The sequence below is a fragment of the Rissa tridactyla genome, chromosome 2, assembly GCF_028500815.1.
Source record: "Rissa tridactyla isolate bRisTri1 chromosome 2, bRisTri1.patW.cur.20221130, whole genome shotgun sequence".
Lineage (NCBI taxonomy): Eukaryota > Metazoa > Chordata > Aves > Charadriiformes > Laridae > Rissa > Rissa tridactyla.
In genome coordinates this window covers 95,942,864-96,426,165 of record NC_071467.1, presented here as the reverse complement: position 1 = coordinate 96,426,165, position 483,302 = coordinate 95,942,864, and the positions used below count along the sequence as shown (strand labels likewise).

The following is a 483,302-nucleotide window of genomic DNA, read 5'->3' as shown; positions in this document are numbered from 1 at the left end:
GTGCTAGCTGCTGGAGTGGGACCGGGGGTCACAGGCACCCAGGCATTCATGGTGCCAGCAACTGGAGCCAGGCTGGGCATGTATGTTGGTGTGTCATGAGGAGCAAATACTGAGATGGACTAGCTGGATGGAAGGGTAAGTGGCCAGGGAGCTGGGTATGGAAGTGGCCGTAAGTCTGGGCTGGGTGTGCATGTGTCCTGTGCGTCAGGAAGCTGGAGGAGCTGGTGACCCAAGGGGTCCTGGCCAACTTGGGGTCTGCTGGGAGACCTCTGTGTGTGTGTGTGTATCTGCACAGGAGGCAACTGGAAGTGAGAGGATCCAGTGCCAGCTGCTGGGCAGGCTGAATGTCTATGAGCAGCTACCAGAGGGATCCACATTTTATTTATTTATTTATTTATTCATTCATTCATTCATTTCTTTATTTATTTCCCCTGCTAGTGGATCTTCACCCCTTATCAGGCTAAGAAGGGAACAGGACAAGGCTGTTGGTGCTGCATGTGTTTGCGTGAATGCTGAGTGTTTCTGTATTGATTTGTGTGGCTGGTCGTGTGTATCTATGTATATAGGTGGTGTATACATACATGTGTTTGTGTGTGTGCCTACTGGGAATATATTCTCAGCTACGGTTTGGACCTGGGGGAGTGGAGTTGTGGTGGCCTCTCCTCTCCCGGGCTGCCAGATCCGTCAACCCCTAACTATATCCCACTGACCCTGCTGGCGGGTACCTGCAGGGTGCTGCGGCTCCTCACCTTTGGATTTGGGCCAAAATGTCCATGTCTCGGTTGTGCAGCAGGCAGGCTCCAAACAAAACCTGTGTCCCTTGCTCACCCAGAGCTGTGGGCGCAGAGAAAATATCCCTCCTGCTGCTCTATGTGCCCAAATCCTTCATCTCTCTCGCTGTTTCCCTACTCACTGATCCGTGTCCTTCCAATGCATGTGAGCAGAATATATATCTATGACGAGTGTTTTCCTTTACATTTCTGAAATACAAGAATTACCAATTGTATCAATCAATAAAAATAATCTACTTTTTGGCTGGAGTGAATTTTTATAAATGATAAAGTGCTCTAGAAATACGGCTCTGAACAGAAATCCCGACATCTCCTTATTCCTCATCTCAAAAGCCTTTCTCATATAAACATACAACAAAGTGCAGAAGTGCCAACAATCTGTCTCTGACAATAAATGAAATTCAGGTGACAAAATCAAATACGATTTCTTTCTTCAGAATCATAAGATGATATGATGGCTGCAGCACGGTGGAGTCACCGTAACGTGCTATAAACTTAAACGAAAGGCGAAGTGGGGAAAAAAGTAAAGGTGGCTTTGTTCAGGTCATGCGCTTTATGAAAAATAAATACCAATAAGCTTGCTTTCACCAGGTCTGATCATATTTTAGATTTCCAGGTGAATTGCTCCACATACATTGCTACCAAGGCTGACACCAAAGGTTAACCCAATGCAACTAAAGTGGAATCTGGCCGTGGGACGGAATGGAGATTGTAACTCACCTCTCCCCATTCCTGCTCCCGCCCTTTAATTAGTTGTTGACCTAATTTATGTAGATAGGCCTCTTTCCCAAAGAAGCAGCAAAGTGAGAGCTTGTAGAAAAACCAGTCTTGTGCTCTTTGAACATTTGTTCTTTTCTTATGCAGTCTATCATATCTGTAGTTGGGTGGCTTTGACTGGCCAGAGGCGTAAGTAGGACTACACATGTGCATGAGGTTGTGCACAGCTGGAGACCTGCCAAAATAAATCGCCAGGCAAAGGACGTCCTCTCACTGAAAATTGTGAGGGGGTGGGCTGAGCTTGCTGTCAAACCCCTGGGTATGGTGCAGGGCACCCAGTGATGGGGGGGAGGAGTTGCAGAGGCAGAGCTTAATCCCTGCATACGCGTCTCGCGGGGCACACATTGGCTTCTGCATGCTGTGGCTCAGACCCCTCAAGTATGGGCAACTGCTCCCCTGGACAAAGTCTTAGCCCTAAAACCTTCCCAGGGCAGCGGTATGTGGGGGCTGGGTGGCTGGGTACCCTCATCTGTCTGCGCCGTACTGCTTCCTGGGGTGTGCCACCGTCCCTGGCATCATCCCGGTCACCTCGGACACCCCTGCTCAGGACAAGTGATTTTTTTGGTCCCTACTCAGAGCAAATCCAGTAGTTCAGTCCTTCACTGGGAGGAGGTACAGCTGGCAGCAGGCTGCACTCACCAGAGCAATTAACTAAAATTAATTAAATTAATACAGAGCAATTAGCATTGCCACCTTCCTGAAGCCTGCGGTTGCATGAACTGTCCATGGCTGGGAAGTCCCCCGCTTCCCTTGGGAAAATAGTGCCTGGGAGTACGTTGCCCCTGCCAGAGCGACCTGAACTGAAGTGCTCATTAGGGGAGACATAGGGAAAAATGGCTATATCTAAAGCAGGCCACTCCTGAGGCAAAATCCCTCTGGTAGGGTATGTAAAGACCCTAGAGCATCCAGTCCTGAAGCACTGTGAATTTTCTGTGGTGCTTCTGGCAGTGGGCAGGTTGCTAAATAGTCCCAGCCATTACTCCTCGTTATTTTTGCTGTCACCGTGAATACCTGTGCAATCCAAGGTAGTCACACTTTGCTCCTCTGAAACGCTCTGTTACTGAAGATGGATTGAGAGCAGCCCTGTGGTGAAGGACTTGGGGATATCGGTGGATGAAAAATTGGACATGAACCAGCAATGTGCGCTCACAGCCCAGAAAGCCAACTGTATACAGGGCTGTATAAAAAAAAGTGTGGACAGCAGGTCAAGGGAGGCGATTCTGTCCCTCTACTCCACTCTGGTGAGATGCCACCTGGAGCACTGCGTCCAGCTCTGGAGTCCTCAGCACAGGAAAGACATGGACCTGTTGGAGTGGGTCCAGAGGAGGGCCACAAAGACCATCAGAGGGCTGGAGCACCTCTCCTATGAGGACAGGCTGAGAGAGTTGGGGTTGTTCAGCCTGGAGAAGAGAAGGCTCTGGGGAAACTTTATTATGGCCTTTCAATATATTAAAGGCAGGTTATAAGAAAGATGGAGAAAGACATTACCAGGGACTGTAGTGATAGGACAAGGGGCAACAGCTTTAAACTGAAAGAGAGTAGGTTTAGATAGGACATAAAGAAATTTTTTATGATGAGGGTGAAGAGACAGAGGGACAGGTTGCCCAGAGAAGCTGTGGATGCCCCATCCCTGGAAGTGTTCAAGGCCAGGCTGGATGGGGCTTTGAGTAACCTGGTCTAGTGGGAGGTGTCCCTGCCTACGACAGGAGGATTGGACCAGGTTACCTCTAAAGGTCCCTTCAAACCCAAACCATTCTAAGATTCTAAGGTAGAATCATAGAATGCGTTGGGTTGGAAGGGACCTTTAAAGGTCATCTAGTCCAACCCCCCTGCAGTAAGCAGGGACATCTTTAACTAGATCAGGTTGCTCAGAGCCTCATCCAGCCTGGCCTTGAATGTCTCCAGGGATGGGGCCTCCACCACCTCTCTGGGCAACCTGTTCCAGTGTCTCACCAACCTCATTGTAAAGAACTTCTTCCTAATGTCTCATCTAAACCTGCCCTGCTCTAGTTTGAAACCATTGCCCCTCGTCCTATTGCTGGGATAGGTATCGCTGGAATAGGATAGATGGGAGACAAAAAATACTCCTCTGCCAAATGCAGCCCCCCAGCAGCCCGGTGAGGCGCAGGAGTGTTTTGCAGAGGTAGGAAGGGGCTGATGGCTTGCTCAAGGCTCGAGCTGGCTGTGTCACACCCTGCAGGCTGGCGGGTATGGCTGCCAAGCGAGACTCGCCCTGTGACAAGGTGCCAAGGGGACCTCAGCGACCACAAGCTATGCAGCACCTGCTTGCGGTGCAGCTGGGCTTCCTGCCCTGCTCGCGGGCCAGTTGCTGCCGTCTCCACTTGTTGGTTTGAAGTGTTTCTCCAGCTTTCCCCATAGGGAGCAAAAACGTAAAAGATCTCATAAAAAAGGAAGGGAGGGAGGTAAAGGGGCAAGGGGTAAAACTCAGCCTGGCTGGCCCGTTCAGCCCTGCCGTTGAGACCTGCCCTGACAAAGGAACAAGGTAACGTAACCAACTAAACCCAGCCAACTAAAGTCATGAAATTCTGTGTTCAGGCTGGAACTTTGCTTTTTAAATGTTTGCGGGGGTGCTTCAGGGGAAGGAGGACAAAGAGAGATGCTGGAGCTGCAGCTGCCTTGGTCTCAGAGGACAGCACTGATCTAACCATTTTCTGTCTTCAGTGCAGTTTGTTTGTATTTTCCCTAATACGACCATATTATATATACAGGATATACACTGTATTTTAAGGAAATATATCTCTGATGAGAATTAAAAAAGCATTTACTTAACAAATTATGTCTGTTTCTCAAGTAAATCTCTGATGTAAGGCGAGTAACTGTACGTATTTAAACCTGGAAGTTGCTTTTCTATGTATGATTAACACAGATTTCAAATGTATATGGTGTTGCTTTTCCTGCTGGCTGCAACCTGCTTCATAACTTATAAGGGAAATGCCAGTGCTGTCTATTGAACCGTGACAGAGACAAAGGAAATTTTAGAGGACAAATGAAGGATGCTCTTGAAAACTGGGGATGTTAATTGGTACTCTGCTCTATATTGATCTCAGTCTGCTGCTGCTGAATTTGACTGAGGTTCTGCAACCCCAAGCCAGGCACATTGCCATTAAAGAGTTTTTGTCTGCATTAATCCAGCAGTATTAAACCCTCTGTGGTTCTGATACCCACCTTCCTTTTCTTTTCCTTGTTCCACCAGAGATGCCCATCTAACAGACTTTCTGTCATCCCATAGCCTGCCCTAAAATCACAGGAATTTGCCCATCTGACTGGTCTATTAAAAATTGTCCAGCACTCCCTGAAAAAAACACCCATATGGCTTGCAAAGCATCGCTTAGTCTTTTTGCACTTTTATGCTTCATTCTGCAGGATTGATGATGGTGGTGTAGCTTCAAGTTTCACCACATTAATTGCAATGATATTTTTCAGTCTTTTCCTGCCAACCGAGCTGCTGGCTTTCGATCAGAAATCACATGTGTGCTAGAAAGAAGCAGCGGATTGCTGTCAGCTGGCTCCCGTCTGTTTTGCCATGGAGGGAAGGGTGAAGTGCGCAACACGGGGCTTCTGCAACTGGGGAAAGAAAAAGTATAACGTACACGGGGGATATGAAAGTAAGTGGTGAATAGGGGCTTAAAAGCCAAACAACCAAGCCCAGGACCCCCTGTTTATACAATATTGGACTTGAATCAAGTAGACGTTGTTTTTGTCCCTGGATTCATTGCTGAGCTGAGACCGACCATAGATTCGCCACCTACCTGCGCCTCAGTGTCCCCGTATGTGAATTGGAGATAAAGATGCCAGACTCATTTATAAAGTGCTTTGGGATCTGCTGATGAAACGCTGGTGGCATTGCGTGAACATGAAATGCCTCGTTTGTCGTGATGTGGCATCTCACACAGTCATCCCTGTGGGCACATTAAAAATTATTTCTGCCGGGTGAAAAGGCACTAATACATATGTAATAAATAGGTGAAGGATCAGGCAGAGGTAAGTAAGGAATAACACAGCCTCCACTAGCTTGGCTGAAAAGAGGCATCCCACGCAGCCTGTTGGAGCCCAGCCTGCGCACCAGATGAATTGCGGACACAGGGACGTGCGGAGGGGCCATTCAACAGGGACAGCCAAGCCTTCCTGCAGATGGAGGAAGACCCATGCGGAGGCTGTCATGTTTCTCCCTAGGAGATTTTGGGTACAAAGATGCCCGCGTGTGCAACGTAATGCCTCCTTGGCAGCCCTCAGGTTTCTGGAAAGCCATGAGTGCATTGTGTGTGTGGGGTACAGATGGTGTTTGTGTGCTGAGTACACACAGTGCCGCCAGCGAGCGTCGGACCTATGGCACGGCCGCGCAGTGATGCTGTGCCCATGCATGGGAAAGGCTGCGTTTATCAAGCACTCAGGGCACGTCTGGTCAGATCCTGCACTCCAGAAAAGCCCAAAATGTCCAGCTATAGCTCCCATGCAGGAACACCAACTGGTCTGCCAGACGATCCGGCAAGAGGGTCCAGGATAAAAGTAAAAACCTCCCTCAGATGCTGTTTTGGCACAGTGTCCATTCAAAGGCAGCAGGAGACATTCAGGCACCCTATCTATGCCCCAGCTGTGGCTCTTCTCCTCCTACTACATTTATTTGGTTGTTGGTACCTTCTGTTTCAGGCTTCACAGCCAAGGGAAGGACCGATGGGGTTTTGCCGCATGGCTAAACCTTTGCCAGGGGCTTTGGGAGACTTCTGGGTTCAGTCGGGAGGGCTGTAAGGCTGGCGCGTTGGGGCTGATGGTTACCCACAGGGATACAATGCATCCCTCGCACAGCCCTCATGCAGCAGCACGCCGCTGCCCGACCTGTTCATGAAGGAGCATGAACCCCGGTCCCCTCTTTGCCTCTTCAGGGAGCCTCTGCTGTTGCAAAGAGCTGGGTTTTCATTTCAAGTGGGAAGGGAGAAGAGCGGTCCCCAGGCACGAGGTTATCTCCAGCTCCTTTGCTCTTCCCCACATGCTGGTGTTGACGGGAGCCCGTGTCAGATCAAAGGAAGAGGAATACTTCAGGGAGGGGAGGTTACCAAAACGCTCTGCAGTCCAGCTCACCAGCAGCAAACAACAAACTCACTTCTTCCCTAGGGGAATTGCAGGGAGTCCAGCTCGTTTGGAAGGGAGGTTTGACAGGACTTGTATGATGGATAGTGTGAAAAGTTTCCAGCAAGAAATTAAAAAGAGGTGGTGGTGGGAGAGGACTCTTTTAGCATTTTTCCATGACTCTTTGGGTAACTGGAAGAGCTCTTTGTGGAACTCTGAAGCAACAGTGAATTCCTGGAGAGAGAGAAGATGCCCCAAACACTGCGTTTCTGACAAAAACTGTTCTGAGTTTTGCTCCCTGCAAACAAAAAAAAAGTGAGCAAATGCCAGCCCAGTCCTACAAGTAACTCTACAGTTCTGTGCTTGTTTTATGCCGTCTCTTTTGGGGACCTCTTGTAAAGAGAGTTTTTTTCAAGTTCCCTACTTTTCCTGTCCTACTTGGCATTTCTTTTGAACATCTTCATCTTCCTTTTCTAAGGCAGCAAATTCTGCTTCACTCTTGTCTCTCCCCTTCCCTTGCATCTTCTGTGAAGAGCACCGAAATTTCCTCCACATATCAATAGGGTGTTCCTGTCTGGGTAGTTTCTGTTTTGTCTCAGGCAATCCAGCGGGATTGGGTGTTTAAAAGGTAATGACTGTACGTGGTATATATCTCTTCTCCTACTGAGAAGACTTTTCTATAGCAGTATATTGGACACGGCAAAGCTCTCTCAACCTTGGAGATGAACTGAATGTAAAAAAAATTATCCATTTGAACCAGGCTTTCAGAAGTCAGTTGAAGGAGCACTAAACAGTTACAGGCACAGAAACTGGCAAGATCACATTTTGCCATGCAAGCTGCAATTTGATTAATGTGGCAGTTATTTGTCAGGAAATTAGGAGAGAGTTTTGGGAGTCATGAGAGGAAATTAGGCCATCTTATGCTTTTAAAACTCTTTAAAACTCAGTGGTATTCCTCCTCCCCTGGAGGTTTATGAGGATGCAGGCAACTTCTGTATTTAATCAAGAAAGCAAGCACAGCACAAAGGCTGAAAATGTTTTCCAGGGGCAGTGGGACAGACCAGAAATCTTGGTTTCTGGAAATCTTGACCTCAGCATTTTGGTTTGCACAGTCCAAATCCTCAGTTATGTGTCTTGCTTCACCCAGTCCTGAGGTCTAATTTAGAAGCACTCTGCAGCGTCAAGTGCTGAACGTGGCCCGACTGGCACCTCTGGAAGGGTTGACCCCAGAGGCACCTCTTGACCTCAGAGGGATCTCTCAGTAGGTTGGACTGTCTGTCCAGAATGAATTTGGGTTCCCTCCGGCAGAGGGAAGTAGCCAATGCATCTGAACTATGATGTGGAAAAGAAGGTCCCATGGTATGAATCATCTGCTTCCCCTGGTGGAAACAGGGTGGTTCTAATCAATGTGTTTGTTACAAAAAACCAGAGAAACCTCTTTCCTGCAAATGATCAACATAAGCCGGCTGTGCAACAAGTCTAATTCAAGAGGAGTAAACTTGGAATCAGTCAGCAGTGTTGAGGGTGCCTTGGAAGCTTCTTGGTGTTAATGGAGGTTTCACTGGGATTTTAAGACTTTAAAACTGTGCTTTTCTACCAGACGTGGGAATGCAAAATTAATGCAGACGCAATAACCATAGCCCAGTGGAGAGGTTTTGGGCTGGAACTCAGAAGATCTGGTTTCTGTTTTGGGATGTGCTGATTGTGACATGGGAAAATACTCTGTGCTAGATTTAGGAGGGTGAGATGGCTGCTTGAGTTTAATATTTTTGGCAGTCGCAAAATCGAGTTTTAACCTTCTGTGCTCCCAACCTTTCCATGCGCTTCCCAATGGTTGAGTCCTCAAGATCAAAGCTTTTTAACCTCCAGTCTGGAAACTACTAATAGTCTGTAAGATATCAGAAGGTGATCTGAAGGTGTGTGCGAAAGCACCACAATTTAAAAACAAAATGAAATTATCACGCATGACAGCATGAACAGACAGAATGGGGACAATACTGAGCATCCCTAGTTGTATTTGGTTGCAAATAAAAGCTACTGTGGTGAATGCACTAATTAGCCTTTTGATTTGTTTCCTGAAAGAAGTAAGTTGCTCTGGATTTGAGAAGTGTCAATGCATGGCTCTTGGCTCTCCAGGCAGCCGAACGCGCACATCTCTGACAAGGCTGAGCTGCATGTCTTGTGTCTAAATGCCAGCAGGGTGCCCAAACTGGTGCCTCCCCAGCCTGTTCTGCACCTGGAGGCTTCATAAGGCCTAAGTTCATCTCACCACACCCTCAGCAAATCCGGAGGCCTTTGGCATTTTCCCTCTTCTGCATGAACTCTGCAGTCAAGGCAACTCTGCAGCCGCAGAAGAATCAAATTTAACCCCCGTATCTGCCACGAGGCAACATGAAATCTCATCTCCCACCTTTTGGGAGGTTGTTCTTGGTTTCAGGCTCCCGGCAGCTCTCAGCTTCTCCCTCCCAGTAGAGCCCTCCCACTCCCTATGGAATATTTCCATCTTTCCTAAGGCAGCTACGACCTCATAGCTCACAAGAGAGGGCGACTGCTTGTGAAGAGGAGGGGAGACCTGAGGTCCAGTCCGTCCTCACATTAAAAGCTCAGTGTTTTAGTAACACGTTTGCTAACAAGGTTTTAAAGAAAGGCAGAGCTCTGAAATGGGGAGCCAAGGCAGTAAGCAAACTCCTGGAACAGCCACTTGTTGAAGTGATGAACAAGCTCTTTTCACTTGGAGCCTTTATTGCAAGTGAGGAACACATATTTCCTATATTTCAGTTTCTTCATTTTAGCTTGGTCAATGACTTGTTCATTAGAAACGAGAAATTAATTACAGGTTAAAAAAGCTAGAAATTTCTTTTTCTTACCCGCCGCTCTATGAATAAACTGAGACACCAGGGCTGAGATCTATTCATTCTAGGCTGGTTAAGCACTGGTTCACAGTTATTTCACGAACATCAGTTTTCTTTGTTTGATAGTTCGCTTAACTTTAAATACACGATGTGTTTTGACACCTTCTTCTTCTTTCACATACAAATCACTTAATGTGACTTTATTTGATAATGAAAACCAATGTTGCCATTTTGTATGTTATTATAGCCTAATTTCTATCCAAAGGCAGTGCAACATAACTCCTAGGAAAAAAATTGAATTACCTAGTAAACACAAGATATAATTTGCAATTTTCTAATATAATAAAAGGTAAACATTAAGCATTTGAATAAAAATTTAAGTTGTTTAAGTATTAGAATGTGTACGTATCACATTCTAAGTTAGCAAAATAAGAAAGTATGAAATATAGCAAAAAGCTTCAGGTGCTATGGAAGAAATCTCAGTGGTTACCAACCACCAGGCATCAGCTGTTGTTTGGAAAAATGATTAAATACAAATGCAAAATAGGAATAAAACCTGATAACTTTAACCAAGGTCACTTGCTTTCTCCTCTAAGTGACAATTAAAATAGATCGTTCAAATCCCACGCAGATGAATCGCTCCACCCAGCTCATTTTTCACAACAGGAGGTAGCAAGTTTTTGTGCCTCTGTGGTCAGGAAAGAGGGGGAGAAGGAGGCAGGCTGCTAACCCTGTCGCTGCTGGCTGCCGTTTCGGTTCACCTCCACCCACCCCCAGCCCTCCCTCGCAAAGGGCTTCCGGCGAATGTACTTTTTGCCTCACGTTTCTCTGTACTGCCTTTCTGAGGAGCAAGGCATTGTGTTTTCTGCCTGGCCTTTCCCTGCTCCAAACACCCATCCCTCTACCTTTGTCTTGTCCCGCTTTTGTTCCCCACAGATCTCTTGTGATGGAGAGGTACCTCTGAAACCATCAGGTAGGTCTGACCAGAAACGCTTGGAAGAGCCTGAGATATCTGTGGAGCAGTAAGTCACAACCAGTGAGGTCTCTAGGACTGCGACCTGCTGCATCTGAAGGGAGAAAACCGGAGAAATGGAGTTTGGCATCCTGGGAAGTCAGGGGATGAAAAGCGAAGCAGCCTTGATGCATCAGTTCGTCCCAGGGAAAGAGATGCTATTTACTAATGTGTTTGTTACCTGGGACTCGTCTGCTCCTTCCCTCCTTTCTGTCCGACTCTCAGAGTCACTCCAGCATTACACGTCCTGCCCACGTTTTGTATTAATCCAGCCCAGCCCAAACGCAGCATAACTCCTGTGGGAGAGTTTCAGAATCCCACCGCACTACTCACTGCAGTTGCATCTTCTCCCAGGAATTGGAAGGGCTCAGGCTCTGCGGCATTTCCAAGGACAGCCTAGTCCTTCTGCCAGGATACTGTTGTGCGTGCAGGTTACCAAACTCCCTGATCCCAGATGTTGCCTCTAAATTATTCCAAAACCGTTTAGAATTTCTTTTGGGTTGCTTTTTTTTTTTTTTTTTACCCCCCAAAATAAACATGCTGAGTGCAGCATGCTGGCAGCCCTCATTATTCACATCAAATGCCACTGCATGATTCGCTGCCCGGTGGATAAAAAGAAATAGGAGATGACATTGGGGGCCACTAGAACTTGTTAGCGACTGGTTAGCTCTACTGCAAGTCTGATGTGGGGGAACCGACTCAAGGCAGGTTTGTCTGCCTTGAATGAAAGGCATAACTGCAGGATTGTAAAAGCCTTGTGACTGCGCTTATGTGCAGAGTTTAACACACGGCAGAGCAGGATTTGCATCCACATAAGACTGCTCTGAACCTGCACTCAGGGCATTTGCTGTGGGAAAAGAATTAGTATTTCCTTCTCCTTAATTGTCATGAACATAAGACACAATTTAATTCTGGGCCATTTTCTATGCCAAATAAAAGGCACGGTGATTCTTTGCTCAGATATCTGAAATGATGGAAACCACGCAAAGATGAGAACGTCACATTCCAACACTCGAATCACAGAGCTTCTCCTTCCCTCGACTGCCATCTGAAATGAGTGCGTTTCTTCAAGTGTGAAATGAGTGAAAGAAAATGCAAGCATCCCTCCTTTCAAGATGTGCATGATTTCATGGCAAGTGCTTAATGCTTATTTTTGACTTGCCTTTGAGCCTTGCCCAATCACAGCGTTTACTACACTGAAAACTATTTCTCTGTGGAATCAAATCCGGTTAAGTCTGAAGTCTGAGGGTCAACGCTCTAACCTGGATTTGTAAAATGGTTTGCACATGTGATTAAAGCCAGCCTAGCTTTTCATGGTAAATAATAAAAATTATGCATCTGACAGAGATATCCAGCTGAAGGCTGCCAGTGACTGCACCGCCGTATTCAGCACCCGCCTTTGTCTTGTCTCGTGTTAGAACAACAGGAGCAGAGTCGTACATTTTACAGTGTCCCACATAGAGTATATGTGGGATGCGGCCCGATGTGTACTGCATTAGTTTTGTGACTCCAAAATGTCCTTAATAAAGCTGCCCTACTTTCTATGTTGCTATGCTTTTCTAATATTAGAAGTGCTGAGTGCTATAGCATAGCCTCATTAAAATTAAAAAATATATATATTCTCCTCTTACTAAGTGATGCTCATTCATATACTTTCGGTCATTTGTCCTACACGGAAAGGTGACGTGTCCTTAAACATCGTAACGGCACGTATGCAGCTGGAACACTATCCCGTGCATTTTAGGTGAGATGTGGGGTAACTGGAAGCTCCCTGCTGCAGCCCTCACTCTGATGAGAAATCATGAAGTCCTTTCATGAGGGTTTATTTAATAAACCGCAGTTGCTGCACCGGTTCCTAAAATGCTAAGTAACCGTGTTATTCCTAATGATTAATGCCCGAAGCCTGATGATGATATATATATAGTGATCTGAGCTGTTAAAATACTTTTGAAGAAACATTCTCCTCTTAAATAAAGTTCCTTTGAAAGAGCCTATTTTCATTTCAAGAGAACGATTAAGCCTTGCTTAAATATTAACAGGAATTTCTGGTGTGGAAATTATCTGTTTATCTTGAGTTGGGAGTCAGTCTCTAGCTGTTATGATTTCAAAGAACATCTCAAAAATGTAACCTCATTAGAACCCGTGCCCGGTTGCCTGCCTCAGTTTGCAGATTTCGTGCCAGACCCGTTCTCTCCTGTTCGTTTTGACGGTGATGATTCTGGCCTGGACACCAGAAATTGCTGACTTTTACCGTGTTGCTTCGGACACACCAGGGAAGGACCCGTTCTGAATGACAGCAGGCATGGGGCAAGGCAGAAGAGGAAGGGGAAGCGATTAAGCCTGATTTCAAGAAGGAAGTCTCCAGCTCTGAAGAAGCCAAGAAATACATTTGGCTCTTAGGAGAGAACGAATTAGAAAACCATCTGATTGTTTCTTTGTTATAAGGAAAACAGTGCTGCAAGTTTCCGATCCCCTGAAGCACTTGACAAACATACTCTCCTTGCCCCATGTGGAGGGGGACCTGAGGGACCCCAGGGATGGCCTGGCCTCCTTGTCCAACAAGGAGATTTTAGTGCTTTCCTGAGGAGCACAATGCTCACCTTCTTCACTACAGACATTACACGTGTTCAATACTCGCCTGGATTGAAGAAAGAATCTCCAGAAACACCCTGAAATAATGGTTTTACTATTGCAGATAAAGGAGAATTTGTGAAGAGACAGTAGCCTAGACTGAACTGGACTGAATTTACCCTTTGCGCAAATAAAGAACACATGGTTGGGCGTTATTGATTCAATGAAGCAAGGTCACAGGGCAGGTAATGCAGGCCAGGCTTCAGCACGATCGCATCAGCACAGTTGGCGAATCTAAAGCCTGAAGTTTAACAGCGTTACAGTCTTAAAGAGCATGATTTTCAGGGAGCAATAGCTGTGCAGAGGCACGGCAATATCTGAAAGCAAACTGCGCTAACCCTGCTTGTTCTATGGCACTGGCGTAGACCTGAAGTGTTTTCTCACTGTTTTTTTTTCGCAATCCATGAAAAAGAAAGACTTGTTGACTTGCATTTATTTGTTCAGATTGAATATAACCACAGTACCAATCCAGAGCTCCAAATGCATGTGCCATAAATTCAAAATCAAAATGGAAACAAATAGGGAAGGCTAGGATCATCCTTCAGGCTGGGCGGGACTCAGTGTGTAGTGCAGTGAAGTACCTTTCCCTTCAATAGCCTGGGAGAGGAAAGAGACGAGTGGCATTTCAATGCGTTCAGGAAGCTAAAAAAATCTGGGTTTGGACAGATCATAAGAAAAGTGCAAGTTTCTGTACTGAGCATCATAAAAAAATATAGGTGTAAAAACCAGCAGCAGGACACAAGCCTGCATTAGAAGAAAGAACTCTCCAGAAGCAATTAGCTGGGTTCATCTGTTCCCAGGAAACAGATCCTCCTGGGATTTGGTATATGCTTAGCGCACACAGGACTTGGGCTTGTTGCAACAGGTAGACAGAAATTCCAGCCTACCCTGCCTGTATCACCGAGCCTTTGTCAAACAGCAGCAGGTTTTCTGTTGTAAAATGTAACTGATTTGCAGTATCCTGGAAGGCTGTCCAAATCTGCAGTATTTAACACGCCTAACATTCAAAAATTATTCCTGCGATAGATATATTTTGCTTTAAAACCGGTGCCATAACTGTCACCGTTGAGGCTCCTTTCAAGTCCTGTTGAAATCCCGGCTGCTTCCAGGGAGAGGACACTTGAGGAGGGGGGCAACTGGCTCCAGCACGGAGCAGTCTTGTGCTATGTTCCCATATAAAAGGGGGTTTCTACCAAACTTGAACCCTTTCAAAACCCATGCTGCACGGGCAGGCTTAGAAGTCGGGTTATCCCACGTGCTGGCTTTCACGCACTCCTGCATGACTAATAAAGGGATGATTCTCTGCTATTTTCATCCAAACGTAACATCTCAGCTGCCCTGCAAACAATGTGCAATGTTCTGTTGCTAAAATAATAATCACTTTGGCGGTGTATTACAGCTATTCGCACAGCGCTTAAAAAGTGTGATCTGCCACAAACTACTGCTTAGGTTTAAAACCATTTTTCAGAATTAAGAATTTCTATATGACTCGTTCACCGTGTTATTTTTTTTCCCCCCAGCAAAGTACTAATATAAGAATCCCCTTCTCCATGGGTCTACTTACATATTTCAGTAGCCATGCATTTGCTAAGGTGGCTTAGTAAGCTTTAGCTACTTCTGCCCAGTCCACTGCATTTGTCCAGGGCCTCTGGATGCCTGGCAGGAGCCCAGGCAGAGCAGCAAAGGGCTGAGGCACAGGTAGAAAAAGCTGAATTTATTGTGGGCAGGAATCTTGCCTCCTGTGCAGATCCAATACTCAGTGTTGTGCTCTCGGTATGTCTCAGGTATGTCTGGTTTGCTGAAGGCACGTCAAGGATTTCATCTGCAGGTGCATAGCATGCAACACATCTGATGATTCGGTGCCCGTATGTGTGCTGTCTGGTGCATACACCCATGTTTCTTTTGGGAGGGAATGACTGATGCGAGCTTTAAGCACGTATTGCACCGCCACGGGGCATGGTTGTACCCATGCAGCTGTGTGCCCATTCCCTACTTGCATTAAGGGATCCTACGTCCATCTTTGCTAACAGGTTCTCTACCTGCTTTCTCACTTTATTGAACTGCGACCGATACGAGCTTAGGAAAGCCAGCTGGGCCAAAGCTGTAAGTGTCTGCCAGCTGAGTGTCCCCATTTCGGGTGCCTCCTCAAGCACCCAAAAAGACCCAACAGAGAACAAGAGAGAACATTACACTCGTTTTCTCTGAGCCTCAGTTTCTCCGCATGTAAAGTGGGAATACATGCGCTTGTCTTCCTTCATAGGATGTCCATATTGTCAAAGAGTGGAAACTGTGCTTACTTAGGTCCTCCTCGGTGCCTTAGTGAACAGAGCACCAATGCCTTCAGAAGTATCTTGTTAGTGATGTAGCTTCTTGAAGCCTCATTGGCTTCCTTACAGCCCATCCGCACTTGGCATACACATCTTCTAAAGAAAGGATCTGGAAACTGGGAAGGAATAAACTCAGCAAATGTACTGAACAGGCTCAGAGACTCCAGGAGTGGGCACAACTCCCATTGAGTGGGACAGAGGAGGGCTGAATGTCTTATGAACCCTTCACTAGCACATGTGGTCTACTCTTCTCTAGTCCTTGCCATTGCGCTTTGTGCCATTTAATACTACAAACCTTAAAGCAGTTCCTGCCTTTAGATCCCAGAGCAAGAACTTCTGTGGGTTGTCCTGGTGGAAATGCATTCAAAGGGACACCAAAACGAAGCGTATGGCTCTTAGCAAGAACAAATTCCTGTCGGCCTGAGAAACTGCCCGTTGTGTGGCATTAGATGTAAAAAAGGACTTGAGCAACTCAGCTCACACATCCTTTCTCGTGCTGCATACGAAAGCTGTGGATGAGTCAGTATGGCTGAGTGGGAGAACCAGACAGGTCTGAATCACCACATTTTCCTCATCTCCGAGGCGCTATTATTTCCATGCAAATAATTTCAAGTGTCAAAGCTGTAGAAGAAGCCCAGTAGTGGTGATCGCAAACCTCATGCCCCAGAAGGAGCCAACTGGTTAATGAAAATTCACAGCCGCTTCATGTTTGAAGACAGTGATTTATGTAAAAGGAAATTAGCTAATTAATCTTAAAATCCTGGAATTTGAGAAGTATTTGGAGAGACAGTAAGCTCCATTTCAGGATTTCACTGAAGCTATGTATTATTCAGCTCTTTCCATTGTTGTTCAGACTGATGTATGAGAGGTTTGAGAAACGCAGCTGTGGAGTCTGTCAGGATAAATGTTAAAAAAGTCTGAGAAAGACCAGATTTTCTTTTAAGTACAGAGAAGTAAGAAAGAAACAGTGTGGGATCCTGGTGCTCTATCAGATGTATCTTCATCTTTCTGTTGAGTTCAGCGGGCTCTAGATAGAAACCTCTGCAATATGTGGGAAGACACCGTCACATGTTTGGAAAGCAAATTGAGGACTTTTATCTGCTAAGTGTTATCTGTATCTGGAAGACCACCAACTTTCTGCATTTTACTTACGCCAACAGATAACAAGTATTTGCACGTCATGTATGCTTGATTGGTCCTTTTATAGCAGTTATATATCCTTTTATGTCTAGCACTTTCAACTTACTAGCTTCTTTAATAATAATAAAACTAAATAGAAAGCTAAATAAAAGTTAAATGAAAATAATGAAATAAAATGTGAAAAGAATAAGGATTTCTGACTTTTACGATCTCAAGGTTTATTTAAGAAGAAACCAATATAGTTCTACAGAAATAACTTCATACAGTACATCAAATCCAACTGAGAAGCCAGTGTCAAATCTCTGCAAACAACCATATCAGAATTCTGTAGAAGAGCTGTTAAGTTAGGATTACTCACATAAAGCTGTACCTACATGTACATTGTACAGAGCTGCAAAACTTAACTGAAGTGTGCAAAAGGAACAGAATAGTGACTGCAACATTTTTATTAGTTTCCTGCTGGTTGCTATCATTTACAGAATTTAGCAACAAAAAAAGGATGTATGAGACTTGTATGTTGTTTTCTACATGCAACTTTATGCTAATAACTTATTTCAGGCTAAGAAAATCATCAAGAAGGAACAAAATTATTCTCTGTGAGGGAAGTCTGCGTGTGTGTGTGTGTCTTCTTTGAAGGAAGCTTTGGCAACCTTAAGAATAAAATGCAAGCTCTCTTGACAAGGCTGGCAGGCTTGGAATTGGAAAGATCTGATATACAGAACATCGGAGGCTTCGCAGTTCAATACACACAGCCCGGGGAACCTCGGTCCTCGTTAGACACATCTTCAAAGCAAAGCACTTTGCTGCCGCCTTAACCTTGTTTGCATTGCACAAAAAAATCTTGCCCAGATTTGATAGTGCTTCAAGTCAGGAGTAACTGACAGCACAAGGGATGTGGATTTGAGCACAGATTCTGCTTTCACTTAGGTTTGCAGGCACCTACGTCTCAGTGAGGACATGGACTGCGTTACCGAAAGGCTGGTTGCCCTTCATCGGCTTCCCTCAGCCCTCCTGGGTGCTCACAAGGACGGGCAAGCGTAGTGTGGTGGCCCTATTTCACACAATTGAGAAAGAATCGCACCCCGCTCCGGTACAAATGGCTGTGGGGTATGTCCCCAGAAGCCCCCACAACAAATGAGGGGGAACGCAGCGCCATTGCAGATGCAGCGATTCAGATTTGGCGTTGTAACATGTGCTTGGCTACTGGAGGACCGAGAGCTGGGTGCCATTCGCTCAGCTTAGCTCTGCAAAACTATGTTAACCTAACAGGAGAAAAAAACCAACCAAATCATTTAAAAAGTAGAGCAAGGAAAAATTCTCTCTAGAAAAACAATGGACTTAGCAGAGCATAACAATTTTGTTCCCTAGCCCTTAATTCCCATTTTGTATGCCTTACTGAAAATTCCTCAAAACAATGACCTTACACAGATCATCATAGAGTGGCTTGTGCCTACTAAAATAATAAAAGCTATATAATGACTAAATAGGTGTACAGCATCTATTTCTCTTCGACCCTCACACATTATCTATTTCTCTTCGACCCTCACATATTTACCTGGTTCCTGTAACCTGGCTACTTTCTCCGGGTTTATTATTATGCGCAGACAAGCAAATAAGTCAAGAAAGATGTTCCAAATTGCTCATCCTGGGAACATCACCTATAAACAGGTTTGAATGGCTGATGGAGAGCCCCAACGCAATCTTTGTATTTTCAAGAAAGGTAATACCGCTGCGGTTATTTGACAAATGGATCTGGATCGTGTTTCAATTGTCAGAAGCCAAAGAGGATCCTTCTCCTTCGCTTCAGCGCTAATAGTGCATGGAAAGCAAAACATGCTTAACTGGCGGCGATCCTTCCAGCGTCTGTGCTTTTTGTAATAAAGAAGTGTTTGCTGTGAGATGGTAGCAGGGGGAAAAAAAAAAAAAAGCAACACCTCTTCCCAGAGTATGGGAAAGGAGTGCTGGCTTTCCAGGGCTGATTTTTCGAACACTGGTGGATCACCTTTGCAACACTGTCCCTGGCACGTTTCCAGGATCGTATATAAGGAAAGGTTTTTAATGTCTTTTGTCTTTTCTTTCCCTTTCCTTTTCCCTTTCCTCTCCTCTCATTCTTTCCTCCCTTTCCTTCCTTACCCTTCTCTTCTTTTCTCCTAGGAACTGGTAAAAAAGACAATATATGGAAAAAACATCATCTTTATTCTTACTCGTAAGTTGGAATCAGGATGTTACATAATCTATTTTTTTTAAGAGCGAGATAGACAGCAGTGCAACTGTGGGGCACTCACCGGAGCCACACTGCTTTCAGAGCAGCTGATCTGAGCAGAGCCAGGGCAGAGATTCACCTCCATAAGAACAAGCTCCGCACAAATCCCTGCAGGGCCCAAGGGTGCTGCGGTCCTTGGCTGGTCCTGGGCTCACCTGGCAGCCCCCAGGTCAGTAGAAGATGCCCATCTTTCATCCCGGACAGGGGCAAAGGTGGGAAGAGCAGGAGTTTGCTCTTCTGTGTGTTGGATTTCACTTCTCAGTCCTTCCAACATGAACCAATGTCCCAGTAAAGCCAAAGAGACATGATCATAGAATCACAGAAACACAGAATGCTTTGGGTTGGAAGGGACCTTAAAGATCATCTAGTTCCAACCCCCTGCCATGGGCAGGGACACCTCCCACTAGACCAGGCTGCTCAAAGCCCCATCCAGCCTGGCCTTGAACACTTCCAGGGATGGGGCATCCACAGCTTCCCTGGGCAACGTGTTCCAGTGCCTCACCACTTCATAGTGAAAAATCTCTTCCTAATATCTAATCTAAATCTTCCCTCTTTCAATTTGAAGCCATTACCCCTTGTCCTATCACTACATGCTCCTGTAAAAAGTCCCTCTCCAGCCTTCTTGTAGGCCCCCTCTGGGTACTGGAAGGCTGATGTACGTAAAGGGGGCAAACGAGCGACTGCCTGCTATGGGATGGGTGGTGGGGACCTTGGCTGGGCATCCCGGCTGGCCAGGTGTGGTGGGGGACCTCCCTGGGAGCCACAAGCCAGGGTGCGACGCTATGCACAGCCGGTGCCCCGGTGCCGGGGTTCAGGGCAGCTCCCCCCGTGCTTTAGGACGTGGCATCGCTGGGGAACTGAAGGCCAACGGGCACGACCACCTCACGCCAGTTTGCCGCCGTGGCTCTCCCACCTCTCCTGCGCCTTTACCGGGCGTGACCCCCACCACCACGGCCCCTCCCGCGGGGGAAGAGCCGGCTGCTTTCCCGTGCCCGTCGGCGCGGCGGGGGGGAAGGTACCTCGAAACCCAGCCGCCAGGCGGAGGGGAAAGCCCCTCGGACAACACCAGCGGGGCGAGGGCTGCCGCGGTACCGCCCTCCCCCCAGCTCCAGACCCGCGGTTCGCCGGGCGGGGCGGGGCGAGGCGGCGCCCCATCGGCTCCCCAGGGGGCGCCCCGCCGGTGCCGGTATCGGGGCGGGGCCGAGGGCTGGCGGCTGCCAATGGTGGAGAGGGGGCGGGGCCAGGTGCGGGCAGTGGCCAATGGCGGGGCGGGGCGGGGCAGGAACACCCGGGAGGTGACAGCGAGGCCCCGCCCTCCCCGCGCCGAGCGGGCGCCGGCGGCGACCATGGCAGAGGAGCGGTGCTGAGCTCCGCGCTGCCGCCGCCGCCTCCTGCGCCGGGGGAAGGCGGTTATCCGTCCGGTAAGGGAGGGCAGACGCCGGCGCCTCCGCGGGGGCGTGTGTGATGGTGCGGGCATGGCGGGGCAGCCGGCGGCCGCGGCGCTGCTGAGGCGGGGGGCGGCTGGTCCCGGCCCCGGTGGTGGCGGCGGCAGCCAGCGGGGGCTGCCTCCTTCTCCCGCCCGCCCGGCGGCCGCCTACCCCCGCCCCGGCCGGCGCTGAGGGAAGGAGGGAGAGCCTCGCCTCCCCTCGCCGTGCCGCCTCGCCTCGCCCCTCGCCGCCGCCGCCATGCTGCCCGGGGTGGGGGTGTTCGGCACCGGCCTGACGGCGCGGGTGATCGTGCCGCTGCTGAAGGCGGAGGGCTTCGCCGTGAAGGCGCTGTGGGGCCGGACGCCGGAGGAGGCGGAGGAGCTGGCCAAGGAGATGAGCGTCCCCTTCTACACCAGCCGCATCGACGAGGTGCTGCTGCACCAGGACGTCGACTTGGTCTGCGTCAACTTGCCGCCGCCGCTCACCCGGCAGGTCGCCGTCAAGACCCTGGGTGAGTCGGGGGCGACCGGGGAGAGGGGCATGGGCGACCCCGTTCCGGGATCGGGCTCGCCGCGGGCTGTCTGGAACGAAACGCCGCCTCAGCGCGGAGTTTTACCCCCGCCACCATCTTCCCCGTTCATTTGGAGGGGGGTGCCCGGCGCTCCCCGGCTGTAGCAGGCCGAGGGGGGGCGGCGGCGGCGAGGGTGGGTAGGGGGCGATGTCGCTGCGGCATCCCGTTGTGACATCCGTCCCCGCCGGTGTGGTCCCCGGCGGCGGGCACCCGGCCCTCCCGGGATGCTGGGGCAAGCCTGGGCAGGGCCGGGCCTGACAGCCAGCCCACGCAGCGTGGGAGGGAGCGGGTGTCATCCGGGTGACGGTAACAAGGGGAAAGTCAGGCTGAAAAAAGGAGAAAAATCATCGTCCTGCCCGCGTTTGGCCGGCGCCTGGGCAGGGGAGCGGGGAGCCGAGCACCGCTGCCGGCGTGGGGGCACCCACGCTGCTCGGGGTGGGGGGCTGGGGCCGTGCCGGGTCTGACCCCCCCGGCTGCAAACTAGGGGAGGGAGGCAGGAAACGGTGAGAGCAAAGGAAACGTTTTTACACTGGAGGTTTAATTAAGATCACGTACAAAGGGAAGGAGCGACTGAGAGAGTAGGCATGCACTGGTGTAAGCTTCTCGCTTTCTCCAAGTCTGAGCTCCGCTCTCTCAGCTTCCTGATCTCTGGTCCTTAAACACTTGTTTTCTGATGGATTTTAGGGGGAGTAGCCTCCGGAGCATGGAAGTCTTAATTTATCCCTACGAGTATAGGTGGGAAAAGGTAGAAGTGTCGGGGAAAGGCTGTGAGTCCTGGCTGAGGCTGGCGAGGCAGGGTGGCTTGGTTGGGCTCCGGGGCTGCAGCTCTGTGGGCTGATCGCTGTCGCTTTCAGCCTCACAAATGCGTGTGGCATGTCCTAGTGCTACATTGCTACCGGCGTACTCATTAGAATTAGTTACCATTCAGATGCTGCTAATATCACAGCCAGCCAGTGTTTTCAACCTTGAAAATTAAGCAGTTAAGAGAGTTAAGGCAGTACCTTGAAAACCTTAAGTACAGTGCAGACATTTGTCTGGAAGCGTTGCTCAGTGTTACTTTCTGTGCTTTGAAATGCTTGTCTTTGGGTCAGAGCGTTTCTTGTCTTTTATAATACACTTTTGACTTTTTTTCAAGGTACAACACTTGCACCAGAAGCCTGACTTGGTTGCCAGAATGCGGTGTGAATGAATTTGTAATGTAGAAATACGTATTCCACAAAACATAAATAAAAGGCAGTATCAAGGTAACAAGGTTTCACGTTTGACACACATGAATTTGGCGACAATCGTGTCAGCTTTCCTGTGACACGCTTTCCTGCAGGTGTTGCTTGTGGAAGTGCCCCGGCTTCTCTGTGTCCTTAGAGGTAGAATCCCACGAGGTTTCGGGCAGACACGAGACATCTGGTACAAGAACAAAATTTGTCAAATAATAAGGAAATGCAATTGATGTGATTTTTCCAGAGGGCTTAACATAATACCGTGTTTTGTCCCTCTCTGAATATTTGCAGCTAAAGAAGAAAAAAATCTGTTCCCAAATGTGCTGAATTTATGAATGATGCTGACAGTTAATGTAGCTGAGATGTTACTGATAACTTGCTGATGCAATCTGCTATCAACAGACTGGAGAGGAAAAAAAAAAAAGGTGTTTTCTCCCTGTTCATTAGTACGGTACCATTCTCATTTCCCTTTCACCTCTAGTTAATTTGGTTTCCTCCCATTCCTCAAGGGTTGTTATTTGTATGTTGCAGGGGCAGTGAAATGTGAGTGAAAATGTATGGAAGGGTCATTAAGCAGGGATTAAACCTGTTACGAGGTGATAATGTACGCCATGGTAATTTTTTTAGTGTATTACTTAAAGGATTATTATTTACAGAAATATCTCTTGGACTATAAATAACTCTTCCCCTGGCTATTTCAGAGTTACATTTTTACTGTTTGGTTGTTGTGTGGGCTTTTTGTTTGTGTTGGTTTTGGGGGCTTTTTCGGTAATTCAGGCATTGGATCTGTAACAATGAAAGTTCTTGCATGTTCACACAGGGGCAAACAGGGGGCTAGAGCAGTGGTTCCCAATCTGCTGAGAGGAATACCTCCCCCCGGCAGCTCCTTCTCCTCGTCCTGCTTGGGAACTGCTGTGCCCTGGAGTGATTATTTTGGTTTAATCACTGAATTTTCTGTTTTGAGGGAACGAGTGCAATTGCATTCATCAAGTAGGGGTTTCAAAAGCCTCTGATAAGCAAGGGCAACATTGTATAGATTGAGTAAAGCCGAAGCTGGAAAAAGGTTCCTTACTATGATAAGGAAAGGATGTGGGTCTAACCTTTTTTTTTTTTCCCCTCTTTTTTTCAACTTGATTTTGTGGTTTTTTTGTTGGTTTTTTTTTTTTTCTTCCTCTTGAGATTTCACACAAGAAACGTTATGCAGCAGCTAGTGATAGGACATAGACAGGGATATCAGAGGTTTTACTCATAGATGGAGGCTTCAGGAGGTTTAAACACAATGTCCTGCATGGCAGCAGAGAAGGTTCAGACATGAGTTATTTGTTAATATGCCCAGGTCTGGCTTCCGTATGAGAGGAGGCATATCTGGCCTGGGAAGAGACAGGGACCAACTTTTCTTCTGTACCTGCGTTTTATTTTAAATTGGCTTGTTGTCAGTTTAACCTTGTTGGGGAGGTTTCATTATTAAAAAGTAAAAGCCCAAGGAAGCAGTTGGTGGTGTTTCTGTCGCCCATCTAGAGCTGCGTTTACACTGTGAATTTGTAGTGTGTTCAAATCCACTCTGGCCTATTTCTGATGTGGTCTCTGGAGGTGAAGGTGGGGTGAAACAGGTGTCCCTGCAGCTGTGTTTAACTCAGACCACGCGATGGGAAAAACTCAGTTGCTTTGTTTTCACTGGTACATCTGACATGTAGATGTATTGCTGCTTGAAACATGTTTTTGGCAACGGTAGCCCTTCAACCGCTATTAAAACACAAATGTGTGAATACACGCCCCAGCTGAGGAAGTCCCCAGACTGTGGCTTCCTGGAAGCTGTTGGGGGGAGAAAATGGAAGAAAAATGGCTTTAAACTTGCCCTGTTAACTTTTCCTCTAAGCCTCTGGTGCTCATCTCTGTTAGAAACAGGATCCTGAGCTGGGTCTGACTCTGTATGGCAGTTTTCTTAGGAGCTAGACCGATGTTGGGCAAGTCTCTGGAACAGACCAAGTTCAAGAGAGAATCGGAAACCAGGCTGGTTTGGACAATGACTGAAAGCACGAATAAAACCCGTGGTGTTTTATGTGAAATATGCTGATGGCCTCTGTCACTTCTGTGTGAAGGGAATCAAATTCCTTGTTTGCTTCTACAAAGTGGGGCTGATCGGCCCTTTCTCTTTCCTGCCTCCGGTCTATTCTGCTCGCTCAGGAGCTCTTTTGTTTATTGGTGTTTGTGCTTGTTCCCTGTAGCATAATGCAAAACTAATGTCCTGACTGACTTGCTGCTTGGTGGTCAAGAAAGATCAATGTCTGAGTGTTTAGGTAAGCACAGAAAATAGTCCTAGTGTTGAATAAGGGCATTTTCCCTTCTCCCTGAGCTGAAAAGTTTGGCATGTTTGCTAGAAGTGGTCTGCTTTTCCCCTGCCTGCATGCATTGGCAATACAGTCGTATCCCAAGCCCGATCAGGCATGGGACATGTGTTTGCATACAAGGGAAAAATGTGTTCCCATAGTGCCTATTTGTGCTTAGCATCAGAAGAGTTGCTGGCACAGACAATATGATACGACCCTCCACTTAGTTCAAAACTGTCAAGACATGACTTTTCACAGTGTAATCCCTCCCCCTTGTTCAATTAAATATGACATTCTTCAGATCCTGACTGAAACGGTTGCCCTGTGTGACTAAATAGCTGCCACATCAGGTGAAGTGACTTACTGCAGCTGGTGCTGAGAAGTCCTTGACACTTCAGCTCGAAGTAGAAGGGGAAGGCACAAACATTTCTATGTGCCTTGTCCTGTTGGTGATTGAGTCAACTCAGCTAAAGAGGATTTTTTCCTGAGGTTCATGTAAGTGTTTCTGGGGAGCAAATGTTTTGCTTTTGTGAAGAATCAAGTACCAGATGTTTTTAATGCATGTCCCTGGAGATGTTACCCTTAATTCTATTTACAGTGGTTTTGCTTACTCTTTCATCTTAAGTTAAAGATGGGAAGATGGAGCTGTGTGTTGAATATTCACTGCACGTGTTCACAACCATGTCTACATAGTATTACTTTTTAAAATGTTTATATTGTAGTAGTGCATGGTAGGAGTCTGTTCTGCCTGGGGACTATACAGAATATGACTTTCCCAGCCCTCCAGAGGTTGTTCCCCTTAAGGAGCACTTAAATTTGTTGGCTGACCAGTGCTGCTTCTATACTTGATTGGGGTCATGAGGGAGCATCTTTAGAGAGAAATGTACATAGTACTGCTCAGATCCACACCTTCTGCCTCCCCCCCCCCGGCCCCTTCCCAGGAATCACTGCCATCACACAGGCTTGCAGTATGGGCCAGCTGCCCGGACAATGTTTTTGATAACCCCTCATTAAAGCATTGGCAATACATCTTTTGATTAACTCCTGAAGTGGGAGGAACATCAGCTATAGAGAAATAATTCACAGATCTGGTGCAGCTCTAATTAATTTCTATGTTCCTCTGCACCTATGCAAATCAGGCAGAGGTTACAGGGTTGTAGCAGTGGATGGAACTTGGTCCAGAGTTTATAAAGTGGTTAGGATCCTTTGGGATGAGATGCTCTATTAAGGGAAAACATTATCATGATTATTTATTATTAATAGCAATGTAATATCTGTCCTGCAATATTGAGTTTAAATTTGAGCTAACAGCAGTGACTTTCAGCAGAACATGCTCTTGTACTTGGAAGGCAGATGACTTTGCAGCATATTAAATGTGAATTATGGTCATCTTATTGCAAAAGAAAAAGTCAGATGAAGTGCTGTCTATCTTTAATCAGCAGAGCTAGCAAAGGCTGTGATGCCTTTTTTGCACGTTTGAGAAAGTCAGTCAGAAGAGCCTCCTGGCAATGGGCTGCAAGTCTTCTTCCTACTTGAGTGATGATGGTATACCACAGAAAATGACACCTATCTCTTCCGTTGTCCTTTTCAGTACTGCAGACCTTTAATTCCAGTGTTGTTCCTGTAAAACTCCTACAGAGATACTGTGGGATTGGGCCTCTGAGACAGCTAAGGTAAAGACCACTGTTCAGGTGCTGGTTAAAAACCAAAACAAATAAAAAAAAAAAATCCCCAAACAAACCCCTTGTTTCCTTTCTGGCCTTCATATCAAAGGCACTTTTTAATTTTCCCCAGTTGTTCTGTCTGAAAATAACCATCAGTTCTGTTGTTACAGTGGTAGGGTTAGCTGGATGCCCAGTACGGACCAGACTTTGGATCCTGGGTCACTGAGCTCGTGCTGCGATGACACACCCAAATTTGCCTAGACTTAAGGAGCAGCCGGTTGCGGTTGAAGTGGTTGTATGAAATCATGTCAGGCATGAAGACCATCATTGCGATCCTGTATCTGGTTGGGTCAGTTTGTGTTGCTGCAGTCTCCTCCATACTGTTTTAAAACAGAGTGCCTGGCCTCAGGGATCCCTAAAGGCTGCAAAGACGAGTTGCTGTCTCTGATCCAACGTGGGCAGTTGATGCCAGGTGGGATGAAAGTCTTGGGTCCACTCAACTGGAGGCCGTAGAGATGTGGAGAGTAGCAGCGCTCTCAGTTTAGAGAGTTAAGGTCCGTCAGCTTTCTGCTCATTTGTCAGAGGTTACCGTGCTCTGTAGGCAAGTTGGACAAAACAAATACATGCCCAAGCCTTCAGCTGTCCTGTGATTTTAACAGCAAAATGGGATGCCAGAGCATTGACACTCTCCTTCCAGCTGCTTGGGTGCCGGGGGGTCAGGCCTTTGGTGCAGGAGGAGCGAAAGAAGCAAGGGTGGCACTGGCCTCTGCCACTGCTGGCATTTGATCCGTCGCACTTTGTTAGGCAGAGCCTGTAGTCAGGGTGGTGATATTGTGATGAGAAATCTGACTTTCTTTTAAATACACAAGTCGGAGAGGGCTTTCGTCTTGTTTTTAATCTTTATGTAGGCAAGTCCTTAAGGCCTCTCTCTGTTTCACTGCACGTTGAACACTATTCTTGCGCTTTTGTGGTCTTATACTGGTGTTATATCGGTGGCAAACACAGCTATTTTTCCTGTCATCTGTGGTACTGGAAGAACTCAGCTCTTCAAAGATTAGTGCACACTAGTGCTGTTTCCATTGCAGGTTCTTACAGGGCATCCTTGTCAGTGTTAACAGCAACACATGAGTATTGGCAGTGCTGTAATGTCTTGATTTGGTATTGAAAATGGCTTAAAGAGTGAGGTAGCTTTCTTAGGTGTGGCTTCTGGTGTGGCTGATGAAGATTTTGACTAATGCGTTGTTAGCTAGGAAAGGGCTGGAAATAGTAAAATCATCTCCTGTGAACAAAGCAGGCATTACTGCATTGCTGCTAAAGGTGTAGGCATGTGTCTCTAGCCTAATGGCTGTGCTAGTGAGGATCTCCTGTTGTATTTCTCTTGCTGGCACGGTTGGTAGAGTGGATATCACATAAACAGCATCTTGTGCAACTATTTTTTTGGTTTAAATGGCACAACTGTGCCGTGGATGCTGTAACACAAAGAGATGATGTGTAGCATAGCTTCCTTCTAGGAGAAGATGAGAGAAGGTCCTGATAAAGGCTGTGTTTATACTGTTAGAGCTGTGCCTAGGCTAAGTATTGTAATTATTTAAATTCTGGGGTAAATTATTGCATCCCTATAACATGGGAAACGGCAGAAAACATCTTTTATTATTGTGCTTCTTTTTTGCATAGCTTTGTGCCTTCATTCTAACAAGCAGTGGTCGCCATAGCACCTGCTGTGGTACTGAGCCATCTGATCCCTCTTCAACAGACCTTCCCTCCATGACTTTTTCTTGTTTCTGGGTGCTGGGATTTGTGCTGCTGAGTGCTCAGTGGTGTAAGTAGAGGACAGTGAACTTTGAGTGGCAGCTCTGCAGACGAAGGAATTGTGTCCTGCTTCTGTTGTTCCAGGTTTTGGAAAAATATTCAATAATAGGGGAATTAAGGAAGAATGTGTAGATAAATGTGAAGAAAGGAAAATACGTTGGACTAAATTTTCAAACTTCCCATTGTTGCCTCTTTTTTCTCTCTTTTTTTTTTTTTTTTCCCCTTAAAGCCCTCTCATGCCTGAGATTGACACTACATGACAGAGAGGTTTGCTGTATGACTCCAGACATGAATAGTCATGCACAGACCCTGATGGAGGCAGGGTAAAAACTGCAAGATGCTAAATATGTTGTTCTGTCCGCTTTTGTTAGACAACTAAGTAGATTGTGTTGAAGCATATTACAATTTACTGACCTTTCTTTGTATGTGCAATAGATTTTGCCCATTTATCAACAGTGGTGGCAGAACACTGAGGATGAAAATGGAGTTAAATTTCTAGGACAGTCAAGATTGGTGTTTTTCACAGGCCACTGCAATGCAACACCACCCTTCACTGTTAATATCAGTTTGCCACAGCGTTATCCGGAGTTGCTATGGATTGTTCTGGTTTCCTCAAACCACCAAAGCAGAAGCGTTTACCCTGCTGCTTTTTGTTTATTGCTCGTATAATAAACTCTTAGCTTGTAAGAGTGAGCTCTCAAAGTCAGGGACTTAATTTACAAGGTCAGCGTGCATGCAGGTAACAAAAAATGATTTCAGGTCTTAAGTCGTGATTTAAACAAATTGATTTAAATGGCTGTGTAATTAAACAGGAACAATCCCTCATGTTTCCTAAATTGATTTAAGGCCTGGTCTGCACATAGGTTTTTGTACCAGTATAATTATGACTGCAAGGGGTATGATTTCTTTAATGTAATAATTGCTGCGTAGCCATTAGAAGTCCAGCTGTTGTGACTCCTGGCTTGAATGCTGCTCTGCTGGCATAATGGCGTCTGTATTTGGTACAGGCTATTCCCACTCCTGTGCAGGCAGAAACTGTCGGTTGCATATACGTTTAGAGCATCCAGCTGGTATAAATATGTCTGCGTTACTGGTGTAGACCAGCTCTAGTTGTATTGGTACAGTTGTACTTTGTGTAAAGGTGGTTGATGTGTTAATTTAGGTGGTTTATGATTGTGGACACTGGGAGGAATCCTCGTGGGCTTTTGGGTCACTGTGAGTTTGGAGACCTTTGAGCAAAAGTCCCCGAAAGGTCTAAAGAGTTTTTTCTGTGGTTGTTCAGGAGCTGGCAATGCTAAGAATATGGTGGTGAAGAGCAGAGGAGGCTGGGCCTCGCTGCACTGCACAGCTGGCACTGAAGACCAATGTCAGACAAGACTCATGCACCTGGCAAGTGTAAGCATAATTATCCTTGAGCGCTGCGGATGCCTCTCATAGCTGCCTTTCCAGATGGTGGAACTGGCATCCAGGATAGCATAAACACCAGATCTTATTAATACACAGGTCTGCAGTCTGACCCACAGGGTAACAGGAATTTTAGGGAATCGTGAAGGATGAGAGTTTACACTCCCCCCCTCCCCACTTCTCCTTTGGAAAGAGATAATAGCATCCTTTGTTTTAGTACAGTCAGGGCTAATGATGACAGTTGTTATTTATCAGGCCTAACTCCTAAGTATGAGCCTGGTGAAAAGCACAGAAAATGAGAACGCGATGTGAGGGGCTTGGTTGGTAGTAATACAAGAATAAACACAATGATTTCACACAAGCAGTAAAATTACTTTCATCGTTTGCTACCGTGCCAGAGTTTAACCTCAGGGTGAAAACCGGTGCCTTCAATTCCATCGCAGCAGCAGTCACAGCTCTAGTGAAGCAGATGGGGATAAAAAAAGGTAGCAACTTTGTTTTGCATTCTGATGTTTCCATGGCTTTTATCAGCAATAAAGACCCTTGTTTTGGCACTTCCTTGCAGTGAATGTTTGGCAGTCTTTAGCTCTTCCATCTGGCCATTTTTTGCTAGGAAATGCCCAGAAGGGAGGTCATGGTTGAATTAAATACTGTCTCTAGGGTACTGGGCTTCACATGGCTAATGAGAAGCCTTAGTATAGAGAGCTTTTCAAAATCCAAATAGTCAAGCAAGGAGAGAGAACTATAAAAATAGTAGCTATCCTTTCTGGGCTGGAGTGGTGTTGCTTAAAACCGCGAAACCTAAGGCTAGACAGAGTACTTGGAATTCTTTCTCGTGGTGTCTATACGTATGCATTACATATAGTACCATATATGTATAAAAATTAAAGAAACAATGGTAAGGTGAAAAATATATAAATTAAAAATTCCTGGAAGTCCCTCCCCTTCCTTTACTTCCTCAGCCCATAAAAGACAATGCAACTGTTACTGTTTCGTGTGGGGATAGGAAAGGGGAGAGAGAATAGCCCGGAGAACATCTGGAACAGTTGCACCCAAGCTTGTGCATGTTAAAATAAATTCCAGAAATGTGCCTGAAAGACGCATGTAAAAGCTTGGATTCTGTTCTCACTTGCGCCGCTGTAAATGCTAGGAAAGCTCTACTGGATCAAAGGAAATATTTGAAATTTATGGTGACGTTACTGAGAACAAGTTGTGGCACAAAAGAAAAACTAACCACGCAGCAGGGAGAGGAGCCTGGCCTTGCAGATCTGTGTCCTCTTGGCAACGGCATCTCTGTCAATTTAGGAAATGACTGGTGGGAGTCTTGGGACACGGCTCTGCAAACCTTTGCTTACTTCAGTAGTCTCCTTGAAGAGAAATTCCCTGATTCTTTGCAGGGAATGTTTGTCAGGCGCAATAATTCATGTAAGTAGGAATTTGCTTGCAAACTGCTTTTGTACCGGTTCGTCAAAAATGAAGATATAGCTACATCCGTGCAATTCCACAGCTCAATACGATTATGTTTCTATAACGTGTTATGGCAGCATGTCTGCAGGAATAAAAAATATGATGGAAAATATTTGGAGCAGAGGTGCTTAGAAATGTTAGCCATAGCCTTCGAAAGTCCATCACTAGCTGAGCGTGATGGAGCTTGCAGAACTCTTTTGTGACTTGCTGCTTGCTTTGAAGGGACTTGGCAATTTAGTGTTGTGAAAGATGCTTTGTGGTTAAACAGTATGAGATGCCCTGATAAAGACTCATTTCTTGGGCAGAGCACTAAACAGCACTCCCTGATTCTAGTTTGTGGAAACAAGATACAGCGTTATCCAAATACATGAGAAGGTGTCCTGAATTTTGTATCCTTCATTAAGAGGTGGGACTTATTATTCATGTATCTGTATCACGAGATGCTCAGTTTGCACAGGTGACATCTGTGCTGAACTAGCCAAAGTACATTTGGACATGGTCTATGACTGTTGGCATAGCTTGAGAAGAACCATGGACCTGAAATGTAATTCTGGCTATAATTTTTACTGGACCCCACCATCTAACCATTAGGAAGAAATACTTTGACTCACTGGATGCCTAAAATGACAAAAGTCTGTGTTCACAAGCCATCCCACTTGTATCTCATTAGTGCTGATCTGTTTGCTTGTGAGATTTGATGCTAGCTAGCAGATTTATTTATGCCTTTGATTATAGTGCTGTCTCGCAGCTCTTTGTATAAATTTAATTTTGTGGGTACTGGGATTGTCGTTGTTTGAAATTACAGATTTGTTCACATAGGCAAAGGTGATCCTTCACAAGGCCTGATGTGCACAGATGTTTTGGCAGCTGCTGAGAACCATACCTGCTGCCATCTGAGTGCAGAGAGACCCGAGCCCTTACGTGTCACATGGGGACAAAATTGTTGCATTTGTACCCTTGGTGCATGCGAGACTCCTATCTGCTCTAAGCAAGAGTGGCACCATGAGAATAGGCTTGAGGGTTTTTGTCCTGAGCTTTCATTTGCCGTAAGGTAGGTTGTGTGTTTTAATTAGATTGCATTTACCAGACTTCCTGAAGCTGGTTTCATCTTTCAGGGCTCCCAAAACTGCAGATTGGGGATGGGAGTGCACGGGGGGATTAAGAGACTTACTGAAGCTTGTGTGTGAAACTGGTGACAGGGACAGAGAAGCTGGGTCCTCTGGTGTCTGCTCTTCTTTCACCATGGGACCCATTGTGGCTGAACGCTGGGTGGATGGTGATCATGACAAATGTCTCTGGGCTGCCGAAAGAGGACTGATCTCTGTCACTCTGGCCAGGGCTCTTCCCTGGATGGTCGTGCAGGTGGTCTAAAACCAGGGTGGGAAGAGAGGAGTGGGGACAGCACAGGGGAACCTGATTCCCAGTTGAAAACAAGCTCTACGCTCGATCTTTGGTGTCCCTTCTTAACGTGGATGGGGCAACTTGTGAAGGAATTGCAAGGAGGGACTCCCTTCTCCGGGGAAGATTCATAGCTGGGATTGAGTGATCCATATCTGTGTCAAGTTTGAGGATTGTATCTGGCACTGAATATTCTGTGGGTTATTAATGTGAGTAATCATCTTTCCAGTGTTGGAGCTTTATTTAACAGATGCTGCAAAAATCTTATTAAGCCAGCTTGCTATGAGCAGTGATGGCTCAGCAGCTGGGAGACTTGTGTATTTATTTTTAATGAAGTATGGAGTTTGTCTTTAGTGTATGTTATGGCCCTCTGCACACTGGGAAACCCTTTAGCAAGCAGGCAGGGCCTTTCCGTGCTGACTGGAGCAACTGCCTTTTTGGAAGACATACAATAGCGTACAGATAAATAATGCGGGTTGCAAATACAACCTTGAGCATCAGCTTAAGCCGATGGGAGCAAATTCAGATTTGCAGCTGCTGTTAGGAGGTGCTCAAGTGTAGGAACATACGAAGTCTGGACATTATTTTTTTTATTCCTGTAGAACGCTTGACTAGGGCCTCCTGCATCAGGCAGAATCATCCAAGAGCACTGGGTGAAAGCGAGTGGGGTGCTGGTTGTTACTGGAGCTGTCACGTACCGCCTCGGCATAATCGTGCTAATAAGGAACTTGTGCTATATGGAATTGCACTGTACTGGGCCACGTGTGGTGTCTTTCCCTTTCTGGCTACATCACGTTTCAGTGCATTTCACCAAGTCAGTGAATACCAGGGTATTTGAAAAAATTTCCTTTGCTTGGTGCTGAAAAGAAAATTGTGGGGTGATGCTTTAGCTGATGAATTGGATTTTGGCAAATCAAAGTTTTGCTGGAAGAGTTTTAAAAGTAATGCAACAAGTATGATATTAACTAACCTTGTGAGCTTTCCAGTGTAATGAACAAAGAGTGGATTTTGAGGCTCTTGCTTACTTTGGGGAGGAATTACTCGCACCTCCTTTCACTGAAAAGGGTGCATCAAAAGAGCTAACAGTACAGGAGGTGCTTGCCCTGTAAGGTTCGTTTGATAGCACAGAAATATAAGAAACTGTTGGGTTGTTTTTTGGTTTGGGTTTTTTTTTTGGCTAAAGAATAGATTTTACCGAGATACTGAGGACATGGCTTTGGCCCTCTATTTGAGAGGACTGTGTTTTCAGAGTCCTGCTAGCAGATAGTATCGATGCTGATGAAGTTTCCTGGTCAGAAGTGTCAGGTGTTTGCACTGCAGCTCTGGACCAGGGCAAGGATGATGGATATTTCTAGGTTTTTATAACTGTCTGTATGGTCTAAGTATGCTAGCCTAAATTCTGTATGGATTGTGTGGTGATAATAGCTGGGAACTCTTGAGTGTAGGAACCAAGAAGATCACAGGGATTATGCTCTTGTGATTGAGTGTAAATATATGTATATATTCTTCGTTTGTGTATCAAAAATCTCTAGAACAAACTTCAGATGGGCTTGTGCTGTGGCAATAGGCTTGTGAAGTTGCGACAACTGTTAATGCAGGAAACACTGAGTGTATTGTGCTCTTTGGGTCCTGCCAGCAAATAAAAATATATGAATTTGCAGTTGACTATTGTTCATTAAATACCTGTCTAGTAATAAGATTACATTTTCAGTCTCTCCTTTCTTTCTTTTTCTCTCTATCTGTTATTTTATTTCTGGATTTACCTAGCACTGTAAAGCCTGTTTGGGCCTGAAACTAATACTAGGGAAATTAAAGGTGTGGGTAACTGTGCCACTTCAATTTGCTTGCAGCAAACAGTGGGTGTAACTTCTTGAAAGGGAAAAAAAGAATGGCCACAGAGAAAGAGAAGTCAGAAAATTAGCTTCAGACTAAGATAGACTCTGTAGCTCTTATTGGAGAATTGTGTACCACCAGCCTCTGTCCTGATTTAATGCAGCTGTGCGGTCCCAGTCTCTAAACCTGTAATTACAAGACTATGAGAGATGAATTGATGTGGACACTAGTTAGGATATTAATTAAAATACCATGAATGATGTGGGGAACAATATGCTGTATGTGCTTTATTTAAAGGAAGTGGAGAATAGTTCATCCAAAATGCCATGAGTTATCAGTCTTGGGTCTTGTTTCTTCGTCTTTTGAATGTTCAAGCAACAGTAGATTGCATCGCTGTGTGCAAGATAGTGGAAACTTGGGGTCCTAAATCAAAAAAGGTGTTTATAGTCAAATATTAATTTTGATAGGATTAAACTACTTTTGACTGGCCTGTTGCTTTTCAGACATGCAAGGCAGAAAAAAAGACCTGTGTGGAGTAATCTGAGATTTACCTCTAAATTTCCTAGAAGAATTTAATCTTTTGTGTATCTCCCTGTGTGCTTATGCACCTCAAACTCTTTCCCACAAAAATATGGATGCAGTCCATGTTCTTCATTCCTCCTTGGGATTAAATTACACAGAGGTGGAGCAGGTGAAGAACACTTCAGGCAGCTGGGGACAGAAGTCCTTGTGTCTCTGGTTCCCAGTTTCACAGATCCTATAACCTCTTACACAGCTGTGAAAATCCTTTTCTCCTGTGTTTTTTCACATCTCCCATGAGAAGTTTTACAGTGACAGGAAAACTCTCAGTGCTGTTGATAGCTACATGTGTTGGAGCCTGTTGATTTGAAGCACATCAACAATGGTGAGTGACTGAAGGCAGCGTTAGGTTGCAGGGCTCTTCCAGAAAGTGAGGTGTCACTTGGATTAGAGGAGGAGGAGGGAGGTGGAGGTGTCTTAAAGTCTTGCCAGTCCTCACCTCAGGTGTGTTGCACGCTGTTGTCCGTGTGGACTGCCTCCATACAGCAGTAGGTGTTTGGGGTTAAGTGTAGGAACGAGGTTATCTGCCTGGGCAGGCTCTCTCTGTTGGTGAAAAGCAGTGGAACAGATCCAGTTGTCCTACAGGCAGTCAGTTCGTCAGCCATCAGTACAGAGATGACTTTTACTTGGTGGGAGGTACCCGGGAAGACTCAAGCAGATTTGCTGAGTTTGGTCAAGTGCTAAAAGATCCACTGTCCCAAAGAACTTGTTGTCTCTGAAATTTTTGGTCATAAAAAATCTTCTAAACTTGACCTGTGAGAGTTTGATCAGTATCAGGAGTGTGACAGGGCTCCCAGGCATGACCCTAAATGAACTTCCATGTGCCTGAAACCTAAAGACTTGACAGCTTTCTGATTTGCAACAGGCGGAAAGTCATCTGTTTGAAGTTGCTTTCTGCCCAGCAGTTATTGTTTTGACCAAAACTTCCAAAGAAATGGGCCTTCTACTGAATGCAGCATTACAAGGAATGGAAAGCCAAACCCATTTGCTTGCATTGTCTTGGCACTTCCGCAAGATTGAAAAAAGCTCCCAGACTAAGTTTCTTTTTAAACAAATACTCTTTTTTTTTTTTTGTAGTGTTTGCTTTGTGGCAGATGCCTTGTTGCCAGGGTTCATCTTGGAGCAATTTTATGGTTAAGCTGTAAATACTGGGAGTGGGATAAAGAGAGTGGGATTCGTGATGGAAATGTGCAGCGTGCCGTAGCTGTGCCGGGCTGCCACTGCCGTCTGCACAGCAGCAAGCTTTAGTCAAATCAGCGGATATCATATTGCTTTCTGCCTGGCTGATTTTCTTACATTTGGTGGCTTGTGTTTGGCTTGTTACCTTCATTTGGAAGCAGTGCCAAAAAAGGACACCTATGAGGGAGGGAGTAGAGCAGGCTGTTGAGTGCCTGAGGTCCTGGATTAGGGGTAGAAACCACCGTAGTCTTCCCTCTCCCCAGCTTTGCAGGAGCCAGACGCTTGCTGCGGGTTCCTTGAATGTAACAGCGATGTGGCAAGCCATGCCCAGCTTTGTGCAAAGCCTGGTGTTGAAAAGGCATAGTGTCCTTTGGCATTTCTTGTCTTTGAAAACGAGCTCTTGAGAACACCAGATAACATTTGCCTGGAAGAGGAGGATGTCTTTCAGTGAAATGATAAGAGGGGAGGGGCTGCTCTCAGGGGCCTGAGCGTGTGACACCTCCCTCATTAGCAATGGGGGAAATAGATGAATACAGAAAGTGGAAAAGCACCCGTGACGCTGACAGATTTGGCCCGAGGAAACCAGCCGAATAAAGGCTTGGCAGGGGAGGGGATGGGAGAGAGCCAGAGCAGGAGGCAGCGAGTGTTGAAGGCAGCAGGCTGCGCTGCCCTGGCCAGGCTTGTGAAAAACACAAGGGGGGAAAGAGAGTGTAGCTGGGGGGTTGTGGCTGCCACTCTCAAAGTCCCTCCTGTTCCCCCTCTCGCCTCCCCATCTCCCTCCCCGCTGCCAGGCTGTGGGCTACTTCCCCAGAGAGGACTGGGCGGCACTTGCCCCCAGGATGTGCTGTGGGGGCTGCTGTGGTGGTGGTGTGTCCCTGGCAGCGAGATGCAGCTGGGAGGAGAGGGCTGAGGCAGGACCTGGAGTCAGGTTTGCATTGCACTGGGAAAGGTTGAACGGGGAGGGATGCTGCGGGGAGGGAAAAGACACGAGTGACTTCAGGGGGAGCTGTAACATCTCCAACACTAAGATGCAGTGGATTAATGAACCCTCCTTGGAAGTGAAAGGGCTAGCCATATGCTTTGGTGGTGAAAAAAGTTAAACAAAGAAGCGTTTAAAGATTCTCTTTACTGTCTTGTCTTTTCTTCAAGCTAGCTTGAACTTCCCAGAGAAAGATGCTGTCAAGGCGCTCTCCCTGTGGAGGTGAGCTTCATAGTTCAGGACTCTGAGCAGAGAAAAGCAACCTGTCTGTCACTGCTGACTCCACATTGAGTTACCAATTCTGGTCAGGCAGAAACTGCTTTGGGCACCAAATGCAGCAGCTTACTGAGAACATCACTGCGGTGGTGAAGGATGGAAAGTTAGCCTGTAGAAGAACAGGAAGGCAAAGGGAAGTTAAGCACAGTTATAGGTTTTTGTTTATTAAACAGAGGTGGTGAGTAGCTGTTTCAGCATCAATAAGCCATGAGACATTTGATAAGAGCCTTGTTGAGTAACTTCAGAAGTCTTTGCCAAACACAGTAAGGTCTGCTTGAAGTGACCTGTCGTGTGTCTGTGTGTGGCATAGCCTTGAGTACTTTCAAGTATGTGAGCTGTCTTCTTCCCAAATTGGTTGCTGAAATGCACTGTGGACAGGCAGCCAGTGTCACCTAGCCTGAATTCAACCTGGGTGTGTAGAAAACGGGTAAAAGTCTGTTTGAAAATCTGGACTATGACGTTTTTAGGGTGGGCCTCCAGGACAAAGGTTTCCTCCCGTGCTCTGGGGAGGGGACAGTGCTGGTCAGAGCTGTCAGGGCTTGTTCTTGCTTGCTACACTCGGCTCTGTGCCACAACCCTGCCATCTGCCTTGTTTTGCTGATGCCACCCAGCTCCTGTTAGTGATGGCCTGTAAAGATAGGTATGTATTAACACGACCTGTGCCACAATGCTACTGGCTTTGGTGGTGGTTCACCTGCAGTGTATTTCAGTTGTGCAGCAAGCATTATGATTAGGTGGGCCCCCAACTTGTTTGTCCCGTTTCAGCGGAGTTAAATGCCCCAGTGGTAAAAAGACGCTGTCAACCGCATCCCTGCAGCTGCCTTTATTGTTGAGACACAGGCTGAACTTTCCTAATGCATGCAACATCTGAGCATACTCCTGCAGCCCCAGGAGTCTCCTGCCAGTGGCTTGTGGGCATCTTCAGAGTGATCTGTGGCTCTGCCAGGCCCAGGTAGAGAGGGAGAGCAAACTAAGTGGCACTTTTATCTGCTCGCCATTGTTTCTTCTGGGTCAGGCAGGGTTTAAGGTTATTCCTTGGCTACATGAGCAAGGCTCCTGTCTGGAGGGGGAGGAGAGGGGAGGAAAAAGGATGTTTAGGTCCTAATTAATCCTTCTTGAAGCTCTTATTTATTATCAGTCTCCAGAGTGGGCATGCATGACAGAAATCCTCTGCTTTCTCTTTTTCTGGGGCAGTGTTTCTGCCCTGCGAATTAAAGGGGATGGCTTGAACCAAAAAATAGCAACAGAAACACAGATGTGGGGATGAGTGATGCTTCATCTTAACAGGCGTTAGAGGTACAGTACAGCAGTGTTACTGAACCTGAGCTCTGTGAGGTAAGAGTCTGCAGATGTATACCTTCCTCTAAGTGCAGGTAATCAATCTGCAAGGGGGAAAAATGCAATTTATTAGTATTTCAGGCTTAACTTAATGTTTATACAGTTGCAAATGACACAAATGGCACAAGACAGTGCCTTTTTTTTTTCTCTTTTAAGGGAAGTTTAGTGGTCCTTGGATTAAAACCTGTTTTGCTTGTAAGTTATAGCTAATTGCTGCCTATCTCTCACCCAGTTCAGAGCCCACACTGGCACATTTCTGAACACTGGGTTTGAAACAGGGAGCTGTCACCATGGCTTGCTTGACTTGGCCCAATGGAAAGCTTAGCCTTTACCTAACGTGGCTATTTCTACAGTTTGCACGACTTTGTGTAGCTGAGCTATGTTTTTCTTCTCCTGCCTTCTTTTTATCCCAGTTTTTCTCATGTGAAATATTTTGGATTAGATGAGATTTACAAGGAGTTGATATTACATTTCAAGGTTTGCTTCTGCTATTGCATTGGCTTACTGACATCATATCCCCTGGGGTCAGACCACTGGGCTTAGAGCCAGTATTTAAAAAGATATTTTTTTTTTTTTTTTGCAGGGTGGAGGAATATTTTGTAATTTCACCCTCTCCTTCTTGCACTGCTTGTTCATTATCTCATATTCCACCTCTACAACATGGAGGAAAAGGCTGCTTTAGCCCTTATTGTGATACTTTGTGCTTAACCGTCTGCTTAGAAGGCATTGATGGTACTACGTACAGCTTGATCTCCTCCTGACTCATTGCTGAATTGCTGGTACATCCCTGTATGCTGTTAAGCCATCTTTGAACCTCGCTGTGTCACAGCAGTATACACGAGGAGTAAATCTGCTGAAGTCAGTCAAGTAATACCAGCGTGAAACGGGAGTGACCAGAAAATCATGTCTCCTTTCTTCTGGATTATGTATAGCAGAGAGGAGTGAAAGCCTCAAGTGAGCAGAGAGAATTTCGAAAGCAGCTTTTTGATTTGCCTACCACAGAGACTGGCCAAGTATATCGAAAATAATTTTGGAGACCACAAGCTGATTTGAAGTGGATCTCTGGAGTTCCATAAACAGATGGTGCATTATTCATAAGCTGGCTGACCGCTTGCCCTCCTTCAGCAGACTGGGATGTGCAGAAATGTACTTAGTTGCTTCACCTGCTTGACTGGCTCTCTGGGAAGGGTTTACTTTTTGCAGAGTGGAGAGCAGAGAAGGCTGATGATATAATTAGGCTGATGTGCACTGTAACTTAGGTGCAGTTACGGGAAGCCCATATGAGTTCACTTATGACTTGTTAATGCTATGTTTGTCAGACAGTGGTCAATGGGGATCAAAAGTTTGAGGCACACAAAAGCAGTGCAAAAGGGAAAAACTGCCTATGCACAAGTGTACCTGTGCTTTAACCCTGTGGGCTCAAACACATCTCATCCTTGTACCTCCTGCATCTCACTCGCAGGAAACAAGAACAACAATAATTTTCATTAGAAGCTGTTGATAGTGGCCTCCTTCAGTGTATTTCTGAATCATAACCTTGTAGAAAGCATACCTCACCCAGCAGGAATTCAGTAAATCCAATAACAGGCTTATGACGCTGGATCTGGTGTGAGATGTTTCAGCTCAGCCGACTGTGACCTGGCCCAAGAGCAGAAGGCTGTCCTTGTTTGTACCCATAGCTATGACGTTCATGTGGGGTGTGTTGGTGGGAGAACTTGGTCTTGTGTGTGGTTTCTTCCTGAAGCATCTTCTCACAAGGGAGTTAAGTAGACACAGAAACATGGATTTGGAGTAGTTGAGGTGGCCACAAAAAAAGGTACTGGTTGGTGGCCATTGCCATTTCCCTCGTGTTGTGTTTGTCATTCCTCCAAGTTCCACTTCTGACTACTTCCTTGGTGGCTGCCCTCCACTCTGATTTTAATCCAACAACAAAGCTAAAATGACATTTTCTTCCTTTCCCATCCTCCACTGCTTACTTTGCCATCTAAGCACTGAGGCTACAACAGTTGTAATTTAATGTACAGTGAGTGAAACCTACTGAAAATACTGTGATCATACAGAACAGATTAACGTTGTCACTTGAATGTATTCTACCAAGTTTTATTTAGTGTTACATGTGTAGCGGTGGATATTTTAGCTGGCACAGATGTGCAATAATGTTCTTAGTCCCAGGACTGCCCTTTCTTGTAATAGTCACAGTTCATTACAAAGAAATAAGAGCGTTCAGAGTGTAAGAGAGAGCTGGCGTAATCATAGCATACTGGAAGAACTGGTCATGTTAAATCTTTGGAAGAAGCTGCTGTGGATTCATCATGAAAACAACTATTCAGGTTTGTGTTTGACAGACAAACTCTCTTACTGTGTCATGCATTCATAGCCATTTGAGACAGACAAAGCTGTTGAGGTCACCTAGGCAATCTCCTGCACAGAGCAGAGTTTTCTCTACAGCATATTTTTGTCATATGCCTAGTATTAAATATTTTCCCTGGTGGGGATTCCACCACCTTCCTCAGAAGGCTGTAGTTCAGCTTGATCTCTCTTCTGGAAGAGGTACCTTTGTAATCAGGTTATATTGTCCTTTCTTAATTTAATCATGCTATTTCCATGCAGCTCCAACTTTTACTACCTTGGTGAGTTCCCTTCAATCCTTTATGTCCCATTCTTCAGGTTCACATCTACCTCTATTAAATAGAGATTTCTGCATTAGTGTGTTATATGTATCTTTTGATGTGATTGCTGAAATTATCTGTTTACTAATAACTCGCATAATCTTTTGAACTGCATTCAGATGTCATTAAAATGGGTTGGAGGGTTAGACCATCAGGATAGAAAAGCCTGGAGTTGAATAATCCCCCAAATCTGTTACCAGTTTAAGTCATGTCCAAATGGTGTAGTGAAAAGCTTCTTTCATGATGCTGTGGTCGCAGTCTGTCTTTTGATGTGTGGTCAGATGGCCCATCAGAGGATCCAGAACGTTTCAAGCCTGCAAAGACAATGCCGAATGTGTCAGCAGTCACTATTGTAGAGCCGGATGGATCAGAGAGAAGCAGGATAAGAAAATTGTAATGTGTTTTTTCTCAGACCTTCTGGAACAATTGTGTTATGAAAGGGTTGTGTTTTCGCTCCGTGCCGCTACAAGCAGCCTGCAGGATGTGATGTGCTTTCACGCTGCACTGTATGAAGGCAGTCTGCACGATGATGCTGGATCTAGCATGCCCGTTGATCACAGTCGTGTCAGATAGGTAGACAGTAGCTGTGACTTTTTTTTTTTTTTTTCCAGCTCTTCAGTGAACAGCTCAGTCTATTCACTGCAATCCTGCCAGCAGCTCTTGCCATTCAAGTGGGTGATGTTCTAGCAGTATTTGAGATCTGGCAGAAAAGGGTGATGATCAGATGCAGCCAGTTAAAAACTAGCATATGCTTTATGGGAACATTTGTTCTGTATCTTGAGCTGAAGCTGAAATTTTACAGCATCAAGGCAGAAGAGTCTTTCGGTGGGGTGGGGATAGCGGCCATTTGGAAAGCTTACTTAAATGTTGGATGTACTGAGAGGGCATGTAAGCTCTGCATTAAGAAACTCAAGGATTTTGCTCTGTCGGGAAAGCCAGGGGTGGACGCAGCCTTTTGAACGTAGAGGTCTTATTAAAGAACATATTGGGGGTGTTACAGAAATACAGCTAGACTGCATGGGCTTTTGTTAAATGTTAGTATGGCAGTGTTAGACCCTGGGGATGTATAGGTGTACTCCCCAAGTTGTATCAACACATTATAAAATATATGTAAGGTTGTAGCTGAGGCGCTACCCCACGGGGAGAAAGGTTCCCATGAGCATGGAAATGGAAACCCCTGTACTTTCAGGTGTTGTCCCTTTCAAGATTGGATGCGCTGATGTAGAGTGGTGTGGAAAAAATCGTAGCTGCTGTTCTGTTCAGGAGTAGGATACGAGTCTCTGGGGGTGTTAGTCTTATGCTTCCACCGGCCTTAAATTCACAGAACAGTAAAATGCAATTGTTGTATTATGAGACCCAAATGTAATACATGAAGAATGTGTGGCGCATTAAACCCATCTGGTTCATACAGAAACTCATGTATAATTCACAGTCTTTGTAAATATGTGAGCTTAATGCTTCTCTGGCACCTATCAGCAAGGCTTGGTCTCCCTTGGGTTAGTCAGACCTGACAGCTTCTGAAACTGGGCCCTGAATTGTATGACAAATGGTGCTGAAATCTGAACATTACTGATTAACAACTAGTTCTGAATTCAGAAAACAAAATAGTTTTTACAATCAAAGCCATGTTTTGAAGTTCTTCACTGTCTTGTTAGTACAACTTTAAATCTTCGTCCTGGTTATGACGGAGAAACCCTTTATTTTTTTTTAGTAGAACAGGATTACATCTAGGCATGTACACCAGCACCAAGCTTTGGTTATTCTTCCCTGCAATATGTTGCCTATCACTTCTTGATGTTGGTGGATTGAAGTTGTTAGCCGTCTGATAGTTCTTTCAGGCGTTTATTTGTAGTTTAGTTAATATGTATGATGTTTTCCTTCAGAGTGTAACTTGCATGCAGGCTTCTGAATAGAAGCCACTTGCTAATACGTGGCGGCGCATAAGGAGCAGAAATGTGCCATGCCACAAGGCTCTTAGTAACTGGTGTGATGCATGGCTACTTTTCATTAACTGAATTGCCTGTATTCTGTGGACTAACGGAGCTGCACTTACGTGAAGCCTGTGAGAGTGCATGATCTGGTGTGTTTGGTGCTTGCAGGCTCTTCTTTCATTGAGAGCATTGGGCTTTTAAGTAATCCGTAGAAAGCAGCAGCTTGGTTCAGTCACTGCTACTCGGAGGAGAAAAAAAAATTAATTCCCAAATGTCCATAGGGAAAACAATGTTAAATAACAACACATTTTACTCTGGCTCAGAGACGCTGAAAACTTTGAGAGCTGTTGGGCAGTAAATTGCTAAAACACCCTGGTCCATGGGATGCTAATGCAGCCTGGGCTGGAGCCAAAGTCTGTAGAAGTCTAAAGAAGTTGTCCAGTGAATTTAGCCTGCTTTGGACTGGGTCCTTGGATGAGATTTTCAGCAGCAGTCAGCAGTGCTCAACTCCATTGACCCTAACTCTGATGGGAGCAGAGAACCCAGTGCTGAGCTTTCCTGGCCTGCTGGATTTAACACCGTCTTTGAGTGATTTAAAAGCACTGAAGGGAGGAAAAATAATCTGCATTTTCAAGTCAGATACAGCATATAATCTCTCAAGAGCTGGTTTTACAAGTGACTCAAACTCAGCTATAAAGCTCTCTTGACCGCGTGGCCAATGTGAATTATTTTCCTCCACGCAGATGTGCCAAACCAGGGGCAGCGAAAGGTGAGTCTGTCTTGCTGAGCACAGCTTTTTGGCTGGAGCTGGGAGCCCTCTTGGGGAAATTTAATGGTTGCCTGAGAAGGGAGCTAGAGCAAGAGATTTTAACATCTGGAAGCCCTCCGAGGGCACATCTCCTTCAACTCTTTTTCCTGAGCTCTGGTTTCTTCTGCTGCCATTTATCACATTTCAACAGCCAGGGGAAGCTGTGTGGCAGCCTTCATACCCTGTTGTAGGGTTTCAGGGTAGTTCTTTATTCTCGCTTGAATTCCTATAATTCCTCTCAATGAGAAACAAAACAAAACCTATCTATAATAAAAACAAGAGCAAGTCTTCCTGCAAATACAACGCCACAAAAGCTGGCTGCTCTTTCCCACTGAGATTATCTGAACCAAGCAGCCTTTCCCCTATCACCTTCAAAGCCCTTGATTTAAGGAAGGGGAGTGATTACTCAATCATTAAGGATAATGGCTATTTACTTTTGGAAACAATGGACTTGATGAACCACAAAAAGGGCCTAATTTTCAGAATTGCATTTGCCTTGGAGCAAACTAGCTGTGTTTGGGATGGAAATGCGTACATTTTCTTCATGAGGTGGTAAAAAGTGACCTTTTGTTCTGAGAGAAATCACTGATTTCTTTTTTCTTTTTTTTTCTTATTTTTTTTTATCTTGAGGCCTGACATGGCCCCAAGCATGGAAATGTCAGCCTAGAAAACAATACTGCCATTTAAAGCTGAGCACAGAATAAAAAAAATATTTAAAACCTTGTAATGATTACAAGTTCTCGGGCTTACCTCAGAGAGCTAGCTAGGTTTTCCTGTGATGACATTGCATATGCTAAATGTACACACTTGCTCTGTCTGCAGCAGGATTTTGCCATCTATTCATCAATATGTGGAAAACAACAACTCCTGTTTCATAGAATCATAGAGTGGTTGGTGTTGGAAGGAGCATTTAAAGATCACCAAGTCCAACCCTCCTACCACAGGCGAGGACATCTTTCACTAGCTCAGCTTGCTCAGAGCCCCATCCAACCTGACCTTGCATGTTTCCAAGGATGGGGCACATCCACATTTAGATGTTTAGATGTATCCATTTAAGTTATGGAGTAGTTAAAATGTGCTGGGACCTGTGTAGGCAAGGATAATAAAGCGTTACTGTGCTAATTAGCATGTCCTTAAAAAATAGGGAACACTGCTGGGCTTGTAAGCTGGGTTGAGTTTTATAAACTGGAGGTGATGGGATAGCAGAATTATTCCTACTCCTGTCTCAGTTCTCCTGGAAGTCCTTCCAACCTGTGTGCCTGTGGAGCTTGAGAGACGCATGTATAATATCTACAGCCTGAGCTGAAACAGTGACTACCACTCTGTTTTGAGCAGTTTTGGAGTTTATATGGACTTATTTCTCAGGGTGTAGTCTGAGGTTCACTCCTGATTTCAAGATGGGAAGTAAATAGCACGGAAAACTCAGATGTATCAAATGTTTGGCCTGTCAGAAGAGGTCCTGACAAAGAGCACTTGTCAGAGGAGATGTGCATGGCAGAGACTTTGGATGACAGGATCCTGTTGTTGTTCATGATGGCTGCTGTGCAATAACCGCTGACAGCTGCATGTGGACCTAATGAAGAAATACTAATAACAAACTATGCAATGACAAGCAGAAAAAACACACAGGTATATTAGAACTGGACAAAAACAATTGGAGTCTTGAGCCTCGGTAGATGACTCTTTATGGGTAAGTGACTCGCCAAAAGCCTTATGTGAAAGTGCCAGAAAAAATTGATGTAATCAGAGTAATCCAGGTTTTACATGCATTTGATAAAACAAGGCGGCTATATCTTTGGCTTTGGCAATTTAGTTTTGCAAGTTCAGGCCTACTGCATTTTATGAAACCCCAAACTTGCCTTTTGAAGCCCATGTATCTTCCTCTTCCCCATGTGTGCTTTCTCCCTGTGGAGATCTCCAGATGCGTTTCTTGTCAGAAACACAGACATGCTAGCATTGTCTTCTGTTGGGCCTGTACTAGAGTACACAAACCCTAGCAATGATATGATGTGAAATTTGTGATTGCTGTTTGAAGCTGAAGTCTCTGTCAGTGCCAATACTGAGCTCTACAGGGGAGGTTGCGATGGGATATTTTGGTCTCAGACTCTTTCCTTGTTAGCGGTTTTCCCATAAAATACCCAATGATTTTACTGATGTTTGTCTGCCTGAAACTGAGGTAGAATATGAGGATGTGAATCTTGTTTATGCTACTGCGCTTCCTCCTACTGTAAAAATACTTTAAAATGCTCATGTAGTAAGTACGTAAACACTTTAAGGCTACTTTAGACTTAGGAGAATGGAGTGAAGGGGCCTCTGGGTAGGTAAGAGTCGGGCTTAAAATACTTAATATCTCTGAAGGGGGTTGTTCTGTTGGCGTCCGATAATATGTTCCAATTTGTAGGGAGTCTGTTTTTCAACTATCATTACAAGCTTAACTCCATCAGCTGCAGTCACTTGGTTGACAAAAAAGCATTTTATAGAAGCAGTAACTTTATGACCTCTCTCTAGAAAATACAAATATGCATGTGTATCTGTATACAGAAAGGGAGACCATAGCCCTTTAAGGATGGCATGCGCTTTTTGACCACGTTTTAAGCTGGTTTACTGCAAATGCATTGTTTTGTTGGCAGTGTGCAGTTATAGTGGTCGAAGGTGATCTAAGGTCTACAGAACGACACAGTATCTTCTATTTGACCAACTGATGAAGTTGTGGGGAAAAAACAAGCTTTCAAGCACACAAACCTTTCTTTGTTTTTGGGTTTGGTTTTTTTGTTGGTTTTTTTTTTTTTTTAAAGTTGAGTATTACAGGAGCATTAGTGGGTGAAACAGACATGCTGAAACTTCAGCAGACTTTCTGTTCTTTAGTTTTGTTTTCCATTCTGGGCAGTGAAGCATGCTAAATCTCTTTTCACTTCACTGGTGCATGCCAGAAAAGTGTAACTGAGAGCTTATGTAGTTTTAAGCAGACACTGCAGTAAAATTCCCTTTTTACCATTCAGACTTTTGCCAATGCTGCTAAATCACCTAAAAGGCTGGATTAAAAATGTCTTGCACAGTCAGAGCTGGTTAATCTGTGCTTGGTTTGTATGTCTGGACAAGCAAGAAGTTGTCATTGATGACTGGATATGCTTTTGACATGTGTGCCATTGCCTTGTTTTAGGACCACCTTCTACTGTAGATTTGACCACATTTGAATGTGGTCAAAGAAAAAAAAACTCCAAAGATTTTCTCTGTACTTCAGGCAGGAGAAATGGCTCTTGCATCTCAAGCCTTCTGGACCATAGCAGCAGAGGGTCCAGGCTCTCAAGTACAGAAGGTGGGAGCACAACAAGAACAGGAACAAAACCAGGCTGAGAGTCACAGTTTTCTACCCTAGCAGCACAAAACTTCCCAAATACAAAGATGCCCTGCATGCCCTAACCTAGCTAGGTTGGCCATCAGCAACAGTGAAGCTGGAGTAGCACAGACATCAGCACACCCTTTGTGAAGTCATCAGGCATCCTTTGGTCTGTCGTTGTCCATGCTGCTGTGATGTCATTGCTATTGCTGCTAGAGTAAAGCTCATTCAAGTGTGTCAGCATGTGCAGCAGTCGTATTCTGCCTGCAGTGTAGGCATGGCCTCGGAGAACAGTGGGAAGGCGCTCTCTCCACAGCATGACTCCAGAGTGCGTTACAACTGCTCACCTTTAAAACGGGGACAAAACTTAAAATAAGGTAGAGTAAGGTGGGAATCCCCATGCAGGCTTTCTCTGTTGTTCTCATTTAGGGTGGTGACTCTGTGTGATTATATTATGTATGAGTTTATGACTCAATGGGGTAAACTCAGGCTTGACTTTTACTTGCTAAGCTATTATGAAACCTGAAATAGTTATACTAACAGAAACAATGCTGATGCAGCTGTATAGTTATAAAGATGGTTTACACCAGTGTAGTTTTTTCCTGTAAGAAGAGTGGAATAAGCTATGCTAAAATAAAGCATGATACACAGATATAACTGTTTTCACAACAGACGGACTGAAGAATCTGTGAGTGCTTGGGAAAGGTTTTAAGAATGACTCCAGAGTTTAGACTATAATTGTTTGCCGTTTCTGTGGGTGGCTACTAATAAACTAAATTAGGATACTTGTATTCTAAAATATTTACCTTACTTTAAAATTTCAGATTTACATTCAAATAGCAAAAGTAGTGGTGTATTTTTTTTTTTTCCGCTTCTACCTCTTGGCTCTTTTGGTACACAGACTACTTGTATCCAGAACAAGCAAAGATGTGTGTGGCATATATTAGATCTGCACAGTATTACCATACATTACATGGTACGTACATACAACACGTTATCACGTTACACGTTACCATACCATAGGCCATCTCTGGCACAAGAGCACCGCACCACTGTGCTAGGCACTGCATCAGCACAGAGCAGAAAGATGATTCTGTCTGATTCTGTCTGATGAGCTTTTCATCTTAATAGAAATCAATATGTAACAGATGGATATAGATGGTACATGGGGGAGTGCAGAGAAGACAAGGGCATGAAATTTTTCACGAGCCAGACGTCAGTTCTGATATAGGTGGCACTGAGAAGTTGACACAGAAAAAACTGGAGGAGACGAGCAGTAGCAGTAGGAAACGCAGGATGAAGAAAAGCATGAAAACACACATTGGAAAATCTGATAGTAGGGTGATAGCGGAAGGCTTCATGGGACGATCAGAAGCAGGAATCGATGCCTTAGCAGTGAGTGAGAAATGATAGACAGGGTGAGGGTAAGTGATGGAAAGCCTTGAAACCAAAGATAAGCTTATGCCTAAAGCCTTGAAACTAAAGATAAGTTTGATGCAGGAATGTGTGGAGAGAGCTGGTAAAGATGGCAGTGAGTGAGATGATAGTGACAGGCTTGGACCATGATCTTTGCCGAAGCCTTCTGGGTGTGAGAGAACAAGCTTCTCTTTATTGGGAGTGGAGGAAATGATGTCTGAGTCAGAGATGATCGGTGCTGGATGCCTGAGAAAGGGAGAACTGCACGGACACTGTGTAAAAAGTACACGCAGGATATCCTGTCTACCCCTCTGCGTTAACACAGGCTAAAATAAGTTGTGAATTTAAAGCGCACTTTCTGTTACTAACTACTCCACTTGCAGGTAGCTCTGTTTGGGAACAACAGATGCATTTTTCTATTTAGCTTAGCCCTTTTCAAGTGAAACTGCAAAGAGGCATATTTCTGGTCTGGAAGAAAAGTGTCCTCCTGCAGAGTTGAGGAAATTGGGAGAAGCTATTAGGAGACGCTCTGTCTCAGCAAGACTTTCAGCATAATCCAGAGGTGTAGACCTAAAAGAAGTGCATGTCCAAGATGACAGCTAGTGATACGGGGCTGCGCTGTGTTGTCTCTGGGATGAAAAGCAAGACGAGGTGAAATTCAATGGGAAGCGAAGCATTCCCTTTTATTGTGCTTGAGCTGAAGGCTGGACATTGTGGATGTGCTGTCCAAAAGACAGGCTGAAGGTTTACTGAGTGCTGCAAGTGAGAAGCCTGGAAATAGTTGAACGTCTGTGTGTCATCACTTCACCAAGAGTTGAAACTGCTGATAAAAGTAGCCAGAGATAAGATGCAGGGCAGGAAGAAAAGCTGATCAAGAGTATTGTATGTGAAGGAAGGCATGAGTAAAGCAGGAGAAATCAGGTTTGAACACAGTCATAAAAATTATGGCTTTTACATGTCCTGAGAGACAACCTGAACAATTCTGTCAATGCTGTTGTAGTATTGTAAGGTCACATTAGTGGTGCTGGGTGCTATATGATTAATACTGTTACAATGTTTGTGTAAGAAGGAATATAAGCAATCAATGGTTACATTAGCATTCTAATCTTGGCAAACAATTGAATTAACATTGTCTGTGACAGTAACGAGACAAGAACCTTATATAATGATTAATTGCTCAGTGCCAGCACTGCTGCTCAGTTATGGAAGAGCGCAATGGGTTTTCTTAATTCTGTGAAAGATATCAACAGTAACAAAAATGGGTGTGATATTGTAGATTTTTTTTGGTTTTGTTTTTTTCCTGGCCTCCTAAACTAAATATTTTGGGGAGGGGATTCAGCAACCAAACTGTGCCTTATGGGACACTTTTGTTTCTGATTATATTGCAGATGTCTTGCAACTAGATGAAGTTTTTGATTGCTGAAACTTGAAAGGACAAGTAAGGAGCAAGGAAAGCTATTTGCTGAAGACTGAAGCATATATACCTTTTTCACAATGTAAAACCTTGAACGTTTTTATGGATAGTAGACTGTGTCTGAGGAAATGCAATTTTAGCGTAAAAGCCATATTTCATACTGAAGAAGTAAATAAGCACATGTTTTGAAAAATTATTTTCAATCAGCCTACACCCAGTTAAGTTTGGCTCTATTTCTCTTTTCAAGCTAAGTGGTAGGGTGCTGGTGGTGTCTGTGATACCGTCTGCAGGTGGGGCTTGTATCTTCATATGGGACACTCAACAGGGTGCAGCAGCAACAATTAACTTGGGTTTTTCTTGCAGGCTGGGGACTATAAGTGGTGTAGAAGAGCACAGGTGGCCCAGCAAAGCACTGGGGGGCTGGCATGGGAGCTGTTGTGTGACAGCAGAAATATAAGACCATTCTGGGTTGTGACGGGGAACCTTTGATGTTCACGGTGTCCACGGAGAACCCAGGGCCATGTGGCTCAGTTAGCTGTATGTGGTCATTGAGGACTCCTCGCTGGTATGGCAGCATGAGGATTTTTTGGTAGATGGTCCATGTTTCCCATTTGTCCTGAAGTTTAAACAATTTCTGTAGAGTCTGTGGTGTTTTTACCCTAGCTCTTTTTTTCTTCTTAGAAGCAAATCCCCCTCCTGCTGGAATGACTGAAGGGGGAAAAAACCCACAAACCACTGTCAAGGAAATAATTGCTACGATCCCTTCCTTTCTGAGCCTCTTTTCCCCTGAGTTTTCTGCTATCTTGTATTTAGGCATCCCACCTGCTCCTGTAATCGATGCGAGTTTCTGTCCTTAAGTGAACGTGTAGCACTATTTGTTACCCTGTGTTTTTGTTAAATATTAAACTCTCCAAGAAGCGAATAATCGGTCAGTCAAATATAAACACGGCTTGATTCACTACCCTGCTTGTCTGTTTTGTGCAAAGCAGGTGTTAAAGCTGCTGCCGTTCTGACGGGATAGCAGTTTGTGCTCTGCTTGGTGGTATGTGGACCAGTAAGGTATATAGAATAATGCAATTGTTAAGGATGGATATGGATGAGTTCCATAAAGAAGGCTGGAGCAGAAACAGATGATCATATTTAGAGAGAGTTCCACGTGGCATATCAAAGTCATTAGATGATGATTTGCACAAGGAACCTCTTATCTTAGATGATCCTGTATTTGCGGCTGGATTTCGCCTTGGCTTTGCAAGAGTGATCAGGATCTGTTAGGTGTATTAATACCAAATTAGGAATGCTAATGCCAGGTTACCTTACTGCTGTTTCTAATGGGCTCATTACTCATACGTGTGACCTTTTGATTCTTATTTTTCTTCCTCTTGCTAATAACCTTTGCCATGTTCTTCTTCAGCCTGCTACATCAAACAGACTGGTCAGTCATAGGGCTTCTGGCAATTTTTGCTCAGAGTACAGAGAGTTGTGTTCTAGTTTATTTTTATTTTTCAAAGGTAAAAAGAAAGAGAAGTGGTTGAATATCATTCCCTTTAATGGAGATCTGTCTGTTCTTGTCTGAGTGAAAAGGTTTGCGGTCCTTTCGGGAAATATTCAGACTGCAAACTTCACAAGATTTGCTCCTGGGAGCTTATTCTGCAGCTGGATCTCCTCTGCCTTTGTAAACCTTACAGAAAGTACTTCTAAACAACTGATGATCACAGAAATTCCTGACTGGTCAAGAAGCAAGAGGGAATTGGCTTTGGGAAAGCAGTTATTGATCCGTAAAAGCAGAATAATTGCAACAAGCAGTAATTAGTGAAATCAAATTTCACTCTGCGCTAACTGCCCTTGCATATTTATTATACTGCAGCTGTTGGCTATTTTCCATGTCACTATGTTGCTGGTCTACCATTAACAATGTAGTTTAAATCCATTGGTAGCAAACTGGTAAAGTCATTAAACTTCAGCATCCATTGCTCAGCCTTGCTTCGCAATGCTGCGGTAACTTGCTGTTAGTCAAGCTTTCGCGACGCTTTGGCTGTGATTCCCACAGACCATGGCAGTGGCACCACGTTACGTCCCGAGATTCTCTGAGTCACGTTAAGATTCATGAAACAACAATATTAATAGAGCTCTCTAAATAGCACCTTTACATCATCATCATGTGTTTCCAGTCGGGGGATAAATACTTCCTCATTCCAGTGCTGATATCACTTTTCCAGACCCTCTGTAAAACTAAATATAGTCATAGAAACTGTTTCTGTGCGTATAAACTAGAGCAGTTGAGTCATTTAAGACCTTGGAGAATTGGAGAGGATATGCTGTATCATACATCACTGACCGTAATACGGGACGGCTTTCGTTGTACTAGTAAAAAGAGGGAGGTATCTTGTTGAAGTTAAGGTGTAAGTTTGGAGGTCGGCAGTTCGGTTATGTACGGACTGGCCTTGCAGAGATGATTCTGTTTGTCTCTGTTGATCCTTAAGAGTTACAAAATGCTGCCCATCAATGGGACATCTGTGTACCTTCCATGTGAAGGAAGTTGGAGAGTCCCCAGGCAGCTTCGTGGCATTTCCGGTAACTTCCAGTTCTATAAGCTAAGCTCCATTGTCAGTAGTATTCCTGTTTGAAGGGAATAGTAAGGAGGATTCTTTAGGCCTGATTTTTGTGATTGTTGAGCGTGTGCATGCATTTCATCACTCAAAACACGTGAAGCAACTGTACTGCAGGCATCCATGGTGGGTCCTCAAATCCAGAATCATCCAAAATCAACGGCTGCTTCTGAAAGTGCTGACTTCTAACCGTAGTTTCCCATTCACTTCAAAAAAAGGCATCAGGTTAGGAGCAAGCGATATGATAGATAGAATAAAATAAGTGTTTGAGCCCTGTACGAAAGTCACTGGCATTGATTAGAATGATCTTAGAAAAGAACTAATGAGGGTCATGTCAATGAGTGATTGTCCTCACACTTAACCCTTCCAGAATTATAATTGTTCATTTCCCTACCTTAATTCTTGTATCATTACTGACTGTCTTACTAGCTGTGTTTATAGTGCAGTCCAATCTTAGAAGGCAAATGGTAACCGCTGTACATAGACATAATTTTAAAAGGTAGGGATGGTTCCCTTCCAATCTTTGGATGTAGCAATGCAGAAAGAAAATCACTGCTTAGGCCTATAATTTGCCAGATGGCCAGACGAGCTGATAACGTGGGGAGATGAGAGTTCTGCAGTGCTGACAGCATCACCACCATAACTTGAAGGAGAAAGTTTTCTCCATAACTGGAGAAAACCACTGCCCAAAGGTTTTTCTCTATACCAGAGGGGTGTACTCTTCTAATTATGTGGTCAGATATTCTGGATATACAGAAATGGAAGGCCGCTTCTGAAGTTTTGCACCTTAGCTTGCAGATGTAAGGACAAATATTAGTGGGAAAAACAACGGGCAGGTGATGCATAATTCTTTCTAGCAAGAATCAAATGCATCCTGCAGTTACAATTCACACGTTGGTGAATTGCATTCAGTATGAATCCTTCTCCTAATTCATTTGGATCTGACAAATACATATGTTGTAAAGCATATATTTTGATTTATGAGGGCACTTCTGATCTCTGATTATATTTTTTTCCACAGACAGCAGGAGCTTATTCACCAATTTCTGAAATGCTGGCTTTTTAGTGCTGAAAGGTGCCGCTTGTCAAGCAGCACAAAGAAGTGCTGCCCATGCTAGCTGAGCCAAGGCAGGGAGTTGTACGCTTGCTGTCATTATGGGGAAGTTCATGGGTAGGTAAACGGTAATTTTCCAAACCAGAATTTGGCACAGTAAAACTAATTTATTCTTCCCCTGGAACAAAAAGACTGTAGAGTTGTTACTGGGCATAGCGATTTGTTCTCTCTGATATCCAGCAGGAAACAAATTGAGAAAAGGCAAACACAACAGTGTCTTTGCTTGTGGTTCCTGCTTCTTGCTTGCAGAAGCCTTACCAGTATTTGTGTTTTATCTAGATGTTGAAGTGAAAATGTCTTCCTCCTCCGCAGCCTTCAGGTTACACTCTCTCTAGCAGTAACCAGTCTTTGCACCGCCTGAAAAGATCTACTAAGTGAGGCATCAGCCTAGCACTTCAGGCACAGAGAGACAGGAAAAGCTTCTTATGAATTGCCAAGAAATACTCTGCTATAGTAACTAAACAGGGAAATTAACGTTAGCGTACATTCAACATTGATGTGTTCAGATCTGTCTCACAGTGAAAAAGTTTTTATTGTTTCCTTGCCAGTGCCCTGCCCTCTAAACACAGGTAACGCTGTAAATGACTGGCTGCTTTGCACTGATGTCTGATCTGTGTCCAGAAGGGATCTGAGGAGGTTGGCATTCATTTCCTCTATCTTGTTAAGCTAAACCAGGCTGCTCTTACAGCTGCGGCATTCCCCCGGTACGTACCTTCTCTGTTTCCAAGACATCACTCCTAAAAGGAGACAGCATCTGGCATGAGCTCAAGGAACACGAATATTTAGGACTCTCTTAGTTAGCCCTGGTTCTTTTGGTGTTTTTTGGTTCTTTGGAAGCTTTTGTAGGATGCAGGGACTGGCAGGATGTAGAAGCATATGATGTGGTCAGCCCTGGATTACAGTGTCTTTCGTAGTGTTTTAGCCCTGAGCAGCATTCATTCTCTTGCCTCCCCTGGCTGTAAGGAGCAGGGAGACTTGCCACAGACCAGGCCAGATCAGGTCAGTGATCTAAACAAGTTTGTTATTTATTTTCCTGTAGCATCCCTAGGCTCCTTTCAAGGCTAGAAGAATTGTATTTGAAGTGTGTAAATATATAGGTTTGTTTCTCTGAGAGCTTGTGACCTCACTGAGCACAAAGAAGGGCCACGAGGAAATTGCAAGTTAAACAAAATCAGTTAAATTTTAGTACAGAAACACATATCCTGATGCTGGAAGAAAGAAATAGCAGGAAGCTTTCCAGCCATTCTTGTGGCATAGTTTTATCGTTAGAGCATTTTGGGGGCAGAGCATTTGGAAGAGTCTGCAAAGCAGAACTAAATTACTTATCACCTCATATCCATGCAGACAATACGTGCTAAATCATCAGGAGATATCTTCTGCCTGTATTTCCAACTAGAGCAGCCTCAGCGTGAGCTGTGCACGCTTCCAGCAAGAGACTTCTGCGAGCAAACCACAGAACAAAACAGCTAAAGAGCCCCTTTCTCCATGCAGCTTTTGGGGAAAATCTTTTCTTTAAACAAAAGGAACGAAGCCGTAGTGCCTGGAAGGACAGGGGCTTCCTGCTGAGATGTAAATCACTTTTGATTCTGTCTGGAACTTATATATTCTGGGAGCAGAAATGAGTGACTTGAGGAGCTGTGTGATGGGAAGAGTGGTTGGTGACAACCTTTACATGGTGTAAGACAGTGCTGACTCTCTTTACACCCTGACGGTGCTCTGAAGGGAAGAAGGGTCTCATCCTTTTACTGAAAGGGCACGATCTCCTTGGAAGCGAATAAAGTTGGAAAAAACAAGTTAGAAGGCTTGCCCCTGGCTGGTGTTTCTGAGTTACCAACTATTATACTTGCTCTGTGTTAGCATGTGGGAGCCCAATGTGAACTCAGTGTAGCTTGTAAACATGGAGCAAGAAAGCAGCTCCTTCCTCAGCCAGCTCACAATCTTATTTGTCACATTTCCGTATTGTTTTTAAGATGTCTTTCTTGCTAATGTTGCTGTGAAAACCCCGCACAAGCTTTTGGGAGACAGGCTGATAATGCATGCAGTGTCCTCAGATGCAGAAACAGCAAATAGGAGGAACAAAAAGAGAGAGGAAAAAATTTGTTAAATTTTTTTTTTTTCCCTTTTTCCCCCCCAAGTATGGCACAGAAGGTTTTGGCTATGGATGATGATGACAGCAGAGGGTCACCACTACTTCAGGTAGAAGTGGTAACTTCCCATGCAATGGAATTTCTAAAAGCCTTCGCAGCAGTCCTGCTCAAGGTCCTCTGGCAGTGGAAGCTGCCAGTCAGGGCAGGATTTTGCAGACGAGCCCAGGCACGGGCGATGGTGCGTTCCCTGAACAGGGTGTGCTGATGCTGCGTGACTGATGGGTGCATCCATGCTAGCCAAAATGTAGTCAGTGCAGGTAGTAACATTAATAAAGACACAGTAGCGTGGGCTTCATTCAGCCCAGGGTAGCAGCTAGTGGATATATGCCCAGGCATCTAGTAGGCTGGTGCTCTTGTTACTACTTGTGATGAAGCTTGCTATGGCTTCTTCAGCTGGTGAGTTCAAAGCCTGCGTGGAGGTGGCTGGGGAGTCCAGTTACGCTTTGGCATGCCATGTAGACACACCAAGAGGATGGTGCGGGCACAGAAGAGTGTAGGTGTGGTGGTAATGGGCAGGCTACAGCAGTAGTAACGGGAGAGGCAGTGGGAACTCCCTTTGCTGTTCTGTCTCGCTTACTAGGTAGGATAAAACTAACTTAAGGACAACTATGTTTGCGAAGAGGCCTCCAGTGAATATATTTTGTAAACCTTGGTGTTTCTCTGCCTAGAGCAAAAAGTAAAAAAGCTCTTAAATGTAAACCTATGCCCTGTCCTCTCTTTTCACTTTATTCTCTTGTAATAGTTGCCTAATTTTCTTACTGACAATCTGAAGCTACAGTAGACCTTGACCCTTCAGTGTAAATCAGGAGTAATCCCAAGGAAGCCATTGGTATTTCCCTGGTGTCCAAGGAGTTTAGGGAGCCTAAGGGGCTAATTACAAAAAGTGTTACATGTTTTAGCTTGCTGTTGAAGGGAGTGGCCTCATTCGTGTCGTCTTTGCCATTGTGTCACCAGGAAATGTGCAGTGGTGTGACCAAGGGGAGAATAAACAAAAGGGACTTGACCTTGGTTTGGGTACTGCAAGTGCCAAACTTCTTGAAACATCAGTTGCTTTATAAAAAAAATCTTAGTGGCTTTGCAAATAGATTTGAGCCGGCTGAGGGGTGTTTTAGCTACGTAGCAAGTTACAGACTTTCCTGACTTCAGGGTAGGTCTCTGTCCTCGTTGGGGGAATGTTCCCATGCAACAGCATAAGGCTGCCGGTTTCTTTTTAAGTAACCTTCTCTATTCCCCAGAATCATGAGGTGTTTCTTTATTTGTTCTTACCGTAACACATGAAAACAAGTACAAGCCAATAATCCATGGAGGTTTAAGATGCCCCAAAATAGGATGAATCAGAGGTTTCAAGTTGTGTAGGTCACACTCTTCTCACCGGTGACTCAGAAGTAAGTCTTGTCCTTTGCTGAGGCTCAGGATCTTACTGCACTTGGCAGTAAAGTTCATCAGCATGAGCAATCAGCTTCACAGGAATGTTCATGTGACCAAATGACATGTGGAGCTGAAGTTTTAAGATCTATTTAGTACATAGACAGAAAACAAGAAGTAAGACTCAAAGGTGATTTTTTTTCTTCCCCTAATATTTAAGCTGAAGTTCATTTTGACTTGGTCTTCTGCAGTCGATTAGGACTCCTGCTGACCTATTTCTGTGCCCCTAACAGTGTGCCAAAAGATCAGATGCAGGTGAAAGATAGCTAAAGCAAGAGTGAGAAGAGCCAAACTAAATTCTTCCTGTCGCTGTTGTCAGTCATCACTAGATGGCCACTAAACATAAAGCAGCTCCTTCATAGGATGGAAAATGTTCATACAGTGCATGTACAAAGGCTTTGCGTGCCAGATAATTATCACAATAAAAAAACAACAGTGATGGAGTCAGCAAGGGAACTACTCCTCTGCGTCCCTGACATCTGTTGAAGTCCCTTCTCGATGTCCTGCTCTTATTGTTCAGAGCATGTGAGCTCTAGGCCTGGCAGGCATGTCTGTAATTAATGTTTCCAACGTCATCCTGATGCTGCTCGCTGCGCCATGGAGAACATGTGTTCCTGTGAAGCTGGGCTGTCATGTGGACCGCTCAAGGGTAGTGCTGAACCTTCATCAGGCTGCTGCATTGTAAGCCCGTCTCGGTGCAGCATAATAAAGGCAAGCCTTGGTGGAGAAGTGGGTGAGATGTGATTCTTAGGTTAAAAACAGATTTGAAGAGGGAAGGGCATCAGCCTGTCAGGGGGATCCATGAAGGGAGTTTACAAGGGTTCTTAATGCTGTGAAAGTGAAATAACTACAAACATGCGGTTGTACAAAAGAGTGCTTGTTTGCCGGGGAATTCATTCCCCTGGGACAGGGTAAAGGGAAAAAATGTTCATAGCCTCCATTTTCAGTAGGCTTCATGAATATTGGCTGCTGCCTTTTTTTGTGTGCCCTTTATTAGAGACTTTTAGAGCACCCACTGCTGCAAGTGAGGTAATGGACGCTGGAAATCAATCCCAAATTAAGTGCCCCAAACTAACAGTCACCTAGCAATTGGGCGTAGAAAGATAAATGCCCAACTGGGCAACACTGATGTTCATACACTGGCCCTGGATTATTCTCCAACAGTGCCCAGAGGATGCGCTGGTCAAGGAGAGCACGGGAGCCTGGCCCCTGTCTGCAGTCTGCGTCCTTGCACTCTCCTGCATCCACCACTTTTGTGTTGGGCAGGTTAGGATGACCATCCTTGCCTGTTCCTTGCACTGTTTGTCCTTGGGTTTGTTTAATTCCTTTTTGAACCTGCTGATACTGTCTGCCTGTGGCAGAAGTTACAGGTCATCACTGTGGCAACAGATTCCAGAAATTCGCTACAGTCTCAGTAGAAACGTACATTCTTTTATAAATTTTAAATGATTTCCTGCTAGTTTCAGTGAATGCCTTCCATATTTAATAATACTGAATTTAGTGAAAAACAGTTCTATGAATACCTTATCCACTGTCTTCGTAACTTTGTAAATCTCGATCACACCTCCTGTCAGACTTTTCCTTTTTAAGCTGAAGACCCCCAGCCTTTTCAGTCTGCCTTGGTAAAGCAACTCCTCTCTTCCCTTAATCATGCAGTTGCTTGTCTCTGTACCTTTTCTGTTTCCACTTTATCCTTCTTTAAATGCAGAAACTAGAAATGCTCCCAGTACCTGGGAGGCCTGTGGGCTTCGTGGAGATTGAACTTGGAGATGGAACCAAAGCCCTGCAGAATTTACCACACAGAAGAACCATTCACTGGGCACGGAGATGGAAATACATTTGTAAAACACTAAAATAATAAGAGCCGTTTGTAATGTATTTGTACAGTATTTCATACTGTAAATATGAACGGCACACTACGGAAAAACAGAGATAGGGCGGGTCGAAATAACATAGCACTACCTCACGCTTTGTGAACAAAATGGTTTAACACATGGTCCCAACCCTGCGAGCATCTCCAGCTGTAGTGTTGCCAAGAAAAATCACATGAATTTGCGGCGACTGTTCATGGTAGTAAGCAGCATTTTGCCTCTGAAACAGTGATGCTTAGGTGTGTACGTACATGTGTGCACATGTGGGTAAGGGCGCTTTTTAAGCCTTGTGTTTTGCCGCTGTAAATGTCAGGGCCTTAAAAAGGCAGAGTGAAGGTTGCCTTAATTGCTTGGAAAGACGGCAGGAATTTCCCACCGGTATACAAAATTGATAGCTAGACCGAGATGATGTTTTACGCAATTTAAGAATAGGAATGGATCTGAAGGTCACTACACTTGACCATATGGGTAAGGATTTTTAAATCTGGTGATCCATTTTGTTGTGAGAATTATTTTTGCCAAGCTCTGTGGTGCCATTGTTCCCTGCAGATGAAGGGTTAACTCTGAAGGGCGGTGGCTTCACATAGTAAGGACTATCACTTTTTTGGTATTGTCCACTGGAACAGTGAAGGAATATCCCATGTTCTTGCTGTGTGATCAGCTTTGTGTGAATTTTAACCCTTACATCCTCTGAAGGTTGTCTGCATGCTTTGAACCTGGTTAGTTGTGTCCTGGTTTTGGTAGATGTTTTCTTGAAAGCCTTAGAGACTACCGCTCTTGCCAGAGATCAGCTGTGAAGTTTTACCCTATTGACCTACGCTCCAAGGATATCCATGTTTTTTTATTGGAAATTATAAATAATTGAGTATATCAAGCTTGATTTGCTAATTGGCAAGGAGAAAACGGAAAGAAGCGTTACGTGTGAAAGGCATTGCATTACGGGTTGGCATTCTCAATCCTCCTTGTGCACAGGGAGAAGTGACAGTATACATCAGTTTGAATTTCAAAATTTTCTGTCAAGGTAACAGGAGACCTAATTTACAATGTTTTGGTCAGTAATCTTTGTTTTATGAATCTGATTTCCAGTGTTTTAAGAAGAGCACCACGTTTTCTAGGATAAGTATGGTCTACTCTTGCACCTCTTTCATTATTTTTTCTGTCTTTTCCCACTTCATTAGGAGTGATAATCCATCCAAAAAGCTGCAGTGGTTTTATGGTACAGCTGCAGTCTGTGTATAAGCAGTTTGGCTGTCTTCCCAAAGTGGCACATTTCAACTGACTGTCATAAAAGCTGCTACAAAGGATTCTAGCCTTACTGATAGACTTGTCTTTGGACCAGCTTAATTATATCTTTAGGTCAGGTTATGTTCAAGAATATTCCTGTCCCCTGGCTACACAATACAGTATCACTCTGAAATTTCATCTCGTGGGACATCAGCTGTCATTTTTGAGTCATTGAGAAATGAGTTTGATGATATCTACCCAGTCCTTGGTGAAACATTTGCTCATAGGACCATCTGCCCCTTTAATAGAGTTGTCATTTCAGCATCGCTTCAATTTCTGCAGCAGCTGCCCATTGATAATAAGTCAGATGTGCGCATGTCACAGAGGAGAACAGCAGAGCCTGACGGCAGAGCTGTCGTTGCCTTCAGCTCGCTCTGCCAGTACATCATCTCCCCAATTAATGACATCCCCGTTGCTGTCTCTGTCTGATCCACCCTTCAGATTTCTTCTTGAACCATCTCCAGCCAGAGAGGCAAGTCATGTGGTAGCTCAGATCAGATGCCTTTTTCATGGCCTCCACTTAGAGCGAGCATCTTTCTGTGACTGCTATGATGTGTTTTTGCTCGGCTTGCCCAACTTGGGTTAAAACATTGGCAAAGATGTGTGAATTTACTGTTTCACATGGATTAGCATTTCTAAGTTTTCTTTTTAGGCTTGAGCTTGAACTGATAATCTCCGTTTATTACTGGACTTGCCAGACAGCTGCCTTTCAGCTGTCCAGGTGGGCGTCCTACAGAACCACTGCAAATCCAAGCTGCTTGGTTTATAGAACCCCAACAGTATTGAGCCCCACCGTGACTCCCACAGGGCACGAGGGACTGGTGCTAATGCTGTGTGTTTTGGGACACAGGCATCTTACAGACTCTTCAGCCTGAGTGAAAGACCTGCATTTCTATAAACAGCCCCAGTGTGAGTGACTTTCAACGGTGCTTTTCTTACAGGTGTCCTCTGTTACCAGGCCCAAACGTGCCAAACAAGTGTTATGAAATAATGCAGTGTAGGAAGGGTTGTTGCAATAGTTTGCCCATTAGTCTGAGATTTGGGAGGTGCAAATTACCGTTTCTGTCCTGCTACTGATTTTCTGCCTTTCTCAATTGACTTTAGACAGTCTCTGTTTAGGCATCTGGTCTGTAAGTCATGTATTTAGTCTTGACTGGTTACCAAGGCTCTTTGTAGACGGTGGAAAGATGGGCACCATCCTAAAATGTGTGCTTAAATTAGATAAGGTAAATAGTCTGCCGACTGTGTGTATTTCTGTCTGTTGAGTCCAGAGAAATCCCAGGTTATTAGTTTGGACTAGATGCTTAACTTTGTGATGGCAGAAAGGAGCAGAAATGAATCCAGAGCTTGTAGTTTCTCTATGCTTCTTTTCACGAGCTGTACAAATCATTAATGATTATCTGCTGTTTCACAGGATGTTGTGGTTGGTCATGATGAAAGTGCCCAGAGATGTTATAAGTAACTAAGTTATGCAGAAGGGAAACCTGCCCCTGTGTAAGCAGAGGTGACCCAAATGAAGTGACAGGGGCTTCTTTTGAGTGGGAAATAAAAAGAGAACCTTTATTCTCTTCCCAGACAGCTAGCTTCATAAAATTTATAAAGCCAAAAGTATAAGCAGCTTTTGTGACAATCTTGACTCCATTTTCTGCTCCCCTACAGTTGAAGCCTTTCACAGATTTCTGTATGTGTACCGTCTGATCACAAATACTGTGCTTCCACCCAAGTTTTGGGAGTAAATGAATTTTTTTTTTTCTTCTGTAGTTCTTTCCTTTCTCTGATTTGAGTGCTGTCTTTGAGGAACAAGAGGATAAATTACAACAGGGATGGTCTCTTGATTCTTTGATGGGTGATTTAGGTGCAGATGGACTTTAGCTACCGTTTCCTTTGATTTCTCATAGTTGTGTGGTTTTTTTTTTTTTCTTTCCTCTGTTCCTCCTACAGTCACATGGAAAGCTGTGAGGAGATCCATGCACATTGTTGGATTGCTTTACCCAGGACTTCTGGCTGCTTTTTGTGGTCTTTGGGTCATCTTCCCAGCAGAAAGAGGGTAGCAACTGCTTTTATGGTTGGAGCACTCACTATGTGTTATTAGAATAGACTGTTAGGCAAAAGTGCTACATGCACCCTACCCTTTTGGGATCGTAATAATCCTTCTTGTGAGAGGATCTCACACCCTGGTCTTCCGGGCTTTTATGAAGAAGACATTGGCATCTTTCTGTCTTTGGGAAGTGTGTTCAAGTTCACTGGTCCCAGCCATCAGACAGCTGAGTATCTCCCTGGTCAGAACTGGCCATGTGAGCAGAGAGCGAGACACCGTGCAGGACCCTGAGAGCTTGATGTGTCCTGCACAGTGGTGGGAGTCGTGAGGCTCTCGGGCTTTGTGTTTGGTCTCATTCAGCCCAGCGGGGTATCAGTGAAGACACAGCACCAGGTGGTTTAGCTCAGTACACGCTACTGAAAGGAGTATGAAGGCATTGGAGCCTGACAGGTTTTGGCTACGTGCTTCATGCCACCTGACAGCCTGGAAAGGCTTCAAGGAAGTTGCAATGTGTGATGCCTCAGGTGCCAGATAAGACCTGCTTAGTCACAATTAGTTGGTTTTTCCTTCTAGATCAGATTCATATTGGTTTAGCAGAAACTGACCCACCAGAGCCAGATGCTATATTCACTCACACCTCTGAAGCACTGTTTGAAAACAATTTCGAGGGTCTGGAGAAAAACAGTCTGTTTCTTTTAGTGTGAGACCTGGTATGGAATGATGAATGGTTTTTTGTTTGCCCTGTACTGCTCTGCTTTCATCACAATAAATGCTTTGTTAAAAATTTTCTAGTTGATTGTAAAAGCCACCAAAGGACTAAGACTTGCGCATTTGTACAACACTAACCCCAGCAGGGCGTGACTCATGGGTAATAGGAACTGCTGGAAACATTTTCCCACTGCTTTATGTCTGTGCTTATTGAGGAAACTGGGGAATGAAGTTAAGACTTCAAGCGCTTTTCCATAGAAACCCGCTACGCCGGCTTTCGGTTGTGATACAAGTATGTCACTTCCCACCAGGCAGTTTGCACGCTGGGCTGTCCTTGATCCCCATAGCGGTACTGCCTTCCTCACCGTGAATGGGAGATGTGGCACTTCTCATTTACTCCGAAGCACGTTCCTGGTGGCACATCTCCACCGTGTACTATGTGGTGAGAAAGGAAAAGCATTTTCCCTCATAGATGCACATTATGCTTGCGCTGCAAGAGCTGCCTTTAAAGAAGCTGACAGATGTTATGGCACTCACGCAGCTGGGGTTGTTTTGAAGCTGCGGGTAGTGCATGGGAGACCTTCTCCAGGTGTCTTACCGTTAGATGTCTCGCACTTCCCTTCCTCTAGAGAACTCCCCCTTGCGAAACAAAAGCCTATGGCACGCAGGGTAAGTTGGCAATCTGGTGTGTGTTGAAGAAAGCCCTATGTTTTTTAACACTAATGTATATACATTATACATAGTGTATAATAATATACACTAACTTATATTATTAACGACACCTTGGACTCCTTTTTTTCATTGCAGTTGTAGATTATGACCTGGTCTGACCGCAGGCAGCATACCCGTACCACCGCTATGTTTATCTGTTTCACTGTATTTTGTTGTAACAGCACTGGGTCTTTCTCTGGGGTGGTGGGCTGGTGAACGTGAGCTCTGAGCCTTGAGATTTCCTCCCATTTCTCTGACTGAATGCTCACAGGATCTCACATTTTGGCATTTGGCCACAGACTGAAACCCTCTGTGGCCTGCCGTGACCCTGTAAATGCATAAATCAGCCCTAAAATTTGGCTTCTGATCGCCATTTTTTGTTTTATTGTTTATTGTATTCTTAATGCAGCAATGTATAAGGAGACAAGCGTTTCTGAAAGAGGATTTAGGTCAAGCTGAAAGAAATTGCTATTAAATGTCATTGATTTTGCTTTATATAACTAGGACTCTTTTTTGAAGTCCTTCTTTAAATATTTAGTGACACTTTTTCCTCTTTAACTCAAGGGTCAGTGTCTCGTATTGGCTGATCGTGTGGGTTTCCTTGCCAGCATACAGAGGTTGCCAATTGTTTCTTTTCATCTTACCAGGCTTGGCTTTCCACCGTGTCTGTAAGCAGCGTTTGAGTATCGTCTCCAGATGATCGTCCAGCTCCCCGCAGCTAAACACTGCTCACTGACTTCCTCTAACAAGCTTTTCTTTGCTGGCTGGGATACTGCTAAGCCCTTACTGCATTACTCAAGATGGGTCAGGGAAAGGCCGTGTGTTAGCCTAGTTTGCGGTTTCTTGCTTATATTGCTTATCTCTTCTCTGATAGGCACCTTGTCTATTGTCCAGCACCTCTGCAATCTGAATCAAAATCCCTTCCCGGTCAGAACAACTGCATTTTCTAGAAGAGAGTGGAACATCAGTCATGTGTGTCCCCATTCTGAGTTGTGTGTGTGTCCCCCCTGCTTTCTTTTGGTGTGTCCTGAGATGTCCACTTTATTGTCATGACACATTCTGTCTGTAATACATTGTACCTGCAAAGGTAAAGACATGCACTGCTGAACAGTCATAGCTTCCCCACCCCACCACCCCGTTCCCCCTCTGCCATGTGGAATTATCGAACATGTAAAAAAGTCATCAGGAGTCAGATGGTCAACCATATTGGCCTACAAACAAATGTGCATAAAGTATGATCCCGTGAGCTTTCTTTCCCTATGAAATTAACTTAAAATTATTCTTTGGCTAGTCCTATCTCAGTCTGTTTTAGGGGAAAAAAATAATAGGGAGAATCGAACCTTTGAAGCTTTCTCATGGTCAAGCTAGTTTGCAGGTTGTTTGTAAGCTGTTAAGAAATGGGAGCTTTATCCCTTCTCCTGTGGTGTTCTGTTTGTTTCTTTAGTATTTGATTCATATCTTCACAGGCTAAACCTTAAGGATCTGAATGAATAAAACTTCACTATAAAATCTGGCATATAACTCAATAACAGATACAGAAATATTGTATCCCAGATGTTCCCAATAGGATTGGTAAGTTTAAAAACAAAACAATGAAACAAAAAACTCCATTAAAACAACAAAAAAACCCCTCCAAACCCCTGTTATACCAGATACTGTAAAGTTCACTTCAGTGAAAGTTGAAACCGTTTCTAGGATGAAGCATTGCAGTTGTAGACGTGTGCAGGCACGGGTTCAAGATGCTACGTCCCGTCTGCAGTTGCAACCATAGAGGTGGAATACAGCTTCTGCAGTGGAGCTGGACAACTTACTGGTCCTTATGCTCCAACATGAAAATGGCCCAGTGTAATGATTTATTATGAGACCTGGGTTTCATGAAGTTAAAAGGTGTCTAGAAGCCCAGCATTAGTCAGTGATTTTTAATTGTATGCCAAGGAGCTTGTATGCATTGATAGGATCTGGCTTCTAAGACGAACCAGTGTTTGAAGCACCTTCTCATGGTGGGCAAGGCACACCTAGGTGTTCCTCAGGAGTCCCTGCCCACACACTTCTCTGGGCCTTTCAGAAGCATTCAGGTGGCAGAGAGACAGCTGCAGTCTTCCTGTGCTCCGCTCCATAATGCGGGGAGGAAAGCTTTATCCCCTTTCTATACCCACGTACATGTGTCTGACTGAAGTGGTGAGCAAAGGCTTTAATCTCTCTCGACTGGCTGCACAGAAGCTGTGCACAGCCCAAATTCACATTTGTGTGCATCTGATTTCTCCTTGTTGTCACTCCTTTTGATCCCACTGTGAAGTGACAGTGGAGAAGGGCAAATGGGGACAAGCAGTTCTTGCGGGGGGGAAGTGAAGAGAAGAAGCTGTGGGTGACTTTGTGTGGAAAATTAAATTAAACCCTAATGAGACAACTGGAGCAGGGTCTTGCCCAACGAGGGGGAAGCCAACCCCTCCTGCTCCCCTGCGAGTCTGGGACTCATGTTCTCCCCGAGGGCGTTTTTGTTGTGTTGTGCAGAGGTGCTCTTCCTTGTGAGCTTCAGTGGAAATGTCAGATAAGTTGCAGTGGCTGTTTGTGACAAATGAATAGCCACAGATGAGATAGGGTCTGCCCAGCCTGTCTTTGCTGAAACTGCCTGATCCTATTGAAATGTTTTATAGGGAGACAAAGCCCAGTGCTGAAGACAGGACTTAATTGTGTAATTCCTTTGGGGTAAATAAAAAGTGCTTGCAGCGCAGATCCAGTCCCCGAAGGGGACTGCAGATTAATGGCTGAGAAGCCTTAACTGAACTCAGTCAGTGGGAAGTCATCTCTGGTCATTCAGGGAGACAGTCAAAGTTGTTTCAGTTTTAATTGGATGTGGTATTCCTCTTCCCTTCCTTTCACAGCCAGCATCGGGGACTCCTGCACTCGCAGACTGGCTGTGAGGTTGTGTCGGTGCTTTGTAGCTGCCACTCGGACCCGAGCGTTGGCCTGCGTGGAAGCATTCCTGCAGCATAAGCCATGCCGGGCTGCCTGTGCCTGACTCGCTAACGTGATCACCGTTTGTAATGCAGATGTACCCCGTGCTCCTCATGCTGCTATGTGCCAAGGTCCTTTCCAGCCAGTTATGGCAGCTAGGGGTGAATTTGTGTTCCCCAGAGGCACTTCAGGGAAGGGTGTTGGAGGATGGTCCGATGCCTTTGCTGTTCTGTCTCAGGGGACAGTGGATTGAGACTAACCGATGTCACCAGCCGTATGTCACACCACGTGCTTCCACACCTGAGTGAAAAGGTTTTTCTGAGTGGAGGTGGAGAGGGCTGAGATTAAAACTCCTTACAGTATGCAACGGAGGTACTTATAGCTGTCCCCTTGGACAAAGGGATGCTCCGCACTCTGAAGTTTGGACATCTTCCTGGGAGTAGTGGAGTGCGCTCACCTCCCGCCTGTTAGGGAAGGCTTTTCCTGTCGTACTTCTGGGGAGCACAAACTGAAGTGCAGAAGACCATCTCTATATAAATCTGGCTGGGGATGAGCAGGACACAGTCCTTGCAGAGATCTCTCCTGTAACTATAGTCAATAAAAAAACTATTTGTCTAAATGCATTTGGGATATTTTGGGGCAGGAGCCACCAACGTTGCCTGGTATATTTGCTGTAGAGAAAGCAGTAACATTCTTCTTAGATCCTATCTGGGATGGAGGGAATAAACTGGTTGCATCTAGCAAGTAGAAAAGAAACCTGAAAGATACTGCGTTTTCATAATTAGATGGGGAGAACTGGACAGCAGAGCTCTGTGCTCTTTGTTTCTGCAGCCATGCTCTGTCCTCTAAATGGGATCCCCTCCAAAAACCCAGTGCTTGGCAGAACAGCATAAACAAGTGAATAAAAATCACGTAACTTGAAAATTTTGCTAAGCTGAGGTAGCAACTATGTGGCTGTTTACATATCTGTATGGGAGTAGTCATTAATCTGACTGTGCATGAGGTTCATTTGTTTCCTCCTAGGAAGGGCTGTTTTCACACTAGTAATTGCTTCCATATGAGAGCTGGAGGTGTGCTGCTCTGCCCTTGTCACTGGGAAAAGATGTGCTGGAAAGCTAAGGCTGTGGTAGATGCTTGTTGTGAATGACAGGTCTTGCCTGCCTCCTTTTAGCATTTTTCAGTGATTAGTAAAATTGTTGGAGGCTTTTTGGAAGGAAAAAAAAAAATAATCCTGCTTAAGTTACAGATTGTATTAAACTAAATTTTTCCTTTCGTCTGGTAGATCTGTTCTTCATTTTCTATATTCTGGGTAATATCGTCACCTTTTGCCTGGCTTTGTATAACAATGCCAGAAGTCAGAGAACCAGCATCTTTCTTGCCTTCTTTCCTCCTCTGAAATTGATGTTTTGTTGCCTAGCCTCAAATTTTCCTGGGCAATTGACTCAACTAGGGACCAGATGTGGATGAATGAGGACATGCTGCAGCCTGGTATTTCATCTGGATGTGTTCATTGCTGCTTGTGCTTTGGAGGGTTATTTGCATGGCAACGAAAACTCTTCAGTAATGCAGTGAACATGCACACTGGGAATGTTTGCTTTCTGTAAATGAAGGGATGCATTAGAGTCTTTTCTGAAATAGAAGCAGAAGAGCAAGAGATGAGCTGGAACTGGCATCATTTCCCCTCAGCAGAATATTGTGACCCAGGTGACCAGATTTCTGTGTTTTGTCAATTTTCACTGTGGAAGGGACAATTTTAGATGAGCCAAACCAACGATGACAACAACAGAAGCTCCAAACCATACAGTTGGAGAACAAAATAATCTTTATAGACTTAGGAGGGCCAGTTTTGTTGAGAACAAACACAACAATTTTTTTCCAAAGAATAGCCCAAATGGATGTGACTCAGAGGGGAACCATCCAAATTTCTGTGAAGCCCAGCTTCTTTTTGGTGTCACAGAGCCAACCGAAACCTGCTGCATTGTAAAAACACTGGCATCAGCACAGGCGTGTGCTTTGTTCACCTAGAGTATTGTAGTGTTACAAACAGTTTTATTAAAGGAAAGCCACGCCTATAGCATAACAGTAAAGTTAAGGCTTGTCCAAGCTAAAGAAATTTGTGTTGCAGTGATGACCTCTTATAGAATTGGAAAACTCCTCTGCTAAATGTGCTGCTCTAGTGCAAAACGGAGCTTGCAGTAGAGAGGCTGTTCCAGCGTGTTGCCACATTTTATGTCCTGTCAGGCCTCAAGGACAAATAGAAGCTGCACAGTTTAGAAAAAGCATTTTTGAAACTAAACACATTTGCAGTGAACATAAAACTCACTTAAGGAATCTAAATATCGAGACAGCATACAAAATGCATGCAGTAGTTTGGCAGCACGTGTAAGACATCCGTAAAGATCAAGCAGCCTGTTGTCTCCTGGTACTCTGAGCTTCTGGAGATGTCAGACGCTTGCCACAGCCTCTGCTGTAGCTTTTCCGTATAAAGTGAGAAAGGGTGGCTGGGGCAAAACAGAGCCCAGCTGCTGGCCCCAGGCTCAGGGCACAGGCTGGGTGCTCACGCTGCTGATGGCTATAACCATGGCCAGGGGGTGTTTCTGCCACGTTTTTATGGAGTTTTTGTCTCGGGACCCTCCTCACTTCTCTCTACATGCTGGTCTACAGGAAAACAGCCAGGGATGAATCTAGCCTAAAGCCGGTATTTCCCTGCTATGCCCCAACCCCGGCAGCAGCAGGGCAGTCTCTCTGTTCAGATCCACCAAGTCATGTCTCTTCCAAGGTAGCAGGGCAGGCGATACAAGCAGCACTCAATGGACAGTGCTATGCAAAGGTACGCTGGCTGTGTTTTCCTTTGGCAAAGGATCATCTCTCTGCTGTATCTGACCTTGCCCATACGTTCTCAGATCATCTTTAAGAAAATGGGAGACCTATGTGCAGATACTTGCTCAAAGAAAGGGAAGGAAGGAACACATACATACTGTTTTGCATTGATGTGCCATTGGAAAGTAAAGATGCGTTCAGTAAAATAGCTCAGGTGTGCACATCCTGAAAGAAATAACTTTGACTTGCTTGGGTGCTACCCTGGACTTCTGCCTCGGGGACAAAGCCAGCTATTGTAATATCCCTGACAGAAACGCAGAAGTTTGTGGGGCAATGCAGTGTTTGGTAGGATGTGCTTACTGCTGCGATAGAAACACCTCTTCGGTGCATGCTACTACTTGTAAAAAGTTTGCTCGTAGGCTGATAAATATGGGAAACCAAAACGTTCATGGTCAGGACAGCCTATGTGGTGCAGGGCATGGCAGTGTGAGCATCCAGTGTGTGCCTTGAGCCTGGGGTCAGCTGCTAGGCTCTGCTTTTGCCCCAGCCACCCTGCTGGGAGGGCCTGAAGGGAGTCAAGGTCTTGTCAACAGTAGGTGATGCTTCGTGACTGGCATCTGGAGGCAGGGCGAGCCTCTCGTTTCATCCAGGCCACCATGCTTTTGTCAGATGTCACAACACACAGTCGGCCATTACTGAGCCGAATTTGGGCTTGGAGGGGTTCCCCTGAGCAGCCGAGCGCCCTGCAGCGCTGCGTTGGGACCAGGCTTACGTCACAAGAAACCGCAAATAGTAGTTTTGGCATCTCCCTCTTGGTGCACTGAGTCACGGGGGTGAGCTGCTGCCAGCAGCCAGTTGCCTGTGGAGAAACCAGCCTCTCCCACGTTTGGCACTCTGTTCATTTCTTGTTAGGTGGGGTAAATATTAACCCTTAGCTGGAAACAGGGATATTGCAAATAGTCTGTTGCAGCCAGTGCCTAGCCCTCCGGAGGGCTTGCACAACTAACTGGTGTCTCTCCACACGGACCTGTTGCTGCTGATGGGTATAACCACGGCCAGTGGTTATACTGCCACGTTTTTAGGGAGTTTTTTGTTTCAGGACCCTCCCCACTTCTTTCTACACGCTGGCTTGTGGGAATATAGCGAGGGATGAATCTAGCCTAAAGCTGGCAGCTGCAGTCAAGTGTGCGAAAGCAGGAGAACAAAAGCCTGGTGGTTTTTCTACACACAAAATCTCTGGGAAATCTCTGCCCTTAGGCAGTTAGACCAACACTCCTGGTGCTGAGGTTTGGTCTCTCATTTCCGGCTAAACAGCAATTGCTTTTAACACAGAAAGCTGAGATATTCTGCTAAGTGCAGAATGGCTTTTTTTTAAAGAAAAGTGGAAAAGAGGGCAAAATTGGATGGAAAAGCTGAAAGGGTGGCATAATTCCTGCAAGTGCAGAAAGGTTACTAGGGGAGGAAAAGGTTAGATACGATTGCTGCTTTTGCCACTTTCACAATATCTGTACCAGGACAAATCATCAGACTTCTTGACTCCTCTTTCCTTGCAATGGGAAGATGGTGCCTGCTTGGCTTCGTCAAGTGCTTTGAGATCCGTGAGTGAACTGTGGTCCGTAACTGACTCTTGTCTGCTTTCAATAATACTGTGGTTACCTCTTGGTTATCCTTGTTCCTGCAAGGGGATAATCTGACTCTCAGTTTCTTCTGTGGCAGGTGCAGGTACAAACTCGCAGTTAAGGTGGAAGTAAGGGATGGCGCTGAAGGATTAAAAAGCTGAGCTCTGACACATCCTAGGGAGCCTTCCCTTTGGCACATGAGGACTCATAGTTCAAGTTTAAATAGGCTGGAGTCATAAACGAAAGGGAAAATAAGAGGGTGGTTTTAATAAATTTCCTCCATTCCAAAGCAGCAACAAGCGTATGAATTTGGAATCAGCCCCTCGACACACAAGACCTGAGTGGCAACTTTATGTGAATGGCCAAGAGGGGACCTCTCTGATGGCTCACAAGCTTGTGATCCCTGGCTGGAGTGCAGAGCAAAGCTCTCGTCTAAATCCACCCACGCGCAGTCACATTCGGGTTTCTAACCAGAAACTTCATCCAGACTGAAGCACATCACAAATAATACAGAACTCCCACGGAACTGTCTGTCTGACCTGCTTGGAAATTAGTCCTGGTGTAGGATGTGGGACATGATGTTTTACATACAGATTTGCAGTGGTGTGGCTTCTAATGTGGCTGGTTGTACTGGAATAAAGATAACCTATAGAAATGAGCCAAACCCCACTATAAAGTACTTTTTATCAGTAAAACCATGTGTGTGCTTGGGGGTGGGGATGGTATGTTTTTTAATGCATCATTATGAAATAATAGTGAACTGCGCGTAGACGTGGCCTAAAAAAAATGAAGAATCCTAGGCTAGCTTTCCATCTCTACTTACTGAAGTGTCCTTTGGGTTATTAAAACCCTGGGCTATATTAAATGATTTTAAAGATAGAAGCTTGTTGTTATGAAGCCACTTGAGATATTGTAGAATGTGGCTGCAGAGCTATGCAAATTGGAGTAATTTCCATTTGACATATGCACTGTAATTATTGAAAGCTTTTTTCAAATTTATTTTTTATGTCTGCTGAAGTTAATTCACAATCTCCTCTTAACATTGGCAATTATAATTATTCGTTAAGAGCAAATCCTTGCTAACAAAAATCCAGTTTTCTTTAGCCTGCAGCTTTTCTTTTGATTTCATGATGAGGTACTGTTAATCAGAGGAACCAGTGCTGGCCTCTTAGTATCCAGCAGGGCAGAAAAACACTGCAGTCGGAAAAAGAAATGCAATTAATTAGCCTAAGCTTCTTTCTAGCATCCCAGCCCTGGGCCTCCTGAGTTGCTGTGTTTGAGTGGAGAGGTGCTCGGTGGGAAGATCAATCAGAGTTAGCATCTCAATAGGACTTAACAGTGAAAACCGTCTGTGCCCACTGTGATATTTCTCCTCGTGCATTCTTGCTCATTCTTCTTCTGTAGGGGCTACAGGTAGGAAATAGCATGTATTTGGGGAAAACAGTGTTATTAGGTTGAAAAAAAAATATCTTTCTAGGGCTGTTTTGCATAGAATCTGAGCCAAATCTGTGACTGAAAAATGCAGTAGTTGAAGGGCTTTAGGCGTCTAGCTGCATACTGTCGTTCAGAAATAAAGCGATTCTTATTCACTTGAAAATGCCTCGTCCTTTCTGCCCTCCTTTTCCTTGGAGATCAGTGTGTTACGTAGCTTATGAAAGGAAACAAAGGTGCAAGTGCTTTTTAAGAATTACTGACCTACTTTACAGGTGTTTTATTCTTCATTGAATCAGATATGTACCTGCAAGAGTGTAGGTGGATAAAAATTACATTTCTTTCACCCGCTGCAGCACAGGTCAAATGCAGGGGAGCTCTCCTCTTTAAGTTTCTACCCCTTGAATATTACTTCAGCTTCTCCTGGGGCTTCAGAGGGATAACATCCGAATACAGCCTTGCAGCAAGCTCAGAGCAGCATAAGGTACGGCAGCCTGGGCTGCACTTCGCCCGTAGCAGAAGATCTGTCTGAAGGTGGCACAGTGAGAGGAACTACCCACATTGACCCGTCTTTCCAGTCCAGGCGTCCAGCACGTACATGGTAAAACAAAGCCCGTTGCAAACAGGGGCTCATTTTCCACTGTGTGCTTGTGGAGCATCTAGCACAAGAGGGTCCTGGGATTACAGTACAAATGCATCCAGGCATTGAGGTTGATGAAGAACACGTCAAGTTGGGCTACCATAATTGACTAGATCCAGCCTACTGAACATAATGGGGAAACGTTCCAGTGTTGACGTGTTTTCTGGCAGATTTTCAGAGGTGGGGACGAGTTCCCAGTCTCCATTAGAGCAAACTGTGGAAAAGCATAGTGAAATATGGCTTCAGCTGCTATGGTAGTGTAGCTGTGTCTTGTCCAGTGCACACTTAACCAGCGTGAGCGTGAATGGCGTTTTCCAAGAAACTCTTCCGTGAGGATTAGTGTGTGGACTGACTGCAGACAGGGCAATCTGGCATCCAGGCAAATTGCACTTGATGAGTTATTGCTATCTGAGTCAGCTGGCTGGGCTGCCGCGGAGTCCTTGGCTCTTGTGTAAGCTCTGCAGTCTGGGGAGAAATTAATCAAGCATCCATGTTTCTTACGGACCCAGGGTTGGAGCCAGGGAAGCACGATGTCAGTGTCTCACATAGTTAGAATTGCTGATTCACTTTGATCCATTCTCGCTGCTGCTTTTCAGAATGGGGTTATGGCTTCTCTTTAGTGGCACTTAGCTCTCGCTGACAGGAATAAAATACTACCCAAGAAAGTATACCAATTCTAAGTCTACTGCCTTTTTGTGTGGGAGGGACTTTATAATTTATTTAAAAATTTCTCAAAGAATCTGAGAATTATGAAGTAGTGTTGGATGAGAAGTTAACAAAAGTGCAGTTAGTTTAAATCACAGTTTGCTTGTCATCTATTCACTGTTGTTCCGTTGACTGTGTTGCTCGAAGAGCCAGACCAGTGGCTAGTGTGACTGCTTTAATTAATGGGATTACAGCTGAGGTAAACTTGACCTGAAGCTTGCTAAGGCCTCCCTGGAAAACTCCGTTATTGGAATTCTCATTAACTTCAAAATGGGAATGGGACTGGACTGAAGGAACCAGCCCCAGTACTGGCTAGGATAGAGCTGTGCTACTCAACATTGACTCGGAGAGGTTGGGGTTTCTATTTTGGCTTGATAGCATCCCAACAAAAGGATTTCATTATGGTCAGCATTTTAATTAAACTGGCTTGATTCTCTTATGTGGGCCAAGCTAACTTATTTTCTTCACCTGTGTGTTCTGTGGTCCTGTCCTTGCTGTTCTTGGCAAGATGTAAAAACCACCACTGGTCTGAGCAGAGGACTTAGACTGTGAAGCGGAAATGAGAAGCCATGAAGAATCAAGCTGTGGTCTTATCTGTAAATAGTCTTAGGGAAACTTCGATGACCTAAGCAGGTGGGAACACTGTCCTGCAGACTTACCGTTTGTGAATATGCTTTTGTAGTCTCCCAGATGCTGGTGAAATGGCACACCAGAAATGAGCAGATAGAAAAGGCAGCCTTGAGCCCCTTGGGTGAAGTTGGGAGGTTGGTCCCACTCACCTGTTTCATCTTGACGCCTTTTGCTTCCCGACTTTTCTCTTCCTCTCTGCTGCGGCCTTTCTTGAGAGTGGAGCAGTCATGTCAGCCTCTCCAGTCCTGCCGCTGATGCCACTCAGTGAGCAGAGAGGGGACCTGCTAACACGAGTGTGAAACCACTGAGAGAATGTTCTCCTCCTCAAGGCGTGTTGTGCAACCTGGCGTTCGTCCATCCCTGCGTAACTTCGCATCGCTCCGGAAAATCTGGTTCCACCGCTATGCACAGCCTTATGGGTTCTAGTAGGGTTTGCCTAATAATTACAAGTTTGCATTTCCAATTGCTGCAGCTGTAGAGAGAAGATGTGATTTATGGTGTGATCCTGCACGCAGGGACACATAGACTGTGCATACACACACTACCGAATGAAAAGAATGAACTGCTCACCTCCACCTGCCACGTACTTGTATTTAGGTATGCGAAAGGGGCTCTTTTTCACATTCCTTCCTCCGCATGTGTGTGCGTCTGTCTGTATATGCTTATACACTAAAGTCAAAATTGGGGGTGTGTGTGTGCAGTTTTCAGATGTGTCCAGTTATATTGGTGCATCCCAGTCCATAGTTGAGTGCTTTGGAGTCCGTAGTCAGTACAGTATTCGGGAAGGTGAGTAATGATTTTAGAATTCATTTTAACTACTCGTATCAGAAAATTAGGTCAAATGCATGCTCCATTCATCCAGAACTGCAGGGGTGACACACATTTTCTGCAGCACAGAGATCCTTCAGACTTCACTGGGCAGGAAAAGAAGCAGAAATACTTGAGCTGAAAATATTGCAGAGAAATAAGGTTAGGAAAAATGTTTGGAGCGGAGTCTGGGTTAAGTAGGTAGCGAAGCTGATACTTCATATCATCACGTAGGAAGGCTCATACTAGAAACTGCAGTGCATCTCATACAAACTGATAGTATCACTGAATGTTTGCTGAAGAAAAACAATCCTGAAATAGGAAGTGCAGGGAGAGTACAGGGTTTGCTGCTCTGCATGGTGATGCCATGTGAGATACAGATAGGGATCTGACACTACTACTTGTAGGGTTGGGGTTTTTTGTCTGAAGACTTGGATTTCCTGTCACTTTCCCTGTCACTTGGCTGGTGAGATGTAATTTTTCAATGTTCATAAAGCTTCGTGAATCCTGCACAAACCTGCTAAACTAATGGCTGCATTAATTACTCACCAGCATTAGTCTGATGTTTATCTTTTGCCAGTTTTTCATTCAGTACCCGATTACAACTTGCTAGTTTTACTGGGGGTAGAAAGGGTAAGCAAGAGAAACATAAAGAAAATTAACTCTAATTATCAGCCATAAATTTATCTGACTCAGTAAGCATAAACAATTCCGTGATGGAAAGGCAAGCTGAAAGAAAATTGAATTGCCTGATTTCCTAATCCTCCCAAAGCCTTTACAACAGCTGGGCATTTAGTTGTTGTCAGCTAACACAAAAAGAAACATATTTAAATACGGATAATAATGCCTCAGGAGAATAGAGATCGACCATAGGCTGTGATTGCCCTGTGATTTCATTACTGTGGAAAAGAAAGGTATTAAAATATACTGGACTGATGGCGTGCACTTTGCTCTAGAAGTTGAATAGCGGGATTGAGAGTGATTGGAACAAATAAAGGACCAAATACAGAGATTTTCACTGAGTCTTTTATTTAGTCCTAAAACAATTAAAATCCCATTGAAATTAATGAGTGTTTGCTTGAATAAGGTCTAAGTACAATGGTTTTCTTTTCTCAGTTTATCTGAGTACGTAGTGCTTTTTTTCTTTCACAGGGAAGTACTCAGCGGGGATGTGACCCTCCAGTTTTGATGGGGATTTGAAGATATAAAAATTGAATAGAAATTAGGGAAAGCCAGCATGGTTTGTCCCATATACTTTTTCCCAAGAGCATATGAGAGCATGGAAAGCATCCAAGCAGGGCTCCAGGAATGTAAGTCTGAGCATGTTTCAGATGCCTGAACAGATAATCTCAAGCTGGGACCCCGAAGCATTTCCTTCTGGTGTGCAAGAGGCTGGTTTGTCAGGGTCTATTTGCACCTTCTCTCCATTCCCAGCAGTTAGAGGCTTTTAAATAGTTAAAGAAATACTAAGTGCTTCATTTATTTCAGTCTCCAGTGTTGTTATTTGCATAAGTGCCTACAGACGAGATCAGAATGACATGCCAGGTGGGCTATAAACCAAGCATCGAACTCTAGCCCGTGTTAGGAAAGGGCTGGAGAATTTTGCTTTGCCTTGCAAAGTGTGCTGGCGTGCATAGTAACCCAAGACTTGGTGGATTTCCTTGCTCTCAAGCACACTGCCTATGGATTCAGTGATGCAGATGCTTTATAGTCCCAAATCAAAAGCCCCAACTAGCCACACTAACAGAATAAGCAATCAAAAATTCGTATGGACTTAATTAGAAAAGTTACCTTCAAGTCAGCACATTGTCAAAATCATATGGATACGTATGGTCTTTGCAGAAGAGGTCATCTACCACAGAATCATAGAATATCTCAAGTTGAAAGGGACCCATAGGGATCATCAAGTCCAACTCCCTGCTCCTTGCAGGACTACCTAAAACTTTATGACGCAACCCCCAGTTCATCATCAAGCACCAAAGGACTGCATCTATTTCAAAGCACCTTGAATACTGCTACAGCAGCATTTATACCCACAGCAACAGTAACATATGCACAGACATGGCCCCACTCCATAACCCTAATGACTACCTCTGTGCAAATATAAGTTAGCGGCAATATTCATATGTAATGAAAATTGATATCATCATTACAGTCTTCTCTCATCTTGATGAACCGTCCTGGTTCTGCTTAGATGGCACTTTATTACCTGCAGGCATCGTTATAAATTCTTGGAGTCAGCAGGGGTATTTTCCCAGCCTAGGCACCACACCTCAGCAGCTATCTACAAAGAACCCAGCATCTCATTTTTTATTTCCAGACAAACCAGTTCCCTGTTTTTCCGTTTCCGTGAATGGTATTACAGACCGCTAACCCAGCTGAAATCGCTTCTGTGAGCTCACAGCTCATATTCACCTTTGTACTCGTTGGGCCTGCTTGCAGTTCTCCTACTGTTTGCGAGAGCTGCGTGTATCTTGCTAGCGGGGTGACACCTAAGCTGTCGATGGAGATGCCGCTCATATGTCACTAGCGGCAGGGTGTCTTTGCAGCGTTTCTTTTCCTCGTGCAGCTAGTCACTTGAGTGAACTTCGGTTTAGCCTACAGGCCAGCCAAGGCAGGGGCAGTCACAAGCAGCTTTTTTCCCCCGTGCATTTGAATGTTTAGGGTTTTGTTTTGAAAGCAGTTGTGTGGAAAAGAGGTTACATCAGCGAGGATAAATCAGCCTAAAAAATTGAATCACAGTGTGATGCACCAGGGCCAGAAGTCGGTGCATGAACTGAAACCCTCGCTTTACTCGTGGTGTGTACAGTTTGGGCATGTGCATGTTTACTGTATAGAATTTTTCACCTAATATTTGTGAAGTGCGTCTCATCCCAGTTGACTCTAAAACGTAGCAGTGCGTGTGTTCTTTTACTTCAAAATATTTTGATGCAGAGGAAGAGATGCAGGGTTTGTAAAATCTGTATAAGCCATTGATTTGCTGTGGCCAAATGAGCTGTTCCTTGTCAGCAGGGCGGTGTATTACTCCCTGTGTGCATTCGCCGTCTGCTTCAGCTGTGAAGGAAAATATGTTCCTTCAGTCGCTGTTATTTTCCTTCACACTTAGAGCAGACTAGGAATACACACATGCCCTGTTAATATGAATCAGTTCATGAGCTATGACTCATTATGCTATAGCAATGTGATTTTTTGCAACAGCTATACATATCTGTGATTAACAAAGATTGCCTTGGCCAATGTTAGAGCTGTGACTAATGCCAATCTTGTTAGGCATTCATCATCCAGATTTATCTCCTTGTCAAAAGTTTTGTTAAATAAGGTTTTCTCAAAGAAACATTGTCTTGCCATCAGTTTTTCCCTGGCAGACGTATTGATTGAAATAAACGCGTTTTTCATGCCACGCAAGGAACTGAGTGACAGATCGTGCACTGAATACAATAAATACAACCATTGTTCTTATTGTTACTATAATTATTACTGTATCGCAGTATCGACAGCAGCAGCATCTAATAATAGCAGAGACACCTCTATATAGTAATAAGAAATCCTCATCCTGCGTGAGCAGGTTTTCCAGTCACCTGAGTGATTGTTTTTATGAGAGAGCCCAGAAATCGCTCCTCATTTCCCAGGGCAGAGCAGCCTTCTATCAGGCTTTCCACTCCTCCTGCTAGAAATGTACATATCCCTATTTACTTAGATCATTTTCTGAGGGATTCAAAAGCTTTTCATCACTATGCAGTATGTGATTCACGCATCTCCATGTGTAATGCATCAGAAAATAATAGCAGCCCCATGGAATAGCCTGTCCCAGTATTACATATTACATTTCTCTATCCTGATGTACCTATCAGGCAATAGCTTAACTCACACACGTGTCACCATTTGTGATGTTTTTGTACATGCTTTTTTCCATCATCCCTCTCTCCTGTCCAGTCTCTGGGTACAGAAGGGTGCGTGTTTTCTCTGAAATCTGTTTCATTCTCCTCCGTTGTTATTTTTTTCTGCATAAAAGATGCTAGCAGGACTCACAAGAATATTGGACTGAAAGGGAGCCTTTTAGGATGGGCCTTTGAGCTTTGGGGAAGTTGCCGATACCATTAGGGCTTGCTGTGCAGCTCCTGGAGCGGCAGGAGCTCCTCTGGGCTGTTTGCACCAGCACCTTCCAGTGTCCTCCTTTCCCCTTGTCGCACTCTTCCTTCCCGTTCCCCCTCCTCTCCACTTCTCCGTTCCCTCATCCACCTTCACGCTTTCCTCTGCTGCACCCCGTGCCGCTGCTTGCTCATCTGGAGTGACTCCAGAAACACCCCCCATGGCCTCCTTGGGTTCCTCCGGGAGCCCCAGGACTACGGGCTTCACCTGGGTCTTCCCGATGCCCAGGTTGCCAAGTCCCTTCCCACTGCTCCAGCACCCAGATGAGCTTCATATTAATGAGCACAATATCCCTCTAGGCCTTACAGCAGTTTTGTGGCAAGACAGCCAAACAAAAGAAGCACTTTTTGGTGAGACAACTGTTTGGAAACGGTGCCTGGGGGCCGGGGCATTGCCTGCTGCTGACAGCAAGGGGCCAAAGTATCCTTATAGTCATCATCTGCAGCTGAGCGGGCAAGGAGCCATTCGTGGAGCCGTAATGAAGAGGGGCGTACTGCTCACCAAGTAATATTGCACTGATTGAAAAGCAGATCAGAAGATCATGATTTATGGTGCTGAAGATTTGTGGCTTATTGTGCATGTAGCAGGCTAAACTGACTGTACGATTGCTCTATCTCTGAGAGACTGAAGAGCCACCCCAGCTATCAAAACTTAAAATAAATGAGCAGTGGCTGTATGAGCTAGTGCCTTCAAATACTGTATTTGCATACAATTTCCAAAAGGCATTCCCAGCGTTGCTTCTCTCTCTCCTTGCTACACGTCTGCTAGAAGTACAGAGTAACACCGAACTGGATTGTTCCAGCTCCACACAAAAGGGACCAGGACTGTGAGATTATCGTAAAGACAGTTCTGAAACAGCAAAAATAGTGCTTTTTGCTGTTTCACAAAAACCTGCTTTTAGCTCTGTGGGTCTTCCCTGCAGTCAACAGTTCAGCGCAGTTACAGCTCAGATCACTTTTATTTTCTTCTGGGTTTCTTAGGGAGTGATGAATTTGGAAGGGAAAGAGAACTCTTCATTACCAACCCCTGTTTTTGTTCAGAGTCTTCAAGTGTTGCCATGAGTCAGTGTAGATAACTGATTTTTTTTTTTGAGGTCTTGGCTAAATTACAGGCTCCAAATGTTCTATCATTTGCAAATTTGAAAGAACAGGATAGAAGGGAATGGTTCTAACAGCTATGAGGATTTCTGAAGTCATTATTACTGAGGGAAAAAAACAATTCTGGATGTTTTTGCATATAGGTATACACCAGAATTTGAAGAAATGGAAAGACATTTTCTGAATATCCGATGGGGTTGCAGCGGTACCATCCGCTAACCTGATTAGTATCGCAAACAGATCTCTGCCTCGTACGGGAATGTGCAAAATACACAGTTCTACTGATACTCAGCTTATATGAGACATCAATTTAGCTGTAGGGAACCACGTGCTGGCTCCTGGTGCTTAATGTAGTTTCTGAGCAAAACCACAGGGTTGACAATGTGTGCGTGACAACGTGCAGAAGAGCAAATTGCTATTTAAATGAGAGGTGGTGACTTTTGATTTAAGCCATTTGTTTTGACTATGTTTTATGATACATTCCTCAGGAAAGGTCTTCCATCAGTATGGCCAAACTGACTGGTTTGCAGCAAAATACAGCCTCGTAACTAAACTTGCTACTTTTTGTTTGTTGACCTGGGTACATTTATAAGAGTAGCTGTACATCTTATAAATAAAAGTGCTGAATATCTCAGCTTATTTTTTCAGTGTTACAATGGTGGACAAATATGAATGAGATACTCCTCATTCATGCGTTAGATGACATTATTTTGTATTTGCAAACCATGTCAAGCTGCATTAGGACGGAAACCGTGATCTGATTACAACTACTAATATGTGTACTAATAATACAGCACATATCATTGCAACGTGCCTTACAAGCTGTGAACGGAACTGCGTGCCAAAGATGATTTCCCCTCTGATTCTGCACAGGATCCAAAGGCAACAACAAGCAGCTGCAACCGTCACAATCTGAGAAGAAAAATTTGCCCACATTTTATTTATTGTAACCATATTAATGGTAATGTGGATTGTCACCATTTGGAATGTAATTTTGTATTAGCTTCTTTTAAAAAAAAATAAAACCGTGTTTAAAGAAGAGCCTAAAATCCGATATAAATGTTTAAAATCATCCATTTGAAATAACCTGGTAAGCATGCTCTTCCACCCCTCCTGTTTTTGTTGAAACTCTCAGACTATTCTTTAAGTGTTGACAGCTCATCTTTAGCTTTAGAAATGTATTTTTTGCTGACTAATTTAGCTTCGTGCACTAAAACCTTATTTTGCCCTTTCTCTCACCCCACTCCCCCCAACCAAGAGCAATAGGTAGCGACTGCTAACAAATGAATCTTTCCGCTGCCAGTGAAGCTTTTGATTATATGCCCAGATTCCAAATCCCTTTTGGATTTTCTTGTGAATAGGAGGAGGAGAAAATACCATATTGGGGCCTCATGCCCTGAGCTGAGCAGATAGAGGACTAGTCTTACTTCAGTTCAATAATGGACACTTCTTTTTAAATTAGTTGGAGTTTTTTATGTGACAATATTTCTCTCCTTATTTTAAACAATCAGAGCAGATGGAAAAAAAAAGGCTGACATTGCAGGTTTCAGAACCGATGAAGCCTGTGCCGGTTACAGCTGCTCTACCCTCCCTGCACTGTGGGCCCAGGAGGTCTGCTCGGTTTTAGGCTGTGCATCACAGGAAAGTTACAGGGACAAACAATCTTGGGCTGCTGGTAGCCAAGGTGCTAGAGCTGCCTGTAAAATGAAGGGCTGCAGACGCCAGGCATTTCAAAACCATGAGTTAAATTCTTACTTTAGCTCCTTACTCTTCCCCTGCATTTACGTGGAAAAAATTGTACATACTTCTACCCTGGACTGTATCTACTCGCCACTCACATCTGGACTGTTTGGCTTTCAAAATTATCTCCACATCACAAGGGCTTCCTTTTTCTAAAATGAAGGCTGAAGTTTCCAAACAAATCACATGACGTCCTGAGAAAAATAATTACTGTGAGGTGGGTGACAAGCCATTAGATCGTGGTTACAATTTGACTTTCCAGCATAAGGTGGTAGAGAAATCCTCACTCGAGTGTTAGCGTCAATGACAGTACAGCCAATTTATTCTATTTGCTCAGCTGCTTCTAGAGAGTTGGTTAGACATCTACTTCTTCAGAGAAGATCAGTGTTCTTAACCTTCTTAAAATAAATGCAGATTGGTATCTAAGTTGCTGAGGTTTGGCTTGGGGGACATACTGAGAAGTGAGAAGACACCAGTGTTAGTAGTGGTTTTGTGATGTGGATCTGCTCTGGAAGCGTTGATTCATTTTAAAGAGGAACCAGGCAGTCGTCAGATGTGGCCATCTTTCAGTCGTTAGCAACCAAACCTAGAAGTCAGTTCTCTTGTGTCAATTTGCTCACACTCATGTGCTTTCACATTCTTAAGGACTGCTAGAGCAAGTTATACTGAAGTCATTGGCCTAGGGATCTGGTCTGTCTCATAGATGGACATCTTCCAGATCCACCATTATGTGTTTTTTCCTGTTTTCCTGCTGGGGGGAGAAGATAGAGGGGTTCAGGGAAGCCGACCTGTTGGGTATATTGTGGTTGCCACCTCGTGGCCCCACACCTGTGGGCACAGGTGGCTCACCAGCACCATGGCACGGCGCCTGTTAATGTAGGTTTTTTGTGTTTCTGTCCGTCTGTTCCTGGAGCGGTGGGTCACGGAGCGGGTCCCAGGCTGAAGCCCTGCATGGCAGCTGTGGGTGGACTCCACAGAGTCAACTTGCGCTCCCGGGAGCTTTGCTAGGAGATGTGTTACCCCACATCAGCTTTGGACTGGGGCTGGCCGGGAGTGAGCTTCATCTATTCCGTGCCAGGTCAGAGAAATCCCATGCCACGTCACGTCACTTACCACCTGGCTGGCACCGCTCTGTCTCTTTTTGAAGCACAGCCAAGCAGAGAGACTGGGGCGAAGGCTGTGTGAGCCCTCAAAAACAACTGTGTGTCCTTAAATTATTTTTCTACTTCATTTTACCTAAGAACTCAAGAAATCAATGCTCAGAAGTTGCCTGGTTGAGAACTGTAGCACCGTAGACCAAATTTCTTGATGCATGTAGAAGGGGTGTGTTATCATTTCGTACAATGAGATGCATTTGCCGCTATTGCTTATCGCCACAGACAAATATATTGCGCTTTTCTGCTGGAACAAGCTGACGGTGCTGCCCTGCTTTTATGTAATTAATGAAGTCTTTGCTGTCTGCTGTGGTGTGATTTTCAAAGATGTGCGAAGTGGCAAAACACAGTGGTAGAATCACAAGCGGTAACAGTTGATTCTTTCTTGGGGAGTCTTGTCCAAAAGACAGGCTTAGTTGCTAGCCCCAGGCCAGGAGAAGGGGGTCAGTGCCCAGCGAATCCCCCCGCAGCACCTGCAGTCACAGCAGGCCTTTGCGTGAGCCTCCCAGCGTTGGGAAGGGAGGTTTTCCTCGCACGCCGCCCTCTGCTCTGCCGGTCGCTGCTTCAGAGAACGGCTCCACGGGAAGGTGCCTTTTTTCCTTCTCCTTTTGGGAAGGGAGCAGAGGGGGGAGAGCAGAAAACGATGGTGTTTTGATCCGCCTGTTTCTTATTCCAGTTGCATAAACACACCAGAGTATTTCTCTAAATTAAATTAAGCAAACCTTTCATGTTCTCTCCCTGCTCCGAGAAAGCTAATGTGGCTGCTTGCAGATTTGCAGCTACACAGAAGACAAAGAATCTGCAGTGTGCACAGACTCGAGTGCTGAGCAGTGTCATGCACAAGCTTTAATAGAGTATAAAAGCTTTCTGGGCACCAAGGGAAAATCCGTCTAAATCCCTGACAGGGATGAGAGCACAGCGTGTATTGTCAGCATATGCACAGAGACGGGAAGGCTTTCAAAACATTTGCATTTTGGATTTGCTGTAATTAAAAGGTTTCAACCTTTCCAAAAAGGTTGAAAAGGTGGAAGGAGTAAGCATAAGACTTCACCTTTTCCCTGTCTCCATACAAATATTTAGGGTTCTTCCCTTTCCTATGCACGTGTGCCTGACTTACACTGATCCTAATGGCAGTTTCTCTTGAATGTAAGGGATGTAAAACCCCATAGGCTTCTCTTTCATATTTATAATCATCATTTGGCACTCAGATTGCGACAGTCCCAAGTGTTCCCTGCCCCGCTTGGTGAAGGACTGACCACCGCTGTGCACGGAACTGAACACCCAGCAAAAAGATTGTCCCCGGGCTGCAATTCCTAATGAAAGCAGACCCTCTTCCTCACGAGCACGTGTAGAGCTGCGTATCTTGAGAGATTAGTGCTTGCACAGACCCCAGATAAAATGTGACAGGCGCCTGTGAGGCAGAACGAGGGAAGCTGAACTGGAGCAGAAGACGATGCTTGTGAATCAGTGGTGAGCAGGTCAGAGGATGACGCAGTACCTATGGGTTCTTTGGGGGGAAAATGATTATTTCGGGAAGATTTGACTGTGAGCAAGTTTTGTCTAAGATTTCCTTATTTTGATAACTGATTTGCCAGAGTAAAATCTCTCTGCAAAGAGTGTGTGTAACTCAAGGGGGGCTATTATATTAGTGATCTGTATGAAGTGAGGCAGCTGGAGCTACCAGTTAGAGCAATATAGGGTAGGCGGATGAATGCTTTCTCCAATATCAAACAGACACAGAAAAAAAATTATTCAGGAGCAGAAAAAGAAGTGCTATATGGTTGAACGTGTCAACTAGGTCACCAGTAGCAGTCTGTAAAGATGAGAGAGAAAAGTGAGAAGGGAAGATGATGGCCCCTGAAGAGAGGATTCCTGCCTAATATAAGAGGAAAATGAGTACGTCTCTACTTACCTGATTAAGTAGAAGGTAAATAGGAGCAAGCTGAAGGAAGATCTTTCCCTTCTTGGCTGTTAACTAGATGTGACTGCCACTTCAGTGGTGACAGCCCTCCCTCCAGTTTCAGCTACTCAAATAGCAGCAGACAAAGACTGGGAATAGGCACTGTGGATAAGCTGGTTACTGAATGTTTGGACTGTGACCCCCTTCTTCTTCCAGTCAGGCTGTTAAATATTCATGTAAGTGGGCTCAGACAGATCCCTGCCATCTGTCTGTATTTATAGACTTCATCCAAACAGCTCCAAAACATGTAAAATTTTATCCTCACAATAGCTCTTTAAAGAAAAAAGGATTTCTCACCTATCTGAAGGGAAAAGGAATCAAAACACAAAGCGATTTAAGGAGTAACCAGATTTATTCATCTCGACTCCAGCAGACAGGCTCCAAATTCAGCTCTTTTAAGCGCCCGGCCCAGCTATAGCCCGAGGCTGTCAAGGCAAAGATCGTATTTAGAGCTATATGGTGTTGTATAGCTCACCTAATACTGCTCATTAAGCGTAAAAAAAATCTTTGTATGTAACTAAAAAGGAAACTGGAGATTCTGTCACTCCATGTGTGTACGGGTACAGAATGAAAGTATTTGACGAGGAGAAATCAATAATAAAACCATTATTTCAGCATCTCAGCCTGCCCTGCATTCAGTTGCACACCTTGATGGCCAGATAAAACAGGACTGTCACGCAAACTTCAGTAAACAGTGTGCCCATATGGGCAATTCTGTGAAGGAACAGATTGTCACAGCTACATCTGACCTGTTTTAGAGCAGTTGTGGTTCTCCCTTGGCACCATGGATGCACTGTTGACATTTCAGCAGAGCCGCTTCAGAAAAAATGAGTGCCATTGTCAGAATAGTGTGGGATTGTATGAGTGAGAAGCAATTCCTGCATTTTAAATCAAGCAACAAGCCCAGTACTTCTCCCTCTCTCCAGGCAGAGCCTCTTAAACAGTCTGAACAGGAAAGATGAAGGGACAAGAGCATTGAGAAGACAAGCCCAGACTTTTCAGCGTACCTACGTTAAGTTACTGTGTACTTGTGGTCGTGTTACTCATATGCTTCAGGGATTTGAATCTGAAGCTCAGATTCAGCTCTCAGCAGCCCACACACAGGCAGATTGTCACAGGAGAGACGTCTCTGAGATGGCTGAGTGGGGGTGGCTGGTGTCGTACCTGCTGCCAGAAGGTGGCAAATGTGGGGTAGCAGTCCACCTCACCTTAGCTTACTTTCTTATCTGTGCAGGCCCTCACCTTCGTGCTATTTTTAGGCATGAGTGCCTTTTGAAAATATAAAGGGGTACATGGTCACTGTGGTGCTTAAGAAACTCTTACGTGCATTTTGGAAACATGCCAGAGAGGATCTTAGTTGCCTTTAGCACCATATTGAAATGCTTTCTTCTTTCAAGGATCTTTCTTCTTGGCTCAGTCTTTAAGAATAGCCTTGAGGCTTTCAGCTCACTCAATCGATATATTTTTGTTGATGATTTTTTTTTTTAAACTATTTTTCAGGCATTGGAAAAAATGTCATCTGTGACCGAACGGCGACTCCCCTGGATGCCTTTAGGATGATGACCGCGGCTCATTATTACCCAAAGCTCATGAGCATCATGGGGAATGTTTTGCGCTTCCTGCCCGCCTTTGTGAAGATGAAGCAGCTGATCCAGGAGGGTTACGTAGGGGAGCTGCTGGTGTGCGAGGTACAGGTTCACAGCGGAAGCCTGCTAGGGAAGAAGTACAATTGGAGCTGTGATGACCTGATGGGAGGTGGGGGCTTGCACTCGGTTGGCACCTACATCATCGACCTCCTGACCTTCCTCACCAGCCAGAAGGCTGTGAAGGTGCACGGGTTGCTCAAGACCTTCGTGAAGCAGACGGACCACATCAAGGGGATACGACAGATCACCAGCGATGACTTCTGTACGTTTCAGATGGTCCTGGAAGGCGGTGTGTGCTGCACGGTGACGCTCAACTTCAACGTCCCGGGCGAATTCAAACAAGACATTATTGTGGTGGGTTCGGCAGGACGGCTGATTGTAATAGGCACTGATCTCTACGGACAGAGCAACAGCTCTCCTCAGCAGGAGCTCCTGCTGAAGGACTCCACGCCAGTCAGCAACTCCTTACTTCCGGAGAAAGCCTTCAGTGACATCCCATCCCCTTACCTCCGGGGCACCATTAAGATGGTTCAAGCTGTCCGGCAGGCATTTGAGGACCAGGACGACAGGAGGACCTGGGACGGGAGGCCCCTCACAATGGCTGCCACTTTTGATGACTGTCTGTATGCCCTGTGTGTGGTGGACACCATTAAAAAGTCAAACCAGTTGGGGGAGTGGCAGAACATTTCAATCATGACCGAGGAGCCAGAACTGAGCCCGGCATATTTAATCAGCGAAGCCATGCGGAAGAGCAGGATGTCTCTGTACTGCTAGCTCCTCTCAGCTCCTAGGAAAGAATAGGAACCAGACAGCTCTTAAAGGAAATGGTAATTCAGCCCCTGTGAAGGGCCTGGGCATCTTAGAAACAGCTGAGGATATGGGAGAAGGAAATATGGTGTTTGGATCAACTAAATCTGTCGGTGGCTAAATGCCAAAGTGATAAGGTCCTTAGAAATGCCCAAAACAGATAGGAGACTTAAGAGCTGACATAACGTTAACTGTTTTAGTAACAGTATTAGCTGGCTGATAGGAAAGATATATCATGGACTCATCTCCTGCTTGCAGGTGCTTTAGATTATCCAATTGTGTTTACTGTGAAAGGTTGGGAAGATCCTTTTAGATTTTCCTTACCTACCAGAGGGCTGTGAAGGTACTGTCATGTCATTAAATTTTCTGTAGTGTCTGACATGAATGGTTCCTACCATGACAGCTGACACCGCCGTGTTGTAGTACTACACCTCTAACCAACACACAGAATAATAGGACTTGGTGGGAAAGTGTTGCGTGATATGGAAAATCTTGGCAGCTCACTTTTCATATAGCTTGTTAGGAGCTTCTCTGTGTTGGTTTAGCGAGTTGGTTTTTTTGTTTTGTTTTGTTTTGTTTTATTTAAAGCACAATTAAGTAGGAAAATGTGTGGTTTTTAAAACAAAGCAGTCCTCAACCGCAGTGCATATGCCCCAGTATCGGGGGAGGGAGGGTCTTCTGTGAGCTCCCGGTCAGCTTCAGTGTTAACTGCACAGATTTGCTGATTAAAATGGGTTGTGCAAAACCTTCATGGATGGCAAGTGGCACGACACAGTAGTGATAGTGGGTTTTGTTACACAGCTGAACTCAGGCTAGTCTTATGAAGGTTTACACGCAAGTTCCTGTGTCTGGGACTGACTTTTGAGTGAATTCGTCGTGTGTTTTGGTTTTAGGTGGAAAACAGTAGAAATCTAACCCGAAACCATATGATGCTTAGAACGGGTGCTGTTCTTTTAAACCTTTGTGAACTCGCACTTGAGAGATGCGTACCGACAATTAATTTCATATCGCTCAAGGCAGAAGCTTTCACTTCCACCAAGTGGTGAGTGTGAGTGAAAAACAAAGGGATGAGAAAATTTCCCATCCATTTCCAACGAAAAAGATTAGATAAAGGCCCCCACCTCTTCACCTCCTTAAAGTGGCTGGCTACTGGTACTGTAGTAATCATTCCCTGTTATCAGTGCAGGGGTGGACAAACTCTTTTGATATGTTTGTCGTGTTCTTGTTAATATTTTCGATTACAGTCTTGAAATAATATATTCTTTTGAGAATATATTCTTGAAACAATATAGTGACAGGCACATGAATTACCCCAGTAAACAGGGATACTGCTTTTCTGCATAAAGCTGCTCCAGTGCTTATATGTTTACAGTGCTACGTCCTCAGATAGGAAGAAAGTAGAACACAAGCATATAGCACTAAATTATATTAAACTTGAGAAAAACCTTTTCAGGGTTTTTTGTTAATTTTGACTAGGGGAAAGAAGAGAACATTTGGATGAGCAGTAAATTAAAAGAGAAAATATGACCCTCTTTCTCAAGGCTATCGCATTAGTGTTGCCATTTTAGGTTAGAAAGAGAACTGTCAGATTAATTTAGATTTTTTAAAAAGCACTTGCAGTTTTGCTATTTTTAGGAGCGCTAAGGGCTTCTCTAGGGCTTCTCCTACAAATGACTCCGTCTGATTGCTGTATGCTCCTGCCTGTCCTATACCCAGTTTGAGAGCTTCATGGTTTTGAACAGGAGGGCATCAATAGGGTGGTTTATCTCATCTGACTTTAGCCAGATGAAAGTCAGGTGTCTTGTCCTGATGCGCTGCGCAAGGACACGGTAGTCAATACGGAGCAAGGTCTCCAAAGGCTGACTCGGTTAATCCTAAGATTAATATAGAAGGAGGTGCTCATTGGAAATTCCTGTCCTCCTCCTTTGCAGAGAATCTTGCCTTCTAAATTTTTAGGTGGCTAAAGTTAGGAAACTTGACTCCCACCGCAAAATTATTAATGTGTGTGCTCAATTTTTGAAGAGCGTACTTGTGACCTTTCATGAAATATTCCCCAAAGTGTAATAGTGTGACTGGTGAAGGAATAACGTAATACTGCAAAACCACACCCAAACGGAGAATTGTTTCTATCCATGTTGTTTTGCCAGTCCTAGCAACTGTCTCTGGGGCTGACCACTTCTGCTAAGACCTCGGGCAAGCTTTCATCATTCTTTTTTGAAAGCAGCCCTTGCCAAGTTTGGATGTTTTTCCTAAAAATGGATTTCTCTGAGAATTCCTGAGGTAGTGCCAACAGGAATTTCCTATTATAATTGTCATGGTATACCATGCTATCCAGTTCCTGCCCTGAAAAAATACACAGAGAAATACAGAAGAGAGAATTTGATCAAGAAATCATCTCTCTCTTTCTCCTGAAAAATGGAATTATCCCCAAGGGGATCAAGAGAGTTTTCATATAGTAAGGCAAAAGCCATTTATTGAAATTAGTGGATAGTTCAAGTCATGAATGCAAGCCTGGTGGATAATTAACCATGTCTAGTTAAACATCATCCAAAACTGGAACTAAATTGGACGAAAACATTTGTGACTCTTGCTTCTTAATGGTTTGACCATTGTGCTGGAGTCGCTGTTCATGTTTTTGCACCTCGTTTTGGTTCACAAATGTTGACAGTTTTTCCTATCTGTATTTTCTTTTTTTTTTTTCTGTGTCTTTCTGGGTTTTGTGATGCCAGCTGGAAGAAGATATGCTGGAATTCTGTTCCCGCCCCTGCAGTGAACAGTCCTGTCCCTGCAGTGAACAGTCCTGTCATGGTTTAACCCCAGCTGGCAGCTAGGATCACATAGCCGCTCCTGCAGTTCTCCCCCTTTTCCCCTAGAAAGGCAGGAAGAAGAGGGAGAAAAGGGTGGGTGGGGGGGTGGGAAAAGCCTTGTGGGTTGAGATAAGGACAGTTTAATAGAACAATAAAAGAAAAGGGAAAATAACCATAATAATAATAATAATGGTAAATGAATACACAAGATAAACCAATACAACACAAGTCACTCTCACCACCCAGTGAACTGGTTGCTCAGCCCATCCGGATTCCTGCCCTCCCCGGCCAACCTCCATTTATAGACTGCACATGATGTCTACGGTACAGAATATTCCACTGGCCATTCCATTGTTCTGTCTAGGCTCCTTCTCAGCTTCTGTGGGAAGCTGAAAAAAGTCCTTGAATAGCATAAACATCACCTAGCAACAACTAAAAAAATATGCATTATTGACGTTCCTTCCGTACCAAATCTGAAACACAGCAACCACTAGAAAGAAAATTAGCTCTATCCCAGCTGAAACCAGGACACGTCCCCAGGCGAGACACAGTATATATTGATAGCACTGCTGAGCTCCACCTTTCTGTCCCAGATCCAAAGGTTTGGGTGACAGGCATTATCCATCCCCTGTGCAGACTTACTGATGCAGGTAGTGCTGCATAGCAGAAAGAAAATCTAATGCTTTGGTTACATAGCCATCTGATGCTAGTGTTAGTACTGGCTTGCAAATGGGTTCAATCCTGTACAGCTCGTTGTGGGACCACAGTGCTGGCCCCAGAGAGGCAGCCAGAATGAGCAGGGGTGGGGGTGGGACCTCCTCTTCTGACAGCAACAGAGACCTTACGCTAGATTTAGGTGAAGTCATTGCTGAACGGGGAAGACAGCAGTAACGGCATACGTTCCGGACTGTATGACAGTTTTTCCATTCTCTAGGAGGTGAAGGTGCTGTAATGTCAAGTGTAAAGATACTAAACTTCCACCTGCCTTAGAAGAGGAAGGAATTTGGTTTATTTATAGAATATATAGTACTATTCTGATCAATTGTTACTTTACAGTCTGGGATATTTCTTGGCAGCATCAAGCCCTCTGCTATTTTGGTGTAGTTGAAAGTACATTGAATTGCCCTAAGTAGCCTCCGGAGTTCATGCTGGGTTTAAGAATTTGGGCAGCAGATAGCAGAGATGGACTTGATTGAACTCAAAAGCGGTACCACACCAGGAAACGTGTATTTGGAATTGCACTTTTAATGCTGTTCTTGAATGCTGTGCCACAAGGCTTGAGATGTATGCTGCTAGAGCTGGTGCAGGCCTAATAGCCAAACTGCGGCTACTGCTGGAATTTACAGTAGCCTCCAAATGAGCTTGTTCATACACTAGGTAGGAAATGTTCGTTCCTCTTTCCCAGGGCTGCTGTTGGAGAGGCTCTTCCCTTTGCCATCAACCTGTGCGCAGAGGATACTGAACGTTATGGTCTGTTGCCAAAGACAAAGAGAGCCAAAGGGGAGAGCCCAGGTGAAATGCTCTGCTGCTCTGCAGGGGTCTGTTCCAAGGCTGGGGCGGTCAGCTGGGAGACAGTGTCTTATTTTCCATGGGAATTGCATTGGGGTCCACACCAGGGGTAGGGCAACCTTGTGCTGGGCAACTGAAGTCCTTCCATGTGCCCAAAGAGAGAGTGGTGGCTGCAGCAGGGAGTGACAGGGAGGTGTGCCTGCAGTCTGGTACCTGCAATGCCTGCGCCAACAGGCAGAATATGGTGGTCACACGAAGGGTGAGGGCTGCACCTCCCAGGGGTGACAGCAGCAGCCTTGCTCCACCACTGTGTTTGGGAGCCCAAGAAGGGACCCTGCCCTTTGGGAAGCACCATCCGTCCTCTACTCCTGCTAGATCCGTGCACATCCTCAGCGCTGAACTCAGTGAAGTCCTTACATGGAGGCATAGGAACTCTGCAACATCTTGGGGTTTCCTATATCTAATATCATGCATGCATTAAATTAGCAGTACTTTAGCGGTGTAGTTAGAAAATACCAACTAGAGATGATACATCCTTATCCGTGCAGCCAATATGGCAGAGAATCAGGACATGCATAGATGAGTTTAGGCTGAGGATGGTCTGCTGCGGAGCTCTTCCTTTGCTTTGGCTGAAAGCATGAGCACTTCCTGCCCAGCCAGCACAGGGCAGTCAGAGGCACTCTCCACTTTGTACTTCGTGTTTCCTTCTTTTGGATAGCTTTCGAATCAGTGACAAGTGAACAGCTGTCCTGGAAGTTCAGCCATTCAAAAAAGGATGCTTTTCTGCTGCACGTGGTCACAGCGCAAGGACAATTCATTTTCTCTGTTACCTTGTTTATTTCTGTGTCCATACAAATGTGGAAAAGACCCAGACAATTTAAAATGACTCATTTATCTACCAAAAAAAAAAAAAAAGCAGATTTTATTTAATGAGTAAAGGTAAAGATAGTATCTTGATAGTGTCTTTGCAGAGATTCAGAAATTACTGATGACAGAATTTCTTGTTGCTGAGAATTTTTAGATTTGACTTTTATCTATTGCCTTCAGTATAAAATACCACAAATTAGCAAGTCCCTTCACTGTTAAGTTCTGTATTTACGAGGGTTTAAAAGCACCCAGCAGACCTTTGGCTTCGGGCAGATAATCAACACAGTGGTATGATGTTCCAGTGGCCCAGTGATGTACCCTTAAGTATATATGAAACTCAGCACTGGACTGTTTGACCTCTGCGGTGCTCTCTGCGTATCTAGGACTAGTTGGGAAATGTCAGGATTGTTCAGGATAGCAGCTTCTTGCTGTTGTTGTTGTTGAAGTTGTTACTTGTGGGAAGCAAAGTTTGTAAATTTTAGAGACGAAGTATAATCGGCAGTCTTATCTGCTTTAAAATTTCCTCTCTCTTGAGCTGCTGGATGAAGTCTGTCCAAGAAAAATAATTTCCCCTTCAACAATAACTGCCCACTTCCATTTGCTCATGAAAAGAAGAAATTTTAAGTAGACGGGACTAAACATAATGCTGCATTCATGAACCAATGTCATAACCTCATGACTTACTGAGCGTATGAAGCCAGAGCCCAGGCAAGTAATGACTTTTTCAAAGCTGCCAAATCAAAGCCATGGGGTTGGGGAATGAAGGGTATCAGCTTAGGTCAAACTGAAATAGCTTTTATTCAGCATTTTTGGTTAAATGAATAAACAGAATGGCTATGGTCTGTCCAAAACTGAACGCAAAACATGTTTGTAGAAGGTCTTTTTTTTTTTTTCCTTTGGGATCGAGTTCTGTTTTTAAAGAATGCTGGTTTTTAATGAAAAGTTAAAAAAATCCATCTTGTATTATGTTTTCGCATGTGTGAAATTGACTGTTTGGAGTTGGGTGTGAGTTCTTTTGGTTGGCTTTTTTTTTTTTTTTTGTAAGTTCATACTTTAAAAAATCCCATCCATTAGGTTTAAGGCCGTTCAGTGAATTAAGCTGCCCTTGGGCAGGTTTGGCTCTGAACCTGCATCCTCGCAGTGTTGCGCAGTGACCCCATTTCTAGCATCTGAATTTGGCCATCTGGGTTTCATTTGTGTCTCCTTGTGGTGGTGGGAAAACCGGTTCGTTACATGGCGTTGGCAACAGATAATCAAGACACTTTTTGCAGCAGTGCCAGCCATCGTCTTTAAAAGCACTTAACTCCATTAACTTGTTTACCGTGGTTATTTATGACCTTCCAGCCATGTGCTGGCCATTGCTTCTTTTTCTTTTTACACCAGCCGGCAGACTCGCTTCCCTCCCCTTTCTGTTTCTCATTCCATTGGCAGCCAGGAGGCGAGTCTCCCTTCTTTCCCACCGAGCTCGCGCTCGGTCTGTGTTACGCACGGCATACGGGGTGGCTAACCTACAACCTGAAGTAACTTTTAACACAGATTCATTAAAGAATGTGTTAACACCACAACTGCTCCAGTACGTGGCGTACCGACTACCCAGCCGGGGCAGGAATCGGAGCTCCCTGCTATGCTGTGCTTCACAAGCGACACTCACTGTTTCTCTCCGTACTGGTTTTCTTTTATTTGATTTTGCAAATGAGAATATGTTCAGTTTGTTGCTGTGTCAATATTGAGTATATATTTATTGTTTTTCAGACATACATACATATATATAAATGCTATATATATATAATGTCAACGCATGGACATATGTACAGTAGATATTTTAAAGAGCTATTTATCAAGAAAAGTAAGTGTTATAAGTAAACAGAGTTTATATTTTATATATTATGTAGATAGCAAAAAAAAAGTGGTTAAATTATAGTAGGACTTTCGGGGGCGGCGGGGGGGGTGGGTTGGAGAAACGGGCAAGGGCTGGTTCTAGCATTTTAAATAGCCAAACTACTTTGTACGGACGCTGCCTGCTGTGCCTCTCGGCTGCAATATCTGTTTGTTTCTTCTTCTGGAAGATGATGTGCATTGTTACTTTTACATTGCTTGGGGAATGTAGTTAGTTTATTCTCAGCCAACTGGTATGTGCTGCTTAAAACATGGTTTCCTGCTGTTCTGCATATTTGCATTGATGGAATAAAAGGATCTTAACTGGCAAATAAAGACGTAAAAGGATGTGACCTCAGCTGTCTGTTGTTTTTCCCCACACTTGTATTGGGGCGGGAGGGTAATAACCTGGTTTCTGGCCGGCTTGTTAAGTTCAACACATTGGAGTAAAATATATGGGCTTTGTGCTTGGGGGTGGGGATTGTGACGGAAAGAGAGAAAGAGGAAGGTTTAACATTAAGCTATTTGAAGGTTTAATGTTATGACAAGGACTGAACTAATGCCTCCTGGAGTGACGTGTCCTGAGGAGACAGTTTTGGTGCCAAAGGATGTGAGTATATCCAGTGGCACAGCAAGACAGGGGCATTGGACATCCCTGCTGAGCACAGCCTGGAGATCCTTTCTCCTGGATTTCCTTTTTCTCCTAGATTCTTTTTCTCCTTTCTCCAGCACAGCCTGGAGATTCTCTTCCTACCTCCCCACTGGTGTCCTGGGATGCCTTTGCCTTCCCTGTCCTCAGCTCCCTCCAGTGACATCCCCATGCCTACACGATCCTTGCTCCCATCTGCCAGGAGCGGTCATGTCTTTCCTGTTTACCCTCATGCTCCTTTTCTCCCTTATATGTTGAATGTCTCACCAGCCTCGTAAGGAGCTTGTTACTCCAGCCCCTCTGGTGCTGGAGAAAACCTCACTTGAGTACAAAGCAGAAGATAATACGAAGCAGTGGGAGATTCTAGGCTCGGAGGAAAGATTTATTGCCTCTGTGATTGATTCCTAAAAAGGACAGAGCATTTCCTATGTTGCTTTTTCTATTTTACAGGAGAGCACACAGAAAGATGTTGGATTCTACTCGTCTCAGTGCTCACCCATTTCCCAGGCACTACGAAAATACAGCAAATCTGAGGCACAAATCTGTGAAATGATGGGATATCATCATCACTTACTATGCACAACCCCCTCAGATCACACTATCATCTTGTGAACTGTGTATTTTTTATATATATATCTGTATAAAAATTTAGAGTGTGTATAACATTTACTTCATCCCAGAAATTCAGCGTGTTAGCTATTTCTACTAGTACCATTGCAGCTATCCTACGTAACAATGTTTATATACACATAAAATACATTTATATCAGTTTTAATACACATAACTTTCTTAGCCTGAAGAGAAAAAAAGCACAACACAAGGAAGAATAAGTGCCCAGGTCTTCAGGAATTATATTTTAATGTTTGCCTGGCCCTCATAAGCAAACGTAGTATAACCTTGCTCAGGTTTCCAGATCACTGTCTCCAACTAATCAATTAGGCACTGAAATAAAATAGGGCCAAATTTATGGTATATCCTTTCCCATCAACTTCATAGTAAAACAAGGCCTACTTCCATTTCAAAGGTTAAAACATAGAAATCTTTAGAAAACAGCACCTAGGGGTGCAATTACTGTGCAGGAATGTCAGAGATACAGTGGGATTATTCGTACGCAGTCACAGCACACAATATATAACTGTATAGGTAAGTGCAAATGCAAGAGCGAGCATAAATATTCCACACTAATGAGGCTACATAAATGCTAAAGTAAACATTTTCAAACGTGGATCAGCATAGTGAGACACTCAAGCGTAGATTTAGGAACCCAAGTAAGAGTTTAAAACAAACTGCAGAAATGTGGGTGAGGGGGAAAAACCTCTTGCCATTTTCCATAATTTTTGAAGAACCAAGGCTTCCACAGCTGCTCTAGCTTGTTCTACTGTTTTCTGGAGCTCCTATTGATTAGCAGCTATGTAGGAAAAACAATGGGTGGCTTGTAGCCATAAATATCAATTAGAAGAATGTTAAATGCATTGCATTGTTCTCTTCGGGAATTAAGAATTTGCTGGGGCAGGGGTTATTAAAAAGTGTTGCTGTGCCAAAGAGAAGATGCACTTAATGCCTTTGTTACTGATCCCTGTTGGGCGGTGGAAAGCCACAGAGCTCTTTGCGTTGCTGTGGTGCCAATGGAAAACTCACGTTTCAGAGCGGACATACATGATGCATAGAACAAGAGGGCTTTTTGCTCCATGTAATACTCCAGAGCAACTCGAATGGGGGCGAGATGGCGCGGCTCGTCCTACAGCAGCCTTTCCTGGAGACGGCGGCTGGGGGAATGGCACAAAGGTGCCTCTTGCTTTGCTTGCTCAAGCCCACGTACCTGTGCTGGTCACTGCTGCCGCCACCGTGCTCAGTATGGAAGGAGGAAATTTCCATCAGGCATCTCGGAGTCACCAGACCTGTCACCTGTCCCACAGCGCAAGTCTAGTACCAGCTAATACTTGTCTCCAGCATACCTTGCCTTTTGTAACACGTTTTCCACTTGGGACTGCTCCAAGTAGTGAATTTATCTCCACAAATCTTGGTGTGGCACTGTGCCTTTGCTTTAAAATGACTAATTGCAGCTCCACAAGCAGTTCCTGAGGGATGAGGCAGAGCTGCTGACAAGCCCAGGGCACCAGTCCTTACTCTTGTCCCCAGCTGCTTGTTCCTGCCTTCCCTGAGTGCTGGCACTGGGGAGCATGTCTGCAGCCACCTGGTTAACGTGATCGTGGATTTAGCTGAAAACTAACAACATGGGCTTTTTACTGGGCTAGTTTTCAGGCCGATCTGTTGCCTGATCTGAGTCATTGTCGACAGCAATTTATGCCAGATCCCTTTAATAGCGGAATGTAAATAGAAACCAGGTCTGCTGACTGCCAGAAATGTGCTTTTTTCATCAGATCAAAGAGTCGGTACAGTAACTGCAGAATAATAAACACGACCAAAAAAAAAGGGAATGGACAGAGGAAAACAATTTTAAGTTCTGTATTTCTGTACAAAAGGATATACATGTAAGCAAATGTTTCTTAAGAAACTGGAGGCCCCCTCCTCCAGACGTGGAAGTGATATACATAGAGATTCTTAGAGAAGCCTTTCAGAGTCTGCTCCAATCTGTTTTAATAACTCTGCCTTTCGCAGTTAATCACATCTTGCAGCCTAAAGACTTCTACAGGAATTATCATATCACATCCAGGCAATGACGAAAGCCTCTCAATGCAACCAGCTTTGTCACTTGTGCAAGTAAGTTTTACATAGCATTTCGGCCAAACCTGAAAAAGCTGAGACCTGCACTTCAGACTTTGAGAATGCAGAAAGAGATGGAAATGGAGCTTGACTTGTAGCATAATGCATTTTCTTTGGTGGCTTTTTCTTCCCACTGCTGTCCCTAAATTGCTAGATTTTATTTTATTTAGCATTTCAATGGTGCCAGTTGTTGTATCTTCTGGAAGTATTTGTGATGAAAGGAGGCCTTACTCTACTAACATGACAAGAAAGAAGGTAATCAGAAGGAGAGGGAAAGTCAGGACCAGGAAAAAAGCAGATTCACAACAAACAAGAATGTCGCCGGGCGCTGATGATTGATTTTCTATCCTGCTAAGTCCCAAACGTCCCAAAAATAGAAACGTCCCAAACATGATTTTTGACTTAGATGAACTCATATTCTTCTGTATCATTTCTGTGGCACAGTTAGGAAGTTAGCATGCAGCAGAGACTATTCCCACTAAGGAAGCTGCTTGTAACCACCCTCTTTTGGAGATTATGAAATTAATAACAGGGCCATGGCCTTTCTGTGCCTGCTGGCCTTAGTGCCAGAGGGTGGTCCTGGGAGCTTCATCTGCTGCTGTGGATGTAGCTGGCAGTTGAGAACTGACCGGTAGAGTGGAAGGATGTTGGTATTACAAAACTAGCTTTTTAAAAAATGTGTCTCTCTCTGTCCCTCCCAGTGAGAGGAAATTCAGGTGTAAACTGTGCCGAGCTGTTTCGGCACAACATTTTTGGTTAAAATGGACTATTTTCCCATTCACTTTTCTATGCCTTTTGCTTGCAGTTCCATGACAGCAGAAACAGCTCCCTGGGGGACGCTCTGCCCTTTCGGCCACAGGCCTTGCTAGCTGGGAGTAACTCCTGTTGTTTAGGCGTACAGCAAGAACAGGGCCTCTACAGAGAACAAGGGACTGAGCCCCTTGCTGAATTGACAAAGCTCACAGCTATTCACCCACCTATGGCAAACTTTGTCTGTACCGCTTCACACGTGTCAAGTCCCTTATAAAGATTAACAAATCCCCACAAAATGAGCTGTTGTGATTACTCCCATTTTGCAGCTGGCAAGGTGGAGGCAGAGGTGAAGTTGGTGAGATCACCCTCTAATGAATTCCTCTTTCCTCTGAATTTCATACTTGGATTATTAGGTTTGCCCCCTCCCAGTGGCTGAACCCGTCACTCAAAATGTCACTGTCAGAGGGCCCTGCAAATGTCTAAGATGATAGAAATGTCTCATTCCAGACCAGGTACAAGCTCAGGTCTTTACGTAATTTCAGCTTACTTGGAAATACTCTTTAAAATAGTAATATTTGTGTATATTTTTTTTTTACTTGTAGCTTCTAACCTTTTTTATTTCTTTTAAAGGCAGGTTTTGGTAGGATTTTTCGCCTTTTATGGACAAAGTGGTCTGAATTATTTAGCTTTAAAAAAGATTTTAAAACTGTAGTGCTGGAAGAAATTTGAAATTACACGCTGTTATTTTAATATATATATAGTGATATTTGTGTTTATAACAGGATCTCTTTGGCTTTACAGAGGAGGTACGTACCATCACCTTCACCTTGTCTTTTGGAAAACTAGACAGAACATCAGAACATGCTGCCCAAGGCCACGCAGAACAAGTCCATGACAGCCAGATAGTAAATCCTGCTGCTTTAATTTCTAGTTCCCTTTAAATAGTTCTTAAACCCAATATAATTCTCATTCATTATAATTAATATAATTAGTCATATATAATTAATGCCTAATATGGTGCTGCAGTTTGTGAATGCCAAATAAGCTAGTGTTGTCTCCACAGTCTAAGTTCAAATTCATCAGTTTAGAAAAGTGCTAGCAACACCAGAGCCAATACCAACAGCTTTATCTAAGTGAATACATCTTGCTTAATTCCATTTATAGATGGGAAGGTGAGAGACACTGCACTCTCCATGCATTGATTTTGAAACCAAGCTGATAAAATTAGCACCAGATCTATGTGCTGACCAAAAAAACACTAAAATAATCAATCAGCCTGAAAAAGTACAGGTCAGTTAGCACAAAACTGCAGTTCTGTTGTACATTTTGAGGAAGGATGTTAGAGCAGTGTATTTGCCTGCACCCTATAGGTCACACTGCCCAGTTTGTCAAGGATTTCTGGTCCAAAACCCTTCAGAGAATGCTCCCTTCAGTTCCCCCTGGCAAGTCGTCAAAGATAATGGCTGAAAATCATTACCTGGAGAGGCAGATGATAATCATCCTAGTGTAATTCAGAAATTTATGAGGTAAATTGTTCTATGATTTTTACAGCTTTCCATCATCCTGTACAACAACAACCAGAAAGCAGGACATTGGCAGCACCTTTAATGACTACAGAAATATAGACCTAGAAAGTCGACACAGAAAATCATGATCAGGAGAGAGGTGAGACTACTTTGTCCTATCACAAAATAAACATCAGTCCGCCATTCCAGTTTGGCAGCTTGTCTTCATATATTAAAACAAGCCTCCAAACCATGACTGATATAATTTAGAGCCATTAATTAGTAGCTGCTCAATCCTTTAAATGAATGCACTAGCAAAGCCCTCTGAGCTCCACCAAGATCAAAAGCCTGCTTGTGTACAAGGCTCCCCTCCCCCTTGGTAGGCAGTCTTTCTGAAAAAGGGTGATTAAGTGACAAATTAATCTTTGGAGGTACAAGTGCCGTCTGCTGTGTTGGTCTGGTTGGATCCAATCCTCTCACCCTTACATTAGTCGTCCCAGTGAAGACACTGGATTAAGCTCTTGCCTTTGAGCCTCGGAAGGAGGTCGGACCTATGAACTCATTTCCATGGCCAAAAGTGCAAGCAACTAGCCAGGTACTGTTCTCGGCACAGCTCCTGGCAGAGGAGGGTGGCAATGGTGAGCGACGCCCGATCAGCTTCTGCAACCCTGGCTGTTGAAACGATGCCTTGAAACTCTGGCTTGGCTACGCTCCCTTTAGAGAATGTCTGGTTCAAATATGCCCATGGATTGAAACAAACTGTCCCCATCTCCATCCTGGGTCACAGGACTCAAGAGGAGTAAAAACCTTTGCAACTCAAATCCCTTGAGTCCAATGCACTGTGCAGTCTGTCCAGGCTCTAAAGCTTTGGGGATATTTGGTGGAGTGAGGAATCCAGAATCTATGTACCATATCCAGCTTGTGACCTTGAATTAGCTTCTGGGCACATTTATGGCTCTGATATAAGGAGAAATATTGCAAAGACTGAAACCTGTTCCTAGTTCCTACTTGCTTTCTCATTTCATGGCAGATACCTGCATATTGCCCCCATTTTTGCTCCGTCTCTCACCATATATCCTGATCATAATAACTATACCTCATCCATATACCAAATCTCTTGATTAGGATTTTCAAGGTGTATCATTTAATTTTCCCACCATCCCTAAATGGACCAATCTCGGTCTCATTGTCACTTTTCAATTAAAGAGTAACTGAGATAAGATTATTGTGGACTATTTATTATTATTATCGTGTAGTGCCCCAAATGTGTCATGCTCACTGACAGCACAAAGCATGTTTTTGGTGCTATTTAAAAACTCTTTTTCAGTGCTTTTTCAGACAAAAACATCAATCTTACCCTTAACACAGCTACTAATCGGGTTGATAGAAGAATAATTAGGGCAGGCACAGTTGCTATCAGAGGTTAAGCAACAAATCAAAGTTATGATTAGAATCAGAAGACATTACCCTAAAAAATCACTAACACAATCTTAAACCAAATCCTATTTCCTTTACGTTTGGAACGAGCAACTGCAATTTTTTATTTCCTTTGTAATTGTCTTGCAGTTTCTGTGTATCTCTGCAGACAAATGCATGTCACCTCTGAAGCGCTCTCATTCTCTAGCAGGATGAGAAAACAGCGAAGTAGGACACATTTGAACTCAGCTTTCCAAGTTCAGCCTCTCCGTATGCTGTTTTCAGCCCCATGAGCCTTCTCCTTGCTGTCATCTGGGGATGCATATTCGTGCTTACAGAGACAGTGTTTGGTCTGCTTGGAGACAGACCTGCCTGTTGTGCTGCCATGCTAAAATGAAAGGCTGAATTCCCTTTTGCTGCCAAATGGTTTTATGATATTTTTATTACCCTAGAGTGTTACTTTTTTTCCATCTCACTTCAACAAGGGATTAAGTTGTGAACATTTATAGCTCCAACATTTGCGTTCTTCTCTCAGGTAGAATGTAAACAGCAGGGCGATGCTGCTTTGGCCAGGAAATGGGGCCAAGCTTTTCTAGATCTGCTGATGATCATAATGAAAAGATTATGTGAATGTATACCTAAATTGTCCTTTCCATTAACACCGGCCTACTCGCCATCTGGAACCACTCATGCTTCTGAAGAAACAGGAAATGGTATCTCAGAAAAGGTGAAATGACCTGAACTTGTAACTTCTTGCCTGAACATCAATCATTTCCTATTGTGACAGGAACAAGGGACGGTGCATTAGCAGGTTGAATGTATACACTGGTTTTGATACACTGTGAAGATATTATCAGACTAGTGTCTTTAAAAAAAGAGAGAAAGTGCATCTTCAGTCAGTTCAGAGGAAATGAAACCCACCTGAAAACTGCACTTACTTTCTGTATGTTACAACATGTGTTATAATGCCATGCAAATATGGACATCCATGTTGCGTAAAATAACGTTCCATTGCTTTGCATTTTCAGCTTCTTTTGATAAATTCACATAACAAAGTGTGCTCCAGATAATCATCTGTAATTCCACTGATAGATCAGTCACACAGGAGAGACTGAAACCCTTAAGACTTGCCAAGAGCAGCAGCACATTGATCCCATAAAATTATTCCAGCTTTAATAGCAAAAGTGTTGCTTTTCATGAAGAACCATGGACGCAATGCAATTCGTATTTTGCAATAAAAAACATTACAATGCCTGTTTGGCTTCCTTCTCCTGTGTCTTTGTATGTCATTGAGTAGCTCACTTGTGTAATATAAACATATCGCTACAAAATACAAACACAGTAATACTCGAAGTCACAGATAAAAACGAGAGATGCAGTATGCTAGCAGGGTACTAATTAGTTTGGCTCTGCTATCTCCGATAATCCCAAACCAATTCCAAACCTGCTTCCCTTTTATCCTTTATGTGTGCAACCTTTTCTGATATTACTGCAGTTTAAAAAATTCAGTGTTTAGGTTATCACGGTTTGAACAGATGCCTAGGAAGGTATTATTGATTAATGATGTATTAATCAATTTCATTATAAACACAGCCCTCCACTTGGCTGATTGACACCTGCAGCTACTCATGACGAAATTCTGCTTTCATTTACAGTGGCAACAAAGAGATTTTGTCAGTAGGAATGAAGATACTTTATGTCCCTAGACAAAGGAAAATAAGGTTATTATTCGGTTTATGAAAATGTAAAATTTCTTAAATTAAATATTTAAGCAATGAGTCACCTGCGAGCTTTACAACACTGATTTACAGCATATTTAGCTATTTTCAGGGCAGTTAAAAGGGCAGTTAAAAGAAATAAGGCTGTTACAGTAAGAAAGTGCAACTCTGTGCATGGCTGTCTTTCTAAAAAATTAGGTAAGACATCTTTGTTTCGCTGTGTATGTGTCACCACACAATAATCACTGTAGTCATTAGCAGTGCACGCTCAACCTATGCTTTTAATTTCATTTGCAGTTTTAAAAGTCTCAAATGAAATTCTTTAATTCATTTCCCACTGACCTAAGTATAATGCCAGTAATCGTATTTACAACTGCCTTTGGATGGGATCCCACTATAAATTATTATCTATAGGTTAAAAACTGTTTACAGACACCATTAAGAAAATTTGTCTGTATAAGTATCATGATTAAGAAGCTTCCTATATATGGGATTTAGAAACTTTACTAGGGGGAATGCATTAATTTTATTGTTTTTCAGGGCAGGTATAATTTTTATGCAGTTAAATCTTTCAGACCCTAATTTTGATTAGGAACTTTTAGCAATGCCATAATTGTTAACATTAATATAACGCAGATCCATACCACAGTGTCTGATAGCTCAACTGCTTAAAATATTGCTGTATCTGCTGTATAATAAAGTAGTGCTGAAATAAATTGTGCTGGCTTCAGCCTTTTGTTAGAGCACCACAATAGCTATGTAATACATCTCCGCAAGGCCAAAAATAAATAAATGAAAAATATAGAGATTTGATTGAATTTCAGTAGCTGTTTTCTGAACCTCGTGATAACTGGTTAGCTCCCAACGGCACCAAACAGCTCTCATCCAGAGACAAGTGCCACCTATCGAGAAAAGATGTATTTGAGTTGAAGCAGCCAAAAATGGCAAAAAATGGCACCAGCCTGCCACCTGCTGCTGTACAGAATTACTTCAGGAATCTTATTTGCTAGGCCTTGCACTGACTCAACAAAAACAGTCCTCTGTGAGCTGGGTTCAACAAAAGCACATCCATTCTGCAACAGCATGCTTTCCCCTTGGCATTTCAAAAGCATTGGGCAAGATTAAAATAATGGCATGTTCTGTGCATTTGGAAATAGACCAGTTAACCTAAGAGGCTGTCTTGGAGGGCTGTAGTACATCAAAATCCTGGTATTGCTAATTCAGGTGTTTGATGGTTTTGTTCAAGTTTCTGCTCCTTGAAAGGGATCAGAAGCTGAAAACTCAGCTCCTATTAAAAGCTGCTGCCTAGTCCTTGCAATCATAGAATCATAGAATGGTTTGGGTTGGAAGGGACCTTAAAGATCATCTAGTTCCAACCCCCCTGCCATGGGCAGGGACACCTCCCACTAGACCAGGCTGCTCAAAGCCCCATCCAGCCTGGCCTTGAACACCTCCAGGGATGGGGCATCCACAGCTTCCCTGGGCAACCTGTTCCAGTGCCTCACCGCCCTCACAGTAAAGAATTTCTTCCTAGTATCTACTCTAAATCTACCCTCTTTTGGTTTAAAACTGTTGCCCCTTGTCCTATCACTACACTCCTTGAGGCTGTCAAGATCTCAAAGATCCAAAAAAAACCACCACAACCAAGTACAAAAAAAACCCAACTCAAATAAACCCACACTATTAGTTTGATGTCCCCCGCTTTTGGCAGCATGGGTTGATTTTTGAGCGCTGGCGTCCAGCAGCGAGATCTAAGTCCTTTAGCTGTTTTGAGGGGTGGGAGTTTTAGCATCAAGTGCCTTGGTGCATCACCGTAAATCTTGGTTTTGGAAAGTGCACTTAGCTTCCTAGAGATTGTTCTGAATAAAACGTCCCTAGATGTCACAGTGGATAGGCCAAAACGCTAAGCATACCAATTACAGTAAGTAATACGGTGCAGGCAGTATCATTCTTTGCTATTCCTCGCAGCCTCCGCGATAAGGGAAAGAGTTACTCTCTTATTGTTGAGCATTATTGGTGGGTCTTGCATGGCACCGTACTTTCCGTACCACCGCTGAATGTAATTCCATACTGGGCACAGCCTGTTCTGTCAAAACACCCAGGCCTGCGGTGTGCCCTTGAGAGGGGCCTAGGAGGGAGGCTGCTCTTTCCCCCCCGCGGCAGCCCTCGCCCTACCCAAAGCCGCCCCATGAAATCTGGGGAGGAGGAAGGAGAAAGGGAGCCATCTCTGAGGGACTGAGCCGGCTTCACCTGAGGGAGGTGGTGGTGGTGGGACAAGAGAACAACCTTCAGAGACCGGCGAACCCCGAGACCCCGCTTTGAGGCCCGCAACGGCCCACCGCCGCCCTCTGAAGGGCGGGCGCGCGCCGGCCCCGGCCGTTGGGCACGTGGCCCTACCGGTGGGCGGGAGCTCCACCCAACGCCCCGCCCCAGCACCGCCCCGGGGCGGGGCAGGGCCGCGGCCTGCGCATGCGCCGTGGGGCCGCGCCCGCCTGCCGTAGGTGCTGGGAGTGGGGGCGGTGTCCCGGTACTCGCGGTTGGTGTGGGGGGTGTGTGTGTGTCTGTTTGTCACCGGCTCCGCTCTCATCCCCTTTCCCCTGCCTTTTCCCCAGAGCGGCGGGCGACGCATCCTCCCCCTTCCCCGCGTCTCTCCGCCGCTGGCTTGCCGCAGTCGGCCCGGTGCCCCGCCGCCGCCCCGTCAGCTTGCGGTGTGATTTCCCGGGCGGGGGAGGGGTAAGAGATCCTATGCCCAAGCGTATCCGTGTTTTCCTTTGGAATTGTAACAGGGAGTGGGCACCGCAGCCCCGAACGGCGGCCAAGGCCGCTGTCCGGGCCCGGTGGGAGTTTGTCGGGGCCTGCGCCCGGAGCGTGGCTCGGTCTGTGGAAGGGACGGTGCCGGCGTCCCCTCTGGTACCTCAGTCGGTGTTTGTATTTCATTGCTGCTGTTAAAATCACCTGGCGTGAAATTTTAATAATACTTTGAAAAGCGGTATTAAGGCCAAAAATGCACTAATCGTTGGAGACAGGATGTTTAATTGTAGTCTTGTACAGAACACTTCCAGTGAGCTGGCTAGGGGCTTGCTTTCTGCCTTCCTTCTTCCAGTTTATCAACAATACGTGTGAAGATTGGAGCATCTGTTGTTTGCCTAACATGAAAATATATATCCCAAATTTGGAGGGAGAAAACTCTGTTCCTCCTTTTCCCCACTGAGTAAATCAAATGTACTGTTGGAATAGTGATAGTCTAAAATTACCAAAATAGTGTTCCTTTCTTACAGATCATGCTGTTATTTTTCAAATGATATTTATTATTTCTCTTCTGTGACTCTACTGTCAGCTTTCTACAAGTGATACGGGCTAAGTGTTTTCTAAATAGCACATATTAAATTCAGATTTAAAAAAATATTTTAAATGTATTTGAGTGTCTATAGCATCATAATTCTGCTTTTAGACACGGCTGCAATGTAAGTAGTAACCACTCTGATCATCGGACCCTTAAATGCACAATACATGAACATCTTCGTAAGAATAGTGTACAACTGGAATGTCTTACAAGTAATATAAATGGTTTTTTTCTCTCATTTTAAGATAGTATTTGACCTATTTCAGAAAGCATTAATTCGGTTCTTTGCTGGTTTATATTTTCATGTCTGGTCTTGGCCCTGATCCTACAAAGCACTAAAAATGGACTTAATTTGAAACGCAAATAGGCCTAGTGGATATACAGATTTAAATACGTGCATTCTTTGCAAAATTGTGGCCTTTGTTTATATCTCCAAATGCTTTCTCCTGCTGTCTAAGGTTTAGCAAGGAAAAGAAGAATTTAACTAGAAGAGTGTTTCGGTGCATAATTCACCCATTACTCCTCACTCAAAATAAATTATTTTTCTCCAAATTTTGCTGCTGTCACTGGGCATAAAAATTAAGGTTGTTTTTAGTCCTTTGGCTTACAAAACAGAACTTTCTCATATTTGCAAGCCTGCAGAGGAGAGAGAATTGATACTTAGAAGGTTGAGCTGAATTGTCAGTTACATTTGTCATAAAACACAGAATACTCACTGTGATTTACCATTGTTTCCAGTTTGGGGATGAGACGTTTATTTCTTTTTAGTACTGGAATCACAAGCTCAAGCCTGTGGCTGTTGCAGCACCTGATAACAACGTGAACGTTTAATTCAAACCTGCAACTTAAGAACAAGCCTACATACCTAGCCTTATTCTTTCCTGTCACCTCTGTGCTACTGAGACCAACATCGGCTCGTCCTTGCTTCTGATTACCTTGTTTGGTGAGTATGAAACCTGATGATTTTACTGATCTAAGTTTTACTTGATTAGGGTTTCTGTAGCCAAAATTTTGTCAGACTCTTCATTGTATTTTTATATTGGTTTTGGAATACGTGATATCACACAAGAGACTAAGTGTATCTCCAGCAATTTTTTTTTTAACTTTTGGAAAGGTAGTATAATTTACTGCAGAAATAAAAAAAAATTAAAAGTCCCTGCGTTTCTTTTGGAAATTGGATATCTTTAGGCCTTGTTTAGGTTCAATTATTTTTATGAATGTCTATGTTAGCATAAGATACTAAAAATCTTGGAAGACTTTCATATTTTAGTATATATTTTAGTTTATTTGTACTATAGAGACATAGGCAGTCAACTTCTGTCAGTACCTGACCATAATACAATAAGAATGTATTCTTGTAAGTTTTAAGGAGAATTACTTTTTCTCCAAAAGGAATCAATCATGGCTGATGACTCGCAGAGAAACTTCCGTTCAGTGTATTATGAAAAAGTGGGGTTTCGTGGAGTTGAAGAAAAGAAGTCACTGGAAATTCTGTTAAAAGATGACCGGTTGGGCAAGTTGATTTCACTGTTTCCTCTATTACCTTGGTGATTTGGGGATGGAGAGGGAATAATAGAAAATGTTCACCTGCCGTGCTTAGTACTCATTTAAGTTTTGCATCTTTTACCACTAATCTCTCAGTTATTACTAGCAGTCCTTTGTGTTTCAAAGATCTGAAAATGTGATTTTAAAAACTATTAAAACTGTTGTCTGCTTGCTGATTTTTTTTCTTCTGTTATTCACAATGCCCAAGAAACTAAAAGTTTTTAATGAAAGCAGTTTTAATCTGAAAATATATTGTTTCATGCTGTTAATTCCATCTAACCTCAAAACAATGAAGATTTTGTTATTGCTGTTGGTCCCTGAGGAGTGCCCCATCTCTAACATTACAGAAAGATAAATGTTGTCCCTTTAACAAAGCCCTTAATTGTTTTGATGTAGCAACATGATTTACATAATGTCTAGAAAAATGGTACAGTTTCTTCCTCGTGAAACCTAGGGTAGTTTTATTGTAAATCAAGCCAACGTATATATTTTTCCAAATTGTTGCAGTTTATAGGGTAAATTCTATTGTCAACTGAAGCAGTGAAAGCATTTGTTGATAATATATGCTGAAAGTGGAGATTTCGATCTGCACTCTTAGATCAGAGTCTCAAACCTACTTGTAATTATCTTTAAATTTACTTTTTTTTCCTCTTTATTTCTCTACAGATATTGAGAAGCTTTGTACATTTAGTCAAAGGTTTCCTCTCCCATCTATGTATCGTATACTGGTGTGGAAAGTGCTTCTAGGTATGAAATATGACATCTGTGGTCCTCTGTAGAAATCAGTATATAGGAAGGTGTGATTTTTCTGTTTGGGATTTTTTTTTTTTTCTTGGGAGGGTTAATGGCTTGGATTGTTCTGTCCTACCTTGCCTAGTGATACATATTTAGCCTATTTTTATATCCACCTAGGATGCACAACGGCAATTATAAAACAATATTCCATGCATAGTTTTTGAGAACACACCTAGAAGAGTGTATTTCTATATTTAACTTTTAACATTATCCAAGTAAATTTGTAAAATGGATTTGAGAGGTGGATTATAATAAATCACTGATACCTGATAAGGTATTCAGTTCTGTTCCTAAAATGACAGACAATTAAGTTGAAGTAAAACTGTGATTAAACTTAAACAAATGGGCAAGGTATGTAATGGATGTTTATTCTAAAGAGAAGCTTTGTGTTCTATAAAATCTTGATTTCTTCTGATTTTGCTTCTGGCTTTAAATTGCGTTTGCCATTGAAGAAGTTATGAGGCCAGAGACCAATTATGGTATCCCCAGAAACCATAAAAACTCGCCCCATAAATAGATTCTATTTTCCTTGAAGTGCGTTAGTCAGGTGACAAATTCAAAAGTACTAATGAATTAGCAGTAACTGGTTAAGTGTGTTGGATTTACTAGATGCGAGGTCATGTCACTTGCAGACAAGGAGTTCTGACCCTTGCAAGGTATCTGGAGAGTTTCCCTTAGACTTACTGCGTGTAGAGTAAGTGGCAGTACTTACTGCCAGACTGAATGTCAAGGTATATTGTCTGATCTCTGGATCTGAATCTCTGGAAGAGAAATGTGATTTACCATGCTGTTGGTGGTGGAGCATTGTGCCACTTTTGAAAAGCTTGACTGTGGCTCCTGTGCTCAGTCTTGTATTATCAGGGCTGAGCTGGCAGGAGGGGTGCTGATATCTGAAATGTTGTTTTGTCAGGGAGAGAACAGCAGCATCAGTCTGCAGGTTGGCTTAGAAGCTGCCGTCTTGTGAACTATGCTGCTACTTGTTTGTCCTTTGGCTCTCCGGAGTATGTGATACAGATCCCATATATCTCTCTTATATGAAGATTTTGGCAGGTGATTCAGAGTCAGGAAGATGGGGGACTCCTACCTCAGAATGAGTATTTTAAAAAACAATTTTTTTCTGTGTTAGGATGTTCGTTTATCTTAGTCTGTGCCATGATGTTGAACAATGTTCAAATAAATGTCTTCTGTTTCCTTTTTTGGTCTCCGTGTTCCACTACAGTGTCTGGAGTTTGAAATCTATTAGAAAGTTTTAGCTGCGTTTTAAGCAATCTTTTAATTTTTTTATTTTTTATTTTTTTTCCCTCCCATTTTCTACAAGTTAAAATTTGTGGTTTTGTATTCCTGATTATTTGGATTTGTAAGCCTTTCTTTGAAAGACATAGTAAATGAACAGTGTGCAGAAAGTGCAAGATCTAATTATAAAACTTGGAGTTCTTGGCATTGATCGTTGAACTAACAGAGTAATCCTACTTGATAAAAGCCTCTGCCGTTAAGAGTACTAATTTTAGTATGAAAAAGATTCTTGTACCCTGTGCCCTAGTGAAATAGTTGGCATCCTTTAAAATATTAGTAGTAGGAAATACAGTGTAGGAGGTTTGGAAAAATTACTCAGTACAAGATCCTTCAAATTATAATAGCAAAGTACAATCTCTTGGCAAAGTTGTACCTCACTGCAGAGCCAGTGGTCTATCTTTGACTGTTTTAGATAGGATGATTTGTGAATCATATGATAACACAAAACACCTTCTGAGTTAACTGTATGGAAAATTATACTGATTTTTTTAAAGGATTTTGTATTTTAAACAAAGAGTTACTTATTTCAAGAACGCATACTGTCATTCTGTATACTCCTTGCGTGAGCAGAGGTACAAGGACTTTTCTTATGCTGCCTGACAGTGTTAGCACTCATTAGAAAGCTAGTATTCAGAAGGGCAACGCAAAATATCTCTCCCTAAATGACTGGAACAACAGACCAGTCAATTTCTGCTGGGAGGTGTTACTCTCCTCTAAATAATGTTAACAGTTTAACAAAAGGGATTCTGTCCTGTCAGCAAAATTATCTCGGACACATATGAAGGCTTGATGCTGTCCCAGGTTACAAGGTGTGTCAGCGGTGTCTCTGTCAACTTCCTCTTCAGGTGGTTGGTTTCTAGATATCCTGTGTTCAAGCTTCTTTTCTGTCTGCCTAAGGCAGTCTTCTGTATTTGAGGAAAGCAGTTGGCAGTACGTACATACAAAATCACGATGTTGACTCTGTTTTTGCATAATGTGAAAAATGTCTTGCTCTGTCCCAGCTTTTGAAATGCAGACAGGTTTGCAGTTGGAAAATAAAAGATAATTTTCTGTCTGTTATGCTTGTTACTAAAACTCAGCCATTTCACGTTTTAACACTTGGCAGAAATGTTTTTTTCCTTCAATGAGAGATAAAAGCAGCAGGTAGCCTGTTTCAGAACTCATTTTTGAAGAATGCTTTGTTATTGTGGGTTTCTACAATGGGAAAAATTCTGCTCTACTAGTGATATGGAAGTAGCGTTTTTTTGCTTTGGTGTACGTATGATCTTATTTCAGTTGAAGCCTTTGACAGTTTTGTTGTGAATATCAGCGCATGGCAAGATTGAGTCTTGAGTGAGGGGAAGGATCGAGTCAAACGTTGAGCATCTCTTTTGGAGATTGTAAACAGTTTAATTCTCTTTGCCCCTGTACCTAAATACTTTTTTTTTCCTTTGTTATTTTTCCTCCTAGGAAACTAGAAAAATATTTGTGTTGTGCTAAGAAAGTAAAAAATGTTATCTGGCAAAATAGTTGGGTGGTATACTTAAATTTTAATCTGTAACTGATTCAACTGATGTGATTGATTTTGCTTCTGAATGTTGTTTTAGAGAGGATTAATCTCTATGATACAGTAAGTAAAGAATTTTCTGGCAGAGATCTAACAGTAAATTAAATAATACTGGAATGTACAGTATCTTTGCAATAGTTAATTGCATGTATATATTCTCTGGTTATCTCAGAGTTTAGAATTTGAGAGTATTAACAGCTAATGTGCATAAAAATAATTCTGCATCCACTTTGTTTTTTAAATAAATGGAAGCTAGGTGCAAATGTGCAATTAGTACTGTGTTAAAAACCTACAGGTAGGTATAAACAAGTAACAAGTAAGATTCACAATTTAAAAATAAAGAAAGCTTGTTGGAGGGGGAGAGTAAACCAATTAAATTATTTTCGATCTATCCCAACAATGATATTTCTTATCAGCGATAATGTGGTAGACAAAAGAGTTAGTATTAATTTCCTGAAAACCTTGTAGAAGAGCTTGAGAAACAGTAGTCTAAAAGTAGATTTTGCCTATGTTCAGTTAACATAGGAAATTTGTTTTTATAAATATAATGCTAAAGTGCTTTGTTGGTTCATTGACTTCCAATTTTGTAGAATTTTCTCCCTGTATTCTTTGATCAAGTTTATGGGCAAACTGTAGTGCCAGGTCCTACGTTTCTGTAGGCTGGAGTTGTAGTAGAAATTGAGTTTGGGCAGATCTCTTGGAAACTGGGTTTAAGTGTTCTATTTTTTCTCTTTAGAGCTGCTTATCTTTTTTTTCTGTTTGTTTTTTTTTTTTAACTTTTTTTTATTTTATTCTTTTTTAGGAATTATTCCTCCTCACCATGAATCTCATGCTTTGGTGATGAAGTACCGGAAGGAGCAGTATTGGGATGTACACCATGCTCTTCGTGTAATTCGTTTTATTAATGATTCTACCCCACAGGTTGATGTTTTCCTCCGCATACATCAACTGGAATCAGGAAAACTGCCTCGAAACTTGGCTTTTCCATTGGTCAGTTGTCCTTTTAACAGTCTTTTGAATACAGTATTTTATTTAGTAATGTAAACATGTGAGAAACTGAACTGCAAGTAGCCCCACAAATGGACATAGATAGAAAAAGTAAGGTGACTTGGAAAACGGGGAAGTACTGGTATAAAATAAGGGATTTTATTTCCTTGATTGAGAAATTTCCTTGATCTTGGCACGTGACCCAGTGAGATGCAAATTCATCCCTTGTAGAGCAGTATCGTATTCTGAGCAAGTGTTTTGCAGTCCATCTATTAAACCCCATGACAGTACTGACAGCAGCTCTGAGATGGATCTAATAGTTACAGGACTAATAACTATGCATCTGCTAAAACTTGTGTTTGTTTTGCTGCAGAAAGCATTTGTTCTCTTTTCATACCAGATGGTTTTCAATGTAGTTACTGTCCCCTTAAACTTGTAAGAGGTTACTGCTTGATAGTAATGCATATGTTCTATTGTGGAGGCAGAGGGAGTATAAAGATGATGTTGAATTGATCTAAATATTTTGAAATGTTTGAGTCATTTAGCAGACTTCCATGATTTGTACGTTTTGTACATCTGAAAGCAGAGAGTTTAAGTAGGGATATGTGTGTATAGCAGCAGTCAGTGAAGCAGAGGCATATCCTGGTAGTATTTAGACTGTCCATGTGTTTTGTGTGAGTTGTAATGTGAGCAAAAGCCTGTGATACTATAGTTTACTGCTACTGATGGTTACAGTAGATCAGACTGTGGATGTGTATCTGGCTCCTAATGTAGTCAGTACTGCCTGTGTAAGGAAGACTGTAAGAAACAGGGCAAATATAGAGCCTTTCCTTGTGCACCTTCCCAGGTTAGAGACTTCCTGAGTTGGCTGTTGGCATGAGGTCTAGTTGGTTTAGAGTTAGCTCACCTCCATCTACACTATGTGCAGTCATACCATTTACTGTGGTTTAGGCATGCTGATATTTCTGTTAGGGAAGTCTATCCTCTAGAGAAAAGATGATGGCATGCCCGTCACATGCTTCTGGTCATGTATTGTGGGGAGTAAGGTACTTGTCACTTGGTGTCGTGGGCGGAGTGATTAACTTCACTTGTAAAAGAGAAGTAGTGAAATATTTATTAACATAAAACAGTGATTTAACAAAGTTAGTAGTGAATGCGACAGTGTTTTACGAGATCTGATGCCAGGGTACACTTGGTTATTTACTGCATAGAGGCCAGGGTCAGACAAGCTGTCAGGGAGACCCTCCTGTTGAGTCACGAGGTTCAGAAAGGACCCCCTTGCTTTCTAAACTCCTTCTCAGAGAGGAGTCTAGGTGCAACTGGATCCAGTCCTAGTCCCAGACTTGGTCAATGGTTTATGTCTAAAGGATTATGTATGCGCCATCAATCCTTTATTTCACTTAGCTAAGATTTCAAAGTTTAGCATGCTATTAGTCACTTAGCAAGAGTCTGTTGCGGCAAGGAATCTCTCAACTTCGAGGAGTGGAACCTTAAGCAAGCATCCCCACTTAAGGGGAGATCCTGTCGTGCAGCCTGCTGCCATGTAGGAGAGCTCAAGGGGCTCTTGGGCTGTCCACTATTTATAGAGTAAGATAATTGACCTATAGTCATATTCTCATGGGAACAAGATACCTACATTCCTACTCCAGACAGTGTTTTGGTTATGTTGCCAGCCATCCCCCACAGTTCAAGTGCAACTCATAACAACTCCCGTTGATGTCCATGGCTTGAGCAGGAGCCGGGGGGGGTGAAGGGGAGAGCACACCGCCACAGTTGGAAAAGATAGTTGTTTGCCTGTAGGAAGATGTTTATCTCAAACCAAATGATTTTCTGTATGTTGAAGGTAGGCATACAGCTCATGGCTGCATTATTTTTTTTCAGTAACTGTAACATCTATGGCAGAGGTTTTCGAGGGGCCTGTTTGGCCCTTAGCAAGGAATAGGATGAAAAATTCTGCTGCTGTGCAGTATAAAAATGTGGGGCATAGAAGTAGGATTGTCACTACCTTGTTAGGATGTAATATTGTCTCGTTTGAGAACTTTGAATCAGAGGTGTTCCAAACTGCTGTTGTATGTTTTGGTTTTAAAAGCAAGACAAGTCTGATTTGTTCTGCTTTAATAGGTATCTGTCACCATAATGCTGCTGCTGCCCAGTGTTTTGTTTATGAATGTCAGAAAAGCTCTCTGTGTATGTTGATTCCCGTTTGTTTTCCCAAATGGCAGGGAAAAGGAATACAAGAATAATTTAAATCATATAGTCAGTACTTCTGTGTAGTTCACTTTTTTGGCTTTGTTTTCCAGGAACCTGAAGATGAAGTGTTTCTTGCTATTGCTAAAGCAATGGAGGAAATGGTGGAGGATCCTATAGAATGCTATTGGCTTGTCAGTTGCTTTGTGAATCAGCTGAACAGCAAGCACAAAGATTCATTACAACAACTGGTAAGGAAAAAATACTTTTTTTTTTTTTGTGAGGAGAGCTATAAAGGAGAAAGGAAGAAGTCATAGAAAGCATTTATGTATGGAGACAACTGGAGTATCAGAGGTGACACCCTTGGATTCTGTTCCACCAGCTGTTTTGAGAAAATGAGAAGAGTGCTTTTTGCATTGTGTTTGTACTGTCCTGTAGGACACTTTGTCTAATATAACATTAGGAATTGTTTTTGTTGGCTACATGGTAGTTTTTGATTGCATTTTATTTACGTCATTATACAAAACCTTTTGTAATTTTTTAAATAATCTCAAAAGATAAGAAACCTTTTATTTAACAATGTCTACTGAGGTGAAAGTATCTGAGTTCCTGTGCACTAATAATCGCAGAATGAAAATTCATTGCAGAAAATTGTGCATGTCCTTTTTCACTCTTTTTGAAGTAAGAAATACTTTTTAAACGTACCTCATTGCTGGAAGTGATACATTTCTGTAATTCCTTTTGAAGGATAGAAGAGAGTTTTTAAAGAAAGTATGTGCTCTCATTACATAAGGTGCCAAGTCTCTACCTTACTAAGTTTTTATTTTAATGTGAATATTGTACCAAGAATCTGGATGTTAGAATATGGACAAAGGAAGTTTTTTTTGTCCTTTGACAGCTGAAGTCATTAGCTATTTACTTAATTATGACAAAAACCATAAAGGCAGTCCTGAAATGACGAAAATGTATGTCATATTACATTAGAATTATAAAAAATGAGAATTACTCATTTTTTAGTTCTATCTTTTGCTATTCTGTTGGCATTTCAAAATACCTGGGACTTTCAAACAAGAAATCAATGTCCAGCTTCTAATATATTGCACAGGGATTTACTCTCAGAATTGATTTTCTGGGTTTTGCTGCATTGTGTAGATTCTTTTTCTGTTTTTTTCATGTGTGCTAAGGCGATTAGGTTTACTTGTGAAGGTAGCAGTAATTAGTGCAGGTTTAATCTCTGCATTGCCATAAGCTCTCAAACACCTCCTTGCATTAGGGAATACGGCGTATTTTGGAAGTTCTGCTAGTGGTCCGCAATTTAAGGAACCTGGGGTTGTTTGTTTAGTAAAGCACTTAATTAGCTAATTGCAAAAATCAGCAACACTTGTATTTTGGAATACCATGTTTTTAGTTAAAATAATGCAAGTTCGTTATTTTAACATGCTATTTTATTTTTTTTTTAATTTTTAAGACACTTCTTGTCTTACAGTGTGTGTCAGTTATGGAGAGCACTCTGATGTTAGTTATCTAAAATGTTCCAATTCCTTTCTCAGCCAAAAATTCTGGAGCAGTATTTAAACATTGAAGATAACAGACTTCTGATGCATCTGAAAGCATGTGCTGCAATGAGCAAACTCCCTTACGATCTTTGGTTTAAAAAGTGTTTTGCAGGCTGTTTACCCGAGTCCAGTTTACAGAGGCAAGTTCTCTTTTTTTCTTTCTGTTTGTAGTTATGTAGTAATTTCTCTCATCACTAGCAGGCAAAGAGCTTTCCTTACTTTTTCTGTAAGATTATGGAGTTAACGTTATTGTCGACTTGGAAATGATAAAATTTGATTTGATTCCACTTCTTACTGATGCAAGATAATCTCTGTGTGATCATTTCTCACATTGAAATTAAAAAAGGATGGAGTTAAATATAATGGCTGATTCTGTTAGACACTTAATGCCTCCTAGGAATTTAAACTCCAAATCCCCTCTTAGTGATAGATAGCTGAATTGTCGTCAGTTTTCAGGCTTTTTAACCAACATCCTTGCTTAAGGAGTGATTATAATACTGTATTATCATTAGATGAAAGAGATTTTGGGAATGTTTATTGTTAAAAGCACTAGGGCAGTCTGAGTATTACAGAGTAAACGAAACAGTGTTTTAAGATTCTATTGCTGGAAATAGGCTGTCCAGTTTTTAAAAGGGGAAAACTCTTATGCATGGCACTTTACTAAAGGGCCTTTGAAATAAAGCTTGTATGACTTCTCTAGTTCTGCTGTCTGAGAACTCATGGAAAGTGGAAAATGCAATCTGGATGTAGAGAAACATACTTTCAGCATTAACAGGAGTTGCTAATAGCTGAGTAGGAGATGGCACAAAGATAACAGTGGTTTTGTTTTCAGCCGCCTTAAAACTTGGAGAAGTAATATGGGCCAGGGGAAGTTTCACTCCAGCACCTCCAGGACTTCAGTGGCTAGTTGTTGTGTTTAACCCCAGCCAGCAACTAGGACCACACAGCTGCTTGTGCGATTCTCCCCCTTTCCCCCAGAAGCACAGGGAGAAGAGGGAGAAAAGGAGGGGAAAGGGAAAGCAAAAAACCTTGTCTGTTGAAACAAAGACAGTTTAATAGAACAATAACAGAAAAGGAAAATAACAATAATAATAATAATAATGACACAAGTCACTTTCACACCTGGTGAATTGGTGCCATCCTGAGCAGTGATCATGGATTCCTGCCCCCTGGCCAACCCCTGTTTATATACTGAGCATGACGTCTATGGTACAGAATATTCCATCAGCCCTTCCATTGTTCTGTCTAGGCTCCTTCTCAGCTTCTGTGGGAAGCTGAAGAGTCCTTGAAAAGTATAAACATAGCCTAAAACCAACTAAAGCAATATGCATTATTGACATTCCTTTCACAGCAATCACTGTAAAGAAAATTAGCTCTATCTCAGCTGAAACCAGGACACGAGTATAGGAATTTAGTGTGGAAACAGAGTGCTTTGTGAAATGCACTGTAGAAAATGCTTTGTGGTAGTAAAGTTGGTCATAACCTGAATAGTGAATGCAGTCTTGCTTGCTTATTTGGGACTTCACATTTCATGAAGGGAAGTGCGGAACATTTGTTTTTAAAAATGTTTTATTTGCCCTTAGGAACATAAGGGGCTTTTAGGAAACGTTAGAAGTCATGCTCTGCAGTCTTGCGGTAGTGATCTTTGAGGTTGTGTATGTTCAGTTGTTGGCAAGGAATATGTCTGAGAAAACAATTTTTTTGAACCAGACCTGAAGGATTTGGTGGTAGATCTTTAATTGTTATGCTGTGTGCAGCTTGCTAGTTGTTACATGGCAAGTTCTTCTCATCAGGCACCCACAAGGCTCCAAAATAGTCATCTCTGTGTTGTGGTTGCGTGTGATATGGTGGTTAAAAGCTTTTACCACTTCTATGCCTACAGAAATTATGTAAGCATGTATAAAATGTTTGTTACATCCTTAAAAGCAATTGAACATATACGGTTTGCCTGCATCTCTATTTCACATTTGCATTTGTAGATTTCTTTCAGCAGATAATGATTGACCTTGTTTCATTGTGCTTCCTCTGTGTGAAACTTAATGCAGTTTGTCAGTAGAAGTGGCTGCTCTACCTGGGACTTGCCAGTGTCTTCATGCCTTTTTTTCTGTAGGCTTCTGTGATCTGAAATAGCCTTTGCAAACTACTCTATTAGGAACCTCTTTGCGTGCCTTCTAGGAGATGTTTTTATTCAGAGCTTATGTGATTGTATTTTGCTAGTAGGTCTTATGGCTGAGAACTAGAGCTGACAGAGGAATTTGCATCAGAGCAGTTTTGCTATTGGAAGATTCAAGGTTGTTTTTAAATTTGTGTTGAAAATTGAACATTTTATGGAGCTGTGTTATCTTGATAGCATAAAAGAAAAAATCTAGATGAAGAATTTTGATTTTCATATTTCATGTTGTCAGAATCTTTAGTTTCAAACTTCTACCATTTTGAATCAGTGTTTTTATATAAAATATTGTATTCACTGTTTAGCATTCTCATATACTGTTTTATGTTACCTAAATAATTTTGATGATCTGAAATTTTTTAAATACTTTTTTTGTCATAGAAAAGGTCCAAATACTGTGTTTTTGTGTCACTCTGGAGTAAAAACCAGTGTTGGTACTTCTGATGGCACAGTGATACCTTTTCTCAACTGTTTTTGTGGGAACATGATAAAAGTGCACTTTTCCTTGCCAGTTCAGGTTTCTGAATTATTCAGTTGTTATCATAATGGCCTCATTTGCTAAGGAAATAACATACTTCATGGGTAGCATGTAACAGATGAACTTAATTAATGCTTGGAGATTCAGTTTGGATTAGAATCTAGAAGCCCGAATGCTTATCTGAAATGTATCCAAATGGCAGTGTTGGAACTGCTGAGAATTGAAAACAGGTCTCCAATTCTCCTGTGAGTTTTAGTTACTTTTTTTTTCAAGTGAGAGATGATCTGAGCTCAGTCTTTTATGATTTAATTTAACTTATGATGTAGTACTGTATTTCTTGGAGAGGTTGCTTGCTTTCTATAAACTGTAGTCTTCTCTGCCAGGCAGCTAAATCTAAATTTCATGGTTTTCTTTTTTTATTTAGGGTGTACAAGTTTTGTATATGCTATGGAGAAATTTTATCCAATAATGGTGAGATGAAGTTGCATAATACCAGCTTTACTCGTGACGGGCACTGTCATTCAGTATAAATATTGTTTTGTAGCACACTTCTACTTATACCGTAGGTAAAATTTATGCATCAGTTTAATTTAAATGGGCTTGGAAAATATATATAGGCAGGTTTCATGTAGAAACTTTTCCTTTGAGCTTATGCAGTGTCTTTGCTTGCCCTAATATACTTGACATATTATGCGACAAGCTTCTTAACAAACTTCTTAGAGGTGCCTCACTGGTAAAAGAGAGGAGCAGACGGTCTATTTTGAAGGCACTGTATCCTCTGGGCATCTATATCCCACCTGGAATATAGACAGAGTGCTTCCTGGAACATGAACCAGCCTGTAGCACGAGCTCAAGAAGGACAGAAAGGCTTACTCGTCTCTGAAACAAGGAGAGAACTGGATCACACCTTTGTTTTTATATTCACCATTGCCCTGTTTGCTCCATTTCTGCAACAGCGCGTCTTGTCATCTGTTCAGTAAGCCCCATGCGTGGAGAGCTTTCCAATGGTGCTGTGTGGGCCCCCAGACAGAGGACCCTGCTGTTAAACCTTGATGTCCTGTTTGTGGCTTCAGCTCTAAAGGCGAAACGGCACTTTGGCTGCCAGTTTATTCCAGATGATCCAACTACAACAGAAGTAATGCAGCTTTGCAGATATAATTGTGAATAAGCCAAGCATTTTTTACGGCCTAATGTTGCCAGTCACGTATCATGCCCCTGACTAACATTGTTTGTATTCTGCACTGAAGACGTGGCATTAGCAGGACAGTAATAGCTGATGGGGTGGTGTTAGGTTATTAGCCTCTGGTAATTTGTTTGTGGCAAAGTATTTGGTAGTTCTCCTGAAATCTTATGACTGCCTTTCAAACTGGCAGTACCTCATGTGTTAATATATGGCTTCTGTAGTTTTACATCTGTGATCTCCATGTCCTGCATAAACTACATCTAGTTGTAAAAATAGGAGTCATTTGTTAGTAGACACAACAGAAATATGAAAAATGGTTAAATTTACTATGGAGCGGGAGGGCATAAGAGCATGCATGTGGGCTACTACTGTAGAGAAACTTAAGTCTGTTTGCCTTTGTCTAAATAATTGAGCTGCTTCCCAGCTCTGGAAACAGATGGGCACGAGCTCATGACATGACATCAGGATGAGACTTGCGTGAGTCTCATCATGTCCCTCCGTGCCCAGTTACCGTTGGAAGGACACCCAGAAGTGCAGGCAGAGGAGCAAGCGCTGGTTCTCTTTAAACATCTCTGGCCTGGGTGACTGGAGGACCAGAAGCAAGGAATAAGGTTGAGTGTGCTTACCCTGCATCCTAGGGGAAAAAGCTGGGAGATTAATGATAATATTTCAGAAAAAGTGCAGCAATGCTGTGATGCATTTTGTATACTGCTGCACTGTAGCAGTTGAGGAACCTGAGAAACTGCGCTGAGAATGCCATGCCTTCACACACGTGCACACACAGAGTAAGTCGTATCTTGTCTACAGAAGAAGCTCAGTGAAAAGTAAATGGTTTCATTTGCATAATCCTTGGCATGCTCTTTGCCTTCACAGCTTCTTGTTTCTTTTTATTTTTCCTTGTGGTTGTTCCTACTATTTCACTGTTCAAGAAATACTATAAGGGTGCTCCTGTGGTTAATTGAATGCTGTTATATTTCACGGAGGATGATAGTCACAAAAAACATAATGAATTTAGTGTGTACTTTCTTTTTCAGCATTCCTGAGTAGGGCTATAGGCACAGTTATGTGACATTTCTGTTGTAATTTTCCTATCACTAGGAGTATCAAAAAACAGGTAAAAAGTTGCAATCTCTGACACTATACTTGATCTTAAGTGTTTGATGTTATTTAAAAAGTGTAATACTTGTTATCATCCATAGAGATACAATGTATAAAGGCTGCTATATTAGAATACAATCATCAAAATATGTGTTTCACTGAAACTGCTGTGGGTTTTTTCCATTCTAAGTAAACACAGTTTATGTTGCTATTCCTGGCTCTACTGGTATAGACAAGGTGCTGACCGCTGGTCTGTTTATCACAGCGTCACACAGTCATTCCCCTGTTGCTGTCTCTGGTGGAGTTGCATCAAGAGTAGCAATAGCTGAAGACGTTAAGGGGAAAAATAACTGCAGCAGACACGGACTGGTTAGTGCTGACATCTCGTGCACTTTGCTCTGCACCCTTTTCCAAAATCTGTTAGGCACTGGTAATTTAGATACCACATCTGTTTTGCCATTGTTAAAACATTTGTTCTGGAATCAGACTAAATAATGTAGGAAAACGAGAGTGTTTTCTGAGCGTGAAATGTAACCTACTGTAATGTAATTATGGAAACTGAAGTCAGGAGACTTGGAAGCAAAATAATGAAAGAAGGCTGGGTATTTTATATTCAGATTAGTAAGTTTGTATTTTAATTAACATGAGCTTTAATATGAACTTTCAAAATTCTTTCCTGTTTCTGAGGTCTGCTACTCTCTGTATTGTCAGTCATAATTACAGTTCTGATGCCCACGAAACACATGGGAAGCTGTTCTTGGGTTCTAAACAGATATGTTTGTGAAGGAAAATGTATTAGAAGTAAACAGGGATGACCTGTACAGTGTGGAACAGGAATGTGGTCTCAGTTTTCTCATAGCCTTGCTTTAATCTTCTGGACCTGACTTCAACATCAGTGTGATATTTACAGTGATCACTTGTCCAGGATGCTTGAACCACAAAGGAAGCAGTAAGATTTTAATCTTGGATTATTTATTGTTCCTGCCCATATGGGAATTATATTCATTTTTAATCATAGCGAGACAGGGAATTAAAACTAAATTGCAAAGGGGAAAGAAATTGGTAGTGCTTTTTTTCCCATCTGTCCATGTGGGTTTTTTGTTTGTTTCCTTCTTTTGTAAGAATAGTCCTGAGGATTTTACATATTCTTTTCCTCAGTTCTTCATTTTAAGTTAAATTCTAGTCTAACTTTTTTATGAATGGAGAGGTTGTGAAAATAGTGTCAGAAGAGTTACATGAATAGAAGGCTAAGAAACTGATAAAGAATTGAGTTGAGTCACAGTGTGAAAAATAAGCACTGTAACAGCCGCAACCATTCCACATTCTGAGTTATAAAGCTTTTCACAAAGAACCACAGAAGGGTTGAGCTTGGCAGGGACCTCTGAAAGGTCATCTGGTCCCACCAAACCCCCTGCTCAAGCAGGGCTGCCTAGAGCTGGTTGCCCAGGATCATGTCCACACAGCTTTTGAATGTATGCTTCTTGGGAAGACTCCACCACGTCCCTGGCCAACCTGTGCCAGTGCATGATCGCACTCACAGTGGAAAAAGTGTTTCCTGGTGTTCAGAGGGAACCTCCTGTGTTTCAGTTTGTGCCCGTTGCCTCAGGTGATGTCACTGGGCACCACTGAGAAGAGCCTGCCTCCATCCTTTTTGCACCCTCCCTTCAGGTGTTTGTACACATCGATGAGTTCCCCCTGAGCTTTCTCTTCTTCGGGTTGAACAGTCCCAGGTGTCTCAGCCTCTCCTCATAGGAGAGATGCTCCAATCCCTTTGTCATCCTTATGAGTCTTTGTTGGACTCTCACTTCTAAACTCCTTCGTGTTTAAAGGTGTGATACCTACTCTTCAATTCAGCTGTCAAAGTTTATGTTATGCTTGTGTTGTGTTCACCTGGCACTCCAGGCTGAAGGGCAAGTTCTTCTGAGAGAGAAGGTCATATAAAAATTGAATTGTCTTTGGAAGAAGTACACCCATAGATCCAAGTTTATTGGTGGGCTACAGAAGATGTTTTCCAGTTAGTGTTACTGTATTCAGAGATATATGATCTTTGTCCCCCATTTTTATTTGGAAGGAGAAACACTTTTAACAAGTGCCCAGAAGGAGCAAGAACAGTACTCCTCAGAAAGTCTTTCTGACACAGCTCTTAAAATTCAAGAACTAAAAATAATGCAAGCTCATAAAAGCTGCCATCTGACAGATGGTTTCACACTGGTTTTGGATAATCTTTCATCCCAAGTCTGTTGATTGGGCTTGAGAGAGCTGCTGGCTGAACGATGATTTCAAATCGTTGCAGGCTGTTTTAGTGCAGATCCCTTCTAATATTCATCTGAGTTTTGTTGCTAAAGTACTTGCAGCCTCTGGAGGCCCACCCTTCGGATTTTGTTAAAAATGTGAGGTCCAGGTACAGTTTCTTACAAGTGTAAACTCTTCTGAGAGAGTCTGTGCAGAGTGGGATGGATTGAAAGACTTAATAGTTGTTCTTTGTGTCCAATTTAAACATCATGGATTATATCCTGCTGATGTATCATATTTGTGTCTCATACAGCAATGAGTTGGAAAATTTAGCTTCTTGAGATGTGGTAGTCCAGTATTACATACTTTTGAATTCTCAGCTGCTTATCTGTTTGAAGAGTGTCTTTATTAGGCATGCTAATAAAGTTTGTTTCCTTTTTTGCACTAGGAAAAATGATCACCTTTACTGTATACTGTAGAATAGTTTTCACAGTTCAGGCTATTTAAAACAAGATTTGCTTTTTGTATTTGAGCTTGTAAACAGTTCAATTTCTAAACAAGAACACCGTATCAATACATTACTGCTTGCCATCACTCTCCTTTGTACAGATTTAGGAGTTGATAAAATGTCTTTTATTTACCATGACCTGAATAATTCAATACCTTGCCATTATTCAGAAAAATAATCTGGAAAAAGGTGATTGTACAAAAACTGCTCTAGCAGATAAATAAGCAGATATGGACTGCAATAATGTTTAGTGATTTCTTTGTATTTTTTGTAGAGTTTGGGACAAAGTTATTAGTGGGTCCTGCAAGATTCTTGTTTTTGTTGCTGTGGAGATATTATTAACCTTTAAAATGAAGATAATAGCACTGACTACTGCAGAAAAGATCACGCAGTTTTTGGAAAATGTAAGTTCTCTGTTGTGCTTTGCATTGCCTTTTATGGTTTATAAAAGTGTGTTTCACCTTAAAGTAATTTGCAAACATACCATAAGATACTATTACATTGCTCACTGAGAATAGTGTAGTAGTACCAAGGTGAAGAGAAAATGTGCAGAGATGAGAATAATAGTTTTTTCTATCAGGAGGTAAGGCTTTCGTAGAATTAAATGATTTTTAGGCTTTGGGGAATGTGTTATCTGTGTACAGATTTGACAACCATTCTTGTGATACTAAGGGGTTTTTCTGTGAAAGTAAGTGCAGATGAGGCTAGCTTAATTTTTCTGGAAGCTGTTTACTGGCTTGGTTTCTGACACCTTTTTTGCTCCTTGCCTGGGCGTGACTCTGTGGACTCAAGGTATGTTTTCTGTTGATATAAGGATGGGATCATGAACCTGACCCTGAACTTTCCTTCTAGGATTAGTAATGAGCATTGCAGCAGGGTTGTAGGATACCAATGTAATGTAGGTTGGTTAGATTAGATAAATTTGTGGTCATGGATGGCGAGTGTAAGTTCTGCCAGGTTAGGGATGTGTGAAGCGTGAGTTGCCTGGGTGGCCATCTTACCATTTTGTAAATAAAAGCTTTTTATCTAAAACCTGGAGGTAATATGATGCGCATAGGACTGAGGGATGGTGGGATGTTTTGTTTTCTTTTTTATAAAGAGATAAAATCTGAAGTGGAAATTTAAATCTTTATTTTAAACAAAACAATCCAAATAAAGTACTCTGACAAGGCATCTTCCCCTGATCTTTCGTAGATTCCTCAAGACAACACTGATGCTATTGTCAGCAAAGCTGTTGATCTGTGGCGCACACACTGTGGGACTCCAGCACACTCAGTCTGAGAACTTTCTTCACTTCTGATAGCTTGGGGAAAAAAAGACATTTGAAAAGACATTTTACCACTCTTCCTCCATCCTAGTGTGATGTTCGTCATTACTTCTATGTAAAGATGCTATTACAGCAGCTAATAGCATAGCGATCAATTTGTAAATATTTTTCAATAAATACAGATGGAATGAAGATACCTAGTGGCGGTGTGATCATGTCCAGAGTGTTTCTTGGCCAGCCAGCTACAGTGTTCTGATCGCACAGCGTGCTCTCTGGCTTTTGGGGAAGTAAATCTAACTCTTAAAGAAAGGTAAATAGGCTTACTTGTAATTTAAAAATGTTTTTGTATGCCAGCTTACACTTGATATAACTAGTTACTACTTGGAGGTGTTTTTAAGGTAAATTTACTAAGTGTTAGTCTGCTGGAACTCTTTGGTGAACAAGCATGCCTTTGCTAGAAATGTAAATGTACTCTCTTAATACTGTAAATTTTCGGGTAAATGTTCTGCAAGAGGCATCACAAGTTTGAGGTGGAGCACATCACAATGACCAGGGGTGACATGCTTTTCTGAAGTGTTTTAAAATACTTTCTTTTTACCTGTCAGCCACCTCTCTATGGCTGTACCGCGCCTCCTTTGTTCTTCATGGAAGATGCTCTAGAAAGGTGGATCTGTCCTATCCTAAAATGTAACTTTGGGCAGGTACGGAGAAAGATCAGTGGGACGAGTCAATATAATTCAGAATTACAGGCCAGTAATAAACAATGCCTCTGTTGAATGCTTGGCTCAAAGTTGTTGTAATTTGATTCTTGTTTGGTTTAGATTTAAAAATAAATTTAATACAGAAATGTAATTCGTGATGTAAGTAAAAGTAGAGTGATTAGCCAGAGATAGAGGTTTGCTGGAGAACTAATCTTTTTCTTGTAGAAGTGTAAAAACCTGTTTCTACATCTTGCATAGACCAGGGAATTGTACATAAAAATGTGTTGCTTAGCTGTTATTTGACTCAAATTGATGGTTAGTATGCCAAGTGCCAGGTATGCCCATTGCACTTAAAAGAGTGTTTAGCTTGCACTCAGTGTAGTGCAGACTTAAAATGCTTTTGAAAATTAACTTTTGTTTTAAACTAGGTCAGGCTTATCTTCCACACATCAGCTGGAGAAGCTCAGTTCAGGTTACACCTGAAAACCTTGGTAGATCATCCGTGCTGGATTCTGGGATGCTGCTGTTAGTGTTCCTGAAATGCCTGAGCTTACCCAGTTCAGAAAAAGCTTGTTTGTGTCTGCTTTGAATGCCATTGCTGTGTCTGCATTGTAGTGTAATCCGTGTAGTTCACTTCAGAGAGGAGCTTGTTTCCTAGTGTAGGCATGAGAGCTGGGTAACATGGATAGGAAAGAGGATATATGTTCTGTGAATAACAGCCCTGCATTCTGTTACAGGCAACGCACAAGTTTTTCAAATAATGGCCACGGGAACAGTCTGAGAGATCACCCTTTTGAACATTTTTCCCTCAGGCTGCACAGCTTATTCACAAAAACCCCAAAGTTACATAGGCATTATTCAGGCCTTTACACTGCAGATTACTTAATCATTAAAAAACCAAGCCCTGATGACACTGAAGGCGTTTAGCACTTTCAGTCCTGGAAGGGAATCAATAACTCATATTCTGTGAAGAGAGATGCACTGCATCAGGATTAGAAGTGCCAGTTAAGTGTTACTGCTCCCAGACTTGCCAGTGAGTGCTCCTCCAATCACGATTTGACCGAAGGCTCCAAACGTTTTCTTGGTTTAGTTTTTAATTTAAAAAAGCCTTTTGCCATTAATAGGCAGGCTCTGGAGCTGCACAGATGAGAGACAGAGATCTGCTTTCACAGAATCACAGCCTGGTTGAGGTTGGCAGGGACCTCTGGAGGTTATCTGGTCCAACCAACTCCCCTGCTTAAGCAGGGCCACCTACGGCCAGTTGCCCGGGTCCATGTCCACGTGGCTTTTGAATGTTTCTGAGGAGGGAGACTCCACAACCTCTCTGAGCAACCTATCCTAGTGCTTGGTCACCCTCACAATGAAAATCGTTGTGTTTCCACATAAGCAATAGCAATTTTACTTAAATGTTTCATTGTATGTGGGATGCATCCTCAAATGCTGCTCTGCTTTAATGTCCGCTGAAGTTCCTGTGTAGCTTTTTCAGTTTCATGTACAAGGAAAGAACAGAAATGTTTCTTTAAGAGAGGGCATTATTTATTCTGGGCTGTGCTGAAGGAGGGGAGTTCTCTAGAGAGTAGATAGTGGTTTAACGCCATGCTTCCTACACCGATCTGGTAAGAGACATTTGTGTGCATCTTAATGGATCCATTTCCAAGCTTTCACTGTGGATTTATGAGGGATACAGTTTATGCAGAAAACTTACTGAATTCCCAAAAGACTGAAAGTATGAAACTGGCTAACTTAACGCTCAGATAATTTTTGATGATGTCTGCTCAGTCGAACATAATGCTTTAGCTCAGAGACCTGCTTCCCAAGAGAGCAGAACAGCGAAATGTGAGCATTCACTGTCCCCAGCACATGATGATCGTGGTGAGGTTGAGGCGAGATACCTTTGAAGTCCCAACCTAGAGCAGAGTCCACTGCTTGGGTAGCCTTGGTCTGTGTCTCCAGCCTGGAGTTTGGCCTTTGCGGCCAACAGTTGCTCTTTGACCTCTTGAATTAAGGCACTGGAATATTTGTAGTGTCCAGCTAGGCACTTTTAGTGGGCAGTCCAAGCTTGGTCATTTATCTACTATGGGCTACTAGTTCCCTGCGCAGCTTGTTTCGAAGTTGCACATAGTTGAGCTTCCTACTGAAATCCCTGACTTAAGTAATACGGGGTAGGGGGTTACCTTTGCTATTTGTTTCCTGTTAGCTCTGTGTCATTGCAGGAGGAGTGTGGCAACAAGTCATCTGATCGTCTTTTTTTTCCCCAAAAGCTTGAAAATGAGGTATTTTATCTTTATTTCCATTATTTCTCCTTGACTGGCAGAATATGTAACCGCTTGCTTGCATGCTTGTTTGTTCATATAGAACTAGCTGTTGCATATGTTTGGTTTATTTTTTTTTCCTTCTTCTGTTTTTCCTGGAGACAATAGAAACAACACTGAAGCATTCACTTTGGAGAGTGAAAGCTTTCCCCTCAAGTCTCCCCCTGCCAAATATCTTCATGGGCTTTGCAAACAAACAAAATAAGCTTAATTTGGTCCAGTTCTCCCCTCAAGCAGTACTTTCTCTCCAGAGATGTTTAGAGCAATGCCACATGTCTGTGCTCTCCCGCGTTCTTTTCCAGCTGACATCCAAATGTGATGGAAACTCCAGATAAGAAGAGTAATGGCAGATGTCAGAGGATGGTGCTTGAAAAACGATGAGTGATTTGAAGTCTGGTAAGGGGCCTGAGAGTATGGAAAGAAAATCAGGAGCGGATGGAGACAAAAGCGGCTGAAATACAGAGGCTGATAAAGTAACAGTGATACAGAGCAGGTTTCTGTGGATAGGAGATCAACTTCCATCACTCCACGGGACAGCTTCAGTTGAAGTTGATGTCTTTCTGAACACCAGAGCTCCTGACCACGCGGCGCACATTTGCTGAAAAGCCAAGCTTTCATTCATTCTGCCATTTAGGGAAGAATTTTCTAAGCAATTTTGTACAATTTGTAGGCAACGCGTGGTGGCGTGGGCGTAGGGTGGTGTTGCACCATCTGCTTCTTGCCCTGACAGCTGCTTCACGGGCACTGGTGATGTCCATACACTCTCGGCTCACACTGCTCAGGAGTGGGGCGGCCGCTTTGTCCCATGCAGACCAGCTCGACTGCACGCTGTTGTTTCAGACTTAATTGCCTGGAAGCCTTGTTCTGAGGCGCAAGAGCAAGGAAGATGATGGCAGAGGAATCTCACCCCATACCTGTGCCAAGCTCTTAGCTGCGCACTGCCGAGTGTCGGAGCGCTGGTGCGTGCATGGCTGTGTGTCTGCGTGTGCACGTGCGCGCATGCACGCTGCTCCGCGGGGGCTGCTGTCTGGCAGCATGGGGCTTCCACTGCCTTTGCAGGATTTGCTCAGTGGCCTCAGCATGTTTCCCGCTTCCTTCCATCCTGCTGCGTGCCTCCCCACCCCCCCCCGCCCCCCCCCCCCAAAAAAAATAATTAAAAATTTAGATGCCTAGTGGCCATTATTTTGGGCTGAAGAGCAGCTCTTGGGCATGTGTGCACATGGACACTGGCTTTTACATTCTAAACAGGTTGGTAAACAGATATGTTGGTCTCCTACCTCTCAGGGTTAAAGTATCAATGTACATAAAACTTAGACACTCATCAAATAGATGTTAAAGCATTAATTGTTTTGTCTTATGTCCCATTAACAGGGAATGTTGCAAGAGAGTGACTGCAGGGTGGGCCTGACGGGCACCAGCTCCTGCGCCCTGCAGGAACTGTCGGTCGTTCCTGTGGGTCTGCTGTCCTGAGGTTTTTCTGAAGTGGTTTGAAGCAGTTGGTAAAGATAGCACAAACGCTATTGCTGAGCTGGTCACCAGGGGCTGCCTGGGTAATGGAGAATTGATTTATTTTTTTTCTTCAGCCCTCCTCTTTGTTTCCTGCCTAAAGATGGCATTAGATTGCAATTCGATTTGCTAGTAATTACATGGACTTTACTGAAGACACACACGTCTCTTTCCTCAGGACAGTTTTATTAAAATGCTTCAGTTAAAACATAAAAAAAAGCCCAACACTGTATAATGCTGCTACGGAAGCCGTAGCTAGTTGTGGGGGAAGGGGCTCTTTAGTCAAAAACCAAGTTGTGTTTATTGGGTTTTTTTTTAGTTCATTTACTTATCCAAACCTAACTGATTAGCTACAAACTTGCTGGCTGCCAGAATGGAAATATATGCCAACACACACAAGGCCTGTAAGGTCAGTGAAAACTTACCCAAATGGAAACAAACAAAAAACCCCAGTACTAGAGTTTTGATCGTGTTGTGTCTCCCTATTAGCAATGGAAAGGAGCAGAACTTGATTAAAGAGTATATGGACCTTTCATTGGGAGCCTCTGTGTGTCTCAGGGGGTGCACAGGGTGTTGCCTATAGGACAAAGACTTGTGAACAGGGAAGGGAGAGTAGAGTTGGCAAATTCTGCACATTGATGCTGGCAGTAGGCACTTGACCGAGTCTGTACTGACAACATTGTGGTGAGAGGTGGGTGTTGGTTGTGTGTGTCTAGTACAGCCTGTTGGTTTTGTTCTTTATTAGCCTGGTGTTGGGTACAACTTCAGCAGCCGAGATACCGGTCATCTTCCTTTGCCGAACCAGCTCACAGAGCCGGCACGAGCGGCTCAACCGATACATCACCCCATCCATCTGCTCTGGTAAGTCTCGCTCTCCTGTGTTGCTCTCCCCGCTGAGGCGTGGGCACGCCGTGGGGTGCCCGCTCTGTCACCGTGGCTGGAGTGCTGAGCCTGGCTATCAGCAGGAGGGCTGGTGTCCTCAACTGCATCCCTTCCGTACCCCATCAGTCGCTGGGATGGAGGGTGATAAAATACACAGGCACAGGAACGCTTTTTTTTTTTTTTTTTAAATGAATTTTTTTTAAGAAACTGCATACATCAGAGACAAACAATAATTTAAATACCATGCAGTTTCAGTATGTACAAAAACTAGGACATAGAGATCCAGTTTAATTTTTTTCTAGTTATTTACATCGTTTTCATACAGCCATAATCTGTTAAATTACAATACTGGAAGAGCACATGATTGACAGCCACCACACTCACTCCTATACAAAGACAAACTATATACATACACTTGGATATCAACTGGAAAATGCAACTGGTGCAGGAGTAACTGGGACACACGGGAACGCAGGTAATGTGCCCGTCACCTCCTCTTTGTTTACTGAAGTTGTTCCCATGTTGAGCAGACTGAACACCTGGGAAAAATCATCTGTCCCCTTTTTCTTTCCTGATTTTTTTTATTTATTAGCCTAGTCGTCTCCCATGGCTATTTATACAAAGTGATTTTGTTTGCAGGCACGTTAGGGAACCTCCCGTTCACATATAACTCTGGATTTCCAGCTCACCCGTGGTTTTTTTTTTTTTGGTGAGTGCAAGCTTTCACTAGGCATGTTGGAATTGCTCCCCCTCTGTTGGTTGCTAGTGTTTGCCCCGTACAGATGGCACTGTAGAAGTAATGAAGGGTGAGTTTTGGTGACTAGTTGCAGTGACGACAAAGAAGTGCCGCAGTTACATATAATTATTAGGTTGAAATATATTTGCGTGAGGGGTTCACTAAATAGTTTCAGTTAACGTAAAATAGTTAAAAATCTATTACATTCTCCCCCCCGCCCCGCCCTTTCCTTTTCTTCTGGTAAGTGTGTGTGTGCTAGGAATTGTCTAGACGCAAAAGCTGACCTGAGCCCCATCCCAGCGAACCTGCAGCCTGAAACTTCTTCAGCTTGCGAGTGCCTAACCAGCGGGGCAGAGGGTGGGGAAAGGCCACAGCCCCGTCCTTCCCCGGTAGTCATAAGCCAGGTCCCTATAGCCCGTGGCTGGTGAGGGTGTGGGTGGGAGGGCCAGGCCACCATTGTGTTTCCTCACCATCACTTTTTTTTCCCCCCAAACAATCAAAACTTTTGTCTAGATGTTTTGGAATTGCTTTACCAATCCCACCACCTCCTCAGCACTCCCAGTTTCCCCTTCATCTTTCCATAGGCTGTAGAACAGACGTCACAATACTTGTACATTTTAAGTATGAATAACCCATTGGGATTCAGTGGATTATAACCAAAATGTTTTTCTTCCTTGACTGCGGAATATTACCTCCATTATCAGCCCCGGAGATGGATGATTGAAATAGCCATTTTTGTTCTGTGTTGATTTTTCCATTCTCTAAACCTGATGCAATTTCTTTATTACTACTATTAATCTCCTCCTAATATGACTTGCGGATGAGTGGTGTTAACTGCGGTATTAACTGAGTCTTAGCAGAAATTTTATCATCTTTATGTCCTGCACATAATCCCGGTTGAAGGTGGGGGGAAATCATGACTTTGTTGTTATTTTTTTCACTCTCAACAGAATAGCAACTACTTTATTGTGGTAGAGATGGCTTTCACAGATAAGAAGAAAACAGGTTTAAATAAAAAAAAAAAAAAAAAAGACTAGCTTTTTCCCCCTACTGCTTGCAACTTCCCACGGATGCCAGAGGTGGGCGTGCAAACTGAGGACGCGCTGCAGTGTTCAGGCACTGAAAGGTTGCTGAAGAATGCCTCGCCAAAGGGTAACTTTGCAAAATACCCAGATCCACTGAAGGTAAAACCAGATGATGTGCCAGTTCTGCGATGCTTACTAACAGTGCCAAACACTTTATATGGCTTCTTTCTCCTCCTCCTTTTCCCTTTTCGGTAATAAGCTCTACTTGCAATTCGGGAGAAATATGGCAGTTCTTCCACTGTGTCCTGGTGTCTGCTCAGCCAGGAGTTAACATCATTACAAAAGAAAAGAAGAGTAAAGCATTGCCACATAGAGCTGCCCTGGGGACAGCCTGAATCCTGAGGCAGGCAGAGAGCGACAACTTGCTAAGAGGTCGGCCGGGACCTGCCTGGGGCCCACCCAGATGAAGGCAGGGTGCCGGGGAACGTCTGGCCGTCACCCAGGACTTGCCTCAACCTCTGCCCGAGGGTTTATTTAGGCCACCAGACTGGCAGATGTGGGCACTGCTGGGGCTCCATGGCCAGGAGGGACGGTGGCAGTACCCAGAGTGACGCTGCCCCCTGACTACCCCTTCCCCTGGGGACTCTGGCACCGACAACAGACTGAGAGCAGCAGTCTGCCACTTACACCTCTTTCCTCTTCATTTTAATCATAAAATTAAAAAAAATTAAATCTCTCCTCCCACCAGCTTTCTTGACTCCTGCGGTTTCTGTCACCACTGGTCCTTAAATGGCCTCCTTTCCCTTTCACACTGAACCTCTGAGCTAACGACGGCAGGGCAGGTATGGGATCCATACTGGGAATGTGAGGGCTTGTTGCTCTTCGAAACAGCCACATTGCAGAGCCCTCTCTTAATGCACTGTATGCACGTAGCCAAAAGCCTAGAGTTTTGTTTTCCCTTTTTAAAGCTGTGGTGGTCTTGTTATGAGTGCATGTGTACGTCAATGAATTTAAAAACATGACGCCCCCCGGCTTTTCATGAAAATAACCCCAAAGCAGTGTATTCCTGGCTAGTACGTAAGCGCTCTGTCTTTACTGCACTGAGCTGATAACATTGCACGTTAAAGGCTTCCACTACGGATGAACTTGTATCTAAAGCAACTGTGAGCTGGCGATGCAGGGATTGCCGGGTGTGTTTCCTCAGAAATCATCACCTCGTCTGGGCAGCGTATCGCATCAGAGACATGCTGGCTCAAAAACCAGGCACCAGAAACCAGCTGGTTTTTACTTTCCTTTGTAGCATCTTCCATCCTACAAGAGCCAATTGTTGTTTAATAGCCAATAACCCGCAGCCTTGCAAGGATGGCCGCAGCTGAGAATGAAATGCTTTTCGCTTGTCGCTGATGGGGAGCAAATCTGTGAGGTATTGCGTACCGCTGCTAAGCGAAATGGAGCGCGTTGTTAGCCTCGCTGCCCGTGTCATTTGGGCAGGCTGGATGGTACCGCAACTCCATGGGCTACACGCAGGTCCCTTTGCTTTACTCCTGCGACCAGAGGAGTGAGACCAAGGCCTGAGAAGAGGCAGGAGTGTTGGCACGACGCAGCATTGGCCATTAAATGCTCACGCGCGAGAGGCTTCTCGTCCCGCAATCGGTAAAGGGCAATGTTAGCATGGCATCGGGGGAGGTAGAGAGGGAGCACAGAAGAGTGGATAGATACATGGAAGACAGCGAGAAAGGAAAAAAAAATTAATAACAGAAATAACATTTTAGTAAAAAACTTTGGCCTCTCTGCTCAATCTGTCAAAGCAAAATAGCTATTTTGGAAGAAAAAAGGTGTCCTGAAGTGATAATCTGGAACTTCTTACAGTGATGTTGCTACAGTGCTTTGGGCCAGTGGTCCAAAACATGGCATAATAGTTCCTTGTAAGAGCTGGAAAGGAATCCTGGACGATGTTTGCCCCAGCTTGCTGGCGTTACACTAGTTAAGGACTTCATTCTGGGAGGTGCTGGCCAAAGTTCAGAAAAGCACTTACATGTGTTCAGCTTCAATTAAGCCTGTCAGACGTCTTCTTGAATGCAGTGAGGCTGTTTGCGTGCTTACTTAGCGTTAAGCACACACTTAAGTTGGCAGGTAAAGCAGGCCCAGAGTGACCAGCTCTCTGAGCTCTCCTTGGTCAGTTTGTGTGTTAAACCACTATAAGAAAAATAAATTAAAACCAAACCAGAACACCTCTGAATTGCTGTCCTCATGCGTCAGCTGAGGGTACCGGTGACAAGTCCGATGCACCACGCTCCTTTTGTTAGGCCAGGTAACACAATCTGCCATGCTTTTCTCAGGGTGAGGTTAGGATCAGTTCTTGAAACACCTGATACAGAGAGGATGGATATCCCTCCTCGACCCCCCCAGTTCCTCCTCTCCTGTGTCCCTCTGCACAGCGGGTGGGAATGCCAGCCTTTCTTGCTGCCGGGCGCACGTTGGCTCTCACACAGTCACGATGCTTGGGTGTGAAAAAACAATCTACAAGCTGCGCGAATGCCATGCAGTGACCATGAAGAGATGGGTTTTGCTTGCTTGTCCTCAACGTTCTTGTCGCTTACTGCTGATGGGTTCACAACTGGGTTTAGAAAATTATACTTGAAAGAGGTGAAAAATAAACAGTTGCTAGAAGTCAACCAGCCTTCAATAGGGAGTCCGGTTCTCTACAGGCGACGCCTTTTTCTGCTTGGGAGCCAAACAATGCCTATCGATTGGCCTTAAACTTCTCCTTTCTAGTCAGATGATATTCACAGATGGGTTGGCCCGAAGAGGAGTTTTGATCCTTCACCATCCTCATAAGGTGCTCGCAGCCTGAAAGGAGTGTTTGGTATAAGTGCTTTAGTGCCATAGGTGCTGGTCTTCACCCAGGCCAGTGATTCCCTGAACACCATCTCAGGGCTCTCTGGAGTTGATGACAGGGGCTTGTCAGGATGAGGGGGGGTGCCCGAAGACGAAATGGATGCACCACCAGCTGGGCTTGAACATGTATGGCAAATCCACATGCCAGGAAAGTCTTATACATAGATGCCAAGTCTTGGCACGATTCCCACCAGGGGTATTTTCTGTTATTGAAGCTTGAACCAGCAGGTCTGATGATGCTGCAGTACCCATCACATGTAAATACAATTTTCCTTTTTTTATATTTATTTTTCTACTCTTTTTCTTTTTTTTTTTTTTAAAAAGGCAGTTCAGAAGATTTACATTGTACGTAACAGGGAAGTGAATAATACCAGCACTTAAGGTTCCTTTTAGTTATGTGTTGAAGATGGCATAGTAGTCAGGTAGAGTTGAACTGCTACGGTCTATGAAACCTAAAACCCAAAGGCGGAAAAAAAAAAAAAGAGAAATAGTAAGATAACAGCCTCACATGCATATTGTACATAAAAAAAATTGGAGAACTAATTGCTACAGTGACACAATTGGGGCGGCTCGATTCCTGCAGCATTGACATCAGCCATGCTGGTACCCAGAGCAGCCACTCGCACTTCCTTGGACCTCGCCAGAATCACAACTCATAGGCTTAAGCTGTTAGCACCAAAAATCTACCAAAGACACTAACACGCTTTAGGTCCATCCTATCAGATCCCTGAGTGAGTTATTTGAGATCAGCCAGGCCTTTTTCAGACCACACCATGCCTGATGCCACAAAAATTGTCTGGTTTAGGCAAACCTTATGCTCTTCAGACAGAAAGATTTACATACAGTTCAAGTATGATTACTCCTGAATATCTGGGGATAAAGAGACAAGTAGAGCTAAAATGGCCACCCCTTCTGCAAGTCCACCCTCTGTCAGGAGGCCTGGGTTTGTCAGCTCTCCAAAGGTATTTTTTTTTAAGCTTTGATTTCCTACTCAATCATGAATTAATTAATGTGTCCCACTAGTAAAGCAACGCTCCCATTCTTTGCTCAGTTCATGCCACTGCTTAATGACATGAATAGCTCATTACCTTGCTAATGATTTTATAATGGTGATTTATCTAAGTTTGTTTAAGGGAATTACTCTGTTTTGTTTAAGCGTGCTTCCTTGAAGTGCGTATTTCCTGAGGCCACTTGTCTAACCAGTAAGTCCTGCTGAATTTCAGCCAAACCCTTAGCCCAGTTTCTATTACATCAGCTGCATCTCTGGGTACGCCTGGCCCAGACTTAGCGACTCAAAGCCACTTGGTGGCTTTCAAATATAAACTGAGTCACCTTACAAGGTCGCTGCTCACCCCGATGCTGCAAGAGATGCAATATACTGCCCAGAAGCCTGTGAAAGCCAAGCAGCTAGAGAGTCTTCTGGAAAACTAAACCAGCCTCTATGTTTATGGGATGCTAAAGGCCTCGTGGAAATCTACGGAGCTGTCAATGGCGCTCAACTCCTTGTAGCAACACCCCCCTTTTAAACAGCGGCATCCTTTCCAAGTTTGTCACCGCTCTCCTGGAGGAGCAAGCCAAATGTCCCTCAAAGGCTCGGTCACCAGGGTCAACAGATCTGGGCCAACTGCACACCCTACAGTTCCTTCCAGACCTCCTGGCGCAAAGGCAGCTGGCCTGTCTCTAGCAGCGCTCTGCTGTCACAAACCCCAGCGCAACCGTCCCAGCACATGCTGGGAAGTAGGAGGGAGACCGTTTCTGCAAGGGAATGTATGCATAATGCATGTGGTGAATTTTAATATAATTATTAATTTATCACATAAAAATCCCCTAATACAAAATTAATTTTGCCTTAAGCTTTTCTGTATTTTTCTTAAAAGTATTAACTGCATTTTTTTATGAGCACCTAGCTGGTGAATGTATTAATACCAGGGCAGCTCCAGCGTTGCACCAGATCTTACTCTCACTTGTCTTCAATACCTAACACTTGTTTTTAAGGTCTGGCAATGAGCGTGGGTTAACGTTGATTTGCAAAGGCCTGACTTCAACTGGAACGCCAGGAGTTCAGCTCACCGCAGCACCAAAGCCAGGGCACACTCAGCTCAGGCTGGGCGAGGGGACGTGCCCCGACCTCCCAGCCTGCCTCGGCCGTAGCCTGTCGGAGGGGAGCGTTGGTAGTTTGGGGTCATGGATAATTCATTCAGTCTCTACCTTTTTAACCCAAAAAAGCCTAAAAGTGTAAAAAAAAAAATCGTGCCTCGCTTTTAATGCCCGCCTTGCTAGTTCCCCAGCGCGTCGCCTGTGGCAGGACGTGGAGGACAGGGCTGAGAGAGGTGTGTGTGGGGTGTGTGTAGTGTGGAACAGCCGTCCGCTCAGTGGGATTGGATCTGCGCTTGCTCATTCATACCTTGCTACGGACTGGCTCTACCAGAGCTCCCTGTCCTCCTTCAGACACCGACACTATTTGCTTTTGGTATCAGAGGAACAGACATGCAGCTAGGGAGAGCAGGGTGTTTTAAAAAAATAAAATAAAGGGAGGTCACACTTTATTAAACAGACAGCACGTGCCTGCATACCGCCATGTAATGGTTCAGTATGAGTTTGTGCGAGCTTCTTTTACAGCCTGTAATTCTAAATGTTGTTTAGACCTCGTGGTGTGTTCAGCGGGTGTTGGAGAAAGAGCTGCTGGTGGTTTTTTTTTTTTTTAAAAAACAACAGTATTCATTGATACTCTTAAAAAATTAATGTCAGCTTACCTTGTTAGATGCCTACTTAATTCATGAACTTCCATTTCAGTGCTTTTAAATTCATTAAGCTCTTTTCGAATGGCTGCCTGTAAAGGACAAATAAACTCATAAATGTATAAATGAGAGAGATCAAAATAAGTTCACTTTGTTCTGAAAACAGTATATTAAAAGTGAAGCAGATAGATAACATTATCAGAGAGAGAAAGAAAAACATAAAAAAGACTTTAAAATGTGAAAAGGCACAGAGATAAACACGTTCTAAATCACATAAAGGGAAGAGATAAATGCTTCGGTGGAATGGCTCAATTTGAAAACATATTGTAGATGCAGATACAGAACCCAATTCTGGCTTATTATGTGAACACTTTCATGTACAAAATCTAAATTAGCATACGCATGAGAAAACAAAGGTGCACAAGAGTTGCTCAAACGCTGCATCTGTTTCAGAGCTGGACTGTGAGTAAACTCTGCCTGGATCTCGCCAAACTCATATTTGAGATGTCTCCTGCCTTTATGCGGTCCCGAATTTCCTCGGATGAAGTTACTAAAGTGGCAGAGCTTACTTCATAGAATCACAGAATCATAGAATAGTTTGGGTTGGAAGGCACCTTTAAAGGTCATCTAGTCCAACCTTCCCTGCAATGAGCAGGGACACCTTCAACTAGATCAGGTTGCTCAGAGCTCCATCCAACCCGACCTTGAATGTAGTTGGGAGGGAAAGAGGGGTGCCTGCCTCCCTGCCCTCCTCTCTGCCTCGGGCTGTGCTCCTCTGCCCTTCTGACCCAGCCGTGCCATTTACTGAACCGATTCAACGCACTAATCCAGCAGAAAACTGGCCACAGGTGGTCGTATTCAGCATTTGCAGGAGACTCAAGTTGCCTACAGCCTCTGTGGTTTGTCCACAAGGGAAAAGAAAACCAGGGGTGACTGGCAGGAAGAGAGAAATTGAAGAATAAAAATATAAGCGGGGGTGTGACTTGGAGGGACTCAGCTTTGTGTCGGAGGGGGCGCTCAGCAGGACCGGCTCAAGTCCCAAGCCCCAAAGTCATGAATTCTGACAGCCCTGTGGTATTTGTAGCTCACAAGGGGGTTTCACTGTGAGCGTACGGAGAGGTATGTGGCTGCCGCAGCCAAAGGCTCCCATGGGTCCAAGGTGTGTGCCGCTGCCTTGCTGTGTGATGCTCAAATCGGAATCGGCTGCTGCAAGGGGCTGCTCCCGTCAGTGGTGCTCCTCTCTGTCAGGAATTTTTCTCGATGAAGGAAAGCTAAACTAGTACACAGAATCACAGAGTGGTAGGGGTTGGAAGGGACCTTTGGAGATCATCTAGTCCAACCCCCCTGCCGAAGCAGGGTCACCTACAGCAGGCTGGACAGGAACACGTCCAGGTGGGTTTTGAGTATCTCCACGGAAGGGGACTCCACAACCTCTCTGGGCAGCCTGCTCCTGTGCTCTGCCACCCTCAAACAGAGGGTAACAGAGTGCTGTACGAACAGCACGAGCCCAGAACAGGGCTTTTGCAACAGCCGCTGATCCAGTCACCAACCACCTTTGCCTTGACAAGCTCTAAGCGACAGATTTTGCGAGTGTGATCCACAGAAAAGGCTCCCCGCGCTCTTTCTGCACAGCTTTGGGGTTTTATTTACCTTAGAAATGTCTGTCAGCCTCTGCCTCCACCTATCAGGACAGAGCGACAGATATGCAGCAGCTCAACAGCCTACCTTCAGCAGACCTGCTGCTGAACTTTGAAACCGGAGTTTCTGAACCAGAAACTTTGCTGCTTAAGCGTCTGTGAGGGAGGCCAGGTGGGCTGCTGACTCCCATAAGGTCTGAAATCTGCTGGAGAGATTTAGAAGTGCCTCTTTTATTCCTCTAAGAGCCAGCCCTGGTACAGATGAAGTCAGACTGAAGGCAGTTCCCAACACCCAGCACACAGAGCCAGATTTACTGACATCAGACCAGAAAAGTCCATCACTAAAATGTATTTTTGCAATAAATCTAGCCTGTGCTGACCAGTGAAGATGGTTATTGAATCAAAGCTCTGGAAGAAAATAATCATTTATAGGACGTTGGAGCTTTGTCAGACATTTTAGAGTTGTGTTCAGTTTGTCTGGCTATTTTTTCCAACAGTGGACAGAGTGGTGGGGAAAAGCAGGTCATCTGAACGTAGAAATCAGAATACCACCCATATGACCCAAACACAAAAAATAATGTATCATCTACTTCCTTATGCCGTAAGGGGCATTCATATTAGAATGACAAACATTTCTTCTTCTCCTGCTTTGCTTCGAAAAGGTTCACTTGGAGAACTTAAGCCCTTTGCTCTGTGTACGGACTTTGTATATGCATTATAAAAAAGAAAAAGTGACCTCAAAGTACTCTGAGGCCTTAATTCTGAATTCTTTACCAGGCTACGTTTAATAGTGGTATCTAATACTTGTTCTTTTCCCAGACACAGGATGAGGAAGGATGTCTCTGGACACCAAATCTTCTCCTTTCCCAGCTGGGTCTCTCCGTGCCTTTCATCCCAGATAGGGATGAAAAGCTACAGAACCGGCTGGAGATGTATTCCCTCCCTCATCTATCAATCAGGAGAATATAACTAAGTCAGCTGAATAAGATCTTGTCCAATGTGGACAAGGTAAAATGGGAAACGCCAATTTAACCCAGTAAATTAAGGTCTGTGTATAGTCCAGGGGAAGTTTTTCTTTTTTTCTTTCAGATCAGTTTATGCTACCTTAACTTATCCAAAGCTAAACTGAAAAAGCCCTCTGTCAAGGAGAAAACCAGAGGTCACAAAACTATGCAAGTCCTTTGGTTATATTATACAAGTAGAATGGGCTGCCCTTTTCTCTGTCAATAAAACCAAGAGCATCATAAATAAGTGGCACGGCCAGGAATCCTGCTCCAGTCTCTAGACATGACAGTCTTCAACGCTGCGTGAGTCCCACAGCAAAAAAAACAGTTGAGTACCTGAAAGTCTTTAAAATTACATGGCCATCACAGAATGACTAAAGCATGGGAGTCACTGATCAGCCTCATAGTCCTCTTTTCTTACGGTGACCATACAATGTTTAAGTCTTCTTCCTGAGGCACGATTAAGACCCTCAGGGTACGACTGTTACAATTTGCCAGCAATTTAATTCCTCTGCCACCAATGCTGCCACCAGAGACACCACTGAGTGAAGGTCCCACTGGCGCTCAGAGGACAACGCACTCGATAGCAAATGCGCAGCTTTTCTTCACCTGCAGGGCTCACGTGATTTCAGTTTAGTGCTTCAAACACGCCGTGGAACGGGACAGAAATCCTGAGTAAACGCCCCTTCCTAGCAAACTGGAGAGAAGTTACCTGGCTTCGCTGGGAGGTGCTTTTGCCAATTATTTGACCTACTCTGATTTTTGCACCCAGGCCTGCTCTGTTCTGGCATGGCAATTCTGGCAAGTGCTGCTGTCACACTGCTCTGCTAGGTCCTGCAGGAGCTCTGAGATGGCAGAAATGACGTGGCAAGACCAAAACCAACAAACAAATAACAGGGCTGCCATCGAGACCTTTTCCTCAAAGGGCTTGATATTCCCTCCTCTCTGTTTAAGTGGTATTAGCCTTGCTCCTGGCTTCCACCCATATAGAAGCCTTCTCGCCAAAGATTTATGACTCGAACAACAAACCTTGCGAATGGGAAGAAACCACAGGTGTGTTGGGAAGGGACGTCAGGTGGAGGCTTATTCCTTGACGGTCGTTGGGACCCAAGGGATGCCGTTCGCTGTGACGTGCTTTAGCTATTCAGATCATGGCCCTCCCAAAGCTGTTCCACTTACTTTGTCGGCGGCTGTGAGTCGTGTCCAGGGTTTGTCCGCCCTCCTGTCGTAGTCCTGCGCATCTGCCACTTCTACATAGTCGCTGAAGCGGATGAGGATCTTCCTCTCACGTAGCTCTTCTACCGTGGGCCTTTGACTCAGCTGCAGGTTTGAGGAAGGAGTGGAAAAAGACATCAGGACTTCACTTTTTCTCTGCCAGAGTGCTGCTTGGGGATTTATTTTATTATTATTATGATGATTAAAAGAGGGTTCAGGCATTCCTAGTACTGTTGTTTCTGTCAACCTTTCACAGAATTGCTACCTGGGGAGACAACCTCTTGTTACAGCACCTTGAATATCACCCCACCTTGCTGCCGGAGCAGCAGCACTGTTTGGGAAGCAGCTGTGGCTGGAGACCCCAATCCCTGGCAGGAACAAGATGTAATGCAAGAAAGTCTCCTCATGCACCCATATCTCAGGAAGGGACGGAGGCCACAACACAACTTCAAAACCACCTGCCCAGGCTGTACGCTGCCCAGCCTTGAGCTGCTGTGTGTGCTTCTGCGCTGCCTGGAAAGAGTCCGGCAAAGGCACCGAGCGGCTCCTGCCCTGAATTATGTGCAAAAGGTGACAAATGACTTTCCTTACCATTCTGTTATTCTGCAGACTTGTCCTTACCTCCAGAAAAGGCAGGCAGGATGATGACTATTGCACATTGAAGTTCTCACTGTGTGCTGCAGCTCAATTTTGTGTCACAGCATATTTGACTTTTAACAGTTTGCATTGCATACTACAAGCCCAGAAAAAAAAAAATTGCAAGGGTGGATTGTATCACGTCAAGAAAGCATCTTCATTGTTCCAAAGCATTTCTTTCAAATTCCACAGCAGAATAGGCAGCCACAGCCAAAACTCTCCTCTCAAATTAGAAACAGTAGTGTGCTGGTAGTCCACGTATTGCACAGCCAGTTACATGGCTAGGGACAGGAACTGGCTTTCAGTGTCAATTCTCCTTGGATGGAGAGCATGCTGGTTAATGTCAAAAGCAATTCCGTAAGTGCTTCTGAAGAAGGTCCTACATATGTGTGTGTGCATGTGGCTGTACATTAGCTGCAAAGGTTTTCACCATTAGAGTGAAACATTTGTAATTGTGAGATATCAGGAAAAATAATATCCTGCTAACAATTAGCTAGACAGTGTATCATGTTATTTCCACTCATTAGAAATAGGTGTGTTTTGCAATACTTCAGCCTTGTGAATAGCGAAAGGTCTAAATATTTCATAAAATGCTTGAGACTGTTCTGCAAACGTATTTAGGCTTCTGGATCCAGACACGCAATTCCACCTTCCTCCCTAAATAAGTATCTCAGTTCCCTGCATTTCATCTTCCAGGGAGAATTAAGATTCAAAACAGCCAGGATGCTAAGTGGAGGGTGAAAAATTTGCGAGATCACAAGAAAGAGAAGCACACGCTTGAAATCCCACCTTCCTCCAGCATTTGGGTGCTGATGCGAGCCAGTTCCACCTCCCCATCCTGCCTCTGGATTTAAATCCCTGTGTGCTTGTTCTTGGCATGGATGGTTGCCTCTCTCCTCTCTTTTTAGAAAAGATGGTTGTGGCGGGAGGTGACAGTGGGGCTGCTCTCTTTACGTGGATAGGCCTGAGCACGCATGCCTGAACTGGAGTTCAAACACCTCATGCAGGGAGTCCGCAGAGGTGCACGAATGCCTCGCCTGTGAGATGCTCTGGGACAGGAACCAGGTTCTGGTTCCCCCTCCTGGCTGCAGCCCAGACATTTTGCTCACGCTGAGGGGAGAGAAATCTCCTAAAGAAAGTGTAGCCAGGAGCACAACTCTACACTGCCATGCAATGTCCTTGCCTAGGACAGCCGGCATCAGTCAAGTCGCAGCTTAGCAGTTCATATGTCATCTCCATAGCCATTTCAGGTTAAATGACAATATTTAATAGGGGGAAAACTCATTGCTGGTTTGAAAAAGAGCAACTTTGAAAATTCCAAATACTGCAAAGATCTTAAAACTAGATAGTTTTCTCACACCCAACTTCTTCTATGGGAAACCATGGAGCTTCCTGTGGCGAGCTGCTCCACGTCTGTTTGTCACACAACATTCCGCCTATTTCTTCCAAAAGCTTCCCAAGGAAAGCCCCGTTTCATATACCCACATTCAGGCCAGCCGTGTTCAGGTCAGCCAAAAAGCATGTAGGCAGTGAGGCTGGCAAGAAGCATGCCTTTCTCAACTCAGACTACAGGTTTTGGGGACCCTTTTTCAAAAAAAAAAAAGCATACACGGGAGGCATAACCTTTTGTTTTTTAGACAACAGGACAAACCTGTCTGTGAGGTAGAGTACCATGTCAGAAAAGCCAGAAGGCACAATAAAGTAGATTGAAACACGTATAGATTTAAAAGTGTTATTTTTCGCTCTTGCAGAATAGAATTGCCTCTTCAGCCTGCAGCCCCGAAACCTATGCCTAAGTCACCTGCAAGCCAAATACACGCTGCAATTAACAGACGGGCTTCTAATAAAAGCAAGCAAACCAAACTGCTATACCGTGCTTGGAGTACAATCACAGTTACACTATGAGTGAGGCTTCTCTCTGTCTTACAACCCATCTTGAATTTGATTTCAAATGGCTGGGCTGTTCTAGCAGCCCTAGCGCTAGGAGCCGCAGGTTTGTTAGCGCCGATGCATTATTACTCAGATAGCACAGCAGAATTTTCCTTCCAATTATTTAAAATCTAAGGCCTGACTATGGGAACAGAGAGTCTTTATGCTGAAGCAATATTATGACTAGACACCAAAATTTCAAAGATAAGGGTGAGACTCTATCTTTACTTGCATCGACTGCTTCTCTTCTCACAACAGCACGAATTAAGGATGAATCACTAATATTATCTGTACATTTCTCAGCTTTTATCATTTTAGGATGTAGCCCAGACGTTGTTTCAAATTAGGATGGAGTTTTTTAAAAAATAAAACGTCTTATCACATGGAGCATGTTGACACCAGCAAAATATAAAATCCTCTGAATTAAACCCTGTGTTTCTAAATAGCTACAAGGGAAGCAGGAGTTCCTACAAGGTTTGCAAGCTGGAAGAGGACTTTCACAAAACGACTGGCCCTATTTTACGGCTTCTATCAGCTCTTGACATTAGACGCCTTTCACCTTTGTGCTAACCTAAGTGATTAGCAAGTTTGTACAAAGGAGAAGGCAGGTGGCTGTTGATACACGGAAGCGTGCCATGCCAGGCCCATGTCCACGTGGTGTCAAGAGCACAAGAGCACCAAGAGCCACAGAGGCAGCGGTACTTTTGCCAGCAATGTGAATTCACTGCTGGTATTGACCTCAGTGCCGCACCGGGTCTCAAACAGCTAATGTGGCTTCCTCGGCGTGCTGTGTGTTGGTTAAAATCAAAGAAATGACAGTAAATGTTCAGGGCCACATGATGAAATGAGACAAACCTGAGGTAAGTTCGCAAATGCACAAAAACCATCTCAGGTACATCATCCGTACATTTTACAGCACTGAAACACACTGCAACCCTTCGGTGGGTGTGAAGAACAGCGCACTGAGTTATACGTGAAAAAATGTCAAGGGCAACAAGCACATTATGAAACTTTGATGTTAATGTGAATTTTTCATTCTTAGGTGACGCCTGAACGTAAGACAGGCTCAACGCTGCTTTTTCTTTTCCTCTGAAGTCATACAACTATTACTGTGTATTATTTTTAGATGCCCTGCCTTGGCTTCAGCAACCCCTACAACCAGTGCAATTTAAGGTATTTACCCACCCCAGCAGAGTGGTGGGCAGCTGGAGAAGCACAGAGACCGAGCAACCAGCTCTAGGTGACCCAGGAGGCCCGGGGCAGAGCTACGAACGGAAAAAAGATGCACGGAATCTTGTGCTGGTGTTCTGACTGCCAAAGAGAGTCCTGAAATCCACAGCTTATACTACATAGTTCATGTATAGGCATAAATCTGCATGTATTTACATATATAACCGCACACAAAATATTCAGTACATTAAACAAAAGTGCCGATCTGATCACACCGAATGAAAAGAGAGGGGCAACCACACTGAGTGGTTTTCTGAAAGCCATTAATTAAAGCTATATTATTTGAGTGGTTAACAATCTGCCCTGCCCCTTTCTCACACCACTGCTGAGATTTCTCGTGAGCTGCTAAGCATGAGGGTCTCCTCAGTATGTCAAGGCTACCCACAGCACCCTTAACTCTTAAATAGCTGGGAAAACAGCTTTGCTAACAGACTCTAAGTGGCTCCACTGTAGGCGTCAGTGCAATGTCTGGTCACAATAAGGGACAGCTCACCTGAGATCTCACCTTGCAGTTTATTTTTATGACCTGTGAGCTGCAGTGTCTTGGGTTAAAGCAGCTTAATGCTACACAATCCTTCTTGGGCAGCACCTGAGAATGAGCTCTGCTTCTTCTCATGGGCAGAAAGAATAGGGCATGTTCGAAACTTACAGTAAGAGGACACGGTCAAGGACGTGATGCAATTGCCTGCACAAGGTAGTGGCGCTCCACATGGGGAGAAAGGGATCTTACTCGCCAAGCTGGACCCTTTTTTAGTTACTTCTGTCAATGTCAGAGGGATGCGCCTGTGTACATCTGGACTTTTTCTGGGTGTACCTCCTGGGCATATACGTTTCTATTTACTTATTTGTGAAGATTTGTGAGCAGAGGGAGCAGGACAACTTTATGGCGAGTGACCTTGTTATTTGAGCATGAACCAGGGCAAAAATCACTTGCGAAATAAATGGATTTGTATTAATGCAAAAGCAGTGTAAATGAGGACAGCACCTCCCATGTCTTGTCACGGGAGGTCAAGTTTTCCTCTGTATATTCTGGATCACCAGAGATAAAAATGGGGACGTTTCAAGATTTGATGCTACGCCAATTTGCAAGGGAAGGTTTAATGACAACCCCCTTTGTTTGCGGCATGGGAAACGAAGCAAACCTAAGCATCGCCACCAGGTGAAGCGGAGGGGGACATACTCTGGCCAGTCTACTCTTGGGATTTAGTCAAATGCGAAATGCTGAGTTTGCTCTACTTCAGTCACAATGAAGCTCGTTGTCTTGTCACTTCATCGTTGCCTGCTTTGTTACCTTGTTAAAATGTTATAGTTGTTATTTAGGGAAGAAACCAAGGTGAAAAAGTACAGATCTTAACTAGCAGCACACACAATCCCCTCTTTCCTCTGCTTACCACCTTTTGTGGTAAGACATAGGAGCCGGATGTGATAAAAATGCCCCGAAGACCTTTCCCTCTGACTATAAATGCAGTTTATCCAAATTAGCCACTAACCTTTTTTCTTCTCTGACCCTTTTCCCCCTCTCTGCCTCCCTCTCACCTCCATCTGATCAGTCCCACCTCTCTCAAGAGTTCATTATTTTGAACAGCCTGTGCTGATGCAAGCCAGTGGAGGTCAATTAAAGAAAAGATTGAACAGCAAGACATTTCCCAGTGAGGCACCAGCTCGCTCTCCAGTGAGCAGAGAGTTTAAGTTGTACCAGGGCAGGAATTTAATGGGAGCAAAGATTTCAGATTACTGCTCGGATTTTAAGAAATAGCCATACCTCATCACTTAGGTTGTCGTTAATTACTGCTACAAGATTTTTTAGTTTTGGAGCTAGACCTCCGGGAAAAATTAGCTATTGACAGTGGGGGATAGGCAGCAGTAAACAGCTCTGGGAATGGGGTGCACGATGCTATTTGAGACGAGAGAAGGTAAGAAATGGAGTTTTATTCCTCTTTGCAAGTGATTTGTAATGTGTTCTGTTAATCCAGGCCATGAGTCTCTCTCTGTAGTGGAAGTCCTCATGGGGAGTTCAGGCTTGTGTTAATTGCCTTGGTGCCTGGCCAAATTCACCACGGTTCACGGAGGATAAATTCTTAGTAGCAGTTCCTGGGGGCCCATATCTCCTTGTGGAGGGGACCTGCCTGCTACACTTTTCCCAGAGGGGCTCTGCATTTAAATATTCCTGGAATGGGCTTGTGGGCCAAGCCCAGTGCTCAGAGAAATCCCCTCCTGATCCACACGTCCCTCCACTCAAACGAAGCTGCTGGGTGGACCCCGAGGGGCAGGGGGAAGGAGCACGGGGTGTCTGGATGTGCAGAACCCATCCGTGGGCATCTCAGGTGACAGCCAAATGCAATTCACCTCTCCTTCATCGGGCAGGAGGGACACGAGCTACAGAGAAACTGTACCAAGCAGCATTCACCTCCTTTTTGTTCTTTGAATAGCACCTACTCTCTATCCTCAGTTAATTTGGAGTTAGATGAGTCTGAGGGGATGAAAAGAGCATAAAGGGGTAGCTCACTATAGGTCACCTGATTTTTTTTTTTATTTTTTTTTTTTGGAAATTGCCTGTCCAGATGATGAATTCAACTGGATATTTATTGCCGACTTTAATAAGGCATCTAGACCTAGGAAGGTAATCTTACTTATTACAGCATGTCATGCTACAACTTATCATCATAATACTGTAACAAAATGTCAGCGCTGAAGGAATTTTGAGAACAGCTTTTTAATGGATGAAGTGGGTTGTTCCCTTGGAATAATGACACCAAAAAAACTGGGGACAGTAGCGGTTTCTATAGTGCAAGGTCAAAAGTCTTTCCAGCAGCTTCTGCAGAACTCCCCCTTCCCTTCTTATTACCAACTACAGACGGTTACAAGGAGGCAAGGCGGCATACTTGCCTTATGTTGAATTTACCCTGTAGGCACGTGTGCGCATTAAACCTCAGTGCAAACAGAAAGGTCTGCTGGGCAAAACGTTTGCCGTGCGCAATTAAACTTCTGCTTGATCTGAGGTTTAAAATCCTTTGGTAATAAGACTTCAGCACAAATCGACAGAAGGAGCCTGCCACTCTGCTGCAGACGCAACGACACATCTGGGACACGCTCATGAAAGACAGGGCTGGGGAATAACAACAATTTTTGCAGGATTCACTAGGCGGCTGTCATTTCCAGTTGTTACCTATCCACTCGCACACTTTATTCTCTTCTTTCCTTTAGTGACTTCCAAGCTTTTATAACAGTAGGTGAGAAAAAGTTTGCCGTTAGACCGGGCCTGTGGTTCTTTCATTAAAATTACAGTGTGTCACTAGAACAGTTTACAACAATTTAAAAGGATGACCAAAATCGAATGATGCTAAGGCACGTTGCCACCAAACACACAAACGTCGGGGAGAAAAATCTTTACAAGGGAAGAAGCCAAAAAAGGCTAACAGGAACGTGACGGGGAATGGGTGCATGAAATTAAAGAGTGGACTGCCAGGGGCTCGGACTGATGCTACTCTTGCTGTTGTTCCGACTTCAAAGTGCACTCAAGACAAGGAAAGAAATCTCACAGAAGACTGCTGAGGTTTCAGAGGGCAGACATTGCTGCGAGCTATAGCAGCCCGGGCGTTTTAGTTTAGCCAGTAGCTGCGGCCTCTGCCTGCAACAGACAATTCATGTGCTTTGTAGCTTTCCTACAAAATAACGGAGGATGGAAACCACAGGGCGATAGTGCAGGCTGGGTTAGCAAGCCTGCATTTCTTAGGCAGCAGATTGGTTAGGGGTAGATTTGCTTTTTATCAATTACAGCTGTTCATCAAATGGCACGAAGCTTTGGATTGGATTCCCGCCCGTGTTTACCTTTCAGTGTACAGGGAAATCGAGAGCCCGGTAAAGTGGTATTTCTAGTCCCATGAAACATCTGCAATGCAGTTAGGATCTTTTCTTTCAGGCAGCGCTACGAAGGGATGCGAGAACATCCCTGCCATTGTTGTCAGGAATTTAAGTGTTTTAAAAATAATATCACAGCTCTCTGGGCCGCATTCTTAGCTCCTGCAGACAACAGCAGTATCACCCTGTTGGTGACGAAGAACTCCACTGATTTACGTGAGCTGAGAACAAGGTGTGAGATTTTTAACAATAAAAGAAAACAATCCTCCTCTCTGAATGTAACCTTTGCATGCATATTTACAGCCCTTTCCTTGTCCTTATTTATACCGTGAAAGCTTGTGATCACATAGGTCAAAAAGACAAAGTCACCTAAAACCGTAGAGGAAGGGGGTGGTGCTCCCTCAGAAGCATGTGAGTTTTTAGAGGGCTTTCTCCACCTCTGGAGAGAGGAAACATGTCAGTGGGGAAATAAAGTTTATCTGCAATAACGGGATGGATTGTGGGCTATGTATATTGGGGCATCTGTAGACATTTACACCAGCTGCAAAACTGAACGTGTGTATCTGAAATGACTGTTCTTCAGTTTTAAGACTAAATGACTTTCAAATGGAAGGAAAACCAAAACCCAAACTATGCCGTTTTGTTCGTCCTTCCCTGCCAATACAAGATTGTTTTCTGCACTGCACACCATTTTGTGAGTCCTTGTCTCTATTTAGTTTAAATGCCTCAAGTGACAATCTCCCTTTCCAGAAGTTGTTTATTTCCCAGTTTTATGCTTCTTTTTGGTGGAATTTTCAAATGCAATCATCATTGTTTTAACTTCGCTCTCTTTGTAACGGCTGCAGAAGCCATTACATTTACAGGGAACAGGGTTAGACAAACGCTAGGCTCTGTATCCTTCACTGCTCAAAGCTCCTTTGGTTATAAAGACCAGATGTTCTTTTGTCCAGTTTCAAAATGCTACCAGCAATAGCCCGCAAAGTAGTTCCCTTCCCTGTCTGTGGACTTACACCCTACACATTGATTGGTGATTTCTTTCAGAGATTTCTTTTCGGACTAGTTTCACATTTTACTTTTGAAAATGGTGCTGAGGAAAAGGAGAAAGGCAAACAACTGTGCAGTAGGGAGAAAGTTACAGTAATGTCGTAACAGGATCAAAGTTGCTTCTCACCTTACGTGTTAATCTTCGCTTTATCTCTCGTTTTTCCTCCTGCTCCTCTTGCTCATTCCGGGCTGTAAAAGATTTACAAGGATCTCAGGCTGCAGACTCATCAGACATGCACAGTATGCAACAAAATAAGCCTCTCCATCAGTATATTAATGTTTCAGGACCTCTCTGATGCACAGCATGTCCCTCTGGGGCTGCTGAACTTTCTCGATCCGTAGCTACTGCACTTCTTCACACACTTCATAAAACATCTACAGCCTCCTTCCTTTCCCTGTGTTGGCACCTTTTCATGTGTGTCACTCTCTAGAAGGGCCAGGCAGCGAGCCAGCGCTTCAGAAACCGTTATCTCCCTGCCCACAGGCCTGGTGGCCTCAGGGGCTTCCGCTACGATATGGTCGGATTCTGAGAGGCTGCAAGGTCAATGGTTGGAAAAGAAACACAGGCATTTTATTTTCTTTTCCATCTACAGAATAATTTCTCTGCAGCTACTCTTTGGAGAATGGAAAAAAAATTCAGAATCAGGGGTGCCAGGCAAAATCTGCAACTTCTCATGACCTGAGCAGGGTAAGAAGAGAGTGTCCTTCCATCGTGAGCCTTCACAGCATCACACTGGAGCGTAAAGGCACATCCTAGGGCAATCCATTTTCAACATTAAGCCAAAAGATCACATCACAAGTACGTACCAGGGCAAGCCTCAACCATCATCCCTCAAGAGGACAGTAACATTTGAGCATACTAACTCTTCTTAAACTTAGGAGCAGGCTGTCATGCACGTCTTTCCAATGAACTTTACTGGAAGTCACTAAAAGCCCGGGTTTCTAGGTACCCAAGTCCTCAGTCAGTTAGGATCAGCTTCCACTGTTTCACTGTTGGCTGAATTGCTCCTTACCTTAATCGCACCCGTGCATAATTCTATGATTCTATAACAGATGAGAGCAAACACAGCTCATCAGCTTTTCCAGCAAGTACCCTGTGCCCCTGGTGCGATCTGATTTTCACTTAGATAGGACTACCTCAGGCAGCAATAACGCTCTGCAGCGGAGATTATGGACTTCAAAGGACAGTTTGGGATAGGTGGCTTGATTTAAACTGTCCAACTCTGGACTGAATTAAACCCTGGGGTGAGGGGGGGAATCCCATGTTGCTCTCTGCTGAACCTGTGGGAGAAGCAGGCACCCCTGGCAGAGGGGCAGTAACAAATTGCCTGCTGGAACTTCTTCAGCCAAGAAAGCACAGGTCAGCACTCCCACTAACCAACTGGGACCAGCCAAAAATAATATAAGGAGGTCCTAACCCAATGGGAAGTTTGCCCACAGTGGACGAGATGCAATGTTTCAAATCAACGCATTCAAAATTGGGGTTTTCCACACACAGAAACAAGACCTGAGGTTCAGAGACCACAGAGGTCTCTGAGCAGGCGAGGAGGGCTGGGCTGGAAGCCAGGTTTCTCGCCGCTCAGGACAGTAGATCCGACAGGTCCATCACAACTGCACACTGACTTCAGTGGGGATGGGAAATCTCCACCAAAGTGGACAAAGAGACAGTCAATGTTATGATGTTTTACAATAAGCTTCCGATCTTTAAATGCCATTTTACCAAAAATAACTGCTTACATTTTCAGGAGGAAGGAAAGTGATACTGGAGTAAAAAGAACAGAAAAGAGGAGGGAGCCACAAATGGCTTTTTAAATGATAACTGGGATAACTACACTGATAAATATATTTTTCCTCTTTCAACGGTTCCTGCCCCTCCTGGGCTGGATTCTCCTCTAGCAATTTCGTTCTTCCCTTTGTGTCTCAGACTTGGAGGAGGTGGTCCTGGAAACATCTACTCTCAGAAACAGAGCCACTAATAATTCCTTGAAAAATTAAGTGTACTTGGCATACGGTCACTTTTTTTTTCTCTCTCCTTACTTTTTATCCCAGCCACACACCTTCAGAGACAGCCAGGCAGGCTGAAGATCTCAGTCAGGTAAAAGCTGGGAACTGGGAATACATTCTCCTCTGAAACCAGAAAGTGACTTTGTTTTAGCTACTTCTTTAAAGTTAATTAAGTCACGCCTACCTTGTGAAGCTACAAAACTGTTGCTTTATTTTATCTTAGGTGTTCAGGAGATGCTCTGTTTCTCTAGGCCCGTGGGTGTGGGTGCAATTTTCTGGCCTGATTTCTGTGGGAGTGTGAAATGTGCCCCAGTACAGTCTGAGACCCTCAGAGCCTACCTAACCATCATTTTTGTAAGGAATTCATGCAACCTTGAATGTGCCAGGCTGAAAACTGAATTACTTGCATCCATCTGAGAAGTGGCACAGGGGTGGTGCATGAGGGGGGGGCCGAGGCATCCTTCCTCATAAACTTGGCCAGCAAGTATTAACTGCAAAAAAATGTTCTTTAGTCTTCACACTAACCCTGCACCTCCGGACTTCTCTCACTATGTGCCATTGACTTAAGAGTCAGTGAATTGGGTATACTTCAGTGAAGGACCCGTCAAGCACCAGTGTCCCTCTTCACAGTTTCTTTGCTGTGGCTGCTGTAATTTCACTGTTGCTACCAGCAAGGAGTGGAACTTGTGCAACAGATGCTGTGCCCTTGCAATTCAATAAAGCTGACCATCTCATAATTATTGCAGTAGCACAGAGCTAGGAAGTGATCACTTCTTGTATAAAGACAGTCCAACTGCATTTTGCCTCAGTTCTTCCCATCAGAATGGGCAATAATGTGGTTACACATGGAAGAGGAACATCATGGTACCAGACATGACATTTGCATCAAGGAGATTTTAGCTTTAACTGTAGAGTAAACTCTACTCAGGAGCTATCTGGGTTTTCTTTTATTTTGTGTGTGTGTATGCGCTATGAACTGGGCTTTTGCAAATAGCTTGACCTGCTGATGCAGAGAATTTACACTCTTTTCATTATTGTCTCTCTATGTCTCTCTTTCTCTAGGCTCCACTATATTAATTATAATTCTTTTCCTCAGGAGCCTAGGCAAAGGACACAAAGTGATGCTGTACAAACCAGATGCTATTCATATTTCCTTGCCTAAGATTGGAGCATTTTTATGCCTTTTTTTTTTTTTAATTACGTTACTATTTTAATTGTTTGTTCCTTTCCTGCTGTGCTTCACCAAAAGTTGGGATGCCTTGGAAATAACGCATTACTTTTTCCTCTAATTATGAAGTTGTTTGTCTACCAAGACACACATGTTTTTGGGCAGATCTGTGCTTAGGAACCAAGCTACAAAAATTCCATTTCGGAAATAACAATATAGTTCTGGGTTCAGGGAAATATTTTCAAACAGATCCATGTCATTTAGGAGCCTTTATTTAATTCAAAAAGAAACCAGTGTGACTCAGGGGATAACTCCTCTGAACTGTAAGATGTCTTCAGGTCGCTGTGTGACTGCTGCGCTTGGCAAGCCGACATTTAGGAATCTCTGCAAGTCACCCAGCGTTGGAAATACAGCCTCTGCTGATGCCGGTTCAAACACTGCTGCCAAAGCAGCTGCCCAAGACCCCCACTTCCCCCCCCCAACCCTTACCAGTGCCAGGGCGGTGTTTACTGGTCATGCACCAGTGACAGATGGTGCATGACACATGTTGGGTCATGCTGGTGGCAAGTCCCGGGATGACAACATGAGCTGCCCAGAGAATTGGCCTCTGTCCCTCCTCGCCTGAGCCTGGCATCAGTCACGTTGCAGGTTCCCCCTCCTCCAGCTGTTCTGCTACCTCCCCTGTGAGACCATCACATCTGGATGTGCCACCTTTTTCCCCAGTTTCTGCCCCTGACTTTCTCCAGCTGCCAGGTACGGGAGTGAGGAGCAGGCGGTAGGGGCACAGCTGTCAGAAGGGGGCTGACCCCAAACAAATGGCTTTCCTGGCAGCCTCGGGCTCGCCCACGCCGCTCTGCTGTCCGGTCTTTTCTCCTCTTTGCATCGACAGTGGTGTCTCTCTCTTTGTCTGCCGCACGTAATAACATGAACAGATGAAAAAGCCCCGCTGAGTGTTAATACTATCATTAACTTGCTTAGAATTTGATTCTGAAGTACTTAATCAATCAATTCTGCTAATTTGCAGAGGATTAATCTTCTGCTACCACATTTTTATGGTTCTGTACAGGGCAGTTATTTGAACAACAAGAGAAAGTAAATTATGGACCTACCAAAGGAGACACTATGGTATTTTAAGGTACCATTTAAGAACATGTTTTTCTGTAGTAATTTTTTTTATAATTTCCCTGGAATGATGGATTTACTAACTTAAAAAGGGAAGCACTTCTTTCTTTTGTTTTCTCTTTCCAGAGTAACAACAATTAGATAAACAGTTTTGTGGGTTTTTTTTTTGGTTTTTTTTTTTTTAATATTCAAACCACTTCAACATGAGTAAAGAAACTAATTTTTTTCCTATTCATTCATGAGACTCAGTCCTGCTTCCCTTGAAGCTGGTGGCAACTTAACCCAGATCAGGGTCTCTAAATGGTGTTTTGTTCCTTTAAAATACCATTTCACATTTTGAGGACCTACCAGGAAGTTTTTGTCTGATTTAAAGGAGGAGTTTCAGGGGAACATTTCAGGGAAATAATCCTGAGTCACATTGGTTTCTTTTTTTAATTGAATAAAGGCTCCACCTAGTCTAGGTTGCTGTGAAGATTTTTAGGAATACTAATCAAGCCATGCTCTAATGTCTTTACTAATTTAAAGTGGGATGCTCATCCTGTGTAAGAGCCGCATAAAGGCATTTCAGAATGATGGACCCTCTGTTTGGAACTAGACTTGCAAAAGAGATTCAACATCTGAGGTTTTTTTCCCCATAGGCTGCTCATTCTTGTGAATTTACTGACTCTCATTTTAAAGAATTGTTTCTGCAGCTCTAGATGTTGCTACAGACTTGCACACTTATTTGCATTTATGATGCACTTTATTATTATTAATGATGCAAGTGCAGAACAGTTTATGTTTTATTAAAAGAACCACCCCATATATATCTAAACTAACCCAAACTAGCGGGCTTGAGGTTAAATGTCAGCATTATCAGGACTTACGTTTCAGAATGTTCCTCTGCTCCAATTCTTCAGCAGTCGGCCTCTGGCTCAGTCGTCTGCGAAAAAAGTCCAAGATCAGTTTTTGGACCATATCACATTCTCCTCAGTTCTCTGTCTTGAAGAGTTATTTTGGGGTGCAAAAGGCAGAGCAGAAAGCACTGACACTGCTCCATTATGTACTTGGTACACCCGGACCATGCGTGACACAGACCATGCTTCGCTTTCGCAGTTTCCTCTGTTTTCAGCTCACGAAAGGCAAAATACGTTATGTCATCTTAGGCATGACTCTCCCACCCCTACCCCAGGCAGAGCTGCTGAAAGCTAAGCTACACAGATGTCTCCACTTAATTTCCTTCCTCCCATGCCTGCTTCCTGACTCGTGCAAGTATTTCCTAGCTAAGACCCGGCTAACCCTCTCCCTGCCCTCTTGCCAGCCTCCTGACTGTGCCCCGTTTGTTCAAACAGCGTTTGAGCACACAGACAGTCCACAGCAAAAACAAGGGATGGCTTGGCAGCGCCGAGGGCAGAACAATAGCAGCCCTCCTCCTCCTCCGCACCCTCGCTTCCCTCCTCCTCTCGTGGCTTTTATTCAATCTTAGATGGAAGGATCGTGTGACTTGCTAGTCAACCTGTACGTAATAGGGTCACAACAAACGCCATCTAATTAAAAATGGGGACCCTGAGCGTGGAATGGTCTGAATACTCAGAATACAAAGCCAGGGAGAGAAGCACAAAGTGGTCTTTGGAAAACAAAGTAAACCAGGGAGATGACATCAGAAGTCAACACTGTTGGGCCTCCTCACACTCTCCTCCGAGTCAATGGGAGTTTTGTCAATGATGCCAGTGACAGGACAGAGCCTTTTCCCTCCCTCAGACATGGTCATTCAGAGACATTCCCAACTTGGGGGCCCCAGTCTCTGCCGGTTAGCTCATCAGTTCCTATGCGAGGTACCGGGTACTGATAAGAAACATGAGATGAATGCTATCTGCATGGCTTCATCTTCTGCGATGAATGCTTCCCCTGACCCAGGGCACAGAAGCTCACTGAAACGGGGCTGACTCTGCAGGGCTGGATGAGGCATGTCTGACAACCGCTCGCCACAACACGGGGGCTGAGCCACTGCTTGGAGATGCACACACATCCCCAGCCTTCTCCAGAGCCAGGAGGTCACCTGTGCGCCCACTCAGTACCCCTGCCCCTCACATCGCGCATGGTGCAGGGGGCTGAAGTGCATGGGATGGGTAGGAGCCCATCCTCCACACTAGCTGTAATGACGGCAGAAGTGCTACAGGCATCTGATTTCATATACCCTGGAGATTTCCACCAGCAGAGGCGATACCAGCCGCACGTCCTTTGGGGCCACTTTACACCACAAAAACAAACCAGCAGAACACGGCCCTGTTCCAGTGGCGAATTTGGAGTCATTAGCTTTGTCTCTTTCCCACGGCAGATTGAGCATTTACCTCACTGGAAGAAGTGTTGAAAGGGACAGAAACTCATCCTTAATTCAGAAGTGAAGAATGTCTGCAAAGCACTTGGAAGACAGAAAGTGCTGTTCAAGCAGTTGCTATTACCATCTTTAAGATACAGTAGCTGTTGCTAATGGGAGATTCACCTTAGGACTATGAAGCAATTAAAACTACTTCGTTTCTAGCAGCGCGTGAGAATCAAAGAGAAAGAGTTGCCACTCAGCCCCACCACATGTGCCTGCAGGGACTGAGCTATACAATGTTTTTAATCCACTGCACTGTGATGCTTTTCAAGGGGATGCACCAGAGGGATGTTAAGGACAGACTCCAGCCATCCAGTGTGCGGCTGCCTCTACAGAAGCAAACATCACACAACAAGTAGAAGGAGAAATTAGTCTGAAGAGAATGCTCCTGAAAAGGTCCTCCCCTTTCCAAGAAAACAAGGATTGAAGGACTCAGCTAACAGTTCTGTCAAGAACAGTTCACACTGGAGCATTTCTAACAAAAGGCAGAAGTTTTATCTATCTACATAGGCGATTTGCAAAAAGGACCAAGACTTCCATGTGTTTCCTGGGGTACCTGCCACGAAGTAGATGCATTTAAACAAAACTTTCACTTCACTGTGTCATTGCTTCCACGCAAGAGGACAAAGATTTCCTCTAAGTATGCCCTTTGTATAATATGCACCCTCTGCTCCTGTGCTGCTCAGAGACCTGTAGACTGTGGGATTCTTCCCCACGCTGCCTGGTATGTGCCCTAGAGAAAGCCAGACAAGAATACCTGTGTTCCCCATCGAGAGTCAATTATTTTATAGATCCCGTTATCCACCCTTTTCAGGCTGCAGGGTGCTCCTGCCTAAATGATGACTGTCATTTTCAAGCGATGCACTTACAGGTCAGATAAACCCATGACACTTTTGATAGATTCAGTCTGGAGATCTGAAGCTATCTGCATTCATGGGTCATTGATCGCTTCTGGACTCTTCCAAACTCAAGAATTTTTAATAGCAAGACATAGGCAGTAGGAAAAGATAAGGTATCCTTGTAGGGGAACAAAATCATGACTAGTCCTTACAGTGCAAGCAGTGAAGCACAGCTGGAGGATGAAGGCGGCAATGAATAGAAGCTGTGGAGGTTCCTGGCCTCCAGCATGGGTGTCTGCTTTCATCTCCATGAACTGCTGTTACATCCCCATTTCCATCATCCTTTTGGACTGACTGAGCCTGCTCCTGCTCCCTCCTTGTGTGTCCCTCCTTGATGAGCTCCTCAAACAAGCCCAGCTCCTTCCCCAGCCCTTCCCTTCCAAGCTCTCACAATTATCTCTTTTCTTGGTTTCTTGCTCTTTTCATTTCATTTCTTCTCTTGCTGCTACAGTGACTTCTGCCCCCAAACTATCTCTGGGCTTTACAAACTCCACTAGCTCCTCAGAACAGTGTCATTTTAGTTCTTTTTTCCTGCCTCTTAACTTCTAGGTTTGCCAGATGTTGAACAGCTGCTAACATTACCATCTTTGAAAATCTTGATGCTAGTTACAGATCCTGTAAATCAAGAAATGTAAGCAGCTATTGCTTTGTTACCATGGCTGCAAAGATACAGTTTTTTTCACAACAAATTTCAGTGTACCATCTCCAGTGTGCCGCTCTGATCTTGGCAAAACACGAGGCGTGATACCTCCCCTCTCCTACCTTCCCTCCTGTGCTGCCCAGAATAAAAAAATATTAATGAAGCCCACCTAGCTTGCAGAGGTTGATTTCAGTGGTTTGATTGCTGGATTGCTGCTGTGCCTTATTTCATTTAACATCACAGGGGCTGCGTGAGGCCGTCAAGAGGCCAGAGGTCGGGAAACAAGTGTCTCATTAGCAGCACGATCGGAATAAACAGGAGAAAACGGAGGTGAGGAAGGAGCCTGGTGCAACAGCAAAGAACAGATCTGCTTGTGAAAACTGTAAGAATCGAGTGGGATGTGCGGTGCTGCTGCTGATCAGAAAGGTTAACTAAGGCTGTTTCATGGAGCTGTACGAGCATCGGTGTCTAACCTGGAAAAAGGCAAAAGAGGTCTTAAAAAGTAACGACCTGTAACAGCACTTTCTGTGTCTACAATCTCTTGTGTGAACGTGCTTGACTTTCCCTGTGCCATTCATGCAGTTTTGCAACAAGCTTCAGGCATTCAAGGGGACAGGAGAGTTTGGTTTTTTTGTAATTTGTGCTTTGCAATGTATTGCCTGGTTTATTCATATGGTTTTGCAATTTTGTTAATAGCGGTTTTGCAAATACACTAGCAAAGGTTTTACTAGAAAGAAAACCTTCCTAAGATTTATGGTGAACCAATTTTCTGAATTAATTCCCTGCATGATCAAAATGCACCACACTCCTTGTCCTAGAACTATACAAGAGCTGAGCACCTCTTCATAAGGACATCGTGTGGTGGGTTTCTTTGTTTGTTTGTGGGTTGTTTTTGTTTGTTTGTTTTGGTTTTTTGTTTGTTTGATTTGGTTTTTTTTGAATCAGCTCTGGGCTGGGCATGTCATGGTGGATGAGTAGGAGTTTGGGGGCAGGAGGGACAATCATGAAAAGTCAGTTGCTGTAGACCTAAAATATTGGCTGGTGGGAATGTAATCTCTTCAGGGAGCACGAGGAAAGAAAGACAGCATTTTCACTGATGGATGCTACTGTTTGGAGCCTGCCCAGCAAACTGAGAACTCAGAATGGGAAGTTTCTGCTCCATGTGGCAGTCTCTTGCAGGAGCAATAAAAGAAAAAACTGGCTGTACGTCTCCCCAGGCAATACAAAACACTTAAATGAAGAGCCCACACAGTGATGCTCACCCTTCTCTGCAGTGTGGCCATACCCTAGCTGTGGGGCTGAGGGTCAGATTGTTGCAGCCCTTTTGTCTGGTAGTACCTTTGAAGCAAAGCACTCCTGGCTGTCTCGGCTGTCCTCTACTAGGAGCCATGGGCTTTCTCTCCTTCGTCTCTTGTTTTGTTGTAGATGAACTCTGAGGAAGAGCTGGTTAATGCCATTCAGCTCGTTGTTTTGTGAACAAGGCAGTGCTGGATACGTGTTTTCCGGGTATCAGGAATTAATCTTTGCCTCTGACTGGAGCATCAGAAAATCTAAGAGTGTAGTATGGGGTCATCTGTAAGTACAACGGCTGGATATAGTACAGGGCTTGCTGGAAAATGATGCCTCAAATACTTGCCAGGCTTGTCAACTCCGAGCATTTGCAGATACAAGAGGCAGAACCCATCAGCTCTCCAGTGCTTGAATGGTGGCATCTGGTGTGCGTGACCCAAGAGCAGGACTGATGGGCAAACAAGTCACAGGTGGTCACAACAGGGCATGCAGCAGTATGGTGAGGTGTCCAGAACACCACAAAACCGATCCCAGCCACGCTCACGCAGCTCTTCCTGATGACACAGGTCACCCTGATATAAAACAGCTTCTGAGCACAGTGGGGTGTAGCCTCTGGAGCAACTCCTGAATTCATTCTGTAGATGCAAATCTTTTTACTCAGTTGCAACTGGGTTCATACCACCCTCGAGACTGCTCTAAGAGAGGAGTAAATCTGAGTTGGGCACATGAGAAGCCAGTTGCTACAAAGCACTACTTGTCACATTGCTCTTTAGTTGGCATAAATGAGCACGACCGAAGCCAGTAGAACTGCGCTGATTTACATCAGCTATATAATTCAACATGAGGAAAATTCAATGGGAGTGAAGAGTCCTACTGTTGCTTAATTTAGCTTGCCTTTCCCAATAATAACGCTGATAGCAAAGCAATATTGATGAAGTATAGGCTACCAGGGGCTCTTTGCGCTCCCATGCCCAGTACAGAAAATTGGAAGAGAAAAATGGAGAAGAAAATCTTGTATTTGCTTCTCCCAGTTAACTGTTAGCAGAGGGCAGGAATGAACTACCTCCTTTCCTTACGTCACTGCACAATGAGCAAGAAATATTTTTAAGCCTGGAGGTTCACTTTCTCTGAAGTATCAGCCCAGATATTGCCAGCCAGACTTTAGAGTCTACAGAGAACTATCCTTCTCCTAACAGGATTTATAAAATGGGATTAAATACAGTCTTATCAATGAGTGAATAAACTGAAGGCATATTAAAAACAAAATCCCTACCTAAAGAAGCAAATGTAAGAGTTTTACACCATTAAAATTCCCCTACTAGACTCCATTAAGACGTTGGCTAATTTGTAGGATACATGATCTCTTCCTTTAAGCTCTCTTTCCTGTGTGACAAGTCTCCTGGTATCAGTCATGATAATATGCCTTATAACTCCTTTTCCTGAGAAATTAAGGCAATAAAACCATAAGGAGTGTTTGCCACGATTCAGTTACTGTGTAATGACTGCTCTTGCCTTCCCTGTTGATTTTAAACGTTCAGCGCCTGGGAGATGGTGGTGCTTCTGCAGCTATAAAGAAGCCTGTGGCAATGACCAGAGCAGACCAAAGCAGGCACAGACCCCTGCTCACCCCTGGGAAAACGGGTGAAGCACCACCGAGACAGAGTTTAGATGAGAACTGTTTCGGTAGGAAGTGCGCGCTTTTGGTGAAAATTTAAAGACTGGTAAGTATCAGTTGAAGAGCTAAGTACTGGTGCCTCAGCATCCCAGTTTGTTCCCCGGCCTGGACCGCCTAGTCCAGGATGGCTACGACAGTCCCGTGTCCTGGAGAAGAGAGGCAGAGCTTTTGCTCAGCAGTTCTTCCTAATGCACCACAAGGAATACAGAGCAGTCTGGCACATGAACCAACCAAACAACAGTTCCCGTAACACATCTGCAGTCATGTATCCAGCTGGGCTCTGCAGGAAAATCAGATTTTCAACTAAAATTATTCAGATTTTAATTTAGGCTTTATGCAGTCTTTTACTACCCCCCCAAAATTATGCTTATCCCGGACTTGGTTTTGTGTTGAGAAACAGCTTCCGTATAAACTTTAAAGCTCCGCCTAGCCTAGATTGCGGTGAAGATTTTTAGAAAAACTAATCAGCAAATTTTCTGCTTGCTCAAGCATCTGTGGATAGTGAAAAATATAACCAAGCTGGCCCTTTGTTTAAAACTCTAAACCTGACCAATTTGTTTTCTCATTCTTTCGCCCATGTGAACCCATTCTTGACTCACAGCTCAAAGAATGCAGTCTTTTCTATTTCAGCTGACCGAGGGATTGATTTATTATGATTTTGATTTACTCTTGGGAAAGTTACAAGCTCCCCAAGAAAGAACAGGCTGCCCAGATTAGGTCTCCTGGGGAAAGAGAATCATATGCAAAATGTAGATTTCGACAATTCATTATGTCTGCATAAAGTTAAAATCTGCCTATCATATACAGAATGCATTTTTTTTTAAATACTCAAATAAAGTAGAATCATCTTGGGCCATGAACTCTGTATTTTATTGCAAGAAATAATGGAATGACTAGGTAGTCCTATGACTCTGACTAGAAACAGTGTGAATAATGACATACCCAAGTCATCAATCTGTCATTAGACCACAGTATCACAGCGCAGACACCTGCATTTTCCCAAGGAATTACTTAATTTCTTATTTTTTATTAAAGATAAAGCCAAGTAGTGCTAGAGAGGCAAATGCAGATTTTGGCTTCCTTTCCAATAATACTTACTGCATAATGCCTACTGAAAGGTGGAATGTTGCAAGACCATGAAAGCTCATGTCTCGCACCTCAGGGTCTAAAATGGAGCCTCCTTTTTTTCATTACTGTACTGTTTCATTAACATCAAACCTTTTAGCCAAATGCTGGCTGTTCACATAAAATACGATCATGCAAATTTAAATGATTTTAAAAAAAGAGCACGGCGGAATTAAGAGAGTTACACCACATGAGCTTTGCAGCATTAATTCTCAAATCTCTTCCCTAATCCAAAGAACAAAACATCCAACAACTGCAGTAGGAAACAAAGAACAATCTCTTTTAGAGGAGGGAATTTACTACGTATCTAATTCAAGAATATATTTTTGGAACAATAAAAATGGGATAATTTTGAGTACTAGAAATCCAGAGGCAAAAATGTACCAAATGCTGGTTGAAAATCTAAAGCATGCCAGAAAAAAACAGATGGATGTTAGGATCCATTGTAATAAAGAATAAAAAATGTTCTAAAATGTTAGCAATTGTCCTTCTGTTGTCTGTACAGCATTGTGAGAAGACACTTACTTCTCCAAAGCTAATAATATTGAACCAAAAGCTGATTTTACAAAGCTAAAAAGATCATAATTCGCAGTTCAAGGTCAATCCATGAATGACTTGAATAAAATGGCACCACGAAAATCAATATCTGAGCTGAACAAATGTGCTTGCTGTCTATAGGCATTATTGTGTCTAGTTTGTTTTAAAATCTCTTCTCTCTATAGTAATGTGGTTGTGTGAACAAACATACTAACAGCAATGAGTCTTTAAAGATGCGTTTTTGACGGAAAGATCTAGATGCTAAACTTTAGAAACATTATTTGCCTTACTCCTCATAGTGAGTTACTTTTTTCTGGTTAAATACAATATTCTTTTCCTCCAAACACTAGTCTTTGGAGGCCTCTCCTGTCATCTTCTGCACTTACTCAGTTTTGAGGTGTGACCTTGTATTTGGAAGATCTGTAGGAGACCAAATTACCATGAATATATTTGCAAAGGTGTCCCCAATCTTCTGCTGCTGAAGGGCTTCCTGGACAATCCTATGGACCGTTCTGCCAAACAACAGACGTGAGGCAGGGACCCAGACTCCTTCAGCTCTCTGTCACCCAACCAAGCCAGTTGTGACTGGACTTGTGACACCACACCCTGGTGTTTTTAGCCACGTGGATTAAACAAATTTAGGGTATCCCTCTAGACTCCAGCACATGACTGCTTCTTACCATACAAGTTACGCTTTTAAAAGGAGAGCCATCTCCAAGCAAGAGCCAGAATAGCAAAGTCCCCTTCCCTCTTGGCATATCTCCCCGCCCTGGCTCCTGGCACTCAGGGAAGGTCGCATGGTTGAGCATGGTTTGATATAGGAATAATGCACTTATTCCTGGGCATGTGTGGTGGCCTCAGGATGGAGCAATGTTTCGGGCAGGGAAGAAGGTCTGTGGGGCCAGGGAAGAAACCATGGAAAGAGGCTGGGGGATGACAACAGGAGCACAACCCCACTCCCCAAACCTCCTACAACCCTCTAAAACATCACCGGGCTTTCCCAGCACCCCTCTCCTCTTAAGGATCCTCATCTGCTGCCACACACTTAAATTTTGCCTATGCTGAGAAGCTGCTGCTGGCTCCAAGGGAGGATTAAGGGCTGAAGCACATAATGGAGGAACCATCTTCCCTATATTTAGCTAAGATCAGACCTCCTGATGGGCCTGTCTGGACCACAGTGACTACACGGTGATTATATATGGACCACAGTGACTGTACGTATATAGCCTGTGCATTAGCAGGTATTTTACAGTTCTAGCACTGTCAGTATGCAATTTATCTAATTAAAAAAGTAACAGCACCCTATCTTCCTATTCACATGTGCACTAACACAACTGTACTCCTAAAATGTCAAGCCAGAGGCATTTAAAACATGTAAACAAACAAACCAGTTTTGGTTGGCAGTCCAAATAATCAGTGACCATCATGGCAAATCTCAATCCAAAATGCAAAAAGCCGTTGGGTTTTATGGGTGGGGAGCTTCACCAGCTTGCTGATGGCAAGCTCGACACTTATACAGCCAACTTGAAAAAGTCTCCTCTGTTACTGCAGCAGCTACAGACTACTCAAAGAATGAAGAAAGAGGAATTATGTAAATCCCCTGACAGCGTTAGTTTGTTATAGACCATTTTACCAGTGCCAGCATGAAGAAAGGCAAACAAAAAATACTGCAGAAATCAAATTCATCTCCAAAGAGGCACTTTATATTAGTAATGTCAAAAAAGCACAACTTATCCACTTTCTGAGAAATGAATCAAAAGCTAAAATACTCAGTGACTCGGAACAGCCACAATACAGGAATTCCAAATAAATGCTTTTATAACAGAAGCTGGCAGTGTCAGCAATTCAAAACCACGATAATTTAGTTTCTAGGAGAAAAGATGCATAGGAAATAGCATGGTGACCACACTTTGTCTTGTTACTGAAGTGAAAAATTCCTGGAAGTGAACAAAATTGAGAGCTTTAAGAGTGATTAACTATTTTGTGCCAGAGGGATTTCAGACCCCCAGACTGCACGAAAGGCAGGTGATAAATAGCAGTAACTTACTGCAAAGGGATGTCACCTAAAATGTTCACTTGAAGATTAAGAATTAGGGCTGGGTGAAACAGTAAAATTGCTGAAAAATTGAGTTCCAGCAGGTCAGAAACTATCTGTGAGGTGAGGTCAAACGTAGTGAGGAGTTTCAGTTGAGAAGACAATTCACTAGACATACTTGTCTTAAAAAAAATAATTTAAAAAAGCATTAAAAAATGCATTGGACAAGATATTTGATTCTGACCTAAACCGCTAGTTTTCAGTTTGTAATAGAAAATTAATGCCTCAATTTGCTATTTTTATACCATTTTCCCTACCCCACTTGTTAATTATTTTATTCCACTTGAGTACCAAATGCAAAAAATCCCTTGTTCGACCAACTCCAGCAGACACAACTCTTCTTGCAGCAACTGCCACAGTAATTACAAGCACAAATCTACTGAAGCAGGTTACCAGGAGAGCCCTCCCCAGTAGCTGCGTTGCCGGCTGCAGTGCAGATGTCTGGGTCATTCCTAGCCCTTTAATGGCCACATCTGGATCTGGGATACCTGCTGATCAGACTGGGTCTTTGCATATGTTTTACGATGTTGATTCTTTTGTATCTGCATCACTGCAAATTCATTTCTGACTTTTCCGGAGAATTCCGTGTTTCACCACCCTACCCTGAGATTTGCCCGTTGTATAAATTCCCACCTGGTTCAAGAACACAACCTGTCCCCTTCCAGCTGGTGTGTATTTAACATCTTCACTGACAGAGCCTACCTCTGCCTCTATGCATTAGCAAAGTCCACAAATATGTTTGTTTTTTTTTTAAATCATAGCATCTCATGGAACATCAGCAAAAACATGCTGCACCAGAGACAGAAAATACCAAGAATGTCCAGTTAAAAAAAAAAAAAAAAAAGAAGAAATTATTCACCTGGTTGAAATTAAAAAACCCCACACCTTAGGAAAGTGCACAGTTGTTATTTTGAGAAGAGAGTAGGCATGATTTACTCACAGTTATATCACCACCTTTAGGTTTAAATCCAGTGGCCTAAAAGCATGACAAGATATTTTTTTACTTGGGAGAATTCTTGTCCCATCTGCATTTTCTTCTCTTGAAGTTACTGGGATGCATATAATTACCCGGAGGCTAAATTTGGACCATAAAGTGATAATCTTTTTCTGTTGTTGCTGCTTTGTAAGTACCTCCACAGCAAAACAAATGGAATGTTACAATGAGGCTTATTACTTCACATAAGGAATTAGCAGCAGGAATCAATAATCTCCAAAGCGACAAAGATCCTATTTCCAGGCAAATACTCTTAACTTCAAAATAAACAAAAAAAACCACCATGAAACAAAACACTTCCAGAGGGACATTCAAACCCTGTGTGCTACGCTGAACAGGCTGCAGCCTTTCTCTTTGTCTTCTGCGTAGTGTAACATCAGCTTCTTACATTTTCTGCCCAAAGTTTCGAGGGCTCAGTTCAACCCCTAGTGAAATGTCTCCACTCCTCGTTTTCCAACAAATACCAGGTGCTTGTACTCTTGCCTGCACATCCCCCAGCTCCCCCTGACACTTTATCGGTGTAAAAACCTGCTTCATTACCACAATCTAGCTGCTGAGGGGAGACCGCTATTCTTTTCATTATATTCTTTTCTTAATTAGAGCTGATATTGAACTACGGAGAGGGAGGGAATGCCCAACGACATCTTCCATCTCCCTTATATAAAATGGGAGAGACACCCGTTCCTGACCCAGCTGACCTGAAGAGTCATTTCTCCTTTACATTTCAGACACTTCACTTCTTAAGCCCCATTGGGACAGTGTTGTAGATGCCTCCCCTGTGACATTTCCAACAAGCGTGCTATTAAAACCCACATTTTTGCAATTGTTTGTCCTCTGAAGAAAGACTGCCTTAAACTGGTCATTGTTTTTTGAGCTCCTTACTGGTCTGAATAGTTCATGTAGCCGGCATTCAGGCAGAGAGGCTGAAGAGAGTCAATATTTAAAACATTTTGCATGCAAAATGAGCAAACTATGTCTGTTCATGGCTGCTGACATGTCATGGGAGATGCCTGGATTTCCCTGCAGGGCACACTCAGATGCCAGGACTGAAATACCTCTGTCCTGGGCTTTCAGTGCCCTGGTTTTGTGGCATCCACTTGTTTTCTGCATATCCAGTGGCAGTGAAGGCAAGGAGAGAGGGCTTGGAGAGAGGTAGCAAAGGGAATCAGCACAGTCACCCTGACAAAAACCCCTTCTGAACGTGTATCGGTGATGCACAAAGTGTTCGTAAAACTGGAAACTGCACCTACTGCTACGAGAAGCTGCAGATTGGTACTAAAACATGCTGGCTAGGATGGCCTGGGCAAACACATACAGTGCCTGCTTCCTCGTTCTGCTCAGTTTCATTACTAGTTTGAAACGTGCCATTTCTCACGCATCAGCATTCAGCTAAAGTAGAAGAACACACTCTCTCAGCTCCTCCTTCCAGCCCCTACTGGCCACAGCCATGTGGACGTGTGTTTTGCTTTCCAAGCATACTGAATCTACATCTGTCCCTTATGGTTTATTGGGTGTTAAGCCCACTCTCGTGACTGGAGATTACCTAGTGCTAATAACAACTTTGCTCCTGCTTGACAGCAGTGGTGCTCTGCTGAGCCCAGCTAATGGACACCAGCTGCTAAGGAGGAGGGAGGGGGAAAAAAAGTCTCACAACTACTACGCTCTGTCAGCTTTTCAAACTCCTGTGAGCAGTGTTTTTGGCAAAATGTGCATCAAACACACGCTTCCATCCTATTAGAGCCATTAGAACATTGCTGTACTCCTGCACTATTGGAGATCGTTGCTGTTGTAGAGATACCAGGCAGCACCACTGCAGGCTGTCTGGGACGTTTCTGAGAGGAGCAAGCTCCCAATTCCCCAGATTGAGAAAGAACAATAAATCGCTGTTTGCTGTCTCTGGATCCACGCAGAGACAGGCAGTTTTGAAGGCAGATCTTAAGGTTCTGCTTTGGATAGCTAGAAAAGGAGAAAAGAGCAAGGATGCAAAGGGTGCAAGAAATTTGAAAAACTCTTGGAGATGAAACTGGGACTCAGGGTTTTTTGCTATGGCAGAGGGGGACTGAAGGGATGGGGAGGTGCAGGGCTGAGAGAAATGCTTGTTGAGGAAGAGGGGCATCTGGAGTTGATTTCCATGTGAATACAGCCTCCCTGTGATGCGTTCTTGTTTAGAAACTGAGTCCTGGTAATTTTTTCCATGGAGCGGAGCACGAGGAGTTTGGTCTCAAGGTCTAACCCCATACTCTTCTGGAACTGAAGTGAGCTAGAGACTTTTATGGTCTACATGTCATAGACAGGCGTTTGACAGAGCTTGTGACCTGGCTAAACTGTTTGTGCCAGCACAGCCATTGTGCAATAACCCAAAGCAGGAGAAATTAATCTAGCATTGCATCAGGAGAGCTTTATGAGACACATTCACAGTGAACTTAGACTGGGGGAGAGAAGGGAGTCAGGATTTGGGAAAGTTTGAGACAGAACTTGGCTACTCTGCCGTGCCAAAGGCACACAAAAAATCAGCAACAATGTCATGCATTTCAAAAGGCAAAGATGTTTCTAATACACAAAGACTTTGTCAGCTCTTTTGATGTCTTGAGCTATCACAGATGGGTGGAGGTTGGGAGGGACCTCTGGAGGTCATCTGGTCCGACCTCCCTGCTCTAGCAGGGCCACCTACAGCCAGGACTGTCTCCAAATGGCTTTTGACTATCTCCAAGGAGGGAGACTCCACAACCTCCCTAGGCAACCTGTGCCAGTGCTCGGTCACCCACAGTGAAAAAAATGTTTCCTGCTGTTCAGACAGCACCTCCTGTGTTTCAGGTGTCCGTTACCTCTGATCCTGTCACTGGGCACCACTAAGAAAAGCCTGGCTCCATTCCCTTTGCACCCTCCCTTCAGGTATTTATACACGCTGGTAAGATCCCCCCTCAGCCTTTTCTTCTCTAGGTTGTACAGTCCCAGCTCTCTCAGCCTCTCCTCACAGGAGAGATGACCCAGTCCCTTAATCATCTTTGTGGCCCTTTGTTGGACTCTCTCCTATCTGCCCATTTCTCTCTTGTATGGAGGAGCACGCACAGCACTCCAGATGTGGCCTCACCAGTGCTGAGCAGAGGGGAAGGATCGCCTCCCTTGACCTGTGGGCAATACTTTTTCTAATGCACCCAGGATGCCATTAGCCCTTTCTTTCCCACCAGGGCATGCTGCTGGCTCTTGTCCAACTTGGTGTCCATCAGGACCCCCAGATCCTTTTCTGTCAAGCTGCTCTCCAGCTGATTGGCCCCCAGCATATACTGGTACATGGGGTTGCTCCTCTCCAGGTGTGGGACTTGGCATTTTTGGGACTTTGTTGAACTTCATGAGATTCCTGTCAGCCCATTTCTCCAGTTTGTCAAGGTCCCTCTGGATGGCAGCACGACCCTCTGGTGCAACAGCCACTCCTTCCAGTTTTGAGTCATCAGCAAGTTTGCTGAGGGTACACTCTGCCCATCATCCAGATCATCAATGAATGATGTCAAAGAGGATTGGACCCAGTATTGACCTCCTGGGGTATACTGCTAATTACTGGCCTCCAACTAGACTTTGTGCCACTGATCACCAGCCTCTGGGCCTGGCTATTCAGATAGTTTTCAATCCATCTGTCCATCCAACCCATACTTCACTGTGAGGATCTTACGGGAGACAATGTTGAAAACCTTACTGAAGCCTTACTGAAGTCTACATAGACACTATCTACTGCTCCCTCTGTCTACCAGGCCAGTCATTTCATTGTAAAAGTTCATCGTGTTGATCAAGCGTGACTTCCCCTTGTGAATCCATGTTGACTGCTCCTGATGACTTTCTTGTCCTTGACGTGTCTGGATATGGTTTCCAGGATTAGCTGCTCCATCACCTTCCTGGTGATCAAGGTGAGGTCGACTGGCCTATAATGCCCTGAGTCCTCCTTCTTGAATATAGGAGTGACATTTGCTTTCCTCCAGTCTTTGGCCACTTCTCCCTGTTGCCATGATTGATCAAAGACACATTAAAGAAAATGAAGATGGCACTAAATCTTTAGTACTGCTGGGTCAAATTCATCCTTTCAGATATACTTTTATGTCGAATAGTGAGGCAGCGTTGTTCTCTCTTGAAGATTTTAACACGTGCCCTAATTGTTAAAACATGACATGTCTAGTGACAAGTGCACAGAACTGAGAGAAAGGCAAGGTACAGTGATGGGCAGGTGGGAGAATCAAATCTGAGGCAGTCAAATGCACAACGATCAAGGAGGATGCTGAGACAAGTGAGCTGTGATGCCTAGTATTCCCCCACTGATGCCTTGCACTGTCTTTATATCTGCTCCAAAATCCTTCAGATTGAGGCCAAGTGCTGTACAGTATCTTCAGCTGGGAGAAACAAGAGAGAATACAAACTTTGAAGAGAAGAATTAGTCAAGACAAAAGGAAATAAAAGTACCTCCCAAAAATGTCACACATGATGGGTTTCAGAGGCAAAATCTTATCTTTTCACTACTGCGGAGCCTTTTTTCATCTATCATGTTACATTAGAAAATATGATGGAGCCCTTAACTCACCGAAATTAAACAGTGCAGTGCAAAGTGTTGGCAGCTCTTCTAACTGCAGTAGAGTATTAGACTTTCTTTGCTAGTCTGAGGGGGAAGATGAAATGGATGGTGGAGTCTCACATAGCTCTATGATCCCAGCAATTGCCCAAGTCTGTCTATCTCAGCCTATATGTCTGCCCAAACAAGGGAAAGGTCAATGGTTCTGGTTCAACCCGAGGGTGAAGGACACCAGGCGTTTACACTCAGTTGTTAACCGGGAAAAGGGAAGGAGTCTCTGGGGATGTTCTGGCCCTGGGACATCAGCCACTCCTTCTCCTAAAAGGAGCAGAAGGAGGTTTTGGGATCAGCTGCAGAATGCTCTTCAAGAGAGCATTCATTCAAGAAAGCACCAAACTCCCGTCAGGGAAGTTGCTCCCCACTTTGAGACTGATGGGCAGCTGCAGTGTGTGCGTAAACCTGACTCCAAACAAACCGATTCCTGTCAGAAGGGCTCCATGCCCTCTTTTTTTTTTACAGCTGAAACCTGGATATCAGGGCAGGGAAGTCCTTGCATTGGGGCAGAGAGTGCTCTAGGAAAGCCAGGGACCACAGTTTGGGTGCTCCAACCTCCCAGCACAGCCAAACAGGCCAAAGGAATTCTTTGTTCATGCTGCTCGCAGGCTTAGCTGGCGGTGGGCCAGCTGATGGGGCCGTGAAAAGACCTTCAGGGCAGATGTCCAGGGACCTTTCCCTGTAGCTTCTGTGAGGGCCTCCTGAGGATAGCATTTACTTGCAGTTTACATCTCCCCGCGCGCTCCCCCACAGGGCCTGGGTGCAAGCGATCTGCCAGCCCACCAGATGACTGAGGTCCCCCAAATGCTGCCATCCGCCCTCCCGCCAGGTGACTGAGGTCCCTGTGCATGTGCAGGAGAAGGAGGCCTGGTCCAGGCAGCGTTCTTGTTCCCCACAGAGGGAGAGGGACGGTGCCTTTGCAGGCCCCGCTGTTTGAGATCAGGGTCTCCCGCTTGCAAGGCTAGCTTTTAAATCAAAGCCAGTTGATTGCAGCGAGGCAGGAAGACTGTTTCCGTCTTGATTACTGCAACAAAGGAAATCATGAAGACTTTTCCAGCACGCTGAAAACCTCAGATATTCTTCAGGATAAACAGTCCAGCCTGACATTATAAATGCTTGCTTGTTTAGAAAATACAGTATATTGAATGCTTATTTTATTAATTACTTATTAACCATTTGCGTTGCTGCCTCCTGAATTCCGGGATGTCAGTGAAGAACCGGGTTACTGAATTCACCTTGGTGCTAACGTGCTTTCCCAGTAGTTTGCTGGTTTGAAAATTATTTATCACCAGAAAGACAAGCAATGAATATTACAGACTGCATACTTAGAGACATGCTGATGTGGTCTATTGTGCATGAGAACACTTCCTCTTCACTAATGTTATTAACATAAATGGTAATTTTACATGGTCAGGTCTGAGACTAAGGATTTAGCTTAATCCCCACATATGGTCTATGCAGTGCTTCTGAATCCCAGTGCACTGAAATAGGAGCATAATTCTCATCCACGCTTGCCTCTAAAAGACCAGTTGTAACTTTTCTGCATGTACGCAAAAAAGGTCCCTGTTCATCTCTAAGTGATCCTCATGTTAGCCCTAAGTCTTAGGGAAAACATGCAAAATTCCAACCTTACACAACTGTATCAGGTGCAATAATAAGTATATTTGCTTTCTTGGTACATTTGTCCAAAAGACATTTAATCCTATATAAAACAAACATATAAAACATCAAATCCTATTTACTACAGGGCCAACTCCTCAAAAAGTCCCCTCTATTTACTCACAATAACCTGGTATGAAACTCCTGCGTTTCCAGACATAGATAGATGCCCATGCACACAAGTTAGACTTACTTCTCTCTCAGTCCTTCTTGCGCTTACAGTAATAGTCACATATATATTTAAAAGCTGATTGGAGTCAGGATAAAAAATTTGTTTTACGTGTTTGACTTCTTTGCAAGGATTACTTATGTTAGTCTCCTGCACATGTGTTGCCAAATAGGTCATAACATACCGAAGGGGGGGAAAATGCTAACTGTAACTTCTGAAAGAGGTTAAATATTTCGCTCCAAAAGCAGTTTCTCCATTTTACAGTCATCAGTCTATAAAGCGAAATTTATTCCTGCCAGTCTGCTTCTTTTATCTACTTGTACTGCCATCTGATTTGTTTCCTTTACGGAAATTACAAGGTCATCAAAGCTGAGCAACTGTTGTGCTTGTGATTAACTCCCCACAATCAGCAGACAGAAAACATGAAGATTTATGGTTAGATTTTTTCAAGGTGGAAATTTACGAGCTAGTTCTTAATGGACCTGCCCTAAATTTGTCAGCATTTACCAGCAAAAGAAAAAAACCAATCAAACCACCCTGTTTTCTTCTTTTAAAGCCAGAATATAATATTTTGCAACAGTTACTTCCTTACTTGTATTTGTTTCACCTGTTTTTATTAATATTTGTCTTTCTTTTACTCAAAAGAGTTCTGCATGGAATCCACGTGGTCTCTTGTTTACTGGAGAAATAAAAGACTAGTTCTATTACCAACATATGTTATTTCATTACTGCTGCAAGCTTGCATTATATCACCATGAATTATTTTGCCCAGCAGAGAAAAGTGGCTTCCTCTGAGGTAAAAGCTGACAGTGGTTTGACAACTAAAAGCAACACCGCAATCAATTTGGGGCAGAAAATGAAGGATACCACACCCCACTGACACCGCAAAGGAAACTAAGGTAGACTAAATATATTTGTCTTGGTGGTGTTGACAGCCTGAGTTAGATCTCAAATACAGGCTGTGTCAGGGAGCTGAAGAGGATGGGACGCGTGAAGGGGAAATTGTAACCCCATAACACATTCTGCCTCGGCTTCTGCAGAGGAAGGATGGGAGAAGCAGATGTTGCAACGACAGCGCAGTGCGACTTGCGCAGCTTCCCTGAGAGCAGCCAATGGGAGCAGTGACAGACCCCAGGAATAACAAATACTTGCCCAGACTGGCGACATCTCTGATTGAAATGAACTTTTGACATGGAGAAAACACTTTCCATTTCATCAACGGCCACACGGATGCCTCTGGGGAGACCTTGCCCTCAAATGCTGCTTCCTGCTGCCTGCTGCCTACCCATTAAGAGCATTCTTCTCTCCACCACAATGTTCCTCCTCCCTTATAGTAACATAAATAAATTGTCTCTGCATATTTGGAGCCCTGCCTTCTACCATGGAGAGACACATCTGCCCAAGGACAGACTATATCACCTCTGAGAGGCTTTGCTTTCATACACAGCAAAACATCTGCTGGCCCTGGTTGAGCGAAACTGGCGGTGGCAGGGTTCATCCCATCCCGAGGTGGAGCTGCGACAGAGGAGAGGTCACACTGACAGGGCACTACCAGATCGTAGGTTAAGGACACTGTTCATCCCACAAACGAGGGAGCACGCAGAGGCGATGTGTTTTGCGGTGACATTACCCACTGTCACCTCCCCTTTCCCTTGATTGCTCCATTGACCTTTTGCCGTAGCAAATTACTCAGATGAAGCAAATTCATGCTGTTAGCTTTTGAAACTCATATCAAACCAATAGTAATAGCATCATTCGCGATGTTAGACTTGTCTTTTTCTATGATGAGTCATGATGTTAGCTATGAAAATTCCTAATACAAAGAGACAATTCCAAACCGTGCTCAGAAATGAGGATCCTTGTCCCACTGAAACAGAGAGTTAGACGTCTACAGAGATCCTGATATCTGGGTGTTTTTATGAAAACACACAAACTTTGCTGTCAATGAGAGTTTGTCAACTAGGGGAATTTTCCAAAGTTCATAGGTACATATGTACATTTAGAGACCCCAACGCATCTTAAAAAAATATATGTGTGTGTGTGTATGTATATGTATATGTATATGTGTTCATGTGTTTATTTCAGTGGCTTGCCTGCGGTCAGAAAGCCTATGGAAGATGCAAGCTTCCTACAGTGTTTTAACTACAAAGCTACCTTTCCTTTCAGCGCAACAGAGCTCCCCAGGGCATCAGTCACAGAAAAAAGGGCTGACAAGGGCCTTGAGTGCCCATCTCACCCACGGTCCTGCACAGAACCGAGCTCAGTTCTGCTCAGAGTATCTATTCCTGGCAGTTGAGCCCAGGTGTGTAATGATAACTTGGTTTGAGCTTGTCGCCCATAGATAATCAGCTGCGTTTGTTGTCTTCCTCCGTTTGCTAATGACAATTTAGATAGCTCCCTTGGGGTTTCTCACAAAAGTACAGTTTCCTCATGAAGCTAAACTAAAAGGGAAAAAAATGTCATTTTCCCTAGGTACCATCGTGGCTAAAACCCAGTCTCAGCCCTTTACGACTTTTTTCGGTCACCCCCATTCATGCATCTAGTGCTGTCGCATCGTACCCTCTAATCCAGGATTTAGATGAGCTTGTTTACCACAATCCCATTTTCCGTGTGATTTATCCCCAGCACCCGACATGCGAAGAGGCAAGCTCCACACACACACGCGCGCGTGCTGCCGTTGGGGATGAGCTCTTGCTTTAGGCACTTGCTTTTCTCTCATTAGTGGAAGCTAACAATAAGTGTGAGAATTGCAGACGTCAGAGGTAATTAGTAAGAAATTATTTCACGTTCCCCAACAAAATGAGGCCTGTGAATAAAGCCTAATCCTGCTGTCTGCCCACTCTTTTTATCCCTAAATGACTCGGAGATGGGGAGGGCACAAAGTGCTCTCCACAGGGCTGGATGGGGGATGGCCATGAGGAGATTCAGCTGAGCTCAACGGGGCTGTCTTGCTGCCATCCTCCAGCTGAATAAACCCTCCTCTCTACAGGACAGCAATGCTGTTTAAATAATTAACCGCTTCAAAAAGCTGAATCTCCTCACGGCCTTATTTTTTAGTTAATAAAAACGACCACTTTGGACTACTCATCATCATTCCTCATCCCCTGAAGGAACTGCTGTGCATTTCAGTGACTCTGCAAGCCTTGCAGACCGGCCTGTCCTCAGCACTGCTAATACAGAATCACAGAATGGTTTGAGTTGGAAGGGACCTTAAAGATCATGTAGTTCCAACCCCCCTGCCACGGGCAGGGACACCTCCCACTAGACCAGGCTGCTCAAAGCCCCATCCAGCCTGGCCTTGAACACTTCCAGGGATGGGGCATCCACAGCTTCCCTGGGCAAGCTGTTCCAGTGCCTCACCGCCCTCACAGTAAAGAATTTCTTCCTAACATCTAATCTAAATCTACCCTCTTGCAGTTTAAAACCGTTACCCCTTGTCCTATCGCTACACTCCCTGATAAAGAAATGCTATCCTTTTCCCAAACTGTCCAATTTTTCTGCTCTGCTTTCCGGTTCATGTCCCTCCTGTTTACAAACATACTCCCTTGCTCTTTCTTCTGAGTACTCTCCCTCATGCAGAGGGACACATGGACAACTAGCACCTCATGTGAACAAGTCCAGAAAGCCTCACAGCAGCCACATGACATTTTAAAAATCGGTGGCAATTTTTTATACTTGTGGGAATTCACCAAGTTCATTTCATCACAGGATTTCTGTTTCTAGGCAGTATTTTTCAGTGCAGCTGAGGAAGATGTGGTATCGATTGGGGAATGCGTAGAGTAGATTACCTTTCTGATCGAGGTAGTAGGTGACCATCACCTGTCAAACCTGGCACTCCATAACAAAGATTTATGTCTTTTCATGCTACATTTCTCACTCACAGACACCTCGGTACTATTTCCAAAGCATCAACGGGACTATAAACACATCTAGCAGGAGTGCATGTCCATATCTCACGCGTACATATTTACAGCTGTATGCACACAGACAGTGTCTCTGATCTGTTTTCATACTTCCTATCCTTTGCCTCACGACACTTGCAATATATTATTTATATTGCTTCAGATCAAGATTTTCCACTTGCTGGTGTAAGGACAGCACCCCGTAAGGTACTGTAGCGAATAAGTCTAGGGCTATACGATAAACAATGTCGAGCACTACTGTATATCTGACAGAGGAGCTTGCCATTGATTCACTGCTTAAAAGCCAGTTGAACATATACAGCGACATGCTTACAGGATTCAGTCGAGCAATCACTCAAAATCACTCAAAGCCCATCACTCAAAATCACATGAGAGGCAACAGGTAGTGTGTGGACACTGCAAGAAATTTCCTTTTTCTTTATTTGTTTCTAATGTAATTATTTTCTATTTAATTATTTAGTTAATGTGCAGAGGGCTGCTCCCCCACCTCATCTCTCTTTGCTTTTGCACTGGGCGTGCTTTCACATGGTCTTGGGTTAAATGTGACCCCTACCACTGACAGCTTTTGGCAGTGGCACAGCACAGGCTACAAAATCTTATTGGGTTGCTTGTGGCACCTGCCAGTGACGGGTAGCAGCCCCCTGACATGCACTGCTTGCCTGTGGACAGCCGCTATCTCTCTCCCCTGCCTTGCGACCTGCAGCCAGCCTGCCCTCTGCCCCGAGGTGGGTAGGAGCATGCTGCTGAGACAGACATGATGCTGACCAGTAACAATACTGTCAATGTCGAGAAGTCCCCTTAACATTGATTATTACCAATGTGATGCTAATAATCTGAATTACCAGATTTTTTCTATGATTAGATCATCCTATTCCAGCAGGTGGGAAAAGTCAGGATGGAAGCAATTCACGGAAAACAGGTAAGGACACTGCCATGCATTCTTGAAAAACCATGGATCAAAATCTCAGCTTTGATACTCCTGTATCTAGTTGCTAATGAGCCCCTTCACCAGAGTTGGGGGTTTAAGAGACTCAAAAAAGACTTGAGTGCTTTAGAAAGCCTCTCTCGTGGGATGTGTGGCAGATCAGCCATAGTCTAAAGGCACACCTTGTCTCAAGGTATGGGAGAGACTTTGTGAAAGACACCAGGTCTGTCCACTTCAAGGGAGTGCAAAGTCCTCAGCAAAGTCTGGTGCAGTGCACAGCCATGCAGAAATACATAGATACATTTTCTCTAACGGGCTTTTGTGCTTACTAAATAATATGTTGATTGAGGAAGTCCGTGTGGTCTCTTATGAAAACCATTATGATTCCTTGGTGAAACAGAAGTGCAAGGACCAGCACTGAAGCACCCAGTACCAGGGGACAGTCCTCCAGTCTCTGGGAGATATGTGGCTCTGACGTGCATCGCCCATCAGCGCTGGCCCTCCTCCTTGCCAGGGGCTCCTGACAGGCCATGCCTTTATCACTGCCCCTGGGAGAACATCCAAGCTCAGATCCAGAACCCGTCTGAGTCCTTGCTTCACAGTCAATGCCCAAACATGCCCCACTCCTCTCACCCTGATGGCCACTGAAAGCTAAATCCAGGTCTTCCTGCCCTTGCTCTAGCCTGGGGAACCAGTGCTTCCCAGAAGGTCTGACACAGACAGAGAGACAGGCAGAAGTCAGAAGTCTGTCTTTTCCCTCTGTCTGTTAACTTGGAGAGTCCTGCTTTTCATTCTGTTTTCCCTTTTCTATATTACAGTCACTTATAAGCACTTCTTGAGCAGCTGTGAAGCTGTGCAGGCACCAGAGGGATAAAACAGAGGAGGAGTTTGGGAGAAGCTGAGCAGGCAGGAAAAATGAAGACTATACCCACTTAAAGATTTACTTAGTGCAGAAGGTCTGCTTTTCAGAGCAGAAATTAATGGAGTTGTAAGGGGTTTTAGCAGCAAAGAACATGGCCTCCAGCATCCATTTCCTATCCTCAAGTCCCATGTGGTTATGAGCTGAAATCTGCATATTATTTCACTATTTTTGCTCCTTGCTTCATAGTAGGTATCACATTTTGGAGTAGTCCATTCCGATTTGGTTATAGGAAGAGGTTGTCTAATCAGTGCTCTAATTGCTGTGTATAGACTGCCCAGAAACAGTCTATGGCGCATTGGCCTGTTGGCGCAGCTGAAATTCAGGTGTCGTGGGCTCTCCTGCCTTTGCTAGGGCACATTTTGCTATCTTGGGCAAAAAGCTCCACTTTTGCTTGGATCTACATTTGCTGAGTCTTGATACAGGATACATACCAGGGGAGCACTACATTCATGTGAAGTGTTTATGATAGGCACAAAGGTGTTAATTTGTCTTATGGCCGAGTTAATATTCAGGTGTGTAGCTGGCCAGATCCTGCTGTAAGAGAAGGTCTCTGCAGCCTCACCCCCACAACTGGTCTGGTGTAAGCCAGGCCACAATTCTCCCAGCACGGAAAACAGACGACATGGTGAAGTCTGCTCTGGAGTCTCTCTACCAGTTGATGGAAGCAATAATAAAGTCATAACAATTTTCTGGTGCCAACTAGAGGTTCAGAGGTTCCGAGCTACATTTAAACAGGATCCGAACAAATAGTTCTGAGCCAAATTGATTCCTGGTGCAGCTCTAATAAGGCTGGAGGAACTACACCTGGGATGATTTTGGTCCCACACAATATGTCAATGGTCAGTCTCTCAATATGCCTGGCTATCAGCGACTTTAAAAATGACGTTCTCTTTATAGTACCAAATTCTGATCTGCCAAATGTGCCAGCCAATGAGCTCTTCCAAACTAAATACTGTGAGGATTATGCATAAATACTGAAGTATCCTAATCAGCCTCTTGGTGAAAAGTAATTGATCCATTACAGACAATAACTATTTGCCAAAGTTTTTATTCTGCATTTTTTACTTCTGTAAGTAGCCTATGTCAATTCATTGGCTAGCTATTTTAAACCGTAGGGGACTATTGGTGGAACAGTACAAATCCCTCTGAAATCCAAAATTGCCATCTGCAATTATAGTCCGCATCTAGCATCTTCTCTAAGGACTATAAATGCTTCACTACTTTAATTTTGCTTGGCATCTGCATCACTGAGTGACGATTACTGAGCAATGGCAAAAGGCGGATTCAGTAATGAAGTATGGACAGTAAAGAAATATCATCCAAATTGAAATATTCTATTTCGATCTAATATTCATCAGTCTGTGCACACTAATACATCACATTTCGATACACAACACAGGTACCTTCCTTTTTGCTGCTGAAACATCTATGGTTTTTTGCATATTAGAGATGAGGAAAGTGGGTTTCTCCTCATATTTCTTGATTGTTTTTAACTACTCAAAAGGATGAGATACTAAGTTGTAAATACTAGTAATTCAAAGGTCTGACTGGAAACTACATTATTCCAGATAAGGCTGGTGAAATTCTACCAATTATTTCAGTGATGTTCCACTGGTATAAAACGGGAATGAAACAGAACTGGCTTAGCTATTTTTTGAGCTCGTATATACACAGTTTTAATTACGTGAACTGCTTGTGATTGCCCCTAAGTCCTAGCTATATTAGAAGACAAGATCAAGCACTATACCTCAGACTGAATGAGCAGATATGCAACTGGGAAAACAAACGACGACATTGTGAGAATATGGGGCTTACACTGGGAGGGTTCCGGGTAGTACCAAAACTAGTTTCCCTTGTTAAAAAGAGATACGCTGAAGAAAAATTCTTTAATGGGGAAACAGTAGGTTTTGGAGAGGTGAGATATAAAACATTTATAATAAAAATCACCTGGGGCAGAGTGAGCTGTGCAGAGTCAATGTTTGCAAATGACACTGCTTACCTTCATCAGACAGAGCTGTAAAACTTCTGAGAGACCTAAGTAATCTAGGCAATAGGGCAACACAGCGGAAAAGCTGTTCAATGTCATTGCAAGGTCAAGCACTGCACAGTAAGATACGCTAAGAGACAAAAATTTCACCCCTTCACATGCTTCAAAAGGGTTCAAAACTAATCATATAAGCACTGGGACCTTGCTATCATGTGCTGCTCTTTGGGACCCAGAGCTCTATGTGCAGCTGCGGTTTAGCAAGGTGTTAGGCTAAATAAAGACTAGACTGAAAAATCACAGTACCAGCAACAGTGCAGCACCATCTTGCATACTTTGGGCTTCACTCCCGAGGCCCTTCAACAAGAATACTGAAGAATTAGACAGGTCTTGGAGTAGGCTAAGCATGATCTAGCACAAAGACTTTCAAAGACAGACTGGAAAGATGTGGTTAGTTTATTCCAAAGAGGGAATAAACGAGGCCATGAAAAAAAGTAGCTAAAATGCTGAATGAGGTATTTACCAGGACCTCCTATTCTTCCTGTCTCCACAACATGGTAACAGTGTTCCCCTCTTATCCCCCCACCAAAAAAAAAAAGAAAACAAAAAAGAAAACCCACAACAAAATTCCCAACAACTGGCTGGTCTTCTCCTTGTGGCTTTCTCGGAGTCACACTGGAGGGCAACTAACAGCATTCATCAGCTTTGCATACCACCAAGTTGATAACATAACAGCATTAAATCGATTACAGAAATCACAGCTGGAGCATAGGAGGTTCTTAGACATATCTACTTGACCTCAGTTTACTAATTCTTGACAGAAATATTCCACATTTACTGGTCACCCCTCTATACCCCACGCAATACAGAAAACCAGAACAGCTGGTGAGTGACAGTGTTATGAAGAACAAAGAGTCTAGACAGGGTAAATCTGTCCAACCTGACCCAAAAAAAGTGGGTACTGAAGGATGTAAGTATTTTGGATCAGGAAAAGACTCAGCTACTCATAGGAGATGCAGTCAGAAGAGAAATTTATACCTCTGCCCTTTGGCCAAACTAATAGCCTATCAAGTGGCACCTGCAGCTACTGTCCAAACTGTTATCAAAGCTGAATGTTTCCCAATGGTGCACCAAAACCAACCAAATCCACGTAGTTCCTGCTGACACTTAACACAATCAAAGAACTCATAGGATATGCCAAGAAAATGAAATGGGGCGTTGTGTGGGAAGTTATATTTGAGCAGAAATAGTGTCTACAGTCTTTTTTCGCCATCCCTCCTTACCTTTTCCTCTTGAACATTGAGAACAAACAGATCTCAAATGTTTACAGACTAAGGATAAAAACTGCATTCCACAACATATTTCCAAAAGTAAAAGTCATAAAAACGTGTTGTCTCCTACCTTGTTAACTTTGTCCCAATCTGCTGTCTGAGTTCGAGCCTCTCTTCATCAGTCTGCATGGGGAGGATGTTCTTTTCCTCCAGCTCTCGCTTGGAAGGCCTGTTGCTTAGTTTGATTGCTAAAGAGTCCTTCCTGCAGACTTTCATTGCCAGGGAGCCTGTGGGAGAGAGGAGAGGCTCTGCCAAAGGAGGTGTCATCATTTCATTACAGCATGCAGCCGGCAAAGAAGTACTAGCCAAGGGAGGATACTAGGATCTCATTTACACTGGGATGGACTGTGGGAAAAGGGGTGTCGATTAACTTCACGTGCTCAATTAACCTCAATCCGTATCATAATAAGGAAAAGCTGAATTTGGTAGGTATTCAGGAAAAAGAAATTAAAATATTGCTCCATAGAGGGGAGTGGAGAAGAAGGGCCTATTTCAGAATTGCTAGTAGCATCTGTAGCTTTCTTTAGCACAGTGTTTCTGAACCATGTAATGGAATGAATAATTCAACCTTAGAGTCTGGGCAGGCAGCAGAGCTACATGGGGAAAGAGAGAGGTATCTCTCTTGCGATGTAATATCAAGACTTTCAAGCTAGTACCTGAGGGAAGCAAAAGTCCACCAGAAGCAGCACAGACCTCTGTGTACATTAATTGACACTTGCTTCTCAGGCAGTGACAGTAGCAAAGACACTGTGAAAACCAGTGGCCTTTCATGGCTCAAGTTTGCTTTCCTAGGCTTGTATCCAAAGCGGTTTGAGCGGGGAAGACAGACGCAAGCAGAGAGACACAAACCCATGAGAAGTTTTGGGCTTTGGCAGGAGAATGTGAGAGTGCAGTTCTGCTCTGTTTCTTAGTTTAAGAGCAAAGACTGCTTAATTTCACTTGCGGGGTAATGGAGGATTCTGAGGAGATGAAACACGCCTGTTTTAGCAGCTTCTTTGTGTGTGTTTTAAAAAGGATGTTGTTTGTTTGTACTGCTCCCAGTTTTACGAAGAAAAGAAATCCAAGGGCCTGAAACTTCAGCTTGACCTGCAGGATGACAAGAAGTTGTCATACATAAAGTATAGTATCTTGTCTTCAGGGGAGAGTCCTATAATGCCACACTGAGGCAGGAGATGGGTTTCTCAGACAGGACAGGAAGGGGCCACAGGTCCCTCTCCAGATTGTAATTGCAATATGGCTATCAATTAACCTCTTCTCTTCTTACTGAGCCCAATTCTCTGATCATGACCCCCTTCAAAGTATGTGCAGACCTACAATTCTGACATGATTTAGTACTTACTATACATATGATTCTCTATCAGTGGCACTTATTTCATCCTCCTGAAGGAACTCTATTGAGCTGATCTTGAACTAAGCCGAAGACAGGGATTCTCTACACCACAGACACTTAGGAAAGTGAATCCAAAAGTCAATTTGGAAGTGAACTAATATAAGCCAAATGCAGTCACTTGAATTCTGTCTTGACAGCTACCCAGATAGGGATTCGTGTGGATTAGGGAAATCATTATAAATTCATACTACTTGTTATTCTGGATTAATTTACCAAGCGTGCTCATGTACTCAAGCCCTGAAAGATGCAAAAGCCACAGTCAAGAAAGAAAATTCACAGGTCTTGTGTTTGCCTTGTATTCTGAGAGTTCAGAGGAAAAATTAAATAAATGAGAAGGAAAAAATGGAATGAGTCTTACTTGTAAATAATGAGTTATCCTCATCTTCATCTTCCTCTTCCTCCTCTTCCTGTCTTGTGTAGAGGCAGGAAGAGTCTTCATAGTCAGTTTCATGAGGCACATTTTCTTTATTGTCATCGCATTCGATCACAACAGTTGGCACTTGTCTCATGTCTGGAAGGCCCCCAGGTCCGGTTTTTGTAACACTGTCACCTGTGTGTAAACCAGAGCTGTTGGGAAAGAAAAACAAATAAATAAACTCAAGGAAACAGCTCAATGGAAGATTGAGTTGCTCTTCTTACTGTATTTAAGAAAGTAGTGGTCTTTCAGCCTTTTTTGAGAACAAATGAGGACAGAAAGATCATGACGAGCAAGACATCTAATGGGTTTAAACTGAGTATACATTAGATTTAAGGTACAACACTCGTTAGGGAGAGGTAGGAGAGCATGCAGACAGAAATACCACCAGCCAGGACTGAGAACAAAAGATTTGCAGCAAATGCAGTCTCAAGGCTTAGTGGGAATTGTACCGGCTACTCAGAGCAATAAGCGTGTCTTCAGTCCGGTGTCTGTGTCACCTCCCCACTGCCGTGCAGGCAGTAAGGAGAAAATGCCTCACCTGAATGCAAAAGGTGGAGTAAGAGAGTGGGAGGGAGGAAAGGTACAGATTGTAGAGGAAGATTGTAGAAAGGCAGAGGGAAACCATGACTCACACTCCTTGGGTAAGATGCTGACTGACCTGAGGGGAAGGAAGGGCACGACTGTCTGAAGCACAGGGGACCGAGCATGTGAAACTGGCCTTGGAGAAAAGAGACTTTGGGAGCTGGTGAGAGGGAGGGAGCTAAAACCCAGGAGGTTTGTTTGCTAATGGCACAGTTGTGTATTGTGGGGGCTGAAATGACGATATCCCGTCTCCTGCCCTGGCTGCTCACTCCAGCCAGGTGCTGGAGATCAATCTGAATTGGAGCTAACATCATATTTCTTTTGTCACATAAAGTGTGATTGATCATTTTCTGCAGCTTACTAGGTTCAGACCTGTCATCAGTACTGCTACCATCTAGCTCTGTTTATGTGTTGATTTCAAAGCCCTTTACCAAGGAGCATATCAATCATAGAACCATAGAATCATTTAGGTGGAAAAGCCCTTTAAGATCATGGACTCCAAGTGTTAACCTAGCACTGCCAAGTTCACCACTAAACCATATCCTTAAGCACTACATCTACACAGCTTTTAAATACCTCCAGGGATGGTGACTCAACCACTTCCCTGTGGCAGCCTTTTCCAACGCTCGATAACCCTTTCAGAGAAGAAATTTTTCCTAATATCCAATTCAAGTAAGGAAACAGGAACATGAGGAGGTGAAGGTCAAAGTCAAACAAAAGGCGAAAGGAAAAGTCAGGAACAGAAATAAATTTCCCAACCCATTTTTATCTAATAGCTCATGTTGCTTTTCCAACATGGAATGAGAATGAGAGACTGGCAGGCAGAAACGATGGCTGCTCAGGTTTATTTTTGAGTCAGCAGCAACCGCTATCTCTTAAGTCCCTGTATAAAAGGTGGGGAACATTTTCCTGTTGGACACTCTCTCTATGTCAAACTTCCATTTTACTTTCCACAAGAACATAGATAAAAAACCAGATGTGCCGGCCAAGCTGCACTTGAGGCACCCAAATTTGGCTCTGACCTTACCGAGTGCTGAGTAGCCTCAATTCTTTTGAATATTTTAGCCTGTTCAGAATACCAGAGGCATTCTGCACCTTGAAAAAACGTTGCATTCTTCTCTTTAAATGATTTTCTACTGAGCCAACTCGAAACATTTCTCTTTCTTCTTCAAAGAAATAATTTTCTTAATTGCAACACTTACTATCTCAAACTAACCAGCAAGGAGATGCATTGCTTTACTGGATGCCTTAAAGAGAGTCACTCCATTTCCTTAGTGATAGTCTATGTTTTGTAACACAAAGTTCAACAGATTCACAAAGAACTGGCTTGTGAATTTTTGTATTAGACTTCAATAAGTTTGACCCAAATTTTTTTTTTATCCTGGAAGTACTTTTAGAAGTCATTAGCTGAATTCTCCTAATAACACATAAATGCACTATATTTAGCATTTAAATACTTTCAACTAACTTTTAATTTACTGTTATGCTTTAATAATTTTAATTATATTAACTTCATTTTTTAAATCTGTTTTCTCTTTAACCTATTTTTTTGTGTAACTTTTTTAAGAGGAAAGGTAGGAAATGAAAAAAACCTGGAATTAAATTTACAAGAGAAACTAAAATGCTGCGAAATTCTGTTAACATTGCTAAAAAAAAAAAAAAAAAAGAAATAGAAAACTTGCAATGGTGAACGCAACCACTGGATCATTCAGTGAATTTTAAAACAATACACACACAGAGAGTAAGTATGAGTTCACTAAGTCCCTTCTGGAAGTACAAATGAAAGAGGCAAAAAGTAGTTCAGCATCCAGGACCATTTGGTGCTTCCCTGTTCTGTGAAGGATGTATGGAGGTTACAGATGCATCCTTATGGGAGTGCCCATAGGGTAGCAGATATCAAAGGGGTTCACTGATTTAGGTTACCCAGCAGGTTTCAGATGGCAACAAGATTTACAAATTACCACGCTAGATCTTTATTTGAACTACTGATCTAGAAATAGACGGCTTCTCATCTCATTGTAATTTTTCTGAATCATCCAGTTTCTTGATAATACTGCTTTCTATTTTAAGCCCCTCATTTTTCCTGGTGTTTTGTGTTCTTCTTGATTAAAATCAGCCTTTTCCACAGCATTTTGACTAAGTCAGCTGTCTAAGCAAAGCACTTGTGAAATGCATGCAGTATTGCAGTATACTTAAGAAAGACGAATCAAGGTCACTGGATGTTTCCATTGCGTATAAATTCCTCTGGGTCATTAGCGAAAACCCCACACCCACATGGTCAGGTGGTCTACACCACAAAATTATTTTAGAATTATTTACCGAAAAGCATGCTATTGTTTCAAACAGTCCATTTTAAATCAGCTTCATGTTTTTCAACAAAATTAGAGAGCAAAGCTACAGCTAAGCAAGCACTTGTTTTAAGACGAAATGCATCTTAACACATAGATCTGAGTAATTCATAGCTGACCTGTATGAGCACCTGCAATTACTGTTCCGTCATCTTTATGTGATCAAAACAGCAAAAAATGATGCCACTATAGCTTTCAGTGTTTCTAGTGAGAAAAGATTTTAATGAAAAATCAGAATGTAAGCATGTGAGTGACTCATGGTACAGACAAAATCTAAGAAGAAAAAAAGTGAAAACCCTCCTGTAAGATCTAGTGGGAAAAAAAAGTACGGTCCTCATCTGTCATCCCGGCCTCTTTGATTTTGGAATAAAGAGTTACATTTTTATCAGCATGTTTTCAGATCCACAGTACACTCTTCTGTACTTATCAGTTAAAACAAAAATCTGAAAAATCTTCAAACCATTGTATATACATTTCTACAATACAGGCATATGTGTGGGAGGCAGAGAGAGAAGGCAGAGCTATAAATATTAAGTGTTTCTGTCCTTAGGCAATGCTAAAGTTTAGACAAAAAGCAATTCTCTTGACAAGTTTTATGGAAGATAAATGTTTTCTGACTCAAATACATTTTATAAGATTTACAAGACACTGGCAGGAATGTCTAATGCATTTCATTTCATAAATCTACAGTCTGAAGCTGAATGAGGTGTCCCAGAGGAACTGGTCTCACACACTGTCTTTTTGCACACAGCGATTTTTCACTGCTCTGCCACAGAGGCAATTCTAGCCCCGAGTGAGAGATTGCCACTTAACAGCTCTTTAGTACATAGGTTGAACAAACTGAAGCCTTGATTCAGCTGCTAGTGTACAATAGCCCATAGAGTAATTTAAATTAATTGTCGTCTTACCAGACAGACTGAGAAGCATATGGGCAAGGCAGAATAAGGCTATTTCAGATCAAGAAGCTGCCTCCCTAAGTCAAAATGAAAGATACATTCCAGCGGCACAAGACGGTTTCTAAAGCTTCTTTTGCTGCTGTTTGTGATACGTGGCTTTTGGGCACGGTCTTTCTTCTCAAATTCATTTCAGTCGGGAGGAGGAAACCTGTGGCTTTCGGTGCCAGGGCTTATCAGATTTTCACCAACTCTTAAACTGCACTCTGAAAAGGTAAAAAATGGTACCCGAATCTAGACTTTTACTTATGCTTGACACATACCCTTTGGGCTGAAGTAGAAAGTCGTCTGCAGTAGGGCACAAATTAGCAACCGAGATTGCAGAAAAAAGGTTGCATGGAAGTTACACTCTTCTCTGTTTCAGCTTAATCTATTATAAAGCTGGTAATTTATCAGGGAAAATAGAGGCAAACTGGCAGCACAAATGACACATCGTAATAGTCATACTATGACAAGGGACAGACTGCCCTTCTGAGAATAGGTTATGAATAGATGTTACGAGTACCAGAAAATGTTTGCAATCAAAAGCGTTAAGTGCGCAAATGAACTTAATGTTCTATAATGTCTGTAATAAAACTGAATAAAAAAATCCAGGAATTAACTGCCATTTGAAGTCATAAGAACAACTGGGACTTGAATAGCTATTACATGCTTTTAATGTACCTTAAGACATTAAATTATTAATATGCACTAGATATAGGTGAGGTAGTAACACGCAACCACTCCTGCAGAGGGGAAAAGAGAGATAGAGAAGCTCAGTAGCTTTTTCAGGGTCAAACACAGCAAAATAACTTCTGGCTTCCAGGCCAGTACAGAGGGACAGCTCATTTTTCTTTGGCAAGCTTCTGGCTCATTGGCAAAGCACTGATTTCAAGTATCAGTCTTCATATGCTGTGAGACTAGCTGAATTCCAGAGACCTCATCTGCAAAAGCAAAAAAAATCTAGGTTGCTAGAGGAAGGGGGTGGTTTAGTCTTTTGTTCTATGTTCCTGTCCACACTCAGGGTCCTGGTGAGACCTAAGAAAAATTTACTGGGCAAAATGTGGAATTGATACGAACTGGTTACGGATTCAGTGCATAGAAACAGAGTTTAACAGACTTGAGGAGCTTCCACTGCACCAGGACCAAAGAAACTAGACACAGGGAAGAAAAAAAAAAATTTAGAGCAGAAAACTTCTCTGCACTTGTCTTCATGATCCTCCCTTATTAAAAACAAAATGCTATTCTAAATAATTCCCCAAATTACCAGACTTGGCAGCATTACTACTGCAGCATCATGGCAATTATTCTATAAAATCGTAGGATTCTTTCAAGATAAAGACTGAGATCAGCAAAAATAAATGCTGCCAATGAACTTAGCATTCCCCAGAAGGTGCCTCAGAGACTTGTCAGGCTCTCTCATCTCCTCAAGATTATTAACCCAACAGCAGTGACCCAGTACGTTGCTACCTTGGAAGGAACAGTAAAGCTCAGGATGTCACTTGCATACCCTATGCATGCAACAGAAGTGAGCACACTACCAAATTTTAAATGGAGGAAAGCAGATCCAGGATCTTTGCAGTTTTAACAGGCCCTCAAGACTTCCGGACTGACGTGTCCAATGACAAATACTGCAGTATGATTCCCATTGGGTTTAATCCAGATTTTATACAATTAAGGGAAAAGAAATACTGTCAAAAATACTGGAAAACAGTGGCATTAGGTGCAAATAATCCTCTCCCAAGTTAAATGCATATATTTTAAAAATCTTCAGAAAAAGTCAGCAAGTTTACTAAGATCATAATGCAGCCTGAAAAAACCATTTAAGAATTTAACAGCAAGTGTCAACTCCACAGACCTGTAAATACTCTGCAATACTTTTACCTCTAAATAATATGAAAATAACAATTGCTGTTGCAGAGAAAACAGTCATCACCTATTTCCTCTCTTGTGAATGCAAACGCTATTGATTTGTTTTGACACCGAGAATAACTGAAGTACTCAATACTTTATTTCATGATTGAAATAATAGTTAATCAACGCAAAAAGGCTATGAAAAAATCAACCCTCTGCAATATCATGAACAAGAATTAATTTTCATTTTAAATGTGAAATATCAGTGCCGCAACCTTTTCTTATGTTCTTCTGCAAAGGGAGGCAATTGCTTCATATTGGGAAACGAATCCTTGCTTATTCCGTTTTTAACAAGCAGCAGAGCTTCAGCTTCAAATCAATAGTTAAAACCAAACAGCATCACCTTCTTTAAATCAGTTAAACATATTCGTAGACATAAACATGATGGATGCCTAGAAATTGGAGCATTCATTGCTGTGGGGCAACAGATGCCACAATGAAGTCATACTCTGAGAGATATCACTGGGCTCGGGATAACAAAGAGCCTTCTGCCCGCACTGTGAGCCAGGCAGTAAGACCCACGCGGGGGACAGCATGGGCTATGCAGCCCCAAAGGAGCCTTTGGGAGACACCAGCTACCCTCTGTGTTTGGCGCACCAAACTCTGGGGTGATGTAGATGCATCTGACCAGCCCTGCCGGTAACTGAGTAGTCACTGGGCGCAAGGGGGAATGCGGATGCTTTTTCCAATCCTACCACTACAGCCCTTTTACTAATGGGAAGAGGAACCTCCCTCACAGCCCTAACAGTTTTTCCCCAGCAGAGATTTCTCCCATGCTGCAGAAACATCAGAGCCCCCTGATAGAACCACAGAGGTCTTGCCATCCGGTACTAAAATAAGCTGGCAGTGTGGGACAGCCTCTGGTCCCCTGACTGTTTTTCATGCAGTAGGGACAGTCTGGATCCCTAATTGAATTATTTTTAACTATGCACTATAACAAAGGTAGTATTATCACAAAGAGGTATTGGGGCAAATCATTAGGCATTTTGTCCGTTAGACTAAATATTTTCACATCCCGTCTAAGAGAAGGATGATCTGATGCTCCTAGAACAAGCTGGACACAAAGCTGCCCTTGGTACTAAATAGAACATGTCGGTTTTTGGACTACCTTCCCTATTCTGGGACTTGCTCAATTTTCCTCTACAAGATGAAATAAATTTTCCAAAGCTTGCTGATCTTGCAGTCTATGAGGACAGCTTGCATTTATACAACATGCTTCGCTTACTCAGACTATTTGAAGCAGCCTTCAGAGATACCCGCAAGTGACAGTAATAGAAAACAGCCCCAAGGTAAGTAAGGCTCTTCTGATCAAATGTACAACCTTCCTCCGGATGCAAATGGCTAAGAAGGTAGCTGCTGTGGAATGGGTTAAATACTTATTTTAAGATCAAGCGTATAACTTAATTTAAATAGTATATTAAAACCCCTCCGAGTGACTTGTAGGAAGTCCTCATGGGTTGTTTTGAGCTAATCAGTAATACTAATCAGATGCCCTGGCTGAGCGTCACGTTTAGTTTTTATTGCTCTTTCTTGAATCTTCCACTTCCTCTGCTTTTTTTTTTAGCAATCCTCCACATAACCACAGCTTTGCAGTTACGCATTCTGCAGTATATATTGCAAGCCAGGCATGCCCTATTAACATCTTTTTCGCTGGCTGTGTTATCTAGCTCCTTGAGCAGGACAGCAGGGTTCAGGAAATTTGGTCTTTTTCTCCTTTCTGATACAAACTTGTCAAACGAGCCTGGAAAGGCTCCTTCCCCATCTCTGTTTCACCAGCAGTGACTTTCCTGAAGTTGTTAGACCCCCAGAGGGGATGCCTCATTCAAGTACTATCAACATAACTCAAGTGGTGGTATTGATACTGAGGTTACCAGGAAACAGTGCACATCAATATGTAATTTTAAAACTTGATCCATTACCTTTCTAGCCTTTGCATGGTCATGGCTAGCGTTTTGTTCAGTTCCTCTATCATCCGGCACCCTGAAGGGTGAATGGGCAACGTGCTGGACCCAGAAGACAGGTGCTGGCTGTGGCTGCCGTACTGGAGCTGGTGCTGGTGAGCTGCTAACTGGGATGGCAGGACAGTGTGATGGTGCTGGGTCAAAGGCTGCTGGGAGCTCTTCTGCGTGGAATAGGACGAGAGAGAGAGGTCTGGCCCCCCTAAAGGCATGCAAATCATGACTTTCTTTGGAGGTAGTGGAGGTGACAGTTTAACTGGCATACAAGGCAGTTTCACAGGAGCGCCAGGATCTAAAACAGAAGAAAGAGAGGCCCTGGTGTTAATTTTCACATCACTAAGATGGAGATCAGAGTATCTGCCTGGGCGAGCAGGTACTGAGGCTACTAGTCAACACGGCAGTGCGCACCCCTTCCCTGCTGCGATAAACAACTCTGCATCGCATGCACTTAGCACGGTCTTCAGAAAAAATACTGTTGTTTTGTGGCACTTCCGACTCTCACAAAAAATATCCCAGGGCTGTGCATGCCCCTAAATAAGCGCGTTAAGCAATGCTTAACAAGGCTTGTGGCACACTTTGACGCTTCAAAGCTCTAATCCTCCAAAACAGCCCTGTGAGGTAAGCGTGATGTCTTCTGCTCATCAGGGACGCAAACAGGGGAAAGGCAATTTGGTGTCTGAAGTTACAGGATGACTCACCCCCACCGCTGCTGGAGCAAAGGCTCAGGGACTCCTGATCCTTCTCAGCCACTGCAGTGCAATTACTACAAGTCACATTTCTTACGGCTTTGTAATGTGCAAAGCATCTGGTGTTAAAAATTACACTACAGGGCAAGAAAGAAAAGAAATAGGGTTTGAATACTAAACAGGAATGGTCTGGAAAAACTAAGGGTACAGGAGGAGAAAATGGTAATGGGCAGAAAATTGTTAGGATTAACGTATTCTTTTACAGAAGACTTGACAGGCACTTTTCTCTGGACTCATGCACTGAATTTTAACCTTTTTAACACTAGGCATATTCCTTGAATCACACAGTTGACCTGCCAGGCAAAGGCTCCCCTGACTTCTACGGGAAATCAATGAAAGGTCCACAAGCAAATCTGTCTGCCAGGACTCAACTGCAGGACGGAGATTTTTGGAGTTGCACTGTGAAGTGTTTTCAGAAGGGAAAATAAGTTAATGGGAGGGCTTGTAGTTCCCAAGACGGGTGTGGGAAATGGCCACTGTGTATGCTAAGAGCAAAAATAAAAGCAAATATATATGCTGTGAGCTGCAACTGTGAGTTTGTGTTTAGGAGGAAGGCCAGGCCCTTTCCAGCCTGGAATACCACAGATACTTGGTGCTGTAATGCAGCTCTGCGGTCAAGGCTTGCATGCTTTTTGGCCTCTTGTTGCTTCAGTTCAGTCTTCTTGTTGTAACATGAAGAGCTAGAATCTTCTTTTGACCTGAGAAAGCTTGGGAGTAAAATGTTGCCCTCCAGGTTTCAAAAGTCATCACCCTCCTGAGCGATATCAGATTTCTAAAGTCCTTTTCTAGATGGTTCTAGATGCTAAAGCATTAACTATCCTTTTCCTCGCCCCCTTTATTCCTTCCTCCCTCCTGGCCTGTTCTGGGTATTGCCTGTATTAATATCCGTATCTACCAGCCAGGGTGCACAAGGTTGATACTAGGACTTCCAAGCACTAACACTTCTTGAAAACGATTAAGGGCAGTAACGTGGAAAAAGATGCATGGAGCCAAGTTCACATATGACATTAGACTTTTTTTAGTGCTAGTCGTAGCTTCACTGCAGCCACAGCATTCACTTGATACTAGTGTTTTTACTGCGCTAGGAACAATGCACTGATGGTAAGTCTTCCCTTCCTTCAAAGGGCTTATAGGCTAAAGCCACAGGAGAGGCAAAGGCTCTGCACAGATGAAAGAGAGGCATGAGAAGGAAGTGGTCTTTCCACATTGCGGAGTGGGTGAGTTACAGAGAGTAGAACTCAAGTCTTTCAGCTTTCAATGCAATATCCTATCCACTTGACGTGTCTCATGAGGGCAAAAATTCTTCTGACGGCTCCACCAAGGCTGAAATCTAACTCGTGGGATTGCCAAACGGCAGGGCACTGCCCTTTCCTCTAAAGCAGATTGCCTTCTGTACGGCAGAAAAAAAATACTTTCAGGAATTTTCTATTCAAGCACAGGAAGGTCTGCAAGTTACTGTTTTTTTCTTACACTCACATTATCTGTGTATATTTCCTCTTTGCATGCTGCATAAAAGAGCACACCATCTTCAATAAAAGGTAAATAACAGAAAGAGTAAAGAGTAAATTGTATACAGCCCTGAGAATAAGGCTCCGATGGGATTTGTAGTAACAAAGTGCTTTCATGCATTTGTGCTCACGGCAATTTCACTTCTAGAGGTGGTCCTGAATTACAAAGACTACTACACTGAGATCCACACTTCCATTTTGAACAGTGAAGGTTTGACGGTTGGGTTTAGATCCTTTTCTGCTGTATCTCAATTAATGTCTTCATCTGACAGTGCCTGTGCCTGGATGCCCCACCACTCTGTGTATGACGCAGAGGAGTCCTCCTTAACGGTGGATTCAAAGAGATCCCAACCGCAGGCATCTCTTGCTTCTGACAAAAGAAAAACTGGGAGTATCAACTGGGTTTCTGCCTTCTGTGATCCTGAAGATTAGAGCAATATTGTATGCTGGGAATGTTGCCAAATGATTCAGGTATAAAGCAAACAGGAATCCTTCCATCTTTCTTCTAAAATATAGTGAAAATATATTCTCCTTTCTCATGCAAGCATTCATCTAGTAGAGTTGTGACAGAGACACCGCAGCTTTGGAGTTGTATGGGAGAACAAGTCTAGCTTAATTACCCTGAGTAACCATGTACTCCATCATGAATCAGATGTGCATACTCTCATTTCTGGTCTTCACAACAAAGGTATGGACCTTTAGTTTCCACTTAAATTTAAAGAAATCCTTCACATCAACAGGTTTCCAGTGGTATCAGTGCTGGGTGACTCCACTGGACACCTGCCAAAAATCTTGTCCATTATTTTTAATGTAAGGCTTTGTTGAGACTGACTGTGTTTCACCCAAGTTCTTGAGCCTGTCTGAATATGACCCTAATACCTAAATAGAGCCTTGAAAATTAACCAGAGGCATTAAATCTACTTGTCTGCCCTTCACCTTCAGGAGAATTCTACTTGTCTGTTAAAAGAAATGGCTAAAAGGAGAATGACTGCAATGGGAGGAGAGTTTGATCCATTCGCTTGGAAATGTATCAGTATATCTTCACTGACATCAGTAATAGAGACCTTGTACTGCAAGTTTTCCTTCATGGTCAGATCAGTGAGTGTGCCGACCAAATGGGACCTTGCTTAAATCCATGGGCTCCAGGCACACTGTTATAAACTGTGCTACCATCACCTGGAGTAAACGAGAGAACAACTTGTCCCTGCGTGTCAGAGTGAGATGAATGCGTTTTATAGCTCTTTCCCCTGTTTGTTTTAATTTCAGAATGTATGTGATGTATGAACCAGGGGTGGAAACTGTTGTTGTCTCCAGCATGGAATATCCATCAGACGTGGATATCTGTAGATGAATATGAAGCTGGACAGTGGAAATATGAACATGGAATCTGTGATAAGTGTCTTCTCAGTGGAACATTACCAGAGTCTTAAATCATTGCACAAAGCACTCATGTGACAGAGGAGAAGCAAACTGTGTGAAGCCAGGTGTGCAAGTCTGATTAATCTCTTTTGGCTGAGGTTCTTTATGCTCAAGAGAATAATCAGCAATTTGCAAGATATTGGTTCCCAGCAGGGTTATGACTACTCAGCCCTGTGCATGGTTAAGTAATAACTGCCAGAATTGATGAAAGAGATGTTAGAGATAGAAACCTTCCCACTGCTGATGACAATACATTACTTAAAAGATAGTTGTGGATGCCAAAATATTTGCTGCACTTCAGAGCTATGACAAAGAGGCCAGCCCTTACCCCTTCCATACAGATCATTTTGCTAAGACCTATAGTTGCTGCATTTCCTCTTGGGTTTTTGGGAAGATAGGTAAATATACTTTTATTCACTGCACAGAAGGTCCATGTATGGTTGTTCTGATGTGTTTGGAGTAGTCTGAACCTGTACACTAACTACACCACATCTGATGCTTCCCAGCCAGTTGGTCAGCACATGTTGCAGATACACCTGTTGCAGATAGAGTGCTAGGAAGTTCTGGATGTATGGTAGCAAATACTGCTCCAGCAGGGCTGCTAGAAAAGCTCATTAAAATCCTCGAATCCTCCCGCAGCACAACTACTACCTGGAGTAAGAGGGCATACCTGGGAATCCTGGGCTTGTTGCAGAGCTGGCTTTGTTTGCTATCCTGCCAGTGGGAGAAAAGCTCTTTCTTGACTCCTTGTGATGCCAAACAGGAGCCAGCATTGTACCCTGACAGCAAGGAAGCCAAGGGCCTCCTGGGTTGTACGAGTAGAAGCACAGCCAGGAGATCAAGGGAGTATTCCCCTTCTGTTCAGCACACCTTGGACCATATCTACATTACTGTGTCAAGCTTTGGGCCCCCCAGGAAAGACATCAAAAGATATAAAAAACCTAGAAAGAGTTGAGCAGAGGGCCACCACGATGGTCGAGGGGTGGATCACCTGACCTGTGAGAAGAAGCTGAGGGACTGAGGCTTATTCAGCTTGGAGAAAAGATAGCTTGTGGAAGGGAACCTAACAGCAGTCCTACAGTACCTATGAGGAGGTTATCCGTAAGGTGGAGCCAGGGTCTTCACCGTTGTGCATGGTGGAAGGAGGAGACAAGAAAGGTTCTGGACTGGACTATAAGGAAAACATTTTCCCCCATAAGAAGAGCCAAACAATGGAACAGATTTGCCCAGACAGGTTGTGCAGTTGGCATCCTTTGAGGTTTTCAAGAGTTGGCTGGATGAAGCCCTGAGCAACCTGGTCTGATCCCATAGCTGGACTTGCTTTCAGCAGGAGGTTGGACTAGAGACTTGCTGAGGTTCCTTCACACCTGAATCACCTTATACTATGACATTTGCTGTACTATATACAAGTAATACAACTTGTCATTAACAACTTACTCTTTAAATCCCATCCAAGTAAGTAATTCTGTAATGTGCAAAAAAAACGTGCAAAAACTAGCATGGCCTGTTGAGGGAGCTCCATAGCGGAAATGGGGTGATGGACCAGATATTTGCTGGTAGAATCTGGACAAGTAGCTTTTACATTTTGAGGTCTTCTCTCTGTGAATCACTTGTGTCTGAACAGTGGGATTCTCTCTTCTTCTATCAATGGGTATTTTGATCAGATTCAGAAAGACAAGTTAAAAACCATTCTGAAAGATCTGCCATGGATCTCCTGCTGACTACAGCAAGATCTCCAGCCATATCTTCAGGGAAGATTTGAGACTGATACTTTTTGCTGTTCTTCTGCACCATGTATGCATCCAAGGTTCAAGTTGAATTCGGAGAATACAAACCAAGCATGCTTAGCCTAAAGGCTGAAAAGTACAGCTCTGCATGAATTCCCATGCAGAGCCTTGAAGAGGGTTTCAAGGATGAGAAGATTTCCTGCTGCCTCTAAGTGCTAGGTACTCCCTTCCAGGTAGTGGCAGGCAGAGGAAGTGTGGAGAGAGCAACTGCATCAGGGTCCAGTTTCTCATGAGAGCCTGGGACTGCTGGTGAAGGAGAGCTGCTTTTGCTCTGCTGCTTCTCCTTCAAGCACACAGTGAAACGTCCATTGCCCCCACATGAATGTAACCTGTCTTCATGAACATAGCCTGCCAGAGCAGGCAGCAGGAGGTGACGTCACAGAGGAGGAAGCTTGTGGATAATGTCTTGGGCTTATCTACAGAGGAGCCTTCTGAGACACATGTGACTGTTGTGTTATAAAATACCGCTGAGAATATTTATTGGATAAATTGTAGTTGTAAATATTTTTGTAATGCTGTAACTAACATCCAGCTGTGTTGTGGCAATGCAGCAGGACACCAGGCATCCATGGTCTCAAACCTCATCCTTGGCTTGTCTGCGTTATCAGAAATAACTTCTGGGGACTTGTAGCATTTCCTACCCTGTTACATGTTTGCCTCTAATTATGAATTAGTTCTTACTCTACAGAGACATAACTAGAAAGCACAATCTCAGAACTAAAAATGTGCCATTCCTCTCATCAAAATCCTGAATGAAGAAAGCAAGAAAATGCAAAAGATTTTTTCAAAGCTTAAATACAATAGCTGAGTGGCGAGATACAGCCAAGGCTACACCCTACTGTACTATTAGGCTAAATTTGGGCTCAAATACACTCAGGTGTTGCTGAGATCCCAGCTTAACGGCATATATTTTGTTCTCTGCTGTTTTAGGGGACTTTATCGGCTACTGGTGATTCAGTTGTTTGAATGGAAAATATCTAATCAATTTCAGAAAACATTATCTGTGCTAGTAAGAAGTAACATCCTAGTGAATCGAGATCTAAAGTAGCTTTACACCACTGGGGTATATGTTGTCTATCTAGTCTAGCGTAGTACATAGTGTAGCTATGTAGGGAAAAAATCAGGAGGGCCAAAGCCCAGCTAGAACTAAACCTGGCTTCTGTTGTCAAGGTCAACAAAAAAAGTTTCTATAACTATATTAACAATAAGAAGAGGACTAAGGATTATCTCTGTCCTCTAGTAGATGGGGTCGGCAACATAGTGACCAAGGATGAGGAAAAGGATGAGGAAAAGGCTGAGGTACTTAATGAAGTCTTTGCCTCAGTCTTCAGCAGTAGGACCAGTTGTTCCCTGAGTACCCAGACCCCTGAGCTAGAAGACAGGGATGGGGAGCAGAATGAAGCCCCTGTAATCCAAAGGGAAATGGTGAGGGACCTGCTTCAGCACCTGGAGATGCACAAATCTATGGGGCCGGATGGGATCCACCCAAGGGTATTGAAAGAGCTGGCGGAAGTGCTCGCCAGGCCACTTTGCATCATTTATGAGCAGTCCTGGACAACCAGGGAGGTCCCAGCTGACTGGAGATTAGCAAATGTGACACCCATCCACAAGAAGGGCCGGAAGGAGGATCCGGGGAACTACAGGCCAGTCAGTCTGACCTCGGTGCCTGGGAAGGTCATGGAACAGATCCTCCTCAGTGCCATTACACGGCACATGCAGGAGAAAAGGGTGATCAGGCCCAGTCAGCATGGGTTTGTGAAGGGCAGGTCACGCCTATCAGACCTAATATCCTTCTATGATAAGGTGACCCACTTAGTGGATGAGGGAAAGGCTGTGGATGTTATCTACTTGGATTTTTGCAAAGGTTTTGACACTGTTTCCCACAGCATTCTCCTGGAGAAACTAGCTGCTCATGGCCTGGGCAGGTGTACTTTTCGCTGGGTAAAAAACTGGCTGGATGGCCGTGCCCAGAGAGTGGTGGTAAATGGAGTTAAATCCAGTTGGTGTCTGGTCACAGGTGGTGTCCCCCAGGGCTTGGTGCTGGGGCCGGTTCTCTTTAATATCTTTATCAATGATCTAGATGAAGGGATCGAATGCACCCTCAGTAAGTTCGCAGATGACACTAAACTGGGCGAGCGTGTTGATCTGCTTGAGGGTAGGTTGGCTCTGCAGAGGGATCTGGACAGGCTGGACCGATGGGCTGAGACCAATGGTATGAGGTTCTACAAGGCCAAGTGCCGGGTCCTGCACTTGGGTCACAACAACCCCATGCAGCGCTACAGGATTGGGGCAGAGTGGCTCGAAAGCAGCCCGACAGAAAAGGACCTGGGGGTGCTGGTTGACAGCCGGCTGAATGTGAGCCAGCAGTGTGCCCAGGTGGCCAAGAAGGCCAACAGCATCCTAGCCTGTATCAGGAATAGTGTGGTGAGCCGGACTAGGGAAGTGATCATCCCCCTGTACTCGGCACTGGTGAGGCCTCACCTCGAGTACTGCGTTCAGTTTTGGGCCCCTCGCTACAAGAAGGACATTGAGGTGTTGGAGCGTGTCCAAAGAAGGGCTACAAAGCTGGTGAGGGGTCTGGAGGACAAACCTTATGAAGAACGACTGAGGGAGCTGGGGTTGTTTAGCTTGGAGAAGAGGAGGCTGAGGGGAGACCTTATCACCCTCTACAACTACCTGAAAGGAGGTTGTAGAGAGGTGGGGGCTGACCTCTTCTCCCTGGTGACAAGTGATAGCACGAGAGGAAACGGGTTCAAGTTACGTCAGGGGAGGTTTAGATTGGATATTAGGAAACATTTTTTCACTGAAAGGGTTATTAAACATTGGAATAGGCTGCCCAGGGAGGTGGTGGATTCACCATCCCTGAAGGTGTTTAAAAAAAGGGTAGATGGGGCACTTAGGGACATGGTTTAGAAGTGGATTTTCTCAGGGTAGGTTAAAGGTTGGACTCGATGATCTTAAAGGTCCCTTCCAACCTCAGCAATTCTATGATTCTATGATTCTATGATTCTATCAAATCAGATACGACCAGTCTTGTCACTTTTGGCCATTAAAGATTCTATGATAACTTGGGGACTTTACCCCAGCAGTCCAATTAAATTTGGTCCCAGGTGATTATTTCAGCTCCTCCTACATTTTCAACGAAGGGGGCTGCAAGTGTTGTCCTAAAGGCCTGGGTTCTGCATGTGGATATTGGAGAATTAAAACGATGAAAGAAATTCTGCCCATGAATGCTGTCTAATAATAAACATATCTGAAACCCAGCAGAAGGCTCACCAGGAGGTGACTGGCTCAGCAAATGCAGAGCAGTGAAACAACGGTATCAAAACAGTTAAGGATCATGTATTTCTCCTAGGGTTGCTTGTTTGCTAGGGCTGCGTGGGCACTTCCGCACCCAGTGCTGTGATAGGGACGTTCCCTTTGGAGGCAGCATCGTCAAGAGCATGGGAGATGGTGTGAGGCAAAGCACGGAGCTGCTTCTGCAGGGGCAGTGGCACCACTCCCAGTGGCTGCTCTGCAGTCCTCCCTTGGCTCTGTACCCATTCCTGCACTGTCCCCTCCCCACAGTGCCTCAGCCTTGAGAAGAAGCATGCCAAGGTTGTGTGAGTTATATTTGCTAGAGGTAATTTTCTCTTCCCATCCATCACCTTTAAAACGGATTTTTTTCTTTTCATTCTCCCCCAAATTAAATGTGCTCTTACATGTTTATTTTAGGCCTCTTCTTTTATGTGCATTTCTTATCGAAGGGAAGGAGAATCTTTGTCTTGGCACAGGCAGATAGATGTTTGAGATGGTTCACAAATGCTTTCAGAGATGAGGAATGTTTCTTTTCCATTTCTAAAACCTGTATTAAGTCCTTTGCCAAACCCTGCAAGTCAGTCTTCATGCCTTTATTGAAGAACTTTGGGATAAGTTCACAGCAAGAAGGTGGTCAGACTCAAAAGAAGCTTCTCTTTCCTCAAGTCTTGTATTTTCCCCCCCCCTTTTTTTTTTTGCTGCTGACCATGCCTGTAGTGTTTTTATAATATATGTTTGTATAAAACATGTTTCTATTAAATAAACATACATATGCACACATAAACATACATATAGATATATATCTTAAGACAGAAATTAAGGCGCTTCTGCATTTTCAGATGTGTACCAGAACCCTTCACAAGATCACATCCCCCCTTGCAGTCTTCACGAACAGAGTTACCAGACCATTAAACCACTGTCACTCTCCATTAGCCAAGCCCGGTATGTTTTAATTTGTCCTTCAACCTTCTTCACAAAATCTTCAGTAGAAAAATGGGTATGCAACCAGAACAGAAAAGTCTTCACCGCAAATGCCAGAATTCAGATTTTACTTGTTTTCTGACACACAAGCTGAAGATGTCTCTGGAGTAATTAGTAAAAGAATAGCATTAATTCTGCTTCTTACTGATGAGGGTGCTTCATTAGGATTGATTGCTCATTTCCAAAGATTATACACAGCTAAAATAATTACCCGTGGAGAACACAAGGCACTGAACAACACATATATCCTTTAGACCACCAAAGTAAATAGATCTTGCAGAATAAGTCAAATACTTTTATTTATAAGGTATGCATAAATGAGGCTTTCAGTTCCACCAGGAATAACTGTCAATTAAATTAGGGCCTTACGACTAAATCTGAATCTCTGTTCCTCCCTGAGGGTTCTGTACATGCATGTACAAGGGTCTGTCTATGTGCACACACAAGAGTTTATTTATGACTGGATGAGAGACCACTAAAGGCCACCACAAAGTAAGAGAAGTCACAGTTCTGTTTCAGTTTCATTGGAGAGTTGTCACCGTCAAGCAACTGACTTATGCTGAGAGCTTGAGTCTGATTCTACTTCACACAAAATTTCCAGCTGCAAAATAAACCATACCAGAAGCCCTCATCCTTTGATTCTTCTGCTATCTCTTACAAAAGAAAGGCTTATGAATGAAGGACCTTTAGTACCTGAGGTTTTTTCCTACGTTATTCCTATTTTTTTATTTCTTCCATGTTGGCCTCATTTCTGAGCAGCTTCTTGTAATTGGGACAGAGTGTTATGGGAGATCATAGGAAGCTGGTTTTGTCCTCACCTGAAGCCATTAATACTGCTTTGCAGGCTGCAGAACTGCCCGTTCAGTTTGTAGTATAAGGCAAAATATTAACCGTTATGTGTAGACTTTGGCAGGCAAGAAAGTAAAGAGATTTCACATAAAATGAACAAAACTATACAGAACAAAAAATGTGTGGTCATCCAAACAGAAACATGAAAAGACTACGTAGAGATATGAGAGAAAACCAGAACATGTTCTTTCCTAATGAGCTCTTTCCTGATATATATCTTAACCTGAACAAAACGGGTATTAACTGTGAGGAAAAAAACCAACATTTAGAATATATTCAAGTGGGCTGGCCATTTCTCACATCATCCCTGAAAAGATCAGGGCAGCATTAACACAAGAAGAGCGACCCAGTGAGAAGACCGATAGGAGCCCCAGTAAAGAGATGCATCACACCTTGTCTTCAATTCAGAATGTTGAGGTGCTGCCTCCTGGGCAGCAGCTGCAATTATGAGCAGACTGTTCAAAAGGGGCAGGCAAGCACTTAGGGAAGCTTTTCTGGTCCATGTAAATGTAGCCATCCTTTGCTTTGGTGGTCTAAATGAGAGACTGGAGAGAGCAGACCCACCAATCCTCCTTCCACGTGTACCTAGAGCTTTGAATCCCAAAAAACCTGGACACTTGTGAAAACTTGGGACACAAAAAAGGAGCCTGTATTTTCTACTGTTGCTAGCTGCCGTGCAGTAGAGAGAAACTACAGCATAAACTGCAGGACAACAAAATCCTGGTCACTGTGAACTGGAGCTGCCCATCATCATCAGGACTCACCAGTGGGAGGAGAGTAGTCAGAGCAGGGGTGGAAAGGGGGAGCAGTTAGGCAGGGAGTGGGAGCAGGGAAGCAAAATGGCAAGAAGCCATGGGACAGAATGGCCTGTGTAAGGATCGGGGGGCCAAGTAAAAGACAAACACATGGAAAAATACAGGGTGTGTGCAGGGGGACCTGCCCAGATGGCAGCTGAGGGGAGAAGCAACAAAGGGCAAAAGGAGAAACCAAAAATCTCCCTTTCCCCTCAACCCTCACCTCTTTTCTCATTAAAGGCATTTAAAGATATCCTAGTATTTTCCTGCTATTTCCTGTCCCATCAAAGCACATCCTGCGATTTTTGTGGTGATGGCAAGTCTTGATGAATAGGAGTGAGGAGGGTTAGGAAAGGCAGCGGCGGTCTTGGGTAATTACAGCTGAGAGGGGAGGAGCCCTGAAGCAACCTTGATGAAGTTAGAGCCTGAGAACGCTCTGTGATCCCTGCCCTAGGTACAACACAGATACATCACCACTACACACAACAACACGTGCAAACACCGTTACAGAAGGAGGAAGGACACTGGGAACCTTGCTGTAAGGGCGGGTTTTTCCTATAGGGGAAACGGTGGTGCTGAGGGTCCAGGAACACCTACTTACCAGTTAAGTGGCTGGCAATCCTGGCAATAGGTTTAGGAGGCAGGGCAGGGGGCTGTTTGAGGAGGGACAACTGTTTCACTGGGGTGTCCTCATGGTCTCCAGGGAAAGCGGCAGATTTTTTGGGGGGAAGTAGCAGGACTGGCTTAGCTGTAGGATCTTGGGAGAGGAGGACGCCGGATTCATTGGATGTGGGGCTCTCTTCAGACACTGGAGGACACAACCACATCATAGACGCAACAACGTTACGAGCAAAGCAGCAGCGGATACAGCCGCGGTAAGACAAGAAAAGCAGCGCAGCAATGCAGATTAAGAAAGACTAATAGATTTCACTCAAACATCATATAACATGGAAAGGAGGAGAGAAAGAAAGAGAGAAAAAGAGAAAGGGCAGGAGTAACACACATCTACGCAACAGCCGAATTTCCCATTACCTCTGACAGAAGCCAGCTCCCTTATGCCAGGCTGGGATGCATTCCCACATCTTGAACACAAATCAAGAGCCTTAAAATGTCACATCTCAGACGGTCTGTCACCACAGCTTGCTCAGGACCACATATGTTAGCAGGTGGTCTCTAAACTTATCCTATAAATGCAAAAGCACCTCAGGAGGCCTACTACATTTCAAAGAGGCCACATAGTTGTGCAGGATCATGGATGAACACTTCTACCGGTTGCTTTTCCTCACTTGACCTTCATCCACAACTCTCGGCATTAAGTGATGCAGAAAGAGGAGCTAACCTAGATGTACAGCACTGCCGTCTCATTTGCATGGGCAAGTGCAGAGGGCCTCACCCAGGGTAGGGCAGCTGGCTGTGTTAGCTACTGAAAGATGCATGGTGTGAACGTCACCCAACACCACACAGCAGCTAAATGGCATGACGTTGTACCCTAGGGTTTAAAAATCTTATCAGCTCTCTGCTCTAGAGCTCATTGGCACAGCTGAGACGTAGCCAGGGAGTTAGAAATCTACTCTTAAACGTTCACAAAGTGCAGGGACTTTGCCTTACTCACAAAGAGGTTACTTGCGTAGAAGTAGAGGTTACTTCTACGTCTAGTCAGTCAAAATTTCTCATAGAGCATCCAGTGACAATCTGTGTGCTCCTCCTTCTCCTTTGCCTACGACAAGGATTTCTCAGGGCTAGACATCAAATGTAAGAAGTCAAAAACTTGTTTCAAACAGCTTAGAGTATCTACATCATAATATAAACAAGATGTTACCTGTCCCATCCATGATCTCTGTGGTTGGGAGCACCTCGTATGAGCAGGGTTCCCCAGGTGCTGGACCTGACTCCAGTTCTGCTAGGGCTGGCAGGGACACCTGGCTGGAGCTCAGCACTTGCCCGGAGCCCAGAGGCTGCCCATTCTCCAAAGCTCCTTCTTCATTTGGTATGGAAAGTTCCCCATCTGTTCATAGTTGGAGGAAAGCAGAATGACAACAGAAGACACATAAATAAGATGCAGAAAGAATTAAAAATGAAAGCTGCTATCTCCATTAGCTTGCTTGCAAATGAGGAACCTCAAATGAGAACAGACAGATAAGGATCAAAACAATATGGTTTGTTATCTCAAACATAAAACTTGTGCAGAGCAATTTCTGGAGATGCCTGATTGTGATGTTCTGTTCACAACAGTTTCACAGAAGCCCGATAGCATTCCACTTGCCTTAAGGGGTTATTAAGATTTGGGAAAGATCTGTGAAATATCTGTGTTGAACCTTTGCTTACCCTAGGATGGTCATTATGATCCATGGTCTAAGTCTAAGCTGGATGGTTCCTGACCACCCTCTACCCATGGGGCCATGCAGCCCCGTCCAGGATCACAAAGTCTGTTTTCCCTCTGCCTCTGTTGAGGCTGGGAAGTCAGGAATGAGAATGGGCTAGCACTGAAACTATGGAGCTTTCTTAAAGAATACTAATATACACAGTTTATAATTTATAATGTTTTAATAACAATAACAACAATTATTCTCTTCCCTTACACCAATTTTTATGCTGTAAGGGACACATGCAAAATCACAGAATTATGTCCCTACTTTACACACAAATGAAAACATTACAGCTCCTAGCATCAAGATTTTAAGTAAGGGAGAGAATAATTTTTATTTTTTTTTGTGTGCAAGGTCTTGATACTGGGACATATCAGATTCCATTTAGAAAGCCTGTTTTTAAAGTTATTAATAATATCTCCTTTGAGCAAAATTTCTGTAACAGCAGCTGGTAGTTTCTTTCCTATCAAACGCCACTTCACATTAGAAATAATAAAGAACAGAAGTGAGGGATCAGATCATTCTCTATGGTGTCAACCCGCATGATTTTTATCTCAGAACTTGTTATGCACAGCACTCTGGTACCTGGAGGCAATGACTACATGGATATCTCAATTACAATTTTATAAAGGAAAGTGTTCAGCCCCTATAGTTATGAGCGGAAGCTTGAAAATATAGCCAGAATGTGATCTGTAAGGCTAAAAACCACCAGGCAAATAAATGAAGCCTAATTTTACTATGCATTTAAATTATTCTTTTAAGACAAATTCAGGATTTCAGGATCTGGGTCTTGATTTTTGGGCACCTCTGATTAGCCATATTACTGCTCAATGCACAGAGCAGAGATGTACATCATTCAAGTGAGTGCACATTTTCCCCTCACAGGTCTAAGATGTGCACAACACTCTGGAGAACAATACCAAAAAGAGAAAAAAAAGTAAGTTTCACTTAAGTGTCAGGACACAGCAATTAACAAGTCTGAAAGTACGTTAGCTGATAAGTACGCAAAATTACGTTTCTGCCTTTTAAAACTTCTCTATAGCGAGTGAAGATAGTCTCTTGCTTATTTTGGAATTATTAGAAATACCAAGGTCTTGACTTTCTTGTTTTTGTTGGAGGCTTTTTGAAGGCCTCGAGACTATTACGGTACACAGCCACACCATACTAGACTGAAACCTGACCTACGGCTTCCAGAGCAATCAACTGAGCGGGCTAAAAGGTGGCAACATTAATCAAAACCAAAGGTTTTGGCCAATTGTTTGCAGCACAGTCTCCTTTTTAACTGCTGTGGTCATTCAATGCAAACCCATTTATTTCCCTAGGCAGCAAAAATCAAACAACAGCTCGGCCAGTATGAATGTTTTTTGACTTAGCTGTTTGGGTGGAAATGCTATGTATTCTGTGCTTGCTCTGCCTCCCTTTTATAAACACAGACCTTTACATGTGTTTGGGACAGGGGCTGCTGCTGTCTCAGTTACCTGGTTTCATGAAAGAGCGTTAAATGTTTCCTATGCAGAGCAACTGTTTCTTGAATGAAAGGCAGTGATTGTGTTCAGCAATATTCATTAATTCAGTGCAGGATGAAATTAGACTGTAACTGTGAGCAGACAAAAGGTATGCATGATACAACCAGTAACGTTTATTTTTTGGAGGCACGTCTACACGTTTTTAATGAAGTGGGATGCCTATCGTAACATGCTGAGCACCTTGGAATCTTACTGTCCTAAGTGTGCTTCACGCTTCTCAAAGGTATATTCAGCAAGATTTAAGAAGATAGTATTCAAATGACCTGTTGAAGGTTTACGATTGCAAAAAAGTAAAATGTGAGATAAAATTTTGGCTTTTACTTTTTGTCATAATCGCAAGTATGACAGCCCTCTGTACTGACAGCATAACCTCTTTTAATCTTCTGAATATCTCCAATACTCATTTAGGCTCCAAAACTTGTCCTTGGATTTGACTGAAATCATCAGACATGACACAGAAATATACACCCTAAATCTGACTGAAATACACACCCTAAATCTGATTTCACTTGGGGAGCTGCTCGAGTACAGCAAACAGATCAAAAATGAAGATAAAATAATCTGCAGAATGAAGAATATCTTAGTGTGAATTAAGCCTGGATCAGAGACATGCTTGACAACCAGATATAAAAGGCAAATTACTTATTATTCTTAAAGTACTAAAAGCTATTCTGGTTAGCTGACACACAAATGAAAAGAATCCTGGTACTGCAGTTATTACATACACACAGATGAATCGATCAGTCTTCAGGAGCTGGCTATGAGTTTAAAGTTAATTTTGCACTGCAATAACATACGTAATCTTTTGTTCTCATGCTTGCTAAATCCTTTGCTGTGTTTTCACAGACCCTGCTGCTACTTAGTGGAGAATGACTTTCCCTAAACTCATAAGCTTTGATAATGTCGGCTCAGTGTGAATCAGTTGGATCTGGATGGGACCAGAGAAAGCGGCTTGACCTCTGCAGCAAGAGGAGCACATGAAGGCTGCTCTTCTGTTATGGAGGAGGGTCCACACACACAAAGTCACTGAAAAAATAGGACCTCAGAAGAAACTCTCTCACTGTGCCTCTTCACTCTGAAAACCTTGGACTAGGGAATTTCTTGCATGTCTGAGAAGTGCCATGCTCATGAGCTCCTTCCACAGACAAATGGCTAAGGAAGTAAAAATGAGGAGAGTTTGAAATCCTGAGTTATTTTCCACTTCCGGTTGTCTCCTTCAGTACTTGCTTGTTCTCAAATAACACTGTCCAGGCAAAGATTCTCAAGATAGCAAAGGTTAGGAAAGCCGAGAAAAATTCATGTCTTTCTCTGCAATGGCCCCCATGGGCAAGGGGATGGAAAAATGAGTGTTCTTGCACATGGTCAAGACCTGTCCCCAGGGCTGTTTTCTAGCCTTGGTGGCTACCTTAGCACAGTGGCTAGGATCCTCCTTGATTTCAGTCTCTAAGCAGACTTCTGATTTTGTGGGATCCCATGGAGCTTGGGACACAATGACATTTGGATGTCCTCCCTACTTCTTGAGGAGTTCAAATCCTTTCACCATATTGAAACTGCAGCACAACTGGTTCTCTGGTGGCTGCCATGCCTTCTTCCTTTCTGCATTACCAAAGCCACTTCTTCAAACTCATGCTCACATACTGCCACAAAACCTGCCTTAGCATGTAAGTGCTACATTTCCAAATCCTGCCAGGAGTTAGGTAACCTGAAATTTGGGTCTAAATCCATCATTTTGATTAGATAGAGAGTATAAAAATACAAAAGTATAAAAGATGAAGACTGCCCATGCTTCCTTGCAGAACCATTGCACCATCATCTCTGTAGCAAGCAATCAGTACACACTCATATTCAGAAACTTCTCACTAGAGTGTCATGGTTTTGGCTGTGATGGAGTTGACTGTCTTACTGGAAGCTGGTATAGTGCTGTGTTTTGGATTTGGGATGAGAATAGTCTTGGTGATACACTAATGTTTTTGGTTGTTGCTAAGCAGTCAAGGCCTTTTCTGCTCCTCACACCACCCCACCAGCGAGTAGGCTGGGAGTGCACAAGAAGTTGGGAGGAGACATGTCTGGGACAGCTGACCCCAACTGAGCAAAGGGATATTCCATGCCACATGATGTCATGCTTAGTCTATAAAGCTGGGAGAAGAAAAAGGAAGCGGGGAATGTTTGGAGTTATGGCGTTTGTCTTCCTAAATAACCGTTATGCGTGATGGAGCCCTGCTTTCCTGGAGATGGCTGAACGCCTGCCTGCCGATGGGAAGTAGTGAAGGAATTCCTTGTTTTGCTTTGCTTGCGTGCACAGCTTTTGCTTTACCTATTAATCTGTCTTTATCTCAACCCGAGAGTTTTCTCATTTTTACCCTTCTGATTCTCTCCTGCATCCTGCCATGGCGGGGAAGGAGTGAGTGGCAGCGTGGTGCTTGATTGCTGGCTGGAGTTAAACCACAACACTACAGGCAATCTCATCTATGTTCAAATGAAAGAAGAGGTATCAAAATACTGCAAGTAGATTTAATTCTTTGACCGACACCATGGAACAATGGGCAATTCTAACGACAGATGCTTTTATGACAGTTACACCTTAATGTGAAAAATCAAAGCTGTTTATCTGTGTGTGGGAGCAATGGTATAGCAAAAATGTGAGTTCTTCTAAATGCTGTGGTATGTTCTGAGTTGCAGGTGGAAGCTGTATTTTTAACCTCCCATCACTGCCTGCCCACAAACTATTAGAACAGCAAGTGCCTCATCAGATACTTCTTCAACTTACTATTTTTCCAAAAGTACACAGTATTTGAAAAAATTACAACCTTTGTCTACATTTTCAGAAGACTCAAGTCACGGAACCCTGGAAACGGAAGATGACAGAAACAGATTCGGTCATGGGTCTGGCCCTTGCCAAGCTCTCCGCAGTTCAGTCTGGAGTGGTTTCATTTGACTAGTTTAAGCGTGGGGGTCACTGAAGTGATAAAAGCATTTCTTGGTTCCCAAATATAGCAGCTGGACTGCAGTGACTCTCCCATGTGTGAATACTGTGACTTAACTGCGCTCTGCTAACTTGCACCTGCTGGATGACACAACGTCCTCTGACAAGCCAGCAAATCCTGAAGCAAACAGGTCAGAGCGTAATTTTATACAGCAGGTGAACAAACTCGCTAATTCTGTTTTTCTTCAACATAGAAGATACAATAAAACCAATGCTAAGCACATTGCAAGCTCCAGAATTTTTATTCTTGGGTCAGTCTAATCCATATTAAGTTTCCTTTGATCTGTATGGATTTTTTTAAGAAAGAAGGTGGCAAAATTACTCATTCATAGGCTGATTCTGTCTGCTATGTCCTCCTCTTAGGAAAGGGAGACAAAGAGATTTAACATTATGGCTATGCCTATTTTCTGTGCAAGATGCCTCTTGGCATGGAAGGTGCCACCATCATCAAATAAAGCCTTCTGCTATGAAGTGCTAAAATCTGCTGTGTTTTCTTGAAGGCTTAGAGATTCCTTAACAGGAATTACAAGGAAAATGTTACTTCCACTTAAGGTTTGCAGTGAGATACAGTATCCCTTATTAGAATTACTCTTGGATTATATTGCTTTTGCTCTACAAATCTTGCCTTACTCATATCCTTATATCATCAAAGCTACTTGATCACTGCTACAATACTTGTGTATTACCACTTTCTTCTCTGCTCTACCTCTTTCTTTCAAGGAGAGGTACCAATTCTTAGCTTCCTGTGTTTGCAACCAGCAGGAAATAATGTAGGATACTGAATAAGAATTCCAGCTGTTTTGCATTTTTAGTGGCAACTGACAGTGAAACAGTCCAATGTCTCTGCTTTTTGCACTGGAAATGGGAAGAAGCAGCATGTATTTCATACCAGCTTTTTCTAGTATGAGAAGGTGAAAAATGACTATAAAGAGGAATTATTTTTTCAGACGAGGACCTCCAGACAGCTTAGCATCTGCTTCACAAGATGACACAGAAGACTACAAACTACAGCATTATTTGCTTAATGGAGAAAGTTGTAGTGCTTTGGTAGCAAAGCAGGGGAAATCTCCCCAAGTTTCAACACAGAGGGCAGGGTCAGGCTGTAGAGGAAAGATTTTTCCTGGGGATGCCTTCAGGTGTATGCAGGGGGTGGGTCAGAAAGCAGCTATGTGTGGAATGTGAGGAGGGTACACTCTGGATGGAAGTGTGACTGACGACTGACTTCTGGGGTGGCCACGGCACTGAATGCGGAGCTATGTCCTGGCCTCCCCTGGGCTGCGACACACTTGGTGTGACAGCCTGGACTGTGCCTTGCTGGCCGCGGGGATGCCTGCCTGCTTTGATGCCTGCTCAGAGCCCCATCCAGCCTGGCCTTGAACACTCCCAGGGATGAAGCATCCACAGCTTCTCTGGGCAACCCGTTCCAGTGCCTCACCACCCTCACAGTAAAGAATTTCTTGCTAATATCTAATCTAAATCCACCCTCTTTCAGCATCTGTGAAAGTATAACTTATATTGATTTCTAATAGATTTTGTACTGGTGTTGATAAAGACCTTGTATTATTAGGCTTTAAACCCCACGCATAAGTTCCATTGAAATTAAGAGGCAACTTTGGAATGTCTTTATATAGTTTGCTGAATTCATTGCCTTAGTTATTGACAAGGGAAGCAGCCAAACAAATAAAAGCTGTGGTTAAAGATGTAATAGATGTCAAATATGTGTTGCATTACCAGTGTAAAACAATGGTGTTTGTAAAACAATGGTGTTTTGCATAAATAATACATTAGCAACTCAGCAAAATTAATTATCCTGAACAAGGAATTATTATTATGTCTTCTGAGCTGTTTCGAGGGAATGTGCACTGTTCTGTGCTTGCCTGTATCCAAAACCTTTAAATGTTTCCCTTTTCCCCAACAGAAAATCCCAGAGTGACTCAACCAGGCAATGACAACGCAAGCAGGCACAGACCCACTCCATCCCCCCTGCAGTCTGGATGCCTCGCTGTTTTGCAGCAAGTGACTCCTGCACGATGCTGTGATTTATATTTCTACTGCTTTATATTTCTGATTAGCTTTCCATTTTATTTGCTAGATAACTACCACATGTATCTGATGGGGAGGGTCAGCCCACAGTGAAATTGAAAGAGATGTTTGGAGACCTTATTCTGCACAGTCCTGCAATTCCTGACAGTTCTTAATGTTACAATAATGTAATATCTAGCCATAGAACTATATAGGATGTCAATTTCATATTGTGAAAAGAACACTTACCTTTATCAAAAATTTCTTTCAGCACTCCTCGTTTTATAAGCTCCTCTCTGCTTTGCCTCATCGATATTTTTCTTTCCAAGGCTGTAAGCAAAGGAGAAGGGTCAATATAAACAGAAAAGAAGGGAAATGACTGTTTTAAAAGGCTCTATGCCTTTTAAGGCATTTAAAAGATGCCTTTTTCTCCTCTTCAAGTCATTGGCAAATTAGCATCTGAAAATAAAGGCTACTGGCAGTCCAGAGAATCTGCCTGCTGCTGTGGCATGGCTGTTATTGACAGAAATGGCTATAGACTGACCGATCTGAGGGCATGCCTGCACTCCCTTTGCTTAATCTTGACACATGACCAAAGCACTGCTGCAGCGCATTAGAGACAGCAAAGGGAGAAAAAGGCAATTAGTGCAGAAACTGGAGGGGTAAGGTAAGAAAGAAGGCGATGTGAAGGATCACCCCAATGAAAGACATGGCCACGGATTGTCCCTAGTCCACGGCAGAGGACTCATACCTCTGCTGCCCTGAAGCCAAGGCTTGTTTCCCACTAACTCCAGTGAGAGCAGAGCAAGGTGTTCGGGACAGTGCGAAAAAGGAGATGCTTAATGGAGCCTTCTTCTCCCTGGAGGGGGGTTGTCCCCCAAAAAGGTGTAAATGAGGGGAACTCCATAAGAGCCACTGCAATTTACACCAGATTTGAACAGCTCGAGTCCTGTATTGCCTGCTTGGAGACCGTGGTCACTGGGGCGGCAAAACGACATAGAAATTTCGTGTTTGTTTAGTTCGGCAGTAATTAAAACAATGTCCAATTAACCAAAACGCCACAAAGGACGTGCATTCAGGCAGAGAGCTGAAAGCCAGCAAGCAAGGGGAGCAAGAAGTGATGTGCAGGAGCGGCTGCGACTGCATGCGTTCTGCGAGGAACAAGCCTCTGCCTGCCAAAAAAGAGGCACAGTCAAGGGCGAATCGCTTCTGCCATATGCTCCCCTATCAGACCCAGCACAGATGCATGCACACACAAATGAACTGGGACTTAGCATCTCCTGCCTGCCCAAGGCAGATTTAAAGCAAAAAGAGGCTCCGAAACCCTCTCTCCATCCCTGAAAACATGCGGAGGTAACCTTTTCTGGCACTGCTGCCCGGTGGCTGCTCCCCAGGGGCACAGTATACTCAGTGAATTAGCTATGCCTATACTGACACACTTATACTGACACATTGCAACTTATTTGCTGTCAGATGTGTACAGCTTGGTACATACAGGGCCGGCTCTGCTTCACCCTTTTCCATAGGATAAATTTAGGTTTCCCCATTTTTAGAATCAGTTTTGAATACGCATTCTTCAGGACAAAGAAGGTCAGTAGGTGCAGTCAGTAGCTAATAAAAACCATGGTTTCCCCTAAACACACCCTCAACTTCAGCATCGATCAGAATTAATGGCAGGTCCCTTTGCTAAGGCACAAAACCCCACACCCATTAGCCAGTGACACGGTACGGTTTTATTTTGGAGGCTGTTAACGTAACAGCCACAGCTTTTTCCAGAGTACCTCAGCCCCATTTGACAAAGTTCTTCAGGCACCTCACTGACTTTCAATGAAACTTTGATTTCTAAGTTTCTAATAGGCTTTTGAAAAGAAATACTCAACAATCAGACTCTGGAGTCACACTGCAGACTGCTCCCCAGCCTGCCTTTTCCCTGCACTGGAGGAGCCCTGTTCTGGTATGGTATTTAAAGCTTTCCCCCCTTCCTCCTTAATACCTGCCCCCACCCCCTCCAAAAAAGCCCAAACAAGCTACAGCTAACTCCCGAGCTTTCTCCCACCAAAGACATTGTTAAAACCCTGACTAACTTTAAAGAGCAACTTGGTGGCACCCAACAGCTTTTCCGATACTTTTGAGAAAGTATAATTTTCTGTTAGTGTGAGCAGTGAAGAGCATCCAGTCTGTCCGAGCTTGTTCTTCAGTGGGAAATCAAGTGGGCAAAACTGCAGCAAAGCAGCAGTTTCTGCATATAGACAGCAGCCCTGCTCACAAAATAAATTCACAGACAAATACCGCTTTTTCAGTACTTTACCTTAAATAGCTAAGTAACAGATCCATATTTTACATTCAAATTCACTGGCACCCACCCAGGTTCACCATCTCACCCTCCTGCCTAGTCAACAGCTGGCTACACAAGGTAGCAGCATTACTACTGACTTCATGGCTAGGAAATCCCACCACATTATTAAAGTAGTGGTAAGAAACACAGTAATTTTGTGGATTGGAGATAAGACTTCTGGCGGATCAAGTGCTAAGCAGGGCATTTTTAAGAAGTGCAGGACAGCCTCTCTCAAAACCATTGCTGGGGAAGACACTCAATTATTGACCAAGACTTCTCAAAGTCATGGACTATTTATGCAGTCTAGCAGAATTTCAAAGACAGAATACGTATTTTTGGAAGACTACATACACAGGCTTTTCAGACGCTCCCTTTTAGTTGTAATCTGCTTCTGCTCAAGAATGAAAAAAACCCACAACCCTCCAGTTTGAAGCTCAGACTAAAACAATTTTTTCAGTTTCTAAATCCTTTCTAAGTAGGTACAGGACTTAAAGTATTAATTATTTTCCTACTAAGCCAGTTTAATTAATAAGATATTTAGAGGAAGGGCATGCTGGGCTAAGAGCAGCACTGAATGATAATAACAGATGTTATACTAAAACTATGGAACATGCTGCCTTCCTTTAACACATATCTTCCTCCCAAACAAGTCCCGTACATTTAAGTGCATAAACTGCTACGCTGCTGCTGGATCAGATGGAAAAAAATCACAAGCGCTTAGATGCAGAACTCATTAAGATCTAACAGCCTGAACAATGAAATGTTTCACTCGGTCTGGATTTCTCTGGCAAAGATTGCCAGTTCTTTTACGAAGGATTTTCTTTTCAAGCAAAAAGCTGATACAAAATAAATTCATTCACTCTCCACTGAGAAGGGATCCATTCACAGCAGAGGATAAATAAAAACCTCTGAATTAATCCTTGATTCATGTGAACCTTGTAAATTCTGTGATGGGGAAAAATTAAATATAATTAATATTTAACAAAAGATGTATTACTTCATTAGTGATTTTCCTTGGTGATTAACCTCTTTTTTTTTTATTTGTACAATCTTCCAGGAGATTAGAAATAAGCATTAAGCCCTTTTTATGGCATTTACTTATGCCAGAAACTGGTTATCTTAATACATTCATCCATTCTTCAAGCAATCTCAGTTACTAGTTTATAGAAATGAGCGTATCCATATTTTATGGTCTAAGTGTACAGATTTTGCCAGTATGCTCTGCAGTAAGCTGTTTCTTTTGAGCTCTGATGAAGAAACAGTGGGAAATGTTTTTATTAATGTTTCTGAGCTGGTGTTTTTGAACTTGTCCCTCAGGAACAGCACCCCTCTGCCTTTCAAGCAGAGATTTTCTCTGTGGCAGACCCATTAAGATCAGTAAAGCCTTGACAGGGTCGGGAGGATTTCCTGCCCCTCCGTTCTGGAAATCAAGTACAGTTTTGTCTTTATTCCTTTAATAAGCCTTGCGCTTCATGATGGCAGAGATTGTGGGCTGCTCCTCCAGTGGAGAAGGTGAAGCTCGCCACTGCTTCTGTGCCAAGTGCTTCTGCTGCTCCATTAACCAGCCAAAGAGGCGTTTATGTAGTCAGGACCTGCAATCTTTCTGTCCTTCCCAGGCCTCCCTCCAAGACCAAACCATCTCAACGAACTCTTCCAACCTGCACCTATATGAGAATAAACCGGTCCCCTTTGCATAACTTGTCCTGTTGCTGCTTAAACCAAGGGACAGACTAAATAAACAAGTTCTGCCCTTTCTTCTCATCTGACAATCGAAACTAAGCCCCAGTCTGTGCTAGCCAGTTGAATCTTAACCTTGTTTTCTTCTGAGGTTGCCCTTGGTCTTTGTCTCAAAAAGCACTGGGGGCTGCTTTGCATGAATTCTTCCTTTCAAAGGCCACTATAATTTTCATGATGATTTTAGGAAGCAAAGGTCATTATAGGAATGGAGCTTAGAGCGGGAGCTTTCTGGTGTACCAATTATATATGGATACAATAGGCAGAAATTTGCTTTGCTAATAATTCAGATCTGAATAATTAAAACTAAGTAGACCAATTGCTTTGCACAGTGCACAGATAAACAACCATCAATATTTCCTTTAGACTTGTAAGGAAGGAGAGGTTTTCAGATGTGATGGATTACATATCAAAATGTGTTACATCATCTTGAAATTCTTCCAACTTAGTAGACTTTCTTGATAATCAAATAGAGCAGGATTCGTCTAATACAAATTTTTATAGTGTGGGCTTCTGCCTCCAAGTTCGCTTTCTTATATATTAAGAGCAATTCTTGGTCATCATTGACATCAGCCTAACGTAAGCATCTAAAACAGTCTGATCTGCACCTTAGTCTTTAAAGGTGCAGACTAACTGCAGACTAACTAAAGCCTGTTAGTCTTTACTGACCATAAAGGAAACTAAGGGTGAGTAGCTGAGATAAAGATGCACAAAATTAGGGCTGAATCCACTTCCTGAAATCTGATTACCTGACTCAGATTACCACCTAGAAAGGATTAGTAGCCCCTTTTTGTCTGTGATGTCAACACATGACATTTCTTGCTCTGACTGTAGCGTAGCACTCCTATTCTATGAGATTACAAAATAAGTGGACAACATCAGCAGGGAAACTATGTGCGGCTATTAAAAGTTAAGCTTGATTTTTTAAAAAAATATTGCAAATACCTCTCCAAATCAGGTGCCGCTACAGTAGTTGATCAAATAAATCCCTTTCAGTACATGAATATTTTGGAAAACTTCAGTGGCATGTGCTATGAGACAAACTAATAAAACAGGAACAATACCCAGCATTGATGTCTCACTGGAGGAGTAACTCAAAAGACTCTAGAAGCAAGCTAGTATCTTTGCAGAGGTGGAAAAGTGAGACACAGACAAGTTGAAACAGCTTGGCTCATCACCTCCTCCATCAGTAGCAAAGCATTAACAGCAGCCATTCTGTGGCCAGTGGCCAACACGCTAGGCAAAGAAATGATCCTTCTAGACCTAAAATGTGTTAATCCATAATTAAGACAAATAAAATAATAGGAAAAAAAGGCCAAAATAACAACCAAGCTCTATTAGTTTTATTTTATTAATGGTCTTGTAAGTACAACTGGATTTATTTTAGATGATGACTACTTAAAACACAGAGAAAAGGATATTAGCGCGCCTTCCTTCTAGTCAAATTCAGATCAACTCAGGACACTGGTCCATCTCCAGTTAGAAGCACTGGACGAGGAGCATGGTAAATCTTCATTAGTGGCAAGCAACTCTGTGAACTCACACAGTAAAAACAGACTTGTTCCTTTGAGAATGCAGGATCAAACCTCAAATCCCTAGTTACTAACGAGAAGAGTTTAAGAGGTGTAACAGTTGCCGCGCCTGGTAACTACAGATAAAAATTGAATTCTCCCTTCCCTACTGATGGTGAAAGAAAGCAAAACTAGGGAGGAAGCTGAAATCAGCCGTAAGAAAACCCGGGATTTATACTGATTATTACTATATGTAAACTGCCAGAGGACAGACGCAGGATGAAAATGGATGCAAAGTCAAATCTGTAAATAAAGAATTGCAGGAGTTATTCAAAATACTGCAAACCACATTAGGCAAAGAAGATCGCAATAAAGTAACGCAACTTAGAAACACAGCATACGACCAAGAATTCAGCAAAAACAGGGAAAGGCAGAGAAATAAAATCTGAACAACTCTACCATAATTAACAGAAGGAACTGAACTAAAGAAATCAGAAATCTAATCCAAGAGCAGATGGTCTGTAATTTTTTCATATAGAAGGACTGAAAAAAATCAAAGAAGCTGCGTTCCTAGGAAGAGAACTAAATTTCAAGCTAGATCCAAAGAAACCCAATGTAACGATTTCACAGGCCAAACAGAGCAAGCCTGGAAGAAGATGAATACATGAAAACATGAGATAAAACAAGAAGTCTCAACAAATATAACAAAAGGTGTGTGTTTGAAAAAATCTAAGAAAATGGTAGTGAAAAGAAAATGAGACTGTAGACACCCTTAAGAAAAATGTTACCACCCTCAACTGCCCAGCTAGTAAACAGCAAAGCAGAACTCCACCGTGTCAATGAACTGTGATAGTCTTTTGGAAAGACTCACATTTTCATCCCCTTTCTACATAATTGCTTTTCTTGTCACACTTGAGAAGTACTGTAGAGCAGGTTAGGGAGAAATTCAGAAAGCTGACCTGAATATTGAAAAAAATGAAGACAATACATTCCTCCTGTTCTTCTAACTGCAGCACAGCATTTTCATTAATTCCTTGGTCAAGAACGGGAAAGCTGAGACACCAATAGGTATTGCTCTCCACAACTTAATCAAAAATGATGCTCTGTAGCTTAATTAAAAAAATTTGCAACAAGGTAGCATAACGTATCTTAAAGTACCCTGCTCTGCAATTACACTGTGATTGCAGCACAGAAAGCCATACCCTGGACATTCTGAATATATATAATTTAGGTATCAAAAACAGTAATGAGGGGGTGGTACTGACTTATTTGAAGGCTTTCATCCAAGTAAGAAACCTGGCAGGTTTGAACAGCCCATGCTGAAGTCCATACTGCTACCAGCACCCTAAATAGCAATAGCTAGATTAAAGATAAATTGAGCATAGCTATTACCACCACAGTTCTTACCGCAACGAAGCTATGTCCTAAATGCCAGCAGAAGGCAGCTGACGCAATCCATTCATGTTTTCCCATGGACCACTAGCGGATGAAATGATGGTTTCTCCTACAGGCTTCTACGTTGCAACATGCAGAAGTTGTAGCATCGAAGGAACAGTAAAAATATGGGTTCTACTCATCAAGCCTTTGTAACCAGGCAAGATGAGTGATGCCATCTGAAATTACTATGAAGAAAGAAATACGTAGGAACATCAGCAGCAGCTGTACATCCCAAAGAACGCTTGCTTTTTATAAATGAGTCAAATTGCTTTAGGCACCTTGCTGTCTCAGATTTCTGCACGTACGACAAACACCAACTATGCTAAACCAAACTAGCAAAGAGCTGGGTGAGATGTCTGCAGTGTGTTTCTCTTATCCTGACAAGATGGTACCCATACAGACGATACTGCAGCAGGGATCTGCAGTGTCATGTGTAATGGCGGAAATGTCTATTTGCAATGTTCTGCTACATGACACTTCAAGGGACCTCCCTCAAAGCAAAACCCAAAGCACCTGCATGGTGGGCACCACTAGAATAAGATAATGACTCCTGTGACTCTCTACAGCTGAACAGAATTCTCTCCAGAACAGAGTTTACGCATGGGATATAAATAACCAGGCAAGCTGCTGCTTTTGGATTTGCTCCTCATCAGACAACACATCCAGATGGCAAAATACAGAGCACAGTTTACAGAAACAACTTTAACAGATGTCAGGAAACTAGATCCTCCAGTGTAACTTTCAGAGGGTGAGGGAGTCACTTTTCCTTGGACAGAAAAAGGGGGAAAAATATTAAGATAGAACCAAAACAGAGGCAGGCCAATGATAAGAAGGGAGGAGGAATGCTTGGACAGACCACTAGGAGACGATAACCAAACTACTGGCCAGTATTTGGTCCCCTCGTTTGGCAGCTGGGAGGATCACCTTGCTGATAGAAAAGAGAGCGGTACTCAGTAAGCCAAGCAGCACAACCTTTTTTATAGCAACCACAAACTGCTGTGCAGGTTGTTTTACAGCTTCAGTTTACCTTTCAGCTGTAACTTTACAAACATATATTGCCTGGTACCCACAGCCAGAAGATGTGTAAAAACAGTGCTTTACTCCCTAATGAAATCTCATCTTGGGTACAGTGAAGAAAGCTTGATCTGCTGGATGTTTTTATTTACCCAGATCGGGACTTGGGATAACTTAAAAGTTACCTGCCCATTAACCAAAGTGTGTATTTACACATACAACTCTGTTGTAGTAAATTACAGTTTAGGAAACAGTTCTTCCACTTGTACTGGAATAATTAGTACACAGCAGCCTCCCAAACAGAAACACAAAGCAGATGGATAGTTGCCTATCTGTGTCCACGTGTCCACCTATTTGAAATAAATGTTACAAAGCATAGCTTGCAACTAAGAAATACCTACTTAAATCCAAAGTTGTCTTAGAACCTTTTCGAGAGAGAAGCTATTAAGATTTCAAATACTTCTTGGAAACCATCACTACTTTGTACAACCAGAAAACCTCAACTAAGCACACACAAATTAAAAATGCATTTGTTATCAGAATGAACTGGCATCAACCCTTCAACACAGACCTCTGTTAGGAGCCAAACAGGAAATCATTCATTTAATACTTGATTATAGAAATGACTGAATCACAAAGCAACAGACACTTCCTCCAAAATCAGAAGATTCCTGAATTGCAGCTGTCACATCATCCAGCAATTATCTTTGGATGATATTTCCAGCTTGTGCAATGGCACTAGCTAGCTGGTACATAATAGACTTAATTCTGAAAAAACTGAAAAGTGTCTGTAACACCATTGTCTCATCACCCAAAGTAGCGCAGTCTACTTTCTGGTTTGGAAGCTGATAATAGTTCAAGCTACAGTAAAGCCACAGATGTGCAACTTTAGTGTGTTTTATGCATTTAGAGTCTTGGTGTCATTTTTTTGGTTTTTTTGGCTGAAAAGATAACTTTCCCAGATGGAGAGAAACTTTCCACTATGCAGAGCAGTCCTCTGGAATCAACAGGCCAAAAAGAGATGAGACTGGGATCTCAGTTACAGTAACATGACTGCAGAATAGCTTCATGTGAATTTGGCATGCACCATCCTGCCTTGTAGTATGAATTATTCCATTATTTCCCTAGGATTTTTTTTTTTAAATTGACCAATGACAAAATAGTTTTATCCTCCTCTCCAGGAAATACAGTGCTGAATTTATTGAAGAAAATAAGGCATTTTTACCCTTAGTATTATACGCAAGTTTGGTGATTTTTTTGTGTCTGCAGAAACATAGTTAGGATTCTTGTCTGGGATGCGGAGACAGAGCTGAAGACACCAAACACCTTTAGACATTAACAGTCTTGAACTGAAGTACTGATAGAAGAAGCACATTCAAAAAAGGATAGGCAGGAAAGACAGTGAAGTGAAGGAGATATGATAATAGCCTGACACATTTCTCACAGTGTAATCATGTTATAAATGTCGATAATATTGTACAAAATAAAGGTATAATGGCAGTCTGATATCTCAGAATTCCAGTGTAAGTGTCTCTACTGTCCAGAACTTCATCAAGTTTATCAGTTAAATGTGTCAAAAACCAAACAGAAAATTGGCAGATTCATAGATGATCTAAGGTTAAAAATCAATGGATAAAGACCATGGTAAACAAGCCAAATATTTTTCACAGCACTGCTAATCCTGAAGAGCTTCAGCAGAATTGCAGAGTGATACTTTTCTTTATGATGAACTGTGGAAGTCTTTCTAAGTAAGTGAAGTGTCACTTGGAGAACTTTTGAAAGAAATCAATCAAATGAGGAGCAGTGAACTGCCAAGATCAGGCAGTTTTCTTCCCAGAGTTCCTCAGGAAATAATAGATGAACTATTAAGTGTGGCATATAACCTACATAAAAAAGTGGGAGGTGGCAAATAGAAGGTTGATATTTTTAAGAGCCCAAAAGTCACGTGGGAATTACAGACCAGTAAGCTTGGTTTCCATGCCACCAGTCTAGGAAAAGCTATATAGAGTAGAGCTAGAAACAGGAGACCTAGAACAGAAGAGAGATGGGAGAAGAATCATCCTGGGTTTGAGGTGGGAAGTTCATAGAAGTCAATGAATGAAGATGCTCTGTTCCATGTTACTGCCTTTAGAGTTTCAAACCCCTTTCTTGAATAGACTAGACTAGACTAGAGCAGACTATTTCAGTTGGAAGGGACCTACAATGATCATCTAGTCCAACTGCCTGACCAATGCAGGGCTGACCAAGTTAAAGCATGTTGTTAAGGGCATTGTCCAAATGCCTCTTGAACACCGACAAGCATGGGGCATCGACAGCCTCTCTAGGAAGCCTGTTCCAGTGTTCGAACACCTTGTTGAGGTTGTTGAAACAATTAAAATCGCATGGGATAAGAGTCAGCATCGTCTAGTGGATTAATAATACATAGAAAGCGAGGAGGAATGCCCCATACGTAAACAGAGGGATGAGGTAGGACTGTCTCTCTTCTTCACAAAGACACATTCTAGAAAGGCTAGCCATAGGGAGACAACAAAAATTGCTGATTGCAGTCAAAACTAAGGCTGACTGCAAAGAGCTACACAAGATCTTATGATGCCAAATGACGTGTGAAAAAATTCAACATTGATAAGAGCAAAAGAGACATTTGGGAAAAGGTATACATACAAAAAAACTATACATACATAATAACAGCTAAATTAGTCATTCCCACTCAGAAGACAGCACTTGGAAACTCTGCAGAGAATTTTCCGAAAACATCATCTTAATGCTTGGGACAGTAAAAAAGGAAACAAAAATTAGGCATTCCTGGAAATAAATATAGCATCTTTCTACAGCTAACACGAGTCTGGTTACCCATTTCCAAAAAGATACAGCAGAACTAAAGAAATTATGGAAAATGAAAAAAGAATGATTAAAGGGATGGGGTATCTTGTCCAGGAGTAAAGAGTAATAGTGAAACTGCAATTTTTTGTCATATCTTCTTTTATATCAAGGTCCTGGTCCCCTGATATCCACAAAAATACATGGTAACTGTCACCTAGGGTGTGCTCTGCGTGAACAAGATAGCTCCCTTGAAGGAAAATCAAGGCACAGAACAGGATAGCCAACAGCAGCGCACATATTCTACATACCCTCTGGTGGGAGCTGCACCCGACAGGGCTCCTTGGGCTTGCCCTAGCCTTTCAAAGCATCCCCATGGCCCTTGCACTGTTCCAGACCCACTGATGAGGGGAAACTCAAGCCAGCAGGGCTTTTGCCTTCTGAATGCATGGTGTGGCCTTTGGCAGCAGTGTGAGCTCCTGCTCTCATGCAGCACAGTCGCAATCCATTGCTCCAGATCTGGGGCCATAACAACATGGAGAGATGTGAGTCAGCCTGCATCACCCGCCCTTGGGACCATGGACCACGCTAGAGCAAACACTGTGACAGCAAACTACAAAACAGAAGTCTTCACGCTGGGAAATGGGCAACCAGCAGGGAATACAACAGACATCTATAACATGAGGAAAAACTTCTATACTTCGAGGGTGGCAGAGCACTGGAACACTGCCCAGGGAGGTGGTGGAGTCTCCGTCTCTGGAGACATTCAAAACCCGCCTGGATGCGTTCCTGTCCAACCTGCTCTAGGTGACGCCGGTCTGGCAGGGGGGTTGGACTAGATGATCTCCAGACGTCCCTTCCAACCCCTACCATTCTGTGATTCTGTAATAGCATGAATAGTCATTCACTCATTTATAAAATGCGAAAAATAAAGAGCACCCAACAAAATGATCAGGGTGCATCTGAAAAAAAAGGTGCTTTTGTGTACAGTGTCTTTTATTATTGTGGAATTAACTGCAAGAGATATCCATCAGGGCCAAAAGTGTAATTGGGTTCAAATGACACAAAATGATGGAGGATAAATCCACTCATGGCTCCTTAATTTGGATGCAGCTTTTGATTTATGAATTTTTGAGCACTGGAATCTGATTTGTTATGTGAGGGGACAGATAACTACATACTTACCCTGGTTCTTGCATATGCTTTTACTAAACTTAACTGCAAGAAAAGATACTGGGCTACATGGACTTCGGTTTGATCTAGTATGTCTGTGCTCGAGTGTATTTATCTTTGGAGGATGTGTTTACTGAATCAGAAGAAAACACCCTCAATCGCAACACACAAAACTATACACTGTATTCAATTATCTAATTGTTGGGAATGTGCAAAGGCATCTCATTTGCCTTTGAAAGCAACTTGAATTTTATCTCCTTACCATGCATGGCAGGGGATTTTTCTTGCATGATTAAATCAGACCTGTTAAATAATACAGAGTTCAACAAATTAGCGGCTAGAATTGCAAAAATGGGTTGGGGTTTCATTGCCTATGTAGGGCTGGTTGCAAAAGTAGCTTACTAGCTAGTGCGGCATCCAGGCTTAGAACCCTTTTTCATCATCGCGTTCCGGACTTTTCATTCATTACATCCAGAGAAAGCTAAGACTTTTTATTTTACTTTTTTTCTTTCAGATCTAGGAAATACAGGAGTGTGCACTGTATTTCACATCAGACAAATCTTAATTAGTATTGATTGCTTTTTGACAGCGCAGTATGTGAAGTGCCAATGGAATGCAAACTTGAAATCTAAAATTCTGCCAGGTGTCAGGTCCTGGCATCTGACTGTAGATGGTTTTTTAACAAAGAGAATAAAGGCGAGCTGTTCTGCAGGTTTTGACTAGTGTTTCACAGAAAAACCACAGAGAGGCTGCAAATCACTGTTCCACGTACAATTACAAGTTTGATGAAAGTTGGCACTACCTTGAAATATTTTTCTGAAGATTATCAAAATGTCATTACGTTGTTATAAATACATTAATTAAAATATTCATGAAGTAGCTTCAAAATTCAGATGTAAGGGAAGAAATGATACAATTTAATCATTAAATCTACCTAAATATTCTTCGGTTCCAACTTTATCCTGGTCTTTTTTTACATCAGTAGATTTGGATGATTTATTTTTGTGAAAGTTCACTTATTTCTGTTGCATAATAGCAATAGATGTCAGTCTATTTCTGCCATCGTAATTAGTTGCTGTGGAGATGGCTGAAATATCATGGATTATAATTGCAAATGAGGAATAAGCAGCAGGAAAAGATGACACTGATAATCTGCAAATATTGCAAGGTTGCTTGAAACTAGTTAAGTACAAGATATTTGTATTTGCCGTAGTAAAGAGCAGGTTCACAGAATATGGGGGTGGTGCACATTTCAGATGAATACACTGTGAAGAACCACGACAGTTACATGTGATGGCATCTTAAATTTAGCTTAATGTTAAAGTAACGTACATGCATCTTATGATGTTGCTACATATAATTTTGCTTCAGGCCTATAGAAATACCACTTATGGTACTCACCTTTATTACTATGAGCTAAAAACCCCATACCAGTAGTGCATAAAATCAGTAGGTGTTATGCTGAACCAATATTCTTTGGCAGATAAATGAAGGAGAAACAGGTGTTCAAGTGTCTGCATGAAAAGTGGCTAGAATTATCCCCTTGACACAGTTCTTTAAAAGGCAGGAATCAAACTGCATCTTTCACTGGAGACTAATGAACCTCTCGGAGGGACGACGGACAAAGTAGACAAAAATAAAATTCCTGAGGTACTATTGTACAACAGAACTCCTTTGCATTATGTCATATTTTGCTGTAGGGCTGGCTGGCACTCCAATCTGCACCTCAACTGTCTAATGAGAACTGAATAATTGGTTGTGTGTAATGATGCTGCCTTCATACAGCCACTGTGTGCGCTCCCAAAACGACAGCGTTATCAAATCTTTGCCTTTCCTGCCTCAGTAGCATGAAGCAATTGGCCTGCATTAAAAAAAAAGAAAGATTCCCCAAATTATGCTTTTATGAAGAAACAAACTTCTTAAAGCTTGACTGAGCTAAACACTGAGCTAAATATTCTCTTATGTATTGCTGCTCAGAGCGAAGTTGCTGTATCCTGAAACGTGAAGGGAAAGTGAGAAGCATTAAGGGAAAGTGAGAAGCATCTGTTTGTAAAACAAGATTTCTTCCCCTCTCTGAGCATCGCTGAGTGACTGATATCGGAATTATATTCCCAAGATTTCCATGCCATTATTTGGATAGCTTTTTAAACACCAAACAAGTATCCTGGCACCTTATTAAGATGATAAAGATAATTTAGGTGACCTATGGATGGTAGAGCCTCAGAATATCAGTGAATTTATGCTGACTGAGCAACCAAACACCGTGTGTCTTTAGTATCAACAAACCTTCTGAGTTCAAAGATACTTCAAAGATCTCTTGTTTGTGTGAAGATGGACTAGTACACCCTGTTCTGACCCACCCCAATGTTCTGAGAGAAGTTCACATCAGCCACTTAACAAGGCAAAAACCAAAATACGCTCACCTGCTGTCTTATCCACTTACTGTACCTTTTCAAGCCATTGTCGCTGATATGGTAGCCTGATAATTAGGCTAATTTGATGTGAACCCGCTTGCTTTTAAACTGATTTGTTTGTATGTATTAAAGGGCTTTGCTTAGCAATTAAACAAATACATATAAAACTGAAAATGCATCTGATTTGGAAATTTTCTTCTCTATGTTGGTCAAACTAGAGACTGCAGATCTACCAGCCTCTCATAAAAGCCGGGCAGGATGTGCAGCGTCTACATTTTACTTCTGCATGCTAAATGAAACTATGATGCACAGCTGCACACTACAGCTTTACACACCGGTACGGGTCTGAGGGATGCTCTAGTAACTCTGAGAAAAGATCAAGTTTTACTGAGAACTTTTTACACCTCCAATTCCATGACAAATTATAGGCCTTCTACCGTTACATATCAATAGAGAAATACTAGTCTGTGTCATTTGGGGCTCCCTGATACTGTAAAGACACTAAAGACTTGCTGGAGCAAGTCCAGCAGCGACACACCACGATGACGGAACATGATGTGCAAGAGGGGTCCGAGGGAGATGGGTTTACTTACTCAGCCTTGAGAAGCGAAGGCTGAGGAAGGATCTGATGCTCATCTGTCACTACCTAATGTGTGGATATAGCAGAGGCAGAGCCAGTCTCTTCCTGGAGCTACATGGCAAAAGGATGAGAGGCAATGGACAAGCTGCAGCAAGGGAAGTTACGATCAGATACAAGCAAAAAATTCCTCACGATGACAGCAGTCAAATGTTGGAAATGGTTTCCCAGAGTTTTCATCTCCATCCCTTTTAACATGTAAAAGCTGACTGGGAAACCTACTGTAACTCCAGAGATGGATGTGCTTTGAGCAAAGGTTGGACCAGATATCCTCCAGATATCTTCCAATCTGTATTATTCCATGATTTCTGTTCCACAAAAATTAAATGTGCTGGGGCATGCAGGGACACACCACACTGATGGATCATGCTGATACCTCTAACTGACGTTGTATGCGATATGACACCCAACAGGTTCCACTGCTTTTGCACTAAAATGGTAAAAGCCCTAAAAGCCACACTGCTAACCTTATGTTTCTTTGTTTACAAACAAAAGCACACCACTTCATCCAACAAGTTATGTTTGAGCCCTTCCTTGCGCTGTAGCGATACTGCAGCATATTATACGTGTCCTGAAGGCACCGTACCACATCACTTTTGTCCTTTCAGCAGCCCAGTTGAACGCAGCAGTGACAATCTAGCAGCACTCCATTTTATAAAAAGTCCAAGTTAATCATCTTTAGAGCAGAATACATGTAATGTTTAGAAGTGAAAACATCTTTAATCTCAGTCACTGCAAACTTTAATTAAGCTAGGTTTAAGCCCAGTTCATGAGTATGAGACTCAAGCTACTATTTTAACAATAAATGAAGTCATGCGGCAGAGTAAGCAATTTGATGAGGGAGTTACGAAATCATCAGTGAAAGCTTTCAGGACCAACACTGACAGACACACGGTGTGAGCAACAAATGCTCAGTATGGCTTGGGATAGGAAACAACTCCATTAAGGATTGTCTATCTGCAGTTATCAACTGGGTCCTGAAAATGGACACCACTATCACAACTCATTGATCTAATCTATGAGGTGATACACCTGTGTAATTTTCATGGACTCAGGTAGCAGCTTCTTGAATTTCTTTTGGCAGCGATGGAGGAGTAACATCTTCTGCACTGAAATCTCCTAGAATGGCCGAGACTTGGTACAGGCCTGATACTGTAAATAGTTAATTGGAATCATGTCATTTATTCTTATGTGTGAGCTATTTCTTTGTCATAAGAGATGCATCCGTTAACAGCTGTACAGTCTCCTGCAGTGAGTTCTCCCCACACTGACTTCTCCTTTGCACTGCAGTTTTCCACTGGATTTCATTTGTGTATCAATATCAATATATGCTTTCTTTAATTTTTCTTTTTAACTAATTTGTGATATTATTTAGCCCAGCAATTCTCACAGCCGCCATACCATTGGTGGGTTTAATACCATAGGAAAACCTATTTGCATTATGCAGCTGTACGCTGCAGCTACATTTTGATGCCAAGTCTCAGAATGGTGCTCACTGCCAACCTGAAGACCAATTGCTTGAGAATCAATGGTCTAGATACTTCTTGGTCAACGGATGTGACAACATATTTTGCAAGTCACGAACTCAGAAGTTCAGGCAATGCCTCTCTCAATTACAGATACAGTAATTAACACAGCTGATAACTGACTGAGGTTAGAACTTAAAAAGGAGAAGATTTCAGTCCCTCCTAAGGTTTCAGGCACCCTTGAGTGACTGAACAAGGAAATGGGACCAGGAAGCACAGAGAGTTTCTAAACAGAAAACAACCAAAGACATACATTATTTCACCTACTTTGAATGAAATGCAAAGGTTTGCTAGGCTTTAAGTTTAGGGAAATGTTCAGGAAATCTTTTTTTTTATTGGAAAGGGTATACCCGTTCATATTGTACGCCATGTAGGTTAAGAGGAACTTACTAAGAACTTGAGTCTCAATCCTGCCATACTTCTTCAGATGTCTCTCCCATTGACATCTATCGAAGCTTTGAAAGCCCAGAGATCTGTAAGTTCATCTTCCTAGACTAAGTAAACTAACTCTTTTTTTCTGTTCCCCCAAACCCTTCAGATATAATTGCAGTCTTTAAGAAATACTTTAAGAAACAAAGAAAAGCTCAAGAGCACCAGACTTTTAGGGAGTCTTTCTTGCCTTTGGGATGCGATTTGTTTGCTGAACGGTAGCGGGTAGTTGCCTTTCTCCTTTCTTCTTCCTGTTTTGTTATTTATTTAATAGCTACTGGCTGAAAATAATTGAGATGTCAATGCCATAGCATTTCTAAGCTTCAAAGGTACCAGCCCGGTCAAACAGTCCCCACATGCCCATGAACATGGGCAGGATTTTCAGACTGCTTTGTGGTATCTGACATAATAATAACTATGCAGAATAACATGCATAATAATAACTATGCAAACTGACACCACCCACAGAAATATACGATTATCTATGAAGCCAAGAAATAAAACAATGCCGAATGAAAAGTTACCCCCCCACCCCCCCCCCAAAAAATACAGGGAAAAGTAGCAAATAAAAGAAAGATTTTTTTTTTTTCTCTGGGATTCAGACGACATATTAGGGTTCTGAAGGCTGTATCTGAGAAAAAGCCAAAGGCTAAACGTGGTGGAGATGGTGAATGTATGAAAACCACTGAGTGGTTACTGGGTGGGTTCTTGTTGCAAGCATCTCTTGTGTAATGCTTAAGAAGTAAAACCCTGCAGGACTTAAAATATGCTTAGCGTTATCTTGAAAATTTTGGAGCTCAAATAGCCTTTTATCTTGGCATTTAAGCATCAAGGGGGAGTCAGGCAGGTGTGACTGTTGCGTATCACTGTAGGAAAACAGTGTTATATACGGAGTGGAATGAAGCATATACACAACAGGCTTACTGCCTTGGCAACGAACAGAACATAATTAAATAATTATGATTTTATATTTCCAGAAAATTATTTAATGACACTGTATTTATTTAGTCAATGGATAGACACGGACATGCCAGCTGGCTTCCCTCCATCTCAACATATTATAGTGAGTTACGACTTTTTTTTCAAGAGTAAAAATAAAGCCCCAATTTAGGTAACTAATTACTACAATCACAGAACCAAATCCTGCTCTCATTATACCTTTTTAAATAGTAGATGAAATTTCACTACAGTTCATGCGCTTACTGCGGATATAAATTGATTCAGCAGGGTGCACGTATTTTTGCATTACTTAAATTACTCTAAACAATGGTATAAGTTGACAGTTCAAAAAATAATTTAAAAAGGGAGAATCTGTTTTTTTAAAACAATTACTGTTAGTTGCCTCATTTGATTTTTTTCTTGGTACATAAAAAACCTTAAAAGAGACAGAGGTGATCAGTATTTCCATACTGTTGTTTTCATCTCATCTCAGAAATATCAGGTAAAGAAATGCTTGGCTATCTCTGGTTTTGTTGATGAACTTTTGAGGGATTGAAGTTATATTTGTTGCGTAATGCTATCGGACTTTGTAAAACTGTTCTCTTTCCCCAAAGAGTTAATCATACATGTTTAATTGATGCTACAAAGAACAAACTTTTGAACAGATTTGGTAAACACTTTTTGCTGCTCTGTTCTTGAGAGGACATAAATTGAACTACTCAGGGTAAATGTCTTCCAGGGCAGATAAAATCTGCATTTTTAATACAAGAGAAAATGCAAATATAAATGTGTAATAATCTCAATCTTCCTTGTAAATGGAAGAAAATGGAAACAAAAGTCTGCCTCCCATTGTAGATCGCTTTTACCAAAGATTAGACACAAGAGCTCAAAGGAAAATCTATGATGCATTTGATTTCCCACATTCTTTATAAAGAAGAGGCAATTTTTTTTCAAGTGACTTCTTGATTGTGTTCTGCTCTATCCCTTTATTTTGGCCTGGCATGCTGTAAGAAGAGCAATCACAGTAACATAAGCATTAGGTACAGGCTCTGACAACCAAATCAAACTTAAAAAAAAAAAAAAAATCAATTGTCACATTAAAATTGCTTTTGGTATTACATCTTTCATCAGAAAGACGGTAATACATCCCGAGCCCACATAAACAGATTACTCAACCACCCCTGAAGTGCAGCCAGTACCGGGGTGGGAAGCAATAACTGCCATGTGCTAGCAACACAGCACAGCGGCTCTTGAGGGAATGCAAAAAAAAAATCATCATCAGTTAAAATTGCCCGGGCAAAGCATGAAAGGGGAAGGCTGAAATAATTGCCCAAGGTGGAAGCTGATCCAAAGGCTAAGTCAGAGTCCTTGTTCTTGTGAAAATTTCTAAGGTATCTTCACCAACTGCAAGTAGTTGTTAATGCCTGCTTTCCTCGGAAACGTAATCCTCAGCAGTATGACTTTCCTTAGCGACGCAGTAAAGCTGTAGTTTAAGTTTAGAGAACACAGCGGATGCTGTAGCCAATTAGTAACACTTCCCGCAGCTCTCCTGGTTTCCATAGAAAGGGTGTAAACCACAAGGGACAAACCAATATGAAGAACCCAAGCTTGACTGCAATAGGAGCAAAACCTGGATGGATGTTCCTTCAGAGAAGCACAGACCCTGCATCATAACAGCGCTGTGTCTCAGTAGGTGACCGTGCTACTCCTCCCTGCGACTTGGCCCTGAACAAAACTGCTCTAGGACTGGGCTGTTATGTTGACAGCAGCTGCAAGGGAAATTTCCACAGCAACTCTCATGACACCAGAAGTCGGGGGAAAAAAGATCAATTCTGGCTTAGATATTTTTAAGACCTTTCTAAAATAAAAGTTCCATTTGAATTTTCATGGAGAAAAGAGATGAGCTAAGCCTCCTTGGTGAAATCTTTATAATTCATGAATTTCCCCTTGACGGAATTCATTAGCCTACCATGTTTGCAAAATAAATAACTTGATAATGCAAGAAAGTTTTCCTAGCTTTTCCCAAAGTGGGTGTATAGGAAAATATGATATAATTCAGCTTTCTAGAAACTATGAATAAATAGCTATGTAACTATGGGAAGTTTCCTTCTGGCCAATTTCACTAATAGCAATATTTCACTTGTCGCACTGCTATAGTCCCTGAAACATATTCTCACGGAACTCTGTGCTGCAGCATTATTTGAAGTAATGAATGAAAAGCACCACCATCACTGCGTATTCATTGACTGTGGACTACTGGTAACTCTCAAGTTCTTATACAAAAGAGAACCAGGAGTCTGCTTATTCCACAGAAGCGGCGAGTGGTGCAAAAAGAATATGAAATAGTTGTTCACATTACACTAACTTACCCACAAAGGTGTGCGGCCAGACTTCCTCACTGGCATCAACACTGCCATCAATACTGGCAGCCTTTTAACCATGCTTCCTAAGGCAGAGAGGTGGAAAGGTGATGTTTTCCACAGTATCACAATAGTTTTGTGGTTTTTTTTTTTTTAAAAAATGCAATTCTTTTGATGTTTTGCTGAAAAATGCTTCCTCAAGCCAGTTTTTATGAATGCAATAAAATACATCCTTTGAACTGTAAAATCCTGCAACTTTGGAACCCAACAAGGGGATGAGTCTGGCTCAAAGGCTAATTGTACCCAAACAAAATTACCAAATCCCAGGCGAGCTAGTCTTTTCTTATTACGAGAAACATCCATAGCCAAGAAGAATCACTGCTGCTTCTCTCTTTCCTGAATTTGTACTTTTTTTCAGGAAGATTTTCCTTTCTCATTCTTTGATTCTTTTCCTCTCCTTCAGTCCCTGGAAACATGCAATAACTACACAGATGGAGAAGAGGGAAGGCAATTGCTTTGTCAGGCTGATAAAGTAGGTGCTTAATTGCTTTACTAAATCTGGGCTTGAGTACTCACTTTTTTCCCAGGATCCTCAGTTTCTGTAAAGTTTCCTGAGGTTGTCTTGCTGGACTCATAAAATACAGCACAACCCAATTCTCCTGCCCTGTGAGGTGCTGTGCAGTAATTAATAAATCATTTGCATTTCAACAGCAGCTTCTGTCAAAGAAGATCAAAGAGCTCAAATATTCGCGTCTTAACATCCTCTCTCTCAGGTACTATTCCTATTGGAAATCTCAGGCAAACTCCGCATCTGTGCTTGGTGCTCCATCCGCAGATAAGGCTCCCTCACCACTCTTGAGCAGCTAATGCTGGAGGATGGAGCACCGCTGCCCTTCTGCCCCGTAGATCTTGCAGGACAGAGCATCCCTGCCCTTCTGCCCCATAGTTCTTGTAGCAATATGCAACAGGATCACTGTGCAATATGTTTGCCGCCCCACAAAGCACTCCGTTGCTTCAAAAAGTGGGAATACCACTCCTATTTTTACTACTGCTCGCAGCTGATAATGCAGCTTCAGTTGTGATTCCCATAATTTCCTGTGGATGAAGGAAGTGGTTGTACTGGCTGAGTGGTTACCATTGTTATCTGGTTAACTTTGCTGGTTGTACCCATAAAGCTGGCCAATAATCAAAAAAGCAATAGCAGCTGCATCTCCAACAAAACTAGTTCCATACACATCCCAGAAATTCAGGGATTGCAAGATTAACTCTTTTGAAATGAAAGCATTGTTTCCTTTGAAATTAATCCAACTTCGGTAAGTAAAAATATCAGGATCACTCTGAAAACATTACAAATGCCACCTCTAAACGTACAGGTAAAACACAAAGCTTGCTAGGAAAATTGGAACATGACGTTTTTCACATGAGCACTCATTTAAGGGAGGAAAATAATCCTGTAACCTTAATAAGTTCTGTTTCAGCTAGCTGAAAACCACCATCTTTCCTACACATTCTAACATTTGTGATGCCTCTACTTTCTCCAGTAGAATTTAAATGAGGAACAAATGGTTTGAACATAAATAAATAAAAAGTTTAAAATGTCTAAGAAGCCTTTACGATCAAAGACAGTTGATTTAAAAATACCTTAGCAAGCCTCTTTCTAATTAGAAATATTAACCTTTCTGCCTGCAAATAAACACACGAATCATAGTGATTTCCTCAGATAGGTTTGTAATGAGAGGTTCAGTTAAGAGGAGCCCGGTTTAACTAAGACAAGAGATTAAGTAGACTACTGTCCTAATATGAATTGCTTTCCCTTAAGATCATGTTGCCTTCATATAACATTTTATTTAAAAAGACCGTGTCATGTAGCTCTGTCTGAGGATGAATGCTCAGGGTAAATGCTCCCACAATGTAATTTACTACTAAATTTAAGGAACTGAGTAATGACAGATTTTATTAGTCCAGCAGAACAACCTTTAGACAGGTTTAGTTATCTGAACTCTGTTCATCAAGGACATTTTGCAAAGCGGTAGAAGGTCAAACTCCTTAAAGGCAACCTCCTTTTACTGGGAAGAAAGCATTGACTATCTCCTTGTCTGTAGGGGCATTACTGGGGTGGTTAACTGAAATACTCTGTAGCATTACAACCAAGCTCAACTGGACCAGGATTCAAGTACACTGACACAAAAATAACCAAGCCCAGCTTTCAGCTGACTTCACCTACGATTCTGTTCGCTTAGTACCTATTAGTAAAAACATCTTAAACTTACTATCAACTTAACCCCATTCTATCTTGAATTACTTTATTATTATCCTTCCTGATGGAGTGGAGTCACACAGTTCACATCAACGTAACTGTTACAATCCCTCTATTCTGTTGAAGTAGAATACTTTGAGATTCCATAGAAAACATTTCCCAAAATCTTACCAAAACATCTCTGGGACAGAGCCATTTAAGGGCTCAGGAGCCTGGTTTCACATTTCAATTATAAATGGCATCTTTCAGTTAAACACCGTAGCGTTTGTCTTCAGGACTGACCTGTGTAGGTCAGAACTACACTTTGGAAAACAGAGAGAGGGCACTGAAGAGAGCAAGAAGAACCTGAAAACTTCATCAGCCAGGTTAAGCATGTCCTAAGCAGCAAAGTTTGAAGACTACCTTTATACGAAGATGCTCCTTTTGTGTTTTCCCTGCTAGCTGGTGACTGCTAGAGCACATCTGTCCAGCTGCGTCCTCGTCTCTAGACGTGTGCACCGCCTGCAGGAGGGAGGTCACAGATCTGATTTCCCTCTAGGGTTTTGCTGCGGTACAGACTCAGAGAGCAAAAGAAGAAGTGGCTAAAACTTGCACAGTTGCATTGGCGAAGCAAATAAACCCTAATAATCTTCTCCACACTCCACATCAGGAATCTGCTGCTAAGAAAGTAGAGATGAGCTCCGTCCCATACTCTCGAGGGTCTTGGAGAAGTAGTTGAAGGGTGAAGAGCGCCGATTACAGAATCACAGAACCACAGAATCACAGAATGGTTCGGGTTGGAAGGGACCATCTAGTTGCAACCCCCCTGCCATGGGCAGGGACACCTCCCACAAGACCAGGCTGCTCAAAGCCTCATCCAGCCTGGCCTTGAACACTTCCAGGGATGGGGCATCCACAGCTTCCCTGGGCAACCTGTTCCAGCGCCTCACTACCCTTACAGTAAAGAATTTTTTCCTGATATCCGATCTAAATCTCCTCTCTCTCAACTTGAGGCCGTTACCCCGTGTCCTACCATAAAACTCCCTGATAAAGAGTCCCTCCCCATCTTTCCTGTAGACCCCCTTTAGGTACTGGATTACAACAAACCTCAGTAAAATACTCTTGACTCCATTACTGGACCATGATTGCCTGGTACCTGGTGCAGAGAGAGGAGCTGTAATTTTGGGAATTTGGAGTCTGCAGCCCTGAAATGGCTAATAAATTTGCTTATTAGTGACCTAACATCATATACTGAGCAGGAATACATTTCAACATAAAGCACGCTGCACTGGTGACTCCAGCCATTGGGCTGACTGATCACAGATTTGATGACTTACTAGAAACGCTACTAGACTTACTCTTTTTCAAATGTTTTCCATGGGCCTTGAGGAAAACAGGATTAAATAGGGATGAAAGAGAGGTAGTTACTGACAAAACTACTTTAGAGGCAATCTGGACTTTTATGAGGCTGTGCTTACACGTGAGACCTCCCCCCTCCCTATCTTGGTATGCCTTCGTGAAACAATCTGTCTTTAAATGTGACAAACAGCTAAGCAAGCATTACATAAAAAGATGTCAGCAGATTGCTTTTCCCCCCTGTAAACTTTTGCCTCACAATATTAAATACAATTATAAAGCATTCTCCAGATTAAATGTTAAAGAGGTCTAATGCTCCATCTCTTACTTCTGGCAATGAAGAGCTTAATCTAATTAAAGCCATGAGCTGAATGTGTCTGTTGGTTCTAATCCTCAGCAGTTTTATTGTTAGGTTATGCAATCCTAATTAAAGATAATTTTAGACAACAGGAAAGGTTTCATTTTAATGAGAGAAAAATACATACAGTGTCCTTGCGGGTCTATTTAAGAATTATTTTTAAGGTTTATTTTTAGCTAATAGTTTTCCAGATATAAGCTACAACTAAGCATTCCCTCAGAGAAATCTCTCATTCTAATATTTGCTGTTGTAGTACTGTCACTGTGTGCTTGCATTTTGAATGCTACCAAGTAAAATCAAGGCTCGCTTCAGTGCTGTTCAGTACATTAAAAGCCAGTGATGTAATACGGAGCCTGTGCTTCTTGGTTCTAGTGTTCAGCTTAAAAGGTCTTAACTTTCAGAAAAGTACTAAATATCTACACAGCCTTATAAAGGTCTCTGACTAGCCACTCACAAAATATGAGTGCTCAAAATCACTATTTTAAAAAACTTAAACCACAACACACCTGAGAAAATACATTCCAGTTTTATTTTTAGGATGCGAAGAAAAATGGAATTATATCCAAAGGCAACTCTCAACACCACAATCTCCCTGTGGGGTGCTGCAGAAAGTGTCATTTTGGTAAGAGTGACAGAATTATTATAACTGTCAGGGAAACACTTTCATCCCCTACAGATGTCTCAGGGCACTCAGGAAGACCTAGCTCTTCTGCTGCAACCGTCTAAGACCAAGGCCAGAAGAGAATCAGTGAGAATGAATCAGGAGATGTATCATTTCTCTTTGGGTGTACCAGTTTTTAATTATAAACTAAACACGAGTTAAAAAAAGGTAGAGACGAAACTTGAACTGGATGATATTATTCTGTGAATGATAGTCACAGCTGCAGATACAGCAGAAAAGGACCTGGGGGTGCTGGTGGACGGCCAGCTTAACATGAGCCAGCAGTGTGCCCAGGTGGCCAAGAAGGCCAACAGCATTCTGGCTTGTATCAGGAATAGCGTGGCCAGCAGGAGTAGGGAAGTGGTCGTGCCTCTGTACTGGGCACTGGTGAGGCCTCACCTCGAGTACCGTGTTCAGTTCCGGGCCCCTCTGTACAAGAGGGACATTGAGGTGCTGGAGCGTGTCCAGAGGAGAGCTACCAGGCTGGTGAGGGGTCTGGAGACCAGGTCATATGAGGAGAGGCTGAGGGAGCTGGGCATGTTTAGCTTGGAGAAGAGGAGGCTGAGGGGAGACCTCATTGTCCTCTACAGCTACCTGAAAGGAGGCTGGAGAGAGGTGGGTGTTGGCCTCTTCTCCCAGGTGAATAATAACAGGACCAGAGGGAATGGTCTGAAGTTGCGGCAGGGGAGGTTTAGATTAGATATTAGGAAGAATGACTTTACTGAAAGAGTGGTCAGGCACTGGAACAGCCTGTCCAGGAAGGTGGTTGAGTCACCATCCCTAGAGGTATTTAAGAAACGTGTAGATTTGGCATTTCAGGGCATGCTCTGAAAGGCAGAGATTGTAGGTTGTTGGGTTATTTTTTGTTGGATTTTTTGTTGTTTGTTTGTTTTGTGTGTGTGTGTGTGTGTGTGGTTGGACTCAATGATCTCAAAGGTCCTTTCCAACCATGAAGATTCTCTGATTCTATACGGATCTACCAAAAGAGGTTCAGGATGGCTGAGTGGGGAGTAAGGAGGGGATATTTGCCTGTTTTTACTGTGCATGACTGCCCGGAAAAGTAGCTGCAGGGGCTGTGTCCAGCCCTTTGAATTCAAAATGTAAGAGTTACTGCCCATAAGGGGAAAAAGTGCTATATGAGCACAAAACTGTCATCTTGAATTCACTTTGCCCTTCTATAGACGCAGGGCAAAACTGTCTCCGAAGAGCACGTCTAAAGCAGTCAAGTTTCCCGCTCTCTAAACTCACATGGAGGTTATTGCGTTCTTATTGACCTACACTCCTGGGTATTCGGGGCTCAGCTGTGAGACTCATCAATTTGGGATGTGCCTCCCAGGCACGGGCACAGAGGGATGACCCAGCCGCATGACCCGATCCAGGGCTGGCACCCCCCTCCTGCTGCTGCTGCTGCTTTAATGCCTTCTGCGGCAAAGGAGAGGGAGGGGTTGCAACCATTTTTATGGACGAAGGGGGAAAGGGAGAAACTGCACAGGAGGAGACGGAGAAGAGAAAGCCAGCGAGAGCAAGAGCCAAAGGGAAATTCGTGGCCCAGTTTGAAACGGTGAGGCAATATGCAGTTAACTCACTCGCTGGCACGAGACCCTGCCCCACACGCTCTTCTCCTCTAAGCCTTGGACCAAGGCTCCACAAGAAACCTCTAAGTTTGCACGGGCTTTTAATGTAATTTTTTAAGCCCACCTAGGCTAAGTATGAAATGAAGAAAAGGCTTTCTCGGGTCAGTTTCTGTAACACGAAGAGGCTTTTTTTGTGTACAAATTTCTAATCCTAATACCCCTGCGTTTTACACGAAGGAAGAGGACACATCGCTGCCATGCTGTGGATTTCCTGAAGAAGTGATGAATAAAACAATGGAAACTGGTGAGTTGCCTAAGGAAAATCACTCACTTGCCTTCCTGTTCTCCAGTCAGGCAGCTAAGGAATCTGAGCCATTACAGTGGAAGAAGTAAGGCATTTCAAAACATTATTTTTTTACCATGTATTTCTAACAAGTCACATCCTTGTAGGTGTTCTGGTCCCTGCTGTCACAACCGATGCCTATAATATTAATGTTATTTTTAGAGAAAGGAAAGCCTCAAGCTATAGTAAACATAACGTCTCTATTTAAGATCAATACTTAAAAAAAAAAAGTTCCAGTTTCCTTTTGTGCTTTTACTCTTCCACCTGGTCATTTTCTTTATAACTATCTCTTGTTGCCAACCTCAAGATGGGGGAGGCAATTGCCTGGCTTGAATTTGAAGTCAAGGTAAAATTGGAGTCTGATTCTTGTCAGATGCTAGACAAGAAGAGAGTCTGAAAATCTGAATTTGAAAGTCAATTCTATTTTATGTGATGAACACATTGAACAGTGGGCTTTATTTCATCACAGTTTTTAATTTATCTTTTGTGACTACTTGAGAACTCCCTGTCAGTTTATTTTGCTGTTATGGGATCACAGCAAATAAAAGTCCTCTCTTTGTAAGCCTTAGCAGGCATACAAAAAGGTAGAGGTGGGTTGCAGATAACTGTCTGAATTTAATTGCATTAAAGCTAATTTAATGATAGAGAATAGACTCCTTAAAATAAATAGCTTAACTAGGCTGTACAAGAAATCTGCTTGAACTTTCATATGCCTTACTAATCGAGGTTTTTGTTGACAAGGTTCCCAGAGCCTGCGTGCTTCTCCACTCTGTCAGGGGCTCAAGCACTCAATATCATCATGCCAAATATTTTAGTCTTAGCTGATTTTATACTCATATTCTGACATAAATTTTCAGTTCAAAAAGATTTCTCTATTTAAACTACTTACAAATGGGACCAAATAGAAATAACTTTGGATTTAATGGGCATGTTCCTCACGCTTTTTATGGCCAGCTGCCTATAGCTAGTTTTTTTACCAATAGTAATTGCAGCATGGAAAAGCCTTTGGGCCTTCAAAGAGTGGCTCAGTGACTGAGCAACTCAACCAGAGTTAAACCAGCTACAACAGAGCCTGAGCAGGTTTTGCAGTTTTGATAGGGGAGGTTACCTGGCTGTTTTCAGTTTAGGGTAGGTTGATATCACTGGGTGAAGTCTTACATTTATGTTCAGGGCAGCAAGGCTGAGGAGCAAGGTTTACTTAACAAGTCCTGAGAGGTCAGGAAGGATAAGGTGAAGGTTTGGGGATGGCAGGGCGATCTCCAACCAGATATGGTACACGACATCGGAAGCAGTAAGTGTGCAGTCCCAGGATGATATCCCACCGATAACCAATACGGTAAAGCTGCTGGCCGCAAGCATGGAGATCTGCAGAAAAGAAGAGGTCCTCTGCATTGCACAGCAGATTGGCAGCAGAGCTCACAGCATAATGGGGTTTGCTGATTCCCAGCCCAGCTGCTTAGTCATCACCTCGATTTTAATCAACTTCCAAGTAGAATGGTGAACAAAATTCAGAAGTAAGTCCCACCCTGCTGCTGCAATTTCTGCCAAAACTGAACTTCAGCTACAAATCTAAGTAGTTGTGTAACTGTGAGAAAAAGCCTTTGGGGCAGACAGTGAAAACCCCGCAGAAAGAGAGGGAAATGACAGGGGAAAGACCCCTCTTACTGCTTTGTGTGGGTGTGGGTACCGCCTGCCGACCAGCGCCCAGCCTGGGGCCAAACAAATACACTTTAGACCACCACTTTTTCCTCATGCATGAGAACAACTGAGCTCAGTTTAAGAGGAAGGAGAGCTTTCAGATAACATTGGAGGAAGCGTGCGGCATCCTGACCACTCTCTGTTTGCCACTAGCAGGGTCCCAGCTCTGGCTTTGACGGCTCTTCTCGGCTACCGCTCTCCTGGGCTCCCTTATGAACTAGCACTATTAATGACTAGCTTAGGCACCTGAGGGAGATTTCCTTGCTGAATTTCATCTACATGAAATAAATCTGTTTAAGACGAATGGCTTCTCAAGAGCTATATTCTGTGTTGAGCACTTCTTAAACACAGAAAGCTGTACGCTTACCATGTACTGCCTAGCTAAAACCCGCAGAAGAAAATGTATCTGGAAAATGGCAATAAAAATATCTCCAGTGATTTAGAAAGTCTTGCTTGTCACTGTTAAGAGTTATTTCTACAGCTTCCATATATTTCCTGTATATTCAAACACGGCAAACAACATATGCACACTTATCTTTAAATAAATTTACAGCAGCAACCTAACATCCTTGAACTGTTGTGACTGGAGCTCAATCAGCCTTCCCCCTTTCCACCGCTGTCTTCATTCTCTCTTCAGGTAAATTATGGAGGAGATGACCCAGAGCAACGCATACCCATGTTGGCCAGTCTGCGCTGGTGTGGTCAGCTGTGTGTGGTTGGTCCCACCAGCCAAAATGTCGGTGGGTCACACAATCATCAGCAAAAGGGCCGCTACAAAAACGATGCTGAGCTATGAATTATGCTGGTATAATACAGTTAAAGCTTAATTTTGCTTCAAATGGCCTGCATTATATGAGGTGAGGATCAGATCCTTCTTTGACCAGGCTAAGGCTCTGGTGACAGGATTTGGTAAACCCTGCCCATTTCTGTTACTTCAACCATCTCTTCCTATATAAAAGCATGGACACGTCATCCAGACAGCCACCTAACTGCTTTTTATGGGTAATCCCACGAGTGAAGCTTGACTGTACAGACATTTACGAAAAGATATCGCCAACAGGCAGATATGCATGACTGAAATAAATTCAAAATTAAATTCAGAGATGTTTATCCAGACTAATATTTATGAAAGTTAGATATGCTAAATTCTAATGCTAAAGTAACATATCTGTGCTTATGCTCAAGCTTCAGGAAAATATGCTAGTAGGAAAATAGGCTAAAGGATGGTCAGTCTATGACACAAGGTGCTTTTTATTTTCTGCTCATTATAAATTACTTAAAGATACAGGTGAGTTGAACAAGGTAGGCTTAGCTGGTACTTGCAATAAGCAGTTCAATGCTCCAGCCACCTCCATGAAATCAGAATGGAGGCACCTGAACTTGAGTTTTCCAGTGCTTTTATATGGCAGAATATAATGGCGCAGACAGGCAGAGCCAGGAAGCCCAGCTAGCTGTGCTGAGGAAGTAGCAGAGCAGAGGCATTAGTTTTGGAAACAAAACTAAACAGTAGAAAGCATTTTCTGAAGTACTTGCTTTACTTTAAATTCACCTTACTGCTACTGGATTTACTGTGTCCAACAAAATGACTGCAGATACAAAATTTATTCCAAAAATATATAGGAGATTACATATTCTGATATGGCCAGCCTCACGCTTTCTGTCAAATAACAGTATGATTATCAAAGCTAAAATAAAACACTAAAAGTGAGTCTCTCTTTATAACACAGAGGTTGACATTGTTTGCTCAGCTGTGGTACCTACTGAGGCACCTACTGTATAGATGAGCTATAACGAACCCGTCAAAACCAGGGAGGAACTTGCATTATCATCTCTGAAGCCTCTTCATCCCCATATTGGTATTAGTCTTGCCTGTCTTACAGAGTACAATTTACTACATAAACATAATCTCAGTTTTTCTCCTGCAGGTTGCAATAACATTGTGCAAATAGTCTTGGAAATGGCAGCCAACTGACAGCATGTTCCGTGCAAAACTCTCTTTCAAGTTTACAGACGACACTGTCGGTGTCAGCCACATACAACCTAGAGTCAGGTAAGCGCCTATGCCATTTCTAACACCAAAATAATGTCAAAACCCACTGATAAGATTGGATCAAAAGTTTTTCCTCAGTGCAGAAACACTTCTACCCTCACCCTCCAACTTTGCTCCATTTATGTCTCTCAGCTCTCCCAACAGCTTTGCTCTGAAGAATTTCGTTTGAGAAATGTCTAATATTATGCAGTATATAATTTGTACCTATGAAAATGTTATACGGAAAAGATTAACCCGTATACAAACAGAGAACATTTTAACACCCGTCTTTATGGCTTCAACCATGGCAGCTGTGTGCAGGAGAGCTGCTACTGAGCGTGGCTTGTCCAAGCTCCCACCAGCAGTCTCTCAAAAAAACCAGTGACTTGAGCCAGGCTGCCCATCCCAAACCAACAACTTATATGGAGAAAAGACATCTGGAGCATGAGACTTTATTAATGAAAAGTCCCCACAGAAGACTCTCACTTAAAAATGAACTGCAAGAGGGAGCAGTGGCCACTGATCGTAACAGTTTTCCCAGTTAATTTTATTCTTTGAGAAAGGCCAGTTCTGCAAGGCTGGTGCTCCTGGCTCTGAATCTCATGGAGGTTTCTCCACACAAGATTCAGAGCAGTTTTAATATGCAAATGCACATCAGCTTCCAGAAGCTTAGATGAAAATATTACAAAGTCCAATCCTGGTGCTGCTGCTATGTTTTCAGTCCCCAGATTATAATGCGTTTATCTGCAAATATGCTTAGATGGATAATGCTCAGTATACGAATTTATGAGTATTTGTTTTTCAGGTTTGTTCAATACCACTTTCTGCACTGTCATGAGTTACATACTTAAAGAAAATGATAGGACTACAATTTTCTCTGCAATATCAGCATTATCCTGACTATACATCAAAGAAATGAACGATGGGCATAGTTGCAACATAAGCACCAGAATTTCCAGTAATATTCAATGAGGTATGAAAACTTCATGGTAACTGAATATCCAGCATTTTTGTACATTCCAGACCTAGTTGAAATACCGTACATATTTCATTGTTCTGAATTAAGATGTGAACTTCACCAGAGTTCAAGCAATATTTGTACGCAAACATGTGATCTAAGCACATTTGTAGCTAACAGTGTTATTAAAAATTAATCTTTATAAATACATAATCATATTTCTGTGGCATGGAAACTTAAGTGGTTTGTGATCTCCTGCTGTTCTTCATAAAACGCTGCAATAATATGTTTTGTCCTTTCCTCAAACAGCCCTACTGCTGGTGAGATAATATTGTTGACTAATATTAAAATAACACAGTTAACAGGTAAGGGTTGTGAGGTGTGTGTATACACAGGTAGACAGGGACAGGTGGACAGAACCATGTGTCCCAGATGAGAAGAGTGTTGGGTTTTTTCCTGATAAAGAACTGTGGCTTTTGTGTTTCTGATGCCAGCCTGTTCTGTTAACAAGCAGTTAAGCCTGTCCTGATGCAAGCATGCTGTATATCTCCCACGATGAAAAAGAATCACAGATTCTACTAAGAGTACTTTTCTAATTTAAGTAGAAAATTGCAATTATTCTGCCAAATCCTCTAATTAGCAGATAGTATTACAGTCATTGTCGGTCAGATACTGCTCTCAGTACACCAAAGCAATCCCTTTATTCTCAAGCAGGACACGGAGATGTAAACAAAGACAGTATTTCCACTTTACTCGCCTGTAATTAAGGGGAACAGAGTAGGGAAAGGACATGACACATACAAAATCCCAGTTAAAACATTTGAAACCCTGATAGTGTTTTGTTAGCATTGGTATAAAACCAACCCAGAAAAATCATGATGAATTTTTAGATGGAGCATCAAATTTACCTATTCTCATCTTAATACATTTGACCGACATTCAGGTACACTTGGTACACATATAACTTTGACCAGAATTGTCATAGCTGAAGCTCTTCAAGAACTTCAAAAGCGCTTCATTAACACTGAAGTCATCTAATTAATTATACCTACATTATATACCTCTAAAAACTGAGGCCACAAAACCTCACCGAGGGGTATATTTTTAAAGACCTGCTATTCTTAAACAGGAAGGCAGTCCAAATGTTAAAACTGCCAAAGAGATGGCAGCTCCCAAAATCTTGTCTACCTTTGTGCTCGCCGAGGCAATGGCAGACAGTTAATTTATTCCCCCCCTCCCCATTGGAGTCATCAGGAACAGGTTTAGATAGCCACAGCTTCACTGCAAACAGAATGGCTTCAAAGCAGCCCACTGCTGTAAGCAGCACACCGTAGCCAGTAGAAGTGGGACATGTAAACATGCACACATCAGCAAAACATCCGAGACGCACTGAAATAGGTTTATCAGGATTTACACTTCCCAGGAAGGCACCATTCAGCATGTGAGTTTCTTTTCTGTCTCTGTAATGGATTGGTGCTGGCAGGACTGAAAATGATGCCTGCCTAGTTTTTTGTACTGACTCTTTTCCACGGATTTCCTACCTTTCCACCATGCTGCTCCATGTTATGAAGCCTCCTTAAGCTCAAAGCAGCATGCAAGTCCGACAAGCTATTCTGTCAGATCCAGTTTGTGTGGTTTCACCTGCCTGAACGTTTCCATGAAGGTCTGAAGTCATTCACAACCCCGTTCATCTGCACTGCTCTGGCACTTCACTCAGTAACGCTCAAAATGCCTGGGAGTATCCTGGGCATCTCTGAATGCTGCAGTGTGAAGCTACATCCAGGTACACAAAATACCAGGAATTGTGGTGAAAATTTTCGCATCTCCTCAGCTTCCTGGCCAGTGAGCATTTCAGTTGAAATTAATTCCAGTAGGAATTTTGCATCTGAAACTCTTGATGGGCTTTGACAATATCCTAGAGAGGAGGAAAGAGCATATGCCTGTGCACATTAATAGACGGTATCCCTGCTGAACCACATACTGAAATCATAGAATCAGAATCTTCACAGCTGGAAGGGACCTTTGAGATCATCGAGTCCAACCATACACGCACACAAAAGAACCCCCTACAATCTCTGTCACTAGAGCATGCCCTGAAGTGCCACATCTACACATTTCTTAAATACCTCTAGGGATGGTGACTCAACCACCTCCCTGGACAGGCTGTTCCAGTGCCTGACCACTCTTTCAGTAAAGTCATTCTTCCTAATATCTAATCTAAACCTCCCCTGCCGCAGCTTCAGACCATTCCCTCTGGTCCTGTCATTATTCACCTGGGAGAAGAGGCCAACACCCACCTCTCTCCAACCTCCTTTCAGGTAGTTGTAGAGGGCAATGAGGTCTCCCCTCAGCCTCCTCTTCTCCAAGCTAAACATGCCCAGCTCCCTCAGCCTCTCCTCACATGACCTGGTCTCCAGACCCCTCACCAGCCTGGTAGCTCTCCTCTGGACACGCTCCAGCACCTCAATGTCCCTCTTGTACAGAGGGGCCCAGAACTGAACCCAGTACTTGAGGTGAGGCCTCACCAGTGCCGAGTACAGAGGCACCATCACTTCCCTACTCCTGCTGGCCACGCTATTCCTGATACAAGCCAGAATGCTGTTGGCCTTCTTGGCCACCTGGGCACACTGCTGGCTCGTGTTAAGCTGGCCGTCCACCAGCACCCCCAGGTCCTTTTCTGCTGGGCAGCTTTCCAGCCACTCTTCCCCCAGCCTGTAACGTTGCTTGGGGTTGTTGTGACCGAAACGCAGGACTTGGCACTTGGCCTTATTAAACATCATACAGTTGGCCTTGGCCCATCGATCCAGCCTGTCCAGGTCCCTCTGTAGAGCCTTCCTACCCTCAAGCAGATCAACACTCCCACCTAGTTTGGTGTCATCTGCAAACTTACTGAGGGTGCACTCAATCCCCTCATCCAGATCATTGATAAAGATATTAAACAAAACTGGCCCCAAAACTGAGCCCTGAGGGACACCACTGGTGACCAGCCGCCAAGAGGATTTCACCCCATTAATCACAACTCTCTGGGCACGGCCATCCAGCCAGTTTTTTACCCAGCGAAGAGTACACTTGTCTATGCCATGATTCGCCAGCTTCTCCAGGAGAATGCTGTGGGGGACTGTGTCAAAGGCCTTACCAAAGTCCAGACAGCCAACGTCCACAGCCTTCCCTGCATCCAGAAGGCAGGTCACATGGTCATAGAAAGAGATCAGGTTGGTTACGTATGCAGGACCTCCCATTCCTAAACCCATGCTGGCTGGCCCTGATCCCTTGGCTGCCCTGCACTTGCCGTGAGAGCTCACTCAAGATGATCCTCTCCATGATCTTTCCTGGTACCGAGGTCAGGCTGACAGGCCTGTAGTTCCCTGGATCCTCCTTCCGACCCTTCTTGTAGATGGGCGTCACATTAGCCATCCTCCAGTCATCTGGTACCTCCCCTGTTGACCAAGATTGTTGATAAATGATGGAGAGAGGCTTGGTGAGCTCTCCCGCCAGCTCCCTGAGTACTCTTGGGTGAATCCCATCTGGCCCCATAGACTTATGTGCGTCTAGGTGCAGAAGCAGATCATTGACTACTTCCTCCTGGATTATGGGTGGGTTGTTCTGCTCTCCATCCTTATCTTCCAGCTCAGGAGGCTGAACACCCTGGGGATAGCTGGTCTGACTATTGAAGACGGAGGCAAAGTAGGCATTAAGTATCTCAGCCTTCTTCTTGTCCTTGGTTGCAACTTTCCCCTCCACATCCAGTAAGGGATGGAGATTCTCCCTGGCTCTCTTTTTGTTGATGTATTTATAAAAACTTTTTTTGTTGTCCTTAATGTTAGTGGCCAAGTTGAGCTCCAGCTGGGCTTTTGCCTTCCTAATTTTCTCTCTGTATAACCTAACGAGATCTCTGTACTCCTCCTGAGTTGCCTGTCCCTTCTTCCAAAGATTGTAAACCCTCCTTTTATTCCTAAGTCCCATCAGAAGGTTCTTGTTCATCCAGACTGGCCATTTTCCTGGCCCTTTAAACTTGCGACACCTGGGGACAGCCTGCTCCTGGGCCTTTAAGATTTCCTTCTTGGAAGAGTGTCCAGCCTTCCTGGACCCCTTTGCCCTTCAGGACTATCTCCCAAGGGACTCCCTCAACCAGTGTTCTGAACAGGCCAAAGTCCGCCCTCCAGAAGTCCAAGGTGGAGGTTTTGAAAACTTGACCATTTCATGATCACTAAGCCCAAGACGACCTCTGACCACCACATCTCCCACTACGCCTTCTCTGTTTGTGAACAGTAGGTCTAGCGAGGCACCTCCCCTGGTAGGCTCACCTACCAGTTGTGTCAGGAAGTTATCCTCCATGCACTCGAGGAACCTCCTAGCCTGCCTGCTCTCTGCTGTGTTATATTTCCAGCAGATACCCAGCAGGTTGAAGTCTCCAATCAGAACAAGGGCTGGCGATTGCGAGACTTCAGCCAGCCGCTTACAGAATACTTCACCTGTCTCCTCATCCTGGTTGGGTGGTCTATAGCATACTCCCAGCACAAGATCTCTCTTATTTGCCTTCCCCTTCATCCTTACCCATAAGCACTTGACTTCATCATCACTGGAATCTATCTCTATACAATCAAAACACTCCCTAATGTACAGAGTCACGCCCCCGACTCTCCTTCATTGCCTATCCCTTCTGAAGAGCTTATAGCCATTCATCGCAGCATTCCAGTCATGACAGTCATCCCACCACGTCTCCTTGAGGAGACTGGAAGAATTAGGCACTTTCTTATAAGGGCCCAGATAATACACAATCACTTTACATCTTGCCATTGTTATAATTAAATCTATTTCTATATCATTAGGAGCCCTGCAAATCTAGCAAAACATTTTACTTGTTGGAGACTTCGCGTTGTCTATATTTTTGGGGAGCAATGATCAATAAGAAAAAAGACTAAATTTCTTGTGTCTCATCTGAAAGCTAGAAGAAGCTGAAAACAGAGACCTACCACAATTATGTGCTCCATTGCCTTTACTTCTACTCAGTGGCATCCAATCCATAAATACAATTTAAAAGTAATATAAAAGATACATGTGTTTACATAACCGAGGCTAAAACTGTTCTACAAATGGCCAAGTGCAGGAATGGCTTTTAAATTATACAGCAAAAATAACAAATTAAAATGAAACATGGATAGTAAGAACTAGAACGTACACCATTTTCTACCTGTCTGTTCCAGCTTACTGAGCTATGCAGTATCTTTTATATATATCTATCTATATATCTTTATGTATATATATAGTGCCCTTGAATAAGCTGCTCTGGATGGTTCACTCCTTAAGTTGAGTGATTAAATGTCTCTTAATACACTTAACCTCACAGAGTAACTACTGACATCAATCCACACCTAGCGTGTGATCCCAAAATGCCATTTATCTTCAGTATACGTATTTTGACTAGGTTTTTAAAACTAGAAAGAGGAAGGTAAGAATAAGTGCATGTGAGATATCTACTCATGCCTTGTTTGTCTTCCTGCTGTCTTGATTCAGCTACTACCTTTGTTACTCATTTATCAGTAGTATATAGTTTGCCCCATGCATCTTACCTTCAAGCACTGAGCACAGGTTCACTTCAATTTGGGAGTTAGCTTGACAATTAAAAGACATGTGACTGAAGAGACTAAAATGGGCCGGAAGAACAATGTAGTTTGGGGCAAAATTTATGCTTTTATTTACAATGCCAGTGTTACGCAGCCTGATGGATTTAACAGGAAATACCTAGACATAACTGCAAGCAAAATTTGACGTGAGATATTTGGAATAAAGGCGTAAAGCAAAGTACAACTTGATCTCATGTAAGCAAAAGCCAATTGTTATTTGCTGATTTGTGTTATGCAGATGGCATGGTTGCTAAGTAAAATAATGGGAAAGATCACACACAACTCTCATAAGGGACATTGCAAAATAAAATGAAGTGAAACCTTAGCCTAGCACTGCTCTGTGGCTAGCATGACTTTAAGGCACTCTGTGCCTTCTTTATGCTCTTCTAGCCTGCCCACTGGGCTGCAGGACAGAAGACAAGCTGAGAAAATGCTGTGAGCCAAGGCCCTGGCCTGGCTGCCTGCCTGAGATACCCAAAGGCAAGTGCTTGCATGCACAGCTTTGGACGAGGCCCTGCTGGTTGTCTCTTACAGTTTATTCACCATGTGAGTTATTCTCTGGGCAGATCCAGGACTTCTGTAGCCATTTTTCCTGATGTAAAAGGGCTGAAATGCGAGTGATGAACCACCCTACATCTCTTGTGCATGCTCTCTTTGTGCCATGGGTGAAGTCTTCTTCCGCTGTCTACTCTTGCAGTGAACAGAATACCATCAACACCTGCCTGGGGCATCTCTTGCAGGAAGAACTGGGGTCCCAACTTGCATTGTGTTGAGGAAGCTGTGATCTGACTTACGGATTTTCCCATGATACAGAGTATGGAAAAATGAAACAAAATCCTCTGGGGCTACACTTTGAGCAATCTCAAAGCAGACAGTATTGAAAGAACGGAAAACAGCTCAGCTTTTAGTAAAATACAGTGGACCACTGGCTGGAAAGGATCTCCTAAGGCATGAAAATGATCTCAGGCAGATGGCAAGAAGACAGAGGTCAGTGTGCTCACGTCAGTCCAGGACTGGTTCCAATTTTGTAAAATCTTGTCGACTGGTTAATTTATATTTCCTAGGCCTAATACTTAGGGAAATTTAATTAAAGTGGTGTTTGGATTTAAGCATTCCACCATAGTATTAGCTACCTACTCAGTACAGTGCTGCTCTCACCAGAGATACACTGATTGTGGTTTACACAGCACTTGCTGCTTCTCCACAGAGGGCTGATTGGTCCCATGATGCTCATGCTCTTCCTGATTTCCAGCTGTTACATTTCATTAAGAGACAGCTAAAACTGCCTCAGTGGTTTCCTCATATTACTTTTCCACATAAACAGTTGGTTCGATTACCATGGGGTTGCCACGGAGTCAGGAACAGGATAAGAGGTGGCTCTTGAGACTCTCTTCCTACACAGAGGTAGTCCCACTTCAAAAGACTTTGGGAAACACTCACATGAGCAACTAACAAATGGAAATGACTAAAGATTGTCTGGAGACTAATGGGACCAATGCATTTTCATTATTCAAGCAAAGCAAAAGAGGAAAAATTAAGCAAATGATGACCCAGAAATCAGCATTTTGTAAACAGTTTCCACTTTGTTATTCAACATCGTAATTTTGTTCCACAGTTATCTCCTCTAATAAATGTGTGTGCATTTTTTGTGTTCTTCGTTCCTTGAAAGCATTATATAAGATAGTCTTCTCACTAACTAGAGTGTCCTAGTTATGCAGAAGAAAGCCTCCTGCCTTCACCACGTTTTTTACACAGGGTCAGGCCTGTTGTCACTGAAGGCGATGAGATTTTACCACTGAGTTTAACAGACAAAAAGTGCCCTACATCACCCACTGTGGTGAGGCAACGCTCAAACACATGTATAGATTCTGGGGAAAAAAGTAGGACATAAGCATATCTACATAAAGGTTGTACAGAACTAGCAGATGTTACATGAATAGGGAGACTCTTTACCCTACTTGCTACAAATCAACTATAATATGGATCTAGGGCTCCCGACTATTAGCCCTCTTTTTATCTAGCTTCTCTGCAGCACAAGAGACATCATTAGACCAGCAGCAGAAGTACTTCACTTAGCCCACACCTTGTCACATGCGCTTGGAATAGCTATCGCTTTGTTCATCTTAATCTATAGGGAGTTTCAGATCAAGTATGCACACCAATTTATTCATAATATGCATACCGGTACCATGTTTGCTCTAACACTGGCTAAGAGAGAGCTCTGCTCTTCTGGAGATACTGCTGGGTTTTATGAGATAGCACAATCCTCAAAGCCTGTCTCCTGTTTCTCTCATTTATCTGTGCAGTGAACTATAATTTGGCATATTTTCAATTAGCGCAGAAGGGGAGCATCTCAGCTCTCTTCCCCTGTGGCTTTTCTATCCTGTGTATTCACAGCGTTCACTTTTATGATTCCCCCTTCTAGGGATGTAAGGAAAGAAAACAGACAGACCAATATAACTCGTATTGCAGCGTGGGGTATCAAGGGTGCTCAAATACACACTGTATTTCCTCGATGAAACCATGTTGCCAGGACAACAGATACCACACACAAAAGCCATTCTCAGGGCACATAATTCCAGAGATAAATCCTGAAAATCCTGGTCAAACACAACTTCTTTTTCTCCGTGGTCATTTTGATGATCAGGACCCCAGGAGGAAGATGTCATGACTACCCTAAAGAGCTCAGAGCCAGCTCAATTCAGCAAACGAACCAGTGCCAGAAGACAAGGAAGAAATTGTAAAATTGCTACCTCCACACTGGTAGCAGGGGCTCAGGTCCTCTGGAAACCCAGGTTCAGGTCCCAGCATGTAGGATAGCCCATGGGATGCTGCCAACGGTTCCCATCGGGTGGGAGGTAGTGGGGTGGGGGGGGCTGGCTCATGACCTGCTGTGAGAGGAGCTCAGCGAACTCCCTCTCGACAGATGCAAGAATCCAAATTAAAACGTCTTGACCAAAATGTGAATTAGCTTTAAATTTGTTAATTCAATGGCACCAACCCAATCTCAGCTGTGCGAGTTCAGAAGGTGTGACACTATGACACAGCTGAGACTGGCCTTGATCTAAATGCCACTCAGACGAGGGCAGCTGAGTTAAGCCAGTCTCACAACCCTTGCAGTGAAATCAGAAAATGGACTAATCTTCTAGACTAACAAATGGGGGGATTTTGATTGGTTTTGTCAGCTACTTGCAGGGCATTTTCGCCTGCAGGAATGTTGTCTGCACATTAATGCCAGAAACGCCACAGCGTCCCTGGCCTCTCAATCCAGCACAATGCCTTTGCAGATTCAGATGCAAAAAGCCAACATCAATATTTAGAGGTAGCCATTCCAAAATGCAGGCTTTCTGGGGCGTAAACATCACATCTAAATAAGAGATAGTAGATGGACTTGGTTACTACAAGGGATGAGTATATGTGCTAGAGCTCCTGCATCAGTGCTGCCAGCGTGAGAGACTCCTGTGTTATGGAGATCAACAACGGACGCCTGAATGACTGTAGGGCCAATTTAGAGCCACCCCTAATTAAGAAGAGTAGCTGTTGCTGATTCCATTATTTTATTTTATAAACCAATACACATGCATTTTCTGTAATGATCTTCACTTTTGTCCTGAACTGGGTTCTGTGAACTACCAAGACATGTGCTGTACAGCGGTGCATACATACACCAAGAAATACTGTAAGCACATGCAGCAGGGACTCGGATTCTGCCTTCCCTTCCTATACCCCTGCAGAGAGACAGACGAAACAAGGACCAGATCCGCACAAAAGCCAGTACATACTGCAGTGAATTATCCCAATATGGCAGAAGAAAACCATTCCCCATAGCACTGAGCTCCCCTTCTAGGATGCATTGAGGCCATTACAGTGCACCCGTTCCTGGTGATGGTGGTGGTCTAAGAGCTCTTCATATATTAATTACTCCCAGTCAGAGGAAAAGCAGCTGTAGCAAAAGCTGAATGAGATTACAGAGATAAACAATTATAAGTAACCTCCAGTTAATAAGTAAATAAAAGCCAGAAAAGATTTATGGAGTCTTTCAATTATCAGATCATCATCAGAATAATGTATAGTAGGGGATTTACAACTGGCAGGGGTTATGGTTGGCATTCACCTGCCTTGTGAAAAACAAGTAGGCCAGTTATTTATTCTACAATCAAGACACCCCTCACCTTTGATGCTGTTCATTCCAAACTACTTAAGGCACCCATGTGAAATTTTCAATACTATTAATTCAAGCGCTGAATGAGACATGATCCAAAGAGCCATTACTAAGGTTTGTGCCCTACTAGGATCTAATATTGCAAAATGTCATCTATTTGTAGAATTCAGAGTTTTAGATCTTGACTGATTTTGTGCTCTTCCTAGCTGAGTGCCAGGCTATGAGTTCTTGAAAATAAACCATAGAACCATAAAAATACAACCATTTCCCGAGATATTGTCCCAGGTAACCAGGATGAGGATGGCCAAAGCCCGACCCCCTATGAAAGCTACTGGAAGACTGAGAAAACTCCTTTTCACTTACAGTAAGCAAGTGGTATCACACAAACAGCTCCAGATACCATTGTGCAGACTGTACAAATCAAAGATCAACTGGAAAATCAGAAGAAATCAGTAAGTTCCTGTGCCTCTGTTCCATCCTGGCTGACATCTGCCCTCTCACCGTGCTTCACAGGGAACGCATGAAACTCCCACAACATTTCTGCATTCATTTGTCTGCAGAGAAACCTCCCTCTCTCTCTCCCAGGGAGAGAGATCCAAATCCCACAAATGCCTCCAGAGTGCCATTCACGCCTTGGCTGACACCGAGGGCCTTGGGAAACTATGTCCCAACTGGTTTACAACCCAAGGTGTGAGGTGGGGCAGAGCTCCATCATGCTGCAAGGAGCACTGAGATGCTCAACAGGACAGTGCTAATGCCCTCAGGTTTGCCACTGCACCTCCAGAAGTGGCCGCCGTGACGCTGCCTTTTCTTTTCCCTCCTTGTTTTGACTTGTTGCCCTCCCCTACACCACTGTAGCATGGGGTTCTCTTTGGAGTGCAGCTAACGAAAGTTTTCCAATTTTAAAAAAAGAGAGAAAAAGCATCTTGCATCTTTCAGCTGTTCTGGTGAAAAGACTAACTATGATACAATTAGTTACAGGAAAATATAATCTTTGTTAAATTTTCCTAATGGCTAATTCCTGTCCTCCAAATACTGACACGTCAATAATACCTTCTCCTTCCTACCTCCTTTTCAAAGCAAACAGAAGAGTGAGGACACACAAGGATTCTCCATTGATCATAAAACCCAAAATTATTTGCATAGACAATTTCTCAGCAGTTCCCTGTCCTGATCTGTGCCTTCCTTACAGAAGTACATTTGTTCCACATATTTTGGAGTCAAGACTGAAGTCGCAAAAGGATGCCAGGTGCGTTGCCACACTCCCAAACCCATTGCTCAGTCTAAAACCAGAACAGCCAAGGTACCCTTTTCTGTACCGGCCAGGCAGTGCCTGTTTTCTCCCATTCATTCCTGTGCATTTCTATCAGCAGTAGTGGCTTTTTTGTCTTTCCCTGCCCTGGTTAACAACTTCTCTACCTGTTTCCAACTTTGGTGGCAGGACAAAAGACCGTATATTTGTTATGCTTCTAAAATTCAGAGACACTGGGGGGCTGGTTAGAGAAAATGGATCCAAATTGCCATTCCTAGCCTCATGATTAAACAGCAAAGGATCCAGGAAGGAGCAACGCATACAAAACTGGGTTTCATAAGTTCTGTTGCTCATGGAATTATCAAGCTGTTTTTCCCCACAGGAAATGATGTACAAGAAGGCACTAGTTGGTGAGAAAAAACACCACCACTCAGGCATATTTAAACTTTGGTCCAAATGCCATCTGAATTTTTCACTCACAGGCAACTACATCTTTTTTTAACTGATGTTTAATCTACCTATAGCATATTTTCTCATTAGATATGAAACTGGGAGGAATGTTACAGTGACTAATATAGGCTCGATCCTATGCCCATGAGAACCAGAGAGAATTCAACGATCATTTTTACTGGGCTTTCGACCAGGTCCATAGAGCACAGAGACCATTAGAGGTACGTGTACAGTTTTGAAATTTTAAGTGTCAGCATAGAAGTGTAAATGCAGTATTGATTCTGGATGATGGTGATAGAAAATTCGTGGGCTTCAAAGTGTCTTGAGGCAGATCGTAAATATAGAAGGCTGCAAGGGTGCATTTTGAGTGTATGTGCACGTCCTGGAAACATTTTGGCCTGCAGACACAAAGCTTACTACTGCAAAGAGCTGAGCACCCACTGAGTCCCACAGCCTTCTTTTGGGAACAAAGCACCTCAGAAGGGAGATTGTGCAGCTGGCAGAAGCCTTCGTGGCCTGTCCGTATGAGCAACGGCTTTTGGTATTCAGCAACTGCCTGCCAGGCACCCGGTGCTCAGTGAAGACAGGAGGGGAATTCACCAGCTTCAGCGGGAAGAAAAATAATCAAACCCATTGTCAACCACTTTCAGTACAAATACACGCCACCACCTTCAGGCAGCAGCAGTTCTGCGTACTCTTTGGACCTTCCTCAGAGCGCTGCTTATCTGTGCACGTTCAGCTGTCAGCCCCATGCTACTTTTAACTAAGGAATTAATGAAGAGCACATGGAGAACAGGAGCTTCCTGCAAAACAGAGGGAGGTGACGGACTGGTGTTTTCAGGCTAGCGCAGTGGCTAGTGGCAAATGTAAATACCCTAACAGCTTCTCTTTTAAAACAGGCAAATAATGCAGTTGGTTAAGTTGAAAAAGTATCATTCACTGCAGCAAACGGATGATTTTTACTGCCTGTTTTCATAAACAGAATTTTTGTGATTGCCTGATTAACTTCATGTATATATAGAGCTCTGAAGATATAAAGGACCGAGAGTGTTAATTATCAAATTAAAACTTTGTAAGAGTAACAAAGGTCTGTTCCTTCAAAAGCCTACACGTATGTATTCAGCTGCAAAATAAGAGCCTGAGATATTCCATTTTTCAGCCCAGGAACATACACCTGCTACTCCAGTGAGAACAAAAGGAGTAACGAGTGATGTTCAGCATCATGGATCTAAAAGTGTGGGACATTCTGTAGATAATAAACAACTCGGATGCAGTTAACAATAGATAGTATTATATCTTCGTCCTATACAAATAAATGGAAACCAAAATAAGCCTTATTTTTAACTACTCCAGTCTTCTTTATACAGACATAATACTATGGAACTGAAACATTCCCCTGAAAATGTAATTGGTATCAATAAAGCAAATTATAAATACTCAGAAAATCTGTAAGTTTCGTCAAAATAGTGAGTTTAATTTCTAGTACGAGTTTGAGATTTTTTTCCATGTTTTTGGTTTCCAAGACTTCTACAGGCGCACAGGGTTTTTAATAATGCTTTTTATTACTGGAATCCAAGATTCTCTCTTAGTGAACTGCAGTTCTGAAGAAACCGTACACATGGACAGATTGACCAAAAAAAAAGAGGAGACCTGGTGAAATTGCAATTAAGTCCTGCAATACTTGGAGTGTAATAATCTATAGGCATCGTTCGCAGCAAGACTGGGATGGGCCAGCAGCAGAATTTGGAAGAGAGCAACAACAGCTTTTCCTCTTCGTTAAATGCTGAAATCACCACCTCACGCTCCTTTTGCCTGGTCCCTTGGGTCACTCCAAGTAGCCAGATTTAGCTCTCACTGAACAGAGCCTCTAGATCCCATCTCTTGCGGCAGCCAAGGTAGCTATCTCATCGACTCTTTCCTGCACACTAGCTCCTGTGGCTACTTACGTGAGCGCTCAGGAAAAGAAACCGGAATTAACTGACTCAAGGAGGATCACCAATGCCACATTAAACACTTGTGTGGACATTTTAATTCAGAATGAATTTGCCTTAATGAATTAAAATAAAACGAATGAGTTTATGAACTGAATAAACATCCACCCAAGGGTTTATGGTGATATAACTAATCTGTTTCACATTTATGGTTTAAACAATTCAAGTTACAATGTATAAACAAGCCCTAGTATAAACAAGACTTAGACCAAGATTTCTAAGAAACTGTTCTTCATCAAGCTATCTTTGATTCCCAATCCATAATCTGATTCCTAATCCATAATCTGATTTTTCCTATTAAACCTCTGTACACAGGGCAATTCAGTTCCTCTTTCTAGCAACTATTTATTATTCCTCAACACATTAGCCTCAGCAGCCCTGGAAAGAGTTTATGAAGCTAATGATTTTGTCTGGATGACTGTCATCCGTGTTTCAGATGCCTGAGGACCTGGGATTCTCATCCCTGCTGCCCATACCCTATACATCTAGCTGTACGTGCCTTTTTAATGCAGTTCACAGACATGGAAACAAAGGGCAGCTACTGTGATTAAAAAAATCCTATCAAATTAGAGTCATTGGGCTGCACGTTCACATTAACGTACCAACCCATTTCCCAATCACAACATGGGTCAGATGTCAATCGGGTCACTGATATGGCAGGGCTCAATTGAAGTACCACCACGCTGGCCTCGGAAATTCCTCTGGGAAACACCAAGAGAGCACAAAATGGTATTCTAGGAATAAAAGTTCCTCCACAGTGCTTCCGAATGAAGGCATCTACGTGAATTTTGCTTTCAGAAACTACCTGGCAGCAGTCTCTGAAAGGCAGGGGAGGTTCTCCTCTCTGTTGCTCTGGGAGCCAGAGGACCATGCTCACCTCTGAGCAAAGTACAGAGGAACCGGTGGACCCGCGGCAGGAGTTGCTTAAAAGCAGGATCCTGCGACCAGCCAGCATCCTGCCAGAAAGGACCTCCAGCTTTTTTTGGGTCACTGGGATAACCTGGCGCTACAGCTGAACACTGTCGCTCAGGCTTTGTTCTCGCCACACACCAGATGCCTCCTTGCTCCATGTCACTGGGAAACATTGCTTTCCCCCCCACCACTTCTCAAAAAAGGGCAGCAAAAAGCTAAAGAATGAAAGCCAACAGTCTGAGAAATTCTAACTAATTTCCACGCTTCAAATGCAATCTAAAAATAAAAAGCAGCTTCAATGCATTTTGTTGTTAAATGAAAGCGTTCTAAAATAATCTGTAAGGACCCAGCCTGATGAAGACTGTACATTCATGAGTCATGGCAACGGCAGCTGAGGATATGCAACAATTTTTTACACAAGAATGAGCTTCTTCCAAACACGCTCGTTCTCTCTCCCCCCAACCAGATATTCTATTATTGCTGATTTGTTGGTGAAACACTCCTTAAAACATCTCCAATGAATGCGTTCTCTAATCCATACACCGCACAGAACCCCATGCTATTAACAGCACCTATTTTTCAATCCTCAAAATTTGCTGTAAATTCTCTAATGGATTAATTGTGTTATTATATTATTTTAACAGGAATGCATTGTTGTAGAATTATGTCGCAGTATTACAGTTTGGGCGGCCTCATATAATCTTCACAGCAGCTGGAAAAGTAATTAGCATAAAACCCAAACAGCCTCATTAAACATCCCTTTCCTGTAAGAAGGGACACATTAAAGGGCCTCGTCTCGCATGTTCCATTAGAGCTGGCACGGGGCTAGAACGATCCCAAAACGCATTTTTCAGTGCAGCTAAGCAAAGTCCACTTCTTAAACCCTGGAAATGTTCTGCAGCAGCTCTCAGGATGACACAATGATGCTGCTCTGTAGTGGAATACACACTCCTGGGGGAGTGATTATACGCCCCATTTTTGAACCAGGAGCTTCCATTTGGCAGTTCAAGTATAAAACTAGACAACTGGCTTTAACTGCCTTCTGTCTACAAAGGAGATCTGCAACTTCTGAACGCATTTGAATTCTTTTAATCTGCTTAAAATGACAAGTCTAAAACCACTGATAATTTATAATTCCAACAATAAAGAAGGAAACACCACCCACTGCTTTCCCTTGCTATGAAGTGCCTTCTGCGACCATAAGCTTTGGGCTGTTTATCTCATCGCAAGGTTGCAAATGACCACTGGGGTTAAAAATCTCTCTGGATCTTCAGTTCCACAGCAGCAAGCAGATACACAGGCTAGTTTTGCTCCCTCTATAGAAAGGCAAAAGGTTAATTTTTTTAAAAGTTGCCTATAGTTTTGCATGAATTCCGGTGCAACTTCTGGCCAGAAGATGCATGTTAATGCATGCAAAGAGAAGCTATGGGCAACCTGCATCTAAACTTAGAATATAAATTTTTTTAACTTCCAGAATTAAGAATACATCAAGTGTGCAACTTTGGATCAATGCAAAAACTAAAACTGAAAATTGATTTTAATTTTTTATTCAGTACTTCAACTCAAGCAGTGTAACATGTCACCAGACATAAAATACAAATGTTTTCCTGTCTGCCAGGTAATTTTATATTTGTAATTCAGATTTTTAGCTGTGCTTGTTAATATCTAATTCAAATTTGAAATGGAAACATATATTTGAATAAAAACTCTTCTAAAATTAATCTAGAATATACTGAAATATAAAGTGCTTATTTTCTGGAATTTCCTTTAGATAAAAACATTTGCTTAAGTCAATGTGCATTCGTGAACAGCCCAAGTTCCTGCAAAATGGTGCTTTTCTTCAGAGAATGACAATTTGCACCTCCCTCAAAAACCCCACAAAACAGAGAACAAAGAATCATTGAGTAACTCTGAAAAGCGGTTGTATTGCTGGGTTTTTACAAAACTGGAGCTCCTTTTTGGAAGACTGGACTAAATTTTACATCAGTGCCATTTCTTACTCTTCTCCCATGATCTCGGGAACAATCAGTGATTTTCATCACAGCATCCATGCTCTATGAGAGGCCCAAGCACCAGCAAAAATACCTGGCTGGGACCAGTGTCCACAACACCTGCTCACTGTCTCACATCGAAAGGGCTACTGGAGGTTTTACACAGTCTCACTGACGGACTTCATCAAGGATGAGAACGGGACTTCAGTGTATTTCAGGCTTCAGCGTACCTTCAGACCCAGCTACACTACCCAGAGACTCCGTGCTCTTTCTCAACGCCAATTCAGAATTACATTTTCAAGCCATCAGAAAAAGAGGGTGAAGGAAGAAAACCCATAATTACCTCAGTTCTCCCTACCTAAACCTAGAGATAGTCCAGTCTGAAAGTATAAGAGGAATTGTAACTGAAATATTAATACTTTTCACATGGGATCACAGTTGTTATTAACTAAAATTCAGGAGAACAGAATAGGACCATGAAGTACTTCAGAACAGTCATCTCTGTTAGCCAACGATCCAAACAAACCACTGCCTTCAAAGCAGAGGCTGAAAATTGAACTTTGCAGATAGATTTCAATAACCTGGTGGGCGTTTGGAAAAAACATGCCAAATCTCTTCCCCCCTAGACCACCTCCCCAAAAGTACAAGCAGAGGTGAGGGCAGGCATGTCTGCAGGCTGAGCTTCTCCTTTGCTTCCCCAGGCAAAGATCTCACCCAAATAGCACGAGTGGTTTAACAGCCCAAGAGTTTTACATGAGAAAACACGAGAGGCAATCATTGGCAAAGCAGAAGGGAGTAGGAAGGTTTAAGAGCAGCACTGCCAACACATTATTGAATTTCTACCGATTCGAATATTCTGGAAAGCGAAGTTCAAAATATTTACCTATTGCAGTTAGAAATAATCAGCAGTAGGAATAAAATGATCTGGGGATGGTTTATGAATAGCAGTTCCTCTAATTGCACAGCTTTACCACATTTTGTTTTCTTCTTGTTATTCATCAAAAACATTGAAAGTCCTTGCCTGTAAGTGTTGCCAAATTTAAACAATCCCTCTGCTGACTGGGAGACTTAACTTATATAAACACATTGACATACGAATTTTTATAGAGCACTTTTTAAAAAACTCTGGTGGGAAAAACCAAAGCACCAAGGCTTAGCAAGTGAAAAAAATAGCATTTGAGCATAAAATGAATGGCTGTTTTAATGCAGATTCTGGGAGTGGGGCTGCTAAAGGCTGCATGAGCGGATTTAGGCTTGGCACACTTGTTTTTCTTTAAACAGTTTGAGCATGAATCAAAGTAAATGGAAGAGCTTGCATGCCCTCCCTGAAAAGGAAACTGAAAAAATCCAGCTGCTCCATTTGTGGCACTGTCTACATTAGTGAGCTTTAATCTTTAGATCCTCGGTGCAGACCTCAGCCATTCCAGTTTAACAGAGTAACTGCTATCAAGAGAAGGTTGTCGTCTTCTGTACAGACAACTATTAAGAGAGTCCTAAGGTCCTTGGGCAACAGATCAGCCTATGAACCTGCCCTGAAAGTCCTAGTCCCCCAACCCAACCTTCCCCAACCCAACTGATGACGCCCGGCTCACAATAATTTGCTTCTTGGCTCTTCTGACACTGGACCTTCTCTGCTCATTCTACAGGGTACCTATGTACCTAACCCAACCATTGCTGAATTATTTGCCTCTCCTACTTACAACAGAGTTTCCTCCACATCCCTTAACTTCTCACCATCTCCTGGCTTTCCTCTTATCAATCCAATCAGTTTCCTCCAAGTACAAGTCATGCGCTTCCTACTCCTCTCTGCCTGAGCACCGCAACTCAGGGAGCAAGGATGGGGGAAGGCGGACACACCAATTCTTTAAAATGAAGGTCACCAGAAATGTGAAATGGCAAAACAAGACATTCTTCCCCTATTCAGACTCCTTCAAGCAGCTGAAATACTTTTTTTTCTGAAAGGTTGCAAGCAGTTGGCTCTTGATGAATGCAGTGATAAAAAACTTCAGTAATATTCCAGGTAAGCCCAGAACCTATTTTCCCCTGGGCTTCCTTATTTCAGAAGCACTCCCTTCTCCAAAACATCACCAGGAAACGACATTTCACCAGCACGTGTAAAGCACTGCAATAAAAAACCAGCACACCCAGGAACTGTTTTCAAATTCACACCAAGGTGAGCAGAACAAGATCAAGGTATTAAAAACAATTATAAAGGTCTGGCTGAGGAGACAGTCAGCCTTCTCTTTTGCTGTCTGCTTTGATGATTCCCAGAGAGCCCAGTGTGGGTTGAAAAAACTTGTGCAGCCTGCTGGAGTCATCCCAGCTGCATCCAGCCAAAGGAAATGTGCTCAGGCAAAGAAAATTCACTATTTCTTCCTGGCTGCTTCTGCCATAAGTGAGATTGCTCCTTATCAGTTAAAAGAAACTGTCCCAATAACTGATATAATCTTGCCATTTAGAAGTTTGCTTGTGCTCCCAAAGCTAGAGTCGTCACCTTTATCATACTGTTCATTGCCGTGAGGGGTCCTCAGCCTTCCATGGTAATAAAAGTTTTCACGCTTTCTATGCAAGATGAAATTTTAGGCGAGTTTAAAAAAAAACACCCACCACACTTTTGACTACAGCATGAATAACACCATGGCTGAGTTTAATTTCTTTGTCTAACTCCCTGTACATGCAACTTCACTGTCAGGAGTGTTTATATTGTATTGTGGGAATTTTGGTGTCCAAAGAAATTTCATTAGGACCTTCTGTCATGAAATGATTTGCAGTCCTGACACTGAAAATCGCTCTGTGCTGGAGGGAGCTTCACTTCTGTCCAGGAGCAGGATTACAGTGAGAATTAACTTGTTTCTTGCCCCGCTGTGGTACACTGGCATCCCTCACACAGTATAATCTCCCTTCCCGTTTGTTCTGAGATGGAGCCTGTCTACAGATGGAGCCCATCTGTGAGCCACGGTGCACGTCCTGAACAACCTCTTTAATACTCCACCTTCCAGCAGAAGAGGTCGCTCAAATCAAACCCCAGATGCGGGCTCATCTGGTGCTTACCATCTACAACAACTGACCACCCCATAGCATGATCTTTTCTACCTGTTCTGGTCACTCTACAAAATACCTAATGATGACGCTCGTGGACAGACCAACTGCAAGGCAAAGGCATTAGATGTCTGCATCAAAACCCATCACTTTCACCTTCATGACTAAGTCAGCACCAAGGCAATGTCAGACTTTGAACCTTTCTGCATAGTTGCTACAGGGGTATCAGAACCAACATAACCTATAAACATATGAAGTATACGAAACACATGCATAGTTTTAACTTTCTGCTTGTCAGTGACAACACAATAATGAAGACAGAGGATGGGGAATTTGTTATGCTCAAACATCATGATATGAGTATTGATGTGCTGACAGGAACCATATATAATAAGCGTAATGTTAAGATCCTCGATCAATCAAATTACAGACTTTCTATCTCATCTTATGCAATTATCAGGTGTCAGCAAATAACTTTTCCTACTGCCCCAAAGGGTTTTTTGCCTACTGACCACTGAACTAATGCATTCATCTCTGAATAAATAATCAGAGCTTTTAGTCTGATGAAGATACGGATACAAAACGTTAGCACTTGGAAATCTCAAGAAAAAGGCAACCTTTCAACCTTAAATATCAGCCTGACTCTCTCTTTCTTCCAGTCCTCTCCCAGAAAAAAACCTGCCATTAATTTCAAAGGAAGTTTCAACAGATAAGGCCATGTGCTTCAACCCTTACCGCTTTCGACATTTAAAATAATTGAATCTATTGTTGCAGCAAATAAGAGCCTAATAAAATACTTGTATTACTATTTATTTTTTGATAATTACTGATGTTCTATGCAGGTGGGAAAGCTTGGTTGCATGCCTGTAGGACACTAATGGGAAATACTTTTTTCTCCAAGCGTCACATTTATCAGTGCACTAGAAGAAAATAAGCCTGTATTAGGAAGTTTCATGCTGGCTCTCATTATGCCATCTCATAAGCTTGTCCTTTGATTTATTATAAAAATTAAATATATTTTCTCAGTGAGATCAGAGGTATTAGATGAGAGGTCATGGAAATGCTGGCAGAAAAATGCTAGTTTTCCAGTGCAAAATCTTTTGTATTACACATTCTAGGTTCAACCAACACTACTGAATTGCCAGGGCAGTTTGGTAGGATCCTGGTGGATTCCCATTCCCCGGGGTCAGGGATGAGGGAAGCTGTGGGGTCCCCAGCTCTGGTACAGCCCAGAAGTAAATCTCTCCCTGTGCCTCCTGCAGGGTGCTCAGCAAATTTGGTATCCTTGTCAATTTTGCTGCAGTTAGTAGCAGGGGAGCTGACAGGAATACCAATTTTGCAGAGCAGCTGCGGGATACTGTTAGCTTACTAGAAATGAGAATTTTTTTTAAAAAAAAAAGGTTTTGGATTCAGCTGAGATCAAACCCCGTACTGCAATCGACAAACATTCCCTGCCACCTGGACACCCAGCTTTTAAATTAGTTCTTCAGACTCTGAAGTCCCCCTTTCCAGGGAAGGAGATCTGATGGCATGTCTGGTCAAAGCTTCCTTCTCCTCTAAAAAAAAGAAACACATGTTTTTGCTCTGGTTTTAATCAGTGTGTACTTCCCAAATGTTTTGGTAAATGGGGCACATCTATGTAACACTTCTTGTAATGCCCAGAGCAGACTATGCAGGCGTATTCAAGCCAGCTTCAAAGTAATCAGTCGCAGCAGTACGCAGCTCAGCCCCAGCTCCCGGAGCTGGATAAACCATACAAATAAATACTAGGCAGGCTTTGGCACCCATAGTACATCCTGAACTGTCGTGGTTATCCTCCTAGGGGTAACCAACTAACTCAGCATGCTGGAACTAGCTTCAGAGTAGTTGTCACCACAGTGTCCATGTATCGCGAAGAGCTATAGGGTTATCATGGAAATCCTGCCACACTGCACTATGGTTATGACTGATACAGAACATGAAAGACAAGCCTTTTGTTTTGCAGAAACACGTCATTTTTGGTGACAATATTTCTCAACTGCCAAGTCAAAAAATACAGTCATCACTCAGAGTAATACAGCCATCTATTCCAGTTCATTAGCCTCTGCCTGACGAATCGGAGAGCTGCTTAAACAGCACACAGTAAAGAGCACCTTCGGGTATGAACCCTGAAAACTCTTAGCTGCATTTAACCTCATGCAAGAGTTCCCATTTAGCTAAATGAGACTCCTCATGCAATTATGGGCCATTTTCAGGAGTACAGGCTTTGGGGAGCCAGAAGGTACAGTCAAGTCCTGCCTGAAAGCTTCCGCTGGGCAATAAACAGGTCAGAGAGAAACTGGGCTGTAACTCAAGCCTCTTCTGGCAGGTAAAGGAGCAAGATCCTCACTGCTTGCTTTCTAGTTCTAGCGAGAACAACAAGAAATCAGAAGAAAATTCATGTTTTCTCACAGACAATCCAGGCTCAAGACTTGCAAAATCACATGTAGTAATTATTAGTCATCATGGAATAACAAAGAAAAGAAACCTTCTAAATAGATCACAGACCTTGGAAACAAACACGCCAGGTACAAACTTCCACCGTGTGCATCAGTGCCTGGACCTGTGATTCTTGCACAGACCAATTTACGATATTAAAACACGTTTTTGCAGTTTTCCATACTTGTTTTTTAATTAAAAAGAGTCTTAAACAAGGAGTGTTAGAAAGCAAAGGCATAAGAAGGGGTGTGGCAGGAAAAGAGATTTGTTTTTCTCAGAAAACAAGTGACACATCTTTCCTGCCCAATGGAACAAATAATTTATGGTTACGCAAGTTATTCAACACAGTGTCAACTCCTTTGTCATGTATTTGTCTTGCTCCTCTATTAGCATTCACAGGAGTTTGAATGTGGCTAAATCCTCCACTAGCTTTGTCTTTTCATACTGCCATTTCCTTTACCCTTAATATGCTAAATCAATGTAACAAGATTTCTTCTGGATTACCCTTTAGCTCTAGTGGCAGAACCCAAGTACACAGCTTTGGAGAGATGCTGCTTTAATTGTAGTGCACCCAATGAGTTGTTTTGGGTTTTTTTTTAAAGAGAAAGCCAGTAACAAAGTTACAGATCTCTTAGAAGCTGAGAAATATTGCCAAGCCAGGCTTCAACAACCTTTAAAACCTCTATAAATTGGGGCTGCACTATAAATTTTTAGCCTTGTTGAGCAGAGTTCCAGACTAACAAACCAACAAACCGCAACTATTACCTGCTGAAGTATGCTTAAATTTTTCACTCTTCTTCTTCCTCCATTTCCATGGCTTAAAAAGTCTTCCAAGAGTGGCAAATTTGCTTCTTCTTCTGATCGGAGGTGTGTGAGTCCCAGGTACTAGAGAATCTGAACGCATTGCAGCCAGTCTTTCCACTTCCTCAGCTGTAGTTTCAGCAAGAAAAGGAGAGAAAAAAAAACGGGGAGGGAATTTAAATAAATGCTTTAACAAATTATCAGAGAACAACACAGATGGTCAAAATTTTCCACAGTTAAAGAAAACACTAAAAAAGGGGAAAAAATGTAGTCATTATTATTTTAATATTATTTTTTTCCTTTCAATGGAATCCATGATCTAGTGTAAAGATCACTATTAACAATCAAATTCAATATGAATATGGATTATTAGAATAGCAAAGTTATAATTTTTAACAAATTGTTCTGCATTGCTCTAGACAGCTGGCAGTCCATCCGCCAGCCATTCCTGGGGAAGTGTGACAGAGAGCGGGGAGGAGAAAGCTCAAAAAAATCATGCAATACTGCTTAAAAGAAATATTGCGAGTCTTTTTTTGCAACAGAAAGAGACACTTCCATGAACTAGTATTTACCAGGAGCAAGGACCCTGATAAAAAACGACCCTCTGGTATCATTACTGTGTCCATTAAAACTGCCTGAGTTACAAAAGGGGCTGCATTAGGAACTTCCTAGTGACAGAAAGGGTGCTAAAAATTCAGATGGTTCCTCCCTGTCCCACTTTTCTGCCCACTCATTCCCTTCCAATTCTTATAACTTGCCTTTTAACACAGGGACATGGAGAATATTAATAGAGTCCGCACTTAGGGCTGAATTCCCATGGGGGTGTTACAGGTTTTCACTGAGCTTCTGTTGTTAAAAAATGCAGCTTTCTGCAGCCTTTACACTGTAATACATCGTGATTGTCTTAATACCTAAAAAAAATAAATCTGAGAGCGAGAGAAGGCTGGGAGTGGTCACTGGGCACAGTTACATTGCGTGGTGTCCGCCCCCCTCACATTTGCAGGGAAAATATGCTGATAGTTCTGAGAAATTATGTCCCTGTGATTAGAGGCACAGAGAGAGGTAAGCCAGGGCCGCAAAGGAAAACGCCGAGAGGGGGAAGGTACCAGCAGCCCAGGAGAGAGGGTCTATCCGCTGCCACAGCTGCAATAAGCTCCCCCAGCCCTGGGCTGAAGCACGCGCTCTCTCTCCCTAAAAAAAGCATCTGCGCAATTCAGTCAGCATAAGGGGGGGTGTTTGTGGTTTTTTTGTGTGGTTTTTTTTGTGTTTTTTTTTTTTTTTAAGTTGTTGGTATTGTTTTCTATTTTATTTAAAAGGGATATAATTTCCCAGGCTTGTGTTGTAATGCGACACTGCCAGTAAAACTGATTTGAGTGGTTTGCACATGCAGAGTCTGGATTTATAAAGACACAGATTGTCACCTCTCCCACTCTGAAGACAGCAGCCCGGGGTTTCTGCTATTTCACCTCCAGTATAGTACGCATCAACCTCAGCCACGAGCACAGGCTCGGGAACCTCAGCAAGAACACCACTCTGAAGGGATGAGCACACCTACTCCACACTGACAGAAACACCAGAGATTTTGTCTGGCAAATTCTTATGTGTCTCAACGGAAATTTTTCCAAGGCTTTAAGTGTGTCAAATTTAGGTAGGTTTTCATGGGAATAGCTGGAGGCACATCTCTATCACAAAGGAAGTTCCATTATCAGAACTCCAAACTGAAATACTATTTGAGCCCCTTGGGTTTTTGCAAGTAGGTTGGTTATTTTGTTATTGCTCTTTTGTTTTGTTTTTAACATGGTCAACGCAAACCTTTTTCCTGTAAAATATCACTGCCAGGTACAGCTGCCTGTAACTTTCTGGAGAAGAAAAAGCTAGCCAGCAAGATACAGAGAGCCCAACTGCTTCAGTGGGAATGGTTAAAAACAACTATTCTTTGGGGTAATGGAGAGAAAGAGAGACATTTCTGAGAACGTCTTCTTTCCATTTAAAGCAGAGGAAAAAAAGGTAGTCTGGCCAAAGCATTTCATTCTGTTCGAGCTCTTTGTGCCTGACTGCCTAGAGCAACATCTTCTTACACAGAGAACCCATTTCAAGGCTCTGTCCCACACAGGGGCTGGAACGTGCTGCATCAAGGCTGGAAATTGCCTGGTTATGCTGAACAAACCGTGAGGGTAAAAAGAAGAGGAAATCAGAAATTTCCTTACACTTTCTGATTTTACTGGAACCTGCTGGGCTTTGAAGACCAGCACAGGGTACAGACCACCTCACTCTATATGCAGATCCAAAGGGACCATGCCTTTTCTCCTTCCTCCATTTTTAAGATGCCTCTAGTTCCACTGCTCTGACTTTTAGAGATGCTGCTAAAAGTGATGGGCTGGTATTGTCTTTGCGGTCTTACTTGAGGGATACAGCGTGCGGAGCTGCCCCATTGAGCAAACCGGGAATGGCACACTGCTGCTGCCGAATTCGGCTTCCTGCTGCATAAACCCACAGCAGAAACATACTGAAATTCCTCTTGCTGCTCACCCTCTCTCCTTTGCCCTATCACTGAGCCACCATTTCTGCTACCCAGGTGCCTTAGTTATTAGATTCCAGCGTTGCAACAACTCTTTGAGAGCTGGTCCTAACTGGTACTGCTGAGGCCGTTCCCTGGAGAACTGTCATCCCTTAAAGATTCTCTCCTTTTGCAACATACATCCCCCCTCTGTCCCACACCAGCTGCACTCCCACTGCCCCTGGGAAGCTTTTCCCATTCGGGGTAAATGAGTATGGATGCACAGTCAGGCAAAACTAACACTGGAGTCAAAAGGAATTTACCCAAAGGGCGGGTTCATTAAAAGCCAAACACAGCATCAAAACCATTTCCATATTTTGACTGCTCTTCCCTGAATTTCAGTATAATCTCTCACAGGGATCTGTGCCCCGGGAGTCCTGCTGTGCTCTCCATCAGCCATGAACGTGGCCCTTCTCCTTCATCCTCTCCAAACACACATAGCTTTGAGCTAATGCAAGTAACAGCTCTTTTTCCCCTCTCGCTCCTATTTCTCAGAAGGACTACCTCATTTTTTTGCATGAAAAATACTCTCAAGAGCACTGCTAATTCACAGCATAATAATCACTGGCTAGGAATGAACCACATTAGCATAAAGCCATGACAGTTTTAATACAGCAAGAATAAAAGCAGACCACGATGCGGGAAGTAAACGCCGGATTTCTGCGCTCTTTTTTTGCTGCTGCATCTTTTGCTTGAGTTGGCCGGGTTTCTCTCTGCCTTTTTTGGCTCCTAATGACTATTGACTGGCTGTGGGCTGCGACACCCACTGCTGACAGCAGGCTCCGTAGGCTGTTTTCACACCCTTGCTGTTCCCAAAAAAGGTGGTACTTGCACGAATGGAAACCAACCCGGGCCTTGCACTTTTATTTTTTTGCCTTCAAAGAGGAAAGCAGTCCCAGCAGTCCCAGCTTGATCAGTCTGCTGAGCTGGGAGAAGGAACTGCCATGTGCATTAGTGCCTGTAGTCACAGTGCTGAGGTCTCATCTTGAGGATGGTGCCACAAATGTGATGTTTACAGGTCACGGTTGCTGCTGACACTTGGTGCTTTTGGGAACTTGTTCTGATTTTTCCCCAGGATCTGAGGGATCTTGCCAAGACAGAGAGAGATGCTGCACTTACGGCAAGAGGGGGATGCACTCCCCTCCCACTTTCTTCTGTCCAAGCTGACATCCCAGAATAGGGGAATGGAGAAACTAAACCTGAGAGCTGGTTGACTGTGAGACAGCTCTCAAGATTTTACTGTAGTCCTCAAGACATTTGAAGTTCATATAGACTGAGGGGCTTAAGCAAGATTTGTGGTTTTAATGAGAAAAAGCACCACAGATCAAAATACTTTGCACCTAAGTGATGTAAAATAAATTTTACAAACATCATTGAAATATAGTACAAAGACTTAAGACACCAGAAGGTCTGAAAGCTAATTTCTTCTTTTACCTCTTTTTTTTTTTTTTTTTTTTTTTTTTTTAATTTTGAAGCTAACACTGGGTTTGAGGGTTTTTTGGATTAAAGTCACTTAGAGGTTTGTGGGCTGTAATGTACTGCATGGACACCAGACATGGACAAACTCAGCAAGTTGAGGAAGAGCAGCTCGAAAAAACAGTTTTTCAAACCAGTCTATTTACCAGTCCAAGAAAAAAGAGTTTGGGTCACCTTGGACGTTTTTTATATTCTTGTAAGTTTCCCCGTGTCTTTCAGCAGGGTGTCGATTTGCAGAAGGTCCGGTAAGAGACAACATAGGGGTCACCTACTTTTTGGATTTGAGAAGGCAGATCAAAGGTCCTCCCAAAGACAACATAACTTATTACGAATGACAACCAGTTTTGGCATTCCCATGTCTGTCTGGGAATCACAGCATCCATTAATGTTGCTGACATATAATATACCCAGCTTCCATTTTAGAAAAAAACCCACTCTTACTGCATTCAGGCACACAGAGCAATTTCATTGTTAAAGGCTGAAGCCCACCCACCCCACACATGATCTTTAAGGTTATTACCTTCCTCACCGGTAATCCCACTAGGTTTCCTCTCAGACCATTTCTTAACACTCATCGTTCAGAATCAGACACATGATTATCTTAACAGGCCATTTACTTCACAAAGTTAGATTTTAAGCCTTCCTAGGAAACACCAGTGGCTACTGTGCAAATCTGTAGAAACAGGCTGAAAATGACCTTGACCCCAAAGATGCAATCGACTAAATGTGCCTTTTTATTTAATGACAATAACTTTGTATAAGTAAATAAAATAGCAACCTAATACTTCTTATTCCCAACCCACATCTTTATTCTGCATATTAGTTTGCAACAAACTCCTGTTGCAAGCCGTCTTCTGAACTCTGCACTCCGAATATCCTTCATTTAAGACTGCACAGAACTTACTCTAACAGCTTTGTTCAATCAAGATGTAGATGCCTCATGTGTCTTTTCGAAATGACAGGAAATCTGAACGACTACTCTAATTGCTGAGCACTTATGCCTTCTCTTTACCTGAATAGGAACACTTTCAATTAAAAAAGCACCTTGTTTTTCTTTCAGGAAAATGGTTCATTTTCTGCTCTTCTATTATCATCTGTTCAGTTATTTCCCTTTAATTTCCCGTTGCACCTGGAATTAATTTTCATCAGCCCTCCCTTTACTATCTGAATTACCCATTTAAACTTTTCCTAACTTCTCAAAGGTCTGTTTTCCAATGAAAGACGAGGCATGGCATGCAGCAGTCTAACCGCAGTCTTGCCAAACGGGGATGATTACCTCCACAGTTGACAGACAACAGCTCCCACTGGATGTGTGCATTTGCAATGGCACTGACTGGGTTGGTGTAGTGGGTTTACGAGCCATGAAGAGGCCATCAGTAGCTTTCCTTTGCATGCTAAGTAGCACTGGCATTTTCCAACCCCCTGCCAATTATTCCCGCTCCCCAGGTGTGTAGCCCTTTGCATTGTATCCGTAAACTGAATCTCTCACCTTTTACACCTGCCTGTTTCGGCACAGGTATCAGACCGTGGTTCGGCTCTGCTCTCTGTTGTGATCTCTCTTTCTTGGCGTATTTATTTCTCTCATTGGAAGAAAATTGCAAAGAACAGCTTTGGATGTCCAATCCCTTTAGGACCCTGCTTTCAACTTCCACACATTTTGACGTAAAACGTTAATTATTCACACTGATTGCAATCTGAAAGACATTTTTTAACCTCTGCAAACCATACTGCACTGCATGCATTACACTAAACATGTCTTTATTGTTATGAAATCCTGCAAAATACCAAGTATTTTCTGTAATTTAACACAGTATACAAGATTTTTACTTGCAACAAAAGCACTTTGTCAGGTTATGTCATCAATAGCTACATAATCTCTTCCTATAAACCCTGCAATTATAGAAAATAAAGATTGTTAGAGCTTGCTGGTATCAGCTATTTTGTCTACCCCTTATTGCTCTTACTACTCACTGGATTTTCCTTCTCTTAAGTGTTTATTACATATAGATTTGGTGCTAAATCCAATAAACAGCACTGCAGCTCCTCGCTTCAGGGCACTGTACACAGGAGCAGAATCCACAGGTCTGTCCTGGGCACCACACACGCTATGTGGAGACTCAGAAGCTCCAAAACAGGACTCAGAGCAGCCACTGGAGCACAACCAAAAGCCAAACAAGAGAGAAATAGGCCAGCGGAAGCAAACCAGAGATCCTACCTTTCCCGGGGATACAAGAAGGCAATTCCACACGTACCAGGAATTGCTCTGGTAAGAAACTTCAGCTTGAAAGGAGAGGAATTTTTACCCTTCCTAAACGGCAAGCAGGGAGGAGATGCACAGTTTGTACTTTTAAGACAGCAGAGGAAGTAAGATGAGATGCAAAGACTTTTCTGTGAAAGTAGCTAGAGCATTTACTTGGGAGACAGAAGAATCGCAAGGTCACTTCCATCCTCCTCTTGCGAAACTTCAAGCCCACATCTCCCATTTTCTTTGGGAACATTACTGCACTTCATACTATCATGGATGGGAGAGCACTCCCTATCTCTCCTACTAAAACTTACTACAAAGAAGAATTCAAGACCTAGTGGGTCTTAAAGAAAGCATGAGTGGAAGCATGGCTCCTGATAGGCAGGGCACTCATCTGTCGGCAAAAAGACCCTTTTCTAAGACTATGCCTGGGCTTTACCCTGGATTAAGTAACAAAAACCTCCTTCTGCTTCACTCTTGGATTGAAAGAAATGGCTAGTCACAGCTGTGATTTGTTGAGAGACTAATCCTGTCCAGTTGTGCATGAAGGAGAATAAAGGGGAGTGAAGATACTGCCTCTCACTGTCCCTTTCTTTCACTTCTGGTGGGGAATCTTCTCTTCGAGGCATGAGGGAGGAGAGAAGAGAGGTGAGGTGCTGTCTCCTAGATCCTCTCCCCAGAAAAAAGGAGAGGATGAATGCGCAGATGGATCCCTGTTACCAGAGCTGGCTGGGCACCTAGCAAGAGGAAGACGTGTTTTAGCCTGTGGAGCACTGCCATAAAAACCTCCTGTTCTGGGGTAAACAGCATTACAAGCAGAATTCCCCATCCAGGGCATAGCCTCCAAGGCATCCTCCTCATACCGTCATCACACCACCGTACAAAAATCCCATCTACTGAACAAACCTAGCCCTTTCTAAGTAACCATGACAGTAACAGGCTCTTAGAAAGCCCGACCATTGTGCACAACCTAGAGTAGAGCTGCCTCTAAACACAAACATGCTGGGAGCTGGATGAACCCACATTCAACTCATTCAGCTTCTGGGACTGGAAACAAAGTGTTGATAGGATGGAACTGACCTGCCTACTCACAACTAGCTGTGTCCCCTAGCACATGGCATTAGAAAAATACAGCTATTTAAACCTCTTTCAAAGCTATTTTGCAGAGACTACAAGAGGAGATTAAATGCCACAACACCAAAAAATTCAGAGGAGAAAGCTCTGAACTTGAGTTATACCCACAGGACTATTTGCAATTCAAACTCTAATATTATGTGCAACAAATGAAATGCTACCAGACAAAACAGCTGCAGTGGTGTTTGTGACCATCGCCTTACAAGTGGGCACCAACCACTGGCAACACCAGTAACTCCTCCAATACACGTGAATAAGACTAAGCACCATGGAGCAGGGGTCCTGGCTGTATCGGTGCAGATCCTTGGGTTGTTAAACAATCCAACCTGTCTTTGGGTCATACCCACACTCATCCAGTCTAGAGTTAAGTCTCATCCATCACAGCCCAAGTTCTTTCTGAAAGCCAAAGCTATGGGTGACAGAGAAGCTCTCTTCCTCCAGGAGAGTCTTCAATGCATTCAACAAGAAAAAATAGAACTGAAGCCCATCTACCTTCAACTCCTAAATTGAACCCAATGAAGAAATAGCTTGTAATGTTTTTTCCTATGTTTCATTTCAGTGAAGGACTTGCTACCGATTAAAAGTGTCTTCTTGAAGGAGCTGGTAACGATTACATTTTCATGGTTGTATTTCTCTCATACCAGCCCGAGTTGCACATTCTACTCAGCTGCAAAAAATAAAAGTAATCCAAGAAAAGGACCTGGTCGTTGGAAGCCCACAGGCTTGTTGCTCACTTTGTGCTAGGCCTCTGCTACCGTGTAAGAATTTTCCTAATTGCCATGTGGACAGAGGCAGATCTTAGTCTACCGGCCCCTCACTGGGAATCAGGGAAGCTCTCCCCAGCTAAAGGGTTCAGCCTTTCTAAAAACAGACCACTACTGCTGAAGGCTGGCTCTTTGAGAAAGCCCAGAAAAAAGTATTTTAAATGCTTCTTATTTCTTAGGGGACTTTTGATGGACTGAGCAATTTCTGGTCTTTATCTTTTGAAGTTCTCCTAAGTAGTAATACCCAATATTTATACTTTATTTCACTAAAAATGTGCAGTTTAGAAAGCATATCTTTAGACTATTCAGAAACTGGAGGGGGGCACGTCTTCTTAGAAGTAAACCCATTCAGGAAATGGCGCTACAAACATTACACTTTATCTAAACACAATGGTACCATCTCACCTTTATCACCATGAAGATAAAAAATTAAGTTTTTAATTATTTTAATGGCCAGGGAAAAAGGAACAAAGTACCTCATTTAAGAGACAGAAAGTCCAAACCACTCCCTTGTAAACTTTATATTGCTTCTCTTGGGAAAAAGAAATTTTTATGTCTGTTCTTTAAAGAACTTGATAGGAAGTTGGCCAAGAGGAAAAGAGTAATTATACCAAATGGCACATTTATAATAAGCATAAATATAAGTTAAAAAAAAATTAGTAACAGTCTAGCAAAAAAAATCACCTTCACTGGACTCTGAAAAGAGACAGCCAGTATCCATGTTCAGGAATTTAAAATAAGGACTAAATACTTCTGCTTTGAGCACCTAAGTGCAGCTACGTAAGTCCTCGCTGATTGCCATTATAATGGGAATTCTTTTATCAATCCAAATGATGGTTAGTTTAGACCCTTGGCTGTGGTGAAATATCTGTTTAGGCCCTTACGGTAGAGGCTTGAAATTCAGAGATAAATACTCAGAGGGGAGAAAAATACCCATAACTCCTTTAAAGTCATGAATAAAGCATGGCGGGTTGCAGTTTAAAATACACAGAGTATTTCTGTGTGGTTTGCATAGCTATGATTTCACTTTTTTTCACCTTCTTTTTTTAGCATTAAGGTCTAGGGTGTCTCATGGCTGCTGAGCTCTGCAGGCTATTGCTCTTGCTCGGTAGATTTAGAGGAAAGCCTCTGATTTTAAAAACTGCTGCCTTTAAAAAAAGATGGAGCCCATCAGGTAATCAAATTGCTGTATCTACCTAAGAAATGTTACAGTCAAAGGAAGGATCTACGCACGTAGCTTCAAGTTCATGAATAATTCCAAGTCCAGCAACCACAAATAGCTCAAAAAACGAGAAAGAGTTTAGATCACAGCTAAGGGAAAAAAAATACTACAGGGAGCCAAGAAAACAGGATCATTGAAAAAGCTACTGAAATAGTTCCAGCAGCTTTATGCATGGAAATAACGTTAGCAGAGAGAAAAGAACGAAATCCTGACCATACCAAAGTGAACAGCAAAGGTCATGAGGAACAGGATTACCTTACCCAAGCCATTTAGCGACCGGACGACCGTCTTGGGAATTAGGGATATATTTTGTCCTTGAGGCTATCAAAATTTGCAAATGAAGTTAAAACACGGTCCTCTGCTCTTCACTGGTGACTAATGAGATGAGCAGGAAAAGTGAGGGGAAATGAACTGTATTATGTGTGGCCCTTCTCATACGGGGTTGAGACAGGCTGGTTGCATGCTGAGACATGCCTCCTTACTGATGTCGGAGGACTTTGTTGTCCAAAGCTGTAAAAAGGACCTTTCCAGCATGCTAAAATTCACCTACAGAAACATAAATTGGCAGAGAAGATGTTACAGCAAGTTGTTTTGATGAGTGATTTCCTCTGTATTGACGGGAATGACTCCCTTCTGTGGTGTTTCAGAGAGGAACCAGGGGCATGTTGGGAGCTGCAAATGCAGCCAGAGCGTCCCAGCAGCACCTCAGGGTGTGCCTATATGGAGCCACTTCATCATGAAATTGGCAGTGATGTTCATTTTGCAACACTGTGAAGGTAACCTTGATAGGCATCTGCATGAGATTTCATTTCAATGCAGAAGTAGGATATAACCTAACCCAACCAAACCCTGACACTTCTTACAATTAAAAAAAAGTTATCTTTTTTCACCCCTTCACCACTGGCACTGGACAAAGCAACAAACTGAGGCAATATGACTTCCCTCAACGTTGAAAGTTTTCTCTCAAAGTTATCAAGATTCTGCTACCCAGACGATACATAAAATCAAACCACAACAACTACAACATAAGCCTTTCTGAGCATTTTTGACAATATAAATTGCCATTGTCCATATAACCTATAGAGAACAGTGTTCTCAATTTTAACTACCAATCTCTTTCGGGCAAAGTATCTGTATAACATCCTACAACTGTCACAGATCCCCTTCCGACAAGTCAAATGTCAAATCTGCATATAGGCTCTTTAAACTGAACTGGAGGCTTTGCCACACAAACCTGATTTTCAAAAATCTCTTTACTTAAACAGCATTTGGTTTGAATTAGCAAGTCAGAGGCTGGCCTGAACCGTGACATCTGGCTGAGTACCCTCAACCTTTACAAGGCTTGCGATGGTGCTCAGAATGACAAATCTCCCAAGCATGTTGCTACAAAGGGATGAAACAAGAAACAAAAGAGATATGCTTGCAGGTACACACAAACATATAAAAATGGAGGCTGGCATACAACAAATGCAAATAATAATGCAAAAATCTGAACTAAGTGAATCATAGCAGGTGAAGAACACCTTCATTTGTTTGCTGAACACAGGGAATAGCTGTACCAGCTCAGAGCAGCTGAATTCTAAAATTGCCATCCACCTTCATACAGGCTTGCAATTTTTTTTATTTTTATTTTTTATTTATCACACAGGGCCCAATGTCCAAAGAAGGCTGAGGGAAAGAAAAACAAATGAAAAAAACCCCAAAGAAAAATATTGCCAAGAAGTGTCTTCCTTGAGCCTCTATGAAATGCCAGAAAATGTATTAGTGAACTGACGCCTGCCTTGCTGCTTAGTGAACTGGCTGTTCTGCCAACTTGAGATGAATAGGAGAAAGAAGGATCAGTTCACTGGAACTACAGGATCTCCCTATTTTCTTTTAGGCTCATGGGTTTCCATGCACAGCACAAGCATATTGAGCTCACAAGGAAAATGGTGTTTGATTCAGATGACAGAAATGCATAGGAAGCCAAACCCACATTAGTAACTTGAGTACTTTCCTAGAGCCAAACAATGAAGGTGAAATGCTGTCCTTATTTTAATGAGACACACAAGAAAGAGAAAAGAAAATACCTCCTGAATTCTAACTTGTTTATACATGTGACTTCGGGGGCGGGTGGGCTTTAAAGAAAGGGGAGCTACATAACCAAGTCTCAGAAGTCCCTCCTTACTTTCCCCTTTAGGGAAAGTCTAATTCTCTCCTTAAGGCTGCTAGAGGAGCCAGAGACTGGCAGCCATAGAAAGCAGACACTCAGAAATTGCTCTTCTCAATTCAGATGCTGGAGCAGGCAGCAAATCCCATTTTAAGTGCCACAGCAGATCGCCAGAAGACAAGCCCTCACCCTTATGGCTATAAACCAGCAGACAATTGCTTTGCGGCTGTAAATACTAATGAAAGCTTTAGTCATCTCACTCTTCTATTTCTCAACAGAGTACAATTCAGATTCAAACAGCCTAAGTTCCACCCAAGTTTCTACACCTGGCTTTTCCTTCAAGCTGAACCCAATTTTCAAAGCTATTTATCCAATAAAACCACTGTGCTAGAAGGAGAGCATCCTGTTTTGCTGGTGCATGGGAAGAGGAGAGGGAAGAGGTCTTTCAATACTGGCTCAATGTCTGGTTCACATAGCTTCCACTGTCCAGCCACCCACACGTCTGTGCACTTGCACTGCTGATGGTTCAGCCTGTACATCTGAATTTTTAGCAGTGTTGACATTTTAAGCAGATTGGAAAAGTAAAATGAGAAAGATATGATGCTATAAAGCTCTATAGCAGCATGACACACATACTCCATCAGTTCAATTTCAGCTGATGTAGAAGAAATAACATTTCTACTGATTTTATTTATTTATTTACTTTACCAAAAGCAAGGCTGACAAAGTCTCCACATTAAAAAAAAAACACTGGAGCTGTGCACATGCTGCGTCAGATAGTATCTGAATATTGGAAATGTCAAAGCAGCTGCACCCAATGGATGGGTAAAGAGAGATAAAGCCAGTGCCATAATCCTTATAACATGGACCGCTGACATTAGGAACCGTGGCTATGATCCACGTGGATGTGAACATATGGATCACCAATACTTCAGAGAAGCTCGCTAATACATGGACTGCGGACCCAGTAGACCACAGTGGCATTTCCAGGCCTGGCTCATTTGTCAGGATGTAGTTAATGAGTATTCTAATTATTTATCTTCAGATCCCCAGTGGATTCAAGTCTGCTTACCAACATTTCCATCTGTTGATTCCTGAATCTGTGTTAAAAGGATAACTAACATTCAGGACAATGGCATTTGTGTTGCAGCTGTACATCCCTCAGCCCACTGCTGAAGATAAAGAATATTGTTATCACCTATTTCTAACAAAACTTAGACATGCCTTTCTTGAAACGACCTGATATTCTCACCATTACACTTCTGTGCTTCCAGACCTTTACAAGGAAAGATTTAACATACCATGACTCTCTGTTTTTTCAAACAGATAATCAACCTCTCTTAGGAGGCAAGGTGAAATAAAAATCATTCTCTGCTACCAAAATCTCCCAAGATAAATTAAGTAATTGGATCCATTTTAATTTTATTCCCTGCACTCCTATTGCACAAAGCCATTAGACTAATGGCTTGAAAAATGTCATACAAAAGATGACAGAGGGCAAGATCCTTCTCTTAAGTAGTGATGGGGGAGGGCATCTGCTGAACTGCAGCGCTAAGCCCATCATCCTGGTCGTGGGCTGCACGGCTCAGGGCAGGAGGAAGGAAAAAGACTTTAAGTACATGTTACATCCTTTCCAATATGTCCCAAAGCAACGGATACACTGGACCCTCCCTGCACAAAAGGTTGTACATCTTAAACGGCAACCCTTGGGCTTCAGGGATTCAGTAAGTGGCTAAGACTGAACGCCTCTCCTAGTTAGGGGCCAATAAACGGGTACGACAGTAACCTCAGCTACACAAACCAAGGTCTTGGAGCCTGTGTGTCTCTCACCCTGGTCCGTGTCCTGACTAGCACACTATAAAGCATACACATGCAGAAACCTGCCCTCCTCTTCTCTTTGGACATTTTGCACACAATTTTACCTTTTGGGGAATGGGGGGAGGTGGGGGTGAGGTGCAGGGCCACAGAGAGGGAAGCTGGGGAAATGTTTGGCTTTTCCTCCTGTCATATTTTCAAAGCTTCAAAATGTCCACTATCTAGGCAGAGAAAATCTGCAGAGGCTGTCAGTCAGATCTGGTCATCTCTTACTTGTGGATTTTATCACTTGGGATCTGGAGCTTTCCTTGGGGGAGGAACAGAGCTTGTCCGTGAGATGTGTCTCTCAACAGTATATCTTCACGATGCGTGATGGGCACTATGATTTCGGGTGTATCATTTAGACAGGGTGGCCTGGGCATAACCAAGCCACGATACGTCTAGTGGTTCCAAAGAAGCTACAGCAGGTAGTTTTATGATGACTAATTTTATCTTTGATTTAAATTATACCGTGTGTTCATTGTTTTTCAGAGCAAAACAAATCATTAGTAGTCTTTTGAATCTAAGAGTCTCATCCAAAGGCAGAGGCTCTGCTAGATCTGCCTCATCTTCAGTAAGCTGGACCCAAAGCCAGGAAAGTCAAGGAGAGATGACAGTGACAAGATCAGACATTACCTTACTCCTCTCTGCCCAATCCTTCCTGAGACAAGGAGACTAAAAGCAATAGACCAGTAAAGATTCACGTCACTTCACAAGAGCCAAAAAGCCGAGGACAGTTTTCCAGCTCATAGGGATGGCCAGAACATCATTATTTTCCGAGAAGCGTGCAAATCAAAGTCACAAAGGAAAAATGGGGCCTCCAAGCATGTCCTAGCTTCACCCTTTTGCAGCTTTGTTGCATCCATCTAGATAACGACAAACATCGCAGTACCCTCCAGTTTCTTAAGAAAGTGATTGCAACATCCAGCCAGGGCTGGCTTAACCACTGTACGTTCTGGTGCTGCCCTTCAATTGCCCCAGTGCCCTAATGCTGGGTTTTGGCTAATGGATTTGGGAAGATGGGCGAGACCTGGCATGATCAGTTTAACAGGCTACAAACATATCCGATTAATCCTAGACATCCTGGCAGACTGTTAGCCAGCTGATACCACATACACTGACACTGTGGTCCTGAAATTACGTTCTGCCTAACTGGGGGCTGAATAAGGTGCTAACAACAGGAAGCCAAATTTGGTATTGTCTGATTGCAAACAAGACAATCTTAAGACATACAAAGGAATAGCTATACATTGACTACCAGCCACTGAAATGGATCAAGAAATAGTGTCTTACATATTTTACAAAAGTTAATGTAGAATGTATACCTTTTTTGCTGCGGTAGCAGCAATGATAACATTATAAACAGTATACTCAAAAGCATAGGTTTTGCTCATCAGTAAAGGAGCCCATAAGTGAACTCTGATGCTTTTAATGACACGATATTAACTCTTGTTTCTAAACAGAGGCAGAAGGTATTATAATAGCACAAATTGATATAAGTAGTACTGGTTACAAACTAAAAAAGAAAAAGTGAAACAAAAAGAGATGAAAAGAAGAGATGTCTCATGGCAGAATACTGAATCAGATTATCTCTTCTGATCTCTTCCCTACATACTCAGTCTTCTTCTGCTGCTTAGCTCTGACTGGCAGTGATGATATTAATGAATAAAATTCTAATGATTGATGTAAAGTGAATACTTCCATATATCTCATTTTCTTCTAAAAAAGGAACGGTCTGACTATGCCAACCATCCTCTAAGAGAAACACCTCTAAGCAAGTAAGGGAACTACTCAGAAAAGACAAACATAGAAATGGAAATTAACTGCCCACCTGGGAAGGGATCAAAGCTTAAAATAGGACATGGGGATGGTGCAAAAAGGCACAGAAAGCCAAGCTTGTTCACCCAGGTCAATATCAGATGGTTTGAAGTATTCCAGTAATAGCAGAGTGAGAAGAAAACCTGCTCCTCCATAATCTATGCCACCTTTTGGATCTTGCACCTTTTTACGCACTGCATCCCCCCTTCATACATGCAAAACTTGGAGCCTTTCATGGCTGTATTTCATAGTTCTGTATTGTATATCCGACGTATCTAGCATCATACAGAAGAATCAAAACTAGGAATACTACACAAGACGACTACAAATACTTAAAGCAGAGTATTATTGTTAAATACAGGAAATATACTGTATTGCTTTCATCATATTTGATGGCATTTTGTTTGTTTTTTTGAACTCATCACGAGGAACTAATTTTTTCATCATGTGTTTGGTGTTGCCCCAACCTTTGTACTTAAGAGGCTTACACATCAAAAGACTTTAAACTTGGTTCTCTGAAGAGAGCAGGATGGTAAGATGCTCTCAAAAGATGACAACTGAGTTACAGCACTGAAAAGGAGATAAATCATTGAGAAGAGACAGGACTGAAACAGGCTGGACATCTGCTCTCTAAAGACCCGAAGAATTGAGGTGTTCTCTTATCAGTGTCCTTATGTCAACACTGTGTAATAAAAATGAGGGGAAGCTGAGCCATTGTGACCAATTACATCATTTTTTGTTGCTTTTGTTCCTAAACCTCCTCAAATTGATGACACAAATATACAGAATTCCCGGGAAAAGTGGCTAAACATTTCTCCGGTAGGGACACAGGAGTTTTCGTGAGAAAACAAGGGACTTAGACCTGTGCTTCCCTAAACCTGACCCAATCTTGTGTACACCTTTTCCCCCTATACTATGTAATTTATCCAAGTGAAGACCCCCTGGTTACTACCTATATTTTTCCTGCAGTTTCAGTCAATAACGTAAATTATATTGCAGTTTTGGCCAAGGCATCTTCCAGGACTCTTCAAAGTAAGCCCAGACCTCTGCTAGGCGAGACAGCCTATGCAACCCTGGCAGTGAACTTCCCCTTGTCAGCACAGCCTCACCTGGAGTCGTAGCCAACTGGCTTCTTTTGTGGCCAGCAGTTTTTGCTACAGGCAGTTTAACAGGATATGAGATGCAGATGAGCAGTTAATAACTTTGCCCCAGGCTTGATGGTGTTTCTTCAGCTTTATTTTGGGACATAAAGGTAGAAGATATCATCCGTCCTCTCTTTTCCCATCCCTTTTCTTTCCTTTTATGGCAGAACAGCCAACTGAAATAACTGCTAGTGTTTAAGGAAAGCCTCCCGTATCTCTGGTCAGCTGTTCACATTTGCTAGTCTTGGCATGTAAGCCAGAGGTACACCCTCTCATAGCCCAAACTGACCTTATTCTTCTTCTTCTCTTCCTCCCCCTCTCCCCCCTGCCTGCAGGCCATGCCCAGCCACGCCAGCACAGTGCAGCCCTGTCCGTCTCTGATCTCAGGACAAAACACAGGTAACTGATGAGTTTCTGTTAGTCCTTAACGTTCAAGACACACTGACGGGAGCAGGGCGCTGGGACTCTGCCCTCCCTGCTCTCTTGTAAAGGAAAGGTAAACAATCCTGCCTTGGGATTTTACCACCTGGAAGTTCGCATGAGTAGGAATCACACCTTCTTCCCAGAAAAGCATGTTTATTCTCAGCCTGGGCTCTTATCTTCCCGAGCAGAAAGCAAAGCTGGTGGGAGAAGAGAGTCCCGCCTGGCGCCCCGGCAGCCTGTTGGGAGGTGGAGTATCTTTGCTCGACCTCCTCAACTGTCTCTGACATAGCACTGTATTCACCCAAATCAAACACTACAGAGTTTAGGCAACAAAAAACCAATTATTTGATTTTTACGATCTGTGCTTTCAAGGACACATATTTCACTCTTCAGTGTAAGCCCATGCACTTTTTTCCCCCCTCTTTCTTTAAGGTAACTATCCCTCAGAAACTAAAGACACACTTTGAATAATTATATTAGCTGTTGAAACCTCAAACATGTTTTTCAGCTTCCCACACATCACAGCAGGACCAGGTACACTGGTATTTTGCCTACTCTTCCATTCTGTGTAGTTTAATTTTTTTCCTCAGAAATATTTTAGGATTTTTAACAGGTACAATTGTAAATGACTGCAATGCCTCATAGGCACATACTGCGCGCACTCTAGAGATGGTAATGGAAGAGCAACTACCGTTTGAAATAATGTGAGAATTAGTGGAGGAAAACTTATTTTTATACACAGCTCTTGCAGGGCTCATGGCTTGTCTAGAAGACAACTATTTCATTTAATAATTACTTTTGTGGGAAGCAAAATAATCAGCTTGGAGACAATCTCTTAAGTGATGATAAAGTAAATGTTCTCAAAGTTTCTGCTTAAAAAAAAAAAACAGTCTTCAATTCCAGGTGGGAATCACACACACACACACAAACACACACACGCCCCCAGGTCCCCCTTTTCATGTGGAAAAGATACTTATTTGGAAGCTCTGCAAAAAGGAACAAGTGTTGGAATTCCTACGGCAACAGCATTTCAGTCCACACTGATTTTCATGAATATATAAGATAATGAATCATTTCTGCTTAAACAGCAAAACTATGAAATATAGGAGCATACAATAATCAGACTGGGTTTGAGCTCTCAATGAAATCTTTTGGGGTATGTTTATCTTATTATTATTTATATTTCCACTACACTTGTACCTAGAGACCCAAAAAACCTGGAGCCCCCCAATCTTTGGCAGGGCTGGTCCTCCCACAGTCCCCCCCACCCCAAGGACTCATAGTCTATTTACAGACCAGCAGGCAGGAGAAAGGAAATCCCATTATCTCCATTTTACAGACAGGGAACTTAAGTACAGCGCGACACACGGACGGACAAGTCCGAAGCCACCCAGAGATCCTTTAAGGGTTGGGAACTGAGCCGAGAACCCTCATTTCTCACTCTGACAAGAACCGCTTTTCTCTGTGCAGTCCCTGCCTTCCAATGCACCATTAGGTAAATGCTTTCCACTTAAGTTTTCTTGTCAGATCCTCTGCATAAAAATCAAAAGTATTCCACTTCAGTTGCTCCAGTTGCTCTTTCTCTTAAGTCATTTCTGGTTACCTTTGAAACCTCTACAGTTCTTCCTAGTCACAGTAAAGTAGAGACACATCTAAACCATGTTCCACATCCAGGCTCAGACTTCTGCAGGAGACAGATTTGCAGTCAGTTTTTAGTGTATGGACACCTTAAATAAAATCCAGTCAAATCTCTTTTCCATGTATTTTTTCCTCTAGCTACTGTTCCCTTGCTCATCAGCCATGTCATCTGCTGTGAACCAGCACTGCCACAACCCTCCCAGAGGCCACTGAAATCAGTACATTAAGAAGTGCCTTGTACATACCAGGAGATGTTTAGCATCGCACAGTCCCAGCGCACCTAGAGCTCTTGTAGTTCTAACTCCTGCTTTACAAGCTCCTCAGTCACTTTCCCACTTTTAAGTTGAGAAAGTATTTTCATTCCCCTTCATGCTTCTGGCACTTTCAAAATACCTCCACTTGTGTTGTCTCCTCACTTCTTGTCTGCCTTTCCTTGGGACTTTTGCAACTCTTCACCATCCTGCTTCTCCCAACATCTCCCTCGCAGCCCTCCTCTGGCAGTATTCAGAGCTCAGCCCTGATTGCTCTTTTATTCCTGGAGGTGACTCATATCTTTCTACACTTGACCTCTCCCTCTCGGTTCTGTCTACCATGTCTGATTGCCTCTCTGGCATCCTGCCCTGGATGTCCTATGGCCACTCAAACTTCACAGGACGAATCCACAGCCCTCATTCTTCCCTCACATACAGGTTCACTACTCCATTTCCAACACCATTTCTGCTATCCTGTCATGCAAATTCTCACTGTTGGTGCTTTATACATCCCTCTCTCTGTTTTCTATTTTCCAACTAAATTAGCATTAAATACATCAATTTCTTTCAGTCCAATGGCTAAAGCATCTCCCACTTCCATCTGCATTACTGTAACCTCCTGCTTCTCTTTGAGCTTCTCACTTCTTATTTTCTACCTCATCAAAATGCTGCATCTACATCAACTCCCTTTATCCTTACTTCAGTGAGCCCATCTGCATGTCCAAATTCCTTCCCTGACTTCTCTCTGAATTACTGACCTCCCTTCCAAGATACCATACGACTCAGCGCTTGCCTCCATCTTTTCCTTCGGTTTCACAGCTCGCTCTCCTGGTATTCTCCTAGTCATGACTTTTGCTAGATTACTTAGTGGCCTTTGAAAGATTTCCCTCTGTTTCAGCATTGATTTGAATTTTCCTTCTCCAGTTCTTCCAGCACAGTATTACAATGAGAATGCAGAGTAAGACAATGACTAGAACCCAGCACTCATAACTGGATTTGGAGGGTATTCCAGCATTAAATCAATGCACCCCACTGGCTTGCCTATGCTATAAGGACTGAATCCTGGTCTTTGTACACAGCTCCAACAAATATTGTAGTTGCTCGGGTCACAGGACCCACACGATACTTTTGCGTCCACTAGTGCAGTTTCAGGCCTGCAAGACCATGTACAAAATATACTTAGGTTTGAATAGGAATGTGGGGCTGTCCACATTGCAAAGGTATGTGCATTTCTCTTATAAAAAGTACTAAGCAATCCCCTTTCTGGGTGCTCTTTTGGCCGTGCAACTGTGAAGATGCACAGACATCTCAAGATCCCTACAAGTTTCTCCAAACCTGGGCTAGTCACACGTTTTTACCTGATCTGTCCTGCTAATATTATGATCACATCATAATTTCTGTTCACTTATCATCCATTCCCTCCAAACCCCAAAAGGCCTAGAACAGATATTAACCAGGGAAATACCGGTAATTTTTAGTCCTGAAAAATGTATCAGAGCCAAGACAGAAAGCGTGCCTAGCCAGCACAGCTGGGACTACAGTTTCTTTACTTTCTGAAAGAAACTCAGCTGTGCATGCTGGTGGGAAACAAAGGATTAAGGCTGTACCGGTATTGCATACTTTTAAAAAGATGACCATAAAAGTTATTTGCATGGAGTGGAATGAAATCCTACGCCATGGAAGGAGAGGCGGAAAACGGACCGATGAGATGCCCTGGAAGCCTGCTGGCTGGAAGCCTCTCTGCTCTATTCTTTGTCTCTCTAGGGTTACTACATTATCTCCTGTCAAGAGGCATACCCTCCCCTCACAGTATCTAATGGTTTGAAGCTAAATGATCAAACATGATAAGAAAGTCAAGTCCCTAAACAGATAACTATTAGTCTGTTAAGAGGCACGAGTAACTGGAGTTATACATTCATAAGCATCCGTGCATACACACGTGTGCATTAAAAGGGAGGAAAGCAATATTCTTCTCTTACTGTGCTAAGATTTCAAGTACAAGGTTGCAAAAAAAAAATAATCTCAGCAAAAGATGTTGATGCAATTGAGTTTTAGGTCAATTCAATTAATCTAGAAAAGCATATTTTTAACAAATGGCTTAGTCTGCTTTTAAGAATAAATAAACCACAGTAATAGTGTAAAGTGCCTGCTGCTGTTGCACATAGCCCGTCATTCAATATCTGTGGGGCTTGCTGTCACTAGCGGCACATAGGAGGAAAGAAAACACTCAACATTTTGCATAGCATTCATCAGATTCTTCCCTCTGCTGTAGTGGCATAAGCAGTAAGGGTGCTTAACCCACTGTGGATTTCCAGGCTTCTCAGGCTATCTTTTCCCTTTCCACGAAAAGCAATTCCGTTCAGCTTTAGCTGCAGTTTAATCAAAAGAAACTATAATCACACTAGCAGGATGCTAATTCTGAAGAGACATTAGCAAAACCACAGTTACTTCGTTAAACTGCAGACCTTTGGTTGACAAAGAACCATCAGATCCCAAATAATATTTTGCTCTTTTGCATGGAGCAAATTAAAGCAGCTTTAGTTAATAATAACAACAACAACTATCAACCTTAACGACAAAAGCTGAAAAATGACGTGCCAACAAACAACCTCAGCTCAGAAAATGATAACAATTTCATATTCACATTTATCACAAAAAACCCCTTTCCCTGACCTTTAGAAAATGAGATCTGTCTACCACATTAATAGGGAGTCCTAAGTCGAGTGCCTTCAGTCCTAAGTAACATGTAAAACCACACAGCAAAACGAAGTAATACAACATTGAACAAGAATGCGGGCTAACATCTGTGAGGCTGTTTTTTGCCTGAATGCTTTTACGCTCCTTTTAGTTCTTTGCTTCTCCTAATTGCTGACTTTGGTGAAATCCAAATAATTTGTCATTGTTGCCTTCAAGTATTTGCATTGCCAGAAACGTAAAAAGCATATACTTACCTGTAGCAACACCTGTGATTGATTACACCGTCACTCCCTGAATATCCTCTGGAGGTTTTGCTCAGTCCCAAAAGGAGAGGGGGAAGGGATGAGAACAGTTGTCTGATGAAGAGCACTATATTAATTCCAATAAAAATACAATTTCCCCCATGCATTTGACAGCATGGTGAAAATCACACTAGCTGGATTCCAGGTAAACTAGTCCTTCCAAATACTGAGTTGAGTCAAGCAAACTCTACTGCAGCACGACGAGGAAAAAGTTGATGTATCAAGGCAGAAAACCCTGATCTAAAATTCACGGGAATGGTAACAAAACACAATCAATACACACAGCAATTTCTATAGCAACTGGGGGAAAAAAGGGAAGAAAAAAAAAAAAGAAAGAGTTGGTTCCTTAACTGTTAGCACTAAGCTTCTGTGGCAAATGAGGGGACCTGTCCCTCTTGGCATCCCTCTGATCGACACGCTGAATCGATGCCCAGTGCATTCCTCCCGCGCTCCCTTTCCTCGTTCCCTGGGATCTGTGGAGGGGCAAGCCAAGCATCCCAGCCTCCGACGGGAGCGCACACATGTACAGGCACCCCCCATGCAAGCCAAACGCGCTCCCCTGCCTCTCTCCTACACCCCCAGGATCTCAGCACTCACCGTCACGGGCTTCCTCCCCGCGACTGCAGTTGCTGCAAATGTGTTTGATCTCCTTGCCTATGTGACAGTGTATCACAAAAGAGACATTGTTGTTAGTGGTGGTGGTGGTGGTGGGCTCCTTCAGTGGCTTCATCCTCACTAGATAGAAAGCTTTCTTTTTAGGTTTCTCTCCACTCATGTCTGAAACCGAGCCCTGCCTGCAGCCAGCAGAAGAAAAAGCCAGCATCCCAGGCTGCCTGGCGTGCGTGCAATCCGCCATCCGCTCCCGCTCGCCTCAGCCTTTAGCTGCCACACACACAACAGGGATGAAGGGGAGGGCTGGGGGGGAGAGAGAAGGGGGGGGAGGCGGGAGGCAGAGCAGGCAGAAGCGCTGCCTGAGCCTTGCTGCCCTCCACGACCCTGCTCCTTCCCCGATCCACCCGGGCTGGGCTGGGGGATGCTCAGCCTGTCCCCGCTCCGGCCATGCCTGTGGCGAGACTCACCCTCAGCCACGGGCGCTGGGCATCTTTGGTGGCAAAGATACGCCTGGTACAGTTTAGGCTACCTTGCCGGCTTCCACGCATCCCAAGAGCGCAGTGCATCCCTTCGCTTCCCTCCCCCCTACCTCCTCTTCTCCCATGCCTCCCCCTCTTCTGGCAAGCCCCCCCCCCCCCCCGACACACACCTTGGGAGTCCCTCGTCAGGCCCTCTGGGATGGCGGGCACTTGCCAGTGCCGTGGGCCCCTGGCAGGATGCACTCGGGCGGCATGGCAGCCTGTCCCGCCGTAATTAATATTTTACGCACAAAGGACAGGCTGCCAGCAGGCTGTGTCATCCCGTCCCCCCCACCCCATCCCACCCCCCGCAGGCAGCTTCAGCTGTGGGGGCGCAGGGCCTTTCTGCTTTGGGCGCTCCAGGAAAACCTTTTCCCCCCCTGGAAACCCCTCCTCATTCTTGCTTTTTCTCTCTCCTTTCTCTTAAAAGACAGAGGGGGTGCCTGGCCTGGCCTGTGCAGGGCTCACAGTGCCAGCCACCGACAGCGGCTGGCACCGGCTGGTGACTTCAGCCCCAGCCCCCCCGCAACTCCCAGGCTATGGCTGACCAGAGGCTCCCAGAGAAGTGAAGACAGTTTGAATTCATTTTGGATGCTTATCTGGAGGATGAATACCCCCTTTCTTTGCCCCCCCCTTGCCTCCTGCCCAAAATGCAGCTGCTCCAGACAGCAGCCCCATCCTCCCCAGGTGGCCGCAGCCTGGGCAGGGCGCTTCTGCCAGCTCCCCCAACCTGAAGGGGATTAGAATCTCTGGCCAGACGCTCTGTCAATCCCTTGCTGCCCCCAAAATGTGCCGTCTGTTTCCACGGCAGGGTAAACAGCCCAAGCTGCCCAACCTGCCGGAGCAGCAGGTCAGGATGGTGCCTGCGACACAGCAAAAGCGGGGAGCTGGGATGAGGATGCTTGCTTCTTGCAAGCTTCGGGAAGGAAAGCCTGCAAGAAAGATAGAAGAAGGAAGATATGATAACCTCAGCTATTCTGGTAGCTATTATAGGAATGTGAGTGGTGCTCCTTTAAATCTTCAGCAAGCTATCAGTTTGGCAGGCACTAAGCAGAGAGAGAGTGCAATTGGGGCAGACGAAACATGGCAAAGAATAACACCATTCTCCTTATTTTTAGCCAAAGCCCTTGCTCGCTGCTACAAGAAATCCACTCATTCTGCAGTTCTTCACCATTTCCACATATTGTTGCCACATGTTTTACTGCAATAAGAGGCCAAAACAGCTCCAAATCTATTCAACTGCACATGAAACGGTCGGTGAGACCTCTGCCTAAAGAAAGACGGAGCATTAACTTAAGGATTCAGTGCCATGGTTTTCCATTTTCTCAAATGCATGCGCGCACAGACACACACACAAGATGCATGCAACCAAACTGCTGACCTACTTGTTCTGCGTCATTCTGATGCAGGTCTGACTTCTCACCTGGCGCTCCTGGGAGCTGAAACCTTGAGATGTCACATACAGCAAAAATTGCCAAGGCTTTACTTTTCTCAGTGGTGTTCACAAATCAGACTAGGTGCTATCAGATCTCACGGAACTACGGGCTGAAGCATACTCTCAGCAGAATCACGCTGTACACTAAGCCACGCAAAGCATCCTGCACGCTGGGCTATGTATATGGGTTTATGTTGAATAGAGTCGGTCACCTCAGGTTAAGTGTTGCCCCAAAGGACTTGATTTTGCATGTGTTGCTCATCTAAAATTCTCATCCGTTTCATTTAAGTGGTGAGAGAATAGGGAATGCAGAATTATTCAGGAACAAGCAGGTGAATTCCCCAAATGTGCGTATCATGTAGTTATGAGTTAATGCACTGAAAAGCCGTCCCCTCGAATGCCTGATGCTGAGACACCATGTGCTACCTTGCACAATGGGAAAGCAAAAGCTGCGAAGAGTTTGGTCCCCCAGCAGTCACGCAGCAGTTCAGGCACTCGCCGTGGATTTCCCTCTAACTTATTCATTGCCTTTGAGAGCACCTTCATTTGGGTTGTGATTCAGAAAATAATCAGGTAAGCAGAAGATGTGACCATAATTCACCTTCTGAACTCGCTTAGAGTTCACGGCTGTCTGTGACTGGTACCTGGCACTGCTGCATTATAGAAATGGGCCAGGAAAGGAAAGCACATTCAAATGTGAACCTTCCCCAAATTTGGGAAATACGAGCATTAATGAAATGCAGGGTGAACTCCAAACTGGAATATCACATCTGCTGTCTCAGGGAAGTATTGGGATGTTACGCCTCAGCTGTTCTAAGAAAGGAAACCAGAGTGATATATTCAGCAGAACTGAAGACCAGCAGAGCTGGTCTTGTAAGGCAAATGGTCTTGTGGTTCAGGAATGGGGTGGGACTTAGGACATGAAAAACTGGGTCAGGTCATCAGTCTTTTGCAGTTTCTCTCTGTGACCTCGGACAGATTACTTACAATGTCTTCATAGCTCAGCTCCTTGGCTAAAGAACAGTGATGCAGATGTTTCTGGTTTTCAGACAAATTTTATGAAATCATATTTCAAGGTGCTCTGAAGGTGTTTGTGTATGACAGAGGGGGAACACTTACACTGACTGTTCAAATACAGGGATCTACTATTTATAGCAAAATGAGAGGGGAAATAGGAAAAACGTGTTCCATCAGGCTTAGTCCAAATGGTTCACTCATTCCAAACTTAAGCTTTTTTGTTTCACTGGATTTTGTTTCAACAGTGTTTATCCCTCCTCTTCCAACTCTTTTGATTCTAGAACCATGAAATTCAACTCAGATCTGAAAATAGACTTGGTATCCAAAACCCTGCATTTTAAGTGACTCTGTTATTATCTCCCAACCCCAAACAACTTTTAGAGAAGGACAGGAGCAGCCCCTTTCTCAGGCAGAGACTGGAAGAAGACTACCTGTGTAACTATTCCTACAGGTCAGGTCAAAAGCTTTTTAGTGACTCCGTCCATCTTCACGTGTACTCCCTACTACGAAAGAACCACCAAACATTATGGGAACGGACAGAGTTTTTGCAAGCAGATCCCAGAAGACTGCAGAGGCCCAGCTGCTCTGACACGTTTGGGGACATTTGGGAATTAAATAACTGGTCCAGTAGGTAACACTGATTCTGTGTGGATAAGAACCCCAAATTATCATGGAGAAAGCCCAAGGCATTTTCGCTTGCAGGTGCTATGTATTTTGAATGCAAACAAGCCCTGAAGCCATCTGCTAGTATGTCTCTTGTAACATGCACTTCGCTATAACATGCAAATTGCCTTCATTCCTAAGAGCCGCCTTATAGAGAATCTGAATTTGCCACAGCTCATAAAACAAAAATATGTTTAATTATGATCTGTGTAATTATGGTGAAAGCTGCTGCTGCTAATCAGTTCCAGGACAAATAATGTAAAATGAACGTACTACAGTATTCCTGCAGAAAATTACTTGCTTTGCCTTGTTTTTAAAGATAAGTAAAGAGAAAAGCATAACTCCTCTTTGACTGCTTCGATATGCGGCTACAAACCTCGGCATAATTTTATTGCACAGTGGACAACAAAATCAATGAAGAGGATGCCAGACAGTTGGTTATTTGACAGTGAATCAAGAAACTTGCATCCTAGCCCCAGCCTGCGTTTGCTTCTTGTATAAGCTTGGGAAACCATTTGTACTTTCAGTTCCCCCTCCGCCACAGCCTTTGCCATTAAGGAGAGTGACACTTCCTTTGTCCATAAAGAAGAGATTAAAGCATCATCCCTTTTAAATAGATGACTACTAAGATAGAGATTCATATCTGCATCAAAATCTTTGAGGCTGGTGTCTTTCCATTTTTTCCCCTGGACCATGTCTCCCTGTGTCACAGATCACCTGCCTGACTCTTTTTTTGGGACACTGCGCCCTCAAACCATCTCTGTGAAAGCAAAAAATTGATGCTGGAACCCAGCAGCCAAAAGCAGGCAAATTTTTGGCTGCACCCTCCACACCACAGAAAAGATTTCCTCTTACTTCTTTCTCCAAGCTGTGGCACTGTGCAAATGCCCCAGCGCCAGTCAGGACACCCCTTTAAGTCTGCCCTAAGCCCCTCAGCTGAACAACATGGTGGTTTCTGTGTGGGCAGGACAGGCTCCCTCCTGCTTCCAGCACAAATAGGTGGACATAAAAAAATCGCGTGGAAGCCTCTCAGCCACGTTTCTTCAATACAAAGGTTGTCTTGGAGAGCTGTAGTGTGTCCCTGAAGAAGCTGAGGCTAACAGAATGGCACTGTCCAGGTGAAAATGCTAGACAAAGGCAAGTGTAGCAAGGCAGCATCACTTCTTCTCATCAGTTTAGTCTTTCTAACCAAAACACCATGATTCATTTGTTTTACAGTCTATTTAGACAGGGATGTTTTTGCAGGGATGCCCCTGTACTTGGCAATTTTTTCTAAATATTTTCCTTCCCTTGCTGTTTCCTCTGCCCACTGTACTACAAATCCCAGTGAGAATAAAAAAGAGATAAAAGATAAATTAACTAATTACCAGCTGCTCTAGTGATTAATGCATACATTGATGTTGTATTACACATACTGAAACAAACTGATCAACTTGGAGGGAAGAGGAAAATACGTACAATTTGATCCACTGACTACAACAGAGGAATCAGCCACTAACATGGTACCTGCTTCGGTAGCATCTTCTATTCACTGATAAAAAACACCCCGAAAGCCGCCTCAGGACAGCTGACATTTGCTGAAGGAGTTTGTTACCAGGTAGAGCATGGAATCATAGAACAGTTTGGGTTGGAAAGGACCTTTAAAGGTTATCTAGTCCAACCTCCACTGCAACAAGCAGGGACATCTTCAACACGATCAGGTTGCTCAGAGCCCCGTCCAACCTGACCTTGAATGCTTCCAGGCATGGGGCATCTACCACCTCTCTGGGCAACCTGGGACAGTGTTTCACCACCCTCACCATAAAAAACTTCTTCCTTATATCTAGTCTGAATCTTCTTTCTTTTAGTTTAAAGCCATTACCCCTTGTCCTATCACAACCTGCCCAGCTAAAAAGTTTGTCACCACCTTTCCTATAGGCCCCCTTTAAGTACTGTAAGACTGCAATTAGGTCTCCCCGGAGCCTTCTCTTCTCCAGGCTGAACAGTCTCAACTCTCTCAGCCTGTCCTCATAGGAGAGGTGTTCCATCCCTCTCATAATTTTTGTGGCCCTCCTCCTGCCCTGCTCCAACCCAGCATCCTTCGACTTGCAAACCTGGATACCCAAGTATTTTCCGTTTGCCAGGCAATCAGTGCAGCAGGACTCTGGTCCATGGCAGGGGCTCCGGTGTGCTAGGCTGACAGTATTTCCGTGTATTTCTGCTTACTACATGGCACATCAGCAAAACTGTGAGGGCATGGAGGAGGGAGAATCAGCCTGAGACTCCTGCAGGCCAAAATAGAATATGACCTTTTTAGTTCTGCAGCTATAAACACATTCTTAAGCAACAATCCCAGCTACTCCTCGCAGTCATGAGCCCAAGAGAGCCAGGTGATGAGTGCTGCACAAACAAAAGCAAACTGAAAGGAGAAGAAAGGAAAGAAAATGCCCTTTGCTGGCCTTCCTACATTCAGCAATGCTGCTGAAGCACCACATGGCTCGTTCTTGCTCTACTTGCAGGGCTCTCCACATCCTATGCACACACTTCGCCATGATGGAGTTCTCTCCTTATTTAGGAGAAACCCTTTTTTATTTCAGTGTGATACCATATGGTGTGATAAAAATGAACAGAAAAGGTTACACACAAAAAACACATAAGCTTAGAAACACCTGTTTGATGCAAGTGTGAAGAATTGCTGATGGTAAAGGACTTCTAAGGATAAAAAGGAAGATGTCACCCTACGCGGCAGGGCAGATGGAACGTTGCTGAGCTGCCATTTGAAGGGCCAAACATGTATGTGTAATTAATGCACAAAGTCCTGATGACGCTAAGGCTAAACACCAGCAATGAACCAATGTGGAGTCTGGATTTGTAAAATAGGTGAGCAAGCAACCATTACTGTTAGATGACGCTCAAAGGAAGAGACAATCTTTATGCTGAAATTATAGGTGAAGTTCTAGCTCTAGCAAAGTCACTCCAAGTCCCAGCACCAGAGCCACTAGTCACTACAGTCCTAACAAGGTCATCAGCTTCCATCTTAGAAAATACACTCTGAATTTTTGTATCTAATTTCGATGTGGCATGCCCTTGGGTTTTAGTGATCTGTTCAGAGCACTTTGCAGATCCTGAATAACTGGCTTTCCAGGGGAATGGAAGCCTACAACATTTTTACCTTAATAATAGACACAGGCTAGAGCAGAGGCATGAATTTAGACTCAGTAGCACTCCTGCACCCTCAGTTTAGATACAGCTACAATCTTGACGTTAACAATTCTCGGTGCAATTATGAGACTGAAATCAAGGAAAAACGTGAATCAAGTTCTGCACATCATAACATATAAATGACTTGGAGACTCACAACATGTAGCAGCTTCCTCGCTACTTACTCTCTGCTTGACATTGAAAGAATAAAGTCCAATACACACTGTGGATTTTCACACCCCACCACCTCCCAAATACTTTTTTCCTTCTGCTCATAAATAAACAAACAGCTCTGTACCTTCTGCTTTCCTCCCACCAAAACCAGACCTGTCTTATATACAGGGGCAGAAAAACATTAACAAAAAAACCCCTAAACCCAACACAAAACCAAACCCACAATCAGGTATCTGGCTGTTATCTATAATTCCGCACTAGGTTATGTTCCCCCGCAGCACGCTAAAAAAGGCTCAGTGAGGGGAAAAGGGAGAGCACGCGCCTGTGTGCCTGCCTGTATGTCTAGCAAGCCCCCGGGGGAAAACCTCAATGTGACTTATTCTTGTCAGAAATGCTCCAAGCCATGAAAAAGGGAGGGAGAAGGTCCAGAGGAGCACTCCAAGTGCTTGGAGTAAATAAAGTCAAGTGCTAGCCACCTCTGGGTGGCAAACTGGCCGAACTGCTCCCATATCATGGGTTAGTTTTACACCTCTTCCTTCGGACACAGAAATTAGGCACTTGTGTTTTTGTTGGCTCTAAGTAAAGCTACATGTCTGAAAAAGCAAAGCAAAGAAGGCAACTGGAGAGTTCCAGAGATGTGCGTTACAACCGTTTCATAACAAGAACATTAATTTGAACCAAATCAAATGTTTGACTTAAAATAACATGGAAAACACAGCAGAAGCCCTGATTTTGCAACATGCAATAAAGAAACTTGAAACTCTTTGGAACCGATCAAGTTTTCTGTGTGTGACAAAGTGATGACTCGGAGCAGCCTTTTCTGAAGGCTCTTGTACGCAAGGAAAGCTCAGTAAAGCAGGTCACGGTCATCATCTTTCAGGATGCCACTATGGTTTTCTCGCTGTTTTCTCAAGAATTGCACATGTCTCAAGATGGGAAAAAAAGAAACACTGCTGAGAAATCTACTTGTAACTGATAGTGCCTGAAAATCTTGGGTGATCAGCTTGAGACATCTGAGAAAAACTCAAGTCTTTCAAGATCTGCCACTTGGGATATCCTGAAACTCTATTCCTTTTACAGTGTGTGGGATAGACATGAATATCATGAAATCCCAGAGGTCTAAGACTTTCCATTCCCTGTCAGAGGCACTCAAGGACTAAGCCATACACAGTGCTCTGTCTGCCCTGTCTCCAGAAAGGTCTGAGTCATCTGGCTTTAAGGAAAATTTAAGAAAATAGGTCAAACTGAACTTTCCATCACAGGCAATTGCAATGAAGTCTATCAGCTTGCACCAGCATTGCTCTCAGCACAAATTGCCCCCGCACTTCTGTCTACATGACTAATCAAATTAATTCCTGATGATATCAAGTAGCATGGCTTCCCTAAGAATATACACAGACTAACATTTCCTGCTGATAATCCTTACTTTTATTGTTGCTTCTCAAGCTGAATTTACGGAGAAGGATCAGATTGTAGGGATCTTTGGTGAAGGAATATATCCAAAATAAGTAAGAGCATGGCTTGAAATTGCTAGACAGACCAAAAGATTTATTTCAAAGCAATTAAATGGATAGTTATTTCCTCAGAAAGTCTCTACTGGCTACTGAGATCACCACCGTACAGCAGACAAAGTTACGATCAGCACATAATAGGGATGACTGGACTTTTTGCCTTTATAAATGACTCATATTAAGTCTGTTGCTTGTAGTTCACAACAGTTTACTTGAAGGTCAGGGATATGACTGTGCACGAAGCACACTTGTTTCGGGAACACTTTCACACAAAAAAAGAAAAGGCAAATGAAGAAGAATAAGTTTTGCAGACTTAGCCCCAAAGAGCTCATTTGCAGTAACATGGTTTTACACTCTTACCCAAACTTTCCAAGCCAATGGCCTGGGACTCACCATGTCTCTTGTGGGCCACGGGGTCAGTCACAGAGGACTAAAGAGTTTTCATTTCAGTTGAAAGGCTCGCTATGGTTCCTGTGGTTTCCAGTGCCGTTGTGTTTGTGGCAATCTGAGAAAGTCCTAAAACATAAAAGCTTTGGAAGATGGACATGTGGGGAAAGCCACATGGCAAGTCCAGTAAAGTCAAACCCTGACCAAGCTCAGATGGAGGATGAGAGGCTGAGCTGAAGGAGCAAGCTAAATATTCGTGGGGTCTAATAGAGGTACAAATGAGTAGGCAGGCAGAGATTTAGGAGGGAATATGAAGCGAAGGGAAGTAACGTTCAGTAGGAAGAGAAAGCAGTAGGAAGAGAAAGCAGATAAAGGAAAGGCGGAGGAAAAGAGAGAAGATTAGGAAAGTTGTGAATAGACATTCAAACTTTGAGGTTGCCTTTGAACTCACAGACCCTCCCAATCTTCAGAGGCTTCCTTGCTGCTGAAAAGCACTTTGTAATTACACACAAACAGTGCAGGAACCAGGAGTACCAGGGCAGCTGCAAAGCACGATTAAGGTACATAGACTGGCAAAGCTGTAGGGGGAACCTTTCATAAGCATCTGCCACCATTGGGCCCAACAGCAGCACACACTGTCAATCTCCTCACTTCAATGAGCACTCACATTTTTCTCAAATTAGAAAAAAAAGACAACACAAATCCCTAGGAATGGCATGCAGTTTCTATACATATCTCCCAGTAGGCTAGCAGCTCACGGTACTGAAACGAAGCAAGAAGCTTCTGACAATATAATGAGCATCTTTTTCAGTCTTTTCCTCCTTCAGCATAAACTCAGGCTCCTCCAAACAGCACAGAAATCTGCATGAAGAGCCTTTCACTTTCTCCAAAGAAAAGAAGTAAAAAAGGATTCTTCCTCTCCTCCTTTAGCCCCTATTATCTCTACTCAGCAGCCCAGTCATTTTTCATCGTCAGACTCCTATCTCTTAGTCGCTGCTTGTACTTTCAATGTGGGCTGGTGTGATGCACAAAGCACTGAGGGAAAAGTTTGGCTTTGCATCAGTCTCACGTCATCGTTCCACTAAAGTCCCCAGAGCTAACATAACCAGGCTAGTCTCTACAACACCAACAGACAATATATGTGCCATCAACAGATCTTGCTGACAAAAGGCCATATTAAGCATCGTTTGCCTCTTTAAAACCTTGAATAGCAGTCAAGGAAAGAAGCTGCAGTGTGCTAAAGGATCTGAAGAAATAAGTATAATCAGTTTTTGCTGAAATCCTGCAACATATTTTAATGTGAAATTTGCTGAGCTCTTTAACATCTGCCTATTGGATAATTATCAAGCCTCAAGATCCAGCCTTAGATTTTAGTAATTTTTCAGGGCTTTTTGTAAAAGAAGAGATATTAACAGCTAAAATCTAGCGCAGCTTCCTCAATGATGCATTGTCATAATGTATAACTACATACCTATACTAAGCTTTGAATTCTTAGCCATCACATGTGTGAATTATTCATAAAAGAACTTACTCCTAACATTTGTTATTTTTCAAGGTTTTATGGATCCAGCTGCTTCACCTGCATGATCCATAATGCCTTTTGCCAAAACCTAAGTCTCCAGGGGACAAATGTGGAGGTAACACAAAAAGCAAGATTTTGCGTTTACCACAGGTTTGAACCAGAGAAGAACGTGTGGCTGAAAGGCTGAAGTAGAAAGTCTGTAGTACAATATGCATTCATTCACAGTGTAAATGCAGCAAAATAGTGGTAAAACACACTGCAGATCTTTTTTATTACTTTGTATTACAGAAATTCCAAGGGGCCCCTGAAGAGCTCAGGACTGCAGTATACAATGCACTCTGACATTTCAACAGACTTTTTGTCCTAATGATCTTCTTCAAGTTTTCTCCAGTGCAGTAATCCTCCGAATTTAAAGCATCCCAGCCTCAAGGCTTTGGTGCTTCAAGACTTTGGTAAGGCTCATGGTATCATGAGGCCAATAGCAGATGGAAGCTTCCAATCACTTTATGGGTTATGACTGGAAGTATATCAACAAAATGTATACTAAGAGGCCAAACACATCTATATTCCTTACATCACCATGAACAGCTAAGAACTTACCATTCATAAGCAGTATTTAAAGACCACGCTGAGAGAAGATTCAAGAGAGAACACAGTTTGCATTCTCTTGTGATGCTTGTACTGAAGCAAACGCTTCTGCATAAAAAGATATTTTCCCCTCCCCACAACAGATTAAGGCTTAAAGGTAAGACTACTAATTACTTGCAACCAAGCATAAGACCAAGTCGCCCAGGGAGGCTGTAAAATCTCTCTCTCTCTTGGTTTTCAAGGCTGGAATGGGTAAGTCCCCAAGCAATCTGATCTAACTAGACCTGCTTTGAGCTCCAGAGGTCCCATCCAACCTAAATTATTCCAAGATTCTAGAATATTCAATCAATAATAATCTTCTTCTCGCTTGTACACCTTTGTGCTAACAACCAAAGGCAGTCTAGGGCCAAAGACGAGCTCACAGGGGGGTGTGAGTGTATTTCTGCACTCTGCAACTCCAGTGACCAAGCTTGCTTGTCAGGGTAACAGCTTTCAACCACTCAGATAGATAAGATATTTGAGTAGGATGTGACCACACTACAGCCTTTCGGTAAGAAGCTGGCGAGTTGCACTCATGGGAATATACACAGCATTTCAGTTTTCTCCAGGGAAGCCTTTTGACTTTCTTCCTCATAGGACTTGCAGCTTCTCTTCTTCAGAGATCTCATGCGCTATAAGCTGCAAATAAGCTTTTCATATCAAGGCACTGGTTTTTTTTTTTTTTTTTTGGCCTTTTTTTTTCCCCCTGGCCATATTTTTCTATTTTTCTAGCTGCTTTGAGAAATCCTGAACTATGCACATTTTGCAACTAGGCTTTGCAACCTTTCCTGATAGAGGTTCCTCCATCACTTCCTAACCACCTCCCCAGATGAAGGAATGTCACCTCTGCACTCTGGTTGCCAGAAGACAAATACCCTGGGAAATACATCAAGTACCACACGACACAAGGCTGCTCTGGCTGCCTGAGGCACCACTCTGTACATGTCTGCACAGAAATGGACAGAGGGGAAAACGGAAAGGCTTCCAGCCCCCAACAATATAGGGCACGCTGCACACGGGAGACGAGCAGGAATTTTGTGAGGCCAGTTTGGCCTCTGAGTGGAAGCGCAGGGACCAGTAATGGGGAACAAGTGTTTGCTTTGCTTTTTCTCATGTTCTTCTGACCGAAGCAGGGCTTAAAAGCAAAGAAGGTGAGAAAACAAAGAATATAGGTTGTAGAGAACGAAGCAGCTTATTATAAAGCTATTATGAATAGTTGGCTTGCTGCTTAGCTAGGGGATAACGAAGTTAGCAATTAGACATGATGAATGGTTGAAGGGGTTTTATAATGATACGGAAAGATTTTCATCTTTATATCAGACAGGTTGAATTCAGGTCAAGTCAGTACCAACTGAACGTGAATGCCATCTGATTTATTTCATCAGGATGTGTGGAATGAGCTTGGTCTCTTGTAAGCTCTTTGGGACAAAGGCTTATTCATAAGTAATTACCCATAATAAGCACCTCAACTTGCATGAGGAGGTGCTTTATACAAGGTACTGTTTGAACAGCCCAGCCTTGAAAAGGTTAGGATTCAACTAGATACAACTGTAAAAGTATAATTTTAATATGACAAAGAGAAAGACAGCATAGCTTGTCTAATGCCTTACAGAAAGTATGTGCCAGAGCTTTATTTGAATCTATGTTCAATTACAAGGCAGCTCTTTGTGCCTGGGCATTTAGAAATTGCACGGTGCCTGTCGGGCAAAACTGCAGTCTATATAAAGAAGCATAGAACATAAGGTGCCCTTTCCTAGCCACCATGTTCATCAGCATCTTTCAAGACTCCGCTTCTGCTCTCACAAATCCCCTCAGTGAGAAAGAGAAGGCGTGTTAGTTAGTACCAAGTAACAGCGTCAGCTTCTGGCTTGCTAGCAAGAGCTATAAACAACATTATCTTCACCCAATGGACAACTGCTTCTTCTACTGGGTTACTGTCGGAGAAGCACTGGTATTTGCAAGGCACAACTTGTCATTCAGCTCCTCAGTGAGGGTCAGTCAATACCAGAAATTTTCAACAACTCAGAATTATGAATCCTCCACTTTTGACATTTTGGGAATAGTAAATGAAGTATACGGGAAGAGAAGAGGTTAGAGGTAGTGGAGAATGGAGACTTAGTTAAGGGGCCAAAAAGAGGTAGGAAAGCTGGAGGAGAGGAGGAATCTAGGAAATTAAGTTGAGCCTGGAAGAATAAAAGAAATAAAACAAGGACAAAGACAGGGAGCTAATACACAGAGACCCCAGAGAAACTGCAGTGACCTGAGCCATCAGTGGGGTTATACCGATGCAGTCCACTGTCGTTGCCACTGACCTAGCACAGATTTGAAATACCATGCACCACAGTGCTTCATCTAGCACACTACTAAGCAGTGCTACTCTCCTGCGTGTTCTACATTGAGTCTGTGCAACGGGACCACATCAGGCGTTTGCAGCACTATAATCATGTTGAGTAACTGGACTTTGCAAACTTTTTAAACATGGATTTCCTTCAGTCCCTAGAATGACTATCACAAAACCAGTGGTGTGGAGGAAAGTGGATGAGAGACGTTAACTAGTCTTCTGTTCCCCATTCTAGGCCACGCAGTACATACAATCAGATTTTGTATTTTGACAATTCTCTCAATGGTAAAATAGTTAAAACTATAAGAAGTTTGAAGCATTGAATCAGGAGTAGGTCTTCAGGACTTATGAATGTGTCCAAGGCAGGAATGGGCTAATTCAGGTACAACCAAGTAACATTAATCAAAGCATCTGAGGGAGGAGATGGAAGGAAATGTCCCCATAGCTAGGAAGAAAGAAGCAGAACTTTGTAAGGAGAGACGAAGGGAGTTTGGATGGCACAGGAGGTGGTGATCTCTTTTTCTTCATTTTTTTCTGTGTCTTCTCCCCATCCTCTAAGGAGAACAGAGAGAAGCAGGCATTTTGGACAACAAAGGAATGGGGAAGGATTGCAGCTTGTTTCAGGAGAAAAAAATTAGGAGTTAGCTGAGGTGCTAAAGCAGTTGAGGAACTTCTTTACTCTCACATATACTGCTGTGTTCTGTTACCTTATCTTTCTGATGTTTTCTTCCAGTGTTGAAAGCGAATGGATTGAATAAATCTATTACCTTTACATTCTGTCTCCTGACATATTTGACTCTAAGCAAGTAACAAAGCATTTTTGCAGCACAGTAACGATGACATAGGGACCCTTCTACAAACATCAACATTTCCAATGCATAGCCCCAGGATATCCAAAGGCTTACACCTGTCCACTTTCAGAGCTGGTGATGCTAGGTTTGACAAGATGACGTATAATCCAGGAACAAACAACTACTAAGAGAATGCTAGCTTTTGGGAAAATAGCAAGGAAGACTCGTAGCCCTCAGGAATCTGAGGCGTGAAGGACGGTGCCCATGACCTTTGTTTTTGTTCACAGGTTTTGAAATTGTATGTGGTCATTCCAATCTAGAACACGGAGCTCAACTGCTTCACAGAAGCAACCCAGAAAATACAATTTGCCTGTGTATAATCGATACTTGTAAAGTTTCGGGTGGGTTTTCCATGGATCAGTCGACACAGGAGCTGCTGCAAACCTGACTCATTTGCCTCCGTTGACAAGAAGCATGGCACTGTTTTAGATGAGAGACACTTTACTATCAATATCTTTTAGTCCTAAGGTTCTAAAACTGTTTGCCAAATTCTGTAAATGAATAACTTTCAATTGTCTTCTGGTTGGAGGGATGGTCAGTAAAAAAATACGCAGGGTGAACACAAACAAAATATTGTTTAACTATCATTTTAATGATTACAGAGGTTTTTTTGGTAATTTTCCATTTTTGTTTGATGTTTTAGGCATCGTCTTCTGCTATCTTTGGCTGCAAAAGGTGCCTGGACGATAGGTCAGATAAGACACAGGCCCTTTAAAAATGTGAAAACATTCTTCAAACACAGTTGTCCTAATAAAGATTTTGGATAATGCAAAAATTATCCTTGTAAAAATAGGCTTTCAGGAAACAACGGATCTACACACTTCGGATGACTTAGTTAAAAGCAAAACAGAATATGGAAAAGTCACAATGCAAAGCTTTGTGTTCGGATGCTCGGCATACCTTTACAATTTTAATCTCTCTAGATTAAGCATTCTCTGTAGATCACTGTGCTTGCAAAACAAAATACATTGAAATTCAAACTAAAGATCCTGAAACAAACCCAACCAGAGGCATTAACAATGCTCCAGTGAGTACGCTGGCACACTTTCACATTCCAGGTCAATGAAGCTTATTCTAAGCAAAACATCTGGAGCGCTCTAAATCCAGCTTTCTTTAAAAACTAAATCTATGCTGAGCTTCTCTTCATTTCTTTAAGACGCCATTTAATTACAGTCCTGATCAATGCCATTTCGGAAAACCATCTACTGCACTACTTCCCCCATTAACAAATTATTTTTTGTCCTCTCATTCTACTCAAGATAGTTTCTCAGAGCACAGCATTAAAATTTTAATTTCTGATCACTCAAATACAGAATTTAAATGTTGGTATGTGGTCAGAAAATTTTAGAATTTATTCATACCTTCCTCCACTTTTTTCTTTTCAGAGCTGGATTGAAACAAACAGTATTTTTAAGGCTAGATTCAGGTACAGGCTAAGGAAATGAATCTTCATTGTTTCTTAGGCTTTTTAAAGGGAGTCATTGATATAATAATTGAAATGGAAATGGGAGGAGTACTTCCAACCCACTAAACTGGTGAAGAATTATTTAAATAAGCATTCAACAGATTTTGTCTTTTAGATGCATTCAACTAAGTCAAACTGGGCATCTTTGGAGAATACACTTTCTTGGCAAAAACTGAATACTACCAAATTCTGGCCATAAGATACTATCCAAACAATTCCGCTCCCCCCCCCCGGAAAAAATGCAACCAAAGTACACATTTCTCCTGTGCCCAATAGGCCCCATCTGCAGCTGCATTCTCAGCCTCAAGGTTTGAGAACGTCAAAGGCTCTGAGTCTACGCCCTGAGTCCATTCACCCTGAAAAGCAAACAAACAAGCCAGGCACACTTCATTCCTCAAAAATGTGTTCCTTTACCACAATACTTGGAGGCCTTTTCTAAAACAGATGTCCCAGACTGATTTCTGTTTGATACCTCTCCTCCTGTATACATCGAAATGTCAGTTTGGCCTTGTCTTATGGGAAGAACACCCTACTGAATCTGTGTCAACTCTTCATCAGCTTTACCCTCCCCCATAGAGCTACGAAATAACTACTAGAAAGTTAATGCCCAGATTAATGTGGAATTAAACTCCCCTGCCATGTTAAGCTGGATGGAAATACATGCAAATATTGCTATGTAATGTCTTTTGCATTGCTCAGTGTAAGGCAAGTGAACCCATGACTACAGATGCAATTTTCAAAGAAAAAAAACACTCATAACCTCTACAGCCACACTATGGGAAGTTCAATTCAAAGAAAATGTTTGAATTCCTTGAGGTTTATATCATGTAAAGAAGGCCTCCTATATGTCTTGCGTTAGACATTAGTATTATTTTATGCATGCAGAGAGGAAAATATACTACTCAGTTCTAGCAAGGATAGCTGAATTCAGGCCTTAAGTAGCATGAGCCCATTTGAAATGGAAAAATCTTTCAAAATATGCCAATACCTCAGGTGTAGATAACCTGCATAAACAAACACAGAGCCCCTGAAGAAAATATTACTATTTATAATTGTACCATAATATGTCCTGGAAGCCTCAGAAAAGATATGAGGGCTAGTGACTATAGTAAAGACTCAGAAAGAGTCCCTGTCCCATTACAGACAGACAAACAGGTACTTATTTTGTGGATAAATAACTGAGATGCAGGAATGGTTTGCACAAATTGATGGGATGTCTGAGATAGAGCTGCAAGATAGACATCAGAAGAGAGCAGCGTGCTTTTTAGGGTGGCTCCAGTCAGTCCTTGTGGACACATTCACTTAAAAAGTCTCCCAACATCTTTGGAAGAAGCGGCTGCCAGTTGCTACTATTCCGAGGCCTAGGGCCTGTGTTTGCTTTAAAAGAGACATATCCGCAGAGAGCGATGCCTTGCTGCACAGGGATGCGTGGAGCATGACATACGACCTGGAAGAAGTACTGTGCTAACATGTTGTGCCACGCAGACACACTGTTAACTGGCTGTGAGAAGCAGAAGATGAAAGAGCTGACATTTGCCAGCTTCCCCAGGATTTGTGGTAATGGCTAGCAACTGCGCGGCCTATTGAAAAGAAATACCGAATGTGCGGGGGTTGTGGCAGGCTGTGTACAGGCTCTTATGCCAAGATGCAAAAGCAGCATCTCAGAGGTGGCTTTCCAGGATATTTGTTTTCTTTATTTCTTTCCTTTTCTAAAAAAGAACAACTGAACCGTATTCTGGCAGCTAGAAGAAGCCTCCCAAAGATGATGTTTCCAGTGGCATACAGACTTTTTTGCTATTGCGCAGACCTTTGTTTTTCACAGCTTTGTAGCATTACATGTAAAAATGAATACATTGTTTGCCTAGAGTGTCCCTAAGGGAGCTGAGTTATCGAGGTCTGAAATAACTTCATCCCATTTGCTGCCCCAGGGCTGATTGCTAGCCTGCATCTGCCATTCACGGGAACTGAAAGTTCGCTGGCCAGAAATAAAAGCTCCCGCAAAGAAAACATGCTTTATGGAAAAAAATACGAAAAGAAAAATCTATAATTATCCAGTCACATTAGTGACAGTGAGATCCTCCCAGCTTCCCAGCCAGGTACAATTAGGAATTGTTTTAAACAATCAATGAGTTAATTACAGCAGTAACTTTCCATTACATTTCACAGGGAATGTATTATGTGGTGGGGGGAACATTAGAAACTGTAAAGCAGTACTTTCATTCCAAAGACAAGCAGAAACAATACCAGGGTATGCAGCGTTTGCCCGAGTCCTGCAGGACTTACCAGCAGCGTTCCTCCCTGCAGTGCCAGTGCCAGTGCCAGTCACTGCAGAGCAATTCTTTCCCCTTTGGGACTTCATGTTTTGCTCACAAAAAGAGACCTGAAGCCCCGGTCAGGCTCAAAATGTGTCTCTTCCCGCACACAGAATCTCACCTGACCCGCCAAAAGGATGCTCTGTGGTACAGCAGATGCAATCTAGCAATGCAGCTGCCATCCACTGCCCTCTCACTCTAGGTAACACATTTTGAAGTGGCTTAAACAAGACAGGACTCCTGTCAGTAACCTCTTTTCACTTTGAACACTGGATTGTTGATACTCTCCTTAGCTCTTTTGTCTCTCTTTTTTTTAAAGCTTCTTACTAGCAAAGATTAATGACTTCACTGTTCCTGTGAAACGGGGGAAAATGGAGGGGAGCATTGCTAGGCATAGCTACAATTTATGTATCTATACATGAATCCTGCTATTTAGCTTATATTTGCTGCAGAAGCACAATTTTAGCATGGTATGAGATACTCATTTATATCAAGACAATTGATAAATTGATGCTTACCATAAGAGCTGGCATCGTAATCTAGTACCTCAAGCTTTTGTGGTTCATTATCATCTCAAGAGTGCTCAGTTCTGCATTCAATTATATGTTGCCAGAATGCAATTTCATTTTCAAGTAACGATTGTAGACTTCTAGATCCTGCCCAGTAAAGCAAACGAAAACATTCCTATTGAGTTTCAACTGGTGCCCAGTTCCTTCTTCCTCTGGCAACCGGGCATTTAATTACAAGAGGTGGAGATCTGCGTTGCTGGGATGCACGCAATAGGGTCAACCTACAGCTGTTAGAAAGCCACTGCTGCTTTAATAAAAATACAACAGCTTACATGCATCTTACTCTTTTTCCAGGCCGGCTGGAGCAAAGGCCCTCACCAAAGGAACAGCCACCCCATTCAGATGCAGGGAACGTGCTCTATTTTGGCAACCCAAATAGCAAGCGCGTTGCTCAGAGAACGTATATTCTCTCAGTCTCTCAAAAAAAGACAAGCCGGTGTATGAAAAAGAACAGGCGTGTATTAGGAAAGTTATAAATACAACATTTCCCTCTCCCTAGCCCTAAATAAGGCTGAGTGACGGTGTGTTGTCTCTCTCCTTTGGAGAAGCCTGTCTGCTATACTACTACGTGCTTGGGGGAATGCGATGGAAGCAACCCAACAGCAACGTGTCCCCTCCCTTCAAACACTCTGAGCACCCACCACGCTCACTACCTCCTTGCCATCCTTCAGTGCCAAACTCGGAGCAGAACTCAGTATTCCACTCCCCTGAGCTACTGTTTCAGTTTCCAACAGTAGTTGTAATGAATTATCTTCTCCAGTGCTTTGCTGACTACGCCTTACAGATGCTGGGAGCACAAGGAAGGCACCATACCTACACTCTTATGAAAACACGGAAAAGTGCTTAGGGACATGGTTTAGTGGTGGACTTGGTAGTGTTAGGTTTACAGTTGGACTCGATGATCTTGAAGGTTTTTTCCAACCTAAATGATTCCATGATTCTATGGTTCACGCAACACAGAAAGTTGGCCTGAGAAAAAAAGACACGCACCTTTTCTCTACTGATGCAATATCGCATTCTAGATAATTTGTTTTTAAGAGAAGAAAGTATATTGCAAATTAGTTCACAGCACAAACTTACTATTTTATTGCAATCTTGAAATGGATATTGTTCTTCACTGTCTTACACATTTAATCTCTGAGGTTTTGACACAATGGAAGTTTCCCTGTAATAACTGCATAGAGACTTCAAAAAGAATTTTGTTTCCCTAATGGAATGTCACCAGATTATCATTAATTTGCCTTTCCCTTGAGGTCTCAAAGAAAGATGATTTATAAAAGAAAACAAACAGAAAAGGCCAATCTAAAGGTCCAAGTTTTCAACTATGACTAGCAACTATAGGGGCCTAGCTTAAACCGCACTAAAGGTTTTCAAAAGCAAGGTGTGAGAAATTTCAAAAGGCAGCCCCTTTAAGATGTGTCCAGCTGGCCACATTAGCAAACAAACAAAACAGCAATTGTTTGGGAAAAGTCGATTTTAATCCCATCTTTAAATACAATTTCTGAAATGACACCATGTACTTTACAACCAGACAGCAGAGAAAACAGCTCTGTTTCAGCAAAGCGTGACTCCTGGGGACACAGAGTCACGTAAGTGACAGAAGCAAGGTTGCAAGTGCAGCAATTATAACAGCACTTCTTCAGGGAAAAGCAGCTTGTAAGCAAGAAAGCTGGGATACAAAACAGGTCAAAACCACTCCAAAATGACTCAGAGGTCTCCAAGACTTGAAAACAACAGGTCAATTTTAATGGCTGTAAAAAAACCTAACACTGTGCTCCTGAAAAGTTATGCATCAGAAATAGAAAGATAAACACATGCAGGGCTGACTGGCAGTTAATCACTTCTCCTACAAAACAAGTCCCTGGGCACCCTACGTGAGGGATGGACACAATCCTGATGTAACTAGGAAAGAGTCTGGCATACAGCACAGCCTCTGCCCCATCCAGGCATGAATTTGCTGCCCTCCGTTTGCAGTCCATCCCTTAGGGCAGCCTGGGTCAGTCTGTTCACCTGAAATGTAGTTTCTGTGCCTATAGTGAAGGCTAGCAGAGATTCAAAACAGGGTTCCTTCAAACTGGTTTGATCCCTACAAGAAATGTCTCTCTTCAGCCCCTATAACTGCTGGCACTCCTCGCCCTCCTCAGCCTGCCAGTTCTCCAAGGCCAGATGTCTTAGGGCCCACTCTAGATCAGTGGTGGTGGGTTCATTTTCTTAATTTCTTTTTTTTTCTTTAAGCAGAAACCCAGTAAATCACTGTTCAACACTACAGCATCCAGACTGAATGCCTCTCATTGCTTCTGCTATTTAAGGCATCTGTAAATAACTGATAAGGACGCCAGCACTTATTTACCTCTGCAGATGGCTTGCTGTTTTGGCAGAAGGGGGAAAGCCACCACCCCAGGCCTAAAGGACGTTTCTTAAACGGAGGTTAGTCACTCCTGCTGCTTATGACTATATGCTGAGGCCTTGGAGCTACCGCATCTACATGGCTTCTGAATGGGACAAAGCTTCTTTCACACTGAGATAAATATGCCGAACGCTATACTAATTAGCTAGATACACTGCTAGTGCAAGATAGCATAAATCTATTGAGTTCAACACGGCTATACCGTTTACTCTCAATTGAGATCTGTCTTGAAAATAAGAGTAATAAAAAGAAGTCATCTGGACCCTAAACCCATCTCTCGGCTCAAGGAACTACGCTCACTTTGCATCCTAAGCACAAACATGTCTGTACAGATGAAATCTCCCCAGGTCGTTTTCTCGCTGGGGGGGTAAGCAGTTAGATTATGTCCATGAAAAACTAAAGCAAAACAGGTAAATTCAAAGTATGGGTGGTCAGACCTTGGGAGCAGTGGCAGAGAGTTGACTAGCCTCTCAATGCCAATGATCCCACCAGCCTTCCTTCAATGCTCATTTCGAGACCCGAAGTTTTCCCCGGGAGATGTAACTTTCATCTGGGTCAGGTCTCCAGTGAGTAGAATTAGCTTGGCCTTTGGGAAATAAAGAAAGTACATTTGGCTAGTTATATCTTGGTATCACTGGGATCTTTTCACTTTACTCTGTATAACTGCTTACAGTAGCAGAAATGAAAGGAGAAAAGCCATTGCTGCTTTTTTTTTTTCTCTTCGCTAAAAATGCGATCCTCCCAGTCCCTCCCCCTCGCCCCCTAATCCTTATTCCCAGCAACTTTTTAGTTTGGATCTTTAACAAAGATAAAACACTATTTTCAGGATCTGTTTGGTTTACATTAATTAAAACTAAGACGCCTCAGAAGCCTCATATGCTTAAACACACACCTTCCTTTCCTATTCATTTCAGATACAGATAAAATATTCAACAGAAAATCCATCTACTGTTCCTGATGTGCCCTGCCCACCCCTGCCACGACCACCACCCCCCCTCCCAAAAAAAAAAAAAGCCAGTAAGGCACAGTTGAGCATAAAATAAAATAATACCAAAAAGTCTTGGCTGTCTGGATCAGCAGCATGCAGGCAGTAAAAGTGAAAGAAATCTCATTAGAAAGACATAACAGTCAATTATAATAAGCAAGATTTAATGTTAAGTACCACAGCCTGATTAATCTGCAGATATTTCTATTAGTGGGAACGGTGCTCTACAAGTTTCAAGTTTTAGTTCACTGCACCACATTAAGCAAAAGTTAGGAAAGGTACAAGGGGAGACAGATTCATCCCCTGTGTAACTGCACTGACTCCAAAAGCAGATCCCTTTCATTCCTGGAAAGGGTCTGACTTGATGTCAAATCCATGCAGACTCTGAGGGCTCCTCCTGATCACCATTTTCTATCAGGATATTGAAGGGGTTTTGCTTTTTCATTTTTACGTGTTTTCCCAATACATTTCTAAGCGTATATAAACTATCAAAATGAAAAAGACAAATGCTCCAGGCTTCAAAACATTTTGGGTTGGATTCACACTTGAACAGTCAGACCTGAGTGCCTGAAGGCAAAACACACCATGGGAAGTACAGCTTGCAGCCCAGCCTGCCATTACATCCGGAAAAGATGGAGTATTTTGGAAATACATCATTTCCCTAGGAATGCCTGGCCTTGCAGAGTGCTCAGCAAAACTGAGCTTCCCACTCCGTAAATTAAAAAAAAGACAAAAAAGACAAAAAAGACCCCAAAGCTGTTGCATAAAGTCCCTCTTCACAGGGAATCTCCCAGATCTCTTCTACAGCTTTAAAGACTGACAGTCCAAATTTTCCAAAGAGTTAAGTCTTGCCTGCTTTTACACTGAACTGCTACGGAATGAAGCACCATTTTAACATTAAACCATTATACTGAGTGACCTGACATCCTGAAGTCCCTTCTGACATAAATTATTCCGTGATGCGAAGTAGCATTGCTTTATTCAAAACTGAATTTTGGTATGTTGGAAAATAATTTTAGGAAAAGCTGCCTAACTCAAATTGAAGATCCCTAAAAAGCTAGATTTAGAAAAACAGCATGAAAAATTGAGAGTAATGCTGGATTTGTTTTGGTACTGAGTAAAGTCTGGGCAATCCCATGGGACTTTTTTCCTGTTTCAGCATTCTGAAACAACTCAAAGTGTGACAAAAATTATTTTCAATATTACTTATTCCATAGTGTGGGCTTACACTACGTGGGAAACAACTATTAAACACCACCTGTCTCTCAAAAAACGCTCTCTCTTCCTGCAAACAGAGTTTTTTCTCACTACAGCTGCACTCAAAAAAGTTCCTAGCATTCTCTTAAATTGTCAACAACATAGTGAATCTATGGGGATCTGACAACTGGTTAAGAGCGCTAGAAAACCAGGTACATTTTGCCATTTCTTAAAGACACTTTACATAGCTCTATCAGACCAAGACTAAGTGAAAAGAAGAATTACTCAGAGGCAGAAATACTGCAATGCTGGTCAGAGTCACAGCTACAGCTATTGTTTGCTCTGCTCTTCACCTCTACGTGGATTCTGTGACTCCTCTACCCATTCTACTTTATCAATCCAACCCTGCACAGATTTTTCTGGGGTTTTTTGTTTTTGTTTTTACCCTTTCAGGTTAATACTAAACCACAGACTTTTTAACAGGCACGTTTGCTCCTTTACCAGCTTGATAGGCTGTTAAAAATGCTGAAGACACCTTCTGTTCCACTATCTGCTAGTAGAAGGATTAGAAAAGTTGAGGACTCTGGACTTTACTCACATACAGTCTATTGCTCGAAGATCAAGGCAAAAATGAATATATTCTAGTTTGTTTCTCAATCTGATTTATCAGATCCTAGCTGCTCTGTTGAGACAGAATTATTCTTTTAATCAACTTACGGAAGATTGTTTTGGACCACTCTTTTCATTTGTCATGGATCCCATTCAGTTTCCTTGAAAAAGTTCTCATGTGCAGATCACTTATCCAATAAAGCATGATGGTTCCTTAGAGATTAACAGTCTTATCTTCAGTTAGACCAACTACCCCTTATGAAAATCAACTGACCTGTACTTTATTAGCTATCTACTCCTAACTCTTACTGCCCTCAGTGGAGGTAACGCATGGAAATAAGCACGACCATGCTGAAAGTAGTATTAGATCATTCAACTTCTGATCTCTAGGAGTAGAGAGCATGGAGAAAGATTTTGTAAGGCGTCAGTGAAATTATTTTTTTTCCTTCTTCAAAAGATCCTGTAGTGATATGCTGCTGGCTACCTAAAGCACTAGCTAAAGAGCTTCCTTCATAGCTGTAAACATATTTGACTACACAGATGCCCCCTGTAACTTCACTGAACAATAGCATTATGCAAGTGATGAACATATCCTTAAGCGTCTACCTGGGGAGATTCCCCTGTAGAGTAATGCCATTCAGTAGTCTCAGTCACAGGAAAAGAGATGTTCTCCAGTAGCTGCACACCAAGACAAAAAAAAAAAAGACAAGACCAACTGCTTCTCAATTTCAGCTCACTATGGTCTCTATTTTGGGAGCAGTAGAACCAGGGTTGCAGTCTCAGTAAAAGATACGGGCTCTACAAAGGCCTAATCCTGCTTCTTAGGAAGGCCAGTGCAGTAAGGGTATCTCTGCTAACACATCAGCAAGGGCAGCAGAGTTAGGTCACCGCACCACTACATCTGTTGTGTGATGCAGTGACAGCTACAGTTAAGAAGGATGCCTTCTACTTATCAAAGTTTTACCTGAAGCCTTTTTACTGTGAATATCTCCACTGAGAAATAAATCCAGGGAAAAGATCTGGCAAATACTGTTAACACTGACAAACCTCTGATCACACAGCACAGTTAGCAATACCACTCTTAGGGAGGACTAACAATCATTTTATTTTGTCCTCCCTCCCATCTTTATTTACAAACTAGCTTATATGTAGTTCAGAGATGGCATCACCTGCCACCAAAATCTTCCGCTCTCTAATGTGAAAGCAACTCCATAAAATAAATACTAGAACCACCTCTTAAAACTAGAGGCTAGAATAGCACAGAAGGACAATGCAAATATCCAAGCTAACATAAGGTCAGACCATACCCTGCCAAGATTAAAAAAAAAAAAGACAATTAAAAGAGAAAAGCTGTTATTTTGCTTTACTGGAATGGGTTAGTGCATAAAACATTGTGGGATTTAGTTTGCATTTCCAGTTCTTTTCCAAACTTCTTCTTTGACATTGGCTAAGTTGTTTAGTCTTTCTAAGCTCCAAACATTACTATTTTCGTACTTAGATGTCTAGCGTGGTTATGGATGGCTGAGTTTCAACATCTGGATTTGTCCATGATGAAAGACAGCAGAGAAGTACCTAGAGCAGAATATCCATTTTGCTCCATACCGTGAACATGTACGTATTTACCTGACTGTTATGTAGGTCTAAAATCACGGCATCCTGTGTCAGCAACCAGCCTCTCCATTCCTGGCCGTGTTTGAGAAGCTGCTTGACCAGAAACCCACAGGATACTTCCCCATACCTCAGTTTCTCCATGTGAAATAAACCAGGCAAATACCGCTACTTACCACCGAGAAAGAACGACAGACCACTTCCATACTTAAAATCCATGCTGAAAGGTGCTACAGAGATGACCTGACTCTGCTACGAATGCACTTCTGCCTTCACTTACAGTAGAAGATTGTTTCTGCACTCTGTCTTTCCAGGCTCAGATCTGGGTTCATCCCTAGCTCCTCTTTGCAGCCTGACAGCTGCTGTAGTTATGCATAATCACAGAGCACAGAATAAGCATAAAACTGACTCGAAATCGAAACTCCATTTCCAAGTACATCCTCTGCCGTCTTTCTGAACGAGTCTTTTCTCCTCTCGCCGCGTGCGTTCTCCCCTTCTCCCCTTTGGTTACGAGCTTGCTCAGTTTGCATGCAGCTGTAAAGAGACTGGTTTTGGTAGCCACCAGGTACTGGTAAAATATAGCTGCGCTTTCTATCTTCTTGTAGTACATTTAAAATCACATATCAACAACAACAGGGTTAAAAAATACCATCAACAGAACATAATTTCCCCCCTCACCTCAGCATTTTCTCACCCTTTCCTAAGCTTCTTTGCAACCGTGGGCTGAGAAGTGCCACTAGGCCATTTCAGGTCTTCTAGGTAACTTTCTATGCTACCTCCATGGCGCGTGCTGTTATTCAGCAGTTACTGCAGATCTCAATTTCAGTAGGATTTGCAAGTCAATCCTCTGTCTGTAAATCCCAGATGGCTCAGTGATTTTTAGCACAGCTATTGATCTCCTCATTCATACATACCGGCTTCTGGGCAAACACACCCAACTGCTCTCATCAACCCCCTCCCACTGCCACGAGCAGAAAAGAGGACTTTGTGAACCCAAGCCCTACCCGCTAATAATACCGCCACTCTGAGAAATAAAATTAGGCAGGAATAAGCATATGGTTTGCACGTTTTGCCTACCTGATAAAGATCGCAAGGCTGCTGCTGGGCTCCCTCCCTTGCTCTGCAACAGCTGTGTTTTCAGCAACTGAGCAACAGCCTCCCCTAAGTGTTGAGCTCTGAAAACACAAACGCTCCACGCACCCCCATCCAGCCTTGCTGTGCCAGACAGCCCCTTCTCCTCTGCCGTCAGCCAGCCAAAAAACAAGTTGCAATTCAACCACCAGCTCTCCGGTATGAAAGGAAGATACACAGGTCGGAACAATCAATGCAATTAAACTGTCCTGAAAACAGCGCGAGGCTTTTTGTAAAATGGGAACAATCGGGGTTCATCTGCCCCTTCCCCTCCTCCCATATATTACTTATAAAGGAAGAAGGTCTTTAGCAGATGCCTGCATGTTTTATGCCAGCTGCTCTCTCTTTCTCCCTCTGTCTTACACCACTGCAGAACAGCAAGAACAGATTTAGGCTCCCAGGCGGTGGGGAAGGTGACTGCTCTTTACCTCCGCAAGGCAGGGATTCCTACCTCCTCACTGAGACCTCTGAGAAACCATTCATTTTGATAGATGAAATCGGTTTTTGGAGGCAGTGGGATGTCGAAGGGGAAAGGAAACAAGGCAAAGGTCCAGCCAGCCTTCCCTCCCCACCCATACTCTTCCCTTCAGATCCCCAAGCTTCTACCATAAATCAAGCCTCCACACAGCTGCGGCAATAGTAGAGAGATTTCAGGCAAAGTGGCATGGGTATCTGATACTACTGCCACACGTTCGTGTTTTAACCACTATTTGTTGAGCTTTTTAACATGCAGTTTGTCTCCTTCTGCAGGGAATTACTCAGCCAGGCAGTCACATGGCTGCAGCAGCACAATTAGAGGATTCAAACCGGGCTGAGGCTCTTTAGGGTTTTGATCTGGAAATCATACGGGGTGGGGAGATAAATAAAACGAAACGATGACAAGACAAGGAACCACTATCTTTGTACAATTAGCACCTTGTAACTCTCTCGGTCTGCACTCACCCAGGGCGTGCTGTCACAGAAAAACTCAGAGTTATATAGTAGTGTAAACCTCACCTAAGTTAGCAAGCAAACTGTGAGTACACGAAGTTGAAAATGAGCAGGCAAACAGGCTGCAACATGTCCTCGATAAGGGAATGGCTTCTGGGGACAAGAGGATATGTATAAATGTGAGTTTATCAGATTTGGGGGGTTAGAAGTTTCAATAGTATACAATTAGTTGAAACTTTTAAATTCCGATTAAAGTCCCATATATGCCTTCTCCAAGGTTCAAAGTTGTTCAAAATTAGGCGAGCATTTCAGGGCTTTATAAAGTCCACGGCAATCTGATAAAAATATTTTGAGACTTTGGGTTAGACCAGCTCCATCACAACACTCTGGAAAGTGTTCATCGTGCAGACCACAATAAAATTAGCACAGAGGTGTTTATAAATGAAAGCAGAGCACGGAGGCCTCTTGGCCTTTGTCATGATGGGATCAACCATGTAGCTTGTGTCTAATTTAAAACCTAGCCTAAGGCATTTCTTCCTTCTCCCTGCCCAAACTTAAGGAGCATTTGCATTCGTTGCTGTGGCACGTCTGACTGCGATGACAGACTCCTGCAGCGACAGGTTGGACATCCCATCAGCATGGCCAGGCGTGGTGTTAGGATGCGAGCCCCAGTAAAAGGATCTGTGGCTCTGGTGGGTGCTGTCATGCCCTTCTATCCACACGTGGTTGGGCATACTCATTAGGTTCCCCTTGCCCTCTCCAGGACAACGCTTGCTTTAGTTGATAGACTGTTTCTACTTGACTTTCAACTTCTTTCACAAATTGCTTGTGATGTTTCTTCCCTGATCACAGTTTTGCTTATTAATTGTTTTCATTCTATTTAAGTTGTTTAATGAGGTAGCCAGCTGCATTTTTAACTGATTCGCTGATTTTACAGATTACTTCATCTAATTGTTCATGCTCTATTCCCAGGATGTCCCTTACCCTATTCCCCACACCAAATACGTATTGCTCCTAGCAGCCCTGTCTCTGCATTCAAGTCCCTGCACAACACAACTCTTATGAGACACAACGCAATTCTCCTTATGATCAGGGGTATTACTGATGCTGCCAAAATGCATCCAAGAGCCAGACAAAGACCAGAGGAGGCACGAACGGCAGTGCACAGACTCACAGTGGGAATGGGTGGCTCCTCAGCACCTCACCCCTCCACTGCTCTGTGATGCCCATCCCTCTGAAACTTTCCTTCTGATCTTCTCCAGCCCAGAGCACTTTCAAATACAAACCTTTCAGCCCTTCCAAAGTGCTCCCCTGGTCACTATGTACTGCATCTTCTTCCTCTCCAAAAACCTTCCTGCTTTGGGTATGGCACCACGCTGACACCCTCATCTCTCCGGCAAGCTGCCCTTTCCGTGCACATCCCACTTACCACCCTGCAAAGCACGTGAAGGAAAACCTACAGGAAGTTAACATTCACAATAAAAATGAAAAAACTTGCTGCTAAAAAAAAAAGGGAAAAGAAGAAAAAAAAAATCCACTGGGGTTGCTGGAAATTTGGGTGTGGAAGTCCCCAAAACTCAGGGGGGGACTCCATGATGGGATGGATTTGGTGTTGGACTCTAATGCAAATGAAAACTGGCATGTATGAAAAGGTTTAAAGCAGAGAGCTGACAGAATATGATGATTTCTGTGATTTTACTGTCCTAAAACTATCCACCTCTAGAAGGAACACATAGCACTTGTTTAATTTTGTATCTCACTTTGGCACAGAAACCTTTACAATAAAGAGAAGAAAGGGAGCTTAAAACCAAAGTCCATACGGTGAGGATTTGAATCAAAATCTATTACCTGTCTCGTGAAAAAGACAGCAGCGTGTAGCACAGTTGCCTCCTATAAATCACTGGCTGAACAAGGAAGTCAAGTGCACTAGTGCCACTGAGTACTTTCTGAACTGTCAGGAAAGCAACATCTGACAGTCATCTCATGAACATCTTTGGTGGCCTGACACACAGCATTGTACAGTGTCATCTTGAGAGCCCTGTGCTTGCACGATCCAGTAAAGAGAAGAAGTTCTCCCCTCAACCCAGTTTTCCAGTCTCCAGCCTCATCTACTTTGTGACTCAGGTTAGTCGCTTGTAACAACTGCTTAGAAATGCAAGGCATACTCTCATTAAGGGGATCAACATTTTCTGAAGAATCAGATGTTTCCTCTTGCCAGTTTCATCATGTGCAGTCTAAAAAAAACCCAGATCTTAAATCTTAATATTTTAAAAACAGTAATAAATATAGACAAGCATTCTGTGTGACCGCGCTTTGATTCACTGTGTGTGGTTGGTCTATTTTTGTTTTACTTTCTGCGCTTTAAAAATAAACCTCATCAAACAGCTGTGATTCTGGCATGTTCACATGACTGGGGGAGCTGGGGTTCCATGAGAAACTGCAGCGTGAAGTGGTGTGCTGTGCTCCACACAGAAAGGCTGAACATTTTGGGCAGCCATCGTCCTTTGTGCAGCTCCACCAGGTTCACTGAACTCAGTACAGTGTGTCCAAACCAACTATCTTTTGTTTCTGCACGGTGGAGATAAACATGAAAAAATAAAACCCATTTCATCAAAATTGTAAAAAAAACCCCAACTTTAAGACATATCAACATGGAAAATGGGCAAAACAATCTGCTGTCAATCAGAACGTATATGTGAAACAGGGACAGCAATACTTTCTGCTAGTTTTGCTAGACAGACTTAATTTTAATGCTGTATCTCTGTGAAGCAAGCCCATCGAATTATTTTTTCTTTCCTCAGTATAACACATTTAAAAAAAAAATAAATCCAAAACCTTGTCTACTTCAAACTCCCTAGAAATAACGTAAAAGTAACGCCTAGCAGAATTTTAGTGACACAGAGATATTTACTGCAGATTACATTTGATTAAGTATTGCAAAGTAATGAAGCATTTCAGGGGACTGTAAGATAGTGAGGGAGTTTCTGAATTCATGCTTTTGTCTGTAATGCTTTGAGTAATTTCCTAATATAGTTCATATTATGTAGTGTTTCACACAGGCAACTTAAATGCATGTTTAAAAAAAAAAAAAGTAGTCCATAACATAAATATTCCTAGCATAAAAATGCTGTATTTCAGAGAAACTTCACAAACCAAAAATGCATAGTAACCACTAGTAATACTTATACAGCATCTTTCATTTTCCAAAACATTCAACAGACAGAGTAACCAATTAATCCTTACAACGCTGTTTTGGAAGTCACAGATTACTAATTCTCCTTTCACAGATAGGTCCACTGAGGTAGGATAGTAAAATTATTTGGCTAGAGCCATATGGAAAGCTACGGATAAAAATCAAAGGAGTATTGACAGCTAACATGTTTCCAGACATCTTAAATCATTCTTAGTGAATAACCTCTCATTTGAAAAACAGTGTCTACTGAAGTCCTGTTACAGGTCTGGTGACTAGAATGGGTTTGGTGCTGTTCCCTTCTCGCTGGTCCCCTGTGCAGCCCCCCTACCACACTGCAGCCCCATTCCCACCTGGCTGTTTGACAGTACCTTAGTACAACCAATTGAGCAAAGACCTTCATGAAACGGGAAGGATAAATGAATACAAATGAAACTTTCCGCAGTCTTGCACCATACACGGTGTCAGCTGTCCACTCAGAGACACGATACCGTACAGACGGCATTTGGATGCCGTGGCACATCAGATCATGCAAAGCCTTAATTCTGTATGGCACATACCCTTTACGCGAGCAGTCTTATTTTTAGAATAGTTACTTTCATTACTACATATTCCAGTAGTTCTTAAAAATGCAAGCTTTGTCCAAATCATTCCCGATGAGGGGGGCAGTAGCTCTCTGTATGTTGAAGGACCATATGATTCTAGGGGAAGAGAAATAACTATGCGTCTGTGTGAGGAATAAGTACATAGTTCAACTGTAAATGCCCATGACATCCTTTTTAATACACAGACAGCTATACTAGGGCAAAAGTACAGGCAGAGTTGCTTGGCTTGACGATGTATGAGTCTCCCCCATCCAATCAATCTGGATGCTGCAGCCAGAGCCATAACGAAAGCAGGAGAATGAAAATTGCTGGTCCTCAGTATCCTTTGAGAGAGGGGCGTCAAATGTGACCAATAGCTCTGTCAACTGCTATAAAAAGCCAGGCTGTAGACTCACAAGTGGCATTTGGAAAGAACAGGAGGAAGAAGACTTGGCTTCAAGGTAAAATCTAAAAGCAATGGTAGAAGAGTAGTTCAAGCCACAGGGAGAATTCATTATTCTGTGTGTTATCTCCATACCATGGCTAGGAATTCCAGCTAGCACCTGGGAGCCAAATTTAACCCTTTGTAGATCTAGTGACTTTTGCAGTGTCTTTGCTGAATAAATTTCTTAAAAAGCTCTGAGATGCTTACCTAAAGCTGTTTGTAATGAGAGGAAGTTTAAGAAAATCCACATTACCCTAACAGTGAATCTAAATATAGACCAGACTAATTTGTTCTTGTCCCATTGCAGGTCTGAAACTGCCTATGCAAAAACCTGGATAAATTCTCTCACCTTAGCTTGCACGTAATTCCACAGAATTTTGGGCTGTCAAGGTAGCGAGTGAGTGAGAGAGAAAGAGAGAGAATGGCAAAGGAGGATTACCACGACAAAGCTATTATCCAGCTTTGACGTGGAGGTGGATGCAGGGGTCACATGAAGCATCTCAAATGCCAGTACTAGTGATTTTCACAAACAACCGTATCTCTCACATCCTTTCAAGATATGTGTATTTTTAGAAATTGCTGCATGTTAAACAGGGGAGGTTTTAAATGGGATCTAGAGTAAAACACAGCAGCTGAAGAGAGGTGCTCACACTTTTGGATAGTGGCAGTATAACCCAGGTGAAATTGGTCTACTTCAGAACACAAAATTCTCGGAACAGGTGAGAATGGGAAATGAAATGGCCGATACAGAGTAGAGAAAATATCATGCAGGGCCCGTGTTTTGCCTAATACAGCTCCCCTGAATTCAAATAGAATAGACTTTCAAGCTATTCCCAGGAATAGAATAGAATAGAATAGAATAGAATAGAATAGAATAGAATAGAATGGAATGGAATGGAATGGAATGGAATATTTCAGTTGGAAGGGACCTACAACGATTACCTAGTCCAACTGCCTGACCACTTCAGGGCTGACCAACTTAAAGCATGTTGTTACGGGCATTGTCCAAATGCCTCTTAAACACTGACAGGCTTGGGGCATCAACCACCTCTCCAGGAAGCCTGTTCCAGTGTTTGACCACCCTCGTGGTAAAGAAGTGCTTCCTGATGTCTAGTCTAAACCTCCCCTGCTGCAGCTTTGAACCATTCCCACGTGTCCTGTCACTGGATCGCAGGGAGAAGAGATCAGCACCTCCCTCTCCCCTTCCCCTCCTCAGAAAGCTGGAGAGAACAAGGTCACCCCTCAGCCTCCTTTTCTCTAAACTAGACAAACCCAAAGTCCTTAGCCACCCCTCAGAGGACATACCTTCCAGCCCTGTCACCAGCTTTGTTGCCCTCCTCTGGACACGTTCAAGGACCTTCACATCCTTCTTAAATTGTGGGGCCCAGAACTGCACACAATACTCAGGGTGAGGCTGCACCAATGCTAAATACAGCAGGATAATAATTTCTTTTCACCGGCTGGTTATGCTGTGTTTGATGCACCCTTTTGACTGCTGGAGCACACTGCTGACTCATATTGAACCTGATGTCGACCAGCACCCCCAGATCCCTTTCTGCAGGGCTGCTCAACAGCCACTCTTCTCCCAATTTATACTTGTGCCCAGTGTTACTCCATCCCAGGTGCAGAATCCGGCATTTGGACTTGTTAAATTTCATCCCGTTATTCATAGCCCACTGCTCCAATCTGTCTAGATTCCTCTGCATGCCTCCTGTCCCTCAAGAGACTCAACAGCACCTCACAGTTTGGTATCATCAGCAAACTTGCTAACGGTGCATTCAACTCTTGCATCCAGATAGTTGATAAATATATTGAGCAGCACTGGCCCTAGAATTGAACCCTAAGGAACACCGCTGGTGACTGGCCACCAGCTAGATGTAGCCCCATTAGCTACAACACTTTGAGCTCTGTGCTTCAGCCAGTTCTTCACCCAGCACACCGTGTACCTGCTCATCCCACAGTTGGACAAGTTATCCAGAAGGATGCTGTGAGGGGCAGTATCAAAAGCCTTACTAAAATCCAGAAAACTACATCCACCGCCTTCCCTTCACCCACTAGGCAGGTGACCCTATCGTAGAAGGGTATCAAATGAGTTAAACAGGACTTTACTTTTGTGAACCCATGGTGACTGTGACTGATGACTGCATTATTCTTTAAAAGCCTTTCAATAGTATCCAGTGTAATCTTCTCCATAATTTTTCCAGGAACTGAGGTTAGACTAATAGGTCTGCGTTTCCCTAGGTCTTCCCTCACGCCCTGATTGCATATAGGGCAACTTCTATACCAGGCAAGACTGGGAAAAGAGCTGCACAAAACAAATGTCTGTGAAGCACACAGCCGTGTGTGTTACAGAAAGAGCCCGTTCCTGAGGGCTTAGGAAGCTACAGAGACAAATGTATCTCCAAATACAGGTTTTTAAGTTCTGTGCTCAGTATGGCACTCAGGCAAACGCTTAATATTCAGTGCCTGCGTACATCTCCTGCCCTGGGGGAGAATTAAGTGTTTGTGAATTGTGGCCTGAGCAACCTGACAAAGAGCTGTGAGCACCGAGAGGGTCAGTGTTTCACAGAGCTGGAATCAGGTGGGTGCCAAAGCAAAATGCCTTAGAAATTATTATTCTTTTGGTTTTTTAAGGACTGAAAGAGACCAAAGGAATAATCTTTTCTGACCCCCCATTTAAGACGATTGTCAGAAGACATGTGCAGAAGATGCCTCACTCGAACCACTCTGAGCTTCTTAAACAAGGGAAGTACCCAGGGACATCCAGATTGCTGGTGAGAAACCTTTATGCACAGAATTTTTTTTTCTTCCTCCTAGCAAATTCATGAACAGAAGCTTCTTTTTTTCTCCCAGTACCAAAAGCCAGCAACCATTAACTCGACAAAAATAGGCATCTGAGCACTACAAAAGGGAGATTTTGGAAAGCCAGTCTGTGGCAGTGTCCTGCTTTTGGAATAGATGTAACCAATGGAAACACAATTGAGCGCTGCACTGGCCGAGTTTGTTGTCACAAACAAACCCCTAAAGGCTGGATCCGAACTCCCGTTTCAGGAGGTGTGGATTTGACTTGCATGCTAATTCCAAAGCCTGGGTCCGATCCCGCGTGTGAATCCATACTCAGAAGGAGAAGGGATGTAGGTGGAGTTTTGAAATAAGCCTGCAGGCTCCTCTGCCATCTTGCTCAGTTGACTTCAATTCCTTCAAGCAAAATCTACCTCCTAGTACACTTCTTGCTATTTTCAGTTTATACACTTCTTAAACAGCAGGGATCATGCCTAAGAATACACAATAAAATGCTCATAAGTAATCTCCGCTATATTCAGTGTAATATCAAGCAGACACTTTTCATTGTAACATCCACCAAAGGGCTATCTGAAAGACTCATCTATGAAATAAATAATCACACTGCCACTTACAATAATTTACCCTATGAGCGAAGAAGAAAAAGTAGGAAACTATTAAGACTTCCTTAAATTACTGTAAGGACATCAAAACTAATAAACATTCAAAAAATGTTATGTGCCATGGGTTGTGAAAAAGATGGAAAAAAAATGTCAAAATAGAGAGCAAACCTTGAGACAACAGGTGGAAGGGGCCGAACCAGCAATTGCCAGTACTGAGAAGAAAATTAAACTTTCGATCTTTTAGAATCAAGATCCAAACTGAATTCCTACTGTGGCATTTTAATACATCTCTGCTTTCTAACTTTTCAGAGAAATGCTTTTATTCTCTTATTTAACGTTTGAGAGAGCACAGACTGCAGTACTTGCACAGAGTTAATGAAAAAAAACATTCGTACGCTTCAAAAGTAATGTTCAAAAGAAGCCACACAAATTTTCCCCCAGTAAATACAAAACCCTGACACAATACCAAGAGCTCACTTAAGATTAATGCTATGTAGATGATGCAATCCATGCTGGAGGTATCAACTTTAGAAAGAAACGTCTTTTTCCCATGTATTTGTGGACCAACCGCACTGAACTAATGGGAGATGAGGTTGCTCTTTTGTCCTGCTCTAACGTCTTCGCCTTTGGTCTGTAGCCCTTTGAGATGTACAGCCACACTCTAAGTTGCATGAACCCCCAGTATCAATACAGGCTGGGGGATGAAGGGGTTGAGAGCAGCCTTGCAGAGGACTTGGGGATACTGGCGGATGAAAAGCTGGACGTGAGGTGGCAGTATGCGCTTGCAGCCCAGAAGGCCAACCGAACCCTGGGCTGCATTAAAAGCAGCGTGGCCAGCAGGTTGAGGGAGGTGATTCTGCCCCTCTGCTCTGCTCTGGTGAGACGCCACCTGGAGTACTGCGTCCAGCACTGGAGCTCTCAGCAGAGGAAAGATATGGACCTGCTGGAGCGGGTCCAGAGGAGGGTCACAAAAATGATCAGAGGGATGGAACACCTCTCCTATGAGGACAGGCTGAGAGAGCTGGAATTGTTAAGCCTGGAGATGAGAAGGCTCCGGGGAGACCCAATTGCAGCCTTTCAATACTTGAAGGAGCTTACAAGAAAGATGGGTACAGACTTTTGAGCAGGGCCTGTAGTGATAAGTCAAGGGATAATGGTTTTAAACTAAGAGAAGAAAGTTCCAGACTAGATATAAGGAAGAAATTTTTTTATGATGAGGGTTTTGAAACACTGGCCCAGGTTGCCCAGAGAGGTGGTAGATGCCCTGTCTGCAGAAGCATTCATGGTCAGGTTGAATGGGCTGTGAGCAACCTGATCTAGTTGAAGATGTCCCTGTTCATTGCAGGGAGGTTGGACTAGATGACCTTTTAAGGTCCCTTCCAACTCAAACCATTCTACGATTCGATGATTCTATGGACCCTTGTTCAGGTGTTGAAAGCCACCCAGCTTCCCTTATCTGCTATGTACAATCAAACACAGCACAATTCCGAGCCTACTGCTGTGACTCTTTTGAAAAAGCATTTATTGCTTCAGCATCAGTGGGCCTGTGTTCATCACATCAGGGATCACCCTCATGATTAGCACAATACTTGGGAAAATGTCCAAGCTGACTAACGACCAATACTCAGAATTCATCAACTTGTCTATAAAGCTACCTTTGCAGTGCAATGAGACCATCTTGTCTTCTATATCCTGACAGTTAGCAGCCTTTTTACTTCACGAATCTCAAATTGAAAGAAAGAATGTTCCCACTCCAAAAAAAGAAAGAGTTCTGTTATTGGTAACACTAAGGTTTTTTGTTTCTTAAATTTATTCAAAGAAATCAAACAAAAAATCCAAACCTAAGTTGAACTCACACAAAAAAAGCCACTCAGCTAAATTCAGCTGCAGAGCTGATGTCTAGTATGCCACAAATCAATGACAGCACATATGAACAATTCCCAAATTGTCAATGAAAAAAGGTCACACCTCCACAGGAGGTGCAAGGAGATGCTGTAGGAACCTCTCTGCAGGCATCTCCATAGGATTTGATTCTACTCTGAAGGGGGTTTTCACATGATGCAGAACTGTGTGATGCACCAGTGTGATGCTACAGAACAGATCAAAGCTCCTTGTGTATCAACCCTCCCACATTAAATCCATCTGTGACCAAAGAAAGAAGCCATAATCATTAAGGGCAAGAGGGAAGTCAAAGCAAACCAACCAACCAGACAAATCAAACAAAACAAGAATTTTAGATGTATAGAATTCCCATTTAAAAAACAGTAACATCTTCGACCATGAAGATAAGGACTTTGGCCTTTGAGGTCTTGTCTTAGAGAAGGATCTTGCCTGGCAACCTTGATACAAATTCACACATCCAGTCACAACTGGAAAATGGACCCTCAAATCCTTTAGAGAAGCCCCTCATGAACACTTAAAAGTCAAAGAAGAGTACTGGGTTATTTGTTCCTTTTGCAAAACACGAATCAGTTTATGGCCCTAGCTCCCAACCTGCACCCTCTTCTATACATTCACTACCAAGAACCTGGAGGTCTGTACTCGATGACGGTGCTTCGGCAGCCATGTCAGCCCAAAGAGTCACCTCCCTTCCCTCACTGCAGAACTTCAGCCTTACAAATTTCTGTACTCATTGCCACAAGATCACTTTGTTACTAATAAAACAGATTTGTTTTTTTTTTAACAGCAGAAGTGATGCATACTCTAAGGTGGTTGCCAAAACTGTGAAATAGAAAATTATCATACCACAGTACCTAGGGGAGGAAAAATATATAAAGAAAAAAAAAAAAGCCTCTACCTTTTAATTCAGAGAGAAAAAAAATCAAGGGACTACAAAGAAAACCACATCAAAAAGGTTTCAGGTTCTATGCTGTGCCTCAAAGAGGCACAGGGTAGATTGTCCAGGTAAGAAAGAAGAGAGGTTAAAGTACCTCCATAGCAGGGGATGGAGAGCTCACAGCAGCAGAAACCTGATTTCTTTTATCTTGAAATTTCTGCAGCACCGCAAGCTGTAGCCTTGGTCTCAGCAAGCCTTCGTGGTCAGGACTTCAGATATTCTCATTAGGACATAACGCTTTATAGCCGTGCTCCACAGTGCCTGTATTTTGGGACAGCCTCCTTCCGCAGCTAGCGTGGAACAGCTGGGCCTTAGGAGACTTCGGGTTCTTCGGAAGTCTGCATTGTTCTGTGGTTGACAGCAAGTCCCAGACCTTCCTACTGATGGGCATCTTTCACACTGAAAATCTTCCCCCAGCCAACACTTATCAGAATTGCATCTGAGTGAAGAATATTGGAGTATCATCTCTTCTTCTTTCTAACGTGGCAATATATCACTGAGCAGGGCCCTGGGGGGGCGGGGAGGGAAAGGTAATTTCAACTTGTGGAGGTTTCTTATGTATGCTTTTGCTGTGCCATGGAAGAAAAAAACCCAAACAGCATTTCATTCTCCCAAATCCCAACTCTCCACAAAAAAGGAGCAGTAAAGGTGTTCTGCATTAGTGAATGCAGGCAACTCAGGAAAAAAAAAAAAAAAGAAAAGATCACGGGCCAGAATTTTGCTGTGCACATCCTTATTTCCTTGTCTACAGACACATTTATAGGCAAGTGACACCGCTCTTTCCCCAGTCAGGTGGGCCAGGGGGTCCACTCTTCTCCTGCGTGCTCTTCATCCCAACCTTAGCTGAGAGGATAACCTGTTGCCTGAGCGAGTGGTACTAACAAGAGGAGGTGCCTGCTTGGGAGCTGGGGAACCAGCACTGCCAGTGCTCCATGCTCTCGGTGCCTTTAAAAGGCAAGCCACAGGGTGCCGAGAAACCAGGCAAAAGAAACCAGAGAGATTTCCAGCAAAAGTTCACTCACTTTCTCGTCTGTTTTGAATTCTCTCCAAAGATCATTGTAATTTCTTGTCTGTTTTGAATTCTTTCCAAAGAACATTGTAATCCTGATGAATCAGCAGTTGCAGGTAGAAAAAAAAAAAAGAAACCATTTTGCTGCTGGAGAGCTTCTGGCTAGTCTATCATGACGTCATGAACCTGGGATGCTTTTGCTTTGTATTCCTCTTAACAAAAGTCAGTAAAACATTTAGCCCACAGGCATACCGTCATGTACTGGATATTTCACATATACAGAAACCCCAAAGTGGCTTAAGAGTTTTTTTGGGGGAAATGACTCATCCTGTTTTATATCCTAGGTAGAGAATTGGCTGATACAATTTTAGAAGCACCTGAAAGTGACCCAGTCCAGCTTTCCCATATATAAGACTCCTGCAGTTTTCAGATCTGATACCTTAAGTCCTTCCAGGGGTAGAAGCAATAACTATAAATTTAACTGCGATGTTATGAATCCTGAGACTAGATCAGACGGACTGTGAGACAGCAAACCTTAAATCTGTCACTGGCTAGAAAAACTCCACCTAGTTCTGAGGGCACCGAGAAGTACATTTTTAGCTCTATTAAAAATGAGTTGGGTGACTTTGTGCAAGTCACTTTTTCCCTCAGCAAGCACTTTCTTCATCTCCTTGGCCGTCTTGTCTATTTAGATTGTAAACTTTTTAAGGGAAGGACTGTGCTTGCACTTGGGCTACTTGAAGAGGCTCCAGAGTGCCAGAACTTCTACGTTTTGTCATGATATTACTACTGCAATTAATTAAGACTGAAGGCTGATAACTATACGTCATTCCAAAGTACTTAGGCATGGTGACGCCATCTATCAGGTAAATAAAAACAGTTGTCTCCTGTTTTCTCTTACAGACAGTGCAGACTCTTTAAAACTAATTCACTCCTTAGAATTGTTATAAATATGAAGAAAAAACCCCACTTTTTAAAACCATAAGATCCCATGCTTCAGAATTTTGTGGCAGTCATTGTTTAACAAGGAACGACTTCCCTGTAAGACTTATCCTGGAATCCACCATATAAATCTTTGGAGAAAAGGGCAGATTAAGTGATTTTTAAGATTAACTCCATGCTTGCTAAAGAAGTATGCAAGAGGAGAATATCAAAACTGACCTCAAATGTCTAATCCATTTTTTGGAATCTGTGAACAGCAGAATAGAAGCACTAAGAGACACGACATGTCCAGATCATTTCAGTAAGAGGTTATTTCCAGGACCCCAGAGCTGCCCCAAGGGAGGGTGCACAGGAGGGCTGAAGAACAGGTACACACCTAAGGAAGGAAGCTGGCAGGTCTGCAGGAGCTCTGGGCTACTTGTTCCCACACGGCTGCAGTCTAATCTTCGACGCAGAACCCTCTCCAGATCCTCTTAGCATCTTGTGGGGAGGGTGGTGGGGAGCCTCTAGCAGAGTCCCAGTGTCTAAATAAGAATCAGACTTTGCCCCACTGGCTTTATAGCATCAGCAAAGCTCAAGCCTGCTTAACACAGCAAAGAATACGGCCCAAACCGGCTTCTTTGCTTGCAAGCGTGCTGCTTCCACACAGAAGGTCATGAAAGCTGTAATTTGTGTCTTCTCCTTTGCATCTAATAAAAAAATCACAACATAGCATGAGCCTTTATCCTTCCTTTTTCTTCCTTTTAAATTGATCAAAGCTTATTTAGTACTACTGTAAGAGGCTAAGATGTCATTATTTTGCTTTGATAATTGCTCAATGAATTAAGTTATAAAAATGTAAACCAAACATTTCACTTGTCCCATAACAGCTCTGATTCAAAAATTTGTTCAGCAAACCAAAATTAATTGTTATGGGTATATTTCCTTTATTTTTTTGCCTGCTGTTCTATCACATATGGCTTTTGGAGCTTCTTATCATAGGGATAAATGGAATGAACTCTGGCTGCTTTGCAGATGAACCATATCCTAATTAAAATTTTAGCTCAGAAATGTCCAATGTCTCTGCCTTCTTGTAAGTTGAGTTTAAGTCTAAGGTTTGATTTTGAGAATAATCATTACTTTTAGAGCATGGAGATGTCAATTAAAGAGATTTGCTTCATGCTGAATCTAGAGCTCCAAAGTCTCATAAATGACTAATGATAAAAAGATCTGAAACAGCCTTCCTAGAAGTGGAATGAATGTAGCAGTTTAAAAATGCACAGTGCTTGATTAAATATGACGGTTTAAAACTAATTAAACCACTCATCATACTCCCCAGGGCCTATATCCTGTAAAGAATTCAATTGGACTACTCGGGTAAGTAAAAGAACTCACTCGCTTACGTCTGTGCCTGTTTTGCCTTTTATAAAATTGATGCTTTGCTAAATGCACCCACCCTTGTATATTAGTTTTAAAAGGATATGGTGGTGATTAATGTTTTTTAATAAAAGAAACTGAATTATTTCTACCATTTCTGTCTTGAATTATTTCCATGGTGAATTTCTTTCTTTCTTGCAAATCCAGTTTAGTGCTCGTAAAATATATGTTCCCGGTGGGTATACTAACCATCTGCCAGCATGTGAGCGTGTCCTAGAACAAATACGTGAGTCTGTGTTCCCGAATTTCATAAATGATCAAATATTATAAAAGCAATGCTATCTAACGACTTCAAACAAATTTCTCATCTGTGAGTTTCTCCTAAGTGAAATGCACCGGAGCTCGGCATGAATAGGAAGGTAATACCACATACTGTAACTGCTACAGTCACCTGAACATACGAATAGGCCTGGAATAAGATAACAGGCAAAAGGTACTAATAAAGATAGAAAATGAAGTACATTACCTAACGTGCATTTTTTGCACCCTACTGTGTATAAAGTTTATGAATTGTGAAGAGATTTTTTTTATTTCTTTGATCTTGAATTTGTGATCAGACCTATACTTGTGTTTAACCTGGGTACAAATCCTCTTTCTCTCTACGGCTTGGTCGATAAACATGAAATACCTTTTTACTTGCACAGAACAGGTGTTTTTTTCTAGTGTCCTACTTTAATCATTACAGTGAGTGATTTTATGTCTTCAAATACCTACAAGACCCAGGACAAAGACTGAATTTCTGCAAAAGACTTAGCTGTTTAGTCACCAGACTTCCATGAGCAGCAGCAGTACAGCAGTGTTTCCTGCAATGGCCGTAGTATGGAAACTACATTTGTGCAGAATTTGACTAACCTGCATTGTCTGTTGGCACTGTGTATGACGAAGTTAAACCCTTGTCTGTGCATTTATCTACCAGATGACTTGTCTATGTGAAGCTATAAGCTTTTCATCTAAATACAATCAGGCTCTCTTGCCAATGCTGTTCTTTCCCTTTCTGTGCATCTCAGTGTTATTATTTACCCCCTACAAGCACAGAAATTCTGTATGTAATTAGAACGTGCTTCCTCCTCACTGTATCGCTGTTACAGATCTTAGCATTAGTCACACAGAAAAGGATGATATTATTTAACAGATGTTGCCCCCTAGCAGATATCAAAGAATTACAAGCTCTGCATGTCAGGAAATAGCTTTTGCCTTATAAAAATCTGGCAAGTTCACAGAGAGTTTAAGCTATTGCTTATTGAGACTAATAATAAGAGCAATTATCCTGTGAATAATTTCTCTAAAGATCTTAACGCATACACTGAAGACAAGTGAGATACTATTAAGGGTCACTTATTTTGGGCCATATGTGATGTTACTGTCTCTTATAGGAATCCAAGGTTCTGGTTAAACACCGAGGCACAGACACAGAGAGGGTTTGGGTACGTGGAGACTTGCATTTCTCCAGATGCTCAGTGCAGCCAAGCTGCAGCTCTCCTGTGGCTCTCCCGGGGGCTGGCAGCTCTCTGGAGGTCCCAGCTCGTGGAACCAGCTGAGAGCATCAGGACCAGATTTTATTGAGAAAAAAACCAAAGTGCAGAAAACAAAACCTTAGCCCTTGGAACTGTACAGATAGTCCTGAAAAATGTGAGCCCTCACATCTCAAACTCCAGAGGGCAAATAGAAAGCACTGCAAATTTAATTTAAAAATACCTCAGGAAGTTTAAGTGTCTTTTGGAGGATGTCCCAAGATTTTAAGCTCTTAGTTTTGGCACTGCTGTTGGAATCACATGAGCTCTCTGGTGACAGCCAGCTCCATGCCTGAGACTCTCACTGGAGGCAATGTGGCAGAAAAGAAGAGGGGAAAAAAGGGGTAGGAAATAAAGATAACAAACCCCTTCACATTTTTAAATCCTAATTAGAAGAGGGAGAGAGATGATAATTCCCCATTGCAGCATTTCCAAAAGTTGTATTGGTGAGAGCTTAATAATTTTGTTAGGACATACACAACATTTTGTTCTCGAAAATTACTTTGTAAAGACGAAAGAGCTGAAAGGAATATAATGCCTTGAATTTGCATCTTCATCTTCATTTCCCCCCCCAACTTTAATTACCACTTAACGGCTGCTACTTGGGTTTTATTATCATCGGCTCTTAATTACTACTTAATATTTATCCTGTGGCAGCATTAATAAGCCCCAAATCTTCTGTGATTGTTTCGTTTTCAAATATGTTGCGTTTACTGGAAAACACATGAAAATACTGCGAATGAGAAGAGCATACGGATTGTTGCAGCCCTGTTTGCTGGATTGCAACCTGGGGTTCCTATTGCCTCTCGCCACCAGATGTCAGTGCTACATAAACTATAGGGCACACCAGCACAGTGGCACTTCCAAACCACACAAGAGCTGGGCAATAACCCATCCAGGCTTGAAATCTCATCACCAGCACAAAAAATAGCCATAGATCACACTGCAAGCAAATCTCCTTTCGTGTATTGTGGGGATGGTGCTATGTTTGCCCATATTTTATGGGTTTTGCTGAGTTTGGCTTACTTTGCTCCTTTGAAGTTTCAGTTCAATGTCGCTATAAAATGATATTAATCCAAGGAAATTTGCTTATCTTTTTAAAACTTCTTGCTTTTATGTATTTTCAGTAAGAGAAATAAAACATATGCAAAATAAAGCTGATGAAAGCTTATAGATTATGATTCCCTTTTGGGGGAGGAAAAAAAATTCTACGAAGTGCTCAGTTTCCAGCCACTATCCCTGGAGATAGGAATTACAGAAACCATCCTTCTTGAAGCAGTTTTGTTATCTGGTCACAAATACCTGCCTCCTGTGATCAGAGCCATTTGTGGGATCCCCGTAATAATTGTCTGTCTTGACTGAATACGAGAGGAAGAGGCACCAGTGCGCTCCAAGAATGGTCTTTTGGTGGGGAAGCACTCTGAATACCCAATTAACAGAATTGTCAGCCACAGAAATATCAATAAAAAAGATGATCAGTCCCTGAATGCTGAGCTTATTTTTCATCCTGTGCCCAGAGCATCCAGGCAGGTCTCTTTCCTGGTCCCCATCAGGAGGAACAAGCTGACCACCACTCTCTACCACTGAGGGTGGTAACAGCAGCATCCTTGCAAGGAAATCCATAAAAACATCCGAACACTCAAGCAACTTGCAGAGTTGCTGCCTGCACTTCATGGCTCAGCAGAGGATGTCTCTTCTCCCCTCATCCCTGCCTTCAGAGGTGGGGAAGGATGAAGTCAGGCCTGGGTGAAACCCCTTTCTGCAGCCAGGGTTAGCACTGGCTGGCTGGCTGGCAGCAGCGGGACCCTGGGGGACCCTGATGGGGAGCAAGACCCACCTGCACAGCTTTCTCTCACACACAGCTAAGCCCCCAGCTACCACCCTTGTGGTCCTGCTCAAAGTTCAGAGCATCTGCTCTCTGGAGAGACAGAAAGTCTAGCCCATGGGTCTGGTCTGAGACCATTCAAGTGTACGTACTTTACACACCTATATTTTTGTGATACATGTTTCACATGCATGGAAGAATGGATGTTTTCCTCTGCACCAAGCTTTTCGGCAATTTCTTCCAAATAATGCGCTTGCTTCCTTGGAGAAGCTCTTTTCTATGCACAATGAATATTGAGACATTATATAAGTTTATTTTATATTTTATTGGCCTCTCAATTTTTAGCAGTAAATTGTATTGTTAATAAGTTTAATAATGCTATTAATAATGCCTGTATTCACAGGAATGAATACACCACATATAATACATATTACTGGGAGAAATCACTGTGCTAATCTGTCAACACACTAGAGCAACACAAAGTCATTCTGGATGTGCACATAGCTGAATAACTTTGAAAATGTGACTACCCCGATTGTAAGCAAGGCAAGCTACTGTTGAACTCATGAAGTGGGTTTTTTGTTTATATTTGAATTACTACAAAATTATGAAGCTCTTTCTTAACTGATAATCATGCCTCTAATCTACTAATTATTCCAACTCCACAATAGACAGAGTACTTTATAGTCTGATATTCCGAAATTGCTTTCATGTTCAATTACTTGTAATTATACAAACAAGTCTAAAATTGATGATCCATGCATATAATTATAGATTCTGCGACTCAGCATAAGCAAATAAAGGAAAGTACCCTTATTATGACAACACAGTTTCTAATAGTCAGGCACTGCAAATTTAATTGCAGTAAAGGGTGGATGGTACTATTATGTAATTAGTAACAAAACTGTTATTTCAGGATAATTAAACGGTAATGTGGGCACTGGAGCTCACTTTTAGAGCAATCTTTTTGTAAGTTATGGTGAAGGAGCCCGACCAAATTCAAACAGCGTTTTCTTCCTTAAGGATGGTTAAAAGTATTATTACAAAATGATGCGTGGAAAAGTACTGATGAAGTGACAGCCGGTGGCATGATAACTTTCAGAAACCCATTTCAGGTTCTTTCCTCTAATTTTGTCCATTTTACCAAACTGACAGAGAAAGGCTGGGTTTGCACTAACAAAGGTCCAAAGAATGAACCAAATACTCTATTGTCTTTCTCAGAAATACAGCTGCCTCTTGTAAGGGAGACAATTACTTCAAATTTGCAATAAAATAAGATACAACTACAGGAACTTAAAACCACAAGAAGTGAAAGAACAGAACAGGTACTGCAGAAGGCACATGCAGATGGTACTAGAAGGATAAATTTACAGACCACTATGAGGAGATAAATCCAAGTTCAGTACAAACCCTCATAGGTGCCTTCACACTGATTGTTTCTTTAACAGAATTTATTTTCTAGGATATAAATTGAGTTACTGGGCTATAACTTGCAATCTTCCAGGAAAGAAAACTGTCATAATAGAAAGGTTTAACACTTGTGACTTGATTAATGAGACTTGGTATGAGTAATTCAGCGAGTTGTCCATAATTTTAATATCCTTTTATAAGGAATCCTTTCACATTTAAGTTTTAACTTGCACATCTTTAAGACAGTAACAAAACTGCCATGACTTTAACAGTGCAGGATCAGAGCTCATGGACAAGACAAATTGACTTGATTAAATCTTATTTTCTGGATCATTAAAGCACCAGGGAACTAATTGATCCTTTCTTTTCCTACATTATAAAGCCTTCTGATGAGAAAAAAATTATTTTTTAAACTTGAGTCACAAATTACTGACTACACCATCTTACTATAGGGAGAGGCACACTCTTCTTTTATCTGAACAGAATGGTAGCAGAAATTAGAATCCCATTAACATTAACTCATCTGTTAATGGAAAAAATATACCTCTTTGTACCTTTTCATGGCTGCCATGCAGGTAATTCTTTAAAATTATGGCTCTCTAGTCACAAGATGTATTTCATTTTAAACTTTTTGTTTTTTCCTGCATTATGGAAAAGCAATTTCCTAACCCATACATCAATCATGAAATATTGAAGGACAGGGCTAGATGTTCCCAAGTGAGGGCAAGCGAGTTTCCCTCTGCCTTCAGAAGCCCTCAGAGGGCTCACTGGCTTCTAAAGAAGTGGGGAGCTGTGCTGGAGGAAGACAAACACTGGACAGTGACGACCCAAGGAGAGATGCTACGATAATGGAGATCTCATTTAACAGCTGAACTAATACAATGGCTTTCTGCTGCCAAAAGGCATCCGTCTCCCTCCTCCTCCTCCTTCTCCCTGCAGGCAGCCGCTCACTCATGCTGTTTGCCTTATGAGGCTCATTAATCTGGAAAAAATTAGTGCTACAATAACAAAAAATGAATAGCTTACGAATAGCCAAGGTATCACAAAGGAAGCGGGCAGGGCCTCGTGTCTGAGAGCTAGCAATAAGGAAGAGTGGGAATGCTGCTTGGGTGGGAAAGAGTCATTAGGTTAGCTCTGCTGCACCACAAAACCTGCCTCTGCTCTGTGATGCTCTGCCTCACTTAATCTGCAAAAAAAGAACGGCTTTGCTGCAGGACACTGTATCACACTGGGACAAGCTTTTGGCTTAAAAAACCAACTCCCCCACCCCTTAAAAAAAAAAAAAAGAAAACCCCAAACGCAACAACCCGACAATACACATTTAAAATAGTGTTACACCATGATACAAGCTGCGTGGTGAGAAGGTCTGAAAAATTGGAGTCTAAGAACTGCCAAGACAGAGGGCAATCCATCTTGCATGCAATATCTAGGCTGACCGCAAGATGGAGGTGAAGTTTAAAAATTAAACTAAAATCTGACCAGACCCAAATTGTAGGAATGTGCTAATGCCATCTAATTGACAAGTGAGGGTTATTATCAGCATGGGGATTTCTTAGCTCCTTACTCTCTGCTCGGCAGTCTGGGATGCAATCAGTACAAAGTAAATATTGTACTGACATGACGCAGTGGGATTCCATTTGGGGTGGAATAAAGGACTACAGTGCTGTGTCGGGAGCAGCCTTTGATTCCTGCCTTGGATTCTGGACCGATACAGCACAGCAAGCTGCAGTCAGTTATGTTTCTCCCCTCCTGGCCCTGGGGGATGATTATTCTTGAAATAATTAATTGGTAGACAAGAAAAGCAAAGACCTCCTTATTCATGAATGTTTTAAATCTATGCACTAGAAATGTCAAAGTAGTTCAGGAGCAATTAGTCAACAAGTTGCCCTGCGCAGAATTGGAGTTGAACACAATGAAGATTATTACTGCACACAACCCCACAGAGCTGTGGATGCTCACGCACCTTTAACAAACAGAAAGGATCTGCAGGGGGAATAGGTTTCCCCTTTTTTGTATCCGTTTTGTGCAAGATGAAAGCCTAATGTTAGAGCAGGAACAGCCCACAGTGCTGTGGGTTGGTTCTTTCAGAAACATTGCAAGATTTTCTTCTTAGATGGAGATCTAAGGACTCCGCAGTCTAAATAGTGAGGTTCCCTCACACGTAAGAAAGAGGTGTTAGTGCCCATACTGAACAGGGGGGGAAACTGAGGTATAGAAAGAGTAAGTCTCAGGTGCTCTAATGCATCAGGCTGATTTCCCAAGGACATACAGGCTGTCTCTAAAACCACACAACCTGTGAGCGCTTCCTTGGTGTCAGGTTTGCACCTGCACGTATCCTAATTCCATGGTAGGATGAGACATCCCTTGGTTTCCTGTGTTTCCATGAGAGGGAAATCCAGGCATGCAGGCTCTGGTAATATGCAGCCACATCCTGCATGAAAGAACCAGGAGTCTGGCACATGCTCTGCGCGACAGGATCCTACCACGCAGTTTAGTGCCAGTGGCATAGATAAAGAGCTAAGCAGCGATGATTTCCAGGCCTTTCCTAGGCACTAACCTACTCTTCGAGCACTTGGCAATTAACAAGTACTAATGTGGTATCCTGAATCTGAAAAATCTCTATTTGTTACTATAGTACCCCTTTATATTCAGCCCAGAGGTCAGGCTGAATCATATGCATTATATGCAGTGAAGACTGAAACTAAGCAGGTCAGAATCATACCAGATAACACGGGCATAAATGGGGAGAAAGATCAGATGTATTAAACTGCCCTAAGCTGTTTATGGGGTGTCCCGACAGAATAACAATCTAGTTGCAAGTTTTTGAAGATGGAGGACCACATATGGGCCTGACAGGTGAGCCCAAACCACTTCTCGGAGATATCCTTCTAGGTATACCATTTATGTGTTAACAAGTTTACCTTCCTGCTAACTGTCATTCAGATGTACAAGAACTTGGATGCGTGAGTAGAAACATGGACTCACTAATGGAGAATGGTCTGAAACCAAGTGGATGATTCCTGCAGAATAGGGAATTTCATGAGGACAGGGAAAGTCCTTTTCTAGCACAGAGATGCAGGAAGCACAGTGGAAAGTCCCCCTGCGCAATACATGGTGCACGTTTACAATCACATTTTAAATCCAAGATTTTTCTGGTTCACCATGTATAAATATAGAAGGCTGGACGCAAGGCAGGGCAGGGACCCATAAGAAGCCCGCTGCTCATGCTGTAAAATATCTATACGTGATAACCTGGTTATCAAAACTTAGGCCCAAATTGCAATATGCTTTGGAAACCGGGCAGAGAATTATTTTCCTCATTGTAGGGGAAACTGAGCGGCACAGCAATCAGATAAAGTTGCTTTTGGACACGCATAGTTTTTCCTCTTGGGACAACCGAGTTGTAACTCTAAATGTTTCTCTAAGCTGGCAGGTGATATAGATGCTAGCAGAAAGTTGGTAAATCATTTCCTCACATAATTTCGTTCCTGCTATAGTTGAAAATAAACATAAAGAGCAAATGGCTTCCTGTCATAAAGGATGACAGTTCTTTCTCATATTAAATATTTAGTCTGCATTTTTTCCCCAATATAAGCAAGGGCTGAGATAGCTACCAGCACAAGAAACACAGCATATCCAGAATGCTTTGAAATAGTTTTAGTTCCTGGGGGCAAAGAGCGGGTGTCATTTTATGGCATCACTGCTCAAGTATGCAAGTCCTGAGTAGTTCTAGAAAAGAAACAGGGTTCCCAAAATTGGAAACCAGAGACTGAAGCCTCAGATGGCTTAGAAACATACACGCTGCTATACCACAGAGCGCAAAGGGTGCTCATGTTTTCTGGCGAGAGATGACAACAGAACCCTGGTTATTTCCATTATGGATGGGTCTTGGCTCAGTTTTGAGGATGAATTTTGAACTCAGATCAGCTGGCCCTGGCACCCTCCCTCAGCGCTCTGTGCTGCCTCACCTCCAGCCGGGGATGCTGACTCTTCTGCGGGCCGTTGGCAAGCACTACCCCACTGCTGGCCACATGAAAAGCTGCACTCAAATTGCTTGCAAGCTTATTTGTCTTATGGCCTTCCTTGTGAGAAGAGGTACACCACAGCACTGCCACCAGCTGAAGATCTTACTAAAGTAGTCTGTTGGCTGCTATATGAAACCATTTAAAACACTAATGCATACTCCCTTTTCCAGAGAGAAAAATTACTTTAAAAGCTCACACAGCTGCATCATCCTGTTAAAGTCATGTTTACTGTGACAATGCAGGCTCTCCTTTGCTATTTAAAGCAAAATACATGTTTTTGCATATAGGTGTGGATAATAACACAGACTGAGACACATCAATCATACTTTACAATAACCACCTTACTTGACATGCCTGAATCAGACATCACTCACAGCGGGGGGAAAAAATGTACGTCTTTCCCCCCCGCCCAAATCTAATGCCTAATTAATTCATTTCAGTCACTTGAAAACATAACTATGGCTTGACAGAAGGCTTTAAGTTTGAAGGTGTCTCAGGTAAGAAAGTACAAACCTCTGAAATGCTCCATGTTGAATAAGCGCCTGAAAGTCTGAGCCTACTCTCCAAATCATCTGAACCTCCAGTGTGCAAAAAGAAGGACCACAGGCTGTTTCGCTTTTCTTTTTTTTTTTTTTTTTTTACCAAAAATCACAACATGAAAATGATTCTTAAAAGATTCTGTTCAAATCTTGGCTAATGCTTTGAGCTGAGTCTTCTGTAACTCATTTTCCTATTCATTATGCAGGAACTAAGAGTTGATCATCATTATAGCTGTTCTAATTGTAACTTACAGTCTTTAATCTCTGAGCCCTTCAAAAGAAGTTTGATGTACTGTATTTAAGAGCCAGGTGCTAAGACAGACAAAAAGTGAGGGTGGGAGACGGGGGCGGAGAAGAGGAGGGAAGCAAAAGAGAAATTGAACCTTTTTTAACCAAAAGCATGAGTCTGAAAAGCATGACTATGAAAATAAGGCTGGATTTGATTTACAAGTTTTATGGAGAATCGAAATCATCAGAAGTCTCTTTGCGTTCAGCTTATCTCCCTGCCAGGGCACAGCTCATGTTTGGCATGGAAGTTGTGTTTCTCTATGAGACATAAGGCCAACTTGCACTCATGCAACAGACAACGGAGATTTTGTTATGGGTTAAAGAGATGTGGAATTGAGCCATTACTGAACTGAAAGACTAGGGGGCAAAAAGCATGTCAGCAACAGCCATCATTCAGGCAAGCCAAGCATATATCTAATTTAGGATCAAGGCTTTTGTGGATTATTTTTTTTTTAATTTATTTTTACAAGTCATGGCAGGATGTTGGATACTGTAGATACAGTAGCTCAGGTTTTACAAAAAACATAGAAGTATAGAAGTTTGTCAGCACTAAAAAGTATTGTATATCTGCAAAAAATAACATGAGAGCTAATTTGGTGGGCAAGGAGCTTGAGCTAGAAAGTTCCCATTTAGCTGTGAATGTCTTCAAGTTTCAAGAATTTTCAAATCTGGTTTCTCACTTCAATTCTTAGAAATACAGCTTTAATTTCACAGGACAGCTCATTGCAAGAAAAAAAACGAAAAACCACCTTAGTGGAAAAGTACTTAATTCAAAGTTAATCTGATTGAGATGTACCGTATACTTTTAAACATGCAAATCAAAGTCCTATGCAGTGTAAGCTAATGATCCTTTTATTTATTGTAATCCCCCAGAAATATTTATTGTAACTCAGTAACAGGATGAACAACAGTGTGACTTGATGTGACCTCTTAGTGACTGCATATGAGTACTAATGAAATGCATGCAAAACATGTCTTGATTATTTAGATTTGACTGTCTCGCTTTCCATTTCTTCCAATATATAACAAATATAGAACACTTATTAGATACAGATGTCATAGATCATTATATTTAAGCTTAGTGCCCTAGGTGTATTTGTTGATAGGTTGCCTACCCCTGAAGCTGCAATTTCAGTCCTGATACAAGACCTTGTGTCAGGAAGGACTCGTATTTTTCTTTTGTGCGGATATCTGAAGCCAAAAATAGAAATTGTAGAGGGAAGGTTTTCTTTTGTGACAGGCTCTTTTACCTGTTTTACCTAGTTCTATTTCCCAGTAAAAAACAAGACTGGGAATTGCTGCACACTGAATTCAAAACAAAAATAAAGATGCCCTCAAAGCCATTATTAAATATTAACAAGCTAAGGAGGATTTAAGCACCAAGAATAGACTCACTCAATCATCTGAAATTCCTGGTTTGTTTCACTTGGTTAAGAACACAGTCTAATCGATGTAGTTATTATTTATCCCCTTCTCCCACAAAATGGGTCACATCCTGTGAAAGCACCAGAATGATGGTGGTATAAAATGGCATGGGAGGGAAATCTGGCTTTGTGTGGGATTTTAGGGAGAAGCCCCAAACCCCAAGATTTCATCTAGTTTAAGAACCAATTCCTTTTATACAGAGTACGAAAGATAGAGAACTCAGTCATACACAAAGCCCCACGGTCCACATACTTTGTGAACTTCCACTGTCAAGCCATATAAACATGTGTGTCATCTGAAGCAAGTGTTCCTGGATTGCATGGTTTTTCCCCCAAATACTTGTATTTTGCCCCTTCTTTGTTTGGCCTAATCGTGCTTGCTGGTGGTAATTTGCATGTCAATGTCAAGATTTAAACTAAAACAGTTTTTGTTAATAAAACTGACATCTAGTCCTTCATGCTCTTGATGTTTCTGAAAAAGACTTCATGAGAGTGTTCTCTGAGCAAGATAACTGACTCTCTAGCATTGCATGCTACCATATAGTTATAAAAAAAAGGCTCCAATTCCTGCATTGCAATTGCAGAAGCAAACTACAGGACCCTATGGACCAGGTGAAGCTGAGGAGCACAACGCACGCTCTGAAGACTGCAGAGCTCTGCAGTCATGGATGATGCCACCATTCAATGGGGATGAAATTAAGGGAGACCCTGAACCAGGGGAATTTCTGAGCAGTCACTGATTTTCCTTGCTTCTTGCCAAAAGTAGGGAGGAGTCGTTTACTTAATCTTTGTAAAATTAGATGTCACACAGAGAAGATGGATTTATAGAATCAAGTTTCAAATTCAAAAAATGTGATTTAATAGTGAGATTTCATATATTGCAAGTTCTTTCATCACGAAGAGATACATGGACTAACTCTGAGGAAGGCATCTAGTTAAAATGAGAACAGCATGGAATGATGGCCTAAGCAAATACATTCATTAGCAATTGAGGGATTTGAAAGAGATTTTCATAGATAGGAAAAAAACCATAGGGGAATTCTCATATAAAGCCTTTAAAAACCCAACACAGACACATCCGAAAGACCTTGCTAGTGAGGGATGAACAGATTAATCAGTTATCCTCCTTCTCTGGATGCGAGGGGTGTCGTGGACAAGCACCATTAGAACTTTAATGAGTGCAGGCAGAAGTGAGTAGCACACAGATAGTCTCTCTGACACCCTTGCATCAATGATATGGAGGGACCATCAAAATGGGCCTCAATCTGGTGATGGAGACCCATGAACCTGCTGGCAGGTGGCTGGTGTAAATGGAAGAGGGAAAATGAAGATAAACAAAACAGATTTATCTCAGAAGAGCTTCCCACTACTCTTAAGAAAATCTCTCCCTCAAACCCAGAAGGTTGCAGTGAGGGAAAAGAGGGTCAAAGCATGAAGTGGGAAAAATAAGAGAGAAAATAAGGAGAAGAAAAGAAAGAAAAAGCTGTATAGTAAAAACAGGAAAATGAGAGATTATTTGCCTCTACAGAGAATAAATAAGGAGCTCAACCCACAGCACACAGGGATTAGCTACAGTGCATAATATAATAGGACTATGAGAGCATTGGAGATCTTTCCTAGTTGTTTTAGTGAGGACAAGAAGTGTATTAATTTTTAGCTCTTAGAGGCACAACAATATGTTGGTGCCTAGAGGGACTCTGTGGTGAGCACTGCAGAGGCTCATTATAACACTGTCTGTGCACACAAGCGTTCACAGGACAACTGTAAAGCTGAGATACAACGTACCTCAGATCTGTATCTGAGATACAGGAAGCAATTGCGGATAACATGCCCAAAATAAACACTATGAATTTCATACTGAGAAGAGACCGTATTCCACCAATGCACACACGTGTGTGCACACACGTGCACCACCAAGCTCCTGATGATCAGCAAGAATTTTCTGGGCCCCAAGCAAAAGGTAAGTTTGGGAGAGAAATCTGAGGGAGGAGAGCGCTAATAGTTTTGCAAAGCTTTGTGGAAAGCCCTCCTATGCAGAACGGAGAGCGGAGGAGAGAACATGGAGGCGTTTGATAGGAGACAGGACAGATGAGAGAGGAAGTCTGGCTGCAGGCTGCAGCTATGGGAAGAGCAGTTGCGAAAGCCGGCAGACAGGGAGGGTGGAAATTCAGAGAGCTTCCCCCAGGTCTCCCCGCATGTCTCTGGCTGGTGCTGGCTCCTCTCCTGTCTCCTTGTCTCTCTCCATTTCCCTTCCTCCCATTGCCCACCTTTCCTTACTTCTCCAAAGCAGGGGAGCTGACTGCTAAACCTAAGCAGCTCTACTTAATGCAAAAGTTGGAGTTGTTCAGCCTGGAGAAGAGAAGGCTCCAGGGAGACCTTATAACAGCCTTCCAGTACCCAAAGGGGGCCTACAGGAAAGATGGGGAGGGACTCTTTATCAGGGAGCGGAGCGATAGGACAAGGGGTAACGGTTTTAAACCGAAAGAGGAGAGATTTAGATCAGGTATTAGGAAGAAATTCTTTACTGTGAGAGTGGTGAGACACTGGAACAGGTTGCCCAGGGAAGTTGTAGATGCCCCTTCCCTGGAGGTGTTCAAGGCCAGGCTGGATGGGGCTTTGAGCAGCCTGGTCTAGTGGGAGGTGTCCCTGCCCGTGGCAGGGGGTTGGAACTAGATGATCTCTAAGGTCTAACCCAACCATTCTATGAAAATTCATCAAAACCATCCCCATTAGCGCCATCATGTTGTTCACTGTGCTTGCCCATTCCTCCTCTCTGTATCCATCTTCCTGTTTACCCTAGTTAACTCTTCAGGTTATTCTGCTTTGTGAGTCCTGACCATACATTAGGCCCCTTTTTCATGGCTCTTGGGCACATGTTATAAACATGGCCAATAACACATGAAAAAAAAAAAAAATCATTCTGAGAGAGGTCAATGGCTTGATAGTACATAAAACGTGGTTCCAAAATGAGGTAACTTGTGAGCAGAAAGGATCCAAAGAGTTCAATGGCAGCGTAGGAAACCTGACCTAGGAAAGGAGCTTTGTTTCTTTGTTACAAGAAAGAAGCAGCGGATGGTCAAGACAGCATTTTAAAGGTTGAAGGTGCAGTAGCAAAGATAAAAGACAGGACAGAATTTTATTGGCACAAAAATTAAAAAACCCACAGAAGTAGTACTCTTGGGTCACACTCATCATGACGTAGAAACAGAAATTTGGAATTAAACTCCTTCTGTGCATGTCTGTAAAAAAAGATTCTCTGGGAGGAATTTCGTTTTAATAGAGAAATTTTCCTATTTTCTCTTCTCCTGCATGAAAATGCAATCTCTCTGTATACTAACTCAATTATATGGAAATTTGCTGGTTTGCTCCCTATTTCCAGATTGTGAATAAAGTAATAGAGGGGAAAAGAATAAATCAGAGATTTAGGCGCAGAAAGACAATTTTGAGTCATTTTAAACTCCTGGCATAAAACCACGGTGACTTGCCAGGGTATTTGTTGCAGTGAGTGCTTGGCAGGCTATCCAGGCCCACAAGAGGCCATTACACTTGGCACAAGCCAACTTAACCCTTTAAAATACCTTTTTAAAGATGGGGGTTTTTGGTGACATGGCCGAATTTCTGTATGATTATCTCAATTTGGTCTGAGCTGGATCTACCTCTACTAAGTATGTTCTGTGGTGTCTTATGAATTAAACATACTCCAAAACAAAAAAACAATAAAACAACAAGTAGGGGAAAACATCTGATTCAATTAACCAGAAAACACAGTGGTTACTTTATCTTGTGAGCCATGATTATTGCATCACGGAGGGACAGCAGGACAGACAAGTGACTGCTGTCATAAAAAAGAAGAATTGGTAAGACAGACTTCTGTAATTGTCCCTGGCTTTAAACCAGACACTGTGCTTCAACTTCTTCTTCCATAAACTGTCATTCCTAAAGATCTGTAATGTTTAAAGAGGAAAAAAAAAAAAAGGTCTAACGACTCTTGTGCATAAACACAAAAAGCTTATGTCTGTATCCACAATGTCCCAGCCCTCCCCTGAGGCCAGTGACTCTGGTGGCAGGGAGGAAAACCAAACAGGCTTTGAATGCCAGGCATGGGAGGTAAAAAGAGCAGCCTTTCACACTTTAAGATACAATTAATTTTTACACACTTCCAGCTCTCATAAACAGTCATTCTGCCATACAGGCTTCCTAAGGAAGTAAACAAGATCCAATCATTACATTTTTCAACTTTGTGATCAAATTTTTTTGCATACTCAAAACCTCTCATAATCTTGTTGAACGTAAAACTGAGAAAGACTGTGGTTGAAAAGACATTATTTGAACAGGAACATTTATATGATGCTATCACCTTGCAAGGTGATCATACTCTGAACTATAGGACCATGGACAATGTGTAGCTATGGGTTTCAACATCAGTTTTAACCACGCCTTTTTATCTCTATCCTTGCTTGTAATCCTGAACTCCCTATTTACTCTCCACTAGCATTTCAATGGTTTGTGGTCAGAGTTTTTGTCAGAGTTAGGTTGTCATATGTTTTTTGTCAGAATTAGGTTGATGGTTGGACTAGATGATCTGAAAGGTCCCTTCCAACCTAGGGGATTCTGTGATTCAATGCTGGGTTGCAGATAAGTGTATGTATATATTTATATTTATAAATAAGGGTTATCTAAATCACTCATGTACCTGCTGTAGAAATGCCAGAGAGTCTCTCCTACCCCTCTTTACATAAGGATCAAAAACCTCAAACCACCATCACAGCAGGCATTTTTGTCACATTTTGGTAACAGTTTCAGTAGGGAAGTTAGAACAAGCAGGAAGAACAAACCTTCAACTTCAGGAAATCCTTCATTTGAGCACCTCAGAAAACAGCCAACAAAGTCTGTGTTGCTGTTTCCCAGAGAGGCTTTTGATTTCCAGGCCTGGGACTCCATTTGCTTTTCCATATGCTATGTCCACTCAAAAATTGTTAATACTTTTGATAAAAACATTTTCCTTTGTTAACACAGGAGAAAGTTTCACAGCCTTCAATACATTTTGAAGATGCTCTACAGGCTATATGTATTTTTTTAATTAGAAAGAAACACCTCTGTTTTGCTTGTCAAGGCTCAGTGCAAGCCCACTATATTTCCTACTTTTATTTAATCAGGTATCCTTAAATTTGCACTATGTTTGGTAGTAAGCTACAGAACAGAATAACTGAAGCCCCCACGAATGATGAAGAGTGGGCGTAATAAGGAAGACGAAGTGAGCCCTGAGATGTTACAGGTATAGTACAAATTAGACTTCTGACTGAGAAACAGGAGTAGGAGGAAAAATCAGAAACCCTACCAGTGTTTTTTAGAGCTAGAAGGCCACAGAAGTCTCACAATTATTGAAAATTGTGTTTTCTGTGAAAATATTACCTCCTAAGATTTTGACGTACGTGCAGACTGCTCGTTCATATTTTCCTTTGGTCAGCACAAGACTTGACAGACAAATATACGAGGAGTTGATTTCATTCTCTAGCAACTGGATACCTACATTTATAGAAGTGCCCGAGATTGCCAGGCACATGTGCTGAGAGTAAGCAGCAAGTTGCTGCTGTGACAGTCAGTATGACGGACCGTCATACTGCATACAGTGCAAGGCCACAGCGGTTTCTCTGTTAGGAGGCTACAAGCGAGGTAGTATTTCTTCCTATTGCTCAAAGACTGATCGTGACAAGAATAAATTTCTGATTATACACCCTGAAGTGCCCTGTGCACCTCCTTACAACCTGTCAACGTTGGCCACAGCCCAGCACTGGATTAGATGGAGAATAAGGGACTGCTACGGATGAAGGAATTTGAAATAAAATGATGTGGATCTGGGAATCCATCACTGAGAGATAAGTTATTCAAGTTCTGCAAAAGCAGCTGTTATGCAGAATACTAGTTTTGATGTTTCATAGATGCTCTAGTCCCTTGTGATGGCACTGAAGTGACAATAATACTAGCAAAGTCTTAAGCCCTGAGGTTATGCCCTATGCTGATAGTTTAAATATGCCCTTATTAAGTGCTGAAAAGTTCTGATAACTTCTTAACTCTTATCTTGCTGTATTACCAAACTTTAATATAGCTGCTAAGCCTTCATTGCCTGAAAGCAAACATATTAACCAAAGACAGAAAATCTCCACACCTCAGCAGTTTCTTAAGAGGAATCTGAAAGGCTTTGTAATACGAAGAAAACAGACCAATCGAAAAATTATTGCAATTCTTTAACAGATAAGGCTTGGTTATTTGATGCAACCATTCAGAAATGGGCAGTTTGGAAAAGATGGATGCGTACACATGATTATCAACTGTGGTACAGACAATGGTGGAGTGATTAAACAGTAGCGATGAGGAATCTTGAAAGATTTAGCTCTTTAGGCCAGATGAGCATCAAGCAGTTTATTTCAGCCCACCCACACTTCTTAGTGCAAGAGCATTATGCAAGAACGAAGGAGGAGTGTGCGCACAGGGACGAGAGGGAAAAGCACGGAAGTGGGTGTGTGTGCTAGTTCTTCTTAGTTTTACTTGGGTGTGAAGTAACGCAAAAATAGTGTTTTTCTCATGACATGTTCATGAATTTGCACTCTAGCCTAGAAAACTCAAAGGGAGGAAATGAAGTACTTGGAGAACTTCACCAAATAGTGGGCTGGTGGAGAGCCAAAACTCCCCTTCGTATGGCCAGCAGTAAAGCAACTTTGCAATATCAACCGCAGCACAGAGGCCATGCAGAACAGAGACAGCAAGTGGAATGTAACTAATGTGACATCTGGTGCATCTCACAACAGCCTAAGGAGTCACGGTAAAACAAGCATCTCCTACACACAACTACAGCCATGTGCTATATGCACCATGTCTTTCACAGGCAAACATCTGTCCATCTTAACCCGAAACTTAAAGCTGTCTTATGTCCAAAACATGAGTAAGTGTTATCAGAAGGAGAGTCGCTCGCCACGTTCACATAGTTTTTGGCTTCTTTGGTAAAACTTCCAGCAAGAGTGACAATTAAAACACAAAACTGTAAGGAGACAACACAGGTCTCTTGAATGGGATCACAAATTAACTTTGAGAGTGGCCTTCTGACAGATCATCAAATGGCAACAACTACTGTCCCCAGTAGCCAACATTAGAGTCAGGGGAGCGAGAGCCTTAAGCTACAGAAGAGTCAGTTGATGGTGATGGGCTTTCTTAGGTGAATTCTTTATCCCTGCAATTTGCTTGACTTGTCTGGTTCTGCTACGCCCATACTTCCTCAAGTTTTACAGTGGCCTAATTTTCCTCCTTGGCTGTATAAGAAATGCATGCCTCAGGGGAAAAAACAACACACAAACCCACGAACGTTAAGTTTTATAGTTTTTCTCAGGATGTGAGAAGTTGTTATCTTTTGGCTTTAGTCTGAAAGTTTGTTACATCTTTGTGGTATTGCTTTTTCAAGACTATATGAAAGGTCCAGAAAGGTTGTAATCTCAACTGAAGCTGAAATAAGTTAATGTGTATACATAACCTCACAATTATTTCCCGCATCTCCCTCTTGCAGGCAACAGGCTGTTATCTGGTAACCTGTATCCTTAGGTTCAGGCCTCTGGTGGCTCCTTTTCTTCATATACCCTTGTGAAGGGGATGTGCAAAACCACACTTTAATCAAAGTCCATTTGCAGCGGGCCCCTGCAACGTGGCATTACTTACTGCCTGCCATAGATTAATACTGCTCAGCTGGACACAAAAAAAGCAAAATTTAGACTTAAGTAGCGTACCTTCTACAACAGGAAATACAGATTTTATATACCAAATTTAACATATCTGCACGGAGATGAGCAGGCAGTTTTCCTAGCCAATTGAAACGATCTGCATGAAGTCATCTGGAGCATGTTATCACTTTCATAATGGTCTGGAAAACGTAGTTAAAGCAACCTATCATTTAAATTGTGTAGAGTACTAGATTGAAATTTTTTGAAAATGGCAATGGAGATACAGGAATGGTTCAAGTGAACGTATAGCAGATAGAAACACAGGCAGGAAATAACAGCACGTGATCTGTCTTTGAGAAAGGGTATTCTGCAATAGCATTACTGAACTGCAGTTGAAACTGTTCCAACTCAATGGCCTCATTAGATACCTGCTGTGGAAATGGAAGAATAAGCACGTCACCCAGCAGCCACAGTACTCACTTAGGCAACTAACCTTTAAGCAATTTATGTGAAAGATTTGGTAAAACAAGAACTCTGGTGCATCTCATTTTCAGGTGCCAAAAGCTCCTTGTGCAGAGCAGATGGAAAAGAGACACCTAAGTCAGGGCTGTGATGTCTGCCTGACAGCATGGCACACACAAACTGCAGTAGCAAGTCCAGACTCCTATTACAGATTTTTCCTAAAGAGCTTGACTGAGCGAGAACTCCGTCTGCAAAGACCCACATCCACACTGAGACCTGTTACAGCATCACAAGTCTAATTTATATTCAGCGCATACGAACTTAAGGCAATTCTTCTACATCCCTTTTAATTGTACCCTGTGACAGCCCCTCTCATTTATCATCATCATTTTGTTTTGAAAGTCTTGAAGGTGCCAGCCAAAATTATAAATCCTTAGTATCCAGCGTTCAAACAACAGTGATCATTCAGGTAGTTAATTAATGTGTTCCTTCCCTCTCATTTCTCTTTTCACTTTCAATGCCCAAGATTGTTAATTATTGACATCCTTTGTGTGGGCAAGAGGACTCGGCTGTCTCTTTAGTACTTGCCAATGATTCATTGATGTAAGGGGACAAAAATACCACTGAAATGGCAAGGATTAGAGACATTGGCAGCCCCTGTGCAACAGATGACTTTACATGCAAGCAAAGGGCTGAATTCATTCCCTCTGAGCCCAGAGGAACAGCAGGGATAAATCTGGCCCACTGAGTAGCTTGGAGCACATCACTGTCTGTTTCCCAAACTGTGTAACACATGGGTTAGCCTCTTGGGCAAAAGCAACACCCCGATCGTGGGGCAGGATCACAAGTTAGCCAGGACTGCTTGGGAAACAGCGTTCAATGTGTGCGTGGGAAGGGGCAGCATAAGTACCATGAAGGAAGACAGCCTAACTCGGATCTCAAAGCCATAGCCACAGTCTCTAGCATCCTGCTGCTTATGCTCCCAAGGCTAGAGCAGAACAAGAATGGGAAAAACCTAAGGGGGAAGGACAGATTTAGAGAAGGGAGAGATTGGTATTTCAGGCAGTTCTGGGCAATACCATAAGCCAAATTTATTCAGGCCACTAGGATTCATGTTAGTCTCCTTCCTTATTGATCAGACTCTTATTCAACAGTCATCTTGAAATGTGGCTCATTCCTTCGAGAGCAAGCCTGACAAGTCTGAGATGCTCCTGCAAGGTACTTCAAAGCAGGTGTCTACAGATTTCAGAAGCGTGTGGTTATGGCTTTCTTCACTTGCCTTTGCCTGCCAGTCATTCTTGATAACTGTAAACAGTCATACTATTAATAATAACATCTATCTCTCATATTATTAATACCTAGCTCTCATGCCATACCAAGCTTCTCTAATATGCTTAAAAAGATGCATCAGCTTGTTTTGAAAATGAGCAGCTTCTCTACACAATGCCCAGGGATCTAATTACAAAGATCAGCAATGGGAAAGGACTGAAACGAAATTGGATATTTCATCTGTTATATCCTGTAGCAGCAGCCTTTGTCCATAAAACCTTTTCATCAGGATATAAAACACTGCATGTTCTTATAATCACAGTTCTTAAGAAAACAATCGCAAAACGTTTGATATTTATTTGTGGTCTGATTCAATAGGTTAGTGAAGTCGCTTTCCATTGTTTCCCTTGTCTATTCACCCTCCAGCTAAATGCCCTCATTACACAGGGTGACCTAGAGCTGATGAAATGTAGATCCCAGCTCGCTCCACAGTTACAATCAAAGCTCGAATCCCCAGCTGAGGCTAACACGCACAACACAGCCTAAATAGGAAGAAAGGCAAGCAGAGAAACAGAGAAAGTGTTAGTTAAACACAGCACAGCGCAGGTTTGCCCCAGGGATAAAAATTCATGGTGAGATGTTACAGAGGTTTTGCCTTGGAAAGCAAATGCATCACTAGAATTTTCTTTAAGAAAACATAAAATACTCATTTGATTGATTGTTTTTAATTTTATACATGCCTATTGGTAACATAGCTTGTAATATGTCTTTTGGAGCAATAGGTTCTTACGTTGATAAAGGAGAAGAGAAGACTTGTGGACCTGAAAGCTTTCCTGTTTCTCCCAACTATTTCTGTTCATCTAATAAAAATATTTTCTCTCTGTGAAAATCTTACCTTGCGTACTGGACCTCTCGGCATGCAAGAGACCAAGTGCTATTAATGACAGACCATACGTTGTCTATAGCTTAGTCAATCTGAAGTCATATCAAAACTAATAGCACTGCTAAGATTTCACTGATTGTCAAAAAAGTTAAGAAAACAAGACAGCCGAACCTGTCGTGAACCTTTGCAAAATATATTATGGTAATACAGTTGAATCAAACTTCATTGCCAAGGGGAACATCAGATTATGTCACTATTTCTTTTTCTTTTTAGTAAGACCGAGTATTAGAGAAAAAAGATTTCATGTGTGTACTGTTGTAATATATTTAAATTGTGTTCAGGCAGCGATGACTTTTGTAATAGTTAAACATAATTACATGCAACATTCTATGAATACTGACATGTGCATCAAATTTTAATGGTATGAAGAATAAATTAAAAGGAGCAAAATTAATAAAGATATGTTGACACTGTTCTGTTAAGTAAGACTATAGAGATCCAACAGGGTTGAGCTAGAATAAATTCTTGTACTATTAACCTTTATATGAAAAATGTGTGCAAAGAGGCCTGTGAGAAATCAGAAGTAAGAAAACTATCATTTTATTTTATAGTATGATTCTTACTACTCTGGCATTTTGTCTCCAAGGGTACTTGGCATCATTTGTTTCCCAGAAAGATTAGGTGAAAAAAGTTCATCCTGACACAAATCCCCATAATAAAATCGTACGCATGTTTACTGGTGTCAAGCTAACTTATTCTGCTTTGAATAAAATCAATCAGGATTTGGAGAAATAAGAAGACCCATATAAAAATAACACAACAGAAGTTTCTTTTCTAGAACTTTTAGTTCCAAAAATATGAGCAGGGCATGACCAGAAACTGCTGGTTCAATTCACTAACTATAGTTATACACTTCTTGAATGGATCAGTTAGCTTTAAACACAAAATATGGTTTGGCAAACTTATTTTCCCCCCGTCTGCAAAACACTGTAATAATTCCTAGCTATCTTTAAAGAATAGTAGAGAACTCGAGAAAATGGCTTTTGGTATAAATGCATAGTACACTCGCATCTTTAACAGTGGCCAAACTGGTTCCCTCTACATGATAACAAATGCAGCAAATTCAGAAAATGTACAGAAAAATACAAAAGGACAGTCAAAGTCACAGAGCATATTCCACATAAAGAACAATTAAATGGACCACGACTCATCAGGATCTAGAGAGATGAGTGAGGGAGAGATGACAGGCATCCATAAAATCCTCATTAGCTTGCAGAAAGTGAATAGGAAATGACTGTTCACTGCTTATTCTAATAGAAATAAAATGAAATCAATAAGACCAGCATGTGGCAGGATAAAAACAGCAAAAGGAGGCTTTTTTCATGTAATGCACAGTTCAGCAGTGGAACTACTTGCTGTGGGAAGAGATGCTAAAAATCTTACGAAGTTCACAACGCATTCAGACAAATAAATGGAAGGGAAAAAATGTATCTGTCAGGGCTATTAAACATAGAAAAGCTTATTTGGCTCATATAGTCCATAAGCTACAAATCTCTAGAGACCAGTATAGTGCACTGGGGAAGTATTACTATACGCTTACCTCATTATTATATTCTTTCTTAGGCATAAGCTATTAAGTGGTACTAAAAAGAGACTAAGCTAAATGGACTTTCTGTGGCAGTATGCATGTTATTAAGTTTATCAAATAAAAACAATTCAAAATGCTGACATGAATCTCAATTGCACTTTCATTAGTTCCCGCTCATAGACTGTCTGACACGAGACAGACATTGAAAACATTCATTCTATCTCACCAATTAAGAAATTACTAAAAATTAAGAACACTTAGTATGCATTCATTTGTAATGAAATTATGTAGACAATTATATAACGTGCATTTCCCAGTTTAGCAAAGTAATCCTAGCTTTTAGTTCAACAGCTTTATCGAGTTGTGAATCAACATGTTTTGAATGGTCACGTGTGCCTTAACAATGCACGCTTCTTTGGGAAAATAGCTACCAAGTACAAATGAAACAGAAAACAAAAATGAATGATTTACGTAAAAGATTTCTGCTGGCTGATTAAATAATCTATTTTAATCACGATTTCAAATCCATCAACTCTGACTGTAAATACATTCCTTCTGTTTAGAAGCTATTTGCAAGAAATATCAATTCAAGAACTTCAGCGGACTGTCAAAAATAATACAATGTTCTTAGGTGCTAATTAATTATAGACAAAAAAACATGAGTTGTCAGCACATTTTCTACCGCAATTGTTATTGGAGTTTTAAAAAGATAAATTAGCAGTATCAACTTCGCTGGTTTTATCATTGGACTCGGGAAATTAAGTTTACCTTGACACACTCTGGATGTGTTTCCTTCTCCTTGTCCTTCCCAATAACTTAAAAATCCGATGGACAAAGCTGTCACTGGGTAGCAACATTAGTAGCATTAGTGCTTCTACAGGGAAGGAAAAATAACTGGATGATTTTTTTAGCCTCAGCTTTTGATGGAACTTGAGGCACCACCATGAGCAGCTGTCAAGCCCGTACTACTGGATAACGCAGACCCAAGTGGCTGAGGTTCATCTAACCCAGCCAGACCCCTTCCTGCGACGTTGGTGGAGCTAGCAAGGCTTTGGTGAAGAGACACCATGAACGGGCCCCTCAGAGCAAGACAGCAGCCTACCCTCCATAGGCACCACTGACAAGATGTGCCTGGGTCTCTTCTCTGAGCCAGGGGCCAGTGGACACAGGACAGCCTCCACTCGCACTATTCAGCTCCCTTATTCTTATAAAGGGGTGCCCACCAGCAAACTGCCCAGTAGTAATGATCCCTGTCCTGCATTGACTCTTGAACAAGGTCCAGAGGTTGTCTGAGAGAGTTTTTGTCGGCCATAGTCAAAAACACGCAAGAGAATGCCTCCAAGGACAGTTGGGGTCAAGTGCTCAGAACCATCCTATTTCATCTACTGGTATAGGTACAGCCGGAGCGAGCGCAAGGAGTGGGAGAGCTGCAGGAACAGTTTCCACTTTAAGTTGTGCGCTCCTTCAACAGCAAAAACTTCACTGACAGGGAGCAAGTCTACAGAAAATCTGGCTTCGTCCTTTTTCTGCTTTGGGACCACACATGATGATTAACTTTGGATCCATTCTGTCCCCTCCCCTGCCCTGCTCAATTGCTGTCACTTGCAGCAAAACCCAGTAAAATTTATAATTTACTGGAAAGGATAGAGAGGAGATGATTTAGCGAGAGGGAGTATTTGCAAGGACAAAAGAAGCAGCTGGGTCCTCAGCTCGCTCTGATGCTCGGTAAGAGCTGAGAACCTAAATCTCACTTGAGACTGTGACCCAGCCATTAGCTACCAAGCCCCTGCACCCCAACACAGACTAGTAGCAGATTCCTCTCTGGAGAACATTTGTCAAAGAAAATAGGCAAACATTGCTGGCATGCTTGCTAGATGAAGAGTCAATGACAAACCACTGGTGTTTTTACATGTGGCAAAGGGGTATGAGGCTGCCTCTCGGAGAGGACAGCACAGAAATGAGACTGACACCCTGAGAGTGTTTGCAAAGAGCGTTACTCTGGGGAGCACACAAAGGACTGGCCTTGTATTTCCAGTCATTACCATTGTTTTTCTCCTACTCTCATTATCACCATTATTTAGAACAGCATCTGGACATGATCACAAAAACAGAGTCAAGTGTGCCGCTGTCTTTTCCCATGCGTGCTGTTAACTCCAGTTTTTCAAACTAGCATTTCTGTGTGCATGCAGCTCCACCAGCATGAAGAAATCTATTTCGGGACTGCACTAATCACTGGGCACAGACAGGGAAGCAGTGGCCTATGCATCTGCAGGCAGCAACATTTGCACAAAGCGGGAGAACAGCTAAGCAAGCATAAATACAGTCACAAAGATTTCTAACTCAAAAAATGAAAAATTAAAAAAAATTACTCTTCTTCCACCGTGGGAGTTTTTCCAATCAGAGGGAGATGCAAGGAAGAGGGTTCAGCATGGTGTTAGCCAGGCGTTAAGTAATATGATGCAGAAAGGAGAAAGGGACATATAAGCATGATGAGCTATTTTCTTGAACACTAAGTGACAGAGTATCCAGACAGACCACTGAAATAGATATGAATGGTTGCTTTTTTCCAGTGTTCTGGAGAACCAAATGAAACATTTGGCCAAAAGCGGCCCAGGAAACAAAAGCTCTCCAAGACCATATCTATTTTCTCATCCCACTCTGCAAGACGACTACACTTTAATCCAGAAGGAGACTCCTCTGTGCTCTCAGGGAGATGCACCAGCGGGTTTTGAACAAACCAGAAAACGAGTTTTGTAGTAAGCCACAGTAAAAAGCACCTGATGGGTTTTGGTGCACTTGCCCTTTTATGTTCACTGGATATCAGCGCAGCCCCGACTGCTCCAGTGCAAGCACACCAATTTGAACCAGCACAGAGCTCATTTCCTCAAACTGCTTTTCTCCTTTTCCTCCCACGACTGGTTACCCAGCACTCCTGTATCACTAGGAAGAGAAGTAGGCTCTCCTTTGGTGACTTCTGTGCTTGAGCAACAGAAGGATAATTTATGGACAAGCCTCTGAAAGCGTATTTCAGCTGGCTACATCGCAGACTGGCGTCATTTATGCTGGCTTTTATTCTCAGTAGGGTGCCAATCAACCTTTCAAAATCCAGTCAATACAACGCCCTGAGCAAGTCTATTTGAGCTATTTAAAACCACTGAAATTAACTGTCTCCCATAACAGCAAAAAGTTGGAAAATGAGACACCCACCTCTCACCAACTTGATAGCACGCACCACTAGTGGCAATACCCAGGTATTCAGCATCTCCTTCATCACTAAATTTCACGCTGAAATACCATCATAAGAATCTCAAAAATCCCAGAGTAGCATGATCCAAGTTTCCTGATTTTATCTCTGTCCCTGCTGACCCTCTGCTCTGCCAGCAAATAACGATTTCTGATACGATCTACAAAGCTTATGGAGGGAGCGTGCTGAGGGCGAGGGGGGTGGAAATCAAGCCTTGTTAGTAAATCAGTAACTGCACACTTAATTGATGTATAAATCAAGCTGTCAGACTGGCATAAATTGTGCCTGCTACTGTCACAGCAGCTCCTGCAGGATAAGCTATTTACCCCTGGCATCAGGAGGACTCTAGGCCAAGGCATCCCATGACTAGAGCTCCTCGGGAGATGATCAGCTAACAAGTAATGCCTACTCATGTCTTCACCTTGGTCATTATTGTTGTTTGGATTTACAGTTCAGGGCTGTTCTAGTCACTCACTTTTGTTGTTGGTTAAGATAGCATACAGAAGAACACGTAATGTTCATTTTATTCTGTGTATTCATAAATGAAAAGTATTTCAGAGGAACTTATTTGTATGTATTTTGATGAAAGAAGCGTCACTTGGCAAGTGTGTGCTTCAGTTGTACCTTCAGCTTGTGCAGATTGGGCCGAATACAGCTGTGCTGATCTAAACTAGTGATGCATCCAACCTTTTAGCTTCAGCAGATCACAATGCCACCAAGTTCACGTTAGACAGCAGGAACACTCTTCTTGTTGGGTAAGAGAAATCATCAGATAACGTATATTTAAATAGCAATGTGTCACAAAAAAATCCCGAATTACCTTTCCTGATTAGTACAGATGATCTTCTTTTGGAGAGAGTCCAATAAAAGAAACAATTCTGCTGAAAGACTGCGCCTTAAAGCGGCGTAAGACTTCTCACTGAGCTGAACAGTTAAAGGTTACTTTATAATTGGAAGTTTTCTGATCAACCCTTCCTGTTATCCTGAGTTTGACGTCAGCTTGAGATAATTTTAATACTGCTTTAAAATTGCATCTTGGTATGCCTTTTAGTTAACTGTATATTCTTTCACATGAATTTCAGGAGAAAAAAAAATAGTGGGACATGTTGGAGTCATTGATTTTGTTAATGATTTTAAATTAAGAATAGTTATCATGAGGAAAAACAAAAGCCTTTTTATTGTCAAGGGAAAAATGCAAGTATCATGGTGCATTGGAAATTCAACATATCATAACAGTGGCCATCAACACCACCCCAAACCCCAGCTAATAGAGCCTCTTGCCACTTCCTCTCTATCTACACTTTAGGAGAAGCAAGAAATTTTGCCTGCCATAAATGACACAGCTGAACCTCAGAAGCTCTATACAGTCTTCTGACTAGGCAAGATCACCCACCCACTAGTGTCTTCCAAGGAATAAGCAATAATTTCATATTCTCCCCTCCTTGAGAAAAGTAGGAAAATAAAAAAATCAAGTTGCTTTTGAGTTACAGCTGAATAATGAATACAGTGTAATACTCCACTGCCGCCTTCACTATTCATTCATTCAAATACTTCAGGGTTTCTCACTGCTGTCAAGAACCACAGAAGATAACTGTCTTGCATTTAAAAACCAGAAATAATAGCAGCACCCCAGATTATGAACTAGGATTCATAATATCTCTGAAACTTACTTCACAACAAGTAAGTTCCTCTAGTCTTTTATTCTTTAAATGCTTTATTAACTTGTATGACAGGCTTTTTTGGCTGGGGAAAGGAGTTGGTTGGGCTAGAGAACTCACAGGGAAATCTTAAGATTGGGTGTTTAAATGTCACTGTTGTCACATACCTAAAAAAAGTGTTCTGTCAAGAACATCCAAGGATAAAAATCTGGTCCTACAGAAGTTAGTGGAAGAAGCTTAGCCTTTGATTTCAATATGTCTAGGAATTCACCCAAAATCTCTGGATAGATCTGGAACATTCAACATTAACTGATTTGTTGCTGGGAAAAGGGTGTGAATTATTTGATTATCGCAGATGCACGCTCTCAGGAGTGTGACTTCTCAAAGGACTCCCCTTCCCCACATCAGGTCACATGGTGAGGGATGTCTCCAAGTAAAGGTCAAGCAGATTTTTGCAGGAATAAACAGATACAGTTTACAGTAGTCCTCCAAGACAGTAGCTTGCTTGTAAGAACAGTACTCAACTAAACTTTCATTACAGTGAATTGCAGGCACCTTGTCATTTAATAATGCAGATGAAACACTTCAAATGATAATGCAGTCGATTCTCCCACCGAATTTTCATATGCAGGACATTGAACCTAGACATGCTGAACAAGCGGAGATGCTGAAGAAAGGATTACTTGAGATATCATTACTGGGGTGTATTGATGAAGTGGAAAATAGAGCATAAGGAAGAGATGCATGGGAGGCATAATTACCATTTACAGTGCCTGACTTTAATGCTACGCTATAGTAACGTGAATAAATCCACAGCTTAAGTGCCAAGGTAGCTACACTGAAGAGGCTCTCCTGAAACCGTTGTGCGCATACCCATACACACGCGGCTGTGCAAGGCCCTACCTACGCGTAACTGAATCCACTGATTACCAGATGATTGCAGCACCTCTTCTATGCTAACCAACATAGCTTAAGGATGATTAATGCAACAATATTCATCTACCTACAAGTATCATCATCTGCTCACTTCACTAAGACACTGGGCTACACATGTGTGTATAGCACTCCAAAACAAATCGTCACCCAGCGTAACCTACAAGCAAGTGAAATAAACTTCTACTGGAAGCAACAGGTACACCAACTTCTAACTAACAAAGCTGACCTTTGATGTACATCTTTAACACACGCAGCTGGGCATGCATTTAATTCTCACTCTCTGCTCATGCCCAGAAAATCATCTCTTCATATGTACACGATAGCTACAGGTCTGTGCTTTAGCACCTGCTGCTTCTATGTGCTCAAATTTTAGTGAAGTACTCACTAATGATCAGAGAGACTAAAAATGACCTTTTACCTTGCCATTGCTCCAGGTTGTGAGGTACGCCATTCTTTAATGGAACAAAAAATGTTGCCAGACAGTATGTTTAGCCACTCAGAAGCAGGATATTGCTCCATCTCTGCAGCAACCACTACAGATCTTAAAACTGTTTGCTCAGGAAAGCTTCAACTTGGAAGAATTGCAGTGGTGTTTCATAGGGTCCCATCCTGGAGGATCTGAAATGTGAGTCTTAGTGACTGTCAAAGCAAAATGACACTTCATTCTGGAAACCCATTTTAAAGAATGCAATGAAAGAGACAATTGTTTTAAAACATGGTATCAAATAAACATACACACTTTTTAGTTAAATAAAGCCTGTTATATAGGCAGCATTCACTGAGAAACAGAAGACAAACACAGCATCTACTAACTCTTTCCAACATTACAGTCACTGAAGACCCACTCCAAAGTGCAGAGAAAAACAAAGCCATGAGAAAACCTCTCTTTTTTGTTCTCCATCTTCTGATCTGCAAGGTTCCGGGGTGGAGAAGCACCCTAAACAATGCAGCTGAGTGCTGGTAGTCCCTCTTTTCATCACAGGAACATACGCAGCTGTGTGGGCGTCAGACTGAAGAAAACGTGGTACTTCAATCAAGCTCTGCATAGCAGCCTGAACTCTGACAGCCACACTTTCTCCTCTTATTGTATTACTTTGAAAATAAAATGTTATCATTTGATTCAAAACAAATAGCTAAAAAAAAAAATCTAAGAGAGAATTCCTTAGGTGTAGTTTGAACTTAAAACACGAGTAAGCCATCTAATTCTGCAGTCTCCTATTCTAAATATTATTCAAACAAATACTTATGGTTCTGTTCATTTCAAAAAAGAAAATAAACATTGATGATATTTCATATAGAACTAGTTCAGCATAACCGATTGCCACAGTCAAGATTTTGGAAGGTTATTTGTTATCACTGTTGTTAGACCACTGAATAAGCAGATGCTCAAGTCACAGGTTCAGACTGGGTTTGGTACGTGCAGTAAGGATGGAGCATTCTTAAAACTATGAGTCTTAGCTAGAAGACCACATTATACTCTCACCTAAAGTGCTATGAATCCCAAACAATGCAGTCGCAGTTGTAAAGTAGAGTTACCAAAATAAAAAAAAAAAAAAATTCTTTTGCATGTACTTATATCACAACATGAACACACTGTCGTATAAACATTTTCATCTGAGGTAGTGCTCTAAGTTCCCTTTAAAGTCAGTGGGGGAAAAAGACGACAGCAGCTCATCTCCCCCTAAAGTATCCGTCACAGTATGGAAAATGAATTGCTCCTTTAAAGCCTTGAAATGTCTCTTACGTTCTTTTGTCTGTAAATGGGGCCTAAGAGGATTAGCTCAGATTTAGATACCTCCCTTGAACATACCCCTTGTTAGGGGACGAGAATCCTATTCAAACTGTCCTTTTGTTACTGCATCTAGCTCTGCTGGGCCTTCCCATGTTATCCCAGGAGCTGCTGCAAAACGAATGCAAATCCTAATAAACAGAAGCAACAGCTCTGCATCTCTGCTAGGCTACTTAATGGAAATATTTGATCCTGAGGATTTCATCCTATCCCTTGTTACAGAAATATTAATCAGGAGTAACTCCTGGTGTTGCAAACATATGTATTAAAGAAAGAAGGGGGGGGGGAAATTCAGGCTGTAAAGGAAAAAGAATTTGGAGCTAAACAATGTTGGTTTATGTCATCTGGACTTGATTTTTCTATCTGTTGGTCTGAGGGGAAGAGGAGCCTTTTCAAGAGACTCGAGAGCTTTTCAAGAGCAATGAGGAAGCCTTCCTTACATTTTCTCAGGTGCTTTGGGACACATGAATGTTTGGCCCTTATGGTCAGCCCTGACAAGCTTGTTTTGTTTCAGTGGTTGCAGCGCAGGTTCTCCACCAGCAGCACACAGTGGCCTCAAGGGGAGAACCAGCCCCTTCCTTCCCAGCACACAGAAGGCCCTTCATGGGTCACCAGTGAGTTGGTAAGTTACGTTAACTTGTGGATTTCTGGTCTGGGGACAAATGATGCAGGGATACAATACCACAGAGAAACAGCAGTTGGAAAAAGGTTCTCATCACTGAAGAGAGAAAGAAATTTTAAGAACTGTGGGGTCTGCATCAGTGAGAGACTGTAGTAACAGCCAAATATTTTCAGAGCAGAAACCAAATATTTTCTATTAACTTTCTTTGCCTACTACCAGCAGCGGAAAGACAAGCAGGTATCCTGAGTGCCAATGGGCTGTCTCAAAAGTTCCCTACCTTATTCATAACAGAAGCAGAAATGAGAAAGCTATTGAACCTCCCCTGATCTCATCCCCCTGTTGCTACAACCGTCTTCTCTCCCTCTCCCTTTATGCAGTCAAAAAAAATCCAAACACAGAAAAACATATAAAAGTGCCTACCCAAAGATGGTGGCCAAGTGCCAGGCATGTGAAGGACTGCATAAATGTGTGCTTTTGGGGAGAAAGAAAAGGCTGGGACTGTTTTCTTTTGGTTGGTTTGGTTTTACTCAGTCCAATTTTGTTCAGTATATTCATTAATGACCTGGATGATGGGACAGAGTGTATCCTCAGCAAGTTCGCTGATGATACCAAACTGGGAGGGGTGGCTGACGCTCCGGAGGGCCGTGCTGCCATCCAGTGTGACCTGGACAGGCTGGAGAGCTGGGCAGAGAAGAACCTAATGAGGTTCAACAAAAGCAAGTGCAAGGTCCTCCACCTGGGGAGGAAGAATGCTAAGCACCAGTATAGGTTAGGGGTGGACCTGCTGGGAAGCGGTTCTGAGGAGAAGGATCTGGGGGTCCTGGTAGACAATAAATTATCCATGTGCCAACAATGTGCCCTTGTTGCCAAAAAGGCCAATGGAATCCTGGGCTGCATAGGGAAGAGTGTGGCCAGTAGGTCGAAGGAGGTCATTCTCCACCTTTACTCTGCACTGGTGAGGCCACAACTGGAATACTGCATCCAGTTTTGGGCTCCCCAGTTCAAGAGGGACAGGGATCTACTGGAGCGGGTCCAGCGTAGGGCAACTAAGATGATTGAGGGACTGGAGCATCTCCCTTATGAGGAAAGGCTGAAAGAGCTGGGACTCTTTAGCCTGGAGAAGAGAAGGCTGAGGGGAGACCTTATTATGGCACACAAGTATCTAAAGGGTGGGTTTAAGGAGGATGGTGCCAGACTCTTTTCAATGGTTCCCAGTGACAGAACGAGGGGCAATGGGCACAAGTTAGAACATAGGAAGTTCCGTTCAAATACACAGAAAAACTTCCTTACAGTGAGGGTGACAGAGCACTGGAACAGGCTGCCCAGGGAGGTTGTGGAGTCCCCTTCTCTGGAGATTTTCAAGGCCCGCCTGGATGCAGCCCTGAGTAACGTGCTCTAGGCAATCCTGCTTTAGCAGGGGAGTTGGACCAGATGATCTCTAGAGGTCCCTTCCAACTCTGAAGTTTCTGTGATTCTGTGATTAGGTCAAGCCTTTAGGATTACCACTGTAATGCCAGCAGTGGCTTAGACTGTCATGCTTTGTCTGTGATATTCTCAATAGACACGAACCTTGAGGATTCATTGCCTGGGCTATTTTTCACTGCAACACATGGTACCTGAGCACAAGTCACTGAAGGCAAACAGCCGCTCTGCAAAGACTGACATTCAGGGATGTAATCTCTGCTGAGGATGCTCCAGCAGTCTCCAGCTAGGGAAGTGAAGTCCACTCAGCTCAGGGAAAGATACACTCCCAATATTTATTTTAAAAATTGATAGCATTTTATGAGGGACTCCCAGAAGTACATTCCAACCTGTTACTGCCCTGGTGAGAATCTGTAAAACCTGTCTCAGCAAAGCATTCACTTCCCCATTGGGAGGAAGCTTTACAACTTTTTTTTTTTTTTTTTCCCCTAAGCGCTATATTATAGCAGCATTTTTCACGTTTCAAAAAGAAACTACTAGTGACTTTGATTCATAACACATTTAATGTGTATGGCACTAGAGAGGCCAATTTCCTGTGATTGGTTTTTGCTATAAATTTAAGAGGCCAATTTCTCCAAAGTGTTTTGGATTTTCTTTGGCAGGATTTGACAAAAGTGAGGGTTTAATACATTTTACTATTTCACCAGTGCACCACTGAAAAATTAAGACATGTTCCCTGTGAGAGTGACAGAAATATTAATAACAGTATAGGATTTGTATTTCAGCAATTTTGAAGCTCTGTGATAACTACGACAGGAGTTTCTCAATAACTCATTAAACTTAAGGCAATCCGTCATGCTGTTTTCTTCTTTTGGTCTGACTGATACGTTCACACCTGTTTTTACTGCTCTATATTTTTTACCATTTAAGATGAGTTTCTGCAGAAACACTGAAATGCAGAGAGCACGCGTACCACACATGCTCAGAAAAATTTTAAGTGCTTTGTGTCCTTCCCAGTCCCTCCCAAAAACTATGTAGCCAGTTGGTATGGACAGTACTACTCTAGGGCCCACCTGCCAACCTTATTTCTGCATTAAAGTGGGATATTTTTTTTTTCTCCACAATTACTATTCCCTGTGAGTTTTACCCAGCCCTCAAGTAATTTCTAATAATGTTCTAACAACTTTTTTTTTTTTTTTAAAAAACTAAAAGGACATAGAACATCCTTACCTTCTATTACCGATGACAGTCATTACATTACTCTTTTATAGAGATGGAGCCAGCATGCTGGGCATCCGGATACTTTAAGAGTGGAGGGTGTGCTCCCATTTTCCTTCATCACAGGCAGCGAATTCACATGACAGAGTACTGAGAAAAAACAGCAATCTGCTCACCTTAGACCTTATGGGCCTGCTGATAGGAAGAAGGTTTTTTAAAGTTAATATCCTTTGCATGTTTGGGCTCTATTTTGAGCTGCCAGACTGGGGTGAAACAGATGTCAGTAAATGCAATGGTGGCGATGGCAAAAAAAGAGTAAAAACAAGCAGCAGAACTGCGAAACAGCAGAAGCCCTGCTAGGGACATGGGTTATTTACAAATAGGCGCAGGATAGGGGGATGGCTGATGGAATAGTTTCTTTTCATCACTTGCCTTCCAAATTTGACTTCTCACGTGCAAGTGAAGTCCCACTAGGGACCTGGCTGCTATTTACCACTCCAGAGCATAGCAAGGAGCACTAGGACACTGGCCTGGACTGCTGGATCAGCATTCCTGGGTGGCAGTGCCCAAGATCTAAAACTCTACCCATAAGCACTCTAGGGGCTTACATACTGACACAAAGGCTAAAATGCAGCAAAGAAAAGCAACAAGACTGGTTCAAGCTATTTCTCCAGGTATGACAGGACCAATTTTTTTTATTTACTTTTTTGGTTGGTTGGCGGTTGTTTTGTTTTTTTTTAATGTTCTAATCTGACCTGTAATTTATAGCAGCACTACATGCTACAGTCAGAAAACACAGCCCCACCTCCCTTATTTCCCCCCTCATCCCCACCCCCAGCAAATACTTTTTCCTCTCCCTCTTCAAATGGTAAACTATCACTCAAGCTTCTCCTCAATCTTTCAAAGACAACCCATAACTGGGGAAGAACACATAAGAGCCATTATATCCTCATCCAGGGATTCATCTACAAACCAACAGAAACCTCTTGGGTTAATAAAGACCACCTTTCAAGGCTTTGGTTGCTCTGGAATCAACACATGTGACCAAGTAGAATTAATTTTTATTAGTTTTACTGAAGACCCAGTTCCCTTATGCTCAGACAGCCTAAGCATATGTACAGCTGGCAAGGCTGAGTAGAAAGCTTGTTTCCATGGCTGTATGTCAAAATTAGGTCTTACCTATTCAAGCATTTGTATTGCTTTTTTGCATAATTATTGAAGGCTGTGCTAAGGTACCACAGTTTTCCCTAAAAGCAGGAATGGCTGGAATTTAGTCTTGTACTTGTCTTATATAGGGTGAGAAAATCTCTGCTTTAGGGTCTATGATGCTAAAATTATTTTACATATAACTAGTAAGGCATGCTGCCTCTTCACATCATATCTACAGATAAGAACCAACAATGTTTATTTCTTGAACAAATGCATTTCTTGCTGTCACACGGAAAGAACTCCCACTTTGCCAAACAAAACTATAAATGAGTAAATATAAAAAAGTCTATACAGGAAATAAAAAACAAGTTTCACATCCTTCTTATAAATAGGAATATTACAAAATTGTTTCATGTTGAGACTCACAAATGAGTAATGAACCCAGCAGAGCAGGCTCACATCACAATACAGGCTTGGGAAATTCTTTAATACATATAATTAACTTGTCAGTGGTTTAGAGGAAAGTCAATGAACATGAACTAAACTATGACGCAACACAAAGAAAACACCACTAGTATCCAAGGCTTGTGTCATTGCAATAGTGCAGGAAATGACCTCTGTCCAGTAGATTTGATTAATTTTAAGAGAGTCCCTTACTAAATGTCACACTGAGACCAATACTTCTAGTAAAATTATACTATTTCCTTCAGTCTTAAAAACAAATACATTTACTCAGTAAAAAGTCCAGTTTAAGATAAAAGATATATGTTTATCCCTCTTCAGAGATTTGCCCCTCTTCAGGACATGATTTAGCTACATGCTAGGGAAGGCTAACTCTACAAAAACTTCATGAAGCAGGTGATACCGCCATTGCCAGGCAGGATACCAGATGAGTTTGAGTTCTGGTGAAGCAGGCCCAACAGTTACCCCATTTTAAATATGAAGGATTCCTAAAGTAGTGAGAGTGAAAAAAAATCTAGACTAAATGCTTCAGGAGTAGTTTAAGTCACAGTCTCTTTTCAGAGGCTGAGATTTCAAGTGTGTCTCAGCAAAACAACTGGTTTTAATGGAGTTCTTCGACTTCTGTAAAAAAGGCAATAAATGCCAAGGCCACCTGAAACGAACTCCAGATTACTTAAACCATAATGTCAGCAGAAGAACACATTTGTATGAGATAATGATTGTCTACTAATAGAAGAATGGGGAGATAAGGCATATCGTTTATCAAACAAAACATCAATGCAAACCAGAGATGTTTCTTTACACTTGGATACATTCCAGATAAATTTGTTTCCCTCCCACCTCGAAGTAGCATTCAATGACTCTGCTGCCCTGGATATCAAAATCCCAGAGGGATATGTCAAAATAGCATTTTCCGTTTTGGGGGCTTTTGTTTGTTTGATTTTTTTTTAAATGGGAGACCAAAGTCTCAGCAAAGTTGTATTAACTTACGTAAAAGCAAGTTAGTTGAATCACTGCATCACCTCTGCGTAAGCAGTTTCCTTGCAGTTTTGGAGTGCCCCCCAGCTCCAGCTGTTGAGCTTAAGTGGTGAGGAGCAACCTGGAACTAAACTCAGCAGAAGCGTTATTTAAATGGAAACAGAGCTTTTGCAGAAGACAGCTGTGCTCATTAAATTGCTCTGTACCTACACAGTAGCAAGCACAAACAAGACCTGGTTTGAGACCATAGAGCTCAGCAACACACAACACAAAGTGTAAACAAATAATAAAAGAGTAGATATCACACATTTTGAAACAAAAAGCAGAAGCCTTTTTGCTAACCTCATGCCTTTCTGGGCCAGGTTCTACAAGGACCATACAAACAAATCCAACCGCCCTGCCCACCATCACATGGACATGTACAGAAGACATGCAAGCAATACAGGAGGCAGGACCAAGGTTTGGAAGACTGCACATTGCACACATGAGATCAGGCATATGTGAATGTAAAATTAATTATGTAGACCAGTGCAGAATCTGAATTCCCTTCAGTTTTTAGGCTTTGTCTCTCTATCCACTTCAGGTGGGAACGTTACAAATTGCTGCAATGCTTTTGGGCTCCGCACTGTACTTGGTGTAAATCCCTTCCCTGAGGAACTGAAAGTTGATGGGAATAGTTAGTGAATGCAGCATTATCCAGAACTGATTTAAAACACAGCCCTTACTGCTCCAATAATTAAATTATTCTCAGATACTTTGCATCTCTAAGCCTTAACAGAGATTAGAATTGTTCAAGTGAAAACAACGTAACTCACTAAAGAAACAAAGAAAATATCTTTCGATGAAGTATTTTATTTTACTGAGATATAATTAATACAGGAAATTTTCCATAAATCTGTACAGGGGAATGAAAAGGGAAGAATAATTAAGAATGTGGGTACTTTTCTATGTAAATCTATGACTGAGCAAAGTCTACATAGTAATACCACAGTAATACTCACTTTATTTAGCCTCTCATTGTTTGTTTAATGGGTCTATTTGGAAAGACATTTAAATTTTCTTAAGTTTCATGGGGAAACATACATGGAACCATTGTTTCTGGAGGTCCCCTCATAATAATTAAAACAGATGTATGAGAAACAGTCGGTCATTTCTAAATATCGTCTAGCAGATCCTTAAACTATTTTTTCCTACTCAGTCACTGGCATCTCCAAGCTACATTTTGGTGTTTTCTTCAGATCAAGTTCTGAGTAAAATAAGTATTGGATGGCACCAAAAGCTGAAGTTGTACATTTGACCAATCTGATGAGAGTTGTACAGAACAAAACCTCCAGAAAGCAGCCCACTAGATATGGCTCTTAAATACCTATCTTCAGGCAACGTAAATGGAAAATTTTGGCAGGATTCCCCACCATCCTGTGTTTTAAAATTTCAGTTTAAGAAAAATATCACTGCTTTATTTATAAAGACAGACTTCATACTTGGGGCTATTTCAAAAGTATATAAATGCTTTGTTCTTTTTGAGTTACTTTGTAATTCATATTTTTTGATGTTTTCCTGTTACTTGGTATTTTGTATTTTGCAGACAAAAAGTTAAAGTAGTCAAAGATAGAAGCTGTTGTTCTCCCCCCGCCCCCCTCTTTTTTGCTGTAATTATAATAAATGCTGCAGAGACCTTTGCTCATTTACTCTCCCTAGTCATGGGTTTTAGATATTTTTTTCCCTCCCTTTTGTCAAACAAGAGGCTGAGAATAACTGCTCTGACATAGCTCTCAGCCAGGGCAGCAGCAACCTGTGGAGAGGCTCCACGCAGAAACCTCAGCATTGGAGATGCACTTACGCCACATCACTTAACAGCTTCCTTCCAGGCTGTTGAGAAGAATGTATTTTCCCAGCTGTGTAAAGGACTTTAGCTCCCAGGGATATATAATGGTGTTTTTAAACACTGTGATATGTGGGAAATTGTAGCATTTCTAAGTTTTCTAAATTAGAGAATTTTGACATCTAGTATTTGTTCTAGTATTTGTTCTAGTATTTATTGTTTAGCATTACCGGTTTTCACTTCCCGGTCCCACGTAACAGCCAGACGTGAGCATGCATTTATTACTCTGTTCAGACTTGAAAATGAAACTTAAGATCTCGCAGCACCTTTCTCCACGAGTAGCATACAAGAATTGTGGGAGAAGAAAGGTCCTTAGAAATATATAAAGAATGGATAGAATATGTATGAGTACGCAACTATTTCCTCCAGTGAAATCTCAACTCCTCTTTTACATTCTATCTGCTATCACCAATATGGGATAGAGATGTAGAATAAATATGAAACAGTTTGGTATAAATTTTGACGGTAATTGTCCCAAATGATCTACTCATGTTGTATGGCTATTTGCACTAATGCTCTTAGAGAAATTTCCAACTGAATGGTAAATCAAGCACTGGCTAGTTGAGCAGGTACGGTGTATGTTTGCTACCCTTACCAATATGCTAGCTGATTTCTTCCGCCACATCTTGATTTCTTCTTGAACTCAGGTAATAATTACAGGCATGTTGGAAATGTACTACTTGGAATTAGTTCAGATATAAGGAGACAATGAATGGATTTCTGCATTTTCCAACTAAAATTATTTGGCTTTGAACATAGATATCTTTTGCTGAGCAAAACACATGCACATATTAATTTTTATTATATCTTCTGCTCTGCTAGCTTTTATTTTAACAATACCAGTCAGAAAGAAAGGAAGACGTCAGTAAATTTTGGTATAAGAGAGCAGTAGAAAAGAGGTCAATTATTGTCAGAATGACACCTGCAATTCACGTTTCAAAATACTTAAACTACAATTTGCAGTGACACTCTCAGGCTAGATTCCAGTGATTAAAGATAAGTCTATTTTGGATAGTACTGCAGAAATAAAAGGAATGCAAGATTTATCATCACCATAGTTCAACTTCACACACATCCATTGAGTAAAAAGAATAAAAATCCCCTACCTGTAAGGTAAGCATTTGCACTCCCAGCTTTAGTAAGACTGGAACAGATTTATTGATAGCAATCTTAAGAAACAATCTAAATGACTAGAATTCCATGCAGCAGATTCTTAACTATTTTTTCACTGTAGTGCAATTCCAGATCTTCAAGATTTTAGTATGAAACTACAGCTGTGTTGTTGCATCTTTTCTATAGATCCGTAGCTTTATTTTCAACAGTAATTATGCACTCATCTTAAGAACGCTTAAAAAAAATAATTTAAAAGTCTACATTCAGACTTCCCAGTGTCATCGGCAATGGATTACAGTGATTGAAGTCAATTAGTTATTTAATGAAATATACATTGTAAGAAGAAAAAAGCGCTCACAAATATCATACTAAAATTGTGTAGAAAAACCTGCTACTCTTTCCATTACTTTTAATGCATAATTATTAATTTCCTTTTCTTCATATGCAAGCATTTTAGAATTATAGACTAGAGACCATCAGAAACTTTACAGAAAATTTAGGTGAAAGGATTCTGCCATTGGATCGTGGAGTGAAGATACAGCAGCGCTAAAACTGCATAATTCAAGTTCTCCAGCTACATTTACTGGGAGAAAGGACAGTGACCAATATTTTCAAAACCGGCAGGAATGCTTCAAATGGATTTCTCATTGCAGAAAAAAAGTAAAATTCTTAAGCCTTGCAACAGCGATTGAACAGAATTGCTGTCTTCTGATCAGCTCCATTTAAAAGAAACCAAAAAAATCCCACGCACTACCAAAAAAACACCAGAAAACCCAGGAACCATTTCTGGTGAAGGCTCCACTTAAAATCAATATAAGTTTTGTCATTTGCATCAAAAGCAGCAGTTTTTACCCTTTCAATTGATAAATTCAGACTATGTTTTAAATCAAGGTATTTTCCATCTTAGTAAAATACCTTCTTCATCTGTTTAAAAACATACTGATTGCTGTTGGAAAGTGGCTGACCCCAGAAATTGTAGACTAGTCTATAACCCATTTAGCAGCAACAAAGGGCAGTATCAGTGCAGCAACGGAGATTCTGCAAAACCAGGTAGCTTTACAGACCCCAGAGTGAAAAGACCAGAGAAAAAAAGGGATTCAGGAAGTCTTGGTTTTAATCCTAGTACAGACACAAGCTTCTTAAGTCATTTAGATTATAACAATAGTCAGATGTTTTGTTTCCTTACTTGGTTTTGTTTGTTTGGGGTTTTTTGAGGCAGAGCTCATTTCCTATTATCAAGGCTTACCTGGAAGCAATCACAATCACGCTGCAATTTAGTTTCGCACCTACGACACGGTGGCAGGCAAATGACTCCTTATAACTGAAATTGTGGAGGCAGGATTCCAGACTGACATCACGTTGCAAGGTGTGTTATGACAAGATTATACATAAATGACCTTTGCAATCCTATTCTGTGCCTGCAGTTTTTAAATGCTAAGGCACAGAAGAGCGTATGCGTATGAAGTGCATAAATGCCTATGCTATTTAAAACATCAGCTGGATTATGAAGCAAGTTATCATTTTTAAAGAGTGCTCTGAATTTGACTGAAGAAATTAAATGCCCTAAATGTGAATAATCTCCCAAGATACTCATGGATGGTTTTAACTTCTATATATACATATAAAAATTATCCCACAGTATCATTTGTCAACTGCCATGTAGGAAGCCAACTCCTGTAAAAGAATTGCTTCAAATTTCACTCCTTCAACATTTTCTAAAATTAAAGTATTTCTTCATGGCAGGAAGTTCCAGATTATTAATGAACAGTAGAATAGCTAGCAATAAAATAATAATTTGAGAGAAGTCTAATGGTTTCTCTAACTTGTCATAAAGAACACTGAAAAATGAGTAGTCTGCTAACATTATTTCCATCACCAGAAATTGATTTTAAGTGGATTCCATCTACACCAAAGTATTTTTAATACTCAATGGTTCAGAATTATCTTATGAGGCAACTACTTCTTGCTTTTTTTCCCCTCCATATTTAGTTCATATTGACCTCTTAGGCTTGCAGGACAGTGGTTGATATTCAAAAATAGCATCACAATACATAAAAGTAACTGGTAAATTATGGTCTGAACATAAGTAGAAAGCTTCTAGCATTTCCATCGGATTTCAAAGCAGTTTTACAAACATTGCAAAACTGCTATTATGCTAAAATGATGGTATGATATATGTATGAAAGTACAGGTAAAATGGGGTTAGGAGAAATTAACGGCTAGATAAAAAAAACCTAAATGCTGAAAGTTAGGTATGGACGGGGACTAAATAGACACGTATGTAAATAGACATATATGAAGAACATAAAAACTGTGAGCAGACTCAGCTGCCACCTAAACTATACAAGACCTTATATTTGGTTTTGAACCTTAACTTTCTGGTGTGTTAGAACTGCCCACCCAGGCGTAAGGCAGTTCTCTGCTCTTACTGACCCAAAACTTGATTATAAGCCTCTTCCCACCAAACTCTCCCATCTGGCAGGTTCTTGTTGAACAAGCTACTCAAATACTGTAGTATTTGACACCTTCAAAAAAAGGTGGCGGTGCTGCCCACCTTTCATATAGTACAGAAGCAGGAAGAATGTTGAGAGATTTGGGCTTACTCCCCTTGTCAGTCTGAAGGATTTCAGGACAACAGGACAACATTTGATGCAGTGGACTTTTTGAAATTTGAAATACTGAAACAGGCTCTGGTCTATAATACTATAAACTTAACCATACTGGCTGTGCATTTGCCATGATCCTGTAGAAAGACACCACACTTATTTTCTCTGTTTTGTAATTCCTGAGCGTCATTGCAGCAATGCTTAAGAACATAAAAACAATGATACCAGGGGTCAGAACAAAGAGCAATCTCACCCAGTATCCTGGCTTTGACAGTAGTCAAAAATAGAGGTCTAGAGGACAGCTCAAGAATAAAGCAAACAAGAAACGATCCTTTCCCAGACTATTCTTCCAGGCTTGAATGCATGGAGGCTCAGGGACTACCTGACCCAAAAGGAAACATTTTTTGCGGTTTATAGCTTTTGATCAATTTCTGTTTCACGAACATCTCCAGTCTTCCCTTGAAAACACATACATTTTTAGCATCGACATTCTATGTTGAGGAATTTCACAGCTTAACAGCACACTCTGTGAAGACCCATCTCCCTTTGTTCGCTTTAAACCTGCGCCACTTGAACTTCACTGGACTCCCCATTGTATTGGAAGGGTTCCAGGACAGCTGATCTCTATTCACCCTTTCCACCCCACTTCTGCTTTTATATAACCGTATCATACCTCCCCTCAGCTGTATCTTTTGCAGGCTGAAGACCCCTAGCCTAAGTAGCTCTTTCTACAGAATCATTTCCATACCTCTGATGATCCCCACCACTCCTGTGCCATTTCAATTCTACTATATTTCTTCTGATCCAGGCCAACCAGAACCACAAAGAGCATTCATAAGTCAGGCACAACATGCATTTATCCATTGGCAAGCTGATGTCTCCAGCATCTACAAAGTGATGGGAGGTCTTCGCTGCAGCAAGTCTTCAGGACAAGACTCAGGCAGGAGAAGAGGAACAGAGCAGTGCCAGAACCTGGCTTTGGAAAGCAGCCATGCTAAAGCAAAGTCAGTCTTCAATTTTGCAAACAGGCAATGTAAAGAAGACATACCGTTCCAGCCAGCAAGCAACTATGTCATTGTGTTATGAACAACCTCCAGATGATGAAAAGTCAAGAAAACATGAGTAAACCAGAAAGATAAGGTTCAAGCATTGTGAGAGGAAGCCACGCTCTACAGTTGCAAGGTCAAAAACAGTTAAGCAAAGAGTTCAATGTAGTAATGAAAAGAAACATCAGAGGCCTCTCTGCTAGGCTTTTTCTATTTAACTGGACGGATCACAAGGTTACTTTTTTGGCAAAGCCAGACTGCTGTCCTAAGAAGTATTAGTTTATTAGTACCACTTCTGGTTTTTGGTTGTAAGCTAAGATTCCCATCTAGCTCACAGAGGAACTGCAGCCAGATACAGCAATAAAGAACAACTGCTGAAAGCAACGGCACACTTCCTAGAGTGAGAAAAATCACTCCTGCCCCGAGGTACAATTGCTGCACAGTAGGGTGAATTTTACTGAACAGTACCAGGACTTGTAAAGCAAATATTCCCTTCCTTAGGAGCAGGAGACTGTAAGATTTCAAGGCTGCAATGACTTTAAAACTCAGTAAGGACCATTTACGGACCAAAGGCAGACACTGAAAAAATCATAATTTTTATATATATATATTTGCCACTCCAGAAATGAAAAGGGGACAGATGCCAGGCACAGACTGACAGCTCCCAGGAGAAGGAGGGAATGCTGAAGGAGATTGGAAACAAGCCAGTGCAAGCGACATTAAGTCAGCAGATGTTCTGATGGAGGGGGGACAGGGGACATCAGCCGGAGTTGGGCAGTGCTTGCCTCAGACTTCAGAGGTCACAGGGAGGAGAAACCTCAGCCTAGCACAGTTAAATCTTGTCGGAAAACAAAACATCTAGTAGAAAGGAGAAGGTTCCTCCCTCCTTCCCTAAATTTCAAGGTACTCCTGCCAATAAAAGGTTTGAAACTAACGGGCGTCATGGCTAATTTATGGGCACACTATTTACTGGCTTTATTTTGAGATGCTCTGTGATGGAGCACAAAGAAACTGATTTAAGTGTACTGCTATTAACAGAGCACACAATTTTATAAACTGGTATCAAAACAGAAAGAGATGTGGTGTAATGCAGGACATTTTGTCTTTTGATAAAAAGCCTTCTGATGAGTAGGCTTCAATGCAAAATTTTTAAAAAGCAAATAGACTCATGGGTTCAGCACACTCTTGAAAGAGTGAACTCCGCTCATATCTGCTTGCTTTTCAGGCCGCTATTGAGCAGGTTTAAGGAGGCTGAGAAAGAAGGGAACTGGTAAAACAACGGTATTGCTATTTGCATGACCAGAGTTGTTACTGTCATTTTGGCTAGCCATTCGCTATTCCCCAAGAACCTCAATTTCCTCATTGCAAAATGAGGTTAGTAATCCCACAGAGTGAGTTACATGGTTCAGATAGGTATCTAGTCTTTTTAATGAATGGAACTAAGTGATAAATTTAAGTGAAGGGAAAATAAAGTATGAAATATTAATTAATTATCACTATATCAGGAAACATGTTCCACCTGGCTCTGCAGAGTACCTTGATTTTCTTATTGGAATAAACTGATTAGTCTTCATTGTTTCAGTTTACCCACTTGGGAACTAGAGTCTCTGAGGCAGACTTCTTTCCAATCATGTATTAAATATGGAGAGCAAAATCGATTTTGCATGGCTACATAGCTGACTGATAGACATATTTCCTTACACTGCAAGAATTTCTTTCTCCCCTCTCTGGCCCCATAAAAGTCAAGAGTCAAGCCCCATGTTTGTGCCAAGCCAAACCTTCAGGCAGGAAAACTTTCACTAGAGCAAAGAATTGTGTCAAACCAAGTTAACTTCTTTTTCTGTTAGGAGTTTTGAACATGCACAAGTAAACGTTCTGCCATACCATCTTCTCCGCCTCATGCTGATCAAGCAGAATTCAAGTTCTTTAAGAGATGTAATCAATCGCGTGACCTGAATTTTCATGACATGGTAGAAAAATATTGCCTCTTGCAAAACTGGGGGGGAAGAATGCTGCCAAGAAACATTTTAGCCACGCTGTTGATCATTTTTCCTGCAGGTACCTTTATGGATAAGATCCACTGGGGAAAAATGAAAGAAAGGGATAAAGTGAAATTACTGTAGGGGAATTGACAGAAATTACTCTAAAAATTCACTGGTTTGAATGGTAAGAGATGGTCCAATAGTATAGCTGAACATAAATTCAGCTTATACTTAGAAAAAAACAACAAACAAAAAAGCCCAAACTCAACAAAAGAGGCAGGTATCTACTCATAAAATGTAACACAAAAGACTCATTCAATTCTGGACTTCCCACCTTTGTTAGCAGTCCTACTATTCTGCGCTCAGCTGTATTGGATGGTTTAAACAACAAAAACCAGAAGAGCACAACCCTATGGAAATGTTCTCACTCTCCTGAATTTTCCAAGACTTTTACTAGCTTAGAGTGTGAGACTCTCATGCAGCGTTCCCTTTCACAGCTCATGCAGATTGGTGCGTGCACAACTTGGTCTCCAGACAGCAGTTAAATCCCGTTAAAGCTCACAATTATCTTCAGGAGTGCCACATCCAAAATAAGGTCATCCCCAGAGTTGATACGTGGCTGGCCTGTATTACCTACTCGAAATATAATCACTTCGGCTAATTGTGGGGGAAAAAAAAAAACAAAAAACCAAAAACCCAAGCCAAAAAACCCAAACCAAACCAAAACCAAAAAACAAACCAGTGACAATTTTAATGTGAATTCTGCAAGTCAAGATAAAGCTTTAAAATCTCTCTACAGCAACCACCGCCAAATAAACTTCCGCCTGTGCCTTTGCCGCAGCAGCATCACGTTTAGTTGCGGTTGCCATCGAGCCGCCCTGGCACTGCCAGCCCACTCAGCCCACCGCGATTGGAGAGGTTTAGTTAAGTAACCCCAACCCACAGCTCCCTCTTTGTGAGGATAATTCTAGCTCTGAATAAACTGTCAATCACATCAGGCAATTGTTCCCCCTTTCTGAAGGGGAGGAAAATTAATGGTTGCTGAATCAAGAGAGGTGAATAACATTAACTGATGTGTGTAAAGCACTTCCCTGCTGAAAAGCACTGCAAAGGTGCCAACTACTGTTCCTGCTGGTGATGGCTTGTCAATGCCCTGATGCCATCAAGAAGCAGCCCTTCTTCCCTTCCCAATCCTAAAGCATTAAAAAAAAAAAAAAAAAATCCCCAAACCCCACACCATCACACACACACTCACTCACTTCAGGCTAAATTTACTTTCACCTGTAAGCTGACATATCTTTATAGTGCTCAGACAGGCTGTGGTGGGACGTAATTCTTGCCGATGCTCGCGCTCAGACAAGCGGCAGCTGACAGTTGTCTCCTGGCCTCTAATTCCACGAGCCCGGTGATAAAATTAAACAGCTTTAGAAACGTCTCAGCAGCGAGTGCGCTTGTTCAGCAGCCCTTCTGCTAAGGGTATCAAGCTGGATCAGCCACTGCAGGGAGGATTTATTTCACATGAACGAAAAAAATCCCCTTACAGTCTTTCTTCCCTGATATTAATTCTCAATTTAACATCTTTAAATCCATAGCTAGATTTGCATTTGCAACTTCCACATGGCAGATTAGGCACATTAAAAAAGCCTATCCAGGAGGGAAAGGCTTCCACTCCCACTGACACGTGGCCTGACCCAGGCAACCCACTCCAGCTTTTCCAATACCTCATTTTAAGCCCCCAAATGGCTACAACGCCTCCTACCCGCACTGGGAAACCCACTTCTTTTAAAAAGCTTAGAGGCCTTGGATAACCAGAGAGAACAATTTAATATTATATTATCTTACAATCCTTAAAGGCAGGCTAGCACTAAATAGCTCTTAAAAAGAAACTGATAGTGTCTGGGGAAATGGGAACATAGCATTTAAATACTCACGAGATATAAAAACATGTTCGTACTAGACACAGTTGTGAATTAAAAAAGGAAAGATATCCTTGCAGTGTTTAGATTACTGGATTTAGTTCTAAAATACATCGCTTTTATTACACAACTTCAAATTACATAGCACTCGGAGAGGTATCAGTTTCATTGTGGATACCTAAAAACATGTTATTAAGAAATACGCCTGTCACAAAAGTTCTATTACACAAAGTGACATCCGATTTTGAAAAAAACACAGAAACTTGAATATTCACTCTTTCCAACAGTAATATTAATCTAAAGAAAATCTTCTGCATTGAGAACCCAATAGACAAGTTACTAGCTATTCACACAGTGACTGGAGCAATTTTTTTCCCACTGCCTCTTCAATTTCCTCTATAGTAGGAATTTTTTCAGGATAGTTCAGCACCATCACTATTTTTTTCAGCTCTAATCACTATTTTTTCATGGTAGTTCAGCACCATCATCTAATTTATTTAGATTAATCCCAATTCTTGGGCATTGACACAAATATTACATAAGAGTAGTTTTTATTTCTTCTACTATTTGCAATTGTTTTAAAAATGAGACAATTACGTACATCTTGCTTGAACAAAGCTATCTGGTGTTTGGGTCTGATCTACAATGTTCAGGTTAGTCAAAATCCAGATAACTATTTTCTGCTTTTGGTATTATGGGACTCTAGTGTTGCTTGACTATGAAGGAGTTTGAGCTGAGAAGATAGAAGCAGAAAAGAAAAGAGAAAAAGCACCAAGATAAATTAATCTTTTATCACCTAGAGAAGGGAGACTCAATTAAGTGAGAATGTGGCAATACAGAATAGGCAGAAGTTACATCCCTTTGAAAAAGGGAAAGAGATTGTTTAATATTAATGTGAAGAGTAGTCTGGTAGGCCATATAGTTAGCAACTGACTAATATGACCAGGACATAGGCCGGGATCCATCAGGATGGAATGCAGGATCTACATTACATTGCTAATTCTATCATATTTTATTTAAGAATTTCAATTGCAAATGTAGGATGTAAGATTGCAGATTACAGGGGTAACAAACAAATTTCAAGGTCGTAACTGTAAGAGGGGTAGAAAAGCATTAGGAACATTCAGAAAATAAAATAAAAGGTGATGGAGTAACAATATTTGTTAGCCACCAAGATGGTATTAAATAGTTACCAAAAAAAAAAGTAATTATGTTAAAATATCACTTGCTAAATTATAATTAGTGAGATTACAAAAGGCAGGTTCAGGATCTGTTACAGACCCGCATCAAAGTCAGAGAGGGTCAGAGGTCTCCAAGATCACTGGGGAGAGAAGTAGTATTGACTCCAGAGTAATAGGAGACACTTCCAGAGGCATTGCAATTTGCTAGCAGAAGTAGTAAGAGACAAGTGTTCCTGGTTAGTGTCATAACTAATATTATTATTCATCATTTAGGGTTATTAATACTGTCTTTTAAAACATAACTAATTTTTAGTTTGGAAAATAAAAAGTGTGCTAAAAATGCAATCACGCAACCTGTTCCGTTCTCCTTAAGTGATTGCCACCCTTCAGAGAGGACACACAAACAGTCAGCTTGACACCACTGGCAAAAGGGAGGAGGGATGACCAAGAGCAAGCCCCCTCCATGGCAGAGAAATCCTCTAAAGCATCAGTGTTTCAGCTGGATTACACAGTTCCTGCTTGCAGCCAGACCCTATTTTTTGTGTGTCTGCAGGGTTTTCTGCAAAATTGGTTGTTTCTGAGCTGAGACCTTACCATAGCAGCTAGAGCTGGTTGGTGGCAATAAGGTGGGTAAATCTACTAAATCACAGTGAAACAGATTGTTTGACCAGGCAGAAGATGCTTGTCACTAGTTGTCCAGTGTGCGCACTGTCTTTCTTGAGTGGACAGAGCTAGGTTTAAACCTAGCTGTCAAGTGTAAAGGTACTTCATCTACAATTTTGCCACCAATTCATCAAGCTTAGTTTTGTCCTAATGATGCTCCCCAAGGTCCAGGCTACTCTTAACAAGCCTAGATGCAAATAGAAGTCTTCAAGTTTTGACCTTGGTGTCGAATTATTTTTTCCCAGGTCATTACTACATAACTTAAGAAAAGCGGTCTTTCCAGGGATCTCTGGGGCTGCCCTGTCCTACACCCTTTCTGTTTCCCCTTGACTGATGCTCAGTGTCAGCCTCGGAGTCCTGCAGGAGGCTGTGATAGCCGCCCACATCTTGTGCTCATCCAGCCCTGCCGAGTTCAATAGCTGGAATTCAGCACAGTCACCGAAGCTTAACAGAGTGACATCTGAGAACAGCAAATATCTAAAAAGGGTTCATATAATAGTTTTAACCTATGAAAGTACAGTAATTCAGCTAAAAGAGATTTCATTAAATAAGGAGACAGATTGTTAGTTCTGAAGTGGGTTGAAGGAGAGGAAAAAGGTGACATCTTTCTAGTGGAAGGAAAAGTGACAGGAAAGAAGGCAAACTGTGGCCAGCCAAAGCCTTATCCGTTTCTGCTGTGCCAGACCAAGAGGAAGATACCTGATCTCTCTGCACTGAAATACACACTTTTTCCCCTCCCACTAACTGATACAAAGTAAGATGAAAGTAGGAGACATATCAGAAAGGAACCGATTAGAATAAGTGACATAAAAAACAGTGGGGAAGTGCAGCCTTAGGGTTGAAGCAGAGCTCTAGCTGCATGGATCCTCAGGGTATCTTTAGCCAGTGTGTTGCAACAATACCAGTATTTCCTCTAAACAAGCTAGTGATATGCTAAAATCCAATGATCTTGGGTAATCTAGGGCTCCATCCAGCTTCTCCACAGGGTGATGCTTGCTCAGGTATCTCTCCTTTGTATTGTATCATGCTTACAAACAGGTTCATTTTCACTGCTTTATTCCCCACATCATTTTTTTAAGTTTTTTTTTATACTTCAGAAGTCCTATCTATTTAAAGGGGTACATTCTATTTGGTTCTTTGCAATAAGGTAGGATTGGAGGTGTGAGAAAATTAGTGTCTGTAAAGTATTTTTGAGACTACAGATAGGTGTTGTTATCTGCAAGCTGTTATATCACTGTCATTGCTCAACAGGTGGGCAAAAGACACTGAAACAAGCCTACTTGACATGATAAGGAAACCAGATGAACAGGGTAAATTTATTAATGAGACAGACAACAAGTTGGTTGTTTCCGTTGTTCTCTGTGCTATTTAATGTAGCTTCTGTAGAGAAGGAATGATCAACACTTGTTATTGGTATATGACAAAAGCAGTTAACAAGTACACAAACCAAAGGTGTATAACATTATGAAATAACGTTATGAAATGACTACTGAGACCACTGTAAGTTCAGTGGAAACATTATCTGGTGGTGATTTATAAATTCCTAAAGACTTCACTGGGAATTTCTTTGAATCCATACATGAACTAGGATTCCTTTTATCCCTGATCGCAGGTTTAGGGAGCCAACGTAATACGCCTCTTACACCATCACAAGAAGCACTGATTCCAATTACATCCCAATAGCAGCACAGTCCTGCTTTTTCCAAGATTGTAGCATAGTTTGGGGTACAGTGGAAACATGCCTTGAGTTCACCAGCACTGCAAACTCAAACCACATTTTCACTGATCTAGACCACATCTATGGCTATTTTTCCTGAGACACTGGCCATAGAATCATTGCGTTCTTCCTTTCCCCAAAAAAATTATGTGGGGAATAAGGCATCTCCCCATATAGGTTGCAATAAACACTGCTGAAGGACAACCAGAAGATGAAAATATTAATATAACAAGTATATGCATTAATATGCATATAGGATAATAGCATAATAGGATAACAAGTTTATGCATTAATTGAGATTGCTCACATAATTAACTGTAATTAACTATTTGGCCAGGTACAAATGGTTTTTGTGGGTGTATGCACTGTACATCTTTTGCTGGCATTGAACAGCTCTTACTGCAATAACATGCTGAGAAAGCTCCAAGGCGCTTCTCTATATACTGCTGATCACTGGAACTTTTAAAATTACTCATGAACTAACAAAAAAGTGCAAATACTTATTTATATATACATACACATGTATGCAGAGTTACATGGTAAATCCATAGATACATTTCAAGTTCAAGATAATTTTTCTACATCCTGTGAAATTCTGTTTGTACTTTCTCCCTTCTCTGCATTTCCGATCAAACAAATAATTTTACTGTTCCGAAAACGGAACTTCAAAAACACAAAGTTTGGCACTTGCATTCTCTGTTTCCCGGTTTGCACTGCAAAAAAATCTCAAACAATAAAGAGTTTTGGTCTAAATAGCAAACTGAAAGAGAGAAACTTCTTGATTCCTCATTCTTCTGTTTGGGAATACACCTAGTCTCAGTGTTTTGTCTCTCTCAGACCTGGGAAAGCCATTTGCACAGAGACCTATAATAAAATGTGGAGAGTACGTGACAACTATAGAAATAAATGAGAACGAGATACCGGCCCATTAAGGAGCTGTTAAGCAGTTCCCACACACTGTTATACAAAATACTAAAATCTGATGGCCAATAATCAGTTGGACTGTATGTGCTCAGACTCAGAATTGCTTCTTGTTATATTTTAAATGCAGCTATTTTTAAATTAGAAGAAAGGAACAGCTGGCAGATAGTTTTAATTGGGTATCTTCCCCGCGGCTGTTACATTTCCTTTCTTGAAGCTTTGTGAATAGCAAAAGCTCTTTTTTCTTTTTGTGACTGTATGAATCATTTATCAGATTAAATAACTCTCTGCTACTGGACAAATGTCAGAACTTTGCAAGTTCCCTTCAGTGCCTGAAAAAGTAGAAGTCTAGGTTCTCTTCCATACAAGATAAAAGTAACTTGAAAGCATTAATTTTGTATACAAAAGATTGCCTTCTGCCCCCTCGAAAATTTCCTAAAAAAAGCAGTAGGCATGGATAGAAACGCAGCTAAAACTCGAAGTGGCCACCAGCATACCACATTTCAAAGCAAAAGAGCTAGGTTCACCCTTTGTGTTTAGACCCCAAACTTTCCCAAAGAGGCTTAAACACTTTGCTTAACCTGTAATTCTGATCCAGCTGTTACAAACACAAAACAAATCAGTGCTTTATCTACTATGCTGTGCAAACATCGCTAACCCTTGTACAGCCACAGATTGCAGGACAAATTTATACAAAAGTAAGTTCTCGAGCCTCCCAGCTTAATCTGGCCGTGTTACAAGCTCCTGCTGTTTACGAGGACAGCTTTTCTTGGAGCATTTGATTGTTTCCACTTTATTAAAAGAAATAAAACCCAGGAAATTACAGAGACACTGATAACAAAACATGAGGAATACTAAGAACTCAGATGGCAACAAAGCACATTTCTCATACCTTTACGTGAAGCGCTTATTTGCTAAGAAAACTTTAGTGGATGTCTTAAACTTGTTTTCATCACAGAATAAATATGAATAACCTTCATAGAGACAGGATAACACTTTCACTGTTACAGAGCCAAGGAGGGTGTAAATAGATGTATTTTACATAGAAGTAACCTTTTCAACATCTCATTACTTGGATAACGTGAATGATCTGGGATATTAATAGTTACAGCAGTGGAACCTGACACATGAAAAATTATTTTTACTCATAGCATAAACCTGAGGAATCACAGAACAGAGAGTCAATTCTGCTCATATCGATCACAGATAAGAACTTGAACCCTGTCAAGAAGTAAAAACAGAGCATTAGTTTTGCTCTTTCAGAGAGCCTGAACCAATGCATTCCTCTCCTTGGAGTCCAGGCATTTTGTAATTAAGGGCTACAGAACTAGATCTACACTAATTTTAAAAAATTAAACAGCAGGAAATCAAAGTATTTTCCTGTTATAAGAAAAAAAGCAAAGATTCAGAAAATGAACCTCCACTTGGGGGTGGATCTTTTTGCACCACCCCCCCCCTTTTTTTAAATTCTTCTCCTCCCCCACCAATACAACAACTCTACCATAGGGGATACACACATGCACATTTCCCTTTGGGTTGATGAAAACACATTCTGTTCTCAATCAAGCTTAGGAAATCTTTCATTACAAACCTGAAGAAATTATCTTCCACTACACCAACTGTAACTTGGTAATAAATTTAGAGAGAGTAACTTGCAGTCTCACCAGTTTAGCAGTTTTAATAAGCAAGAAAACTATAGCAACTTTTACTCCAATGACTTTTTCAGTAAAACAAAGAAAAAAAAAGAAAAAATCTGTTGTCGGAAACCTTAGCTGGCCAGGACAGCAGTCAAGCACATGATTTAAGGAAAAGATTGAGCTCGTTAGAACCAGTGGAAAACAAATGAGACTAAAGAGTAAGAAAGGATAAGAAAACACTCCTAAGGAAATGATCTTAAGAATATGCATAAATAGGAACTATTTCTTGCTCTGCAAAATACTTCCTCAATGGCCTCCAAGAAGTCACTCAAGACAATAGGGTTCAAAGGATCAAATAACCAGGATGTGAGTCAGAGACTTGGTTTTACTTCTTGCTCTGCCATTAACCCACCGTGTCATCTTGGTAAGCCACGTTGCTTCTCTAGACCTTAGTTATCTCAGCACTGAAGGTAGGAGAGGGATATTTTTATCATTAAATATTTAGATAAAAAGTCAATCCTTTTCTTAAAGTAGGGCTCTCTCCTATTAGCTTCAATAGAGGTTTAAGAGGAAATTTTGTTTCGGTGTCCCTCTACAGTGGAGACAGTACCATTTGGCCACTACACAAGGTGAGAGAATATTCTAAAGATCTCCTGTTACATCTAAATTCTTCAAGGAGAGGAAATGGAAGCGATAAAGTGCGATTAGAGAGGTCATCTATTATGATTCAGTGAAATCAATTGACTCTTCAATCATCAACTCATAAATGTTAAAGTCATTTCAAATAAAAATCTGCTCCAGAATGGATATTTCCATGTTTTCAACTGAGAGGTAGAAAGCTTAACAAATAGATTAAAAAAAATGAAAAGATCCTGTTATTTGTCTGAAAGTTATTAAGGAGTGGTAGAGTAAACTTTTGAGAATAGATGTCTGAGAAATATGAAGTTTTAGCCTTGCTCACTATTCAATAAAGCCCCAAGGAGTACCATGCAGCTTAGGCTAACGTGATATGCTGTTGTGCCAGAACGCCTACTGTGGCAAGTGGTGTGGGCTGTTCACTCACGCAACAACGAGAGAAGACTTTGTTAGTTAAACTTTGAAAACAAGGAAAATCATTACATACAAATTAAAAACCAAAATAAGCTATTTCTGAGCAAGAGGGATGACCTAAAACTTTATTGCAATATAGTGCCTGAAGTCCCTAGCCAGGCTAATATGTTCTACACGCTTGGAACCACCTGCAGAAGTGACTCAACAAATATCTTACGGTGGAAAAGAAAGCCACTCACACATGCATACAACACATGAACTCCACATACACAAATTTACTTCTAAAATAAGTAAACAAGTTCATATACTAGTGCAGTCCAGTGGGCAGCCCTGGAGCAGGATCTGGCAGGCAGCTAGCCTCCATCCAGTCCATTGCCTATGCCCCAGAAGCAGGCAACCATGTCTGAGAAGGAAACACAGCCCAAGCGGCAGAAAGCCTTTTCCCTTCTATGCTGGCTTTGGGCATGTGCACCTGAGCTGAAAACGTTCCTGTTGCTGTGCTAGGAAAGGAGTTTATTCCTCATCCTTCTGGTACTGAAACCTGGGTCTTGTCCCAAGCTGCAGCAGATGAGATGTCCATCCCTCTCCACAGAGCCAGCAGATCTGCCCAGTTCCCCGCGTCAGACTGCCACAAGCCCTTTCAGCAGCTAATGCATCAATGGAAAGAGAAAAGAAAAGACAGTAATAGCTGCTTCAGGGAATAAGTGGAAACTGCCTGTCCTGGGAACGTGGTGAGATGGGGCCTGTAGTGTAGTCCTCCAACCATAGCTACTTATGTTTGAACATCTCGGGCAAATAATACAACAGCAGCACAAGCATATAAGTAATACTGAGCACAAAAACACATGCACTGTTCAAACTATGAAGCTGAGTAAAATCTGTGCGAGCCTGTGCTATCTCTCTTTCTCTACCCATTTTTAAATCTTTCTACTATGCTACTATTGAGCAATAAACAGCAGCAAGAGAGCGTTTCCTCAGTGTTCTCCTCTAAATCAAATGTAGACTCCCAGGTCTATTCTGAGATCTTTGAAATGCTTGACATATATAGGCTCCCCCTCCCCACAGCAGATGTGTTTTCTTTATTTAATAAAAATAAAATTTCTATAAGAGAAGAGTATTAAGTTTACACACACACAACAGAAATATTAGAGAGAGGAGAGAAAATAGGTCCTGGAATGGTGCTACACAGCTGCATTTGATGCCACTCCAAATGACTAATTCCGATCTTCTATAGATAACTGAAGCTAGGGTGAGACAGGGACACTGTCTTTGTCACTAACAGTTATCAATGAAACAGTTGTCTGCTTTTCTCTCTCCCAGCTGAAGTGGTATGGAGAGAAGATGATTGCTTATGAGGACAGATCTTTGGTATGATGTCTGTGATAGTGGTTGGACTTGACGACCGAAAGTGTCCTATCAAGCCTGTGTTCCTGAAAGAAATCTGACCAGGTCCACTGAGCTCAGACTCAAACCATGCAGATATTTTTTGTGACAATTAGAAACCCAAAAAAAACCAAAACAACAAAACCCCAACAACAACATTCACTAAAGAAAGAAAACCCAGACATAACCATTCAGATGACAGTATCAGTGCTCCCTGTCATATTATCTCTACCCCAAATATGCCCGTTAGTCTCCAAAACTGCCGTAGTTTCATTAAATATTAGTCTCTGAAGTAATACACTGAACCATAGTACTTCAGAAGTGTTTGCAGTGAGTAACAATCACAGCCTTAAGAGCACAAGAACGTGCCACAATCTTGAAGTGTCAAGCCATCACAGAAGGGTTGAGGTTAGCAGGGACCTCCAGAGATCATCTGGTCCAACCCCCCTTCTCAAGCAGGGCCACCTAGAGCTGGTTGCCTAGAACCAGGTCCAGCTGGGTTTTGAATATCTCCAAGGATGGAAACTCCACAACCTTTCTGGTCACCCTCACAGTGAAAAAGTGTTCCTTGATGTTCAGAGGGAACCTCCCATGTTTCAGTTTGTGCCTGTTGCCTCTGGTCCTGTACGGGGCACCACTGAAAACAGCCAGGCTTCATCTTCTTTACACTCTTCATTCAGGTATTTATATACATTGATGAGATTCCCCAAGCCCTCTCTTCTCCGGGCTGAACATTCCAAGCTGTCTTTGCCTTGGAGAGATGCGCTAGTCCCTTAATCATTTTCAAGGCCCATCAACAGGCTGTCTCCAGGATGCCCATGTCTCTTTTGTAGTCAGACAACACCACATCATGCCTTCAACACATTGTTGAGTAGGAAAATGTCTGTAAAGCTAGAAACTATGTATCGTCCTAAAAGAAAGCCTGAGCAGGTGCTCCAGGATTTATCAATAAGAAAATAAATACAAATAAGGACAATTATATTTTATTTTTAAAAAAGCTGTAGCAAACTGTTACAAACTTCTTTGAAGACAGCCTGACAGCCTAAGGGATAAAGATATTTAGGAGAACTGCAGTTATTGGAAGGGAGCATAATAAAAGCACAGCAAACAGCTACACTAATAAGGAGCAACAAGACACTTTCAAGACTTAAACAGAGGGAAATCATAGAAAACATGTGGGCAAAACCACATAGTTCACCATTCATATAGAGGAAAAAACAGGTAGAGATAAAGTCAGAAAGGTAAAGGGGCAAAATAAGTTACAACCAGTGAGGATTCTCTAAGTATACCAGGAACAAGAGGAAAACCATTATCTCAGTTAATTAACAGGTCCATTAATCAAGGGGGAAGGAGAGCCTACAAAGAGACTACAGTATTCAAAACCTCATCATAAAAAAGTTAGTTATAACTAAGTACTTATATTAGCTTTAACAATGGAGGAGGAATACAGGTCAAAATGCAGAAAGAACAGGTCAAGAAATATTTAGTTAGGTTAGTTTTATTCACGTCAACAGGATGATAATATTTATCCCAGTATTATTTAGGAAAAAGCTGGAAAAAATCATGGAAAAACCAGCAAGTATTATTTCTGTGGAAAAACGAAGTAGTGTCTAGTCTTTAAAAAGGGGGAAGAAAAAGATTTACAGACAAGTCAACTTGATTTCTTGGAATGATACTAAATTATTAAACACCTGTATGACATGTTTCCTCCACCCTAACCCCTAAATGTCACAGACTTGTCAAGAACAAGGTTAAGTCTAATCAATTTAATTTCCTTCTTGACCTCATGGGTTGGAGGGAAGGGCAGAAAGAAATGAGAATGGGAGTAGAAGAGGTGACGTCAAGTGTTGTGTTTTATTAAGCCTGTTGACAATGTACCCTTAAGTCATTGTTGGATTGATCAATTGGTTGAGAACATCTACTTGAAAATATAGCTATTAATCATGCAGCACAAACCAAGAATGCGTTTTAAGTAGGATCTCTGTGGAGAAGTCTTTGCTGGGCTTGGGTGCATTCAATATTTTCAGCAGTTACTCTGATAGAACTGGAGAAGGCATCTAAAATTTGTAGATGGCTTTGAATTGGAGGAGCAGCAACCTCCTCTTGCAGCAAGCAAGAGAACAAGATTAGAATTAGAAATGAGCTTGATAAATTTATTAAACAGCCCCATATCAACAACACAAAATGAAGACAAGCAAAAGCACTACACAGCAGAAAGAGAAAACCAAAAGCAGAACATGAACATCGGATTAACTGGCTAAACTGTAAAAAGTAAATATCTAATAGACATTTGAAATGGCATTTCTTTTGGAACAAGTCATATATGTGTGAGCATGAGTTAGGCAATAGTGCATGCAGCATCAGGGACAGTATTTACTAATAGATACTTTTTATGAAAAAAACTACCTCCTGATGAAAGAAAAATCTCACTTTGACCAATATTTCTGTAAGGTCCCACTGAAGTCTAACAAACGTCCACTGGTATAGAGTATATATTAGAAAAAGCTTTAACATTTCATTTAAAATCACATATTCAAGCAATAAACGAGCGTCAGTGACTGCTTTCATCTTCCTTTGTGTTTTCAATGCTCCAGCACCATCAAGACTGTTTTTCATTACTGAAATGACGAAGCTTTACAATATATTAGAGAAATAAATAATTCCCATGCATTAATTATTAAATCTGTCTCTGCTGCAGTTCCTCGGCAATACTCATGCATATTCCAAACAGTTTCTCATCAATAGTCTTAATGGGGGAGGGACTGGGGGGTGTTAGAAGAGGTTTTTTCCCCCCCTCACTTACAGCAATTCTTAACATATATTTTGCTTTTGTTTTTAAAATGGAAATAATTTAAAACAGGACAGCAAATGTAAGAGAAGTCCCTTGGTGCTATCTTCATGTTTTATGTAAATAACTGCTGTGCTATCTTGTAGAACAATTTGGAGTGCCTGTTAATGTTATGTGAAAGATTCACATTATGATGATATTGAAATAACACACGTAATTTGAAGCTTATTTTAAACTGATTTGATTCAATGAAAAGCTTGCAAAATTCTATAGGCTTTCTTCTCTCTTCTGCCTTAAACACCAGCAGTTGAATCAAAGGGGCTGCCTTTTATGTAGGTATTGTAGTGTTTTAAATTAAGATAGTCTTTGAATGTACATTAATGCTGACATTAAAAGACAAAAAAAATTATCTAAAATGACATTACTGATTTCACTTTCATTTCATAGAAGTACATCATCTTTGCATAGCCGTAGCATATGTGTACTGGATTCTGTCTTTGTCTTCACCTTTGGACAAACACTCCTGTTTTATCCCAGATCAAAACAATCTAGTTTGTTAACAAAATACATAACTTTGATATAAATCAGTCTATACAACTAAACATTCAGGCGATGAGTTAGATGTAAATTCAACAACAAAACCAAAATGATAAAAGAAAACACGATGACATTACATCACCTTCTTTGTGTGCAACATTGTCTACAGGTGCTGACAAAGTCATCGAAGATGTACTACAAGAACTCTAAAACACAAACTAAAAGAGCTGACTTTCCCATCAACCAACCATTCTCACAGTGAGCTCAACCTAGAGTGTAGTAAAAAACCCATAAAAAACACCCATCCCTCGACCCCCCCCAACCCAAAGCCAACCCGACAGAAATCTTTGAGCTACTACTGCAGAAACAGGTGGGAAACCAGATTGTGTTCCACAAATGCTTGGAGGGAGGGTGGAAGCCACCCGTGAAATTTCCTCATGCTATGTAGAGACAAAAACCAAAACTTCTAAAAGGCTTTATCAGAGGAAAAGAAAAATAATTATTTAAAAAAAAAAAAAAAAAAAAAAGACTCTCCTCACCATATAATGACATTTACTTCCCATCAGGATAGAGACCATGGTTCAAGAATTTGTTACTGCCGCTCAGGACCAGCTTGAATGCTCATCTCCATATCTCAGGACTGGTTTTGCTACTGGAGTTTCCCCATATAAGTCCAAAAAAAAAAAAACCACAGCAAATTCCATGTCTACAGATACTCCCCTCCTCTTGTACATCCACCCCATCCCACCCCTTGAATCTTTTTCTCCACGTATCCAAACAGGTATTTCCAAAAAGTCCTCAACTTTTTGATTCCAGCTTTTTTCACCAACCTTCTTATTCATTTTTAATCAATGCTTACAGATCTATGAAAGAAAAATTGTCACTCATGCCTCAATGCAAATCAAGCTCTGCGCCTCAATTTCAGTACAGATGTTTTATTCCCTTCAGATTTCAGCATTGTAGCTAAACCTGACACACAGAAAAGTCAATTAAGCATCCTAATAACATTAGCTAAAGCCACCGCATAAGAAATTGCTCACAATTTATTTAACGTATTTGTACAGCAATTACTCACGAGATACTGCACTTAGTTGGGATTTCCTGTTCAACTTGATCTGATTACAAGAAGTATTTTGTAATCAGGGCAATTTGAAAGCATTTCATAGAAGTAATGATGTGTACATGTTAAATCTAATTTGGGAACCTGAAAAGCTAGCTTTGTTAACTGTCTCTTGGACTAGAAATCCTGTATGTAGGGCAGCCATTTTGACAAAAGGAGAGCTCCCACCATGTTCTTCTCAAAATATTTGCAATGTAGTTGCAAAAACTAATTCTGATCCTCCACCAACAGCAGTAATTATTTTATTTCGCTTTCAATATTTATCTGCTCCAAAGACTGCTGAAGTGTGGATACAGTATGGGGAAAAACCCCACCTAAGAACACTATTGAGCAGTGAAATGGAAAAAGCACACCACTGGAAATTCAGATAATTGTGATTCTGGGAACAGGCTTGACAACACCAGATGAGATACCAGAGACACTGGAAGTTTTCCTGTGACTAGTGCTAAATGTCACTCAGAGGCAAGACTCGGCATGCTCTGCACTCTGAATCTTCACAATGTGACTACGAATGATACCAATGCAGAAACTCTTAACACAAACATCACAGAAGTCTGTACCGCAGAAATATACAGACTAGTTTTCTCTGTAACCATTCAGACCAAACCCCGGACAGGAGCATGACAGATGCAGCATGTGCTCCTGAAAGCAAACACAAGTTACGTGACTGTCGGGGCTCGAAGGGAAAGGTCAGCTAAATAGTCAGTAAATGTGCTTAGTTATGAAGAACTGCTTGCTGAGGAAGTAATCTGCATAAATCGTTTCCCTTTGAGTAAGATAGATCGTATAAGAAGATGATTTTTCCCATTTCAGAGACAGGGGCCCAACATAATAAAGTGGATATGGGAAAGAAGGTGATAAAGGAGCAATTTGAAGAGTTTTATTAATCTGTGTTTGAAAACAATTGCTCAATTTAGCCAAGCTGTGTGCTCTGGGGATCAAGTAGTGTAACAGGCATGAGATGTACGGTGTCCTTCATTGTATTATACTTCAGTGACCTCAAGGTCTGTCTTTCACAAACAAGCCAGCACTCTCTCCTGTTCTGCTCTCCATGCCAAGAAATACTTTCTATGCTCCTGTTCTCCATCCACGCTCCTCTGGAGACCCCGGTAAGAACAGCCCCTAATGGGTGGAACATATTAGATACTCCTAGAGCACACCCTTCGGTTTAGTTTAATCTGAGATGAGCCCAGCACCCAGGATCAGAGACCAGGGTGCTCAGAGGTTTGTCCAGATGGGTCTTGAAAGCCTCCAATGGTGGAAGCCACACACCTTTTCTGGGCAAATTTGTCCAGGCCTTGACTGCAGTCACAGTAAGAGATTATTTTCTTTTAAAATTTTTTTCCCCTTCTGCAAATCAGGACCTCCCCATTTCAGTTCATGACTGTTGTCTCTTGTCCTCACGCATGGAATATCTGGACTTCCCAAGGCTGCCACATAACACCAGATGACTCATGGGAAACAGAGACCAGGAGTTTCAAAACGGCCTTCTTGATCTACACCAGCATTGATATACCTGCTAATTATGGCCTAATTACAGGTGTGATTTTACACCTGGATAGACATTACACTGGAGGAACTAAATGGTATAATTTTACACCAGTATACCTAAACTAGTTCAAAATCCTGCAAGGATATCCAGCTGAGTTCAGATACATATTCTTCAGACTGGCCTATGCTTGCTAGCTTACAGGACACAGTCAGTTTTAAAATGAGATGATATATTCATGCAGGATGCTTTAAACAGGTTTAAATATTGCCACTTTTCTGTGACCTATAGAGTACTCCAGCAAAAAGACTTTGTGCTTTGAGGGAAAAAAAAACCCAACAAAAAACTCACACAACAAAAAAACCCTACCACCACATTTTTGCTCTGAACCAAATAGTAAATATTCTTCATGCTATAAATACCAACTCTTCTGTTCTAATATGCATCGTTTTTTTACACTAGTTTTCCCAGAAAATTAACATACTTTTTACAGAGTATGGCTTGTTCTGAACTCCGTGGAAGACACAAACAAGATCCCACGTAAATCTATGTTGAACACATCTTCCCCAACATTGCTGGCAGCAGGGAGACTCTTGGTGTGAGTTAAGAGAGACAAGGTTTCAGGCACTAGCTGACACTTCAACTAATGCTTAATTCCTTCTGTAGCAGGCCTAAATGTCATAGTGGTTAAAATACCATGGCTTGCTGTGCCATGCCAACACTTCCAGAAGCATTGCCACTTCCCAGCACAGCCAGAACAAATCCGCAGGTGCGTTGCCAGGAGAGGGGACTGCGAGCACTGCCAAAGCAGGGGTGGTGACTGGAAGTACGGCCTTTCAGACCCAAAGCATCGCCAGCACAGGAGAGTCAATGAAACACCAGCAAGTGTGGCTGGCTCCCTCCACCTCCTACCTGAGGCTGGCAGAGTGCCATGAGACCCTCTCCTGTGCTTGCAAGAACACAGTCGTCAGTGCAAGCCTAGGTGAGAGCTTGATCCAGTGAGTTTCCAATAAGCAGGAGTCATCTGCTTCACACGGACCACACTCGTGCACTGGTGAAAGGAATAGGAACCACCAACCAATTTATAAAAGGTGCAAAATTCAAACTGGACAGGCAGCCCCAGTTAGAAGGTGAAATACAGCAGTAAAAGCCACATGCTTCGAAGACTGCAGACTCGGTGCCCTCATATTCACTGAGCTCGTCCCGTTGTTTCGCATCGCACTGCTTCAAAACAGGCTGCCCTCTACTATTAAAATTGGCAGAATTTGAGCAATACAGTTTCCAGATACTATTTTCCTTTCCTTTTTGGAGGGGTTTAACTGAAAAAATATCTCTGTTTTCTTTGTGTTCAGATGAATACTGGAGATCCAACACAGGCCAGGGAAATCCTGTTATTTTCTTATTTTCAAGGTACTACCCTTAAACTGGACAAGAAACAAAAGACTGCTATCTTGCCCATTTGCACCATTTAGCTACTGCTGATTCCTGGAAAGCCTCCAGTGCTCAATGTCACCTCTCAGATCTGGAGCATTCAATATGATATGATTTATTATGTGGACTGAATGCACAGTGCTGCGATTTCTTGTTTTTCCAGTTTAAAGGAAATTGCTTTTATATCTTATGCTGACTTAAATACTTTTTTTCTAAAAAAAAAAAAAAAAAAAGTCCCCCCTTGGTTCCATTTATAAAACAAACCATAGCAATGCTTATGTAATTAGATTACAAAGGACCGTATTACATTAAATTCAGTATGTGTATCTAATTTCTATGGCATCTTTTACAATGGTATCTAAGAATCAGGCAGGGGTTTTTTGTCTTTTTCTTTTTGTGCTTAATTTTGCCAAACTTTCTCCTTATTTAATAAAACATATGTGTATGTTTGAATTAGTAACTCTCTGGGAAACGCATCTGATTCAATTCCTGATATTACCACAAACATGTGAGGGATGTGAGGGGCAAAGCAGGTGCAGCTTATCAGAAAATCTGAACACGGTCTACTTGCTTCTGGTCAGACTGTACAGCCATGCAGATCCAGAAGACCCATTTCCTCCACTCAAATTTCAGTTGTATCCTTGGCTAAATCTAATTTCTGCAGAAGAGCCGTTGATGCTCTGCTTGGTTGCTATCTGAAATGTGGACCAACATATGCAGGTCTCAGTGCACAAAAACATGGATGCAGTAGTCAATGGAAAGCTCCTTGGTATACAACTCTTGTGCTTTAGCTTCATCCAGTAGCAGCGAAAAACAATGTACAAGAGAAGCTGGTATGGTATTTTATTTGCTCAAAACAGTAACAGCTGTCTTACAGCTAATGGCAATTTTTTTGAACTACGGAACAAGTGCTTTGCTCTGGCCTCCCAAGCCTCTGTCCCCAGGCCATGCTCACCGCGAGAGTTCTCCAACATGTACTTTTGCAATGGTGGTGTGTTAATCTAAAAGCATCTGTAACTGAACGCTGGAAAACAGGCTTATAAATCTGTATGTTCAGATTTTGCACATCTAAGGTTACTCATGAGTTAGAGAGCTGGGGAGGGGTGGGGGGTGGAACTAAAGCACCAAAATGCTAATTACTCATTAAAAACAAACAAAAAAAGCTACTCGCATTGAGCAAAACCAGGCTTTCAGAAGCGACGGTGCAGAGGACAACCTTTGCACGTATGTAACACAACCCAGACCCCATTCCAAGCCGTGCCATACACCTAATCCCTCCACTCCTCCCCGGTTAGGTGGGTGACTTAGAGTGCAAGGTTTCCACCACTGCAAATTAAGTTTAGCACTTTTTTGATTATCCATATTGGCTAAAAACCAAATCAACAAGCAAACCAAAATTGAACATAAAGTACCTGTTCCTAAAGAAGGGGAAAGTAGGGGGACAAGCTTTTTTTATTTAAATATAGTGTTCATTACAGCTCACTTGGGCAGGCCGAGAACGAACCCCAAGCAGTAGCTGCTCACAAAAATGCTGTAAGAGCCCAAACATCAGAAAACCAAAATCTTCCTTGAACTAAAATATGTTAATTGCCATTCTTTTCCTATAAAGAAAAAAAGCCTACTGCATTAACATGGAGAAAAATTAAGAAAAGCAGCTATCTGATACCAAATTGTACCTTCTAAACCTGCCTACTTGATGACCACGGGCAGGTGACATTGCTAGGCTGAGCTAGAAGACATTTGTAGAAGATCCTTAGGAAAGAAAGAAAACTACTAATACACAAATTATTTCTTTTCAGCCAAGTAGTAACTTGATTGCTACAACGTGGAGTTACAGAGCTAAATGATGCCCCGTTTTCTTATTTTGACTGGAAAATGAGGAGGCCAGAACACCTTACTGGCTATCTGTGTGGGAGCACAGGGACAAGCTTAGAAGACTGTTTCCTCTCTCCCTTCTTTAACACATCAGACAGAACAGGGGACACATACTTTTTCAAGCATATAATATGTCCTGCGCACAGAGTGTGACACTTCCTCCGTGTGGCCTTTGGCTGTATCCCACGCATACACACTGCATCTTCACAGTTTTCTCCCATTTTCACTACACATGGCATAGGGGCTCCTCCAGCAAAAGAAACAAGAGCACCACCGCGGTGGGTCTTCCTGCCAGACGGTGCATTTTTAGAGACAAATGAATTACATCTCCTCTCGCACTGCAGCACACCTAAGGATGGTCCTGACACATGACCTTGAGTGCAAGATAATTTGCTCCTTGCTGTGCATCACCTCAGGCATTTGCACCGAAATAAACTCTAGTGTAAAATCACCTCCCATTGCCCTACTCATAGGGATTATGGTAAATCCACAATATCATCTTGGAAAAGGTACGTAGACATACTAAAATCTTAAAGTAAGTTGACGTACTGTGCTTCAGAAAAACATTTTGTACCAAATTCACAGAATTAGTTATTTCAACTGAGACCACTGATCTCAGCTTTAGTTCAGTCATGTCTGTGTGCAACAATAGCAATGGCACACAAAAACCCTATTATGCAACTGACAATCACACATCTTGATAAACAGCAAAGATAACACCATTGCTATCAAGAAACTGACAGTTCCTTGAATTGTTCAAGAACAGATTTTACGATAAGGACGCTTACCGCTTTACTAATATTAGTGGAAGCACTCATTTAAACTAGGGTTTAAGTATGATCACCCATGAAAATTCAGACTCGGATACAAACCGCTGAAATCTGGAACTAAGAAGATCTACGCTGAATTCAGATGCTACTGTAATCAAATTAATGCACAAAATTATTCAAATTATTATTCTGATTACCATTTCATGCACATTCTTATTGTTCCCAGCAGGATTGCTCTTTTTTTACAGTTGCCGCAGAGGAGAAATATTATAACGTATGACAGCAGAGAAAGCCATTTAACTATGAGGCCCCAACACTCTCCCCAGCACCTCCTGCAGCATTGCTTAGCCTGCCTTCAGACCAGTTTGTGGCTCTGCGTGAATCCTGTTCTTGGGCCCTCAGCAATACAAGGAGTCCATGCATCAAGACTCAGGTATTAGGACTACTGTTCAAAGCAGATTGCATGAAACGTTCCTCTGCAAAGGTCTCAGCAAGATTTCCAATATCTATGCAGCATTAAATGGCTTTATTAATACACATTTTCAATCTTCTACTTATATGAACTTTCCCCAATACGTTGTTGAAACCTCTGAAAATTTTTGCCTTTTGTACTACGGGCCCCATAGTTCATCTGGGAGCATGCTGTAACTCTTGGTAGACCTGAACCAGATGCTCTCCTTTTCACTCTGAATTAAATCTCCATACAAGGTTATCATGGGACTTGAAACGTGCGAACTGCTTCAGGAGCTGAGCCACTCGTCCCTCCTGCCCTATGCTCCAAGGCTGTGGCAAGATACTTAGGATGAAGAAGAGAAAGAAGGTTCAAAGACTGACTCCTGCTGATGCAGGATGCACTCACGTTAGCAAAGCAATTCTTAAAGAACTTTTTCTGAGTATGTTGAAGAACACTTGGAAAAACTTTACCAAGTCCTACCACAGGGCAATATACCTAAAAATTCACTGTAAATACACTTTTAAGCGTCTCTCTCAACAAACAAGGATTACTCAAATCAACTGCCTTCACAGCATTTTGTTTTGCTTGGTTTATGAGGAGTTGGCTTATCTCATTTGTTCCCCCCAGTCTTGCTAAATGCACGCAGGGTAATGACACTGGGAATAAGCTGCCCCTCCTGGGTAGGGCCCCCCGTGGCACATCCTAAAAGCATTGCTGGTAAACAGCCACCTTACCCTCCCTTTCCATACAGAAAGTCAGGTTAAAGGGAAGAAAAAGAAAAAAAAACACACAAGAAAAAAAAGAAAAAAAAAAGAAGACAAGAAAAAAACCCAAATAACTGTCAGAGTAACAGGAATAAATGAAGACAACTGCCAGCAATAGAAAGAGTCTGTCAAAAGACAGCAGTTATGCTTTAAAGTAGTTTTACAGTCCCTCTGAAGGCTTAGCGTGCCATTATGTCTCTGTAGAGGCTGAGGGGTACCAGAGTAGCAACTGCAGAGATTGAAGCACTCCCTCTTCCCCATCCCTAAACACCGCAGGCGGATAAGCCCAAATCCAGAGCAACAAGCCCAGCTGGTGTACCCTAAAGAGAAATAGTACTGGGACAGGCAGCACGTAGAACCCCAAACTCCCTTGACAGCCATTAGCATTACCTATATACCCTGCACCTGATGAAGATTACTTCCTGAGCAGATGCAATTAAGAGAAAAGGGTTTTTTTCTGTCCTCCTACATCTGCCTACAAACCTAAGTGGCCTCTCTCACTTGGCCTCTTTCTTGGCTGAACCATCCTAGCCATCTTCACCTCTTTGCTCCCAACATGTGTACCATCTGTGTGGTGTTACACAAAACAAAGAAAATAAGAGATGGTCTCACTGTACAAAAAAAAAAAAAGAAATTACAGGGGAGAAATATTTACTTTTCAGAAGTTATCATATCTTTAAGAAAATTTGAAAAGAATGTTAATTTGGGGGGAGGGGTGCTAACAGCTTGAGGCTGATGTTTTACTTTCATTTGAAAAAACTCTTAAAAGTCAAATACCAATGCAGAACAAGAGGAAAAAAAAGTCAGTGATTGGTTCCTGTCTATGAGACTTTAAACAAAGTTTTCAGTCTGTTTAATTATAAATGCCATAAATTATAAGTTTTCATAAGTCAAGGTTAATTTTCAAAAATGTACCCTATCAAATTTAGATGTAATTAAACAGCATTTTTTTTCATATGCCAAAGAGAAATAAATTAAAAATTGGCATGAAATTACAACTTTCTGTGGAGAAAAAAAACGACAGCGTTTGAGCCTCCAACTTTTCCCTAATGAAAGCTGTATTACATCATCTTTAAATTTAGACAGAGACAATCATGTGTTTCCCTGGCATTTTTCATGTCATTCACATGACGTTTTTACTTCTCCCATATTATGTAAGGCCTGCAGAAAATGCTTCAGTCTCTGAGGAGATCCAGGCTGCTGCTTCCGCTCCGGTATTTTGGCTCAAATGATCATATTCCTTTCAATAATTCTCATATAGTAGATGATTCCTTCCACACTTGTAGCAGACCTCATGGTAGTAAAAGACTGGTCCCAGCAAAGATATACTGGTGTCAAAATCTGGCTGGTTTGGTTTTTTTAAAAGAGCTCAACCTCCCACTACAAGGGCAGCCCTTGGGGCTGCTCTTGAGCTCTTCAGAAAAGGCAGCACAAATATTTGTCATGGCACCCAGATTAAATTGCCCAACTGACGGATAAGGGGTGCACGGAGATTCCCTCTCAACTACTCACCGGTACGCAACACCCATCTAAGAACACCACACTAACAAGGAGGTGGAGACCACCAGTACTTCTAAAGCGATGGTGGGGACAGGTAGAGAAACTCTGAGTGAGATTTCCTCTTTGCAATGAGAGTCCAAAGTATAAGCCCATCTTTTGGGGGCAATTTCTGTGTACCAAAAAGCAGTGTCTCTATGCATCTCAGCAATTAGAAACAATAGTTATGCCATAGGATATCCTGCTAGAGGGCAGCACATACACATACTCCTGAAAGCCGGCTAGAAAATGTCATGGAAAAGGTAAAATTTGGTTATTAACCAATCATCTGAGCTTTATTTAGTTTTTAATAACCTTTGCTGAAGATTGCACCAGGAATATAAACTGTTTCTTCATGATACACCATATGTTTCTGGACTGTACTAAGACCCTGATACAGTGGATCAGTACGAGAATCCAAGATGAGCAGATGAGCGCTGAAAGGAAGACAGATTATAGCAGCCAGCTCTCTCAGAACATAATGTTAAGAAGAGCAAGCAATTTTTGTCACAGGTAGCAGAAACATTAACACTCAGGGGTAAGGGAGAAGAAGATGAAAATATTAAGTTACAAAAATAAACCCAGCATGAAATAAACCAAAGAGATATTGCCAAGAAGTATCTAGCTTCTTTTTTGCTTTGCAAAACACTGATTTTTCCTAATTTGCGTAAATTTCTCAAGTATCCTGAGCAAAGTACTTTCAGCATAAAAATTCTGAGAGCTGCTTACCTATGTGATTTGTTTTTTTGTAGTGCCTCTCTGCTCCCCTGCTGAAACTTTTTATAAAATCATATGGAAAAACTAAAGAATTAATTATAAATTAGTATTATATTGAAAAGACTATTGAAAAATTGCCACTGAGGTGGAGTTCTGCAGACATTCTTGGAGACGAAACATCACTTCTGTCACTGCATATGAAAAATGAATGAAAGGGCTCAAAAGCATTCTGTCTCCGGTTTTCAAGAAGATTTTGTATGTGTTCCATTCCAGATTCAACCCTGTTTTCCTGAAATCATTTCTGATTGACAGTAGTCCATACAGTTCTACATACATAATTTTTTCCTCAAAAAAAGTGAATATATATAGAGACAACTCTGTTGGGAAGCAAATCTTAACATTTCCAGAGAGTCTGGGTTATTCAAGCCAATAATCAATTCTCCACATTTTATGCAATAACACTGTTCAAGTTATTTACTTGAAATAATTAGAACTATTCTAAGTAAGGTCTGTTTGGTCTTTTCAGAAGAGTCATAGAACAGACATTGTCAAGTTGTAAAATATCAAGGAAACACAGTTTCCAAAATAATTTTTTACCTCTTTTTTTGGTATGTGACTAGCATGAATAACTAGAACAAGATGGACAGATACTACTTCAAGAATGACTACAGAGCTTGGAGAGCAGAGGTAGAGGACATGAGCGCCCAGGCAATGACCGCCTTGATCCTGCAGGTGAAGGGGAAAGCCTGGATAGGAGTGGAGGCACGTTGAGAATTAATTGGTTCTACAGATGGTGTTGCAAGCAGTGCTTTGGCTTTTATGGCCAAGGATTCCTCTTCAAGGAAGAAGAGCTGAGAGATGGGTTCCATTTGATGAAGCAGGGTAAAAGCACCTTTGCCAAAAGGCTTGCCAATCCGGTGCAGAGGATTTTAAGCTAGGTACATATCGGGGCAGCGAAAACAGCAGTTCAGTGAGAAACTGGAGCTAAAGGGGAGTGAAGTACACAGGGCAGGGTGATGGGAGCAAAAGAGCCCTCAGGAAGGATAAAACAGGTTGAAAGGGGGCCATCTCACATGCCAGTACACAACTGCACACAGTCTGTGTGCCACAGCTCTGCAAGGGATGGATGCAGGCAAATGAATACAGCAAATGAATCCCAGCCTCCTGCAGTCTTATTGCATATTCAAAGAGAGAAACTCAATTTTAAAGTATCAAAATGAGTAAGTTGGAAAGTGCACCTAATGCTGTGCCTTTAAAATGTATTCAAGTTCGCACTCAGATATCTTGATACAGGCTCTCTTAATATGCAGATCTTTGAAGCCAAATATTTCTTCTTCAGATATTCCCCCATATCTAATTCACCTTAGCAGTCATGAAAGCTCATCCCTAAGATTGACTTCATGCTGAACTGTTATCTTCTCCATTACTCACTAGATTTTTGCCTTCAGGAGAGTGGGCTAATATACATGAATTTGCAAAGGCATGCTATCCCCAACTTCTGATTCAGACTAAGGAGGTGTTACTTCTGTGTTCTTTAAACCACTTTTTTTTTTTTTTTTTATAAATTTTAATTAATGTACACATGGTCTTCTGCTTTGGAATCCAAATGCCAGAATACAAATTGTATCAAAATTTTGATTCAAGTGCTACTGGTAATGAAACACAAACAAAATCTAATGCCATAAGAAAAAAATGTCTGACATTTTACCCTGAGGGGATCCAAGCAAAGCAAGACCTTAATAAGAGAACTCTGTATTCTTTCTTCCTGAAGAATACAATTCGCCGCACGCTTTGATGAATTAGTGAGAGTTTATGCATGGTGAAGGTATGGAGATGAGTTTGGAAACTGGATTAATAAATCCTCTGCAAAGGGAAAGCTCAGAAATCCTGAAAGTTTTACCACGTCAGTCAGGGAAGAAGCACAGCATCACACTGCACATATAATTCACACTCTTTTTACTCCAACCCATATTGGCAGTTGCAGCAAATTTTTTCTAGAATTGGAAATTAGCAACTCAGTAGGCTTTGCTGGCAGGTATTATATGAGCCCTGAGTTGATGCCACCTGAGGTTCTTCAGAGTCCTTTGTTCCCTTGAACAGAAATGCAAGTACCTTTTTTTCTTTTTTTAAGGAATACTGGAAGCATGAGAGAAAGGATCACTCCAGATGAGCACAGGAGATAACTGCAAAGCATTAGGAAATGCTTAACTTTTCAAGGCTTGCTTTTTGGGGGTGTAGGGGGTGGAGCAGGAGAAGAAAGGGGAAGAGGAATATGCTTACGTTTCAAGCTTAAAAATTACTGATTCAATGGAATATCTAAATTTGGGGATTCTGAAGCATACTGTACAGACATATGTGCTGTCAGCTGCAAACTACTCCTACGGCACCAAGAGTTGAGCGCAGCGCCATATGTTATGCCAAGATTACTGATTTTCATTAGATATGAAAGAAGATTTCCAATTTTAATCTTCATTTTCAATCATTATTTTATTTGGCAGTCTAAACACAATGATGACAGACAGTATCTTGATCTGATCTCTGAGCACCTGCTGCAGGTACATTCCCTCACACTTTCTCCCTCTTCCTTTCGAGTTTGAAGGGGATAAAAAGAGAAACCTGAGACTGAGCAAGCCCTGAGGATTTTGCTAGGCAAGAACACCAAGCTCATCCATCCCTCTGCTTCCCTTCAAGAAAGCTATGACAGACAGTAGACTGTGACTTGTGGCCTTTAAAGAAAGAGGTCAGTCTTTATAGTAAAGTTGAGACTGTGTTAGCACACTCCTGTGAAGGAGCTGGCTTCCCTATCTCTTCTCACATTCTGACTCTGGCAACAGGACGAGAAAGGAATGGGAAGACTGTCAACATTCATTGCCCTCCTTGTATATCCCCAGGGATGGGTAAACAGGCAAAGAAAATGTAAGAGAAGAGTGCAATGTCCCAACTCCGTGTCCATGTTGGCGGACTAAAGTAACATCCTGCGTGCCAGTCCCGTGAAACGTGACAGAAATCATTTAATCCGATCCTTGAACAAATGGCAGAGGATGTGAAACAATGGTCGGAGGAGTTTGCTCTGCTCCTGATGCAGCACAGTGGGATGTTGTCCTTGGTTGGATCAGTGTGAGAAGTTGCAATCCCACTTAGTTTTCAGAGCTCAGACTAGTGTCACCAGTCATATTTCCTACTTTATTACTTAAGGGAGACTGAGTTCCCTAAACTCTGAAGGAACAAAAATTATTACAGCAGGTGCAGCCTTCATGACAACTTATTTTGCTTCAGCAAGGGGCTTACAATGAAAAAAGCAAACACACAAGAGAGGAGTACCTAAGGCCACAGCAAAAGGGTCACGCTTCCAGAGTCATCTATGTAGAGATGAAGCAGCAATTGCGTATAAATAGAAGCAGTGCAAGCAAGTAATGTTCCACTAAGAAACAAATGTGAAACACAGCTGTAAAAAAATGAACAAGATTTTTCCTGGGAGGCAGAGGGCGATGCACATTTTCTGGTCACTTTGACCTGTATAAGCAAAGAGGGTATCCTTGTCCAGGGATGGCTATAAAGGAACTTCACGAACACTACACTTTCTCCCACAGCAAAATGCCAAGCTATCCATTACTTGTTCACAAGTACCTATTTTGTACTTGCATGAATCCTTGTGGATCTACTTTCACATCTTCTGTGAGTGTCTCGCTTTTTTTTTCCTAAGAGAAAGACCCCAAATTGTTTTAGCTTGCGTTACAGATAACAGCTCCTAGGTGCACAGAAAACAGCAGGGAATGTATGTAGCAGAGCAGCCAGCAGTACAGGGCACAGAATGCCAAGGCAATGGTCATGGAGGCACCGGGTTTGATAAAAGCTATTCCCTACCCCTGCTTCAGTAACCACTCTGTCCTCCCCGTTTCCCACATATTTGATGTCTAAAGTAACCTCAAGCAACCAGCCACACCTAATTACATTTTGGTTTGTAACCAGCCCAGGTAATTTATGTAGTCTTCTAATGCTACCAGATTAATGGCTTTCACTTTCCCCTCTCTTCACGCTCTGAGGTGAATAGTTTCTGCAGCTGGATGATCGATCTGCCTAGTATAATTTTTCCTTCATTTAGCAGAAGATTTAATACATTCTCCATCTACAATTTCTTACAAAATGTTCTTTCGATTTACATAAAATAGTCTGCATTTCAGAATGTCAAGAACAGCAGCAAAAGAGTACATTTTCCTCATGGAAACTACTCACATAACACCTGCTAGTAACAGCGGAGGCAATGGACCATATATATCTATGGACTTCTTATTTCTTGTATTGCCCATGTATTCTTTCCAGCTTCTCAGGGTGCCTCAGGTAATAACACCCTGACAGAACAGCACCAGGTTATGAAACATAATCGTACATCCCAGCCTACCTTTTGAATCAAAAGTCACTTCGTGATATGGTTGGGGTCACTATCAGAGTCCTGTTTATAGTACAGCCAGGGTACTGTTAGCCAACACACAGTAGCTGGCAGTGCAAGGTCAAATACAGCGAGCACTGGGCTGTGAAGAGGCATTTATTCCATTTGCTTAATGTCATGCTGAGCTTCTGGTACCTACTGGAAAGCGGCATCCCCTTTTCAGTACAGCTTGTGCTAGCTCTACCACTGTGCAACTTAATTAGAGAGTGATTTTGCATGAAATAGCTCTTGTGGCTTAGGCGGGGCTGGAGCACAGACAGGTAGGTCAGTAGCTGCTGTGGCACCTGGAAAACCAGTGATGACACAGCTGCCATCAACCCAAAGATAACACTGCTGGGGCAGCACCACTCCTGGTGGGAGCTGAATTATTCCACGCTCTTATTTTACTTGTCATCAAGCAAAGCAAGGCAAATATTTCTATTCAGCATGTCTCTGGCTGTTAGATCATTAAGGTGCCTGCACACACTTGACATCTCAGATAGATGTCATTTCTAAGAAAGGTGCCATTTTACACACAAGAATATTTATGTCCATACACAGGCAAAATGCAACCCAAGATACACGTGGCCAACATACTAAAGCTCCTCCTGCTTTCTCAGTGCAGTGAGAAAACTCAATGTTTTCTCAAAGCCTGACCAGCCCAGAGCAAAGAGCCAGGAGACTGTTCATAGTTTTAAAACTCACAATCTGGCTGGACTATTTTTTGGGTTCTCCATGGCAAGGTTGTATGAGGAGACAAACAGCTTTTTCAGCAGCCTGGAAACACTGTATGGAGCCCTTGAGCTCCATACAGCCTAAATGAGATGCAGGCCACTTTGGTGGTGGTGACTAAAAGGCGTTACTTTGCAACAGCTCATCAGGAGCCTGTGTGAAAGGGGCTGGTGGCCACAGTCTACCTGCAAGCCTGAGGGACAGCCACACCACGAAATCCATGCTGATCACAAGAGAGATGCCACAAACTGAATGAGCAAATGAATGAAACAACCCTACAGGCAATTTCTTCAGGTCAGAACTAAGGCATCCCAGCAAGGAATTACACCGCCACTTCCCTGGTCTACTGAGAAAGAAAGTCTCCTTTTCTAGGTGTACGTTTTTGGAACACCACTCTGATTTTGGTTTTTTTGTTTGTTTTAAATAAAGCACATGCTATATGTTACTTCCTGATTTCTTCCAGACATAAAAGCAGTCTAGTGGGATCAGATGCCATAATTTTAAGTATATTAAAAGCTCCTGAGAAGAACATGACTGGAATATTCATTTTAAGTAACAATTATATGAACATTTTCTAGGAGAGGTGACTAGGAGCAGACAACAAAAGCATTCCTGATATTCTCAACAGCATCTGTTGAGTCACACATGGAGGGGGAAGGCTGTCAGATGTGTTTTTAAGTAAACTATCACTGTCGTATCCCCTGTGAGAAGGACTAAGAGTATGATAATAATAACAGCAGCAATAACAACAAAAAGAAGATGGGCTGACCCATAGGTTTTTAGGCCAGGCTGTAGTCATAAAGGCTTGAACTCTGAAGGGTCCGGTGAGTGATATGTTAAATATTTGTGCAGTACAGATGTGATCATTTGGTTTCTATACTGAATAACTGAGTGCTTTGATTTTAGCAGCTGGAGACAAATCGCTAAACACACTAACACCCACAGTATCTTTGTAGTAAGATCTTCAAAGGACTCCAGCAGGTAAGGTCTGGCTTTTCTCCGCTCAACTTAAATCCAGCATTTTTTTAATCAGTCTATGCTTTTTCTGCATGGTTTCCCAGCACATCAGTTAAAGACAGACGCAAAGATGCTTTTCAAACAGGCTGACCTACACGCAGAATACAGGCTACGTCTCTAGATAGCGCTCCTCGGTTAAGTTTTTGACCACTTTAAGAAGAACAGAGACTTATCCCAAAATTTCAATAATCCCTCCAAACTAGAGCAGTATGTTGAATAAATCCAAAGATGAATCTACTCTCTTCCCACCACTGCATTTCCCTCATTTCCTATTGACAGTCTCAGATTACGGTTATCCAGTCAAAAGGCCTCTGCTCCCTACACAACTGAAGCTTTTTATCATCAACTGGGGTATTGCCCTACCAGTCATCTCATTTTCACAGACTGTGTTTACTCCGTAGCATCAGATGTATGACACCTACATTTCCTCATTCCTATTTTTAATCATATTTACTGCCACTTCAAGGTAAAACAGTAATCCAGGAGGAAACACTTAGACTGTCAGAAGAACAACAGATGTTACGCTTATAACTGGTGTGTTCTGTGTAACGCTTTGCAAAAAGTCAAAATTCATGGCAACAACTTGTTCTGTGGCTTCTCAATTATCACCGCAATCTGCTGGTGTTCTTGCCTAATTGCTTTTCAATTAAAGTAGGTGACTGTCGCTTAACTTTCTCCCTCCAATTTGAGTTCCAAGGTGACAGTTCCTCATTTGGGTCAAGCAAGAGCAGCCTCAGGACTGCCCTGACTTGGTCTGTACGTAGTCATGTATGATCAGGGATGCACCCTCCACCTGGAACTCATTTTACAAAGGTCTGTTTTGCTCCTGCAGGGAGGGAATCAGCATAAATACCTTAAAAACCTGCACTAACTGGGACTTGGCACAGCAGAACTGTGCCAAGGTGAATGTTTTAACTGAGTGCTTGCAATCAAAGACTGGCTGCTTCTCTGCACTATCCCAGTGGCACAGATTTATAAACTGACCATTTAATATATAGTATTTATACCACTATTTGTTAGCAGGAGGGAGGAAGGAAAAAAAGAGAGAGGGGGGGAGATTGTATGTCTTCTGGAAATAGTCAGCTCCTTGCCATACATGATGCATTGAACTACCGCCATTTCTGTTCCCATAGAAAAATTCCTCTCTGATTTGTCTTCCTGAGTAACCGTTACTTCTTCTCAAGAGTTCAAAAATATTCTGCTGCTGCAAAAATTAAAATACAAGCATATTAAGTGATTCCTTCCTCAGGGTCTGTGGTATTCCGTGGTTACTATACAAATCACAAGCTCTTTATATCTTGTTTAGTAACAACCGTACACCAACCAATAATAAATGTTATTGTACCCTCTTCAGACCTGCTCCGGATGCTAAGGAAAGAGAATTTGGCAGCTAGCAGCACTGCTTTCATTCAGGCAGGGTCAAGTTCCCTGGGGTTCCCTTGTCCAGCTCGCTGCGTCTTCCATCTTCTGCTCATATACGCAGCCCTTTTTCTGTCCTACACAGGATGACTCTGTGCTACTATCTTACAAGGGTATAATCATGAGTTATAAAAAAAACAAACAGCATTTATTAAATGAACAAAGTTCATTTCCTTAAACAGTGTGTTTCTTATTCAGCAGTCTGCTGTGTTTATTCACTTGTTCACTGATGCATATTTTATGACTTCGGAACAGGCTTCCTAGTCCTTGTTTCAGACTAAGCTCCAGGCCAGCAGAACATTTATGCAAGTGCAGGACTGAATTTTAGGATTGTGGATAATCCTACCGAGAGAACTGAAACAGAATCAGCTGCACTAGCAACATCTGCCCCCAATGCAGAGTAAGAATGAAACAGGAAAAAGTTCATTCTCTACCCTCAAATGTTCGCGGAACACGGGCTGTTTTTGCAGTACTTAACAATCACACTTTTCCCCAGGAAAGGAGGTTGTGCATTAATTGCCAGAAACTGTATGCCTAAAAATAAAAGACACAAAAAAGGAGTCTTACGATACTGATGGAGTGAGAAGAATCTCAGAGCTTTGAGCTAGATTCTTGACGGCAGTAGAGTGTGCACTAAGAATAGCAAACGAGTAGGAGTAGTCAAGGCTGAAAAGTTTCTGAAGTGCTTTGATTGCCAATTTCTTCATAGAAGCTTTTATTCAGGCTACCTGTTATGCGAGAAGGTTAAATATTTAGTGGAGTTTCAGTGCCTTGAAAGGTAGTTGGGAAATGTCTATTTTTGGTTTGCACATTGTTCAGTGAAATAGCCAAAACATCAGCAAGAACAGTAGTTGTCTTAGATTTGTCACCAGAGAATTGCTCTGGGTATAGCAACTAAGTTAACAAAAGGACATAGTGACATGACATCTTGGCCGAGGCCAAAAGACACCTGGGAAGTGTCTCCCTCCCCACGCACAGCAATGCACAGTTGAAGAGATGCATAACAGAAATATTAAAAAAAACAAACAAACCCCCAAAAAACTCAATCTTCACTAGGCAGGTGAAAAAAGGATGGTTGGGAAGAGTCAAAACCTATTGTGGCACAGCTCAACCTGAATCTCTGTTCTCCAGAAGAATATACATTTTATTCCAGAAACTGAATTAGCATAGTCAGTCAAATCCTGAGCATGAGAAAGCCACCAATAAATTTGTTCATGAAACTCTGGAGTGAGCAAATCTCAGCATTGCCCCTAAGACTTTATGTAGGCCAGAAAGAACTACATCAGAACTTCGTACACATGGCATTTTTAAAGACAAGCCAAAGCTAACACCAGGACTCTCACGATACCTAAAGTCTAGTGCCTCAGCCCCTTTTGAGAAGGCACATTTCTACCTGGCCTGTGCATAAGACTTGGGTTTGGATGTATTGAAGGGAGCTGGGATTCCACGGTGACAAGAGGTTTGAGGGGAAAACAAACAAACAAACAAACAAACAAACAAACAGACTTGATACAAAGACCACTGCAATTGCATAAGTAGAAATACTAAGGAATCACTTGTTCTTTGTAAGAACCGAGCATTTGTATGTACAAGGACTGCAAAAATATGCTTGAAAGTGCAGTTTGCATAGCTGTATTAAGACTGCGGTCTTGAATAGCTCTTAAGTCAGTGGGAGTAACCACTTAATAGTCAATAACATTAGAAAAGTTGTAAAATTGTTGTTTTTGTTTTTTTTTTTTTTTTTAAAACTAGTACCCCAGCTCTAAACACCAGCAGTTTTCCATCTGGAATAGGTATCTTCCTCTTACGGCCTTTTCTGCAGCTGAAATTTGCACTTGAAACTAAAGATGTTATAATATTATGGATACTATTTGAAGACCTTTGTGAAGCTTAGGACTGTCATACAGCAACATCCGTCCTCCCTGAAGGCAAGCAAGTGCATTTTCTACATTATCCTGTTTCACACAATCTGGGAATAAAGAGTCACGTTGAGGGACCCAGACCCTGCACGCCATACAGCTGACTGCTGAACAAAGGCTGTTCACCTCTTCAGAGATTTCAACAGAACACAGGAAAGGTAATTTTGTGAGGATCATTATTTTAGACTGGCAGCATCAACAAAAGCTGGAGTAGGCGGGCATTTTGCTTTCTTTTCATTTTGTCTGGGTCACTAGTTTACAGCTTTCCACAGCCCTCCATTCATGTACCAGTCCAAATTACCTTCTGGGACTCTATTGAAAATGCCCAGTCACAAGAGATGTTTTTTTTTCCCTTTCATGCCCTCACCTTTCCTTTATTTAAACAACTGATTCCCCTGTCCACAAGAAACAACATATAGCAAGAACTCAATAGGTCAGTAGACTTTCCAGCTGTACTTTTGCTCTGAACGGTTGTTACTTGGAAGCACGATGGTATCCCTGGTATCACTTAAGACCTTCTACTCCCAAAACATAAAATGACCTTTGGATGCAGGAACCATGACACTCCGCTGAGCAGCTCCCATTTCATGCCAGGCATAACCTGGCCTCCAGGCTAGTTCTCAAGTATATTCATTAAAGTCTTCATTGTAGCAAGGCTCATACCTGGCCCTCTGTTTAAAGAGGGTTAAATCATTTATATAAACAACCGAGCAAAATCAGAAATACTGTATTAAACATCACTTTCCTTACTCTTATCTTTACTGACAGCATTACATGAGAAGATTTAGTAAAATATTCCTATATGATGTTCCGAGGCTGTGAAAGTGGACAACTGGCAAAAGTTTTATTGTTCCCAATGTATCCCAATGTAATCTTAAATTTCACTTCATCTTAGTGCTAATATTTAGTAAGCTCCTTTCTTGTCACCTAGAGACTTGCAGAACTGCCGCTGTGGGAGCCCATCATTTAACATTCCTCACAGAATTCATAGCAACAACTTGAGTCATCCCCATTCTGGTGACTCACTCCTGCCACTTGATATACATTTCTTTAATTTTAAGTCACACAGAATCATCTGAGTGACAGCCAGAAGCAGCCCTATGATTTTCTGGCTTCTGCATCATTACATCTCTCTTCTTAGCACTTCTTAGTGCTCACACGTCTTCGCTACGAGAAAAATGTAATTAAAGAAAGTAATTTTGATTAACATTACAAAAAAAATAAAGATCCTCTACATTCATACAGAAAAACAAGCCTTTCTACCTGATGGTATCAAAGCACTGCATAAATGCTCCTGAAAAGTTCTCATTGTCATCCTAAGGGATCTAAAGCTGATGCTTGAGATCAATTTTCAGAGACCAACAACAACCTAAGCCCTGCAGGGGCACTTTACAATATTGCAGAGGAGTGTTGTAAGCTCTCCAGTTACGACAAGTCCTACTGCCTCCGTGTTTGATATCTTCAGGGCAAAACAGGGAAAGAAATAAATATGTGGAACTGACATCTAAGCTCCTTTACTTCCATGTCAGGGAGAGGGTAGCCCCTTCCCAACTTTCAGCACGTCTGAAGTTTGTCTTTGGTGATACCATGTCTTTTCTCCTATCTGAGACCAAGATAAGCAAATTAAGTACTGACGGCAGAGAGGTTCTTGAATCAGCAGAGGCTGAAAGATGCATCAAAGTAGCTGGGAGGTGGAGCCAGCCATCCTTCTGCCTCCATCCACCTCTGTGCGAGGGGGGCATGAGCACAAGGCGTCACAGTTCTTACACATGCCCGGTGTAATGGCAGGAGCTGGTGCTTAGATCAACCCAGATGGGTTGGCTTGAGGAGGTGGTCACCCAGAAACAAGCAGCGCATGAACTAGGCAGAGGGGCAGCTATGCACATTTAGGAGATGCATGTGCTTTTAGTACCCTGAAACCTACTTCCATGCATCTTTGTGGTCACTGGCCAATATTCATGCACTTGACAACTACACATATGCTCTATTATATCTCCAATTTATTCCTTGATGTATTCCAGCACAGAGATTTATGGCCTAATGTTGGTTTCCCTCTGAGGATAATTTTGGCTCCTGGTGCAGGACTCCTGGAAATAGACACTTTGCTCTGTCAACACACCAAGAGGTGACAGGGGAAACGGTACATGAGCAGATGAGGATTGTCTGCTTATGGTGTTCTAGAAGATGGCAGGACTTACATTTAAGGGCAAGGGAAACACGATGGACTGGGATCCCTCATGTTTGCAAGAGGAAAAGATAGCTATGAGGGAGTGTTGCGTGCCTGAATCAATACTGACATGGCAGCGACCTGCTCCCTATGCATTAACACAGCACTCAAACCAAAGACCTTGAGTTTCAGCACACAGATTGTGAAGGTAAGAGACCATATCCGGACACTGCTTTGTCCACTTCTATGGTTCCCAAGTTCTGGGCTCCTGAAGACAGACATGGAAGTACTGGAGTGAGACCAGCAAAAAAAAAGGACTTTGAGCATCTTTAATTTGAATAGAGGTTGAGATAGGTGGGATCATTCAGCCTGGAGAAGAGAAGGCTCGGGGGGATCTCATCAATGGAGCCAAGCTCTTCTCAGCAGTATTCAGTACACAGGCAAGAGGGAATGGGAACAAACTGAAATAAATATATTCCACTTAAACATAAGAAAAAACTCTTTCACAGTGAGAGCAGTCAAACACTGGACCAAGTTGCCCAGAGAGGTTGTGGAGTCTCCATCCATAGAGATATTCAAAACCTACCTGAACAGAGTCCTGAGCAACCTGCTGTAGTTGACCCTCCTTTGAACAAGGCTAGATAATCTCCAGGGGACCCTTCCCACCTCAACTATTCACACTGTAAGTGTGAATATTTTATTTAGTGCACAGAAATAGATCATTGTCCCCTGCGTAGCAATGCCCACAGAATATGTCATACAAGCACATTACACAGTCTTCAGAAGTGGTACTTATTTATCAAAGATATCAGTAACCACTGTCAGCTCCTCAGCAGGAAACTTCCAGCTCCCGACAAATAGCCAATGCCACTCTCCAGTTGGGCAGCCCCCGCTAAATCATAATATGCATCTTTTACAATCCCACAGCTTGATGCAGGATTTCTCAAATTCCAAAAACACACACACAAATATTTAAATGAAACATTGAGGAATCATTCGGTTTTGGTTAGCTCACACTGCACACTGTATTCAAATGCTATTGGACATATTTTGTGACGTATTTCACAACAGGCTGGCAAGATGAGCCTTTCAGTACATGGAGGATGTGTCTGCTTTTGGTCCTGTGGTCTTTCTCCTAGGCAAAAATGAACAATCACTGATTTCAACAGACAGTTTATCCTTTACAGGGATTTTTCCCTTAGATTAAGATCATCATAAGAACACGCTAACCCTAAGTCTTTCCTTTCTCTTGCTGCTCAAATCTAAGTAGTGATGGTGATGTTTGGGGACTGGGGAGCTAATGGTGCCTATTCTTAAGTTATTAACCCTATTACCCAGTGAGAACTTCCAAAAGTTTCCCATAATCCTCTCAAGGTTATTTTCACTATGGTGTTAAAAGACAAATTTAACAAAGTGCAACATGGGCAATGGTGCAAGGCTAACACTTGCACGTACAAGCAATGAAAAACACACTATCAGACATTTGCCTGGCTTTATGACCTAAAAACAGACGTGGAGGGAGATTATCGCTTTCAAATGTTGGCAAGCCTGGGTCAGAACATACGCATGTGCACGTGTAAGAAGGAAGAGACATGCCCAGAAGAAAAAGCAAGACATGAGGAAGGAGGAGAGAAGGACAGTTTATAGCCTCAGTTTTCAAACTGGCAGTTCCCATATCATTAGCAGAGCACTAATTAATTCACAGGACTACTTCAATGGCTCTAAAACTGCAGAATAATGCCTCATGTGTATGTGTAGCCAGAGGCCATTACTCCCATTCACTGGCAATATCTGGGCAAATTGAGTTTAGAGACCTCTGCTGATGGCGAAGGGAATGGATGTTTCTTATCCTTTCCTTTCTTGCACTCAACAGAAAGGAGGAAGCAATACACAACGTTGTAGGAGGCCTCTCTGCACACACAACCTTTGGTCTTCTGCTCATTTTCCACACCGTGATAGCCACTAAATCTCCACAGCATCTTTTAACTACTGAAGTTTTACCACAAGTTAAATTCTCCATGCCAAGTCACCTGGAAAGACAGAAGAGTAAACACCTTTTATCTTCACTTTCCTGAAGCTTGAAAAAAAAAAAAAAAAGCTGAGTAATATCTGGCTTGCTAATAATTATTCAAAATGTTTTAGAAAAGTTTATACTACGCTATTTTCTACAGGTTTTCAACTTAAATCACTTCACAGGCTAGAGAATGTACACAGAGACCAGAACAACATTAAAGTTTGCTCAGGCACGTGACCTGCCTTCAGGGGCACCTTGTCCAGCTGGAGCAGAAGAACAATGCCCACAGAGACAGTTTTTAAAAGCACTGGGAGCCCATGTCCCACCTTACTCTGTCATTGAAGAGGAGTTAAGTTGGTCAATACTGCTATTCTGGACAGCGTGTCTGCAGCACATTTTCTAAACAAAATCAAATCACCTTTACCAATTATACCAGTCCAAATGCATGTGAATAAAAATCTGATTTACCTACACTGCAGACTACTTGTATAAAACCTCAATTTGAAATTTCCTTTAAAATCCTCTAACCTTACAACTCTGACATCCTGAGGAATAGCTCCTAATACACCTTCTTTTGAGGATTTTCTAAAGCACTAGTCATTGACCTAGCTGACACTACTGAAGTCAACAGAAGTTTTGTATGGCAGACTCATGCCTACCATTGAAAACCGTGAATTTGAAAACCCATCCCTTAAGTAATATAAAGAAAGTAATGGTATACATTCAACAGCATATTGCTACAATAAAGAATACTCAGAAGCCAAAATTATGGTTGGATGGATACTATAAAACATATGGAAGCAACAGTTTAGTGAGCAAATTAAATGATGAATGCCTTAAGAGCTGATTATCAGGATTTCCATTGCAGGTTTATTGTTTTAACTTGTACTTGCACAGGAGAAATTGTTATGATGGTTGAAATCTTGCTGCTGAAATCCTTAACCAAGTTGTTTTTACAGGCCAGAACACCCACGATTAACTGAGGGACTGCTGCAAGAGCACTCCTTGGGTCTCAGTTCACTGAAATACTTAAATTCAGGCAAGCTTTTAAGCTCGCACTTAAGACTTACATTGCTTTAACTAGGATAGACAGAGTCAATGGTTAAAGCAGCAAAATTCTCTAAGTGAGAATATGGCTGTACTGGTACAAAAGCTGTAAGTACAGCTTGTTTCAGTTTTGGGAACCAATGTTTTTACAGCAATAACAGTGTCCCACCATATGATTCATGCTTTTACATATGTTTTGCTAAGCAAATGCACACAAACAAATAAAAACATACACCTTTATCCAATGCAATGCTGCTGGTAGTACTTCTGAAGTATCGAAGAGCTCAAAGCTCTCAACCAGGCGGAGAATGCACAGGTCCACCCTCAGACAAGCTACATGAGCAGAGTTGAACACAATGATCTCTTTGAAGCTCTTCCTAGTTCTGTTTAATGATTCTTTGTTGATGCACGCAAGCATGAACTCTGTTGATGCTGATAACTCTTTGAAATAAGGTGTCAGAGCAGCCATCCTCATGTTGTTAATTCTCCTTCCTGGATGGTAGGAAGAGAGAGTGTGCGAGGGTATTTGCTTTCTTCCCTCACCTGTTGAACAATAAGCAACTCATCATAACCAAGAAATCACAAAGAAGCAAGGGAAGAAGGCAATAACCTATTCTAGGAAAGTAAGAAATGTTGTGTCATTCCTCAAGGAACTAAATTAAGAAAGCAATGAGACACTTAACAATCCCTCTTCTGCTTCCACACTACAGCTGCTTGCTGTGTCCTTGACTCAACTGTGAAGTTTAACCTTAAACAGAGGCTTAACTAAGCAGAAGGCCCTCGAGTAAGTTTGAGCGAGGTCTTTTTTACAGAGTACAAGATAGAGACTCATTGAGTAAAACCCGCAACATATAGCAAGTATTTGAAACCAGCACTATTTCTGCTATTAGACGTAAGACAGATCAGCAATAATTGACAAAGGCTACATTTAGTAGCGCAAGTTATACAGCATGGCTCTGTGGCTTACCATTGTCGTCAGAAATCTTTTCATCTACTGCACTATATTACTACACATAAAATTAGTTAAAGGTATGACTTTTATCTAAGTCTGTCGTCTTAATGTACCAGTTTTACTTCAGACCTGCATGACTCAGTTGAGTGTATTCAAATTGCATCCTTTTGGCATAATTCTCTTGAAAACAATGCTATTGCATAAAGGATACATTTGACTACTACTGCCCAATTCTCATTAGGTAATCAGGTAAAACACAGCAAGAAAAAAAAAATATCAGTGATATTGCCACACATTCAAATTACCACACACGCCTAATACAGCTCCTACATCCAATTTTGCCAGACAAAGAGAAGGTTCTGTATATGACCTAGTTACATTAGAGCAATAAATATTTCTAATGCCAACAATAGCTTATGGAGGAAGCAGATAATTTTCTGTCCTTTCTATATATCCTGGGCCTGATTCTGCCATTAGTTGCATCAATGTAAAAGTGTATTATGTTCATCCAACTTACTTCTAATCATTCTACACCACCACCCTACCCCAAAAGCCAGAATCCTGTCTCTTTTTCTTCCCGTAGGAAGGTACATTAACAACAAATGACTAATGCTATGAAGAGAATTGGGCAGTTCTGCTTCTCCCTGCTGCCCTTGCTGTGGCTTTAGGTGTGGTTCCACAGTAAGCCAATCCAATTTAAATCCAAACTGATATAGCATTTTCCCCTCCTGGCTGTAAATGCCTGTGCTCTTGCTAGAGCTGGTCCCCGTAGCTGTGTGGAGAGCTGGTCCAGACAGCTGATTTGGCCAAAACCTTTTTTTGTGGGGGCCTTTTGTTCTTTTACTAGGTGGTCTTCTGGAGAAGTGCTAGTTCCAGCTGAAGCAAGGAAATGGCTAAGGATGGAACGGATAATGGCAGTTCGCACACAGATCATCCCAAACTGCCATGAAACTATTTCCTCATATGTAAGAGTAACTCCCTACACAAGGTTTTCATGCGTGAAACAATTAAATGGTGTTTGACCACAGAAGGCAGTCATGTTTCTAAAACCTTCCTTCCACAACCTGCAAGGCTCCATAGCCATCGCCTTCTCTCAAATAACTGCCTTTATCAGATACGAGCTTTCGGTCAGAGTACATTGAAACCACAAACAGCTTTCATTTACAGTTAATGGGCCCTCTAAGTTAAAGGCTTTTCATTACAGCCTCATCCTATTTTGGCTATTCTGCTTTTTCCTCCATGTAGTAACGGAGGTCTTATGGTTCTAAAATTTTCATAAATTTTAATCAAGCTGTGAAAGAGCACAGTAGTATTTTCCCAGATTTGAAAGCAATATGGGGAAAACAACTTCAGAGAAGTTAATTTTCTGAAAGTATAGAATAATCATTTATAAAGCTAGCCAACTTTCAGCATTCTGTGTCTGCTAAAAATACAGACATCTCACGCCCAGTGATGGAGCACAGCAAAGTACTTCAGTATCATAGAATCTTCACGGTTGGAAAGGACCTTTGAGATCACCGAGTCCAACCAAAAACCCTACAATCTCTGCCCTTCAGAGCATGCCCTGAAGTGCCACATCTAGACGTTTCTTAAATACCTCTAGGGATGGTGACTCAACCACCTCCCTGGGCAGGCTGTTCCAGTGCCTGACCACTCTTTCGGTAAAGTCATTCTTCCTAATATCTAATCTAAACCTCCCCTGCCGCAACTTCAGACCATTCCCTCTGGTCCTGTCATTATTCACCTGGGAGAAGAGGCCAACACCCACCTCTCTCCAGCCTCCTTTCAGGTAGTTGTAGAGGGCAATGAGGTCTCCCCTCAGCCTCCTCTCTCCAAGCTAAACATGCCCAGCTCCCTCAGCCTCTCCTCATATGACCTGGTCTCCAGACCCCTCACCAGCCTGGTAGCTCTCCTCTGGACACGCTCCAGCACCTCAATGTCCCTCTTGTACAGAGGGGCCCAGAACTGAACACGGTACTCGAGGTGAGGCCTCACCAGTGCCCAGTACAGAGGCACCATCACTTCCCTACTCCTGCTGGCCACGCTATTCCTGATACAAGCCAGAATGCTGTTGGCCTTCTTGGCCACCTGGGCACACTGCTGGCTCATGTTAAGCTGGCCGTCCACCAGCACCCCCAGGTCCTTTTCTGCTGGGCAGCTTTCCAGCCACTCTTCCCCCAGCCTGTAACGTTGCTTGGGGTTGTTGTGACCGAAATGCAGGACCTGGCACTTGGCCTTATTAAACCTCATACAGTTGGCCTTGGCCCATCGATCCAGCCTGCCCAGGTCCCTCTGTAGAGCCTTCCTACCCTCAAGCAGATCAACACTCCCACCTAGTTTGGTGTCGTCTGCAAACTTACTGAGGGTGCACTCAATCCCCTCATCCAGATCATTGATAAAGATATTAAACAAAACCAGCCCCAAAACTGAGCCCTGAGGGACGCCACTGGTGACCGGCCGCCAAGAGGATTTCACCCCATTAATCACACCATAACACCATAATGAAAAAAGACACTGCAAGAATAGTCGCTTCCATCACCAAGAATCTTTCAAAATATCTGGAAGTCAGACAGTCGGCAGAGGAAGAAGAGATCAAGTCCAGAAACTGATAACATTGGACTTCAAAGCATGTTGTTTTGATGAATCCAGAGCTGCCCAAGGCCTGCAAAACACAAGCTGACTGAAGAGATTTAACAGCTTTAACTGTCTAAGCAAACTTCTTCGATTACACATTTCCAAAGCACAAAATCCCTGCCACTTCAACAGAAGATGGAGTTGTCTCTCTGCACAAAGACTGTGATTCTGGAGGAAGAAATCCAATGAACCACTTGGGAAATGGTGACCTCTCTGCTGACCATAGAGGCAGCCTCAGCATTATTTTTCAGCTTCCATTACTGGGTCTTTCTTTAGACATCAGGAACACTACGTTTATCTATTTAAAAAAGAATTTGTGTCTAGATTTGTGTTTATAGTGATGGCAGCTGTAGGAGAAATGCATACACCGAGAAAAGCTTCTTAAAGAAGACATTGGGTTAAATCAATAGCTGGGGACATTTTCCCCACTGTAGAACCTCCTTCCTGACAGATACCACAGAAATGCACATAGTACTAGATGTAAATTTTTGAGAATAAAAAATGAAAAAAAAAAAACATGATCAGTTTATGAATCAGTTCAAATCTTCTGCCAACAGCACGTCTGCCCGTCCTATTAAGTCTTGTTCAAAGGTTGCTTCTCTGTCTTATGCTTGGAAACATACTGAAATTACAGCTGTGTGCTGCATTGGCTTGCAAATGCAAACCAACTTCCTTGATTTGGTCAGAAAAGAAACTCTTGATTTAAAAAAAACCACAAACTGGTTAAATTAAAATTTTCAGCATAGCATATGAAATACTTCTAAAATTTAATGTTTTAGGAAGAAAGGAACAGATTTAAGTGTATTCTCTTAGGCAAGAAGGAACCCATCTGATAGGAAGAGACTGAAGCATAAATACAGCACAACTGATTTGTAGCACTTAAAATAACAGGCAAAATGTAGGCTCTAGTGAGCATTTGAGTGTTTTTACTTGAGCTTCCACATGGAAATAATTTGAATCAAAAGGGTGGTGGGGTTTTGGTGGGGATTTTTTCGTGGTGGTGGGCTTTTTTTGTTTTATGGGTTGGTTGGTTTGTTTTGAGATTTCCAGTAACCAAACAAAGAAACCTCTAGGAAATTTGACAAGTTTTTTTATTGAAAAGGTATAGAACATGCAACTCCATTCATCACTACCCAGAAACTGGAGAAGTTACAAAGAACAATGGGAAGACAACAGCAAAGTCACTCAAAAAAGCACAGAAACTCTTCTCAAGCTCCAGTGAGAACTGAGCCAATGACAGCAAACATGATACAGATGGCCTATGTGAAACAACTCTGAAATATATCTTAAAAACAGGACAATAAATTCACACTCATCTATGGTCAGGAAACAGCATCACAGCTGACATTCACCATAGGTGAAACTAGACCTAGATGCAGCGCCACCAGTGACTTAGATGGCATAGCACGGTTCCGGCAGGAGGGACACAGGATACCTAAGGAACATTTACTTTACCATCTCCTTTCCTTCTCTCAACCTGTAGGCTACCCCAGAATTACCTACAGACTGAATTACCTTTAAAACTGAACTCTAAAAACCACCTGAAAGGGGAAAAGTGAGGGATGCATAGAAGCCAGCTGTATTCTGTATTCTTTTAGATTACAAAAAAAATAAAGGGAGAGATTCAAAGATATCCTTGCAGGTCCAACAAGCATTAAAAAATAAAGAAATATATCTAAGGCACTCAACAGTCATTTCACAAGAGATGCATCTGTTTTTTCTTTAGGTGACTGGTTCATAAAATAGCCACGCAAGGACATCACATAATTTTTTAAACGACTACAGGCAAATTTATGTTTTGCCACATGGAAAGATTTGTCAGAAATTATTCAGGTTGATATTTTCAGAGCTTACTGTCAGTGCACATTATAAGCAATACACATTACCACAAACATGCAATTACACTAAATATATGACTAATTTCTTATTTGACTGAATGGCCACACAGGCATCCTTAATACTGGATTTGCTACACCTACAACACCTAAGTTGTTTGCATTTAGTAACTTAGAAAAGTATTTCTTTTATAAAAAGAGGATTTGTAAAGGGAAGTAGGTTTGCCCATCAGATCTGTATAATAGTTCTCCAAAAATGATGCTTTCTTCCATTGAAGATGCATCCAGGTTCGATTAATTCTACACAATCAAAACGATGAAATAGAGGGCACCTGGCTTTAGGACTGACTTCCAGAATCTGGCCCTCAGAAAGAAAAAGTATCTCCTGAAAGTTCACGTCCTTATGGTAAGTAACACAAGCCAAACCCCACAATAACAAAAAGGGAGGAAACCCCTCCACACTCCCACCACGATGCAAGGCTGAAACACTGCAGTGAGCTGCAAGTGAACCTTGCAAGGTTCTTCAGCCTTCAGAAGAAACCCTGACCAGCTGGAGCAATGTTTCAACAACTCCATCCCTCTTAAAAACTACAATTAAGGCTAGAAAAAGTATTTCAAGATTAGGGTCACAGATTAGGGGGATAAGAATGTATGAACGAGGGCATGTTTTTTCACATATTCAAGATACACTTGTCCAGCAAAACAGCAGATTACATCCCAGTTTCAAGAGACTCTTTCTGAGTTTCTTTTTTCTGGTTGAGTAATACTTTCCCATGACAATGGAGTGGAATCCAACATTAGCCATCTTACAAAGCAGCATCAAAAGAAAAGCATAAAATTAATAAAGTACAGGGATGGTTGGGTGATACTTTACCAGGTAGTAAAGACACATAGGAAACAGCACGATATTTTTATTTTAGTTGAACCGTATACTACCAAAACCAAAAGAAACCCCAAAAGCCAACAACCTCTTTCGTACAAATGCGTACAGCATACCCTTAACACTTGTGAGTTTTTCAGCTGCTTCTTAGGGCAAACGGTCATATTTCATTCACAAGGCTGCTGAAATATAGATAAAGGTGGCATTCTTAATCGGCAACCCTATTGGCTGGAGAGATGGTGAACTATGACTGATTTGAACCTCCAATTTTCAATCCTGACTTCAGATTATCCTTGACCAAATCATCAAAACCTAAATCTATGTATGCACATTGAGGCTGTCCTAGAAGGTCACCAATCTCTGTGGTAAGAATCAACATGTTGTTCCAACTCCGTTGTTACACTGACCTCTTCCAGCAGAACAGTACCTGAATGGCTGTGATTCGGGTCTTCACTGCTTCAACTTTCATGCCTCAACCTCCAGACAAAGGAGTTGAAAGGTAGCAAAGCAACATGAAACTACATATGCACTAGATGAGAACTAGCAAATAGAAAGAACAGCATAGGGCTGACCAGGAATTAGTATTCAAATGCAATGCAGAGAATTTAAATGATGTCCATAAAGATCACTTACTGGATTTTCAGTCACTCGACTTGGTGAGAAGAAAAACAACTCCCTAGAGACTACTTAAGAACTGCACTGAGAAGAAAGCCAGAGTAGGATCCTGCCGATGCCAAAGTCTATAGGGCTCAGAAGGGCCACCGATATGCATTGGACAGTATTTACATCAGGCTGCAAAATGCATGACCTTGATCCTCTTTCAACCTCAAGTACAACTGATGCATTGCTATGCCTCATTCTGGATTACTCAGTAAAACCCCAACCAGATCTATCAACCATCTCCCCCACTAACACATCTTATCTACAGACCAGTGAGGCAGAGGGTGCAAAAAAGTACATTATTTTAACAAGAGGGCTTACATTATTTAAATGTAAATAAGCATGGATTTGATGGATGGACCACTCGGTGGATAAGAAACTGGCTAGATGGCTGCATTCAAAGGGTTGAGGTCAATGGCTCAATGTCCACATGGAAGCCAGTGACGAGTGGCATTCCTCAGGGGTCAGTACTGGGACCAGTGCTGTTTAATATCTTTGTTGGTGAAATGGACAGTGGGATTGAGTGCACCCTCAGCAAGTTTGCCAACGACACCAAGCTGTGTGGCATGGTCGACATGCTGGAGTGAAGGGATGCCATCCAGAGGGACCTGGACAGGCTTGAGAGGTGGGCCTGTGCGAACCTCATGAAGTTCAACCAGGCCAAGTGCAAGGTCCTGCACCTGGGTCATGGTAATCCCAGGCACAAATACAGGCTGGGCCGAGAATGGCTTGAGAGCAGCCCTGAGGAAAAGGACCTGGGGGTGCTGGTGGACGAGAAGCTCAACATGAGCAGGCAATATGCACTTGCAGCCCAGAAAGCCAACCGCGTCCTGGGCTGAATCAAAAGCAGCGTGGCCACCAGGTCGAGGGAGGTGATTCTGCCCCTCTGCTCTGCTCTGGTGAGACCCCACCTGCAGTACTGCATCCAGCTCTGGAGTCCTCAGCACAAGAAGGACATGGACCTGTTGGAATGGCTCCAGCGGAGGGCCACAAAGATGATCAGAGGGCTGGAGCACCTCTGCTATGAGGACAGGCTGAGAGAGTTGGGGTTGTTCAGCCTGGAGAAGAGAAGGCTCCAAGGAGACCTTATAGCAGCCTTCCAGTACCTAAAGGGGGCCTACAGGAAAGATGGGGAAGGACTCTTTATCAGGGAGTGTAATGATAGGACACAGGGTAACGGCCTCAAACTGAAAGAGGGGAGATTTAGATTGGAGATCAGGAAGAAATTCTTTACTGTGAGGGTGGTGAGACACTGGAACAGGTTGCCCAGGGAAGCTGTGGATGCCCCATCCCTGGAAGTGTTCAAGGCCAAGCTGGATGAGGTTTTGAGCAGCCTGGTGTAGTGGGAGGTGTCCCTGCCTGTGGCAGGGCGGGTGGAACTAGGCTATCTGTAAGGTCCCTTCCAACCCGAACCATTCTGTAATTCTGTAAATCTCCTTCTCACCAGGTTTACAATAGCTTAGCTCATAGGCATTCTTTTTCATTGACATAGATCTAAACAAGAAAGGAAGTATTGGTGCTTTTCAAACAGACAAATATCGAGGGACAAATATTCTTGTGTCTTCAAGGGATAACTCCACACTGGCAGCAGCACAGAATGGCATCACAGCAGGGAAGCCCTGAAGGGCAGATTTCTTCCCTGACACAAGCAGAGCACGGCTGGCACTGAGACACATAAGTGACCTTAACGCTCCTTGGGCTAGACATCTACCCTGGCTGCACATACACTCCAGCAGGAGGCTGCTAACCGGGTCCGGACTGACCGCATGGGGGAAACAGGTCTTCCCATCCCGTGAAGCAGAGAGACGAAACAGTGGCCTTCTGCTCTGGGAGGCAGGTTGCTAAGTGCCTTTCCCTCCCACCTTCCCAAAGCCAGGACAGCAGGCCATCAGGGTTGAGTTTCAAGGCAGAGTTCAGTTCTGCAGCCCCTTCTCACCTGTGTAGTCCCACTGAAATAAACAGGGCTACTCACACAAGTAGCTGCTGATCTGAACCTGTCACCTTTGGACTCAGCATAAAGCTTCAAACTTTGAGGATTAACAGTTTTGTGACAATTAATGTAACAAACCAGTCTGTGCAGCAGCGATACAAAAATCCTCTCCAAAAGCTTTTTTTTTTTTTGCTTTTTTTTTTTTAATGTTCATGTTGCAGTAAACCAAGGTAACTGTAAATTACAAACCTCATCATAACAAGGTGTTGGACTGTATTGGGTCTTTAGAAGCTAAGTTGTTCTATGAACACCATGGCAGGAGCACATTAAAACTTTAAAAGGTAGACAAAAAGAAACAAAGAATTATAAAAGCTTGTAATTTATTAATTAATAGTAATTACTTAAGTTTAGGATCTGTCATACTTCTTTAGATGGACTATCACCTTACCCCTTCATATCCCACCACTAACTTTAGTCTCCATGCCTGTGAAAAAGGAGTTCCTGATAGGAAGGCAAAGCTTAGCCTTCCAGTTTCACCTTCATCTTTTTCCAGAGTGTGACAACATTTGGCTTTTTGATTCTTGGCATTTAAGACTCTAGTACTAGAATCCCTGCTACTCCATTAACTGCCAAATAATGCATCACCTAACAACCATTACTATTTTAAAGGAAACCTGCTAGAATCCTGACCTCCGCTATTTTATTTTATTTTTTATAATAAATATAGCTTTGGAAGTGCATTAATATTTGTAGCCTAAAGGCTTTGAAAGTACAGTTTGAACAGTGAAGAGGCTTAAGACAGAAGATATTCCATATTTCATAGCCTGTGTTTTTCATCAAATCCTTCAGGGACACAACTGTTTGGGCTAGATTCTATCCCCAACCCTCCAAGTCCTTTTACCCATAAAGTCCGCATGCCAGTAGCCATCCCAGTTCAGATCCATGGCAGCAAACAGACAAGAAGTGGATGTGAATAAACCATGACTGTCATACTGTCTGCTGATTTTCTTTCAAATTCTGCCAAACAAACCAACAGTGGCCATGCCGGAAAACTCTAAGACTGGCATGCTTCCATAAATGCATGCAATTAATAAAACTACATGCAGGTTGCACAGTGAAGAGCAATGTTGAATCAGGGAGTATGATGGGCTCTTTCATAGGATTTTCAAAGGCCATACACCAAAGTAAGCTCTCTGACACACTAAGGCTAGAACGGAGTTTCCAAGTACTGGGTAGCAAGCCCAAATTGAAGCAAACCATCTGTCAGGAGAACAAGTCACTAGCTCTGCATGTATTTCAAATAAGCTTCATGCTAGCTTCATGTCATGTTAGCATGACATCACGTGGGTCACATTGTTCTAAAAGATACAGAAGCAGTGAAAACTGAATCCATCACTACCACCACTGCCTGGTAAGCCTGGTCTAGGAGAATCCAAACCCTGTTTGCACTGCTGTACAGGTTTAAGCTTCCAGGCTCTTGATTTGCCCAATGAAACGGACCCACCTGCTAGCATCTATTTCTCTTGCTCCCCTCCACAAATGCAGAAGAACCAATGTTTTAAAGACGTGAATCAGCAATGAAATAATCATCCTGCACTTCAAATGACCAAAATGAAACCGTTTCCATGACTTCCATAAACAGTGTGTCTATTATTTCTCTGACCTTCCGATGAAAATGACCAATGTTTTCTGGAACAATTAAAGAACGGCAACAGTTACAAAACCCTGAATTGTCTGTCCTTTAGACGCTACAGAGAACAAGAGCTCAAAGCCTCAGAACAAGACCTCAAAACCAATTCAGTGCATCAGTTCCTCTGTATTAACATCTAACTCAGCAGTGCCTACTAGTATTTCAATATAGTCAATTAATACCTATCTGCTAGCACCTCTAGGATGAGAAACACTGGGAAGTCCGGGTTTTTTCACCTCTCTGTTGCACTAGCGTACTAATACAAAGAAGTATATAGCACATCAGTTTCCTCATCAGGCCAGAAGTCTCCTCCTAGTGCAGACACCATGAGGTCCGCTGCACATTACTTTCCAGAGGGCATCCTGAGGACAGTCGTAACACTGGGGTGGGTAGCTTTCCCTGGGATATAGTTTTTCCTAGATAGAAATAGATACATTTCTAGGATGTGTCAGATTGGTCAAGCATGCTCTGTGGAGATGCTCTTTGAATGTAGAGAAATGTACACAGACTTACAAGTATCCAGAGACAAGCTTACGCTACTGCTCTGACCAGGTTGCTTTAGATCTGGGAATCCCTGGGAAATGTTTCGTAGGCTTGGAGTTCTTCCCCACAGAGAAACTGTGTTTGGGCAGAAACCACAAGCAGCCCAGCACATCTGGCAACCATAAACCTGTCCAACTTGCGAGATGTTATGAGGCTGTGTGGGCCAGCAGCCCAAGCAAGGTGGAAGAGGCTATGCAAAAATTAAGGGTACACTGTGATTAGGGACCTGAGGAACACTCCTGCATTCCTAAAACTGGGTGTGTGCCCCAAGTACGTTTCAGCTGCATATTAGGGTGCACATCAGACAAACACATCCATGGCCCTGCTTTCCAAGAGATTGGTCTGGCAAACCCAATTTGGCCCCTTTAAAACTGACTGTGCAAGCAGGGAAAGCACGAGATTCTAAAGAACAGTTATGAGTGAGAGCAGCAGGAACTGCTATTTGAGTTGATGTGATGAAGTCTTCCCCTTTCTCTCCAATGTCTGTTCCCTGCACTCTTCTGTGCATGAGCACAGCCTTCCTCTGAACACGATACTTCACAGAATTGCAAACAGTTCTGAAGAGGTGTGCCAGTACCTCGGGGTCTGTGCTAGGCCTCCTGAGACAACACAAGCATCCTAATGGGAATATATGAGAAGAACATCATCCACTCCGCCTCCTGCCAACACTTTTATTTGGGACTGGTGCCAGTTTGCTATCTCTTTTCTGAAACAAACGAAAAAAAGAAGGTGCTGAGATTAAGATCTCCACAGAGCAGATTTTCATTTGCAATTTAGAGACTGACTTAGGAACACACTTCTGATGTTTGCTAATGATGAACCTAGATGCATCCATGCTTTCCCGAACTGGGTCCTTCCACAGTCACAATACGCCAAAGCAGGAGGTGTCTAGGGAAGTCAGTATCATTGTGAGACAGTAACTCTTTCTTTTGCATGGCTAATTACGGAACTAATAGAGTATTTATTTATTTATTTATTTGAAGAAGGATGCTGTAATGGTGATCTATCAGAAGCTGTGTAATAGAAGCTCACTTTGCAGCAAATTTAAATACTAACCACACTGATCATCACACTAAAGCTCCTGCGAGACATATTTCATTATGTTCCTCAAAGGGCATTTCAAATCTGATGCAGCAACTCTACCTTACATAGAAACTAATTAAATATGGCCATCTAGTTACTGTTGTACCAGTGAACCTTAATTACCCTGCAACCCTTTAAAAGTTGTTTGGGAGACTCATTCTGATACAGTGTAAAAAGTAAGGAGAACTTCAGATAACTATTTCCTACACATTGGGGACTAAAAATCCTATTACATAAGGGGACCTTAGGATAGACAGATAATTTAAATGAACAGGAAATCAGTCAGATCTATTTTTCTGAATGTTTTTCATTTGTTTTCAAGCCACTCTGAACTACTCCAAAACTGCATTAAAAGGAAACTTATTTGCTCATATTCTGTATCCTTTCCCTGAGGGGACAGGGAGGAGAAAGAAGCCTGAAAAAAATTACAAAAGCATTGCTTTTACTTAATTATGAAGCTAGCAGAAAAGGTTTCTAAGGTGAGGTGTGCGTTGTAATGAACACATTGTTATAATCCTTACAGGGCAAATCATGGAAGTGCAGTGACAAGGTACCGCAACAACATAAGAAGCTTCTCTGCACGAGATGCATGCTTAATCCTTTGCTCTGAGACCAATGTGGTTTCAGGGTACTGTTAAGTCAGTAGATAAAGGGTTGAAAAAGAACCTTATTGGCTTTTATAGTCACTTTAGCCAATACAAAGAACAATACAAAGAAGCACTGTCACAAATAAATGCTAGTTCTCCAATCTCAAAAGATAACTGTGATGCAGACTTCAGAAGGCAGAACACATCCTTCAGAGAGAGCATCCCCTTTACCACACAGAATGGCACAGAATTAAGGAAGGGGATTCCTAAGGGAAAAGCATCAGAGGACTTTGTCAGAAGAAAGGGGTTAGCACTCAAGGTTCTAGTTTACAGATGAGAATAAAAACTTTTAAGGATACACATAAACACCTGTGCACTTGTGCCACAAGGTACAAAAGATCTGGCAAGAAAAAATATCTTTGGCTCACATAAAACACTCTGTGCATAGACATTTATAGAAACTGTTTTGGTAATGTTCTATGGGAAGTGAGTGAGATATTAAATTAAAAAAATGCAGTACTCTAAAACCCAATAAGCAAAAAAAAAAACCCCAGGACATTTCAATTCTAGCACAGAGGAACATCTTTCTTCAGTCCAACAATCTTCTTTTCAAGGAAATACATCTTAATGATTGAATCCACTTTGGCCATTCTCCCCCTCCCTCCACACATAACAGTTCTTCCCAGAAAATGTCTTGATCTATTCCAAAATTTGGAGGGAAGAATTGTTAGCAAATACAATTATTAATCTCACTTATTAAGGCCACTGTGATTGGAGAAGACACATGCAGGTCGTCTCTCCACCACTCAATCCTTTCTTTCTGTGTGATTTCTAAGTCTCCTGAGCTTCTTCCTTATGGAAAGGACATATATGGAGGCTGGAGATGACTTCCCCTGGAGTCTTCAAGACACGCTTGAAGACAGGCGAAGGACAACAGATATGTTCTTGTGTTCATTGAATGACATATTAGTTAAGTGGCCACACTGTGAGCAGCAGCAACAATACCCCTCCCATCCAACAGAACAAATAGACGAGGGGCACTTTTATATACAGCCTTGGATCTTTTTCTAAGATAGCATCACCAGCTAAACCAAAATATGAAAGCTGATCTAAGCTACTGAGAATACCTTCTTCAAGAGCCAACCCACATTTCCTTGCTTAATCCACTTTAAAACTCTGCCTTAAATTCAGTATAAAATTCTAAAAGGGGTATAACACTGTTCCCAAAGGCAAACCACCCACAACGTACCATTCAACAAGGGAAGCTGGATGTACACTAGTGGCTGTGGTACACTAAAGCTCTATTGCACACAAAAACCTAATCCCATAGTTGCACACAAGTGAACAAACAAGACCAAGGGTGTTCCAATGTAGCGACAAAAAGTTACGTGGGTGGTCAGATGTTTTGAATGATGTTTTGCTAATACAACTCTGGATTTTACTACAGCTAATACTGTCACCATTTCCACTTCTTCAGTATATCCCTCTATCTCTTGCTGACAATAATCCTTTTCTGTTATGAGCTTTAATGAAAGCTAAGTGCCTCCTTATTCACCACACTTATATATAGCTGATACAAAGTTTTATTTTATCAGACAGAGGGAAGAAAGCAGTTTAAAAGAAGGATGTATCTCCAAAAGGGTAAGCAAGCAGGTCCTACGTTTTGCTCCCTCTCAACACTGGGCGCTACGTTAAATTGCAGTTAGCTACAAATACCCGTAAGCATTGCCAAAAGCCACAGAGAGAAAAGTAACCTGAAACAGCTATGATGAAGGAAGGAACACCCACCACTGCTCCTGATCTGTCTACCAGCCACCAGCTTGGGCAATTGAAACAACAAATGCACATCGTTCGGAGCGATCCCTCTGCTGCCCACTTTAAGCCTTTTAAACTCATGCTGGTTAACAGATGGTCCCTGCGCGCTCCTAAGGCTGCTGACACATACCTCTAAGGATATACAGCCACTTAGGTGGGTACCTGCTAAGATCACGTTCCTGCTGCCTGGGGCAGCATTAACTGTGAGCAGGTAAGTTTAGTAAGCCCTGACATTTTTTAATGACATCACCCGCCCTACGATGCCTTAATCTTGGTGACTCTTTCCCCCTGGTTTCCTATTGTTATGTCATGAAGCCCGTTAACGAAAAAGCTACATTCCATCTGTGTAATGATACTTCCCCACCAAACATTTTTGCCACTCTCCCCTTGGGTCTCCTTTAACACTGACAGAGCTGTTACATGCACTGCTTGCAGAGGGGAAAGCTTGCAAGGTTAGACCCCAAGGTTACTCAGTGATGCCTATCATGTTTTCTTTAAAAAAACCCCAATGTTACTTATAAATTAATTTGTCCCAAAAAATACTATTTCAAGCAATCTTATCAAATTTATCTCACAGAATGGTTTGCTATTCTGAGCCTTGAGATAAGACTAAACTACAGATCGAGTCTGATTGATTTCTTTTTGCCTTATAATTATAGGCTGTTATTTTACAGGTTATTAGTTAACACCAGTTTATTTTTTATTATTAGCTTTGAAATGCTTCAAGATTTTGCCATGCTTCCACACAGAGAAAATTAAAATGATCAATTGCTTTCCATTTATTTTTGGCTATTTCAACCTTGTAAGTAATTGTGCTAATTTTGAAACAAACTTTTAAAGTTTTTTTGGAAAAACGTTCATCACATCAGTGAAATCTAAAGCGCTTTCACACATAGCGCAAGTCATAAGGAATGATGAACAAAGAAGGTGATAAGACACAATTAAATTGTTCATGAATGGATGAACGTGCAGATTGCTTTAAATATAAACAATGACTACTCATTAACACCTTAATGCAGTTTATTCCTAACTCTCCACCTCAGTATTTTCAATAACCACAATGACCCAAAGAGCACTCACTAAGCAGAGAGCAGGAGCGATCATCGCTCTGGGGAATGATTGTCTTAACTGGCTTCACGGAAGCACCATGTAGATTACAGAGCTCTTAATCAGAGGTCCTAAGGATACAGGGCGATCATTTAAAGCCATAGTTCCCAACTCAGAGCTTTAAATGCTGGTATGGCAACTTGCCCAACCTAGGAGGGACAGCCTTCAAGAAACTGCAGGCCAACATATTGCTGCTGCCAGCATAAACACAGACGAATGAGAAAGGTGGCAGGAAGAGAGAGATGCCAACAACAACAACAAAACCCCACAGAAGGCAGAAGCTGAGAGCATCGCGTGAGATATTCCACTGCAGACCTCTTCACCATCAGTCTGCACAACATGACCTTCCCACCCATGTGCTCCCACAACTGAGACTAAGCATGGGGAAGAGCCGTTCTCCTCCAAACGTTAGGGATGCCTTGTGCATCAAGCGCAGCCACATCAAGGTCTCTGCATTTGTTTCTGGCACTTCTCTAGTGCAAGAAAACAGAGAATTAAGCAAAAAAAAAAAGATACGTATGAAAACTGTACTATCATCATCTCAGCAAGGAAAACAAAGGACCATTACAGATGTCAGATGGGAGTAATCTCTTTCTCAAGGAATACTGCAATATAATTATTAGTTTCTCGTTTCATCCTAACTGGGGGCATATTTTCTGTTCTGAGAGAGATTGCTATGACTTAGTGCAAAACTGTAGTGAAATGGGACTAGCTTGTGACAGACTCTTTTAACTTAAGGCTGTTTCTGATGGCTTAACACTGTTGTAACACTTGGCTGACTTAGGATTTTTGACTGACTGAGGGAACTCAGGAACATTATTCCCAAGGACATGCACCCCAGTCAGTTCTCAAATCTAACCATCAGTAGACTCCTTATCCTTTTATCCACAGAACAGAAATAAGGACACACAGGCAAACAAGTGCCACACTCAAAACAGGTCCTCCCCAGTTTGGGGCATCAAGCTTGCGTCAGGCTTTAACTATTTCTGACACTCTAGCAAAGAATTAGATTTAGGCTTGATGAAATTTCTCTTCCATTTTAATAATGCATCAAGTATTTAATTTGCTTATAAACTATTAACCAGATGACTGTCTGTCCCAGTACTGTAAGCACTAACCATAAAAATGATATTGCACCATAAATTATGCATAGCAAGGATTTTCCGATTAACCAAAATATGCGCTGCAGTTGTTACCCATCGTAGTTGAAATGGCATGTGTCCATACAGTATATCAGCATGCAAACATTTGTCACATACTTCCCCTCTCTTACGTACCTCATAACCAGAATGAAACCACAGTGAGTCTGGAGTGCAAAAGAAACACAAGCATTTCATTTTTCAACCCTGCCTCCCTATTTTCTTGATGAATTTGCCACTCATTTAAGTTGTTCTTTGGACGTCGTCTTCATTTTGTTTCTTATAGATTGAGTTGTAATTTCAAGATATGAAAATTATTACGAAGTCTACAGTAAAGGCAATAATTATCTTTTAAGTATTCAGCAACACTGGCTCCGCAACAAAACCTAGGGAAGGCAACCATGTACCGAGGGCCAAGCTATAGCCTCAGCATATCAATATAAAACAAGACCACCAATGCAATCTAAGTGAAGGCAACAGAATTGCATGATTATACATGGTAATTGCATGATTATACATGGTAATTGCATGATCATAAATAATTTTACTTGAGAAATATTCTGAATGAAGAAAACATTTTTAGTTGATTATATCAACAAATTGTATTACCATGCAAAATACATTAAATTTATATCACTAAAATGTTAGAAGTGACACTTTTTGCATCTTATCCACAAGAGATACATTGTCATGAATATTTGTCACCAAGAAAACGTGAGTACAGCCAAGTTTTATTTTGCTGCAGAAGTATAATAATTCACACTGATTCTACAGTCTAAAGTCTAAGCACAAGAAACAACTGCTAATAACACAATATTTCATTAGCATTGACTTTTATATTATCTGAAAGCAGACAGCCCAGGACATTCTTTCTGCACTAATGACTTTTGTCATACTGCAAAAACTTAAAAACTTTAAGACTGATTCTGAAGGCACTAAGATGCCTGGCTGGGAGTATTACTGTGAGTAGTCCCAATGAAACCAATTAGCTGACTCAGAGTAATTAAGCATTAAAGCTAATTATACCTGTTACTGAGAATTAGGCCCTTTCCTTTCACTGAATTTTACAGATAATAATTCTGAACAGAGTTGCCAGTTCTGACAATTTTATCTGGAGTTTTGGAAAATGTACTTTCCTTAAAGACCTCGTTCCAAGAAGAAAACCGTGGTTCCTGAAGAAACAAGAAAAATAAAAGGATTTTGCAGTGTCCCATCTTACAGGAATAAACTTGGTTGTGCTAAGTCAACAAGCACATTGAGCAAAAGGCAAATATAGAGATAACTTCTTACTCAGGCAAATTCCGCCACATCCACTTTCTTGAAGAACCAGGTTAGCAACAAAAAACTACAGCAGCCTTAAAATCACACGTATTGCAGACAGCAGTAACAGGCAGCAGGTCTGCAGTCTGCATATTCCAATCCCAAAATAAACATATACCTTCCTCCTATCTCCTGTCACGGTTGTTCTACAGCAATGTCGGTGCCATTGACTGCACGGGTATCAGCTGCCCCCCAACACAGAAAGGTGATGCACATGTACAGTGCCACAGGAATGGTTAAAATATCAAAGCTTTTTTTAGCTAATTCCACCAACACATTCAGCATTCAGAGAAATGGATCTTGTGTCATTTTCCTCTTGCCAGTTCCATCACTTTGACTAACTATGCCTTTCCCTTCACGTTGTCCCCAGTTAGATTTGTTAACTAAAGCTTGCATCAACAATACCTTTTGAATGACAGCTGGTGAAGCACGGGCATCTCTCCCCTTTACAGGACGTGGAGAACCTGTAATCTTTTTCCCATCTGGCACTCGCTGAAGGTCATAGTCTTAAACCAAAGGTCTCCAAAGCCATGTACAACAGTTAAAACCCCCATTGCTGTTAATGCCCACTTCTTCCTTCAAAACAGACTGTCTACCTGTTGCATACAATGTTGATACAGAAGTGATTCCAGCCACTCCATTTAGCCCTGGCACGGGACAGATATCTCAAATGGCATATTCTTGCCACACAGTGGGTGGCGTTCAGTTTGGAGGCTCATTTTTCCAGGTGTGTGAACTCATGCTCCCAGGGTTAGAAAACAGCCATGAAACGAGTGACGGGCACACATCTAACCTCTAGCTATACTCCAATTTAAGCAGCGGTGAGACTAACAGTCATCATTCGATTAAAGCGCAGGCACAAGTTTTGGTAACGCAAAGCCTGATGGCAAAGGAGGCCAGTTCTTCAGGCCCTTTTATAAAGGTATTTAGAAATGCTTTGCCAAAACTGGTGATTTGGCTTCCTAAGTATGAGAGGATCTCCATGACAATAATCTGAGGGACTGATTAGAGCAGAGAGAGAAAGTGGAATTTTTCCAAGCATGCATTTTCACTAATCTTTCTCCAGAAAGGAATAAAACCTCCCACACATATTAGAAAGCCTACTACTGCATATTTCTCTCCCCCCCGTTCTCCTGAGCCCAGTCTTTTCCACCTGAAATCTTAAAGCCACCATAATTTGAAAGTACTTTTAAAAATACAGATATGCCGTTCAGATTACCTCCTCAACATCATTTCTAATCTGTGAGCTCCATAAATCCAAAGTAGTTTAAATTCTTTTATCATTTAAGGGATTATTTATTCTAATCATGAAACCATGCAAAATATTTCATTATGGATATACACAAACATACGCTGGATAAACAAGAAAGAAAAAACACAACTTCAAATGTGATAACATTTCAAATAACTGCAGAGATGATTAATTGGGTTAGTGTACTAAATCATATGTAAGGATGACCAGGGGCAAACTCAGAGACTTCAAAACAGATTTTTAAATCAAATGGTGGGTTTTAGAGAAAATTAAAAATGGATGGGATGGAAATTTCCTGCAGAAAATCCACTCAAGTGATTTCCCTTTATTTTCACCTATTTAGAATATACCCACCTCAGCGAGCTGTATAAATATTCTTTCTTATTTTACACAATAACAACATAAAGTGCACAAGCTCCTCCTTGATCACTGCAGAAAAATATATCATATCCTTTTAGACAAATCAACACATATGAGGCTAATACACATGACACTATCTTTCCATTAGAAAGGAAAATCATACATCATTTTACTCTCCTAAAAGTATTCAACACAGCTCTAAAGCTATAAAATGGAATGAATACAGCGATACAACTAACAACAGTCAGGCAGCCTACCATGAAGGCTGTAAGAAGCACTAAGGCCCAAAAAGAGCGTGGAAGGTGCCAAGACAATGAAAGTGGAAGAAGCTTTTGATTTCAACTTTGTGCACGGTTCAGACCGGGAACGTTCCCGCATATAAAACCAACAGTCACCCTTTGTGTCCTGGCTTTCCCCCACCAGCTCTGCATCACGGAAACAGCCGACTATGAACATTTCCCAGCTCACTAACATTTGTCTCAGCCATTCAGCAGTTTCTGCCAGGATCCTCCTCCCTCTTTACACCCTGTGAATTAATTCTGCTTGCAGCAGCACTAACACAGGCTGCTGTGTTTTTTTTTCCTCTCCCTAACGCGAGATGTTCGTCACTGCTTAAGAAGAGTAAACAGTACCAAGCACACTTGCCTTTCTAGACACAAAGACTTTTCTTCTCTGCACGTGGCAAAATTGTGCAGAGCCACTCAGTCCTTTCCCTCCCAGCTTTCCTTTCCCAGAACACATTCCAGGAGAACATGTGGCTCCATACCACAAAGAGATAAAACAGATCTTTCATCATTGAAAGGAAGCAGAGATGTATATTTCTACAGTCTGGCTCAGATCCCTGGCTGAAGTCAACACATGACTTACTTATATCACTTGAGGACCCAGCCACTTCAGTGAGATTACTGAGTGACTTCAGTACACTTAATATCTGTGCTGCGGTTCAGGGCTGAGCGAGCCAGCTGGGCTCCATAGCTAGCACAGGCTGCACCATCCCTATAAGGTCTTTCGCTACCTCTCTCTCTCCACCTTCAGAGCCTGGCTCCTGCACCTCTCTGTCCACAGGCTTCTGTTCAGCTGCACATGCTTTTTAGTCAAGGTGGGCAGGATATATTGAAAAGTTCCCCTCCCTTCATTTCTCAGCATGGAAGATAAATATATTCTTTCTGAAGGAACATCCCCTTTTTGCTGACCCCTACTACAGCTACGGCAGTCATTCTGGCCTTACACATTCTCCAAGGCATTGGCTTGTTTTCTCCCAGAGTCTTCATTCCCAGGTTAAATTCTAAGTAGACAATCAGCCTTGTTCAAACAAAGACTGACATTTGGTGACCTCCCTGTACAGTCTCAGGAAGGTCCCATGGCACCTGAGATAAAGACGACTTCTCGCATCACTTAACAAGAAGCCAGTCTGCTAGAATCAGTTTTGCAAAGGATTGCCATATAAAGCTTACTCTTTTTCAGATAGGAAGGAGTAAGAGTATCTGTCTGTATACAGAGGTACCTTCAATACTGACTGACACTTGTAAGGCCAAAAGAGAACCTGATCAGATCAACTCAATGTGGTAGTCCCCCCTCCCCTAACAAACATCAATAAAATTCTGACAAGGATTCCCCAAGCAGGCGCATGAAGGGGAAGGCAGAAGAAAAGCCCACACATCTTGGATCATTTAGTGAGAGTTTTAAGTGGTCTATTTCCTTATCAGTCATCAGCTCTGATAATTTATCAAGCTTGAAAGCTACCTACCATGTGTTGCCATTTTAAAAGTATAATATTTCGCAACAGGAAGAATAGAAATTGGTCAAAACCTGCAATAGGTCAAAACCTGTAAAAAAACCTTGAACTTGTGAACTGGTGCAGGATCAGGAAAGGGATTATGCTATTGGACAACTGTCACAGATGGAGGCACAAGTTTTCAGAAGTAATTTGGGATTAGCTTTTAGATGACTGAATCAGAAAGTTAGACAGTTTGAAAACTGCTTTTAAGAAGACATGTACGAAAAGCCAATGATGGATGTTAAGAGATGGAGCCACACCAGATTGCTAATCGTAATAAAGAAAACAAAAGATCACCAGCCAAAAGTGAGAGCACATTCCACATTCCTCTAGTGTCACACTGGAGGAAGTCTTTCAGAAAATTAAAAAATTAATTTCTGTATGTGGACTGATTCAGTATCAAATATGCAAAAGGAATTCATATCTGTCTATAGTTTTATGATGTTATGGAGCTACATTAATTTTGGCAGGAAAGGTAATTTAAATCCTTTGGGAAACATTATCCCCTTGATATGAGCACATAACTCAGATTAATAGGTTTTGCATATGTATAACAGTAGGGAGAATAACCCTGAGTTTGGAAAACAGCTTTGTATTTTAATCAGTTTGGGAACATCAGCAAAAAAAACATACCAGGGACAACTAATCGAACAGCATTTGTTAACTCATGCTAGGTAATAATTGGAAATTAATTGATCAATATTTAGAAAGAAACATAATAAACAAGTGTATTTTGGAAAATCAAATAAAGCAGAACTTTTAATATAATTGAAAGGGCAGGTAGAAGCTGCACTGCTAATCATTTATAAATTGTGGGTTTTTTACAAACCAGACCAAATCTGTGCTATACCCAAATTGTATAATTGACTCTGTGTATGCAATCTCTCAGTTGTTCAACAATACAGATAACAGCAGTAATGGTATAATTATAACTTACAGCTGAAGTAGATAAAAACCTGCTAGTTCTTAACTAGTGGTTGTAATTAAAAGCGGAGAAGAGCAGCATTCACTGCATCTCCTTATGTTTCACTAATAAAAGTGGATTTTAAGTTCCAATACAGCAAAGCAGCTGCACGCTACACCCAAGCCCTGTCCATGTCCTCACAGAAGACAATGACTGGGGAACGCAGCTTGACCTGTAGCTGCTGTAGGAAAAATAGCTCTGTAAGCAGCGGTTGAGCAGCAGCTGTAGATATGGAATGCACTAAACGGAAAGCAAGTGATAAGCATGTAAAGAAGAGGTTAGTTCCTGCGTCCCAAGCGTCACTTTACTTTTGACTGCATCAACGGGTTGAAGAAACAGCATTACTTCCTTTCCACCACCTTCCCCCTGCACAGGCAAAGAAACGCACACCCCCTTGTTGCACACACGCGCACTGCCAACCCACGGACAGCGAGGGAGGACACGACAAGCCGGGACGTGCCGCGGCCACCCACGGCCGAGTGCTCAGCGCCCGCCGTCCGCCCCCGCCGCGCCGGACGGTGCTTTCAGCACCACGGGCGGCGGACAGCGCCCGCGGGCTCCGGCCGCAGGGGCGAGCGGGACGGCCCGGTCCCCCCCCTGCGGGACAGCCAGCACGCCCCGAGGCACCGAGGGCTACCCCGCACCCTCCATGGCACATCAGTAAGGTCACTAGCCACGCAACTGCACACGAAAACCAGGTAAGTTTAAAAACTGGGGGTGGGGGTGGGGGTGTTTTTTGTTTGTTTTTTTTTTTCCACACATACCCCCCAAAAATACATTCAAGAACATTGCACCTCATAAATAACAAGTTTCAAAAGCACACCCTGCGCCATTATCAAGTACGAGCAAAAGTGGCTAAACAAATTTTCCTAAAAGCTGTTTCCTTGGAGCAGAGAGTTCCCAAACCCAGGCTGCTTGGTTCATGCTTTCTGAGCAAACAGAAGAGTAAAATCCAACAGCTCAGAAATGAAGTGGGTACCAGTGGCACGTTTCACTTGCTTTTTGGCTCACTCGCTCAATACTGGTTGCTAAGCAATTTTTTCTTTTTAAAAAGCTCAAAACTACTCACTGCCAGATGGATTCATGAAAACACACACTTGCACTACTTACGATGTTTTTCATTTATATTTCTTGACACACCAGTACTGTTTCTTTTAATTATTTCTTTTAAAGGAATTCCATTTCCAGGTTCAAAAGTAAAGACATAAATGAAAGACAGCCAGGGAGAGGGGAGGAACAGAAAGAAGCTAAATGTAATTATCAAATTTTTCTGTGGATTGCAGGAAAGAGGTACCTAGAGACTTGCACATCCTCTGGGACTTGCAGCAAAGACAACGTCTAGCTCAGCATAGAGATATGAGGCACCAGGTGACCTGAAGGTGCCTTGCTCTTAACTGGTTTGTCTATTTATAACTACATGACATAACATTACCTGTGACAGCACAAGTCAACGCAGGGTTATTTCAGCAGTCAAATAACCATACACAGTCTCCCTTTATTTACACTTTACGCATAGTGATGCTCTTTCCATTTTCACTCCCAGTTCTTTAGAGCTGAAACCTGGAATCTGGCACTATCTTGCAGCCTGTGCCCTGAAATGCCACCCAACTTACCTACAGCTTGGTAATTTTTAAGAAGTCATGATCAGAAAGAAATAATGACCCACCATATGATGTAACCAACCATTCTATCAATGGTAAAACCAAACTGTGTATGAGCCATTACCAAGGCTGTGATTACAGCGGGGATAACGGGCAGGGGAGGGGAATTCGTTCCATTCCCAAATGGAGGAGAAAACACACCTCTGCCATCTCCAACTTTCTGCCAGCTTAAAGCGGGGAGGAGGGATGGGGGAGACTGCAGCATGGCAAACAGCAACTCTGAGGCAGCTCTTTTCCCTTTACAGCTGGCAGTGAGCTGACGCACTCCACATCAAAGAGTTGGGTCATTTTGTGCGCTGCTGCTGGGACGTGCAGGAGGCTGCAGGAGAGCTTCCTGGCTACAGATCCTCCCTCACCTCATCCCCCGCAATGGACAGGGGAAGCCTGGTTTGGTGTGGAGAACCAGCAGAAAGAACTTTCTTTTCCTTTGTTTTTGAGAGCAAGTAACCTCTGGTGTAGTTTACTGTTGACAGAGCCCATAAGGGAAGAAAACGTCAGGGAAGGAGGGAAAACCACAGGCCTACTAAGAAAGAAACAGGATTGTCACCATGTACAGGATGAACTGAAGGGGACAGCCAACATCTCAAGGGAGCCATGAGGAAGAGGTGGCAGAGAGGAAGAAGCAGCAGCGGAGAAGGGGGACAGAAAGGCCAGGTAGAGACTTGCAGAAGGCTTGTCCCGGTAACGGGCAGGAGGAGGTGAATGTGTGGAGCTGGAGGTGTGTTGGTAGAAAGCATCAGGCTGCACATCCAATGAGAGTCTCAAAAAGCAATGTGGGGGACCTCATGAGACTGAGAAAAAGTGGCCAAGGCAGGCACAACTTTCCGTGCACTTTTGAGGCACAAACCCAACAGGGGAATAAGGCAAAGAGCGAGAGGGGGAGAGCCTTGCTAAAACGCCAAGGGCAGGGTCTCCAGGAGGGGTGCCAGAAGAGCCTGGCGAGGAGGGACAGACCAGAAGTCTTGCGAGAAGTGCTACCAGGGTCTGCGAGGCGAGGGGACGAGCAGCGGGCGGGAGAGGGGTGCGGGGGTAAGGGGAGCCGGTCAGCGGGCCAGGGCCGCAGGAGGGAGGCCGGGCAGGTGCGAAGGAGCGGGCGGCAGGGCCGGTCCAGGCCGGGCGGCGGCGCCCGGGGGAGTCCGCCGGCGCTGGCGGGGGAGGAGGCCGCGGCGCCGGGGGCGGCCCCTTCCCTCCCTGCCTCCCCCGCCGGTCCGCGGGCGGCCGTGGGCGAAGCCGGCCGTCCCCCCCCGGCGCCGCGCCGTGCCGGGCCGCCTCTCACCTGTCTCGAGGTTGAAGGAGATGCGGGCCTCGGCGAGGTAGGGGGTGTCGCTCTTGGAGCGGACGCGGCGGATGGGTCTGCGGTCGATGTCCTCCTCGGAAGATGCCGCCATTAATGTGGGCACGGTGAGCAGCGTGGCCCGGCGAGCTGGTCGAGGGCGAGCGGCGGCGCGGCGCAGGGCGGCCGGGCGAGGAGGGGGCGGAGGGGGCGGGCGGGGAGGGAGGGAGGGGGAGAGGCAGGGGGAGGGGAGGACGGGGAAGGAGAGAGGGAAAGGGAGAAAGGAGCGGAGGGAGGGAGGGAGACAGGGAGGGAGGGAAACAGGGAAAACCCGTCAAGGATCTGCGGACGGGAGCGGCCGCGGCGGCCCTGCCCGCCGGACAGCGCCTCCGCCGGCCGAGCCCCTCCCGCAGCCGTTCGCCTCAGGGAGGCGACCTTCGCTGTGCTCCCCCTCGCCCCCGGCCCTGCCTGTCCCCCTGCCCAGGGGAGGCCGGGGCCGGTGTCCCGGCTGAGGTGCCGCCCCGACTCAGGGCAGGGTCCCGGCTGAGGTGATTTCCCGCCCCCCCGGTCTGGCTGAGGTACCACAGACCGACATGGGCCTTTCTGGCCGAGGTGCCACCCAACAGGCCTGGCACCTCCTGCCCCAGTCTTGGGCAGCCTGAACTGCTCTCTTCTAGCCGAGGGTTCCCAAAACTCCGAGCACGGCTGGGTGGAGACTTGGCAGGATGGCTAAGGGCTCATCCCTTCACCTCCTGGAGAAGAGAAGGCTCCGGGGAGACCTTATAGCGGCCTTCCAGTAGCTGAAGGGGGCCTACAGGAAAGCTGGGGAGGGGCTGTTTGCAAGGACATGTAGTGATGGGATGAGGGGCAATGGTTTTAAACTAGAGCAGGGTAGGTTTAGATCAGGCATTAGGAAGAAGTTCTTTACAATGAGGGTGGTGAGACACTGGAACAGGTTGCCCAGGGAGGTGGTGGAGGCCCCATCCCTGGAGACATTCAAGGCCAGGCTTGATGAGGCTCTGAGCAACCTGATCTAGTTGAAGATGTCCCTGCTTACTGCAGGGGGGTTGGACTAGATGACCTTTAAAGGTCCCTTCCAACACAACACATTCTATGATTCCTTCTCCTCTTTCCTTGGGCAAACCCATTAAGTAAACCAGAATGGTGCACTGGGCCAAGCGCTTTAAAATGCCAAGGGGACTGAGGAGCCTACGCTCAATGTTTAAAACTGACCATCGTTTAAAGCTTGGGACTCGTACTCATAAGTCGCTTTGGCAGGTCATTGAAAAAAACATGACCATAGGCAAAAATCAGTGACTCCATTCACCAGCTGCAAACTGGGGACACTGTTTTTGCTGCTTCTCTCCTATGCCGTCTTCTCTACTTAGTAATCAGCTCTTTATGTAGGTGTTATTTCTTACCCTGTGATTGCAGGCTGCCTGCCATGTTAGGGCTCCAATTTCGATTGGGACCTTCAGATGCCAGAGTAATACAAATAATTAAAACTGCTATTTTTAAAGAAAATCTTGATAGCACAAAAGTACTACATAAACTGAGAGTTAAACAGTTAAAATATGTGCCAGGGAGTGTACTAGTTCATCCCATTTAATTTGGATTTTTTAAAAAAAAACCAGTCTGCTTAAAGTCACTAAGTTGTCAGTACTTCCAAAATCTTTTGTTTTGGTCAATCTCAATGAGAAAAAGGACCAGGGAATGACAGGACTCAATAACTCTGAAGGCAGCAGTAGTAACATTAGCTGGTGTGAATTTTGGGGAACAGCTCTCTTACTTGTTCCAGCGGAATCGAGAATTTTCTGTTACACTTTTGCCAATTAAACCTATAGAGGTTTGGGGGCTTGCTGGATGCTCTTCCATGGTTATAATGTTGTGTTTAGCTGACGTCTGCTGTTAGCTCTAATCCCTTCATAAATGTTCACAAGAACTTTCATGTTTCTGGATGCCTGGAGTGGATAAGATATAAAGATATATTTATATCTTTTTTGCAAAGCCATTCTCTTTTGCTGTGATCTCACTGGCTCACCCTAGCTCAAACAGGGGAAAATCTTTAGTTAGTACTTGCAGGAGAATTTTGAAAAGGATCCCTGTTCATACATCTGCAGGTGCTTGTATTTAGACAGCCGTGACATTCTTGGATGTCTGGTGAACCACCACACCCCTTGTGAACGAGGAGGTGCCATCTGGTGCATCTGCATCTCAAAAAAAGTCTTTCATTAACATCATATGCTGTTTGGCAAGGGGTAGTCTTACCATTATCAAGGTTGAAGCAGATCCTAGCTTCTTCCAAGTAAGGGGTGTCACTCTTAGACCGGAGTCTTCTGATGGGTCTCCGGTCTATGTCATCCTCAGAAGATGCTGTCATCAGAGTGGGCACGGTAAGAAGAGTTGCCCGACGAGCTGGTAAGAAAGAACAAATGAAGAGGAGAATAGCAGGAGAAAGGAGAAATGGAAAGGGGGAGGAAGAGGGAGAAAAAGAAGAAAAGAGAAGAAAAGAGAAAGAAAATCACTCAGTGGAAAAAGAGGATCTGTAGCAGGTAGTAGAGGCTGTTTGCTGTCTCACATGCTGCAGAATTTAAGAGCCGCAGTGAATGATGACAAGAAAAGATTGCTGTGTCGTGTGCCCCAAAGACACAGGTTATAGCTCTGTTACTGCCACAGCTTGCTTGTTCAAAGTTTCTAGTTTTGCAACTTAAACCACTCTTTTTACAATTTCTCAATAGCTGCAGTCTCTCTTTTTCTGAATACTGTTTTTGAGGCCGTGATGCCTGAGTAATGGAAGCATTTAAGTGTTTGCTTAGTTTGCAGAAATCAGCGGAAGCTATGCTTGGGACACATGACGTGATGCCTACAACAACTATTCCAGAACTCAGTTTCTTGTTCTCTTCATTTGGGCACTCAAAATTAGCAGCTACTTTTTGCTCTTGATCACTTTATGTCTTAGTTTCTTAGTTGTGAAACAGGGAGAATCACCATTTTCTTTCAGTAGGGATTTTGTGAAGATATAAATTCAATAATATTTGTAAAGTATTCATATACTTTAGTGAAGTACCAATGAAAAGCCCATGAGGAAATTAAGATTTCTTTCTTCTGAACAGGGTTTAAATGGCTTGGGGCCATGCCTTCAAGGAGGAGAAAGCAAAATATTTAATACTGGCTCATTAAGTGAGCACTGCCCACTCCATGCACTGATGAAGCAAATGGTAGGATAGTAAAAAATTACTGTGTCATCGTGCAATTAGAAACCGTACTATAATACATACGTATAAGGAGACTGAATTAATGTTGCAGAAGCAGCCTTCATCCTGGCATTGCCTAAGTATTTAGCACTTGACCGTACAGCCCAGATAATGTCCCTTTAATGTAGGTGTCTTTTATGTGTAATGTAATCATGAGTGGCTATTGAATGCTTTGGGTGCTGAGCCTATAAATTACAAATTACAAACAGAAGAGCCTCTATAAATATATCCACCTCAGTTCTCTCTCTGAGTAGATAAAGATTGTCAAAAATGCTAGATGGGATCTGTCTGATCACTGAAAGCGTGAGCACCATGCACAAGTACCTTCTCCATGTGTTTCTTTGCCCTCCGCCTCATATGGAGCTGGAAAGAGAATTTCAGAGCGTAAAAGCCCAACCTTCCCCTTAATGAAGGACTGTTAACATTAACTTTCATGTGGGACCCTGTAAGACCCTAGGAGCCTAAACCCTGGATGTTTCTTCCCATTTGGGCAATATCTGGCATAACAGTCTTAGGGCTTTTGGCAAGCCACCACACTTTAAATAACTATTAATGAACTGTATTTTCCTGCTGGGCCTGGAGAACGTGACTGATAGTGACTAAGAGCATGTTCTGCAGCCTGCTAAATGCTGTGATTCTTTTAAAAGTTTTTTAGAGTTCCAAGCAATACATGTCAATCAGAAGCCTTTAGATGCCTAAAACCTGACTTAGGTGTTAGATATGATAGCATATAATTAGTATGAGTTAACAAAAGCTGTCACACTCTATTTTTCAATTTGTGGCATTATGTAGTTTACTAAACAAGCGTATCTGCGCTGTTGGGGGTAGCAGTTATTTCTGGTCTAACTTCCTTGTTTTCTGGCTTTAAATAGATTTCTTTCAAGTTTTTGCTCATTTATAACCTAGAATTTGAATTTGAACTAAGAGCTAAGGGCAAGAGTTGAAATTGATTTAATGGGGTCAACTATTTAGATTAAGCTAAAGTAAACACTGTGACTAGACTGTAAACTATTATTCCCTTGTAATAAGGATGTACACTAATGAAGATAAAAGAGAATGGAAAATTTCTGCTATGGAGAATTTTGTGTACTGCATCATCAAAATTACACTTAAGGAAGATTTATCTGCATATGAAGCCAGCATTGTAAAACTCATCTCATAAAACAACCATGTAAAAGATTTGTCTTTTAAAACTGGCATGATCTAGCTGTAGTTAAAGTCAGTGAAAGGGCACCTGTGCATTTCAGGGCTGTCTGGATCACAGCACAGGAATCTATTTGGAAAAAAAACAACACAAAATTGCATATACATTTATGGTAAACAGAGAATAAGAGTGGGCTTTTCTATATAATTGTTTATAAATCATTTTTACCTTTTGGGTCAAAATATTGGGATCTGGCTTGTATTCATTTTGACTAGAGGTAGGTGGGTGCTGGAAAATGTTTCCTGGAGTGATCATTATATATTACTTTGACAACCATGATTATCTCCCCTTTGTGCATATTAGCAAAAGGAGTTTTCAAGAATGACTGGAAATTTAAAGTAAATATTGGAAAAATTTCAGAGGAAACTAATAAACGTTAAAACATTTTGCAATAAAAACCTAAGACCAATTCTTTTGCAGCCAGAGAACTGGAAAGTATAGCTGATCACATTCTGATGTCCATACAGTGATGATGAATATTTACGCATGCCATGAATATACCGGTACATGCTCTTTTCCTGACTGTAATCCATAGCACTCCTTATTATGAGAATGACTTGCCATATATTTTTTAGTAAAGCTGTCAACTTTAAAGCTGCCCAGTGTGACCATGGGGTCCATCACAGAAAACCCACCAGTATCTCTAGCTTCAGCTGCTCTCCACAAACCAGCTCTGTCTCTGGAACACTTTTTTAGGAGATGGTATTTCAGGAAAATTAGAAAGTGTCATCTTGAAGGTCCTGGAGTAAAGGAATGTCATTATGATACACATTAAGGGGCCCACTTACGCTGCAAATGGATTTGACACCAGTGTCCGAAAACTCATTTTAAGCAGCCTCTCTAACAGCACACGGAAGGAAAATCAGTCATTTTGGTTAAATTCTTTCATTCTGTTTACATTGTTTCTCGTAGGGTTACGCCATGATTGGCACATTGCGGCAACATCTTGTCTGGCATTTCTTAGAAAGGGAAAAGGTTGCTTATGGAGGAGAAATGCCTTAAAAATAGAAATGCCTTAATGTATATAATGACACCTTAGAACTGATTATATATAATCTCACATTTGTTGTCTCAAAATACTGTATGTTACTGAAGTATGACACAAGTATGCGTTTGGGAGAAGGGAATATGACATACGTAAATTATTATATTGCATGTTCAGAGGCCTTTTGAACATATAATTTCAATATATTTAGTTACATCTACAGGTGGTCCAATTTTTGAATGCTATTTGAAATTACTGAAAACACGGGGGACAGTTTGCAAAGAATTTTTGATGGCTTCTATTTTTTCCATTAAAATACATTTCCACATATTTTAATAAAAATATTAGTACTAATTTTTGTTTGCCAAGAATTAGCTTTATGTTTTGAAGAGTTGTAATATTAATTTTTTTTAAGACTTGTGGTCTTTAGAAAAATTTTGGACATTTTTAATCAGAAAACTTTCAGAGGTGAAAAGCCATCATCCTAAAAATCAGCCGGAGAAAACGTGAAATATTCATCTACATTTTTCCATCCACTTTAAATAATCAACTTTTATTAAAATGTTTTTAAAATATCTCATGGGTGACACAAGTACCCTGGTCATTTTGGGCTCAATAGGGTTTTCATCTAGAAATCCTAATTTGCATAGCAGTTTCTCACCTCAAAATGGCAAAACCTTTTGAGACCTGATGATTTTAGTCTTAGTGCAAGCGAAGTGCTAAAATGTTTCTGCTGGAGATGTCTAGACATAGACACATTGTAAAGGGTGTGTTTCTGACGCATATAATCACAAGCAACTTCAGAGGACATAGAAATAGCCATAAAGGAATACTGGTTTACCTCAGAAATCTTTAAGACTCTCTTGAGGAAAACCTTTTTTTTCAGGGCAAATTTTGAACAACTTCGTAGAATACCTATGAAAATATTTTAATTGCAGTGCTGCCGTTGCTGACTGAGTAGGATTCTTTCTTACTACTTTTTTTTTTTTTTTTTTTTTTGTTAGAGAAGCTTATGACCTTCTTATTCAGTTCTCTTCCTTCATGCTTCTGTGGAAAGGGCCCGCCATGGCATAACATGTAGATAATGCACACAGAAATGTGGTTTTTGCTAAATGTAAGCTTTAAAAACTTTAGTTCAGGTACATTTTGATGTGACTGGAACATGACATTCCATCTGTGCTAAAAAAAATAAATATGACATTGTGAATAATCTTTTTTAAAGAGAGACCAAGCAATGGGTCCAAATGGGTATTTACCAGGAAAAAAATATTTTGGTCTGATTTGATGCCACTTTACTTCTGTCTTTTTTTAAATGCAACTGCTAAAGAACAACATTTGGAGGATGAGAGATGGGAAATGGGGTATGACTGGCAGCAGAAGATATGTGCAAGCACTGGAGAGGACATAATTTGTTATTTATGAAGAATGATTTATAGGCTTGTGTCTCCTGGATAAACACAGAAGCACATGCATATGGATTGCTGCGTGTCTCTAAAGCAAGGCTGTTGAGATCTTTGACACCGGTTTGATGGACATCAGTAATCTGAAAGAAAGTACTTAGATACGTAGTATTCAAACACAGGCCTGAGTGTTGCAAACAATAGTACACAATCAAAGGGACATCCCCTTTTATGCACATGCTTGTTATGCTGGTTTGTGATGGTTGGGTAAATGTACACACAATATGGCTAACTAGCATTTTTTTTTACATTTTAGAGGAAACATGCTTGTTCCTCTGCTGTTTTGTCCGAAGGCATAGACTTCAGAAAACAGACTATTAAAAATAAATAAACAAACAGCTAAATTATTATGAAATAGGGGCAAGTAGAGGCTTGGCTACTTAAAATTAATTTGTAATAGGAAAAAAATTAGATTCAGTTTTCAGAATCAAATTTTTTCAAGTGTGATCCATGCATAGGTTTTCTAAATTTTTCTTTATGTAAGGGTATAGAGAACTGGATCTCTAGCATCCTAGTTTTATTCAGATATGCTGCTGAAAATTGTTATCTTCCTTATAGATCCTTATTTCTTCTGACTTTAATTTGGCAGACTGGATATTGAAATAAATGAACAAAAAGCAGCTAAAGTACAGTTACTGCAACTCATCGTGAGCTATTTTTATACCATTGGTGAAGCTAGGCTACCTGACTCTGCAAGCCAGAGGCTCCCATCACGGTACTCGGTTGCCCATTCCTAAAGAATGGGGACATGCCAGAATAGGAGGTGGGAAAGGGAAAAAAAAAGTTTAAAAGGGATGAAGGAAAGGTTGATGGTGATCAGTTACTTCCTTGGATTTAAAGGGAGGGAAATTACATCCAGAATGCACATTTGCTGCTACTAATTCTTCTGTTATTAATGTTATTAGTCTAAGAACTAGTGACATCACATGAATGAAAAGAAGAAAAATACCTGCAAAATAACATAACTTTGAAAAGATGTTAATCTGTAGGATGGATTAGTCACAACATTTTGATGGATGGACTATCCTAATATTACTTTACACAAGGAACATCTGCAGTGGAATCATTCTGGATTAGGATCTGGGGATAGTGCAGCAATTGTAAACAGCTTTTGTAAAATACTGGGCAAAATTTAATATGCAAAAGCAGAAGGGAAGTAGCACTAACTAGTCAGTAGTGGTTAAAGTCAAACATCTAGAATGAGTCAGCACTGTGTGAATTAAAATAAATGAGCAAAAGTGAAGCACAGTGAAATAAATAAACTGTGGAGGCAAAGTGTGAGGGGAAAATGTGGAATTAAAACTATACCTGGGGGTATGTTACTAAACCAGGAAAACTGATCAAGAAGAAGAATTTCCTGAAATCTTTTGAGCAATCAGCCCCTATGTGTCTATACAATGTTGTGCACCTGTTTTCCCTTGGTCCCATGTACTATATTTTTGTTTTCATATTTTTTCTACTTTACAGTTTTTCATTTACTCCTTAGATTCATCAAGTAGATTGCAGGAATGTTGCAACCAGTAAAAGCATACCTAATGTAGTGGATCTATACATTATTTATAGATACAAAACATAGTTTAAGATAAGCCTTCAAGAGGGTTTTGTTCAGTTATTTAAATATGCACGTGTATCCTGCCAAATGGACTGGCAAGCAACTTCAGGTATGTAGGAGCATCTTGGAAAAAAATTAACGTAGTTAATTTTAAGCTTCATGCCCCCTGCTGGTGCGAAAGGAGATAGGATTGGGAAAGTGGATGCACACGTCTCCAGGAAATTAGAAACGATTTTATCCTTGAGTCAGGAGTCGCCTGAGAGCTGTGGGGACCAGAGGGGGCCCCTGTCCCAGTGGGGACCAGAGGGTCCGACTGCAGCACAAAGGTGGACCCACTCAGCCCAGAATGGCATCCTGACCACACAATGTCTAGTCTGTCCCGTCAGGTTGTGGTGTGGTGTTGCCAGAAGCACCAAGAGAGGGGGTGAGTCTTAGGATCCCTTCCATCGGACTCCTGGCTGCAGAAAAGTGCTACACGCAGTCTGCGATACACAACTCTCCTTTTATGACAGTATGTAAAGCCTTCATTTATAATGTACTGGGCAGAAGTCATTCTTCTCTCTTAGACTTCATGCAAGGGACTCCACCCCTTTGTATACAATGGAAGGGAGGTCTCCCTCATTTCTTAATCCTGAACAAACCTGGGTGAGAGCTAGGTACCAATGGCCAGGGCCCTACGTGCACTCCCTGCACACAGTTTAGTTGGCTATGCTCAAGGCAGGCTCTCTTGATATGGCACAGCTGTTGGAGAGAGCGGCTTGAGAAGCCCTGACCAGCTTTGGAGCTGTTTGAGAAAGGGGTAAGAAGCCTCAACAGCTGCTCCCTCCCTTCTTTTGGGAGCTACGTTTACACTGAGGCTGTCGCCCACTTGCTGAGCGAGGCTGTGGCTGTGCCTGTGGCTGGCTGCGTTTCTTACCAGTCCACATCCTGACTGCTGACTTGATGTCCTGCTTGGTCTCATACCTGCCTCATCACCATGGTCTTGTCCAATGATCTGGACTCTTGGCTGAACCTGGTGACTGTCATGGGACCTGCCCTGCTCGTGTGCCCTGCTTCTGCTGCTCCTCAGTGCCAGCCTGCGCAGCTCTGTCAAATATGAGGTTTTTCTTTGCATGCTCCAAAGCATAACTTCTTTCAAGTAGAACTTCAAGATCAAAGCTGATGTCTCTCCAAAGTAGACTACAGCTGAGACAGGATCTGCACATTTACTGCTTTGGATTACAACTTGACTTGTTTTGTGGAAGTTACTCCCTTTCCTGAATTAGGTCCTATATTGCCTGTCAACACATGATTCCTCTATGCAAACAAATGCCAATAGCACAGGCATCTTTCACCCAAGTTAGTGGTCTAGGCTTTCATAATCAGTAGAGAGAATAAGGTATGATTTATAGTTTCCCAAGGAAGACGTCTGAAATTAGGTGAACGCTGCTCTTAAAATTACTGTTTCTCTCCACGGATACATACCAGGCAAGTCAGAAGCCTGAGGTGGAAACATCTTCCCTGAGGGCACCTAAGGAATGAATGAGCTGAATCCTATTTCAGGCCCCATCATATGCTTTCAGCCCTCATGGCTGAAAGCTGTGATAGATTTGTATTTAGAATACATTTACATCCAAGAATGACTAGTATCTTGCACACACTTCAAAGGGAAAAGACTTATTTGAAAATTAAAGTCCAACTCCATGCTTAGATTTCAGATTTGGACTTTCCTCGGGCAAGGGGCTAGATGGAGGGGATCACAGTCCCTTCTTTCCTGCTTCTGATTTGCAGATGCGTCACCAGGCATTACGCACTTGGCAAGGACACCCCCCATACATACAGCCACATAAGAGACAGTCAGGGAGGGCTGCGGAGCTTAGAATATTTCTGGCTGGTATCTGAAGACTACGGCCAGCTGGCTTCATTTACCAAGTTTTCTAAATCTAGATAATCCTACTGCCAGATCCAGCTTTTGAGACTTTTCCATCCCTTCTGCTTCACTTTCCTTGGAGGAAACAGGGAACAGCTGTTTGAACAGTAGATGTAGCCCGAATGTCCAAACATCCTCTGTTCTGCGCTCAGCCCACGGGAGCGAGGTGATGGCTGCTTCTGCAGAAGGAAAGGATGGGAGAGGAGGCAGCTGATAAGGTAGCTCTGCACTTTCTGCAGGAGCAGGGACAAGGTGGGGGCATTAGTGCAGGCAGCAAGGGATAGAGAACCGTTTAGTTGCTGGGGGCCAAAACCCTGTCTCAGTCTGTTTGCTGAGGACAGAGCATGCTGCCTTCAACTACACAAGACCTGAGGTCAGTTGGGATTTGATATCATCTGCTAGCAATGCCATCATAGCTCTTTGAGTTCCTTCCCAACATTTTGCAGTCCTATTCCCTCGCTTCTCTTCCACCCACAAGGAGTGGGTACAGATGAGAATGAGTGCTTTACAGCTGCCGTTTGTAACATTGTGATATCATTAATGTGGAAACATTGCAAAGGAGTTTTTTTCTTGATCTGGAGGATCAAAGGATTAAAAGGCAGGAATCTTCAAATCTCACAGAAAGAGTAAGTGGGTCATAAACCCCCATTCCGCAGTGTGTAAACAGAGCATTTTGTAATGCAATAACGAATAATATAACTGAAGTAATAATAATACATATAATGTGTTCTGATGTTGTTTCTAATTAAATGGCAGAATACTGTAGTCTTCTTTCACTCAATTCTGTCATAATGCAGTTTTAATGCATATACACATACTGTTTGATAGCATGATTTGATAATAGCACCATGTTATTATATTAACATCAAATAGTTACTTGCAGTCCCATTAGATAGATCTGGTGATAATGCTTTCTTGCAGACCTTTTATTCAGTTCCAAACTAGCTACTTGAGCTATGCTATTTATGGCGGATGGGCGCCTCACATTCAATATATTTTTTTTTTGTTGGGTTTTTTTTCAGAAAGTTATAGCTAGCACAGTTTAACTGTTTCTCAGAAGGCAAATAATGGAAGAAATATGTTAATTTTTCCCATGTTTGGAGAAATCATGCCATTACTTCATATAGAAACGCTTGTTCTGTGGAAGAGAGCCTTAAAACGTGGCACAAGGTACAAGACAGGAGTTATCAGAGCTGCATGGGCAGCATCAATGCAGACTTGATAGGGTTGAGTTCCTTGTTGTCTACAGGGGGTAAGATAGCTCAAAGGAAGGGGATGCTACCATCAAGAAGTTTAGGGCTAAGGACGGTGATAAAGGCATTTGCTACAGGAAACCTCAAGGATTAAACTCTTCCAGAGCTTTATTGTTTGGCCTGCTGAAGCCATCTTTGTCACCTCAGAGATGCTCAGTGCTTCCTCAGACAGTGAAAGCTTCCTGAAACTCCTCTCTGCACAGGCCACATTTCATCTCTCACACCTATTGCTGGTGGGGTTGTCCACCCATCCTTCCCCTCAAGCACCTCTTCTGTGGCCAGGGAGCTGCTGTGTTGCAGCATTTGAGAATGTAGAACAGAAGCGCTGCCACTTCTGTACTCAGAGCGATTTCCCTGATGGCACCCAGCTTGTTGGAAAGCAGCTAACCTCAAACACAGAGAGATTAAGAGAGGGGACAGTACTGGAGTTCATGGAAGAGGCCTCACAAGCACATGAGATAAGAGATGTGAAGTGCAGGAGCTGGGGAAAACACAGTAAAAGGGGGAAAGAGAAAGCTGAAAAGTTGAAGGGGACAGAGCATAAGCGCAGCAGGGCTCTTTATCAACGTACTGTTTCCAGTTGTGGAGGTAATTAGGGTTTGGGAGCCTCGGTACTGTGCTGTGGTGCAGAGTGGAAGCATTTCATTGGAGTCTTTCATAAAATGTTCACAAGCAGGGGGACAAAAAAATCCCCAAGTCTCAGTGCTGGTTCCTACTTGTTTTGGCCAAAGGATAGAAGCCCGCATGACAGATCTAAAGGTCACCCCCCTGCTGATGACTTTTGTGTCAAGGAATACAGTTCTGCATGATGGATATTTTCCCTCATTTTGCATTTAAGAAAGCAAAATAATTGCATTAAAACAAAGAATCAACTAGGTGCTGAGGTTAAAATTTCAGTCATGCATCTAACTGATCAGTACAAGCATTTCTCTATGTGCTAACAATATAATTTCTCCAACTGTGGGTAAGATAATGCTTTTTTCCCTTGCCGCCTTGGAAATACTTACAGTGAAGACTGCCTGTGCAACCCTTATTAGTCACCTTGTGCACATTACTGTAATAGACTTTCATTGCATGAATACATATTCCTTCTTCCATAGTCCCCTCTGTACCTTGCAGTGCACGAGGATGCTGTTCATAAATTGCTCTAGCTTGTAAAGCAGTAAGTTGTAGGTTCCTGAATTTCAGTTTTTATGGAATAGAAAGGGGTTTGTTCTCATAGGGATATTGAAGAACTTATTTTAATATTACTTCTGTAGCAATTCTCCAGTGCCCATTGCATTTTAGAGACAGAGAAAAAAGCCAGCCAAATCAGTCATTGCCCTCAGCCAACTTTTTCCCTGGTTTTGAGGTGCTTAGTATTTGTTTCTGTTGTTCAATGCAGAAGACCATGTTGTGACAAGAAAGGTTTTCTGTGACTTGTACAGGTGAAAATGTATAACCACAACTGGGTCAGCAGCTGGGCAACGCAGCATGTGTTAGGCAGCAGCATCTCAGCTGAGCCAGAGGTTAAAGGTGGTGGTGGTACCGACACCCGTGTATCCTGGGATGGTGGCATTCCCCGGTTGGATTAGGTTTTGCTCTGGGAGAATGGCCTTCAGAGGGAAGGCAGAACTCTGTTGGCCGGACTTTGAATTTCATTAGCAACTGATGAAATTATTGGCAGAAAAATGCTGTATCACGTTCTCAGAAAACAGGCAGTATGTAAAAACAAAAAAGGCTGATAGAGCTACTTGGTTCTTACAGTTTTCTTCAATTTAATATGGTGTTTAAAGTTTAAGGAACAAAAAAACCCTTCTCTCTGAAATTGCAAGTTTTCTCCAAAAATAGAGCTGGTGAGAAAAATGTGAACTGACTTTACCAAAAATATCATCTATGTCATGAACAAGTCTCAACTGCATGAAAGCAAAGAAGCTTGATTAGTCTTTCCCTCTCTCGCACTGCTGCTTCTTGGCGGGGACCAGCATTTCACAGGGAAGGATGCAGAGCAGTGAGAGCCAGCTGTTTGCATACAGTGTGCTGGACTCCCTCAGGGCTTTCCCAAACCAGTTATTCCTGCAGCACTGAACAACACCACATTATCATCCTGACAGCATCAATAAGCAAGGAGTGTCCTGGGAAGGACACCACAGGCTTACACAGCAGGCAGTGGACCACTGCTGTCCCCCCTGACTTGTCCATTTGAGTTCTGCAACACCAGGGGCTGGATCTTGGCAGTGCCTTTTGCTCCTGCTGTGTACCCAACAGCTCTCATAGCTTTTCCTTATCCTCTGAGAGAGCAGATCAACCCTATCATTACTCCTCTTGTAATCCCTTTTACACCCCATGCATTTTGAAGGCCTTTGCCTATGGCCTCTGTACACTTCAGTAGGTCAGTCAAAAGGGCTGGCCCTTGCCTGGCCCTATACATCTTTACCGTACAGTTAAAATAGTCATTTTCTGAGTCAGTACCAGAGTTTCTTACCTTGAGCTCCTTGACTGTAAAACAGTCTGTGAGCAGACTCGACATCCAGAAAGTAGTCCATTTTGAAGGAACTTTATGTTTGTGTACGATACTCCGGTATGGATGATCAGTCAGATTCCTGGGAAAGATTACAGAGATGTCAGACAGAAAAAAGCTGGTGAGTTTCTTTGTGGAAAGAATTGTGTAGGCAGTCACTGAAGTACTTCATTTGGCATATTAGGGTCAAAGCATTTTCAAATCACTATTCATAGAACTTCATAAGTATCCTTTTCTATTTTAGGATGTTTGGTTTAAATCCTTGTCTAAAGACATAAAAGAAAACTCCTACTGCAGTATTAGCAATATTCCTAGCATCTTTACAGTACAGTCACCTTTATTTTAGGCACAATCTCCATTTCTTACAATACATACTTAGATTCACCTGCCTGTTATATTTGCTCTTAAAAAGAAGATCAGAAAGGCTTAGGGCAGGGACCTCCTTTAGACAGATCCACAGCCAGCACCTCCGAGTAAGCACTATTGTAACAGACTACGTTAAAGACAGCATTCATGCCGCTTACGCCAATAGAAAGGAAGACACAATATTCTGGATATTTCATTCCACCTAAATGACCAGAGGCCAGCCTTGCCTTCCCTCTCCCCTCTTACTGACCAGAAGTAGCAACGGAACATCCCACCATCAGTTTTAAAAGATGTGATAACAGCAATCATTAAGAAATAGTAGGCTATTCCTAGCACTGCTTCTTAGCTAAGGTTTATATTTTTGTCATTCTTCCGAACCTCAGATCTGTCTAGATCCTATATTACAACTGTCTAAGATGTACATTGAATCAGGTTTGCCTCTGCCGGGCAGAGTTCCCGGGATTGTGCACATTATCATGACCCTTCTCCAGCCTTCTTACTGCCTTCTGCATTTTATTCTGCTCTGAATACCTCACATTAAAAAACAGGATTTGCAGAAAACAGACAACCCAGTTCTCTCCTCCACACCTCAGCTAGCTACAGCATATAATCATAAGCATACAAACAGCTCTGCACAACATTTATTTTAAGACAGACAGACAAAAATACCTCTAGTCCTTTTCCATGCAAACCTAACAGAAAGGTCTGGGGCAAGGAGTCTGACCCTTGCTTCAAGCAATTCCTTTAACTACGTTGGCAAAAATCAGGAACCCAGCGTTCCAAAGCTTTCCCTTTTTACTTCGATTCGGTTTTCATCGATCAACATGCAGTCCTTTCTAAAATTCAGGAGCCTATCCCGATGAGAAAACTTTTAAAATTCCTCAGCAATTCACTTCACTGGAGCATCCCAAACCAGAAACGATACTTACTGCAGAGTATGAAGGGCTGCCGGGCAGTGGTGTAAGCTCCAGTAGTTTCAAGGAGGGTTTCTTTGATCTTACTAAATGTCCCCAGTGTAAGCAAACAATTTTGATTGTTTGATTGGAACTGTGATGAATAATGCATAACGTCAACTGGACTTCCTTTATCAGATAAAAATGGCCAGGAGATGTTGTTACTTAGCAACAGGAGGTGACACTACGATCATCTCCCCCACTCCCCCTCACCCTTCAAACTGAAAAATTAAGCCCCTGGTTTTGATTTGATAAAAACTTTCCCAAGGGAAAAAAAAAATATCTACATCAAGTTTCCTTAAGAATTTGTTTTTCACTCTGATCTTCCTTGTTGCATCTCATATTCTGAGATATTTTTAAAAGTTTCATAATGATTAACCGTAACATTACGTTTTGTCTAATAATTTGCTTTCAGTAAGTAAAATACCTGTTTTCTCCATCATTTACCACAAGGGTAATGAGATTGTTTAATGTTTTGCTATGAGTATAATGCAAATAAAATCTTGAAGAGATTAATTTCTTATCTGGTACTGCTTGTTGGACAAGGCAGACAGAAAAAGCAACACACAAAATGTTCCAGTAATGCTAGGAAATATATAAATTATCCAGAAACCTTTCCCATTACAGAATTCCTACTTTAAGTAATTCACTCATTCTTGAAGGAGCTCTAACATCTGATACAAGCATTCTCGAGGAATCATTGCGTTTCTGCTTAAGATACAGCCTTTTACAAAATACATGATGTAGCTTTTTTCAGGAAATACACATTGATAAAAAGCCAAAGCACCGTGAAAGATTTTAAAAATAAATAAAGAAAATCAGATGCAGGATGTAAGTACTTACCAGTGTTACTGACCTCTTTCCATCCTACTGTCATGCAATAAGACTAAGCAAATGCAACCCAGTCTGTGAGCCAGAATGAACAGCTTCTAATTTTCACTTCAACCTCGAAATCAAGAGTACTGAATAGAGAAAGGTGACGGATCTGCTGTTTTATATTATGATGAAATGAAAGCTCTTAGCACAGATCTGAGTAGAACTGCTTTTTTTTATACTACATTAGCCTGCTAATTTGAGGAAAGTGAAAGGCTTTGTTTTACTGTCTTTTATCTGTTCTCTTTGCTACCCCCACAATTTAATTTGCATTTAAAATTATTCTTATGTCTCCACTGCACTCCAAGGTATGGAGCATTTTCTAATCACGATGAATGTTCAGTGTGGTTTTTGTGCAATGCCACTTTTATTCTGAGCCAGAAACATGGTGAGTAATTATAATTGCCAGCTATTTTCTAGAATGAAATACAGAGTGGTTGTCTGATGCAGTTTCTGATTTTTCCTCCATTTAGCAGTACATTGCAACAAACTACTCAGTCAAAGCATCAGTAAAAACATAAATCAAATAGCACAGTTTCATGGCATGATAGCTTAAACATGCATATCCATAGACTGTGAAAGCAGAATATGTTGCCACTGAGATCTTTTCCATTATAATGTGCCTTTACCGCGTTTGAAAGTGGGCTTGTATGGTTAATAAACTGAAATATAGCGCAGTTATCTCTCGGTGGCTTCAAGTTCATCTAGGTAAGCATTGTTGGAGCTGCACATGGTTTGGAATCCTGATGAAGCCAGACACTAGGGACTAACAAGGGTCACACTATTAAGTCGCACGGGCATTCCTCACAAGAGGGCCAGGACCCTGCTTCTTCCAGCAGGTCTTAGCGTAGTTCCCAAAAGTCTGATTTTGGAAGCGGATCAGAAATTGAAGGCATCAGTGATAAAGTGATCCCTCGATACATTTAGACTCAGAAGTTCTGACCAAGAGAAGTGTCAGGAAGCAATCAGGCTTAGTCTTCACATATTTGCAGATATTCTGCTCCAAAGATCAGGTATAAATGCCCTCTGAAATCCATTGCCACCAAACATTACTGGTGCTCAGAACTGTGGGTTCTGGAAGGTTAGATTTTCATTTTAGTATCAGAAAACTCTGATATTGAGTAGCATAGGATTTTTCTGGCTTTTAAGAAGAAACCCGAGAAGGTTAATAAACCTTCAGAGTACAGGTTTTTTTGGTGCAGGTTAGACAGTAAGAATCCCCGTAAGCGGATTACTCCATGGGTTTCCACTCTTAACATTTCTTACATGCTTCTTCAAAGCATCCAGACAGTATTAAAGATAAGGGTGAGCTATATGAACTCCAGGTAGAATCTGGTATGGCTGTTCCTACTCTGGCACCCCACTAAATATGGTTGGATTGAGTAGGCGTCTCACAGTGCCACCTTAGTGGTGGATCTGGCTTGTGCAAACTGTGTTCCTGTTTTCAGAGGTGTGACAAACATTATCATTCCTAAACACAAATTAAAACAAACAGCAAGAACACTGCAAGCTGCCGTCTTTGCATTTTGGAGAGTTGCTGGCACCTTCCTCTTTGCATTTTGGAGAGTTTGTATTTGCCATGATGACTACTGATAGGTCCTTTCAAGCTGTCCTCTGATAGTTATCGGATCATTAACTTATGGACTGGGGGCCAGTTACCTGTTTAGCTCAGGGGACTTTCTTCAACAAAAAAACAGAAAAAAAGAAGAAAGGCTGGCAACACAGAGACACAGAAGGAAAAATGGAAGGCAGGAGAACACTATCCTTCACTCTCTACAAGGGTCATATCCTGCTTACTTGCAAGCAATATGGAATATTTTTTTTTCTAGGGGCGCTGGATCTCCCAGTCAGAAGGAGGCTGAAAAAAAATACAACCTTGCATGCTGGAGAATGTTTTATAGCACCCGTCCTTTAGCTTTTGGTGTGTCCTTCTGATCCTCTTTGCCATCATCCTTTCAATCTGCATTGTCATCTTCCACTAGTCATTGAAATCACCAGCAGCCTCTCTACTGACCATTGCAAGATCATCCATCTTGATACCTTCATCCATCTCAGGGATTTACAGTTCACTTTAAATTATAGTGCAGCAGTTCTGACAGCTGCTAAGAGCTCACTCTGACTAGGGGGTACTTAGCAACAAGAAAGATAACAGTGCCTTTATATTTATATGCTTCTGTGGCATTCATCACCATGAGGGAAATCCTTCCCTGCCTGATTACAGAGTCTTTAGGATGGTAGTGTGGGCTCAGGTTTGACCCACGGTCCAGAGAGAGCTCTACCCTCAGAAGGAGAAATCCATTACCTCCACTTCAGTTGAAAAGTCTATGTGTCTAGAAAAATGTTCAGGTTAAACAGATCTTTTTTCTGTTAAGTATGATCCCCAGATCAGGCTTCACATATCCTTGTGGCTCACTCTGAAAGTTTTGTGCAGCTCTTGAGCTAATGCACTGTGCATTGAGATGTGTTCTCTGACTTGGTTCCCAAAGAACAGCAGAGCACCTCAGGGGGCAGGACAGGGAAGGACAGCAGTAGCCAGAACCAGAAGCTGTACTTGCCAGCTCTCTGAACGCTTCCCTCTGCTCTATCAAGCCCTGAAGCCAAACTTGCAAAACCTCTGCTATTGACAGGACATTTTATCAGCACAGATCCCTGTTCAGGATAATGAGTGCAATGGTTTTATAGATAGCCACGGAGGACTAGACTGAGACCAAACTCTGTGTGAGCTAGACCATAAAACCCACCAACCGAACTCTGCTAAAGAAATACTTGGAAAAAACATGTCACGCTTTGGAAAAAACATGAAGCCAGCATTCCTCATCGTGAGCTTAAGTAACCTACTGCATCACATTTGACTTTTTCCCAAAATAAAAAAAGAAAGCCAAACAACAAAAAAAAAAACCTCAAGAGGAAAGTAATTGAACACTTGGCATTTAAAAGGAGTGAGTAGCCTTCTGGTTCTCTTAACAGTCAGATACATGTAGGCATAGGGCTAGGTTTTTTTCCTATCCTGAACTCTCTATTGAGAACATAACTGTTACTGTAATGACTCAGAGCCTTGGAAAAAAAAAGTCTGCTGCTGACAAACACTAATATTAACCTGAAAGAAAGTGGGAGAGAGAATGTAATGTGTGACTGAAGAAGTGTAGGCAAGGTGATTATTACAGAGAGTTGTTTCCTGAGGGATACATTCAGAATAAAGGAAGAATATAAAAGTTTAAGCCCCTAAGCTATGAAGAAAGGGTTTTTTTGAAATTTTAATTATCGGTCTTGTGCTTAGATATATTAAAAAGAGAGGATTGCTAGCAAAATTAAGACACAAATATGTTCTCTATTTCTTATTTGTAATGCAAGACAAATATTATGATGCACACAACATACAATAAAACATAAAAATATTCGAATGAGGGTTACAGATGCTTCACGGTTATAGAGACTAACATTGATGCTTTCAGAAGTTTCTACAAATTTTTTACAACTCCATCTTGGGGTCCTCATGCTGAAACCACTTAGGAATTTTAAGAGAGTTGTCCAGAAGAAGAGGCACTCCCAGTGTAGAGGTATTCATTTTTAATGCTTCTGCCATAAAAATTATCAATATCCAGAAACACTGGAGAGAGCATAAAGATAGCTCTGGCTCTTGAAATCAGTGGAAGGCTTGGTTTGGGTTTTCATAGCATCAGGGTCACATTCTTGTTATTTAGCTCTGAAGGATGAACTGCATGGATTCCAACGCAGAAGAGAGGAGCTTGAAAAGAGGCAGCTCCAGCATCATGTCATGAACAAGAAGTTCAAGAAGTTGCTAGTTGAGAAAATCTTAGAAGTGCTGTCATGGAGAACAAAGGTTAGCTATCCTGCATAGAAAAAGTCTATTCTAAGATGATGTATGGCAGTTTGATACGCCTTCATTTGAGGGAGGAGAAGTTGAAGTCATAATTATATGATAAACATATTAGAGAAGAGAGATTTTGGGAGAGCACGTATGTTAAAGCCTAATCCTTCCATCCTTATACAGGCAGAAATTCTTCTGCATTAATAGACCTTCGTCATCCTCCTCAATTACATGACCAGGTTTATTTTTTTTTTTTTCAATAACAAACTACGCAGGAAAGGAAGAAGAGGAACTTTCCCTAATTCATTACCACAGGTGACTTGATGGAAGTAGAGAAACACAGAGCTATGTGTGGCAGTGGATGAAACTAGTAAGAGATCTTTTGGGTAAGCCTTCCTCCATTGCCCCACCAGCACCCAGCAGTCGTGGAGGTGGAGGCATCCCTTTCGGCTTCCTGCTCACTTTGCCTGCTCAGAGAGTTCTGACAAAGGAACTTTGAAAGGATTCAAAGGGGCAGCTGGAAACAATGACAGATAGGCAACAAAATCGTCCATCTTCTGTGCCTTCCTGGGACTGAGCAGTCACCAGAGCTTGAGCTATCCCCCACGCAAAGGACAGTGTGACTGGCTAAAGCTGTAATAGGGAATGCCTTTAATTTGCACTAGCACAGGTCGCAATGATCTCAGTCTTAATCTTCACTGAAAGAAAGGGAAAACCAGCAGAGGGAAACTGGACACAAATGTATGCTTACAGTCTCCTGATGGCCTTTGAGATGTTGCACTGATAGTGGATCATTCCTAAATCTGGTTTCAGTTGGTTGCTGGTTTAAATGGGATAAACAATTCTGAAATAACTGAGCAGCTGTACATAAATACAGTAATGTGATTACATTTGATAAAAATCTAGGAATTGCAATCTGGTTAGAACAAAATCAAATGACTTCTTGCCAGCTGACTTTATGTAAGGGAAAGACATAATTATGGACTATTAATGAATTTACAAGGTGTAGTCCTCAAATAAGATGATGAGATTTAATATTCATAGGGCACCGTGCATACATGGATAAATAATGCATATGAATGCCAATCTCTGAATAATTTACATAAAAATCAATCTCCTTTTCTGTTTCTACACTGTGCTATCCTTGAAAAACTGCATCAACTTCTAATACAGTTTTCAGAAGTGTTTGGCCTGTGTTTTTTATGATTATCTTCCCTAGAAGACAGCTCAACAACAAGAGCTTCAGAAAAAAACATCCACCTGTCTTATGTTTTCCTGCCCTGTGCTGCTCTGGGGCTACTGAGGAGCCGCATCATTTGCAGTGGGAATATTTATAGGACTTGTGATGAAACAGGTGAATGTAATTGACAAAAATCACCCCAGTTCCTCAGGTATTCCTGGACACACATTACTGTACCTCACTACTGGAGTTATTCCAAAGTTTGCTTTTACCTTTAACTTATTTTGGACACTTTTTTTTTTTTTTTATGGGCATGAGTTGGATATTTTTACGCATTTCAAATATGTAAGCATATGCAAGTACATATTGCTGTGCTTTCCATACTTTATTGAAGGATTTGATCCTGCATAATGCAGGTCTATGCAATGTCAAAAATGATGAGGAAGATAACAAGCCAGAAGAACCTAATTCTGTCGTAATGATAGTGAGACTGTAGAGCTGTCAAGTTAGTTTGCCTGGTAGCAAAAGTATGGCCTAAAAGAGGAATATGTATTGCAGCTTTGTGTTCCATTAGCATGATGGGGGCTACACTAGTTCTCATGTCTCCTCAAACATGCCTGCTTTCTGCCCACGTCCTTCTCCTTTTTCACCATACGCTGCAGGCTCAGGAGAGTACTTCAGATTCTTCATGTTGCTCATGATTTCAAAGAATTTCCGCTTGCCTTTGAGCAAAACCTCTTTGCACCTTCAGTAAGAATTTGTAGAGCTCACACCAAATTTGCATTCCACCGTGGAAACAGCTAATGCAGATCCTGTCCTCCAGTTTCTTCAGCTTGACATAAGATCAGGTCTTTTAAAACCACCAGACTGGATAAGGTTTCTAAAAAAACATCAGCCTAGGACAGGTCTTCACATTTATTCTGCATCCCAAGTTTCACTAATTATTAGAGACACTACAATGACATTAGTGAGGTGTATCCCCATGAACTGCCAGAACAGCATGTACAGGCAGACTGCAAATAATTGCCCTGACAAATGACATTTCACAGTCTATGGGTGGTCTTCTCAAAATAACATTCAATGTTTGCTCTCTGCCCCCCAAGGCTGATCAGTAATTTGAATAAAACACTGTCTTCAGGAGAATGAAGAAAAAAGGTACTTGTGGCACAACCTAGAAGTTAGATTTTTAAAATAAAATTTCATTTCACACGTACTTGTTTAAAAACTTACTAAAAATCAGTGGGAAGTCCAGTGAATTGAGGTTAGACTCAGTAAGTACAGTGCCTCAGTTTCATTCTTTACAGGGCAGATCCTTCTTTTATGGACCATCTTCAGAAACACTGAAAGTTATAACATTAAGCCTCTCGATTAACTCTCATTTACATATTGTGTAGTAGTAATTTCTGAGCCGTTTACCTTTTTTAGTTAGCAAAACCAGCAAGCGTCCCTTGTGTGGCACACATAACCATCCAAACAAAATTTCCAGGGACCTGAATTCCAGCAAGCTGCACAGCTGGCATCCTACTCCTGGTCACGCTTGGCATGAATGATAGTTTTAACATCGGATGGCTGTAAGCTTAGATCACATGCTGAGATATGCGACTCGCACCTCTTAGCTTTTTGATGTGATCGCGTGGGAGCTCCTAGCGTAACTATAAATCCAGGGCTTGCTTTCTGTTGATTTCTGAAATTCAAGCCAAGTCAATGTTAAAGCGAGCAAACAGAAAAGCACGGTCTGACAACCAGCTCTCACCATTCTGTTGTAACTGGGGTGTGCGCAGCAGTAATTACAAGACATGGTTATCCTTGGGTTACTACTGCAGCTGAATTACAGATACTGCTCAGGAGGAGGGTTTGTGGTGATAGCTCCCGTGTTGCACAACAGAAGAAAATGTGAAGCTCAGAGCAGCTCTGGAATTACAGCCCTGAAGCTACAAAGATGCGTGTTTTGTAGAGGTCAGTGTCTCTGCAGAGAGGTGAAGGAGATGCCTGGTCTGTTAATGTAGTCCCACTGCATTTTTTTTGTGAGAAATATGACTTTAATATTTCCCCCTCCCCTATAAAAGACTCCCAAGGTAATAATAACAATAAACCCCCCCCCCCCAATGTTTTCTTTTTAAACACATCAAGCATCAGAAAAGCTGTCATTTCAGACCAACTTCTGCCCATCCCTATGGCAACTAATGGAAGCATTTAATACTATATATACAAAATGTAATTTGCTCCCCCGCCATCTCTAGTTATACTCTTCTTTTTATGCTAAAATTGCTCCATGACGCCTACAATGTTTGGAAAATGCTTCTGAAATGACATGCATCAGAGGTTCAACGTCACTGAAAAAAGCTCAAGTGACCAATTAAAAAATACTGATTTTGAAAACGCAGTTGAGGAAGTTAGCAAAGGCCAAAAATATCTTGTCTGAATGGTCATATTTGTAGTCTTCAAATGCCCAGTATTAAAACTAACAATGTCATCAGAAAAGAAGCGGGGAGAGGAGAAATCAGACACTGAGGATCAAACCAGAAGAAGTGACAGTATTTAATATCTTTGCAGGCTGCAATCAGTGGTCCCTGGCAAAGAAAGAACTTTAAAAGCTGTGAAGCGGTCTCTGGAAATTCTTCTTCTGTCTAGCCCCTTATAGCTTTAGAAGTTACTTAAAGTCAGCTTGAACGCGGGGCTTAAAATATTAAAATTAAAATAATGAAAAGATAAAAGTAATATGGATTTTTTAATCACCTTTTCAGAGGGGAGAGATATAGAGTATTCGTTGCTTAAAGGTCTGTGTTATGAATCTTCTGTAACAGAGAACACACAGTTATTATTTGGCTGTCCAGATCACCTGCTTTGCTGTTCTCTATTCCTCACATCTTTTATCTTTACCTGTTTCAGAGCTGAGTACCATACAGTAAAATGCATTATTAAACACAAGCATACTAAGAAATAACTTCTTTCTATTAAGCCCCTTTGAAGTGGTCAAACATGCACAAAAAGCATCTCAGTTTCATTAGGCCAGATTTAAAGAAATATATAAAGGTATTTTTATGGTATGTAAGCATATAAATCCACATATATGGTTTTTTTATATATATATATATACATAAACAAATAAGAGCAAGAAGACAGCTATTGTGTGGTAATAGAACACCTTTGCCATTGTTATAACAATAACAGAAACTCCCAGGTTATCAGAATGTCTCTCAGGTATTTCCAGTAGAGAGTTTAAGTGTGAAAGGGGTCCAGTTCATTAAACTCAAGAGACAGAGTAGTTCTGCCATTGCCTGAAACCTTGTATTCTTTATTAGAGTATGGGGCTCTGCACACAAGAGGTCTTGTAACAATCACCAGCCAGCAAAGACAGGTATTGCCTACAAACCAGGCTGTGGAGCTTTATAGTAGGCTTAGAGAAAACATGAAAAGTTATGCAGAATTTTGTGCCTCTTAGAGATGCCCAGCATGGGCAAGAAAGAGAGAAGTACCGATTAACTTAGGAGAACACGTTTGGTTTTTTTACGGTATTTCTTTTGGGGTGTACAAAGCTTCTGCAGTGGAGGTAAGTGGGCACAGCGCCATCACAATGGTGACTGAAGCCAGACAGTGCCAGCTGTCTTGCATTTTTCTTGCGCCTTCCTTGTGCTAGTCTTCTACAGGCATAGACCACTGGCAAATACCTATAGCCTCCTAACATGTTTCAAGGAGATGAAGGTCTAACCAGGTACCTTTCCAGCAAAGGAACCACATGGAAAACTAAAGTTAAGAGGAACTGACTGTGCAAGGTCTGTCCCTGAAATACTGTCTATCTGGAACTACAAGTGGTGGGTAGATGGAATTAACAATATGCCAAAAAGGAGTAGGACAGAGTCTAGAGGAAGGAGGAGACAAAGAAACACACTTTGTCACAGAGTTCTGTGAACAATTTCCCACAAAATCATCTAACAACAGATTTCTTATCAGGGCTGGACCAAGGGGACAACTGGAGCTTGAACCGGGCCACCACCCCTCCTCCTGCTTCAGGTTCTCACAGCTAGTGAGGTACTTCAGCTGGGAAGCTATTCTTGCTGGGCTCTGTATGTAGTCGGCAGACAACAAAAATAAACTACCCCAGAGGTTACTTCAGAGTAATCCTGCCTTGCTTTCCTCTGCTACAGAAACAAACTCTCTGTGAGAATCCTCCTTTTCCCCCTTCAAGCCCAAAGAGGCTCTGCGTTTGTTCCTGTGGTGGCTCAACATCCATGGCTCACAGGGAGGCTTCAGTGGGTCTCATAACAAATGCGAATGAGTTGTCTGGCTGTAGAATTAGGGGAGAATGCGCTGTACTTGGTTTAGCTTGAAAATGGGATATGGTGTATGACTAAATTAAAGTGTCCCTGACCAAAGGGACTAGTTGGACAGTATCTATAGCAGCTCTCTATTGTATTCAACGGGCTCCTTTAGCCAAATGCTGGCACTACTGAAATCCATCTGTGTTTTACACCCATTTTCTGCAAGCCCGCTGTTTGACCCCATGTGAACAGTGCACATTGGGAAGCGTTAACATTTTTTAGTTATGTGAACTTTCACTACTAGGCTGTAATTTTCCTCTCAATGCCTGGAGCCCATGAAAAAAACCGCAAATTGCTGGAAAACAATTGTAAAAGCCTGAGGAGGTGAGGAGTGGAACACACAAATAGTGTGTATTTAATAAGAGAGAGATGTAGTGTGCTCTCCAGGAAAAGGGTTATTGGAGAAGGAAAAAGTCTTTGAAGGCAGTACTTAATACTGAGTTGCAGTCTAAATGACAAACAGCATAGTGGGATAGATCAATAAAAGGACAGCAAAAAACAACAAAAGCACAGATTCACAGAAATACAAGACAGAAGGGGACCTCGAGAAATTATCTAATCCCTGTGCACTGAGGCAAAATTAACCTCACCAAGCTCATTCTTTACTGACGTTTCTCTAACCTGCACTCTAAAACCTCTCTTGAAAGACAGCACAGCCTCCCTGGTAGGCCTTTCTAGTGTTACAATACCCTAAGGGTTATAATTTCTTTTCTTAAAATCTCCCAATTTCTCTGCTTCAAATTGAACATCTTCCCCCCTTTTCTTCTGGTGCATATCATGAATAATTGAGCAAGATGGTGTAACTAGAATGTCTTACATAGAAATAATGTATTCAGTTACTCTGCTAACGGGGGAATTATTGTCCTCTGTAGGTGACTAGAAAGCCACCATGATATTCTGAAATGTGAGAACCTTTGAAGAACACAGTTGACCATTTTCTTCTTAATCAAGAATGCATTTGAGATGCTCAAAATAAAAGATTTGTCAAGAGCTCTGCTCTTCAAGCCCTGTCTGCCTTCTGCAAAGGCTTTTTTTACTAAGTTTTGTCACCTCATAAAAGGATGCCATTTAGTTAATTTATTTAATAATCCATTGGACTTCCCAATTATTTGGAGAATTGTGACAGAGCCAGATATTGTCATTACAGGTTAAAATAAAAAAAAAGCCCATTTGTCATTACTATTACAATAAGACGTCCTTTCATTTTCACATCCACAACTTCTTTACTCCTACAACTCATATGTATTCCTGTAATAAATAAATAAATTCCTGTCATCTAGTCCCAGACTTCTCACCATCTTGTGTCTCTGAGGACTTCTATCACTACGGCTTTGATTTGTTCCTGTAAGTCACATTCACCAACTGAAGCTGGACTAGGGCAATGGTGACTCGGAGACTGAGCAGCTGATTCCAAAGGGAAAAGATAGAAGGGCTGGAGATGTCAGGCAATCACAGTGGAAAGACCCTCCCTCTCTCCCCCCAGCCCCCACCCCGAAAAAGAGAATTTATTTAAGAGTAACCAAAGTGATGTATATTCAGATTGGTCTGGCTAATAAATACTCTGAGCAAGATAAAAGCTTAAACTTGTCAAGTGAAAAACAGCTCTCGCAAGGCAAAAGGCAGCCATGAGCCCCCTGGGTGCTGGCTCTCTTCTGCCACAGAAGCTGGGCTTGTGTCTCTGCTGCCACTGGGGGACCTGGAGGGGCTGGGGCAGCAACTGCTGCTTCTGGGAGGGACTGAAACTCCCCAGCAATAGCCGCTTGGCAAAGCAAACAACCAAAATGGAGCTCTGCAAAGAGCTCTGTAGCCACTGCTGTTACATGGGCTGCTTTCCTCCCCAGCAGTCTGCTTCCCTATGAAACTCTGCCTTGCCTAAACCCAGGAGCCCAGTCATGACCTGGAGTTGAGAAGATCACATATCCAAGATGTAATTAACTGAATGGATTCGTCTACCGTGATTAGAAGGGACAGCTTCATCCCAGCTGCATTTTCTTCCTCTCAATTCATTGCAGATCTGTATTTTGCTGAGAGATTTAGCTAAGCACTGTGTATGTCCGCTTCAAACAATCTTCAGGAAATAAATCATTTACAGTTTGTGCTATTCCACTACTATTCTTCTTCTTCATAATTTGCCTTTCTGAGTCCCTCATGCCTGTAGTCATAGCTCAGAAGTCCCACTGTGGCAGGCAATGAAGAAATAATCCCTGCCTGAAAGATTTTACCATCTAAATATTTTCTCATAGAAATCAACAGCAAAAGCTGCTGGGAGAAGGCCTCCTTGCTCCATGAAAGAAAACAGGGGAATAACAAAAGAAAGGACAAGGAAAAGACAGACCCTTACCATCAGTGGGACACCAGGACAGGCCTGCTGTATCTTGCTATTGTTTAACTCACAAGCAAAATACAGACGTGCTCCCTACTTTTGAGGAAGGTATAACCACACCATGTTTCTTCCTTAGGTGTCCATGTGCCATTTTTCCCCCCTTCCCAAGACTTCCTTCATTGCCGCTGCTCTCCTGGGATGAATTTTTTTACATTTCATCCTTTCTGCAAGTTTTCAGTTTCTTTTGTTCCTCCACGCAGAAAGACCCAACCACATGAGATTCAGGACGCTATCTTTTGATGATAATAAGGGGCAAAAAAATACATCAAGCTAAAGCCAAGCAGCATAAATAGCAGGGTGAGCTATTTCCTCCAGGACATAGCTGTTCTGGCTGCAGCACACATAGTGGCACCCTAATTACAGGCAAGACAGTGTCTTTCAAGTCTTGATCTCTGCCTCTGCTTTAGAGCAGGGGTTGGCAGCTATGACATGGGTATCTAAAAAGGTGCCTAAAAGGGAGCAATGGCACAGAGAGGCATCATTAGGAGACAGCCATCATCAGCTTGTGGCTCCCAAAGCAGATGTTGTCGTGCTACACGGCAGTTAAGTTTCATGGGTTTTCACTAGCACGTATGCAATCTAACTTGGAAAAGAAAAATAGAAGCCAGACCATTCTCCGTCTGATCTATGCCTTAGGAATCACTAAATAAGGCTAGGAAATATTGGGAGAGATTCTGAATGACAGATTCAAGTAAATAATTGGAGAGGTGCAGCCCCTAGGAACTGGATAAGATGGAGAGACATCCATGAAATAGAGAAAGCAGAACCGTTCCCATCTGAAACCATGACAAGCATAAAGCTTCTATAGGGAGTACATACATACACAGAGATGCACACACATACAGGAAAGTATGTAAAACAAATTTAGGTGATAGGTTAAACCTGTTTCCCCTTTCTGCACAGTTTGTTCATCTCCAGTGGATGTAGACCCCCTATGAAATGCTGAATTAGCCGCCCTGCCTGGCACACACAGACTTGCTAAAACTGCAGAAGTGTGCTTTTTACTCAGCTAGCCTAGGAAAAAAGTACTTTTTTTTTTCTCTAGTCATTCTCTGGCAAAGTGCAGTATATCTAATTTTGTTAAATTCCAAAACACACTGTACACCAAAGTACTTGTAGGTGTAAAATAGAATGTCAAGGATGAGTCAAAGATTAATACCTAAATTACAGAGTGTGAAATGGGAATTACAGTCTTAAATATCACATTAAGAACTAGGAAGTATTTACCTAGCCTAAAGCACTACTTGCATTGTAATAGGCAAAACGCTATTGCCTTTAGTTAGAGGGAATTCTTCAATAGTCCCAGGCTGGAGCCGGAGGACTGCATAGGATGGAGTGGCAATTCAGTGATAGACTTTTGCAAACTTCTGTGTAACTCTTACTCAGTACAGCACTCACTAGGTATAAGACAATGTGTCAGTTGTACCTACTTCCACGGCTCTGCAGAACAAGCATGAATTTAAGACTGTACTTAAAATAACAGATGCTTGACTAGTTTATTTCCTTCGAACGTATTGCTTCTTCCATTATTGCACTGTAAGATTACCAGCCAAGAAGTTTTCCGCTTTCATCAGTCACCCTCAAAAATCTTCAGTTACTTCATTGTCCTGGTTTTCATCCATCTGTACAAAGCTTTCTTTTGCTTTCTTGGTAAAAAAAACCCAACAACCTTGGCTACCTTAGCAGTAATCTTAAACCAAAAACCTGTAAGTGATGCTGTCAGTGCTTCCTGCTTTCTCATTTTCACCTTCTTTTGCCTCCTATCTTTAGTTGTCAACTCTTTATGGCAGGATCACATTTTATTTTTTTTTCCCCTGTGTGCATACAGCTCTATAACCATACCTGGAGCTTTTAGATGCTCTGATAAAAAAAAAAAGAGAGAGAATAAATACAGCATAAAAGATTAGAGTTTTATTCAGTTTGTTAATTTCTGTCTGTCATTAAGCAGATGGTAAAGGTCTGAGGATATTTTTTTTTAAAAAAACACATCTGAAGAGATCATAATGATACCTCATTTGATTCATAGGCTAACGCATGGCAGTGATCCTAACACAGCTCAGAAACAAGTTTCAACTGCTTCTCAGAGCTCTACCAACTAACTTCTGGTTTAGTAATCAGTGCTCGGCAAGTCCAGTGCTACTCAAACCCCATGCTTCAGCAAGTGATACTTTGCACTGCTCATTAGCTGCTGAAAAATAGGATACAAAAATAAAACTTTGGGAAGCAGACTTAAATAGACTTGTGAATTGGTTATAGAGTACCCTGCCAAAAAGTGATTTTATTTTTATTATAAAGGAAAGGAGGTTCATCAGTGAAACAGTTCCAGAGACTAAACTTTTGAAAAACTTGCATTTTTACGAGTTAAAAATACTAATAGCTACACACACACTTATTTTTAGTAAAATCTATTAAATATCACTTCTTGACATCAGCCATCTCAGACTCACTATACTCTAAAGTATCCATTTCATATTTTAGCATCTTCAAAAAGCCTTAGATTACTTTTGCTCTATACTTCACCATTTACAAATGCTAAATTACATACTTAGCAGGACATAATTGCTAAAGAAGGCAACAAGAAAGAAACAGAAATGAGAAATACACAGGTAAGTTATTATCCTTGTGCTTCCCAGAAATTCTTGATAAAGTCAGGACTGTGTTTATGGCAGAAGGCCCAAGCTCTCCTTCAGGCAGGTTTTCCTCTATAGACTGTCTTGTTTTTCTTTTAGCTATTTATTATATTATGGAGACTGAGGCACTATTCTGCCATCTCTTAATGCAACTCGCTTCATCAAATATGTGGATGGATCAGAGAAATAGCCCTCTATCTCTAGGTACGATTCTACTAGTGAAATCTCTACTGTAAAGACTGGAAAAGTGATTAAACAAAATGAATTGCCACTTGGTACATGTAAATGAAATAGAGTAAGTAAAGCTCATTGAATGCCTGTAAGGACGCAGGCTGCAGCATTTTGAATATACTAAAATACAGAATGCTTATGAGAGCCCTGGCAAAGGAAGGTATTGCAATTCTGTAAACTTTGAGATATAAAAGCTTTCATCATCACTACAAATATGTTTTGCTGAGCACTGGTCTTTGATTTGATTAATCGACCTAGCATATCTATCTATCCATCACTGCGCTTGGTGATGTGTATGACAGACAGTCTTATAAAGCCTGGTGGCACAAACATTGTATTATAGAAGAGACTCACTCTGGTGGAGTAATCCAGTGGCAGCAGCAGAGATGGTTACTCATTTAATTTTTGGGATTCTGCGTTAAGCCTATGCCACTGTATAGCATTCTTCGGAAATAATGAGGTAGCATGTATATAATTACAAAAGCTCAAATTTATATTTTTTTGTAACTGTCCCAACCGCAAGCATGTAAACAGTGCCAAAGCCTGTCAGCATCTTACTGAGGGGGAAATCCACAGAGAGAACTAAAGAAAATCAAGGTACTCAAGATTTATTCAGGTGTCGCACTAAGTGATGATAAGATAGCCTCACTAATATGATCATGTTGAAAGGAAGATGTAGCAAAATCTCTGTGGCTAATTTCAATTTTATTATATTCAGATACAGGAAGGAGATTGAAACGTCAAGTAACCAAGTAAAAGAACATGGGCTGGAATCTAATGTTAGTAGTTGTATTTCAACAGCGGTGTCAAGGGAAGCTTGCATCTCTGAAAGAGGTCAAAGTCACTAAGATAAAAATTTCAACCTGTGAGAAATTCTTGCATAAAAAGTGACAGAAATTACTCCTGCTGAAATTTTCTGAAATGGAAAGGGACACTGTGAAACAATTGGGCTGATTATATGAAGTGTGGCTTCTAGTAAGATTTGGAGAAAACAAAAGGTACCTATATCATAACAAATGCCCATAATGAAGGACCAGAGAGAAGACCTTTAGCCCTGTCTGTAAGTAGGAACCACAAAAGAACACCTAAGCTAGTAGAATTCACATGCCCTTTCAGCTACAGGCTCTTGCAGATACATAATTATCTATGTGAATGTAGGCAGCATTTTCCTTCATGCGAGGTGATCCCCCTCTTTAGGCAGACCCATAGGATGACTCTAGTGAAGTAGCAATTCGCTCTACTTTTTGGCTTTAGCTATGCATGACATGTAGGGAAATTTGTTGTTCATCTGCAATAAGCATATTTGTAAATGGGCCCTACCGTTTTTAGTAACAGGGGAAAAAAAACATACTAGGATTTTAAACTTGAGAGTTTTGTGTGACTGTGTATACCTGCTTCTTTCCTATCCCCAAAATACCAAGACTGGCAAACTGGGACAAAACTTAAGACAGGTATTCAGAGAGTCATGTGGAAACCTATTTCGGCATTAAAAGAAGAGTATACCTAACAACCACTAGGAAAAGCTTGCCTCTGCTGGTAACTCTCAGTATACATTTGGAGTAGTTAAATTAACCTTCAGGACAGGACCTACAGACCTGACTTTTTAAGTACAAATCTTCAAGAATTTAATATCTTATTTTCCCCCCCTTTTCTTATTGCCCTTCTTCCTTTTTACCATGCTCTCATCAAGCCACCCACTTCCTGTCTGCAATAAAAGGAGATGTCCAGATGGGTAAGGGTCTGTTTCAGATCATTTGCCATGTTAAAAAGAAGAAGAAAGTGTTACATGACTGTTTCTAGTAATGGAAAATTTGATTTCTTGAGCACAAATCAAAAGCAAAACCACAATGAACAGTATTAAAATGGAGAAACCAGACTTCCAGTATCTCATACTCTGATGAAACAAAAACAAAGGACTGGGGGGTACTGGCTGGTGAAAAGCTGGACATGAGCCAACAATGTGCACTTGCAGCCCAGAAGGCCAATCGCATCCTGGGCTGCATCAAAAGAACGGTGGCCAGCAGATCCAGAGAGGTGATTCTCCTCCTCTACTCTGCTCTTGTGAGACCACACCTGCAGTACTGTGTCCAGCTCTGGAGTCCTCAGCACAAGAAGGACATGGACCTGTTGGAGCGGGTCCAGAGGAGGGCCACGAAGATGACGTGAGGGCTGAAGCACCTCTCCTGTGAGGACAGGCTGAGGGAGCTGGGGTTGTTCAGCCTGGAGAAGAGGAGGCTCCGGGGAGACCTTATAGCGGCCTTCCAGTAGCTGAAGGGGACCTACAGGAAAGATGGGGAGGGGCTGTTTGCAAGGGCATGTAGTGATAGGATGAGGGGCAATGGTTTTAAACTAGAGCAGGGTAGGTTTAGATCAGGCATTAGGAAGAAGTTCTTTACAATGAGGGTGGTGAGACACTGGAACAGGTTGCCCAGGGAGGTGGTGGAGGCCCCATCCCTGGAGACATTGAAGGCCAGGCTTGATGAGGCTCTGAGCAACCTGATCTAGTTGAAGATGTCCCTGCTTACTGCAGGGGGGTTGGACTAGATGACCTTTAAAGGTCCCTTCCGACCCAACACATTCTGCGAGTCTAAGTTCAGAGAATGCTAGTTATGTATAATTTGAAAGAAAACAACAATGAGAACATAAAAATAAAAGGGTATAGAGTCCACGTTAATCACAACAGAAACCTGAAAAGAAAATATATTTGGTCTGAGTACATCTCATGTTTTGTATTTAGCTACAGAAACTGATCTATCACTGGAATAGCACTGTTGACTTGCTTCAGAATAACAGAGGAGGAATAGAACCAAAGAGAGTTATATGCATTTCACTTCCCTGGCTCTGAGTTTAGTCTACATCCTACTTAATTTAATTTTCATCTGAAAAATATATTAGTGGAAATGTATTGCCATTTATAAAAGCCTCCTTGCTTCTGTCATCAGCAAAGTAGATTATCCCTACGTTTTAGCTAACAAGTATTTTTGCTGCATAAAGGATGCTGAGACTTGATTCAAAACTTGTTCTCTTTTCCTGGTCTGTGTCAGCTTTCTACTAAATGTCCCTGTTTATAGGATTCATCTTGATAATGCCAGCATGCAAAGGAGATACATAGCAGAGTGGATTCCTTCAAACCTGTTATTAAAACAGCCAATACCAAATGTTTGAAGTTCTAGGTAATTATTTCAATATTTGCTACATTATTGTTATGATAATAACTAAGAACATATTCAATCACTGCACTGTTTGACAAACACACCATTTTAAATTGAATGTTGCTTTTTTTTTAATAAGATGTCATAAAATATGCATACAGTGTCTCTATTACCAATATTCCTGCAGCACAACTCTTCTGGTTCTCCCCTTCTTATTCTAAATTCTTGCTTGATATTACTGAGAAGCAGCAATACTTCTGCTGCAAAGGCTGATTAGCATGCAGTGACTTGATACACACATTGGAAGGCAGAGCTAACGAAACTTCCAGCATACTACTAGATTATGCGTTTCTCTGTGCATGCAAAAAGACATACTTGTTCACGTAACTCTGGTACTTCTGTTGATACTTCTGTCAACATCTGTTCACAGAAGTGGCTATTGGCATGCACTTATCTGTGAATCACTATGCAAATATATGCAACTGCAGTGAAAGAAGGCCCTAGAAGGTTTGAACAAACCCATTTACTTTTTGCGGAGTTAAAATTTAGAGGTGACTGACAGGTCCATTGTCACAGCCCGCATGGAAGCTGGTTGCCTGCTTTTTCCACTGATAAAGCAGAATATTATTTGGGTACAAGAAGCATTACAGCGAACACGGCAATTCCCAGTTATGACAGGATTTTGCTTGATCCTGTTTCATTGCACAATGGTAAGGTATGTCCTCAAGGGAATCAGGCCTGGACAATGGAGGGGATACAGTGTGATAGTGATACTGCCATTTACCAGAAAGGACAGATCCTCTTTTGATGGACAGTGTTCTGGACACCATAGAAGAATCCCATGAAGACACCTTTATTAAAATCAATTCTCCATTTATACTCATGGAGACATGCAAAAGACAAGTCAGTGTGGTCAAATTGATATTCTCTTGGCTATTTGTTAGTGGTGCTGGTCAGATGCTCGTGATGAAGGCCCAACCAGAATAGTCCTGAGCCTGCTCCTTAAATGAAACACAACGCGCTCTGCTGTCTGTCTGATCTCTCTGGGCTGGACTGTTTAGAACAAGAGGCATTTCCAAAGGTATTCTTTTCAACGGTGGCCTTCTCAGGTATCACCCCCTTTCTGCAGCCACTCCAGGAGCCACACACATTAGCAGGAGAGTTTGAGGCTGGAGTGAAAGCTTTATTTGTCATCCCATTCCCTCACTTGACATAAGAGGAGAAAGAACTGGTGCAGTATATTCTGCAGCTGGCTACTTCAAAGGTTTTGGTAGCTCATACAGGTACAGAGGCAAGAGGTCGACAGACACATGTTTTTTACTACATCTTCCTCCCCTTCACAGTGCATGCAACATAAAGGATGATTTCTTTCCCCGCCTGTCATCTTTACCATGGTTGCCGCAGCCAAAGTGAAGAGGGAAATTGTACAATTTACTTTGAGAGACGAAGGGAGATGTGCTGAATCCAGTAACACACAGAATTCCGTGCCCTAAAATGCTACATGACTTTGCAGATCAAAGAGTGAGCAATTCTTTAATCCCCACCTCTGATCTATCTTTAAAACTTTAATTTCTCTTTTAACACACTCTGCATGCCTCAAAGTAACTTTTTCCCCCCCATCTCAAAACAAGTAAACAATTCTACCCCCTCTCAGTTTCAGGAATAAATGTTATTCAATGTGAAGGGCTGCTAGCATGGATCCTAGCTTTTCAGGACCAATGTTAAAAGCTTTAAACAACCTGTCTAGAGATATTGTTTGATAATGAATCGGCTGCTTCTGCAATGCGTGTTGTACGTTAGGCACAAGTAATCTTGCTCTTCAATCATGCACTGTCAGACAACAGGGGGCTAAAGCAGTAGCTCCAGACACAGGCTTAGGCAAAGGCAGCCCCCCACTTTAAAAAGCAGATTAAGCATGCGACAGATGCTTTGTGATAATTTATGAATAGTATATGCTGACCTGGTTTTATGATGTTGATTGTATGATTATGTTGGTTTGATTTAATTAGAAGACAGAGGCAGTGCCTGAAATACTTGGTAAATATAAGCTACCCACTGATAAAGACCCTCAGGTCACTTTGCAATAAAACCTGTGTTCTCAGCTGTGGAGAGCCTATTTCTGGGCTCCAGTCAAGCTGCTAGAATTTCTTTGGTCAGTTTGGAGACTTAAGATTGAAACAGCTCCAGTGGCTATGCAAAAGGTTCACAAGCAATGTGCTAAAAAAGCCAAGCAGATTGTCATAAGAGGTTCAGCTGGTGAAAGCTGAAGGGAACTTGTATCACCCCATTCCCATGACATGTTGAAAACAAGCATCTTCTGGTAAAATAAAACACCTGAAGTCAATTTTCCCCACTTGTTTTCCTCTCTACTGCTCATATTGTTTTAAGACCTTTGCACACTCAGTATAAATTGTAGGTGCCCACAAGCTGAGCTTGAGGGACTCATGAGACATCACAGCCCTTGGCTTTGAGGGTATGGAAATCATGCTATTCTGCGGCAAGTAAAGACACTAACCCTTGCATGAAGGGGCTGAGCTCAGAGGCACCAGATGTAGCTAGCTCTAGTTGTTATAAATAGCAGCTTAAAGTTTCGTGATTAAAATAATCCGCCCCTCACATATGGAAACTTTGAATGCATTCATACAACGTGAAATAATCAACATGAGTTGATTTCCTTGCTGTTCACCTGTTATTGTAGAAGACTTGCCCGTAGGCAGGAAGGAGGGAATCGTGGTTCCTCTGGTTGCGTCCACTCCTTCCCACTGGGGAGGTGACATTCTACTATGGCATATCATAACATCTTGATCTCCTGGTCACCTGGACAAGGACCTGTTAGGACCTGATGAGGTTTGACATCCCTCATAGCTGGGCTTCTGTGTGAAACAGCCCACACATGAGGCAGGGGAGTTTACACAGGCAAAGAAGAAAATTAAATCGTGCCCAGGTAAGTTCCTATTTGGTATGCAGCTGGGAGGCACGCTCAGACTCACAAACCCAGAAGTACCTTGGATCCCATAGCAAAGATGAAGGTAGTGGAGTACATCGTATGGCAAAACTCCCAGCCAGTTCAATGGGGTCAGGATTTCCCCTGGGAACTCTTGATATTTCAGCTATTGCTTCTTGTAGCTGACCTCATCACAAAGTGATGTTCAGTCTCGCACAGTCAGTGAACACGTACCCCTTGTACGTGTTGGAAATTCAGCCTTCAACTGTATCCGGACTCCTGTGTTCATCACTGCATTAGTACATGACAAATAGCTCCATTTAGACATTTTCTCGCTCTGATATCTTACTGCTGACACCGACACGCTGCCTATCTTGCTGCTCTGCTCACTCGCGAGTTACCCATTTGCCGGGATAACCTCTCTAAGCCAGTACATACCCTGACATTTGAAGGATTATGCAGGGCAGTAGGTTATAGAGGTAAATTGTTATTAATGGTTCCTGCAACATCCAGGTCATATCTGGACAAAGTTCTTGTCTGAAACATCAAGTGAGAATGATTCTATACAGAATTACAGAAATTTTTTTTCTAATTTGGATGAATTTTACCAAAGTGCGTGTTCTTAGAAACAGCTGTTGTTGGGCTGAGGGGGGGAAGGTGCGTACAACAAACCAGCCCGAAAAAGTAAAAGCATTGTACTCCGACATTTTTGATAGTGATGCATTTTGCTCTTCAAGCCCAAAACAGCTTTTCCATTTGAAATGATTTTCAAAATGTATTTAAAAATTATTCAGAAAGCTCAAATTGAAAACACTACTCTGTTTCAGACCAATCAAGACACTTCTTCACCACAAGTGATTCTTTCTAGTTGTTAATTCTGTGAATTTTTGTTTAAATATTCATCATCTCAAATCAAAATTACTTCTTTATTTTCCCATGACTGTCAGCAAATTGTGAAACCCTTCTTCACATTCAGCTGTAATCCTGGACCCAATTTAAAAGAATATTTAAATTTAGCCTTAGAATTAAGGGCATATTAAGTACCTTTTCAGGTTCTGCAATGAATAACTATGAATACCAGGTATGCTGAACTGCCGAGTTTAACAAGGCCTACCCAATACTTCTTTCTCCTCTTCAGATTTTCTAAATAGTTTTTTTTCTTCATTGGTCAGTAGGAAAAAAAAGAAAAAAAAGAGTGACTGTTTTAGAAATTATGGGAGTATTCATACATTTCAAAGATGCTGTTCTTGACCTTTTCATCATCAGAGAGAGAAAATAAAGTACCATCTGCAAATCTTCTGTATTTGCAGATAACATGAGTTCTCTTGGGCACCTGAAGGGTTATTCCCTTCCCATCTTCCCAAAAAAATATTATTGATTGATCTAAAGACACATAAACAAGGACTGAGTAAAAAACAACAGAAAGAAAATGAAGGCAAGGGACATCATTTTTACAGAACGCACCTGACTAATGAAGTTACCATTATTTCTCCTTCCCCCTCCTGTCTTATTCTATACAAATAGAATAAGGAATGAAATTTACATTGAGGTCCCGTTCTCCATTTTTCTGTGGTTCAGACACGTTTTGGAACAGATTAGGCTCCATTTGTATATACATATATTAAAAAAAGAACACATTTCAATTGAAAAAAAAGACACATTTCAAGCTGCTTACATTTCATACATGCACATACATTTCACACATCAGGGGAAGAAGCGTGCAGAACCAACCACAGGCAGTTAAGGTAACAAACTCCTAGCACCCTTCCTTTGTTCAGCTCCCACAAATTTCTGCTGCTGGTGGGTGTAAGTCTTTTGAACTTCTCGAAAGCAACAAAGAGAAAAATGTAGATCAGAATGTGTTTAACTACGTACTTTCCTGGGCTGCAGGCAGAACTGCTCTTGACTTGAAGAGGAGCAATATGCACGCATCCAAGGACATGCTGGTGAGCAGCTCACAGCATTCCCTGGGGGTTTCTGTTTGTTCTGTATTTGCTTGTCGGTTTCAATGGGACACTTGGACCCAGAGTATCCGAGTGCCTCAGGCATCACTCGGTTTACTTTCCTCATCAGCAGGAGGAAGAGAGGTACCTTGAGCTTTGCTCTCTGGGTTGAAAGTTGAGGTGCGCTGGTGTGACCAGAGGGATGCTGGAGAGTTTGCCCACCCCTCCGCGTGAGGGGAATTGCCTCTCTCTAAGAGGTGCCAGTTATATTCCTTCTAACCATCCTAGCTTCTCACCACCATGAGATCCAAGCCTCTTGTCAACTTATTGTGAGGCCATACCTTCTACAGATCGTGAAAAGCTGGTCTAATACCTTGTAACAATATTGACAGACTCAGTTACAGTGAAATATTTCAAAGCTATTGCCTGGCCACAAAAAGAAAGGAAACTGCTGTTGTGAAGACTGCAGTATAGAAGCTTTTCAATATTTTATATAATTAAAAGGAAAAAAAAATGGTTTGGAGAAGAAAGGAAATTTGAAGGAAGGGGTAGGAAACTCTAAAGAGGCCAGAGCCAAGAATCTGGAAATAGGAAAGGCTCTGTGGAGCAGAGGGCAATACAGAAATAGACTACTACCCAGCAAGGTAGATGAGAGCTTGAACTCTAAATGTTCTAAATACTCTAAAATATTTGCTACTATTTTTAGACTCACTCCCAGATGCAGCAATAAAATAAACACTTACCTACCTCATTAAATCAGCTTCATGATGCACCCAATAAATCCTGCTCCTGCTTGGTCAGAAAAGAGCACGTGAAATCTCTGTAACACATTTGCCTAACCCAAGATCAAGCTGCTAAATTGTTTAGCTAACAGAAGAGGCAAAATCTTCACCAACTCTACCTGCCCTGCTCCTGTAACAGACTAGCTAAAGACAACCCGCCCTGATCGAGGGGAGACCCTTTCCCCTTCCCGTGGGGAATCAGCAGGGCTCTGACTGCACCTGGGGAGCTTTATTCAGGCTGGGCTCACCCTGCTTCATGGCACCTGAGAGAGCCTTTGAAAGGTTAGGGGTTGCTTAGAGGCCAACTTAGCGAAAAAAGAAAACCAATGTATGCTGCATCCACAGAAAGCACCTTCCCACGACATCCTGAGCTTGGTTTCCTCAAGTCAGGAAGAGAAGGGAGGTTTGGCCCTGTACCGCTCCCCGGGGAAAGGCTGCTCTGCCAGCCTGGCTCTGACTCACTGTTGTGACACTCAATATTAAAGCTTAGGTAGTTTGAAGATCAGTGGAATAGAGGCATTTAAAAACCGTGTTATTTCACCTGTACCTTTGATTTTTAAATAACTGCGCAAATTCAAAAAGGTTCGTCTTTATTTACCGCCTCAGCCCCCTGAGTATACCGAGCATTGTTCCAAGTTATTGTAACCCTCCTTTTTAAAGTGGATTTAAGCCATTGTGGTCTATCACATAAATCCTTCTTAGTTTGTGGATTAGTGACCTGATAGGCCCAAACAGCTCCATCTGTCCATTTAAATGGGCACGAATGCTGTGAGTGTTTATTGCTTCAATCCTATTATTTGTAAAGTGCTTTCTTCCTCTGTCTCTGTGTATGTATGTTTGGTACTCAGGGACAATTTATTGCTGAGTTCTTGTCTAAACTCTTTTAATTTTCCAGGGCAAACTGCCCACATACAGTAGTGCAAGTAAGCCTACGGCTACTTGACTTGGGAAATGAAGCTGTTGACTTAAAGACAGCCCTTAGGAGTGATGTAAAATTTGATAGACTGGAGGAAAATCTGAAAGTGAAAAGGGACTCCATTTTGAAATGTTGGTATGAATCCAATCTTAGTTAATGAAGCTTTCATAGCCATGGAGAAAGTTCCAGATATCTACTCCAAGTGGTTCTTATGAATGAGCTAAATTGGTGCTCTAAGGGACGTCTGTTGAAGTGAAAACAGGAATAAAATATTTTATTGCATGTTGATATGCAACAGGGGTCAGGGTGTGAGTATGCAGAGAAAAAACGGCATTTTTCTTTAGTCAGTGTTTGTCGGTCAAATAATTTACACAGACTGAGTTAATCATCTTGACGTGTTGAGTCAAATAATTTCTGATGGAAGTATTCAAGTGCTATAAAAAGGTTCCCTGTGCAAGGAAGCCTGTTCTCCTGCACCCCGGGTATTCTACACACAGGGTTATTCCTGGTAGGCGATGTACTGAAAAGGCTGGGGAACAAATACAAAGTCTGCAAAAGTTGGCTGCCGCCTCAGCCTGATGGATTTCATTGCTGCAGTTTTGTCCTCTTCCTACAGGTGAGCCGCTCCACCTGCCACCAGTGGGCCAGGCCATGCAGAACGCGGGGAGGTAGCTTCCCACTATGCAGAAAGCTTTGCCTCTGATGCAGCTGGCTTCTGTTTGCAACAGGAATTAGTGGAAAAAAGAAATTTTAGCACGTCAGTCCCAAGTAATATTTAAAAATCTTACAAAGACTAAAAGAAAAATACCTTGCAGGTGATCTGTGATAGCTTTTGTGTACATAACTAGAGATGTCTTAGGTCTGGTACTTGGAAGAGTGTGGTTTGTATCCTGCTTGTACTCTTTTCAAGGAGCTTCATGTTTTTGATGCAGAGATAAATATAACTTAAGTATGCACTGGTTCTTTTTTCAGGGATGGGGAAACTCAGGGAACTGGGAGAATATTTTTGGCAAGTTACCTTTTTGGAAAAGAAATGCAAGCTGCCAGGACCTTCTCAAATCCAAAACTAAGGCCAAACTGAGTGAAGCTGTTGAATACATTTGATCATACTGTTTCATATAGGACTGTGTCAATGTAAGTAAGTATACTTGTGGGAAGACGTGCACAGCCCAGTACACTTACTGCTTTTTTTTGTTGTTGTTTTTTCCTGTAGGTGTTTTCATGCATTTCTTTAAGTTATCTGGATCTTTAAGTTATCTGTCCCAACTTAGTTGCATTAAGTTGCTGAGATGAAATTACCCAAAGCTCTTTTGCAAGTGGAGGGAAGTGGGCTCTCTGCACATAGAATCATAGAATTGTTAGGGTTGGAAGGGACCTTAAAGATCATCTAGTTCCAACCCCCCTGCCCTGGGCAGGGACACCTCCCACTAGATCAGGTTGCTCAGAGCCCCATCCAGCCTGGCCTTAAAAACTTCCAGGGATGGGGCTTCCACCACCTCTCTGGGCAACCTGTTCCAGTGTCTCACCACCCTCATGGTGAAGAACTTCTTCCTAACGTCCAGTCTGAATCGGCCCATCTCTAGTTTTAATCCATTCCCTCTGGTCCTACCATTACATGATCACGACCTCTCCACCAGCGGAAGGAAACTGGGCTCACTAAAGAAAGCTCAGCTCCATTAGCCTGAACGGACATGGAGCCAGAAGGGAACCTCTCAAAGGTTCACGGTTACTACTCTAATGTTGCAGTCACCAGGAGGAGGGAGGAGGTTTTGGTATATTACTGGAAGCTATTCATTTTATGAACTGTACTGATAATGTGTTTTACATTCCACATGGCAACTAAATTAGTTTCTGAGTTTATATTCACAGTAATGAGGTTTATCTAGTTAGGCTATAAAATTGAACTTATTAATCGTACGCTAGCAAAGATGGGTTTTGAACAGTTTTTTCTTTTTAGCTATTTTAATGGCTAGCGCACTGTTTTAGTGATGACTAATATTGTCTTTAAAATCTCATCCAATGAATTATGGAGGCTGAGGGAACACAATCGCTGTTGTAATATTTTAATAAAACAGTCCACATTATACTGAAGGCATGTAAACTCACCTGTTTCTGTGAAAGCCACTCTTCTGATGCTTGGTTTGATAGGCTAATAAAAAGAAGGGACATATTGTAGTCGATTATAAGCTTTTAGACCTTATATTTCAGGAGACTGAAATGTAAGGGGTAAGACTGCACATTTCTTTATAGGAAACTTTGGTCCTTACATGGATTCATGTATTCTTCTTATGATAAAGGGTACGAAACAAAATAAATTGCTATACATAAGTCTTTCATCATGAAACAGAACAATTAAAATTTAGAATGTTATCAGGTTGTGAAGTTGATGGTTATAGTCTCAAAGCATACTGCTAACTGGGAACATTACAAGTACAGACAGTACAAGTCTCATTGCCACTCGGAATTCTTTTAAGCTATACAATAGTTATCTTACGTCATTTAAAGGGAAAAGAATGATGAATGATCAATTAATTGTAAAATCAAAAACACAGAGAGGAAACATCTGATTATTTTAATGTGCTCGTACGAATGATCTCCATGGCCGCATAATTTGTTTTAACATGAAATAGCCAGTTGTGCAATAAACCAGTTCTCAAATGTGGGCTAGGTCTGCTAAGACTGTTAAAATTTCATCCTGATCCAGGTGGGAAGACTGAGGCCAGTTAAATCCATTGAAGCCCGTGGGATGTGGTCACAGTCGTCAAAGTAGAAGTGACCGTGAATAAGCACCGGGGTGTTCAGGGAACCCTGGCCAGACTGGCAAGGGATTTCAAATACTGGGATGGATTCTGCAGCACCTAGTCCCAGTGAACCTTAACCTCGGTGAAGGTAAGCTGATGGGCTGCTGGCTAGGCAGGTCTGGCAGCCTAGGATGCACGCATTTTCTCAGTTCAGGGCTGTTCCCTCCTCTTTTCTGTTGAATTTGGCTGCTAGCGCAGAGTAAGGCAACTCCTGTAAGGGGTGAAGGGTGCAGCCCACCTCCTGGCCCTCCTGGTCCTCCAGGAGGAAGGTGCAAAGGTGCAAAAACTGTGTGGGATTCCAGATGACCCCAAATCACCGAGCCAAAGCCATGC

General features: G+C 42.5%; 3 protein-coding genes across 11 annotated transcripts; 2 read left to right on the top strand and 1 right to left on the bottom strand.

Moving 5' to 3' along the window:
- Positions 1-20,179: 20,179 nt before the first annotated feature.
- Positions 20,180-95,396, top strand: GFOD1 (glucose-fructose oxidoreductase domain containing 1). 2 transcript variants are annotated; one of them, XM_054190502.1, is made up of 2 exons: positions 20,180-20,299; positions 87,033-95,396. In XM_054190502.1, the coding sequence occupies exon 2, from the start codon at positions 87,089-87,091 to the stop codon at positions 87,950-87,952; it is 864 nt and encodes a 287-aa protein (XP_054046477.1). In that variant the 5' UTR covers positions 20,180-20,299; positions 87,033-87,088; the 3' UTR covers positions 87,953-95,396. The 2 variants fall into 2 exon arrangements, with proteins under 2 accessions (XP_054046477.1, XP_054046476.1); XM_054190501.1 differs by having other exon boundaries at positions 20,209-20,816.
- Positions 95,397-106,240: 10,844 nt separating this feature from the next.
- Positions 106,241-126,188, top strand: TBC1D7 (TBC1 domain family member 7). 8 transcript variants are annotated; one of them, XM_054191485.1, is made up of 10 exons: positions 106,256-106,305; positions 106,421-106,541; positions 107,920-108,094; positions 108,544-108,664; positions 109,363-109,443; positions 113,133-113,320; positions 115,618-115,755; positions 117,055-117,200; positions 125,004-125,133; positions 125,924-126,188. In XM_054191485.1, the coding sequence occupies exons 4-10, from the start codon at positions 108,553-108,555 to the stop codon at positions 126,008-126,010; spliced, it is 882 nt and encodes a 293-aa protein (XP_054047460.1). In that variant the 5' UTR covers positions 106,256-106,305; positions 106,421-106,541; positions 107,920-108,094; positions 108,544-108,552; the 3' UTR covers positions 126,011-126,188. The 8 variants fall into 8 exon arrangements, with proteins under 8 accessions (XP_054047462.1, XP_054047460.1, XP_054047461.1 ...); XM_054191486.1 differs by having other exon boundaries at positions 107,890-108,094; XM_054191483.1 differs by having other exon boundaries at positions 106,287-106,309.
- Positions 126,189-134,433: 8,245 nt separating this feature from the next.
- Positions 134,434-453,715, bottom strand: PHACTR1 (phosphatase and actin regulator 1). Its single transcript, XM_054191481.1, has 16 exons — positions 453,632-453,715; positions 441,819-441,965; positions 439,554-439,700; positions 425,183-425,287; positions 266,777-266,941; positions 212,844-212,924; positions 205,517-205,702; positions 204,299-204,505; positions 192,278-192,608; positions 184,523-184,731; positions 182,845-183,001; positions 156,508-156,563; positions 151,475-151,536; positions 142,615-142,755; positions 138,810-138,886; positions 134,434-136,508 (listed from the first exon to the last, which is right to left on the bottom strand). Exons 1-16 carry the CDS (start codon positions 453,690-453,692, stop codon positions 136,493-136,495), a joined length of 2,148 nt encoding a protein of 715 aa, XP_054047456.1. The 5' UTR covers positions 453,693-453,715; the 3' UTR covers positions 134,434-136,492.
- Positions 453,716-483,302: the final 29,587 nt, after the last annotated feature.

Excerpts from the sequence above, each read along its gene's own strand:
- PHACTR1 (XM_054191481.1), bottom strand. The coding sequence starts at position 453,692 with ATGGACTACTTTCTGGATGTCGAGTCTGCTCACAGACTGTTTTACAGT. Across the intron at positions 266,942-425,182 it reads AAGCTTGTCTCTGGATACTT|CTGAGGAAGTGGAAAGACTG; the intron begins GTAAGTCTGTGT and ends CTGAAACTACAG. Across the intron at positions 212,925-266,776 it reads ATTTAAGCATACTTCAGCAG|CCTTGGAAAGAAAAATATCG; the intron begins GTAATAGTTGCG and ends CTTTGCTTACAG.
- TBC1D7 (XM_054191487.1), top strand. The coding sequence starts at position 108,553 with ATGGCTGATGACTCGCAGAGAAACTTCCGTTCAGTGTATTATGAAAAA. Across the intron at positions 109,444-113,132 it reads GGTGTGGAAAGTGCTTCTAG|GAATTATTCCTCCTCACCAT; the intron begins GTATGAAATATG and ends ATTCTTTTTTAG. Across the intron at positions 125,134-125,923 it reads TCACGCAGTTTTTGGAAAAT|ATTCCTCAAGACAACACTGA; the intron begins GTAAGTTCTCTG and ends GATCTTTCGTAG.
- GFOD1 (XM_054190501.1), top strand. The coding sequence starts at position 20,564 with ATGCTGCCCGGGGTGGGGGTGTTCGGCACCGGCCTGACGGCGCGGGTG. Across the intron at positions 20,817-87,032 it reads GGTCGCCGTCAAGACCCTGG|GCATTGGAAAAAATGTCATC; the intron begins GTGAGTCGGGGG and ends ACTATTTTTCAG.